A 447,210-nucleotide genomic window follows, 5' to 3' on the forward strand; every position below is an offset into this window, starting at 1 on the left:
GACAGAAATGAAACTTGACCCCTACCTTATACCATACACAAAAATTACTTCAAGATGGTCATAGATCTAAATAGAAAAAAAGAAAACTATACAGCTTTTAGAGGAAAATGAAGAATACCTTTATAACTTTAGGGGAGGCAAAGATTACTCATTGGAAGAAGTAGTCGTCAAAGATGAATGAATTGGACTTCATCAAAATTAAAAGCTTCTGCTCAAGACACCGTTGAGAAAACAAAAAGCTAAACCACAGACTAGTACCCAGAGTGTATAAAGTGCTTAAAATTTAATTAATTTAAACCAATTTTCAAAATGGACAAAATACTTGAACAGACCCTTCACCAAAGATGTAGAAAATGGCTCAGCCTGTGAAAAGGTGTTAATGTCACAGTTATCAGGGAAATGCAGAGTGAAGCCACAATCAGATACCACTTCACACCCATTAAAATGGCTAAAAGATTGATGTGGGTTCTGAGGAGATGGCAGAGAAGCTGTTGCAGCACAGCTTTCAGATCTTCCCCCAGTCGATACCCACGTAGAGTGAGAGCAGCTACACGGCCAAACCGAAGACCCGAGGATAACGTTTTCAAACTAATGAGGTGACAAGGTAGCCTCACAGTCTCTAAAATAAAGTGGGTAGGGAAACAAACTAACAGCTGTAAGCCCTGTGTGTTATTGCCACGCCCATGACAGAAAGCAAAAGGAAGCAGCAACAGAGCCCCTGGTGGGCCCGAGCATGAAAGAGCCCGAAATCGGGAACAGGTATCAGCTGGAGACACGGTGGTGAGTATGAGAGCAGCAGCTAAGCCGGGAGCAGTGCAGGGTGCCCACGCGCCCCAGTGCCTCTGAACTCTGGAAACTTCCCGCCAGGGCTTCTTTCCAGGTCAGGGCCCCAGACTGGGGAGAAACTGCTGGGAGCAGAATAAAAATTGTGCAGGAGAGGTCCAACGGAGAAAAAGGAAAGCTCTAGCTTGGCTGCGGAGGAGGGGGCCAGGCACTCCCGGCAGCCGCTGCCACGCTGTTCACGCACGCGACAAAAGACACCTGTGTCGTTCTCATCATCCATGTTAGTCCACGGGTTTTAGGAGATGTCTGCCGGAAATGGGGACAAAGACCAAAAACGCATCGATTATAAATCACAGTAGCGCAGTTTACCCCCCGGTCTTCGAACGTGGATCCCCAGTAGCAAAACAACCATAGAAGCCAAAAGGCACTGGCACGTTACCGGACCATTCAGTCCTTAGGAACCATCCAGTCTGTCATCGTATCGTATGAGAATCTCCCAGGGTGAGGCGACTTGGGTTTGCAGGCTTCTATTCGGTCCAGTCAGGTTCCAAAATCAGGAGTGGTCCCAGCCATATATGGCTTCCCCCTTTGCAGCATCTGGTACAATCTCTCCAGGTGCTAACGAAATATTAGGTTCCCATCACATAACCCTTTATTCATTCCTTTACCCTCGGCTACTTGTTTTCCTTGTTTTCATTTATACCCAAACTTTTCCCACCTTTAGAAGGGACGGACATTTGGTTCGGTCACTGTGCTGGTCTACACTGCAGGGAGCAGTACTAGTCTGGGAAGTCCTTGCCCCTCAGTCCACTCCCATTCAGAGAGGGTACGGTTACCCAGGTGCAGAACGAGTGGGCTGCCTTCAGCACCAGGCAAGGAAGCCGCATTCACTGGTAGCCCCAGTTTTGCCAGATGGGGTGAAGGCACAGCCTGTCCCTTCAGGCCCTTAGGAATTCTGACATAAAGGGTAAAACAAAAACAAAAACAAAAAACATAGTTAGAAAACATCCCTGTTGACAGTCTTTGTACTTGCAGCCCCGGTCCTATGACCACTGCATCAAGTAGGGGAAAAAGCTGAGGTGACGTGGGGAAGAAAGAATGAAAGCACACCAGGAAGACAGGCTCCCAGAACCAATCAAAACTGTAACACTTGTTCAAAACGAACTAGGAGACATAAGTCGTGTGAAATGACAACATAAAGCAGAATTTGAAAACTCACAAATGACAGAACTCAAGCAAAAATTTGAAATTAGAAGAAATAATTTCAGAAATGAAGAATAAAAGGAACACAGCAGGGGTGAAGAAATATGGTAAATAATGCCTTTAAAGAAAATAGAATTTGATGAGAAGGAAAAAATTTGATCAAAAAGAAATGAGAAAATTACTACATCTGTGGGGTCTGGGCTCGTCCTCCTGGGGTAAACAACTAGAAAAGTAGGAAAAAATACAGAATACAACTCTTTTCAAACATGGGATCACAGGACTGCAGGACAGTATCCAGAGAACAAGGGGAGCCTCGCCTCACCCCAGCTTTCCGCCCAGAGACAATTTCCAGCCTGCTGTGCAGAGAGGGGAGCCCCAGAGAGGCTGCTGGTCTTGCTGAACTGAGACGGAGAACAGCTCAGGGAGGCCAACGCGGCCAGAATTTGCAGCACAGAATGTAGGGCCGGAGGGAGCACGCGAAGAAAGGGTCTCTGTTTTGAGTCTGGCCACGTTACTGTCCACAGGTCATCGTGACCCCAGGAGACTGAGCCGAGAACACATTCCGAGGAGAGAACGAGTCCTGGGAAGCTATGAACCGAACCACTTCCAGAGATCACAGCAGCCAAGACACGGCGCTGAGTAACCAGGGCACCGTATGTTCCCCCGAAGGACCAGACCTCAGCAGTGAGGCCTAGTTAGACTCATCCTGAGAATGCTTGCAGAGCAGCTTCAAAAGGGGGACCCAACGCTCAAGCAGCTCAGCTGCCGCCAGAATGAGAACACACCACCATCCAGCCTTCACCGTGAAAGCGCAGACTCTGGAATCCAGTAAAACTTACTAGATGTGGAAAAGGCAAGAAAATGCGACCTGTATCAGCAGGAGAAAAAAGAACAATCAGTTAACTAAAGAGACCCAGAAATGAAAGAATTAGCAGACAATGGTTATTAAAAATAGCTCTTATAAAAATGTGCTAAAAGTTTTAAAGGAAAGCTTGAACATAATGAGGAATGAAACAGTCAAATCAGAACTGTCAAGGTCATGAAAAGCAAGGCCACCCTGAGACACTGTCACCAGAGGGGACCAAAGAGACATGGTGACCGAATGCAGTGTGGTGGCCTGGATGGGGTCCTGGAACAGAAAAAGGATGTGACTGAAAACACTGGTGAAATCTGAACAATGTATGTAGTTTACTTAATAGGAATGCACCAAGGTTAATCTCTTCGTTTCGACAAGAAGAATGTTCTATAAAATATTAACATTAGGGGAGACGGGACAAGGGGTATTTGGGAACTCTCCGTATTATCTTTGCAACTTTTCTGTAAATCTAAAATTATCCCCAAACAAAACATTTATTTAAAAGTCCAGTAAATTGCTATAATGCAGTTTACTTGAGGTACATACCTGTAGACGTCCATCACAGCATTATTCATGAGGAAAAATCGTAAACTACCTAAACATCTTCTAGTTTTGTTTTTTTGGTGGTTGTTTCCCCTCCCTCCTTTTGTTTTTAAGGATAAACACGGACATTTTATACGTGTGTGTGTGTCTGTGGGTGAATGTGCTTGAATACGCATGAAATATTTCTGGATGGATCTGCAGGAAAACAATAGCAGTGGTTTCCAGTGGGTGGGGAAATTGGCTGAGAGACACGGCATAGAGGAGACCTAGCTTTTACTGTGTGCTTTCTGGTACATTTTGAATTTTCACCACGTGCAAATACTTAAAGGTCTAAATAATTTTGTAAACCTTCTGTTGCTTAAAAATATTGAAAACCACTGAGCTACACGATCTCTAGGTCTGACATTTAGTGATTCCGTTATTCCAATACATTTTTTATTAAATAAAAATAAGGGTATTTTAATTACAAAACGTCAAATATTTTTACACAGGTATTAATCTACACCGTCAAGAGTAATGTATCCCTTTGTTTCAGAAATCGACCGTCTCTGTTCCTCTGTCAGCTGGGCTCCAGGAGCTGGAAGCCCCTCTCTGGGATGGAGGGGCTGCTGGGGGCTGGGGGGGCAGGGAGCATGCTGCGCCTGTGCGGGGGGGTCAGCTGAGCCCCAGTGGAAGCCGGGAGCCAGGGGTGGGGGTGGGGTGGGGAGGGAGAGGTGAGGAACCCACACGCCTGCTCCTCTTTCTTCTCCTTTGGGCTGAAAGTGCCAGTCCCTGCCCTCAAAGACTGATATCAGCTGTTGAGACTGTCAAGTAAAACTAAAGCTCTACGTGTACGCAGTGCTCACGGGGTGGGGCACGAGGGCGGGGAGGGCCTCCTGGGGGAGCAGTCTAGGCGGACGCACAGAGGCCTGAACACCTGTGTCTGGGGCAGGGGATGGCAGGTCGCTTTGTCCTGAAGGTGAAGGGGCCTCGGGCCAGGCTGCGGGGTGAGGCCCCAGAGGACAGCTAGATGGTGCCTGTTGGCGCCCCCGGGGGCGGGGAGAACTGCCACCTCCAGGGTTAAGACATCTTGGCGGAGCAGCTCTGGGGAAGAAGCTAAGCACCGAGTCTCGGAAGTGTAGCTTTTCTGGTCACAGCAGAAGCTGCTGTAATAGCGACAGGGCTGCCGACCGTCCCCAGGTTTGGAGCGAAGGAGGCAGATGCTTGGGAAGTCGTCACCGCGTGGAGGAGGGGGAGGTTTGGATGGGGCTGCAGAGGGCAAGCCAGCTGAGGACAGAGGCCTGGGAGCGCCGCGCGGCCAGCGGCGGTGGGATGGGGTTGGGGGAGCAGAGGGCCAGCAGGTGCCGCGCCTGCTGGGACTTTCATGGAGCAAAGCAGGTGACGGTCGTAGCCAAAGAAACACAAGGGAGACACTCTTCCCACCTCAGTGGCTGGGATAAGAACCGGGTTAAAAGACCTTCTGGGGCCAGAAGGAAATCTTCAAACATGCAAACCCTGACCTGCAGGGAGAGAACGTCAGAAGCCCAATCGGGAGCCTGCCCCGGGGGGCGGGGGGGGGGCGGTCTGGGCCGCAGCGAAGAGCCATGAACCTGACCCCGGAGGCCTCAGCAGCTTTGGCGCGGAAAACGCCACACCCTCCTGGGAGACAGAGACGCGGCCCAGCGAGACTCCCGCCGCCTCCGGCAGCTCAGGCGGACACGCCGGGGGGACAGGGATCCCAGAGAGCCGGGAGTGGGGGACACGACGACAGCGAGAAGGGGCTCCTCCCCCTTCCTACCAAGGAGACCGTGGGCTCATTGCAGAAGGTCACGCAAGTTTCGAGAACCCTGAGGAACCACAGGTGAGGCGTGTGCCGGTCCAGACGTCGTGGCAGGAACAGGACGGGTCCCATCAGCCCTGTGTCCTCACTGCTCAGGGCGGCCTCCCCTGAACCCCACCCACCTCCCGCCTCCATCATCTCCAGCTCAAAAACCACCTGTCTTTGTCTGTGTCCACATCAGGTTACAAGCTCAGTAACGCAGGGACCGGTGTCACGTTCTGGTCCTTCCAGGCGCTGAGTAGATGAGTTGAGTGTGTGGTCAAAGAACAAGGGAACGGCGGCAGCTGACAGCTGGGGCCACTGGGCCGGGGCTGCTCCTGCCTCCACTGTCACCCCAGGGCCCACTGCAAGGGGCGCCTGGGGTCTGAGGCACCGGCTGGCCCTGCAGAGACAGGCTTTGGTGCGATAGACGCTTCGCGTGATGCCACTTCCTCCTGCAGACTCACGAGCTCCGCTTCTCCTCGGCCCCCGGCCCGCGCCCCTCTCCCTGGGAGGCCGGACCCATCCAGGTCAGCAGAGCTGACAGCCAGAAGCACCCTGCTCGCCCATCTGAGCCTTGGCGCAGTGACGCCTTGAAGCTTCCTTCCTCGTGTGTCTGACGGTGAGAAATCGAGCGTGAGGTCCAAGGAAAGGCCGCCCCGAGCACGGGCTTTACAGCCCGGCACAGACGTGACCGTGTCCAGCCCCGTCCAGATGGACAGCTTCACAGACGGGAGGCGTTTCAGACGGGCATTTAAAAGAATTGGTCAGATGATGGGGGCTTGGAGACCTTCTGTAAAATCACGCAGTGCACAAGCTGTTGTAGGAAGTTGAATGGGATTCTGAGCAGTTTCAATTCTTAGCAGCCCCCTTAGAACTTACATCTAAACTTCTCATCTGAAGAGGGAGAGAACCAAGTTGATCACGTCCACACGCCAGTCACTCTGAAAGGCTGGGCCAGGCTGTCGGTGAAGTTCAAGCGCTCGTCAGCTTCCAAGCTGTGATCAGAACACCAAACAGAGACTCAGGCAGCATTTTATAGATGTAAAATATTTTATTTGTAAATGGTGATCTTCTAAATCTGTGTCCACAAATTCCAAAACCCATAACACTCTGTATACTTCAAAAAATTCAATTTTTGCCAACATTAGATACTATTATACAGAACAGAAAACAAAACAAAAACCCGGTAGGACAAATACTGGTAGGATGTCAGAATATTGTACAAGAGAAGAAAAATATTCAAGAAACAAATTTCATACAGCTATTTATCAAGAGAAAAATATATACAATTGATTTATTCTGTAAGATAAAAATACACCATGCCATATACATGACAAGTTGAGAACTGCGTCACTGAATATACCAACAGCTTTACAGTCCACTTGAATTGTGCACACAGAAACTTCATTTTATACTTAGCCTGTGAAGTGTCAGTACCAGAATCTTAAGTACAAAATAAAAAGCTAACCTGGTTCAAAATGCTGATTAAGTTTCTACAAGCAAACACAAAACAGTGTGTTTTTTTTATTAAAGAAATGTAAACAAACAGTTCATACAAACACAGTTGAAAATTACATCTTCCAAAACCCTACTGCCGGGGTCCTGCAGCTGCAAGCATGGTCACATCTCTCCTTTTTTTTTTTCCTTTTTCAAATTTTTGTGTTAAATAGAAGACTAGAGAGTTAGATTAGAGTTCCTGCTACATGATCCTAGTATGTTTACATGATTCTTTGTGGCTTGAAACAAAGTTCTAATCAAAACTACTTCTGCTGAAGAAAAATTCAGCCTCCATTTGGGGGTATTTTTAAGCAGTTATTCACAGTTATCACAAATTGTAAGCACAAAAAAACCTGACTGAAGAAGTAGGGATGCAACAATATAATATGAAAAAATCAGTTTAAATTACCAAAACGGCTATAAAAGTTGTAGTCATAGCATACACTCTGTTCTATGAGAAGTAAGGTGTATAAAACAATTAAGTACTAACAGACCGTAGTTTCCAAAAAACCCCAAACACTCTAGGTTGAAATTTTGGTTATTACATAATTATAATGGCATATTTAATAACAAAATTATATTGTAACATCCCTATGAACATTTTATAAGCACCCGAGCTGCTGCAGAGCCTGGTAGCATTTGGTCAATAACTATTTTTATACTGTATTTTTTCTCAAAATATTTACATATTTGTACAAAGTAACAGGGTTTGTTAGTTTTGCAGGTAACAGCAGCAGCTTGGCTTTCTTCTAACTTTTATTTAAAAATAGCTTCATTCACTTAATAATAAATACAAAAAGTTTCTCTTATTTTACAGAAATCAAAAACTACAATAAACTGACTCATGGAATCAAGTATTTAAATGTATTTTAGTGCAAGTTATTATCCCTTAGCTCTATCCCTAAGGAAGTCATTCAGTACATTCCTTGTTCAGTGGTGTCTACTTTATTTAAAAACTTTTAAATTAGAGGGCCTGCCCCTTTTTCAGATAAGGCGGTGGCCAGCACTTTGGACGTCTCCCTTTCGCTGGTGATTTCAGTCTTACATTCACAGGAAGGCCTCTGCCCTGGGGTGGGGCAGGGCGGCCATCGGCTCTTGCCCCAGTAAAAGTTTCTCCTTAGTGAGACTAAAGAAGCATAACGAAACAAAACCCACCCTCAAAAAGAAAAAAGAAAGAAAAGAAAAAGAAAAAAAAAGTGCTGGACCATTCTGTAATTCTTTAACCTCAGCAACTTCAGGAAAGTTGCCTCGGTCGGCTTTCTCCTGGTGCTCCTCTAACCTAAAGCACGGAGGAAATCAGGACTCCCAGAAGCTAGTTTCCAAAAAGTCACAAAACAGAAAACAAAAACATCTTTCCGTCTGCGAAATTCAAATGCTGTGTTGAATCGCTCCTTCCTAGGGACGAGCCGCCCTCTGAGACAGCGGGGAATGCATCAGTTCATCCACTTCCGGCAGTTCACGGCGCCACAGTGACAGGGGATCTTGTGCTGGTCGTCCTCAAAGTCAAACTTATAGTCATAGCAAAGCTGCCCACAGCAAAGACACAGTGTGAGAAAGGCCTCCCTCTGCCTGCTGCGCACAGCCAGCCCACAGACGGACGGAATTAAAGGAAGCCCTGATGCGTCGAGGGGCCGTGGGACTTGGGTGGGGAGGTGGGGGAACCTCAAAAGGAAGCCGCGGAGCTGCCGGCCGTGCTCTTCCGGGGGATCCCGCGGGGCCCGAGGCAAGCGGGAGGCACTATTCTGGGGCCAAGCCGGAGGCGGCGAGGGCAGCCGGTGCGTTTCCACACCGCACACCGCGGTGCCGGGCCCGCCGCTCTGGGTGGGACAAGCCCCCCATCCCCGGGCCCAGGGGGCGTACCCCGCCCCTTTCTTGCCAGACGGGGCAACGAGATGGGCAGAGGTGAGTCGCTCTTGCCTGCGAACATCCTTCTCCATCTTTCCTCACGTACAAGAATATTTAAAAGACGTTGCTCTATTTAGGCGCAACCGCATTATCAGTAACATCTCAGATCAACCCCGCTGTCAAGGTGGACGGGAGTCTGCGTGATTCCCACGGTGGAAGCCTCACCCCGGGGCCCCGACCCCTGAGAAACCTGACACGGCCAAGGTCCCTGTGATTCGAATACCCCGGGACACTATTTGCAAAGACTTCCCTTCTGCACCGGAAGGGAACACACCGGTATTTACTGAGTTCTTACAGGAACTCCACGAGGAACTGTTTCTCCTTGTGTGTAAGGTGAGGTACAGGCTGGAGGGCTTAGCGCGGCCCACTCGGAGCGGCGTGAGCAGGGCCTGGGGCTGCCGAGCCTCCATCCGTCCCCACGCCGTGACACCACCCTGGGGTCCTCACAGACTTTCTCTAATTTACTCAAGTTGGTGAGATGTGCAAAATAGGCCCCGGGTCAATTCTTGATTTAAAAAAAGCACATTCCAAAAAGATGACCAAAAAATACAAGTATAATCTCACAGCTCTGTTCACGTAGGGCTGGGGGCTCAAACCCAGTAAAGAGCCTCAGGCGCCTCCCCCCCTGCACAGGGGAGGCTCCCCACGGAACCCGCACCGCGTGGCAGCCGCTTCCCAGGACACCCCGATCCCAGGCACGGCGCGCACCTCGAAACGCGTGCTTGCCACGACTGTGACAAAGTCAGGAAACGTAAACAAGGCAATCAAGACTAATAACAATCCTAACAGGCGACGTGCTGGGCCAAAGTAATCCGTGGGGCAAGGGAAAGAACACCTAACGAGACAGCAAGAATCTGTTGGTAGAAAAGCCTGTAAGCCTGTACTGGCCCTGAGTGTGAGGAGGAGCCACGGGGACCCCCGGGGCACCCCCAGATTTGCCGCCTACAGCCTCAGGGTGACCTCACGTGAGCCACGATGACCCCGGGGACCATGAGGCACCAATCCCGTGACATTCTCGGCCATGAGCTCGACGACGGGCGTCATTTTAAAGAGAGGGTCACCAAGCCAAACAGACAGCGTGGGGGTCGAGGGGAGCCCGTCCACACGAGCGGCGCGGGGCGTGGGACCTGCAGGACAAAGACTGTCGGACTGAGACCTGCAGGGTGGCAGAGGCCGACTTTCCGGGAGGAGGGCTTTGCTGGCAGCGCAGGACTGGGCACCGCCGAGCCGATCACGTGTACAGGGGAGTCGGGCGCTGCCCACAGGGAGAGGCGCGCACAGATGTGAGCCCTGCGCTTACCTCTTCTCCCTTCTGGATCCGCCGACTGGAGCTGATGATGATTTTGTGTCCTCGCTCGAAAGTCACCACCTCAGCCACGCAGTTAGGTGCGCACGAATGGTTGATATACCTGCAAGCCACCGTTTCAGAAACTACTTACTATAAGACTTCGGAAGAAGCTTTAAAAAAAAAAACCTTTCAGCTCACAGGGAAAACTTTTTCGAATTACATTTCTATCTGTCCGTTAATAGAATATACACATTTTTTTTTTTTGGCTGCGCGGCTTGTGGGATCTCAGTTCCCCGACCAGGGTCTGAACCTGGGGCCCTGGCAGTGAAAGCGGAGAGTCTTAACCACGGGACCGCCAGGGAAGTCCCAAACATACAATTTTAAACAGAAATCCTCTCTGTGACTGCGAGGCCACCGTGAGCCCGCGGACCCACCGCGCCTCCCGCTCACCTGGCAGGCCCTCCCGTGAGCGTGGCGTCGATCACGTGGTCGCTATCCATGCGGAACATGTACACGCCTCGGTTCTGAAAGAGAAGGAGGTCAGGAGCCCCTCTGCGTGCCCGTCCCCGTGAGCGGGCGAGGCCAGACGTGCGGGGACAACACGCCAGCCCGTCAGGCGGCGTCTACAAGCTGTGAACGGAACCAACACGTCGGCAGGTGGCCTGTGAAGCCAGGCGCGTCAATCCAGCCACATCCTCGCAGACAGTAAGACCGACGGAAAAGACAGGAGGAAAATACAAACATATCCAGACGTGGCGCTGTTCGACACTGCACTTCCACCAGCATGACGGTCAGATCCGGCCCTGTGCCAACGGCTGTCAGACGGCACAGGAGGGGTGCTGCGCTCACCTGGGACTCGTAAAGCTTCTCCTTTCTGTTGGCGACTTCGTTCCGGATGATGGTCCCGATGTACTCGATGACCATGGTGTGCTTCTCGATGTCGCGAGCAGCGTACAGGCCCAGCCCCTGAGGAAACGCACGTGTACACACCTCAGAACCACTTGGCTTCCATGGGCAACTGGCCTGCAGCCTCTTTCACACGAAGGTACCACCCCTGGGTCACGGCAGAAGCCACACTGAAGACCCCACCTGAACTCTCGTGACCTTTTCACTGACCACACTCTCACCTGAACCCTGAATGCTGGACAATCTTTTCACCTAAAGCGATGATATCACTACCTTGTTTTTGTATCTTTTTGACACTAAACTCTCAGGGCTGACTGGCTGAGCGCTTCTTCTATCTGGCTGTCTTGTCTTGTACGTAATGTCACTCCCAGATCCCACCAACTCAACAGGCTAATGGCTTCTGCTATTTATTTTATCCCACCATTTCTAAAAGGACTTGACATAACAATAAGCTTACAGAACAGAAAGAGGGCTAACTATAAAGGATTATTATAATCTGAGTTTCCGCATTCTCAGCTAAAACTGACCAGATCCCCACCAGACGCGGTCCTCACCAAGCACCACCTGGGAGCACAGAGTACGGGGTGTGCTGTTGTTGGAAATTTTGGTATGTGAATTGAATTAACTTCTGAAAAAAACCACGTATGCAATTTATCTGTTCAATTCCAGATGAGACTCAGAGCTGAACAAACTAGAACACACAGAAAGAATCTGTATGGAGATGAATACAGTTTGGTATAAGAGACAAGAAGATCAGTGGAAATGAACAGAGAATCCAAATAGACCCAGGCACACGTGAAAACTTAATGTACAGTAGTTTGGTAGTACTAAAATTCTGTTTAATATGGATGGGTCATATACATTATTAGGTTGGCCAAAAAGTTCGTTTGGGTTTTTCCACAAATCTTACAGAAAAACCCCAACGTACTTTTTGGCCAACCCAATACTAAATGGTGCTTCCACAACTGGTTGTTCAGTGGAAAAAAAAATTTGTCTTAAACATAAAGAATAAAATTCCTGAAAGAAAAAACATCTAAGAAAGTACATACGCAACCCACAGTCTTAACCAGGAATAGAAGCTACAGAAAATTATACGTTTGACTATATAAAAATTAAAACTCTTAAAGGAAAAAACATACCACACTTTCTGGTAGGTATTTTCCCCTACAAAACATCCTTTGCCTAATAGTACAAGTTCTTATAAACTGCAAAACGGACAAATGCAGCTCACAGAAGAGCAGACCCAAATGGCAAACACGAAAAGTTGCAACTGAGGTGACATTGTCGGTCTATGCTTAATAGGCTGGCAAAAATACAAAAGGGTGGTAACGTTACCAAAGGGAAAACAAGAAAAATAGTCTCATACACTGCAGGAAGAAGTGGGCAATTACAGCCCTTCTGCTAAAATGAAAAGTACATGTACTTCTAACACAGAAATCTCACTTTGGGGCCTACACACCACTGACGTGAAGTTACCAATACATGGGGATATTTGTACAAGGTACTGATGGGAACACTGTTTGTTGTGGGAAAAACTCTAAGCAAAATACAGGCTCGTCAGCAGTGGAATGGCTTCCTTACTTACAGTTCATCAACATCATGGAGCATCACAGAGCCGTTTATTAAAGAGAATGAATCAGAGCTACCTCAGCTGTTCTAGAGGGGTGTAGATATCAGCGAGAAAAGGAAGATGCAGAAGAGTGTAGATAAGACAACCCCCCTTTTCCATATGCACACAGGTGTGCACCAGTGTTCAGATAGCAGCAGGGAAAAGACACAGGACACTTACTGGGTCGTGAACATGATTACCTGGGAGGTGGATGGAATGGAGGAAGAAAAAAGGGCCCCAAACATCAGAAACTCTCAAAAACGCTTAGGGTTAAAGATGACAGACCGAACGCAGGTAGTTAAGAAACCCTTAACATGACGTAAGGGAGCAAAACTAAGACAGAAGACCAGGAATGGTCAGAGTGAACGAGCTGTTTGGGAACATTTTAAACGGGGAAGTAACTGAGCGGAGGAGGAAGACACCACCGCCACGAGTGGAATCTTTTGAGGCTCCGTTTCTGAGGCAACAGCGAAAAGACCAGAAAGACCCTGCACTCGTGATATGAAAACAAGGTACCGGATCAACAGATCAAGGGCAGAAAGCGCAGCCAGCAGACAAAGTAGAAGCAGCTCAGAATGAGGACAAGGAACCCAGAAACAAGGCCACAGCAGCAGGGTAGACCTGAGACGGAAGTCTTCTCTGGCGGCACCAGAACCATTGCGGGTCCTGCCTCAGGGGCCAGATTCAGTAAGGCTGGGGACCCCAAACCCGCACATCCCCAGGTGATGCCCGTGCTGATGGTCTGGGGTCCACACTGTGAGATCCCGGGTCTCAGGGATCTAATATTTGTGTACAGAGAGAAACAGAGGTAGGAACCTGCAAAAGAATTAATACAAAAACATTTCTCAGACTGATGGCCACACTACTTCAGGCTGAAAGGGCTCATCAGTGGGGAAAGCAATAAATAAAAATGACCCTAACTCAGGCCCATTTTGGTAAAAATTCGAAATATCAAGAATCAAGAGAAGATCCTAAAAGTTTCTATAGAAAGAAGAATGTCAGTGAATACAGACAATGTGTCAATCAGCTTTATATCTGAAGGGACCACCCTGGCTTCTGAGGGGACAGGGCGGGAGGGGAGGGGCCAGACAGGCCTACACCGGCGCCTGCAGGTGAGACGGGTGGTTGGAACAGGGAGTGGATCTGAGGGAGCTCTTCAGGGAGGGAAAAAGGCAGCAGAAACTGATGCTGCTTTGGGTCTGGTGTAATGAGGCCAACGCACTCAAGTAGTAGATGGTGACACACTGCTCAGCGATTTGCAGAGCCTGGAGGGTGGTCAGCCTTCGAGACGGAGGACGCTGGCAGTGTGAGAGCTCGTAACTCCATCCTGGGCCTCCAAGGGGAGATGCCGCACAGACATTTGTTTCTTCCGGAAGTGTGACCACAGGTGAAAATTTACATGCTTAGCCTAGAGATGGCTTTACCTGTAAGGTGTCCCACCATCTATCCATCAGAAACTACATGATGATTTCACGAAGAGAAGGCTTCTGAAACTGGGCACCTTTTGAAACTATTTTCGTTTGTACTTTTCACAAGTGCCTTGAAAGAGCCCTAGTGAGCGCGCCGCGGATCCCGCGTGTGGAAGATACAGCGCTCCCCGCATCCCGTGAGCTCTCATCAAGACGCACAGAGAGGGCGTCCAGAAGCCGTCCTTCCACGCGGGGGAGTAAAGCATCCGCCCTCCAAGACCGCGGACGGAGCGGCCGGCGCCCCGGGCTGACGGGGTTTCTCTCCCTGCGGCCCGCGGTCTCCTGTCCCCTGTGCCGGACGCCAGCGCCCTCCCAGCCCACCTCTCCTCCTCCCAGAAGCCAAGCCCCACTCACCTGAATCCGAGACCGGGCCAGGTACACATTGGACTTCCACTCGGTTTTCATCTTGCGGTACTGGGACGACTTGGAGTGGACGAACTGCTTGCTGTAAGGTGCGCTCAGCTCCCCGGTGACGGTGCTCTGAAACGACTTGGAGGCACTGGTGCTGTTCAGGGTGTGAGGCCTGCAGGCGACGGCGCGCCGACGGGGACACAAAGGGAGACCGGAGACACCTCTGAGGGGCCCGGGTGGTTCCAGTTCTCACCAACGGCGCACGCGGGGAAAGCCGCCTAGCTGGCGCGGCCGCACACACACAGCCAGAGGCAGCAGGGTTTGTAAGCAGCAGACAGATCAAGCACAGAAAACCCCTAAGAGGCCTGGAAACCCTGGGCTGTACTATGTGAAGTTAAAACAAAATACCTTAACACAAACCTCTTGACATGGGCACTCATTTTAGGTTCAGAACGGGCACAACCTGTGGGGTTGACGGCCAGGGGCAGCTCCATGAGAGGGTTCCGGCCGTACCGGAAGGTGTAGTTTTCACACGCCTCAACCCCAGGGAGCTGGAAAGAAGCAAGATAAACGAAACATTAACTCACCTGATCAAGACTACAGGCAATCTTGAGCCGGCCAAAGGATGGCCCGACTTGAATTCCATGAAAATAACTTGTCAACATTTTCAAAATGTTGTGGACAAGAGGCTCTTTCAAGCCATGTTAACAGAAGCAGCTGCACTCAGGCACCTGACTATGTATGATGTGCTTACCTCCCTCGGGGGCCTGGGAGTACAGCTGGTAACTTAGGTTAACTCCTAAAACCATTCGTGTTAAAGGTCTTTTCTAGAATATGTTTCTTGTGGACACTGTCCTCTGGAGACACGACAGATGCACATCATTTAGGCAGGGCTCCACCAAAGGAAGCAACTGGGTACAGTGCTCAGTGGCTTTCGGGGTGTCCCGCTGCTTCTCTGAAGAAAACCCGTCAGTGACTTGTTTCTTGAAAACAATACCTTACAATCAGGCAGTTTTCCAAAAGCGCTGTGTGTAGACTCATTGGCACACGTGCGTGTAACAAGCAGGCATCAGACAGTAAGGGCTCCTGAAATCCAACTGCGCTCTGGTGACCAACCCTGGGCCCCGGGCAGGAAAGTGGCCATTAACGCTGGGCGCTGAGCCTGGTGAGCTGCCCGACCGAGTGAGCACGGACACACCTACGACTACCGATGCCTCGTTTTCTTTCAGAGCGGCAGGAGTTCACCCCCGACAAAACCACTACCTTGAAGTGTTGTGAGAGTGACAGCCCCGTGTTAAGTAAGGTGCGTCGTGCGACAGGGGGTGGCTCTCCGGCCTCGGCCCCGGCACTCACTGATTCTGCGATCCTCGCCACCGCAGAGACGGTCAAGCCGAAGAGATCCTCCCCTTTTAAGTAGGCTGGGAAGAGCTGCAGCATTTCCGACTCTTTTCTCACACATGCCACAGGCTCCAAAATCTTATCCCAAACACCTACGTATGGACAAAAAGACATTTTTTTAATGACAAACTTCCTCTTAGCGAAACAGAGAGGAAAACAGGATACAGTATAAAAACAAGAACGAAATGAAGACCAACCACTCACGAAGACTTACCAGATCCAAGTAAAGCCCGTGGGCAGTGATCTAACAAGCCTGGTGTATTACCTGCTTATCGGATGGCAGTAGTTTTAAAGACTTTATGAAGTTTGGGGGAAAAGAATATGTTACATTAAGGAAATTAAACAGTAGAATTGGAAAAGAAAGTTAAATATAACTGAAATTCGTACAAGTAGTTAACTCACTTTCATGCTGGCCAAGCAGCATATTAGATTTTCAAATGATTAATCCAATTAAGTAGTATCTGTAGATATACCCTTTCCTCTCAGAGTTAAATTAAAATATCAAATTGATATTTTCATTGGAATTATCTTTAGAGCATTTTCATACTTTTTTAAAAGAAACTGCTAAACTTAAAAAAGAAAAAAAAGCAGTTCTGCAGCACTTTCTACATCAATAAAAATGACAATCTAGGCTTAACCCTAGAGGCCGAAATTAAGTGTCTCATTTCTGGCTCTAAATCTGTTTAATATCTGATGCTCCTGAGATAAGACAATATGGCTTTAAATACGGTTCCCACCTTCTAGGTGACATTAACAAAGAGGGTCCCCAATGTAAGTGACAGGCAACCTTTATCTGCAAATCATTCTCCTATTTATTTTATAAACTCTGTTGGAATATATATTCTGATTTAGAGTAATTCTAGCAAGTGTTTAGAAAAAGACAGCAAGGTATGACAATACAAAGAAGTTAAGACTTGCATTTGCAAATGAAGAATCCACACCTGTTGTGATAAAATATGAAACAGACGTGAGAAAAACCACAGAAATACTGACATAAAACATTCATGTAGCCGAACGCTGGAGCGACTGGCTCGGCGGAGCCTGCAGGCGGGGCCTCACCTTTGGGGGAGGTGTCACTTAAGACGAGATCTTCGTGGCCCTGCTCCACGACTCTGATGACGAACATGGGGCGCCCGTCCTTCTCCTCGATGGAGCACAGGTAGCGACAGCGGCGGTTGGCGTGGCGTGTGCTCCAGTACAGCCGGCTGGCCTCGTAGCCCACGGGGAAGAGCGCTTTGGGAGAGTGGAATGCTTGCATCTGCTGGGGAAGCAGCTGGCCGATCGTGTGGAAGATGAGGCTTCCCACACGGAAGGTGTGGTCGCGCTCGCCCCGCTGCACGATGCTGGCGATCTGTCGTACCTCGTCACGCTGCACGTAGACCCTCCTGAAGACGGCAAAGTAACTTAATTCCTGCTCGTGGATTCCCTTTGGTTTGTGCATGGGACAAAGCATAGTTTTATCTTTAAAAAACATGCATTGTGCTTTAATGGCGCAAGTAAAGTGATAAATGTTGGTGCATCGAAATCTGTGACACCCGCTGGTGGCCCCCATCTTATGGCAGAAGACACATTTCATCTGCAGGCCTCTCCTCAGGGCCAGCTCCACGTTTATTAAGGCACCAGCCTGAGTCTCGTACACCTCCGTGGACCACAGGGCACAGTTCAAGTGGACCCACAGGTCCAAGTCGAGGTTGAGCAGCCTCGCTGGTCCATCTGTCAACCCATCGCCTTCTTCGTGACAGAAGCAACACTTGCGATAGTCTTTGGGCACAGGATCAGGTTTCAGGGAAGTGCCCAGTTTCTTCAGAAAGTCATCGATTTCCTCTTCGCAGGGGGGCGTGACGGTCCCCTTGGGGACCACAATGTGGACGCTCCACTTCTTCCACTTCATCCCTCTCCACTTTTTAGTGATCGGCCGACAGTCTTCAAACCCACCGTGGACAGTTCTTAGCCGAGGCTTTAACTTGACTGTTACCTTAAGCTCATCTGGCTTTGCCTCCACTTTGGCTGCTTCAAAAGCAGGAGGGAAAGTGATGGGCGGTGAGGTTGGGGGCGAAGCTTGTTCCTGGAGCTGCGGCAGACAGCGCACGTCGAGAGTGGAGATGTTGTTACTGTACTGATGAAACGCTCTGGAAGGCGTCTCTTTTATGGGAGAGTGTGGCAATGAAGGAACGGATTCCTGCACACAAAAAAAGAAACACAAGAAAGAGTAATTCCAAAGCCCCCAGGGCAATTCTTGCTACAACAAGAAGCCAAGCAGCAGGGTTCCAACAGCAGGGTGTCTGGCTCTGGGTCTGTAAGTGAGAGGTGAGGACAGGCGCACAGCGGAGGTCGATGGTGCTTGCGTCTGGACAGAGAGAGAGCGTGTTCTCTGCAAAGCCTGAACTCTGGAGACTATTCTGCTCTTAAGACTTTTCGTGGCACAGGAGCTAATTTAAATCTACAAGACGGAACAGCTTTTTGTTAAACCAAATAAGAACTCTGGACCATAATTTTCTACGAGCTCGTCCCACCCTCTGAAATTCCTGTTTGTTAACCTTAGGCTTAATTAATTGGCATAAGTGTGAAAGATGGGGAAGAAGTCCCCTGTCAACAAAACAAATCATATTTAACTTTTCTCAGAGGCTGCCCGGTTCCCATCCAACTGCTGAAAGGGCTGAGATGAGACAGAAGTTCCATTAGTTTCTTTTTAGATACAAAGTGTTGTCATAACCAAATCAACAGCAAACCCACAGGCTTCCCTCTTCTCATGCACCCCACCCTACACAGCTCTGAAAAAAGACGCGCCTCACAGAAAATCCAGAAGCAGGCAGACACTGCACACGGACTCAAGAAATTATGTGGTGGAAAAAAAATTCCTTCTCTCATCTAGGCTGATATATTTTAAAGTATAAATTTATTTGGCAAGTAGCTTGAATTTTATTACACTGGACGCTACTGCCTTTTTAAAAAAATAAGAGTCTCCAGAACATTCTTCTGAGAAAGACACAAGAGCAATGATGTGGAGGGAGGAGAGACTGACTATCACAGCACGGGAAAAACTTCCTTCAGCGCAAACAGTTAAAAACGTATCGTCCACATCGGCTACACACTCAAAGATACACTTAAACCACACAAAAAACAAATAGACCTTTTCCAACCTGGTACAAGACAGATACTTTTCCCCCAAAATACATGAATAGACCTGAACTGTCGTTGTGAACAGGTTTTCCCATTGGGACAAGATCACTGAAGCAATACTTTATAGTTGTGATTAAATTATTTGTAATTAAATAAGTAAAATTACAGATTTTAATAGTAGTGTTTTATTCAATTCTGAACTTTTAAGACGCAGTTCAAATCTGCCCACTCTTGTTGAATAAGCTGACGTTACTTAGTTTGCAGTGACAGCTGGACCGACCGCTCCTCCCCAAGCCGGGGAGCCTCCGCTCAGACTCCCCGGGGGGAGCTCTGGGTGGAGGAAGCGGACACACCCCCGAAACACAGGTGTCACTCAACGCAGACTGCTGACCGAAACTGTCCCCATCTTACCTTGCTTTCTGAGGTTTTTGCTTGTGCAGCTGATGAATAGAGAATAAAGCAGTTATTACTACAGAAGACAATGTCCTTCTCCGCTCTGCTCGAGCTGTCTCGGGAACCCTGAAAAGCAAAGAGAAAGGTGTGGGGAGCTCGACAAGTCGGGATCTAATGAGAACAAGATCTGCACGGGGCTGGGTCTGTTCTGTTCAAAGTGAAAGCAGCAATCCTAAAAGTAGTAAAAAGGTAACTACGAGCCAGTATTTAGTATATTATAATTTAGCCACAGAGAAACTACATTTGCAGAAATAAACTTTACTTTCCATATTTCACCGTTTAAAAATACGCGGCTCTCATCGGACCCCCTGAACAGGCTGCTGTAGCTACTTGGTTTTAAGCTCAAGCACATGAAACATGCTGATGGCGACCTCTGGGGGAGGCGTCTGTGGAGCCCCAGAAACGACTCCTCCTGACGCAGGAGCGGGCGCTGCCCAGGCACGGCGGGGGCGGGCGGGGAGCCGGGGGCCAGGGAAGGGACGTGCGAGTACCTTGCTCACAAAGGCCGGGTCTCTGGCCGGCTTCCTCACGCCGTGGCCCAGAACGACGACATGACAGTGGCAGCACCACTGTGGCCTGAGAGCCGCACTTTCTGTGACACCGTGACTAGTGCCCGTGCACCCAGAAAGGCCTAAAGACAAAAGACGTTCATTAGCGACTAAAGCTGACCACTACAAAGGCGGTCCAGGGTGTAAAGCTGTACTGCATCGATTGACTGCAATATGGTTCATTTAATTTACCACACGCTAGTCTTTAGTAATTAATAAACATCTTATTTTCTAAGCAATGGTTACGGGGCATCTATTACGTGCATGACACTGGGGTACAAAGAAAGGAAGCTATTCTCACACGGCTGGGACAACACGCTGGGCTGTGAGAAGTGTGGAGGGAAACCGGGACGCGCGGAGGGTCGTCTCCAGTCTCAGTGCAAAGTGAGTCGGGGGAAAGAGAATACTTTTGCTCCAGGGTGAAGAGGGTACGAAATCTCTTATGAAAGATGAAGAGGTATGTGAACGAGAGTCTTCAATGAGCGTGATGTGGAAAGGCGAAGAGGGATGAAGAAGTTCCAGGGCCAAGATAAAAATGCGAGCAAGGACGCAGACTGGTAAGCGTGTGACGATCTCAGAGCGCATCGCTCGCGTGGCCATGAAGGCAGAAGGGAGAAGCAGGGAGAAAGCAAGGGTGACAGAGCAGCCAGAGGCTGAGAGTTCAAACCCAACATGAGCAACTGTCAGCATGGCTCAAGGGCGAGACGTGGGGAGAGGCTGGGCTCTAAGAGCAGGTGAGGACGGAGACAAGACAGCCAAGAAACTGGTGAGCGAAGAGGCGGGGAGGGTGGGGTGAGGGTGAGGCCAGACCAGGAAGACGGGGAGGGAAGGGACGCCACACAGGTGCGAGGAACGGGCCCACCTTTCAGTGATGGGGAAGGTGTGAGCGCACCTACAGAAGAGAGGGGCCCCGGAGATGCCGCAGAAGGAAAGGGAACAGGAACACAGGCAGAGGTGGCGGCCTCATCTGCACAGTGTGACACAGCGCTAAGTAGGAGGGGAGGCTCGGGGCGCTGGAGAACAAACGCGGCTCAAGGGTAAGCAGGTCTCAAGGGTAAGCAGGTCGGAGAGCGCCTGCTTCAAACGCCTCGTGGCTGACAAGAGGGTGTGACGTAGGCCCCAGGCACTAAAGGTCCAGTCACGCCTCAGAAGACAGAACCCGGGGGGGTTAAGTCACCAAGGACTGAGTGCCAACACGTGACCTCTTATTCCCTTAAAATCAAAGCGAGATCTTAAAGAGAAGCAGCGTAACTTTTGAATCAAGAATGAATCTGGGGTTAACAAAATGTAAACCAGCTCACCATTGCTTGCTGGAGGGAAGGGCACAGTAGGCTGCTTCAGGTGGTAAGAGCTGGCTAGTCTGGGAGGGTTTGCAGATCCTGGTGGAGGCCCACGAAGAAATAAACGCTGTCGATACTCCAAACCTGGGTTTACTCTGTGGCTACTGACCAAACCCATGGATGGAACATCTGGAGCATTACTAACCTCGTAGCTGTTAGGAATCCGAACGTGGAGGAGGTCGGAAAATGCAGCCACAACACTGCTAATGTTCTAAAACAAAATTGCAAATGCTGCATTACCCACCCAGAAGGCAACAGAGAACCACTGAAGAAAAAGTCACATTAGGATAAATGCTATCTGCATGGTGCATACACCCCAAGCAAATCCAACCATTTTTATTTAGACTTAAGAGTCTCGGCGGGGAAAAAGGGTTTTAATGGGCCAATACCCAAACAAAGCTTCCATATACAGAAATCCTCATACAGGGATTCCAATTAATGTTAAATATCTGAGAGAACATTAAACTATTTTAGACATTTTAATTCAAGGAATGAGTTATAAACCTTGTCCTGGTTTTTACAGCTGGTCAGAAGCTTCCTTCAGGCGGACTCTCCACAGTCCACGAGAACTTGCCACTGTTACGTTCTGCGGGCGACCAAGACGCCCCGTCAATGGCCTACGAGTCTGGTGGCCAGCGAAATGTCATCAAGAAGTAAGAGTTTACAAAAATCCTCAGCCATGTACTAGTGTTTGATATGAGCAGCTGCCACCTGAACATAGTGCTTCTGGAAAACTTTCACCGTTGACAGAGTTCTTCACTGCTTCATTTTCTACGTGTAAACAGTTGTCAACTCTCTGAAGAGTTCTCTACCATATACATTCTTTAGTAAAAAAATGAGATCTCTGACTTCGATTTGCCCTTTTTGTCTTGACTGAGGCTGAGATCAATTTCTAGTACTCACGGCAGCGCAGATGTCTGAAGGGACTGCTGAGCCAAGCCCTAACTTTAATCTCTATCCGCGGTGACCCAGCTGTACGTGTCACTGGGAGCCACCTGACACTCCTTCAGAAATGGGTAATATTCTACAACGTCCAACAGCCAGTCCATCTTTACCTCAGCAGCTGTAGGATGCAGAGTGATTGCCACAGATATGAGACCCGATCGGGGACCATTTGGTGATGAACCAAAAGGTGACGTGAAAAATAAAGTGCCCGGCTCAGTTTTGATGTCATTCCTTCTAGATTCCAACCCTTAAAAAAGGAAGGATGAGTTGAGTGTTAACAGCTTTTCTAAGCGTTCACGTTAGCCAACCCTCCCACCGCACGGCGCCCCCTACCTTTCCCGGTGCTGCTCGGGAGGATTGGGATGATGGGCGACGGCACGGGCTCTGGAGGCTCCTCTTTGACCAGGGACAGGTCTGGGTATCTGCTCACTTCCATCCCGACCACACTCTCAGGAGAGGATGAGGGCACAACACTGTCAGGGGTGTCCCGGTCACCCCCGTGGTCCTGTATCCTGGGAGCAGAATAAACACACATCAGCGGGTGCAAGGCCGCCGCTGGGGGCTCCCCACACCAGCCCAGCCCTGTCTATGTGTGTGACCTTTGGACAGTGGCAACAAGCTGAGAAGCCAAAGATTCAGCTCAGGGCCAGACAGGACATCTCTTGGGAAAAAAATAAGAAGTATGTTTCACTATCAAGTAATTTACATGGTATGTTTCCTTCTGACTAAAGCTTTAGCATCCAAGTTTAAAGACCTGCCAAAGGAGGAAGACGTTGAGATTATAACACAGCATAGAAAGAATGGATACTCACACCTTTGCAAAGCTCCAGATCACTGAGACTAGGGAACACTCCTGTGGCTGAAAAAGGAAAGAGCAGTCCACCACACACCCAGGCACGCGTGCACAGAACTCTCCTGTGGCTGCTGTTTACTTACAGTGGCAAGACGGAAAAAACCTGGCCATTATGGCTTCACAGGCCTTCATTTTTCTTAACTGATAAAGCGAAGTGAAAAAAGGAAGAGACTGGTCTAGTCCAAGAAGCTAAAGGTTACCAAGGCAAATGGGGCTGTAGGGTGAGTGTGGTCTTGGGCTAAACGTTGTACGGCAGCTCGAGAACCTGGGGTCTCACACCGCCCACCCCACCCCACAGGAGACGCTGCCAGGCTGAAGGAACACTGTGAGAAGCAGCATTAACAGGAGACCCAAGAGAGGCTTCCAAGGAGCCCCTGTGGAACCCAGGAGTGGGCCCCAGACACGCGCACCCAGGAGGCCACCTCCCACAGCTGCTCCTGAGTGACAACTCCGGCATACATCTAGCGGTAAGGTCCAGGAGAGACAAAGAGCTGGGTTCTAACTCTGGACAAGTTACTTCCCCTTGGTCCGCAGTCTTCTCATTTGTACAGTAAAGGGTCTTAGTCAAATGACGTCTTATCAAAGAGAGGGTGGTTAGCAGATTTTCCAAGAAGAGAGAATAATTTGATGAGCTATATAAGAACCTCCCCTGGATCTAACTGGCTGGGTTGTGACTATCTACTAGGAGAAGCTGATTTTCCCTAATCAGAATCCTGGGGCTAAAGAACTGACACAAAGGAGTTACAAACTGTGGACAGGACAGCCCTTAAATTCTCTTCCACAAAAGCATGCTCTGCTCTGTGACTGCCGCTCTTTTATTTTGACATCTGCAAACATCAATAAACCCAGCAAATCACATTAACAGCTTATAAAGGACAATGATCTTTGAAATATTTTGCATGGAGAGTCCCAGTGCCTTAATGTCTATTCTATCATTATTACTTGTTGAACCTCCTATATCATGAGATTTCTAAAGTGCACAAATGAATTCTTTTTAATAGTAAGAATGTTTTATAAACTTTCAATTCTGAAGAAAATTATTCACCAAATTTCACCTTTTAAGTGTTTTTACATGCTTTTCCTACAGACATTATGCTATATACAAACACATATACATTTTTTAATAAATGAAATAACTAAAAAATACTTGAGAAAAAGGAACTTCTACCTTAATTCCTCCTGATTATTATGAGGCGGTGTTGGGAGTGAAGCAGGAACGTCCACTGTCTTTGGGCCTTGAGCAGTCGCTCTGGCCAACAAGTCATCGTGCGGTCTGAACGGCAGGTGAAATGGTTTAGGTCCTAGGCTTTTGGTAACTGGAAGAGCAAAAACACAAAATCATAAGTCAGTCAAAACTGGTAATGGGTAAACTTTACAATCCGACTGCCATTTCACCACACACAGCCGGCAAACTCCTCAAAGGTACAAGACTTGGAGGCTTGGCATCCTACCTTCATGACTCACTAATACTCCAGCTTTTCCAGCAAGTTCTTCAGTTGTTGCAAAACCATTTGCCATCTTCGGACAAGCCATAGGAGGTGGTGTAGGAGGAAGAGAGGCAGGGGGTGTTGGAGGATTACTTAAATTATTCTGCTGCAGGAGACCAAAAAATTTTAAATTATATGCTACTGAGCAAATATGCCACGACCTTGCTAAAACTTAGTTCTGTGAATTTTCAGCACAGGGAGGCAAGGTACAGAAATGTAATCAGAGGCACCTTCATTCCTAAAATGCACACCAAGAAGAAAAAGAAACGTACAGGCCAGGAGGCATGTCAGTGGAACAAACACCCATCATCCTCTGGACATACCACCCACTGGCTCACTTGCCCCAGCTTGAGTACTTAGCTTTGAAATTAAGAAGCAAATTTACACTGTGCCTGATTTGATTCTATACAACTCTTCTCAAGTTTCACTGTTAAAGCCAGTGAAGGATAGCTTTAAAATTCGACCAATAAATTGTAGAGAGTTCTCAAAAAATTCCTTTATTAAATTAAGATATGCCCCAGTTCTATCAAAAACGTGAGAATTTAAGATCCTAATCCATAACTGCAACTTGTATCTTAGATATTAGAATCTGGATTGTCTAAAATCTCAGAAAGAAGCAAAAGGAGTAGCAATAATAACTAAATGGACTGAACCTTAACAAATGTAGTTTCCCCCCAAACATTTCTCCCTGCTTAACGTCTGTCACCAATTTGTCATTGATTCATTGACTAGTCTCTCAGGGACTGCTGGAATCTACCAATAATACCGTGCAAATCAAGTGCAAGGTAAAATTACAAATCTTGCAAAGATCTAGGATTTCTGAAGATGATGAAGTTGCGTGGAGAACAGCTTGCATCAGAAGAGAAGGCATTTACAAGAGTTAGGAGAGGTTCTAACTGAAGAGAAAAGCCAACAACGATAATAAATGGAATATCACAAGAGAATGATTTTAATACTAAAGAAGAGAAGCCCTCAGAAAAACTGATGATACTCTCAAATATTTTTGCAAAAAAGATCACTTTACACAAGTCAGATGTGAAGTAAAGAGTATCTAATGAGCCTATCATACAACTTTGTTAAAAAAATATTACCAAAAGATAAACTTGGTTCAGTTTGATATTATTTTTGCAGCCTAAGAATTAATGCACAGGTGCAATTAGTACCTAAATTATTAGACAAAATACATTTCTAGGTTTTTTTCACTGTATTTTTCAGGGTAAATCCCTAACTGCATTTTTTACTCTATTTACTATGAATTTGGAGTCATCTTAAGAGTTAATAAAGATTATAGGAAAATAAATATTTTCCCACCATAGAAATATACAATGGATGTTTTTCACAATTTGTATTCTGACCTATACAAAAATTTCAAATGTTCATATTGGAAACACTTTACCTGGTAAAATTTTAACCTTTTAGTTGAACTAGAGTTTAAATGGAACTTGGAAGATTAGATAGATGTAAACTAGATGGAAAAACAAGACAAGCTCTACCAATTCTGATATGGCATCCAAAGAGGAAGCAAGGTAACACCTTGGCAAAGAAACATACCTTGTAGATCAACTGAGAATAGTAATCCGAAACCCCTTCAAGGGTAGCACTGCCAAAAGTTCCTAGAAGTCGATTCCCACTATTAAACTGGCCACTGCCGTAAGGAAGAAAGTGGGCAAAGTTCACTCCAATGACTGGTTCCATTAGAGGGAGCAGAGAGAGCTGCTATTGAAAAACACATTTAAGAGTAATGTACACGATAAACAAAACAAGTGTTTCTCAATTTTTCTAAGACCCAAGGCAACTTAGTCAAATAAGGCTTGAGAAAAATAAGACTTAAAAATTTCAAGTATCAAAATGCTGGAATAAGTGAGAGAGACTATAGAATCTTTGAGATATACTTAAAAATGAGCCTTTTTCTCATCTGTCTTAAAGGGATGCTGCCAGGCTTCTAACAAGAAAAACACCTTCCTTATCTTCGCTCAGCAAGAATCAGGGCTGAACTGAGGCTAGGTGCCCCCAGTGGCACTCTTCAGCAGCTGTCTCCCACCTTCTGTAACAGCCACAAAGGTGTAAGAATGCACTCTACTAGGGGGAGAGACCAATGCCTGTGTTTCTTTGCATCCGGAGTCACAAGTAACGTGGACAGAATTTTTCTTGGTGCTGAGGCTGCTCCCTTTGAACATAAGTAAATCTTGACCAGCGCCAACCAATCCATCTATTTTACTAAAATTTTGGGGTGCCAATAGGATAAGGTGCAAGTTTGCTTGCAAATAGGAAATCTATTAGGTTGCTTGTTGAGATGTCTTTTACCCCTTAACTCTCTACTTTTGGGAAAGTTTCAGTTTAACAGGGTTGAAAAAGCATCTGATGTCTCACTTCCTTGAATTTTTAAAGGGGCTGCTCCAAAAAACTCACCTGCTTCAGGTGGGTAAAGGTGTCGGTGGTAGAGAACATCGCTTGTTTCTCCTCTTCTTCCTTTTTCCTTTTCTTCGACCGAGGTGCTGCCTTCTCTCCGGTCCTCTGAGTCCTTTTGCTTCGCTGTTTCTTGGTTTCACTTCCTCCATCTGTTTTTGGCAACTGGCTGTTGCCACATCCAAAACCACCTTGCACTTGAGCCCCCAAAGTTTGCTAATGTAATTGGAAAGGTTAAGAAATAAGTGAACTGTCCACACGCTTGAATTCCAGTTCCTGCTAATCCAGTTCCATCCTAAGACACAACATTCCTAACGTGGGTACCCAAAGTTAAGGAGGGAAAATGGTGGCATCAAATGGCCTGTTTTCTGAAAACAGCATCCCTTTTTTGAAACATGATTCTCAAGTATGGAAATCAGTAAGCTGCAAAGCTTGAGGAGAGAGCAGAACTCTTAAGTGTGGCTATTCTCCCTTTCAGAGGAAGCATTACTCCTCAGGCCTGCCCATACTTGTGCCAGTGACAGCCCGGAGCTCCTTATTCCTGCCCACTGGCGGCTGTGGAGGAAGGGGTGCTCTAAGCTAGATGGCTGTGGTGGTCTCTGCATGGTGGTCTTGGGGCCTTATTTGGGCTCCCCTTAGGAATGGGTGAAATACAAGGTATGCGGGCACCATTGCTAAGCTCCAGAAAAGCTTCACAGCCTATGCATCTCAGTTGAGAGGAACAGCTAGCCTCAGAGATCACTAAAAACAAACAACATTGTTCATTCAAATTAGTTCATGGTCATACATTTGACTGAATAACAACTGCTACATACTTAAAAATAAAAGAGGACCTATATGATAGCAAGTAAGCCTTTTCTTTAACTTTTGTCTCTATGGCTAAGAACAAACCAGTCCTTAAAGAGGTTTTTAAGGGTAGTACTATCAATACTTAAAAATATGGGACTATTTTTAGGGGCCATTATTTCTAAACTTGACAGCTATACTTTGCTATAGGCAACTATAGTTGCTAAACTTATTTTAACGTGCTCTGCATTGACTCTTTGAGGGTTTGCAGATTATAGTTTCCATTTATATATATCTAAATGACTTACAGCACGGATGGCAAAGTTGTTCTGTAAAAGGCCAAAGAGTAAATATAGCTACTCAACTCTCTGCCCTGGTACTGCAAAATCAACCACAGACAATTCATAAACTAATGAGCTAGGCTATGGTCTAATAAGATGTTTTAAATTCATGGACACTGAACCTTGAATTTCATATAATTTTCACATGTTGTGAAATACTACTCTGTTTCGGATTTTCTTCAACCATGAAAAAGTGTAAAAACCATTGCTGGCTCGTACAAAAAGGAGGGGATATGGAAGCAGGAACACAGCGCCCATCCCAGGGCTAGATCGGTGCTTCTCAAACGGTGGTCCCCAGAGCGGCAGAATGAGCGCCACCTAGGATGGTTAGAAACGCACGTTCTCTGGTCCCACCCCGGACCTACTGAACCCAAACCTTTAACAAGCCCTCCAGGTGATTCTGACACATTAAAGTTCAGAGAACCCTGGCCTAGAGCTATGCCTCTCATGTCCATATGAATGCGAATCACCTGGGACCTTGTTGAAAAGCATATTCTGACTGGTCCACCTGAGCTGGGAGCCCAACATCCCAGTTTCCTAAAAAGCTCCCGGGTAAGGTTGAGGCTGCCAACCCCCCAGGACTGCACTGTGAGAAGCACAGAGCAGGGCCCGAGCACTTCTGACAGGCTTATGAGAGAAGAACAACGCAGCCGCTTAGTAGGTGTGCAGCAGGGTCAGGCACTCTAAGTGCCTAACAGACTTCGCCAATCCCCACAACCACCCTGAAGAGCAGCTGGTACTACAGTTCAAAGAATACTTTTAATTACAGAAGAACACAAAAGATTAAAAACCATCCAAAAGTTTGCCTGAGATAGGAACAGTTCACATTTTAATGTACTTGTTTTCGATCTTTTATCTATGCCTACATATATTTTGTTAAAAACACAATGAATCACACTCAATATTCTTTTATTCTGGTGGTTGCCTTTTAAACTTGACGTGTGGTTTGTTCCCCGTGACCTTAAACATTCATGCATAACAAATGTTAATGGCTGCAAAAAATCTGTATATTCAGATATAGATATACAGAAACAATAATCCAATCAACAACTACAGTAGTGGATTTAGGTTGTTTTCTCTCATTTTTATCTATTAGTAAAGATAAAGTCATTCATTAGCTATTCATGTGGTCACACCTTTGCACATATTAGAATTTTACATTCCTCTTGTAAAATTCCTAGATATGTCATTGGTAGTCATGGGTATGCACCACCTTTTATTCATATCACAAGCACAAGGTGTACTCTAATTCCTTTAATCCCTGTGGCAACCCAGTAACAGGGAGCATTATTAATCCTGTTTTACAGATGAGGAAACTGAGGCACAGAAAGCTTGACCTGCCCAGGCTGCACGCTGGAAAGAGGTGAAACATGGATTTGACAGAAGCTGAGTGATGTGAGCTCTCAAAGCCCCCCAAGGCTTTACCCCTACACTACAACTAATGCCAATTTATGTGTGAGAAAACACATGTCCTCAGCACGGAGGAAAAACTGGGCCTGTCCAGCTACTGCCACAACAATTCTGCCTTAAGTGTGACTAGAAAGTAGGTGAATTTCATCATTTGTCAAATGGGAATAATAATTGTGCCTGCCGTACCTCAGGGCAAGCGCTGAGCACAGTGTAACCCCTAGAATGTAACCACATTACCCCTAGTAATCCAGGGCCCCCGCCCCTTGCTGCCCTCCCAGATGGATATGAGAACATGTGACAGTCCAAACATTTATACATATACTAATTGACCTCATCCCTTTTTCTATCATAACACCCAATATAAATATTTTTTTACATATAATCACCAGTATTAGGACCTAACTCCACCGAGTACCAACTATGTGGTATTGAGATAGAAAGGCATAGAGACAGAAAGGTGCTCAGGACGCCGTCTACACCCTTCAAGGAGCCGTCTATGCTCAGTGGTACTAGAGAAACTGCTATGCAAGCACACGGGCATTCACTTATGTGAGACTGGCTGAGCTGAGTAAGGTATCTGGGGAAGGCGATTCCAGAACTGAGTCTTAAAAGATACAGATATTGGCCAGATGTTAAAAAAAAAAAAAAAAAAAAAAAAAAAAAGAAGGGAGAGCAGAGCAGGCAGAAACAGCAGCGTATGGCCATATATGGAAGGGTAAAATCAGAAAGACACTCAGGGCCTGCAAGTAGCCCGGTATTCCTAGGGGCAGAGGATGCAATGGACCAAGAAGCTAGAGATCAGGCCTATTTGCTGATGACAAATATGACTGAAAACGTTATCACCACCAAAATTTACAAAAATTACATGACTCTGTGGGGTTACCACTCAACCTCTACTGAATCGGACAAATAAAACAAAGAGTAAGCCAAGACTTGCAAAACAAATGGCTTCACTAACAATCTTAAAACTGCAAATTTGGACAACTAAATATAGCGCTCCACCTCATTCAATTAAAAAAATGAAAAATTTAAAATCTAATTTGAGAAGCACTACAGGGAAAGCTTTATGAACACAATAGCCATATGGTAGTGTAGCATGTGAAAGATAAGACAAGTTAGCCGATTCCTACAAACTAGAAAACCCGGGTTTGGGAAGTATGTCAAGGAAGTTCACTGAAATGCAGGAGATCGAATCTTGTAAAGGTATATTTACAACAAAGTTCTTCATACAAATGAAAAAACAAAAGCAAATCCAATGTTTTATAACTTAAAAAGGGGACTTCCCTGGTGGCACAGTGGTTGAGAATCCGCCTGCCAATGCGGGGACACGGGTTCAATCCCTGGTCCTGGAAGATCCCACATGCTGCAGAGCAACTAAGCCCGTGCGCCACAACTACTGAAGCCCTTGAGCCTAGAGCCCGTGCTCCGCAACAGGAGAGGCCCGCATACTGCAACGAAGAGTGGCCCCCGCTCGCTGCAACTAGAGAAAGCCCACACGCAGCAGCAAAGACCCAACGCAGCCAAAAAAAAAAAAAAAAAAAAAAAGTCTAGCACTTAAAAAAAAAACTTAAAAAAAAAAAACTTGAAAAGGGCAAAATATCGACACATGGAAAACCACAAAGATAAAACAGCATCTACCTGTAAAACTGTGTTTGTATAACATTAAGTATTAATACTTTGCAACAGAATGGATTCCCAATATGGGTTATTCCTGAGAGTCCCCAGGGGTATTAACAGGGTGCGTGAGCTTTTTTCTGTATTTCAAAGAGGTTAATGGAAACTGCACTCTATTTGCAATTAGGACATGTACATGTTTACTTCTTTGCTTTAGTTAGATCAACTCGATGTGGTGATAATCAGCTGACAGGAATATGTTACATATGAAACGCATGACCCTACAGCTCTCTGTATTTTTGAAAAATACAGTAAACAAATTATTACTTGATACAGTTTATGGGTATAAACCAAAACATGAGGTCCGCGTTTTTTTACTCCAGAGTAAAAAGGTTATAAAATGGCGTTGAAATCAATACAGCAGTTGGCACTAATCTGTTGTAACCATAATTTAAAATAAAAGGGGAAAAAAGTAAGCTGTTTTCCTGAGCCACACTTACCACGTCGGCTGGGTTCTGCCTCTCAACCAGTTTGCTATCCTTCGTACCGTCGTCTTCTGAACAAAAACTCCCTTCCGGTTTTTGATTTAAAAGGGAAGATGCCTTTTTATTTTTCAGCAGGTGCTTCAGAAGCTCATTGCCTGAATCTCCTTTGGCAGCAGGAGCGCCGGCAGGTCGGGGGGGACTCTGCCCCGGGCAGGCAGCGCCGGCCACAGCCCTTTCTTTGGCTCGATCCCCAGGGCGCTCCTCCAGTTCAGGCCCATCTGGGCCCGGGCGCTGCTCGGGCTCAGCTGACTCCGGTTTCATCTCCCCAGTGGGGGCAGGGGCGTCGATGGGGCGCTTGCCCACCTCCGAACTCGCACAGGTCTGCTGACCTAGGGCTCCTCGTGCGAAGTCACCGCTGGGCAGTTTGCTCTCCGGCTCTGGGCACAGCGGGCCCGCTGCCGGGTCAGGAGGCGACAGGCCGCCTGGTTCCGCTGACTCGGGCTCTCCCTGCGGAGGGGGCTCGCCGGGGGCGCTCACGGCGGGAGCAGAGGCAGCTTCCGAGACACCCGGGGTTGGTGGAGCGGTTACGTCCGAATGCGGAGTAGAAGGTGCCTTGGTAGACTCCGCTTCGTCGTCTTTCTTCTTCTTCCTTGTTCTCTTCTTTTTCCCTTTCTCTTCTGGGATTATATCAGAATACAGCTGAATGAGAGACGGGGCTGATCCTGGGTAACTCTGTCCACGGCTTACAGCCGGGTCTTGGCCACAGGGGAGACTGCTCTTAGCCACTGGAGGTGCCGCGGGTAAAGCGGGTGTGAAAGGAGGCCTCACCGGGGACTGCTGGAAGCTGGCCCCAGGAACACCTCCATGTACCGGCTTCACAGAATGGAAATTTGGGCTTCCACCAGGAATTGATGGTGAGTCAGGAACAAACGAGGGAGGTCCCATCTGCCTTCGCTCATTGGTTTGCATGAAGTTTGGGGTGGGGGGTGAATTAATAGACCCTTGCTGTATGTTCTGCTGCTGTAAAACCGGCCCCGCTTGCTGTTGCTGCTGCGGAGGCTGCTGAAGGGGTCTTGGAGGTTGCGTAAAATCACAAGGCAGGTCAGAAGTGTAGAATGGAACCTGGGACACAGGCGTCCTGCTGCTCAGTTCCGAGCCCATCATGCCGTGCTGCCCCATTTCCATCCTCTGCTGCAAAGCTCTCTGTCTATCTACTTCTTGCATGAGCTGGATCCGCTGTCTTTCCTGCTGCTCTCGTAAACGTTCCTTACGTTCCCGTTCTTGAAAACTTTCACTGAACGGGTTATTGTCATCGAATTCCACCCGTGGTGGTGGTCCACTCTGTGGATTTGCATTTGACACTGCCCCTGGGGCTGGCGGACAAGTTTTTATTGGTAACTGGGCAACTGGAGGCTGGATCCTGGGAGGATTGAGGGGGAGGTGAGAAGGGGCACCGGGAGGCTGCCATCCAGGTAAACTGGGCATCCTAGCAGGGCTCGTGTGGCCGGACAGGACCGCTGCGTGCTGTTGGTGCTGGAGCTGCGGCGGCGCCATGGGGAAGCTGGGCTGGCTCATGGTGGGCGGGGGGCCGCCTGGAACCAGGGGCAGCTGGGGCTGGACACCTGGCATCACGGTGGGCGGGGCCATGGCACACTGCTGCTGCTGCTGCTTGATCCGATAATCTTCAATCAACTCGGCATGCTCTTTCTGTTGTTTACGAATCTGGAAGAGCAAAATTAAATCTTACTCACTTATATGTGCTATGGGTATCAAATAAAAACACTGGCTGACGATTATGGTGGAGGTTATACAGAAGGCAGTTAGATCAGGCAGAGGTAAAAATATCTTGCTTAGGCAATGGCAAAAATCACCAAGGGAAAAAAAAAAAAGGAAGGAAGGACTGATCAACTAAAACTGCCAAGCTTTTCAATAATAGGATGTTTCTAAATATGAAATACCAAAAACAAATTTGAAACACATTTTTCTGAAATAAATATTTAAGAAAATCTTTCTCTGAGTCATAAACTATTTAAACTACATATAAAAAATAAAACAATAAACAAAGGCTACACAGGAATCAGCTAATTGTGATGTCTTAGAAGTTACATTAATATATAAGGTTAGACTAACTGTGAGATTTAACTCAAACTTTAACCATTTAAATGTGTTAAGATTTCATTTCTTAAGTATACAAAAGTGTACAACATGTTAAGACAAGATGAATTACCAGTACATATACCACACCCTCCCCCTCCAGGTTAAAAAGACTAGATTGGTAATAAAACTCCTTGAATTTAATGGGTAACATATTCAAATTATAATTTCTGAAATATGTAAAAGCTCTGAGGTAATGTTTTGAACAGTTCCTAAGAGGCTCCTAATATAATGACTGACTTGTGTCAGTTAATTAATCCCCAAAAGCCTTTGTACCCTCATGGGCAGACGCCACGGACCAATCTCAATGCAGACACAACCCGTGTCCTGAGGACACACCACCTCACTTAGGGAGCTGGGAGAAAGGGGTGCAAGATGATGTACATACCCTCCAAAATCACTCAATTTTTGTGTACTGTACTAGTACACTGAGCCAGTTCTGATAGGTTTTCAACTTATTTTCAACAGTTTCCCAGGCAGACTAGCATATTCTCTGCACATAATGGTTTTGGTCTGTTTTCCTGTAGCTGGCAACTGCTACTTATTTTCTTCTCTTTCCTGACTGGCTTACTAGCCAGAACTGAGGAATTACCGTTGGACTGGCGAATGAGTATGAACATATATGCACCGGGACACTAAGTGGAATACGGAAGGTGGTGATCCATGCCTTTGCCACATTTCGAAATTCTCTTAAAAACATTGTCATGAATTGCTTATCTTAATAAGATTACACTGGACTGCTGGCAACTATGTTGTAGCAGATGATGTGTCCTATTTTCCAAGTACAGTATTAGCTTCTCAATAGGATTTGATCCATGGATATGCAAAAACTAGGCCCTTGTCATAAAAAATTTATATAAAAATACCAGAAGGCAATAAAAAGGCTAAAAATAAGTTATAAAGAAATCCCTAAAAGCATTTTTACTTGAAATAAACATGGCCCCAGAAAGTAAATTTAAAGAGAAAGGAAACCTCTCATTCCAGAATAGTCCTGGTTTTAAACAATGGAAATCATATTGTAATCAGCTTATTGTTGGGACATTATTGTGGGAGCTATAGCTTGGAGATAAAACGCCACAGTCGAAATCCCTACTCCAATGATCAGCTACGTCACCTACCTCCACAACGACTCAGCAGATTCCTCACGTGTAAAATGGTGATAATACTACCTTGTTCATAAGGTTATAGAGAACGTTAGGTAAGACAGGGCATGTAACTGTGTTCACTACACAGAAAGCACTGCTGTGATTTTTACTGATTCAATCTGCTCTGAATTCCTCCCTTTCCACTATTAACATTGGGAGTAAGATTTAAATTGACAATCAAAAGCAAGATTGACCTTTTTTGGTGTACAATTCTAGGAACTTTAACATGGGTGGAGATTAGTGTGGCCATCACCACAGTCAAGATACTGAAGGACAGTCCAGGGGTTCCCAGTTTTTGGTGAGTGTGTTAGAGATGCAGTCAATATTTGTGTAGAGGTTTGTGTGTGAACCTAAGTTTTTAATTCATCTGAGTAAATACCTAGGAGTGGCCACTTAACACATTCTAAACACTAAACAAAAATTTAAAATTTTACTTCTTCTTGAGTATAACTGATATTTCAGTATGAGCATTTTCAGAAACATCAGGTTCATAATGGAAGATAACAGCAAAATGATCTCATTTTTCAGGAATGAGTCCTTTACGTAAGATACACCAATGTACTTTAAGACCAAAATGATATTGAGAAGGAATACTAATAAAAACATACTATGGGGGGAAAAAAACAAAAAAAAACCCACCAGAATGATTCAAATGCTCTATCTGAAATTCCATGAGAAACTAGGGAACCGAAGGACATGGCAAAGCAAAGGTCAACTCCAAGTAGAAAAGCCTATGATCTCCCCATGAGCTGTCCTCAGGAAAGCTAAGACTCTGCACAGTGATTTCTCAGAACAGGGAAAGTAACTGAATTTCCCCAGCTATATTAGCTAAACCAGTATGAAAACAGTTCTTCTAGGTCAGGATTATGAGAACTTATCTCGTCAGTGGCGCTTACTGAAAGTATGTGCTGTGTGACCACGACTCTGGGGCAAGGACAGGGGTTATTTCTTCAGTTAGTAAGAGGTCTCAGAGCTGTCACTTTTGACAGTGCACTTCTGTGCGCCATTTAACACCAATTGAAATCCTTTATAATTAATCAATGACAGACCCAAACATTCTATGCGTTAACAACTGTTTCTATTTCGCAAACCCATTTATTACCTGTTCTAGCTGCTTCTGAACCATGCTTTGCTGCTCAGTGACGTGCTTGAGCTGCTCTGCATCCTCTTCTGGAAACTCACGCCCAGCTTTCTTGGCGGTACGTTGTTTAGCTGAAAGGGCCTTCTTGGATTTCCTGTGTGCACCGATTTGTTCTTCAAGATATTTCTGCTGCATCTGAAGAAGCTGCTGGGTCTCCTGAAGCCATTCTTCATACTGTTTACGTTGTGAATCATCTGAGGAAAAAAATTAAAATTCACCTGTGTTAATTTTCTAAAGAGTCCAATATAAGTTACACAAATCCATTTTGTAAGGAAACATTTTCATCATGACCTTGTAATAGATATTTTGAAAACACAGTAGTAAATAACTATATAAAGTAGAAGATTTTAGAAAAATATTCAAGAAAACCAAAGAATGCATGTTCTTAGGACACAGGCTAACTTCACACTTATAAATATTATAAACCCAATCTTTGAAAAGCAAAAGACTTATCTAATGGAACACTTTTTATCTACTAAACTATCAAATTCTCTAACCCATAAGCCAAACTATATATTGAACTATATTTGTATTTGATTAATTCAACTTTACAGATTTTGAAGAGACAAAGTAAGACATATCCTATTAAGGTCCAGAGCATGGATTAGGTATCATTTCCCATGCTAATTTTCCTAAGTTTATGGGTTTCCCCTATTTCTAAATGGTGAAAATATGTCCTAAACTATGAGGGAGGGAACCTAGAAAGTTTTAGAAAGGACCAAAATGAAGTCTGTTTTATAGAGGAAATCCGTAAGTTAAAAACATTGGTAATTTTTATGAATTTTGTCACTTAATATGTCTATAAATAAGCCATTAATCAAGTAAAATCTTCTCTACTTGTATGACTGTCATTAATATCTCCCCAAATAGTTGTATCTCTTCATCTTGTAGCAATATTCCTTCTTAATTCTTTAAGGGCACTTTACTTCACTGATTCCAAGTTCAAAAAAAAAAAAAAAGTCACCTTATGGTTGTGAAATTCAGAACATACCTTTTTGACTCACTTTAAGACAAAGAAATAAATAAATACAATTCCAAGAAGGACATTAGCTGAAAAATTACATCAATGATAACAGAATATCATCATACAGTAAGAATCCAACCAAAGCCAATGGGCGCAATAAAGCCAGAAAAAGCCAGTTGGTTACAGCTGTTTACTTGTTTTTAATGCGAATATGTATGCAAATTATAATAATTAGTGCAGGGGTAATTTCAAAAGGTCAGACTTTGGGTTTGTTCTTAAACCCAGAAGTTCCAGTACACGTATGAACTTGAAATCTAGTCTACTAAATTTGAAGGGCATTTTTCAGAACAGGCTTTTTCACAAGATTTCAGAAGTTCTGCTTCTGGTAGAATGAGACCTACCGCAAGGAAAGCCTTTCTGGTTTCTGGAACCAGGAGAGCAGAGGTGAGCAAAATGAAAAATAATGGTGAAAAAAAAGTTAGCTAAACAGTCTGAAGATTTCAGAAAGGTTCAGTTTGGGGAGAACTTTCAACGCTATCCTGAACCACCTTGGGACCCCTGAAAGTAACTAGAAAGGATCAATGGAATCCTGCCTGCATCCTTGACTTCACACCATGCTGCTAAGCCAGCTTCTCTTTCCCTTTGTTGTTCCCATTTAGCGTCCTGGTCACTTAGGCAGACAGTCATTAGAAAAGAAGTGGTTTAATTCTACAGATTGTAAAGTGCCCAATCTATATACAAAAACAGCAGCAACACTGAAGAGAATGGGGAAGATGATCTTTCTGTATTAAAATATTTACCTCTAACCATAATTATTCATGCACAGAAAAAAAAGCAATGAAATACATGCCTTGAGGAAAAGATGCCTAATAGGGCAGTGATGTTTAATAAAAGATGAGGGCACTTCGACTTAAAATAACACACCTAAACTAACTCCAAGATTTTAAAAGAACACAAATATAGTGCAAACAAGCAATCCCCAGAGAACAGGTAACTAATTAGATTTATACTTACTGACAAAGCCTGGACCAAAATTTGGAGGATTAGGCCTAGAAATCTGATGTGTTATACTGCCATCCTAAAATAAGTAAAATTTACAAATAGGTTTATTCCACATTTCAGTTCAAGGGGAAAAAAAACTTTAAAAAAATGAAAAAGAAAAAAAGAAATGGAAAGAGAGAAGAACTTTAATTTCTTATGACATCTTTAAAACTTTCATTTTTATAAATAGTAGAATGAATTTTGTGGTGACAACCTAATTTCTGAACATTGTAAACTATCTCTGAACTGTTATATTTGCTAGATTTCAGTTGAAAAACAATTATGTTTGAAGTAAGGGGTTATTCATCAGAAATATAATGTAGGGCAAATCAAATAGTGTTCGTATTATACTTAGTTAAAGATCCACGTAAAACCCCACTTTTTGATGAAATCTACCTGGTTTCTTCTGCAACTAAGACTGAAACATGGGTTCCAGATTTACTAAATTCCACTCCACAACACAAAGTTATTTATGAACAAAAACCAATATCTCTAACAGACACAAATAATAAAACAAATATATACTAATTTAAAAAGTTACTCTTATTTTCTCATTAAATCTGTCTTATATCTTCCAGGGAGACCAAACAGTCATCATCTCACAATTCCCTGGCAACAGTCTGATAAATAGAATTAACTTTGAAAAAGCATTTACCGAGTTGTCACAAATTCTGTTAGATATGAGCTGTATACAAGGTAATGACTAAAAATGATACCAGCACCCAGAATGTACTACATGTAAACCATATGATACTGCAAAGCAGGTGGTGTAACATTTAACAGATCAGGAAACAGAAGTTAAAAAATTTGCACAATAAACTCATAGTGGAACTCAGATTATTTTAAAACTCAGCTATGAAGCCTATGCTTTTTCCACTGTGTCAGATGGTCTCTCTTTTTTAATCAAAAGAATATAATTATCAGCATAATAAATCTGAAGTGTTAACTGGCAGGGCGAAAAAGAAAGTGCCAAAAAGACATAAAGAAAACAGGTAGCTTTCTCTCTTTCTTCCCCCCACCCAGGCAGATATTTGAAAAAAAAAAAAAAAAAGAAGAAGAAGAAGAAAACACAGTATGAAATGAGCAGTTCTACTTTCCTGGATATTGCTTGACACTAAATATTTAAATATTTACACTTTTTAAAGCCGATTATTGTGAACAGTAAATATTTCAAAAACTAAATTATTCCGAGGAATAAACTGTAGAACATGACTATCTGTATCTAAATAAAATGATTATAATCATTACTTTCTACATTTTATAGCAGTTTTACATTTAAATGTAATGAATGAATTCTAAAATGCAGGACATGAAAATATCTCTGTGGAGTTGAAAGTAAATAAAAGCACACCCCCAAACCCTAAGCATTTGGCTTCCCTCCAAGTGACCTTCTACCCTTAAATATATGGATCCTTTTCAGAAACTGTCAATTTTTAAACTTTGTCTTTCCCTTAAAAAATAATAAAATGTCTTTATTTCTGCTGAGCCGATAATATTGGTACATCCCTGGCAGTGTTCTAGGACTTCTACTATTTTTTGGAAGAGGCCTCACCATAAAGAAGAGCGAGAGACACAGGAAAACGTGCATTCTTAAGCGACTAGTTACAAGCAGCAGTACCTGAGTAACTGCCTGTGGAAGGAGAGTCTGGCCATCACCAGTCTGTGTTCCAGTCACCGACTGGCCCATAAAGGGGAACCTGTGAAAAGGAAGTACTAAGCATCAAATGATAAGCATTTGGAACTAACATTATTTTTAAGTGCTTAACAATTTTATCTTCCCGGGAAGAAAGAGTAATGGCAGTGTCTTCCTCATCAAAAACATTTACTAAAGCCCTGTTTTTTGTATCCCAACCTCACTACACAATTCTGTGAAGTGTGGATTCTTACTACCCTCATTTTACTTTTGATGAAGAGGAAGAGTCAGAGAGATTAAATGACTTTCCCCACAGTGACGAGTGGGGCAGCGATGCGATGCCGATGAGGCTGTCCCAGGGGCTCCACGTGGTTTTACGTCTCATTATACCTCAAAGTTAATTCAAGCCTTTTAGATGAAAAATACAAGGAAGACAATTTTCTTAGAATTTATGTACTAAAACTATTTGTTCCAATCTTTATTTAAAAATAGTTGGTAGCTTACAAAAAATTCTTGCATCCTAAAACGAAAGATGTATCTCAATTGAGAAGTTTCATACATTTTTTTAAAACATCTTTTTGGAGTATAATTGCTTTACAATGGTGTGTTAGTTTCTGCTTTATAACAAAGTGAATCAGTTACACATATACATATGTTCCCATATCTCTTCCCTCTTGCGTCTCCCTCCCTCCCTATCCCACCCCTCTAGGTGGTCACAAACCACCAAGCTGATCTCCCTGTGCTATGCAGCTGCTTCCCACTAGCTATCTATTTTACATTTGGTAGTGTATATATGTCCATGCCACTCTCTCACTTTCTCCCAGCTTACCCTTCCCCCTCCCCGTGTCCTCAAGTCCATTCTCTAGTAGGTCTGTGTCTTTATTCCCATCTTACCCCTAGGTTCTTCATGACCTTTTTTTTTTTCCCCTTAGATTCCATATATATGTGTTAGCATACGGTATTTGTTTTTCTCTTTCTGACTTATTTCACTCTGTATGACAGACTCTAGGTCCATCCACCTCACTACAAATAACTCAATTTCGTTTCTTTTTATGGCTGAGTAATATTCCATTGTATATATGTGCCACATCTTCTTTATCCATTCATCTGTTGATGGACACTTAGGTTGCTTCCATGTCCTGGCTACTGTAAATAGAGCTGCAATGAACATTTTGGTACATGACTCCTTTTGAATTATGGTTTTCTCAGGGTATATGCCCAGTAGTGGGATTGCTGGGTCATATGGTAGTTCTATTTTTAGTTTTTTAAGGAACCTCCATACTGTTCTCCATAGTGGCTGTATCAATTTACACTCCCACCAACAGTGTAAGAGTGTTCCCTTTTCTCCACACCCTCTCCAGCATTTATTGTTTCTAGATTTTTTGATGATGGCGATTCTGACTTCATACATTTTTTAAAATGGATGGCTAGTGGGAAGCAGCTGCATAGCACAGGGAGATCAGCTCGGTGATTTGTGACCACCTAGAGGGGTGGGATAGGGAGGGTGGGAGGGAGGCTCAAGAGGAGGGGATATGGGGATATACGTACACATATAGCTGATTCACTTTGTTGTACAGCAGAAACTAATACAACACTGTAAAGCATTTATACTCCAATAAAGATGTGAAAAAAATAAATCAATAAAAAAGAAAAAAGTTTCATACATTTTTATATCTAAATGTTAAAGCAAACCAAAAGCTGGTCACTGACCAAGAAAAAGTCTATATGGTTCAAAATATCTGGCAAAACGTTACTTACTCTAATTAAAAACTTCACAGAAACATTACTGCTTTGATGAAAACACTGCCCCTAGAATTACCAAATGCGTCAACATAACAAGATTATATTTTGCCAATTATTTATCAAACACTGTACCTTAATATCTGAGTACTATCAGAATTTGGAACATATGCTTTTTAATATTTTTACTCAGCTTTTTGATTCATCTGTTACCCCCTGGCTCCACTACAGCCCTGGTGTGGAATAATCTCATAATCACAAAAGCACTCACTGTCTATCACCCTCAGTCAACTTATGACACCACCTGAAGGAAGGACCATCACCTCTACTTCTTCAAAGTGCTCAGCAGAAGGGCTAACAACACACCTGATGACTAACAGATCAGTGTACCTGAGTGATATAGACATGATGCTGAAGGAGCAGGGGTTCTGATTATCAGGTCCATATTTTAAAGTACGTACAGAATTAAATTTAGCATTTCCTTCTGTTTTGACTATGCGCAGCAAACTACAATATTATCAACAGTACTGTGACTTTGCACCAAGAGAACTCACATCATTTTCATAGCAAAAGTTGTTGCACATACCTAATAGGTCATTTAAGTTCATCACTATTTTGAAATTATGGTAGTTATTAGACCTACTGCCAAATTTATTAATGCATTAGAGAAGCACCATATGCTGTAACTTTTATATTTAACTATATTTCAAATATAATTGATTTCCTCTGTAAAACCAATGTTTCTGGTTTTGCATTAAAATATTCTGAGGAGTTCAGGCTTCACTGGGATGTCAAAAAAGTTCATGACATAAAAAAGTTAAGAAGCCCTGTGACACAGAAATAGTGTTAACAGACGTTGTGCAATAATGAAAATCGGGACTTCCCTGGTGGTGCAGTGGTAGAGAATCCACCTGCCAGTGCAGGCGACACAGGTTCAAACCCTGGTCCAGGAAGGTCTCACACGCCGTGGAGCAACTAAGCCTGTGTGCCACAACTACTGAGTCTGCGCTCTAGAGCCCACAAGCCACAACTACTGAAGCCCACGTGCCACAACTACTGAAGCCCGCGCACCTAGAGCCTGTGCTCTGCAACAAGAGAAGCCACCGCAATGAGAAGCCTGTGCACCACAACCAAGAGCAGCCCCCGCTCGCCGCAACTAGAGAAAGCCTGTGCGCAGCAACGAAGACCCAGTGCAGCCAAAAATAAATAATAAATAAATAATTAATTTAAAAAAAAACTGAGGAGCCTTCCAGAATAAGCTCTCACTGGCCAAGAATGGTCAATTTGAACATCGCTAAGGTTAATAGCTGCAACAGATTAAGAAACATATCAAATGTATTTTAAAAAAATAAAATAAAATAATGAAAATCATTAGAAACTACAATCTCTTCTTTGATCTCAACAATGCTTCTTGGAATTCCCTGGTGGTGCAGTGGTTGAGAATCTGCCTGCCAATGCAGGGGACACGGGTTTGAGCCCTGGTCTGGGAAGATCCCACATGCCGCGGAGAAACTAGGCCCGTGAGCCACAACTACTGAGCCTGCGCTTCTGGAGCCTGTGCTCCGCAACAAGAGAGGCCGCGATAGTGAGAGGCCCGCGCACTGCGATGAAGAGTGGCCCCCACTTGCCACAACTAGAGAAAGCCCTTGCACAGAAACGAAGACCCAACACAGCCATAAATAAATAAATAAATAAAATAAATAAACCCAAAGTTTAAAAAAAATAAATAAATAACTTAAGAAAAGACAATATAGTTTAAAAAAAAGAATCCGCCTGCCAGTGCAGGGGACATGGGTTCCATTCCTGGTCCAGGAAGATCCCAATGCCGCAGAGCAACTAAGCCTGTGCGCCACAACTACTGAGCCTGTGCTCTAGAGCCCACAAGCCACAACTACTGAGCCTGCGCTCTATAGCCGGCGAGCCACAACTACTGAGCCCGCGTGCCTAGAGCCCGTGCTCTGCAACAAGAGAAGCCACCACAATGAGAAGCCTGCGCACCGCAACGAAGAGTAGCCCTCGCTCGCCGCAACTAGAGAAAGCCCACGCGCAGCAACAAAGACCTGACGCAGACATAAATAAATTAATTTAAAAAACAAAAACAAACCAAAAAAATGCTTCTTAACCATTTCCAAAGTATCTCAACAAAGCACCTTTAAGGTTCCCAATTTATCTGAAAGATCATGTTTATCATAAATTCATGTAGATTTCATATTCAATTCCATAATCATCCACATTCAACAAGATAATTAAGCTAAACTGCGGCTCTATGCCTACTCTATTGAAAGAGGTTCTCAAACAGCAATATGCATAAGAATTGCCCACGGCGCTCACTAAAACTACAGACATACAAGCACCATCTCCAGATATTCTGATTCAGTAGGTTTGCGGTTGAGTAAATGAACCTGCATTTTTTAAAAAAACTACCACATAATTCTGATGATGGTCCATGAGCAAAACTTCAGAAACACTACCTGTGGTTATTTAATACCCCTTAGGGGGTGTAAATACCTAATTTCAGAAATTCAGATACTCAGATAACTCATAATCTTCTCTAATGTATAATTTTCCATTTTTTCTGCTAATAGTGAAAAGGCTTATAAAAGTTTCCAAATGCTAACTTTCAAATATCCTCTGATGGAATAAAAAATAGTCACAGGCTGAAATAAACTATCTTTTGTTCTCAGCACAGAACAGTTTAACTTCTATTTTCCTGCTTATCCTCTCACCCTCGCCTATTCAGGACGAAGGAACTCTGTCCCATGCAGCTTTTGGTTAGCATTAACTAGTCTAAAGGTATTTAAACAGGCATACACTTAAATACTTTGGATTTCCTGCTTAATCAAGTCAATTTTTCAAACCATTCTATGATGTTTTATTATGTTTACCCTGAAACGAATGGAAATGTAATCTTTACATTTGTACAGCATTTTGCATTTGATCATATTCAGCTGACATCACAACCAATTGAAATATTTATTGTTCATTCCTAGAATACAAGTTTTGAGTTACTATATGCTCCTTCTAGTAACCAGTAATAATTTCATGCACTTCTTTTTTTTTTTTTCATGCACTTCTTGATGCACAGTAAGAATGAGAAATATCTTCACCTACCTGTTCATAACCATTGGTGGCATGCCCATATTGTTTTGTGCCATTACTTTATTTATGCCTTTAAGGGCCACCATTTTGGCTTTCATTATAGGATCTGTAATTGCATCAAAATCTAAAGAAGAAATATATTTTAAAGTTATTATTTCATAGTATTTGGTTCAAGTGACACTAAAAGGTAACACAACTATCACAAACATGATGTAACTTACAGACTCTTAGTCCTCACTATTTAATCATCACTATTGTAGGTCTCTATACCAGGTAAGGAAGGAATTATGAGATGGCAAGAACCTCATCCTGAATTTAATCCCATCTAAGTGACCCACACTTTTAATACGTTAGTACTGCAAGAATCAAAACAAGGTGCTTGTCAAATATGAGAGCGATTGTACCAGTAATCTAAAGCAATGCAATTCCTTTCATCCAAACTTTCACAATTCTAAGCAGAATTGCTTCTTCAGTAATGTTCCACCATGAATGAGAATTTGCAGTTATTACCAATACTAAGGAATTCCACTAAATTGGTTATTACTCTTTACGAGAAAAATGTATCAATTTCTTACAAGAAACATAGGCTACTGACAAAAGACCTCTTTGCATATAAATAAAAATGAAATGGACCAATATGATGGAACTGGTAATGTACGAAGGACAGAAGGTCAGTTTTACTGTTTAGAAGAAAGCATTCCTTGGACATGTGTCCTTTGATCGCTAATTCTTTCTCTTAGAGGCACTCAGGTATTTTTACTGCATTGCTGTTCTACTGGGGGGGGGGCCTTCCCCAAATTAGTAAGCTATTGCAAGTAAGTTAAAGAGCTTCATATAACCAAAAAAAAATGCCAAGCATTCATTGTGCATAATAGGACAGTAAGAAGTTTACTCCTCGCACAGTTCCTTTAAATTCACCTTTCAGTGACTCTGAAAATACATGGTAATAATGGTTAGAAGGCAGGAACTAAAAAAGATTTATTTCTATTAAACAATCCCATAAAAGACAGACTTGAGAAAGTCTGAAACTCAGAGTTTTGAATCTCCTGATGAACCTGGGAGGAATCTAAAACTCCTAATCACGTTCATTTCAAAGCTGAAGGAGGAACAGAAAGACGGCCCTCAGTGCTCTAGTCCACATGTAATCTAATACACAAATCTTGTAAGCACACCGCATCCCACCCCATGCCCACAGTAATTATTTCTGAAACTCTGAGGAATTCCTACCGATATTCGGGAAGAACGGTTCAGACCGCTGACGGATCATGGCTTGCATCTGTCTTTGCTGTTGCTGTTCTTGTCTCTCTTGATCCAAAAGGTCCTGCAGAAGTAGAGGCTGCTCCTCCAGAAGGAGGGGCCTCTCTCTATTCTGCTGGGCGGCCGTCTGAGGGACCATCAGCTGCTGGGGCCCAGACATGCCACTGGCCGCAGACGGGCTTGTCAGAGGTACAGTCTGATTCACGGGCTTTCCTGTTCCAAAACTGCGATGCACTGCTGGCTGACCCTGAATGAATCCTGGACTCACCTGCACACCCTGAGGGAAAGTATGGTTTAATCTAGGGACTACTGTCACATTAGAACTCAAGGTATTATCCAAAGCATGACCAGGCGGAGTCATTAGAGGGGGAGGCAAACTTGACACGTGACTGGACGGTGAGGCCGGCAAAGTCGGTGGTGGAGACCCCAATGGCCTAACGTCTGAATTATCAGATTTTTCATTAGCAAGTAAACTTGAGAGAACTGGAGTTGATCCAGGTATGCTGCAAGAGTTTATCACATCTTCAGCAGGCAGCTGAGTGGACCCACGAACACTAGTGTTGGAGCCAGCCGTTTCTCGATTAGTTCTTTTCTCAAGTAGATCTGCATCACAGGACTGCAGAGAAGCCTGTTCCCCATCATTCGCGTCTGCATGAGCAGGGGCCTGTGGGCAGGGGGCGTCAACAGCATCTTTACCCTCATCACTTTTCTCACTTTCACATTTGGTTTCCCCTTTAGAATCTGGAGACAGTACTTCTGTTTTAATCTCACTGCTGACAGCGGCTTTTTTCCAAGGAGAATGTTTATCAGAAGGAACCATACTTTTGTCATCTTGCTCCTTTTTTGGGGGTTCAACAGATACACACTGATTATCTAACTTATCGTCAATTGGAACATTAAGGTCTAGTTCCTCGTTAAACATGCTTTTCTTATCTCCCAGGTCAAGTTCTGGATCTGTATAGGCGATGATATCAAATTCTCCTGACCGTAAGAGGTCATCCAGGTTGGGATCATTAGTTTCCAAATTACCTAAAGTATCCAATTCATCTCCCTTGCCATCCTCTGTGTCTAGATTTAAATTTTCCAGATCTTCATCATCTAAGTCTCTGACTTCAACCCCCTCGAGGTCTTTGACATCTAGTTCTTTGGCAGACGGGTCATTAGAATCAAGCTTCTCTTCGAGACCGCCAGAAGACGGGGTGCTTATCTGTACATTATCAGATGTTGCTTCAGCTGGTGTAGATGTCGACAAAGGGGCCTCTGCAAACTCACCCCCTAAGGGGTGGCTCAGAGACCTCATGACCACAGAAGATGAATGCACAGGGTGTCTTTGCTCTTGCTGAGATGGTGGCACTTGTTCCAAGTTTGGATGCACAGGCAGCTGATGAGGGAGACCTTGGGAAGGCCGTCTCATGGGGTCTGTGTGCCTAGGGCCTGGAAAGTCTGGCCGGGGAATGAAGTTTCCATGTCTTGGATGAGAAGGTGCCTCTATAACGTTGCCAGGAGAAGTGGGGAAGGGCATCCGAGGCCTTCCATCAGGGGTCCTGTGCCTCAATTCAATAAATGCTTGGCCTAGTATGTTATGCTGTTGAACTGACAGGCTCTGTGGTGGAAAATGTGGAGGAAGTCCACCTGGATTATTCGCTTGTGAGTTATTTAAAGGCCTGGGCATATCTACAGACATAGATCTTCTCAGCTGTGGAGGAACTCCAGATCCTTGTATTTGTTGAGGAGGTACAAGGAAGCGTTCCTGACTTGACAAGGTACCGTGACTACCTCCTGGAAATCCAAATCTAAAAGAAGACATTAAAAGAGCATAGGGTCAATATAAAGTATTATGCTGAATTTAGAGTTAGGTTGATAAAAAGGAAAAGTTTTAGATTAAACGCAGATACAAAATTAATGTTGCCAAATACAATGACTTAGCAAAAATAAAATTATCACCATTAGCAACTACTTATAAAGTATCTACATGCAAGTAAATTTTTGCCAAGTACCCTATAATAAATACCATATCTGAGCTCTAAAGGCATATGATCTAACAGATAACAAAGACAAAGCAAAGCCACCAGGCAGGTGGAATCAGTTGCTTAGAAATCAGCATATACTATTGGAGTTGCAAAAGAGTCCATTTCTTTTTTCTATATTTAGGGAGGCTATGATACGGAGGAAGCTGATTTGGGGGGAATGCTTGAATGAAGGTAGGAGGTCTAATGAATCGTACTAGAGAGACTTTATAGGCCTCTGCACATGAGAAAACAAAGGCATGATGACTGGACAGGTTAACCTATTATTTGCTTGAAAGGAATGAGGACTGGGGGTAGTAAGACAAAGAATGATAGGCATTATCTGCAAAGATTTAGTAAATGAATAAATTATAGAAATACTTTTATTTATATTGTACCTCATTCTAGAAAAAACTAAAGGCAATTTACAAATAAATATAAAACAGAGCAACAGGCAAAAGTGAGGAGAAAGAAAAAAGGAAAACAAGGGTAAGACTCTAACATGGAGGTAGGTATTAGACTAAAAACTATATCTGATAAAATGAAAAGCATATGTTAAAGAAATATTATTATATTATAATAATATAATACCTTATTATAACTCAGGCCTACATTTGGCTTTGATTGTTCTACTAGCCACTTCAAAGATGGAAACCACTCATCACAAAAAATTCCTACAGGAAAACATCCTTTCAATTTGGAAATTTCCACAAATATTTACCATGTAAATTAAAATGAAAAATCTGAGGAGAGAATAATTCTCACTCATCACATCACAGGAGGCTTTGAAGGAATATGGCAGTTACATTTTAAAGGTTTGACTGGTAGGATAAACTACATCGCTGTGGCTGTGACGTAAGGCTAGTACAGTCAACATTTGATGACAAAGGGAGTGCTTTTACACTCTTTGAGTACTGAGGGGTTTAAAGAAAAACCCACAACCTCTCATTAGTGAAAAATAATGTTGATCATATCTCAAAGGGATCAAAAAGTAAAAAACAGCATAAACTTCTTGATTATGAGTAATTTCAAAGAATATATATACATATGTGTGTGTATATATATATACACACACATATATATTAAAAAGACACTGAATCCCTTTGCTGTACACCTGAAACTAACACAACATTGTAAATTAACTATACTACAATTAAAAAATGGTCCAAAACGAAATAATTTCAGTTGTGCATTCCCTTCTATTAGCAATTTAAATCTGGCATGAAACTAACAGCATTACCTGAATCCATGAGGTCTCATCCCCATACCAGTAACATCAGGAGTATAGGGTCCACGCGGATCCTTTGGGAAAACAGCGTATCTAGGCCCTAGAGGAGGGCCAACGGGAGAGCTGATGCTCCCAGGATAGGGGGGTGGAGGCCTAGTAAAAGCCCGGCTGACGCTCTCCGGCTGCCAGTGCTGCAGGGGCCCCGGATGCAGCACTGCTCCTGGGTCCTGTGACCCTTTCTCCTGTCGACCTGCCAGTTTCTTCTGCTGTTGCTGCTGGAGGATGATTTCACGTAACTTCTGTCGCTGAATGAAAAGAAACAAAAGATGACCGGGACTTTTTAAAAAGTAATGGCTTTTTAAGTCTCAATGCTTCGGATGCTTGACTTTGGTAATGTTTAAAATATCGTAATATTTCAAAGTATGATAAAACACTAGTTAACACTTGAATATTCAATCGGTTATAAAAAATAAAGTGATGATTTGGGTCCTTTTCCTTGCCATACAACTATCACAAAACTGAACCTTTCATATTTAAGAATTTCCCTACCAACTCATGAAAATTGAAATTAGATAAAAGAATTAAGTCCAATTCATCAGTGTTGATTTTACTGATTTCATTTTTCTTCTTTGCAGTATGACAAATTCTACAGAAAAGATCGACTTTAACAGCTGTATATAAATTACTCAATTCGATAAAATGAATAGCTTTCTCAAATAATACATTTAAAACATCTGAGAACATCCAACCTGTTTACCTGTCTCAATTTCTCTGTATCTGCTTGAGACATGTTTACAGTGCTCTGTGTATCGGTGACTCCTGAGGTCGGTACAGGTCCAGGAAGCTGGGACACACCAGAGAACTGCTGGCCTTGAGAATTCATGGGTGAGTTGGAAGGTGCGCTGAAGCTCCCCTCTGATCTAGGCCGTGGCTGATCAGCGACATCATGGGCAACCTGACTTGTTCCGAAAGAGTCAGACTGAGATCTCGGAGTCGTGGGAGGCTGATCATAGGGCTCACGAGGGGCAGATGGGGAGACACGGCTAAAAGTGTCTGGAAGACCAGGTCCAGGTGGCCTGGGTGTCTGGGAACGCGCATCAGGTGGCCTTACCAAAGGGCCAGGGAAGGGTGCCCCTCGATTTTGTGCTGCCTGCAGGAAAGGGTCCTGATTTGGCATGAGGACTGGTCTTGTCATTGAGGACCTAGTAAAACCCTCTGAAATCCTTGGCCTTGGTATTGCTGGTGGTTGGGGGTACGGAACAGAAATTCCAGGTCTCGGCGTTCCAGGAGGGTGAGCCCGTGGATCAGAGCGTCTCTGATTAGCTGCAGACGTAACAAACAAGTCTGTTTGCGCAGACGGCCTTGGGGTCGGTGCCTGCTGACTATACGGATCAATGGTGGTGGGCCGGGGAGTTCCAGGAGGTTGAGAATAGGGGTCTGGATTGGAGCGAGATGTTCCTGGGGGTTGGGAATAGGAATCTACAACAGGTCGTGGAGTTCCTGGAGGTTGGGAATATGGGTCCTGAGATGTTGGCCTTGATATGGCTCCAGGCTGGGAAAAAGCCCTTGAAGGATGAGTAAAAGATTCATTCACTGCCGGATGTGGGGTGAGGGGAGGCTGGCTATATGGATCACTTGACTGGTTATGAGAAAAGTTATCTATAGGTCGTGGTGTCAAAGCAGGCCTTTCATAAGGGTCGACAGACAATCGCCTTGGTGCCTGTGACACTGACCCATAAGGGTCCTGGGAGGATGGAGGCGGCTGCATTGGAGCTTTAAAAGGTCCGGGGCCACTATCAAGAGGTGCAGGTGTCAACAAGGGTCGAGCATATGGATCAGGTATCCGTTGTCTCTGAAACGCGTCTGCCCTAGGAGATGGTTTAGTAAAGTGGTCACTGGTTCCAGACGCTAGAGGACCTTTTGCAGTTTGTTCAGAAACTACAGGTGACCGGGGCAGGCCTAAGGGTTTGGGAAACGGATCTGTCATCACAGGCCTAGGTGTGTCTGGAGGCTTTGCATAGGGGTCACTACTTGCTGCGGAGGAAGAACATAAATCTCTGACTGGGGACGGCCTGTTTGCTGTTGTCTCGCTCATTTGAGTGGGCCTCGATACGGATGATAAAGGTGCACAGTTTTCCACCAGTGCAGAATTTCTTCTGGAAAAACCATGGCCCCCAGGAGGTGGTCTTGGGGTACCAACCATTTTCGCATAAGGATCCACTGGAGATGGCGGCCGGGAGTTAGAAGGTCCGGGGGAAAACATCTGTGGGGAAGGCGGCTGAGAAGCCTGCGCCTGCGACAGACTCTCCGGGACGGAGACCCGGGACGGCGCCGGAGGAGGAGGTGGCACCTGTGGTTTCACAAACACGTCATCTGGTGGCGCGGCAGCGGGGGTGCCGGGCAGCGGCTTTGCAAACAGGTCCTTAGGGAAGGGCTGCGCAGGAGACACGCTTGCAGGGCCAGGCTGCGGGGTCCCGGGGCTGTGGACCCCCGCGCTGGGCGCGTCTGGGCCGGGCTGGCCCGGAGGAGGCTGAGCGCCGAGCTGCTGCTGCTGCTGCTGCTGTTCGCTCTTCACCTGCTCCAGCTTCTGGGTGGCTTCCATTTTCGCCTGCTGCTTGCTTTTCTGGCGCATTTGCTGTTGAAACAGGAAAGAAAACACAGTCATGTGGCTAAGGAAGAACACAGCTGTCACGGGGCAGGGGGGGACAGCAACAGAAAATTTATTTGTTTGACATCATCAGTTTCCAGATGGCTCCCCTATTATAAATTCCTCAAGAGGAGAGACTATCATTCATCAGAGTGTACCGAATGTCTACGGCAATATTGTTTATAATATTTACTAAAACTTCCCCAAATCAACTTAAATATATTTTATTGAGAAAGGAAAGTCTATTTTAAATCAAATTTTTATATTCTAGTCAGAACTACAGCTGAAACTATATCATAAATAGCTCTTTTCTCAAAAAGCAAAAATTCAATTTTAAAAAGCAAATTCTTTTTTTTTTAATTAATTAATTAATTAATTTATCTTTTTATTTTTGGCCGCGTTGGGTCTTCGTTGCTGGGCGGGCTTTCTCTAGTTGCGGCGAGGGGGGGCTACTCTTCATTGCGGTGCGCGGGCTTCTCACTGCGGTGGCTCCTCTTGTTGCGGAGCACGGGCTCTAGGCACGTGGGCTTCAGTAGTTGCGGCACGCGGGCTCAGTAGTTGTGGCTCGCGGGCTCTAGAGTGCAGTCTCAGTAGTTGTGGTGCATGGGCTTAGTTGCTCCATGGCATGTGGGATCTTCCCGGACCAGGGCTCGAACCCATGTCCCCTGCACTGGCAGGCAGATTCTTAACCACTGCACCACTAGGGAAGTCCTAAAAAGCCAATTCTTAAAGAAACAGAAACACACACCTGTCTGAATTTCCATTCCTGTTCATGTTCCGATTCTCTCTGCTTTAGTGGATCTTTAAAAAGATCTGAATCAATACGAGAGCTGGGATCGATGCTGTCTTGCTGTTGCTGCCTTTTCATGGAATCATTTGACATCTGTACTTTATTAATGCGTAAAGCAGCTCTGTTATCTCTGGCTTTTTGCTTTGAGAAAAGGAGAAGAAAATTATCTCCCAGTATATGTTAAAATTAAATAAAACTATGACAAACTTTATCATACAAAAGCAAGAAAAAGTTGGGTTAAATAGTTGAAAACAGTTGAAATATGAATCTTGAGAACTTACAGCCTCTTGTGTGAAAAGATCTGGACACTACCCCACTTTTCCCTTTTATAAGGCAAGTTTCAACTGAAGACCTATTTCCATCTCTCTATCTGAACCAGGCTAGAGAACCCAGGTGTTATCTAATATTTTCAATCCTAATTTTCGTTAACAGACTCTTCAAAAATGGAACGATTAATATCTCTCTCAATTTAGAGAAAAGGAAAATGCCAAATCAATCCTCCAAATCTAAAATCTGGAATCTGAAGCTTAACGTTAAAAAAAGAAAAATCATTTAGCAATATTAAAAATATCCTGCCATTACCTCTGCCAGTCAAGGTAATAAAACAAAACAAAGCATCATCAGCACGTTCCCCCACCCAAATTTTTTGCTTTATCCAAGCAGTCATTATCACTGACAGTATGCCTGCTGAAGATTAAAGTAGAAAATAAGTGCATGTATTTTTCAAAACGATAATGCAGATATAATATGCTTTCAAATGAAACCAAGGCTTTGGATCCAGTTGACAATCTTAATTTGGCTCTTTGGGAGAAAATAAATCACCATCTGAACTGTGAATCTTATAAAATACCCTAATAATTCCTGGCCAAGTCCATGTTTCAAAAGGTCCTTAAAGGTGTCCAGGTATACCCCTTTCAAGATTCTCTACTAAACCTAATACAAAAAGAGCTTATTGTGGAAGAAACTGAGGCACATTAATGTGGCTGCAAAATGTAGTACTCTTTCGAACAGATAAAACAATTTAAAAGTGAAATGAATTAAACATGCTCCTAGGATAAGTGATTTCAATCTTCAACATACTGGTTCTATTAACCAGCTTATGAAAATGTCACCCTCTATATTAAGACATCATGAGTTAGGAAAACACTATAAAACAGAGCTGTTTATTAGTTGTACAAGTATTTTACGTATGTTTTTTGGAATGGGAAATCTTTTTATTAACCTAAGACAACAATAATAAGATTCACATATTGTGTCTGAAGGCATGATACATAGGCGTTTTTTTAAATACCACGTATGGTGCTCTTTCCTGCGAGCTTGCTTTTCTCCACAGCTTGGCAATCTGCTTCACTCTAGTAGTCCAGTCTGCAACAAAAGAACACAGTAGACACATTCACAGAGCCACGGTAATGGTGCGTCTTAATCAAAAGGTTGATAAACTGCTAACAGTTAAACTTATTCTGCCCATATTTTCATAAATGAATAGTCCTGTATTTAGTTCTTTGTACAGTATAAAGTACAGTATATGTTTGGTCTGTACAGCAGACCAAACATATTTCTGAATGGAGTGCTGCCTCATTAACAATCTCACCTGTGGAGTTGGGAAGTTTCTAAATCAAAGTTCTAAGCAGCCAAGATAAAGTTAAGCCAAACATAATAAATTCCCTCAACCATGTAAGATGCTACCAGGACCAAAGCTAAAAGTTTTGGAAAACATCTGTACTCAAGAGAAGCCTATCAAGTTGACCAAAAGGAAGTAATCATTATTAAAAATAAGCATCTCATCAGCACTTGTGCACAACGAAGACAGGGAAAAGCAATGATTTCAAGCCACTTCTATGAAACTCAGCATGAGGACAGTACACAAAATGAAATCTGGGTGAGATCAACAGTTAGCAATAAATGTAGAAATGCTTTTGTCCATATTTATAAAAAGAAAGCTTCGAAACAGCCAGTGAAAATGGAAATCAGCTGCAGACCAACAGCCTTAACATGGTATTTCATGAGGTTCTAGAATCACACAGTACATCTATTAAAGAAAATTACTTTAAAAAAAGGAAACCTACAGCTTCAATCTAAGGACAATTTTTACACTGACACTAAGTGACTTAATAGAACCAGATATACTCATCTCTAAGCAGCAAATAAAAATGTGGTTTAAAAAAAAAAAAACAAAAAAACCCTTAAGGAATGTGTATACTGCTTTAACAGACAGCCCTGCATTAAACCACTGATTTCTCTTGTTAGATAAGGTAGCATTTATTTCTATGCATAATAAATAAAGCACTACAAGGCGGCCAAACCAAAAAGGCCAAACCTAAAAAGACAGGGTCATCCATAAGAAACCCACTTTTAAGTACTCCCCTAGTAATTTACAAGAGCCATATGACAGCTGGGAGACTATTGCAAGACAAAGCTGAAGGGGCCTTTTCAAATCCTAGTTTGTCTTGCAACATGAACTCAAGATCCTAAATGAGCATTTGCTTACAAATACTCTGTAAGTGACATTAATCCAAATGTTTCATCCTCTTGCTAATGAGAATTTTCAAAAATGGTACCACTGTACCATCTGCTTTTTTCAAATGGGCTGGGAAGTTGGGAAGAAGGGGAAATAATTCTGAGTTAGTTTCAATGTGAACAATACTTAGAGTGGAGTGGAGTCTGATTTAGCCTAACATAATACTTCTGATTAAATGACAAGCTTTTTATTCTAGGAATTTTCTCGTACAATTACACGTATAACACAACACTGACTTCCATGTATTTGAAAAGACTGCTAGGAGCTGGAATCACTTCATTAATTGAAATTAACTTCTGGGAAATATGCAAATCGGTACAGGGCTTAGGATGAAGAAAAGGCAAGATGTTTCTGGATATCTAGGGAATCTTCACATTGTGCAGAGTCACACTAGATACAAATTAATGGTGATACACGGGCTCTCTATTATAGTTAAGACAAGAACAAAAAAAGCCTGTCATGTGTGGGAAAGCTGGTCATATGTAAAGCAGTGATATATCTGTGACTTACCCGGGAATTCTTCCTTTAGGTTGGGGAAATTAATATTTGTGTAGAGAACTGGTGCTACTGTTGCCATTTCACCCAGGGCCTCCTCTTTCTCCCACTTGAGTGTACTTCTCTGGGCATTTGACATTGTATCATTTTCTCCTTCCATAGTGGGCGCTGATGATGTCCAAGAGCCGTTAGGGTCACTTGCCATTGGATTAAATGCTGGATTTTTATCCCTGGCAAGAAATAAACAACTTTACTTCATAAACATAACTTTCTAAGTACTATGGTCAAGTACAATTTCATTAAACCTATTATTATTACAAAATAGTTAAAATGTTTGATGATTTTTAGCAAAGATCACAATGAGTGCAACACACTAACACTGTGCACAATCACTCAGACTAATAACCATTCATATAACAAAAATGATTTACGTTTCCGTAGAAAGGGGAGGCTTTTAAATACCTGGCATCAGTGTAGGGGGCCTGCGCTACAGCAGAGAAAGTTCCCAGTCCACTTCCAGGAGGCAAAGAATTATGTGCGAGATGAGGACTGGGTCCAATAAGGCCATTCATGAGTGGCATCCGTGAAAAAACATCTTAAAAGAAGAAAGCAGTAATTTTTGCATATTATGAAAAAATAATTAAAAAGCAGTGGAAATATTTCTAAATAAAAATGCATACTACTACTTAAAAGTAGGATTTTCCCCCAATATTATACTGTAAAATATCGCTTAAAGAGTGACTTGGTTATGAAATTTTGAAATATGGACTCTATAATTCTGTTTACTTCATTATGGTGTAATGGAAGTAGCATGTGTTTTGGAGTCTGACAGCCCTGAGCTTGAATCTCAATTCTGCTACTTGTGACAAGCAGAATCAAGCACTGCTTCTATAAAACGAAGGTGTTCTACAATGTAACTGGCGTACCGCACATGCAGTTTTCAGCACAGTGCCTGCTGTGCAGTAAGGATGCAGTACATGCGAGCTCTAAAAAAGGAATCAATCTCAACAAATGCTAGTGAGTTGTATCAAATACTCTTCTTCACGCAAAATTTACAAACAGATGTCCCTTATATGAAAAAAACACCTATTATTCTTAAATTGGCACTTTCTCTAAAGCAGTTTGGAACAACAAGCAATATTTCATCTACCATTATAAACTGGACGACTACTGTTAAAAATAAATAATTTCTGTTTTTGACCTAATTTTCATTACTTGCAGTTTCAGCCCCCAAATGTATTTTAATTCTCATTCCAGTACCTTCACGTCTTCTTTCTAAATAGACATTAGGCAAACCATAATAAGACCACCTTGTGTTTCTCTGAACTCTCCACAAGCATATAACTCCAACCCTTATTGTGACCATCTGTTTTCCTAAACTATTTGGAAATAAGCCAACTGTCCTTAACCAAGCAGGTTTCCAGCAAAAAACAAAACAAAAAAAACACCTTTTTTTGGTGTACCTTCAAAAAACCCTTCCATAAACTTACAGTGGTAATCATTTCACGATGTATGTCAAATCACTATGCTGTACACCCTAAACTATGCAGTGCTGTATGTCAACTATATCTCAATAAAACTGGAAGGTGGGGAGAAAACCCTTCCAATTTAAAGACATAATAAATACATGGCCTCTACTTACGTTATAACACTCAGAACAACCCTAGGAGATCCACAACCGCATCGCCAGTTAATTATACAAATGAAAATCAGTTACAAAGTTGGTTAATACTTGGCACACCTGGTATAGTGACAGAGAACTCCTAACCCGATCACTTGCCAAGCTATTAGAAAAAATAATGAAGATAAGTGTCTTGCCCACATAACGTTCTACACTACATAATGTCCTTTCAGCCAAACCAGACCCTCAGTTACAACTCTCAAGTTTGTCTGAGGACACTGGGGCTGACTGCCCGCAGCTTTTCAGGCTTTGTCTCAAGGACAGTGGTCCTGGAACCATCTGACTTCCAGGTTAGGGCTTCTCCTGCAGAACGGCAGAGCTGGGCCCACTGGATCTGGACTCCACAACAAGTGTCTCAGGACACTTAAGTTCACTCCAAGGATCGGATTAAGAAGCAAGATTTCTGCATTTATTCCAAGTAGAATGCTACTTCTATTTTTAACTTTAGAGAAAAGTAGGTTCCACTAAGGAATATATTTTATTGAAAAATATCAAATGCTTTTCATGTAGATAGGATAAAGAAAAGCTCCCTTCCTGGTAGTGAGAATGTGATCTATCCTGGAGCTATCAGCACTGACTACTGTAACTGCAATACGACTATACTGAAACCTTACATAATAACAATAGCTATTACTCATTAGTAATTTAGTATATGCCTGGCACTGTTCTAAAACCTTTACGTGTGTTAATTAACTCTTTGGTCCTCACAACCATGCCATGAAATGGGTTATTACGCGTAGTTCCATTTACGCAAAAAGACCCAGAGAAATTAAATAACTTAAGTACACGTAAATAAATGCAAAGCATTTTCCCTTTGTTATTATTTTAATTAGGAAGTGGTCTTTTTCCCATTCTCTCAAGTCTACCATACCTGGTCATACTAGTATCTTTTTCAAGGCATGAACCATGGTAAGAATTGCAAAGTCACTTCATGTAACTTTCACCTAAAGTGATTTCAAGTTACTGTCTCAATCTTCTTGAAATTTCCCTTCTCCGCTTTCCTTCCTGACCTTCTGTAAAACTGTCAACACATCACACTCTGCCCTTCTCCTCATCGCTCCTACTAAGTTGTTCCACTGAAGATCACAACAATCTTATCATCCAGTGAAACAACACCTTTCATCCTACTTGACCCTACAACCTGTCTGATGATCGTCACTGCTAAGATCCTATACCTCTCACTCAGTGTCTCCATCTCTCAGTTTTTTTCACTTCCACCTAATGCTTAAAAAGGGGAAAGGAGTGTATAATTGCATACCTAATATAAATCAGTTGACTTAAGCATATAACTCATTATTTAATTAAAAAGAGTTCTTCAAGATTCTGTACTCTACTGGCAGTATATTCTCTTAAGAAACCTCACCCTTCCAACCACTACACAGACAATTCCTAAATTTTCATCTATAGCCTTGAACAATTGCAACTGCCTGTAAGTCAGAACAATATGTCCCATTTCTAACTAAAAATGGCCTAAAACTAAATTCATTACATCTCCACTACCCTCCCCCTACAACACACACACACACGCACACATGCACACACGTGCGCGTTTCTTTGTTCCATGTTTCTAGTTTACAGCATGACCGGTTATCCTCTAGGCAAGCCTGGCTTATATATAGTATAGTTCAATTTATTTCCTTTTTCCTCACATCTTACATCCATTTGGTAGCACTATCCTACTTATTCTAACATCACTGTCTCTCAAATCCATTTCCTCCTTTCAATTAGCACTGCAGACATATTTAAATGGAGCCCAAATTCTAACTCAGTCCCAACTGCAATAAACTCATTAGTACAACTCTTCCTTTCTCAAATCCATTTCCAATATTGACATCAGAGCTACTCTGCCAAAACATGTAACTCATCAGGTCATTTCACTGGTGTGAGGTCTCCAGTGCCTCTCAGAAACCTGGAGAAAAAACGGCCAACTGCCAATGCCTAGCTGTCTAGACACAATTCAGTCCCATGTGTACTTTTTGTTCTGCCTTCTTAAACACTGCCCACTTACCTCTCTTTCTTTGCTCTGGAAAATGTTAGAGTTGCCATTCTTGAATATCTGTGTGGTCTCCCTGCATGTGACCTGATCATGCTTTATCCTTAAATTATTATTCTTTCAAACATGAATGCTGAAATCTCAGCGACTCCTACACACACAAAAAAATCAACCCCACCTTTCCGACGGTGATGACCTCCCCACGAGAACATGCCTCTCGCAAAGGATCTCCTTCATCCCTCTCCAGAAGAGAAGAGGAAACACAAGAAGCGCCTGGTGCAGAGCCCCAATTCCTATTTCATGGATGTGAAATGCCCAGGATGCTATAAAATCACCACCGTCTTTAGCCATGCACAAACAGTAGTTTTGTGTGTTGGCTGCTCTACTGTCCTCTGCCAGCCTACAGGAGGAAAAGCAAGGCTTACAGAAGGCTGCTCCTCCAGACGGAAGCAGCACTAAAAGCTGCTGGAATCAAGATGAATGGGAAGCCATCCCAATAAACATATTTCGGGTAAAAAAAAAAAAAAAAAAAAAATCAGCTGCCCCCAACCTGCAAAACCTTATTAAAAATGAGACTGCACAGTGAAATGATTTAAACAATGATCATAAAACCTTTTATAAAGGAATACATCTTTAAATGCCTTGATTTCTGAAATACATACTTTTAGTTTCAGAAAACATGGAGATAGTTTTTTGTATATGTTGAGAAGAGAAATATTGAAGAGTTCTTAATCATGAAGACAGCATACGGGGACAATTAAGGCAAGAAGCACTTACGATGGGCCTGCTTTACCCAAATGTAAATCACATGTTTAGTCTATAGCAAAACTCGAGGTAAATTTACGTTTAGAGGCTAAACTGGTAGAAACTAAAATTTTTCAATTACGTGCATTATAGAATTTTTCATGTATACACAAAGTTGGTAGTAAAGATAACATTAAATTATTTGCACATTTCAGCACTTACACACAAACGGTGTATGAGCTTATAAAAGTATCATTATAAATTATTCAATTCAGTATATAATCATGAAGCAGTGACAACAGGATATAGAGAAATGACCCAATATTCAAATCATCAAGAATACACACCACCGGGGCTTCCCTGGTGGCGCAGTGGTTGGGAGTCTGCCTGCCAGTACAGGGGACACGGGTTCGAGCCCTGGTCTGGGAGGATCCCACGTGCCACGGAGCAGCTAGGCCCGTGAGCCACAATTACTGAGCCTGCGCGTCTGGAGCCTGTGCTCCGCAACAAGAGAGGCCGCAATAATGAGAGGCCCACGCACCGCGATGAAGAGTGGCCCCCGCTTGCCACAACTAGAGAAAGCCCTCACACAGAAACGAAGACCCAACACAGCCATAAATAATAAATAAATAAATAAATAAAATTAAAAAAAAAAAGAATACACACCACCATCTCCCTTCTATAGGAGATTCCCAGACCTGCAGCACTACCACCTTACCTACCTACTCCCACAAATTTTAATTCTAGCCTATCAGATTTTAGCTCTCCAGGCAGAGGGAGAAAGGAAAGCCTTAAACTTGTTTTGCAAGTAGTTACAAATAGGCAGAAGAAAGTGGATTAAACAAAATAGGCAAATTTCCACAGAATTAGGAATTTCATAGTCGACAGTGGTAGAAAGGCCACTGATTTACTCTGAAAGTATGTACTAAGGACATATTCTGTGGTAAGGGATACAGTGGTGAAGACAGATGTGACCCAAGCCTTCAGGGAGCTCACCATCTAAAGGGAAAACCAGAATCACCCAAACAGTCATTTATATCTGCACCACATGCTACCAATGAAAAGCATGGGGCAGGTGTGGAGGTGGTGATTTGCTAACCACTGAGGAAATGACAGTGAAACTGAGACCAGATGGATGAGTCTAAGGCAGCCAGGTGAGGGGGGAGCAGTTCTCCAAACATCTCTGCAGGAAGGACTGAGTATAAGTGAGCTGCGACTAGGACTGGGGGACGGGAAGAAGGCAGGCAGGCACTGTTAATAGTGGCGCTGCAGATCAAGTGAGCAGAAGAGTTCTGGCCATAAACAGAATCGCCGATTTCCAGGGGATGTCAGGGAGGTAGGTGTGTAACTGAGGGAAATTCAGAGATCAGTACTCTTCCATCGGCACGAAAGAGGGCTTTCTGCCGGGAGTGTGTGTGCGTGGTGACTGAGGGGCCACACTTACGACGCTTTTCGAGAGGCGACGTACCCTGAGCGTGCACAGGCAGCAGCTGAGGCGCAGGGGGGTGTGGTACGGGCGCTGCCTGCGTGGCTGCAGGACTAAGCACAGCGGTAAACAAGTCCTCCACATCCTTTCCTCCAAGCTCTAGGAGATAGTTCCAATGACAGTACGATTAAAGGGCTACAGAGCCAAAGCACAGGGAATTCCATTCTTATAAACTAAAAAATCAAAACACAAATACCTGGAATTTTATACAACTTTCCAAGAATTGCTCCTAGGATAAAATAAAGAGGTGGAAATATTAACAACTATCATTTCAATATACGGATACAAAACAGCATTTGACATAAAATTATCAGAAGAGAAGTTAAATTGTAAATAAGCATGCAGAAATCTTTGAAAATCATATTTACTCATGTCTTTTAGAAAGCCTAGATGTAGGGCAAATATTTTACCATCTGTGACCATTTTGTCTAGTTCAGGGCTGAGGATGCCATCGAGCTGCTCTTCACTTAATGGTCGTGAACTCTGACTGACACTTGGCTGAGGCAAAGAGGAAGGATCATCAGCGCCGGCACCAATGTCTATTCCAGCTAGAGGAGCAATGCATGCATATTAGAAAGTGAATTCTGAATACTCACGCAAAATGCACTACACTCTTTACCTGCATTAAGACACAACAATATGATTAAAACAGAGCAATGAAAAGCCTGTAATTCTGAATTAATCTGGATTCCTACATCAATCTGGAGAGTCAATCGGTAAAAATTAGGCACAATGTATCTATAAACTTGGGTGCCGCTTAAAGTTATAGTTTAATCAGTGCAAACACATTCCCTGAGAAACAAAAGAACACATCTGGTTCTAAAGTGCTAATTTCCACCAAAAAAATAAGCAGCAGATTATTAAGACAGGACCCTCTAAGAAGAATCAATATACAATTAACTGCTTAAACTTAGAAGATAGTGTTTCAAATGTATGGTTCAACTTATCATATGCAGTTTGTGAAACAAGTTTCACACAAATTAATGAAAAGCTCTAAAATTCTTAATGCCTTGTAAAAATTATCCTTTTGTGAATAATTTCAACTACAGATCATATTTTTGAAATATTCTGTAGTCAAAAACAATATACAGATTATGTTTATTACATGCTTTATCTCATATAAATTGGTTTTTAAGCAAAAGTCACATTTAAAACTGGTTTATCTACTTTACCATGCTTCCTCAATATTACTGCTATCAAAAAGTAAAATTTCATCTGCTCTTATCTGGAACTTATCTGCTCTTATAGGAACTAACTCTATAATATTTGGGTAATCTTATAAATTACATATTAACATGAATAAAACCATTCATTAAAAAAAAAAAACGAACACTACAGAGAAAGTCATCCAAAGCACAGTACAGTTGTACCATGCTTTAGCTGCACGCACAAAGGGAAAAGCAAAGTTGGATTAGTGACAAATTAGCACTATAACAAATACACATGCACCTACAGGTTGTTTCAGCTGAAATCACTATTTAAAAAAAAAAAAGACTACTTCTAGTCAGCCGTCATCCACTGCTCAGGTTCTTACCAAATGGACAAGATGAGCTCTCAACCTGGAAAGTGCATAAATCAAGACCTACAAGACCCAAACCAAATAAAATGGATGATTACCACGGGAGCAGGGGACGGTGCAAACAAGAGAAGAAACAGGCACAGCAGGACTCTAAGGCAACAGGCCTTAAATCTGATGCAATTAGACAGACAGCAGAAATTAACTAACTTGCTATTTCCCCTCTTAAAGCTGGAAAGCCAAGGCAGATCAAATAAAATGATGAGTTCTTTGACAAAGGAAGGGGAGGGGAGGGGAGGGGAGGGAAGGGGAGGGGGGAGGGAAGGAGGGAAGGAGGGAAGGAAGGAAGGAAGGAAGGAAGGAAGGAAGGAAGGATGGAAGGGAGGGAGGGAGGGAGGGAGGCAGGGAGGGAGAAAGAAAAAGAAAGAAAGAAAAATTTTTTTTTCAGTTTCAGAGAAAAGACTAAGCTTGTTTCACACACATACCTCTCACTCACATCATAAAATAGACACTGGGCAAACAGTATTCATATATACCTGAATGATCAACTGATTTTGCAAGGTCGTCTGAAATTATTCCAAGAATGTCATCATCTGTGTTTAAGACTTCGGAAATGTCGGCTAAGGGATCATCAGCAGTACCTAAGTATAGTAAGTATGTTTTTAAAGTGTCAGTATTTTCCTAGACATTAAATTCTAAAACTCACTCATCCAACCATTTACTAAATATCTAGAATACAGCAGATACTGAGGCAAGTGCTAGAATCATAAAAAGATTATTACTTCTAAAGTAAGGAATTTTTCATAGAAAAGGCACTCCAACATTTTCAATAACAAAACATTAAAAATTAAGACTTTTGTTTTTGTGACCACTGTATATTAATAAAATAAAATTTAAAATAAAACCCATAGGCAATAAAAGTGAAATAGAATGTTATAAGAAACAAAGCAAAAAATTAAGAAAGTGGCATCGCTAAAAATGACATCTGGAAAACACTCTAGAAGATAAATAAAATATTAAACGCAAACCTACTGCTTAGAAGTTCCCTGTAAAGTATAAACCAGATACCATCTAGTTAAATGCCTACTTCCAGCTTTACCCTTAACACTGATTAATTCACTTATTTATTCAAGAAAATGTTTGAGTACCCACAGAATTATGTCTATGGGTTATGTTAACAGGCACTGGTCCAGCCACTGGGAATACAGAAGTGACTAAAGCAAAGTGCATGCCCTCCAGGGCTTACTTTCTCAGAGGAGTTTGACAGTAAATAAATGACACCAGTGTAAGTGCTATAATGATAAGCAATAAAGAAAAAAGGATTCAGAATAAGATGTGGAAATACTGTTAGATATTAGATAAAGTGGTCAGGGAAGGCCTTTTAAAGGTGGTTACCAAGCACAAATCTAAACAAGCTACGGGAGCATATGCCCTAAGATGGAAAGAGTACCTCAGGCAAAGGGAAAAGCAGATGCAAAGACCAGAGCAGGAAGAGTTTTGTCAAGACAAGGGGTCAGTGCTTGCAATGATAAAGGGAAAGAGTGGTAAGAAATTGAAAAGGCAGTTAAGCAAGATTATGGATGGTTTTACAAAAGTCAAGGCGAAGACTGAGCTTTATTCTGAAGTATAAAGTACAGTTGACCCTTGAACAACATGGGGGTGAGGGGCACCAACCCTCCACACAGTCAAAAATCCGAATATGACTTCTGGTCGGCCCTCCCTATCCTCATTTCCACCTCTGCAGATTCAGCCAACCAGAGACTGTAGGACTCCTGTACGTATCAGTGAAAAAAATCCTCATATAAGTGGACCCTCGCAGTTCAAACCCCTGTTGTTCAGGGGTCAACTGTATAATGGGAAGTTGTTGGAAGGTTGCTAGAAGAGGGTGTGACTGATATCTTACAGGGAAACGCTGGTTGCCAGGCGCAGAACCAACGGGGGTGGACGAGGGGCTACGGCATGTTGGCAAGAGGAGAGATGGATCAGTCAGCAGGCCTCGGCCTAAGTGAGAGGCGGTACCAGCCTGCACAACTGTGGTGGGAGGGTGAGGTTAGGAGTGGTTGGCTTTGGGATATCACTTGAAGGCAGAGGCAAACTTGTGGATGTATTAGATGTGGAATGTGAGATAATGAAGAGTCAAGGAGAACTACAAGGGTTTCTGGCCTCATCAAGCAGGAAAATATTTAGGCTGCCTTCAGTAACTTTATTAGTCATTTAAGTTAAGGGATATCTGAATTTTTAAATCCATTTTGACTATATTTTTACTTAAGAAAAAAAAAGGATTTATATTTAGAATGGATAAACAACAAGGTCCTACTGTATAGCACAGAGAACTATATTCAAAATCCTATGATAAACCATAATGGAAAAGAATATTTTAAAAAGAATACATATGTGTATAGCTGAGTCACTCTGCTGTAAGGCAGACATTGGCACAGCATTGTAAATCAACTATACTTCAATTAAAAATTTAAAAAAAAAAAGAGAGGAGGGGAGTACATAAAATACTCCAGATTCTAGATCAAATACTTCTATGAAAATAGTCTTGTCCCATTAAACATATACTTCTCAAATAGAATTCATACATACATAAAAATATAATTTTTCAAATTGAGCTAAAGTAAATTCTGTATGCCCAAATATTTGTAAAGTTTTTAAGAAATAAAATTATTTCAATAATGTATTCTCTAGACAACAGTACACTTGAAAGAAAAAAATTTTTGGATAATTGTTTCAGGGTTAAGGTTTGCGGGCTTGTTTGTTTTAAATCAAAGGAATTCTACTAAACAAATTACAACCATCGTTTTTTAAAAGACCATGTTTTAAAAGTTCTCCTCTACCTGAAGAGATTTTGTATCTTATCAACAAATTATTAAAACTGATGTAATGGACTACATTGAATAAAGTATTTTAAAAAAGGAAGCTATTACTTTTGAATTCCCATTATAGAGGCAAGAGAGTGGTTCGACTGCAAAGAACATTATATTTAACCTAGGTTTTGAAATGTTTATTATTCTAGTCCTCTACATTTTGGCTTTATCATTAAACTATTCTCTCTTCAGGAGTTTTGTGGAAAAAACAACTTCAAATAAAGGAAACAGGAATAAAAATAGTGTACAGGGCTTCCCTGGTGGTGCAGTGGTTGAGAATCTACCTGCCAATGCAAGGGACACGGGTTCGTGCCCTGGTCTGGGAAGATCCCACATGCCGCGGAGCAACTAGGCCCGTAAGCCACAACTACTGAGCCTGTGCGTCTGGAGCCTGTGCTCCTCAACAAGAGAGGCCGCGACAGTGAGAGGCCCACGCACCGTGATGAAGAGTGGCCCCCGCTTGCCACAACTAGAGAAAGCCCTCGCACAGAAACGAAGACCCAACACAGCAAAAATAAATAAATAAATAAATAAAATATATTAAAAAAAAAAAAAAATAGTGTACAGCAATGTCTTTCCAGTCACAATATGTCTCCTTCCAACCTCAGTTCTCTTCCTTATAAAAACTCAAGGGCAATTTCCTTCTATGTAAGTCTTTAAATGGCTAGTCAAGACTTTTATAAGATACCCTTCAGAGTAAGACATCCTTTGAAGGGCCGACAAGTCTTCCACTATGCATTATTTTAACAACATGTTAACATGGATCAGAGCAGGTAAGTACTCAAAACAACAGAACTGAAGTAAAATGATCTGCTAACATTAAACAAAGAGCATGGCCTTTACTCCCGTGCTGGACAGTGCATTCGAATAAACAGGGGGATAAGATTGCTTCTAATTATTTCAAGAAGTTAAAATAAAAAATGAAAGCCTGTATTTCAATCCAGGATAGTGGTAAGTTAATGAAGGTGTAACTACTTAATATATCAAAAGTCATCTTTCAGTGGAAGGCTACTGCCCTAAGATTGTTTTCCAAATTGAGTTTATAAAATTAAATGAGTAACAAATGTAATTCAATGGCAGAAGGAAGCCTGTCAGAAGAACATCAAATTTCTAATTGAAAGTAAGATAAAAATACAGAAGTGGAGGAAAAACTTTGTGATACCAAACTAGTTAAACTCTGAGAGCCTTGCTGACGTTAATATTACTTAATAAACATTAAGCTCTCATACCTTTCTCTGATTCTAAGTAGTCCCCATATTCACTATAGCTAGGGCAGTGGGTCTCAATAGGGGACAGTTTTGCAGGGACATTTGGCGATATCTGGAGACATTTTGGTCATTATGACATCATGAGGACAGAGATGCTGCTAATATCAGGACAGCCTCCCTCCTCCAACAAAGGTTCATCTGGCCCAAACTGTCAGTAGTGAGAAGCTGATCTGAAATATATTTCACTTTATTATCACAGTGGAACAGCCCGTTCTCAGCTACAGCACTCTTTTCCTCTTTTGAATTTCCTGGGGCTATGTAATTAACAAAAATCTACCTTGAGTTGAAGATTATTATATTTATAACTCAGCAACTATGGCCTAATTATCCTCCCTGACATTTACCCTCAGCAAACTGTAAACCGAACATTTTCCTTCGCCACTCACAAGAGTTGATTTAGTGGTTGTTACACAGATAAACTTATTTGATAAATCTTATACACCTGGTACTTCAATAAAGTTAATTTTTAAAATGCATATGAGGCCAAACTAAAGCATTTCAAAGGTTTGATTAAAAGGAAGATGAATGGAATTCGATAAAGAAAAGTTTGTCACTGATTTCACATACCGTGAGTTCCAGGTTTTGCCGGCGTTGAGGATGAACTAAGTAGTGGATCTAAGGAAGGATCCAAGAAATTTGTGTTCATGTTTGTTTTGTAAGAAAGCTGAGCTGTATCTTCTGATAGATTATCTAAACTTAGTTTGTTTTGTCTAGTTGTATCTAGAAGATCTTTTCCAAAGAAAGCTTCCTAGATAAAGATAAGCACATATGAGAACAATTGACTTATAAAATTCTAAAATGAGAACAGATCATTCTGTCATCATTTTGATAAGAAGACAGAAATAACAGAAAAGCTTAGTATTTAACAATATAAAAATTGAATATAGAAATATATAAATAATTATAGAGACAGCCTGTCAATTCTTTTATATAAAGAATTGATCGGAATTTTAAAAATAAGGTTTTTCGGTTTTTTTTTACAAGAATCAAATAAAATTATGCAAATAAAACCACACAATTCTGTCAAATATGTTTCTACCAACTGCAGTGTAATAATTCGATACTCCCAGATTAGATTACAATTAAATTTAAAAATGGATAAATTTATAATACTATGGCACCTTAATTCATATTATAAGAAAAACTAAAACTTCATGAATATTATTAATATTTATAGATTATCTACAGAGGATAGCACAAGGGTTTGATCTACAGCTTTAATATTTATATACTTCAGATAGATTTAGTCTTCTCATACTGATGCATACAACCACATGAAAGACATCACATGCTATAAATCTGAAAGCGTTTTTATAGTCATTTTAAACAAACTACGTGTACAAAATGTACGGCTATTAAAGGCTTTGGCTTTTTATCCATTTACTCATATTAACTTTTCTCCATTTCCATATACTTGCTCTACTGTAGAGACCACTCTTTCAAGCTAGGCTCCTTACAGCTCTAGATCTCCCCCTAACTTCTCAAGTGTCAATAAAGAGAACAAAAGGAAGCACTAGGGACCCCCTTCACTTACTTCAACCCCAGAACTCTATTTTCTATAATGTGGTCTGTCTGGAAAGGGGATTCTTGGTGGAGGGCAATTTTGCAGTAACTACCAACATTGAATACCCTTTTGCCAAAGACACATACACAAAAAAGGTTCACTGCAGCATTTTTTAGTAATACCAAAAAGAGAAAACAGACTCAATGTCTGTCAAAAAGCATATGACTAAATAAATTATAGATATCCATACTATAAAATACATCAGTTTTTAAAAAGGATGTAGAACTATGCTGTCAAAAAAAAGAAGCTCTAAAATATTAAAAGAAAGTTGAGTGATATGTCCAGCAAAACATAAAATACAAACCAAGACTATGCAAAAATAAACTATTTTAAAAGTTCTGAAAGGATAAACACCAAGCTGTTAACTTTTGAAAAGGGATAGGGGAGGAGGTATGTGAAGTCTGGTAGAAGTGATGAGTATTTGATTTGAAATTTTCACTTTTTTAAAATGAAGTTGTTTCACTATGAAAAAGAAATTTGAAAACCCACAAAGACAGAGCACTGGGCAGGAGATGATTTGTTTCTTATACTAGCAATGCTTTTCTCATTAGGAAAGCATCTTAGAACTTTATAGATCATTTATTTAATGCCTTCAGTATAAATTTGAGAAATCTGAGACCACCATTAGCAAGAATTTTTCCTTAATATGACCCATGATGAATTTAGTGGTATTTATCAAAAACTGTTACATTCTTACTACTTCGGTGGCTTTTTGTTTCCCGCAGTTAACATAAGGGAGTGGCTCCACCTGGTTTGTGACTTAATGTTCAGTGATGACCAGAACCTGGAGACTTCAGATCTGCTACAGGGGTTCCTATGGCCATGTGGTACCACCAGCTCTTAATAGGCCAGGTAACCATTTCTACTGGGTGGATTATACAATTATTTATAGTTTATCTTGACACTGTTGTGATTAATAAAGAAAAGCTAGAAAAACACTGTTACTGAATTCCTGGCGGGTTTTCATCACTATGTATTCTGTATGCCCCACCCCACCCCTGAACAATGGCGAAAAAAAATACAATTGCTATCACAAGATGTCCAAGAAATAGTACTATCACAAAAGGTTCCTGCACATCAAAAAAAGCTATATATATATATATATATATTACTGATGTACAACAGGGGAATTACACCTGTACACCAAAATAAACAATCCAGATCAACAGATTTAGATTACAGCAGTAATCAGATCCACTATTTTTAAAGGCTCTTTTGCAAAAGTATGAAATGGTCAGTTTTCATATCAATACTTTCATTAAAAAGCTAAAGAGGGGTTTCCCTGGTGGTGCAGTGGTTGAGAATCTGCCTGCCAATGCAGGGGACACGGGTTCGAGCCCTGGTCTGGGAAGATCCCACATGCCGCGGAGCAGCTGGGCCCGTGAGCCACAATTACTGAGCCTGCACTCCGCAACAAGAGAGGCCGCGATAGTGAGAGGCCCGCGCACTGGAACGAAGAGTGGCCCCCACTTGCCATAACTAGAGAAAGCCCTCGCACAGAAACGAAGACCCAACACAGCCATAAAAATTAAAAAAATAAATAAAAAAAAATAAAAAAAAAAAAAGCTAAAGAAAGCTTCCTAAATGTACATTACACTTTACAGAACGATCAACAGGAGGAGGAGGAGGGCATGACATCTACTTAATACTCCCAGGAAGGACTATTAAGATGGGAGGTAAAGGGCATAGGAGACAACACAAAGGATGCAATTAAATATAATCTAAACAATAAATGGTTCTATTTCCTGAACAATAAAATTACTGTTATATATTTTTAAAAGGTACAAAGCTAGAATGAATGGGTATGTGAAGGGAATAAAGGGAAAATAAAACATTTATTAAAGATACATAAAATGTAAGGTGCAGAGTTAAGCACTTTACATCCACAATTCTTATTTCATCTCTCAACATTTCTGTACAGTAGGTATTACCACAGTTTTATAGATGAGAAAACTGGGGCACAGAGATGTTAAATAAAACAAAATCACATAGCTAACTGGTAGCAGAGTGGCATTCAAACCCAGGACTCTGACTTTAAAGACTGAACTCTTTAAAATGGACACTGCCTTTATGATGTTAGTTGTCTAACAAAAATTCACACTCATAAATATTATTATATACTTAAGGTACTTATGCTTTAAAGTCTTATTTAATAAATAAGAAGACATTTTACTCAAATGAGTATTTGAATTTTATACTTCTAATTACTAAAAAAAAAATTGAGGAAGCTGTATGTTAGTTGAAAGGAAATGCATTTTAAAACCAATTAAATTAGTAATAGCTAATTGGAAAATTAAGGTTAAAAAAAAACATTACAACTCAAGCAATGAAGAGCTATCTATGCTGGCCACAGCTGTGTGGGAGGGACAGATCAGATGGACACTCAATGACAGTCTGATCCAATTCAATTTCTACACATGAAGGAAGAGAGGCCAAGGAAGGATGAATAACATGCTCAAGGACCTAGAATGAGCTACGGCTGAGCCAGCCATTACAGCTCAGTCCTATTTCTGATGTGAGGCTCTTTCCAATGGGCCACATGGCCTTGAACTCTTCCGTGACTTAATGTTTACAAGATGAACTAGAAGGACTTCTATTTACATCTATCAAACAACTTCTTCACATCGAGGGATATTTTCCTGATGTATATTTTAGAAAACAAAAACAATTTAGCCTAAACCTTTGGTTCACTAGGCCTCTAAAAGTGGTAAATATTATTAAAGCTATAATTCTGGGGCTTCCCTGGTGGCGCAGTGGTTGAGAATCTGCCTGCCAAGGCAGGGGACACGGGTTCGAGCCCTGGTCTGGGAAGATCCCACATGCCGCGGAGCAACTGGGCCCGTGAGCCACAACTACTGAGCCTGCGCGTCTGGAGCCTGTGCTCCGCAACAAGAGAGGCCGCGATGGTGAGAGGCCCGCGCACCGCGATGAGGAGTGGCCCCCACTTGCCGCAACTGGGGAAAGCCCTCGCACAGAAACGAAGACCCAACACAGCCATAAATAAATAAATAAAATTAAAAAAAAAAAAGCTATAATTCTGGCGGCTAAAAACCCATCATCATTCAGTGAACATAATTACTGTAACCTGTACTAGCAAAGGAAGCTGTCCACCAGACTTGCGTTTGCAGAGCACACAGGCATGACCGGTTTGGAAGAATGAGCTTTTCCCAGCCAAAGAGTTCTTGTGTGTCTTATGAAATTTATAAATGAAAAACTGGGATTAAAAAAAGAACTTTGTAAAAAGTATCAAAGCACAAAGAAGATAAATGTAATTTTTAAGGGCTTCTGGAAGGCACAAAATGGCATTTATGATGACTGATTAAAACATGTACAAAAACAACAAAACTATTTTTCAAAACTCGATACATCACTTTACGTTTCTTTCATTAACAAATATATAATATAAAGCAAAATATTACTTGTAAATAGGCAGGGAAAATTTCTTCAAGCTTATTTTTCCTTTTTCGGTATCTCTTCTTTATTTTTTCAGTGTTTTCAGTGACAGAAACAGATTCATCAACTAGAGTATCTGGTAACTGCTCACTCCAGCCTGAAACAATAGTCACATTTATAAATATGTGGTATTTAAGATTTTCAGATAAGCCCACCAGAAGTAATTTTATAACTTACCAACATACACACAGTTCCACATAAACAAGCTTTTTCCTTTTTCTTTCAGTTTTATTGAGATATAACTGACATACAACTAAGTTTAAGGTACACAGCATAATGACTTGACAAATGAGCTTTTTCATGAAAAGACCTCAAAGTAAGTTTATTAATTTTTAAGTATCATAAAAAATTCATTTCATGTCTACTTATTATCAGCATGCTTCCCATTGTTTCTTAATGAGTATATTCTTATTCACAAAGCAGACACTTGATTTTTTTAATGTTGACATTTTGTTAAAGATTAAAAAAAGGAAAATACATACTCAATGCTAATGAGTATGGATAAATGGCTACTCGAACACTACTAAAGGGAATTTAGCAGGTACAACCTTTTGCTAAAGTTTATTGGGACTATCTAACAAAAGTCTTTTAAAAAATGTGTGTCCTTCAATCCAGCAATTCCAAGCTCAGGGATTTACTGCAAATTAGGTATCTGCAGTACATACATATTGTGATAATATATGACTGTCTATGAATATGATCATAAATATGCTATGAATGCTCAAATTTAAAATCAAAAATCCAAAATGTTGGACTATGAAATTAGCAAAGAAACAAGTACACCACTTAAAGCAGGTAAGCAAGCAATCAAATGATACTCTCACATACTTCAGGCAAAAGGCACACGCCTTCTGAAAATCAATGTGGGCACTTTTGGTGCCAGACTACATAGGTGGACTGAAAACCACTAAACATAGTAGATAAACATTTTTTTAAAAATACAGCAGTAATCGAAACAGAAAATAAAGAATTCTCCAAGACCAAAAATTAAGGTAAAATAGGAACCACAGAAATAAGCAAAGGACTAAATAAACCTCTCTGAAATTCTGCTAAAATCTAGTGACCTTGAACTCCAGTTTTCAGAGCCTTATGAGGAATGGGGAATAGAAGACAAAGCCTACAGCCTCTTCCCAAGGTGCAGAGATTAACCAGAAGCTGCCTGGTATAAAGGTGGGACCCTGAAGGACTCCACACCAGGGCTGGTTTAACAAGAAACACACCCTCCCCGTTCCCCTGGTCCTCCACACATCACTCACCACCACCTCCCTAACTTGACAGCAAAGAAAACTGCTTGTCATCTTGTCACTGAATAAGGTGCTGGGTAGAAAGGCCAAAAAATGAAAATCTTCCCTGAGAGTTCATAAACTCATTACAGCCCTGATATGTAAGAAATCTGAATTTATTTAACATAGGTGGACCAAAAAACTTCAAGCTAAGAATTTAGCTTAAAGGAGTCCTAGGGGAGTAGCACCTCATGTTCCTGGCAACAAATATTCTCTGAAGTAGCCAACCTTCACTTCAGTCCTCAAAAAGTTCAGAGAATGTTCTAAAGAATATGAGCTCACAGTTTAAAAGAAGTTTTGTTGCTGTTTAATGTATATGTATCTATCTCACACCATAAACACAACGAAATGAGGCACTAGGAGACAGGGCCAGGAGATACAGAGTAGAATCAGATATGCAAAGGTTTTAGAAATATTATATTCTAAATCAACTGAAACTGAGAGGAATAAGCTGTAAAAAGAAGCTACAAAGTGTTAAAATATCAAAAAAGTAGTTTAGAAAAGGATAAATGCATAATAAATTAAAAACTCAGTGGATGACACTGGATGACACAAATGAAAAATACTGAACTAAATGATAAAACTAAAATTATATAGAAGACAAAATAGAGACAAAGATGGAAAACAAAAAAATAGTTTCATTGAACATATCACATTTCTTAACTGGGGCTTATTACAGCCATGTTAAGTCATATTAGAAACTTCTTTAAAACCATTATGGTGCTTCCTTTTAAAAATGTGCAGCAATTTTTCTGAAATTCATTCACAGGCCAAAACCCTATCACATAGTAATAAAAGAACTCTATTCAAAGAATATGATAAAAACATCTTTTTTCTTCAGAGTCTATATAAAATATTTAAAATACAGGAGGTGTACAGATCATGACCATACTGATTGCAAAGTCTTCATTAGGACCAATTCTTAAGCTATGACTTAAGCAATGATTTAGCTTTCTTTGAAACTCTAAGTAACAATGACAGACTAATAATTGGAAGATATATTTCTAAAACACTATACAAGTTATAAATTATTGGGGTACGCTGTCACTTTCAACTACATAGTCTAAAAAGTTTCCAATTTTATGCCAAGCAGCTAATGCAGGCAAAGAAAGGCCTTTTGTGAGATGGCCAGAAGGTACCAGACATAACTATGTGATTCAGTCCCTAAACTGTTTATGTTTAACATAAGAGAGGGTAAGGGGGGGTGGGGGAAACCTTGTTAAAGTCATCTCAAAGCAATATAATTGATTGGATTTAAATAATTTTCTTATCAAACCTAATTTCTATATTGCAGATATGAACTTTACAGGCACTCAAATCCTTTCATCACTAAGAAGCAATAAGGTTGTCATTGTAACATTATTTAGGGTAGTTCTTTTCGATGGGGATATCAAGATAAGAGGGTTAAATCAAACAAAATCAGTACCATACCATCATCTCTGCTAGGTAACTGCTCAGAAATGGAGCCTGAGGAATCTTTTCTGATCACAGATCTTTTGGTTTTTCCTTGCCCAGTTCGACTTCTTTGTCGTACCATAAATCCACCAATACCTATCCAAAACAGAAATTAGGTAATCTTGTAAATAACTACTAATTTCTCCCTGTAATTCCACAGTAAGTAGGGTGCAACTGCTTAAACAGTGAGGCATTTCCCAAATTCAATATGGGTTAACTTAAATCAATAATCTCATTTTAATGCAAAATACAAGAGTTTGGAAATAAGCAAATAAAAGAGATCAAAGTTATTGTTAACCTCATTACTAACCAAATAGGAATACAAATTCATTAAAGTACAGAAGACTGCATGTATTTCTTCTCCTAAATGATGTCAGGGTAAACATTATAGTAAATTATGCTTGTTCCCTTAATGTTAGTAACTCATAGATCATCATTCAAATTATTTGTATGTAAGCTGAGGGAGAACAGATACAAGATACAAACTAAACTAGATGATCCAAACAAAAATCAACATGACTTCTGGGCTAATGTGTCTAGTTATTCCTAAAGTTCTTAGACATGAGCTCTGTAGTAAGAGCACGGAATCTAGAGTCAAACTGTGTAATTCTGGTTACTACTAGACTTTGGGCAGGTTATTTAACTTTTCATTGGTTCAGTTACCTCACTGGTGAAAAAGGGATAATGTATATTATCTCCTATACACATGTGATAAGCACTAAATAAACAGATGTAAGTGCTGAGAATAGTGCCTGACACATTGTAACACTAACAGCTTCTGTCATATGATAGTTGTCTAACAATATACTTTGTGACCTAATGGGCCCCTCAAATGGGTCCCTTACATGGATGACTTCCATGTAAGGCAGAAAAAGAAAAAACAAAAAAACCCCAACATTTAACTATAAGTTCCTGGAAGGAATTTGGCAGTGTCTAAAAAAGTAAGCGCACTTATAAGCCTCATAATCACGAAGAAATGAAATCATTTTCATACAGTGATTTGGACGAAGCTAAACTAGGCCCCTGTTATAAATGTGGCTCATCTGTAAGGAAGGTTACCTTTTAAGGTCTAGCAGAAAACAAACACAAAGTTCTTCCTTACGCATCAAAAGGTATTTAGATCACTCTTATCAATAAAATATAAACAATCAGAAGAATAAAGATTGAACTGATTCAATATACTACCTCATTCACTGGTAAACAGACATTAATAACTGCCTAAAAAAGCCTACAAGTTCTGGGGACTTCCCGAGCAGTCCAGTGGTTAAGACCCTGCGCTCCCAATGCAGCAGGGCCCAGGTTCGATCCCTGGTCGGAGAACTGAGATCCGCAGGCCGCACAGCGCAGCCTAAAAAACTCTCTAAGTTTCAGCTTAGAGAGTTCTTAAGAAGTTATATTTCATCCTGATTATTTCATTATATTGGAAGCCCTCAATATTATATTTTTCTTAAAATATAAATAAGTTTTGATTATACTAAGATGTCTAGCTCAGGCACTATACCTGGTCTGTATGGTTTCCTTTTTCTCTTTTTGACACCCTCTGTTCCTTCTACTCCCTTAGTTTCATCATCCACAGCTTCCCGTTCAGGACTAGATTCTGATTTTGCATCACAATCCATAAGTTCTCCTTCTGGAAAAAAGTAAATGTACAGATAAAATTGAAAAAGCTATCAAATACACAATTCCTATGTAACAGGAAATACAAAGCAAAGTGGCTGCCGAGCCATTCTAATCATGCATCCCGGTTGACAGGGAAAGTATAGAGACAGAAAAGGCCCCCTAAGGGCTGCAGAACTCATGCTAATCAGTGCAATGTTCTCAGGAAATGAAACATAAGAATCAGGGAAGGGGAAACACACAGAGAATGCTCCCAAAGACAATTACAAATCAATCTGCATTTAACCTATCATTCCCTTGCTTTTAATTATGTCTTCAGGTCCAGGACCCCAAGGCTGTCTCTCTAGCCTAGAACTCTCCTGAGCTCCAACTCATCTGTAATTAGATATTACCTAGTTACTGAAAACTTTATATACAAAATTGAACTACTAATTTAAGATGAACCTTCTCCCTTTCCCAGGATTTACCTATCATCATGAAGACATGGAAACGTACCATGCAGGAGCCAGGTTCCTAGGAGACAGCCTTGACAATTCCTAATTTCTTTTCTCCTTCAATCAGGACTCCTCAATATCTCCCAAGGGCATTTTATTTCTCTCAACTACCACCTCAGTCCAATCGTGACTTACTGCATTCCCCCCCTCCTGTTCTTCCTTGCCTCCATGCTTAACTTCCTCTCCAATCAGTTCTTTAAATTGCAGCCTAAATGATGTTTCTATAAATATCAATTTATCAATTGAAAAGTATCAATTTTCTGCTCAAAAATCCTTTAATGCCTTCCTAGTGGCCTCAAAATGAAATTCAAATCGTAAGGCCCATTGTAACAGTGTCCTGTGAACTCCCCAGCTTTATCTCACTGCCACCATGCAAGCTACGTTCAGCTCCCTGAGCACATCAAGCTCCCTCTCCACTGCCTCCCCACCTCTGCCACCTTCCACCTACCCATCTTTCAGGATTTTTTTTTTTTTTTTTTTGGCTGCGTTGGGTCTTTGTTGCTGCGCGCAGGCTTTCTCTAGCTGCGGCGAGTAGGGGCTACTCTTCATTGCGGTGCGCGGGCTTCTCATTGTGGTGGCTTCTCTTGTTGTGGAGCACGGGCTCTAGGCACGTGGGCTTCAGTAGTTGTGGTGCAAGGGCTCAGTAGTTGTGGCTCGTGGGCTCTAGAGCGCAGGCTCAGTAGTTGTGGCTCACGGGCTTAGTTGCTCGGTGGCATGTGGGATCTTCCCGGACCAGGGCTCGAACCCGTGTCCCCTGCATTGGCAGGTGGATTCTTAACCACTGCGCCACCAGGGAAGCCCTCAGGATTTATTATAACCATCACTTTCTTAGGGAATTCCCACAGTTATACATGCTCCTGTACGTTAACATTATGCTTCATTTTAATTGGTTCTTTTAATGTCTGTTTCCTTGCTAGACTATATTCTCCTTATCTAAGACTCTTATTAACAGCTGCATCCTTAGCATGGTACGTAATAGGTGTTCAACAAATTTTTCACCAAATGAAGTAAACAATGAAACTAAGTAATGCATACAAAAGCTCAGTTCTTAGAGAAGAATGCTGTTTTAAAACCATGGTAATCAAAACTTTTCAAGCTGTATATGCTTTACGCTGTGCTTTAGGGGAAAAAAAGTTATCAAATACATTTAACAATAAATTGTTAACACTTTTCTTCAATCTTTTAAGTATTATGCATATTTCTATAATACCACGAGCAGTGTATTTGTTTTCAATAATATTAGGTCAATGTTTAAGGTCAATTCTATAACAATCTGATAACTGCTTTCTACAGCTAAGATTAAATCATGAAAATTTTATCTATTTATTTATTTACTGAAACTTAGCAAACACCAAAGGTAACAAACTAGCAATTATTTACCTTAAAATAAACCCACTGAAATATATGAAAGGGAATTTACGTTTAAGATGGTAGACTAAATTCATGTATCTAATTTCACTCTCCCAAAACCCTATATACAGTAAAGCAATCTATTTTTAAAAGATAAATCCACAAAGACGGAAAAAACAGGAAAAAAGAAAAGCCAGAATTTTGGAAGGAGAAAGCAGAGAGATGAATAATAACTGACTCAGGAAATGCAAATTCTCAGTTGAAAGTGGAAGGAACCAAGAAAAAAATCCAATTTTATCACAAACCTCAAAAGGTTGAAGAACTGGCAGAGCCAGGTACCTTTGGAAATGGGTGGGAGGCAGCTAAAGCAAACAGAGTTTTATATTCATATTAACTACAGAAGCCATAATCCCTATGACCTTCCCAACTTCACACACTGGGAGGCTGCCATTCACACTCACAGGATTTGGGACTCAAGACACTCAAACTCAACACTGGGGTCATGGACTGAAAACAGGATTAAGTGACTACAGGCATGTTAAATGCTGGCGCTCTCTCCCCTGGGGCCTTTCCCCACTAAACTCCCAGAAAGCCAGCAGCTAAACCTCTACTGTCCAAGCAGGAGACAGGAAGATTCTTCTGGGAAACCTGACCAGTCCAAGAAAATTGTCTAAAGGTACTGACACTAGGGGATTTTCCAAATAGTGAGCACAGATCACAAAAGCTTAGTCAACAAATACCACCCACAAACCCGAAGATTTTCATTTTTAATCACTCATTCCTTATTTTTTAAAAAAATTATTAATTTATTTTTCCAGTCACCACTTTTAGTCCTCACTTTTAATCACACACGGACAACCAAGGATTATCTATCACATGAAAGATAGAGACCTCAGACCACAAAATGCAACTGGGAATTGAAAGACTATGCAGGAAAAAGAAAACATTAGAAACAATTTTTTAATCCTCCAACAGGTAAGATAAAACATTCATGAGGCAAGAACAGGATGCTATGAAAAGGAACATGCAAAGGAAGGAAAGAAAGCTCTTGGAAATTAATCCATGATATTTGAAAACAAAACAAAAATGAAAATCAGTAGAGGGATAGAAAAATAAAATAAAAAATTTACTTTAGAGTAAAATGCAAAGACCTGAGCTGGAAAGGAGGAGAGAAAAGACAGGGAGAATGGGCTGAGTGGGTTTCACATCTGAATAGCAGGGTCAAGAAAAAGAAGAGGGGGCACCGAGGGGAAGAACCAACGGTTTCAAGAACATTTCCTAACACTGAGGGGTATGAGATGGCAGACGAAAGGGACCACTCAGTGCCCAACAAAAGAAAGGAGAAACATCCATAACAGACATGTCTTCATCAAATTTCAGAACACTGCAGACAAAGCACTTCCTAAAATCCCAAGAGCTTCCAGAGAGAATGGCATCATATAGAAGGTATCAAGTTCCCTATATACCAGGAACTAAAAGACACTGGATCAATGACTTCAAAATGCTGAAGGAAAATTGAATTCCAACCTGGAAAAGATCAGTCAGGTGGGAGGGTACATTTTCAGAAGTACATAACCTCTCAAATTTACCTTCCATGCATTCTCTCTCAAGACACAACAGAAGGTATGTCCACCAAAAATGAGGGAGAGAAACAAGGAGGAATACATGAAATCTCAGGAAACACACAATAAAAGACTGAAAACACAAACAAAACCCCTAAAGGTCTTATCAGTTTGGGGAACTGAGTTACTTACATCCATACAAAGGAATATGAAAAATGAGGCCATGAAAAATGAAGAATAACATAAAAGCAAGAACAGTAAGACAAAAGGAACACAAAATATATATCCATGTGCATGTACATGAACCAAACACCTCTGGAAGGACACAAAGAACGGCTGCCTCTGGAGGAGTGAGCTGGCAGGACAGGGAAAAGAGAAACACCCTTATTCTTGTGCAGTTTTAAAACATGTGAATATATTACTTGCCCAAAAACAAAATTTAAAGCGTTGAGGAAATGACCGTTAACAAATCACAGGAGGTGATAACTGACCCACCCGGCTGCTTCCTCTCAATCTGCCCCACACCCTGCCTGCCACAGCCTGGGCGCGGTCCCACTCCCCACCTCCCGATGTCCCCACTGTGCTGTGAGGGTCCACGGGGGGCGGGGGGGGGGGCAGCAACTGAGAGGGAAGCACTGTGCTCCCACTCGTTTTCGTTTTTTTTTTTTAATAAATCTATTTATTTATTTTTGTGGGCGTTGGGTCTTCGCTGCTGCACACGGGCTTTCTCTAGTTGCAGCGAGTGGGGGCTACTCTTCGTTGCAGTGCGCGGGGTTCTCATTGTGGTGGCTTCTCTTGTTGCGGAGCATGGGCTCTAGGTGCACGGGCTTCAGTAGTTGTGACACGCAGGCTCAGCAGTTGTGGCTCATGGGCTCTAGAGCGCAGGCTCAGTAGTTGTGTTGCACACGGGCCTAGTTGCTCCACGGCATGTGCGATCTTCCCGGAGCAGGGATAGAACCCGTGTCCCCTGAACTGGCAGGTGGATTCTGAACCACTGTGCCACCAGGGAAGTCCCTGTGTTCCCCCCTTTTTTTTTTTCCCCCCTGCGCTCCCACTCTTGAGACACAGAGAGCAGTTTTATTTTCTTTACATTTGGGTTTTTTTGCACTAACAGGCTATCCAGACCCCATGAGCCTGCTTTTATTGCACAAGTTTGTTTCTGATACGCTAAGGTGATTGTTTATGACTTATTTTCCTTAAGAAACGTTTATCAGAAGAGTTTAAAAATGAACAAAAACAACCCCCAAAAAGGTGAGTATTGCTGCAATATTTCAGGAGCACCACAAGTTCATTTGGACTTTGTCGAGTCCTGTGGAATCTAAAATTACGTACGTATTATGTGTATAATATGATGGACAGTATTACTTCTATGGGGATATCCCTGCTGGCAGCCTCAATTTGGAAACTGTACAGCTGTAGAAATATCCACCATTTCTCACACTGTTGTTTTACAGAACGGTAGTCATAGGGAAAACCTTCTCAGGTCTTCCTATTGATGTTTTGTTTTTAAACAAACATCAACAAACATTTATTCCCTCTATAATTTCATACTTTGGGAATTAGTGTGTACTACCAAGAAACCTTTCAAATTTTGTGAAATGCAGCATTTCTCAGATTTAAGGGACTATGGAACCATTTTTCAGGCATTTTCTGATATCCTCAGAAACTGCAGTTCTTCACTGTACTTTGGCTGATGGTAATCAGGTCAATTCCTCCCAGATACACAGACTACTTCTTCACAAGCCTCAAATCACTTAAAACTTCAAAATGAACTTCTGTTCAATGGTACTTGAAAACAAGTTATACATAAGCATCAGAAAGCTTTTCTCCAACCACATAGACCCAAAAACACACTACTGCGAGAGAAACGTGAGGATTAGTTGATAAAAAATAACAGGAGCACACACAGACCCATTCTAAGCCACCATCATCTCTCACCTGGACCACTGCAAGAGCCTCCTGCCTGAGCTACCTGCTACAACTCTTGGGCTTAAAAGTCTGTTTACATCACAGCAGAGTGTACCTTTTAAAATATAAGTTAGATTTTGCCACTGTTCTCATCAGATACCTCCAACAACCTCCCATTCCATTTACAGTAAATGCCTTAAGCATCACCTTTATGGTCCTACAGGACCTACTGAGTCACCCCACCTCTCCTCACATCTCTGATCTCATCACAGGCCTTTATCCCTTTGCTCACTGTGCTGGACACACTGTTCTCCACGATGTTCAGCAAACGTATAGGCACATCCCACCCAGGGTCTTTCCCGTTGTCTCTTCCCTCAGATAATCAAGTGGCTCACTCAACTCTTTAAAGTCGGTGCTTACATATGGCTTCCAGTTCATCTGGGCCCTCAGCCACTGTCTGTGCTCCCAAGTCCTCTCAACAGCACTTGCCAAACACATCTTTATTAACTTATTATGTTACGTATTTTTAATGATCTTTTCTGCTAACATTAAAATGTAAGTTCCATGAGCAGAGAATTTTATCTGCTTTGCTCACTGACATGACTTCCAACATCTGGCACACAGCAGGCATTCAATAAATACTGGTGAATGATAAGATGTGATGGAACAAAAGCAATTATTACTTTATTTTTGAATCAACTGAAAAGAAATAACCATCCTAAAAACAAACAAGCCTATGGTGATCTTCTTCAGAGATAAGCAAAAATAAAACTCATGTTGAATTTAATGCCACTAAAATTATTTTTTCATCTCAAGAAAATTCAGCTAGAAAAACCTGATCAAGAAAATGTTTATAAACAGATGGTTTATGATGAGCAACTGTGAATATAAGCTTATATTTGAGCATTAATGATGGTTTTTCATTTCTAGATTGCACGGAGTTCTACTTTAACTTAACCATGGAATCCAAGTTCACAGCATCTGAAGAGGTTTATGCAGCTATCTGGCAAACCCTGAAAAGATCTGAAAAGATCTTTGACCTTCAAAAATATGGTGCTCCTGGAAATTTCTGTAACATAGGTCTGTTCTAAAAGGATACATGAAACGAAGAGAACCTGAAAAGGCAAGGTCTAAGAAGACCACTCATGTAGGACAGTGTCACACCAAGGGTTACCTTCTAAGTCAGCAGGATCTACCCTTAGATAAATCAAATAATTTTAAAAGCTCTTTTATATTCTTTATTTTTGCAAACATATTCCATGGAAAATATGTAAGTATTACCTCGACTATCATCCATTTCACCATCCCTTGAATGCTCTGATTGGATGTCTGGAGGGGTCTGAAGGACGGCCACGCTATTCTGATTTATGATCTTCAACTTCAACTTTGGTTTTGACCGTTTTCTTCTTGGAACAGTAACTGTGAGGCTCTGTAACTGAGTCATCCCTGATTCAGTCAAACATACACCATCCTGGGTGTAGGTCTTGGGTGGATCTAAAATTACAATATCCCAAGGATACAAATTAAAACTCTCATTTTAATTTTGATTGATAAGTTGATTATTGTTCCACAAGGACCATGTCAAGGGAATGTGACTTCTATAAACCATTTACCTATGAAATGCACAAATAACGAACAGTACTCAGTTAAAAGTAAGCATAGCTGGTCAAACCTCCTTGAATTATAGAGAGAAAGGTTGTAAGTTTTTTTTTTAAATGGTCTTCCTGGCATTTCTATTTTCATGTATCAATACAGGGATTTAAAAAGAAAGCACGGAAGCTAAAAGCAATGCTTCAGTCACTCGACTATGAGCCTTATTCTAGAGTATCCTTTCAGACTAAAAGGTGAGGATCAATTTACAAAGGAGAAACAAAAATACTCCATAAGCCCATTTGGAAATCAAAGGATCGGTATAATCACTTACAAGGAGAGGTAAGTAAATAAGCAGAAATTCTGCAAAAATTTAAGTGTACAAAATTGCTGTTCATTAGAACAATTTCTGTATGATCCAAATGTTTTTGTATCAGATGATATCAAATAGAAGTAGGCAAAAGAATGAGAGTTTAATAAGAATATCATGTTAGTCACTATTCTAGGCTGATCTATTACAGAAAAAAATAGTAAGAGAATGAATTCTGAAGGATTCTCTGTTTGCTAACTAGGCCTTATTGTCTAGTCTAACTGATAACTGAACACAGTAACGTATCAATGAAACCAAAGCAAGTATGTAGTTAACGGTTATTTCAAAAGTGGTTATTTTCACTGCCAATTTGGTGAGATCTGTAGGAATACTGTCCCACTAAAGCTGGGAAAGACAGACATTTTGTATGTAATTACAGAAATGATTACCAACATTAGGGAATTTACACTGAACACCCCACATGAGTAAGGCAGGATTCATGTCATGTGTCACAATTCAGTTATATAAAAGCATTTCTGTGCTTTTTGTAAAGAACAGTCAAGGAAAGCATTTCAGATTTTACCTAGCTCTTTCACTTTTGTGACAATTTGTGCTACAAGTGAAGATTCACAGCAGTCTGAGGAAGGCACTGAAATGGAAAAAAAACAAAAACAAAAACAAAAACTTGTGATTTTTTCACAAAAGGTAAGGTGTATTTAAAGATTTACATATGATTCAAGTTTCTACTACTGTACCCATTTTACTAAAACGCTTGAAAACTAAATAGAATTAAATTAAATAGAATTAAAAGCTGTCTTTAAAACAACAAAACAACAAAGAGAAATGGAGGAAATACACAACATCATGGAAGAAAAACTGGTAAAGATAAAGAACCAATGTACTGGATTCCTATGTATTGCTAATAACTACAAGATTATGAGTCTTTTTTAAAATAATTTTATTTATTTTTCAGTAAGTGGTGCTAGGAAAACTGGACAGCTACATGTAAAAGAATGAAATTAGAACACTCCCTAACACCATACACAAACATAAACTGAAAATGGATTAAAGACCTAAATGTAAGGCCAGACACTATAAAACTCTTAGAGGAAAACACAGGCAGAACACTCTATGACATAAATCGCAGCAAGATCCTTTTTGACCCACCTCCTAGAGAAATGGAAATAAAAACAAACAAATGGGACCTAATGAAACTTAAAAGCTTTTGCACAGCAAAGGAAACCATAACCCTCAGAATGGGAGAAAATATCTGCAAACGAAGCAACTGACAAAGGATTCATCTCCAAAATTTACAAGCAGCTCGTGCAGCTCAATATCAAAAAAACAAACAACCCAATCAAAAATGAGCAGAAGAACTAAACAGACATTTCTCCAAAGAAGACATACAGATTGCCAGCAAACACATGAAAAGATGTTCAACATCACTAATCATTAGAGAAATGCAAATCAAAACTACAATGAGGTATCACCTCACACCAGTCAGAATGGCCACCATCAAAAAATCTACAAACAATAAATGCTGGAGAGGGTGTGGAGAAAAGGGAACCCTCTTGCACTGTTGGTAGGAATGAAAATTGATACAGCCACTCTGGAGAACAGTATGGAGGTTCCTTAAAAAACTAAAAATAGAACTACCATATGATCCAGCAATCCCACTACTGGGCATATACCCTGAGAAAACCATAAATCAAAAAGAGTCATGTACCATAATGTCATTGCAACACTATTTACAATAGCCAGGACATGGAAGCAACCTAAGTGTCCATCAACAGATGAATGGATAAAGAAGATGTGGCACATATATACAATGGAATATTACTCAGCCAAAAAAGAAACGAAATTGAGTAATTTGTAGTGAGGTGGATGGACCTAGAGTCTGTCATACAGAGTGAAGTCAGTCAGAAAGAGAAAAACAAATATCGTATGCTAACACATATATATGGAATCTAAAAAAAAAAAAAGGTTCTCAAGAACCTAGGGGCAGGATGGAATAAAGATGCAGACGTAGAGAATGGACTTGAGGACATGGGGAGGGGGAAGGGTAAGCTGGGACGAAGTGAGAGAGTAGCAGTGACATATATACACTACCAAATGTAAAATAGATAGCTGCATAGCACAGGGAGATCAGCTCGGTGCTTTGTGACCACCTAGAGGGGTGGGATAGGGAGGGTGGGAGGGAGACGCAAGAGGGAGAGGATATATGTATACGTATACCTAATTCACTTTGTTACAGCAGAAACTAACACAACATTGTAAAGCAATTATACTGCAATAAAGATGTTAAAAAAATTTTTTAAAAAGGGACACCTAAAAAAAATAAAAATAAATTTATTTATTTATATATTTATTTATTTTTGGCTGCGTTGGGTCTTCGTTGCTGTGCACAGGCTTTCTCTAGTTACGGCGAGCGGGGGCTACTCCTCGTTGCGGTGCGTGGGCTTCTCATTGTGGTGGCTTCTCTTGTTGCGGAACACAGGCTCTAGGCTTGCGGGCTTCAGTAGTTGTGGCACGCAGGCTCAGTAGTTGTGGCTCACGGGCTCTACAGCGCAGGCTCAATAGTTGTGGCGCTCAGGCTTAGTTGCTCCGAGGCATGTGGGATCTTCCTAGGCCAGGGATCGAACCCATGTCCCCTGCACTGGCAGGCAGATTCTTAACCACTGCACCACCACTGAAGTCCCCAAGATTATGAGTCTTGAAAGCAAAAATTATATCTTATAGCTAAAATATATTCTTAATTTACTTCCTTTATGTAAGTAGATTGTTTTAACATATTATTGGGATAATAAGAGTTAATTTAAAACAAAAAGTAACTTATTTTTCATAAAATACTTGTCCAAATAATAGTTTCACAAAAAGAGAAAAAGAAGTAGAGCTAAGCCCACTCACTGGTTAAGGACAGCAGGCACAAGTGAGTTGTATCAATCCAAGAGCACAGACTCACCATTTAAATCATTTGCTTACCATTTGATGTAGGCATATAGGGTCTGCACATGCTACAATCAAAACCAATGTCTGCTACATTTTCCACTTCCTCTTCAGTATTTAAGTTCTGACAAACTGCATGCATCCATCTAAAAAGATCATATTCATACATTAAAAAAAGAAGAAGAAGAAATATACTGAGGATGGTTTCCTTTTAAAAGCTGCAACAGGAGCTGACAGCCTCCAACCTTAAAGCCCCCAAGTCGCATGTGCTCCTCCCACCTAGCCCATGTCACCCCTCTCTAACCATTCCTATCGACCCAGAAAAATTGTCAGAGCTGAGAAGAAGAAAAAGCAATGAGAACAGGTACTATGAACAAAGCAAACGTACATTATATGAGGATGGGATAATTGCTTTATGACAAAATACTGAGTATTTCAGAGACAGCAAGGAAGCTAGTTAGGGCAAGTAGAGAGGAATTCATGTAACTGAGTGGTGAGGCATGTATGAGCTCCAGGTGATGCACCTACTGTGGAACAGACAGAGCTTGTGTAAATGACACTGAACGGTCACTGGGAAATAAAAGTCACCCTGCCTTACAACAAAGAACTGGTAGGCAGAATCCTGAGAATCCCGTACTTCTGATGAAATAATACGATTACTAATATTACATGTACGGTGCTAACAGAGCACAATAATATACCACCGAAATCAAAGACCTCAACCCTCAGAAAGCCCCAACTGAAAAATGTTTAGCCTAGAATTGAGACTATGAAACAAAACTTCTGTTAAGCTTCTAGCTGACTAAAAATCTGGAAAGGAAAACTCTTACTTCTTAAATTTAAGAGAGAAGAAAGTTATTTTTCAATTTCCTTTTGCTCTATTTAAGAGAGAAAAGCTTACAAAAGATGAAAAAAAACCCCAGCACAATACCTATCACATTGTCTACACTGCAGAATGAGGTCTTCTTCTCTATAGTTTCGGTAGCAGACGGGGCAGGAGGACAAGCTTGCACAGGGAGCGCACTGTGTGTAGTTGTTCTGCCATTCACACCTCAGACCTGCAGACGCTGCTCCACACTGTCTGCACCACACACACCTGAAACCCAACACCCCGCAAGTCTCAGTTTTATTTACTCAGTTATTTAGTTACTGAAATTCAAGAAGCTACACAAGAACAGAATAGGGGGAAAGCATTTAACGCACATTTGAAAAATTTTCTGATTAGTGGTATCTATCATTGTAAACACATATCACGCAATTAAGCAGTTGTTGCTAATTTGTGAAAACTAAAGTCATGTGGGAAAGTTCTGAACTTAAAAAGTCTAACAAGGGAAACATAAGTCCTGGAGTACCATTTGCACTTCCAGCCTCCTTTGGGAACTGTCTGCAGTGGCGGGTCCAAGCAGTAGGTGTGATAACTTATGTCACAATCGTCACACAGCAGGAGTCTTCCTGGGTCTGTCGCCTTCCCACAGGCCTCACACACAGTGCACTCCAGACACCTCCAACCCTTGCTCAGAACCACTTTAGTGATCTGCAAAAGAAACAACCAAGCCATGTGATTCATACGTTAACCTACGCCTCATGCGAACATGATCAAATACGCCATATTTGATCAAGTGCCAAATGAACATGGTGCTTACATACCTAGGAGCAGAAAAGAGGCAAGCAACTAACATTTACTGAGCACCAACAGTGGCCCAATTCCGGGGTGACCACGTTCATGTACTTTTAGGAGTCTGCCTATTGGACAGAATAATATAAAGGGGTCCATACTTTAATGCCTTTTTTAGTTTATATAACTACCTTGTGCTCTGGATTTTATGTCCACTTGATAGATGTGGTAACTGGTTTTTAAAGAAAACAAGTAAATGACCCCATTATTGTTAACACAGGACTTGAAAATGTATTGATAAAGTTTCAACCTATGACATTTCATGAAATCATGATCCTGAAAGTTGTGTACCTCGCATAAGGACTTGTATATTAAAAACAATATTAAAAATGCAAAGAAAATTAAGGTGCAACATGAGTTCCCAAGGCCATTTTATGGTCTTGGAGGATTTTAGGCTAAGAAGCCAGGACTTCTTAAGTTCGTATTCAGTCCTCTGCTTATTCTCCTTTGCCTCAAGGGTCTAACTCAAGTGGAAAAATCTGAGAATCTCTATGCCTCTAATAAATTCCAGAAAGCAGCCACATCATGTAGTATTACAAATTTGGAACAAACTAAAAGATCTCAAAAGACTAGAGTCTACAGGTAAAAAGGACCGCAAAGAACCTGTGTTATAACAAAATAGCAAACAATCAAGATACAGAACAAAAATTAAGATCATGAAGAATAAGGTCTTAAAGCTACCTGAGAGGAAAAGAAGAGTTAAATAAATGAACAACTATCAAAGTAGCATCAAACTTTCCAACTTTGGATGCTAATATAGTGTAATAGTTTCCAATTCTACAGGAAAATACTTCTCAAGGTACAATCCTTAATCTAACTAAAGAAGCAATTAAGTGTTAAAGTGGAATGCCTTTCAGACAACGACTCAAAATTCAGCTTCCAAGTACCCTTTCTAATGACGTTACTTAAGAGATATGAGGAACAAAGTGAGGGTGTATATCAAGAAAAGGGAAGACGTGGGATCTAGAAAGCAACGAACCCAAAAGAGGATGTCAGCCCAGAGATGTTTAAGGATGAGAACTGAGCAACAGACCTAGAAGCTACCAGCCCAGCTCAGAACAGGGAAAAGCAGAGTGTGGAAGGGGGTAAGCCTTTCCCAGAAAAATAGGTACTTGCTGAAATAATCAGGTATGATCATGCTTCTACAGTAGGTAAAAACAAATAAAAACTAATGGAGAATCATGAATCATTATTTTCTTCTTGCTATTAAAAACTCCATGAAAAACAAAATAAAGTCATAGTACACTATTTAGATCTCCAGTGAACATTTATGGAGTCATAACCAACATTGTTTATTAACTAAATATAGTGAAACAACTATACTGGGAGGATGCTGGGAGAAGGCAGGAGGTGTATTTTAAGAGCTAAATCAGCATTTATTTATTTATAGAGGCAAGTCAACAAAATCTAACACACATAAAGGAGTAACACGAGTATATTATTTAGCGCTGTACAGTTAACTACAAAAAGAAGGACCCGAAAGAACCCAAAGGGGTTGCGTTGTGGGGAACAGGACTCAGATGTGGAGGCAGAGGAAGACGGGTCAGTCGGTTACCATAAGGCTCTTAAAGACATCTGCTTCTTAAGCGTGTATATTTATTACTTTGATTAGCTTACTGATACGTTTAAATTAGTCTTAGATTATCAGGTTATATTATTTACCCAAATGGAAGAAAGAGCCTAGGGTAGGAAGAGCAGGGTAGCATAGAGCAGTAGCCAGCAAACTTTTTCTGTAAAAGGATAGGATGATAAATATTCTAGACTTCGCTGGCCAGGTAGTATGTTAAACTACATAATTGTGCCACTTAGTGTGAAGCTCACTACAGACATATGTAAACAAAAGAGCATGGCTGTGTTCCAATTAAACTTCACTTAGAAAAATAGGCAGTGGGCAAGATTTGGCCTGTGTGGCAGTTTACCAATCCCTGGCTTAGAAGAAAGGTAAGATGAAGATAAAGTAGTAGAATTTTTTTTAATGATATATCTTCATTCCTACTAAATTTTCCTGTTTCACAGTCTGTGGTCCTTTACAGTCGAATTCTCAAGTCCCTCAGTTTAAAGTGACTCTTCAACACACTACAGTCTGGTCACTCTGCCCACCACCAGTGAAACTGCTCAGGTCAGTCAGTCAAGACCTTACTCCCAAATCTAGACAATGTACTAGTGTTTATCATTTGACCTCTCTGCGGTATTTCAACATTTGAACAATACCCACCCCCTCCTTGAAATTCCCTCTTAGATTTCAGGGCTCTACTATGCACTCTTTTTTGCCCCATATTGAACTGGTTTTATCTTCATTTTTAAGAGCTCTTTGAACCAAGATATTATCCAGGGTCCCATCCATGTATCATGTCTAAGGCATGAGAGAAGTGTTTTATAGTCTAACGGATATTTGCTTCAACTACGATGGAATAACTGAAACGAGACCTGTCTCCCATTGTAAAACACGAGAAAACTGGGCAAAATTTATGAAACACTTGTTCTCAGATACTGGACAAAAGGCAGTGTAAGACTTTTTCTGAGAGGAGGGAAACAAGCAAGGAGAGTCCTATGATATTCTGCCTATAGCCATTTTATTTTCCAGAATGATCCCCAGGGAAGGACGAGCCCAGGCAAGTACAACGGGCTCACTGAGTTTAGGACACACTGATGGAGTCCAGGGGGCTGAGGCAGTTGGAATGTGCAGGACAGGGCACTGGAAAGAAGGGAGCAGTAAGAAAGAACTCCAGGAATCTACACAATATTTCCCTTTAGTCTTCGACTGAACACCAAGCTGCACATTCAGGAGGTCACACAAGAACCCAAAACCAGGGCAAAGCAGAGCTCCTGGGAATCTGTAATAAATATCAGAGTGCAACCAGTGCTGGAAGACATCTGAATCTCAACCAGTCAGACTGAAAACACACTGGTGAATGGGGGCCTGTAGGGAGCAGAAAGGGGAAGGTTTAGGGAGAATTCCGCAGAGGCCTCATAAAGGCCATGCCTCAAGTATTAAACTGGTGCTAGAACAGCAGTTAGGAAAGTGTGATCTAAACTATTCACTTTAATTCACTCTGTGATGTTTTGTAGACGCTACATGATGTATAAAACATCATTACATTGGCATTATACAAGGTGTGTCTGCATATTTTTGTGTTTTAAAATATTCTCAGTTGTAATTTCTAAAACAGTAAATATTCAATCATTATTATCTTCATAGACAAAATCTCCTTGGGGTCCTCAATACTTTTTAAGAGTGTTAAGGGTTCTAAGACCAAAAAGTTTAAGAATAGCCACCTCAGAGTGAAGGCTCTGTGGACTCACCTCAAAGCTTAAAAAGAAGTGTCAAAAGGTTCAAACTTATCCACAAATAACTGCCTGCCACAACAAAATCTCACTGCATTTTAAAGGAACAAAATCTAGACTCTCAACAATATACTATCACAATGCACAATGTCCACATTCAATCAAAAATTACTAGATGTTAAAAAAAAAAGCTGTAAAACATTTACAAAATGAAAAATTAGTGAATACAATGAGAAATGTCAGAGATGATAGAAGTAGCAGACAATTATAAACTTTTCAAGGACTTGAAAGAAAAAACATAATGAAGAAAAAATTTTAAACCACAAGATAAGTATAAGCTATAGAATGGAACTGAGAATAAAAAACAGAATTATCTGGGTAAAAAATCCACTGGATGGCCTTAAAAATAGACTGGCTACTGCATAATAACAGTGCATTCTGGGAACGTAACAGAAACTATACAAACTAAAGCACAGAAAGAAAAACAATTGGGGAAAAAAAACCCAACAAGGTGTTAGTGATCTGAGGACAGTATCACACAATTTCGCACACAACTGAGATTCCAAAAAGGTAGTGAAGGAGCAGGGGGGTGGGGGGGGGTGGAGTGGAGGGTGTACTTTAATATTTAAAGTACTTAAATATTGTCACATATGTATAATAATCCTAACAAACAATAATTGATTAATTATAAGAACTGGAAGCAGCATGGTACTAATCAAATCAAATCTCAATACATTTTTGTTAACGTGAAGCATATTTACATTAATATTTAAATCTAAGGGTACTTACCTTAATACTGACGCAGTATGGATGGTAACACTGACCACACTGAGAACAGGCAAGTAATCTTCCCTCTGCTCCTTGGCCAAAACTGCCACAAACTACACACATATCCTGAAATTAAGAACACATTAACGTATTTTAAATTCGAGACCAAACTAAGACTATACCGATATACTAATTTTATAATTTTTATAAAGCACCTTCTTAGTTGGTATAGCTCTAGAGCTAAATATTAAATGACTGCAGTACATATGGGATAAAGCAGAAATGGGCAAGGAGGAGTTCAAAAGTGGAAGACAGGGCTTCCCTGGTGGCGCAGTGGTTGAGAATCCTCCTGCCAATGCAGGGAACACGGGTTCGAGCCCTGGTCTGGGATGATCCCACATGCCGTGGAGCAACTAAGCCTGTGCGCCACAACTACTGAGCCTGCGCTCTAGAGCCCACGAGCCACAACTACTGAAGCCTGCACGCCGAGAGCCCGTGCTCCACAAGAGAAGCCACCGCAATGAGAAGCCCGCGTACCACAAGGAAGAGTAGCCCCCGCTCGCCGCAACTAGAGAAAGCCCACACCCAGCAACAAAGACCCAACTCAGCCATTAATTAATTAACTAATTAATTTTTTTAAAAAAGTGGAAGACAAATAATTTAGTTCAAACCTGATGCAAAGTGAACTTGTCACTGCTAGAAAACAACACAACTGTATTGTGCATAGAGTTTTCTTCTTCATCCTTATTTGATGAAATATCTGCAGCAGACACCTATGAAAAGCAAAATACACAAAATGTGAAGTTATATTTTTCACCTGTATTATACCTGACTGAAAAGCTTAAGAAGATTCATGTTTAAAATACAACTTTTTTGCCAGAGACTATACTAACAATTCCAAATTAGATTATTATTACCAAGATACTACTATAAAAGTATAAATTATGGCATTTTTTAAATTCACTTGTCTCTTCAGAGTTACAAGCCCCATAGATCAGGAAGTGAGAAAACATAAACATGTCTTTAGTAAGACTGATTAACCAGAAATTCTAATCAAGAAACAAAAAGATTGTATGTGTGTATACTTATGTATGGGTGTACACACACACACACACACACACATCATTCCATTTTAGTGACCCTTAAAACCTGCAATGGGGGTAGAGCAAATTGAGATGTATAAAGCTATAAGTATAAAATACACACCAGATTTTAAAGACCTAGTATCAAACAAAAAAGAATGTAAATATAGGTCAAATAATTCTGTGTATTTTATAAATTACATGTTGAAATGATACTATTTTGGATATACTGGGTCAAAAGGTATATACTAAAATTAAATTTCACCTATTCCTCTCTCTTTTTTTAATGTACCTACTAGGAAGTTTTTTTGTTTGTTTGTTTTAATTTGTTTATTTTTTGGCTGTGCCACATGGCCTGCAGGCTGTTAGTTCCCCAACCAGGAATCAAACCCTGGCCCTTGGTAGCGAGAGCACGGAGTCCTAACCACTGGACCATCAGGGAATTCCCTAGGAAGTTTTAAATTGCATATATGGTTCACATATTTCTTTGGGGGCAGCAGTGTTTTAGAATATAATTATTTTGAATAACTTATCATAATTTCGGTCTTAGCCAAAGGATTATCAACCATAGCCGTTCAATTGTGGACTTGGTTAAATTTGACGAAATCAACTAAGTACACACTGGCTTATTAATAATTATTTCCAGAGTGCTTATCATGAAAAAAGCTCTGAATTAGATGCTAAAAAAGAGAATGGGGAAGCCAATGCCAGAACTATAAACTCTCTTTGCTTTAAAAGCTTACAACATAGCTTGGAAGAACTGAGCTGAAACACAATAGGTTAGGGTCAAAATTAAAAGTAACAGAATTACTGTTCTTGAGGAATAACTGAAAGAAGACTAACTATCAATAAATAGAAGGAGTATATTACAGTAATAAAATTTTTCAATGCAAAAGAGTTTAAATGCAGTTTTAATGGACAGTTCTATGGTTTTACGATAGTAAACAATAAAAACAATTTATAGTCACAAATGCCTAAAGACAACACGGGAAAAGTGTAAGCAACCTAACTGGTCAGCACTAGGGAATGACTAAAACTAGGAAAAATCCAAACTATGAAAAATTATGCAACATTTAAAAAACAGCAAGGCAGAAATCTGTATGGATTTCCATGAAGAAAATCATCATGCTACACTGCTGAGGTGAAAAATAAGCTGCAGAGTAATACATGAGCTAGGGCACTATGGTATAAAAACACACAAAACAACTACGTGTCTGCCTTATGGCCACGTATCATAGGCTGAAGCATAAGAAATTGCTGTTCAAAGGTCAAAGGGGGTTGAATGTTGGCAATTTCATATGGATCAACCTAAAATTTAAATGCCCAAAACTGGTGGAAGGGAGAAAATCAGGACTCAACTAGTAGACAAAACTTCCATCTATCTAAAAAATATTAATTTTTTAAACTGAGGAAATGTATCCATATGTTATATGTATATCCCAAAATTAGCTTTTAGTCAAACAAGATGATTCATAAAAGTAGAATAACCATTCCATCAGTAATAAATTAAGTGCCCACCAAGAGTGGATGGAGTAATCAGTAATTCAAACACAGGACTAATGATACATTGAGAACATCATTAAAATACATAACTGAAACATCTAGAATACAGGTAACAAAAGTATTCAATATATTGAAATAAGTTTCCATTTCTACCTCCCCATCTCCAACACGGGAACACAAAACAGGTCTTACAACTGGGTAACACGTAGTAAGTAGCTCATAAATTGTAGAAGTGTTATTCTTATTTTCAAAGGAAAATTTACCCAGAGAATGCTTTTGTTAAAACTGAAAAACAAGGCTGGAACACAGTATTCCCCGTATCAACCAGAAACAAAGTCTGTAGTAGAAAGCTGCAGTATCCCCTAAATCAAGCAGGGGGACAGGAAAGTGCTGAAAAATCAAGATTTTTTTTAAAAAATAGCAATTCGTACATGTAAGAAAGAAAACTCTATCATCTAGCTTAGTGACACATTGTTTTCATTTCATACTTTATTTCATGATCTTGAAACTGTTAGAAAAATAAAATCTACCTCAAAGGCAATCTTTGACAAAGTATGTGCTATTGTTGCCTGCACAGATATCAGTCTGATCTGTTCTGAAGGTTACAAACGTTTTATTTTCCTGAACCACAGATATAAGCCGAAGAAAAGAGAAAGCTCTAACCTAAACCTCATAAGTTGGGCATTTCCAAGCAGGGACACAAAAAAGAAAACAAAAAAAAAAAAAGAAGAGCAAATTAAACTCAAAGTGAGAGAAAAGGAAATGATAAAGATCAGAGTGGAAATCAATGGAATAGAAAGTAGGAAAAAAATACAGAAAAATGAATGAAAGCAAAGGCTGGCTCAAAAAAGGTCAATAAAATTGATAAACCTCAAGCAAGACTGATGAGGAAAATGGAGAAAAGACACAAATTACCAACAACAGGAATGAGGAACATCACTACCAACTCAAAAGGACAGTAAAGGAACACCATTATCCATTCTAGAAGAACAGATCTGTCAACCCACATGAAACAGACAAATTCCTTAAAAGACAAATTCATGCAAGAAAAAACAGATAACCTAAATAGTCCTATACCTATGAAAGACATTGAATTTGTAGTTGAAAATCTTTCAATAAAGAAAACTCCTGGCCAAAATGGCTCCACTAATGATTCTATCTATAAATAATATAAGAAAGAAATTCCCAACACTACACAACTTTTCTAGAAAATTGAAGAGCAAACTGTATTTCCCACTCATTCTATGAAGCCAGAATTATGCTGATATGAAAACCAAAGACATGGTAAGAAAATAAGACTATAGACCAATATCCCTCATGAACACAGATATAAAAAGTCTAAAGTTTTTAGCAAACTGAATCCAACATCACAACCAAGTAGAGTATAACCCAGGAATGCAAGATTGCTTTAGCAAACACACATAAAGATGTAACTCACATATCAACAAACAAGCTACATGATCATCTCTACAAATGCAAAAAAAAGCACATTTGACAGAATCTACTTTTGACATCTACTCCCAATTAAAAAAAAAAAAAAATCTCAGCAGACTATTAATAGAAAGGAAATTCCTCACACTGATTTAGGATGTCTATTAAAACAAAACTAAGGCTAACACCATATTTAATTATGAAAAACTATACGCTTTCTCCTCAAGTTCAAAAACAAGGTTATCTGAGCTCTTCACTTCTGTTCGACACTATATTGAAGGTTATAGCAAATGCAATAAGGAACAGACACAAAAGGACTCCAGATTAAAAAGAAAGACATAAAACTTTATCTGCAGACAACATGATCGTTTATGTAGAAAACCCAATGGATTCTACAAATAAGCAATTAGCATAAGGGAGTTTAATACGGTTGTAGGATACACAACCTTGTGTACAACGTGTGTACGCAACAGATACACAAAAATGAGTAGTATTTCTAGATACTAGCAATTGACAAACACAATTTGAAATTAAGACAACACTACCATTAACAATAGCATAAGAAATATGGAAGATGGAGATAAATCTGATTAACAGTATCTGTTCAACCTGTCTGTTGAAAACTAAAGAACATCACTGAAAGAAATTAAAGAAGACCTAAAGAAATGGAGAGATACAGGTGTTGATGGGTTCAAAAACTCAATATGGTTAAAATGTCAATTTTCCCCAAATTAATCTATAGTTTGAATGCAAACGCAATCAAGATCCTAGCAGGCTTAGCTGTAGATATTGACAAGCTAATACTAAAACTCATATAGAAGTACAAAGGATTTAGAATAGACAAAACAACTTTGAAAAGTAGAAAATCAGGACACTAACAGTGTTTGATTTCAAGAGTAGTTGTAAAGTAGAAGTAATCAAAATAGCGCAGTATTGGCCTAAAGAAATGGAGCAATCGTATAGCATGAGATTCCAAAAATAGATCCACAAATATGATAATTTTCAAGAATGATGAAAGGCAATTCAGAGAAACAGTGCTAAAACAACCGGCTACTCAGTATGTAAAAAAATGAAATTCCATCCTTATTCATACCATACATTAAAAAACTCAAATTGGATTATAGATCTAAATGCAATACCTTTCTAGAAGAAAACATAGAATATCTTTGTGACCTTGGGTGACACAAATATTTCTCAGCACCAAAAAGCACAATCCACAGAAGAAAAAAATTAATAAACTGGACTCCATCAAAATTAAATCAACTGCTCTGTGAAAGACACAGTTAACAAAATGCAAAGACAAACCCCAAAATGCAGGAAAATATTTGCAAATCATATATATGACGAAGAGCTTGTGTCCAGAATACATAAAGAATTCTCAAAACTCAGTTTAATTAAAAAACTACTCAATTTTGGGCTTCCCTGGTGGTGCAGTGGTTAAGAATCCACCTGCCAATGCAGGGGACATGGGTTCGAGCCCTGGTCCGGGAGGATCCCACATGCCGCGGAGCAACTAAGCCTGTGTGCCACAACTACTGAGCCTGCGCTCTAGAGCCTGTGAGCCACAACTACTGAAGCCTGCGTGCCTGGAGCCCGTGCTCCGCAACAAGAGAAGCCACCGCAATGAGAAGCCTGTGTACCGCAACGAAGAGTAGCCCCCACTCGCCGCAACTAGAGAAAGCCCATGCGCAGCAACAAAGACCCAACACAGCCAAAAATAAAAAATAAATTTTTAAAAAAATACTCGATTTTGGAAAATGTATTAAAGATCTGAAGAGTGACTTTATCAAAGAAGATATACAGATAGCAAATAAGCACCTAAAAAAGCTGATTAATATCACAAGTTATTAGAGAACTGCAAGTCAGATACTCTTAACATACCTGTTACAATGGCTAAAATTAAGAAGACTGGCCATACCAAATGTGGGTGAGTATGTGGAGGAAATGGAACCTTATACATTCTTGCAAATATAAAATGTCACACCCAACTTGAAAACCAGCCTTTTCTTAAAGAGCTAATAAGCATATACCTACCATACATCCAGCCATTCCATTTCTAGATGTTTACCCATGAGAAAAGAAAACATATCCACAGGTGAACTTATATATAAAAGTTTGGAGCAGCTTTATTTCTAATAGCCAAAAAACGGAAGGAAACATAATGTCCCTCAATAGGTGAACAGATATACAAACTGTGGCACATCCATGCTATGGAATGCTCTTCAACAACAAAAATGAACTGTTAACACATACAAGAGCATGAATTAATATCAAAATAATTATGCTGAGTGAAATAAATCATATCAAAAAGAGTATATTCACCATGATTCCACTTACATAGACTCCAGAAAATGCAAACTAATCGACAGTAATGGAAATCAGATCAGTCATTGCCTGGGGGTAAAGCAGGAAGGAAGGCAAAGGGATTTCAGAGGGGCACAAAGAAACTTTGAGGGCTGAATATGTTCTTAACTATAGTGCGGTTTTCAAGGGTGTACACATGTGTCAAAACCTACGAGACTGTACACTTCAAATATTTGTACCTTATATCAATTTTACCTCAATAAGCCTATTAATTCGGGGAGTGGGGAGGGAGGGAGGGAGGGACATGCTTTTAAAAAAAACACCAGAATCCAAGTTTCCTTACTCCTTTAGCAGCAAACTGAACAATCCCACCTGTATCCTGGACTTAATATGACAATTAGAATCTGAAAAACAGTAGCAAGTTGAACAATCCCACCTGTATCCTGAACTTAACATGACAATTAGAATCTGAAAAACAGGGTATCGGTAAAATAGTAAAGTTACTGCAGGAAATATTTGCTATTATTTGCCAAATGCAGTTTTTTCAATACACATTTAAATAAAGCCTCATAATGTGCCAATGACCATACAGTTATCAATCTTAAATTCAAATATGTCAAAGACAGTCATAAAATCTTCAACATTTTTAGAGTCCATACTAATCTACAACATTTCTAATTTTTTCTGTAAACCATATTACAACACTGAGAGCAACTACAATCAAAAATTTAAAACACCAACATAATTAAATTCTTCAAATAAACTCAAGAATATTATAACAGGAGTTTTGTTTTAATAGAAGAGCAAATATATTGCATATTGGATTTTGGAGAAGAAAGATCAGAGTCAAAGAGGAAGGTAAGAAAAAAGGGATGAGAAAGTAGAAAATATAAAAGAAAACCTCACCAGAGGTTTAAAAAGAAATGCAAATGGAGATAAAAATTTTAGCCTGTTTATGTGACTCTTAGAATCTAAGTAATTTGGTACAAATGAGCTGATCATCGTCAGCTGACACATTAAGGACTGTAGCAAATGTAAAGGGAGCGGGCCTTACCCCGGGTAACACAACTGCCCCGATGCCACTTTTCAACTTTGATCTGCCTCTGCCGCCTCGTCCTGACAGTCCCGCACCACGAGGTCTCCGCTTTCCTGGAAATCCTGACCCCCGGCCCTACACAACAGATACGGAAAAGTCAGCATTCTGTAAAAGCCCAAAAGAATTTTAAATCCAAGATGTGAGATAAACCGTCTTATTAAATGTTACACAAATACTTGCTTCTCCTTTTTATTCTAATCAGATGATAAATATTAAGAGACCAGGCTTATTATTTGCATCTTTCAATATGTATTCTACGACTTAAACATCTACAACCTTAGAATCAAACTTGGGTCTGTCACTGTGAATGCCCTGCAACAGCAAACCTTGGCACTGTATTTCCGTTTCCTAATCCTACATCCTAGGTGGCGGGAAAAGCCACAACTCTATCCAGGTATTTTCAGGCACAACAAACTGTATTGTATTATAGAGCAAGTATGAGGAAGGACTCTCTCGCCAACTGGTTTCTTGCAATTGTATTGATATTAATAGTTATCATATGCTGAGTACTTATTATGTAATGCTCGAAGCACTTGTTACTCTCAACAATCTCATAAGGTCAATACTATTTCATCATCCCCACTTCAGAGCTAAGTACACTGGGGAATAAAAAGGTTAAGTAACTTGCGCCAAGTCAGACACCTGGCAAGCCTGGCCCCAGTGACCTCACTCTTAACCACTATTCTGCACCGCTGCATTGCACGAAAGCTCATTTTTACTATGTGCAACAGTATTTTTTCTGTCGTGAAAACTGTCAATTTCCTCTAACCGTTCAATACGTGACCATACAGGAAAGCTGATGAAAAATTAAAAGGCTTGCTTTAAATCACCTAGATAATAATTATTTCAAGTGGAAATAATTTATCTGAATTTTTACACAAGAAAAAACTCCATGGGAAAATATGTTGAATTCCCTGATATTTTAACAAATAAGCACTAAGGTTTTGCGTTGCTGTTTTCTTATTTAGTCTCAGACTTATGTATTACTACCTGAAGAAACCTGGCATCTACACCTACTTGTGTTATGTATATTTAAGATTACTAAAACACTCAGGAAAATCCTGATTTTGTCTTCCCTAACAAGGTAAATAATGTGTGACATCTTCAGCTGAGGTCACCTGCAGCAGCTTGAAACACTGAGCTTATTACCTATTTGGCAGAATGCTCTCCGAGTCGGCAATTTATGGTTATACTGTGAGCACCAGAAAGACACACGTGAACAAAAGGGAAGGGGGGCTTTTGTTCCTTCAGGGTTAGTCAGCCAACTTCCAGTTCTCCAGCTGCCTCTCCTTATCCTCTTAAGCTGCTTTCCTTTAGATCCTGAGCTTCTCGGAACAAGGGACAGGGTAGTGTTGAATTGGACAGTTTTTCTTGTTGTTTTTCAATAGGTATAAAAGATTTTTTAAAAGTCAGTGACTGAATCAAGACTACAGTAATCCCTCAATTTATTTTTCCTCAATATCCAATGACACAAGTAAGAATAAGTGAAAACCGGTGGTATATGCTTCATAATGGTCAAACAAGACCTCTTTAACTCTTCAAATTAATATTTACATTTTCAACACCTTGCATGCTATCAGAGTGAGTTGAAAAATAGTTCTTCCAACGGTGATAGAAAATAGGAAAGCAGAATCTAGAACTCCTTTGAAATCCTTAATTAGTCTAAATTAAAAACCCTTATTCCAGAATTATATTAAATATAGAAGATGAAGAATACTGTCTTCTCTAGTCAGGAAAATTTTTTAACTTTTCAGATGATTAACACTTCTGCAACAGACTACTTAACTTGCTTCAAGGACTAACAGAGTCATCCACCAATGACATGAAAAAGAGATCCTATAATTTTCAGATTATTAACACAGACAATGAAATCTGCTGCAATTCCGCTATTTCTTCTCCATTAGTACATAATAAATTAATATAGCTTGTCTTTTGTTCTTTTCTAAGCAACAAAATTTTATGATATGATGAACAAGTCTTTAATTACTTTATAGCCTATGTGACAAGGATTTCCCCCGCAGAAATACTGGTAATTACAACATAAAAGGAAGCAACCAGAAAAAAGGGTATTAAAAATTTACACTTAAGATCAGTCAAGTAAAATGGCAATTTAATTTCCTCCTAGTCCAGGTTTTTAAAGGCAAGCACGTTGCTTCTTCATATTAAAAATTTTAGATTTAAAAAGTGGCTCTGGAAACTAAACTATTTATCTAGAAAAGAAAGGTTTAATTCTTAACTTCTACTCGGACAAACCAACCAGAAAGAAATGATATACGAATGTAAATGCAATTTTATTTACCACTTTGATGCTCCAAATGGCACTGCCAGGAAGCTGCCTGGGTTTAAAAATTTCCCGGCCTTCTGAAATGTCTGGGGACCAGGAAGGTGGGCTCACTGTATTATGGGTACTCCAAGCCCCCTAGGATATGGCAGGTGAGAAAATAGATGTATAAAACTCCGCAACGTAAAAGGTCAAAGCCAGCAACTAAGGAATTTTAGAACAGCAAAAACAAATGCAGACGTATGGAAATTTAGGACAAATTGCTTCAAGGTAGTAAGGAAAATAATCTTATCACTTACAGTGACTTTATACTTAAATGTTTGTAGCTACAATTTACATTAAATGTTTTATTCTGGTTGAAACATCAGTACAATGAAATGTATTAAAAATTAAGGTTTATAGGACATCAACATTGACTCATGAACTGCAATTACGGCACCAAGATATAAATAAATGTCAATCAAACTTTAAGAATTAAAACTATAAGAAACTATTTGGGGATTATTTTCTTCTAACAACTATCACTCTACCGGAAAGGAGAAAAGAATAAACTTAAAGAATGTTGTGTATACTTCTTGCTATAAACCACCAAAACAGTAGGCCAAAAAATGCAGTCAGGAACATGAGCAATCAACAGACACATTCACTTTAAAATTTGGAAAGGCAGTTTGTAACCATAAGATGCAAATACCATTATAATCTTAACATTTAATTACTCTTCCTTCAGTGCCCATTAGTTGTGGGTTTTGATTTTGATTTTTATTTAGGGGACTACTACACTTGGATTACATCCAAGGAACTAATTTGAAAAGTAGGAAAATGTTAAAGCAAATTGTCCTAAATTTGCAAATTAAAATGCCTGATGTATCTGATTATTTATAGGAGAAATAGTACTTACTAAAATAGTTAAGATAAAACTAAAACATTTTGCTCCCCGATAACCACATTCAGCAATAACCTGAGCTAACCTGATGAAGATGCTAAAGCAGCATAAAGAAAAACGTTTACTCCACAAAGATAACATTTTAAACACAAATGTCAAACAATACAGAAACTATTTGGAATTAGATAATTCAACAAAGCATGCTCTAATTTTACCAATTAAATGATCAAAACTAAAGACAAGAAACACAGTACTTACCAGGTTTCTAGAACACTAACAAAATAACAAGTAGTAGCCTATTAATCACATTAAAATACCACCAGGGAATTTAAATAACTACAAATAAGAACTTGACTATCCTTTGGGGAGGAGATAGTTCATGAACTAATGGTATTTTGAGAAAGACCACACAGGGAGAGGCTGGTTTCACTTTAATTAACCTACCCTCCTGCTCAGCTAATAGCTATGCTGATTTCACCTGACAAATCGCTTTCCCACTAACAGATCACCCTGCGTCTATGTCCACACCTGTCTTCTTTCCTACTGTGTCCGGGGCCTTCTGTAACCTCTGTGCTGACAAAAGCAATTTCTCTACTGTCATTTCACTGTCAACATCTACTTACAGTTCTGCTGGGCTCTGTGCAGCACATCAGCGAATGTTTCTCTGCCCTCCTTCACTGACCCTTCTCAGCCTCCCCTGTGAGTTCCTCCTCCACTTGACCTCTAAAGCCCCAGTGTTTCCCAGGGCGGAAGGCTGGACCACTCTCCTCTGTGTAGTCTTGTCCTAAATGATCTTACCTACAATGAGGGCTGTGAACACCATCTTGGATGTTGTTGTTCCTCAAATTCACATTTCTAGTCCTAACATGTTCTGAGAGCTCCAAGTTATTATGATGTTCAACTTCCTTCTTAGCACTTCCATTTTGTTGCACAAAACCTCTCCAGTTTACTACGTCTAAAATCTCTCCCTTAATGAGTTCCAACTCATAATTTTCCCCATCTTTAGAAATGGATTCCAGTCCAAGTCAGAAAACTGGGAGTCAGGAGACCTGTTCTTTTCTCTTATCACTCTCCTCTGCCCCTTCAGTCCTCTCCCTCCCCACTCCTTTGATCCAAACCATACGTAAATTCAGCACATTCTCTCTTCAAGCTCTGTCTCTGGTCATTCTGTTTCTCTGCACTCCCCGGCCAGCACCACCTCTCAGCTAGCCTGATGCAAAGGTCTACTTCTCTTTATGCTTCTTCCCCACCTGCACCTCCTCAAGCCTTTCCCCACACAGCAGCCAGAGGGACTCCTAAAAAACGTAAATGTGACCAAGCAAGACTCTACTGCCCTGTTCCAAACCCTCTGATAGCTCCACAGTAAACTTAAAACTCAAACCTTTCCTCCTGGCTCTCTTCAGTTTCATCTTGTGGCACCTCCCACTGTCGATAGGCCCGAGCTACCTTGGCTTCCTTGCCATCCTTCACACACGCCGAGCTCTTCAACAATGGGGACCTACTGACTCAGAACTACACCACCTGTCCACTGGTTGGTGTCTCCAGAATCTTCAGGTATGGTCTTAAATACTTCCTCATCGAAGAGGCCTTCCCTGGCACTCCAAGTGAATCATGTCCCCTTTATAACACCTTTAGCATCTGCATACTGAACACAATATGGGGTCATCTGTTCTATTGTTTATCAGTATTTAGTGGTAGAGAGTGAGAGCAAGAGATATCTAAACCTCGTTCCCTCAACATTTCCATGCAGTATTTTTCTCTGAGGATATCTGGCTAGTGTACATATTAAATTCCTTTTGGTAAATCGTTTAATGGTATATCAGTAGATAGTTCTTAAAGTATACCGTAAAAAGTCATATTCTAAAATAATATTTATTCATAATTTATAAGTTAGCTTTGATATCAAAATTATATCTCATTTCAAAAAGCATTCACACTTCATATAACACGGATGAACAAAATGAAGGGCTCTATAGATTAAGAATGTTTAGATGCTATTTCAGGGATAATTAGACAACCGTTCAACTGCTATGAAAAACTTATACAATAAAAAGCTTGGGTAATTACATTACAAATTTTAATAAGTATGTTATCATAAGGCATTGGAAGGCAGAGCACGTGCAATTTTATAGGAAATGAAGAAAATTATGATTACACTTAGATATTTTCACAAAGAAGAAATTACCTAATATATTCTTTAGACCTTAAAACTAAAATACTGATGTAATTATCAACTGTAGTTATAAATTACCCTTCAGATCTCAGCTTTGATCAAAAAGAATTTACACAGACCATTCAGAAGAGGTTAGCTTCCCCATCTACTGTAACATGGTTTACACCGTTGGTACACTTGGTTTTACTTTACCGCACTTGTATTTATCTATTGCCACTGGAGTATAAGCTTGATGGCAGACACTCTGCTCTTTTCATTCACTGCTATGTTAAGTAAGCCTTCTGTTCAGCACTTATTGAACGTCTACTTTTTCTACTGAGCATTTTTGCATGCATGTATTCATAAATGCATCAATAAACACTGTACTGTGATATGAAACACACTAATTCCATCAGTTGTAGCCTAGAATCTCGGATTTCTTCACCTATTAAAAAATTACCAACCTATTCCATGCACTGTTACTCTTAAACTATCTACAAACGTAAAGAAAAAACAAACAAAAGGGTTAAAAAATGTAATCATCAGGAGAATTTAAGTTACAAAGAGTGCCAAACAGAACCAACTTGCTCTCAAATGCCACAGAAACTTTAAAAATACTATTTGGCAGAGACTGAATTCGATTTCAACAATAATTATTACTGTTTAAAGTTGGTATTCAGTTTTCTGCTTTGAGGCCAATTTCTCAGGTGAATGTATCAAGCTAGTAAAATTACAAAGCTGTGACAAGGACTGTGGGAATAGGGAAATGGGACAATAATGGCAGGTGGAGGGAAGGCTATTATGGGCAACTTTCTATTAGAAGTCAAATCCTGTTGCTGGCTGTTAAATATGATCGATGTCCTGATTAGAGCCCACGAGTATCCAATTATACTAAATCAGTTTAAAGCGTGGCCAGAGAAGGTAAGGTATGTCTCCCGGGCAGATTCACACCGCCAAGTCCTAAGTCCACCCTCTCCCTACATACTATGCAAAACCAAGATTGCTATTAATGGGTGAGTTTGATTTAGAGAAAGTGAAAACAGTGAAAAGAGAGTAGAAAGGAGGACAATTAGTAAGAGAAACTGAAAACACAAGCATTTATAGTTTGTCTTTTTGGTACATACATTCACTCATGTACATTACAGCTATTGTAGCAAACAATTCATTCTTTTATGACTTACAGAATTCTTTTAACATAAATAAGTCATATACAAAACTGAGTTCAACATCAAACAGAACAAGAAATTTAGTCCTGAGAGTGATTTGATAAGAGATAAACTATATACGTACAGAAACAGCTGTTGCCAGCTTTAGCCCTCAGTAATTTAAGAAAGTGAATTTGGCTGGTGCTAGCAATCGTTTTAGTAATGGCTTAAAAAATGTAACAGGCACAAGAAAACTAAGAGGGATGTATGATAGTTCTGATCTGTATGTGTTGTAGGTTGACACCCCAAAGGCTAGACACTTTTTTAGGATGAAAACTACAGTTTCTCAATGGTTTAGAGCAGTGCTTCTTGGACTTCAGGCTGCATGGGGATCTTCTTAAAATAGACATGTTCACTCAAGTTAAGGTGGGGCCTGAGATTCAGTGTAACAAACTTCCAGGTGATATTGATATTCCTGGTCTGCAGGTCACATTTTGAGTAGCAATGGTTTAGTCATTTCTCCCGGAAAACATGCCTAAGCCTGTAAGCCTGAGTAGAGTTTTTCCTCTTGCCCTTTCTGCTTTCCCACAGTGCCCTGTGGTTTCCTCTACTGCAGCAGCCTGTATCACACACAGAATACTTAAATAGGCAGTTTAGTTCTAACATCTGTGCAACCACTATGTGGCACTGAACTTGAAAACGTACTACATCTTGTATTTACTGTGGCCAGTTTGACTTGGTCGGGCCTGCAGTTATTTTCACTGCCACATTTCTTTAGAAATAGTTATGAGTCAACGTGATGGGTTTCAGGACCACCACTTCACAGCCAAATTTAACACATGAACATTACATCCTTCTCCAGTCTCCATTTTCACATAATATCTGCATTATCCTGCAAATCAAGAAAGAAAGCAGGGCAGCACTACCGTTTGCTATGTGTCAGGGGGTGTATAGGTGTTATCGTTAAATTCTAACAACCATCTGATGTAGTTTTATGGATGAAGAAACCAAGAGAGTTCACAAGGTAACTTGCTTGGTGTCCCAGAGACAGTAATGCAAGAATAAGGCTTTGAAGCCAAACAACTGCACTATGGAAATATTCATGCTGAATTTATATTAATCAGTCTTTCCCAGGATCAATTAATTACAGTACAAATATATATAAATAATACAAAATAGGCTTCTTAAAAGTCACTTTTATAAAATGCCACATAGTATTTAGACTAGAAGGTATGTGGGAAAATCACTGTTGGCATCTACTCTACAACTTTTATTCCTCATAAAGAACAGAGAATATTTACCTATTTACTAATGAAACCTTTTTTGATAGGTTCTAAGACAAAGTATCAGTATATAGGTTTACCTCATAGGTATCCAGGAATAGACAATTACAACTACTAGGGTAATTTCCTTCAATGAATATCATTGTGTATACATTATATAAAGCAGTACTTCAAAATTCAAATTTATTTTAGTTAAAAGCTGGATATGAAATAATTTATCAAGAACAGAATCTCTCTTTATTTGGATGATATGATTCACCGATCTGCCTTTTTTAATTTTAAAAGCAAAAACAAACCAACCCCAAAAAATGCCAACAGTGCTTCTTACTAAAAGGTTTACGTTTAGAAACCAGAAATGGAAGAAAGAGAAGGGAGGGAGGCAGGGAGGGAGGAATTGCTTACTTGTAATTAATTGTTAACAAAACTATAATCCTCTACAGCTCACCACTGGAGGCCTGTTTTGCTCTCACAGGAACAGATGATGAAACTGATATGTTAATTCGAAACACTTCATTTAAAATGCTATTGCAATACACAAGTATGTTATAAAATTCTAGGGTTCTTAATAAACTACTTAAATTGATGAAAAATAAGAAATTCAGTTCACAACGTAATGGCAAAGTGGTTATAATCTAATGAAGTACTATTTTTGGAAACCTACTCTATTGAAGAAATTTCACCTTCTCTATGAGAACCTCTCAACAGATGTCAGTCTTAGAACTTATGTAAATTCCTAAGCTCTCCACATATATGATGTTAGCAACAACAACAACAAAAAAGGTGGAAAGGTAAAATGAAGAAAAAAATTCTTAGCATTTGAAAGTTATCAAAATATATTTAAGAGTACTTATGTTTTCTCTATGAAATTTTCTTTAAATATTTAAGAATACTTCAAGAAAATGTTTCTAAGAAAACATATTTCATAGAAGATTGAACAAAAACTTTCAATATTATCATGAGAGCAATTAGTACATGAGTGTCTGAAGTAGATCACAGTCATGTGATTTCATTAAATATTTTCCCATAAAATAAGATGATACAAATAAGGTATCTTGTTCTATCCAATGCATACTCTCCACAAAAGCAAAGCAGTGTATCAACAAGCTTTGAATCACCAAGTGAAGGTTGTTTCCTATACAACTAAAACAAAACTGGGAGGTAAAACATGGCCTACCAGCTGCTTGTGAGATTAGCAGCAAATTGTGAGGTAGTAATCAGGCAGTAGCAGCTAAATAGAAAGGAGAACACTACCACAATTGAAAGAGAACATAGCAGAAGTAGTAACAGTAACAAATATTAAGACACGGCTCATGTAAAATGGGATGAACCTGGAAGAAAAAAAAAATATGTACATACACACTCTCACACACATACAAAAATACCCACACTCTTTTGGACCATAGGTCAACAGAAAAATAATCGTAATGGCTTCTCAGTTGGAGCAGAAGTCTCTAAATAAGGAGAGATACCAGTAAAATTTAACAGGAATATTTATGATGCAATATCCTTAAAGAATGTAAATGTCTGAACCAAAATTAAATTTGAGATTCAAATTTCCATTGCTAAAGTCTTTTCAGAGCCAAAACTACACAATTAGTATATGCTATTCAAAAAAAGAAAAGGAAAATAAAAGAAAAAACTAAGGATGAAGAGAACTAGTTTGAGAAGAAAAATCTCTCTTGGTAGAATAGAAAATAAGTATCAAGTAGGAGACTAATTTTCACATTAAAATAAAGTTTGATTTAACTTTTTTACTTGTCTCACAATTCCAAAATTAGACGATCAAGATCAAGATATTATTATTCCTATAAAAAGTTAAACTTTAATCACTGAAAGCAATTTAAATCATGAGACTTAAAACTCCAAATTATTATTGTGACTAAACACTTTTGCACTGTTTGACATCCTGCTATTTTATGAAAAACTTCAGAAAGTAGAAATTTTGTAGAATACATAATTCTTAGCTATAGTATCTTCACTTTGCTTTGTAGTTTCACTCAAATCCCACTGGAAAAGATCTGGAACTTACCCTTAAAGGGTAGAGTTCACATTCACACAACTTAGAACAATCATGGGAAGAACTCCCTTCAATTCCTTAAGATCAACAATATAATCCTAAAATTTTGTTCACAAAACCACTGAAATAACTCCTAACTTTAAAAAAATTCCCACAAAAAGTTAGCAATCAATAGAAAAACCAAAATGAGAAATTCCCCTGCATGAAAAATACTCCAGGTAAGTTCTGATGCTTAAGCAGTTAAAAAATATGTACAACGAATAATATCAATAAACAAATATATTTAAGGGGAAAAATGACTGTTAATTACACTATACCCAAAACCTTACTTTTTTTTTTAAGTCTCTGCTGTTACTATGGCATAGAACTAAAAACTTCTTTAAAGTGTTTTCTATTAGAAACTATAATCAAATAGGTTGCACTTAAATTCCAGTAAGATCACTTCAAGTTTAATAAACTAGTCTTCATTAACAGTATGTTTTTTTAAGTGGCCAAAACATGTAAGTCAACATTACATCTACATTCCACCTAAACAGAAAAACCTGCCCTCCAAACCAAAGCTACACATACACTTTTTTTACTTTATAGAATCACTCCAACATCTTTTCTATCAACATCATTAAAATCACCATACCTGTCTGGACCGAGGTCTACCAGGAGAAAATTTCCTTTTGGTAATAGCTGGTTTACCCATGCCAATTTTGGGGGTGACTGAGACGTAAGTTGTTGGCATGATGTTTCCAGCAGAAGCACTGGGAGCCGACGGGTAACTGTGCAGCATGTCGTGGGAAGGCAAGTCGGAAGAAAGTGCTGGAGAGGAAGACGCATTTGCCTTGCTTATGCCCGCTGCTGATGAAAATGATGACTCTGTCTCAGATGGTAACTTTACAGATTTGCTTTCTTGGCATACACCATCTTTCACACAACTCTCAATTGCAGGAGCCACTTCGAAGTCCATAAATGCAGTAGAGGGTTCAGGATTTTCTTTCTGTTCCATTTCTTCTGGTACCCTTTCTATGGCCAACTGTTCCTTAGAACATAAAGCCGTACCTTCCCCACCCGGGGACGGGACAGTGACAGATTCAATGTTGACTCCTGGAGGCCGGGATTCTTCTGGGGGCGCCACCATGTTAGGTCCCTCCAACAAGTGCACTTCCCCCTGCTGCACAGCGACCTGGGGAGCAAGGGCTTCAGCGCTGTCTGTCACTTCCATTTTGTTCTCATTTTGATCTGCACCGCAAGCATGCATCGCTTTAGGAGGCATTTCCATTTCTTCACTGTCAACTTCATGAGAAATCTGATTTTCCAATTCAGGATTCATTTTATCTTGCGATGATTCTATAAAATTTCAAATATCTACTATGTTAATGTACCTACGAATTTTAAAATTTCTAACTATGATTAGGTATAAAACATTAATGTCTTACATGTCTGTAGCTCTATGGTTTAAAAATAATAGGCTTGGGTAGAAAAAAAAAGTTGGCGGGGGAGTGGGGGGGCTGGGGTCCAAAACATACTTTTGCTTAAAACCATGCCTTAAGTCAGAAGGTATTCATCAAGAAAGGCAATAAGGCAATTATTAAGTTTAGTAAAGGCCAAAAGAGAGCAGGGTTTATGGATTAGAATCAGTCACCGATCAGACCAGAAAACCTACAAGAACACTACCTTAATGGGATCCCCAGAGTTTAAGGTAATTTCTGGTAAGAATATTAAAATAGAATTAATTTCTAATATAACTATTATATATGACATTTTACAGTTTGGTCACTTACAAGAGGATTTAAAATTTTGTAGATGAAGTTATACTCATTTTACAACTAGGAAAATGAGGCTCAGTGATATTACATGATGTGTCCAAATTTAAAAAGTAAAGATTAGTCTAGAATAAAAAGAATTTTGCAATAAGCCGACACAAGATGTAACAAAACTTCTGTATACTCAAATATGTAATGACCATAGACAGAAAAGACTTATTTCGCTTAGCCATACATGCTAACACAATCAATACAGTTTTTGGGATATAATTCTTGTTCTTCCTCATCATCTATAACCAAAGAGACTTATCTTAGCAAATCAATAAAAATAATTAGATATCAGAAGTATCTATAGTCACTGACTACTAAATTTTAAATCAGGGTACTAGTAAGTTAAACCTTTAACCCAACACTACTTAAGAGTAAGGTTAGACGTCCAATTGACATGGGCCCTAAGTGGCTCTTTTAAGTAAGACCACTGATGATAAAAAGCACTTATTTCAAATGCCATCAAGGTAATTTCTTAGGTACATTAATAAAGACACTAATTTCCTTATTTACTATTTACCATGGTGACTGAAATTTATATATGTTCTTATATCAAAATGAAATCTCACTTCTCACTCCTGCTTTATTGAAAGACTATAGTTGAAAAGGAAAAAAACATCAAATAACAGATCTGATCATACTAAATATTTTTAAACACAAAAGTGCTTCAAAAATACTTTAATATTTTAAAAGTAATAAAAAATGGACCTTTAAAACAGAAAATACATATAAATGAAGTGAACATTTATGGTTTAAAACCAAAAGTATCACCATTTGAGTGACTCAAGTAAAACAATCTTAATGCTATATAATGCCTAAATTATGTGCTCATAATAGGAGACCGACTACCGCAAGTCTCACTGGCAAAGAGGAACATTTGCAATACACACTCAGAACACGAGTATGTTCTTTCTCCTCTGTGCTAGGCAGGAAGGATTAAGATAAAAGCGCAAACATGCTCTATTTCTGCCTTAGAAATCCACTGCCAATGGTTTTCCAGAAGAGGATCACCTAACCACAGACTGCACTACCGTCATGTGAGTCTAGCAATAGTAAACAATTCATCTCTAATTTGAAAAGTCACCTTAGCAGACAATGACTCGAATTGCAGAGCAACCATAAAGGCGTTATGCTGTAAATCAATCAGATTAGACAATATGAACATGTGGCCTACCAGCAGTGAGAAGTCCACGCGCGCCGTGACTTCCTGGTGGATCACTCCTCCGCTGCTCTCCAGTGTGGATGTGAGCTGCTGTGAATAACACACTTATGGAATCTCCAGCAAGGAGTCCAAATCCCTCTAACACTGCTTTCTCAACAGTAATTTGAGTAAGATATTTATCCTTCTGCCAAATTCCAATTTCAAATATAAGCATAAAACATCCTGTTACTATTCGTTTGTTAAGTAGGATATGGAAATGAAACTGGATATGGAAGGAATCTGATTATGTACTGTAAGATTATTATATAGTTTTGTCTTATTTTTCTTCACTTTATTTCTTTATGAAGTATAATTTTTAATGAGAGTTGTTAAATATAAACTTAACCTCAAAATATCTCAAGGGCTTTTTATGTATACATTCAACCTATATAACACAGTATCACATACAATCCCACAGACTTTGAGGTGAGACCAAGATTAAATTTAATAAGTAGTTTTCCCCAAACCTGGTCTCTCATTAATTCCAGATCCTCAAGTACAATAATAGCTATTACCAATAATGCAAAAAGCTTAATTGAAATATCACTGAAATAACCCTCAACAGGACTGCTTACATGATCTAAAACAATGAATTTTTCATTATCTCAGCATGAAACATCTCACAATCAGCAACAGCTCTAGTTAGTAATTACAAAGATAACTAAAGAAAGAAATTGCTTTTTAATGAAAATCACTTGATCCCTAAACAAAGTATATATTTATGAGTAAGTCTAGATTACAGCTGAACTATCAATACAATATATACATGCCCTTTCCCCAATTAATTTCGGTCTAAGTTTATTTTATTTAAAAAGGCTCCTCTCTAAATAATTTCCTACATGACTATGTCTCAGCTTACTTTTATCTAGGGTACTAAAGTTGCAGATGTTCACATATTCACTCTACACACACATTTTCTTCAGAGAACAGACTATCCATCACCAAAAACATCCTTACCATCTGGAACAATTCCAGGTGTGGGCTGCTGATCATCGACATCTTTATTAACTGCTTGCTCCAGAAATACCATGCGGTCCTCAGGGCCTTCAACTTCCATTTCATTGTTACAATCTTAACAGAAAATTATTTATTCTTTAGCTCACAATGAGTTTTTCTGTTTTTGTTAACTAAGTCAACAATTATCACCTTGTTCTAATGGTGGTAAATTATCCCTAAAAATGCCATAAATTCTTCTTCAGATTTTTCTATGTTGAACCAAATATATATTTACATTTTTCAAATATGGAAAATATAATGAATTAAAAAGTAACTGGAATTTTATTATTTTGAAAGGATACTGCACAACTGTATACTGATGGCATACTAGAAACAAAATGTTAGTAACCAAGATGTGTCTACTTAAACCCCTTGCAGTTGATAAAATAGAACTTTTATAGACTTTGCCATTCATACTGATGAAAATGAAAAACGATCTGATTAGCAGGTCTGTTCCCTTTATGATCTAAGAATCTTGTTATTACGTTTATAACCCAATGGTGTACTAATAAAACTACATGAACAAAATTTAATAAAACTAAAATTTGTTTGTAGTAAAATAACCCAGAGTATGAAGTGCAAACTAGGTCATACAGCCAAACAGTAAGGAACTTCCACTGTTGGCCCAAAAAACACAATTGTAGGAGCGTACACTAGTCCTGGAATTCAAATATTGGGCGAACAGTTGTAAAGAAGCTAGATTAGATGTTAACCATCAGATTCAGAGATGACCAAGATCACAGGTACAGAAGCTAAAAATAAGATGGGATCCGATACACAGGATTCCCTCATTGTTACTAAAGTAATATACTGCTGACTGGTTGGCACAGCATCCTAAAAAACAAAAACTCTCAAATTTACCTGTAGTGAGTTCAGCCATCTCCACTTCATCACCTGGCTGTAATGGATCCATCTCGGCTAAGTGTTTGCAATACATACAGATGTACTCTTCTTTGAGCTGAGAATCCAGGTCATGATCTGTCGGTTTGTCACATTCTAAGTGAACCCATCTGTGACGATAAATATATTTAAATAAAATTTTCTAATTTAAAGTCAAATGAATATTTAGGGAAAAGAGAGATAACTGCTGGAAAAACTGGATATAGGAAGGGGTAAGGATGGAAGAAGAGAGGTTATAGGGGTTAGCAACTGAAGATTCTAGAAAAGGAGCTGTCATTTTTGGATGTCATCACAGGTGTTGACCTTTTTTTTTTTTTTTTTTAAAACACATTTTAAACTATTTACTCTTTACTTTTCCCTCTTAATGCTTGTTTCTGGTCTTGTCTTATTTTTTGCCCACTTACATCGTTATGCCTTTCAGACTCATAAAAACACACTTTAATTCCATCTATAACGGCACTCAGTACTGAAAGGATTACTGGAATGGCAAAAGCTTGGATCTCAAAATACATGGCAGAGCAGATGATCACATGGACAGAAGAACTGACAAACAAATGGAATAACTATATCTTCTTACCTTTTGCACATATTACAATGAAGCATGTCTTTCTGCAATTCTGGATGGTAGCACTTCCCACAGAAAGGACATAAGTTATCCTGCTGTTGGTAACAACTGTCACATACCAGGCAATTGTGGTGCCACTGAGAACTAGATCGTGTGCCACACTCTACACATATTCTGCAATTCTAAACACCAGGAAAAATGAAAACAGAAACAGTTTGTTATGCATTTGTACTGCAGTTCTGGTGTAACCCTTTTTTAAAAATCAGTGAAACATTTGTAGATTATATATTAAGCTTTAATTTTTATGACACTAATTTAGGGTGTATGTTTTTGAAAAAGAAGTTTGTTTTGAACATCTGATGAGATATCACTCAATTTACACTGAAACCTCCTGGAAAGTGTAAACAGTGGATAGAGACATCCAAGAAAACATAAATAGGGAAGGAATAAAACCAAGAACGTAGCAATCCAAACTTCAAAAAAGAAACACATTCCAGAATCAGGAAGTAGCTAATGCTGAATAAGTCTACTCAACTCACTACTCTGAAAGCAAAATGGTCCTGCTAGGGAATTCTGTTTGTTTATGGGTAGCTTAGAAACTAAAAACAAGAATTCACACTAAGGAAATATAACCCACTCCAAATGATTAGGTGTCTGAAATTGTGAAAATAACCACTCAACATCAAAATCCAATTATGGCTTCTCATATTTTCAGAAGAGAGAGGCACTACCCTTAGCAAAGCAGAACTGCTGATGTGCAAGGCCTGGCAGAGGCCAGCCAAACCTCCTTCTGCGCCTGTGAGCTAGGCTGCCTTAAAATCCTGGGCACAAGGCTGACAAATTGTGGGACTCTCATTACCCACCCACCCCCAACTTTGCAATCTAAAGCACCAATAAAAAAGGAACTTTATCTTTTTGAGCTGCTGGTATCTTTTGATACAAAAGAGATGCTCACTGAAAAAGAGAAACTAACATGAACCACAGATCTGCTAAAGTCTTACAGATTTAAAATGGAGGTACTCATAAATACTGATGACAAAATCCTAAGTAAAATGTTAGCAAACAGACTCCAATAGCAAATCAAGGAAATCATAAACCATATCCAAGAGGAGTTTGTTTATACAAAAATGCAAGTATGGTTAAATATCAGAAAACCTACTAATAAAATCTAACATATTATTAGGTCTGAGGAGAGAAGATAAATTATTTCACTAGATGCTGAAAAGACCTTTGGAAAAAAATTAAAATCCATTCCTAATAAAAAAAAAACTTCCGAGAAAATTAAAATGGGTAGGTATTTCCTTAATGTGATATACACATATACCTCAATTCTAAAGCCAGCATTTTGTTTAATTGGGGAACCCTAGAGGCATTCCCACTAAGGTCAGAAATAAAGCAAGGATGCCTACTATCTCCACTACTATTTAACATGGTTCTGAACCAATGTAAACAGTAAAACAAATGAAAACAGAGGCAAAATAGGAAAAGAAGAAATAAAACTATTTGTAGATGACACGATAGCATACTTGGAAAATCCTAGAGAATGTATCACAAATTTAATAAAAGAATTTAACGAAGTAGCAGGATATAAAATTAGCAATGAAAATTCAATAGAATTCACATACACAAATAATAACCAGTTAAAAGATATAATGAATGGGAAAATCCCATTTATAACATCAACAAAATAGAGACAACTTTTAAGAATAAACTTAAGAAATGTCCAAAACCTACACAAAGAAAGTTAGAAAACATTCCTAGAAGACACTAAATTAGACTTGAACAAATGCAAAGACATACCTTGTTCTTCGTTAGGATGTCCTAACATCAAGATTTCACTATCAATGAATAAATTTAAAGTGACCTGATAAAAATTCCAGTGAGGTTTTTCACAGAGCCTAAGGTTCATGTGGAAAAATAAACGACAAAAACAGCTAGGAAAAATGTGAAATAGAAAAGATCTGATGGAGGACCATGACTACCAGATACTGCAAAGCCTCTATAGTTAAAACGGTATGGTATTGGCTCATGAAGATAGAAAGACAGAGCAATGGAACAGACAAGAAATTCCAGAAATAAACCCAACTAAATCTAAAACTCTAGTCTGGAATCTCAAGTCACTGAGTCAAAGACTGTCTTTTTAGTGAATGGATTTTGGACAACTGGATAGCCAACTGGGAAAAGATAATTCATACCATATAGAAGCATCAACTAAAAATGGATTAGAGAGCTAAATGTAAAAAATAACATAAAAACTAGAAGAAAATATGAACTCTCCTATAGCCTCAGTATAGGAAAAGGCTTTCTAATTTTAACTCAAAAGTCCAAAAGCAATAGAAGACTGATAAATCTGACTATATAAAAATAAACTTTTGCATGGCAATAAATAACACAGGCAAAGCTAAAAGGCAAACAACAAACTGGAAGAAAAGATGTGCACCGTATAACACAGCTGAAGGCCTTATATCCCAACTATACAAGGAGCTCTTAGACTGTGGGGTCATCAAAATCTTCAAGAGTAACAGGCAACACACAAGAACAGACAACTCACAAAAAGGGGTAAAAAACGACCCCTAAACACAGGAAAAAATGACCAGCTTCACTCAAAAGAGAGAAGAAAATTAGACTACACTGAGATAACATTTTTCACGCATAAGACAGGCAAAAATCAAAAGCTGAACATGACAGCCTGTTGGCAAGGATGTAGAAAAGAAGTTCTCTCATGCATGAGTGGTGGCAAAAGGAACAGCTGCAAGTCCCATGAAAGGGAATGTGACGATACCTAACAAAATTACATACGCACTCACCCCCGAGCCAGTAATCCTACTACTAGAAATTTATTCTAGAGATTCGCTCCCAGCACTTCAAAAACCCATATGCACAAAGTTACTGACTACAGAATCACTTCTAATGTAAAATATTGGAAACTACCTAAATATTCAAGCATAGGACATTGGTTGAAAAACTATGGTTCAAATAAACAGAAGAAAAAAAGAAAGAGAGAGAGAGGGAGGGAGGGAGGGAGGAAGGAAGAAAGAAAGGGAGAAAGAGAAAGAATGAAAGAGAGAGAGAGAGGAAGGAATGGAGGAAGGGAGGAAGGAAGGGAGGAAGGGAGGGAGAGGAATGAGGAAGATCTCTATGAACTGATATGAAGTGACTTCCAGATTTTAAGTTAAAAAAAAGCAACATGCAAAAGAGCACATATGCTACCTTCAGTGTAGAAAAGGGAAACAAAAATATATTTGTTTATCATTACAAAAAAATACAGGAAGCATGAATCAGAAATTTTTGGAAGCGTGTTAATATCCTATGTATTTTTAAAAATTAAATCAATAAGAAAAGAATGGGGAATTTTAAAAAAAACCAAAATCTTCAAGAATAACAGGCAAAACACAAGGATTCTTACTATACGAGAATGGATATTTAAGAATGTGAGAAGGCAAAGAACTCAGCAGGAGGGATCAGAATTGGAGGTATTGGTATAAATTCATTATTTATAAATGATGTACATGTGTGAGTATACGCATACTTATGTGTGTATTCGTAGATATGCATATGTGTAAATGTATACACATGCATGTATTTCCTGCCTCATCTGCTGAAAGTACAAAGAAGCAAACACCCCCAGAGCAATGGGCACACCTAGCACCCAATCTTCACTAAAGAAACTTGGCCTATTTATACAAAAGAGGACAGATTCCAGGGCTAGGGCAGGGAGGTGTAAGATGATTTTGGAGTATCTTGTTATGCCCAAATGTAATGAAGTGCTTAATGGTGAGGGCGTGCCACAAAGACATAGGAGCCAGCTTGAAAAGGATATCAAAGGCAAAACTGGACAATTTGAGCACAAAACAAATTAGGTACAGTAATAAATTACAAATTATTGATAATAACAAGAATTCATGAGTCAATACTGACAATATATACATAATTTTAACATGTGAAAGAAGGGAGGGTTCTTGCTTACAACAGAATGCAGGGGGCTGACTGGTAAATGTGAAGTTAGAAAAGCATCATTTTACAAACAACAGGTAAAAACTATATCAGGCATTGGTTCCTATAATCTTGGAGAAAATTCTGAGGAGCAACAAGATATTTGCACGGTATTAAAGTGTCTCCTCACGTACTGTTTTATTAGATAGAAGAGAGAGAAAGAAAACAGTGGAGAAACTTTACAGCAGCTTGACCAGATTACCAGAATTCACATCACCTATGAGGGAGAGATAAACATCAGGTGCATCCAGCTGAAAGCCTGAGAAGGGCACATCATCACTTATGCAATATTCTGCCCAAGAATGAATAACTCTCTATATAATCATGAGGAAATATCAGACAAAGACAAAATAAGGAAAGTTCTATTTGTGATTTAAAGAAAACAAAACAAAACAAACAAACAAAAACCAGGTATGTGAGGAAAAACTCTATTATTCAAAACTGTCAATATCAAAAAAGACAAAGAAGGGCTAAAGAAATTTTCCAGATTAAAGGACTCAAAAGAAACATGACAACTAAATGGAATACCTGAGCCTAGACTATCCTGGAACCTACATAGGAGGAGGGAAATGCTATATGGGACATTAGATCAAGTGACAAATTGAAACATGGATGGTAGATTAGATATATTGATGTAAATGTATGGGGTGATAATAGTGCCGTGATTATGTAAGAATATTCCTATTATTAGGAAATACACATTTCAGTATTTAGGGGTAAAGGGAACACTGTGTATAACTCACCCTCAAAATGGTTCAGGGCAAAAAAACATACACGGGGCGGGGAGGAGGGGGAAAGGGCATGGATGACAAAACTGAAACCCTAACAACAGGTGAATCTAGGTAAATGGCATATGGGTATTATTTTTATTTTTCCAACTTTTAAAGTTTGAAATTATTTCCAAATAAAGCCTTTTAAAACGCATCATATACCAACACATCAGCATTCTTGAAAGAGAAACAGAGAAAAGAAACCTATGGGACAATGACCGGTATATAACGAAGTTCCTAAAAAGATCACCCTTACTTCAGTGCAAGCAGCACTAGACACCATTCTAGTGGTATAGGTGTCTATACCACTAGACACCTAGTGGTATAGCACTAGGCACTATACCACTCGCTAGACTGACACCATTCCTGGGAAGGCACACCTATCTGCCTCTGCACCTCCAGCCTGCACCACAGTGTTTGCATTTGACTAAAGACTATAAAGAACTATGAAAGAATTTAACAGTAGAGAAAGAGTATCATTCTTCAAACTGAAAAGAAGATAAGCATTCCTATGAGAAACTCCATGAGAATCGAGCACTTACTTTAGGCATTATGCTGAGCACTTTACAGGCATCATCTCGCTAAATCCAACACTCCCGTGAGGTTAAGTACTATTAACTACATGATGAAACACAGCTTACAGAAGTCAAATAATTTGCCAAAGATCCTGTATTTAGTAACTGGAAGACCTGAGATTTGACTCCACAGCCTAATCTTTTTAATCACTTTATAATACCTCCACAGAACAAAATAAAACACACACACTATCCACTCGTATTCTCAGCTCTATAATAAATAATTCTGTCACGTGAAAGAGAATAGCAGACTAATACGGAAAGCAAATTAGTAAGGGCAGGACAAAAAGAAGCCAGAGAACAACCTTGAGAAATAAACTCGGAATTCTGAACACATTTTCCAAAATAATGAAAACCACAACAAAGAAAATAATGAATTAAAGCAGGAAACAAAATCACCTAGATGTTAGTAAAGATTATTAAAGAGAATGTAAAGAAAGTAAATATTTTTTAAAAAGGTGAATTTAACCAACACTTCCCTAGACCTTTCCACGGGCCTAAAGGGAGAATGACAATGGTCAATATGTTCCAGACAACACTAATTAGTGTAGAACCATGACAGATACATCCTGGAAGCAAATCCAAATAACTGAACAAAAATAAAGATCTCATGGCCTTCAAGCAGAAAAACAATTAACTAATTAAACTAAAAACAAAACAAACTTCTTCTGTAATTCCATAAACTGGGAAAAAACAGGAAAAAAAAAAGTATCCAGAGTAAAAAAAAAAAAAAAAGTTGTAATGCAAAACTATACCAAACCAAGTTCTTCTGGTAGTTTGAAGGCAACAATCTCTTTCAGGTTTGCAAGACTCCAGAATATTTACAATTCTTTTATAGAAGTGCATAACCAAGTCTCCAAAAGATTGGGGGTGAGATGAGGTTGGAATTCACAGAGAAGATCCCTCCCTCCCCAAAGAAAAAGTCTATAGTCTGGGTCAACTTAGAGAGGAGGGAGAAAACTTCTGATTTCTTCATTTTCAATGGCAAGTGGGGGGGGGGGGTGATTTTTAATATTTTCAACATTTATAACTTAATATGCATAAGATATAAGATTTGAATTACAAATCACTGCAGGGAATAAAAGGAACTGAAAAACAGAAAGGAAATTGAAAGAACAGGTTTGTCTTAAAATAGCCAAGCATTTCAATTACATCCATTAGTCTAAATACTTGACTATTAAACCTTTCAAAAGGTACAGTTAAAATGACACAGAAGGATCCAAAATGAAAAGAAGATCACATTCAACTGGTAAACTAAAACCCCACTCAGCCATATTTGTCAGGCAAAGCAAAATATCTGGTCTCCCCCTCCCTCCCCCAAAAAAGGCATTACACAATATAAAGAGAATAGTTTTACACTGATAAAAAGCACAATATATCAATATTAGCCTGATCTACTTGCTAAATAACCAGCACAAGTTTAAATGCAAGGAGAAATTGGTATGAGAAATTACAAGAGTCGATTTTATCTACGCTATAATACACTGTTGAATCAGTCAAAAAATATGGGAAAAGAACTTCATCTAATTAAATGAAATTAATAAACACAAATACTACAGCTTTAAAGTCACTATGTCAAGCATCCAAATATATGTCAAAAAGAAAACTACACTAGTTAAATTATCTGATTCAATACGATTAAAGCAGAAACTAATGTGTTTAAGCACAACCTAAAATAAGAAAGATAAAATTAAGTCAAATGTGAATAGATATAAAGTTACCAATACAACAAATATGAGTGCAGCCAAAGCTATAATCAAAGGTAAATTTATAGTCTTAAAATATCCTTTTTTCCTTAGGAAAGTGAAGAAAACGAATTACGAATTCAACTTCCTATTTCAAAAAAGTAAAAGAGGCGCGGTAGCGGAGATAAAAGTAATAAACATACAAATCCGTCCGACGGCAGGTTTTTTCCTTAGACCAAGCACCACGCCAAGAGGGAACGCGCGGAAGCAGCCCGTCCGGCCGCCAGGCAGAAACTGCTCACGGGGCCCTCCTCAGCCCCCAGGCTCCTCCCTCCCGGGCGACCTCACCTGAGAACAGTTGCCCCGAGGCGCTGGGTTCCCGGGGAGAAGGCCCCGCCCCTCCAGGCCCCACCCTCGGGCCGAGGCGGGACAGAACTCGCCGCCCTCTGCCCCCCGCCCTAGAACCAGGTGCCGCGCCGCCAGTTCCAGGTGCCGAGGCTCGCCGGGGCCGGGGGTGGGGCGCGGGGGTAAGGCTCCCGCAGCGCCTCCTCCTACGCCCTCACCAACACCCCATCCCTGGGGACCTGCCAGCGAGACCGCCCCCCTTTCCAGGACCCTCCGAGGAGGGCAAGCACCACCACCGCCCACCCCTCCACCGGCCGGCGCCTCCCTGCCGCAGGCTGCTCCCGGAAGCAGCCTCGGGCTGGCGCCTCCTGGAAGCCTGCGAGCCCAGCTGCGCCGGGGAGCCTCGGCCTCCACCGCCCACCTCCGCCACCCGACCCCTCCTGAAGGCCGCCCCACCAGCAGGGGAAGATGCCGAGACCACGACAAACCCGAGCGCAGAGAGAAGGGCAGGGGTAACAGGATCGCGTTTCTGTGACAAAGGGACTAGAATGTGAGGATGCAGGGAGACCACGAGTGTATTCTTGGCCTGTATGTTTTCTGAGAACTTGAAATATTTCGTAGAAATGCTAACTTTAAAAAATATAGGGAATTCCCTGGCACTCCGGTGGTTAGGGTTCAATGCCTCGTGGGGGAACTAAGATCCCGCAAGCCAAAAAATAATAATAATAATAAATAAAAATTGTTTTAATTAATATAAAATGTAACTGCATTTAGCATTTGTATTTATTATCATGTTAGTCCCAAGTGCTGTCAAAGACGTGTGAAAGGTACGAGGTTTTCCACAGTGGAACCGCGGTGAAAAGAATGAGACGTGCGGACCGCACAGGGATTCGCTCCGCAGCAGTGAGAAGCACCCACGGAGCGAGGAGCTTCTTCATACACATCACCTGACAACAGAAACTGCAAACAGCACACCGGTAACTCATAAACTTCCGTACTTTGGAAATAATTGGATTGATACCCCATTTACTACAGAGTTCAACTGCGCCATTCCTGTGCACCTGTGAGCCAAAAGGTTTCTGGAGTTTTTGAGTGGTACTTCATTACATCTGATGTTCAAAGAATTGCTGGTTGGCACTTTGAGGTCTGATTACTCTGAACCAGTAAACACAGTCCTGGGTTTATCAAACTATAGCTATACAAATACGTATACAAAAGGCATTCTTTGTATGAACATTAGTAAAGACAAAGAATACCTTTCTATTAAACCAGGTCTCGGCAATTTACTTTAAAAGCAAAATTATTTGTTAGATTGGGGAGGGGTGAAGAATTGGGAGATTGGGATCGACATATATACACTAATATGTATAAAATGGATAACTAATAAGAACCTGCTGTATAAAAAAATAAATAAAATAAAATTCAAAAAAAATTATTTGTTAGATTAAGTTAATATTTATTTTCTAAGTTAAGCCAGTGTAATTACCGTAGATCAAAGAAGTTTATGCCTAGCTTCATGTCTATTCTGTGAAATTAAGATTATAATAATAATTAAAAAAAAAATAAAACTCAGCCTGGGGGGTATGTAGAGATGGCCCATGGATCTAGAGTCTTTAGTTTCCTAGGATCTAAATCCTAATACAGATGAAAATTAGATTAAGAAATATTCCTTAATTAGTCTAGGGAGAAAAGCACTGTTACTCAAGTTAGTATGATAGCACAGGGAGCATAATATATTGGATAAAACATTACAATGTAAGACAGGAAACCTGAGTTTTAGTCTCTGTTCTGCCTCTGCAAATTAGTAAACCTCCGCAATTCACTTAATCACTAGTCCCTCACCAGTTCTTAATCTAGAATTTATTAGTTTACCTGTAGAGATTTCAAAGGAAGCAAATTAACTACTTTTATGATTGACTCATCCTAGAGAACATTCAAAGAAAAGTCATAGTAAATATTGTTTCTAAACATCTTCCTAACAGGAAAAAAAAACTAGTTTTATTCAGTCAGTTGGGAATTGAAGGTAAACTTGAGTTATTCTTACCTTCTACTTTCACTTTAAGAATTTAAATATTTTGTGCTTCCAAGGACAGACAATTCTAAAATTTGCTGTTGTTTACCTGGTACTATACTAGCTCTGCCCAGTAGGTTGAGTTGTCAGCCAACCCACAGGGTTTAGAGATGCAGGTGACAGAGCCTCAATAAATTCCTCAGGAAGTTTAGAGAGGCCAGAATGGAATAACTCAAGGTCACAAAGATGCAAATACCAAAATAGACGGAAAAGGGGAGAAACACTGACTAAAAGAATATCCAGAAAAAATTTAAAATAGCTGAAAATACATCTTAAAAGCATTCCACCAAGCAGAAAGACTGATATCTTAAGTAATAAAAAAGAAGTGGAAAAATGTCTATAGATCCTAACTTTCAAAACCCCAAAGACACTTTACACAGCATCTAAAAAACCAGGTATCTAAGTCAGTAAGCACTTACTAAAGCTACCATGGGGGAGGAATAATATACATATGCATACATGATACGATTCCGAATATTTAATACAAGTTTATACATAAATGCATACACACATAAATATATATACACATACAAAATCACAGTAAAATCATCTAAAAGCCAATCTGATCAAAATGTAATCTGCTTTATTTCTGGATTTTAAATAATAGATTTTAAAAATACACGTTTCAGTATCCACATAAAAGGATACTACCTATTTCAAAGAGTTTCAAAGATTAAAGATGAATCACTAAAACACAATTTCTAAGCCATGAAGCACCATACATTTGTTAGTTAACAGGTTCATAGCAGCATTTTTTATAACAGCCTAAAATTGTCAGCAAACCAAATGTTCACCAACAGGTGATTCAATAAACAAATCGTGGTACTTCCACTATGCAGCAATAAAAAGGAATCACTACTGGTATGTGCAACAATATGGGTGACTCTCCAAATAGTTATGTTGAGTTTAAACCACCACCCCCCCGCAAAAAAGAAAAGGGTATATACTATCCGACATCACTTATATAAAGTTCTAGAAAATGCAAACTAATCTATGGTGAGAGAAAGCAGACTGCCTGGAAGACAGAAGGGAGTAGGGCAGTGAACAGTCAGAACGGAGGAAATCTCAAGGGGCACCAGGAAACCTCTAGGGGTGATGAATATGTTCATTATCTTGAAGGTGATGATGGTTTCATGAGTGAAAACGTGTCAAATTAAATTATAGACTTTAAATGTGTGCAGTTTACTGTATATCAATTATACATCAATAAAGTTTTCTTTTTAAGTTGAAGATTTGAATAGGTATCCGACTTGTCTGCTCTATATAAAAAACATACATATCTTTTTTTTCTTAAAAAAATAAACAACTTACTTTGCATTTCCAGCCATTGGTTGGTACTGATTTCATAACTGGTTGAAGACAAAAAGTATGATACCCTTTGTCACACGTATCACACACTAGCATCTTGCTATCTTCTCCCGATTGTCTAAAAAATAAGATAGCATTAATGATGCCTTATCTTTAAACTTATGTTTGTAACATAAGTAATCATGAAAAGAATCTGTCCTGGGAACTGCCCAGTTCATAAATACCCTCCGTCTCTGTTTTCTCTATGTACAGATAATGACAGAGTTAACCCTCTAGAGGATGAGACAGAAATCTTCCAAAGGTCCCTAAAGGATTATCCTTACTGAAGGCCCACCTATGGTGAACCCGCATTAGTCATTTTAGGGTCCTGCAAAGAAGGAGGGGTTAAGGCAAGATGAATGACACTGATCTTTACTTCTTAAACATCCCATGCCCACCCTTTTTTGGGGAAGGAGCTGTAACTGATAGGTGATGCTGCATGGAAAGGAACAAATCTTGGCACGGTGAGTTGGAAGACACTGTCATATAATAAAAAGAGGATCAAATTTGGATCAGACCTACAATTGTGTTCAGACTTCTGTTTTTCTAACTGTGTGACTCCTGAATAACTTAGACTTAGTCCGCTTAGTTTCAGGTACAAAATGTGAATGATAATCAAAGATTACTGTGAGAATTAAATATAATTCTGGCTGAAGAGCTAAGAATATCCATTAAGCAATAAGTGCTAAATAAATAGATATAAGAATAATAATCTTGTTATAATTATTAAGAATTGTAATTGAAAACCTAAAATCTTCCCCTAAACACTCTTCTGCCCCAAAGATTGGGCCCCTGTCCTGTCCATGATCTCAGCCTTGATTCTTGGCTGTTAATCACTCTCAGATACTAAGAATTTAATTCAAGAGGAGGGGTTAAAGAAAAACTAGGGAATGCAAGAAGAAGAGCTGAGAGAGGAACCGCTGAATAAAACCTGGGGATAAACAGAAGTAAAAAGGAAGATGGGTTAGTTGGCCTCCAGTAATTTCTTATTTAACTTAATAAATTCTACATATAAAATTGCACACTTTGTCTCTTTAGCTACATGGAAAGATCTTGGAGGAAAAGCACTCTTTCTTCAAGCTCTCTTACTCCTTCTCAAGAAGAAGCCAGGCACAGATACAAGGTATCAAATAAATGTTTACAGATATTTTCTTTAATTTTTACCAAAATATAAAAGCACGTGGTCCTATTTATTCCACATAATTCTAAGATATTGATGCTTATTGTTATCAAATTCAATTACAAATAAAACAGACCGAACATGGCAGTGATGGGCATCATTTCTCCTGATTACAAAAGTCCTCAGCCTGTAAACAATTTGAAGACTGCTGTAGATGCAGGTAACATCCCCAGATTATCATGCTAATTAATTAGTAGCATGAGAAAAAAATAATCACAGAAAAGACTGGAGAAATGACCAAAGGATGGAATAAAACAAATAGGAAAAGATAACCCCATTACAAACATTTAAATGCCATACGATACTTTGTTTCAGAATTATGGTGAAAGTAACTGCCTTTCCCATAGATACAGATTTCTTTTTAAACAGTAGACTAGGTATAAATTGTTCTTCCTGGAATAGAAATTGAAACTTATCACTGATTCTTTGGTTCACTCTAATAACTACTTTCCATAGTTAGAGGTTTATTTTCCTATTAAATCTCCTCCCCAGTCTCCCTCAGAAAAAAAGCTGCTTTTTTTTTTCTAATGCTTATTTATTTTTAATTGTTAATATCATTCATTTAAAATTGTTGGCAAATTTAAGCTGGCTTTTTAGGCAACCAGAGGAATTTAAATTATTAAAATTAGTTTTTGTTTAGACTTATTTCAAAGTAATATGTTAATAAATATCTAGCAATTTCTAAAGACATGATGAAGTCAGTGTGAATGAATATAGCTGCAGTATGAACAACCTTTATCATATTACACAAACCTTTAGTACCTAATAATAGGGTCTCTCTTAAACTCAATACACACCTTTGAGTTGAAATTAAAACTTACTTGCAGTTCTGGCACACTTTGCACTCAGGACATTGCCAACCTGCACGTTTTAATGGAGTAACCGCTATATCCAGGCACATTCCATGATAGTGCTGACCACAAGTAGTACAAAAGAACTGATCTAAGAGGTCTCCCGGGCTGTCGCACACTGCACAGTTTGCATCTTCCTTTGCTATAATTAACAGTAAAACAACGAAATTGTTGTATAAGAATTTAATATTTTTCTGGCTTTACAGTTTAAAAATCACTTGAAGGGAATTTTCATGGTAAATCTTTCAGACACTTGAAATTATCCACATTGAACTGATATCCAATCAGAATAAGGTCTCAATTAAAACATTATAATATCTTTAATCTAAATTTAATCACATTAAATTTAATCATATAGTTTTGCAATGATCTGTACCTACATCTACTTGAGACCATAAGCAGTTCTTATTTAATTTTATATCCCTAATACCAATGATATGCTGGGCACCTAGTTAATGTTCAATATATGCTTGCTGAAAAGAACCAAAAAGGAAAATATCAACTGAGAGACGCTTTGCAGTGCAAAAATAAACATTTTTATTTGAGTGTTAAATAGGTTTTGAAATTAACAAAATCAGAGACAAAATTAAGAAATGTTAATATCAAGTAGATTAAGATGCTTCTTAAGCATAAACACTAATTTTTATTCAAGTCAAATAAGGGTTTTTTAATACTGGAAAATATATGAGGGAGAACATTAAAGATGGAAGCTACATATTCATACACAAATACAATACTTCATATACTAATTCTATATTCATCTATATTAATTGCCAGTTGTAAAAAAATTATGGACATCGTCTATCGCTAAATGTGGATTAAAAGGAATGGCACTTTTTAACAGTTCTTGTACCATCTAAAATAAAAAAGAAATGTAAGAATAAACTGGCTTGCCAAGTACACAAACTCATGCATATTACAATATAATAAGGAAAAGAATGTATTCTAAAATCATACCAATTTGATGATATATACAAATATGTCTGTAACTGACACTTAATGTTCTCAACTAAATGGTCTGATTAGCTGATTGTCCTAGGGCTGTTTTAAATTGTACATATGATTTTTTTTTTTCCTCTTTCGCTTTTTGAAGATTTGGTCAGTCCTCTCTGGCTATAAGCCCTTTCTACCTGCTTTCTTTCCCCAGTCAAGTATCTTGAAACAGAGTAATAATCTATTCCTTTTCCTTACACCAAGAGTTGGCAAACTGGTTTTGTGGGCCATAGAAGTCTTTGGCATACAGAGTTTTTGTTTTTATTTGAGAGTCCTTTTAAAGTGGTAAAAAAACATTTGCAGTTTGAGGGCAGAACACAAACAGGCCCTAGGACGCATCCAGACTGTAAGCCGGGCCCCTGGTGGCTCCTCAGCCACCGCTCATCTGAAGCTACTTTGATGAGGCCACCAGTGGCCTATGAAATCCCGTGGTTACTTTTGAGGTCTTACCTTATTTGCCATCTGCAGCATTTACATCCACGCCCACACTGAAATTTCCCACCTTGACTGACTTCTATGATGGCAGCTTTCTCCAGATTTCTCCTTAGGCTCCCCATGCCTCCGATCTCCTCCTGCTGTGCTGGCTTTTGTACCTCCACAAGCCCTCTAAATGCTGGCGTCTCTTAGGATTCCATCCTCTTCCATCTTTTCTAATTCCCCATGGTTTTTCTTTGTAATCACATCAATTCCTACATCATAAACCACCACCACAATTCCCAGATCTCTATCACCAGCCCCAAACTTCTTTCTGAACCTCAAAATGTTATTTTCAAGTCTTACTGGACCTCAATAGCCAGGTGTTCTAAAAATACTCAAACTCAACACCTCTAAAACTTTTTTAAACCTAAACCTCTCCCTTCTTTCTCGACCTGCTGAGTAAAGAAACTTTAGTGTCACTATTGACCCTTAACTCCTCCCTGACCCAACACATCCAATTGGATACCAGTTCTTACTGTGTAAACTTTTTATATATCCTCTTCCATCTGTTTGTACAGTTCAGTCCATCACACTTTGTCTTGGTAACTGCACTTATCTTCTGAATGGAATGCTCGCTTAGGGCTCTGAGCTCCTCCCTAAATCAGCTAAACATCCAGAGCAATTTTCTAAAAGTGTTATGCCCTGCGTAAATTAAAACTTTATCAATACCTCCTTTCTTGCCTTAAAATAAAAAAATAGAAAATTTCTAGTTTGAGGCAAAAGAAGGAGTGGGGGGGCTTATCTCCTTTTCCAACTGAATCTCAGAACATTCACTATTTCCTGGTCAGATCAAGCAGTCTGCTGTGCATGTAACACAACAGACTGTTCAACCTTTGTGTACTTGTACACATTCTGTTCTTTCTGCCTGTAATTTTATTCCTTTGTTGTGCCACTAGCCCATTCCAAAGAGACCTTTAAAACTCTTGCTCAGACATAAACCCTGACTATCTAATGTTACGACACCTAAATGCCCATTTAGTTGTTGATTATTCCTTTCCCCATATGCTTAGAAGAAACTGTTATATAATCAATTAATTATAACACAATACCGTGAACCCTTGAAGAGTAGCAACCTTGTCTTTTTCAACTTCATATCCTCAGTTGCCTAGCACAAATCAATTCTTATATTTTAAGCAAAGGAGTTGCTTCTAAAATCATTTTTAAGTGGCCCTTTAAATGATAGGCGTTTAAAAGAAAGCATTAATTTTAAAAATGAAATTACATGTATTAGTTCATTTTTTTAAAATAAAAATGGAAAAACAGAGCAAAGTAGTTTTCTTAATACTAAAAGAGAGTTCCATATTTACTCATTCAAGCTAAGTACACTTAAAAACTAATCTTTGATTTTTGCCTACCCTCAAAACTTACAGAAATTGGGGCAAGTACTGGACTCTATCAGATACTCAGTTCATCTTTCTATTGTAATTTGCCAGGAACACTATCTAAATACTTCTGTGAAACTTTCTAGAGTCTGCTACCCTGCCACTTCAACTTGCCATGGTAGCTACTAGTCACATGTAGCTATTGCGCAATGGAAATGTGACTAGTCCAAATTGAGATGTGCTATACATATAAAATGCACTCCGAATTACAAACACTTAATAGGAAAAAAATATTAATGTCACTATCTCAAAAATTTTATTAATTACAAGTTGAAATATTAACATTTTGGATATATTGGGTTAAATATGTATTTTTAAAATTAATTTCAAATAAAAAATTTTAACACGACCACTAGAAAAATTAAAATTACATATATTGCTCACATCATATTTCTATTGCACAGCACTGTTTTATACAGCAAAGCTCATTCTGCAACAAGGTAACTCTGTGTATCACTATAGCAGAGATTACTTTTTATTCTATGACAGTTTCCACCAATTCCTTGATGACAATACTGTCATGTTGTATGATTAGTATGCATCATTTAATAAATTGGGCAAAAAAAAATCCATGTGATATATTCAGTCCAAAAACATTTACTATGCATTATATAAAAATAATAATAGAAAAAAGTTGGTTCCAACCATTTTTCCAATCTGGGCGAACATACAGAAATATGTAGAAATACTAAAACAGCCTTTTGGAGGGCATGCATTAAGAAGATGACATTACTGGATGGCTTAAGTGTCATGTCAGACATAAGTATATGTACATATACATACATATATGTCTGAAAGCCAAAGAGGCGTTAAGCTTGAAGCAATAATCAAACGACTAAGTGAAAATTTTCTTTAAGCAGTTGGGAAAGCAAAATAGATTGAGTGAAAGACTAAAGCTAAAGACAATTTAAGAGAGGACAGGAGTAAAATCCAGGTTAATTTGGCTCCAAAGATCATGTTCTTTAGTACTAATCAATATTGATGCCCACTGGAAGGGCAAAGAAGGTGAAGAATAAAAGTACAAAGGAAAAGCGCCAGCACAGGCATAGCATGAAGCAGCTAAATGATGTAGGGAAAGCAAGAAAAGAGCAGGAGAAACAGAGAATAAGCTTTGGACAGGCCACTTCTTCCTAAGTGACAGTTGTGACAAGAGAAGAAATGGAGGAAAAGACAAAAACATGGAGCTTAAATTAGATGGGAGCTTATCATATATCCGTAAACATGGTCAAGTTGGCAGGTGAGACTACTGCTTAAGAAAGTCTAGACAGCACATAAGAAGAGAAGCACTGGTGAAGAGCAACAGTCTCAAGTCAAATTATTATCAGTGAATTTAAAAAGGACTAAATCAGCATAGCTTTGTAACTTCCATCGACATTATAACTTCCATGGTCTATGTTTCCATCGCTGGCAGGACACTATGCAAGGTGATTTGCCTATCAAAATGGAATCTCTAGAAAGAAAAAGTAAATCATGGATGTTGTCCAGAGAGGCTGGCCCACAGAGTAGGCAGGTAGGTTAAGAAAGAAAGGTCAGGGGGCTGACAGAATTTAAGGTAACAGAAAAGTAGCAGGACTTGGTGTCAAGAGAGACCAGACAACTAAGAAAATGAGGTAGGAGTTAAAAGTTTAAATGAAGTAAAAGAAGAAAAAGCTGAGTGATGAAAGTAAATACGCTGGGGGAGAGGGAGTGGATTAAGAGATGTAGCATTCCCAGGTTTAAACCTTGCAAAGACTTCTCACTGAAGACAGAATAAAATCCAAACCCCTTCCCTTGTTTACAAGGCCTACAGGATCTAGTCTTTGTTCACCTTCATGTGGTCTCTACTACCCACCTGGGAGACACTAAGTTCCAGACACAGTGACTAGCTGTCTATTCCACAATCACGCCACGCTCCTGCCTCAAGGCCTGCGCAGTAGTTGTTCGCTCAGCCTGGAATGTTGTTTCCTCTGATCTTGCATGGCTGGCTCTCTGCCATTCAGCCTTCCATGAGAGGCAAAATACTACTCAGGAAGTATATGTGGCTATGTCCCTTAGATGGATACTTAGCGTAAAATTTCCAGGCAAGGTTAGTGTATACTTGCATCATCGTGAAAGTAAGGTTAGAGCCATGACCGGCATTTTTCTAAGACAGAGCACCCCAGAATTATTTTCTGATGAAAATGCTGGTCTTGCCCACAGATGCGCTCTTTTTGCTGGGATGTTTTTTTCTAATGAGGTCCATGTTTTTGTTAGATTTCTCAACTTTCATAAAAAGATGTCAGTCTTACTCCTAACTCAGTTAACTACCACAGCATACTGCTCTGTTCTTAGCCAGCAGCATCAAGTATTATACTCAATGCATACACATAACTTAGATAAGAGCTAAAATAACTACCTTTCAGTACAGCAATTCATAATATATGGTACAATGCTACATGATTTTCATTGTCATTTAACCTTCATAATAACACTGTCATTTAAGATATCCCCATTTTTCAAACATAAAAAGTTAAGTGCTTTGTGCTATGACGTACAATTAGAACAGCTAAAAATACAAATGGAAGATTTTATAAGACTATTACGCAGTCTTGTATATTACTGCAATATAGTCTATCTGCAATACTCTCTACATCCTTGCATTAAAACAGATGCTCAGAAAGCTGGGTACGTAGACTGCGTTGTTTAAGATCCCCAAGGAGCAGAATTTACTCAGCTGGGCTTTGGTTTTATACCACTGACTTATTTTGAGGGCTGTTATAAGAAATTGCCCTGTGGGGTTTGTTGTTTATACTGCAAGACAGCTGCTTGAAGACAGTTTCTCACTGCCATATATAGTGTACATACAGCATCAGTATCAAATGAATTCTTATTCCTACAAATCAGGCAACTGTTCATATGCCCTTCTTCATGCTGACTGCTGGAAAGCTCTGGAGCCAGATTTGTGGCGTAGGCCTGGGAAATACACATTTATTTTGGGTATCAGCCTCACCATATTACCCTCCCATTTATCCTATCCTTATTTTCCCTTCCCACTGGCCAAATTTTCTTGCTTATTTTTAGTCTTACTTTATCCTACTGTTCATGTATTTGTATAAGTCTCCATAAGCCTACTTTGGAACGGGGCAAGGTACCAGTAATTTCAGTATATCTTTTAGCTTTACGTTGCCAGCATGAACCTTTCACTATATGCATGATAAATGATAACAAATCATCTCACCTCAGTTCTTACACTTCATTATTTTATAAAACAATTTATGATCCCTAACATATAAATGTATATAAATCATATATATTATGTGAACAGAGTCTGCAAAAGAAAGTAGTACTGCCAATAAGTAATAGAATTTCTCACATTAGAAACAGTCATAGAAAAGTTTGCATGTTTGCATGTTGTTTACTGAAGTCTAAATCACAACCACCTACAAAAGGCTGAATAAAATTTAAATTGTTAAACACACCCACAGTTGTTTTATGCAATTGGAAAAGTGTGTTATACCACCCAGAATACAATCAGCTCTGATGATTCACATCATAGTCTGTGTACTTAGTGAAGTAATTCACTATATGAGGTCTTAAAATAAATAACACCTATTACAGCAGCTGTGCATGAATGTCGTCTTTTTCTCCCAGATTTAACAGTGTGTAATCCAAAACATTTTTAAAACTTTAAATCCCTTATTAGCCTAAATACAATGTGACATTTCAGTTTGCCTTACCTATAATTTACATCTGTATAGTGATTAAGTGCAACATGATTATACATGTAGACATAAAATAACTTTAACTGAAGATAAAATCATGGTACTGAACAAAGAAAAAATGATAATTATGAAATCTGTTTTTGAGATTACTTTAGTTTAAGCCTGAAGTAGCTATATTTATGTTTCACAAAGCTGGAAAAGATAGGAAAAAAGCCTTTACTGACATTGCTAAGAATACAGGTAAAAGCTAACAATTAGGTAACTAAGAGATGACATAAAAAAAAGACTGAATACAGCATCAAAGAGATTTCACAAGCAGACTGGAAATTCAATTTACTAGGGGAAAAAGATCCCAAATCATGCATGCTCATTGGAAATCCACATACTAGGGAAAAAGTAAGATCTCTATTTAATAAGGATAGGAAAGAGTTATAATTTTCTGTATAACATAAATTTCAAACATTTAAACTTTTTCACCTAATTATAAAATACTGTTTGGAAAAGAAAGAAAAAAAAAGACAACTGAGGATTATAGATAACAATAACCAAGACAGATGAATCAAGAAGAAGCATTAATGAGATTTCTATTATGACTATCAGGACTATACATTTTCCAAGATTTTCAAAAGCGTTTGGTGATCCTATCAACATACATCCTGAAACAACACCTGAGTGAACCATCTTCTGAATCTCCAACTGGGTAGTCTTTTTAGTGTAAAAGACACTGAATTAAAGACACTGTTTAATTTTTTAAATGACCTACTTTCATAGTACATATTAAAATACCATATACTCAGCAAGTTTAACTTTCTACAGTAGTTATATTTTTTAAATAAGAATAAAAAACATGCAAACTATCTTTGAATTTCTGAGGAAATAACTCTCTGGATGTCACTTCAATGATACTGTTGGAACAGATTCCCCACCCCGCCCCGCCCCTCACCCCACCCAAGGGTCTCTTGTGAAGACCTCTCAGATTATCAAGATTATGTAATGCTACCTTTTACCACAAGTAGAGTAACACTTAGGGAACTTAAACATTTGTTATTTTAAGTAAATACACTGATAAATGTTTTTAAATGTACCTGTAGTAAACTTACATCTTTCAGGAGCTTGGTCAATGTGCTCTGGACAAAGAAGGAAGAAGTGACTGAAATCCTGAAAGGTGCCGGCTCCAGCAGCACAAGGATAATGGTACATCTGGGTACATTTCTCTTCACAGCATTTGATAGTGGCTCCAAGGTGCTTACAAAATGCACATCGCTGGAAGGGAGGAAAGGATAAAGAAATCTCCTTATAAAACCTGGAAAAGCAACACTCAAATGTGGGGCTAGGAAGATATTCAAAAGTCTTTGTACATTACTAGTAAAACAATTTGAAGCCTGCAGAGCACTAAATAAAGGATCAGTTAAAAGGATACAATCGAAGTTCTCTGTTCAGTGCTTGGTACATATTCATCCTTCCATTCAAGTTTAGAAAGTTAGCATTTCACATTGTTTTTTCTATTGACTTTGTCAATACAACTACCATTTTTAAAAAACTAATAATATGATTAAAAGGGCAGGTTACTAGTTGGGGATTATTTTTAACAGGTGATTAGATCCCATTAATAAACAGATAAAACAAATATATACTATTTCCAAAATCTCTTACTATTTTCACCCTGACTAAAAATCAATATGAAGTAAACTAGTCAATCACAGAATAAGTTAATGAGTGGCAACTACATGGTTAAAGGCACACATACAAATCTACACACTTCACTGTAGCAGTTAGTTTCAAGTTTCTTTAAAATGCTGGGCATGTGAAGAAAAATTAAGTCATCTGACTTTCTCCTTCCCCCATTCCAATCTGCCTCTATCTCTTGCAAGTGGTAAAATCAAAGAAATAAATCTCAAACGAACAACAGGGGAAGTTTAGCGCACCTGAAATGTGTAAGAAGTCAGTATGAATTATCTAAGAGTAATTCTTTCCCTAAGAATGATTAATAAACTTCCTCATCCGCCCAAGCCCACTTGGGGCATCATCACGTATAAAATCTCTCTCTGTGTGTAGGAGATGCCTAGCTGCCCTTCTTGCATATACTTCTGTTTTAGCATTTATGCTATTGCATGGTAATTACGTATCGGCCCTTTTTTCATCCAAGATCTTTGAGTAGAGGAACGAAGTTGTACTAACTTTGTATTCTTGGTACCATGAATGCTGTTTGACACAGAAAGGCCCTAATAAACTGGTGTTCATATTTATATATATTAAATGGACTTCACTTTTGGTAATCTTACTGTAGGTGTGGCTCATGACTAGCAGAGCTGAACTAACTTAAGCCAAATGGGATGGTACGTGGTAAAACTCAGGCTCAGGTAATAGAGTTGCTAACATTACTATGAATATCTTCACAGGCTAATATACTGATTCCATATTCTGCTAGTCAATTAGAGAATACAGTAGTTTTTAAATTATAAATAATTTCAATGTCTTGCATGTAAATCTACATAAGATATCACATGCCATCAAACTCTTCCTCATAACCATCAGTCCACTGCACTAAACCAATGTAAGAAAGTTAAGTGTCTCTTGGTTTGTCTTCTACACATTTTGGCTGCAGGCAACAAGACCACTGTAGCTTCTAAGTAACTCATAAACACTAGTTATATCTGTGACATTTTAACTTTATATAATGTCCACAAGTTTACACACTAACACACATTTCAGTTGTCTTTTTGTACTCAAAGGTATTACTGCATTAACAAAAACTGAAGAAAAGAAAGCCTTCTTTATCTTCACTGATAAAGTATAATAATCAGCTTTTTCCAAACATTTATGTCACAACCTCCCATGGTATCTAAATATGTTTACTATATTAACAGAACCCAGAATTAAAGACATGTATAGTATCTAGGTAGTCTGAGTATCCTTGAGTCAATACTGGAAAGGTCAAGGTAATGTTGAGGGAAGAAAGTACATTTGTATGTCCAATCAACCACTGAAAAGTTTTTATTATTAACTCATTAACATCACAAAATAATTTCTGCTAAACTGTTAAAATCTAGAATCTCCATTATTTTTATAGCATATGGCAAGTTGTACAGAAGCCTTTTGCTCTAAAAGTAATTTTGACAAATAAAATATAATGACTTTTATTTAAGTGTATAATAAGGAAATAAAATAATTTAACTTGATCCTTTTCTCACTGTCTATATCATTTTAGAAACATCAACATGTTCTCTTAATCATATTTGCAATGGAAAATATTACATGACATTAGCTAAACTACTACGAGAAGTCCTGGAATGTATCCAACATACTAATTTACAATAACATGTAAAGAGATTAGGGAATAAAGGGAAATAAAATACTAACTGCATTTAAGTGAATGCTTCAAACCCATCTATTATAACTACATAGCTAATGAAAGACATTTGGCATTGAAAGAAAACATATACTATCTATATAGGCTGGAATATATCTTTTTGAACCAATAAAAAGCATTTATAAAATTGTAGAAAATGTCAAAGAATAAACTTCTACAGGAAAGTTGTCTAACATCAGCACCCTCATACACTGCATGTCAGAAATCAAAACAAATTATAAGCTAAGTAACAATTACAAAGCTAATTAACATTTCGTGAGAGGAAGGTAAGATAAATAGCTCTTATCAACTAAACAATTTGACTCGACATTAAAAACTCCTAAACAATTTTTTGTACTTTTTTAATCATTAAAAAAAAGAGAAGGAGAGGGAAAGATAAAAAGTGTTAAATATCTTTTGACATTAGTCCAAGAACACATCCAAGAAAAAACTCTCAATGAGAGTTCACATTGCCACCTGTAAGAAAGAGTCTGAGGAACTTCCAAAACTTGGAAGGCTCTCCCAAAATAAATCTATAATACAAAACAGAATCAACAAAATTTCAGAGATTAAGGTTAAAGATGAGTTATGAAACAGTAACAATAAGTTTCAGGATATTCCAAAGCTTGTTCAATTAATTATCAAGTATTTATTCTATATCAACTACTGCAATTGGCTAAGTGCTCTAAGAAATATCAAATATTAGTTTTCTACACACCAAACTGTTTTCAACCTTTACCAGACTTTTCTTCTTATTAGTCTGTTAGGATTCTCCCATAATGCAGTAATAAAGAATGAAGATAGAAAGTAAGAGAAAAAATAAAATGGCATGGGAAACTATCAGGAAGGTCCAATGTCTGTTTATAAAGAGTACCAGAAGGAGAGAAAACAGAAGGATTATAAGCAGAGAAATTAGAAGAAAATTTATGAAAATATCTAATAATAAGAGGTAACATTTATTAAGCATAATTTCCATTTAATAGATGAGGAAGCTGAAAGACAAGAGTCTTTTTTTTTCTGTTCCATTGATATCCGTATCACTACAAAAACACCCACCCAAACAGAAAACACCAGCTTCAGATTAAAATGTCTTACACCTAGAAACATGAGCAAAATTTTAAGATAACAAGGATAAAGGAAAAATTCTAGTAGCCCCACCAAAAAGAAAAGAGGTCATTTACAAAGAAAGGAGAACCGGGAATTGCTTTTCATTGGCAATATTAAATGTAAAAACAAAAAAGAGCAATATCTTCCAAGGTCTACAAAAAAATTCTTTGAAACTAAAATTTTAATACCTGATACATTAACATTCAAGTCCATGGATAATAAATGTAAATAGGATAAATTCCCTATTAAAAAACAACTTTCAAAATGTGCAAAATATATTTTATACATACACATGCACACACACACTTTAGATGTAAAAACACATAAACCTTTTATTTATGTATATGAATACATATACACATGTGTATGTGTATATATATATATGCATATGTGTATGTGTATATATATACGCGTATGTGTATGTTTATATATATATATGCATATGTGTATGAGTATATATATAGATAACACATATGTGTATGTGTATCTATATATATATATACACATATGTACACGAGGCACAGTAGCACAGGATATTCACAAATAATGATCTGGGGGGAAAGAACAGACAAATGCTATCAAAAAGAAAGCAGGTAGGACTTCCCTAGTTGTCCAGTGGTTAAGACTCCACGCTCCCAATGCAGGGGGTCTGGGTTCAATCCCTGGTCAGGGAACTACATCCTACATGCTGCAACTAAGAGCCCACATGCCGCAATGAAGATCCTGTGTGCTGTAACTAAGAGCCGGCGCAGCCAAATAAATAAATATTAAAAAAAAAAGAGAGACAGAGAGACAGAAAGAGAGAGGAAGGAAGGAAGGAAGGGAGGGAGGGAGGGAGGGAGGGAGAGAAAGAAAGAAAGGAAGAAAGAGAGAGAGGAAGAAAGAGAGAGAGGAGGAAAGCAGGTATAGCAATATTGATCATAAAAATAGGGTCCAAACCAAGATGCAGTGAACAGGGCAAAGATAAGTTCACATTAAAATGAGTCTAACATTACAGTGAAAATTCCAAAAGAAGAAGAAACAGTCATTAATGTTCACATGCCTAATTAATTTCCTTGACATATAAAAGTAAAGCTGACTTCAAGTTAAAAAAACAAACTTTTTAATGCTACAGTAAAAACTTACATATGCTTAAAAAGAAAAACAAGAAAAAAAAAAAAAAGTAAAGCCAAATAGAAATACATAGACTGGACTTAACACAGCTCTCAGAAATCAAGATATTTATTAATGCTGGTCAAGTTTGATTCAAACTTACACATAAACAGAGAGATCTCCAAATTCCCAGAATAGAAAATATACATTCTATTCAAATGTACATAAAATTCTTTTTAACTCACAATATCTATGGCCATAAGAAAGTCTTACAAATTCAAAAACTCAGATATTTCCTAGGCCATATTTAAAAAAGCAGATATTTCCTAAACTTAACACATTAATAATTATAAATTCACAATATAAGGATAAACTCCCTTCAATCTACCCACTAGAAAAATTGAAAACTCCCTTCAATCTAGCAGCAGATTTCTTTAAATCAAATGAAAAAAATATATATTATTTTTGAAGTGATTAAATAAGAAACATGCCAAAATCTCTGAGATATGGCAAAATTAGTTCAGAAGAAAAAAAATACAGCTTGAAAAATGCAAGACTCAGGGGACTTCCCTGGCGGTCCAGTGGTTAGGACTCCGCGCTTCCCCTGCAGTGGGCATGGGTTTGATCCCTGGTCGGGGAACTAAGACCCCACACGCTGCGTGCAGCGGCCAAAAAAGGCAAAACTCAAGACCAAAGAATAAAAGTAAGTAAAACTAGATATAAAAACTAAGCCAGTAAGAATCAACATATAATGCATGAGATCAGCCATCTAAGGAAGTAAACACACCTTAATATCGTGTGTAGGAAGATATTATTAATGACATTCGGGTGTTTAAGTCTCTATCAAAGCAATCAGTGTTTGCTTTAGAAAGATATGCTAAAACAGAACTGAGTGAAATGAAAAGCGCTCTATCAAGCCACTCTGTACAGTGAATTGGCCTGAAGTGATGACTGTCATGATGAGGGATTTGTTGTTGTTGGGTCCAGTTAACTATTTCTACTTTGTACACTAAGAAACATACATTTCTGATCAAAACCTCTACTTAAAAAAAAAAAATACAAACACCCATTAAATAACATTACAAAATCAAAATGGACTTCACTATGAATGAAATTTTTCCGTTCTGACCCACCCTCCTCACTGCTGCCACAGTAAGCTTTCTAAGGGACTCCCTGATACCTCTGGATCAGGTCCAAACTCCTCAACATGGCATTTGTGGTAGGCAGACTCCTAAAACGCCTGACCCTACCCCCAAGATGCCCCACCCTAATCAAGACACTGTGAATATGATGAAATACCATGCCAGAGATTATGCCATAAGACGTGGCAAAGAGATTTTGCAGATGGGATTAAGGCTACTAATCAACTGACTGAATTAATCAAGGAGGACGGGGCTTATTCTAATCTAATCATACAATTCCTTGAAAGCAAAGATTTTTCTCCAACTGGTAGCAGAAAGGGAAGTCAGGGAAATTCAAAGCAAGTGAAGGATTCAGGACCACACTGCTGTCTCTAAAGATAAAAGAAGCCACATACAAAGACCAGGGAGTGGTCCCTAGGAGCTGACAGCAACCCCAGGCCAAATGGCCAATAGAGACATGGGGACCTTGGTCCTACAACTGCACGGAACTGAATTCTACCCGCCCTCTGGAGCCAAGTGAGCTTAGAAGAAGATTCTTCACCAGAGCCTCTGGATAAACACCCAGCCTGGTAGATATCTTAATTTGAACCCTGTGAGACCCTAAACAAAAAGCACAGTTGAGCCTGGCCAAACTTTTCATCTACAAATGGGTGCTACTTTAAGCCATTAAATTTATGGTAATTTTTTATACAGCAACAGCTAACGGAGCATTTCAAGGCCCTCCATGATTTGATCTCTGCCAAATCACTGTTATTTTTAAGAAAATTTTTTTACATTATACAATGTCTTCCTTACTCATCACTATGAAGTAAATAGGGTAAATGTCTTAAACTCCATCTTGGACATGAAGAAGAGAAACCTCAGAGACTATCCTACAGCAAGCATTCCTGAGCCAACAGATGTGCCCTCTACTTACTGGGTCAAGGCAACAGTAAACTCTCTAGTTGATAGCAACATACACAAATCAGAAGCCCTAAACTAATAGCCCCCTAACAGCTATAATCTTTAATCTACAGCCCCCTAACAGCTTTAACCATAAATAAAAACATGAATAAATCTGACTACATAAAACCCCTAAACTTTTATATGGTAAACACACAAACACATCTTAGAGAAAATCAAATGACAAAAAAAATTTTTTTAATAACCTGTAATTTGAATTACAAATTTCTAGTACCCTGGATATATAAAAATAGTTTTCATAAAAATGAAAACAACTTAAAAAGAGACAATGACACTTTATCGACACCAATAATTTAGGGAAGTCAGAAAGTTGGCCAATAAAATACACTTAACATGCAGGATGCAGTGAGCAACTAGGCCAAGTAGTTAACAAAAATTACCTTATTTAAGTCTAACAACCACCATTTTAGGTAGGTACCATAACTTCTGATTTTTATAAATGAAGCTCAGAGTTTAAACTCCTTGCCCACACTCACAATGCCACAAAGAGGAACTGAATTTGAGTGGTTCATTATCAGTTAGAAATGGGTAATTAATGCAAATTCCACTAACTGAACACAAGAACATAATGAATACTTTGTCTCATTTACATAATCACTCTCACTTAGGTTATAAGAAAAGAAGGTAGCCATTTTTGAATTAGAATTCCATAAAATGTTAGTCCTCAGTGCCTACCAAAAGAAATATACTGGAATGTTCACAAAATACAAGTCATAACAGTCCCAGACTGAAAAACCCCCAAATGCCCAATAAAAGTGGATAAATTATGGTACTTTCACAACAGAATACTACACAGCAATGAGAATAAATGAACAATTACAAGCAATAATTTGAATGAATCTGACAAGTATGATGGTGTGTGAAAAAAGATAGAAAACAGTATTTATTGTATGAGTCATATAAAGAACAAAACTAGGCAAGACTCATCTATGGTGTTAGTAGTGATAACAGTGCTTGCCTTGGGGAGTTGCAAGCAGTAACGCAATGGAGGCATGAAAGGAATTTCTGTGTTTTCCACCTGTCTCACAAAGAGAAGCAACAGAGCAGACTTCCATTACTCTCCACTGACAAGTAAGAGCTATGGGAAAAAATTATTTTCACAGAAGTACGATCAGTAAAAATATTAATACCATCAACTAAAATGCTTGTAGCAGCTGAATATGTTATCAAAATAGTATTTACCTAATCATAGCAAATTACTCAAAGTATCTTCAATACTACTAGAAGGCTCAAAAGATGATGGCAGAAAGCAATGAAAATATTAAATCTCATTACTGATCTACTAGCTTTGAATGTTTAATACTAGTATAGTTATTCTGGAGTACTTTTAAATTGATGCACAAAATAAACAACTTCTCTTTTTCTTTTAATAACTTTTTTAGTTAGAGGAAATATTAATTAAAATTAAAAGGTACAATTATAGATTGAATGGGGGAATAAAAAATTTTTTAAATATGTTACAAACAGCTACTGGATTAAATTTTAAAATATCAATATGAATTCATGTTTTTGAAAAAATATATCTTTGTGTGTATGTGTGTGTGTGGTTTATTTTTGACCAAGAGTCAAGATAATTCAAGGGAATAACAGTCTTTTAGAATGATGCTGGAACAAATGAATATCCACACTGAAAACGAAGAACCTTGAACCTTACCTCATCTTCTCATTTTCATACATGCAATTTAACTATAAAAAGAATAAATAATCTAAAGGTAACCTTGGAATATGCAGGAAAACTTGAATATTTTTTATATAAGGCATAATGAACAAAATCTATAAAAGAAAAAAATTACAAAGTGATAAACGACAAACTTCATCAAAATTAAACCCCCTACTCTTTCAAACAACATTAAAAAAGGAAAACAAGTCATAGACTAGACAAAAATATTTGCAAAATACACCTCTAATAAATGACTTCTATGGCGAGTATATAAAGAACTCTTATAACTCGAAAGTAAGGAGAAGACAAATCAATAGGAAAAAAGGGGACTTTGGGGCAAAAGCTTTGAACAGACACTTCACTAAAGATGTGTTCAATTTCATTACTCATCCAGAAATGCAAAATCAAGCCCACAACGAAATATCACTAAACACCAACCAGAATGGCTGAAATATAGAAACACTGACAATATTCAGTGCTGGCAGCAATGTCGAACATCGTGTTGCGCAAAGGTTCAAGCAGCTTTATAAATACTGGCCCCAAAATGGGAAGAAATCTCAAAACCATTATGCTAAGTACAAAAGCCAGACAGAAAAGATTGCTGTATGATTCCATTTACATATCAGTCTAGAGAAGCCAAAAAAAGGCAAAAAACCACCAACGCAGGGAGAGGAACAGATCTAGTGGTGATTGCCGGGAGCCAGAGTGGTGGGAGGGGACAACGTGAAACGGCCGTGAGGGAGCTTGCGGTGAAGGAAAGGGTCTGCGTCTCGACTACAATGATAGTTACACACAGGACTGTACACATCTCTCAAAATATGTTCAACTGTACCCTTGGAAGGGGTGAATTATATTGTGTACAAGATATACCTTAATAAAAGAATGACTCTCACACAGGGGAAATAATAATTTTTTTAAATTTATTTATTGGGTAATGGCAGGCCAGTATCAGAATAGCTCTCTTGGAAATAAAGTTTGTAAAATCTCAATAAAATATAAAACCTACCTAATTTAAGTCACTTGTGTACAACCAAGCCTGGAATGGCAGGACATTTGACTCTTGACAGAAAAGAACATCACTGGCTAAGGTCTGTGTGTTTCTGCTAAGGCCTCCTAGTGTGCACAGAAGGGGAAGGGTGGTACTAGGCCTCACACAGAGAGCATCAGTCTTACTGGTGTGAGAAGACAGGTAAAGTTCAACAATGATAGAAAGGATGGAACCAGAGGGGAAACCTTGAAGGGCAGAAGCCACAGAAAAGAGAGCCCCCCACACACTGAATAAACTCTCAAATCGTTGTTACACCCCTGAAATGTACATTCACAGAGGGACTCTTAAGCAGCTCAGGGAAAACAACAGCTGACCTGTTTGCTGAAGGAACTGAGTAGAGATTTCTGATGTCACTGACTGCTGGGATGATGTAGTTTGGAATGTTAAGGCCAGCAATAATAAAAGTCTCCCAGAAAAAAAAACCCGATACTGACAAAATAACATAACAGAATCCGGTATTAACCTATCATCTAAAATGTTCAGTATACAATAAAAATTCCTAGACATATGGGGAAAGAAAAAAAAAAAAGACAACAACAGGAAAATGGGGCCCACAATGAAGAAAAAAAAATATTCAATAGAAAATGACAAGATAAACAAAGACTTTAGAGCAGCTATCGGAAATATGTTCCATAACATACAGGAAAAGCTGGTCATGAGCAGGAGTAGAGTAACAGAAGAGACGTGAAAATTACAACGTGAAACCCAATGGAAATTCTATACCTAGGAGTTACAGCAATTTAAATAAAAATTTCAGTGGATGTGCTTAATAAGAGATTGGAAACAACAGAAGAAATGGCCAGTGACCTTGAAAATAAATTGTTCATCCATTCTGAGGAACAAAAAGTAAAACTATTGAAAAATTAACAAAGCATCAGTAACCTATGACAATATTTGAGAATATCAAATGCACGAACATGCATGTAATTGGAGTTGCAGAGGAAGAGGAGAGAGAAAATGGGACAAAAAAAGAATACAAAACAAAGGTCAAACTATGTTCACAAATTTGGTGAAAAAAATCAACTTACAATTCTAAGAAGCTCAGCAAACCCCAAACAAGAAGAATACAAAGAAAATCACACCTAGGCACATCATAGTCAGACTGCTGAAAACCAGAGTCCTGAGAGTGCCCAGAGAATATCAAAACATTATATACACAGGAATAACGATACTATTAACACCTGACTTCTCATCAGAAACAATGGAAGAGGGCTTCCCTGGTGGCACAGTGGTTGAGAATCTGCCTGCCAATGCGGGGGACATGGGTTCGAGCCCTGGTCTGGGAAGATCCCACATGCTGCGGAGCAACTAGGCCCGTGAGCCACAACTACTGAGCCTGCGCGTCTGGAGCCTGTGCTCCGCAACAAGAGAGGCCGCGATAGTGAGAGGCTCGCGCGCCGCAATGAAGAGTGGCCCCCGCTCGCCACAACTAGAGAAAGCCCTCGCACAGAAACGAAGACCCAACACAGCCAAAAATAAATAAATAAATAAATAAATAATAAAAATAAAGGAATTCCTTTAAAAAAAAAAAGTAAAATAAATATCCTTCTTTAAAAAAAAGAAACAATGGAAGACAGGACACAATGCAAGAACATCTTTTCAATGCTGAAAAGAAGAAAAGCACATAAACCCAGAACTATATATTCAGAAACAAAACAAAAAAACAAAACCTTCAGGGCTTCCCTGGTGGCGTAGTGGTTAAGAATCTGTCTGCCAATGCAAGGGACATGGGTTCGAGCCCTGGCCCAGGAGGATCCCACATGCCGCCGAGCAACTAAGACCATGCGCCACAACTACTGAGCCTGCGCTCAAGAGCCTGCAAGCCACAACTACTGAGCCCACGTGCTACAACTACTGAAGCCTGCGCACCTAGAGCCCGTGTGCTCCACAACAAGAGACGCCACCACAATGAGAAGCCCGCGCACCACAACGAAGAGTAGCCCCCGTGCAGCAACGAAGACTCAACACAGCCAAAAATAAAAACAAATAAATAAATTTATAAAAAACAAAAACAAAACACCACAAAACCTTTAAAAATGAATGCAGACTTCTTCCACTTCCAGACAAAATGGAGGAGATTCACTTTTCCCTATATTTTACGCTAAGTACAGCTAAAAACCTTGGACGTGACACATAAGACAAACACCAGAAGAAGACACTAAAAGGTAAAGAGAAGGTGCCAGACAAACTAGAGCCCAGGTGCTGAAGAATGAAACAGCATAAATTCCCTAGGTTTGATTCATTCATAAGAACAGGTGGTAAAGGAACCAGAAACACAAAACAAGCCCAAGAAATACCCACTGTCTCTAACCAGAAGAACGGAAAAGTAGCAGGCTGGCAAGACAGAAAACTATTAGGTGATGATCAACCTCTGTGAGCCAAACACCAGAGAAGAAGCCCAAGTCCTACGCCCGTCAGCAAAGGCCAAAGGGAAAACCCAGACATCCCCTCCCCTCCGCTCCCCTCCCAGACAGCGAGGTATCACAGAGGGTGTGCAGACCCACTCAACAGGAACAAGACCTCCTTCCTCCATAGTACCAGTGGAGAAAATGCGGAGGGCCCGGAATTCAACATCCACGCAATGACGACAAGGTGTCCCCACCCCTAACCCTCCCCACTGGGGTGGTGGCAGGGAATGCCCACTGGAGAATCAGAACTTAACCACCGTCCAGAGGTAGCATGCCCACCCACACACCTCAGTGACACTGGGACCACGTGAAGAGCAGGAACCTTCTGAGCCAGGGTGACGTCAGCAAAGCATAAAGCAGGGTCTGCGTTTCACTCCTGCCCGGCGTTCACTAGAGGATCCTCCCTAGCAATGTGTCAGTGGGGGCTAATTACAGGACTGGCGCTTCCGCACACACCGGGGAGTAACGAAGGGGTGCCACCCTTTTTTACCCCAAAACGCAGTTTCAGGTGAGATCTGCTAAAAGAGAAGGAGGTGGGATGGGGGTTTAAATAAAATGCAGGGTTTTGTAACATAATACTCAAAATATAAAGGATTCAATAGAAAAATAACTTGTCATACCATAACAAGAACCAGGAAAACCTCTAAAGGAATGAGAAAAGACAATAAAAAGACATGAACACTGAGAAGAGATATATGTTAGAATTATATCTGCCAAATATTTTAAGGTAGACATTATAAAACTGCTTCCACAAAAAAATGAGTAAGACATTTGAAGAAAATGAAAAAAATCACAAAGTTTCAGCAAAGAAACAAAGTCTCGGCAAAGAAATATGATATCATGAAGAAACAAATGGTAAGTTTAGAAGTGAAAAATATACTAACAAAAATAAAGCATTAAAAAAAAAAAAAAAAAAAAAAAAAGCATTCACTGAAAGGGCTAAACAATGGAATGGAGAAATTACCCAACCTGAACAAGTAAGAAAATGGACCGATGATTTGAGATGACATTCTTACCTTCGAGTAACTTTTTGTTATGTATTTGGTCTGTACCTGGACTTTCTATTCTATACCAGCAATCTAATTATTCATGACCCTAATACAATTTTAACTGTAGCTTTCCAGTAAGTTTTAACATCTATAAGGGCTACTCCTCCTTGATTATCCTTTAAAGATGTGACCAACTGTTTTTATTCTTTTTTTTTCTATTGAAATTTAAATTTCACCAAAATTGCATTAAGTTTATAGATTAAGTTACAGACATCAGCATAATCCCATTCAAGGACATATGTTTTTATCCTATTTGCTTCCTTCTTTTATTGTGAAACATCACACACATAGGAGAGTGTATTTTTACAATTTAAAGACTTATCAAGAGAACATCTGTGTACCAACACAAAGGATAAGAGAAGAAATCTTGCCATTGAAATCATTCAAATGATTATTCTTGTACCCTCTCCATAGGTAGCCACTACACAGGTTTGTAGTAATTAATCTTCTGCTTTTCTTTAGATTTCCTACTCACTATAGCTCCATCTATTTCTCTGAACAATGTAATTTAGTTCTGTTTAGAACTGAATTTAAATAGAAATATACTGTAGAAATTCTTTTGTTACTTAGCTTCAAGTCAACATACATTTGAGGGAATCAACTATTTGATTTCTGCTGCTGTAGTTCACACATTTTCACTGCTATATAGTATGCCTTTGGATGAATATACCATAATCTAATTATCTAGAAATCTTCATTGCTTCTAGTTCACAGCTATAATATTAAAAAAAAAAAAAAATGCTGCTACCCCATACATTCTCGTACACGTATCCTGACACATACGTATGTGCAAACATTTTTCGGAGGAGTTCCCAAAGAGTAGTCCACAGGCCTCTGGTTGAATAGGTCCCTAAGATCTTGTAAAGGAAACTGTGAGGTAAAAGCTATGTTCATAATAAGACATTATTTACCATTTTCACTGTGTTGATATTTGCACAGGGTGCAAAAACAATGGTGGGTAAAATTGCTAATGCCTTTGCAATAATCAAAACAGTGGCACCAATTTGTACTAGCAGCTACTATAGCCATTCTCAACTAGCTCTACAACTGTACTAAAAATAATGCTAGTTTTACCACAATGTTCACTGCAGCTCTATTTACAATAGCCAGGACATGGAAGCAACCTAAGTGTCCATCGACAGTTAAATGGATAAAGGAGATGTGGCACATATATACAACGGAATATTACTCAGCCATAAAAAGAAACGAAATTGAGTTATTTGTAGTGAGGTGGATGGACCTAGAGTCAGTCATACAGAGTGAAGCAAGTCAGAAAGAGAAAAACAAATACCGTATGCTAACCCATATATACGGAATCTAAAAAAAATAATGGTTCTGAAGAACCTAGGGGCAGGACAGGAATAAAGATGCAGACGTAGAGAATGGACTTGAGGACACGGGGAGGGGGAAGGGTTAGCTGGGATGAAGTGAGAGAGTGGCATGGACATGTATACACTACCAAATGTAAAACAGAAAGCTAGTGGGAAGCAGCCGCATAGCACAGGGAGATCAGCTCAGTGCTTTGTGACCACCTAGAGGGGTGGGATAGAGAGGTTGGGAGGGAGACGCAAGAGGGAGGAGATATGGGGATATATGTATATGTACAGCTGATTCACTTTGTTATAAAGCAGAAACTAACAGACCGTTGTAAAGCAATTATACTCCAATAAAGATATTTTAAAAAATAATAATGCTAGTGTCATTTAAGAACATCAATAATGAAGTAGTAAAATTATTAATTTTTAAAATCTCAATCCATGAATATATATCTTTTAAATATCTGTGTGACAAGATGGGATATAAAGCATCAAGTAATTCTGCTACACCAAAATATGAAGGTTTTCTTCAGGCAAGGCACTTCTGTAATCATTTGATTATAAACAGAAATAGATGCTTTTTTCATGGAATATTATTTTTACATAGAAGAAAAACTGACAAACAATGATTATCCAGTTTTGATTATCTGACACATATTTCTTTAAAAATGAAAAAAGTGAGTGAGCCTGTCACTTCAAGGAAAACAACTGAGAACATTTGTGACCAATGACAAAATTTAGAAAACATATATCTACCACAGTGAGCTTAACTGTTTCCCCATACTTAAACTCTTCTGATATCAGGGTTATATCAACAAATGTGAATTTTGTTATTTATTAAAATGTGTCAATATTTAAAATATCTGGATTACTCAATGAACCAATATTTTCCAGAAGACCAATTAATAATACTATAAAATCAAAGGTGGGTAAAAGATCCACTGAAATTGCAAGATAATAGATTGCAATTTTAAAGAGTAAGGCAACATTCACTGATAAGCTTTCAGATTCCACTTTGGACCAAACCTTTAAGAAACTATTGCTTGTCAACTTTTGGTGTAGTGTCAAACAGGAATATTCATAATTACCTGAAATGACTATTAAAATAAATCTGCGTTTTCCCAGTATGTATCTTTTCGAGGCTGGATTTTTCTCGTATACTTCAACCAAACCAGCATATTTTAACACACTGAATGCAGAAGCATATATGAGAATTCAGCTGGCCTCTACTAAGCTAGACGTTAATGTTTCAAAATGAGTATAAAAGTGTCCTGAGACCAAAAAGTCTGAGAACATTATGTCATAACGGTATATAAAAAAGAATAAAACTGTTGGGTCCTAATAAGAACCTGCTGTATAAAAAAATAAAATAAAATTCAAAAACAAACAAACAAACAAAAAAAACCTGTTGGGTCATATAGGTGTTTCTTCAATTTCACCAGGTAATTACAATCTGTTTTCCCAAATGACTGTTACAATTTTCACACTCTCTCACTGGTCAACTTTAAGAGTATGACCCAAACAAGACTAACACTTAACTACATTCAGACAATTTTTGCTGATCTAATAGGTATGGAATGCTATCTCAGTGCAGTTTCAATTTGCATTTCATGATTACTACTGGGATTGTGTACCTTTACAAAAACTTATTTGTCATTTGGATTACCTGTAATTTTTTTTGTTTTCGGCTGCACAACATGCAGGGTTTTGGTTCCCCGACCAGGGGGTCGAACCCATGCCCACTGCAGTGGAAGCGGGGAGTCTTAACCACTGGACCGCCAGGGAAGTCCCATGTAAATAATTTTTTTGTAAATTGCCTGATTAAGTCCTCTGACCATTTCTCTATTGGGTTGTCTTTGTTTTTCTTATTGATTTGTAGTTTTTTTATACATTCTAGAGATGATACCTTTTGTTGGCCATATTTGTTGCTATTATCTTCTTCCTCTCTAGGGCTTGTGTTTTCACTTTTACAGTATCCTGTTCACAGAAGCTACTCTCCTCATGTAGTTGAATTCTGCAATATTTTCCTTACAGTAAGTGCTTTCTGTGTCTTAAGAATTCATTTGCAAACATATTCTATATTTTCTTTTCAAAATTTTATCATTTTATGTGGCAATGCAAAAAGCCAAAAATAACTCAAAGACATTTTCCTATTATTTGTTCTTTCTCTTGATTTTCAGTGATTTGGTCTTATCTTCTGGAATACCTGATAATTTCAGATTTATTGCTGAAACTTTTTTTAAACTATAGAGATAATTTTAGGCACTAGATGAACTTATTTTCTACCAGAGAGGATTTAATTTTTTCTCAGACAGGCACATAGGCTAGAGAAGATCACTTTAATTCAATCTGCATATGAGCTGCTTTGAAGCTGGGTTTCAAGTCTTTGCAGATACTATCCCCCGCCCCAGTTTTCCCTTAGTCTGAGGGTGTAGCCCAGGGATTAGCAAATCTTTCTGAAAAGGGCTAGACAGTAAATATTTTAGGCTTTGTGGGACAAGAGGCAAAATTAAGAAGATTATGTAAGTATTTACCTACTGAGAGACAAAACAAATTTCCACAAATTTTAAAAAACTGTTGTTATTATTCAAAATATGATAATAATTGAATATAATTTGGGGGGTAACACAAGACTACTAATAAGAAGAATGGATGTGAAGGGAGGATAACACTTCACTTAACTGGAGTTCAAAGCTGTACTTCTCTGTCATAAAAACGGACTGTGAGTGTTCATCCGTTCATTCTGATACACAATGAAATTGTACATATCCACGCTTTTTAAAAATATTTATTTATTTATTTATTTATTGCTGCACCAGGTCTTAGTTGCAGCACACGCGCTCTTCATTGCAGCGTGCAGACTTCTTAGTTGCAGCATGCATGCAGGGTCTAGTTCCCCGACCAGGGATCCAAACCTGGGAGCCCTGCATTGGGAGCGCAGAGTCTTACCCACTGGACCACCAGGAAGTCCCTTCATGTCCATCTTTGAAAAAATCTTTTCACACACAGGTTCTGCCACATACTGATATCAATCCACAAACATTATTTCATTTTAGCACATTCATCTTTGAAAGGCACTTACAAAATTTTATTAGAGCCTTGATCTTTGCTTTTAGCATGTAATTATATTTCAATTAAAGCACAGGTTGAAGCCTCTCAATTACACAGTTAAATGTATTTTGAAATAAGGAAATTTCCTTTGTACTTGCCTCAAGGACCAAAAACTGCTATTGGAACCGTAGTTTGAGCTTGGAAAATATTTCTGTACCAAATCTATGTGTGCGAATGGAGGTCTTGCTTTTTATTTTAAATTCTGATGGCATGAAAAGTGTATAAAGCAGCTTGACATTACCTGTGATTCGAACACTGGCTGTTGTACAAATGAATTTACCATGGTGTAAGTTTCACGTAAAAGCAGTGCTCTGCCTTTTAATTTTAGGTTGAGTTCATTAGGAAATATTATCAAGTCTGTAACGAAAGTTAACTTCCAAATCCATTAAGTATTTGGTTTACAGTTTAAGGGCAACCTTCTTATTCAGGAACTATTTAATCTCAACCCCAAGTTTTAAAAATTGTAATAAAATATTACCACTGCTCAGTCATCAAACTGCTGCATACATAGTAGGGCTATCAGTACGCTCAGCTTTTATTTCTAACAAAAATTCCTAGAATTGAGATAGTGACATCCACAAAAGCAAATGAAACTCACCCCTGACACTGTTAGTTTAATAACCCATGACAGATTTTAAAATTTTCTGCAAAATGCCTCCTGATGAATGAATACAATGAATAAACACAGGTTTTTAAACACCGTTATGTTTTAACAAGTTTTGTAAATGTGTCAACCTCAGGCCTTTTTCTGCTCCATGCTTATTTTTACCACTATTTATTGTACACATCTTCGCAGATTTCACTTCGGTTTATACTGAAACAGTGGTTTCTCAACTTCTTTGAAAATATTTTCTCTGTAGTTGTTTCATGCAGGCTATTCATAAAGACTAATTCTTCAGTCACTTCAAATGAGCCCTGGCTGCTAGAATAAACAACTGAGCAGTACTGTAACATCTACTGACTCATCAAGAACCTACAAAAACCACTAGAGATCATCTGCCTTGTTTTTTAAATGATTATTGATATTACTCAGAGTGTCCTCAACTTTTAAAACAACTATTCTTACTGAAAGGCTAATAGTCATAAGTTTATTTGCTGTGCACACATTTCTTCGACTGCTGTAGTCAAACACGATTTAATTAACCTCCACTGATAAATGGCTTTCCTTACTTGGCTAACAAATGGGCCACTCAGAAACTTATTTTAGTTACAACTCATTTGCATTCTTCACTTTTGTAAAGGATTTGTGCCATGATTAGATAGTCCATTTTAACTTACTCTTTTTTCTGATCATTACTTTCCTGTGAGTTGGGATTAGTGTGATGTGTGCTCAATCGGGTAATACTGACATACACTGTATTATTTTAGCACAACTGCAGTGTCTCAGCTTAACAAATATAATGCATTGCCATCTAATTTGATAACCACAGACTCCACTCCACTATGCCTCAAAAGCACTATATATGAAGTCCACTCTTCTTTTTTTCTCTTCTTCAACATGAAAGGTATGGACCAGTAATAAAAAAAAGATGCCAAGGGAACATATATGGCAATCAAACACTGATGAATTTTAACTGTGCCACTGTGGTTTGCAGCATGCCTACAGCAATGCAGGGCACATGTGGTCTCTGCAGCAACAACTCAGCTGTCACTGCAGAGCAACAGGAACCACAGATAATACGCAACTGTTCCAATAAAACTTATCTATGGACACTAAAATTTGATTTTCATGTGTTATGAAATACACTTTTAACTTTTTTAACACTTTAAAATGTAAAAATTATCTTGGCTTCTGGACCACATAAACACAGGTGCTGGACTGGATCTGACGATCAGGGCTTACATAAACTGACTTCTGATGTAGCCTTTAGGGGTCCCAAATTAAAGTCTGTTATATTAATGGCCCCTAAACCCTAATTTTGTCTTCCCAGCTCTATAGATTGCCAGAAACTCTTCCCAGCTTTCCAGACCTATAGCTGGTCTTTTATGAACTAAATAAATGCCTCACAGGAAAAGAGAAAGTTTACATCAGGCTGACCTCTTGACATAATCTTTCCCTCTGGGTTCTCACTCCCTCGGACAGTTCTCTAATGTCTTTAAATATTTCTTTGAAAAGAGATTTTATCCAGCTTTTCTAGTTATTCACAGTGGTAGAGGTGACCTACTACAAGTTTCTCTGCAACAGGTAGAGATGAAAGTAATACATGCCTGACCAGATATCAAGACTTACTATAAAGCTATAGTAACCATGACAGTGTGACATTGTCACTGGGATACATAAATATAAAAACAAACCAAAATAGAGAGCTTAGAAACAATCCATACATTTACTGAACATTTGCTAAATGACAGGTTATCTTTCAAATGAGGGGGGGGAAGGAATGAGGTTTCGATAAATGATGTAGTAACAACTGGCTCTCCATATGTGAGAAAATGAAGTTGAACTCCTGTATCACACAGTACATTAAAAAACCACGTAAATGTTAGGGCAAAACTATAGAAACTATAGAAATGAACTTCTGAAATACATTTTCAGGGACACATTAGAAATTACTAAGAGTGTTTTAGTTAAAAAAAAAAAATCATCATTCAAAATTCAAAACATTCTAAAGGGTATACAACCAAAAGTCACTTTGTGTAGAGCTACACAAGATAAATTCCCTAGAGGCAAAGAATTTTACCAGTTTCCTGTGTAGCCTTCAAATAATATTTTATGCACATGTAAGTTCATGACATTCTCTGCCCCCACCCCACGTTTTACATCAAAGGGATTCTTTATAACATCAAAGGGTACCACCACTTACTTCATCACAAAGGTAAGTTCATTTCTTTATATCAAACTTAATTAAAACTAAAGAGGGCTTCCCTGGTGGCACAGTGGTTGAGAATCTGCCTGCCAATGCAGGGGACACGGGTTCGAGCCCTGGTCTGGGACGATCTCACATGCCGCGGAGCAACTAAGCCCGTGAGCCACAACTACTGAGCCTGCGCGTCTGGAGCCTGTGCTCCGCAACAAGAGAGGCCGCGGGGCTTCTCTGGTGGCGCAGTGGTTGAGAATCTGCCTGCCAGTGCAGGGGACACGGGTTCGAGCCCTGGTCTGGGAAGATCCCACATGCCGCGGAGCAACCGGGCCCATGAGCCACAATTACTGAGCCTGCGCGTCTGGAGCCTGTGCTCCACAACAAGAGAGGCCGCGATAGTGAGAGGCCCGCGCACCACGATGAAGAGTGGCCCCCGCTTGCCGCAACTAGAGAAAGCCCTTGCACAGAAACGAAGACCCAACACAGCCAAAAATAAATTAATAAAAATAAATAAATAAATGAATAAAAATAAAGGAATTCCTTTAAAAAAAAAAAACTAAAAAGAATGATTAAAAAGAATATACAGCTTTTACTAAGGGAAACACTAAGGCCAAGGACATTTTCACTAAATGGGCCTTCCAAATTTAACTATGTTACCAAATAGGCATATCAAACTCTTAATTTTTCTGTAACAGAAATTTCCAGTTTCCTCTTAGCTTCCACCCAACTTAAATCCTAAATAAATTTTCAGAATCAAGTTGGCAGGGTGAAAGAAAACAAAACAACAGTTTTTATACTTAGGTATACCTAAAGCATTCTGTGGTCAAATCTTGGATTATCCTGCCGTAACCAGATTTTGCACTTAGTATTCTGAGGAAGTAATCCATACCTGATCCTGACGTCCTCCTCATACCTTGCATTTTAGAGTGAAGAGAGCATACAATTTCTTACTGTGCAAAATGAAAAAACTGGGTGTAGACAGGTAGTACTGCTTGGTGAGGCTGTACCTTGACATTAGCTAACGATGTCTGACAGAAAAAGAAGTCAAGATTCCTGCTTCTCCCCCATTCAATAATTATATTTTATTTAGAAAATATTTTTAGGAAATCTTATAATACAAAAACACCTGTGAAATCAGTGGCCATACCTCCTTAAACTTACTAATCCAGACTCAGTAATTCCTAGTACACTTCCTACAACTTTTACTCTATGTCACATCCATGTCTTCACTGGAATTCTTCCTCTGAACATTGCCAAAAGGGTCAATCGTCCATCTTCTTTCCTCTTGCTTAATGTTCTCCATTGGCAGCTTGATTTGCTGTCATTGCTAGTTAGGAACATTGTCTAAGATTCCAACCCTGACATTTAGTCCCAAAGACATTTCATGGTATGTAAGGCTCATTACAGTCCAAACAAACTCCTAATTTTCTCATATACTCAGGCTTGAAACTATGGAGACATTTGCAACTCTGCCATCTAATCCATAAAGAATAAAACACAATTCATTCCATCCCTAAAACATTCTATCTTCATATTTCACACATAATACCTAAATTCAGAAACTTACATGTATTGCCCTTTAATTACAGGAGTAATCCTAAATATTTCTGTCTTCAAGTAAACGTCTTTCAATTTAACTACAAAAGGTGGGAAGGGTTCAGACCTGTTAATGCTGCTCTTATGAAGAAACTTCATTGGGCTTCCCTAGTGGTGCAGTGCTTAAGAATCCGCCTGCCAATGCAGGGGACACGGGTCCAAGCCCTGGTCCGGGAAGATCCCACACACTGCAGAGCAACTAAGCCCGTGCGCCACAACTACTGAGCTTGCGCTCTAGAGCCCGCGTGCCACAACTGCTGAGCCCGCAAGCCACAACTACTGAAGCCCGTGCGCCTAGAGCCTGTGCTCTGCAACAAGAGAAGCCACGGCAATGAGAAGCCCGCGCACCGCAAGGAAGAGTAGCCCCACTCACCACAACTAGAGAAAGCCCGCGTGCAGCAACAAAGACCCAATGCAGACATAAATAAAATAAATAAATAAATTAAAATGCTTTATTGCTAAAAACTGCTAACCACCACCTGTGCCTAAAGCAAGTCACAATCTTTTTGCTGGTGGCTGCTGTGTGATGGGGTGGCGGTTGCCAAAGGCGGGGTGGTGTGGCAAGCTTTTAACGTAGGACGGCAGTGAAGTCTGGAAAGTCAACTGACTCTTCCTCCCACAAACAATTTCTCAAGCACGCAACGCTGTTTGATAGCATTTTACCCACAGTAGAACTTCTTTCCCAATTGGAGTCAATCCTCTCAAATCCTGCTGCTGCTTTATCAACGAAAGTAATACTCATGTAATATTCTAAATCCTTTGTTGTCATTTCAATAATCTTCACAGCATCTTCACCAGGAATAGATTCACTCTCAAGAAGCCACTTTCTTCGCCCATCAATAAGAAGCAACTCCTTATCTGCTCAAGTTTTATCATGAGATTGCAGCATTTTAGTCAACACCTTCAGGCTCTACTTCTGATTCTAGTTCTCTTGCTGTTTCCACCACATCTGCAGTTACTTCCCCCACTGAAGTCCTAAACCCCTCAAAGTCACCCATGAGGGCTGGAATCAACTTCTTCCAAACTCCTGTTAATGCTGAGATGTTGACCTCTTCCCATGAACCATGAATAGTCTTAATGGCATCTAGAATGGTGAGTTCTTTCCAGAAGGTCTTCAAGTGACTTTGCCCAGATCCATCAGAGGAATCACTATCTCTGGCAGCTACAGCCTTATGAAATGTATTTTCTTAAATAATAAGACTTGAAAGTCAGAATTACTCTTTGATCCATGAGCTGCAGAATGGATGTGTTCACAGGCATGAAAACAACATTAATCTCATTGTACGTCTCCATCAGAGCTCTTGGGTGACCAGGTGCACTGCCAATGAGCAGCAGTATTTTGAAGGGAATCTTCTTTTCTGAGCAGTAGGTGTCAACAGTGGGCTTAAAATATTCAGTAAACCATGTTGCAAACAGGTGTGCTGTCATCCAGGCTTTGTTGTTCCACTTACAGAGCACACGCAGAGTAGATTTGGCATAATTCTTAAGGGCCCTAGGATTTTTTGGAATGGTATATGAGCATTGGCTTCAGCTTAAAGTCACCAGTTGCATTAGCCCCTAACAACAGAGTCAGCCTGTCCTTTGAAGGTTTGAAGTCAGATACTGACTTCTCCTCTCTAGCTATGAAAGTCCTTGATGGTATCTTCTTCCAATAGAAGGCTGTTTTGTCTACATTGAAAATCTGCTGTTTGCTGTAGCCACCTTCATTATAATTATCTTACCTAGATCTTCTGGATGACCTACAGCTTCTACATCAGCACTTGTACTTTTATGTTACGGAGATGGCTTCTTTCCTCAAACCTCATGAACCAACCTCTGCTAGCTCCAAGGTGTTTTTCTGCAGCTTTACCATCTCTCTTAGCCTTTATAGATTTCAAGAGAATTAGGGCCTTGCTCTGGATTAGGCTTTGGCTTCAGGGAATGTTGTGGCTGGTCTGACCTTCTATACAGAACACTAAAACTTTCTCCATAACTGCAAAAAGGCTGTGTTGCTTTCTTGTCATTTGTGTCTTCACTGGAGGAGCACTTTTAATTTCTTTTAAGAACTTTCCTTTGCATTCACAGCTTGGCTAACTGTTTGACACAAGAGGCCTAGTTTTCAGCCTATCTCAGCCTTCCACACGCCTTCCTCACTCAGCTTCATCATTTCTAGCTCTTGATTTAAAGTAAGAGACATTGAGAGTCTTCCTTTCACTTGAACACTTAAAGACCACTGTAGGGTTATTAATTGGCCTAATTTCAATACTGTTGTGTCTCAGGGAATAGGGAGGCCTGAGGAGAGGAAGAAAGACAGGGGAACAGCCAGTGGATGGGGCAGTCAGAACACACAGAACATTTATGCATTCAGCTCACTGTCTTACGTGGGCACAGTCTGTAGCACCCCAAAACAATTACAATAGCATCATCAAAGGTTACCAATCACAGATCACCATAACAGATATAATACTGAAAAACTTTGAAATACTGTGAGAATTACCAAAATGTGACACAGGGTCACGAAGTGGGAAAAAATGGCAGTGATAGACTTACTTGATGCAGAGTTGCCACAAACCTTCAATTTGTAAAAAACCAGAATATCTGCAAAGTGCAATAAAGCAAGGCGCAATAAAGTAAGGTATGCCTGTATTGGTAATAATCCAGCAAAGGAGATAAAATGGAATCATAAAAAACTTCAAAAGAATGCAGGAAAAAGGAAACAAAGAACAGATAGACACAAATGGGGGCAGAGGGGCTTAATCACATTAAGTGTATGTAGCCTAAGTACTACAAATAAAAAAGCAGAGACTGCCAGGTTAGATTTTTTAAAAACCTGCTGCCTGTAAGAAACACACATTAAGTATAAAAATATAATAGGGTAAAATAAAAGGATGGAATGATATACCATATTTACACTAGTCAAAAGAAAGTTAGAATGGATATATTAATATCAGACAAAGTAGATTTCAGAGTCAAATACAGGATTTTTCTGTTACAGTCAGAAGTGTCCTTATCAGAAGGGTAAGCTGGGACAAAGTGAGAGAGTGGCATGGACATATATACACTACCAAACGTAAAATAGATAGCTAGTGGGAAGCAGCCGCACAGCACAGGGAGATCAGCTCGGTGCCTTGTGACCACCGAGAGGGGTGGGATAGGGAGGGTGGGAGGGAGACACAAGAGGGAGGAGATATGGGGACATATGTATATGTATAGCTGATTCACTTTGTTAAAAAGCAGAAACTAACACACCATTGTAAAGCAATTATACTCCAATAAAGATGTTAAAAAAAAAAAAAAGTGGGGCTTCCCTGGTGGTGTAGTGGTTGAGAATCTGCCTGCCAATGCAGGGGACACGGGTTCGAGCCCTGGTCTGGGAGGATCCCACGTGCCGCGGAGCAACCAGGCCTGTGAGCCACAATTACTGAGCCTGCGCGTCTGGAGCCTGTGCTCCGCAACAAGAGAGGCCGCGATAGTGAGAGGCCCGCGCACCGCGATGAAGAGTGGCCCCCGCTTGCGGCAACTGGAGAAAGCCCTCTCACAGAAACGGAGACCCAACACAGCCATAAGTAAGTAAATAAATAAATAAATAAATAAATAATTTTTTAAAAAAGTGTCCTTATCAATATCTCCTCTGATCAAAGTTAAAAGTTATTTTATATAACCACTAGAGCACCTATCACAGTCTCCCTATGATGTGAAATAACTCATTGTTGTAAACTAACAAGCAAATACTATACTTATACAGACAGAAATATGTTGGAATTGAGACACAATCCAATCTTATTTCTGTGCAAAAGAAGGGTTAAAACAGCATTCCTGATACTACTGTCCTTAGAAAGGCCTGCTTACGTAGGTGGCATCTAGGAAGTTGGCTTTTGGAGGGCTCCCATGGTTGCCTACGTGGTAAGGGCAGTTTACTGTGCCTAGATTATCTGTGCAAACAATACGGCTTTCCTTGTGGTATGTGCTGGGCAGAGAGTGCCTACATGACTAGCCCCAGTAAAGACCTTGAGCTTCTCCGGGCAGAAGCGCCATGCACATGCTGCCCTAGCTGTACTGCTGGAGGAAGAGGGAGCTCTGCATGCCCCTCACGGGGGGAAGCGCCCAAGGAAGCCTGCACGCGGGGTCTTCCAGACCTTATCAAGGTCCTTCTCCACTAAGATCTTTTCACTATGCATCCTTAGCACATACAGGCAATAAGTCTTTGCCATAATTACAACTCTGTGCTGAGCCCCATGAGTCCTCGTCAGTCTCCAAGGTGGAGGTATCTTGTGGACCCCTGAGCGCACACAGAGAATGCAGATACGTGAACGTTTCCTTCCTCTTAAAAAACTACAGGGCGGAATGAAGAACACATAACTTTGATAATTTTTTAGTTTACATTGCAAAGCACTAGGATTATATAAAAAATAACAGTATTAGACAACATTATTCATAAAGTAGGTACCTGGAGATCATCTTACATAAAGATACAGACCATGTTTAAAATGATCTTATATAAACCTACTTTCAGTTTATAGGGGAGGGGTGTGGACAGAGACTTTTACTGTACATTGTTATTTTTTAAACAAAAATTACATTTACATTACACTGCTTGTCTACATTCTTAATGTGTACTTCCACTTTATACAGGAAAGCTATTTTTGTCCTCTTTTTCAGTCTACAACAAGAACCCAAAATATTAGAAACTTACAACTCTTCTTGCAGAACTTAGTTGGTTTTTACACAAAGACAACTGGCACAAAATCAGTAGAATACAATGGAATTGCAATATGGGATTGTGAGGGCTTCCCTGGTGGCGCAGTGGTTAAGAATCCGCCTGCCAATGCAGGGGATACGGGTTCGAGCCCTGGTCCGGGAAGATCCCACATGCCGCGGAGCAACTAAGCCCGTGCGTCACAGCTACTGAGCCTGCACTCTAGAGCCCGCGAGCCACAACTACTGAGCCCACGTGCGTAGAGCCTGTGCTCCACAACAAGAGAAGCCACCGCAATGAAGAGTAGCCCCCCCTCGCCACAACTAGAGAAAAACCCGCGCGCAGCACAGAGACCCAACGCAGCCAAAAAATTAAAAAAAAAAAAGAAAGAAAAGAAAAAATATGGGGTTGTGGCAGATGATGAGTGTGAAGAAAGCATGAGAAATTATCTAAGTGGAGAGATGTTATAAGTAATGTTTTACTTATAGAGTAAGGCTGAGCATTTGATTCAGAACTAGTTAAATAACGGAAATATGTGTTGGAGGTTTATGGGATATTTCTTTGGGGGGCAATGAGCAAAGTGCCGGAAAGAGGGGCGTTAGGTAAATAAATGATGAAACATCTGTAGAACTCAAGATTAAAGTATTCCCTTGGTAATATTCAAATTATCCAGATTTCCAAGATGTTGGTAGCACCCCCAGGGCTCCAAAGAGGAGATTAAAAGAGAAACACCATTACCTCTCCTGAAATACAGGTCGTAGTTTAGCATATTCTTCCATCTAGCAAAAGATAAATAAAGTTCCCTGTGGAAAAACTGAAAAACAATCTGTGGGAAATTCCAGAAAAACTGAACTGCTTGATAATGCATGCCATTTAACAATGGAGGAGATATATTAAATGTATTAGTTTTAAAATAGAAATAATATTTCCTGATTACAGGGGGATTTGTCAACCTCGGCACCCCTGGAGCTGGATCCTGCTCTGTGCGGTGCAGGCGGCTCACAGCACCACTAGGTGCCAGTAGCACACTCCCCTCCCTTGGACCATCGCACTCAGCATTGCCCTTCACTGGCAAACTCCACTCATGCATACATTTATCCCATAAATGACTCCCTTGTGTTCCAGGTACTTTGTCAGGCACTAGAGATAAAGTGACAAACCAACACATACAGTATTCATGCCCTCGTGATGCCTACAGCCCTAGTGGGGGGACCAAGGGTAATGAAATACTCACAGAAACAACATAAATTTACAAATGTTGCTAAGTGGCATAAAGAAGAGATACACATTCCAATGACGATGTATATTAAGGACACGTGCTCAAATATTTCTTATTTAAAGATGTAGACAATCCAAAAGTTTAGAGTACTGCAACCCCCCATCTGAGCTTTGTGTCTTGTTCTTTTCCATCACTGAAAGACTGAAAGGTCCAATGCTAACTTCAGTTTATTTCAGTATCTGTCAAAGGCTTTTAAAAAAATGATTCTCACAAAAACAGGGAGATCTAAACAAAAGTACATATTTCTACAACCATTTTTCAATCCCAACCAAAATTATCAAAAATTAACCAGTAGATTTTCACCTTCCAAAGTAAAAAAATATTAATTTTTAACAAAGGGGTTTAAAACATCCATGAACTCTTTAGAATATTTTAATCAGGAAATTCTCTGTCCAGGATTTTTTGGCAACCAATGTGAGAATATTTTTGTTGTTTGTTTGATTACAAAGTTTCACTGTTTCTGGCAATAAACTACCAATAGAAATAGTTCCAAGCATCTGTTTTCAAAATGCTCAACCCTCAGCACGTTTCTGTGAAAAGTTATTACATTCTTCTTGTTGAAACACCACCTTTATCTTGAAGAGGCAGATGAAATGTTTATTTTCTTTGAAAACAGAGGTAGATATAATACATTCAGCCACATGTCATCCTAATAACGGTCGACAAATTTTTAACATCTGTTTTTTGGTAAAATAAAAGCCTGTTCTAAGTTCAACAGCACTTTTACACACTTTGCCCCTAGGGAACCTTTTAAGATATCAAAGATTTTTCATTTTCACACCACCCCACCCCCACCTCTTATGTAGGACTGTAAAGATTTACTCTATTTTAGAGGGGTTCTTTTGACAATTATGAATTTATAAACTTATATAAAATTAACCACACTGGTGACCTCCTTTAACACTTTGGCACTTACTTGTGACTTCTTTCTTGTAACTATGAATGATTCCATGAATGATCTTTAGAGCTATTCATTTAGGCTACAAGTATTTATTGAGGAATGACCAAAACAGAAAAAGATCCTTTTCAGAAGGGCACTATTATCTAGTGAGGAGAGACAGACAAGATTATTAAGTAAATATACACTGTGTTAGATGCTGGTAAGTATGAAGGAGAGAACAATCCAGCGGGGGGTATGATGGGAGGAGGAGACTCCTGAAATTTTCAACAGGGAGCCCAGCAAAGCCCTCACAGATTAGGTAACTTCAATAAATACCTAAAGGAAATGAGGGAGGAAGCCATGCATGTAGGGAACAGGGACTGCAAAGGCCTAGAGGTGGACGGTTCTGAGGAAGACCAAGGAGATCATTGAGGCTGAAGGAAGCGAGGGAGGGGAAGGGTTACAGGGAGCGACGTCTTAGAGCACTCGTGGGAGTGGTGAAGATCGTGGAGGCCTTGCCAGGCAGGAAGGACTGGCTTTTTTCCTCTTAGTGAAACGGGAAGTCACTGAAGAGTGTCAGGCAGAGAAGTGATGTGACTTGACCTACGCTACTTATCTATTTTATCAACTTATTTATCAGTGTGGCTCATTCTATGGATGAAAACCCAAGACTATCATTATTTTCTGTTACTGCTCAAACTGGTCCAGCTCTTAGGAGCTCCTTCAGGTCGGCTCCTGTGCTTTCAACAAGTCCCCATCTCTGAGCACTTCCTTGCTTTCTGGCACCTCATCTTGTATCTTCCCTGCACCATGAGCCACTTTTCAAGGAGCTCTGGTCCTTTTTATTGGAGAACACTGGTTAGAAACCAAGATCTGGGCACTAGATGTGCTCACTGCTACTAGAAGTCACTACTTCTAGGCCTTCACAGGGGACAGAGCTAGGAGATAAATGCAGCATACTAACACATGCATACACACATACCTATATTTCTGTATCTGTCTATATAAATATTAAAAACCTTAAGTTTATATTGATACCTCCATTCTAACACCACAAAAATCATTTTAGAATTTTACTCACTCGATTACAGCAGGTATGTGCATGTATATGCAGGGGGTTTTTTTGTCTTTAGCTTTACAGGTATCCAGTCAAGACACTATTTTTCAGTTGCTTAGTTTCTCCCCTACCCCTGTTATTGTGAATTTTGCTATCCCGTTTTAGGTTCCCCCATAGCCCAGATGGCTGTAGTTGCTTATTCAGGGATAGGTGAAACATTCTTATGGTTCTAAGAGTCAGAGCTATACAAAAAGATATATCTGAGAAGTGTTGCATCACATCCCTGCTACACGGATCCCACTCCTGTCTTCATTCCACCTGTTTCCCACCCACCTTTCAGAGACAGGTAACCAATCCCTCTACTTTCTGGTTTATTCTTCCTGTGTTTATTTTCCATAAATGTGCATATGCATGTATACTTTCTTACATCTCATTCCTTCCTACATAAAGTGTTGCACACCATAAGTGGTCTTTTGCACTTTTTTATTCCACTTAAAAGTATATATTGGAAGCTATTTTGTATTAGTTCATAAAAATATTCCTCATAGTATTTTTACAGTTGCACAGTATTCCACTGTATGAACCATACCATGGTCTAGTCAACCATTCTATTATGTGTGGTCAGAGGTTGTTTCCAATATTTTGCAAATTGAACAATGCTGTTAATGTTTTTGTATTATTGGAGGCATATTTTCAGGATAGAATCTCAGAAAGGTCAAAAGATAAGTGCATGTATAGTCTGTTAGGCATTTTGCCAAATTTCTCTCCAGAAGACATGTACCAATTTGCATTCCCACCAATGAGGCATAAGAGTGCCTATTTCCCCACAGCCTTATCAAAAATGGGTTGTTACAGTTCATTTTAGCCTTTGTTCATTGCCTTTCCTATAATGCTTTTCACTGTCACAAAATATTCCAAAACTACTTCTGAAGTACTTCATGGAAGAAACAGTTCTCACTGATCTATCACAGTCACGATCTGGCCATCTAAGTATGTTCAGACTGGAAATTATTTATCGTGCATTATACTGTTCAAAATTTGGTAATGTAAGCCTTTAAATGTAATGTCACATTTCCAAAACAAACACTCTTAACTTGACTAATCCTGAGGTGAGGGTTACTCATCCATATAAAGTAGGTAATTTTGATCATGTGAGTAAAGCAAATGTTATAATAATTGAATAATTAAATCTAAGTCCTTGTCTCAACAATACTTTTGAAATGTTTACCTATATGATATCTATTAAAGCCCGTATAATTTCTACGGTAAAAAATTCCACTTCTAATATTCCTTTGGAAGGCCTGTTTCACTTCTCCCAAATATACCTGTCAAAAACCAAAGGGAATTTGTAGGCAGCAAAGCAATTTCACTTCACAGGGTTTGTTGCCTTTATAGATGGAAGGTAAACGTTGCATTTATTTCTCGATTCAAAATCACACGAAAATCGCAGTGAAAGCTTTGAAAGATGGCAGTCTGTGTATATGATATTACTTTGGGATAGTGCCAAAAAGACAAACCGAACTGCCAACTTTACTGAAAAGAAATATTTTAATCAATTTTTAAAATAGCAAACAGAGCTAGCTCACACGGTGGACTAAAGATGTCAAATCGTGTCTCTCTTATTTTAAATCTTCATCAAAGAGTTTTGTCTTAAAGAGTAAGATGCGTAATTATAGTCAGTAATACCCATTTCTAAGAATTTTAATTTCTGATTTAAATGTAAAATATTTATTTTAAAGATCTGCATTTATTGCACAACTTAACATACTATATTCTAGTGGTCTGCACAAACTACTCTTGGATATAAATTAATAGTTTCCTATTTTAAGGGTTTTTACATTATAGTAATCATTTAATAAATCTTGGAAGTGAATCTTTATGTTGACACAGTAAATGTTATAAAGCTGTTGTTTAAATATGTGTTTCTTCTACTTACTTCTGTGCTCCCTGAGACAACAGCTCTGTCCACGTTCACTAACAACGGTTCTTCCATCTGGCACACCCTCAGTGACCATTCCACACAACGGTGATGAGCCCAACAAGTGCCTAAAATGGTTAAAATGAAAAGAAGCAACTGAATAAACATTAAACGTATTAACGCTAATAAGTAAAGATGAAAATCCCCCACATCAATTCAAATGTGTGAATACACAATGGCATGCGATATTTGTGATACCACTAAAGCAGCCCTCCTCGAAATGTATCATCTAGGAACTTGTTATAAATGCAAATATCAGACCACAACCAAGACCTACTGAATCAAAACCTCTTGCCATGGTGCCCAGAAATCAATGTGTCAACAAGCCCTCCAAGTGATTCTGATGCACACTGAATTAGTGATTATTTCTTCAACAGAGAAATTAGTTTCTAGTCATTTTATTTAACCGTTACTATATTTTATTTGGTGTATTGACATAAAACATAAAGGAAAACTACTTAATACTTTGTTTCTGACAAATAAGCTACATATACACCTCTATTCCACTGCACCCCATGCCAAGAGCCCACGTCAATCATCTGTAACAGCTCAGTCTTTAAACTCTCTCTCACAGAGCACTTGAACAATTACACGCAGTTCTTCACTCAAAGCCCCAGGAGCACCAAATCGTGAGTATGGATTACTAACTATACTGCGTTACAGGACATTCACAGGGCTTAGATCTATTACCCTTCACCCCTACTTCAAGTAGACCCAGACTGCCACGTTCCCCAGGTTTTCACAGATCCCTTTAAAATTTCTCTCTCCGCAACTGTCAGATCTCCATGGCACTGCTGCCTACACAAGTGTAAATGCAAATATTTATAAAAGCATCCAGCCCAGTGATGGCCCTGTGCAGATGCTAAATAAGTTAGGTAAACATAATTAGACAATTTATTTTACCTAAGCAGGTATACTTAACAATGACGTTTTTTACAATGTGATAATTATTTCTAGATGAACGGTATTTACTATTAAGTTGATAATTTGCTAAAGTGAAAATGCTTACAGAATCAAAAGGTAGTTATTATTGAAGACTGGCTCATACCTGTAGGGTCAAATAAGGCTTGGACATCAATGGCATCTGGAAGGCCAACCAGACTGAGTTCATCCCATAATTTACCAGCCTGATCATCGGAAGCAGTCTGCGTGCTCACACTGACACAAGGTACTATATTCTGCTGAGGAGACCGTTCCCTGGAAAATAAAATAGAACAAAACAGATGTGAAAGTGATAACAAGTAGAAAATTGTTTCCTTTTATAACGACTTAAATAAAATGCATTGCCAAATCAATTTTACTTAGGCATAAACTATCATAAAACAACTTTTAGAATATGTTATTATTCATAGTATAGATATAAAACTGGATAGCTATATCATGTAAGCAACTAAAAAAAAAAAGTCTCCAAATCCATAAGGAAGTGTTACAAATTACAGTTGCAGACTTATTTTGCCATTTTATATATATATTTTTTAACTGACACTCTAATAGTCTATTCAGGAACCATATTTTATCACATAAAATGAATATTCCCTTTGGCCTTACTTAAATGCTTAAAAAACAACTTGATCAAATCAGGTATTTCTGATTTGCTATATGATCAGTGAGGACTACCACAACGGAGCTGGCAGTTAATTTTACGGACAGCAAGGTTACTTCCCAGGGGAAATGAAAACCCCCTAGAAGTGTGAAGAGGGAGGCAGTGGGAGTGAAATGTGAGCACTGGCGCTTTCTTACGGTCCCCTCGGCAATCTCGACAGCTGGCCTGTGGCATGATGCTGCAAGTATCCTCTGCTAAGACTTTACCTCACAAACCAGAAGTAAAAAGCAAAAACAAAATAGCTACTAGTGACCTGGGAATAAGGGAAAAAGTGTAACAGCAAAAAGTACAGTATAAACATGAACACTGAATAAGTGTTCACTGAATAACATATGGGAGATTTCAAACTTTGAAAGTCCTAAAACTTCATATATGAATTGAGATCAAGAAGTAAACAATGACTACTATTGTGACTAATATTAAACGTGGGAAATCAGATGGCTGGCACTAAGACTTTAATCTTCTCCTGATATCATAGTATTTAACCTGATCATAATTCTGGATTAAATCACTATTGAATATAGATCATAACTCACTGCACTGCTGTATGCTGGATATATATCATGATTCCTATTAAGAGAAAATCAGCACAATGACCAGGGTACTAAACTTTTTTATACCTGGAATCATTGAAAGAAAAAAAGTATTAACATATTTCAATAAGTACATTTAAATATCAAACCATATAAAAAATAACCAGTATTTTTTATGTTCAGCAGTAGAAATGCACAGGCTCACTTTTTTTTTTTAAAGTTTACCATGCTATGCTAACTTCAAATTCTTGTTTTTATAAAATTTGCCCACAGTGAAATGAGAACAAACCTTCCTGTAAATATAATCTCCATTCCTACAAATACATCTTCATTACTAACTTGCTAATTTATTAGGAGGAAAAAAAGACTAACAGTTCATCTATGAAGACGAATGCATTGTTTTAACATATTTTCTTTACACCAGTAATTTGATGGGGGGACAGGTATAAAAACCAATGGAATGACTAACCAGTCTATTACTAACCAGTTCCCAAGCAGCAGGTTAGTCAAATTTCACCTTAAGGTTTTACAACCAGTTTGTACGTACACAACATATCAGTAAGATGCTGACGTCAACCCTAAGGACGAGAGGAGCCCAGCTTCGGAAAGAACATCGAGAGAAGTTAGCTGAAATATTTACATACCCCCCAAATTTTAAGTCTAAAAAAAGAGACTATTTTAAAATCCTCCTTTTCAAATTAAAAAATTAACTAGCTGTTTATCTGGTTTATAACTCATTAGCAACATATTTTGCAAATGTTTAAAATCATTACCAAGCTAAAGTAACTGTTTATCCCTAAATGATTTCCAAATTTCAAAAACATGCTTTATTCCTAAGGTCCATTAACTGGCTTGTTATCATCACTTAATAACTTGTTAAACACTTAAGTGCATATAAAGACTTTCATTAAACCAAGGCTATTTTTACATAATTATTTTAGCTCATAAAGTTTTCACTAAAAATTAACTTAGCTTATAAATAAATAAATGAAGCCTAACTGTATTTCCCAGAACAGTTGTTTATTAATTGCCATTATTCAAGGCAGAACATGAGGATATAAGATATAACCTGGTCCAGTCCAGTAAATTTACTAATGACTGATGGACAAAAGTTTTCTGGACTTTTGATATATCTTATTAGAAAGTGAGCTCCCAATTGATCAAGGTAAAGCTAGCTATGGCCTTTAAAACACCAAAACTCTAAATACAATACTTTTAAATTTCCTTAAGCTGTTCCACTTTAAATTCTTTTAAAAGGGTTTTTCTTGTTATTGTTTCATTTCCTACTTCAGGTCTTCAAGGCATTGGCAGCAGTCCAAAAGAAGAAGCCAATCAAATAAGTACAACACAATGCCTTAGTACTTAACTTTGGATAAAAGCCAGATAAGCACTTGGATGATTACATCATCACCCTCAAGGGGCAGAGCTGGTTAGCCTTCCAAGCTAAATTAATTTTTACACTTTCTCATCAACCACAGAAACTTCTACTCCCTCAACTACCAGAGCCAAGTCCACATATTAAGATGGCCTTCAAACGAACCTACAACATATAAAAAAAATATTAACTCCAAAAGCAAACATATTAGACAAGAGTTTGGGGGAACTATAAGGTCCATGAATATAGACACACATATATAGTTATACAAATAGTAAATTCTTTTTTTAAAATTATAGTTGATTTACAATATTATATTAGTTTCAGGTGTACAACATTTGTAAATTCTTTCATTTAAAAAAAAGAGCATCTTCTTTGACTTTAGAAAGGGAACTCTCAGCACATGATTATTTAGAAGGAAAGAAAGTTAACACTGTATTGTAAGAGTTTACAGGACAGTTCAACATTCTCTGAACCATAAAAACAAATAAATAAATGACACATATAGGTAAAACCACTTTGGTTTTGCTATTCTTTTATGTTATACTCTTACAAACTATTTAAAACTTATCTTGGAAAAGGAAAGAAAGATCTCATTGATTTTCTAAAATTTTCATTCCATATATAGATAAATTCCATGAATCCCCTCTAGCCTTCCTTATATTATGTTCTTTACAGTTTTCTTCTTTTTTGTTAATACACAACTAGCGCAAACTTTTTTTTAAATAAGAAATTAATTTTGAGAAAATGAGCATCTGCTGGGTTAATGGTGAGTCATAAGGCATCGTATGAATGTTGGAAACATAAAAAATTGTTCAGTAACAATCCTATTTGTATATTCATAAACATCGCAATGAAAATAAACTATATATAGTCTTACTGCGTTAGAACCACTTAAATTCAAAACTGCTTACTTTCTCTGTCCTCTTTGTTTTCGTGGTGTTGAGTTTTGTATTTTCTCACAAGTTCCACTGCTGTTGTCATCAACGTCCTTCTTGTTAGAAGGCTGGTTTTTCCATGGCAAAATAAATCCAGGCGTTACTCTGAATTGTTTTAAGTCTCCTTGTCCTAAGGAGCTTTTTTCACCACAGTAACAAAAAGCGCAGAGCTGTTCACTGGTAGAAATGAAAAGTACGGAAGACAGAGAGGAGAAGCAGTTTTATTTAACTATTTCAAGTTCCAGACAACTGCAGATACTTGTGCTTTAAAATTAAATATTATGTCTTTAGTGCAAGCTAAGCATTTAAATATATCTATACCGTAAGAACAATTAAGTTCAATAATAATTATACATTTGCAATTCTACTTTTCTACAGCACGATTTTTTTAAAGTAGTAAATATACCAAATCAAAAAATTATAGTTTGTGCTTAGAAAAACAATTTTCTTTTAAACCTGATTTAAAAATCTCGAAGTATTAAAAAGGAATAAAGAAAGTAAAAAATTAAGGTTGGGGAAGAAGGTACAGTTTAATGGCCACTCAATTATATCCCAGCTATGTAAAACAAGTGGTGACCAAGTTTTACCTAACTACTTGATGGAACATTCTTTATGCATAATATATATACCATACACACAGAGAGATATAAAAAAATAAATTTAAGTGGGTTAAGCAGTTAGTGATGAGGGACGGGGGAACGGACAGAAAGGGTTTAAGAGGAGTGGGAAAGGGATGAATAGCAAAACGGGATTTTTAGAGCAGTGAAACTACTTCATATGCTATACTGCAGTTAATGGCAGATACATGACATTACACATTTATCAAAACTCACAGAACTATATGTAACACAAAGAATGAATGTAAACTATGAACTTTAATTAATAATAATGTATCAATACTGGTTTATCAGTTGTAACAAATGTATCACACTAATGAAAGATGCTAACCTTAGGGGAAACTGAGGCAGGGAAAGGTTGGGGAGGGGGAACTCTGTGTACCATCTGCTTAATTTTTCTGTAAACCTGAAGTTGTTCTAAACAATAAAATCTACAATTTTTTTTAAAAAAGAAACCATTTAAAATGTTAAAGGACAAAAACCAATATATACTTATGGAACATATGCTTAATAAGGGATCTTAGAAAAAAACAGAATTAAAAGAACTGCTCCTCTTGGATATATCTTCTCTTCACAACACATTTATGGCTGCTGTACTCAAATCTTTCTTCTCAAGCATTAAAGTTCCCACCATCACCTCTGTAGTATCTACCTCAGGAACTTTCATAATGTCTTACATTAACAGGTGATGGAAATAATCTTTTCAGGTAATGTTTAACTCAAGTTAAATTCATATTGGACCGCTCTCAACTAATTACCTTTTGTTTATAAAAGTCACCTATTTAAGTTTTTCCAATATTATGTATTTCAATTTCATGATAAACTGTGTTGTCCATTGATACTGACACATACACACACACACACGCACGCACGCGCACACGATTAAATGTGGTCTACTTTCAGAAAAATAAAGTCAAATAGGGGAAAAAATGTTTTTCTTCTTGCCTAAAGGATACTATCCACCAATATCCTTTGCCAGTATCTTATTAATTTTTTAAATTTTCTTATTTATAATTTTCTCTAAGCTATTAAACTTACATTTCTTTCAGCATACCCTGTTTCTAGTTTGTTTCTTCCCCTAGAAACATTACTATGAGGAGCAACAATCAGATGGACAGCAACTTTATGAACAACACTGATTAGGAAATGGAGAAATACTTTTAAAGTACTGACAAAAAATATCTTAACCTTCAATTTCATATCCAAAACCATAACTCAAATGTGAAGGTATAATAAAATTATTCCCAGGTTTCTATAAGACCTGAGAAATTTCACCACACAACAGACCCACAATGTAAATATTTTTAGAGAAATATTCAAATTATTAAAGAATTAGGAAATGTTACAAGGGATGTAGGAAATAAAGACTGTCAAATATCTCAGAGTAATTTATTGTTAACTTTAAAGGGTGGCACAAAGGAAATCCCTGGCTTCTGCTGTGGATGTAGTAGAAAGTTGCAAAGAACTCTGCTCCCACTGTCACAGCAAAAACTCGCCAGACAATCCACAAATTCACTTTTCTTGAACACATCAGATTGCAAAAGTTGGAGAGCAAACAATTCACCTGCAGTTGAATGAAAGGCACTTCCAAGAAGAGAGGAGACACAAGCACTTGCTTAATCTGAGGAAGAGGCCACTCACTGGATGTCATCCAAGCAGGCTAAAGAATTCAGTGAAAATTTTATAAATTGCTAAAAGCCAAGTGTGTGGCGGTAGGAGAGTAAAGAACATCCAGGACCCGCAAACACAGGGGAATTCTAACCCATTCACGAGCTTGTCTCCATGCACCTCCCCCGGTGCTCGTGCCCACCACTCAGGCATGGAGAAGAGTCCTGAGAATGCACCAGTCATGGTAAAAGCCTGGGCAGGAGAACAGCAGAGACATGGGAAAGACACAAAGATCTTTCTCCTTCATCTTGCCTGCGAAAGAAAAGCCTCAGACTGGTAAAAGGAGAGCACAAGTCTCTGCCCTGCAATGGTCAAGACCAGCTGCAGATGGAGGAATGAATGGGGGAGGGGATGCACCTCCACCCTGGAGGAGGAGCAAGACGACCTCCTAGACCCAGACCATGACGGGACCTCCGAGACCTAGGCACACAGGGCGCACCTAAGAGTAAAGTTGAATCAGAACGATAAGAAACATCCTGCCAATCCACTCTACATCATTAGTGGTAATGCAAAATAGTACAGTCACACTGGAAAATACTTTGGCATTTTCCTTGAAAAATTACCTCTCTCTTAGGTATTTTTACCTAAGTGAAATAAAAACCCTATGTTCACACCAAAATCTGCAAGTGAATATTTATACCAATTTTATTCATAACTGCCCCAAACTGGAAACTACCCAAATACCCCTTAACTGGAAAATGATAAATTAAAAATGGGGTAGGGGGCTTCTCTGGTGGCGCAGTGGTTAAGAGTCCGCCTGCCAATGTAGGGGACATGGGTTCGAGCCCTGGTCCAGGAAGATTCACATGTTGTGGAGCAACTAAGCCCATGCGCCACAACTACTGAGCCTGTGCTCTAGAGCTCACGAGCCACAACTACTGAGCCCGCATGACACAACTACTGAAGCCTGCGTGCCTAGAGCCCGTGCCCCACAACAAGAGAAGCCACCGCAATGAGAAGCCCACACACCGCAACGAAGAGTAGCCCCCACTCTCCACAACCAGAGAAAGCCCGCAACGCAGCAACAAAGACCCAATGCAGCCATAAATAAATAAATAAAATTTATTAAAAAAAAAAAATGCGGTAGGCACCTCCATAAAAGAGAATCCTACTCAGCAATAAAAAGGAAACAGCTACTGATATATGCGATGACATAAACAAATGTCAAATGCATTAAATATGCTAAGTTAAAAAGGCCAGAATCAAAAGGACACATACTTTACAATCCCACTCATACGATGTTACTGCAAAGGCAAAACCACAGGGTCAGAAAACAGGTAAGTGACTGCCTAGGGCAGAAGATGGGATCAGGAATGACAACAAAAAGGCATCAGGGAATTGTTTTAGTATGATGGAACTGTTCTTTATCTTGTTGTGGTACTGGTTATATGACAGTACACAATTGTCAAAACTCACTACATGGGTGAATTTTACAGTAATTTTACTGTATATACATATAAACCTGAATTTTTCAAAATATGAAAACTGTTAGGGGGCCAAGACAAAATAGGAAGTATATATTTAAATAACTAGAAAATGAAATGCTAGATGACAGATACAAAGAGATATGAAAATATGATAAATCATTATTCATATTGCTAAGACTAAGAAATCAATTAGAACTCTTAAGTTTGAAATTCTTTCAAAATTAAATTCAACAGGGTAAAGAAACATGAGTCTTAAGGAAAACCATCTCAAAAACAAAATATAATGTATAATCAATAGGAAAAAATTATCAATGCAATAAAAAGCAGGAAAAAAGGGAAAAAGTATTGCCTTCACAGGGCTCACATGACAGTAAGGGAGACAAACGAACTGTCGAGAAATAAAAAGTTCAACAAAGGAAAATAAAGCAGAAATAGAGGGTAAATGTGGTGGGGACTATGTTTTATTTATTTTTCATCCTACTCTTTTATTTTGAAAATTTTCAAACCTTCCCAAAGATGTAGAACATAGTAGGGATTTGAATGTTTTTGTTGTTTTTTTCTTGGTTGCATCCGGTCTTAGTTGCAGCAGGCGGGCTCCGTAATTGAAGAATGTGTGCTTCTTAGCTGTGGCAGGCAGGCTCCTTAGTTGTAGCTCGCCAGCTCCTCAGTTGTGGCATGTGAACTCTTAGTTGCAGCATGCATGTGGGATCTAGTTCCCTGACCAGGGATCAAACCCGGGCCCCCTGCACTGAGAGCACAGAGTCTTAACCACTGTACCACCAGGGAAGTCCCTGAAATTTTTAATATAATTTATATATTTAATTTAAATGTAAGAGACAGCCAAAAGAGAGTTTGGGAGAAACTTGATTTACATTTTAGAATGATCATTTTTGCAACTGTCCTAAGAACAACCTGGACTGGGGAAAGCAAAGAGAAGAAGTGGAGAGACCACTTAAAAGGCAACTACAGCCTCCTAAGGATAAGAGGACTTGGACTAAGATGGTAGGCAAGTTAAGAGAGTAAGGGCTTCCCTGGTGGTGCAGTGGTTGAGAATCTGCCTGCCAATGCAGGGGACACGGGTTCGAGCTCTGGTCTGGGAAGATCCCACATGCCGGGGAGCAACTGGGCCCGTGGGCCACAACTACTGAGCCTGCGCGTCTGGAGCCTGTGTTCCACAACAAGAGAGGCCGCAATAGTGAGAGGCCCGCGCACCGCGATGAAGAGTGGCCCCCGCTTGCCGCAACTAGAGAGAGCCCTCGCACAGAAACGAAGACGCAACACAGCCAAAAAATAAATAAATAATTAAAAGCTTAAAAATAAAAAAAAGAGAGAGAGTAATAAGTACTTGTTTGGGATATCTTCTAAAGGTGGGCTACAAAATTTAGAATGTGAGGTATGAGAAAAGAAAGAAATCATGGATTAACTCAAAAGGTTTTGGCCTAAGCAACTGGGTGAATATTGGTATTATTTATTGAAATGAAGAAATCCTGGGGAGAAAATTTGGGACAGGCCTGGGGTCAGAATCAACAGTGGTTTTGGACATGTTATGGGTGCAGTGTCTAGTATACTTCCAAATGGAGATATCAAGCAGACAGATGGAGAGGAAAGTCTAGAGTTCAGAGGAAGGTCAGCCCTCAAAATATAAATGTGCGGTTTCATTAGCACACAGATAGGACCTAGCTATCGGACTATAAAAATAAAAGTAAACAGGCCGAGGACTTCGACCTGAGGACTCCAACGTGATAAAGGTGGGGAGTCCCCACAGAATCGAGCAAGAGACGAAATGAGGAGGCAGATGTGACAAAAGCAAAAGAAAGGAAACATTTCAAGAAGATGGGGATATTCAACTGATGGATGGTTTCAGTTTTATTCATGTCTTCCAAGTTAAGATCTAAAAAATTACAAGACTTAAGCTGAATGATACACAGAGAAGTTATAACATCCTGTATTTCTCTTTTTAAAGAATGAAGAGAGGGTAAAGAACAAGAGTATAAACTTAAGCTTACAAGTAAATCAAAAATCCGTTCTTATGCTAAAAGTTTAGACTTTTTTCTTCTTCTAGGAATCGCATACTGGAAATATTCTGTCCTGGTCTGAGGAGAGCAGAGTGACACAGTAGACCACTGCTCTGTTCTACAGCCACCTAAGCCCACGGACGTGCTTCACTCCAGCTACGCGCAGAGCTATCAGCTCTAAAAGTCCACCCAGCTTTCTGTCCTAAGCCTGCGCTCTGTGAATTCCCTCTACAGTCAACTCGCTGCTCTTTTTCCTGTCACTAATCTCCAATCCAGCGGCATTCATTCTCTAACCTGATTTTGGCTTCTATACCAACAGAGACCAGGGAGGCTGCAGATTCCTCAGACACAGAACGCTGGAAGGCTGGGACTGGCCGCTTGCTGCGGTCCACTTCTGCTTCAGCATCCTCTTCTGCTGATTGCTCTTTGATTTCTGCTTAATAGTAAACAAGAGAATATAAAAAGTCATTCTGCATTATACCAATCTTTAGTGACTTTATCTACAAAGCACACATCGTAAAGGAAAAATAATGAAGCAACAAATGACAATACTTAACACAGGAAAAGCTTATATATATATAATTAATGGTACTTTTATATTTATTCTCTGTTATAAAATGATAATCATCAAAATAATGTAAAACAGGGCATACTTTTCCAAATTACAACTGACTCAAATCTTAATAATAACTGTTAAGAACCTTATTTTCAGGATTATAGCAGTTCCTCTACAGAACAAATGTGACTCATGAAAAAGTTTCTTGGTAATTTATAAATTGAAATTATCATTAATTTAAAACAAGCATTACGGCCTCTATCAGCCATTCTAAAAGCTAAATGACTGAAAAGAACACACCTTGACTCCAGTGCCTTTTTCAATTATCCTCAAGACTCCAACCCCGAACACCTCACACATACTTTCTTAGGAGGCAACCTAACTGTTGAGAGGGTTTCCAAACACCATTACCCCTAATATCATTCCTCTCTTTAAATGAAACGACATACCCACCACCCTGTCTCTCACACTGTATTGTTAGACGTTAACAGGCACGATCACTGCACTAGCGCTCCCAATGCAACCCCACGCTCCTGGCTCCACCTTTCTTTTCTAACTGCAAACTTACACATACTTTTCTGCACCACTACCCCCAAACCAACCAACCAACGAACCAACCAGAAAAGCTTATAGTCGTTTACGCTCCTCCTGTCTTTTCTTCCTTTCACCACCACCAAACTTCATGCAATGGGACTCTGGAGTGGCTGCCCTCCACCTCAGACCCTTCCTACAAGGCATCCATCCTCCAACCACGGCACTGTTCTCTCCACCTCCACTGGTGGCAAAAGAACTAATAAATAATCCCGGGCTACGCACAAGCCTTCAAACACTCCAGAAATTCATCTGGCACCAAGGAGTACTCACTCCCTCCTTAGTGAAATGCTTTTCACCTCTTAAACACAGGGAGATATCATGGATTACTATGGGCTTTGGAGTCATGAGGACCAGTTCCACCAACTACAAACTAGGCAACTTTATGTAGAAGTCATCTCTCTCAGCTTCAATTTACTCCCCGTAAAATTAGAAAACTACCTATACTTCATGAGGCTGTTAACAAAGATTAAACGGTCTAATATCTGTCTCTTCAGCTGATTTAAGACCTCTAAATGTGAGTACAGCTCTCTACATGTCCTTTACGTGCTCATCTTTTGTGTGTGTGTGTGTTTTTTTAAATAAATTTATTTATTTATTTATTTTTGGCTGTGTTGGGTCTTCATTGCTGAGCGCAGGCTTTCTCTAGTTGTGGTAAGCGGGGGCTACTCTTCGTTGTGGTGCAGGGGCTTCTCACCACGGTGGCTTCTCTTGTTGCAGAGCACGGGCTCTAGGCACACGGGCTTCAGTAGTTGTGGCACACGAGCTCAGTAGCTGTGGCTCGCGGGCTTAGCTGCTCTGTGACACGTGGGATCTTCCTGGACCAGGGCTCGAGACAGGGTCCCCTGCATTGGCAGGCAGATTCTTAACCACTGTGCCACCAGGGAAGCTCAACTTACTGATTTTTTTTTTTAATTTATTTATTTTTGGTTGTGCCGGGTTTTAGTTGCCGCAGGCTAGTTCCTTAGGTGCAGCATGTGAACTCTTAGTTGCAGCACGCGTGTGGGATCTAGTTCCCTGACCAGGGATCAAACCCGCGTCCCCTGTATTGGGAGGCGGACTCTTAACCACAGCACCACCAGGGAAGTCCCTGACTTACTGATTTTTAAGTCAACATCCCTAACCCTACCTCCTGTCCTGAGCTCCAGACCATACTTCAACTGCATACGAGGCACATCTAGCAGCTTGAACACTCACTTTCACATCAAATCTGATTTCTTACCTCTCAGATCAGCATGACTTCCCTACCAAAGTCTTCTAGATTCAAAATGAATTTTAGGGAACTATTCTGACGAATAATTTTGAGAACTATTAAATTTTTTAGTTAGAAATAATTATTACCAATTGTAAATCCTGTCAAATCATAAAATTAATGATGCAATGAGGCATCAAACATATGGTTTTGGTTTTCCTATTTAAAATGTTTCTTTTGTGCTCGCTTCGGCAGCATATATACTAAAATTGGAACGATACAGAGAAGATTAGCATGGCCCCTGAGCAAGGATGACACGCAAATTCGTGAAGCGTTCCATATTTTTGATGCAAGAGGGAAGAGTATGGGGATATATGTATATGTATAACTGATTCACTTTGTTATAAAGCAGAAACTAACACACCATTGTAAAGCAATTATACTCCAATAAAGATGTTAAAAAAAATAAAATGTTTCTTTTTAAAACTGAAGTAGAAAAGTTGACCATAAATTAAGGGCTTGTGGGGCCTATTAATCATTGTGTCTGTCCTGCCTACCCCTAGCCACAAAACTGGTATAGAATCAAATCTACAAATACAAAATACATTTGTATCAAACAAGGATTATAAAAAGATCTGCAAACTTTACTATATAAAAATATTAAATTTCTATATGACAAAGGACCCCATGAACAAAATTTAAAAGTACATCACAGACTGAAAGAAAATACATGTGATTTGTATCCCCCAAAAGGTATTCAAATCCAGAATGTGTAAAGAACTCCAAAGATGAATAAGGCACATAACCCTGTAGAAAAATGGACAATGGACAAAAATCCACCTTCTCTTATTTTTTTTTAAGATTTTTTTTTTGACGTGGACCATTTTTTAGTCTTTATTGAATTTGTTATGATACTACTTCTGTTTTATGTTTTGGTCTTTTGGCCATGAGGCATGTGGGCAGGTGGCTAGCTCCCCAACCAGGGATCAAGCCCACACCCCCTGCACTGGAAGGTGAAGTCTTAACCCCTGGACCGCCAGGGAAGTCCCTCTCTTTCTTTTATGTTGTTCAAGTCTTAGTAGGGCACATAACTACTCAGCAACAGACTTTATTTCCCATTTTTGCAGCTAAGCATGGCAAGTTCTCACCAACAGAATACGACCAGAAGTAACCATGCAATTTCTACATCACCTTAAAGGAAGGGGTTTGTTCTAGACTAAATTATGTTCCCTCTTTCCTATGGACTGGACCATGGGTATGTCAGCAACCCAGCTGCAATGCTGCAGATGAGAACAAGACTCTGAGGAGGGCACAGAAACAAGATGGAAGGAACCTGGGTCCATAAATAACCACAGGGAGCAAAGACACCCCATCAGCCTGGACCTCTCACTCTCAGAAATATTACATGAAAGAAAAATGAACATTTTATTTAAACCACTGCTGTATCTGGACATCTCTGTTACAGCAGTTTAACCCATGCTCTAACACACACAGAAACTGGCATCAGGTGTGGAGAACTGCCATCACAAAAACTTAAAATAGGTGGGCTGGTGAGCAGGCGAGAGAACAGTGATAGTAGTGTTTGGAAATCAACTGACACCGTTTATGCTGTATCAAAATATATGGTAGTGCTGTGACCTGAAATAACCTGAAAAGCAGACCAGCTGCCTCCAGAGCTCTAGGGAAAGCATCTGGAGAGACCCAGAAATTATTCTCTGTTGCCTGCCCTCTAGCACTTTTACAACCAAAGACAGAAAGGAATACGGTACTGCTTGGGAGATTCTCTCTGTCTATAATATTCAAAGTACTATAAAGTGACCATATATAAAAATACCTTTAAAGAAGCATTTCATTTCTACCCAGAGATGTGCAGAGCACATGTGGGGTATGCCCTTTTTGTACCATTTCTACTACTAGGTAACAAAAAAGGGTAAGAGTCAAGAGAAGAAATGAGAACTGTAAAAGAGGAATAAGAAGAGGGACTCAGAAGCTTACAGACAATGAGCCAGGTGGACGAGGGTCATGTCACTACATCCCTGGGAACACGTATCTCCTAAGAACCAGCGCCATTTAGCCTGCATCCCCCCCCCTCCCCCAAAATCAGGGTCCCTCCAATAGGTATGGCCTATCCGTTCTCTCTTAATGTTTTGCAAACCACCACTATGGCCTCTAGTCAGTATTTTTTTTCTAGCAAACTGAGGCACAATCTCAGGTATTCTGTTGTTTTTCTCCCCCTGAAAAATAAAATACATAACACTTCAAACTTTTTTGGGGTTTTCTTTATTGTTTATAACTAAGGGGAAGTAAGTAAGAGGACAATCTGTCTGCCTGTCTCTCTCTCTCTCAAATTAGACCTAGAAAGAAATGGTAAGGTTACATATGAATGTTATTGGTAGGTTGGTAGGTCTTCAGGTACACAACTTTTGAAATTTCAGAGGGGAAAAAGATTCAGACAAAGGGATTTTTTTTTCTTTTTTAAGAAATGGGACCAGGAACAGGCCTGATCCACAAGAAGGACAGTAGTAAAGCAGGCTTTAAAAGAGTTCTCTTTTCTTTAAAAAAAAAAAAAGGAATATTCTCCTCTCAGCTATTTTTCCTACTGGCTCTGCCCATGATTCTAACCTGGATCTGCCAAAGACCCAGTAAGGATTGTTGGGTTTTGGTCTTATTTTTGGTTTGGATTTTGTTGTTTTAATCATTTGTTTTTTAAGGAATAAGGAAAAGTCCTATAACTGCTTCCTAGGGAACAGTTCCAGCCACAAAATAGAAATAGAAAAAGGTATCCCTAAATATGTGAAACTACACGTAATAATACAACCTATTTCTTTTGGCTGTCACTCTTCATTTAGTAGAAAAGTTAAGTCTCACTATCTGTCAAAGTCAAGGCAAGACAATTAAACTAGTGTTTACGTCCCTCTCTTCTCTTAGCCCAAGCCTTCAAAAGACTGTCAGGGTTTGGCAGCAGAATGTGAAACAGACTACTCTGGCTGAAATGAAACCCAAATATCCAACAAGAGATGTCATCCAGAGATGCTCTGGATGAAATGACTGTGAACCCAGAGACAACTGAGAGAATCGTTCTGATGCGAGTACTAGGCTATCTGCAGTTTACTAATAAAAATGCCTCAAACACCATCCTGTACTTGTGCCTAATGCAACAAAGCCGGACTTTCAACCTGTGCCACTGTGCAGTTTTTGCCTTTCATGGGATTCTATTTGTTCAAATGCCTACAGTCCAGAAACATGCAAATAAGAACACATACTTTTTTTTTTTTTTAAATCATTTTAAAAATTTAAGTGTTGGGAATTCCCTGGAGGTCCAGTGGTTAGGACTCCGAGCTTTCACTGCTGAGGACCCAGGTTCAATCTCTGGTCAGGGAACTAAGATCCCACAAGACGTGAAGCACAGCCAAAAATAAATAAATTTTAAAAAATTAAAAATTTAAGGGTTATATTTTTCTTTGAAACAAAATCTCCAGTGTATCTTTCTCCTTACTTTGAACCTGACCTAAAATACTGACAAAGCCAGTTGGTCACAAAATGCTCTAAAACCAGAAAGATGGAGTCCTCTTCAACCCTGGGGATGATCAGAGTGGGGTGGTTTTAGTCGAAGCACCTACTTGCATTTAAACTCAAACCACCAGGTGTCACATGTGGGTGGTAACTACACTAAAGAACCTAAGAGAACTTGGATAGAGTGTGCACTCTAGGCAAACCTTTGTAGATACATAGGTAAATGGGACACAACTGTAAATTAGCTCTAACTGTGCCCTTACACAATGCCATTCCACCTCCCATGACTCTTACTCTTACTTAGGATTAATCCTAAATAGTTGGTTCTATGACACAAAAAATGTTTAAAATTAATAGCAAAGGCTGTTTTGCTGCTTTAGTTAAAATCAAAGGCTTGGAGTCAAATGGTCCAGAATCTGCATCATATCTCAGTCATTTGCTAGCAATGTGACCTTCACAACTTGCTTAATTAACCTCACCTCAATTTCAGTTTGCTAATCATTTAAAAGATAGCTAATGCCAGCTACTATAAAACTGCCTCTAAGGATCAAAAAAGATAATACATTGGGCACTTAGCCTAATGCCCTAAGTATACAGTAAGTGTAGGTATGTAGGTGCTACTCTGATTACCTACATTCACATACTATAACTATGTATTTACTTTCCACCTAGTTGGATATCACCCACCAGATCACACATTATTAAACTGTATTGTGGGAAGTAACAGGAATAAAGAGAACATTTATTTAGCACCTCCTGTCTCTTTGTTAGGGATTCAATAAATCATTGCTTTAGAATGATTTTTTTACCAAACAAAATTTTGGGTAACTACTATGTACCATACATTCTAGTCCAATGGTAGTATAAAAATAGAGTCTATTTTATTGTGTTTATCAGGGTACATATGATAAAGCATCTCTTTAATGGGGGGAAAAAAAAAAGAGTCAGGATCCCTATGCTTAATGGATCTATTCATGAAATAGCAAACGATGGCAACAGGACACAATCACTGTCATGATGGAGGTACAAGGTATCATGGGAGTTAAGGGAAGAGGTGGAAAATATAACTTAGAAAGGCTTCAGAAAAGTATCAGAAGCCCAGCTGAAACTAAAAGGACAAGTGTAAGTGTGCCTAATAGTTCTCTCACTTAATTCTTCTCTTTTAAAAAAGAGTAATATCTGAAACTAACATTGTAAAGCAATTATACTCCAAATGAATAAAGAATATGTGGCACATATATACAATGGAATATTACTCAGCCATAAAAAGAAACGAAATTGAGTTATTCGTAGTGAGGTGGATGGACCTAGAGTCTGTCATACAGAGTGAAGTAAGTCAGAAAGAGAAAAACAAATACCATATGCTAACACATATATATGGAATTAAAAACAAATTGGTTCTGAAGAACCTAGGGGCAGAACAGGAATAAAGATGCAGACGTAGAGAATGGACTTGAGGACACGGGGAGGGGGAAGGGTAAGCTGGGATGAAGTGAGAGAGTGACATTGACATATCTACACTACTAAATGTAAAACAGATAGCTAGTGGGAAGCAGCCGCATAGCACAGGGAGATCAACTTGGTGCTTTGTGAACACCTAGAGGGGTGGGATAGGGAGGGTGGGAGGGAGATGCAAGAGGGAGGGGATATGGGGATATATCTATATGTATAGCTGATTCACTTTGTTATACAGCAGAAACTAACACAACATTGCAAAGCAATTATACTCCAATAAAGATATTTTTTAAAAAAGTTTAAAAAACCAGTAAGTTGTAAAGATCAACAAAGGAAAAAAAAAAACAAAAACAGAGGAATATCTGGACTTCCCTGGTGGCGCAGTGGTTGAGAATCTGCCTGCCAATGCAGGGGGACATGGGTTCGATCCCTGGTCCGGGAAGATCCCACATGCCACGGAGCAACTAAGCCCGTGCGCCACAACTACTGAGCCTGCGCTCTACAGCCCGTGGGCCACAACTACTGAGCCCGCGTGCCACAACTATGGAAGCCTGCGCGCCTAGAGCCCGTGCTCCGCAACAAGAGAAGCCACGGCAATGAGAAGCCCGCGCACCACGACGAAGAGTAGCCCCGCTCACTGCAACTAGAGAAAGCCTGCGTGCAGCAACAAAGACCCAACACAGCCATAGATACACAGACAGATAAACAGGTAAATTTATTTTTAAAAAAAGATAAGGAAACTAAGTCTGAAAGTTGGTCACACAGCTAACAGGAAGCAAAGCTGGGAAACACAATCAGATGTGTGTAACCCCGAAGCCCACGGGTGCTCTTCCCACTACTGCACGCTGCCTGGCACGGTATCCGATCTGATCGTAGCTCAGGAGTTTTATGAATAAACTCATGCTAAACAGACATGTTAGTATTTTACTAGGACCATGTTACTGAGGAATCATTTGTTGAATATGAAGAATGAGATGAAAGTTGAAAATACAGAGTTTTTCTCTTTACTTCTTAAGAACTACTGAATAAAATTATGAAGTAGTAAGAACATTTACCTCACAGCACAGTTCATGGAAATAAAATATTTTGATCTTGGTCAATATGAAATTTTCCCCCCAAAGGTTAAATAATTCTCTGAAAGAGCTGTTATGTATCCTACAAATATATTCAGCAAGCTCACCAACATGACAGAGTAATAGATTATAAGATGTCAAAAATATTCTAGAGTCCAATTATGGCCTCCTTACGAATACACAGTGCATTCTTTCAATGCACCCTATCTTTTTACTCAACATCGCTAGTTATTAGAGAAATGCAAATCAAAACTACAATAAGGTACTACCTCACGGCAGTCAGAATGGCCATCATCAAAAAGTCTACAAATAACAAATGCTGAAGAGGGTGTGGAGAAAAGGGAACCCTCCTACATTGTTGGTAGGAATGTAAATTGGTGCAGTCACTATGGAAAATAGTACGGAGGTTCCTCAAAAAACTTGAGTTACCATATGATCTAGCAATCCCACTCCTGGGCATATATCCGGACAAAACTATAATTTGAAAAGACATGCACCCCTATGTTCACAGCAGCACTATTTACAACAGCCAAGACAGGGAAACAAACTAAATAATGAATGGATAAAGAAGATGTGGTATATACATACAATGGAGTATTACTCGGCCATAAAAAAGAATGAAATAATGTCATTTACAGCTACATAGATATACCCAGAGATTATCATATTAAGCGAAGTAAGTCAGAAAGAGAAAGACAAATAACATATGATATCACTTATATGTGGAATCTAAAATATGACACAAATGAACTTATCTATGAAATAGAAACAGACTCACAGACATAGAGAACAGACTTATAGTTCAGCAGGGGGGATAGATTGGGAGTTTGGGATTCGCAGATGCAAACTATTATACATAGAATGGATAAACAACAAGGTTCTATTGTATAGCACAGGGAACTATATTCAATATCCTGTAATAAACCATAAAGGAAAAGAATATGAAATATATATATATATATATATATATCTGAATCACTTTGCTGTACACCAGAAACTAACACAACACTGTAAATCAACTATACTTCAATTAAAAAAAAAAAAAAAACTAAAAGCAAAGCATCCTATCTTTTTAGTTTTTAGACTGTATTTAATAAGGGGTTCTAGCATGCTGGAGGGAGAAATTACATCTTTATTTTTACTGACCTCTGAGATTTAGAATTCTAAAAATACCCCATTTCATCATAAATATACACACAAGCAGAGTTGTATAGCCATACTCATGTCTCTGTCACCAATAGAAAGCAGATATTTTATCACATCCAATGCTTGCAGATATCCCCAAAATATCACTTACCCTCATCACTACTTCAAAATTACCGTAATTATAAATTAGATTTTATGATTTAAGAGTAAATAAAGAACACAATATGAAATTACAAATTTGGCTTTTTTCTATTTTGGTAATATTTCAATATAACTATTTATCTTTGCAATTTTATTTTATTAGTTTTAAAACATTATTTGGAAAAGAGTCTGCCATAGGGGTCAGTGACACAAAAAAGTGTACCACTAGACAGCACCCCACTAGACTATATACTCTATGAAAGCAGCTACTTTATCTGTTTTACAAACCAGAGCCTATCACAAAACCTGATGTTCAGTAATTGTTTAATTGATTAATTAAACACTGTGTAATACAAAGCAAGCAGATAAATCTTATTATATACAAACACATAAGTTAGAAAAATCACAGAAAAATATAAATTTTTAAATGTGCTAATATTTGGTAATTACATTACTCAACACGAACATCCATTTTTCTACTAGTTATCCAAACCGCATGCTTCTATGATTTAGTCAACTACTAAGTAGAATAAAAATTATTTTTCTCTCTCCTAACTTCCTTTACCTCCCCAGAATTGGCAATACTTTCCTTGCTTCCTTTATAGTACTAAGACTACAAAAGAAAGCATATCTAAGAAACTGTGTAATCATGTCCTTTCCTTCTTTAGAACAGTGGTGCTCAAAACAAAGTCTGCATCCCGACAGTTACGTTTTCCAGTGGTGTGTGGCTCACTGAACCTAATGTATCCACTACATCCAAAATGTGCTGTAAACCTAAAGAATAAGCACATGATAAATAGCAAATATTTTACTTATTCTATCTTTATTCATTAAACTACTTGACACTCATTAATATCAAGATAGTCACCACTTTCAGAGGGCATGTAAAGACTTTAAAATGTAAGCAACTATAAATAAATACACAAAAATGTCAAACAGTGGTTCCCTAGAAGCTAATACTTTTACAGCTAACTTATTCTCTTTATACTTACCTATAGTTTCATAAATTTTCACAATGTACGTTACTATTATACTTTTAATATGATTTTTTAATGTAAGCACAAAAGAATTAAGAAAAAGACTCCGATACTTATCAAGACCTCAAAACCACAGTGACGTTAATTAGGACAGTAATTATTAAAATTCAACTGCTCTCTGGATATTTTATTTAGTTAAAAATATTTCCTTTAGTTTTTCTATATGACTTTTTAAAAATGTGTTTTTAATGGATACTCATTTTTCACAACTAATAAAAGAAACTAAATAAACCCAACAAATTACAATATACATCTTCACCATATAATAATGGATATTTATAGCAATCTTAATCTTCTTCTGAGCCTTATCTTTATTTAGGCCTAAAAATCCAGTGCAAATAATATGAGGATATTTAAAGAAACATCTTCATGGCTAAAATTTAGTAAGTGCTTACTATGTCCTAGGCAGTGTTGTAGGTGGTTAAACGCATTAACTCATTTAAACTTCACAACAACCTTATGAAGACGGCTGCCGGGCCTAGGACTTTACACAAGCTAGTAAGTTAGTCTGTTACTGTTTCATGGATGCTGGCGGAAGACACAAGACTCCTGGATCGAAGACAAAAGGACTGTGTCACTCACTGCACAGCAAGCAGCAGAAGCATGAGGATACTGCTGTCAGTTCCCTTCTGGGCCCCAAGTGTCACCGGGGCAAAACCACGGGCCCCAATGGACTCCTGCACTCGCACTGAACTGTATTACAAGGAACGAAGAGTGTGGGAAACCACTGCTTTTACAGTAAGCATTAAACAACCCTGCTCTTTGTCCCAGAGGGAGACACACCCTCATTCTACAAGGCTGCTCACTGCAAACACAACCCTGAGAAAAGGCCCAGATAAGGAGTGGTCAAGGCCTTCCGTTCTTGGCATACACAACAAGATGTGTCAGGTGCAAGGGACCCAAGGAGGGGTAACCCCAAAACACAGCTACTCTCATCATCTCCATTTTACAGATGAGGAGGCAAGGTAAGAGGTCAAGGAACTTTGCTCAAAAACACAATTAAGCAGAGGAGTTTGGATTCAAACACAGGCAGTGTGGCTCCAGAACCTGAACGACCACTAACCACTACTACGCTGAGTGTGACTGGGAGCAAAGAAACCGAAGAAATCGAAGTAACTGCAGAACTGAAAACAGGAGGACCCCACGAAGCAACAATAACCCTGAAGACACTGCTGGTATGCGGCGGGCGGGCTGGAGAAAACAGAGGAGCCTGAAGCAGTGGCAGTGATGAAGGGAGATGAGTCAAGGAAAGAGAGTAACGCGTACAACAAACATGCATAATCACTACTGCTTAACAAACAAAGTAGGCTGAATGGAGAAAAATCTTCGAAGAGTCTATGGAAAAAAGCATTCTTGAAACGAAGGATGGATTCTACAGATCAAAGCAGCTCAGTCACAGCAGAAGAAAAAATAAGCAGCCCCAGCCCTTAACAAAGGAAGCAGATAAAACGTGAAGAAGCAAGTGGAGGACCTCCAAACAATCTATAACCATGACCTACACGGTACCCCCTTGGCACCCATTTCATGCCTCTCTGCCACTGAAGCCATCATGCTGCTCCCACTGCTAACTCTAGGTGTGAACTCTGACTATTGTACTTGGATACCAGAGACTGGTTTACTTTTGAAACAGACTGGGTCAGCAACAGATGTATGATAAAAACTGGTCCTAGAATTCTGTTTAGCTGACACAGACTCATGCTCCCTCTCCAGGGATGTGGACAAGAAATCACGTGGTACCCAAGTTTGCAGGCAACCATCTTCCATCAAGGGGAGCCAGCCACAGGATGAAGCTGACTAAAAAAGAGGCAGAGAGATGCAATGAACCAGGAATTTCGTGACAATAGTGAGCCTGACTTAAGCCAACTCAAACACATGACAGTACATGACCCATAGATTTCATTCTTTCTTGGAATTCGAGTTATTTTACTTTTTTTAAATTTTATTTATTTATTTTTGGCTGTGTTGGGTCTTTGTTGCTGTGCGCGGGCTTTCTCTAGTTGCAGCGAGTGGGGGTTACACTTTGTTCTGGTGTGTGGGCTTCTCACTGTAGTGGCTTCCTTTGTTGCAAAGCAGGGGCTCTAGGCGCGCGGGCTTCAGTAGTTGTGGCTTGCAGGCTCAGTAGTTGTGGCTTGCGGGCTCTAGAGCGCAAGTTCAGTAGTTGCGGCGCATGGGTTTAGTTGCTCCACAGCATGTGGGATCTTCCCAGACCAGGGCTTGGACCCATGTCCCCCGCACTGGCAGGCGGATTCTTAACCACTGCGCCACCAGGGAAGCCCCGAGTTATTTTACTTTTAATAACAATATCCTGGCTGGTAGACTCTAATAAATGGATATCAAGTTTCATACACTACCCAAGGAAACAAAACAGACTATACATTCTATTCAAGTGCCCCCCAAAATTTACATAAACTAGCACATATTAGAATGCAGAGAAAAGAATCCTGCAGCCTGTGGAACAAAAACCACATTCACAGAAAGATAGACAAGATGAAAAGGCAGAGGGCTATGTACCAGATGAAGGAACAAGATAAAACCCCAGAAAAACAACTAAATGAAGTGGAGATAGGCAACCTTCCAGAAAAAGAATTCAGAATAATGATAGTGAAGATGATCCAGGACCTCGGAATAAGAATGGAGGCAAAGATCGAGAAGATGCAAGAAATGATTAACAAAGACCTAGAAGAATTAAAGAACAAACAAACAGAGATGAACAATACAATAACTGAAATGAAAACGACACTAGAAGGCATCAATAGCAGAATAACTGAGGCAGAAGAACGGATAAGTGACCTGGAAGACAGAATGGTGGAATTCACTGCCACAGAACAGAATAAAGAAAAAAGAATGAAAAGAAATGAAGACAGCCTAAGAGACTTCCGGGACAACATTAAATGTAGCAACATTCGCATTATAGAGGTCCCAGAAGGAGAAGAGAGAAAGGACCTGAGAAAATATTTGAAGAGATTACAGTTGAAAACTTCCCTAACATGGGAAAGTAAATAGCCACCCGAGTCCAGGAAGCGCAGAGCGTCCCATACAGGATAAACCCAAGGAGAAACATGCCGAGACACATAGTAATCAAATTGGCAAAAATTAAAGACAAAGAAAAATTACTGAAAGCAGCAAGGGAAAAACAACAAATAATATACAAGGGAACTCCCATAAGGTTAACAGCTGAGTTCTCAGCAGAAATTCTACAAGCCAGAAGGGAGTGGCATGACATATTTAAAATGATGAAAGGGAGGAACCTAAAACCAAGATTACCTGGCAAGGATCTCATTCAGATTCGATGGAGAAATCAAAAGCTTTACAGACAAGCAAAAGCTAAGAGAATTCAGCAACACCAAACCAGCTCTACAACAAATGCTAAAGGAACTTTTCTAAGTGGGAAACACAAGAGAAGAAAAGGACCTACAAAAACAAACCCAAAACAATTAAGAAAACGGTAATAGAAACATACATATCAATAATTACCTTAAACGTGAATGGATTAAACGTTCCAACCAAAAGACACAGGCTCGCTGAACGGATACAAGAACAAGACCCATATATATGCTGTCTACAAGAGACCCACTTCAGACCTAGGGACACATACAGACTGAAAGTGAGGGGATGCAGAAAGATACTCCATGCAAATGGAAATCAAAAGAAAGCTGGAGTAGCAATACTCATATCAGATAAAATAGACTTTAAAATACAGAAGGTTACAAGAGACAAGAAAGGATACTACATAATGATCAAGGGATCAATCCAAAAAGATATAACAATTATAAATATATATGCTCCCAACATAGGAGCACCTCAATACATAAGGCAACTGCTAACAGCTATAAAAAAGGCAATCAACAGTAACACAATAATAGTGGGGGACTTTAACACCCCACTTACACCAATGGACAGATCATCCAAACAGGAAATTACTAAGGAAACAGAAGCTTTAAATGACACAATAGACCAGATAGATTTAATTGATATTTATAGGATATTCCATCCAAAAACAGCAGATTACACTTTCTTCTCAAGTGCACACAGAACATTCTCCAGGAGAGACCACATCTTGGGTCACAAATCAAGCCTCGGTAAATTTAAGAAAATTGAAATCATATTAAGCATCTTTTCTGACCACAACGCTATGAGATTAGAAATCAATTACAGGGGAAAAAACGTAAAAAACACAAACACATGGAGGCTAAACAATACATTACTAAATAACCAAGATATCATTGAAGAAATCAAAGAGGAAATTGAAAAATACCTAGAGACAAATGACAATGAAAACACGACAATCCAAAACCTATGGGATGCAGCAAAAAGCAATTCTAAGAGGGAAGTTTACAGCAGTACAAGCCTACCTCAAGAAACAAGAAAAATCTCAAATAAACAATCTAACCTTACACCTCAAGGAACTAGAGAAAGAAGAACAAAACCCAAAGTTAGTAGAAGGAAAGAAATCATAAAGATCAGATCAGAAATAAATGAAATAGAAACAAAGAAAACAATAGCAAAGATCAATAAAACTAAAAGCTGTTTCTTTGAGAAGATAAAATTGATAAACCATTAGCCAGACTCATCAAGAAAAAGAGGGAGAGGGCTCAAGTCAATAAAATTAGAAATGAAAAAGGAGAAGTTACAACAGAAACCACAGAAATACAAAACATCTTAAGAGACTACTACAAGCAACTCTATGCCAATAAAATGGACAACCTGGAAGAAATGGACAAATTCTTAGAAAGGTACAACCTTCCAAGACTGAACCAGGAAGAAAGAGAAAATATGAACAGACCTATCACAAGTAATGTAATTGAAACTGTGATTAAAAATCTTCCAACAAACAAAAGTCCAGGACCAGACAGCTTCACAGGTGAATTCTATCAAACATTTAGAGAAGTGCTAACACCCATCCTTCTCAAACTCTTCCAAAAAATTGCAGAGAAAGGAACACTCCCAAACTCATTCTATGAGGCCACCATTACCCTGATACCAAAACCAAAAAAAGATACTACAAAAAAAGAAAATTACACACCAATATCACTGATGAATATAGATGCAAAAATCCTCAACAAAATACTAGCAAATAGAATCCAACAGCACATTAAAAGGATCATACACCACGATCAAGTGGGATTTATCCCAGGGATGCAAGGATTCTTCAATATACGCAAATCAATCAATGTGATACACCATATTAACAAATTGAAGAATAAAAACCATATGATCATCTCAATAGATGCAGAAAAAGCTTTTGACAAAATTCAACACCCATTTATGAAAAAAACTCTCCAGAAAGTGGGCATAGAGGGAACCTACCTCAACATAATCAAGGCCATATAAGACAAACCCACAGCAAACATCATTCTTAATGGTGAAAAACTGAAAGCATTTCCTCTAAGATCAGGAACAAGACAAGGATGTCCACTCTCACCACTATTATTCAACATAGTTCTGGAAGTCCTAGCCACGGCAATCAGAGAAGAAAAAGAAATAAAAGGAATCCAAATCAGAAAAGAAGAAGTAGAACTGTCACTGTTTGCAGATGACATGATACTATACATAGAGAATCCTAAAAATGCCACCAGAAAACTACTAGAGCTAATCAATGAATTTGGTAAAGTTGGAGGATACAAAATTAATGCACAGAAATCTCTTGCATTCCTATACACTAATGATGAAAAGTCTGAAAGAGAAATTAAGGAAACACTCCCATTTACCAGTGCAATAAAAAGAATAAAACACCTAGGAATAAACCTACTGAGGGAGACAAAAGACCTATATGCAGAAAACTATAAGACACTGATGAAAGAAATTAAAGATGACACCAACAGACGGAGAGATATACCGTGTTCTTGGATTGGAAGAATCAATATTGTGAAAATGACTATACTACCCAAAGCAATCTACAGATTCAGTGCAATCCCTATCAAATTACCAATGGCATTTTTTACAGAACTAGAACAAAAAAATCTTAAAATCTGTGTGGAGACACAAAAGACCCCAAATAGCCAAAGCAGTCTTGAGGGGAAAAAACGGAGCTGGAGGACTCAGACTCCCTGACTTCAGACTATACTACAAAGCTACAGTAATCAAGACAATATGGTACTGGCACAAAAACAGTGATATAGATCAATGGAACAGGATAGAAAGTCCAGAAATAAACCCACGCACCTATGGTCAACTAATCTATGACAAAGGAGGCAAGGATATACAATGAAAAAAAGACAGTCTCTTCAATAAGTGGTGCTGGGAAAACTGGACAGCTGCATGTAAAGGAATGAAATTAGAACACTCCCTAACACCACACACAAAAATAAACTCAAAATGGATTAAAGACCTAAATGTAAGACCGGACACTATAAAACTCTTAGAGGAAAACATAGGAAGAACACTCTTTGACATAAATCACAGCAAGATCTTTTTTGATCCACCTCCTAGAGTAATGGAAATAAAAACAAAAATAAACCAATGGGACCTACTGAAACTTAAAAGCTTTTACAAAGCAAAGGAAACTACAAACAAGACTAAAAGACAACCCTCAGAATGGGAGAAAATATTTGCAAACGAATCAACGGACAAAGGATTAATCTCCAAAATATATAAACAGCTCATGCAGCTCAATATTAAAAAAACAAACAACCCAATCCAAAAATGGGCAGAAGACCTAAATAGACATTTCTCCAAAGAAGACATACAGATGGCCAAGAAGCACATGAAAAGTTGCTCAGCATCACTAATTATTAGAGAAATGCAAATCAAAACTACAATGAGGTATCACCTCATACCAGTTAGAATGGCCATCATCAGAAAATCTACAAACTACAAATGCTGGAGAGGGTTTGGAGAAAAGGGAACCCTCTTGCACTGTTGGTGGGAATGTAAACTGATACAGCCACTATGGAGAACAGTATGGAGTTTCCTTAAAACACTAAAAATAGAACTACCATATGACCCAGCAATCCCACTACTGGGCATATACCCAGAGAAAACCATAATTCAAAAAGACACATGCACCCCAATGTTCATTGCAGCACTATTTACAATAGCCAGGTCATGGAAGCAACCTAAATGCCCATCAACAGACAAATGGATAAAGAAGATGTGGTACATATATACAATGGAATATTACTCAGCCATAAAAAGGAACGAAATTGGGTCATTTGTAGAGACATGGATGGACCTAGAGACTGTCATACAGAGTGAAGTGAGTCAGAAAGAGAAAAGCAAATATCGTATGTTAACGCATATATGTCGAACCTAGAAAAATGGTAAAGATGAACCCGTTCGAAGGGAGGAAACTGAGACACAGATGTAGAGAACAAACCTATGGACACAAGGGGGGAAAGTGGGGGGCGGCGCCAGCGGGATGAATTGGAGATTGGGATTGACATGTATACACTAACATGTATAAAATGGATAACTAATAAGAATCTGCTGTATAAAAAAATAAAATAAAATTCAAAAAAAAAAAAGAATGCAGAGAAAACTCCAGAGAACATCTACTTCACTAACAGCAGACTAGGTAATTTGAAACAACCCTCCCACTGAAGACAAGAAAACTGAGTAAAATATTTTTGAAAGTAAAAATGTCTTAAAAGCATCAAAAAACTAACAAGGTAGTAAAGAATTACTAGAGGAAGGTGAGCCTGGTATTCAGGGCTGCACTTCCCATGGGGGTGTCGGCTGCTCAGGAAAAGGCAACCAAGAGCACGCACTGTTAGTTTCAACAGACTCATCGATAGTCCTAGAAGTCTACAACCATCCAGGGAAAGGGAACTCACGATGGCAGGAACCCCAAAGTTGGGGACATCAACAGGAAAAGTGAACCAGAAATCAATCTCTGCAAGGACTGCTGCACAGCTTTGAGTTACATGCTTGGAACAGAAAAGAGAGACATGAAACTGAACTGAGGTGTTCCTAAAATACTAGTGCCCCTAGGTACCAGGAAAAAAAAAAAAATCAAAGAAAAACCATCTTTGAGGGGAAAAAAATCATCAATCTATTTCTACAAATAAACTGTCAACTATATTGTCCAGCACACAAGCATAGATAATCAGTTACATGAGGAGACAAGATGACATGAGCAAGAATGAGCAGAAACAACTGAAACAAAACGACTCCAGATATTGCAATAATCAAACAAAAATTTTAAACCAACTGTATTTACCATGTTAAAGGTAATAAAATCCGAGCATTAAAATTTTCAGGAGGGAACTAAAAACTACAAAAAGTTGCAAACTTGAAAAAGAATAATAAAGAACTTTTAAAGCATAATAAATGGACTCAATTGTTATGTTTAACAAGAGATTAGACGGTTAGAAGGGGATAAGAAAACTGTAAGATCTATCTAGAATGATCTATTTAGAACAAAGGACAGAGGGACAAAAGTATTAAAAAAATTTAAAAGAGAGGGTAAATGATAACAAACACAGTGAAACAGTCTAATGAACACTTAATTAGAAGAAACAAAGAATGGTACAAAAGCAATAGCTGAATATATAATAGCTGAGAATTTTCCAAAGCCAATGAATATGTCAAAAAACCTCAAATTCCAAAATGTAGAAAGTATACAAAACCAACAAAATATAACAGAATTAGAAATGAATAACAAAATTCAAGGAAAAAATCCACACAAACAATTGGAAACTTTTAAAACTCTCTTAAACAGCTCAGAAGTCAAAAAGGAGACCAAAACTACAATTAAAAACCATGTAGAAAATACGAATAATAAAAATAATATCGAAACCTAGGGAAAACACTAGAAATCATGTTAAAACAAAATCCAGCCTTAAACACCTTTTTTTTGGTTTAAGTAATTAATAAAAACTAATTAAACATTTACTCCATAAGTTGGAAATGACATACACAAAAGTTTCTACAACTGATATGATACAAATAAGTTTAAGCAAACATACAAATATTGATATAGATCATATTTTTATATATTAGTTATGTACAATTGGAAGCCAGTTTTTTCTTGTTTTTTTTTTCTTAATGTATCATTTATAATAGCTCCCCTTCTTAGGGCTTTTAGTGAGAAGTTTTGCCTCCAGATCTGCTAAACTCATTCAGAAATAAAGAATGATTAAATATCATCATGTCTATACTTTCAGGTAAAACACAGTATCAATTAAAAATGTCTCCACATAGAATTAAGGTACAGACACTTCGGGCTATGCAAAAACTCTAGAGAAATAGGCTTAGTGAAGTCTAATGATCAAGGCAGAACTTCTGAAAAGGGAGTTGGGGTGGGTATTCACAAAGCGAAGAGTTGAGGTAATTCTTTAAAGAAGACCTGGATAATTGAGAGACCGGTCTATACAGAGTGAAAGCCAAGACACAAGCATGCACCCAGTTTGATTATGTTCTTCCTTTGTGAGAAATGAGGTACCCTGGGCAAGACTGAAGTCTAGTATGAACTAAGAGTGCTCGATAAAACTGTTAACGATACAGTCTGAAGGTGTCATTTAACCTTGTATTAATTAAAATATGGAAGGAAGGATTCAAGCAAATGCTCACCGACTCTCGACTCTTAAGAATGGATCTGATGTGCCAGGGACAATCTGGGGAAAGTTCCCTCCGGTGGGACTTTGAAAAGTCTATAGCCTAGAAAAACTTACAAACTAAGTAAAAATTCTAATAAAAAATGTAAAGTTGGCCAGAGAGAAGAACAGTAGTTACCAGGGGGTGGGGAAAATGAGCTGTTGGTCAAAGGGTACAAAGTTGCAGTTTTACAGAATGAATATGTCTGGAGATCTAATGTACCAGCATGATAACTATAGTTAATAATACTGTAATACTTGAATACTGAAAATTTGTTCAGATAAAAAAAAAAAGCAGGAGAAGCTTTCAGACATAGCAGACTTCATAACAAGTAAAGTTATCAGGGATAAAGAGGAACACTACATAATAATAAAAGGGTCAATTCTCCAACAACACATAAAAATCCTTAACACAGGCCTTCCCTGGTTGCGCAGTGGTTGAGAATCTGCCTGCCAATGCAGGGCACACGGGTTCGAGCCCTGGTCTGGGAAGATCCCACATGCCACGGAGCAACTGGGCCCGTGAGCCACAATTACTGAGCCTGCGCGTCTGGAGCGTGTGCTCCACAGCAAGAGAGGCCGCGATAGTGAGAGGCCCGCGCACCGCGATGAAGAGAGGCCCCCGCTTGCCACAACTAGAGAAAGCCCTCGCACAGAAACGAAGACCCAACACAGCAAAAATAAATAAATAAATAAATAAAATTAAGAAGTGTTGTAAGAAAGGTTTAATTAAAAAAAAAAAAAAAATCCTTAACACATACATATGCACCTAACAACAGAGTGTCAAAATACATGAGGCAAAAACTGATAGAACTACAAGGACGAATATATGAATCCACTATTATATATGGGGACGTTAATAGCCACCTATCAAAAATAGATCCAGCAGACAGAAAATCTGTAACGACATAGTTGAACTCAACACCACCATCAATCAACTGGATATAATGGACATCTTTAGACTACTTCATCCAACAATAGCAGAATACACATTCTTCTCCAGATCAGATGGAACATTTACCAACAGACCAAGTACATTTGTTTCTGTGCCTTGAAACAAATTTAAAATAATAAAAATCATACAATGTCTGCTCTCAGACCACAATGGGAATAAGGGAAATTCACAGCATTGAATGCATATATAAGAAACAAAGGGGGCTTCCCTGGTGGCCCAGTGGTTAAGAATCCGCCTGCCAATGCAGGGGACACGGGTTCGAGCCCTGGTCCTGGAAGATCCCACATGCCGTGGAGCAACTAAGCCTGTGTGCCACAACTACTGAGCCTGTGCTCTAGAGCCTGTGAGCCACAACTACTGAGCCTGTGTGCCACAACTACAGAAGCCCACGTGCCTAGAGCCCATGCTCCACAACAAGAGAAGCCACTGCAATGAGAAGCCCACGCACTGCAACGAAGAGTAACCCCCGCTTGCCACAAATAGAGAAAGCCCGTGCACAGCAACGAAGACCCAACGCAGCCAAAAATAAATAAATAAAAAATAAATAAATAATTGTTTTTAAAAAAAGAAAAGAAGAATCTAAACTCTATAAACTAAGCTTCCACTTTAAGAAACTAGAAAAAGAACAGCAAATTAAATCCATAGTAAGCAGAAAGTGATTTTTAAAAAGCTAAAAATTAGAGCAGAAATTAATGAAACTGAAAACAGGAAATCAATAGAGAAGAATCAATGAAACCAAAAGCTGCTTCTTTAAAAAGATCAGTAAAATTGATAAGCCTCTAGCCAGGTTAACTAAGAAAAAGAGAGAGAGGACACACACAAATTACTAACATCAGAAATTAAAGAGGGGCCATCACTATAGGTCCCACTGACATTAAAAGGATAATAAAGGAATACTACAAACAACTCTATGCCCACAAATCTGAAAACCTAGATGAAATGGGCCAACTCCTTGAAAGACATAATTTGCCAACACTCACCACTAGAAGAAACAATCTGAACAGGGCTGTATCTATTAAAGAAACTTAATTAATAACTAATAAGCTTCCAAAACAGAAAGCACCAGGCCCAAATGGGTTCACTGGTAAATTACACCAAACAGTTAAGGAGGATATTATACCAATTCTCTACAATCTCTTCTGAAAGACAGCAGCAGACAGAATACTTCCCAACTCATTCTATGAGGCCAGTACTACTGTAATACCAAAAATAGACAAGGACATTGCAACGAAAAAAAACCCCAAAAACCTACAGATCAGTATCTCTCGTGAACATAGCAAAAAATTCTCAACAAAATATTAGTAAATTGAATCTGAAAATGTATATAAAGAATTACACAACACAACCAAGTGGGATTTAACCCAGGTATGCAAGGCTGGTTCAACATTAGAGAATCAATTAATGTAATTCATCATATCAATAGGCTAAAAAAGAAAAATCACATGATCATATTAATAGATGCAGAAAAATCATCTGACAAAAATCAAACACCCATTTATGATTTTAAACAACATCAACAGCAACAACTTTCAGTAAACTAAGTATAGAGGGGAACTTGCTCGACTTAATAAAGAATTGCTAACAAAAAACCTACAGCCAGGGGCTTTCCTGGTGGCGCAGTGGTTAAGAATCTGCCTGCCAATGCAGGGGACACGGGTTCGAGCCCCGGTCCGGAAGTTCCCACATGCCGCGGAGCAACTAAGCCCGTGCGCCACAACTACCGAGCCTGCGCTCTAGAGCTCACATGCCACAACTACTGAAGCCCGTGTGCCTAGAGCCCATGCTCCACAACAAGAGAAGCCACTGCAATGAGAAGCCCGCACACCGCAACGAAGAGTAGCCCCCACTGGCCGCAACCAGAGAAAGCCCACGCACAGCAACAAAGACCCAATGCAGCCAAAAATAAAAATTAAAAAAAAAAACAAAAAAAATCCTACAGCCAACATCATATTTAATGTTGAGAAACTAAAAGCTTTCCCACTAAGATCAGGAACAAGGTAAGGATATCCCCCTCTCACAACTCCTTTTGAACATCATCTGGAAGTTCCAGCTACTGCTGATTTAAAAGGAAGAAACAAAAAACTTCAAAGTCAAAGACATCATGACTGTCTACGTAGAAAATCTGAAAGAATCAACAAAAAAACTCCTTGTCTATATAGCAAGGTCTCAGGATGTAAGGTTAATATACAAAAGTAAATCACTTTCCTATACACCAGCGATGAACAAGTGAAATTTAAATTTTTTTTAAAAAATTTCATATTAGCACTTCCTCCCAAAAATACTTAGGTATAAATCTAACAAAATATGTACAAGATCTACATGACAAAAACTACAAAACTGATGAAAAGAATCAAAGAAGAACTAAACAGAGTTATTCTGCATTCATGAACTGGAAGAGTCAATATTACCAAGATGTCAGTTCTTCCCAATTTGATCTATAGTCAATGCAATCCTAATCAAAATCTATCAAGTTATTTCGTGGATATCAACAAACTGATTCTAAAACGTATATGGGGACTTCCCTGGTGGCACAGTGGTTAGGAATCTGCCTGACAATGCAGGGGACACGGGTTCGAGTCCTGGTCCGGGAAGATCCCACATGCCGCGGAGCAACTAAGCCCGTGAGCCACAACTACTGAGCCTGCACTCTAGAGCCCGTGCGTCACAACTACTGAAGCCAGTGTGCCTAGAGCCCATGCTCCACAACAAGCGAAGCCACCACAATGAGAAGCTCTCACACTGCAACAGAGTAGCCCCCGCTTGCCACAACTAGAGAAAGCCCGCACACAGCAACGAAGACCCAACACAGCCAAAAATAAATAAGTTACTTAACTGATTAAAAAATAATAATAAAAATGTATATATTTAAAATGTATATGGAGAAGCAAAAGACCCAGAAGAGACAACATGATATTGAAGAAGAAGAGCAAATTTGGAGAACTGATACTATCTGATCTCAAGATTACTTCTACAGTAATCAAAAATAAGAAAAGAATAGAGAGCCCAGAAATAGACCCACATAAATACAGTTAACTGATCTTTGAGAGAGGAGCAAAGACAATACAATGGAGAAAAGGCAGCCTTGTCAACAGATGGTGCTGGAACAAATGGACATCCAAGCACACACAAAAAAAGAATCTAGACACAAACCTTACACCCTTCACAAAAATTAACTCAAAATGGATCACAGAATGTGAAATGTAAAACTATAAAACTCCTAGAAGATAAAATAGGAGAAAATCTAGATGACCTTCGGTTTGGCAATGACTTTTTAGATACAACACCAAAAGCATGATACATGAGAGAAATAATTGATACACTAGATAGACTTCATTAAAATTTAAAATTTCAGCTCTGCAGAAAACATTGCTAAGAGATACATAAAGACAAGCCACAGACTAGGAGAAAATATTTGCAAAAGACGTATCTGATAAAGGACTCTTATCCAGATTATATGAAGAACTCTTAAAACTCAAAAATAAGAAAATGAACAACCTGATTAAAAAATGAGTCAAAGAATTTAACAGACAGAGTAGTGGAAGAAGATATACAGATGGAAAATAAGCATATTAAAAGATACCCCTCATCATATGTTATCAGGGAAGTGTAAATTAAAACAATGAGATACGATTAAACACCTATTAGAATGGCCAAAATCCAGAACACTGACAACTCCAAATGCTGGTGAGGCTGTGAAGCAACGGGAACTCTCATTCATTGCTGGTGGGAACGCAAAATGGTGCATCTACTTTGGAAAATGGTTTGGCAGTTTCTCACAAAACTAAACATACTCTCACCATATGACCCAGCAATCATGCTCCTTGGTATTTACCCAAAGGAGCTGAAAACTTATGTCCACACAAAACTCTGCACACAAATGTTTACAGCAGCTTTATTCATAATTGCGAAAACCTAGAAGCAACCAAGGTGTCCTTTAGTAGGTGAACAGATAAACTGCTGTACATACACACAACAGAATATTTTTCAGCAATAAAAAGAAATGAGTTTTCAAGCCATGAAAAGAACCTTAAATGTACATTACTAAGTGAAAGGAGCCAATCTGAAAAGGCTACATATGGTATGATTCCAATTATATTACATTTTGGAAAAGACAAAACTATGGAGACAGAAAAAAGAACAATGGTTGCCAGGGCTTAGAGAGGAGGAAAGGATGAAGAGGCAGAGCACAGAGGATTTTCAGGGCAGTGAAATTATCTGTATGATACTATATTGATCGATACATGTCATTATACATTCTTCCCAAACCTACAGAATGCACACCACCAAGACTGAATCCTAATGTAAACTATGGACTTAAGGTGAAAATACTGTGTCACTGTAGTTTCATCAATCATAACAGATGCACCAATGCTGGTGGGAGTGCTGATAAACGGGAGGCTATGCGTGTGTAGGGGCAGGAGGTAAATGGGGAATATCTGTGCCTTCCACTCAATTTTGCTGTGAACCTGTAACTGTTCTAAAAACTAAAGTCTATTTAAAAAATTATGCTAGTGGTAAACTGAAAGTATGAATGTGAACTGATATTTATGAGCATGTATACAGCCTCACATCTATGTAATTACTAGTATATCACTAGAATGGACTAACATAACTAATTCTCAACAGAAAAAATATGATATGCATCCCTAACAGCCTAGACTTTTATCTCTCATACTATTCTCCACTAAAAAGAACTACTAGTCTTACAGAGTAGGCGATTTCATATCCTGAGGCAGAGAGTATTAAAGATGGGCCTGAAAAACATTCTTGCCAACGAGCAATAGCTTTGAAACATTTTGAGATATTAAAAAGGATTAAGAAGCCAGCCAAAAAGGGGCCCCAACTAGCCACACAATGACAACTTCAGCAGTTTAAAAAAAAAAAAGGTTTAATTATAATTAGCTAAATCATAATTAACTAATTATAATTAACTAAAACAAGTTTGCAAAGCCCTGATTATATAATGACTCTCAAAGAAAAGTGGAATTTCTCTCCTCAAGTAACTAGCACTTCATTCAAGTTGATTTTATCCATAAAGAAAAATGGACACAGAACTGGCAACAGTCGCACCACCTCCAAAAGGGAGGATTTTTCTTGCCATAAAAACTTGTGAGAATCCTTGCTACTTTCCCAATGACCACTTGCAGGATACTCATTCCCATCACTTACCCTCACCCCCCACACACACCTTAAAAGAGTACTCATTTTAATAAATACTCTTAAATTACTACAGATCATTAAAGAAATGTGTCAAGGCACACAATTCACAGAGTAAGAGACCTTCCAATAAATCCTGGGCCTGGAGACGTGCAGAGATGTCAAAGTCTTGCAGTCAACTGGAATGTGCTTTTAAACTGATTAGAAATTTACGAAACTCTTTCTTCTCTTTGCTTGCAGGTTGGTAATTTCAACAATTGTTCTTTATCCTTTTCTTTACTATTCTCCTTGCCCTATGTGTTCACTAAAGGAACTGGACAAAGGTCTTTCCAAGCACAAAGACAGAGCAAAGACTAACACAATTGGTTTTATTTAACTTTCATACGGAAGGACAAGATAAATATATATATATATATATATATATATGGCATCAATGCCTATCATATGCCTGGAAGTATTCTGGGCACTGGGAATAAATCAATGAACAAGACAAATCCCTGACCTCATGAAGTTTATGTTTTAGTGTGAAAGGCACACAAACAAATATGTAATATAATGTCATATCTGTTAAATACTAGGAGGAAAAGTAAAGCAGGAGAAGAGGATACAGCACGACAAGTGCTGCTTTTCAACAGGTTGGTCAGGAAAGGCCTCTCCGACAAGACAGCACTGGGTAGAAATTTGACTGACGTACGGCAAAAAGTTCCATGAGTATCTGGGAGAAAGGTGTTCCAAGCAAAGAAGACAAAAAGTTCAAGTGCCTGAAAAAGGAATATGGCTGGAGCCCAGAGAGCAAGGGGAAGACAGGAGATGTGGCTGGACAGGTAGCCAAGGTCAGTAGAGCTTGAAGATCATACATGGACTTTAGGTTTTATTTTAAGTATCCCTGGAGGCCTTGAATAGTTTACAGAAGGGAAATAAAAGACTCTTACTTTGGGTTTTAGTTAAAAGCTCACTCCACTACTACATGAAGAACAAAACTAGAATGGAGTGAGAGTAAAAGCAGCAAGACCAGCTGGGAAGCTCCTGCAGCAGTCCACACGAGCAGTGGTGGTGACTAGTTCTGTAGTGACAGCAGAGGAGGAGATGAGAGGTGACTGAAATCAGGCAGGATTATCAAGGTAAAGCCCAAAGCATTTTCCAACAGGCTCTGTATTTCAAGCCTGAACAATACACGATGTCATTTACTGAGGTGGGAACACTGGACGAATAGAAGGTTTCGGGACAACAGTAAACAGTTCCACAGAAAACACATTAAGTTTGAGACCCTCTTAAGAATCTAAGAGGAGATGTTAAGAAGTAAGCTGAAGATACTGGTTGTGTTCAAAGCAAGAAAAGAGCTGGTAATATAATTTTTAGAGTTACCAGCACATAGATAATATTTAAAGCAACTGAACTAAATGAGACCACCTAATCTGTGAGATGAGCAAAAGAGATCAGTGAGATAAGAAAAAGCAAGAGAATGTGGTGTCCTGAAAGCCAAATTAAAAAAAAAAGTTTTCCTCCTGAAAGTGGTTAGCTGTGTGAAAATGACACTGAATACCTAAGGAGGACAAAGATTCAACAGTGGTTTTGGCAATACGAAATCAAAACCAGTTCCGGGAGAGCGGGAGGAAGAAAGCCTGACTGGAGTAGGTTCATGAAAAAATGGTCAAAAATAAGTAACAACCATAAGTATAGACAATACTTTCAAGCGCTTTTGCTATAAAGATGAGCAAAGATGCAATATAGTAGCTAAAAGGGGTAGCTGACCACAAGAAGTTACTTACGTTTAAGAAGGGTGATACTGCAACAAATGCTAATACTAATGGAAATGATTCACTGAGAGAGGAAATTCTTGATTACCAGAAACCAAGGAAAACTGAAGGCGCAAATGGGACAGTATCCGGGACACAGGTAGAAGAGTTGGCTGTAGATGACCCCAGAGACTTTTCATCCCACTTTAAGTTAGGAAGGTATAATAAAATAGATGGACAGACATGCAAGCAGGAAAGAAGATTTGATTGCGGATGAATGTGGAATTTCTTTCCTGCTTGCTTCTATTGATTTTTTCATTGAAATAATCAAGATCATCAACTGAAAAATGAAAAATGAGTTGTTAGAAGTTTGAAGGGAGAAGAAAAGGTGGTGAAAGAATTGTCCCTGATAACGGGAGAGGGAATTCTAAGTAGACTAGAATGAGTGGAGGATAGCAATCACGACCCACTTGAGATGTGAGGTCATACGTTTAAAATGCCACCAGTCAGCAAGTTTATGGTTTTCTCCAGCCATTCTCGCTGCCAAAATGCAGAGTCTGAGTTTTGTTATGAAAGCAAAATAGCGGGAGGTTGGCAAAAGAGTTTAGGGTGCATAACAGAACGACTACAATAATGGATCACAGAATCTGAACTAGAAAAGGAGGCTGACAAACCCCATCAGTAAGATCACTGAGTTGGAGAATTCAGTGTGTCTGAAGAATTACTGTGGTGTGGATATTAGGAAAAAGTGAGCTAGTAAAAGAAGAGGTATAGTAAGGACAGTTGAAACAGATTTTGGAAGTGAAACAGCAAGTGTCCTAGTAAGTGATACAGTGATAAAGGCTAAAGTTTGGCCATAAGAATGAGTGACTGAGGTGGGCTGGAGAAGAGGATTCTGAGGAAGTCAAGGAGCTACGAGGTCTGGGTGTTGAATAGATTATTAAAATTGACAATGGGAGAAGGAGAGGAAAATGGAAAGGGACGTGCTAAATCTTCAGAGAATAAGACAGAGTACTCAGGGAGACTTCTGGTAAGTGCAACAAAACAGAACCTGTGGACAGTCTTAGAGCACTGGCTTAAAGGGACTTGAAAGTAATCGTTACACCGCAAATGTCACTTAAAATTACAAAAAACTTTTCACAAGAAACTAACGGTACAAAGTACAGAAAAAATTTAAATTAAGGGGAAAATCTATGAAAAATAACTAGTGGATAACTTATATTAAATCCGAGTTTAAAGTAATGTGGTAATGAGGGGCTTCCCTGGTGGCACAGTGGTTAAGAATCTGCCTGCCAGTGCAGGGGACCCAGGTTCGAGCCCTGGTCCGGGAAGATCCCACATGCGGCGGAGCAACTAAGCCCGTGAGCCACAAGGACTGAGCCTGTGCTCTAGAGTCCACGAGCCACAACTACTGAAGCCTGCACGCCACAACTACTGAAGCCCGCACACCTAGAGCCCAGGCTCGGCAACAAGAGAAGCCACCGCGATGAGAAGCCCACGCACCGCAATGAACAGTAGCCCCTGCTCGCCGAAACTAGAGAAAGCCTGCACGCAGCAACAAAGACCCAACGCAGCCAAAAAAAACATAAATAAAATAAATAAATTTATAAAAATAAATAAATAATGTGGTAATGAATGTACACCAAAGGGTAAAATGTACAATTCTGAACTTCCAAGCTTCTCTCCTGTCACTCTACTTAACTAGACTCTATGGGAAAAAGGAATGAGAACTGCAGAACTTCTGAAGGCTTTTCCAAGAATTACAGGCATATAATAGCAACACATTTGACAACCAAAAGTATTCCATGGAAAATTATATTATAAAAGATACAGCAATTTCTAATTTTCTCTAAAAACTGTATGACATTCTGTAAGCATCAAGGTGGTGACATTCAACATCAGAGAAAAAGCCTATCAACTATGTCTAAACAACAACTGTAAAAATACTGACAATGACAGACCATCTCGCATAGATATCCTGTGAATACAATATGAAACCTAGTCCCGTTGACAGCTCATTAAATCACTAACTTGGTATAAATTTTGGAAACTACTTTGGGCAACCTATTCTATTTTCCTTTTGCAGATGCAAAACACACATTAGCTTATTTAAGGCACCTAAAAGTCCAGTAGACTAGGAAGTATTTGCTCTGGTCTCACCCAGCATTTCACAGTATTATTTGCTAATGGAACATATTTTTTCCTCCCATATATGCTAACACAATAAACAAACACCAGATGGTTCATAAGCCAGAAATCTCCCGTGAGATATCATACGAATGGCCCGGAATTACTGTTTATTCCAGTTTTAATTCTGCTTTAATAAAATATTTCTCTACAGAGATTAAACGATTTCTACTAAATCAGAGCTTTAGGGGAAAAAAAGGGAGAAAACTCAGTTTTTTCACTTTGTCATTACTTATTAAACTACTCTAGCACATGGACGTTTTAGAACTCGCTGTATAGACGACTGCTAACTGTACAAATTATTCTGTAAATTCTTAAATTTTTTAATTAAGTTTTGAAACCTGTTTCCACAGTATTTTCTGTTTCTGTTGTCTCCAGCCCATCCATGCTGTCCTCATCTTCCACTGTACTTTTTCCTCTACTTCGAGGCCTATGGACAAAGAAATAAACATATAATTAAATGTTACACATTAAAGCTTAGAATTATACTCAAAATAAAGCACAAGTTGAAGGTACACAAAATAATTTAGGCAATTTTTCCTTCACTTTACCATATCAAATAGTAAATATCACACTTTACGTCATTTTTCCCACATATTCAGCCCTTCCTTATACCTAAACGTGGGGACAGAGGCCCATATTAATATGTTTGTGTCATCATAACTCTGTAACTCTGTAACATCATAACTTCTGTAAGTATTTTCCAGGCTAGGTTTTCCCCTCTTTTACCAGAACTTGAGATCACTCCTTCCGTCTACAGTAGTGGTTTTTAACTACCTAGTGGGTTCAAAGTTCACACACCAGGTTACACCTCTATATCTAATGAAATTGAGGAGTGATGTCCAGATGTCTGCATTTTTAAGACACCTACCCCTTAAGGAGAAAGTGAGGCACACTCCTGCAAACCACCCCCCAAAAAACAAAAAATCTAACTATTAAGCATGATCTAATCACACTTGCCTTACAAGTGTGATGAATTTTAATTTATAAACATTTCAGTAAAGTAAAATAAACATAAGAATCATGGTAAGATCAGCTCGGTGCTTTGTGACCACCTATAGGGGTGGGATAGGGAGGGAGGGGATATGGGAAGATATGTATACATATAGCTGATTCACTTTGTTATACAGCAGGAACTAACACAACATTGTAAAGCAATGTTCAACATTGCAATGTTCAACACTGTAAAGCAATACTTCAATAAAGATGTTTAAAAAAAAAAAGAATCATGGTAAAGTACAATTCTCTTACCCAATGCAATTAAAAAAACAAAAGACCTTTAAGGTTTTTGAGGTCTCATAAAGGATATAAATGAGTCAAAAAAAGTTTTTAAACACATTAAAAAAAAAAAAGACATTACATATAAAAAAAAAACCTTAGAAATTGACAAAGCAGTATTCAGATAATTTCAGAGCTTTAAATTATTTCACTACTTAAAAAGAAAAAGTACAAACAAACACAGTATTTATTTGAAAAATACTTAGACTTGAAAACAATAAGGAATAGAGAAAAATAATATGAAAAGGTAAAGCAAAAAAGGCTGTTTTAAACAACAGGAAACCTATTTAAATCTTTTTTTTTTTAATTTTATGTATGTATTTATTTTTGGCTGCGTTGGGTCTTCGTTGCTGCACGCAGGCTTTCTCTAGTTGTGGTGAGCAGAGGCTACTCTTCATTGTGATGCACGGGCTTCTCACTGCGGTGGTTTCTCTTGTTGTGGAACACGGGCTCTAGTCGTGCGGGCTTCAGTAGTTGTGGCTCGCGGGCCTCAGTAGTTGTGGCTCGCGGGCTCTAGAGCACAGGCTCAGTAGTTGTGGCGCACGGGCTTAGTTGCTCCGCGGCATGTGGGATCTTCCCGGACCAGGGCTCGAACCCGTGTCCCCTGCATTGGCAGGTGGATTCTTAATCACTACGCCACCAGGGAAGCCCTAAATCTTATTTTTAAAAGGATATTAATTCATCAAAACCAGTAAAGGAGATATAAAAAATTTTTTAAGTTAAAGCGATCAAAGTCCAAATAGTTTTATAAATGCAATACTACACACTCTCAAAAAGTCATCCTCATCCCACAAAAAAAATTAAAAGGAAATAACCAAACCAAAATTCTAGCATATCCAAAAAACTATGGATGAAAAAAAATACCAATAAATATAATCAGAATGCAAATATAATATTAGAAATTTGCCAATATAACACACCAAGTCAAGCAGACAAAACAGCATCATTCATGAGGGGAAGGGGGAAAGTAGGCAGAAAAAAATAAGAGATGACAAAAACTTGATGGGAAAGGGTGATCAGGGCTAAGGTTGATTTTATTGTTCATAGAAAAAGGGAGAGAATAATTATTTTCAGAATTTATTAAGGCAAGTAGTGTAAGTAGTAGTAGTTATGTTTAACTTAAAAAAAAACTTTAGAGGGACTTCCCTGGTGGTTCAATGGTCGAGAATCTGCCTCCCAATGCAGGGGACACGGGTTCGAGCCCTGGTCCGGGAAGATTCCACGTGCCGCGGAGCAACTAAGCCCATGCGCCACAACTACTGAGCCTGCGCTCTAGAGCCCACAAGCCACAACTACTGAAGCCCGTGCGTCCTAGAGCCCGTGCTCCGCAACAAAGAGAAGCCACCGCAATGAGAGACCTGTGCACCACAACAAAGAGTAGCCCCAGCTCACCGCAACTAAAGAAAGCCCGCGTGCAGCAACAAAGACCCAACGCAGCTATAGATAGATAGATAGATAAATAATAGTAATCTAAAATTTTTTTCAAACAAACGCTAAACAAATTCTTCACCAAAAAACCTTCATTAGAAGATACATTAAGGAAATTCTTCAGAAAAAAGGAAAATAATACTCAATAAAAATATGGATCAAAATTCCTCTATGGAAAGGAATAAAGAGTGATGGAAATGGTACCTATGTGAATAAATATAAAAGACTTTTATTTTTAAATCTCTTTAAAAGTTAACTCACTGTTCAAAGCAAAAATAATTTATTGTGGATTTCATAATATAAATGTATGGCAACAATAGTTCAAAACATTGGAGGGTAAAAGTATACTGATGTACAGGCCTTTTATTACATCTGAAGTGATATTAATTGAAGGTAGGCTCTGATGAGTTAAAAATGTGTAACGTAAATCCTAAAGCTACTCTTTTGTAAACACACACACACACAGCTTATTAGTCAAATGGAGATAAAATAGAGTCCTAAAAAAATATTCAATTAACCCAAAAAAGACAGGAAATGAATAAAAGGAAACAAAGGAAAAAATGGGAGAGAATGAACAAATACAAAACAAAGTGCAAGTAGATTTAAACCCATCCACATAAATAATTATGTTAAGCATAAATGGTCTTAATACAACAATTCAAAGGCAAATTTTATCAGATTAAATTAAGAAAACAAGAACCTTCATCAAGGAGATAACAGTCCTAAATATGTATGCATTCAATAGCAAAGTTTCAAAATACATAATTGCAAGGAGAAATGTTTAAACCCACAATTATATCTGGATATTGCAACACTCTGCTCAATAACTGATACAGGTAGACACAAAACTCCATAAAGAGACAGAAGACTTAAGACTACTACCAACCACATGGACCTAATTGACAGTTATAGAACACCCTACCTAATGACAACAGAATACCTACTCTTTCCAAGCACACAATCCAGAGAATAAGCCATATTGTAGGCCATAAAACAAAGTTCAACAAATTTTAAAAGAATGAAATCATATAGAACATGTTCTCTGGTCATAATAGAATTAAACTGTAAACAAACAAAAAAGATGTATGCAATATCCTCAAATATTCAGTAAACAACACAATTCTAAATAAGGCACTAGTCAAGAAAGAAATGACAAGGAAATTAAAAAATAGCTTGAGCTAAATGAAAATGAAAACACAGAATTTCATTAAGATTCAGGAAAGTAGTGAAAGAGGGAAACTTACTTAAATAATTATATCAAGGGCAAGATAGTTATATCAGAGTCAAGATGTAAGATTCCTATATCAAGGAATTAAGAGGTACCAAACATGTATAAAATAAATAAGCTATAAGGATATACAGTACAATGCAGGGAATATAGTCAATATTTTATAATAACTATAAACTGAAAAACATAACCTTTAAAAATTGTAAAACAATTGTTAATCACTATTTTCTACACCTGAAACTTCTGTAATATAGTACATCAACTACACCTCAATAAAAATAAACAGTAAAAAAAAAAAATAGTTAAATCAGAAAATAACAGCTCAACTCTAATAGTAATATAGGTCTCTACTTTAAGAAATTAAAAAATGAAAATCAAATCAAGCCTGTAATAAATAGAAGGGAAGAAATAATAAAGAGCAGAAATCGATGATATAAAAGCACAACAATTTTTTTTAAAATCAGTGAAACCAAAAGATACTTCTTTGAAAGAATAAAATAGATGACTCTCGAGCAAAAATGATCAAGAAAAGAAAAACAAACAAAAAAACCCTCACAAACTACCAATAGAAAATATGAAACAGGGGTCATCACTAGAGAGACTACACACATTAAAAGGACAATGACATTATATTATAAATAATTTTATGTCAATGAATCAGCAACATAGATGAAATGGACCAAAATCCTTGTAAGGCACAAATTACCAAAAATGACTTAAGAATAGAAATAGAAAATTTGAATAACCCAGTTATCTATTTTAAAAATTGAATTTGTAAGTATAAACCTTCACACAAAGAAAATCCAATCCCAAATGGCTTTACTGATGAATTCTATCAAACTTTTAAGAAATACTAATCCTGCACTATCTTCTGTAAATAATGGAGAAGGAAACACTTTCCAACTGATTCTATGAGGCTGGCATTCCACCGACAGCAAAATCAAAGACACTATATAAAACCAATATCCATCATAAACAGACACCTGTTCCATAGAATAAAAAAGGAACACTCTACTACCTATTTTTTGCAGATATTATAATTGTCATACATACCAAGTCAAAACAAGGGTATTGAAAGAAAATAAAATTACAACCTATTTTTCGATTTAAAAACACACATAAAAATCTCAAACAAAAGATTATCAAGGGGCTCCAGCTCTAAATAAGATGAAGGAATATATGCCAAACTTTTTCTCTCACTGACTGTAACTATAAAACATGTAAATAATTCATGAAACAGCTATTTGAGTTTCCTTAAAGACATGCAACAGCAGGCTGTTCAAGAACAGACACCAAAATTCAAAGTACTACCAAAGTATCACTAAGTTTACTTCTATTTTACCTCTCCAGTATCTCCTGGCCTGAACTCAAAGAAGTCTGAAACCCAGGAGTGACTGCTGAGGTGCAGAAAATGAGAGAGCTCGCCTGATCTGACCAACAACCTGCCCATGGGTGGACCTGATCCTAATTAGTATAAGAAAGCCTTTTAGAACTGAGCTAACAGACCTCTAGCCAGGTCCCAGACTGATTACTTGGTACTGCACATACAGTACAAATAGAAACAGTCTTGCAAAAGGCTTTGAAAACTAAACTGACCTTACTACAAGCCCACAAAGGGCTGGTTGAAACCTGTAGCTTGGACCTACCCAGGCCAAGTGCCTGCTAAATCAAAATTACCACCATTCTCCATGTTTTTAAAACACACAGTCTTATAATATCTAAAATGTTCAAGAAACAATCCAAATTACTTGATACATAGAGAACTACAAAAATATCAAATCACACGAAAAAGTACAATGAACAAAAAAGGCTAATGATAAAATGACAGAGGTTGGAATTATCTGATGAGCACTTTGAGGCAGCTATTATAAAATGTTCAAATGAGCGATACTGAACACTCTTAAAACTTAAAATAGAAAGTATGAGCAAATAAAGAAAAGACATAAAGAAGAAATTTTAGAAATAAAAAATTACAAAACCAAAATTAAAGGCTCACTAGAAATAAATAACAAATGATGGGCCTAAATCAAAACAAATGAATAATTACATTAAACGTAAGTGGCCTAAAACACTCCAATCAAAATACAGAGATTTTAAAAAATACAGAGATTGTGTCAGAATCAATTAAAAAAGAAAATGCCCCAACTATATGCTGCCTACTTGAAACTGAAATCAAATATAATGACATATTTAAGGAAACATATACCATGCAACACTAATCAAAATTAAGCTGGAGTGGATATGCTAATGTCATACAAAGCAAACTTTGAAGGAAAAAAAAATGACCAGGGATAAAGAAGGGTATTACATATTGATAATACTGATTCCCAACAACACATAATTCTCATTCTAAATGTGTATGTATACCTAACAACAGAACTTCAAAATACATGAAGCAAAAACAAACGACCAAACAAAACAAAACAAAAAAACCCAAAAAACCTTAAAGTACATTATTCTCACTGAATCCTCTTAACTATCCTGTTGAAGTAGACATTACTGTTCCCATTTTACAGATAACCAAACTGAAATTAAGAAAGGTTAAATAAGTTACCCAAAGTCACTGAGTTGGTAAGAGCTAAACTGTAGTGAGGGCAACAGATCCATGGGGAGAAGACCCATGAACTGAGGTCCGTAAAACTACTGGTTCCTCCTAAACTTCAACTTTAAAAAAAAATTTGTTGGGGGTAGGGGAGCTAGCTATCTTGGGCCAGTGCCTGTATTCGCTACCAAACATAACTTTAGTCAGAAGTCCATTACTCAGCCTCTCACACATCAAAATTGGCAAAGGAAAAATTCTTACAAGCTCAAGACCATCTCTCCTCTAAGTGTCTCAGGATTTCACTCCACTGGACCAAGACATGCTGACCCACACACTCTCAAAAAAACAAGAGGTTGAAAGCAGGGACTTGAACAGGTATTTGTATACCCGTGTCCATAGGAGCTTTACACCCTGTAGGACCTCACTCCAATAATCTTCAACCTTACAGGATCTGCCAATTCATCTCCCCTACCAGCTTCTCACGGTTCAGCTAAGAGGCAGCTGTAATATACAGTGATTACAAGCATGGACTGCAGAGCTATACTGCCTGTATTAAAAGGCTAATTACCAGCTGCACAACCATATATGAGCTGCTTAAACTCAGTGCCTCAATTTCCTCATCTGTGAAGTGGTACAAAAGCACTACCTCACAGGATTACTTTGAGGACTGAATGTAAAGCACCTACAATGCCAGTTCCCTGGTAGGCACTCACTGTTAGCTATTGTCACTGGGACGCTCTCCTCATTCCCATATCTTTATTACCTCTTTTCCCAGCTTGGATCCCATGGTCAGCAGTTATAATCACTCTGTTACATAGACCCTCAATACTTTCTCTTATTTCATTCCATTATATTTGTCTGGGGAAAACCTCAATCCGTATTAAATCTAACTCTCCACCTACTCTGGTCTGTGAATTCAAGCTGAGGGAAAAAGACAGAGCCAGGCTACTGACTTCACTTTGTATTTCTAACCTCACACCTCAAGCAGCCCCTCACTGCTGCCCAGCAATCTCCAATTGGGTCAGTTTACTCTCCCATTACCTTAGATATTTATTTCATACTCTTTCTGTCTTCGAACATTTAAGGGACTTCCCTGGTGGCGCAGTGGTTAGGAATCCACCTGCCAATGCAGGGGACACGGTTTTGATCCCTGGTCCAGGAAGATCCCACATGCCACGGAGCAACTAAGCCTGTGCGCCACAACTACTGAGCCTGCACTCTAGAGCCCGCGAGCCACAACTACTGAGCCCACGTGCTGCAACTACTGGAGCCCCACCTAGAGCCCATGCTCTGCAACCAGAGAAGCCACCACAATGAGAAGCCCGTGCACCCCAAAGAGGAGTAGCCCCTGCTCACCGCAACTAGAGAAAGCCCACACGCAGCAACAAAGACCCAACGCAGCCAAAAATTAAAAAACAAAAAAAAATTTAAGACTCTCCATTTTACACCCTTCAGTTGATAGAACTTGCTTGTTACTTCAATGGCAAAATAGAGGTAGTCAGAAGAGTTTTCATATCCTCCTACCAAACCCTCCGATCTTCCCGAATGTTTTTCCATATACTCTACCTTCCCTCCTATTAAACATACTATGTATGCTCCTAGCTGACATCAATCCCTCTACCTGTGTTCCGGATCACATTTTCTTTCCTGTTCATGAACTTTGCATTATTCCCTTCTTCTCCTGAATTATCAACCTTTTCTACTCTGAAAATCAGTCCCATCAGCATACAATTTACTGCAATAACAACAATCTTCTTTAAAAAAAAAAAGAAAACCCTCTCTGGACTCCACATCCTCTCCCAGCTACTGCTCTGCTTCTCCGCACCAACCTTCGAACAATACTCCTTGAAAGAGTTCCGTATCCCATTCTCCACTTCAGCTCCATGCCTCTCCATCTGAATGTCCTCCCCCACATCCCACTGAAGGGGCTGGGATCAGGGTCACTAAAGAACAGGGTGACATACAACTGGGTTTGCCTGGACTGTGCCAGTTTAGGCCTGTCATTCTCACATAATGATTGTGCTCCTGTCACATTCAAAATGTCTTGGTTTGGACTTCCCTGGTGGTCCAGTGGCTACTAAGACTCTGCACTTCCACTACAGGAGGCACGAGTTCGATCCTGGTCAGGGAAGTTCCACGTGTTGCGCGGTGCAGCCAGAAAAGGGGGGCGGGGGGGGGGGGGAGGTCTTGGTTTGATCAATAAATTATCTAGTTACTCTACCAAGCACCTACAACTCGCCAATTCTCAATCTGTCACATGCCCATGAGACAAGTGATCGTTTTCTCCTTAGCTGCTTGGACATAACGTTCTCCTGATTCTTCTACCACACTGGCTGCTGCTTCTCACTTCCTCTGCTGGTCCTCTTCCTCTTTACTGACCCCTAAATGGTACAGTGTTCAGGGCTCTGTCATTAAATCTCTTCTCTTCATACAAAGGCTCATTCCCTGGGTAATCTCACCCAGTCTCTTTATGTACATGCTGTTAACTCCCAAATTCCTCTATTTCCTACCTCTCTACTGAATTACAACTCATATTTAGCTGTCTACTCAACAGCATCTTTAAAGTTAACACATCAAAAACCAAATGTGACTCCACACCCTACCCTCTGAAACTTGCTTTTTCCGATGTTTCCCACCTCAGTCGATAGTGGCATCAACCACCTGAGTAACCCAGCTCCATAACTTTAGATCCCTTTCTCTCATTCCCCATACACCATGTCAGCAAATCTCATCAGCTCTACCTTCAAGATATATAGGTATCCCCCACTTTTCAAAAGCTCGCTTTATGCCACTTCACTTTCACAAGAGACCTACATTAGTACCTGTTTTCACCAACCAAAAGAAACCCAAAGAGAATTTTCACTTTTCCAAAAAAAAGGGGTAACTGCTTCTTCGCTTTATGCCATCTCGGCTTCTGAAAGTTTTCATAAGAACACTGCTTTCGGATAGCAGGAGAGACCTGTATTCCAAACATGCAAACTTCTCACCATTTACAATTGCTAAGAGCCTCAAGTCACCATCATCTTTTTGTTACTGTTACAATCGGGAATCATACAACTAGCCTTTACTGAGCATTTAGTATGTAAGAGCCACTGTTTTATCACCATCTCTATTTTACAGATGAATAAAATGAAGCTCAGGGCTTCCCTGGTGGCACAGTGGTTGAGAATCTGCCTGCCAATGCAGGGGACACAGGTTCAAGCCCTGGTTTGGGAAGATCCCACATGCCGCAGAGCAACTAGGTCCGTGAGCCACAACTACTGAGCCTGCGCGTCTGGAGCCTGTGCTCCGCAACAAGAGAGGCCGCGATAGCGAGAGGTCCGCGCACCGCGATGAAGAGTGGCCCCCACTTGCCGCAACTAGAGCAAGCCCTCGCACAGAAACGAAGACAGAAACGAAGACTCAACGCAACCAAAAACTTAAAAAAAATAAATAGAACTATTAAAAAAAAAAAGTTCTTTCTAAAAAAAAAAAAAAAAAAAATGAAGCTCAGGGAAGATAACGGATCTTCAAGTTTACTCAAATTTAATAGGTCTAGAGTGCTATCTTCTGAGAAACCTCTGCACCATGAGAGCGAAGTGGAGGAAGAAGCAAACGCGCAGGCTGAAGCGCAAAAGAAGAAAGATGAGGCAGAGGTCCAAGTAAACTTGTACACCCATGGAAGCCACAGGAGCAGAAACAACGGAAGCCAGAAGCCAGGGACGCTGGTACAAATTGTTGGACTGCTTGCCTACTGTCTAGAACTTGTCTCAGGGGATCTGGAACATCGATGGCCATTCTGATCGCCTCGACCGCCTCTGAGAGACCCACCTTGCTCGTATCAAAACGGTCCCTTTTGGTCCTCTGCCCTGGACCTTTGACGTACTGGACTAGTTCTATTCTCAGTTGCGGCTGAATGTTAACGTTTAACAGTAAATCATCTCTTTCGCTGTCTTAGCTGAAGAAAAAAAAAAAATTTAATAGGTCTAGCTCCATAGCCAACATTCTTAACCACTGGCTATATCGCAATTAGCGGCCTCCCTGTTTCCACTCTCACTGGCCTACAGGCTCCCCAAACAATTCTGGACGATCTTTCTGAACATTAAATTAAAACAGGTCACTCTCTTCCTCTCAATCCTCCAATGGTTTCTCATCACACCTAGGATGAAGTCCGAAGTCCTCATGTCCTACTAGGCCCTACACCATGTGCCTGTCCTGGTTCCCTCTGATCCTCACATGGGGACATTCTCCTCCTTACACTCTGCCATCCTGCTGTACTGGCCACCTAGCGCTTCATAAACACACCTAAGATGTTCCACTTCAGGGCCTTGGCATTTATGGATTCCTCTGCCTAGAACACTTCTCCCAGATAGTCACAGGCCTCTCTTCATTGAGGTTTTTGCTGAAATGTCACATCCTCAGAGAGGACTTTTCTTATCAGCAAATGCACAAAATAGGGCCTGTCACTTGCTATCCATTTCCCCGCTTCATTCTTGTTTGTGCCTCACATTACATTTATTGTTATTTTATTAATCTGTCTCTTAAGATAGAATGTAATCTCCACAAGGGCTGGAATTTTGTTTTAGTAACTACTGCACTCCCCACACCTAACAGCACCAGGCATTACACAGGCACTCAATATGTGCTTTGTTGAATGAATACAATGGTTCTACAACTCAAGAGGAAAAATAGGAATTTAGTAACTAGAATTCAGATAACCACCTAACCATTCTAAAGATAAGCAAACTATAGTCCTGCTTCCCACTGAACAGAAAAATTTTATATGGAGTCAAACTTTAAAAGAAAGCCATGTAACCTAAGGCTGAATGTTATGTAATTAAGGTAAACAAAGGGAAGTAAGAAGTTTTAACACCACAAGGGACTAGACAAAACTGTCATCACTGACAGATAACATCACCAACATCTACTTAGAAGACACAAGTTAATCAACTGAAAAGCTCTAACAGAGTTTTCTGTAAGACTGATCACCATAGTAACATATAAACATCAACGACTTTCCTATACCTCCTATTGAACAAACAGCAGTGATAATCAATTCAAATGTAATGAAAAGAGATGCAATAACAATCAAGTTACTAGGAACAACTTTGATGAGAGATATAGTAAAACTTTACTTACGGACATAAAGGAAGAACCAAGTAAATTGAGAGATAAACCTAACAGGAGAAGGGACAATGAATACACACAAGCAATGGATAGATAAAATGAACTGACCTGTAAAACACGACGAAGCGTTCAACCTCACAACGTCATCAGGGGAGTCAAGCAATTAAATGGAAAACGAAGAATACTGATAATATTCAGTGATTGTGGGAGTACACAAGAGACAAATGCTCACTCATAACAGCTGGCAAGGATGTAAATGGTACAGCATATACTAAAAGGCAATGCAGCAATATCTATCAAAATATAAAATATGCACACCACTTGATCACTTTCACATCTAGAAATCTATCCTATCTCATGCTCATAAATATATAGAGAATAGATACAGATGTGGAAATATATGAGGATGTTCACTATAGCACAAACAACTTAAAAGCTGATCAAAGGAATATTTAAATAAAGTATGCTCTACCCACTCAATCATTTGCAGTTTCTGATCACTACAATGTATTTGTACTTTCTATTTGCACTAAAATAGAAAGCTCTCTAAGACAGTTTCAAGAGGAAAAGGGACATTACAGAATATATGAGTCCATGAATTTTTTTAAGTGTATACAAATGTACAAATATGCATATAAGCATGTACATTTGCATATATGTAAACACTTACAAATAGAGCAAGATACCTAGAATGCTACACACCGAACTGGTAACAGTGGTTTCTTCTGTAGATATGAAGGAAAATGAGGGCCAAGGAACGGCCTTTAATTTCTCACTCCCCATGAGTTTCATAAAGAGCACATATTCATCTATACTTTAATAACCTGATTTATATCTATGTATATGATTATATCCATATACATGCACAATAAAATATCAAGTCACAGCATTACTGTTCTATGGTTAGAGTATCATTTGACCCTTAAGCCACCTAAAATATGTCACTTACTAGGTAACATTAAATAATTTTCCTAAAAATATTACTAATACAGCAACAGAGTAGTATTTTTGTAAGAGAAAAAAACATAATGGTTGTACCAATTTACATTCCCAGCAACAGTGTAGGAGGGTTCCCTTTCCTCCAAACCCTCTCCAGCATTTATCATATGTAGATTTTTTGGTGATGGCCATTCTGGCCACTTGGCAGATGGACCTAGAGATGATCATACTAAGTGAAGTAAGTCGACAGAGAAAGACAAATATCATATGATATCACTTATATGTGGACTCTAATAAAATATGATACAAATAAACTTATTTACAAAACAGAAACAGACTCACAGGTCTCAAAATCAAACTTATGGTTACCAAAGGGGAAACGTGCGGGGAAGTGATACATTAGGAGATTGGGAGTAACATATACACACGACTGTATCTAAAATAGATAACTAATAAGGACCTGCTGTAGAGCACAGGGAACTCTACTCAGTACTCTGTAATAACCTATATGGGAAAAGAATCTGAAAAAGAATGGAGAGATATATGTATGTATGTATAACTGATTCACTTTGCTGTACACGTGAAACTAACATAACACTGTAAGTCAACTATACTCCAACAAAAATTTTAAAAAGAGAGAAAGAGAGAAAGAACAAATTCTCAATAGAAAAATCAAAGAATATGGCCAGCAATTGAAAAAGACAATGAAATGGTCTTTAAACACATGAGACATTCAACCTAACAATTTTAGAAAGGGAAATTAAAGGAGATATCATTTTACTAACAAATTAATAAAGAGTGATAACTCCTTCAGCTGGGCCAGTTAAAGGAAAACAAAACACTAGTAGGAGTGTAATTTGTACAAATATACCAAAGATATTCTAAATACAGAGCCTAGAATAAAGCTCTTATTTAGTCTCACATGTCAAAAAAGTTTTGGAGGAAAATTATGAAGACTAAAACACTATGCTAGTAATTGTCAAGGCAAATTTATGTAGCAATAAGGACATTAAGCCAATGCAAAGAAAAATCAAGAGTAACCATATTCCCATTAAATAGCCAATAATCATCACAGCAGCTCAAAATGGGCATAATCAATTAAACTGGCATCATCCTTCCTACATAGTAAGTGTGAACTCTTTATAGTCAGGGGTACTTACAGCTGATAATTGCATACAGTTAGTAGTGTCTACAGGTATGACTGTTTAGCTAAAGTTTAAGTTTCACAAAGTCTAGAACATCTGGAGTAAGGGGGAAGTATATAATTACCATAAATAAAAATAAAACTTTCTAAGAAATACCTAAACGTTATCATTTTTATTGTTGTTGTTTTACGACTTTGCAATCAAAGAATTTATAGTAGTATGGAATTTTGCAATGATGGATAGTTGTGAAGTTTAAGCATTTGTTAAGAATGACAGGTCAAAAAATAGGGAAAAGAAAAAAACACAAGGAAGAGGCCCACACAAAGATCTATTTTTCTGAAGGTCTTTGAATTAAAATAATTACAAACTTTAACATCCATTTTATTTGCCTGAAATTTCCTTTTAAATAAGTTTTCTTAGGGAGCGGGGCGGGGGGGGGGGGGGGGGGAACCGTACTTTCTGTGCAATTCCATAAAGCTAAAACTGCCCAAAAAATTAAGTTGTTTTTTAAGAAAATGTATTGACTCTTTGTTTTTTAAAATCTTGTGTTCCAGTAAACTATTTTCAAAACAGTGTTTTGTGGTGAACTATAGATAGAAGGACAGGATAAAGGAAAATACTAAAATTATTACGGGGAAGGGAAATTTATTTACAAAGGATCAAGAATGAAGGGAATTCCCTGCTGGTCCAGTGGTTAAGACTCAGCACTTTCACCGTCTCGTGGACCCAGGTTCAATCCCTGGTCGGGGAACTAAGATCCCACAAGCCGTGCAGTGCGGCCAAAAAAAAAATCAAAACAATACCAAATTTCTCAACAGAAATATTTTAAGTACAAAACAATCAAAATAAAAACAAACATGGAAGGGGTGGAAAGGATCTGACAAATAATAAGCATTAGATAAGATGGCAGAATTAAATCCAAACATATGCAGTTCCCTGGCGGCACAGTGGTTAAGAATCCCCCTGCCAATGCAGGGGACACAGGTTTGAGCCCTGGTCCGGGAAGATCCCACATGCCGTGGAGCAACTAAGCCCGTGCGCCACAACTACTGAGCCTGCGCTCTGGAGCCCGCGAGTCACAACTACTGAGCCCACATGCCAAAACTACTGAAGCCTGCGCGCCTAGAGCCCGTGCTCCGCAACAAGAGAAGCCACCGCAACGAGAAGCCCGTGCACCGCAACGAAGAGTAGCCCCCGCTCGCCGCAACTAGAGAAAGCCCGTGTGCACAGCAACAAAGACCCAGTGCAGCCAAAAAAAAATAAATTACACAAAAAAAATCCAAATATATATCAATAATTATAAAACATGTAAATGAAATAAAATCTCCAAAAGAAAGAAAAAAATTGTCAGACTAGATTTATAAACAAAACACAGTTTTAAGCTATGAAGAGACAGCTAAATATAAAGGCAAAGAAGAGATGAAAATAAACAGGGAATAAGATTGAAAAGGTGTTCAATTTTATAGATAATCAGAAAAATGAAATCTAAAACAATATTAAAAGATATTTCTCAGCTACTGTATTGGAAATATTTTAAATCTGATAATACCAAGAAGTGGAAAGAAACTAAAGCAACAGAAACTTTTAGACTCTAACTGATGGGAGTGTGAATTGATAAAATCATTTTGAAAAACACTCAGTATTACCCAGTAAAGTTGACCTGTGTATGTACCTTCGATGTACTGGCATGTTTTTTTGTGGTGGTTGTTGTTGTTTTGTTTTTAATATTTATTTATTTGGTTGCACCAGCTCTTAGTTTTGGCAGGCAGGCTCCTTCGTTGTGGCTCCAAGGCTCCTTAGTTGCAGCTCGCCAGCTCCTTAGTTGCGGCACACGGGCTCCTTAGTTGTGGCATGCGAACTCTTAGTTGTGGCATGCATGTGGGAGATCTAGTTCCCTGACCAGGGATCAAACCCAGGCCCCCTGCATTGGGGATGCAGAGTCTTATCCACTGTACCACCAGGGAAGTCCCACTGGCATGGTTTTTAATCATGATTGAGAGTAAGAAATGTATTTTAAATTGTGACCAAGCACATGCACAAAATACCAATACTACACAGAAGTAAAACTATCTTTCAAAGAACAGGACAGGGCTTCCCTGGTGGCGCAGTGGTTAAGAATCCGCCTGCCAGTGCAGGGGACACGGGTTCGAGCCCTGGTCCAGGAAGATCCCACATGCTGCGGAGCAACTAAGCCCGTGCGCCACAACTACTGAGCCTGTGCTCTAGGGCCCTTGTGCCACACTACTGAGTCTGCACTCTAGAGCCCGTGCTCTGCAACAAGAGAAGCCACCACAATGAGAAGCCCACGCACCGCAACGAAGAGTAGCCTCCACTCGCCGCAGCTAGAGAAAGCTCGCGCACAGCAAAGAAGACCCAATGCAGCCAAAAATAAATAAATAAAATTTTTTTAAAAAATGTATATTAAAAAAAAAAAACAAAGAAGAGGACAATTTTTTAGAAAAACAAAACAGATTTTTATACCACGCAAAGTCACCAACCAACTAACTTCTAAAGTTTCAGGAAGAAGGAAAATTGTCCCAGAAGGAAAATCTGAGATGTAAAAGGGAATGGTAAGGGAAAAAAAGAGTGAATTTGTCACTATTTCTAAACAAACACTGTTTGAAAGAAGGCTAATATTACTGTCTGATTTATGGGATTACAAAAAGGACTAAAGATGATGGACCACAAGAACATGTAAGTCAGCAGGCAGGGTGACCAGAGGCAGAGCGTATTAAAGTTGTTACTGTTCAGGAGTTAGGTAAATTACTGAATCTGTTACATCTCAAATATTCATGTTAATATTTCTAGGTAGACAGAAAAACAATACACATAGAATGTATAACTACCAAAGGGGAAGAGTGAAAACAAGATGGAACATGGAAAAACATCTCAATCCCGAAGTGAAAATGAATAAAGTGTATTTCGTATATGAACACAGATGAATCACACAAAAGGATAAAAGCAATTTGCAGAGACTGTATACAGTATACACAATATATGATTCCATTGAGATAAAGTTTTAAAGCAGGCAAATCTAAACATATATAGGGATACATACAAATGTGGTTTTTAAAAACTATAAAGAAAATACTAAAAACAAACTTCAGAATGATTACTCTGGAGGGGAAGAAGGGGTATGATCAGGGAGAGGCATTTAGGGGACTTCAAAGAATATTGGGTAGTATTCTTTTTCTATAAAGTAGGTACAGAAATACTTGTTATTCTTTAAACTAAACTATATATAGCTACAAAAAAATTACATGTAGAAGAATGTGAAATTTCACAATTTAAAAAGCTAATTTAGAAAGGAATCTCCCTCCACTCCAAATATCCCAGATTCCTCCAATCTTTAATTATAGACTTCTAAAATATACTTGACTACACATCTCTTCTTCCCCCAAGGCCTATTCAACTTAGTACCATTAATTATGTCCTACCTTGACATCTCTTTTACACATGCTTTTCATCATTACTTAAACTGTGATTTGTTAATTAACTATTCAAGTTGGGGTTTTTTTTTTTTCTTTTTACTTTTTGTTTCCTATCTAGACTGTACACTCTCTAAGGCAGACATACTTCTTTTGGGCTTCCTGCCCTGCCCAGAACCTGCCAGAACCTTTCTTTGTACAAAGTAGATGTTCGGATGTTTATTCATTTTTGTACCCAATTCTAGATTTACACCTGCATATACCTGGGTATTTACTTCCCAGTCTCATGTTTCTTAGCCAGTTAGTATGAAACAATAATTATGAACGATACAACCCAATTAAGAAACTCAAACTTCTAATATTTTCTTCACTCTGAAATATTTTCTTTAGTATACTAAGTCACAAGTCCTGAGTTTGTTTTTTTTAGGGACTGCATCTTAATTTTCTGTGCTCTTTTTTCAACTTCAATGAAATAAGAACACAAACTCTCTTATCTCCTTTAAAAACTTACAAGGAATCAAATGAAATGTATAAAAGTTGTTCAGTTTTCTCCCTCTTCAAAGAAACCTCTGCTGGGATTTCCCTGGCGGTCCTATGGTTAAGACTCAGGGGAAACGGGCTGGATCCCTGGTTGGGGAACTAAGATCCCGTGTGCCGTGTGGCGTGGCCAGAAAATAAAAGAAAAAGAAACCTCCTGAACTCTTCTGGAAAGAACCCACACGCTGCCTTCCTCCACTCCCTCATCTCCCACTCACCCCTTAATAAGGCCCTCACAACACCAATGAAACTTCCTTCAGGGCCACTTTTTGAGCAGTTTCTAAACTCCATCTTCACATTATTTCAGTTGAACCAGTTTACAGAAGTCAGGTTAAACATTTTACAGAAGTCATATACCAAAATATGTATTGATAATTTGAAATTTAGAACTTGTTTCAAAATGGGGGTGGAGGAAGAGAGGGGAGAAGAGTGACAGCATAGACGAAACATGACTGACTGACCACTAGGCGACGGGAACACAGGTTCAGTATAAAATACCTCTACTTTTATATATACTTAAAATCCCATTATAAAATGTTTTTAGGAACACTTATTTACTACTTGTCATAACCTTGACTAAAAGCGTACCTAAAGTAGTACCATAAAATCTCAATATTAGCAGGACTTTTCTCCTTGTTCCCCAATTAACGAATTCATCCTACAACATCCCAGACAAGACATCTAGTCTCTACTTCAATCAACACGCAGCACATAACAGTAACACCCGGACAGAGATACAAGTACGAATACGAGACATTCATCAAACCTAAGGAGTGTGTACATGGGAAACAAATTATAAACAGGATGGCTCAAGTGCTGTGAAAGCAACTAATCTATCTGAGAGAAGAGAGACCACTTTACGGTTAGTAAAGACTTCACAAAGAAGGATGGGTAAGATTTCAGACCAGAGAGAAAGGAACGAAAGTGGAGAAAGGGAGGAGAGGAAAGTAATTCAGGTAGCAGGAATGGCTACAGTAGGCAGAAGTGGGGATGAAATTTAGCCATATTCAGAAGAGAACAAATAAGTGCTGACAGATAGGATGGATCCAGGATACAGAAAGGACTTGAATGTCAAGCTGAGAAGTCTGAATAAATGTCAGCAGAGAGGCTCTGAAAGTTTTACAGCAAAAAGCATCAGAACCAACTAAACATCAGAGGAAAAAAACCTCATCAGTTTAATAACCCAGGTTAGAAAATGAGACCTGAAAGAACTGCTCAATGGACATCCCATTCCGTGGTAAAGCAGCTTGAGTAGTCACTCACCAAGTTCTGGGGTTTTTTAATTCAAAGCCAAAATGTGATTACTCATTTATTCAACAAATACTTGAGTGCTGGCTCTGTGTCGGACACTGCTCTACGCATGCCAGTCATCTCTGTTTAGCAGTCCTGGTTCTGTACTCTAGAGCAGTGGTTCTCAACATGGCGGGGCGGCGGGGTGCAGAGAGTTTTTGCCCCTCCACCCCCAGGCCTACTGGCCGTATCTGAAGACATCTAGGGGATGCCGCTAAACACCCCTCAGTGCACAGCACGGCCCCCACAAGGTTCAGCCAAGGACGAGAAGCCCTGCCCTAGGCGTCTGACCAGCACAGCCTGCTCACCCTTCCTGACTGCCTAACGCACGTTCCTCCCATTTTCTCCTGTTTCTACTACAATAGGGGCCTTAAAATATCTTAAATTCACAACATAATTTTAATAATTTGGCAAGTGTAACTAGACACACCATGAATCTCAAAATTTGGTTTTTAAAATTTTTATAAGCTCCATTTATTTTAGAATAGCTTTTAGAAATAAAATTGTCTTCCTCTCCTGACATCTATTCTCAAAAGCTCAGGCTAAAAGCTTTGAGTAATGTTTGTTTATGCCTTTCCTTTTGTGTGTTCCTACTGCAGTTAATCACCACATTCTGCCACCTCTTTCCATGTAATGCTTCACCTTCCGATGTATCCCCTTCTAGGCTCGGTGCCACCATCTGAACTATTTCACTCGATGTTTTCTCTGGAGCTCTTGGCGTTGTCTATGCCTCCCACCCTCCCCTCCCTAGCTATCTGACTTGCTAACACTGCATTTTTCACCTGCTCAAAATTCCATAAGGTTGCCTACAACATACCAAATAAAAACCCAGTTCCTGAAGCTGGGCATTTAAGGCCGTTTTTCAACTGGCCACAATCTGCCTTTCCAATTCTTTTTCCCACTGCTCCCCCCAAGAATATCCTTTTTCAGCAAAATGAGTTACTGGGGTACACAATCTTTCCAGATCAGAGAAACCAAAAGCCACTTGGGCTCCATTCAGATAAAAGATAAGCTTTCAACTCAGAATAGCTCTAAGGGATCAATTTATTGGGAATCTTATCTATCCAGAGCTCTTTCTTATGAGAGATAACCCCCTTGGCTCACTGTCCTTATTCAAAACATCCCCTGTACACCTCTCCCCCTCTCTGAACTCATCTTACTCTTCAAATTTACCATCCTTTTAAACAATTCTCACAATACCCGAAAGCAGAGTCATCTCTACCACCACAACCTGCCCCACCCCATCCCATACCTCTGGTCCTCAGGCCATTCACTAGTTCTCTTTTACATTCAGACAGATAAAATTGTGATTGATTCATCTGTAAGCTGAATGGGGGGCAGGAGGGGTATTTACATTCCCAAACCAATCTTCAATGCTCTTTTTTTTCCTTCCAGTTTTATCAAGATATCATTGACATATAGCACTGTGTAAGTTTAAAGTGTACAGCATAATGATTTGACTTAACGTACATCATGAAATGATTGCTACAATAAGCTTAGTGAACGTTCATCATTTTGTACAGATAAAAAAGAAAAAATGTTTTCCTTGTGATGACAACTCTTAGGATTTTCTCTCTTAACAACTTTCATATATAACCTACAGTGTTAATTACCTTTATCATGTTGTACATTACATTTCTAGTACGTTATTTATCTTATAAACTAGAAATTTGTACCTTTTGACTGCCTTCATCCAATTCCCCCCTCCCCCTATTCCCCACCTCTGATAACAAATGATATCTTTTTCTACGAATTCGTTTGTTTGATTTTGCAGTATAATTGACCTACAACACTATGATACTTCCCGTTACACAACATAATGATTCAATATTTCTATACATTTCAAAATGATTACCACGATAAGTCTAGTTAAGATCTGTCATCATACAAAGATAATAATTATTGACTGTATTCCCCACACTATATATTTCATACCCGTGACTCATTTAGTTTACAACTGGGAGTTTGTACCTCTTAATCTCCCTCACCTATTTCTCTCATCCCCTCACCCCTCTCCCCTCTGGCAACCACCTGCTTGTTCTCTAGATCTATGACTCTGTCTTGTTATGTTTGTTCATTTCTTTTGTTTTTTAGATTCCACATATAAGTGAAATCATGTGGCATTTGTCTTTCTCTGTCTGACTTATTTCACTTAGTATAATACCCTCTAGGCCCACACCCATGTTGCTGCAAATGGCAAGATTTCATTCTTTTTCATAGCTGAGTAATATTCTACTGTGTATATATACCACATCTTCTTTATCCATTCATCTACTGACGGGCATTTAGGTTGCTTCCATATCTTTGACTATTGTAAACAGTGCTGTTATGAACACAGGGGTACATGTATCTCTTAAAGTAGGTGTTTTCATTTTCTTTGGATAAATACCCACGAGTGGAATTGCTGGATTGTATGATAGTTCTATTTTTAATTTTTTGAGGAAAATCCACACTGTCTTCCATAGTGGCTGCACCAACTTACATTCCCTCCAACAGGGTATGGGGGTTCCCATTTCTCCACATCCGCACCAACACTTGTTCTTTGTTGTCTGTTTGCTAAGAGCCATTCTGACAGGTGTGAGTTGATACCTCATTGTGGTTTTGATTTGCACTTCCATGATGATTAGTGATGCTGAGCATCTTTTCATGTGACTGTTGGCCATCTGTATGTCTTCTTTGGGAAAATGCCTATTCAGTTCCTCTGCCCGTTTTTAATTTGAGTTGTTTGGTTTTCTGATGTTGAGTTGAATGCGTTCTTTGTATATTGATATTTTGGATATTAACTGCTTATCAGATATAGCTTTTGCAAATATCTTCTCCCACTCAGTAGGTGGCCTTTTTGTTTTCTGGATGGTTTCCTCCACTGTGCAGAAGCTTTTTAGTTTGAATTGTCTTTTTTTTTTTTTTGCATTTGTTTCCCTTGCCTGAGGAGACATATCCAAAAAAATACTGCTAATACCGATGTCAAACAACATACCTGCCTATGTTTTCTTCTAGAAGTTTTATGGTTTCAGGTCTTACATTTAAGTCTTCAATCCATTTTAAGTTTATATATTTATTGTGTGTGTTTGTATATGTTCTGAGAAAGTAGTCCAGTTTGATTCTTTTGCGTGTAGCTGTCCAGTTTTCCGAAAACCATTTATTGAAGAGGCTGTCTTTTCCCCATGGTATATCCTTGCCTTGGTATATCCTCTGTTGTAGAATAATTGACCACATTAAGTGTGGTTTGTTTCTGGGCTCTCTATTCTGTTTCATTGATCTATTTGTCTGTTTTTGTGCCAGTACCATACTGCTTCTGATTACTGTAGCTTTGTAATATAGTTTGAAATCAGGGAGCATGATCCCTCCAGGTCTGTTCTTCTTTCTCAAGATTGTTCTGGTTATTTGGGGTCTTTTCTGTTTCCATAAAAATTTTAGAATTATTTGCTCTAGTTCTTTGGAAAATGCCATTGGTATTTTCATAGGGATTGCATGGAATCCATAGATTCCCTTGGGTAGTGTGGTCATTTTAATAATATTAATTCTTTCAATCCATGAACACAACTGTACATCTTGCCATTTGTTACTGTTGTCTTCAGTTTCTTTCAACAGTGTCTTACTGTTTTCTGAGTACAGGTCTTTTACCTTCTCTTTGATTCAATTATAAATGGAATTGTTTTCTTAATTTCTCTTTCTGATAGTTTGCTATCAGTGTATAGAAAAACAGCAGATTTCTGCATATTAATCTTGTATCCTGCAACTTTACTGACTGCATGGACGACTTAGTTTTTGGTGGTTTATTTTCTATTTTTTCTACATGTTTTCCATACATGTATGTATACATACATAATTTGTATGTGTATGTAAAAAATATATACCACTAAGTGTTTGTAAACCTTAATTTAAGGTGTATGTAAAAAATATATACCACTAAGTGTTTGTAAACCTTAATTTAAGATGGTGGGGCATTTTTATGTTCTTTTGTAGATGAACATTTATAATTTAGATGTATTAATTTTTTTCTGATACAATAAACATTTTTAACTCAACTACTTATAGTTGAATGGCAGTCTTACAAAACCTAAGAAACCTGGGTTTAACGTATGTGTGAGAAAAAATTTTTTCAGTAGGAATGCTAAAACATCTCCCCCCACAGTTCAGGGATCAAACTGCATCACCAGCCACACTGGGGGTTCTCACTTTGCCATGGGATAGGCGGCTACTAGACCAGAAACCCTGGGAAAGACTCTGTTGACATAAGACTAAGGGGAAGGGTCAGAGGCCTGGAAACCCTGGGAGGGGTGGGATTATATGACACACGTTATGGGGACTGCTTGGTGTGCATTAGGCACAAAGCACGAACTCGAATGAGGCCGAATGCTCAGGCTCCATCTCACCTCTGCCTCTTACTAGAGTATAACCTTGAGCAAGTCCCTTAACTTCCCCTGCACGTCTGCTCGTCTGTACAACGGGGATAGCAGCATGCTGGGAACAGTGCCTGGCACCACAGCTACGTGCTCGTTAGTCACCTACAGTTCCTGTCATCATTCCTCCTATGACGCCTAGCACTGTACTGCTCGGACAGCAGCAGTGACTTCTCAACCACTGCAACCAACCACTTTTTTTTTCGAGACAGCCTCCTTTCTAGCCTTGACAGTTACCCAAGCTCTGCAAAGAACAAGAGCCAGGACTCTAGAAGGAGGCCTGAGACAGAGTGCGTGTGCGCGCGCGCACACGTGTGTGCGTGTGTGTTGGCGGCAATGGGGGAAGAAGAAGGGAGCAATACCAAGAAAGAAACCAAATCTGTATAAGCAGTTCAGAAAAGGGCACCGTGAGTCACTCTCCACAGTGCTGCCAAAGTGATCCTCATAAGATGGGTTTCTTATGTCATTCACCTGGATAAAAACCTTTCAGTGTCTCTCCATGGCCTTCAGAGTTAAGTCAAAACTCTTCCTTAATTGAGTTAAAATCCCCACTATCTCTGCAGCCTCCTGCACCGGGCACACTCGGCTCAGCCATAAGACATCCCCACAGTTACAAACTCACTCCCTCCCCAGAGCCTCTGCACATGCTGCTCCCTCTGCCTGGAAAGGAATCACCTCCTCCAGAGCAAACTGCTATTCAACCTTCAAAACGCAGCTCAAGATCAACTACAGAGCTCTTTCCCAACCTTCAAGCTAAGCACCTCTGTTACGTGCTCCCCAGTATGTGTACAACACTATTTCTGCCACACTGTACTGGTCCCCCACCAGCCAGTGACTGTGGTGGAATCTTGCCTTTATCTGTTAATTTTCAGATATTTTCCTGCGCAGTGACTTATACATAAGAAAATAAGAATAAGAAAAACGTATCAAGCACAGTTGGGAAATGCTCATGAACCAACTCATTACACCACAAACTGATAAAGAAAGAGAAAGAATCAAACATTTATCCTGCCTTTCCTATGTAAACTGTTACACTAGGCAACCAAACAACAGGTGAGGGGGATTTTTCTCTATAAAAAGCATTCCAGCTAATAAAATGAAGGCATAACAGAACATCACCACTTTACAACCTAGTAAATGAATCAGACCCAGACACTGGTCATCAATAGCTGCCAGTATCACAAAAAGAGACAACCAGACATTATGTGCCTCCAGATGAAAGAAAGCACTGCAACATGAACAGCAGTCATGGAAAATAAAATGGAACTCGAATCTGATCAAGCCTCTAGCTCCAACTACGTACAGTTGACCCCTGAATCACTCAGGTTTGAACTAGGCAGGTGCACTTACATAGGGATTTTTTCCAGTGAATAGGTACTGCAGTACTCTACAATCTGTAACTGGGTGAATCTGTGGATGCAGAACCACAGATACGGAGGGCTGGCTTTAAAGTTACACACACACACACACACACACACACACAAAGAAGTTATACACAGAATTTCAACTGTGCAGAGGATTGGCATCCCTAACCCCCAGGTTGTTCAAGGGTGAACTTGAACTTGGAAATACAGAGACTAGAAAGACATGTTAAACCTCAGGGATACAATCAGCAAAATCCAAACAGCAGGAAACTCTACAGGGCAAATAACTTGTTTCTTCAACAAATAAATGGCAAGGAAAAAAGGAGGTAGCGACCTATAGAGTAAAAAAGACTTAATCACAATGTGTGGGCCTCATTCAGCTCCTGATTCAAACAAACTGGTTTTGTTTTGTTTTGTTTTAAATTGAGACACCTGCTTAAACTGAACACTCAATATCTGATGGTATTCTGGACTTAACTGTTAACTATTTTTAGGTATGAGGGTGGTATTTGGGTTTTCTTAAGTCTTTACTTTTTAGAGACACATTCTCAAATATTTATAAATGAAATTATGCCTGTAGTTTGTTTCAAAATAACAGAAAAGGAGAAGTGGGTAACAGTATAAATGAAACAACACTGGCCATGTATTGATGACTGTTTAAGCTAGAAGATGGGTACTTTGGGGTTCATTATACTATTCTCTACACACTTGGATATGGGCAAATTTTCTCTAATAGAAAGTTAAAAAAAAAAAAACCAGGTAGAGAGGGAAAAGGAGTGACTATAAGTCTACTGAATATCAGGGCAAGTGGAGGGAAGGAAAAAAAGATCACAGATGGAGGTGGCAGCAACTTGAAAGAAATTATTTTGGCACAAAGAAGACCTCCGCTGAAGAAAAGACACCAAGAGAAGAAAGATTCAGGACACAGCAGGGTCCAGGGGGTTAAATGAAGCTGTGTTTACACAGGACTTTCAGTAGGGCGTGTTAAAAGCACAGACCCTGCAGTGAACACTGCCTGGGTTCAAATCCTAACTCCATGTATGACTCCGTCTGGGCCTTAGTTTCCTTGGATGTTAAAAAGAAAAAAAAGGATGATAATTGTCTTTACCTTAGAGGACTTCTTAAAGAATTAAATGAATGAACACAGTTATAATATACAGTTCTCCTAAAACAGAGCTTCACAGCAGTTCTCAACAAATGTTAACCATTCCCCTCATCATGACCACCCTCCTCCTCCCTTCACAGACGGAAACACAGACACCCCCCCCCCACCACCACCAAGAGGTAAAGTGACTTGCTTAACAACAACTTTAGAACCATCTGCTGGGCTGAGTACTTACTGCAAAGACTGGCTGGTTATTCACCAAACGCATTTTCCCTGTCCTCCTGGGCAAGCAGCTAGGCTACATTTCCCAACCTCCCTGCCATGTGTCTGAGTTCCTGACAGTGAAATGTGGGCGAAAGTGCTGGATACCTCTTCACTACTCCCAGGCCCTACCTCCAAAGCTCCCACACGATCCTGCACCCCTCCCTCCCCCATCTGCCAGGTGGATATCAATGCCCAGGGCAATCTTGGAAGTCATGTGTAGAAGACATCAGAGAACAGATTAACTCAAGTCCCGGTAGAATAAACTATTATTTCCTTAAGCCCCTGAGATTTCAGGGTTTATCTGTTACAGCAGGTGTCATAATTTCAACTAACACAGTACTTTTTATGGACCCATCACATCAATCATCACTCCTCATTTTACAGACAAGAAAACTGAAGCAGGGAGAGGATGATGGTCACACAATTAATTATTAAGTGGTGCATCCAGGATTTGAACCAGCCCTGGATTAACACAGAGCTCAGGCTCTTAAGCATCTTCTAAGGTCATAAGACCCGTAAGTGGAACCAGAGTGAACACATTTAATACAGAATTTTGCTAATTTTGCTATGCATTCCTTGAAAAAAAAAATCACTTCCATCTCTCAGAAGAATAACTGCAGAACAGTGTTATCTTAAAGCAAAAAGACAGAAATCAGCTCCCAAAAGTTTAAGTGGGGTTTTACAATAGACAAGAGACATCAGAATAAGACATTTTTAAAAGACCAAGTACATTAAAAAGACCAAACTCTGTTACACTTGCAAATAGGCATATGTAGTATAAGTTTTTGTTTTTTTGTTTTTTTGGCCACGCCATGCGGCATGTGGGATCTTAGTTCCCTGACCAGGGATCAAACCTGTGCCCCTTACATTGGGAGCACAGAGTCTTAACCAATGGACCACCAGGAAAGTCCCACAAGTTTAAAATTTTAATCCAGCCTTTCCTATTAGATTTTACCTGAGCCATCCCTACTGACAATTATATAACATGATTTAATAATATTAGTAATTTTTAAAAATAGGATTCAAGGGGACTTCCCTGGGGGCACAGTGGGTAAGACTCCATGCTCCCAATGCAGGGGGCCCAGGTTCATCCCTGGTCAGGGAACTAGATCCCACATGCATGCCGCAACTAAGACCCGGTACAACGGAAAAAAAAAAACCTAATTAAAAAAAATAGGATTCAGTAAATGGAAAAACACTTTATTTCAATTATCACTGAATTGTACCTACATTATTAATCAACAGGTATCTATGAAAAGATGTACAAAATACACTGTTAAGCAAAAGAAGCAAGTTACAGAACAGTGTTTACAGCATAATTCCATTTGTTTTCAAAAAATACATACCTATATCTTTTTTTTTTTTTTTTCCCTACATACATACATCTCTTACCTACAAATGAAGAACATCTGGAAAGAAATACAAGAAAGTTTCCAGTGATTACCTCTGGGGAGTAGACCTGCACTTGTGATTTATACCTTTTGTTAGAGTTCGAATTTATGATGAGCACGTGTACTGTTACAATTAGAAATACTTTAAAGACATATCTATGATTTACAGTAATGTAAACTGATCAAACTCCCCAAATCCCACATTAGCATAATATGTAGAGTGAAGCGTCCAGGTTGGGAGGAAAAAAAAATGTAGCCCTTTAAAATGAATATATCATTTGATCAATTTCACTCATATACATGGATATACATGTGTTTACACATCTGTAAGTAAATCTCTTTTAATACATTTAAAAACACACACACAGGACTCCCCTGGTGGTACAGTGATTAAGAATCCGCCTGCCAATGCAGGGGACACGGGTTCAAGCCCTGGTCCGGGAAGATCCCACACGCCACAGAGCAACTAAGCCCGTGCACCACAACTACTGAGCCTGTGCGCCACAACTACTGAAGCTCGCGCACCTAGAGCCTGTGCTCCACAAGAGAAGCCACTGCAATGAGAAGCCTGCAGGCCACAACCAGAGAAAGCCAGCACACAACAACGAAGACACAATGCAGCCAAAAATAAATAAATAAATGTTTTTTTTTTAAAACCAGTATATATTCAAACATGTGCATGTATTTCTTACATATACACCAAAAAATTTTGGTAGGACAGACCCCAAACTAATAACAATGACCACCTGAGAGAAAAGGAAGGCAGGGCTGGAGAGAGAAATCGGAGAGAAGTCTAGAATTGGGCTGAGCAACACAGTAGCTACTAGCTACATGTGACTATTTAAATTTAAATGAATTAAAATTAAAATTAAATACTGTTAAAATTCAGCTCCTCAGTCCCACCAGCTCCATTTCCAGCGGCTACCCCAGTGAAAAGCATAGATATAGAGCATGTCCATCGCTACAGAAAGCACTACTGGACAGCACTGGTCTAAAATACAGCAGAAAGACCTAGATGAAGCCTGACATAAATTTTAAAAGAAGGCAAGACAATGAAGAAAATGTACCTTACTACCATCCCTGAAAACTGAAAACACAAGAAAAAAGCAGAAATTATGTACAAAGAAACTCAAAAAAAAAAAAAGAGTTATATCTTCAGGTGATATCTACCCAGACTAGTTTAAATTTCTTTTTTTACTACTAGATTTAGAATAAAAAGGTTTATTTTTTTCACAAACCAGTCTGGTATTTGGGGGGCAGAGGGGAATCCAACAGTAAGCATTTTACAACCATCTACTTTAAAATATACAATGGCATTTCTCATCATTTTCTCATCAGAAAAGATTATCCTCAATGATCTCTCCTTGGTAATAATGGTATTCTTACACTTAAAAATAATAAAAGTGGGGAAGTTTTAATTTATAATTCGGATTTAGATTTACAGGATTTCATCTGAATTGGTTTACAATACTAAAAATGTATAATCACAGAGACTTAAGCCCTAAATAGGTTAAAACAATTCTAATGGGACTGCTTTGACAATTCCCTTAGTATTATAAAACCCGCTCTACAACTTTAATTGATGCATGAAATTTCACTTTAGAAATGCATTTCTAAAACTACCATATTTGGTTGAATACCGTCCCCAGAATTCATGTCCACCTGGAACCTGAGAAATGTGACCTGATTTGGAAATAGGGTCTTTGCAGATGTAATCAAGTTAAGATAAGGTCATACTGGAGTAAGATGAGCTCTAAATCTAGTATGGCCAGTGTCCTTATAAGAGGGTAATTTGGACAAAGAGACACAGACATACAGGCGGAAGGTCTTGTGACAATGGAGACAGACTGGAGTGAGGCAGCTGCAAGTCAAGGAACACCAAGGACTGCCCAGCAACCACCAGAAACTAGGAGAGAGGCCTGTAGCAGATGTGAGACAGTAAACGTCTGTTTCTGGTACTCTGTTACAATAGCCCCAGGAAGCTTATACAACTACCTTCTTCCCCAGCGTAACAGGCTAACTCAGAGCGCTAGCTAGATTCCTCTCCCCATCACCAGAAAACTATCTCAACGCTATGTAACAGATTCACTAATTCAGCTTTTCCTACTTAAGTGTAATTGAAAATGGAAAAAAAACCTAGTTCCTGATACCAGAATATATCTTTGGTCCTGAGACAAACTGAGGATATTCCAATTCACACTCAAGAGATTATCCAAGATAGCCATTTAGTAGGGGAGGAAAAAATAAAGAATAAATGAATCCCAATCCCAATCCCAATCCAATCCTGTGGATCCCAAGTCAACCCCTTACTCCAAAATGCCCTCCCTTTTTTGTTTCTCTTTAACCTCTCCCCGCTACCACCATTCCTGCCACTGTCTCCCTCCCATAAATCTAGCCTTACCTACCTCTAAATGTCCATCATCCCTGAGCCCCGCTTCCTTCCTCTCTGATACCATATACGTTACCTTCTATAGAAAGTCTCGTCAGTTATTCGTGCCTGTTCTTTCTCTTGTCTCTAATTCACCACAGAACCTTCTGTAATCTGGTTAACAAACCCACTATTCCAGACAGCAGATAGTCAAATCTATCAGACACTCTCTAAGTCATCTTTATCTCACCCCACAGTTATCCCTAGAACAACCGACACTGTACATCATACACAGACCTGCTAGAAATCTATCTCCTGGCTCCTCTGGCCACCTTTACAGTGTTTCCTTCTGACCACCAGTGAAAATACTAACGCTCCCTGGAATACAGTTCCCAATTGCTTCTTTTCACTAGACAGGTTCTTATGCCCTCAACTCCCACCTTCACACTGAGTCTCGGCTCCAGTCCACACCCACTCTCCACACATCCAAGTTCCCAGTGAGCATCTTCGCTTGAATGGAACACAGGCACTTTTAGTTCAACAGATCCAAAACTCAATCTGTCATCATCTGGCTTCTACCCAAATCTGTTCCATCCGCCTAGAAACTTCAATCATTTCAGTTTTCTCCCCTTCCTAAATAAGTCCTATTAATCCTACCTCTGAGACCTCTTTGCAGTCTGTTGCCTCTCTGTCATCCCCCAAACTGCCTTCTTTCAGGCAGTCATTCCTCTCTCACCTGCCAGCACCCAACCACGTCCCATCTCCCTCCGTTCATCCTCCACACCAACGCAGACAGATGCTTTGAAAATGCAAATACGATGCTGCTCCCCTTCTTTCATCCCCAGTGGTGGCACACTGCACGCCTTAGAGACAGATATACAAACTTCTTTAAAAAAAAAAAAAAAAAGAACGAAATACAAACATTTTTTTTTTTAATAATTTATTTATTTTTGGCTGTGTTGGGTCTTCATTGGTGCGCGCGGGGCCTTCTCTAGTTGTGGAGAGTGTGGGCTACTCTTCGTTGCGGTGCACATGCTTATTGTGGTGGCCTCTCTTGTTGCAGAGCACGGGCTCTAGGCTCACGAGCTCAGTACTCGTGGCACACGGGCTTAGTTGCTCCGCAGCATGTGGGATATTCCCGGACCAGGGCTCGAATCCGTGTCTCCTGCACTGGCAGGCAGATTTTTAACCACTGTGCCACCAGTGAAGCCCCACAAACTTCTTAATATAGCATATAAGACCCTTCATGATGCAACTTATGCAACCAGCTCAGCCTCATCTACTGTCGCTCCTCTCCATGTTATACTTTCACCATATTTAACCTTTTATCATCCCCTTCAAAACTCTCTGCCTTTACAAGTTCTATTCCTTCTGCCTGAAATACTCTTTAGACGGTCCTTACAAGCTTCAGTTTAGTGTTACCTTCTCTAGAAAAGCGTTGTGTAAGCCTCAGGGTACGAAGAGCTCCTCCTCTTTTCAGGACTCAGAAGCCTGTCCATATCTCCACTTGTCTCACCACCCTTGCCGGTTCACCCAACTTTAGGGCTGGTGGGCAGGGATCTCATCTTATGATCCTGTATACTTCCAATGCCTAACAGAGTACCTGACACAGCAGTATGTATGCAGTAAGAACTGAATGAATAAATCAAACTCATAGGTTGACACACACACAAAAAGTTTTAGCACATCAAGGACTTAAGACAAATATGAAACTAGTCAACTTTACATTGAAGAGGCTTTCATATATTGGTATTTACATAAACAAACTCATATATACTACACACACACACACACCCCCCATAAATATACCATCATGTCTGGTTCCATATAACAAGTTCATTTCCCCAACCTAGCACAAACCTACAGTAATTCTTTGCTGCTACTGTTCACATTAAGTTCAAAGAAACTAATTTAATTACCCCTAGTTATATAACTTCATATGCCCACAGATATACGAACAGGAACTTCTTCTGGAACTATATAAATATAACAGTCACTAGCAGTTTCAAGGGTAGGGCAGTTACGGGCTGACCTGTGTGCGCCCCAAATTCACATGCCGATGCCCACACACGCAGCATCTCAGAGTGCGACTGTATCTGGAAATACGGCCTATAAAGAGGTAAAGAAGTTAAAACCAGTGTGTTAAGAGTGAGCCCGAATCCAGTATGACAAATGTCTTTTTAAGAAGAGGAGATGAGGACTTCCCTGGTGGCACAGTGGTTAAGAATCCGCCTGCTAATGCAGGGGACACGGGTTCGATCCCTGGTCCGGGAAGATCCCACATGCCGTGGAGCAACTAAGCCCGTGCGCCACAACTACTGAGCCTGTGCTCTAGAGCCCGTGAGCCACAACTACTGAGCCCATGTGCCGCAACTACTGAACCCCGCATGCCTAGAGCCCGTGCTCCACAACGAGAGAAGCCACCGCAATGAGAAGCCCGCGCACCACAACGAAGAGTAGCTCCCGCTCACCGCAACTAGAAAAAGCCCCGCACGCAGCAACAAAGACCCAACACAGCCAAAAATAAATAAAATAAATTTATTTTTAAAAAAAATGTTTTTAAAATAAAAATTAAATTAAAAAATAAATTAAAAAAAAAAAAGAGGAGATGAGAACACGGACAACACAGAGGGAGGAGCTGGTGAGGACACAGTGAGAAGGCGGCCGCCTGCAAGCCAAGGAAGGAGAGAGACCTCAGAAGAAACTCACTCTGCTGACACCTTGATCTGGGACTTCCAGCCTCCAAAATTGTGAGAAAATAAGTTTCTGTTGTTTAAGCCACCAGTCTCTGGTATATTTTTTTTTATGACACCCAAGCTAATAGAGGGGGCTTCTGGTTTATAGAATTTAAATTTCTTAATCACGTACATGGAATTTTTTTAAGCCAGCAAGGTGAAGTTGTGGATGTTTTCATTTTCTTCTTCACGCTGGCCTGTATTTACCACCCCCCCCCAAAAAAAAAACCCATTAAATTAAATGATATAAGAGAATATCCTAGACATCAGAGTTTACCATACACTGGCCACTAAAACTACATTTTATCTTACTATTTATCATTTGAAACAAAATAATGTACTATGTTAAAATAAGATATTTTTAATTTTTACCAGCTCCAAAAGGAACTGGTGGAGATAGAAACTAGAGGAGAGCACTGTTGTTACACACCTCCCTGGAGATTAGAGAACCAACAGCTATAACAAGTACAGAACCTGCCTGTGTTTGTGTTCAAAGTCATTATAGAAGCTAGGTAACACATAATAGACCCTGTGAGTTAGGCATCTTATACATTATCATTTAATTCTCATAACAACCCAGTGCAACTGAGATTGAGTCCCCCATTTTTCAGATAAGGAAACTCAGGCTCAGAGAGGGTAAGTAACTGGCCAAGGTCATACAGTTAGGAAATGGAAGTGCTGAGACTCAAGTCCACGTGTCTTAAAATCCCACGCTGCTTGATACTAAGAGTCCTTGAATGCTTAACAGGTATTTATTAAACATCTTCTGTATGCACTTGGCTAGACAGAGCTCTGACCCAAGAAACACAGTCACTATTCCAAGGACTTAGAATTTCCTCTTTAACACTTTGTTGAATGTCTATTTCTCCTAACTCCTCAACTAGATTTTAGAGCTCCTCAAAAGAGCTGTAGTAAAAAGAGAAAAACAAAGAGCTTTGAGTCAAAGTCCTGGAAAAATTCTGGCTTTTTCCCACTTACATAAATTAACAAGCTGGATTCTTCATCAGTAAAAGGGTTGTGGATTAAGTAACATATATGAAATTGCTGGGAAGAGTGCCTGGGGCACAGTGGATACTAAATAAATGTTAAGGAGACATGAATATTCATTTACAGCCTTCACAGAATGCAGACCCAGAACTCAAACTTTTTATTTCACCAATACTCTGATACCTCCAATGGCCTCTTCGGGATTCAAAGATTCCACTCATCACTCTCTCTATCCCATCCATCTACACTACATACCACTTAACATTCAAAGCAGAAAAACAAACATTCTGAATCCTCTTTATACCATGGTCTTTTAGAGTAGTGGTCTCCAAAGCAGAATGCACACAACACACTTAAATGTCCTAATCACAAGCCTGCAAATCCTAGAACTTGAGATGAATAAGGAATGTGAAATTTAGCTCTCCTAAAATTTAGCAACCCGTATTAATATAAGGATTGTGATAGATGTATACTATTTCAAAAAGAAAAATAAAAAGGATACAGATGCTTGAGACCAAGGATTCTAATTCTTACTAATGGAGGCATGATTCAAATATGTTTGGGACTTCCCTGGTGGCGCAGTGATTAAGAATCCTCTGCCAATGCAGGGGACATGGGTTCGAGCCCTGGTCCGGGAAGATCCCACATGCCATGGAGCAACAAAGCCTGTGCGCCACAACTACTAAGCCTGCGCTCTAGAGCCCACAAGCCACAACTACTGAACCCTCACGCCACAACTACTGAAGCCCGCATACCTAGAGCCCATGCTCCGCAACAAGAGAAGCCACCGCAATGAGAAGCCCGCGCACCGCAACGAAGAGTAGCCCCCCCTCGCCGCAACTAGAGAAGGCCCGCGTGCAGCAACAAAGACCCAATGCAGCCAAAACCAAATAAATAAAATAAATAAATTTTTTAAAATAAATAAATAATAAATTTTTAAAAAAGAAAAAGAAAACAAATATAAGTTTGGAGACAACTGCTTTAGAGCCACAATTGTATCCTTAGTTATGGTTAAATTCAATGTGGGAACTATGATATACAGTATATTGTATTTTTATTAACACTGAACACTTTACAAATGGGCCGAGCAATTTCGCAGGTCTGTGCCACCAATCCTTAAGTTGCTCCTTCTGCCTGGATATGCACTAGCACATAACTCCTACCCTTCTCCCATACATTCATCTCACCATGGAGTCTTTACAGATCCGCACAGTGACAGGTGGTTAGTAATCACTCTACAAATCTAAAGCTACAAGGTTGTAAGTCAAATTATAATACAGGGCTAATATAAAGAAAAATTTATGTACCTTTCTCTTGCTCTAAGACATAACTTCATTAAGAATAAAACAATCTTGAGACTTCCCTGGTGGTCCAGTGGTTAAGACTCCGCACTCCCAATGCAGGGGGCCTGGGTTCAACCCCTGGTCAGGAAACTAGATCCCACATGCTGCAGCTAAGATCCCACATGCCGCAACTAAAAAGGTCCCGCACGCAGCCAAATTTTAAAAAAGGAATAAAACAATCTTATTTACGATTACACTCCCCTCTGCACCTACTGGAAAAACATTCCTCTAGGCAAGTTTTGATCAAAAGGAATACACTGTATTTAATATGCACTAGGTTGATTTTCCTTGTAAATCTACGCTTAAAACCATTCCCCCAAAAAAGTACCCCGCACAAAAAAGGACATAAGTGAATGTGCATTTATTTTGAGCCCTAAACCCCTAAATTCCCAACAACTGCTGTAACAGTGTTGTAACTCTACTTGAATTATGGCACAGAAACTAAACCAGTGACTCCTAGAGAATCTCCTGATTTTAAGCACAGAACTTGGAACTTAGAAATTGTTCTAATATCCTACCAGAAGTATATTAAAGTGAACACTTTGGAAAAAGAAAACTAAATATATTTTCACCTGCCTGCACTGAATTCCCTCTCTTGGCTATGCCTTGATAAGCTATCAAGCAACAACTGTAAATGTATCTCACCTATCTGTACCCCCCCCAACCCTGTGCATCAACACAACGGAGTCTTGGAAAGGCCTCAGAGCTCCAGGTGAACTGTGGAAATGATCCAAACTCATATACTCACAATTGCTTTTTTAACAACGACGTGTGCAGAGGGGGAAAAAATAGAGGTTTTTATAATATACCTTCCATAATACCTCACAGCTACTTCACAATGACCCTACTTCCCCACTTGATTAGTTATTAGTCATCACCCTTATTCAAAGGTAAAAACGAAGGGCTATGGAATTGTTCATCATTTCCTCTTAAGTCCCTTAAAGGCAGTGTTCTTAGAATTCCACATTCATGATCTCATTGAAAACTCAGGGCTGAATTAACCTGCCTAAAGTCACATCAGAACCACCACATTGTACAACTCCAGGAAGCAGCATTTGCATCGTGTTTGATGGGAATGCCATCCCTAGCACAACAGAAACGGAGCTGTGCAATGAAGCGGTCTGGGTCACACCGCTAGTAAGTAGTGGAGGCGAAGCTCAAAACTCTGCTGTGACTGGGGAGGAAGAGCACACTCAAAATCTTAGAGCTACACTGCCTCCCGTGTTGAAGGATGAACAATTAATCATATAATAAGACAAAATTCTCTTGTTATAATAAGCCAGTTATCAGCTTTGTTGGTGAAGGAAGAGAGGGAGCGAGGGAGGGAGGGAAGGAAAAGTCAGCAGACAATGACCACTGAAGAGAGAAGCAAGAAAAAACTGTAAGAAGAAAACCTTACTGAAGACTGCCTCTGATGAAGCTGCACATCTTCAGTGGTAGGAGGCAGTAACGAGAGAGAGATCTACAGGGCACAGAGGTATCAGGGTGGTTCTGTTTTTCCCATCCACCTCACTGCCGCCCTTACAAGACCCCAAATGAGAGTTTTATAAAGAATGACTAGCCAGCATTCAGGTTAAAATGACACTTGCACCTAGAGTAGGAAAAACTATAAATTATGCATCAGTCTCCGCATTCACCTGCCCCCACTTGTAACTTTGAAAGGATTCATTTATTTCAAAATTAGAAAACTGACCTCTGAGTAAAAAACCTCATTAAAATATATGGCTTGGAAATATTTAGAATCTATTATTACAAGAGCTTATTTTCTTAACATGCAAAGAGTATTTACAAGTCACTTTAAAAAAAATTTTTTTTTAAAGGATGACCAACCCAACAGAAAAGTGGGCAGTGATATACGGAAGCCACTACTGTTACCCAACCAGCAGCCACTCCACCCCCCGCCATCAACTTGTTCTCGCTGTCAGAGGCCACCTCCCATTATAAGGCCTCAGAGGAACAGATGTTGGCTTTCCTGGCCTCACTTGTACCTACAACAGGAATACATGACCAATCACAGCCAACAGGATCCAAGGGGAAATCTGAGAGCATCCAGGAAAGGTTTTTGTTCCAAATAAAATAGACGTACACGAAGAGATAGACCACATCTTCAGGGCGCTGGTCACGTGGACTACCAGAAGTGTGAACACCACTCCTCTCTTCTTCTCACATCTCACACCCAACTCCTCCACAGATCCTTTCAGTCTACCTTCAAAATATATACAGAACCACTTCTCTGACGTCTATCTTTTTCCAAAATACCTCTCACCTGGCTGCTTGCAATACTTTCGTAACTACCACGCCTGCTTCAGCCTCTGTCCCCTTCATCCTAGTCTCAACACAGCAGCCAGCATGAACCTTGCAAAGTGTTCATCAGATAAGGCCAGCCCCCTGCTCGAAAGCCCCCAAAGGTATCTCATCTCACCGGGAAGAAAGGCCAAAACATCTCACAACGGTCTACAAGGCCCTGCACGCTCTGACTTCCTGCTCCCCCTCTCTGCCAGCCATCACTCAGCTCTGCCACCCGCCCCAGCTCTCCTTCCAGGTCTTTGAAGGCGCCAGCTCACTCCTGCCCCGGGCCTGTGTGCTCCGGGAGAGGCCCTCTGTCTGAAATGCTCTTCCACCGCACCTCTTGCCCTTGCACTCTTACTACCATTGAGACTCCACTCAAAGGTCACTGCATTGAAGCCTTCCCTGATCACGTCATTAAAATAACCCGACTCAACCTCGCCCGTCCCCCTGCATTGCTTTATTTTTCTCCATAACACTTAACATCGGGCCACGGCCTCGCCGTGCCCGCCGCCTCCGGACCATGGACCCCCCAAAGTGAGAGAGCTTCGAGCCTTCATGAAAATGTGCAAGCAGGACCCGAGCGTTCTGCACACCGAGGAAATGCGCTTCCTGAGGGAGTGGGTGGAGAGCATGGGGGGTAAAATACCACCTGCTACTCATAAAACTAAATTGGAAGAAAATACCAAGGAAGAAAAAACAGTAAGAAGGCGGAGGAAAACATAAAGACAGATGAACCATCAAGTGAGGAAAGTGATCTAGAAATTGACAATGAAGGTGTGACTGACCCAGACATTGATGCCCCTCAAGAAATGGGAGATGAAAGTGCAGAGATAACTGAGGAGATGATGGATCAGGCAAATGATAAAAAAGTAGCTGCCACTGATGCCCTAAATGAGGGTGAACTACAGAAAGCCACTGACTTGTTCCCAGATGCCATCAAGCTGAATCCTCGTTTGGCCGTTCTGCATGGCAAAAGAGCAAGTGTCCTCATCAAATTACAGAAGCCAAATGCTGCCATCCGAGACTGTGACAGAGCTATTGAAATAAATCCTGATTCTGCTCAGCCAGACAAGTGGCGAGGGAAAGCACACAGACTTCCGGGCCATTGGGAAGAAGCTGCCCATGATCTAGCCCTTGCCTGTAAGCTGGATTATGATGAAGATGCTAGTGCAATGCTGAAAGAAGTTCAACCAAGGGCCCAGGAAATTGCTGAACATCAGAGAAAGTATGAGCAAAAACGTGAAGCGCGAGAGATCAAAGGGAGAACAGAAAGGGTCAAGATGGCTCGGGAAGAACATGAGAGCGCCCAGAGGGAGGAAGAAGCCAGATGACAATCAGGGGCTCAGTACGGCTCTTTTCCAGGTGTCTTTCCTGGCGGAATGCCTGGAATGGGAGGGGGCATGCCTGGAATGGCAGGAATGCCTGGGCTCAATTAAATTATTAGTGATCCAGAGGTTCTTGCAGCCATACAGGATCCAGAAGTTATGGTGGGCCTTCCAGGATGTGGCTCAGAACCCGGGAAATATGTCAAAATATCAGAGCAACTCAAAGGTTATGAATCTCATCAGTAAATTGTCGGCCAAATTTGGAGGTCAAGCATGATGCCCTTCTGACAAATAAAGCCCCTGATGAAGGAAAAGCAACTTAGTTCACCTAATGGATGTCGCAATAATACAAACCAGTGTACCTCTGACCTTCTCATGAAGAAAGCTAGGGTGCTTTGAAGATAATCCCTACCCCTCTACCCCAAATGCAGCTGAAACATTTTTACAGTGGTTTGCCATTAGGGTATTCATTCAGATAATGTTTTCTTACTAGAAATTAAAAACTTTAAACAATTTTTAAACCTTAAAAATATTTAAAACAAATTAAAAGGGTGTGTTAATCCCTACATTTTCCTTTACTAATCATTTTGGTTTTTTCCTTTGAATTAATTAAGCAAGGAAGATACTTCAGTATGGAAGATTTATTGTTCAAGTTTGAGTGACATAAAGATTTATTAGTGGGAAGATCATTTAAACAGATAAAGTTTGAGTTGGATATATGGTCACTGAAGCATTTTGATTTGTCTTTTTAATTGCTTTATTATTATTATTTTTAATGATTTGCTTCCACGACATCTTACTTACTGCACATTCTACCTTCTTGTTCGCCTCGTCCCCTACCCCCACCAAACTGTAAGCTTTCGCAGGGCAGTAAACATGGCCTGTTTTCCTCACTGCTGTTATTTCCCATAGCTACAGACTACTGCCTGCTAAATTATAGGTGCCCAATAATTATTTAAGTGAATTATTGAAGTGAATTCAACAACAAGCTGAAGATTTTTTTTTAACTTTATTGAGGTATAATTGCTTTACAATGTGTGTTAGTTTCTGCTTTATAACAACGTGAATCAGCTATACATACACATATATCTCCATATCTCCTCCCTCTTGCATCTCCCTCCCACCCTCCCTATCCCACCCCTCTAGGTGGTCACAAAGCACTGAGCTGATCTCCCTGTGCTATGCAGCTGCTTCCCACTAGCTATCTATTTTACATTTGGTAGTATATATATGTCCATGCCACTCTCTCACTTTGTCCCAGCTTACCCTTCCCCCTCCCCGTGTCCTCAAGTCCATTCTCTACGTCTGTGTCTTTATTCCTGTCCTGCCCCTAGGTTCTTCAGAACCTTTTTTTTTTTTAAGATTCCATATAGATGTGTTAGCATATGGTATTTTTCTCTTTCTGACTTACTTCACTCTGTATGACAGACTCTAGGTCCATCCACCTCACTACAAATAACTCAATTTTGTTTCTTTGTACGGCTGAGTAATATTCCATTCTATATATGTGCCACATCTTCTTTATCCATTCATCTGTCGATGGACACTTAGGTTGCTTCCATGTCTTGGCTATTGTAAATAGTGCTGCAATGAACACTGTGGTACATGACTCTTTTTGAACTATGGTTTTCTCAGGATATATGCCCAGTAGTGGGATTGCTGGGTCATATGGTAGTTCTATTTTTAGTTTTTTAAGGAACCTCCATACTGTGCTCCAGAGTGGCTGTATCAATTTACATTCCCACCAACAGTGCAAGAGGGTTCCCTCTTCTCCACACCCTCTCCAGCATTTATTGTTTGTAGATTTTTTGATGATGGCCATTCTGACCGGTATGAGGTGATACCTCATTGTAGTTGTGATTTGCATTTCTCTAATGATTAGTGATGTTGAGCATCCTTTCATGTGTTTGTTGGCAATCTGTATGTCTTCTTGGTATGAAATGTCTACTTAGATCTTCTGCCCATTTTTGGATTGGGTTGTTTGTTTAATATTGAGCTGCTTGTGTATTTTGGAGATTAATCCTTTGTCAGTTGCTTCATTTGCAAATATTTTCTCCCACTCTGAGGATTATCTTTTCATCTTGTTTATGGTTTCCTTTGCTGTGCAAAAGCTTTTAAGTTTCATTAGGGCCCATTTGTTTATTTTTGTTTTTATTTCCATTTCTCTAGGAGATGGGTCAAAAAGGATCTTGCTGTGATTTATGTCATAGAGTGTTCTGCCTATGTTTTCCTCTAAGAGTTGTACAGTGTCTGGCCTTATATTTAGGTCTTTAATACATTTTGAGTTTATTTTTGTGTATGGTGTTAGGGAGTGTTCTAATTTCATTCTTTCACATGTAGCTGTCCAGTTTTCCCAGCACCACTTATTGAAGAGGCTGTCTTTTCTCCATTGTATGTCCTTGCCTCCTTTGTCAAAGATAAGGTGACCATGTGTGCGTGGGTTTATCTCTGGGCTTTCTGTCCTGTAACACTGATCTATATTTCTGTTTTTGTGCCAGTACCATACTGTCTTGATTACTGTAGCTTTGTAGTATAGTCTGAAGTCAGGGAGCCTGATTCCTCCCAAGCTGAAGATTTTAAAAAGCAGGAAAGGGGACAGCATCTGGGTCCTTGATAATTTCATCAGGCTACTGAAATACACCTGGACTCTGGTCATATGAAGTGAAATCTGACTCATTTCAGCCATTTTAAATTAAGCTTTTTGTTATTTGAAGTCAAAAGGTACCTGGTACAGGGCACAGGTAGGCAATTTGCAAAAAAAAGAAATGCTAGTGGCAAATACACTCAATTTAACTCAATCATAAGACATGCAAATTAAAATAACCATGGACTATGTCACCCCAGCAGAAACATAAAAGCTTAATACACGTATATCCCAATTCACTCACTAAAAACACTAGTGGTATTTACTATTTCTTTAACTTTATACATGAACATACAACTCATAAGAGTGTGATATTCCATTGCCTGTATTTTTTCCCCATGCTCTGAATGTTAGACAGACTGTTCACTCCTGACCAATAATGTAAATATAAGAGTTAACTCTGATGAAGTACTTACTCTGCCCTAGCCATGTACTATCCACTTTAACATGCGTTATTTATTGCCCACTACAACCCGACAAAACATGTACTATTGTTATTCCAGGTTTTTATAAATTTATTTATTTACTTATTTATTTGTTGCATTGGGTCCTCATTGCTGCGCACAGGCTTTCTCTAGTTGCGGCGAGCGGGGGCTACTCTCCGTTGCAGTGCGCGGGCTTCTCATTGCAGTGGCTTCTCTTGTTGCAGAGCACGGGCTCTAGGCACATGGGCTTCAGTGGCTGTGGCACGCAGGCTTCAGTAGTTGCGGTTCTCGGGCTCTAGGGCACAGGCTCAGTAGCTGTGGCACACGGGCTTAGGTGCTCCGTGGCATGTGGGATCTTCCCAGACCAGGGCTTGAACCCGTGTCCCCTGCACTGTTAGGCGGATTCTTAACCACTGCACCACCAGGGAATTCCTGTTATTCCATTTTAAAGTTGATAAAACTGAGCTACGAGAAAGACCAATGATCAGCCCCAAATCAAGCAGCTACTTAATTATAAGGCTAGAATTTGAACCTAGGCAGTTTGACCACCAGAACCCAACAAGCAGAGCTTTCTCCCAAACTGAATGTGTTCTGCAACACATTGACTCCATCTGTGCCTCTCTTTCTGCCACTTATTTTGTGTTTGTGTTTTGACCCATAATGACTGAAAAAAGGTATTCAAGTGACAGTGCCAAACTTATCAGAAAGAAACACTCTGACAGAAAAAGAAGATAAAAATGAAAAGATAGGGCTTCCCTGGTGGCGCAGTGGTTGAGAATCTGCCTGCCAATGCAGGGGACACGGGTTCGAGCCCTGGTCTGGGAGGATCCCACATGCCACGGAGCGGCTGGGCCTGTAAGCCACAATTACTGAGCCTGCGCGTCTGGAGCCTGTGCTCCCCAACGAGAGAGGCCGCGATAGTGAGAGGCACGCGCACCGCGATGAAGAGTGACCCCCCCCACTTGCCGCAACTAGAGAAAGCCCTCGCACAGAAACGAAGACCCAACACAGCCAAAAATAAATAAATTAATAAATAAAAATTAAAAAAAAAAAAATGAAAAGATAGTCAAAGATTGGTAGAAGTCCTTTGTCAGTTTTCTCCACTGGCAACACTGGAGATATAACAGTATTTACTTTTAGATTGTTGGCAATGACTAAACAGATTAATACAGCACACGTGACACATTTAGGATAGGATACATTAAACAATGAACAGTCTTTATGCTCATCATTATTATCATAATTATGATGAAAGGCTTCATAAATGTCACCGAAGTTAGAAGGACTGACCAACAACTATAGGACTGGTAGCTGTAAGAAACTATGGCCAGAGACATGTTATGACTTTGGGGAGACAAAAAGGAAAAGGATGAGGGCTGATTTTCATTCTGGGAACAGAGTACTTAGGTGACTTAGTAAAGAAAAATTCTATTAGAACTACAATTCCCATTTTCAGAACTGTATGCCCTGTCCCCCACACCCCAGCCCCACCCAGCATATGTTGCTGGCAAGGATGCGGGGCGGGGGATGACGGACACATACTCTGTGTGGGAGTCTAAGTCAATACTCCATTTGTGGAGGGCAATCGGCCAGTAGCTATCAAAACCTGAAGCACGAGTACTCTTTAATAAGACAACTCTGTATCTAGGAATTTACCTTCTAAAATATGCCAACAAGTAAATCTATACAAGCACAAGGATGTTCACTACAAAGATAACAATAAAATTGGAAATCAACTAAATGACCATCAATAAGGGAATGGCTAAATAAATTAGGGTACTCCAATCTAGTTTACAAACCCATTTTTCCACTAGGCTCTCTAATAATCTTAAGTGACACTACTATCCACCCAAGCTGCCGAAGCCAAAAATCTAGACAACAGCTTTACTTCTTTTTCTCATACTCCCCTCATCAAATCCTTTAGCAGACCTTATCATAGGAGCTTTCAAAACACATATAAAACCTAATCACCTTTCTCCTCTGTCACAAGCTTACTCTAAGCCATACCTGCCAAGATTACTTCAATAGCTTTGTTGGTTTAAAACCCTCCAATGGGGGGCCTTCCCTGGTGGTGCAGTGGCTGAAAATCTGCCTCCCAATGCAGGGGACACGGGTTCGAGCCCTGGTCTGGGAAGATCCCACATGCCACGGAGCGACTAGGCCCGTGAGCCACAATTGCTGAGCCTGTGCGTCTGGAGCCTGTGCTCCCAACAAGAGAGGCCGCGATAGTGAGAGGCCCGCGCACCGCGATGAAGAGTGGCCCCCACTTGCTGCAACTAGAGAAAGCCCTCGCACAGAAACGGAGACCCAACACAGCCATAACTAACTAACTAACTAACTAACTAACTAAATAAATAAATAAATTTTTTTTAAAAAAGCCTCCAATGGCTTCCACTGCGCTGAGAATAAAATTCCTGCTCCTTACCATGATCCTGCCCTTAGCATGCAGGGTACCACGTGATCAGGCTCCTGCCTGCCTCTCAGACGCGATCTCGTAAGCTCTCCTGAATGTCCGGTAACACCACCCTTTTATTTTGAGAGGTAGGAGGGTCCCTTGAGCATCACACACTCATTCTTCTTTTGGGGGCTTCACAATGAACCGTGTTCTTCTGAACTTTCTCATAACTGCCTCCATTTCACCCAGGTCTATTTCAATATCATCACTTCAACGAGACCTTCCTGACAACCTCACTACATGCATTACTGTCTCTCAGAACCATTAACGGACACTCTCAATACCATTACCACAGTTTTATTTTCTTTATGGTACCTCTCACTGTCTGAAATTAATGATAAGGAATACATTTATTTTGTTCCTCTCACTACTGAAGTATTTGTCCAGTGTAAGAAAGGGCTTGATCTCCGTTGTGCACCACTGAATCCCCAGAATCTAGAACACTCCTGAATACTCCTTGGCATAAGCAAAGCCCTCAATTTGCATCAGCTGGATGAAGATTAGGCAGTTTTTGAAATGAATGATATTGATGTATATATGCTGAAACAGGAAAACGTTCAAGATAAACTAAGTGACAAAAGAAAATCACAAAGCAACACATATAAAACGAGGGGACTTCCCTGGTGCTGCAGAGGCTAAGACTCTGTGCTCCCAATGCAAGGGGCCCGGGTTCAATCCAGGGAACTAGATCCCACAGCCCGCAATTAAAGATCCCACATGCCGCAACGAAGATCCCACAGGCGGCAACGAAGATCCCACAGGCGGCAACTAAGACCTGGCACAGCCAAATAAATAAAATTTTTTAAAATACATATAAAATGATCCCATCTGTGTGAAAATGAATGTAAGCACATTATGTAAAAATAGAAAACATATATGCATAGCAAGAGTCAAGAAGGATACAAAATAGAGTTCACAGTAATTCTCTCTGAAATACAGGGCAGAAGAGAGTGGCAAAAGGCCTTACACTTTTTAATTAATTACACTCTCCTGAGCTATCTGAATATTTTCACCAGCAGGTATCATATTCATAACTTTTTTGTGAGTTTTCCTATTCCTCCACCTGCTGTAAAAGGCCCAACACACAAAGTGAGTATTCTCTTTTCTAAACACCCAGAACACATATACAACCTAAAGCTCCCATTATATTTCTATAACCTAACACATTCTGAAACACTGGATAAAATACACATGTGAATATTAGCTTTGGTCTAGTCCAGCTTAAAAGCTGAAGGAGAATCTCTTGGTTCAAATAGCAGATCAAACATACACACATTAGCTCCTTTCAATAAAAGATCATTGAAATAGTATTAAAAATTTTTTTAAGGAAAAGAATTATCATTTAAAAAATAAAATAAAATGCAGAGATCTTTTCTTAAAAAAAAAAAATCATTGTCTGGGGAAGGGAACTGGTGAAAAGAGTGTGGGGGGGGGGGTGGTGTTGGCACTCTGGGGTAAAACAATGGACTCCTAAATGTCAGAATACAAAGGGTTATCAACTTCAAGCTAATCATTAATTCCCACCAAGAACTCACCATGAGCCCTTCTACTAGGTCTTAAATATGAGTGACAAGGATCAGCAGATGTCTGATTAAAAACCCTACAACATAAATGAGACCAAGATAAACAACAATTACCCTAGAGCAAACAGATAAGAGGAAGGGTGATGACTTTAAAAAAAACTCTATTAACATTTTCAAAGAGATTCAAGATTATGAATCCATAAAATGGAAAAAGGATGCTGGGGGGGGGGGGGGGGGCCGGGTGGAATTCTTGAAAATTTAAAATATGACTGCTAAAGTAAAATTACAGAGTCTTAGAATAAAATAGAGGAAATGCCCAGAAGAACAAAAGGACAAAAAAATGGGGGTGGGGGAGTGGGCATGAATACATAAAGCCCAATAACCAACTAAAAGGAGTTATAAAGAGAATTAAAGCAATAATAGGAGAATTTCCCAAGAATTAAAAAACATGAGTCCTTAGTTTAATAATAATGGAAAAGAACCACCTCTAAACATCTTTGAGAAATTTCTATTTAAAAAGGACAGAAAGAAAGCTCTAAGGAGCTTCCACAGAGGAAGATAAAACACATCACCCACAACGGAACAAGAAACACACTGTATCAGACTTCTCCTCAACAACAACAATGGATACTAAAAGACACTGGAGCAATGCATTCAAAGCTTTGATGGAAAATAATTTTCAACTTAGTTTGGCTTGAATAAAAATAACACCAGTCAACTACAAGGGTTAATGAAGACTTTTTCAGATATGCCAGGATTCAAAACTGTATCTTCCACATATTCTTTCTAGAAGTTTCTGTGAGGGATGTACTGCATTAAAACAAGGAAGTAACTCAAAGAATAAAGATCCAATAAGAGCAGAGCTAAAGTGCAAATGCAGTGATGCAGAGTCCAGCACTAAGAACAACATGTAACAGGTCTAGATAACACCTAGTCCAGAATAAGGAAAAAGACTAGGAGAAGCCTTTCCTTATCATACTTTTCCTAGGGGAAAAGTACTCACATACATAAAATAACAGCAATAAAAACAAATAGCATGGAAAGCTGATAACATGGAAGAAAGAACAATGACAAATAAGACAAGACAAAAGGCAATTACAGACTCAAAAACCAAGAACCAATACAGGAAATGTAATTGTACTCTCCTTTCCTCTGCTGTGAACAATATTTATACCACCACAATAATGTAGCAACTATTCATCAATTTCCAACTATTAAAACCAAGTCACAGGCAAACAGAATATAAACGTTCTCAACCTTGACAATGCCAAAGTAGACATGACAGACATAGGGGCATAAAGGGGAAAGGAAAGGGGGAAAGGAAAGGTGAAAAGAAAAGTAGAAGCAGTAATAGCTTCAATTTTACTCCTGGGAAATCAAGACAGACAATCTATATCAACATGAAGAAAAAGTCTATTATATTACATAAATTGCAAAGAGAACAGGGAAATTAAAAGTGATACATCTATTGGGTAAGTAGAAAAAATGAACCAAATCCTCATTTATCAGAGCAGGAATCAATGTAAAATTGATAAATCATAAAATAAGCTTATTTAGTCACAAAAACCACACAAATAATTTAGAGTTTCCTTTGGAGAGTGGCACTAAGGAGTGAGGAGGGGTTGGTGACCTTTATTATAAGCAACTAGTTATCTGACTTCTAAATTTTTCAATGGACTTAAGAAAAAAACACCAAAGAATACTGATCTCTTCATGAAAACACAATTCATAACACATCCTGCTTACATTTTTCCCTATAATGTAATAGATAAAACTTCTTTTTCCTAATATTCCTGAGTGCCAGGTTAAATAATTTTTGAAACTTTACCACCATCTTTAGAGGTATTTACAGACAATCTAATAATTCAAGTTACAGGATGTATATATTACTATCATCAAAATTACTGGACCATCACTCCGTATCAAAGTAAAATGTAACTACAGATTTAATTTACATTACTTCAACCAAGCCAAAACATCCGCATTTATCCATGGTTTCTCAATTTTAATAATTATTTTACCACAAATATGGAAATGTATCTTTTAACACCTTTTTTTCTAGATTGCTTTAGGTTTTATTGGTGTTAGTAGTATACACAACAGCATTTCAAATTCAACAGACCTAAATTTACTTCAGCTTTCATTCCATCTTTTCCTTTGTCCTTTTTACTTTTAGATAATATAAAGTTTATTTCATTATTTATCTTTAATCTGCCAGACCTGAAAAGGGAAAAGTATTTCTTGAAGTCTATACATAACACAAGATGAAAAAAGAACCAAGTTATTATTTATTACTATTCAAAACATTATGCAAAACCATAGAGCCAAATATAGAGATAAGACCAAATTCTAAGAGAAACACAGCCAATTCTAACCCATGATGGAAGATTTAAGTGAGATTTCAAAAATGGCTATAGGAAAGTGTTAAATAAGCCATTAGTTTTCCCACATTAAAAAAGGCTTTTGTTTTCTGGGGTCTTTTGTTTTGTTCTGTTTTTCTCTTTTTACTGTTCTTAGAGGTGGTGGCTTCTTTTTTGTAAGGAGAAGGCAGCTGAAGGGGAATGCTACAGCATTACACTTTATGGTGTTTACCATTTGTTTAACAATATTCTACTCAAGGAACAGCTTTTTAAAAATAAAACATCTAAAAACAAACTGGGATTAACTTCCTCAAAATACAAGTTACACTGTGGGGAAGCTTCCACATGATGACCACATTTTTCTTTAACATCACAGTGTCATCAGTCCCAGTTAAACAGCATAAATGAATGCACTTGTTTGTAGGAAGAACAGTTCACGTTCCACTTCACCACTAAGAGCCAAATGGCTGTGATGGGACAAGGTGAGTGCATCACACATCATATTTCAGCTAAGTCACAGACACTTTTCCGTTATCCATGAAATATAAAAGCTAAGAAACATTTAAAAATAATTTACTAAACTCCTCTCAAATCAAAATATAGGAAGCTATTGCATAATTTGACACTTCAGAGAAATTACATTTTTGTTATCATTAAAATGAAGCAAAGAAAAAATGGTTCAGTGTTCTTTAATAAGGCATTAGGTAATTTACAAAGGACTTGGCTATATCACATTAGTCTTGTATTTATTTTACATTTTGCATATATAAGTCTAGATGTTAAAAACATATGTGCAGTGGACATATATACACTACCAAACGTAAAATAGATAGCTAGTGGGAAGCAGCCGCATATCACAGGGAGATCAGCTCGGTGCTTTGTGACCACCTAGAGGGGTGGGATAGGGAGGGTGGGAGGGATGGAGATGCAAGAGGGAAGAGATATGGGAACATATGTATATGTATAACTGACTCACTCTGTTATAGAGTAGAAACTAACACACCATTGTAAAGCAATTATACTCTAATAAAAATGTTAAAAAAAAAAATATATATATATATATATATGTGCAGGACTTCCCTGGTGGTGCAGTGGTTAAAAATCCACCTGCCAATGCAGAGGACACGGGTTTGAGCCCTGGTCTGGGAAGATCCGACATGCCACGGAGCACTAAGCCCATGCGCCACAACTACTGAGCCTGCACTCTGGAGCCTGAGAGCCACAACTACTGAGCCCACGTGCTGCAACTACTGAAGCTCGTGCTGCCTAGAGCCCGTGCTCCACAACAAGAGAAGCCACCGCACTGCAACAAAGAGTAGCCCCCGCTCACAGCAACTAGAGAAAGCCCGCGTGCAGCAACGAAGACCCAACGCAGCCAAAAATTTTAAAATATATATATATATAAATAAATATTTCTAAAAACATATGTGCATAAACTATACAACTAGAACAATCATAAGTTTATAATAAATATAACATTTTACATTGGAAACAGCAACTGTTTATTCTGAAATATACACTATGAAATAGTTAAAATTCAAATTTAAACACTTGTTAAAATACATTGTTTCCAATTCAATGCGCCTTACAGAAAATAAAACATATATTTCACTATCATTTAACTTTACTTTTAGAAAAGTAGCCAGGCAGGATTTTATGCCCTAGGTTTAAAAAAAGAAAAAGAAAATTCTACTTAGAAATCAGGCACTGCTGCAGCTTCAATATATAATAAAAGTTATTCCAGAAGAGACAGTTTATCATACTTAACATATACTACAAGATTTTACAAGAAAAAAAGATATATAACTAATGCCAGCTGAGGTTAAATACATTAAATATTACACATAAGTATTTTAAGTATTAAATATCTCAGAATAAGTAGAAGTCTAAATATGAGTTCAACTGCAACATAATGAAATTAAACCTATACTATCATATTTTTACTTAACAAAAAGGGAACATGTATTTAAATTCATCAAACTGTTTTTCTCTCAGCTTGAAACAAGTTCTCTAAAACACATTAGCTACAAAATAGTTGGGTTTTTTTCTCTTCTTCTGATCTAATTAAATTCTAGCAGATTACCAGAAGAAATATGTTAAAATCCTGGTGAAGGGACCAAAGATTTTACTTTTTTTTTTTCTTTTCTAATTATAACTGGGGGTTAAACACACATGAAGAAATATGTTGAAAATCCTCAAACCCGCCACGGAATACTTGAGTCCAAGTGTTTATTCAGAGCTTTAAAATTATATAAATATTTCAAAATGTATCAAATTCTTACTACGATTTAAATATTTTACTTTCAGCTTCACCATCCATCCTCCGGCAGCGCGATTCAATAGGGCAGACTCCCTGGCTCCCAACCGAGACCTGCCACCCCGATCCCACTGCAGCACCCATCCACACACAACAAAACAAATGAGCATTAAGGTTCTTTCTTGCAACTTCTCCTACAGCTCTGAGACTCTCCCGCCACACACACCCACCACCAAACACACACCCAAGACACACACTCGGGGAGCCTACAAGAAAGAGGAGGGGGAAGGTAGGTGGAGGAAAAAGCACGACTAGAGAAAGTAGATCCGTACGTAGCAGGCGCCTCAAAAAGGTGGGATGGATTTCTCCAAAGCTCAGATCGGGAACCTTGCTGGAAACAGCCAACAGAGGAAGCCCCTAAGGTTAACCCTTTGCTAACCTTTTACAGGAACTTCGCCCCTACCATTTAATTTCAAATAAACCAACAAGTCCATTTTATTATTTTATATTACTTAATGAAATTTTGTTGGGAGCTGAGAATATGAAACAAAGGCAAACAAACACATTTTGCGTCACAACGTTAAAACCTTAGGTTAACCCTATGGGTAAATCTCCAAATTCTTTCTATTCTATCTGGAGTGAGGAGGTCAAAACTGAAATATTAACCCCCTAAAATGGTCTTCGATGTCTACCAAAAATGTCCTACTCGGGTCTCACTCTCCCAAACCAGAGCCACTTTCTGCCCCCATTTAACAAAGGAATTTTCATGCAATAAGTCTACTTAAGATACTGCAACCATATTTTGACAAATTTTTCTTACTCCTTTTATTTATAGGTGTTTATCATGTTTTTTTTAAATATAAGTTTTTTTTTTAAACCACCTTTTCCAAGCCTCAAAACAAGCATCTGTAATTATGGACAATTACCCTCCTGCTCAATAAACAAACAAGTCTACTTTTCCTCCTCAAACTTTCTAATCTTCTATGAAGCTGGCCAAGTGTTTTCTACTCCTGGCACTGAAAAAATAAAAAGAAACATTATGTAACTTCAGTCTACTTCTGTTGTTTTAATAAACTAGCTTAAATTATGATTTAACTGTGGCCTTGGTTACTAAAGAATCCATATTTTTAAATAAACAAGTGTTTTAAAGACTGTCAATATGGGGGAGAAGAGCAGGAAATGGGAATCAAATTCTTTGTTTCGATAAAGGCCAAGTCAAGAAATTTTTTTTTTTTTTCCAGATCTGGTACCCTGTAAAATCTTACCAACTCAGAACATTGATTATAAATCATCTTCCATGAAATATTCTCCAAACCTACAATGTTATAGTAATCCCACTAAAATTCAGAATAACAAAATTAAAGGAGTTAAGATTTAAGATACAACCAAGAAACCAACCCTTCTACAAAAATGCTGATTGCATGATTGACACTTGTACACAGACAGACAAGCCACGCTGTCTGTGGCCAGAAGAAAACAACTAAAAAATAGAAGTCTACTCTTTCATTATCACAAAGTTAAATAATATCATTCCAAGAATTATCTATAATGAACTTTGGAATTATTTTAAATGGTTTTAGAAAACACATGCAAAAGTTTCCATTTTTATTTCCACTGTAATGTAGTTTCAAATATGAATAAAATTCTACACAAGTTTCAATCTCAAGATTTTTATCCTAATTAAATTTACAAAAGTCTTTTAGAAAATGTATATGAAGCACAAAGATTGGTCAATGGTGAAAACTACTCAATAAGATTTAATAAAAATACTGTATTTGGAGAAATCACTCCTATGATCAATTAACAGAATTCCTTCACTTCCTTTTGTGCCCTTCCATCAAAGCACAAACTCTAAGATGTTGCACAGCATCCTGGGGGCAGCAGTAGATTAATTAACTACTTTAATTAACTTATCAATTCCCCTTATCCACTTTATGGCTCCCCTCACTTCCCCCACTACTTCCCCTAAAATTCTAAATATCACCTACAAAAGAAGCTATAGGCACAGTGCAGTCAAGTACCTTGAGGAAGCATGTGGCTGTTCTTTAGCAGCCTGCCAGTACAAATATTGAGAGGAAAACTAATAAGACTTACAGAAAAATAGGATATGTGTGGCAGTAAATAAAGAAATAGAACCACCTCTGCATTCATGTAATATGTTTAACCATTTTTCATTAAGACTGTGAAGTAAGGTAACTTCTCGATATTTTCATTTATAAAAGAGAAATTCACCACTAATCCTAGGTTATTAAAAAAATATATAGGAACAATTCCATGATTAAAACTTGAAAAAGGACTTCCCTGGTGGCACAGTGGTTAAGAATCTGCCTGCCAATGCAGGGGACACGCGTTCGACCCGTGGTCCAGAAAGATCCCACGTGTCGCAGAGCAACTAAGCCCCAGAGCCACAACTACTGAGCCCACGTGCCACAACTACTGCAGCCCGCATGCCTAGAGCCCGTGCTCTGCAACAGAGAAACCACCGCAATGAGAAGCCCGTGCACCGCAAGTAGAGAAAGCCTGCACACAGCTACGAAGACCTAACACAGCCAAAAATAAATAAATTCACACACACAAAAAAAAAACTTGAAGAAGTTTCTCCTCCCAGTACTGTGCCCTACTAATGAGACAGAGAATAAGACTGAACAAAAAAGGACAATAAATCAAATGTTTTGACTTTCCAAAAAGTCAAAAATCCTAAGGTGTTGTTATCCTAATCAACAAAATTTTTTCTTAATTCTCTCCTTCTACAAAGACTTGAATAAAACCACAATGCATTAAAAGAAATAAGGAACCTAACTACACAAAAGATAATTTTCTATACAGCCAAAGGAAGCAAAATACTTAGAGTAAATGTCTTAAAATGTGTTATATAAAGAATTAATAATAGGAAAAACATTAAGAAAACCCCCCCTCCAATAAACTATGGACAAAACATGATTGAGCATATACAAGAAATACAAGTAATAAAATTCAGGAATGTTCAATAGTCCTACTAATCAAGTAAGCAAAAATTTAAAACTTAAGTACTATTTCTCAATTATTAAGCTAAGAAGTAAAAAGGTTTGTTTGTATAAAGGCTTTTTTTTGTTTTGTTTTGTTTTTTTATTTATTTTCGGCTGTGTTGGGTCTGCGTTGCTGTGCACAGGCTTTCTCTAGCTGCAGTGAGCAGGGGCTACTCTTCATTGCGGTGCGCGGGCTTCTCATTGCAGTGGCTTCACTTGTTGCGGAGCACGAGCTCTAGGCACGCGGGCTCAGCAGCTGTGGCACGTAGGCTTAGTTGCTCCGTGGCACGTGGGATCTTCCCGGACCAGGGCTCAAACCTGTGTCCCCCGCATTGGCAGGTGGATTCTTAACCACTGCGCCACCAGGGAAGTCCTTTTATAAAGGTTTTAATACACCATGCATGACAAAGTTGGGTGAAACTGGTCCTAACACACGTTGCTGTTGGCATTATAATTCGATACATCCCTTTTGGGGAGCATTTTAAAGTTATAAAAAAAATAAGAGTTCACATTTAAGTAAGAACTTACTAAGTTAACAGGCATTGTTCTAAAGGTTTTCTGAACATGAACCCTCTTTAACTCTCTCAAAAATCCTATCACAGGGTTTTTATCATCATCCCCATTTTATAGATGAGTAAACAAACACAGAGAGATTCAATAGCTTATACAAAGTCCAACAACTAGTAAGTGACAGAGCCAGAACCTGAGACCCAGCAATTGGACATTAGAGCCCACTCACCTCTAAATACGTATTAAGAATCAAAATATTTCTTTCTTCTAAATTAGCAATCCTGCTTATAGAAATCTGTCCTATAAAAATAATCCAAGGGCTTCCCTGGTGGCGCAGTGGCTGAGAATCCACCTGCCAATGCAGGGGACAAGGGTTCGATCCCTAGTCAGGGAAGATCCCACATGCCGCAGAGCAACTAAGCTCATGTGCCACAACTACTGAGCCTGTGCTCTAGAGCCCGTGAGCCACAACTACTGAGCCTGCGTGCCGCAACTACTGAAGCCCGCGCGCCTAGAGCCCGTGCTCCACAATGAGAAGCCACTGCAATGAGAAGCCCGCACACCGCAATGAAGAGTAGCCCCTGCTCGCCACAACTAGAGAAAGCCCTAGCGCTGCAACGAAGACCCAACACAGCCAAAAATAAGTAAATAAATAAAATAAATTTTAAAAATAATAATAATAATCCAAAATATGAAAAGGACTTTATCTACAAAAATGCTACCAGATCATTTTATATGGCATAATAAGCAACAGTAATAATAACATTAAGAGAAGTGGAGGAATAGGGGTGATTACGGGACATTTATGTCAGTCTACTCAGTGGAAAATAAAGCACCTTTCAAAAAAGTTATGAAGATTAACAACATGGAAATTTTCTTTTACATGTTAAGGAGGAGAGTAGGCTATAAAATTCTATATATATATAATCATTAATAAAATGGAAACAGGGCTTCCCTGGTGGCGCAGTGGTTAGGAATCTGCCTGCCAATGCAGGGGACACGGGTTCGTGCCCTGGTCCGGGAAGATCCCACATGCCGCGGAGCGGCTAGGCCCGTGAGCCACAACTACTGAGCCTGCGCGTCTGGAGCCTGTGCTCCGCAACAAGAGAGGCCGCGACAGTGAGAGGCCCGCGCACCGCGATGAAGAGTGGCCCCCGCTCGCCGCAACTGGAGAAAGCCCTTGCACAGAAACGAAGACCCAACACAGCCAAAAATAAATTAATTAATTAATTAATTTTAAAAAATTACGTATAGATTTAAAAAAAAAGGAAACAAAATATGCATATGAAAAAACTTGGAAAGAAAATAGATCAAAATTACAGTGTCTATGCTAGAGTGATATGAAAAGAGGTGAACTTTTATTTCTTTTTCTCCATATTCCATATTTAATGTAATAACAATTATAAATAAAATTTAAGTGACTGAAATAACAGATTTCTACAATTAGAAATCCACAGGTTACATGGTGACATGAGAAGAAATTCAGACTCAAACTAAAAAAGACAACATTTTGACATTTTAGTAAGTAAAAAGATAATCTAGTTATGTTTCAAAAATTTTAGAAAAGAATTATGTATATCATAATATAATCCCACTCATGCTAATTTTAAACTAAACAAATTCTATTTTAACCAAAGCTCAAATTAACTCCGACCTATCACTATTATCCCAATGACCTTTACTCCAAAGAAATACCTACATTTGACAGTAGCTTCTTAATAACACAGGTAGGTAAAAGTTACCATGAACTATATTAAGACTCAAAAATACTAGTATTGAGAAGTATAATGAGATCTCATCAATATACATCCGATGTGAAATTTTGGCAATAAAGACGACCTAAAAACAATTTTTTAAAACTTGAAATGATCATTAAGTTCTTTATCCAGTATCATTTTCCAATGGCAGCACTGTACCTAGCACAGTGTCAAGAATCTCAGGACACTTGTCACCAACACTATACCACAGCCCAGCTACTTCTAGTGGGACAGTTTCTCCCTGACCCAGAAGAACGGACCAAAAGATAAAGGGTTCAAAAAGGAGAGTTAATTGGAGGAGTAAAGAGCCACTAAAGAGGCTAATAAGTGGGTTGTGTGGTAAAGATAAAGGAAAAATAAAAGAGAAATGAAGCCAGAGAGAATAATTCCTTATATAAGTTAGTTACTGAGGGAAAAGAGATCTACACCTTGGTGTACTGCCAGCCTTCATCACTTTTTAAAAAACAACAGGGCTTCCCTGGTGGCACAGTGGATAAGAACCCGTCTGCCAATGCAGGGGATATGGGTTCGAGCCCTGGTCCGGGAAGATCCCACATGCCACGGAGCAACTAAGCCCGTGCGCCACACTACTGAGCCTGCGCTCTAGAGCCCGCGAGCCACAACTACTGAGCCCGCATGCCGCAACTACTGAAGCCCACGCGCCTAGAGCCTGTGCTCCACAACGAGAGAGGCCACCGCAATGAGAAGCCCGTGCACCTCAAGGAAGAGTAGCCCCCGCTCGCCGCAACTAGAGAAAGCCTGCGTGCAGCAACGAAGACCCAACACAGCCAAAAATAAATAAATTAAACAAATAAATTTATTTAAAAACAACAACAACAAAAAACACAAACATAAGACTATGCAAAACTTTGCACTCTCTGTTTACTGAGGACACAACATTGAAAAATCACAGGCACCATGTTCAAGAAGCTCGCGGTCTGATCTATCACCTCCCTCAGCTGTGTCCTGGCTAACCTGTAAAAATCCGAAACCTGACAGCAATTCTCCGTCTCACTATTGCAACATAAGGTCTGTCACAAATACTTTCTTATTAATTAATTATATATGAAGTACTGAAATTTGTGAAAATTTACTTAAAAATAAGTTAGGGCAGTTTAAAGTTATCTCTGTAACAACCCCACTCCCACTCACATGCATTTCAACATGCTTTCTTGGGTACAGTCATGATATACACTCTGAAGTGCACATCACCCACAGTACACTGAAATCTGATAATACTCATAAGAGAACCTTCCCTTGAATGTCACTGTCAAGTGACTTCCTACAAGAAAAAAGCACTAATGCTGTGTTTACTTCCTAAACTATTCCCTTCGAGAACTCAGTTTTGAGGAAAAAACCTCCATCCCCTTCTGCATCCAAGACAGGATCCTTCAGAGCACTTTATTTTCTGAGGAAAGGTTCTTATTCCGGGGGTGATGAACCCCTACAAAGGTTTTATATAAGCTTCAGGGGATCACTGAACTCTCCCCCTTAAATTATACAAAATGTGTATACCTATATTCATTATGCATTCTTCTGTGGAAAGTGAGGATATATCCAAAGGGATCTGTAACCCAAAAAAAAGATTAAGAGGCACCCAAGATTTAACTGCACCCACACTAGGATGAACTCAGATCAGTTCGGCAGTTTTCCTTTCTTAATCCTCCTGCTTAATTCTTGCCTATTTAATACTAATAAAATTGACAAACATATAAAGTGATTATTACGTCAGATACCATGCTAAGTGCTTTACACACATTAATTTAATTCTTACAACTCAGTGAAGTAGGTATTATTATTATCCCACTTAGCAGATGAAGTAACTAAAGCACCAAGAAGTCATTTGCCAAAAGTCACGTTGCTGTTCTGTTCAAAAATTGTAAAACTTCTCAAAATGAAATATACCTATTTACTTGTGTACACATTTCTCTTAACTAGTGGGTCTTTCTGTTTAACCCTCACCTGAGTCAGACAGAAAATTGATTTTGTTGTCAAAAGACACATCTCTGCTAGGCTGCCAGTTACACAGACAGATCACTCCCATCAAGAAAGATTTGAAAGAGGAACCTGAAAGACATTTTGTCCCAGGATAAAACTTGGTTTGGGATCTTTAAGGTAGGCATCTGATCAGTTAAAAGATTTCTGTTAGGATGTAGAAAATCCTGAAGAACCTACCAAAATATACTAAAACTAATAAGTGAGTTTAGCAAGATAACAGAATATGACATATATATAACTTATACTTCAGGAATTGAGCCCAATCTCTCTCCCCGACTGCAAAACCCCACTGTAGAGTCCCCCCTAAATAAAATCAGCCTTACTGTCTTTTAAAAAATGTATTTCTATATATAGTAGCAATCATTTATTTAAAAAATTCAAAAAATTCCATTTATAACAGCATCAAAAAGAATTACTTAGGAATAAATTTAACCAGAAAAACGTACAAGATCTGTACACTGAAAGTTATAAAATATTGCTGAAATTAAAGAAGACCAAAATGAAGAGATTCATGCTACAGGTTCATCATAATCCTTATCAAAATCCCAACAGACTTTTTTGTCGAAAATGGCAAGCTGATGCTAATATTTATATGGAAATGTGTAGGGCCTATAATGGGCAAAATAATTTTGGAAAAGAAGAAGAAAATTGGGGGGAATTATACTACCTGATTTTAAAACTTACAATAAATCTACAGTAACGAAGATAGCATACTACTGGCATAACAAATGGAATACAGACTAGTGGAAAATTAGAGAATCCAGAAATAAACCCACACATTTATGATCAAGTGATTTTCAGCAAAGGTGCCAAGACAACTCAGTAAGGGAAGGACAGTCTTTTCAACAAACTGCCTTGGAACAACTGTACATGCATAAGCAAAATAATTAACTTGGACCATACCTCGCACCATACACAAAAATTAACTCAACATGTATCACGGACCTTAATGTAAAAACCAAACAGCAGGGGCTTCCCTGGTGGCGCAGTGGCTAAGAATCCACCTGCCAGTGCAGGGGACACTTTGAGCCCTGGTCTGCGAAGATCCCACATGCCACAGAGCAACTAAGCCCATGCGCCACAGCTACTGAGCCTGCGCTCTAGAGCCCACGAGCCACAACTACTGAGCCTGCGTGCCACAACTACTGCAGCCCACGTGCCTAGAGCCTGTGCTCCGCAACAAAGAGAAGCCACCGCAATAAGAAGCCCACACACCACAACAAAGAGTAGCCCCCGCTCGCCGCAACTAGAGAAAGCCCACGCACAGCAACGAAGATCCAATGCAGCCAACAAATAAATAAATAAATTTATTTTTTAAAAACCAAGTTATATATGAGAAAAATCCTAAGTGTTCTTATCACAAGGAAAAAATATTTTTTCTTTTTTTTTTTATCTATACGATATGATGAATGTTCACTAAACTTATTGTAGCAATCATTTCATGATGTACATAAGTCAAATCACTATGCTGTACAGCTTAAAATTATACAGTGCTGTATGTCAATGATATCTCAGTAAAACTGGAAGAGAAAAAAAAACAGTATGGTAAATCACTTTGGGTTCTCATTCTGGTCCCTGTAACACCACAAATGGGGTATCTATACTCCCTCCATACCATCTTCCCAATTGTTATTGACAAGGTTATTTTTCTAACAAAGATACAATGCTGGGACTTTCCTGGCTGTCCAGTGGTTAAGACTTTGCCTTCCAATGCAGGGGGTGCAGGTTCCATCCCTGGTGGTGGAGTTAAGATCCCACCTGTCTCACAGCCACAAAAGCAAAACATAAAAACAGAAGCAATATTGTAACAAAGTCAATAAAGACTTTAAAAAAAGATACAATGCTATTCTTCTGTAGCCACCTTCAATGGCTCCCTGTTGCCTACAGTAAAACTTCAAACTTCCCAATTTACTTTCCCTTATTTACTCACAAAATGGGCTGGAGTTTCTTTCTTTCTTTCGTGAGCATTTTTTCCCCACCTTTACTGAGGTATAATTGACAAATACAATTGTAAGATATAATGACGATTTGATATACATATCCATTGCGAAAGGATTCCTCCCATTTAATTAATACATCCATCACCTCACACATATGTAGTGTGAGAGAGAGAATATTTCCTTTCTACTCTCTTAGCAAATTTTAATTATATAATACAGGGTTATCAACTATAGAAATCATATTGTACATTGGAACCTCAGACCTTATTCATCTTATAGCTGAAAGTTGGACTGGAGTTTCTGAAACAGCACAAACCAGAGTCAGACACACCTGGACTTAAATACTGACTCAATCACTTACCAACTATGTGATCTTCCTGAAATTTAGCTCCTTCATGTGTAAAACTGGAACTAATGATTCTACTGATGTTACTGTTAAGTATCAAAGGAGATAACTTCTGGTGAGCACGACAAGTGCCAACCCACAACGGCCATGTGCTAATTGTTCCTCACCTTCCCATTCTCTTCAATCAAGTTTGTTTTCATTCTTCAACACTCAACTCAGATGCAGTCTTTTATCAGTTCCCCAGCCTTAAAGTTCTTCCTTCTCTAAGCTTCCCCAGTACTTTGTGCAATCTTCCATTGTAGCATTTGTCGTTTTGCATTATAGTTTGCTCCAAATTGGTAGAAACCGAGGGTAGGGATGTGTCTTATTTTGGTCTCTCCAGTGTACAGTGCACAGTAGATGCTGAGTAACATCTTCTTGGGTGATTAACAGAAAACATATAGACAACGAAACCCTGACTGAAAATAAAACATATGCTTTAAGAACTTACTTTGTCGGGGTTGGGGGCGGGGGGGAAGGATAGATTTTAAGTCACCTATAACTTCAGTAACATTACATAGCAATTTTATCATTTGATTCCTTCCCTCCTTTCATGTGGGTGGGAGAAAGGAAGAAAGCATGAAGTACAGTAGAGAAAGAAAGAATCAAGGGCCCAAGCCTTCCTATGTTATTTCTACCTCTGGAAAACATTTTTTGTTGTTGTTGTTGTTGTTTTATTTTTGGCTACATTGGGTCTTCGTTGCTGCGTGCGGGCTTCTCATTGTGGTGGCTTCTCTTTGTTGCAGAACACAGGCTCTAGGCACACGGGCTTCAGCAGCTGTGGCACGCAGGCTCAGTAGTTGTGGTGCACGGGCTTCGCTGCTCTGCGGCATGTGGGATCTTCCCGGACCATGGCTTGAACCCATGTCCCCTGCATTGGCAGGAGGATTCTTAACCACTGCGTCACCAGGGAAGTCCTGGAAAATGTTTTTTATATTTAACAGTATTATTAAACACATCCCTTAATTAATACATTGTAATACAACAGTCCACCAGATGGTCATATTCAATCATAGGTAACATAACATACTCCAAAGTCAAATATGAATTTTGGGGGAATTCCCTGGCGGTCCAGTGGTTAGGAGGGGGCATGGGTTCCACCCCTGGTTGCAGAATTAAGATCCTGCATGCCCCACGGCACAGCCAAAAAAACAAAAAGTGAATTTTTGTACTAAGCTAAATGTTACTCTGTGGTATTTATCACTGCTCTTCACCAACTATTTCCAGTTCTCCCTCCAGAAGTATGGTAAGATTTCACTTCCCTGCCCCCTTGAAGTTAGATTCTACCACGTGACTTTCTCGGGCCAACAAAATGTAAACGGAACCAACGTGTGTCCCTTCTGTAGTCTCTGAGAGCCAAAGCACAACCTCCCATGTCCTCCTTCTCCGGCCTGGGCAACTGTGGAGAAGAGAGATGGTGTCTCCCTCCACCTGGATGTAGGTGTTGCAGAGGAAAGCTCCCAAGCCAGCCCACGATGAACACGCAGCATGAACAAGGAATAAACCTTGCTCTCTGAAGCCACTAAGAACTGCGGTTGCTTGTTGCCCCACCATACTCTAGGTGTTCTGACACACACATAAAAAAGAGTTTAGGGGCTTCCCTGGTGGCGCAGTGGTTGAGAATCTGCCTGCTAATGCAGCAGACACGGGTTCGAGCCCTGGTCTGGGAAGATCCCACATGCCGCGGAGCAACTGGGCCCGTGAGCCACAACTACTGAGCCTGCGCATCTGGAGCCTGTGCTCCGCAATAAGAGAGGCCACGACAGTGAAAGGCCTGCGCACCGCGATGAAGAGTGGCCCCCACTTGCCACAACTAGAGAAAGCCCTCGCACAGAAATGAAGACCCAGCACAGCCATAAATAAATAAATTAAAAAAAAAATTAAAAAAAAAAAAAAAAAAAAAGAGTTTAGTATTTCTCTACATCATCCCCAGCTCCAGCTTTAAGAATGTTCTGCACAAAGTTGGGACTCATGTCTATTAGCACCCTTTTTTAAGTATTAGGATATTTTTTTAAAGGACTAGAAAATGGTCTAAAGGTTAGCAGAAGAGTCAGATATTTTCTATCTATTGATTTATTTATTTTTATTTTTGGCTGTGTCGGGTCTTCATTACTGTGTGCGGGCTTTCTCTAGTTGCGGTGCGCGGGGGGCTACTCTTTGTTGCGGTGCGCGGGCTTTTCATCGTGGTGCCTTCTCTTGTTGTGGAGCACAGGCTTCAGTAGTTGTGGCTCACAGGCTCTAGAGCGCAGGCTCAGTAGTTGTAGCGCACGGGCTTAGTTGCTCCATGGCATGTGGGATCTTCCCAGACCAGGGATCGAACCCGTGTCCCCTGCACTGGCAGGTGGATTCTTAACCACAAGCCACCAGGGAAGTCCCAGAGTCAGATATTTTCAATGAAAAGATTTTAAAAACTGAAGTAACTGCACATTAAAAAAGCCAAGGTGTACAGGGGTGGTATATAAATGGCAGCATGCTAATACTCCCTTATTTACCCAAAATAATTACTTCTACTACTTCCTCTCCCTGCAGAGGCTGAAAACCAGGGACTCGGGGTTCGACAAAGCACTACAAGCAGTCACTACCAATCAATTATGAAATCTATCCGCCAACCCAAGTGGTTCAATGTCATTGTTCTCATACACCAGAAAGCCTAGGCCTATGGAGACAGGTTGCTCAACCTGGTGGAGACTGTTGCCCGCTTCTGCAATGTCCATCCCCACCCTTGGTAACAAGGCTCTAAATCTATTCTAGTGGTGGTCACTTTGCAATGTACAGAAATACTGAATCACTATGTTGTAAACCAGGAACATAGTGTTGTAATTCAATTATATTTCAAAAACAAACTCATAGAAAAAGAGATCAGATTTGTGGTTATCAGAGGAAGGGGTGGGGGAGGGGAACTGGACAAAGGTGGTCAGAAGGTACAAACTTCCAGTTATAAATAAGTGGGACTTCCCTGGTGGTCCAGTGGTTAAGAATCCACCTTCCAACGCAGGGGACGCGGGTTCGATCCCTGGTCGGGGAACTAAGATCCCACATGCCACGGGGCAACTAAGCCCACGCGCACGCCGCAACTACTGAATCCACATGCTCTGGAGTCTGCGCACCACAACTAGAGAAGCCCACACGCCGCAGTGAAGACCCAGCGCAGCCAAAAAAAAAAAAAAAAAGATAAATAAGTGCTAGGGATGTAATGTACAACATGATTAATATAATTAACACTGCTACATGTTATATATGAAAATTACTAAGAGAGTAAATCCTAAGGGTTCCTATCACAAAAAAAAAAAATTTTTTTCTTTTTCTTTTCCTTTGTATCTGTATGAGATGATGGATCTCACTAAACTTATTATCGTGGTAATTATTTCACAATTTATATAAGTCAAATTGTTATGCTGCACATCTTAAAACTATACAGTGCTGTATGTCAATTAAATCGCAATACAACTGGAAGAGAAATAAACAGATCTATCCTAGGCAGGAACGTACTCAGCTAAAGGACTACATTCCCAGCCTCCTCTTCAGTTACATGTAGCCATATGACACAAGCTGAAGCATATGGTACATCTTAGAAGGATGTTTTAAACAGAAGAATTGTGCCCTTGGTCTACTCTTCCTCCACCCTACTTCATGGAACGTGGATGGAATGACTAGTGCTCTAGTAACTACTGTGGAATCTGAGGGCAAAACCCGCATCCCAGAAATGTCTGAGCTGTGAGATAAAAGGAGCTAAGTCCCTGATGATTTTGCAGTGCAGAGGCACAATACCAGCCCTAGCGCCTCCCTTCAGACTTTGACGTGAGAGAAATAAACACTCCCATTCAAGTCACTATTATTTAGGGGTTTTCTATCACAAAAAGACAAACCTAATCCAGGCTTAGGAATAGAACCCAAGTATTCTGACAGAGTTCATGACACTTCAAATATATATATACACACATATATATGAAATCTCTGTGTAAGTCAAAAAAGTAAAATCATACTTTTGAAGGCTGATGTTCTTAATTATTTTATCTTTCCATTATACATTATCTAATTACAGTCCAGGGAGTTCCCTGGTGGCCTAGTGGTTAGGATTCCAGGCTTTCACTGCCGCCGCTCAGGTTTGATCCCTGGTCTGCGAACTGAGATCCCACAAGCCACGTGGTGTGGCCAAAAAAAAAAAAAATTAGTCGAATCTACACTGTGGCAACTATATTTTTAAATACCATTTAAATACCCCAATAATAAAAATCCATCTCTACTTCAAAATACCCTAGAGAAATGAGGGCCAGAGGGTAGGGGACAACCTCACCTAACCTATCTCAGTAAAAGAAGTTGGAAAACAATAATGATTTTTATCATTTGCATCTCAAATATTTTTTATTCTTAGAGTGTCTTAATTCACAAAATCATCTGCTTCCATCCTATATTGCTATATAACAAATCACCACCAAATCTAACAGATTAAAACCACCACCGTTTTATTTACTCATAATTTTGCAGCCTGGGCTGGGCTCAGCTGCCTGGTTCCTCTGCTCGTCTCAGTGGTGGTCAGTCTGTGGCCGTAATTCCATGAGCAAGTTGATTAGGGGCCAGACTCAGCTGGGATACTAGGATTGTTGGGCATTTCTCTTCCCACGTAGTCTCAGAATCCCCCCCTCTCTGCATGGTCTCTCCACCAAGGTACAACCTAGCTTCTTGCATGGTAACAGTGCTCCAAGAAGGCAAAAGTGGAAGTTCCAGGCCTTCTTAAAACTTAAGCCACAAACTAGCATAATGTCATTTTTGCTGCATTCCAATGAATCACAGGGCTCACCAAGATACATGGGGAGCTGACTATACAACAGCATGAATGCCAGTAGGCTTCACTGGGGGTCACCAATATTACAGACTACCTTCTCCCCACTTACTTACTGAACAGGTTAACACCCTAACGTATGACCTCTAGCATGCTATAATCTCTCTGGGGCTCAACTGTCTGTAAAATAAGGAGTTAGACTAAATGTTCTTGGAATTCTCATCTAGTTTTAATATTCTATAACTCTCTTAAATACATAAGTCTAACATTAGAAAACCTTGGCCGGGATTTCCATGGTGGCCCAGTGGTTAAGAGCCTGCCTTCCAACGCAGGGGATGCGGGCTTAATCCCTGGTCAGGGAACTGAGATCCCACATGCCATAGGGCAACTAAGCCCGTGCGCTCTAGAGCCCGCGCGCCACAACTACTAAGCCCGCATGCCACAACTACTGAGTCTGTGTGCTGTAACTACTAAACCCGCATGCTACAACTAAAGAGAAGCCTGCATGCCGCAACAAAAGATTACGCATGCCGCAACGAAGATCCCGCATGCCACAACTAAGACCCGATGCAGCCAAATAAATATTTTTAAAAATTAAAAAAAAAAAAATTTGGCCATGCTAATAACCAAATGCTTCAACCCTAGTAGAACAATTCATTGATGAGAGGTTTAAGATAAAGAATATGGTTATTCTTTAATATGTTTCATATTGTTATTTCATATGCAACTGGGTGCTTACCCCAACACATGTGCATGTCATTAGGATCCCCAAAATCAGGAAATCAAGAAAGTTTTTTTTGCTAGGCTCCACTAGAGGATGACATTAAGAACAAAACCACACAAACTTCACTATGACCATCAACTATGTTGCTTCTAATGTAAATGGGAAACACTGAGATATAAAGATTAAAAGTGATCCAGTATAGGGCTTCCCTGGTAGTGCAGTGGTTAAGAGCCCACCTGCCAATGCAGGGGACATGGGTTCGAGCCCTGGTCCGGGAGGATCCCACACGCTGCGGAGCAACTAAGCCCGTATGCCACGACTACTAAGCCTGCGCTCTAGAGCCCGTGAGCCACAACCACTGAAGCCCACACGCCTAGAGCCCGTGTGCTCCGCAACAAGAGAAGCCACCGCAATGAGAAGCCTGCGCACCACAACGAAGAGTAGCCCCCCACTCGCCACAAGTAGAGAAAGCCTGCACGCAGCAACGAAGACCCAATGCAGCCAAAAGTAAATAAATAAAATAAATAAATTTATTTTTTTAAAAAGTGACCCAGTATAAAAAAACATAAAAAATCATTTTAAAACCACCTAATAATACATCTCATTTAGGGAGACCTACTAAGAAAGCCATGGTCAGCAGAGGTGTAATATAAAAAGACCACTATGACAACATACACAAGTTTGGGTAATAAAAAAAAACTTTAATGATTTTGTAATAACATTACTACACATACAGCTTCTAGGGAACTCTCTTGGTTGTTTTTCATGTGTTATTCATAAGAAGAAACATTCTATAGAGACTTCTGCTGACTTAGCTTTTTTATCTTTCTCTCTGTATTAGGGACAGCTGTGCAGAAAGGAGATCTTTATGCCCTCACCCCCCACCGTAAGTACTACATTATTCTATACCGTGGTGTTTCTGGAGTGAGTTGGGCACCTCATCACATGTCAGCCAATAACATTCTATAATGTCAGAATAAGACGTGAAGATAACTGACAATAGCAGCAGTAATAGTAATAGCAAATTCTCATCATACCGCCTCGTAATAGCATTTAGTTTGTGCCAGACATGGTCTAAATTCTACACATATATAAATTCACAACAACCTCAACTAGATGTGCTAGTGTGACCACTCTGCAGATGAGGCAACCAAGGCACAAAAAGTTAAGTCACCTCCCAAGGTCAAATGTAGTTAGTAAGTAGTAGAACCCAGATTTGAATTCAGGTAATCGTGGCTCCGGAATCAGTGATGTCCCTAGAACTTAAGTTTTCTCATTTGTAAAACAAGATTATGGCTTTAAATTTATTGGCTTTTTAAAAGTTGCATAGATCTACATATGAAAGTACACGTACATTTATTAGGTATCCTTCCAAATCATTTTCTATGACAAAATATATACATAGTTTGGATCTGTATGTTTTTTACAAAACAGAGTTAGTACTAAACTCACTGCTTTGTAACTCTCAGAAATTTTTTCCTCAAGTCAACAAATGTATCACAGATATTCTCCCACTTCGGTACCCACAGGTCTACCTCTCTGTCCTGATAAGAACTACATGGTATATGAGCCTGCAATCCCACTCCTAGGCATATATCCGGAGAAAACTCTGATTTGAAAAGATACATGCACCCCAATGCTCACAGCAGCACTATTTACAATAGCCAAAACACTGAAGTAACCGAAATGTCTATCAACAAATGAGTGGATAAAGAAGATGTGGTATATATACACAATGACTACTACTCAGCCATAAAAAAAGAACGAAATAATGCCATTTGCAGCAACATGGATGGACCCAGAGATGATCATACTGAGTGAAGTAAGACAGACAGAGAAAGACAAATATATCACTTACATATAGAATCTAAAAAAATAATACAAATGAATTTATTTACAAAACAAGTTAACACAACATTGTAAATTAACTATACTTCAATTTAAAATAGACTCACAGACAAAGAAAACAAATTTATGGTTAGGATAGCAGGGGTGTGGGGGAGTGGATGATAAATTAGGGGTTTGGGATTAACATGTACACACTACCATGTATAAAACAGATAAACAACAAGGACCTACTGTATAGCACAGGGAACTCTACTCAATATCTTATAATAACCTATAATGAAAAAGAATCTGAAAAAGAATACATACACACACACACATAACTGAATCACTTTGCTGTAGACCTGAAAGTATTTGTAAATTAACTATACCTCAATTTAGGACTTCCCTGGTGGCACAGTGGTTAAGAATCCACCTGCCAATGCAGGGGACACGGGTTCGAGCCCTGGTCCGGGAAGATCCCACATGCCACGGAGCAACTAAGCCTGTGCACCGCAACTACTGAGCCTGTGCTCTCAAGCCAGCAAGCCACAACTACTGAGCCCGCGTGCCACAACTACTGCAGCCCTCGCGCCTAGAGCCCGCTCACCGCAACAAGAGAAGTCACCGCAATGAGAAGCCCGGGCACCGCAACCAAGAGTGGCCCCCGCTCGCCACAACTAGAGAAAGCCTGTGCACAGCAACAAAGACCCAACACAACTAAAAATAAATTAATTAATTAATTATTTAAAAAAATAAAGCTATAAAAGACAGGCTGAAAAAAAAAAACTATACCTCAACTTAAAAGAAAAACTGGGGCTTCCCTGGTGGTGCAGTGGTTGAGAATCCGCCTGCCAATGCAGGGGACACGGGTTCGAGCCCTGGTCTGGGGAAGATCCCACATGCCGCGGAGCAACTGGGCCCATGAGCCACAACTACTGAGCCTGCACGTCTGGAGCCTGTGCTCCGCAACAAGAGAGGCCGCGATAGTGAGAGGCCCGCGCACCGCGATGAAGAGTGGCCCCCACTTGCCGCAACTAGAAAAAGCCTTCACACAGAAACGAAGACCCAACACAGCCATAAATAAATAAATAAATAAAAATTAAAAAAAAAAAAGTGCATTTAAAAAAAAAAGAAAAACTGTTAAAAAAAAAACAACAAAACTACATGGTAGTCCACTGATGGGTATTTTGTTCTTGCCAGTTTTTCTCTACTAGTTTTCTACCTTTCTCTGTTGCCATGAGCATGTTTCTCATCTTTACGGGCTTTCTTGACCCTTTTTCGCCCATCTCCTAAGGGTAAGTAAGCATCCTAATCCTTTTACTACTTTCCACACATTCTCCATATTGTCAGTGATTTCAAGTAAATCACATTTATCCTAATCTAGCTCCTAAACTCTTCTCCCAAACCCCCAAATACTCCCAGACATTTCTATCTTGTAGACAGCTATGCCAGAAACTCAAAATTTTTCCTCTGCATTGACTGAAATCTCTCTTCCCTTCCATTCACACTACCAACAATCTACCCTCTGCCGTGATCACCTCACACCAGGACTATGCAACATCCTGTATCTCTGCCTCCATGTAACTCCTCTCTTCATATCATGACCAGGATGTTTTTCCTAAAACAGTCATCATCAAATCATCCAGTATCAGAGTACCTACATTCAACTGTATAAGATGGACACAGAACACAAAATAATATAACAGCATTCTTGTCCTCAGGAAGACTGCAAGTATCTTCTTATAAAACTTTAATTTAAAAAATAAAGTAACCTAGGCATAAAGCAGAGGCTGAAGACGTGTAGTCCACTCGTGGTCCACAGATTAAACCTAGCCCACAAGGTGTAGTTCCAAATTGTGTTTTAGTTATTAATTAATAGAAAATACTTAAAAATCACGAGCTTTCACATTCAAATCCAAGTTTTGAGCCTTTGTTGAAAAACCAGAGTATCTGGAAACGTCTCACTGTCTCATTTGGCAGCCATCAGCCAGAATTATCTATCAGTTTCTCCTAAGCAAGGTATAAAGACTCCTGGGACTCTTCAGGCTGTTTTGACTCACCATTTTCTCCCCAACCCAAGGCCTTAAAAATGTCAGCTGTCATTCAGGAGCTTACAAGCTGCATGCAACTCATTTACATTACCTACTTGGTCACTGGGAACAGTTTATAACCCGTGGACTCTCGTCAGCCTGGTGTTCAATGGCCATCACAGGGCGGCCCCAACCCCTGCCTTAAACCTCTGTGCTGGTCACCCCACCCCCCCACCAAGAAAACATCTTTTCCACTTCCCTCAATAACTGTATTCACTCTGCTACCCCAAACACCTTCTCACTTTCTTCTCACTCGATCTGGCTAAATCCTGTCAACCCTTCAAGGTATAATTGATGTACTGCTTCCTCCAAATCTCTGGGGACCCTTCTTGGCCACAGTGAACCTTCTTCCAGAGCGGAGTGTCCATCCCAGCATATATTTAACACTTTTATGCTCTCTGAATAACAGTGCCAAATGAAAGATCTAAAAAGTTACAGGAAAGTATTTCTCAGACTTAAACAGTTGCAGCGTTTGTGCATCATACATACTTACTGTCATCACAACATTAATAGCAGGAGCAAAGTCAAACAATCTTCCTGTCTTTTACAGGAGGCTTTTTCTAGAGAAAGTGCAAAAAGAGCTGTGTCATTCCTGCTTCTCTTGTGTTAAGTCCTTGAATTCTGCAAACAGACTGACACTTCCAACTACAAATTCAAGATTCATCTTTGTACTAGATTTTCACACTAACCACAGGCATACATTTATGGGGAGGGGAGGGGAGGGCAGGGGATTTTCCCTATTTCACTCCATAACCTTTGAACTTATACCGCCAAGCAGTTCTGAAAATAGCCACTGTAGCACAAACATGATAAAGTGTTAAAGGAGGAAGGGATTAATCATCTTGTTGAAATTAAAAGATGCGCCAAAACAATTAAAAAAAAAAAAAAAGGACACGATCGAACCTGTGTCCCCTGCATTGGCAGGTGTATTCTTAACCACTGTGCCACCAGGGAAGTCCCTTATCAGTTAATTCTACCATGACAGATTTGTAGTCACTGCGGGGTGACAAGACACACTGCTCTAACTCTCCCCTTCTCCCCCACCTTTCTGCAAAACTGCATGTTATTCCCCAGGCCACAGTCATATTTCCTCTGGGCAGGTAGTGATTGTATTGTAACCTTGTATTCTAGGGCACTTATGGTTATGACGGAGGGGCTTCCATGAAACTTCACTGATCTTCCAAAGTGTAAATAGTCAGTTTTTAGTTATGGAGAGCTTTAAATACTCTCTCTCTGCTCTCACCTGGTGGGGAGGTGTGTGAAACCCTTGATAGGATTTGATACAGTTTTTAATCTATGAGACATCTGGACTGAACATACTTTTTATTTTATTCTTTGTTTTTGTTTTTTTATGGCCGTGCCCCACAGCATATGAGATCTAAGTTCTCTGACCAGGGATCGAGCCCACGCCCCCTGAATTGGAAGCATGGAGTCTTAACCACTGGACCGCTAGGGAAGTCCCTGAACATAATTTTTAGCTGATACTGAATAAACTTTCCAATAAGTGTGTGTGTGTGTGTGTTAATTAATTTATTAAAAAAAGAATTAACTGGTAATAGGAAAATGTACTAAACCCCTATTTTCAAAATGAGAAAATAAACTGTTGTGATACAGTTAAATTTACATGGAGGGCTTCCCTGGTGGTGCAGTGGTTGAGAGTCTGCCTGCCAATGCGGGGGACACGGGTTCGAGCCCTGGTCTGGGAGGATCCCACATCCCACGGAGCAACTAGGCCCGTGAGCCGCAATTACTGAGCCTGCGCGTCTGGAGCCTATGCTCCGCAACGAGAGAGGCCACGACGGTGAGAGGCCCGCGCACCGCGATGAAGAGTGGCCCCTGCTCGCCGCGGCTGGGGAAAGCCTTCGCACAGAAACGAGGACCCAACACAGCCAAAAATAAATAAATAAATCAAATTAAAAAAAAAAAAGAATAAAGATGTTAATCTGAGATCACAAAACGATCTTTAAAAAAAAAAAAAATTTACATGGAAATCCATGTTTATCAGATAGCTTACATATTAATAACCATATTATACCAAATATAATTTGTATTTTACACTAAAAATATCATATTCTCAAAGACTAGAGAGTCCATGGAAAAGACCAACAACAGGACAAAAGCAAACTACAATGAGGCCACCTGACAGATAAGAGAGGCTGCCATTCCAGGACCAGCTTTTCAGGTAAATTAAAACATTTCAGTGCCCATTAAATGCTAGAGACCAGTAACTACTGAAAATTTCCCTGTATCTAATTTCTTGAAAAATAAGAAGAATATAATAAAAATTACAAATTTGCATCATCTCAAAAAGCACAAATAATAGTGATGTCTCAACTATAAACTTGTTTTATGAAACTGCGTGTATTATACTGCAATACAGTTTTTTTGTTTGTTTCACTGATTTCAAGTTGACAGCTATGGAAATGAGAGGTTTGGGGGGTGGGGGAGGGGAATGCTTACAAATATAGAACAGCAATAGTCCCCTGCAGCAGAGCCATTTTTTGCTGGTCCCTTGTATGACATCACTGGTTGTACCTAATTTTTTCTACAGTAATGCTCAAGGTGACTTTTTTTTTTTTAATAAGCTTATTTATTTATTTAGGCTGCACTGAATCTTCGTTGCTGCGCGCGGGCTTTCTCTAGTTGCGGCGAGCTGGCTTCTCATTGCGGTGGCTTCTCTTGTTGCGGAGCACGGGCTCTAGGCGTGCAGGCTCAGTAGTTGTGGCACGCAGGCTCAGTAGTTGTGGCGCACGGGCTTAGCTGCTCTGCGGCATGTGGGATCTTCCCGGACCAGGGCTCGAACCCGTGTCCCTTGCATTGGCAGGCAGATTCTTAACCACTGCGCCAACTCAGAAAAATCCCTCGACTTTCTAATAACAGTAATTGACCTCTGAAAAGAAAGTGGTTCAGGGTATCAAGAGTTGATTCAGAGAGATTCAAGGGTAGCGCCCCAGAGACCCTATCCCCACCACCTGCCGCTTCTTAGCCATCCCCACACCACCCAGCCTGGACATAAACTTTGTTCACGTGGTAAGAAATATGGCAGAATCTCCGCTTGGCTTCCCAACTTAGTAATGTGGGTGTATATTCTAAGGAGGAAAAGATAAAAACAAAGTTTCAGGAAGGGTTTCCTTCACCTGAATAGAAAAATAACTCCAGCCTCTGGTACGTGCGTGCCTGCCCTGCAGCGGGAGCTTCTGCACCAACGGGAAGACTTGCACCTCTGATAAAGACTAAGTAATAGGCAGTCCTTACCGTGCAAGAGAACTTTTAGACATGTGCCAATTTCACTGTTCCACTTGATATTTCCCTATTTACTTACCTATGCTTCAAACTCTGCCTCTAAGATTAAGACCTTCAGTGCAAAATTCTTGATTTTAGGTTGTAAATATAATTTTAAAGTAATAATAGTTAATGTAAAACCAATAACCACATATGCTTTTCACATGTGATAATACACAAAAATTATCTAACACTATAAAACAAGAAAATGCTTAATTTTTACCTAATTACTAAAAACTCAAACATTTAAACTCAAAGAATGTGTAGTTACTAGTCCATAGTTATCTTTTTTTTTTTAATCCGAAAACAAATACACCACCTACTTTAAAAAAATAGTGTCATAAGGCATCTGCTCTAGGGTAAAGCAACCCACTTACCGACCATCTAAATAAGACAATTTAAACACCTTTATCTCCACTGCATTCCACAAAGATATTAATTTTCATTTCTGACGTATCTGCAATTCCACATAATTTTAACACTTACAAACCTAATTTACATTTATTACACATCAGTTTCACTTTCAGGGTCTGCACTACCCAGCTAACTATAGGGTCTTTTCTGCATGTATCTTAATACAGTGCAGAGATACACAATTGAAAACCCCTCTCTTTGCTTTCCATTTCAGATATTAGTTTCCATTTACATGTTTCTAAAACGACTGGAGATTCCATTTCCTTCAAAAGACACACCTAGTTTTAAAGAATTCACTAACAAGTTTGGAACGATCAAAGTTACCACTAGACTTAATTACCTATAAGGAATGCTGTACCAGTTTTCAAATCTAAAAAACTCTTATGACTTAGAACTGTTCCAAACATTTTCCAAAGTGTTGAGGGTTTTTTTACTGTTATATTAGTGTCATTCTATAGAAAGGTTTTAACTTCTCAAAGGGCTACCTTTTTCCCACTCATAAGAAGTAAAAATTAAAATAATAAAGTGACAATACCCTAAACCAACCTTTCTTCTGGTGCACCCAGGAGTTGCACTAATACAAATGAGCTCACTGCAATCTCAGGGGAAGTGTGCACACTCACACAAACACACACTTGGATGTGTAGGGGTGAGGAGCACAACATAGATAGGTCTACTCTTTCTAAAGTAAGAATTTAAAAGCAAATCTAACACGTTATAATCCCAAATTAATGTTCAGAAAGAAACCAAGAAATAGTGAAAATGGGAAGCAATCAAGTTAAAACCCTACTATGGCTTCGTATGCGTTCCTTTAAAAGATACCAAAAAAGTGGCAAAGAAGTTTAAAATTACTTAAAACTGCACCTTCCTTCTCGAAATTTCAGTTAATACAGGAGTAACAATGGCATTTTATACCAGACATTACAACGCAAGTGGTATAATAAACCCCAACTTTGTATCACAAAGAAACTAATGTAATAATGTATACATCCTGTACTTGTTTCCCTCACGATTTGTCATAGCTAGGTAAGAGCTGGCAATAAAATATGGAGGGCAAGTCGAAGGCCCTGAATCATGTTCATAGTAAAAGAATAGCAAAGCGAAAAAGAGCACGTCCAGTGCAGAGCTTCACGGGTTTCCCACAACCCTGTTCTCTGCCTTGCGTTAACGCTATTTTTACTATGTATCACCAAACGTAACAATGCTATTACTAAACGAATGCACCCCATCAAAAGAAGAAAAAACAACAACAAGAAAAAACCAGACTATCCGTAAGTATGCTGCTTTCCTCGGCGTCCCGGTGCACCCTTCCACTACCCCCAGTTCCCTTAGACGACCATATAATGAAATGAGTAAGCAATACACGCCTTCCTACAACTCCGAAAGACGGCCACAGACCTTCCACAGCAGCAGCCTCAAGAGCCACGAGCGCTCAGCGACTCACCGGCACTGAAGCGGGCTTCTGGATCCACAGGCAAAGTTGTCCTATAACCATTTTGTAGAAAGACATTTCTAACCAGCGAATGGCCGGAGGCGCACAGCCCTAGTGCCTGCTCAAAAGCACACGAGAGCGACTCCTGCCCCAGTAACAGCCGCGAGTGGCTACTCCGATAGAAGTTCGGCCACATTTACATCCGTCTGGACCCGAACGAACGTGCTCCTCGCGATCGGCCTGCGGTGGCAGCGACGTTTCCAAAACTTGCTGCACGCCGTCCCCTACGCGGAGCGACCGCACAGACTAGTGCTCTCGGCGCTGGGCAGTGCGGGGCCCGGCTGGGGGAGGGGAGGGGAAGCGGTCGGAGCACTTCCTAATATATCATTAAAGCACGAAAGCAGAGGTTTGGGAGCGAGAAAAGTTAAAGGAGCGACCGGCTGACAAAGAAAAGCAGCTCCGGCTGCGTCCGTTTCCTGCTCCCCCGCCCAACCGGGCCGGGGGACCACCTGGCCGCGGCGTTTTGACAGCTCGGCGAGCGTCCCGGAGCCGAGCGCCTGGGAGCCGAGCGGGAGCCCGTCCGGCGACTACCCAGCTGTGCTCCGGGCTCGTTTGCTAAACGACCCAGCGAGGCCCAGGGGCATCGACGAGAAATTTCTCAAGAGAAGCCCCGGAACACACGGCGCCGGGGCCAAACTAAAAAGTAAAGTGTGGTGGCGGCGCGAGCCGTCGGACCCGGGCCGGCGGAGGGAAGTGCGGGCGGCCGCGGGAGGCCGGGCGCCGGCGCGGGGCGCGGGGCGGGCGCCCCGGGCCGGAGCCGCGCGGCCCGCGCGGGCCCCACCCCCACCCCGCGGGGGCGGCCGGGGGCGCGCGGGGGCGGCGGGGCCGGGCGCGCCGGTGACAGCTCCGGGCCGGCGCCGCGGCTGGCTCCCGGCCTGGCTCCCTCACACTCAACTTACTTCTTTCTGGCTCTCTGGAAAGGGGAAGCGCCATCTTTGCGAGGCCGGCCCCGAGGTCTTTTGTCTGCGGCTGCGGGGCTCGGGGCCGGGGCTCCGGGCTCCTCGGGGGGGGGTGGCGGCGGCTGCGGCTGCTCCGCGCTCTTGTCCTCCTCCGACGACATCCTAGTCACCAGGAAAGACACATGGATCCCGGTCCTCCTCCTGGGGGGCTCCTCCCGCCGCCGCCGCCGCCGCCACCGCGGCCGCCGCCGCCGCTGCTGCTCGGGTTCCTCCTCCCCGGCTCAGCCTCTCGCATTTCCCGCAGCCCCGGGAGCAGCAGCAGGTACCGGGAGAGGCGGCAACATGGAGCGAGCAGGACACGCACTCACACACATACGCGCGAGCGCGCGCACCTCGGCGCGCAGGGGCCGGGCGGGGGGCGGCGGGCGGGGCGGGCGGCCGGGAGGGAGGGGCCGGACCGGGGCGGGGAGGTGCGGGCGGGGCGGGCTTCGGGCGGTGCGGGTGTGGGTGCGGGCGTGGGTGCGGGGCGGGGGCGGGGGCGGGGGCGGGGGCGGGGCGGGCGGCGCCGGGCGGGGCGGGGCGGGGCGGGGCGGGGCTACTGAGGGGGCACGAAGGGCGCCGGCCCCGGGGGTCTACGCCCGCGCCCCTCCCCCAGGCCGCCCGCGGCGAGGAGGAGAAAGGGGCCGCGGCGCGGGGAGCGGCGGGACGGCGGCGGGCGGGCGGGCGGGCGGGCGGGCGGGCGGGGGTCGCGCCCCCCGCCGGTTGCCCCTCCCCCGCGCGGGCCGCGTCAGGCCGGGCGGCGGCGGCGGCGAAGTTTTGACAGCTGCTCCAGTTGTTGTGGTGGGTTCCGGGCTGTGCGAGCGCCGGCCCCTCAGCGCCCGCGCCAGCCCTCCGGGCAGGGGAGGAGGAAGTTTTGCGGGTGTGCGTGTACCACACACAGACACACACACTCGACCGTGGCCGTCGCGCCAGGGCCGCGCCGGGTCTCCCAGAGCGCCCCCACACCACAGACCTCTCAAACTCGCCGCCGTCTCGCCCACACACGGCCGCCGCGACGCCCCCGCCCCCTCCCCCACTCCGCCGGCCCCGCCGCCCCCCGCTCGCCGCCGCTGCCACTCACGGGGCTCGCTCCGCGCATGCGCCGCCCGCGGACGCGCCGCCGCCGCTGACCTCACCGCCCCTCCCCCGCCCCCGCTCCCTCCTTTTCTGACGCGGCGGCCGGGCCGCGCCGCGACTCCAACTCCGGCTCCGGCTCGGGCTCCGGCTCCGGCTCGGGAGAGCGCCAAGCTGCGGATGAGCGAGTCCGGGATCAGGGTCCAGGGAGTGCGCGGAGGGAGAGCGAGGACGAGGCGGGCCGCTTCCGCGCTCCGCAGGCGCTCGGCCTCGGCGGACTGGCGGGCGGGTGCAGAGCTCGTCCCGCCCCGGCGCGCGGCGGGCCCGGGTCCCCCCCGCGCCCCGCGCCACCACTCCCACCCCCACCCCCGGCGGGGCGCGGGGACCGGCCGGAGGGGCTTCGCCGGGCGCACGTTCAGCGTTCGTTCGTTGTAATGCGCGTCGGTGGAGGAAAAGAAATGGAGTGCAACTTCGTTCTACTCCAATTCCAGGGATACTTTCGTTATTACAGCGTCGTTTTAAAAATGATCCGGAAAGGGTTTATAAAGCTGTCAGACAAAAAGAACGATGGCATTTTGAGGGATAAAGTGCTGAGAGACATAATGAACCAGTAAAACCCCGACAACTTGGTTTTAACGTTGGGTGTGTTGTGACGAAGAGACAAAAATGGAAAGACTTGTAAGCCACCTCTTACACTGCCTAAAAACGGTGAAGGAAATCTGGGGCTGCTAGGGTCCGAAATCTGACATGTGCGCTTAGGAAGGAAGGAAGGAGAGTTACAGGTGGGGAGTTCTGGGTTTCGTATTCTAACACGGACCAACACTTGGACAATGTACTCTTCTCTGATTTCCTTCCCATTCACTAGGGGAGTGAAAAACATAGATTTAAATTGGGAAAAACTATTACGACGCATCAACCATTTGTAAAAGGATTGGGGTAAACTATCATCTTACAGGCTTAGACTCTAGGCCGGACACCCCGGGCACTTTCTGATTATGATTTCTTTCCATCTTCACAACAGTTCTAGTGTAAGGTAAGAATAAAACGCGGTTTTTCCTGCTGTGTTGTTTGCCTTCCCTTCCCAATAGCCAGAATATAAACTCTGAATCGTGTATTTGTGTGTATTTGGGCAAACATGCACAGTTTCCAGAGCCTCTTCTGACTAAAGCATAGTTTCTTGAAAGGGCTGAAGTGAGGACCACAATAAGACAGTCGTTTGAATCCCTTCAAGGTTTAGTTCCTGCTGGCTTTTTCAAGCTTACTAAATTTAAAATTTGAGATTGGGGAGAACCTAGCTTGGTAAATGAAAACTATAAATTAAAAGTGTCTGACTATTATTATACATAGAAATACAACATATGCATGACTAATTTATGAAGTGATACATTTATGAAGATACATGTATGAAGTGATATATTTAAAGTTTATTACTCACCCTTTCTTTTTCATTTTCTGTACATTACACTAAATAAAGTATACTTTCAAAAATTGGATTATCGATCCAAATGTTTATCTGTGTTCAGTACTGAAATTAGAAGAGTCATTTCCAACTGTGTGTTTCATATGCACAAAATTCCACATCAGGACAGTTCACTTCAGTATACTTGTCAGCACTTGGGAGAATTTAAGGACCAGAATGTGCAAATTGCAAGTCACTCCTGCTGGAGACAAGTTCTTAAAGGAAACAGCTAGGGACTGGGAACAGAAAAGTGGGTAGAGTAAACGGAAGGGTAGAAATAGAAGTCTGTGCAGTGTTACTTCTGGAAAGATAAAAGATGATGAAGGTAAACCCAGCCTTAAACCTCCATTCCTTTGGCTACTGTGAGCAGACAAGTCGTCGGGAGCTGTTTTAAAGGATGGCTAGGAGGCTCACCAGCATGAAGTTATTGTGGGCAGAGCAAACAAAATATAACCCAGGATGCAGAGGAAGTATTCAAGGAATACTTATTCGACTTAAATAAAGGTCTTTCAAAGGTTTTTCCATCTCTGTCATTCAAATTACACAGCTCTGAGACCACAATGGCAAAAATCCAGGAGGCAGATAGCTGAGGTAGGTTCCTCAAAATTATAAAACCAGAAGTCAACGAGCATCTGGAAGGACCAAGTGCAAAAAAAAAAAAAAAAAGAATGCCTACTTTCTAATAAGTACACGTTAAACAGGCACTTTAAAAATATGGTAGACATGCACCAAAGTGTTAGCAGCAATCATCTCTAAAGGGTTGGATTACAAGGGACTTTCACTTTCTATAATGCATTTTTCTATAATACATCAATCTTTCAGAGCACATGTAGTATAAACATAAACATATATTAAATGTTTAAAATGTGAGTGGGAGTAAGGGTTATCCGCAAAAAAGAAAAAGCAACATCTCATGAAACTGAGCAAAGGAGATTCTCAAAGTGTCTAGCATACAAATGACAGTGAATAAAAATTCATGGTACAGTAGACATTCTTACTAATTGAAGGCCTATAAAATGTCATTGATGTCTTTCTTGAGAGAGCAGTCTTTATCACTTTGTTTTAGTGAACGTGAAAGTATTTATAAGGCTTTTCCATAGATTCACTACTAAATGGTATCCCTCTCTTTGTTTTCCCATAAAGTCTTAAATTCCTCAGGGTTTTTTAGGAACCAAATTTTTACAGTTGTGTAAAAAGACCGCTCAGAACGTAAATGCTAGATCTTATAAGATTTGTGTTCATATTTTTACTGTTAAAGTTGCACTTTAACAAGTTGCAGTCATAGGCTATCATTTTTTGTCCTTTATTTTTCAGTCAAAATATTGTTTGTTTTTTTTAAAAATATATATATATTTTTTAAACTTTGGGTTTATTTATTTATTTATTTAGTTTTGGCTGTGTTGGGTCTTCGTTTCTGTGCGAGGGCTTTCTCCAGTTGCGGCAAGTGGGGGCCACTCTTCATCGCGGTGCGCGGGCCTCTCACCGTCGAGGCCTCTCCCGTTGCGGAGCACAGGCTTCAGACGCGCAGGCTCAGCAACTGTGGCTCACGGGCCCAGTTGCTCCGCGGCATGTGGGATCTTCCCAGACCAGGGCCCGAACCCATGTCCCCTGCATTGGCAGGCAGACTCTCAACCACTGCGCCACCAGGGAAGCCCCCAAGATATTGTTTTTAAAAGAATTTCAACCACTTAAAATTAGTTCATATTTAGTCCATAGTGCATTTTTAGTTTTATAAATTCATATTGCTTTACGTAAGTTATTTCAGTAATGCATACCATGTACCTGTGTGATAGAAAAATTAAAGGAAGAATCTGAGAAGGAAATAAGACAGTCATCTTCAAAAATAATTTGTGTACAAGAGTATGAGGCAGGCTTCCCCTGTGGCACAGTGGTTGAGAATCCGCCTGCCAATGCAGGGGACACGGGTTTGATCCCTGGTCCGGGAAGATCCCACATGCCGCGGAGCAACTAAGCTCGTGTGCCACAACTACTGAGCCTGTGCTCTAGAACCCGTGAGCCACAACTACTGAGCCTGCGTGCCGCAACTACTGAAGCCCACGCGCCTAGAGCCCGTGCTCCGCAACAAGAGAAGCCACTGCAATGAGAAGCCCGCGCACTGCAACGAAGAGTAGCCCCCGCTCGCCGCAACTAGAGAAAGCTCGCGTGCAGCAACAAGACCCAACGCAGCCAAAAATAAATAAATAAATAAAATAAGTTGAAAAAAAAAAAGAGTATGAGGCATATGTAAATGTTCCACAGCATGTTTTATAGAGACGTGAATCTTGCCCTCCAGGGTTCTGTACTTTAAACCTGGCACTACTGAACAAGATAAACACAAAAAAAGGCAATCAAGCAACTGAAAAATAAACATGGAAGAACATACAGGGACTTCCCTGGTGGCGTAGTGGTTGGGAGTCCACCTGCCAATGCAGGGGACACGGGTTCAATCCCTGGTCCGGGAGGATCCCACATGCCACGGAGCAACTGGGCCTGTGAGCTACAACTACTGAGCCTGCGCTCTAGAGCCCGTGAGCCACAACTCCTGAGCCCACACGCCTAGAGCCCGTGCTCTGCAACAAGAGAAGCCACCGCAATGAGAAGCCTGCGCACTGCAACGAAGAGTAGCCCCCGCTCGCTACAACTCGAGAAAGCCCGCGCGAAGCAACAAAGACCCAAGGCAGCCAAAAAAAAAAATTAAGAAAAACATACAAATAGAAAGATTAAATATTTACATCTACTGTGTAGAAGACCACAGTTTTCTAAAAAATGCCTCTGGGAGTTTGGGGGGAAGGGCAGGGGCGGGAGAAGGCAGCAGACACCCTAGAAAAATGGTACAGATGAACCTGTTTGCAGGGCAGAAATAGAGACACAGATGTAGAGAACAAACGTATGGACACCAAGGGGGGAAAGTGGCGTGGGGGTGGTGTGGGATGAATTGAGCAATTGGGATTGACATGTATACACTAATATGTATAAAATGGATAACTAATAAGAACCTGCTGTATAAAAAAAAATAAAATTCAAATGATAAAAAAATTTTTTAAATGCATCTGGGAGTTTGGGGGGAAGGGCAAGGGTGGGAGAAGGCAGCAGACAGCCCCCCTCTTCAGACACACACACACACACACACACACACACACACACACTCACTTCATTAGGTTCCTTCCTTCATTAATATACAAAGACTGCTGTATTGGGTTCCTATAGCTGCTGCAAAAAGCTACCCCCAACAGGCAGCTTAAAACAATAGAAATGTATTCCCTCACAGTCCTGGTGGCTAACAGTCCAAAATCAAGGTGTTGGCAGGGCTGGCCCCTCGTGGTGGGCTCTGGGGGAGAACCTGTCCCAGGCCTTGCTCAGCTTCAGATGGTCGCCCGCGTTCCCGGGCATTCCTGTGCTTGCAGGTGCATCCCCCCAGCCCGCCCCCACCATTACATGGCCACCTTCCCTGTGTGTCTATTCCTCACACACGATGTTCTCCCAGGATATGTGTGTGTGTGTGCGTGTGTGTGTGTGTGTGTGTGTGTGTCTTCTCTTCTTGTAAGGACACCAGCCATATTGGATTAATGGTCCACCCTACTCCAGTATGACCTCATCTTAATTAATTACATCCACAACAATCCTATTTCCAAATAAGGTCACACTCTGAGGTTCCAGGAAGGGTGTGAATATTGGGGGGCACTATTCAACCCAGTACAACCACCAAACCGTCTATATTGATGCCTACCCACCTTAGCAGATCAAAATTATGTCGTTAGAAATTTTTATATGCATTAACTGCATGCAAACTCTTCCTGGCACACACACACACACACACACACAAATTATTTACATTTATTTTACATCTAATCAATTTATCCAAAGAATAAATAAAATCAATGTGAATTTAACAACGACAGTGTCCACACAGTAAAAAAGTAAATTGAGATTCAGTAGCTCCTTGGTTAGTTTGATCTTTGTAGAGGTACCTCTACAAAATTTCAGTCCAAACTTTACCGTTTGCGGACTTCCCCAGCAGTCCAGTGGTTAAGACTCCACACTTCCACTGCAGGGGGCACGGGTTTGATCCCTGGTTGGGGAACTAAGATACTGCATGCCTTGCACAGCACGACCAAAACAAAAACAAAAACAAAATTTACTGTTTGGGGTGTTACGAACTGACTGCCTTTAAGGGTGCAAGGCAATGATTGGACCCTCACCTTCCCCTGTGCTGTGTAGTCAGTTAAGGGTTTCACGACAGAAAATTATCTACTTTTACAATGGAAATGGAACTTACAGTCCCATGAATCACCCTTCAGGTTGAATTCTAAATTGGCATGGCTCACTAGGTCCTGGAGAGTCCCTGCTACCCTCCAGCCAAAGTGCTCCTCTCCTTCCCACCACACCATGAGCTCCAGCCTTCGGGACTATTTCTGGTGTGCTACAAACCTCACCAGGCTGTCCCAACCCCTCCCACCCCGCCAGCCCTTTTCACCTGGCCAATTCTCACTTCTTGTTTTTTTTTCCCCTTCAGCTCTCTTTAGACTTCACCTCACCCTGACCACCGTTCTTCCCATGATGAAGGTTGTGTGTCCCCCTGGATGCTTCTACAACACCTGTGCTTTCCCCATCGCAGCTCTCATGCCCTGTGATGGACTGCCCACTTAACTGCATGTATCCCAGCCTAAGCCCACTGGAGACGACACCAGCTGTCTGCCTTATTCACCTTCTATCCCTATTACTCAGCAGTGGCTCAACAGAGTTGTTGAATAAGTGAAATAAATGGGAAAATATATGTTACTTTCAAGAAAAAGAGCTAAGATGATCCCTTACGGGAGGCTACTTGAAAAAAGTAACTAACTTTATAGACAAGGTATACATGAATACTTTGCTACATTTTGTGTTGATTGTTATATTTTACTTTTCTATAAGGGAACAGGCAAGTCCTCTTTGCCGCCTACAACCCACGTTTGTTATGTGACACTCCCCTCAGTGTTACTGGCTTTCAGAAGCCTGGACGTGGAGGATCACGCCTTTTCTAATGGAGTCTCTACAATCAAAAGAGGTCAAAATAGTTGTCCACAGGGAATTCCCTGGCGGTCCAGTGGTTAGGACTCTGCACTTCCACTGCAGGGGGCACAAGTTCGATCCCTGGTCGGGGAACTAAGATCCTGCATGCCGCAGGGCTCAGTCAAAAAAAAAAGTTGTCCACGGTCTTCAGACAACATAACATCTCCTTAGAAACATTTGTCAGCCAAGATAACATTATGGGGAAAATTATTACAGACAAGCATATACAATATGTATCATATAACTCACGTATGTAAAACTGTGTAAATCCACAACAAGCTATATAAGCATATGTGTGTAAAGTAATAATATTCATCAAAATATAAACAATGACTGTCTCTGGGCTGGGATTCCAAATGACATTTACTTTCTTTGTATTTTTTCCTTTTAAGTTGTATAATGAATGACTATCATTTTTACCAAAGCAATCAAGCTGTTTTGCAAAGAAAGAGTTTTTTCTCCAAATTTATCTTTTTTTTAAAAATAAGTTTATTTATTTTATTTATTTATTTTTGGCTGTGTTGGGTGTTCGTTGCTGTGCACGGCCTTTCTCTAGTTGTGGCAAGTGGGAGCTACTCTTCGTTGCGGTGTACGGGCTTCTCATTGCAGTGGCTTCTCTTGTTGCGGAGCACGGGCTCTAGGTGCACAGGCTTCAGTAGTTGTGGCTTGTGGGCTCTAGAGCACAGGCTCAGTAGTTGTGGCGCACGGGCTTGGTTGCTCCGCGGCATGTGGGATCTTCCCAGACCAGGGCTCGAACCCGTGTCCCCTGCATTGGCAGGTGGATTCTTAACCACTGCACCACCAGGGAAGCCCAAATTTAACTCCTTTTTAGCCTTAATTGTATTTAACTTTCACTGTGACGTTCTTTTCCTTTTCTTTCTTCTTGTCTGTGGAAATTTTAAAAATTTGATGGAACTCATGCCCCCTGCAGTGGGAGTGTGGAGTCTTAACCACTGGACCACCAGGGAAGTCCCTCCCCTAATCATAATAGGTATTTTCATCACTTCCTGCTGGTGCTCTGCTCAACACCTAAGGAAGTTGTACTTACTTGGTACCAATCTCTTTCCCTCACTGGTCTCACGTTCCTGCCATCTTTGTGACCCCAGTACATCGAACAGAGTAGATGCTCATAAATATTTGTTAAACTAAAAAAGCAGCAATCATTACTCCAGTAGGTACCATATGAGGATGGGAGGGAGCAAGAGAAGGAAGGAAGGAGGGAGGATGGAAGGCGGGAGCTCAAATTCTAAGGGCTGAGGGTAAGGGTGGGAGGGCCCCAGCCCCAGCCCCACTCACTCGTTTGCTGCCTTCCTGGTCACTTTCACTCCTCTGCGTCCATGTCTATTACTCTGTCTGCAGGCTGTCAGCCTCTTTCCCTCCCTTGTCTTGACCTGCCTTTGCCAGCTCAGTGACATCACCGTCATTGGGAAGAGTTGTCCCACACTGTGCAGCCTCACACAGCTGCAACCGGAAAGACAAACAGACCAGCAGACACCTTAAGGAAGCTGATGAGCAGCACAAACGGGTAAGGTGGCCAAAGAGGCCGAGGCACACAGGTAACCAAACGTGGCTAGCGTTACAGAGCACGGCATGAGACAGTGAACAAAACAATTTCCCTCTCAAAAAACAAAAACAAACAAAAGAAACCCAGACCAACCAACCAAACAACGGGAGCCACAGCTTCACCAGGAATTTGAAGTGGGTGGGTTTTCACCTGGTTTCCTCTTCCCTGTCTCTGAAGTTTAAATGAAACTCTGGGGCCCCGGGTACGCGTGTCCCCCCTCTGGGGGACAACCGGGCCTGACTTCCGCCTGCCCCAGGGCCTCCCAACTCATGGTCCATCCTTCTGTGACCTCATTCCCTGCCCTGGTTCCATGTGCCACTTGTGACTTAATCAAGATCAGATCTGTTTCAGCTACCAAGCCCCAGAGGCCCCAAGGGCCCCGTTCCTTTTCAGATCAATCTGGGGGTGGTTTTAGGGCTGAGCTCTCAGCAGACCATCCTTGCGCCCGGGCCCAGAGCGCCGGCTTCTCCAGACACCAGTTGATGGGTATTTGGCTGCTTTTCCCACTGACCCCTCGAGGGGCTTCAGAGATCTCCTCCCGGGGCGCCTCGCTGCTGTACTAGCGCCTGTCTGAGGCCGGGTGGCCCCCGCGGGCGATGGACGGCAGAGCCCCTTCGGCGCCTGAGCTGCCCGAACGGCTGGCGATGCCGGCGGCCGAGGAGAAGCACCTGCTGAGCAGCTTGGCCACGGCACACACCTTGGCCAGAGTCCTGCGGCCCTGCTACGGCCCCCAGGGGCGGCAGAGCTCCTGGTCACCGCCAAAGGAGAAACCGTGGTCACGGGGTACGCCACGGACATCCTCCGGGCGCTGGAGCTGGAGCACCCCGCCGCCCGGCTGCTGCGGTTGGCGGCGCAGAGCCAGGCGGAGCAGAGCGGCGACGGCGCGGCCTTCGTGGCGCTCCTGGCCCAGGCCCTGCTGGCGCAGGCCGAGCGCCCGCTGCGGGCCGGCCTGCCGCGCGCCCAGCTCCGGGAGGCCTACGCTGCAGCGGCCGCTGAGACACTGGCCCTGCTGCCGTCCCTGGCCATCCGGGCGCTGGGGCCTCTGGAGGACCCGTTCGGGGCCCTGCACTCGGTGACCAACACGCACAGGCTGTGGCAGACGGACTGCTTGACCAAGATAGTGGCGCATGCGTGCTGGGTCCCCCGGGAGCCGGACGGCGGCTTCCGGCCGGAGCGCGTGCGCGTGTGCGCGCTGCCCGGGGCGCGGCTGGAGGACTCGTGCCTGCTCCCCGGCCTGGCCCTGCCCGGCAAGCCCTGCGGCCAGGTGGCCATGGTGCTGAGCGGCGCCAGCGTGGCTCTGATGGCCTGCGCCTTCGGGCCCGCCGGCCCCAGTGCCCCGGCCACGGCTCGTCTCTCTAGTCCTGATGACCTGACCGAGTTCAGGAAGGGCAGCGAGAGGCTAATAGAAAAGCAGATGGCCCAGCTGGCAGCCGCGGCTATTAACGTGGTGGTGGTTTGGGGGCAAATTGACGAGGAGACCCTAACGCATGCTGACAGGTGCGGCCTCATGGTGATTCAGGTGAAGTCCCGGCGGGAGATGGTGTACCTGAGCGAGGTGTCTGGCGCACCTCTGATGCCTTATCTGCTTCCTCCGCTGGAGCCAGGGAAGTGTCAGAGGGTGTACGGGCAGGAGCTGGGAGAAGGTTTGGCTGTGGTAGTTGAGTGAGAAACTCCAGGCACCCCTGCCCTCACCTTGGTGCTCAGGGAGGCCACCGCTGAGGGGCTACGGGGTGCAGAGTAGGCTGCCTACCATGGCATTGATGCCTATTTCCAGTTATGCCAGGATCCCAGACTGCTTCCAGGAGCTGGGGCCACGGAGATGGCTCTGGCGAAAATGCTCTCAGAGAAAGGAACCAAACTGGAAGGGCCCAGTGGTCCCACCTTCCTGGCATTTGCCCAGACCCTGCAGTCTCTTCCTGAAACCCTGGCAGAGAAGGCAGGCTTAGCCGTCTCAGACGTGATGGCAGAAATGAACGGAGCTCACCAAGCTGGGAATTTCCTGATAGCATTGGAGGTTGAAGGGATAATAAATGCGGCCCAGGAAGAGGTGTGGGACACGCTAATAGCCAAAGCCCAAGGACTTCGAGCCGTGGCTGACGTGGTACTACAGCTCCTGACTGTCGATGACATTGTAGTAGCCAAGAAAAGTCCCACACCTCACCAGGACCTGAAACCTGAACCTAAGAAGGCAAAGGATCGACCATCCCCCGTGAAAAAAAGGAGTCCTTGGAACAAATAAGTGGCAACATCCTCAATAAAATGGGATTGCCAAGGAGGGCATTACCACCCCAAAAATGAATGTTGCCTTGTATTGCCTCCACGTTTGCTGCTATTTGAGTCCATTTCTGTAGATAAAAACAACATAACCGTTAAAGTCCTTTCCATTGATTTACTTCCTTTCAGATTCTCGGCTTTTTTCATTTCCTGTTTCTCTCCATCAGATTCTGTTCTTTCCTCCAGGATTCAATTCTATTAAAGATGTTTAAATTGAGTACCTGAATTTTGGGGATGCAAGAAAGGGCAGGTATCTCTTCCCAACTGTTTGAGTATTCCTGCATGAATTCTAAATTTCTAGAATTTCTGTCTAAATGTCACTTTAGCAATCTGAGAACCTCAGTTTCAGCTTAAAGGAGTGGCCGCTCATTCCTGTTGTGATTATCTGGAAAGAGAAGGGAATGTTATTTTAAGGCAAAAAATCAATATAAAGGAGGAAAATGAGCTGGCAGGCAGAAATATATTTTTTAAAAAGCATCCTTGGCATATATAACAAAAGGTAAGAACACACACCTTAGAGCCGCACTACAGTTCCAGCGGAGGTGAGGGGCGCTGGGGAGCACCTGGCGCCAGGTTACCCTGGCCAGGCTGTGATTATGCCCAGATACTGCTGGGCAGTAAAGAGAGTCGAGCAGAGCTGGGGACATGTTACCCAAAACCTCTCCCACTTAACCATCCAAGTTACTCTGCCTCTGGGAAAAGAGCTGCATGTAGGGACAGAACTGAGGTGATGGGAAGCTGCAGTCTCTTGAGAATCAAAACAAAGACGCTTAAGCGTTTGGAGAGAGAACCAGACTCAAGAAACAACTGTCTTATAGCAGGCATATTAGCTGCAACAACGCAAAACAAATTTGCAAAGCTTCTTTGAAACCCAGAAGTGAAATCCTGAGAAGTTGTTAGTGAACAAAGGATGGCACATGAAAATGTATAGAACTATACTCGTTATCACTAACTTATAGTAATAAGTTATATCTATACAACATCCTTGACGTGTCTTTCCTTGCTGCGTCTTCATCGTTATATTTTAGCAAATATAACTAAGTGCTGTCATATTTCTCCCCTGCCCTTAGGTTCCGTATTGTTCTCATAGAGTCTCAAATTCCATAGTGATGATGACAGAGATAGGTAACTTTTTAAAGCAGTTCAAAAGCACTTTGTCTTCATTTTATTTAGTCATCAAAACAAACTTATGAGAAAGAAGCTTGTTATCTCTCAGTTGCAGGAGACACAATTGAGCTTCAGAGAAATTAAGTAATTGGCCAAATTTATACAGTAAATAGAAGAGGAAAACCCATTCTCCTATTCATTACTTTATTGCCCCAAATTCCTCTGTTGTGATGTTTTCAGAGATATAACCCCTATGATTATGAAGAAAGTATGTCTCAAAATGCAAATTGAAAATTTACAATTAGGGTTTTGTTTTGTTTTTTTTTTTTGGCCACACCGAGCAGCATGCAGGATCTTAGTTCCCTGACCAGGGATCGAACCCGTGCCCCCTGAATTGGGAGCATGGAATCTTAACCACTGGACTGCCAGGGAAGTCCCTACAATTAGTGTTTTTTAAATTAGACAAAAAGGCATGTTTACTTTGCAAGATAAAATAAGTAAATAAAGACAGCTCTTGCTCACAGAGAACATTTTAGTTATAGATCCAAGACATACGAAGGCCAAACATGTAACTTAGTATCTTTTAAGTGCCCTAAATTTGATATACGAGTGATTTTTTTGATAAGTGGGGAGAAATCATACTGTAACATTACCATCTCCTTTTCCCCTAGACAGACAGATACACACACAATTATATATATATATATATATATATATATATATATATATATATATATATATATATATATATGTATATATACACACAAGTTAAAATTAGCAAGGACAGCCTTACAAGTGATGAAGAAATATATGGCAGATACAAATTTAACTGGCTTATACTGAGGGCTTTAAAGGTAAAAACATCTAACCCCAATTTGAAACCTAAAGACCCAGAGAATTCAGGCATCTCATGGGAAAGCTGGCAAGGTCCTAGAGCTTGTGCTAAGGAGGCCCCTGAATCACCCTGGTTCCCATCTGTCCCGTGACTAGTTGGCCAGCTCTTCAATTCTGTAAACTGCGAAGTATCCTTCAGATAAATCTGCTTGATCAAGCCAGAGCTGGCTTCCCCTTCTTGTTATCTAAAGAGCTTTAGGACTTCCCCGGTGGCACACTGGTTAAGACCCCGTGCCTCCAGTGCAGTGTCGGGGAAGTTCCGCCATGCCATGCAGTGTGGCCAAAAAATAGAAAATAAAGAGCATTAGCTGCTCCAGAAGAGAAGGAAACGTCGTACAATGGTTAAGTTGACTACCGTGGGCAGCTAGCAGACACGGCTTGGGGAAGAGGACCAGAAGGGAGAGCTCAGTACGAACTGAAAGTGTTTGGGTGTTGAGGTTTTTTTTAGCATCAGTTGAGGCTCATCTCCAACCCTACAGCCTGCCTTCTAAACTCTTGCTACTTAGCAGTGATCCCTGAACCAGTGGCACTGGCATCATTCGGGAGCATGTTAGACATGCAGAATCTCAGCCGCCCCCAGCCCCTCAACAACCTACTTTGTCAGAATTTGCACTTTGACAAGATGCCCAGGTGACTGGGGTGCATATTAAAGTCTGAGAAGCACTGATCTAAGCTACACTCCCAGTTAGCTCTATCTTGATTATGCCTAGAAATCAAGTATCCTCTTAACATCATCTTTAAGCATTCTAAGTGTCAAAATGTCTGAATCAGACATAAAGTTGTGTCTTTTCTCCTACTGACTATGGAGAAACTGACCAGAATTTGACCTCAATTTTACCAGGTCTCTCTGGATCCTGCTTCCAAGGTTCTAGGATCAAGCTCTCCTAGGATGCAGGGTCTCGAGTTCTCCAAGGGCCCAAGGACTTGGCTACATCTTTCTCTTCCAAGATGTGCTGTCTTCAGCTCCAGAAGCAGCTGAATTTCAAAAACAATTTTGAGAGCACATTCTCCATGAAACTTGCAGCCGGTGGACTTGTCTGTTCTTCTATCCCCGACACCTTCCAATTTAGTGACATTGTGTTGTGGGGTTCTGAGTTGACCCAGCAAGCAGAGAGCAAAGAGATAAGATCAGGAGAAAACAGGGACTGAAAACAAGAACTTCTGAGTCCTGGGGGATGAAGAAGATGGTGGCTGGCCTGGGTGGGGAAGACTGGGGCTGAGTTGGGAGAACTACCCCATACTTCTGGGCACCTGTGAGCACAGACCCAAGACTGGGGCCTACACAAATCCTGGAGTCCTGAAGGGACGAAAGTCATTGCTTCCAAACTGTGAAAAGAAGATTGAAACAAGAAAGAGCTGTCAGTAGTCTGTTCCAATCCTTTGTCTATTTCTGGACCTCTTCCCAAGAGGCCTTTCTCAAGAGATCCCCTTACAGCAGGAGCTCTGCTTTCTAGGCCTACAAGTCTGAAATCCCTTTAGTGCAGAGGCCAAAGGACAGAGAAAGCTAAGACTCAAGAGAGAAAACAGAAGACTTCCAAACTGGGACATCTGAATGGGAGGAAAAGGGAAGACTGGGGCTCAGGGACTCAACCATTTCTTTTGCGAATGAATGAAACTAGTTTAAGAAGACTTGCTTGTACCCTGTCAGCTGGACTGACATAAATACACGTGTTTGTAGCCCCAGGCCCCTCCCATTTCTGCCTGAACCTTTCTGGAATAGAGACCAACTCTGGATGATGCTTCACCATGATGTGAGGGGCGTGGCATTGTTAAGTATTTACTGATGGGCTACTTCCCACTGATTTATTGAAAATTTCCCCTTGTACTCAGTTTCCTTGTTAAGGTAACTACCCCAGGGAAAGTTGTCCCCAAAGTGCTAAAATGCTAAAACCTGCAGTAGACACAGAAACCCCAGAATCTCTGTGCTTCCTAAAGTAGCTGAGTCAACTTTTTTCCCAAAATATCAACCTCCCCTCCCACCAAGCTAAAGATCCCCTTCCTAACTGGGGAAGGGGGGAGAGGAAGATGGTTGGGGGAGAATGAGAGAGATGCCGGCAGGATCTGAGAGGGGCTCTGCTCACCTCCTCATGGGCTCTAAGGAGTGAGATGAGGAAAAAGGCAGTAGAATCTCCAGGAAAGTTTGAGGGTCTGAAAACAGAGGAGAGTCTCTGTTTCTGGTCTGCAACCTGGAGCCCCCAAAGAGTGCCAACAGGATGGAGCAGAAATGACAGTGTGGGAGGGGCAGGGAAGAAAGGGCTCTCCCGGGAGAGCAGGCAGGTCTCCCTGTGCCTCAGGAGGAGATCAAGAATTGACTTGGCTGGGGGACTTCCCTGGTGGTCCAATGGTTAAGAATCCGTCTTCCAATGCAGGAGACGCGGGTTCGATCCCTGGTCTGAGATCTAAGCCTGCGCGCCGCAACTACTGAGCCTGTGCGCCACAACTAGTGAGAAAGCCCGCGTGCCACAATGAAGAGCCCATGCACCACAACAGAAGGTCCCACGTGCTGCAACTAAGAATAATGCAGCCAAAACTAAAATAAATTAAAAAAAAAAAAAGAACTGACTTGGCTGATCGACAGAGGAGTGGATAAGAAAGATGTGGTATGGGGGCTTCCCTGGTGGCGCAGTGGTTGAGAATCTGCCTGCCAATGCAGGGCACACGGGTTCGAGCCCTGGTCTGGGAAGATCCCACATGCTGCGGGCAACTAGGCCCGTGAGCCACAACTACTGAGCCTGCGCGTCTGGAGCCTGTGCTCCGCAACAAGAGAGGCCGCAATAGTGAGAGGCCCGTGCACCGCGATGAAGAGTGGCGCCCGCTTGCCACAACTAGAGAAAGCCCTCGCACAGAAACGAAGACCCAACACAGCCAAAAATAAATAAATAAATAAAGTTTAAAAGGCTTTATGGTGGGAAAAAAAAAAGAAAAAAGAAAGATGTGGTATATATATATAATGGACTATTACTCAGCCATAAAAAAGAATAAAATAATGCCATTCATGGCCACATGGATGGACCTAGAGATTATCATACTAAGTGAAGTAAGCCAGAAAAAGAAAGACAAATACCACATGGTATTACTTATATGTGGAAACTAAAATACGATGCAAATGAACTTATCTATGAAACAGAAACAAACCCACAGACATACAGAACAGACTTGTGGTTGCTAAGGGGGAGGGGAGGTGGAGGAGGGAGGGACTGGGAGTTTGGGATTAGCAGATGCAAACTATTACATACAGAATGGATAGACAACAAGGTCCTACTGTAGAGCACAGGGAACTATATTCAAGATCCTGTGGTAACCATAATGGAAAAGAATATGAAAAAGAATGTACATATATGTATAACTGAATCATTTTGCTGTACAGCAGAAATTAACACAACGTTGTAAATCAACCATACTTCAATAAAATAAATTTAAAAAAAATTGACTTGACTTTAGTCTGGACTGATCAAGAAAAACCATGAAGGGACTAAATTTACCTGGAATTAACTAAATTAAATATTCTACCATCAGGCAGAAAGGGAGCTGGAAAAAGAAATTTTAAGATCATTTAATTATAGAAACACATACTTCGAACACCTTGAGTTTGGGACTTGAGAATTCAAACCTTCTACAAATGTAAAGACTGAATGAGGAATTTGGACACTCCAGCACATGTCATTAACAGAGCTTGCCATTGGTTACTGCAGAGCTAAGTAAGAGAGAATAGAGGCTGGTTAGCAAAACAACGGCAATCTTTCTGTACTGCAGCACAGATTTGAGATGCAGTTTTATTCATTCTATAGGTTAAAAACAAAATCATGGCTCTCTATAAGTTTTCTTCTAATTCACTGAATGCAATCAGAAAGGAGAGGTGGATCCTGGTGAGTTTAGGCCAGATATGCCTCTCTAAACGTCACTGAATGCACAACGGAAAACATTTTCACATCCGGATCATTATAAATTTTTAAAAACAACTTAACCCCTGTGTACTCTGCCTCCTGTGCCCACCGACTCCAGAACCTAGCATTGCAGAGGGCCCCAGTGCGGCTGCTTACCTGAGCTCACCCTCCCGGGAAGCACCCAAGCTCTGGACGAGCACCTCTGCTCCACCCCTACCCCCAGAGGCGATGAGATCGATCAGTCAGCCTCAGTCTTCCTTGCGTAGATGCCAGATACTCCGTGCTTCACATTGCATTCCTACATTCATTTTGATCTAAAACCTCCTTCTATTTCAATTTTATTAATGTAATTTGTTGACAAAAGGGGTAATAATCCATTGCAATATTGTTTCACGTGAAAAATAGTTTCCAAAATGACTTGCAATGTTTTTTTACACTAGATTTTTTTTTTTTTTTTTAATATTTACGTATTTGGTTGCACGGGGTCTCAGTTGCGGCAGGAGGGCTCCTTAGTTGCAGCTCCAGGGCTCCTTAGTTGCGGCATGCGGGCTCCCTAGTTGCGGCACATGGGCTCCTTAGTTGTGGCATGTGAACTCTTAGTTGCGGCATGAATGTGGGATCTAGTTCCCTGACCGGGGATCGAACCTGGGCCCCCTGCACTGGGAGCACAGAGTCTTATCCACTGTGCCACCAGGGAAGTCCCTAGATTTTAACTTGAGAAAAATCTACACATGCCTTAATTCCTGAAACTAAATAGAAAACATTTCAAAATACACCCAGATGTTACTGAAATTTAGTCTTTTTTTAATTGAGATATAACTGACATATAATATTGTATTAGTTTTAGGTATACAACATAATGATTTGACATATGTATATATTGTGAAATGATCACAATTAGTTAACATGTATCTCCACACATAGTTACAAATTTTTTTTTCTTGTGATGAGAACTTTTAAGATCTACTCCCTTGGTAAACTTCAAATACACAATATTGTCAACTAGAGTCACCACGCTATACGTTACATCCCAGGACTTATGTATCTGGTAACTGGAAGTTTGTACCTTTTGACCCCCTTCACCCATTTTGCCCACTCTCCACATGTACCCCCAATGTCTCCACCTCTGGCAACTGATAATCTGTTCTCTGTATATTTGAGTTCGTTTTTGTTTGTCTTTTCTTGTTGTTCCACATATAAGTGGATCATATACTATTTGTCTTTCTCTGTCTGACTTATTCCACTTAGCGTAATGCTCTCAAAGTCCATCCACGTTGTTGCAAATGGCAGGATTTCCTTCTATTTCATGGCTGAGTAATATTCCACTGTGTATATATATCACCTTTTCTTTATCCATTCATCCATTGATGGACTCTTAGGTTGTTTCCATGTCTTGGCTATTGTGAATAATGCTGCAATGAACATGGGATTGTAGACATGTTTTTGAGATAGTGATTAAGCTTTCTTCTGATAAATACCCACAAGTTGAATTGCTGGATCATAAGGTAGTTCTATTTTTAATTTTTTGAGGAGCCTCCATACTGTTCTCCATAGTGGCTGCACCAGTTTACATTCCCACCAACAGTGCAGAAGTGTTCCCTTTTCCCCACACCCTCAGAAACACTTACTGCTGTCTTTGTGATAATAGCCAGGTAACAGACAGGTGTGAGGTGATAGCCCATTAGGGTTTTGATTTACATTTCTCTGATGATTAGTGATGTTGAGCACCTTTTCATGTACCTGTTGGCGTTTGTACGTCTTTGAAAAAATGTCTCTTCCTCTCCTCCATTTTAAATTGGACTGTTTGTTTGTTTTTGCTATTGAGTTGTATGAGCACGTCACTGAAATTTAAAGTCTTTACTCAGATGTTCAGCATCACACCACACAGGTACATCCGTAGAGATTGATATGCTAATGCCACAGTCGGAAATTCAGTTTTCCTATTTCTGTGTAAATTTTTATTTTGCCTTATGCTACAATAGGCACTAAGTAGTAGAGAATGAGAATATCATCAATGATTTGAAATATAGAAATAGTAATGCAATAAATTTTCTAGTTGTTGTTTTTGGCCGTGCTGCGTGGCTTGCAGGATCTCAAGTTCCCTGAGCAGGGATTGAAGCCCGGCCACAGCAGTGAAAGCCCAGAATCCTAACCACTAGGCCACCAGGGAACTCTCAGTAATGCAATATTTATTCAGAGAAAATATTCCTATGTGCCTTCTTGTTACATTTTACTCCATTTTCTATTATATTACAAATTCATTAGGTATAATTGCTTTTCTCCTCCCTCCCACATTTTATTTTCTGTGTTGTTTTGTATATTTCTCATCCATTTCTTTATTTCTTTGCCCATGGGTTCTACTTTTCCATCAATTCCTATGGGCTCTCATTACAACAAGTAATTAATCATCTTTGCCTTTTATTTAGTCTCTGGCTTCTTGAAATGCCTGCTCAACCTTAGTCTTTTCCATCTTTTCCATCTTGGGTAAGTTTTCTTTTGTTTGTCTGTTTGTCTGTTTGTTTGTTTGTTTCCTGGGAGTTTCAGGAACATAATTCCCTATTTTCTCCCCAAGATCTGGGTTTCCTTTTCATAAATTAAACTTCTCTTCTTTCATTTTTCTCCACTCTCTACTGATCTCTTCAGCTTTTTTTTTTTTAAGATTTTTTAAAAATTAATTAATTAATTAATTTATGGCTGTGTTGGGTCTTCGTTTCTGTGCGAGGGCTTTCCCTAGTTGTGGCAAGCGGGGGCACTCTTCATTGCGGTGCGCAGGCCTCTCACTATCGTGGCCTCTCTTGTTGCGGAGCACAGGCTCCAGACGCGCAGGCTCAGTAATTGTGGCTCACGGGCCCAGTTGCTCCGCGGCATGTGGGATCTTCCCAGACCAGGGCTCGAACCCTTGTCCCCTGCATTGGCAGGCAGATTCTCAACCACTGCGCCACCAGGGAAGCCCTCTTCAGCTTTTTACTTTCATAGTTTTTCCTCTACTGAACTCTCCTAAACTCTTATGTTGCACTTATCCAAATAATCCAAATAACAGGTTTCTAGAAGTGCTGAGAGTTTAAAATTTCCTCTCATTCTGCATAGTAAACAGTGGAGAGTTCTAGAAGTAAATGTAGCTGTTTATATTTCAAGTAATAGTGGGGGTACAGTTGGATTTATTATGGCAATTTGAACATTTATTAAGTGCTAACTCAGTGTTAAGAACTACCCTGATACCAGGATTTAACTCGGCCAACAGGCAAGGAATCTCGATCAGGCAAACTCACCATTTAGAAGTATTAGAAAGTGGATGGAAGATAGCTAGGAAAGACAAGGGTCACATGCTTCCATTGCTGCAGGCACCTACACGTGACACTTGGTAGCTGATCAACGTACTGAGTGAAGGAATGAAAGAAGCTGTTTTGAAGCTTCACGGGATGGTGTGGGACCCCAATCTCATCTCCTGTTGCAGGGAGAGTGACTGACTGAGTGCCTCGGCGACCTTGGAATCCACCACCAGGATCCTCAGAAGGGATCCTGTGCTCCAGCACTCTGGCGTGTCTGGCCAAAGCCGACCCACTCTGCCTGCTCCGCCTCCCCTTCCCAGGGGTCAGATCTCCTGCCTCTTCCAACTCTCTCCCCTTTCTTCCCTCATAGATATTTCCTCCTGTCAGTCTCCTGCATGACAATCCTGTCTTGGCATCAATTTTGCAGAGGAGCTGAACTACAGAAATATAAGATTACCCTGAAATCTAGATTTGTCCTCCTAAGTGAGTGACCCTCCTCTTCTGAAAAGTCATTCAAGGAGAGATAACTTCGATTTATAACCAACTACCTCACCCAACCTCCTACCCTTAGAGCCACTCCCTACACCACTCCCTAAGGGTATAGCAGGGCCTCGCCTTACACCTTCCCCACCTCACCTAACAACACACACACACACACCTTCCTCTTTTGCAAGTGTTATTATTTATTTCTTTGAGCCAAGTAAGCCTATCCTTTGAATGTACTCTCCCTTTCTCCTCTTATTAAGGCATTGTTACTACATTAATGATGAAAATAAAATGCTTTGCATAAGAACAGCATTTTTGTTACCTTCCTGAGCCCTTTGTAGAAACATTACTTCATTTGATCCACATAATAACTGTGAGACGAGCCAGGACCAGTATTACCAGCCCTACTTCACAGATGAAGAAACCGAGACCCAGACTAATCTCTGGGGGCATCAGTTTCCAAGTCTGCCCAATGAAGGCTTGAACCCTATGGCCTCTAAGTCCTCCTCCACTTCTAAAATGGTACCACTTCCATAATTTGTCTGAAGTTACAAAGCTAGTGGTTAGCGGTGGATTAGGGGTCTGAGATGAATGCCTTTGCTTGCCAGGCGAACTCCCCCACACCATCTTGTCTTTGCTGACCACAGCGATGGCTAACACTTATTAGCTGGCCCTGTGCTAATTCCTCTCAGGGGCACTGCTGAATACCTACTCGGCACCCCGCCCCCTCAGTACCCCCTATCTAAAAGGATGTAGATTTCAGTTCCACACACACTTATCAGGAGCCGACCCCACCCTTATTCTAAGGATATGCTCTGGTTGGCTGGTAGGTTTAACCTGATCAAGGCTTTCCATTCTCCTGGCCAGAGTTACTGGTCTAGGGCTGGGCCCGGGCCCAGGCAGTCCAAGCAGGGTGAACTGGAGGATTCTGGCCTGGAACACATGACGGGAAGTGCACTCTCTCCTACTGAACGTAAATTAGGAAGCACTGGCTTTATTGCACCAGCAGCCTCTTTGTGCCCCAGGGGGAAGCCGCAGGATTCTTCTTTGGGCTGATAGTTTGGAGCAGCTGAAATCTATGAGATGTCTACATCTCTAAAACTATAAGCAAACAACAGAGGCAAAGACCGATGAAGTCACTGAGAACCAGGGAGTTACTAGATTAGGCCAGACTCATACCACCTGTTTGGGGCGGTTAGGACTAGATTTCACCTTTCCAATGACTGACGCGGGGTTCTCTGTGCCTCAGAAAGCAGAGGATGCGCCCCTGTGCAGGGGTCCAGACAGAGGGCCCCCTGCTGAATGGAACCCCAGCAGTATGTCTGAGGGGGGAAGGGGAAACTGGAAGGGGCTTCCTCCTATTCTGCTTTCCCGCCTAAGGTAGAACCCATGACAGGGCCCCAGCTGAGTGTGACGGCAACATGGAACAGAGACTCCCCAGGGAGAAGGCGCTGCCAGCCAAGTATGTGCCCACCTGGGGTCAGGGAGAGGGCAAGGCAGTGTCAACATGCTGTGACAGCTGGAGAAGAGGTGGGCAAATGGGTGGCCTTGGGGCAACAGGCCTTGTTTCTCACTCTCCTTCTCAAAGAACAGCCAGATATAAAGTCCACAAAGAAACAAAGGATAGTTACCAAGAGAATAGCTATTTTTCCAACTCGCTTACCTGTAGGTGAGTCTATACAATTCTGGCGGAACCAGACGTGAAGGACAGTTTGGTGAGTTCACTTGATCACAGCTAATGTACCATTCATATATTCATCAAGGATGTACTGAGTGCCTACTTTGTGCCCTGGAGATACAGCTCTGAAAAAACACAGAAAAGGCACCTGTGTCCAGGAGCTCACTCTTAATGGTGGAGGGGAGGTGAAGGGGAACAGAACAGAACAAGTAAATAAACAAGATGATTTCAGACTGCGCTCATGCTCTGAAGGAAATAACAGGGTGAAATGACAGAGAGTAATTGCTTAGGCTGGAGGGGTCCTACTTTAGATTCAGGGTCAGAAATGACTCCTGGGGGGACATGGGCTAAGCCACGTGAAAAGTCTTAAGAACAGCTGATCCAGACAGGTCAGGAAACAGTAGCAAGTGCAAAGGCCCTGTGGCAAAAAGCACTTGGTGGTCCTTGTGCAGTGACCAGAGGCTGGAGAGACAGCCAGGATCCTCTAAGGCAGAACCTTGGAGGTCACTCAGGAGCTTTGTAAAGACCCCCTGTGACAGGTGGGAATGCGGCTGGAAGCACCAGTCTGCCATTCTTCCGCGGGTATTAATGAGGCGTGATGGAGTCTCCTGATGGACCTCTGGAGTCTGACCTGGGTCTAAGTTTGAGATCACCCTCTTTAATAACCTTGGGAAAGCTACTGGAGTTTCCCATTTGAATAATCAAGGATTTCTCCTGTTTGTAGCCACAAGACTTTATCAGACAGTTCATCCTTACGGTCAAAAGCAGTCATTTACAAAACTGGCACAAAGTAAACACACACACACACACACACACACACCCCCCAAACGGTTATAATAACAATACTGTATAAACAACCGATATAAGAGTAGCTTCCCCAGGAAAAAACTGATTATGTTGCTGCGCTAGTCAAGTTTGTCATTCCAGTCTCATACGGTCCTTTAAGAACTCAATCTTGATCCCAGGGCTGGGTTTATCTGGGCGTTCCAGTTCATTTTCCGTTTCAAAAACGCAAAGCAATAACCATATTAACGTTGATATTTATCTTGTTTATCCCTGACTCTCCCTGTTACGCTGAGTTCAGGGGGACGGCGTGGGGGGGAAAGAGGGGATGCAGAAGCGGGGCGGAGAAAAGGGGCGCGATGAAGACCTTACGGATTGGGCACCGGGAGGAAACCTGCAGAAGGCAGCGATTTCAGGGAAGAAAGGAAAATGCGAAGTGACGCAAGGAGAGGAAAGGGGCGGAGGAAAGGAGCAGGAGGGAGAGTGCGGGCAGCGCTGGACGCGGAGCCCCAGGGTAGGCGGGGCAGGGGGCGCGGGGTGCCGCCAGGCTCGGGGCTCAGGCTCCCTGAGCGACGGAAGCAGGGCGGGGAGAGAGACGTAAATACTGGGAGAGGAGAAGAGGCGAGGGGTAGGAGCAGGACTCGTGAAGGCGGACGGAGGCCGCCGACTGAGGACGCCCGCATTCTCCGCGAAGCAAGAGGCCTGGCAGGGCTCGGCTGCCCGAGAGGGGCCGCGGAGGGGCGGGTCGGCGGGCGTGAGGCCAATGGGAGAACGAACCGGGGAGGACCGGGGCGGGGCGGCGGGCGTGAGGCCAATGGGAGGATAAGTCGGTGCGGGGGTGGGCTGCCAGGCAGCTCGAGGGCCAATGGGAGGGGAGCAGGGGCGGGGCTCTGGGCGACTCGAGGCCAATGGGAACCCGAGCCGGGGCGAAGGCGGGGCGCCAGGCGGCGTAAGGGCCAATGGGAGGCTGAGCCGGGGAGCTCGGGCGCCCGTCCGGCCCAGCGCCGGGGGAGAGGGACCCGGGAGGCGGTGGGGGCGGGGTGCGGGGCTGACAACCTGTCAAATCCACTTTGGGACGAACTAGGTCACGCGCCTCCCTGAGCCAGGGCACCCCCGCCCCGCGAGGCCCGGCTGCTTCCTCTTCCTGCCGGCGATGGGGGCGGGGTGGGCGCCTGGGACACCTGCCTCCCAGGCCCCACGGCTGCTCGCTCGTCCGCTCGCCGCTCCCTGACGGCCGGACCCACCGCGGCTGCGCAGTTGAAAATGTGTCTCCCGAGCGGCCCTTCAAAGTTGAGAACTACCCACACCCCCGGCCTTCCTCATGCCGCTGGATCGAGGGGCAGTGGGCGCGTCCCCGCAGGCCCGCGTTTGCGGAAGCGGGACGGCCGCGCACTACTTGGCGCGGAAGGACCCGCGGGCGGCGGAGGGATCCCGCGCTCGCCGACCCAGGGCAGTCCGGCCCCCACGGCGGACGGCTGGCAGCGGAGGCGAAAGCGTGGGCGGTGACCCGCCCGGCCCCGACGGGGCCCGCGGAGTAGAGCCGGGGCGGCAGCCCTGTCGCGCCGCGGCCCTTCGTCCCCGTCACCTGTTTCCACCGGGACGGGACCCGGCCTCCCTCGCCGGGAGGCGGGCGGGCCGAGGAGGGCGCTTTGTGTCCCGGCGGCGGGACGGGTGGCGGGGGACGCGCTGTTCCCCCGTCCCTGCTCTGTTCGTCGTTAAGACGCTGTTCCGGGCTTAAGCTGAGCACGTAGTTCTCGGATTGTTTCCAGGCGAATGAAATGAAATAAAAGCCTCAATTAGAAGTCAGCATTCATCCAGGTCCGGGGGTTATAAATTTGCTCCAACATCATCATGTAGGATTTATGCCCGTGTATTTCTTCTGCTTAGACCATAAGTCCACTTCTCTTCAATATGGATCCACAGTAGAGCCATATCCGTCTTTTTTACGTCTTCAAAATGGATCTTGATGCACAATCTATTTAAGCAATACTTATGTTAATGTATTGATTCCCTTCATCATATTCCTCGATGCAAGTTTGTTTAGGATTTTTGCATTGAATGGACAGTAAATGCAATGCTTTGTTTAATTTTTACTACATGGCCATTCAAATTATGTTAATTTCCCCCCAGAACAAGGTGATGCATTGTTTTAAGTAACAATGACCAACTCCTCTACTCTTTTCCCAAATTGTATATAAGCTAAGGGTAAAATGTAGATTAAAAACGTTAAAATTTGAACAATAAATTTAAATTTTTGACATAGCAACTATTTGAAGTGTTACTTTGCAATACTACTGTGAAATGGAACAAAGAAAAAACAATTCCTTTTCATTCACATAACATTTCTTTAAGCAAATATTTCTTGAATATATTCAAGCACTGTGCTTGAACATTTGCATGTTTTTATACGCAAAGCATTGTGCTCAAACATTTTTATGACTTTACCAAATGCATATTTCATCAGTAAAAGAATTTTTTTTCCTTTTAAAGTTCAGCCTTTAATTAAATACATATTAGCTACCACACTGGGAAGAAAACAATATACTATGTCATCTATGTACAGAATTACAGATGTACATTTTTTACATTTACCAGAAACATGGTCATCAAGAAAGAAAACTATGGAGAAAGTAAAAAAAAAAAAGTAAAATGTCCTTTAAGTTCAACATGGGAGCTTAATCATTAATTAGCTTGAAGAACGACAGTATTTATTATTCTATAATATAGGATTATCAATAAAAGGTTGGGAAAGAGACTTCCAACCTTTTTTTTCCCCAACCTTTTTTATAAAAATTAAAATCTGGGAATTCCCTGGCAGTCCAGTGATTAGGACTCAGCGCTTTCGCTGTAGGGTCCCGGGTTCCATCCCTTGTGCCGGAAACAAAGATCCTGCAAGATGCGCAGTGAGGCAAAAAAAAAAAAAAAAAAAAAAAAAAATTAAAATCTAAGAAAACAATAAAAGGATCTTTTAGGCTTCATTACAGCTCCTACCTGATTGCCAGTTAATTTCCCAAAAGGAATAGTTTTTCTCTGTTTTGACCAATTGGCAACCCAACAGAGTTAGAAGCTCTTAGCCCACATTGGGGATACTTTTTAAAAAGTAGTATCTTTTCTTACTTCGAAAGTTTTTTTAATTAATTGCGACTGAAAAGTGGGGTTTTTTGGGGGGCGGTCATATTTTTTAATGTTAATACTCTCTAATAAGACAATAAAAGCATGTGTTTTTCTTCAACAAATGAACAACAAGATTGTCTACTGAAAACGTGAGAATGAATTGTATACCATTATACAAAACTTGCATGCTGGAATTTAGCCACTAGAACTAGATATATCACATTAAGGAGTAAAACTAGAGATTTTTAAGTTTAAAGAAGTGCAATACTAAAACAATCATCTTGCTGCTTTGGGGGTGTATTTTCAGTCCTTTAACAAAGGGTTAAAAACAGCATTTTTTTTTTTTTTAAAACAGCATTTCTTAAAATGAGTGTTTTGATATGATGTGTCACATCTTTTTTTTTTAACTTCTAATTTCATAAGAAAGCTAATTCCTTCCATTTCTCTCCTCAGTATGAAAATTAGAAACATGCTCCCTTAATTATTTCTTCTGTTATATCCCTTGCTAGCAAATTCTTTTGGAATAGAGTGGGGAAATGAATTACCTTTATAAATGGAGTTACTGTTTTGCCTAAACACTACATGCATAATTCCCTCCTGTAAGGAGGATTTTATAATTCCCTACCCAAATGTCTGGGCAGTTTTATTTCTCAGTTGGTAGTACATTTCTTAGACTAGAAGGAAAGAGTAGGCAACTCTTTACTTCTTTTGGGGTGGAGGGTGGGGGGCTTTACCACAGGGTAAAGACATCCTCAGGGTAGCTCAGCCTAGGCTGTGTGGTTGGAAATTCAGCTTGGACCAAAAGAGGTGACATTCTGTGAGTGGGAAGCAAACGCCTTGAGATTAAGGTTGCAAACCAGTGGTCTGCAGAGGTGTTTTGTTTGCCTCTCACAATGTTTAGAAATTTTAAAATTAGTTTCCAAGATTTAAAAAATGGGAGACTTCAGATAAACATACAGAATTGTAGCTTCTCTTGAAAATTAGACAAATATGGCTCATTTCTTGCCTGGTTACATGCTGCTCTAGCTGACTAGCTGCTGCCCCCTTTAGACGGGGTGTACACGCTATACGTTGGGCTCAGTGCAATCATTCATTTTAGCCACCTGGCCACTGGAGGAATGAGTATTTGGAATACCTGCTCTGGGTTATATAAAATTGTGAAAGTCTTCACCACAGAGAGAAGTTAGACTTAGGAAGAAGAGATGATCTTAGATTTTTGTTCTAAGTAAATATAATGAGCTCAGAAATGAAAAGCTAGTGGAATTATACGTGGCAACTGGCTGCATCCCATTATTCCACTTATTGGTCCCCTGGCACAGGGAAAGCTCAGGTTGTATCAAGTTAAATTTTTAATTAAAAATGGAAATAATGTTTTTTGTGCTGTACTTCCCACTTACAAAGTCACTGCCTTGGTTCAAATGAATTTCACTGAAAGTCTTGGCTAGTAGAACCTAGGAATAGTAGTCAATTGTGAAAGATTGTGCAAGAAGGGATTCCCCCAAAGGCTACAGAATAACAAGAATGATAAAGACAACAATGTCTTGACATTACTGAGCAATGACCATGTGCTGGACATTGTTCTAAGTGCTTTACCTAAATTATGTCTTGTTATTTTATTTTATTTTTGGCCATGCCATGCAGCTTGCGGGATCTTAGTCCCCCAGCCAGGGATTGAACCACACCCTTGGCAGTGAAAACGCGGAGCCCTAGCCACTGGACCACCAGGGAATCCCTCGTTATTATACTTTAGTTTCCTATTTGCTACCTCATCTTTCTTTTCTTGAAGCTGCCTTGAACCCTCTAAGACTCAGGCACGAGGTGACTGCTCTCATTTACTATAGCATAGGATGGCACTAACCTTTGCCTATTACTGGTCCTAAAAGTACCCAGATGTCCTTTCTTTTCTGCCTTTCCCTGACTGTACCCCAACCTTGTCCTCTCTTGGGCCTTTTCCTGCCATGGTCTTTGTGTCTCCCTATTGGAATCAGACTTCTCACCTCAGCAAGAAATATTCCCTTTCTAGGGCAGAGAAGAGGGAGAATCAGCCCAGACTGGGGCAACAAATGTGATAGGAAGAGAGAGAGAAATAAGATGGAGAGCACGAAGGACAGATAAAGGGAGACAGACACACAACAGCCACCGCCCACACTCTCCAACCAGGACAACACCATCATCAAAGTCAACAACAAACCCAGTAAGAACAGCAGCACGCTAGAAAAGGCGCCAGGTTTGTGTGCAGACGGATTATGTGTTTGATGATTGTTGGGAGTGTGAAGTAGACCAACTTAGCGGAGTTACATTTAGGTAGAGTCCAGATACAACAATGGGGAAAAGTTTAAATAAAATTGTACTTTCATATAATAGAATGTTTATGAAAGTTTTAATAAGATGGCTCAATACCATATCAGATGGAGAAAAAGCCAAAAAAAATTATATACAAAAACATATTTAGGGGAATTCCCTGGCGGTCCAGTGGTTAGGACTTGGTGCTTTCACTGCCATAGGCCTGGGTTCAATCCCTGGTTGGGGAACTAAGATCCTGCAAGCTGTGAGGCGCTGCAAAAAAACAAAACAAACAAACAAAAAACCCCCCAGAATCATACATACACACCCACACACACACAACAACATATTTAGGAGTTAAAATACTGTTTCAGATTTTTAATCGATTAAAGTATTCTATAAGTATATTTAAAAGGCTAGAAGAAAATATGGCAAAATAGTAGTGGTTCTGGATTTCCAAAAATTTTCTAGTGATCATAAAGTACTTATATAAACAAAAGAAGATAAAATAATTAAGAACCAGGGGGAAAAATTAAAAATCAAGCTGAGGGACTTCCCTGGTGGTCCAGTAGGTTAGACTCTGAGCTCCCAATGCAGGCGGCCCGGGTTTGATCCCTGGTCAGGGAACTAGATCTTGCATGCATAACACAACTAAGAAGCCTGCATGCCTCAACTAAAGATCCCACGTGCCACAACAAAGACCCGGTGCAGCCAAAATAAATATATAAAATAATAAATAAATAAATATTAAAAAAAAATCAAGCTGAGAATGTACCTACTAAGTTTTAGTTCCATGAGAGAGACTAAAAACTTATACTACCTTTATAGATGTTACCATCTCCAGATTTCAAAAATGTTTTCCAATGGTCTCAAGGGGACTGGGCGAGAGAGGACAGATGGCTGAGCAGAGCCTACTCCCAGGGCTGGAAAAGAAACTTGAAGTACATGTCCTACTGATGCCACATCTGTGATACCAGCTTTGAGCAGAGAAGGATGGCATATAATATTTTCCCCTGCTGTAGGTCTTAAAGCCTGTCGGCCCCCACTTCCTTTAAAGAAGGATGAGTATATGATCCAGAACATCTGAGAAGTTATATCAGCTTGCTAGGGCTGCTATAACGAAGCACTGACCACAGGCTGAGGGGCTTAAACAGCAGACATTTATTTTCTCACAATTCTGGAGGCTGGAAGTCTGATCAAGGCATCCGCAGGGTTTGTTTCGTCGATGGTCTCTCTCATTGGCTTGTGGGGGACCGCTTTCTTGATGTGTCCTCTCGTTCCTCCGTGTCTCTGTCTGAATCTCTTCTTATAAGGACACCACTCAGATTGGATTAGGACCCACCTTAATGACCTCATTCTAACTTCATTACCTCCTTAAAGGCCTGTCTCCAAAACCAGTCACATTCTGAGGCCCTGGAGGTTAGACTTGACCATGAGTGTTGGGGTGACCCAACGCAGCCCGTAGCAGAAGGTGTGGGGTAGTTTGGAGGAGGTGGCAGTACTTACTGAGACCCTTGGGTGATTACCCTTGAATCAGAAGGATGGATAGGAGGTTGCTTGGGTACTAGTAAGACAAGTGGTGGGACCAGAAAGGGGGACAGCCTTCAAGAGGAAAGAAGGAAGGGTCTGGTTAGGGTAGATAGCTGTGTTTTCAGAAACTCTTGGCCAGCTGGCTCTATTTAAATTTTGTAAGATGGAAGAAAACCATGTTAAGGCCTACCTCTAGACAGGACTTTCCAACAGTGTCATGGAAACTGACTTAGAAGATTATTAGAACTGAGGAAGGTAAGACAATAGCAGATCTGCTGCATACCCTAAATGATCTTCTTCATACTTCCTTTTATTTAATGTACAGGAATTGCGTCACGCCTACCTGGGGGATCTACTAGAAAGTAAACGTACACCACCGGCCAACACTGCACTTGAAGAACTCACATCTATGTGAGTGAACGCAGAGCAGAGCCATGTGTCCTGGCACGTTTCTCGCATTGCCTATAGTGAAAGATGAAGCTGAGTCTCAAGAAGGTAAAATAAAAAATGAGGACAAGTATAGCAATGACAAACAACAACAACAAGACAGATTCCAACCTGACTTGGCCTTTTTTGCAGTCAAAGAATTTTGAATTTGAACCAAAGAATTCTCCATTTCATTTTGTAGCAGCCTGCAGTCCCTTTTGGAAAAGGTAAGGGTACATATAATGAATAAATAATATCACCATTTTTTGCCTCAGTAGAAAAAACCTGCATGTGCAAGCAACAATCTCTTCCTTATTTTAATATTAAATTGCTTAGTCGGACTAAAGCAAACCTTTCAAAAAAACAAACAAAAAAAACTGCTTGGCATCCATATCAGTTCGTATAAACTCAGAGGAAATCAATCAGCATAAGCAAATGACATTGGGTCAACTTTGACCTTCTCTTCTACTGTACTTCTTTTGATTTAGGCCTCATAGGAATTATATTTTGCGGAAGCCCTGAAGCACAGAAAGCTTAAATGGTGCTATGGACTGAATTACTTCTATCCAGATTCATATGCTGAAGCCCTAGCCTCCAGTGTAACTGCATCTGGAAATAGGGCCTTTGGGAAGTAACTAAGGTGAAATGAGGTCATAGGGTAGAGCCCTGATCCGATAGGATTAGTGTCCTTCTAAGAAGAGACACCTGAGAGCTTGCTCTCTTCCTGCCATCTGAGGACACAGCAAGGAGGCAGCCTTCTGAAAGCCAGGACCCAGAAAACCAGAAACTGGATCGGCTGGCACCTTGATCTTGGACTTCCCAGACTCCACAGCCCTGAGAAAATAAATGTCGTTTAGGCGAGCCAGTCTACTGTAAGGCAGCCCATGCCGACTGATACAAATGACCTGTCTAAACGCTTGGCTGTCTCCTTTCCAGCCTCCAAATCTGCACCTTAATTACCTCTTCATTACCTTCTTTTCTGAAGAAATTACACCCAATCCACCCTGGGGATAATAAGTCCCCTCTTTTTCATCACGGCACTTTTTAAAAAGCATTTATCCCAATCTGTATTTACTGTGTTTATTCATTGACTTGATTTTCACTGGCACTAGCACGGAGGATTCACGACACAGGGACCAACACCCCCTGCCGCCCCGCCCTTGCCCTTGCCCTTTCCCTCTGTCCTGCCCCCACTGCAAAGCAGAAGGCTGGCATGCAGCGGGCAGTAAGGTAAAGGCTCTGTTTTACTACCACTGTGACCATTTCAGTGAAAAAAAGGGCCTGAGGACTTCTTCAGTTTTCCAGTCACAATGAAGGACATTTACCAAGTGACGACAGTAGCAAATTTTTTTTTCTTTTTGGCCGAGCCATGCCATGTGGGATCGCTGTTCCTCGACCAGGGATCCGAACGTGCCCCCCCTGCAAATGGAAGCCCAGAGTCCTAACCACTGGACCGCCAGGGAAGTCCCAGTAGCAAATTTTTTTTTTTTTTTTTTGCTATTTGTGCTTATTTTTAATAAATTTATTTATTTATTTATTTTTGGCTGTGTTGGGTCTTCGTTTCTGTGCGAGGGCTTTCTCTAGTTGGGGCAAGCGGGGGCCCCTCTGCATCGCGGTGCGCGGGCCTCTCACTATCGCGGCCTCTCACTATCGCGGCCTCTCTTGTTGCCGAGCACAGGCTCCAGACGCGCAGGCTCAGTAGTTGTGGCGCACAGGCCTAGCCGCTCTGCGGCATGTGGGATCTTCCCAGACCAGGGCTCGAACCCACATCCTCTGCATTGGCAGGCGGATTCTCAACCACTGCGCCACCAGGGAAGTCCCAGCGACTATTTTAAAACGTAGGTTAGACAATTAACTTACGAATTCAGTAAGCCAGGGCTCTATTGAATTGGTTCTCTATTTCATTCAAAATAAGCTCGGGACTTCCCTGGTGGTCCAGTGGTTAAGACTCCGCATTTCCACTGCAGGGGGCACCAGGTTTGATCCCTGGTCGGGGAACTAAGATCCCACATGCCACGGCTCAGCCAAAATTAAAATTAAATTTAAAGAAAGTAGAAGCCTTTAAAAAAAGAATAGGCTCAGGCTGGGTAGGAAAGAGAATCTGCTCAAAGTGTGCTTACAGGTTAATGAATAGATGATGATGGTGAACAAGCGCGTATATGACGACTCACACTGTTCATTGTGAAAAGGGTTCAGAGCTTAGATCCCGGAAATCTGTTCTCCAATTTCGATTAGGCTGTAACTAGTTGTGTGACCTTGGGCTAATCACTCACCACTTTCCACATTTGGGTTTCCTCTTTAGTGAGGTGAGGTTCCACCAGGCCCTGCCCTGCAGACTTCTCAGGGCTGAGGTGAGCGTGGGCACGCTAAAACAAGATCATAGGGGTTTTTTGGCTGTGTTGGGTCATCGTTGCTGAGCGCGGGCTTTCTCTAGTTGCGGCGAGCGGGGGCTTCTCTTCGTTGCGGGGTGCGGGCTTCTCACTGCGGTGGCTTCTCTTGTTGCGGAGCACGGGCTCTAGGCGTGCGGGCTTCAGTAGTTGTGGCACGTGGGTTTCAGTAGTTGTGGCTCACAGGCTCTAGAGTACAGGCTCGGTAGTTGTGGCTTACGGGATTAGTTGCTCCGTGGCATGTGGGATCTTCCCGGACCAGGACTCAAACCCGTGTCCCCTGCATTAGTAGGCGGATTCTTAACCACTGCGCCACCAGGGAAGTCCCGATCATAGGGTTTTAGAATCTTATAACAATTAAATCCAGATGAATTAAAAGTCTATGTCAATGTGAGCCACCACGGAAATCTCAACCTTGTTATCTGGGTCCCAGAGAACTGGGCACAAATGTGCCTTTGGTTGACAAATGGATGAGATCCTGTCATCCTTCGTGGTGCTTTTTGTGGCTGCACCCAGGTCACCCCTTGGCAAAACTGACTTATCTCTGTGTGTGTGTGTGTGTGTGTGTGTGTGTTTTGTTTTTTTAGCCATGACTGGCTTCACTCACAATTACTATGTAGGCAGAGGTGGCTCTTACGACCCCAAGGTGCCAAAAGGTGCTCCTTTGCCTCCTTGGAGAGTGAAGAGGTGGCCAGTAGACACCTCCTTCTCCATGGCTGATGACCCCACACTCACTTCAGAATCTGCTCCCCTCAGGAACTCCCCCAACAGAAAACTAATAAAGGTGTTTGCCCATGAAGAAGTCACTGTGCAAAAGTAACGACAGCCTGGTTCTGAGGCCAAGTCTGGCCACACCTTCAACACAACCACAGGAGAGGCAGCGGAAGGGGAGGGAGAGGCTCCTTCCAACCCGATCAGTGACCTGACTGTACAGCTAACACATGGTGGACAGGCCAGCGTTTTCCCAAATAGAAGTGAATTCTGCTCTCCATGACCAAGCCCCGGAACTTGCTGGATTTCTTCTTGCTGTCTGTCTGAGAGGTTAATTAGTTTCAGCTGAGTCCCAGCATTCCCTGGCCAATGTACCTGGCAATCTCCACAGTCAATTCCACACCTATTGCAAAGAGTATTTTTTTTTTTCAAGGGATGGTGTAATGTTTTGGGAAAGCCAACCCAGGATAGAGGCCAAAGTGGTCCAAGTTGGGAATTTAATTATATAAGTGTGTAACTCAGCACTTTCTACTTTTCCTAACATGAAAATCCTCAAAATGAGGGAGAAGAAAAAAAAAAGGGAGAAGGCAGGGAGGGAGAGAGGGAGGGAGGGAAGGAGGGAAGGAGGGAGTTCAAGTGCTAAACATTAGAACGGTCTGCTTTCTTGAGTCCCTACGTACCGATACCCCTCCGGTTCTAGCAAGGGCCCATCTTTGTCTCTCTCTGTCTCCCATGACAATTTTGTAACTTACTGTTTGCCAAATGCCCGACCTACTTTCAAACACTATTCCGAACAGCCGTTTTCACTTAGCACCTCTAAGCACTGAATTCTTAGGTCTACATTTCTTTTCTTTTTTTTTTTTTTTAATTTATTTATTTTTGGCTGCGTTTTGTCTTCGTTGTTACTCACGGGCTTTCTTTATTTGTGGCGAGTGGCAGGCACTCTTCATTGCGGGGCATGGGCTTCTCATTGCAGTGGCTTCTCTTGTTGCAGAGCAAGGGCTCTAGGTGTGCAGGCTTCAGTAGTTGCGGCTCGCAGGCTCAGTAGCTGTGGCACACGGGCTTAGTTGCTTGGCGGCACGTGGGATCTTCCCGGACCAGGGCTTGAACCCGTGTCCCCTGCATTGGCAGATGGATTCTTAACCACTGCGCCACCTGGGAAATCCCAGGTCTACCTTTCTGATTTAACCTTCTCGGCACCTCCCGGTCTGCAATTCCAACATTTACTGGGCTCTTCTACCTGGAAATGCCACCAACTCCTTGGACTCACTGAGCCCAGAAGGACTGTCTGTTTCCTCCCGAACCAACATGTCCTGTGTTCCCAATTTCTGTCTGTGACTGGACTTCTGACACTTCCATTTCAGCTAGGCTCTCGCTAGGGGCGTCTCAACTCAGCGGCATATTGGATGGCATGGGGGGAAACCTTATTTTAAAAATGCATGTGTAGGGCTTCCCTGGTGGCGCAGTGATTAAGAATCCTCCTACCAGTGCAGGGGACACGGGTTCTAGCCCTGGTCAGGGAAGATCCCACATGCCGCGGAGCAAGTAAGCCCATGAGCCACAACTACTGAGCCCATGTGCCACAACCACTGAAGCCTGCACGCCTAGAGCCTGTGCTCCACAACAAGAGAAGCCACCGCAGTGAGAAGCCCACGCACCGCAACGAAGAGCAGCCCCGCTCGCTGCAACTAGAGAAAGCCCGTGTGCAGCAACGAAGACCCAACACAGCCAAAATAAATAAAATAAAATAAATAAATTTATTTAAAAAAATGTATGTGTAAAATAGATAGCTAGTGGGAAGCTGCTGTATAGCACAGGGAGCTCAGCTCGGTGCTCTGTGATGGCCTAGAGGGGCAGGATGGGTTGGGGGGAGGTCCAAGAGGGAGGGGATATAGGTATACGTGTAGCTGATTCACTTCGTTGTAGAGCAGAAACTAACACAACATTGTAAAGCAACTATACCCCAATTTAAAAAAAAAAAACACGTTACTTCAAAAAACATGCATGAGCCTCATCCAAGATCAGTTATATCGGAATCTCTAGCACTGAGATCCAGGCATCAGCATTTTTTAAAGTTCCCCAGGTGATTCAAACATGCAGCCAAGGTTGAGAACTGCCTGTCCGGGCCTTGGGGCCATGTCTGAATCACTCTGCCCTTTGCAACCAAAGTGCTGCAAGTCCAGTCTATGACTTACCCCCAGAGTGTCTCCAGATCTTTCTCTTACTTTCTTGTCCCAGTAGTGTCCCTTTAGCTTAAGCATCATTAAAGCACCTCTTGTTTTCTCCACTCGACTCATGCTAGACAAATTCTCCCAAATACGGTTCTGATCATATCAGCTCTCATTTCAGAAACCTTCCAGCTGCTGTGTGCCTTGGTCAAGCTTATACCCACGACTCCCTTTAAGGAATGCTTTACGGTGACCAAAACAAACTGCTTGCCCTTCCCTGGACGTGCTGCCAAGTTTCCTGCCTCTGAACCTCTGCTCACGCAGTTTCTGTTCCCTGAAACACCCTTCCTTCCACTCTGCACGTCTGCATCCTATGTATTCATCAAGAGCCTTCCCTGATCTTTCCAGCTAGAAGTGATCTTTTTTCTCCTCTGAATTTTCTTCCAATTTAACATGTCCTGCCAGAGGACCACTGCAAGGAAAACAGTTTGCCAATTAATGAATTACCTTTCTGCTTTTAATTTAATAGTCAAAGCTAATTACTTGCTTTCCCAGGACAATGTTACTAAAAATTGAGTATACATAAGTGTCACCTAGGGAATTTGTTAAAATGCATATTCCTAGGCCAATATCCAGAGATTCTCAAAGGTTGAGAACTGACGCTCTAGCAGAAACATACACAGACCTGCACGTTTTTCACGTGGTGTTCCTGACAACCCTATGTGGGCATTACTGAGGTAGGAGGTCTTTCTAATTTCATGTCAGTCGGATCCATGAAAACACTGACCTTGCAATTTCATACATAAATCCAAGCGCAGCCTACAGTAGCATATTGTTACCATTCCTAAAAACTGTATATTTTCTTACACCAGGGATTGAAAACTCACATGACTATAATAAGGACAGGCAGTTTGAGTTAATGAGTGAAGTAGGCCAAATTCGGCCTCTGTGTTGGGGGTATCGCAGGGAGGGGTAGGAGCTACAATGGACTCATGAGGGTCTCTGCTGCTCACCTCTGGGTGGTTATTTCCATTTTAGAATGTGGAACAAGCGGTGCCTGGTCTTTCAATTTTCCCATCAAGCTGGAAATCCAGACTTTTATGTGATATTTCCAGGTTTTGTGTTTAAAACCCTGTGAGGTTTGATATAGCCTTTGCAATTCTGACTTAAAGCAACAATAATTGAAGTATAAACAGACGTTAAGTCTTTATTTTGTTTTGCTGCGGAAATGGCATGCAACATTATCTTATCTATAAATTGACAGATGCAATCTACAAAAATGAAGTGACAAACTTATTTGAGAATTTCATAAATCATTACTTTTTTTAGAGATGGGTCCACCTTCTCACTTTACAGAAGCAAAAACTGAGATCCAGGTAAGTTAAGTGAGTTAAGTGATCTTTAAAATAGGAAATTAAACAAACACTTTGTTGACAGGCAGTGTTGTCCACAGTATGGATTCGGAAATCAGAGTGACACGCCTTCCTCTCTTTCACACAGTGTGACTGTGGGGAAGTTGCTTAAACTTATTTACTTCTCTGATCTGTAAAATGAGGTAAATATATCTATATTCTTATGGACTGAATGTTTGTGTCCCCCCCAAATTCACATGTTGAAATCCTTACCCCCCTGTGATGGTGTTAGGAGGTGGGGCCTTGGGAAGTAATTAGGACGTGAGGGTGGAGCCCTCATGAACAGGATTCATGCCCTTAGAAATGGGACCCCCAGAGAGCTCTTTCACTCCTTCTGCCCTGTGAGGGTACAACTACCACTCACAACCTGGGAGAGGCCCTTGTAAGGACTCGACCATGTTGGCACCCTGATCTCGGACTTCCAGCTTCCAGAACCTGCTAAGCTAACTAGTCTATGGTACTTTGTTAGAGCAGCCTGAACTGACCAAGACATATATTAGTAGGGTTCTTGTGAAAATGGAATAATATGCTGTACGTAAGATTCCTGGCACCACTAAATATCAGCTATTATTGTTACTGAGTTCAAAATTAACCTCATAAAACTCTCTCACTTAAGATTTTCTCCATTGGTGCTATCTACTTCAGGATTTAGGCAATGAAATAATTTTTATTAAGCAAATTGTTTTTAAATAAGCTGTTTCTGGTTCTTTGAGAAGAAAAACAAAATTGATAAACCATTAGCCAGACTCATCAAGAAAAAAAGGGAGAAGACTCAAATCAATAGAATTAGAAATGAAAAAGGAGAAGTAACAACTGACACTGCAGAAATACAAAGGATCATGAGAGGTTACTACAAGCAACCCTATGCCAATAAAATGGACAACCTGGAAGAAACGGACAAATTCTTAGAAATGCACAACCTTCTGAGGCGGAACCAGGAAGAAATAGAAAATATGAACAGACCAATCACAAGTAATGAAATTGAAACTGTGATTAATAATCTTCCAACAAACAAAAGCCCAGGACCAGATGGCTTCACAGGCGAATTCTATCAAACATTTAGAGAAGAGCTAACACCCATCCTTCTCAAACTCTTCCAAAATATAGCAGAGGGAGGAACACTCCCAAACTCATTCTACGAGGCCACCATCACCCTGATACCAAAACCAGACAAAGATGTCACAAAGAAAGAAAACTACAGGCCAATATCACTGATGAACATAGATGCAAAAATCCTCAACAAAATACTAGCAAATAGAATCCAACAGCACATTAAAAGGATCATACACCATGATCAAGTGGGGTTTATTCCAGGAATGCAAGGAGTCTTCAATATATGCAAATCAATCAACGTGATACACCATACTAACAAATTGAAGGAGAAAAACCATATGATCATCTCAATAGATGCAGAGAAAGCTTTTGACAAAATTCAACACCCATTTATGATAAAAAACCCTCCAGAAAGTAGGCATAGAGGGAACTTTCCTCAACATAATAAAGGCCATATATGACAAACCCACAGCCAACATCATCCTCAATGGTGAAAAACTGAAACCATTTGCACTAAGATCAGGAACAAGACAAGGTTGCCCACTCTCACCACTATTATTCAACATAGTTTTGGAAGTTTTAGCCACAGCAAACAGAGAAGAAAAAGAAATAAAAGGAATCCAAATCAGAAAAGAAGAAGTAAAGCTGTCACTGTTTGCAGATGACATGATACTATACATAGAGAATCCTAAAGATGCTACCAGAAAACTACTAGAGCTAATCAATGAATTTGGTAAAGTAGTAGGATACAAAATTAATGCACAGAAATCTCTAGCATTCCTATACACTAATGATGAAAAATCTGAAAGTGAAATTAAGAAAACACTCCCATTTACCACTGCAACAAAAAGAATAAAATACCTAGGAATAAACCTACCTAAGGAGACAAAAGAACTGTATGCAGAAAATTGTAAGACACTGATGAAAGAAATTAAAGATGATACAAATAGATGGAGAGATATACCATGTTCTTGTATTGGAAGAATCAACATTGTGAAAATGACTATACTACCCAAAGCAATCTACAGATTCAATGCAATCCCTATCAAACTACCACTGGCATTTTTCACAGAACTAGAACAAAACATTTCACAATTTGTATGGAAACACAAAAGACCCCGAATAGCCAAAGCAATCTTGAGAATGAAAAATGGAGCTGGAGGAATCAGGCTCCCTGACTTCAGACTATACTACAAAGCTACAGTAATCAAGACAGTATGGTACTGGCACAAAAACAGAAATATAGATCAATAGAACAGGATAGAAAGCCCAGAGATAAACCCACGCACATATGGTCACCTTATCTTTGATAAAGGAGGCAGGAATATACAGTGGAGAAAAGATAGCCTCTTCAATAAGTGGTGCTGGGAAAACTGGACAGGTACATGTAAAAGTATGAAATTAGAACACTCCCTAACACCATACACAAAAATAAACTCAAAATGGATTAAAGACCTAAATGTAAGGCCAGACACCATCAGACTCTTAGAGAAAATATAGGAAGAACACTCTATGACATAAATCACAGCAAGATCGTTTTTGACCCACCTCCTAGAGAAATGGAAATAAAAACAAAAATAAACAAATGGGACCTAATGAAACTTAAAAGCTTTTGCACAGCAAAGGAAACCATAAACAAGACAAAAAGACAACCCTCAGAATGGGAGAAAATATTTGCAAATGAAGCAACTGACAAAGGATTAATCTCCAAAATTTACAAGCAGCTTATGCAGCTCAATATCAAAAAAACAAACAACCCAATCCAAAAATGGGCAGAAGACCTAAATAGACATTTCTCCAAAGAAGATATACAGATTGCCAACAAACACATGAAAGAATGCTCAACATCATTAGAGAAATGCAAATCAAAACCACAATGAGATACCATCTAACACCGGTCAGAATGGCCATCATCAAAAAATCTACAAACAATAAATGCTGGAGAGGGTGTGGAGAAAAGGGAATCCTCTTGCACTGTTGGTGGGAATGTAAACTGATACAGCCACTATGGAGAACAGTATGGAGGTTGCTGAAAAAACTAAAAATAGAACTACCATATGACCCAGCAATCCCACTACTGGGCATATACCCTGAGAAAACCGTAATTCAAAAAGAGACATGTACCAAAATGTTCATTGCAGCTCTATTTACAATAGCCAGGACATGGAAGCAACATAAGTGTCCATCAACAGATGAATGGATAAAGAAGATGTTGCACATATATACAATGGAATATTACTCAGCCATAAAAAGAAACGAAATTGAGTTATTTGTAGTGAGGTGGATGGACCTAGAGTCTGTCATACAGAGTGAAGTAAGTCAGAAAGAGAAAAACAAATACCATATGCTAACACATATATATGGAATCTAAAAAAAAAAAATGGTCATGAAGAACCTAGGGGCAAGATGGGAATAAAGACGCAGACCTACTAGAGAATGGACTTGAGGATATGGGGAGGGGGAAGGGTAAGCTGCGACAAAGTGAGAGAGTGGCACCGACATATATACACTACCAAATGTAAAATAGACAGCTAGTGGGAAGCAGCCGCATAGCACAGGGAGATCAGCTCAGTGCTTTGTGACCACCTAGAGGGGTGGGATAGGGAGGGTGGGAGGGAGGGAGACGCAAGAGGGAAGAGATATGGGAACATATGTATATGTATAACTGATTCACTTTGTTATAAAGCAGAAACTAACACACCATTGTAAAGCAATTATACTCCAATAAAGATGTTAAAAAAATAAAAATAAAAATTAATAAAAATAAATAAGCTGAGTTTCAACTAATTTGTAAATTAAATTGGTCAAGTATTTGAACCTTGCTGAGGTAGTTTCCGTAGCTGCTAAAGAAGTTGCCTTTTTTATCTTTATCCTGTTTAGGTCTACAATTTTATTTTTTATTATTCAATTCATATATTTTATTTTTTTAAAATAAATTTATTTATTTTTGGCTGCGTTGGGTCTTAGTTGCTGTGCACAGGCTTTCTCTAGTTGCAGTGGCTTCTCTTGTTGCGGAGCACGGGCTCTACACACATGGGCTCAGTAGTTGTGGCTCGCGGGTTCTAGGGTGCAGGCTCAGTAGTTGTGATGCACGGGCTTAGTTGCTCCGCGGCATGTGGGATCTTCCCGGACCAGGGCTCGAACCCGTGTCGCCTGCATTGGCAGGCGGATTCTCAACCACTGTGCCACCAGGGAAGTCCCTCCATTCATATATTTTAAAAATAAATGTTTAAACTGTGAATCACAGTTTATGTCTGAATGTGTCTTACTTAACTTACAGATTGAAAAATATATATACATTTATTCATACTTTTAATTCTCAGAGAAATGATTAGACACAGTTTCTCCATTAAATACCAATGACTGTATTTTATTTTTATTTTATTTTTTTGGCCGTGCCACAAGGTTTGCAAGATCTTAGTTCCCCGATCAGGGATTGAACCCGTGCTCCCTGCAATGGCTGTGGAAGAGCAGGGTCCTAATCACTGGACCACCAGGGAATTCCCAAACAACTGTACTTTAAATGATAAATTTAGCCCTTTATTTCATTTTACTATTTAAGGTATTTAAGTATATTTTTATGCTTTGCTGGAAATGGGGAAGAATTGACAAGTAGAGAATTTTCCAACCTCCAATTGTAGTGTCATGAAAATGACTGAATTGTGAACAGTTACTAACACAAAGCTCTCAGGGTAAATCTTCCCATTCCCCACCACTGTCCCATTTTTATTAAGAGGTACCCTCTTCTATAGCACAGCAGTTCTCAGTGTGTGGTCAGAGGGCCCCTGGGATCCCAGAGACCCTTTTAGGGGGTCTGTGAGGTCCTCTCTTTGCAACTATGTATCTGAGGCCAGATTTTCTTATAATTCAGCCCGAAACATCATACTGCAGTAGATTGAATGCAGATATGAGAATCCAGCTGCCTTCTATTAAACCAGATAGCAAAAAGATTTACAAAACTCTAAAACAATGCCACTCTTCTCAATGTTTTCTTGTTTTGGAAAATATTATTTTTCATAAAATGTGTTATTTAAATTAACATGCCAGGGGTTTATTATTGTTCCTTTAAAATGAGTTAATAGGGGCTTCCCTGGTGGCGCAGTGGTTAGGAATCCGCCTGCCAATGCAGGGGACACGGGTTCGAGCTCTGGTCCGGGAAGATCCCACATGCCGCGGAGCAACTAAGCCCATGCACCACAACTACTGAGCCTGCGCTCTAGAGCCTGCGAGCCACAACTACTGAGCCCGCATGCCACAACTACTGAAGCCCACACGCCTAGGGCCCATGCTCCACAACAAGAGAAGCCACCTCAATGAGATGCCCACGCACGGCAACAAAGAGTAGCCCCCGCTCGCCGCAACTAGAGAAAGCCCGCACGCAGCAACGAAGACCCAACGCAGCCAAAAACAAATAAATAAATAAATATTTAATAAATAAATAAATAAAATGAGTTAATAAACAAAGGTATTAAATTTTTCTCAATTTTAATTTCTAATATTGATAAATATAACCTACATAAACAAATCTCCTTGGGGACTCAGGAATTTTTAACAGTATAAAGTGTCCTGAAACCAAAAACTTGAAACCTTTTTTTTTTTTTTTTTTAAACGTCTCTTTTTAAATTTATTTATTTATTTATTTTTGGCTGTGTTGGGTCTTCGTTTCTGTGCGAGGGCTTTCTCCAGTTGCGGCGAGCGGGGGCCACTCTTCATCGCAGTGCGTGGACCTCTCACTGTCGCGGCCTCTCTTGTTGCGGAGCACAGGCTCCAGACGCGCAGGCTCAGTAGTTGTGGCTCACGGGCCTAGTTGCTCCGCAGCACGTGGGATCTTCCCAGACCAGGGCTCGAACCCGCGTCCCCTGCATTGGCAGGCAGACTCTCAACCACTGCGCCACCAGGGAAGCCCCTTGAAACCTTTTTATTGAGAACTTTCTGCTTCAGCAGTAACATATATTACATCACAAATGGTTTTCATATTGGATGGAAAGAAGTCAAAATTGTAACATGAAGAGCTCTCCTCCAGCTTTAAGCGGGATCCTACCGCCATGTACGTAGCTGATCTAGGCCAGCGGTTCTCAACCCTGCACGTGCATCCCAGCCACCTGGAGGGCTTGCGCTACCAGATTTTCCAGTTCAGTGCTTCTGAATCTGCATTTCTCACAAGTTCCCAGGTGGTGCTGCTACTGCTGGTCTAGAGCCCCCACTTTGAGAACCACTGGTCTAGGTTACTGCTTCTAGGATTTTTTTCCAAACTATTTTGCCAACTCCATTAAGTAAACTAATTTTTGTCTGAAACATTAGTCAGAAACAAAAACCTGGCAGATATTAGTAGGAGACTAAGCCATTCATAGATCCTTGACAATGGGGCTTATACTAGGAACGATAAGAGAAAGGAGAGTTTGTGTCCATTCGGATGGATGAAACCTGTGCAGGCAAGCAGTGGGGTGACAGGCGAAGCAACCGTATCACCCTCACATCCAACATGACTTTCCTTTTGGGAGGTTTGTGTTTTGGTAACATTTTTAAAATTTCAATTTCTAAATAACACTGTTTAGCTTAAAAAATACATAAACATATTGTACTGTGTTGAATAGTGTCTCCCCACCCCCTAAATTCATGTCCTTCTCATAACCTCAGAATGTGACCTTATTTGCAAACAGGGTCATTGCAGATGTAATTAGTCAAATGAAGATCAGGTCATTCTGGAATAGGGTGAGCCCTTAATCCAATATGACTGGCAACCTTACAAGAAGAGAAGAGATGCAGAGACAGACGCACACAAAGAGGAAAATGCCATGTGAAGACAGAACAGAGGCTGGAATTCTGCAGCTGCAGGCCAAGGAACAGCAAGGGTTGCTGGCGACCACCAGGAGATAGGAGAAGGATGCGGAACAGACAGACTCTCCTTCTCAGCCCCTGAGAAGGAACCAACCCTGCTGGCTTCCTATTGAGTGTAAGTCACCCAGTTTGTGATAATTTGTTAAGACAGCCTTCAGAAAGTAATACAGATTTCAAGAAGGCAATGAGGGAATTCCCTGGCGGTCCAGTGGTTAGGACTCGGCGTTTTCATTGCCGAGGGCCCAGGTTTGATCCCAGCTAAGCTCTCCCATGCTCCCATGCCGCGATGACGATGAAAGAAGACTCGTGCATCAGACACGTGTGTGCTGCCTCCCATCCTCCTGACCCATCTGCTTCTTGCTCCTGTTCCTACAGTCAGACCTGCAAGGGCCCTGATCACCTTCGTGCCCTCACAGCACCTCCCAGCTTCTGTCCCTAGGGGCTCCTTGTCGATGCTGCCAGCTGGCCCTGCTCAGCACCAAATGCACATACGGCCCCGAAGGTGGGACTCTGGACTCAGTGAATAAATTCTTCCCTCTTTCTGCCATGGAAAGATTATCCTGAAATGTAGATTATGTAGCTTTTCAGAGAACGTCCTGTGAGACTGAACAATCCATCAATCTTAGTGGTCAGTGTGATAACACACATGGACCTTGGCCCCCTCCTTCCCCGCCTCCTTCCTCTGTCCCTCCCTCTCCCTTTCTTTGGATTACATTACCTATTAAAGCAGGAACAACAGGGACTTCCCTGGAGGCCCAGTGGTTAAGACCGCAGGGGACCGGGTTCCATCCCTGGTCAGGGAGCTAAGATCCCGCAAGACTTGCAGTGCGGCCAAAAAACAAAAAAAAGAAAGAAAGAAAAGAAAAAGATCATTCTGACTATACTGCAGAGAAGATTGGGAGAATAAATGGGGGAGCCTCAAATGGTCAAAGAAAGGGGCTGCGGCTGGGACTTGAGCAGGTGGCAGAGGATATTTTCTGAAGATGAGCTCAGCAGTACCCCCCATTCTTCGTGCTCTTCTGCACTGGTCACGTCTCTCTTTCTTTCTCCACCCCCTCGAGCCTGGGTGGGCGTAGCGGGATTGCTTTGACTGATGCAATATGGCGGAAGGGACACTGCGCCAGTTACGTGCAAACACCTTAACTTGCACTGCCTGCCTTTTGTAGTCGTGCTCTTGGCACTCGGCTGCCGTAGTGGAAGCAGCCCACGTCCTGTGGAGAGGCACAAGGGGGCCTCCACCTGACGGCCCCAGCTGAGCTCCCCTCCCACAGCTGCACACGGGCCCCGTCTTGGACCAATCTAGTCAACCTGCAGTTCTTCAGTTCTCAGCAAGAGCCGCCCTGCCGAGCCCAGAGCACCTACCGGCCACAAGAGATGCTGGCTGTCCTAGTTTACGAGGGCTGCTGTTACTAACAAACTGGGCACGTAAACAGCAGAAATGTAGGGCTTCCCTGGTGGCGCAGTGGTTGAGAATCTGCCTGCCAATGCAGGGGACACGGGTTCGAGCCCTGGTCTGGGAAGATCCCACGTGTCGCGGAGCAGCTGGGCCCGTGAGCCACAATTGCTGAGCCTGCGCGTCTGGAGCCTGTGCTCTGCAACAAGAGAGGCCGCGATGGTGAGAGGCCCGCGCACCGCGATGAAGAGTGGCCCCCGCTCGCCTCAACAAGAGAAAGCCCTAGCACAGAAACTAAGACCCAACATAGCAATCAATATTAAAAAAAAAAAAAAAAAAAAGAATCTGGGGAAATCCGAGAGCTTTTCCCAGGTTGCTCCCCTGCCCCCTGCCCCCAACACTCACGTTGATGCTCATTTAAAAAACAACAACAACAACAACAGAAATGTATTGCCTTGTGGTTCTGGGGGCTAGGAGTCTTAACCAAGGTGCCAGCAGGGTTAGCTCCTACGGTGGCTGTGAGAGAGGCTCTGCTCCCGGCATCTCTCCTGGCCTGTAGATGGCCGTCTTCTCACTGTTCATACCATCCTCCCTCTGTGCGTGGCTCTGTGTCCAAATGTCCCCTTTTTAACAGGACACTGGTCACACTGGATTAGGGCCCACTCTGATGAGCTCGGTTTAACTTGATTACCTCTATTAAGACCTTATTTCCAGGGGCTTTCCTGGTGGTCCAGTGGTTAAGAATCCACCTTCCAATGCAGGGGACGTGGGTTCGATCCCTGGTCAGGGAACTAAGATCCCACATGCCGTGGGGCACCTAAGCCCGTGTGCTGCAACTACAGGGCCCACACGCCACAACTAGAGAGCCCACGTGCCAAAACTACTGAGCCTGCGTGCTCTGGAGCCCACACGCCACAACTAGAGAGAAGCCCGTGGGCTGCAACGAAAGATCCCACGTGCTGCAACTGAGACCCAACGCAGCTAAAAATAAATAAATTTTAAAAAATAAAAATAAAGTGTTATGTAAAGACCTTATTTCCAGATCATGTCACATTCTGAGATACTGGGGGTGAAGACTTCAGCATATGAATTTGAGGGATACACAGTTGACACATAACAATAATAAGTTGCTCTTTTAAGCTATCCAGTACTGAGGTGGTTTGCTATGCTCAAAAGATAACCAGAACAGGTAGCTGTGGAGGTGAAAGGAAGCACACTTTTCAGGAGATGTTAAAAATCCCTAAAACATGGTAATTGGGTTGGATGTGAAGAAGACTGCAGAAGACACTACAGGTTTCCTACCCAGCCCCCATCCTTCTTTTTCTTTACTATAAGTCACCATTCTTTCCTTCTGGTTATGTCTTCACTAAATTCTGGCCCTATTTACCTCCTGAAAGAGAAATCTTAAATAACCTAAGCAAATCACAATAATTACATTTCTAGTCTCAGTGATTGGATTAAGGCATGTGGCTCAATGCCAGGAGAGAGAAATCTGCTGAAGGTGCTTCTGGGGAAAGTTTCTTATCTCTTAAAAGAGACACAAGGAAACAATGATCCTTCCTCTCCCTCTGGATCTTCCTGCGTGAGGATGTGATGCCTGGAGAGAGCCAGGCAGTACACTGAGGACGGCAGAAAGAATGATGGCAGTTCCCAGGTTCCTGGGGATATCGTAGAGTCACTGCATTGACCACCCTGGAGTCACCCCAGCTCACGACTTCTCATTATGAGACTCTAAATCCCATTATTATTTAAGCTTTTTTGAGTTGAGTCATCTGTCATTTACAGTGTACACTTGTCTGTCAAATAGATAATTAACTATTCAGGAGCTCAGAAGAAGTTTGAGATGGAAATCGAAAATTTCTGGTCATTTAAATATGAATGGATTTGGGTGCTGGTAGGTAGATCAACAGGAGGAAGGGCAAACTTCAATAGAAAATACACAAAGGATATGTATGGAAAGTTTCCATTCATTTACCTAATAAAGTTGACTGAGTGCCTAGTATGTGCCAAGCACTCTTCTAGGCTCTGGGAATAAAGCAATGAACAAAAGAATGCAAAAATCCCCACTGTCATGGAGCTTCATTCTAACATTGGTATCTAGTGGGGGAAATGCAAAAGCACAATAGCTAGCGTAGACTGAAAAAAAAGGCACAACCTAAAAGTTGAGAATTATGTTTTATTTGGTGGACAAACCTGAAGACTTAAGCCTGGGACGCACGCTCTCAATAGCTCTGAGGGACTGCTTTGAAGAGATGGGGGAACCAGGATATAGAGGAGTTTTTGCAAAAAAAGACCAGGTAGTTGGAACTTCAAAAGATTACTGTTAATTAAAGAAAACCAGACATCTCAAGTTAAGGAACTTAGCGCTTTTCTATGTATGGGAGGATGCAAAAGTCTGGGCTCATTGAAATCATTCCTTTGCTATGCACCCAGCTCTCTGGGGCCAGTATCCTGTGCTTTCTCATCCTGAATCTCCTCAGGGTGCATCCTTGGGGCTGGCTGCAGTGGCTGATGGCTAGATGTCGGGCATCCTGTTTCCATCCTTAGTTCCCTCAGGGCTCACTGTCTCGGCAGCTATAATGAGATGGCTCGATGGCTGCAACATCCTTTGTTTACTGATATGGCCGGCAACATTTTTTTCACTCACACTAGAAAATGCTTAACCTCAACCATCATTGAGGAGTCACAAATAACTTACATATTTACACTCACTTACCAACTTGGAAAAAATATAAGCCCTCGATAATATCCAGCAGTGGCAGTGGTGTGGTGAAACAAGCACTCTCATCCACAGTTGGTGGGACTGCAGCCTAGCCTTGTGCAACCTTACAGAAGATCAACTGGGCAACAGTTATCAAAATTGCACCAGGATGTTCATTTTAACAGTAAAACCCTGGACACCAGCAAAGTATCCAGCAACAAGGCACTGGTTAGATAACTTATGCATGGCCCATCTATACAGTAAAGTAGATCTGTATATGCAAATTTAGAAGTGCTTAAGGATATATTATTAAATGAATAACACAAAGTGCAAAACAGCATGATCCGTTTGTATAACAATTTTTAAAACGTCATACAAATTCGTGTATAATAATATATGCCTTAAAGTTTTGTGTTTTTGGTTTTTTTCCCCAGATGGAAGAGCAAGAAGATGTTATTAGCGTTTTTCCTTTACGGACAGGAAATCACGTCTATTTACTTTGCTTTTTAATTGTAGCAGGCTCTGTGGATTGGTTCCCTGTGTCATTCATAACCCCCACCGCCTTGCCTTCCCCTCCAGTAGAGGTAGGGAAAATGCTCCTGTCCTTAGATTCCCGTGCAGCTACGTTGGCCTTGTCACTCTGCAGATGCTCTACCCAGGACAGGAAGGAAAAGCCTCTGGGAAAGCCGTTCAGAAGGGACTCACTTGAACACGATGCAGGCACCTCCCTGCTTTCTCCATGAGCCGGACGTGGAAGGAGGCCTTCGCTCCCATGGTGACTTCCCGCGCTAATCAGGATGACAGCCATATTGGAGCCACTGCGGAAGAACGCAAAGGCAACTGGATCCTCCCCTGCCGCCGAGCCCACTGCCCCCGCCTGGGATGAGTCGACCATCGAATTCGACGCCATTTGCACAGAGAATATTGGAGTGCAGACTGTGCAGTTGCAGTTACTGTGGTTTATTTGAAAGAACCAATGACCAGAGCACCCAGAGGAAATTCAGCATCTCCAGGGAAGCAACAACATCACTGTCAGTCATCCTTGAAATGGAGCAAGCGCTCCATTAGCTGGAGCCAACAGCCTGCTACCCACTACTTTCCAAGAAGATTCTGAGCTTCGGAACCCTACATCTACCAAATACAGTTGATTGGTTTTTAGTGTTAGTAAAATATTACAGAATGGGATTCCCAGCTGAGGACACACATTTTTCAACGAGGTATCTATCCAGGAGAGGATGTAGCATTATGGATCTTTCCAAATTCCTGGTGGAGATGGACGTTTCTGGACTATGTTGCACAAAGATGGACTCGACAAATGTCTATTTTTGTTGTTGTTGTTGGTTTTTGTTTTTGTTTTTTGGCCACGTTACGTGGCATGTGGGATCTTAGTTCCCCGGCCAGGGATCGAACCCACACCCCTTGCAATGGAAGCATCGAGTCCTAACCACTGGATCTCTAGGGAAGTACCAGAATGATCTTTTCTAAATGCAAATGTGATAATTTCCCCTCTACTTTAAACGGTTCAATGGCTCCTCATTGTGTTAGGATAAAAATAAAATTTTTAACACAGACTGTGTCAGTCAGGTTCCTGGTGGGAAAAACATGGCGTACTCAAAGTGAGCAGTTTGAGGCAAGTTTAAGAAATGTACTACGTAGAAGGGCGTCAGTAGGATTTAGTAGTGTTACCCTTTGATCGTGTGGCATTTCAAATATTACAAACATTTCCATATTCAAACATTATCTCCTTTGAGTTTGACACCAACTCAGTGATCTAGTCAGGAATTCTTACCCCAATTTTTTTTTTTTAATAAATTTATTTATTTGATATTTTTATTTTTGGCTGCGTTGGGTCTCCGTTGCTGCGCACGGGCTTTCTCTATTTGCGGCGAGCGGGGGCTACTCTTCATTGCAGTGTGCGTGCTTCTCATTGCGGTGGCTCCTCTTGTGCAGCACAGGCTCTAGGCGTGCGGGCTTCAGTAGTTGTGGCACGCGGGCTCAGTAGTTGTGGCTCGCGGGCTCTAGAGTGCAGGCTCAGTAGTTGTGGCGCACGGGCTTAGTTGCTCCGCGGCATGTGGGATCTTCCCCGACCAGGGCTCGAACCTGTGTCCCCTGTGTTGGCAGGCGGATTCTTAACCACTGCGCCACCAGGGGAGTCCCTTACCCCAATTTTAAAGTTGAAGAAACTGAGGCTGAGAGTCATTATGTCAGACTTGTCTAAGATCACCTGGTTAGTAAATAAATAAGTTGGGAATAAAAACTGATCTTGGGGGACTGGGGGAGGGATGGATTGGCAGTTTGGGATTAGCAGATGCAAACTATTATATAGAGAATGGATAAACAACAAGGTCCTACTGGGAACTATATTCAATATCCTGTGATAAAACATAATGGAAAAGAATATGAAAAAGAATGCATATATATATGTACAACTGACAATCACTCTGCTATTCAGAAGAAATCAACACAACATTGTAAATCAACTATCCTTCAATAAAATATATATATATATATATTTTTGGCCACGCCACACGGCTTGCGGGATCTTAGTTCCCCGACCAAGGATCAAACCCAAGCCCTCGGCAGTGAAAGCATGGAGTCCTAAGCACTAGACCACCAGGGAAGTTCCAAAAGTTTATAAAAAAAATCACAACTGATCTTGTGGATCCTCCACCATAATCTGGGAGTCTTTCAAACACACTCCTATCTTTTTGCTTTCCTTCCAAGTATTGTCCTATCCTTTTTGAACATGACAAGAAGGGAGCTGGGTAATGGAGACTAACGGCAAACTCTAGCATGTTTCCCGAAACTTTTGCCTCGAGCCCGGGCTCAAAGTTCCTATTGTCTCATCACTAATTAAGGGCTATGGAGCAAGGGTTCATCGGCTGTCGGTTTTGCTGCTGCTCTGGTTTAACATTTATTTCAGTGTTTATAATGGGGTTGACACTATTCAGAACATTCACTGACAAATCTTGGCTTCTATCTTACTGCAGTGTTTACAGCAGCATGGGTAAACCCAAAGTGTCAGCTAATCCTAAATTATTTACCGTTGGCTTGTATTCTTCATAACTGCATAAGAGTTTGAGCCTGTCTGAAGTTTGGGGACATCATAATACTCCAAAGAAAATAATGAACTCATACTGTGAGGGGCTTGTACAGAAGGACTCCGAGTACTGTTGAATTTCCCCCTCTGCTATATTTACCCCTCTGCTTCCCCTCTAGGGAACGCTATCACTTCTCATACCAGTGCAAGCAAGGTACCACGCTATTTCTCTCACACAAAAATTACTTTCAGGCTTCCTTGGGTAATTGAAAAGGTAATTAAGCATTTTTTCAAGAGGAGGAAATCTCAAACTTTTCTGCTCTTTACCTACCTCTGGGCTACACTATCATATAGAAATAAGGGTTCAGGGGCAGGACAGGAATAAAGACACAGACGTAGAGAATGGACTTGAGGACACGGGGAGGGGTAAGGGTAAACTGGGACGAAGAGAGAGAGTAGCATGGACATATATATACTGCCAAATGTAAAATAGATAGCTAGTGGGAAGCAGCCGCATAGAACAGGGAGATCAGCTTGGTGGTTTGTGACCACCTAGAGGGGTGGGATAGGGAGGGTGGGAGGGAGAAGCAAGAGGGAGGGGATATGGGGATATATGTATATATATATAGTTGATTCACTTTGTTATAGAGCAGAAACTAACACAACATTGTAAAGCAATTATACTCCAATAAAAATGTTTAAAAAAAAAGAAAGAAGAGTTCAAGAGAGATGATAATACCTTAAAATTTTAAAAAGGATTACTATGTAGAGCTTTTTTTACTTTTTTAACATACATATTCTTTGCTATAATATCTATTCAATTTTCAGAAAATTGATGTGTAATATTGTAAAACTGGCATAGTAAAAAAGGTTTTCCAAAATTCTAGGTTATAAACCACCCTTCAGGGCTTCCCTGGTGGCGCAGTGTTTGAGAATCCGCCTGCCAATGCAGGGGAAACGGGTTTGAGCCCTGGTCTGGAAAGATCCCACATGCCGTGGAGCAACTAAGCCCGTGCACCACAACTACTGAGCCTGCGCTCTAGAGCCCGTGAGCCACAACTACTGAGCCCGCATGCCTAGAGCCCGTGCTCTGCAACAAGAGAAGCCACCCACCACAATGAGAAGCCCACGCACTGCAACGAAGAGTAGCCCCTGCTCACTACAACTAGAGAAAAGCCTGCATGCAGCAACAAAGACCCAATGCAGCCAAAAATAAATAAATAAATTTATTTTAAGTAAATAAATAAATAAACCACCCTTCGTAATAGGAATAGGGGAAGAAAGAGGAGGTTCGAGACTTTCCATTTTTACTTTGGACCTTGACAATTGCCTCGATTTTTATGCAATAAGCATGCCTTGCTTTTGTAATCAAGACTTTTTTGATTAAAAAAGTAAAATTTCCCTGTTGTTGAGTATTATTCTGGAAAAAAATAATCTGAACTTCCAAGTGTTAGCTATTATACTGTACTGTTATAGCAGAGACTTTTTTGAAATAAAAGCTATTCCCAGCTGATATATTACAATCAAGAATCAGATCTTAAAGCATGTGTAGATCCTAAATAAAGCAGAACCTCTTTCTTCTTGAATAGGTTATAACTTCCTAGATTCTTCAGCTATGGATTACAAGACAAGGCAATTTTTAAAAATATTAACTGTAATCTCCTCCACAGTTTATTGAAGTCTTTGTTCTTCTCCCAAATAGGGGAATATCTATCAATCAGTTTGCTGTAGTCTAAAGGAGAAAATCCTCAGGGTTATCTCAAAAGCTTCAGAAAAAGCATGTGAAAAATTTAATACCCATTTGTGATAAAAAATTATTATAAAATTAGGAATAGAAAGAAACTTCCTTAACCTGCTACCAAAAATCTGTAGCAGGGACTTCCTGGTGGTGCAGTGGTTAAGAATCCGCCTGCCAATGCAGGGGACACGGGTTCGAGCCCTGGTCCGGGAAGATCCCACATGCTGCGGAGCAACTAAGCCCATGCGCCACAACTACTGAGCCCATGTGCCACAACTACTGAAGCCCACATGCCTAGAGCCAATACTCTGCAACAAGAGAAGCCACCACATAGAGGTTTGGAGACCTTCCATGTATGGATGAGCTATACTACATCCTTCAGTGGCACCTGAGGTCATCATTGCTTTATCACATTATACAGTGTGTGTCCATCATGGACTCCTAAGACAAGGTTAAGAAATATATTTGGCAAATATATTTTAGAAAGTAACAAAAAAAAAAAAAAAAAGAGAAGCCACCACAACGAAAAGCCCGCGTGTCACAACGAAGACCCAACGCAGCCAAAAATAAATAAATAAAATAAATAAATTTATTTTAAAAAATCTGTAGCAGATATTCTAGGTGATAGATAAATTTTATTTATTTATTTATTTAATATTTATTTATTTATTTGGCTGCAATGGGTCTTCATTGCTGCATGCGGGCTTTCTCTAGTTGCGGTGAGTAGGGACTACTCTTCATTGTGGTGCCGGGACTTCTCACTGTGGTGGCTTCTCATGTTGAGGAGCACAGGCTCTAGGTGAGTGGGCTTCAGTAGTTGTGGCATGCGGGCTCAGTAGTTGTGGCACACGGGCTTAGTTGCTCCGTGGCATGTGGGATCTTCCCGGACCAGGGCTCGAACCCGTGTCCCCTGCATTGGCAGGCAGATTCTTAACCACTGCGCCACCAGGGAAGTCCTGATAGATAAATTTTAGATGCATTCTTTTAAGAAGGGGAACATGACGAGTATCCAAGCTGGCCAACACCACAGGAGCGGAGCTGGATGGAAAAGGTACAAGAGGAAGAGGAGCATCAAAACGGTCACTATTTGAAATGATATAATCATCTCTATTAAAAAGCCAACAAAATCAACAAGATATTGGAACTAATGATAGATTCAGCAATGATGCCAGGTTCAAGATCGACTTATGAAAAGAATTAGTGTCTCTATTAATCTAGGGACAACCAGGAGACAGAAAGCACACAATAACTTCAGCGGGGAAAGTTTAATGTAAAGGCTTATTAGGCCATGATAGGAGAGTAAACTGTTAAGATGGGAAGAAAGCTCTAAAAGATGCCCTAAAAGACCTACTGGGAAGGGGGCTTCAGACCTCGTTGAAGAAGATATGGTTGTAGCCCACTGGATGGCTGAGAAGTTCCGGGATTGCTTGGGTCAGGTCTGGTCACAGTCTCCAGACAAGAAGAAGAAACCCTGCAGGACACGGTAAGCCACTGCTGGTGGGTGAATGACAGATGGGCACAGAGGGGGTGCACGCACGGGGAACCAGGGGGCTGCTGCAAGCTGGAAGCCCAGAGTGCCTGCTGTCATGTCAGGAGGGCTCTGGGAAGCAGTCTCCAGGATGCAGGCAAGCTGAGGCTGGTGTGCAGGTGTCCAGAGGGCGTCGGATATGCGGACAGCCTGCTGTGAGTACTGCTGTAACTGGGAGCTGGAGAATTCAGAAGTCTCTCTAAATTGAGGATGTAGAGTTGAAAGTCCAGAGAAGCCAAAACAGAGTTTCGACACAGAGCGCTGGGGAGGAGATTGCTGCTCAGAGCCAGACCTGCAGGGATCTGCAGAGTCCCCTTGCTGACCTCACTGACCAGCAGGTGCAGGTGAGACAACTGCCTGACGCCAGGGAAAGAACTACCTTAAAGGAGCAGACAGAAGAATCCAAGACCACACAGGCCCAGGAATAGGTGGTGTTCCCACCAGCCAGCGAGAAAAACATCGTAACATGAGGGGCATCAGGTGGAGAACCCAGAGATTACCTCAGAAGTGGAGAAAAATCAGCCTGAGGCTAACAGCTGCTCTGGTCCTATCTGATAAAGCCTCAGGAGGATCAAACTGTTCCCAAGCAACTTACCTGTGTCTCAGAACAAAGATAAAGAATATTAAAAAAAAAAAAAAAAAGACCATCCAGCACCAACAAGGTAAAATCCACTATGTTTAGCATGTAATAAAGAATTACCAGGCACATGAAGAACAGGATAAAATGGCCAGTAGTGAGGGAAAATCACCAGCCATGACAACATGGATGTAGAAGACAAGCACGTTAAGACGGTCACTACAGGGCTTCCCTGGTGGCGCAGTGGTTGAGAGTCTGCCTGCCAATGCAGGGGACACGGGTTCGAGCCCTGGTCTGGGAAGATCCCACATGCCACGGAGCAGCTGGGCCCGTGAGCCGCAATTGCTGAGTCTGCGCGTCTGGAGCCTGTGCCCCGCAACAGGAGAGGCCGCGATGGTGAGAGGCCCGCGCACCGCGATGAAGAGTGGCCTCCGCTTGCCACAACTAGAGAAAGCCCTCCCACAGAAATGAAGACCTAACATCAGCCATAAATAAAAAACAAGCAAACAAACAAAAAAAAACGGTTACTACAACAGAATTCTATATGTTCAAGAAGGTTGAGGAAAACAAAAGCATGTTAGGGAGAGACATAAGAGAAATAAAGACTGAAATCAAATGTGGAGAGATGAAAACTACAACATCTGAGATGAAAAACATGCTGGGAGATCAGATACTACAGGAGAAAAGATTAGTGAACTTGAAGACATCAATAGAAACAATCCAAAATAAAACACAAAGAGTAAAAAGTCTTTAAAAAATGAACAGAACATCAGTAAGTGGGAAAGCTTCAAATGATCTAATATACATGGAAGTGGAGTCCTCAAGCAGAGAGAAGAGAAGAAGGGACAAAGAAATAATGGCCAAAAATTTTCTGAATTTGATGAAAACTAATCCCAGAGACCCAAGAAGCACAACGAACCCCAAACAAAAGAATCTAAAAATCTCACATACGGGGGAATCAGGGTGCTGCTGAAGCACGGAGGCCCATCATAATAAAGACACATAAAACTAGTGTAAAAGAGAAAATCTAAAAGCTGTGAGAGGGTTTCCCTGGTGGTGCAGTGGTTGAGAATCCATCTGCCAATGCAGGGGACACGGGTTCGAGCCCTGGTCTGGGAAGATCCCACATGCCGCGGAGCAACTAGGCCCATGAGCCACAACTACTGAGCCCGCGCGTCTGGAGCCTGTGCTCCGCAACAAGAGAGGCCGCGATAGTGAGAGGCCCACACACCGCGATGAAGAGTGGCCCCCACTCGCCGCAACTAGAGAAAGCCCTCGCACAGAAACGAAGACCCAACACAGCCAAAAATAAATAAATAAATTAAAAAAAAAAAAAAGCTGTGAGAGACAATGACATGGTATGTCCAAAGGAACAGAAGTAAGAATGACAGCTGACTTCTTGTCAGAATTTCATTATATGTTTAAGGGCAGCAGAAATACATATAGTGATAATAATAAAGATTACTGTTCTGCATGTGACTATCTTTGTATAGCTCCATAGCGGTATTTTACAGATATAATCTAAATGAGTTCTTCCCAATATATGTGTTCCTTTTCTTTTTCTTTTTTCAAAACAAACAACATCTTATTGGAGTATAGTTGACTTAGTGTTGTGTTAGTTTCAGTTGTACAGCAAAGTGTTCAGTTATACATATTTATATATATATATATCCTTTTTCAGATTCTTTTCCATTATAGGTTATTACAAGATGTTGAATATAGTTCCCCATGCTATACTGTAGGTCCTGTTGTTTATCTATTTTATATATAGTAGTGTGTATCTGTTAATCCCAAACTCCTAATTTATCCCTCCCCACCCTACCCCACCCCTTTTCTTTTCTAGCAACAGAATCCCTGATTTTTTGCAGGACACAAGGCTGTGAAACTACATTGCTCAGCTCCTCTTTTTTTTTTTTTTTTTGCCACACCACATAGCATGTGGGATCTTAGTTCGCCGACCAGGGACTGAACGCACACCCTTGGCAGTGAAAGTGCGGAGTCCTAACCACTGGACCACCAGGGAAGTCCCAGCTCAGCTCCTCTTACATCTAGAGGAGCTTCTAGAAACTGGCCTTTTTACTTTTTGCTTCTAACCAACTTGCAGAGGAGAACACAGGAGCTGAAGCAGCCAGCTTGGACCCATGAGGCCAACTTGGTGATGCTCGGCAGAGAAGCTGGTAGAAGGAGTCTGTGTCCCAAACACCATGGAGTGCCACACCTGCCTTAGCCACCTACCTGGCATTTTACCTGAGAGAGAAAAGGGTCTCTCTCTACTTAAGCCACTGTTGGGGGCGCTTGCTCCCTTGCAGCTGACCCTCACCCTCCCTGCTACAAGCAGGTGTCATTATCTCTACTTTCCTGACACATTAATCAAGTTCCTAATCCGTGGAAAAGCTTGGATTTCAATCAGCTCTGCCTGTCTCTAAAACCCTTGATATTTTCAGCAAATTACTCTTCTTACCATGAATGTTTAGAAAAAGTGGCAGCTGTACTATTACAGGATTTGCAAAGGAGACTAAATCGAAATAAAATAGCCACTAAGAAATTTAACTGAAACTCTCATATAAATAAATATTGAAGAACATCTAAAGACTTATAGCTTTTAAAGGGAATGTTTACATTGGAAGAGTGCCATAAACCGAATTTTTAAAAAAGCAGAAGACAGGGACTTCCCTGGTGGTCCAGTGGGTAAGCCTCCGCGCTCCCAATGCAGGGGGGCGGGTTTGATCCCTGGTCAGGGACCTAGATCCTGCATGCATGCCGCAACTAAGAAGTCCAAATGCCACAACTAAGACCCGGTGCAGCCAGAATAAATAAATAAATATTAAAAAAAAAAATCAGAAGACATAGAAGAACACACCCTAAGGGACCAACATTTTAATTTCAGAAATATTTTGTCATTTGTGACCTGGTATTTTACATACACACACAGTTCGTGACAGGGGTTAGGGAGAAAACAACACCTCTAGGGATTACAACTCTGGTTTTCCAATGAAGTCAGAAATCCTGCTCTAATAGCACATTTGCTGTCACCGTTTCTAATAAGGAACTGAGGCTGAATGATGGTCAGGGCCAAGGAGCAGAGTGCAGCTGAACTTCATCCTGTGCACCAGCTCTGACACCACTTAGCGTCCACAGGGCCTCACCTGGAGCCCAGTTTCCTTTTAAAGGACTCCTGGGCGGTGGATCTCTCTAGATCCAGGTAGACAGACTGCCCCCCCCCCTCCATTTCCCCTGTAGAGATTCAAGAAAGCTTTAGTGCTTGGCTATTTGACAGAAAGTGGTGGTTTAACCTGTCAGAATGAGAAAAGTCATCTCCGTGATGGATGTTGTCTTCTGTAACTGCGGGCATCCGTATTAGTGGGAGGGGGCTGTGTGAGGCCCCGAGGGACCCTGAACAGACATGGCCCTTAACCTTTACATGTGAGGATGGGAAAAGGCCTGTCAGACACATGACTCCACGTGGAACCTAGGTATTGTAATAACTATTATAACAGCTAACTTTCATTGTGCTGTGATGTGTTAGGTACTGTGCTCAGCAGAACTGGCAACATAATTTGCAGGGCCCAGCACAGAATGAAAATATGGAGCTCCTTGTTCAGAAAGAAGGGGAAATGTGCTGTTAAAAGTACTGAGACATTAAGCATGTTCCTTTCTTCTGTGGTCAGTCTCCAGGCCTGTCCTGATGATTTTCATTTTTTATTTAAGGCCACTCTCCTGAGGCAGTGTAGACCCTCCCAAGTGCCCGGGGGCCCTGTCCTGACAGTCAGTGGCCACACCCACTTCCAGCAGCTGCTGAATCCCCCTCCCACCAGCGGCCAAACCAAAGCACTGCCCTGGCTGGGGGCAGGGCAGCCTACACCCAATACACCCAATCCCTGGCAGACAGGTGACCCCCCGGGGCTTTGCAGCTTCTGTCCCTGCATACTTTGGGCTCCTGGATCAGGAGTGGGCACTGCCAACCCCGGGCAGGACGGACGCTGCCAGGCCCTGGTCCCAGACACGGTGGGGCACATGCCCTCGCTGCTGGGTGGGCACTGGGGCAGGGGCGCCGGGAACTTACTCCAGGGGGCAGGAGGGGCGGACCACGTGGGAGGGCAGCCCCACCCTGGCGCTTGCTCCTGTCCCATGGGACTTCACTTACAAAACAGACATTCCAAAGGTGAAATAATATAAGAATTGCAAGAAGATGACCCAGAGCATTCATCCCCAGTGCGGGGGCCTTTTGAGCAGGGGGCCCTGTGTCACTGCCTTCGCTGCGTGCCCCTGCAGCTAGCCTTTTGTGGGATTCCTTCTTTAATCTTCACAACGAGCCTGGAAGGCCAGGTGTTATTATTGTCCCCATTTTACAGATAAGGAAATTGAAGCAGAGAGGGAGTGAGAAGCCTGCCCCAGTGGGTGGAGTGGGGTTCTGACCAGCCTGACTCTGAGCCCACATCCCTACCATTCTTTGTGCAACTGCTCTTGCAAGAATATGTGCACAAGAGAGAGAAATTCAGAACAGACAGCCAAACATTTATGTCTCGTTCTAGTCTAGCTGGCATTGAAGCCCTGTTCCCACTGCAGTTTTCTTTCTTTTTTTTCCTACCTAAAACTGTTTTTTTGTTAATTTTCTCCCAAAGCAGAAATAGGAACATTGAAACCACGTGAGGTATCAGTTTAGGAGACCGAGGGCCTGTGTCCCACCTGCGGAGTTAACTGAAACCGGACGGGGCTGGTTTGGAGCTGGTCCCTCCGCCGCTGCCTTCCATAATTAGCTCAGAAGCACACCAGGTTCCTTCTGCTGGTTTTATAGCCTCGCATGAAGTGAAGATCCTGGTCAACTGTGCTAAAGGATGACTTCATGAGCAGGTGCCAGAGCCAGCCAGCAACCTTCTAGAGGAACCTTCTAGAGCTTTACAGCAGTTCCCTTCAGGGCCCACACTTCCTTGTTTGCTTCTAGTTTATTTCACCAGAAGAGGGTAGGCTCTTTGAAAATATAGTCTCAAAAGGACTGCCGGCTCCCCTGGCCCATCCGTGTTTCCATGGTCACTATAGTTATCACTGAGAAGCAAGTTTAGAAAGTTGTCTCAATGATGTAGACATAACCAGTGATGTGCTGATAATTTTAAATAAATAGCTCTCTGGAATGCTTTTTTTTTTTTTTTTTTGGCCACCCTGCATGCAAAGCTTGCGGGATCTTTGTTCCCCCACCAGGGACTGAACCTGGGGCCTCGGCAGTGAAAATGCGGAGGCCTGACCACTGGACGGCCAGGGAGCTCCCTGGAATGCATCTTTTTTTTTTTTTAAGGCCCTGAGTTGCCGTGTTTGATGCTTTCTGTGGTGTAAACCACGGCTGATTTCCGGCTACCAGGGTGATATCCCCTGCTTGCAGAATACCTGACATCGGACTGGTCTGCTCTTGCAGGCTGCGGGGGGGGGGGGGGGGGGGCAGTACACCCCCAGCGCCGGCGCGCCCGCGGACACAGCCTCTCTTTCAAGTATCCCGAAGTGCTTTAGGTGAGTGTTGTCATTACCATAATGACTGGGGAACAAGGAAAAGGAGCTACAGTTTAGTAATACGGATTTTACAATTGAACTAGGATTCCAGCACAGAGGGGTTTGCTGCCGGTGCCCAGCAAAGACCCAGACTTCAGACAGGAGTGCTGCTGAGAGCGTCCAGCTGCGATGGCGCAGACGAGTTTGGCCTGAAGATGACTGAGGGTGGCCACCCCAGGGCCACAGTCTTTAGGAAGGGAAGACCTTGAGAACGAGAGGCAGTAGTGACTGGATGCCTAATGGTGTGATTTGAAAGGGGCGGAGCAGGGCCCAGAGCAGGGATAGCGCCTGGGGACCTCCGGTCATGCGCAGAGGGAGTGACTGCGGGGAGGAGGGTAAGGAGAATCAAGTGACAAATGATTCAACTTCATTGTAGAAAAAGTCCAATAATGAAAGAAGGTATTTGTCCCTCCTTTGTATTAAAATCCCGTTTGTACTGTATAGCTGTATACCACAGAGAATTATACTCAATATTTTGTAATATTTTGTAATAATCTACAAGGGAAAAGAATCCGAAAAAGAACATATATATATATATATATATATATATATATATATATATATATATATATATCTGAATGCTGTACACTTGGAAGTAACATGACATTGTAAGTCAACTATACTTCAATTAAAAAGAAATCCAGTTTGACTGTTAACTGATTTCTCTCGAATTTCCTTTCCCATCGCCCTTTCCCCAACATCATCACCACTGGCGTCATCCTTACAGGAATTTATTGTGTATCCTCAGAGTATGGTGTTTAGTTCATACTCTGGCCTTACTGACTCTTGGAAGGAATTCCCATTAGGGCGACGTCTCTACCAAACATCTCTTTATAGAGTTTGGGAGTGGGTGGAAGGCACGCATTTGACTGAGTCTGTTCTATATGCCTTTGGATAGATTTTTCACGGGCGAATATCTCCCTGTGGGGAGTAATATCATGTGACAGACTTCATTCCTTTTTCTAAATTGGCTAGTGTGGAGGACAGGGCAAAGTTCTCATCCAACTTCTAAGACTGAGGAGAGTATTAACATTAGAAATGAAGAGATAGAAAAAGTATGAAAATATTTATAAAAAAGGAAAATGTGCATAAATAAAAACTTCATTAAATAACATTCATTTATTTTAAATGTGTACAACATTCTTGTTGCTACTTAAAAATAGAATGATGAAAGGTGATTTGGTGGGAGTAATTGTTTGGGAAGAAAAATCAATTTAACATCACTTTGCTTTCAATTTCTGCTGCCAAGAAAGCTCATGCTGTATCTTCTAATTCAAACATGTGTCTCCAGAAACCTTTGGATCCCGTATTACAAAGCCCCATCTGTTTTACCCTCTCCAAATTAGCATTTTCGCTCAATTCACTTATGAATTTCCTGACATTCACTTGATTTCCCCCACTCTTGTTATCTAAAATCACAACTGGCATCTTTTCGATTTGGATTCAACTTAGAAAGTAATTTTTAGCTTTTAAAAATCCTTTTTAGTAGTAAGTAGCGTATAAATAAATAAAATGTAAAACATGATGCAAATCTATATGTACAAGGATGTTCATTGCAGCATTTGCTTACAATAGCAACAACTGGAAACAAATATCTATGACTCTAAGGGTAGTTAAAGCAGTAATATCTATCTATCAATCCATCAATCAGTCGATCCTGATATGGAAGGCTATATATGCTATACTAAGTGGGAAAAGCAAGTTGAAAGATCAGTATACAGATAATGTTATGTATAGGAAAAAAGCTAAGCTCTATCCATGTAGGACACAAAAAGTGGACGGCAAGTCACCCCAGGTGAGTATGCCACTAACCCTGGGGTGGGGACAGGGGCACAGAGGGACACTCACATTTTTTTCCCTTAGGCTTGTGTTATGTTTGAATCATCTACAATAAAAATGTGTGGACTTATGTTATCTTGAATTTAAAAATTCAAACCAAAGCAAAAATTCTTGAGTTACAAGTGTATACAATTAAAAAATAAATAAATAAGGGTCATCAGGAATTTTAAAGATTTTCTTCCTATCCCTACTTTGAATAATTTCTTATCTATACTCAAGGCAAAATAAAAAGGAAAGAAATTTAAAACATATATGAGAGGGGACTTCCCTGCGATCCGGTGGTTAAGACTCTGCGCTTCCAATGCAGGGGGCATGGGTTCAATCCCTGGATGGGGAACTAAGATCCCACATGCCATGCAGCACGGCCAAAAAATTAAACAAAACAGAACAAAACATATACGAGAGGAAGTTATTAGAATTGAAGATAACCAGTGTATAACGGTGTGTCTAGTAAGCATAGAGATTACAATTTTAGGTGGAATACAGGACAGAGGCAAATATATATATGTGTGTGTAAAATTTTGTTTTAATTCTGGGGAGGATATCATTCCATTTCCATGATGATGATGATGATAAATTGCCATTACTGAACGGCAAGTAATGTCTTAAATAATTTTTCTTTTATTAACTCATGTAATCTTAACAACAACCCAGTCAGGAAGATTCTGCAGTTATCCCCATTTTACAGATGAAGAAAGGAAGCAGACAGAGTGAAGGAACTTGGTCAAGGTCACACAGTTTGTAAGGGATGAAGTTGAGATTCAAACCCAGGCAGGAGGGATCCAGAGTCTATACAGCCTAATCAGTCCCTTAAAATTGCAAAGTCAAATAAATACCTGCTGGAAGCAACCTAAATGTCCATCGACAGATGAATGGATGAAGAAGATTGGTACATATATACAATGGACTATTGTTGCTCAGCAATAAAAAAGAATGAAATAATGTGATTTGCAGCAATATGGATGGACTAGAGATTATCATACTAAGTGAAATAAGCCAGACAGAGAAAGACAAATATATGGTATCGCTTATGTGTGGAATCTAAAATAAAAAAAACACACACAAATGAACTCTTATACAAAACAGAAATAGACCCACAGACGTAAACATAGAAAACAAACTTATGGTTACCAAAGAGGAAGGGGAGGAGGGATAAATTAGGAGTTTGGGATTAACAGATACAAACTACTTTACATAAAATAGATAAGCAACAAGTAACTACACTCAAATTTTGTAATAACCTATAACGGCAAAGAATCTGAAAAAATATATATATATGTATGTGTAACTGAATCACTTTGCTGTTCACCTGAAACTAACACAACATTGTAAATCAACTATAGTTCAATAAAAAAAAAAAAACAACAACAACCCTGCGTCCGGTAGGCAAGACCATCTAGAGGGTGGAGAGCGAGCACTGCTCTAGGGGAGCTGGTCCGGCACCACCTTTGCCGACGAGCTCCCCGTACACCCCCAGGCTGCCCTCTGCAATGTCTCCCCACATCTGCGGCAAAGTTTTCCTTTGGATGCTTATGTTCTGGTATTTTTGTGCTACCGCACTTGGGCGAGGAGGTCAGCGGGCCTTGGGAAGCAATGACGGAAGGGGCGGGGACACCAGAGAGAGCGAGGTGCTCCGGGCGTGGTCGCTGAGGACAAGGAATAGGAGCTGGGAGGCCGCGGCAGGGGCAGAGCTGGCAGAGGGGGGACGCCACACGGGAAAAGTACGACTTATTCATTATCGGCAGCCAGGAAGGCGTACCCTCAGGCTTTCTCCTGAACTGCCTTGTTGAACTAGCTGTATGGTGGAGACTGTATGAACCACTTCTGTAGTTAAAAAGGAAGTAGAAGTCAGAGCCCAAACTCAAGGAATTTATAAACTATGGTGATATGACCTATATAGAAAATCAGTAAACAACAAGGTCCTACTGTATATAGCACAGGGAACTACATTCAGTATATTGTAATAAACTGTAATGGAAAAGAATCTGAAAAAAGAATATATATGTATATTTGAATCACTTTGCTGTACAACAGAAGCACTGTAAATCAATTATACTTCAATTTTTAAAAATTAATTAATCAATTTATTTTTGGCCGCGTTGGGTCTTCGTTGCTTCATGCAGGCTTTCTCTGGCTGCGGCGAGTGGGGCAACTCTTTGTTGCGGCTTCTCACTGCAGTGGCTTCTCTTGTTGCGGAGCACGGGCTCTAGGCGCCCGGGCTTCAATAGCTGCAGCACACAGGCTCAGTAGTTGCGGCACGTGGGCTCTAGAGGGCATGGGCTTCAGTAGTTGTGGCTCATGGGCTTTAGAGCGCAGCCTCAGTAGTTGTGGCACACGGGCTTATTTGTTCCATGGCATGTGGGATCTTCCCGGACCAGGGCTCGTACCCGTGTCCCCTGCATTGGCAGACGGATTCTTAACCACTGCACCACCAGGGAAGCCCTTCAATTTTAAAAATATATATAAACTATGGTAATATGAGAAGGACATCCACAGGTGAATCACAACAACAAAAAGACAGAAACAAATATTTAGCCACGGATTTGGGCTTTGGGTCACAGGCCAGCCCCAGCTGAGCTGTATGATGGTGGGGAGATGACTTAACCTCTGAGAGCCTGCTTCCTCAGCTTTATGGTGGAGGAGCCGCTCCTTCGTCCTGAGCTGTAGTAGGAACTGGAGGAAGTAATGCAGGCAGGAGAGTTCGGCTCTGGGCCTCCATCAGCTTGGTGGAGATTCTCAGGATCACTTCCTACCTGACCTCTCCCACCCACCCTCCGTCCACAGGTGTCAGACCTGCAAGGTGGTCTGAAGACTTTCCCTGCCCACCTCTGCTCCCTCTCCCTTCATCTTGGCATTTGCTCTGAGAATTCTGGAGCTGCCACAGGGCTAGAGAAGTAGCATCGTGCCTACCATAACCAGAAACAGGCCGTGGAGAAGGAGGTCCGGCGGGGGGAGATGCAGACCCACCTCAGGGGAGGGCTGCCTGTGCGAGATGGTGGGTGGGGTGGGGGGCGGCTATGTCAGGCACTCAGCCTCTGTCTCCCAGAGACAAGGTTCCTGCGTGCGAAATAAAGTCGGGTTTCAGCTCTGAGATGGAAGGCGCTGGTAGGGAAAGTGAAAGCTGGGGGTGGCTAGTAGCTGGGATGGTTACCCTCAGAGGGACGCAGAATCTGCATCGCCCTCAGGACTGAGGGAGGCGTTTAGCTCCCCTCGGATGTACACGGCCACCTCCTTTGTTTGCATCTTTTAGTCTCACTCTCTCCTCAGGATTTTCCACGAGGAGTTTGTTCTCTCAGTCAGTGAGCCAGAAGCTGTGATGTCCACCTGGATCCCCCTTCCTGGGCTGGTGCACCCACCCTGGCCACTGGGACAGAGGTGGTTGCTGAGGTCTCACAACTGCCTCTTTCTCTGAGGGGAGCCCTGGTCTGAGGTGTTTGCTGTCCCCACCCCCAAATCAAGGGTCACCCACAGGCAGGGGCTGCTGACTGACCCGGGGCACAGAGGCTGCCTCTGTCTCAAGACTAGGCTCCAAAGCTCACATCTCTGCCCACTGGTCTCCTCCAGCCCTGCTTCCCTCTCCCTCACAGGGTCTCCCTGAAGCCCATCCCTCCACAAATCCCGGCACTGAATCCTTGCCTCAGGCTCTGCCCCCAGGATGGGATTCACTCACCCAGCCACCAGGACCCGACCTAAATCTGTCAGTGTTTCCCAAAGTGTGGCCCATGGAACACCTGCTTCGGAAGCACCCGGAATGCTTGTTTAAATGCAGAGTCTGGACCCAACCCTGCTTCCACACAACCAGAATCAGCAGGTGGGTGGTGAGAATTTGCGTTTTCAACAGGCTCCCAGCTGTGCTCAAGAACGCTCAAGTCTGTGCACCCTTGTGCTGACCGGCCCCTTCATTCCTGGCATCCCTCCCTGCATCTTCACTCAGCACATCCTCTTCCTTCTATGAATAGCGCCCTAAAGTCAGTGCCGGATGCTCCGCATCCTTCCCCTGCACCCCTCGCTTTGCACAGCCCCTGCGGCCGCTTGCCTAGTGCTGACCGCCAGGTGGGAAGCTCTCCCGCCACGGAACCGCCTCAATGCCTCTTGTTCACCTCCCGAAGGACTAAAACCACCTACACTGTGAACGTCACACTTTATCATGTTCTTCCTTACGTTGCAGAAACCTTTTTTTCCATGACCTGTCTCCCTGATCTGTACTGTAACCTGCCTGAGGACTGAGAATGTGGCTTCAACTTCTTTGTTTCTATCCCCCATTCAACATTCCACAAGCTAAACGACAAGGTCCTACTGCATAGCACAGGGAACTATATTCAATATCCTGGGATAAACCATAATGGAAAAGAATATAAAAAAAAGAATGTAATGCCATTTGCAGCAACGTGGATGGACCTAGAGGTTGTCATACTAAGCGAAGTAAGTCAGACAGAGAAAGACAAATATCATATGATGTCGTTTACATGCGGAATCTTAAAAAAATGGTACAAATGAACTTATTTACAAAACAGAAATAGAGTCACAGATGTAGAAAACAAACTTATGGTTACTGAGGGGACAGGGAAAGGGGCGGGATAAATTGGGAGATTGGGATTGACATATACACACTACTATATATAAAATAGATAACTAATAAGGATCTACTGTATAGCACAGGGAACTCTACTCAACACTCTATAATGACCTATATGGGAAAAGAATCTAAAAAAAAAAAAAAAAGTGGATATACGTATATGTATAACTGATTCACTTTGCTGTACACCTGAAACTAACACAACATTGTAAATCAACTATACTTCAATTAAAAAAAAGAATGTATATATGTGTATAGCTGAATCACTTTGCTGTACAGCAGAAATGAACACAACATTGTAAATCAACTATACTTCAAAAAAAAATCCACAAGCATTTGCTAATGTTTCCTTCATTTGTTCACTCATTCATTCATTCACTCAGTATTTACTGAATATTACATACAAGCACAGTATTAGACTCTGGTGATACAAAAATGGATAGACTGTAATTGTCTCGGTGGGACACAGAATCCAATTAGTTAAATGCTTTCAGGAGTGAATTTATTGTAAAAGGATCTCTAAGGACAGCATAAAATGACATTCGTTCGGGCTTCCCTGGTGGCGCAGTGGTTGAGAATCTGCCTGCCAGTGCAGGGGACACGGGTTCGAGCCCTGGTCTGGGAAGATCCCATATGCCGCGGAGCAACTAGGCCCGTGAGCCACAACTACTGAGCCTGCGCGTCTGGAGCCTGTGCTCCACAGCAAGAGAGGCCGCGACAGTGAAAGGCCCGCGTACCGCGATGAAGAGTGGCCCCCACTTGCCACAACTGGAGAAAGCCCTCACACAGAAATGAAGACCCAACACAGCCATAAATAATAAAATAAATAAAAAATAAAGTACAGAATGTTCAAAGTGCTCACAAAGCATAATGAACTCTGGACATAATCATGCTCTGAGAAAAAAAAAAAAAAAAAAAAAAGAAAACTCTCATTAAAAAAAAAAAAAAAAAAAAAATGACATTCGTTCATTTATACATTCCATAATTATGTATTAAGCAATGTGCACCAGGCCCTGTACTAGGTACCAGGAATATGATGGTAAGCAAAGTAGACCTGTTCTCCAGATGTTTCTGGTTTAGTAGAGGAGACATACGAATTATGTAACTATACAAATCTATAATTACAAAATATGTTAAGCACTGTTAAGGAAAAGTGCAGGATGTTAAATATTGCACTTGGCCTTATCGGAAGGTAAAGATTTAATTAGGCAACTTGGAGGGAAGAGATGAGAAAACTTTCAAGGCACAGAGAATAGCACGTGCAAAGGCCCTGTGGTGAGGGGAGCTTGTCTTCTGGGACCTGAAAGAAGGCATCAGGACAAGCACCCCTGAGTGATGGGGAGTGTGAAGAGCGACGAGGCGTGGGGTGGGCAGGGGTCAGATTTAAGAGTCCTGAAGGCCACAGTGAGTGTTTTGCTCTTACATCTATCAGTCCAATCACAGTCAGATCTCAAAAGTAATGGAAGGTTATAGAGGGTGCTTTTCTCTTTGAACAATAGGAAGCCAGTGAAAGGAGCCAGGGTGATGGAGCAGGTGGAAGGGCCCTCTGGCCAGGACGTGGGAGAGACTGGAGGAGGTAGCCTGGGGTGCTGCGTCGTGGGGCAGCTGCTCAGCTCCGCCTCCCCCTCAAGCCTTTTCCCCCCGCAGGGGCCTTTGCCGGGCCGGTCCCTCTGTTCGGGCTCTTCCCGCTGCTCCAGGTCGCAGGTTGCCCAGGTCTGAATCAAAAAGCCTCCCATGCTCTCTTTGTTCTTTCCTTTAGCCCTTTGAGTCTTTCCTTCCTCATGCTTATCACACTTTGCGATACTTTTATTTACATATCTGACTTGTTTTTATTTGTTTCTAATCTTCCTCACGTAAGATCCACGAGGGAAAGACCATGGCTGTTTGCATCTCCTTTGCCTGATACCGTGTCTGGTACAAAGTGGCTAGTTAGATATGTCCGGAGGGAGGAGGGGTGATGGGGTCAGAGTGGACCTTGGGTGGGGTCCCGCTAGCTAGGCAGTGATGGCAGAGGCAGGTGATTGGCACAGATGGAGGGGGTAGGTGGGGCTAAAGGACAGGGCCCAGGCCCCCTTTACCTCGTCACGGTTACTGAGACCCTTAATGACTTTTCTTTATGTGGGTTAGAGCGGTCACGATTTATCAAATTAGAAATTAAAACCGAGAAAAAATTTAAATCTTTATAAATTGCTTTCAAATGAACAACAATAAACCCATTATATAGTAAGTTAATTTTTATGAAAAATAATAACCGTGTTTTCCCAAACAAAACAAAATTTAATGACAGGTGACCTTATTTTATATTTTTATAAATCTCTTCAATGTCTGGTTATTAGCAGACAGTAGAATCCCTATATCTGTTTCTGCATTTAATCTGTTGCAATATCTCGTGCCACGTAGTCTCTGGAAGGCTCTGCTGTACACCTCGGAGAGAATGAGAATGAAAAAGGCAAATAATGTCTTAGTACGAGTGTGAAAACAGTTTTGGCCTGTTTTGGCTCTGCAAGGATCTCTGGAACACTGCTCCCCACAGGGACCCAGGCCACACACACTGGATTCAGGGGATGCTTTGGAGGCAAGATTGACAAGCCTTAGTTATATTATTATTATTGCTCACAGTTACTGCGTGCTGTTAATCTTCACAGCAGCTCTGTGGAGTGGGCACCGTTAGTATCCCCGGCTCACACAGGAGAAGCCAGGATAACTTGGTGATGGTAACCAGTACCAATTTTATATTTACATATACATGTCTGTATATCCTTTTTTCACAATGAAATTGGACACTTTTATTTTTAGGAAAGTGACCAAAACAGCTAATAATGAATTTTATAATTTTTGGCTGGCGAGGCTAAGCCCGGCTCCAATGAGCCTCAAACAGAAAAGCACCCTCTATAACCTTCCGTTACTTTTGAGATCTGACTGTGATTTAAATGTACTTTTGAGCCATTTCATTTTTAACAGCCCATTTGGGAAGCTTAAAAATTAATTAAATCTTTCGTCTTCAAAGTTTAATTCTTCCACTTCTGGCATATTATCTACGGCTCTGAGAAAAATTGCCAATCACTTGGGTAATTTGCACCTAAAATAAAGGTGCAGGGAAGTTGAAATTAGAAGCAGCTAGAATAGTAGTTCCTTGGTTTCTCCTGTTAGGGTTTTGGACCAAAATGCACAGAACCTTCCTCTGTTTTCCTGGCTTCCTTTTTCAGGCGATGGGCTCGCGGCTTGCTTATTTTCACCATGTAAAGTTCCAGGTTCTTCTATTTCCGAGTCTCCTTTGCGGTCTGCTGCCTGACCGCTCTGCCTGTGCTCCTTTCTTCTCATGACATTGATCACACTTGTCACCAACCGGTCTCCACCTGCCCTGATTCCTACCCAGAGGGGCAGCCCTTTCCCCAGAGGACGTCCATGTGCCACTCCCCCCCTGAAACTGTGTCAGGAGCTGCAGTCAGCATTTACGTGCATCAGCTCGGCTCGTGCGCTCAAAGCCCCCTGAGGTTGGCGCCACCCACTTTACAGATGGGAAAATGAATTTGGGAGAGCTAAGAGACTTGCCCAAAGACCCACAGCCAGCGCAGCTGGAGAGTGCAGAGGCATTACCGGAACCCACGCCTGTCTGACCCCTAAGCTTTGCTCTAAATCGTTAAACTCTCTTATCTCTCTGCCTTTTAAAAGGCCATTTCCGGGGCTTCTGGTGGCGCAGTGGTTACGAATCCGCCTGCCAATGCAGGGGACACGGGTTCGAGCCCTGGCCAGGGAGGATCCCACATGCCGCGGAGCAACAAAGCCCGTGCGCCACAACTACTGAGGCTGCCATTCTAGAGCCCACGTGCCACAACTACTGAAGCCCGCGTGCCTAGAGCCTGTGCTCCGCAACAAGAGAAGCCACTGCAATGAGAAGCCCGCGCACTGCAATGAAGAGTAGCCCCCGCTCGCCGCAACTAGAGAAAGCTGGCGCGCAGCAACGAAGACCTGATGCAGCAAAAAAATAAATAAATAAAATTTTAAAATATATTTTTTTAATGCCATTTCCTCTGCCTGCTTTTCTCAAGTGTCTTCTCCAAGAAAACTTCCCTGACTCTCAGCCTCAGGTGCCTCTCTGCTCGAGGCACCTCGTGCTCACCTGCGTGCTACATGTGACACCTGTGTTCTCCGCAGTGGACGGTGGGCTCCCTGGGGGTAAAGCTCTGCTTTTCCTCTCTCGGTTGCCACCATCAAGTACTAGTCCCTGGCAAACGGTAGGCGTTTCCTATGAATAATCGATACTCCTTTTTTTTTTACAAAATTAATTAATAAATGAATGAAGTTCATTTGTAAGTCTGTTGTCTGGAACCTGGACTAAAAGTAGTGTTTATGTGCTGTGGAAACAGTGCACTTTCGAGGTACGTAATGGGTTAACAGAATTAGTGGGTTGACTGTTGTGTTTCCCACAGTTTTACTACATTTTTCTTTTGGGAAAATGCAATCCAAATTTAAGGAATGGCCTTAAACCTAAGCTTTAGACCATCACTCTGCTCATTTGTGGACTGCCCTTGAAGCTGCCTACTTTTTATTGTCTATTCAGAATTTACTTCAAGGATCACTGGCTGTCAACCTGTGCATGTTTTGTTATTCATTCTTTCACTCAATTCTGTTCATTCATCCTATACTCATTGTTAAGGGCTTACTACCTGCCAGCCGCTATTCTAGGCACCGGCGTGGACAACAGCGTGCTTGAAACCAGAGGGTCCGTCTAATGGAGACGAGGAGTTACAGCCGCATGGTAAGAGGAGTTATGACAAGGACCTGAAGCTCGGAGGGGCAGACACTTAACTCTGCTCCAAGAGGCTGGAGGAGGCTCCCGAGAAGGAATGGTACTTGCACTGTCTTGTTGAGGACCTGCTTTCTCAAGCTGCCTGGTAACCACCGCTGTCCCTCCACCTTGAATGGGGATGCTTAAGGATGGATGTCCAGCTGGTCCCAAGGGCAGGCACGTACCTGTCTGCAACATCTTAAATTAAGAAAGAAGATAAAGACCGTTTGGTGTCCGTGTTGCGAGCACCTCGTGGCTCAGCTGTGTAGGATTATGACGGCGCTGGCCTCTGCTCTGCCCCACAGCTAAGACATGAAGGAAGGAAGGAAGGGTTTCCGGCTGTCAGTGTTCTCCTGGGGGCCCCTCAGCTCAGCTGGGACAAAATAGCTTAAAAACTAGGTAAGGGAATTCATGTTGCATTTGACAGACCCTGATCCTACTCTGAAACCTAATCTAAATGGAAGTTTTCACTGGGTTCCAGCACTCTGCTCCCTGCGGGCAGGGACAGGCATGCTTATTTCTGTATTATCAGTGTCTGCCCGACACACGGAAGTGCTCAGCAGGCTGGTTATGTGATGGCTTTGATGACATTTGCATGCCACTGCTTTCATTCACAGGAATATGCACCGACTTGGAGGGACTTCATCTGGGCAGGTATTCACCGTGAGGGAGCGCCCTGCTGTGCCTGTCAGGTCTAGAAACATATTGGATTATCTACTGGGCCCTGAGTGATCTTGAGAATGAGTATGTGCGAAGGTGATGATCTCCAACTGTCTTGCATGTTTGGGCTGAAGCTCTGTAATTACTGTAACATAGGAAATGTCTGCTATCAAGACCACAGCAGCCCATTCTTGGCTTGTCTTCTGAAGGAGGGTTAAGTAGTGTGGGAGAAAAAGCACAAGGCACGGACTCTGGAAATCGAAATCGGGGTTTACATCTGGATATAGTTATCTATTGCTACAAACCAAACTCTCCCAGAGCCCACAGTGGCTGAGAGCTAATGACAAAGACTCTTTCCCTGACCAACTTTGGTCCATGTCTCTGAGGTTGCTTGGCCAGATCTCAGTCGTGACCAATGAGAACTGTGAAACCTTGGCACGATCTGTCAACTCCTGACACTGAGACTGGAACAAACACGAGCCTGGTTTCTAACAGCTCAAGGCCGTGCCCCTGGCCTGACCCAGCCCTCCCAAGTTCCCGCCTGGGAAAGCTCAGGTTGCCAAAAGAACTTTCTGTGTGAGGTTTACCCTCACTCAACACCTAGCTTGCCTAACATTTCTCAGAAAACAGTCCCCTACCAGCTTTTTGTAATTTTCCACTTCTCTGACTCTGCCCAGGCTCTCCACAGTTCCTCCTCCCCGCTCCCTCCTTCTTCCCTTAAAACCCCCATTCCTTCTGCACAGGTTGGAGCCGAGCTGTTTATCTCTCTCCCCTACTGCAGCAGTCTGCATGAAATCTGTCTTGCCACCTTTAATGAATGCCCAGCTCTATTCCTCTTTGACACTACAATAAACGCTTCAGGAATTCAGGAGAGCCTCAGCTGGGTAGTTCTGGATCAAGGCTTCTCAGGATATATGGACTGGGGCTGGAGGGTCTTCCCACGTGGCTCCCTCACCTGCTAAGTTGGTGCTGGCTGTTGGCGGGAGGTCTCAGTTCTTACCACGTGGACCTCGCCCCAGGGCTGCTTGAGTATCCTCGTGACACAGTGCAGAGGGAGGGGGTGGGAGCTGCATGTCTTGTATGACCTGGCCCTGGAAGTCACACATGGTCACTTCTGCATTGTTTCATTGATTTCACAGGCCAGCCCTATTCACTGTGAGAGGGGACTCCGGGACTTTGGGCCCTGGGAGTTAGGAATGGCCGGGGACCACCTTGGAGGCTGGCTGCCGTGACTCTGCACTAATCCAGGTCGTGACCTTGGGTGGGTCACTGGAACTCTGGCGGGAACAAAAAGGAAAGGGCTAGGTTTGTTCTATGAGGTCCCTCCCAGCCCTGACTTTGTCTTCTATTAAACAAGAGAGTTACTCAGTGAAGGAAAGAGTTAATGTGCTTACAGAAGCATTTTTCACAGAGAGTAACTCATCTGCCAGGGTCTGGCCCAATTCCTAGAATCGGGTGGCTCGTTTTATGGGGGAGGGGGGTCATAGCAGCTGTCTGGGTTTCCCATCATTTCTCCTCTCACTTCCGAGGTCAGGGAGGTGGGAGGGGACATGAACAGGTGGCTCCGGACTGGGCTGGCTTGGACCAGCCCTGATACAAAGACACCAAGGATTTGGAAATGAAAATGCAAGCGGGGGAAATTGGCAGGCTGCCCTTGGAAGGCGCTGGTCCTAATTTTGCTCCTTTTAGGAGTTTTGCACCTGATTAATGATTCTGTTCAAGATGGATTAAGCTGCTGGGACCTTTCTCCATTTAGCAGTGCCAGCTCTTTCCTTCTCTTAACACTTTTTTTGGCTCGTCCCAGTCTCTCCCACCCCCAACTTGGGGCAAATCATGGGTCCAGGACGTGTTGGGTTTTTCCCTGGAAGGGCAGGAGAGGCTGAATGTCACCCCACGCACCGCTCCTGAGGTGAGGGGCTGAGGAGCCATTACAAGCGAGGGAAGCTCAAGTGCAAAGCCTACCTGGACACTTGACTCTTGAGATTCTCTTGATTCCTCAGTAAATTCTGTTCTGAACAGCTATGGTCACTTTCAGAGGGCAGTTCCTGGCTCTATTTTATCTTCCCCAGAAATGAGCAGGAGGCAGACAGGAGCAGGTACCCAAACCAGGAAGTTGAGAAGGAGCTGCTGTTATTCACGATGTAAAAAACAATCCTGCATCTGACAACCCCCCACCCCACGCGCTTTCTTCTGACGGCTTCCTCCTTTCCTTATACATTCATTCAAAGAATGTTAAAGCCTCGAGGTCATGGCCTCACAATGGACCATGGCAGCAATGGAGGCCAAGTTTCTTTCCTTTTCTCCCCCTTCCTGCAAGAACATGCTTTTAACACTTGTTGACTAGTCATTTGGAAAATTGCTCTTCCTGTAGACAGCTGTCAAGGTGACAGGACCCTGGCTAACCCAGGGTGGCGAGGGAGCAATAAAAAGACAGGGGCTCTGTCCTGCTTCAGGCCTCTCTTTGCTCTGTCTGTCCCCTGACTCTCTCCAACCCCCTCCCACGCTGTCCTTTATTCAGCCGGGATCCAAGGATCTCCCTCCAGCGAAAGCGCATCATCGCAGGCTCGGCCGATCAGGGTGCCAAGTCCCCCCCTCCGCCCACCGAGCCTAGCACAATGGTCCTTTATGCTGTGCTGCGTGCTCTCCTTCCTGGCCCCGGCTGCCCCCGTGCGCTGTTTTCCTTTAGTCTTTCTTCAGTATTTCTTTTCCAGTTGACTTAGTTATTACAGTGCCCGGACGGGGGCAGGAAAGACTCTGGAGGCTGGGCCTGGCACCGGAGTCTGACGGGACTGCCCTGACATCACCGGGAGGTCTTTGGTCGCACTCCCGCTGACCGGACCCTGGGCCCACCTTCCTGGGCTCCCTTCCATCCATCGAGGAGGGTAGAGACAGGCCTGTCCCCTGGTAGCCGGCTTCTTTGTCAGGGCTCTGGACCCCACCAGCCTAGGACGTTTCTAAAAAGAGTACTGAGTATGGAGTGGTTGTGAGTGAGGCAGACCTCTCAGCCTCAGCCTAGGCACAAATTCAATGAATAAAACTGACACATTTAAAAAAGAAAACTGCTCCAGTGAAAGGCAAAGGATTGCTGTTGGAGCAGATGAAAGCAGAGCTGCCAGTCAGGAACTGGGGGCTTTCTCTCTGTGGATGGAATCAGTGCAGTGAGGGGCTCCTCTCTGCCCAAACAAGCCCCACCAGCCTCGCCTGGAGCTCAAGGCAGGGACGGCCCCCTTCCTACCCAGAGACTTCACTTCCTCCTTCAGTCACATTTTCAAGGGCTTCCTGGAACCTCCAAGAGCTATATCACGTGGCATCGACATCAAACATCTGCTCTGCATTAAAAAAATTTCTTTTTAATTAGACCTTTTAAATTTGTAATCAGACAGTTGGAGTTTCATTTTTGAGGACCTAGATTTCATGGGGAACATACGAAAGTTAATATGGAGAACAAAGTTCAGCCTGAGCAAGGAAGATGAAATTCCCTGGCCACTTCGGTTTTCCCCCTCATTTACATAAACCTCAGACAAGCGGATATTTGCCGAATATACTGCGTGAGGACTAGGAGTGGGTGACCAGCTCACATGGCAGCTGACGCAATGTAAGTGGGTGGAGGGTAGCTGGGGGCAACTTCCAGGAGTGACACGTAATGAAGGCCCATCCAGAGCGCTGGACGGAGCTAAACATGATTGGAAAGGGGACCCTGATCCAGGTTTCGGAGATGCCACGGCTAAGACGCCTGCACTGCCGTGGGCAGGGTTGATACTGGTAAATGCCTGTACCACACCGCATATTAAAATCTTCAAAAACACCTCTAGCCGTCATTAAAATAGCTGCTGCTGCAACTTCCCCAAAACCGCCTCAAAATCTGTCTGCTCCGGCCCCCTCTAGGTACCTTCAGGAGCTCCTTAAAGTCCAGCTGCTAAAGGGTTAAATCCGGCATAGCTGGTGCCCAGCACCCTGTTTCAGTCTTACAGCTAGTATCCGCTTTCAAGCACTGCGAGTATTACCCTTGGCTATACCCATGACTATAATATGTGTTGGCAGAGATATTTGGAAGGAACTTTGCTGTGGCAATGCTTGAAGGTCTGATTCATTGAATCTGAGAGTGAGTTCTGGTATATGGTGGGGGGGGTGGGGCTGGGGGGAGGCGACATCGACATCGAAATTTGATTTATTAACACTGGCAACAGTTACAGGCCATCTTGCCAACAAAGTTTCTGAAATTGAAATCGCATGAAACTTTCCTAGTTCCTGCTCCTGCCACATGCGCCCCTTCCTTTCTAAAGCAGCAAATTCACTTAAAAATAATTAAGAAAAGATTGATGGGATTTTGGAATTGTAATGAAAAATATGATCTCATTAGTAAGTCATGAGTCAGGGCCAGGCACTCTGTCAGATGTATGCACTTCTGCATAATTAGAAGAAGCTGATGCAAGGGGAGCTAATAATGGCCTGAATTAAAAAATTAAAATGGTTTCCCTTTATACTTTTTGACTGTGCTGAAATTCTTCCTTTTGCAAAGATTCAGAAAGAGATCTCTCTCCAAAGAACCCTATCAAATGTAACTGAGGTGCTGAAAGAGAAAATGGTGGTAAAATAATTGAAAAGACTGAATACAAGGGACCTTTCCATTGAATCTATTATTAAGGCTCATTCAGGTTACCAGTCCAACATGAGAAATTTTTTTGAATTTCAAAAGCACATTTTGAAAAGAGCCACTAGATTAATAATGTAAATTCCATATAATCTCTGATTTGAACCATAGAATAAACAAAAAGATTGCCCTTCAGAAGAGACGCACAAGTTCTGGAAAGGTGACAATGGGCTTAGAGACAAACAGGATGGCGATCTCCTCTCTGCCACTTCCAGCTGGGTGGTCCTGGACCAAATGACTAAGTCTAAGCCTTGATGTACTCATTTGTAAAATGGGAATAAGAAAACCAGCCTCTTGGATTTATTGCCAGAATGAAATGAAATAACATGTACAGAGCAGGCATTCATTAAAAATTATTTATCATTTCCTTTTTCCTTAGGAACCCTACTCTGCTGACATTTGAAAGTTAACAATTTCCCCTTGTTGGTTTCAAAGGGGCAAACATTTGTTGAGGGTCTGAGTGCCAGATGTAGTGAAGGGCCACAGCGATGAGTGGGGTAGTCTTGAAGGGATTTATCCTGCAGGTGGGGTGAAGGGGGTGGACAGTTGGACACTGTTTATATGCAAAGCAGAATGGGTTAGATGCTGCAGAAGTCCAACTTGCCCAAAGAGGAGGATTGCATGAGGGCGTCTGAGGAGTTGCTGCCCATGGTATGAGCTGCTGTGCCCACAGTCAGAACGTGGAAAATCTGCTCCTCTGAGCCCTCACTATCCTTTCCTCCCCACCCATCTAGCCTCCCTCCCTGGGTACCCACAGACCCCCCAACCCAGCCCAGCAGCAAAGGGTGAACACACGTCATGGCAGGGACCCAGAGGCCCTCCTCTATCCAGGGCCAGAGTCTGTCCTGACTGGATGGTGCCTACGCGTGGCAGTGGTTAAATATTTTCAGCTTCACTCCTGCGTGTGTATGACAGATAAGGGGCTTCGTAAGCTTGCTGGTGTACAAAGTGAACCCGACAAGAAGAGTGCGATTTTGACAAATAGAACTCAGAGAGAGGGCATTTCAGAGAGGAGGAACAGTATGAATGAAAGCAGGGAAGTGACAAAGTAAGACAATGATTTGCGGAACAGTGAGTGGGAACTGGTGATATGGTAGGAAACAGGGATAAAAACATTATTGGCGCCTTGTAGAAGGTCTTGAACTTTAAATTTATTTATTTATTTGTTTATTTTTGGCTGCGTTGGGTCTTCGTTGCAGTGCACGGTCTTCTCATTGTGGCCACTTCTCTTTTTGCAGAGCACGAGCTCTAGGCATGTGGGCTTCAGTAGTTGTGGCACATGGGCTCAGTAGTTGTGGCTTGGGGGCTCTAGAGCACAGGCTCAGTAGCTGTGGCACACAGGCTTAGTTGCTCCGTGGCATGTGGGATCTTCCTGGACCAGGGATCGAACCCGTGTCCCCGGTATTGGCAGGCAGATTCTTAAGCACTGTGCCACCAGGGAAGCTTGGTCTTGAACTTTAAAGTGAGGAGATTTAACTTTAGTTGGGAGGCACTGAAGAGTTTTGAGAAGGGAAATGACAGAAGATTAACTTTGAAGTAGTAAATAAGAAATGACATGGAAGCAGAAAACCAGCTGGGAGACTCTGTAGCCCAGGATGGAAATCATGGGGGCCTGAATCAGGATGTTGTTAATGGAAATGCACATGAAAGAGAAATGTAAGAGATATACTGGAACTAGACCCTATAGAACCCAGTAACTACTAAACACAGAGGCCCTCACAAGCTCCTCGGAGAGAACCTGACCTCAATGTCACTTTTCCAGACACTATCCCAAAAGAGTCTGAACCTGCAAGAACCGGGTATTAGGCCAGATAATTCCATGGTACTTCACATCCCTGTCACGCTCATAAGCATCCAACTGTATTCTCATTCTCCTACTGGTGACAGCCTCCTCCCCCTTGACACACTGTCATGACCGCTCCTCCCTTTCCATAGAGCCCTTTAGCTAACACTGACTGAACATCTCCTATGAGCCAGACATTGCAGAATGCACTTTGTACACATCATCTGATGCAAAACCCTTTACCTCCTTGTTTAATGAAAGGCTCCCTCTAGAACTGTGGTGGGTGGAGGTGGTTTGTTTATGCAAACCCCATGTAACAAGGGCTTGATAGCAGTGTCCTGTTGGTTCTTGTTACCCACCAGCTTTTCCAAATCATTATACGTTCACCCTGGTATAAAACTCCTCATGCTGGACTTCCCTGTGGTGCAGTGGTTAAGAATCCACCTGCCAATGCAGGGGACATGGGTTCGAACCCTGGTCCGGGAAGATCCTACATGCCGCGGAGCAGCTAAGCCCGTGCGCCACAACTACTGAGCCTGCATGTTGCAACTACTGAGCCCGAGTGCTGCAACTACTGAAGCCCATGTGCCTAAAGCCCATGCTCCACAACACGAGAAGCCACCGCAATGAGAAGCCCATGCACCGCAACGGAGAGTAGTCCCTGCTCGTGGCAACCAGAGAAAGCCCGTGCGCAGCAACGAAGACCCAAAGCAGCCAATAAATAAATAAATAAATAAATAAATAAATAAATAAATAAATAAATTACACTGTAGTTTAGTAAACCAATTTTACATTCATGGTATACACTCAAGTTGGTGATAATGCATTAACTTTTTATACATTTTCAGAATCACTTTGGCAATAGTTTATTTGGCATTTTGCATCTATGTTTATGAATTATATTGGCCTGCAATTTAAAAAAAATTTCTGTTGGAGTATAGTTGATTTACAATGTTGTGTTAGTTTCAGCTGTTGGCCTGCAATTTTTTAATTATATTTTTTCATGTAATATCCTTGACAGGTTTTGGTACAAAGTTATGATAGCCTCATATGATGAGTTGAGGTATGTCCTCTCTTTTTCAGTTATCTGGGAGAATTTGTGGAGACTGATTTTATTTCTTTCTTACATATTGATAGAGTTCACAGGGAAAGCCAGTTCGGCTTGGAGTTTTCTTTGGGGGAAGGCTTTAAATTACACATTCAACTTCATTTATAGTTATAGGACTATTCAGGTTTTCTATTTCTTTTTGTGTCAGTTTTTTCATCAAAATTTTCAAATCTTTTACATGAAGTTATAGTATACTCTTATTATCTTTCTGATGTCTGCAAGATCTGTAGTGATGTCTCATTTTCATTCCAAATATACCTTTTGGTTCCTCCTCCCTTTTTTTCCTTGGGCAGCCTCATCAGAGATTTATCAATTTAACAAATCTTTTTAAAGAATCGATTTTTGGCTTTACTGATTTTTTTTTCTATTTTCTATTTGTTTTCTATTTCATTAAATGTATATTCTTAGTTATGTTATTTCCTTCCTTCTACTTTCACTTGGTGTTTTCTGCTATTCCTCTTTTAACTATTGAAATATTGATAGATGCTTAACTCATTAACTTTCAGCCTTTCTTCTTTGTTAATATAGTATTTAAGGCTATAGTTTTCCCCAAGTATTGCTTTGGCTGTATCCAACTAGAATTATATGTAATATTTTCATTATCATTCAGTTTGAAATATCTTGTAATTTCCACTGTTTTCTTTTTGTTAAGCCATGAATTATTTAGAATTGTTATTATTTATTTACTTTCCACACAATATAGAGATTTAAAACTTTTATTAATGATTTCTAGCGTAATTGCATTGTGGCCAGGGAAAGGATTCTGTTTATTTCAATCATTTGACAATTGTTGAGACTTCCTTCATGAGGCAGGATGTGACCAATTGTTGTAAATGTTCTCTGTGTGCTTGAAACTAGTATATATTCTTCAATTTTTAAAAAATTATTTATTGACTGATTTAATTAATTAATTAATTAAAAAATTTTTTTTGGCTGCATTGTGTCTTTGTTGCTGCGCACAGGCTTTCTCTAGTTGCGGTGAGCGGGGCTACTCTTCGTTGCGGTGCATGGGCTTCTCATTGCAGTGGCTTCTCTTGTTGTGGAGCACGGGCTCTAGGCACGCGGGCTTCCATAGTTGAGGCACGCGGGCTCAGTAGTTGTGGCGCACGGGCTCTAGAGCGCAGGCTCAGTAGTTGTAGCACATGGGCTTAGTTGCTCCGTGGCATGTGGGATCTTCCCAGACCAGGGATCAAACCCATGACCCCTGCATTGGCAGGCGGATTCTTAACCAGCGCACCACTAGGGAAGTCCCTAAATTCTTCAATTAAAAAAAATAATAAATTTATGTATTTTATTTATTTATTTTTGGCTGTGTTGGGTCTTTGTTGGTGCATGCAGGCTTTCTCTAGTTTTGTTGAGTGGGGGCTGCTCTTTGTTGTGGTGTGCAGTCTTCTCATTGCGGTGGCTTTTCTTGTTGCAGAGCACGGGCTCTAGGTGAGCAGGCATCAGTAGTTGTGGCATGTGGGCTCAGTAGTTGTGGCTCTTGGGCTCTAGAGCTCAGGCTCGGTAGCTGTGGCGCACGGGCTCAGTTGTTCCACAGCTTGTGGGATCTTCCTGGACCAGGGATCGAACCCATGTTCCCTGCATTGGCAGGTGGATTCTTAACCACTGCACCACCAGGGAAGCCCTATTCTTCAGTTTTTGAGTAGGGTGTTCTATCTATGTCCTTTAGGTCAGTTTCTTAATCTTGTTGTTCAAATCATATATGTTCTTACTAATTTTTAAAATTCTGTTAATTACTGAAGAGAGGTGTGTTAGATTCTCCCAGGATAATAGTAGATTTGACTATTTCTCCTTATATTTCTGTTGAGTTATTTCTTTAATTATAGAATAGTCTATTTTATTAGTTTTCTATTTATGATTCTTAGAATGTGTGCCTCTCCCCTTTGAAATTTGCAGCCATCTGCAACATTAGAATACTTTTCTCCCAATCCTCTCTCCATCCTCTCCAATTCCTCCCACAAGGCTTCTTGTTTGACCAACTCCTGTTCATAATTTAGAACTCAGCTTAGTGTTGCTTCTTCCCTAATTCCCCAGGTTTGGGTTAGGTGATCCTTCTCTGTACTACCATGGCCCTGTTTGTGAACTTGAATTAAGACACTTACCACATTGGGAGATTGGGATTGACATATATGCACTAATATGTATAAAATAGATAACTAATAAGAACCTGCTGTATAAAAAATAAAGAAATAAAATTAAATTTAAAAAAAAAGAAAAAAAAAAGACACTTACCACACTGCATTATAATTCTCTATTTTTTTTGGTCTGAATCCTCCAATGTTAAAAGGAATCCTCCAACCCTCAGTGTCTTGCGATGACATGAACAATATACGTCTGGTTTGCCGTTGGATTAATTGTCTTGTACAAAGAAGGCGGATTCTTAACCACTGCACCACCAGGGAAGTCCCGGCAATGCAACCTCGTTCCTATAACTTCGTGGATTTTGAGCCATCACTGCGTCAACCCAAACTGCAGCCCAGGCTCTCCTTTCGCTACAGCCTCCTGGGTGTTACCTGGGTTTGACCGACTCCCATAATCTTCCTAGAGGCACGCCTAGCCTTCCTGCTGCTCACCTTGGTCTCTTGCCCAAGTTTGTGATCCAAAACAGTGCTTGCTGCCTGAGGACTCCAATCAATCCATTCAACAGCACCATTGCCAACTTGTTAAAAGTCAATGCAATGAATACCATATTTAATTTCTGAACAGTTAGTTACAGAGTAATTTGTGTAAAACCCTAGAAATCAAAAGGTAATCTACCATTCTAGATTTGTTTTCCTTTCCTTTTTTTTTTTTCTGTCTTTTCTCTTGGAATTTATATTTAATTTCTCTACTCCATAAATTTGGGGTTTGCCTTATCTCTACAGTCATGAATATAGCCAGTATTAAGAGAAGAATAGAAAGTTAGAGTTGAAAAAGCATTCAAGATAAAACAGTACAACTTTCTCATTTTATAGATGAAGAACAGACCTAGTGCTCGAATACACTTTTTTTTTTTTTTAAGGTAAGAAATGGATTTATTTCTGTGGAGTGAAACACACTCCATAGACAGAGTGTGGGCCATCTCAGAAGGCGAGAAAGGCCTCAAATAGACTTTTTATGACCATTTACATCACTCCTTCTAGAAGAATGATTGAGTTTATGGGCAACAGGACAACACAAGATACCAAAATTTTTTTTAAATATAAATACATAGAATTTAAATGTTATTGAGTGCTGGCCAGTTAGGCAAGACATACAAACTACTTAGATAAGTAAATGAGACTTTTAAAAAACTTACTTGGGCTTCCCTGGTGGTGCAGTGGTTGAGAATCTGCCTGCCAATGCAGGGGACACGGGTTTGAGCCCTGGTCTGGGAAGATACCACATGCCGCGGAGCAACTGGGCCCGTGAGCCACAATTACTGAGCCTGCACATCTGGAGCCTGTGCTCCGCAACAAGAGAGGCCGCGATAGTGAGAGGCCTGCGCACCGCGATGAAGAGTGGCCCCCACTTGCCGCAACTAGAGAGAGCCCTCGCACAGAAATGAAGACCCAACACAGCCATAAATAAAATAAATAAATAAAAAATAAAAAAACTTACTTAACTTGTTACTTTTACTTATTTGCTCAAACTAAACTGCACTGGATTTAGACTATATTGCACACTTATTTGCTAATAGTAAGGGTTTACGTCTGTAAGTGTTCTCCTTGGCCAGGCACTGCTCTGAGCACTTTCTATCTCACAATAACTCTATGAAGTAGATACTTTATTGTTCCCATTTGGCAGATAAAGAAACTGAGGCATGGTGGTGTTAAGTGATTTGCCTCAGGTCAGACAGCTAGTTAGTGTCACACGGATGCAATCTCGCACCAGAGCCTGGGTCTTCACCGTGCCTGCACAGCCTGTTCTGAGAGCTTTTCTCCTCTCTCTTCCAATAGTGACTTTCCTCCTTCTTCATTGGGAAGAGCGTCTCACTCACCTAGACACACTCCAGAGTCACTGCTCTCCTGGAGGAGCTCAGGAAATGAGAGCATTTCTCTTTTTCTTTCTCACAGCACTTCCTTTGTTCTCCCCCCCACCCCGCCCCCGCCCGCCTTGCAGTGCTCACCCTGCTACACTGCAGTGATTTATTTACAGGTCTGTCTCATCACTTGCTGTGACCTCTGGGAGGGCAGGATTCAGGTCACGTTCACCTTGGTATTCCCAGAAGGCAGCACAGTGCCTGGCACGCAGTGGACTTAATATCTGTGCTCTAGTGCTGCTTAATCAGTAGTAATTGAAAGAATCTGAAAGATGAGTAGTCTCTCTTGGCATAAACTCAGTGCCACATATCTACTGATTTTTTGCTTTAATAATGGGTAATGGATTGGTTTCACCGATCCTTGATTGGCTTGAACAATTAGAAAATAGTCATAGATAGCCTGAGCAGACCCTCAGCAAAACTGCAAGGTTGGTGACATCTATTTTTGTCTTTGAAGTGTGTCTTGACAGCTTCCCCCCACTGCACCCCCCGGCTTCCTGTGGCCTTCTCACTAATCCAGGCACCGTGCATACCCTTTTACATTTTAGCTGCTTCTCCAAAGGTCTTGTTCTCAGCTTGTCCTCAAGGTTGGGGAAACATAGGACAAATGGGTTCAACTTTAAGGCTGAAAGGGCATTGAAGCCTCTGGTCTATAATGTATCCTAGATGGAACTGGGTGTTTTGAATGCTTCTTTTCTCAATTTGGCAAAAAAAGGGGACAGAGGGAGATAATGAACAGGATTACAATAGCCACTATTTATTAAGCCAGAAACTGTGTTAATCATTTTACATGCATTGTTGTATTTGTAGTTGTCGCAACGTTTCTATGACATAGATATCATAGCGTTCCCATTTCTCACAGGTTAGGAAATAGAGGCTGACATGATATGCCCATAGTTCCACATCTAATAAATGGCAAAGCTAGAATACAAACTCTTAACTGTCTGGCTTAAAGCTGTTCTCTTACCCACTACTCTAAACTTCCAACTGTCTTTCACACACCATGATATTTTGTGGACCGGAAGGCATGGCCAAAACTTGAATCCAAATTATGAAAATCTTATTGTGGAACTTAGTTACTGAGGAAAATAAGTGAGGAAATCTTTTTGGACATAAGGGCCAATTTGTTGCGCCTAATCACGTGATCTCTTAGTTATTTGGATTTGGCAATTGTGAAAGTAAGAAAATTGGAATGGGTAGGTTAGAGAGCATCCCTCAGGCCTTCTGTAGACCAGTTCAATACTTCAGTGACCAAGCCAGTTATCCCTCTTCAGTTTTTACCAGGAAAAGGCCAGAAGTCTGTCAAGGATCATTCATCTTTCTTCTAGCAAAACAAACCTCCCACTATTCCCTGGAGAATAAGTCAGTTTCAGAAGGGAATAGGTGTGAGTTCTTCTGAGCTTTCAAAGAACTTAATGGGGAGCCAAAAAAAAGGGGGGGGGGGTGGAGGGGGCTTTCACAAAATGTAAGGAATACTGAAGGGAAAACCCCCTGCATGATCTGACTGTTAAAGCAATTCTACCAAAATTAAAATCCTTCAGACATTTGAACACTTCTGTGCTTGGAGCTAATAATATTATACATGTATGCATAATATGGTTGTTGGTATTTTAATTATGGGTTAACAATGGTGCCTGCATACAGTGTTTGCTTAATTGAAGAAGCTGCTTTACGATAGGTAGTATATGATCAGTATATAGTTGAAAACAACCCAGGCTGGCTGGATAAGTGCTCCAGCATTAGGTACTGTTTTGGGAAGAGTAGTGATAAAGCACCTTCGTGACTAATTCTGTGCAAGACCTTGGGCAAACCACTCAATTCTCTAGGGGTCTCAGTTCCTTCAGCTATAGAATAAAGGCTGGAATAGATGACTTCTAAGGATTTCTTAGAAGATATTTGCTCTTAGCTGGGAGAGTCTCTGATACTAAGGGTGATATTTATTTGTTAATTTATTTATCCCCTAAGCATCAATGAATTGAATTATTAATTAATTAATTGCTTAAGAGCACCTACTGGCCACCAGGCCCTCTGCTCCAGGCTACAAACAGATGAATAAGGATGAAAAGACACAGTCTCTTCCCTCAAGCAGTTTACATACCAGTGGAAGGGAGCTCGTACCAAAGCAGGGCTGACTTTGGGGCACATCCACCTTCGAGTGTGATTTGAAGGGATAGTAACAGGCCACCTATTGTTGCAACATTATCCAAAAAAATATCTCCTGCCTTTTTAAAGAAATATTCTCATACTACTTAGTGCTTCGGTTTAAAGCAGCATCTCCCAGTGTGTATTACTTTGGAAGGTTCATTTATTCCTTTGACAGATGTTTATTGAGTGCTTGGAAGCTGGCTGGGTATTGCCTTCACAAAAGGATCCACCATCAAGTAAGTCTGAGAAACACTGGATTAAACAAAGCGGAGGCTTCTGACGCTTACTGAAATGGCATGTACCTCATGCCCTGCAGTGGGGGAAGAGCTCACAGGACCAGAGTCAGGCAGCTCAGACTTTGGGTTGGAGTACTGAAGGCCCCTCTTAAAATGTAAGCAGGGGGTGGAGGGGGCGTGGGGAAATGAAAAGCTGTTCCTGCATGTGTTGTTCAACATCTTAACTAGAACTAGAATGTTACAGTTGCATATAAATATTCTTCACAGAAACCTGATTTAAGGTAATCTCTTTCTTGAGATGGCATCCATTTCAGAACAGAATTAGAATATTAGATTAACTAAAGTTAATTTTAAGGCCTTGGAAAAACGGCACTGGAGCTCACCCCAAACAACAGTGTCATTTGATTTGTTAGAAATAAGGCTGAGGGCTTCCCTGGTGGCGCAGTGGTTAAGAATCCGCCTGCCGATGCAGGAGACACGGGTTCGAGCCCTGGTCTGGGAAGATCCCACATGCCGCGGAGCAACTAAGCTCCTGAGCCACAATTACTGAAGCCCGTACAAGAGAAGCCACCACAATGAGAAGCCTGCGCACCACAACGAAGAGTAGCCCCCGCTCGCCGCAACTAGAGAAAGCCCACACGCAGCAACGAAGACCCAACGCAGCCAAAAATAAACAAAATAAAATTAATTAATTAATTAATTAAAAAAAAAAAAAAACGAAATAAGGCTGTTGGGCTTCCCTGGTGGTGCAGTGGATGGGAGTCTGCCTGCCAATGAGGGGGACACGGGTTCGATCCCTGGTCCAGGAGGATTCCACATGCCGCGGAGCGGCTGGGCCCGTGCGCCACAACTGCTGAGCCTGTGCCCTGGAGCCCAAGTGCCACAGCTACTGAAGCCTGCGTGCTTGGAGCCTGTGCTCCGCGACGAGAAGCCCCTGCTCGCTGCAACTAGAGAAGGCCCTAGTGCAGTAACGAAGACCCAACACAGCCAAAAACAGAGAAATAAACAAAAAAAAAAAGAAAGAAGGCTGTCATTTCTATGTGGGTGATGTCTCTGTTCCCAGGCTGCTGGAAGAGAACGGGCCAAAAGATACTAATCGGATGAAATGGAAATTACAGAAATTTGGGAATGGAGCTGATGAAAGTGCAACCATTGCTAATCAACGGTTAATTATTCTCAACTGGCAAGATGGCCACCTGGGGGTGTGAGTGACAGAAAGGCCTGCGGAGGAGGAGCTGGAGGACCGAGGCCAGGCCTGGATGCTTCGGCTGCGGGTGGACTTTTCCAAGAGATTGTTTTCTGGGAGTGTTTCTGATTAGTCGAGAAGTGTTTGGGGGTTTGTATCCTCTTGTTTACCAGATGAAGGGCTGCCCTGGGGGGCCTCAGGGCTCCGGGCCACAGTGATGATTTCCGTTAAGCGGAGGACAATTTACATTTGTCTGAAATTCCCCCAGGCCTCAGAGCTCTGGAGGAGTGTTGTTTGCTTCCTTCTTTCCTAACTAGATTTTAGCGTTCCACGACCAGATTAAAATGAAGGAAAAAGAGCTGAGAGAGGGCCTCGATAATGGAAAGGGGGAGGACCTCTTGGCGCGGTGGTGGGTGGGAAAGTGTTTTTCACCATTTCCCCCCCTTCAGGCTCCTCTCCCGGGCTGGACCCAGCTGCCTCATTTGTGGGCTCCGATCCAATCACCCCATGTCTTTCTTTTCTTTTTTTTTAAATATTTAATTTATTTATTTTCTTTATTTTTTTGGCTGCGTCGTGTCAGTTGCGGTGCGTGGGATCTTTCATTGCGGCGCGCGCTCTTCCTTGTGGCCCGCGGGCTTCTCTCTAGTTGTGGCATGGGGGCTCCAGGGCGCGTCGGCCCTGTAGTTGCGGCAGGCAGGCTCTCTCGTTGAGGCGCGCAGGCTCAGTAGTTGCGGCACACCGGCTTAGTTGTCCCGCGGTATGTGCGATCTTATTTACCCGACCAGGGATCGAACCCGCGTCCCCTGCATTGGAAGGTGGATTCTTTACCACTGGACCACCGGGGAAGTCCCAGCCCATAAGTCCTGAGTTCACTTTCCTGACCAAATCCTTTAGGAGACACAAATATTAAACTAATAGTGATAACATTTGGAGAAAATAGTGTCATTTAAAAAACCTTCTGAGGTTGGGACACACAGTCTTGAGGGCGTTAGCCCGCTGTGGCCTCCTTTGCTTGGGAAAGCAATAAAGCTGTTCTTTTTTACTTCACCCCCCAAAAATAAAAAAAATTTAAAAATAATAAAATAAATAAAAACCTTCTTCCTGGGACTTCCCTGGTGGTGCAGAGATTAAGACTCTGCACTCTCAATGCAGGGGTTGGCCCAAGTTTGATCCCTGGTCAGGGAACTAGATCCCGCACGAGGCAATGAAGATCCTGGGGGCCGCAACTAAGACCCCGTGCAGCCAAATAAATAAATAAATATTTAAAAATACAAAATTAAAAAACCTTCTTCCCTATTCTTGTTAAACCTCTCAAGTAAAGATTTTATTATGAAAAATTCTAAAAGAAGGAAGACAGGGCAAAAATAATTGCAGAGTATATGTTAAAGGTATATTATTCTCAATAATGTGCTCTTATACATCTGTTTTTTTAATAAGAAGAGAATAGCTAACACTTACGAAGTGCTCGCCATGAACTGAGGTGTTCTGCATGTATGAACTCACGGAATTCTTACAATGGCTCTGTGAGTTACATGTGACATGTGACATGTGAGTTACATGTCATCCCCATTTGCAGAAATGGAAACTGAGGTGCAGTTACCTGTTTGAGATTGAACACCTGACGAGTGAGACAGACTTGGAACCCAGGAAAAGTGAGAAAAAAATACAAATGTTCAACACTGAGAGACTGATTAAATGGAGCAGGACATATTCATGCAGTGGGATACCGGGCAATCAATAGAAAAATGTGCAAAAGAAATTTTAAACATGGAAATATATATGATGTAAGTGAAAAAAACCCCAGGTTTCACTATAAGAATAAACCACTGTCGGGACTTCCCTGGCGGCCCAGTGGTTAGGACTTCACCTTCCAATGCAGACGGTTCGGGTTCCATCCCTGGTCAGAGAGCTAAGATCCCACATGCCTTTTGGCCAAAAAACCAAAACATAAAAGAGAAGCAATATTGTAACAAATTCAATAAAGACTTAAAAAAAAAAAAGGGTCCACATTGGAAAAACTAAAAAGAATAAACCACTATTTTCTGCTTTTGGGTAAATAAAACAATTGTTTATATATGCAGTGAGAAATGAGCATAAAGGGAAATGCCAAGTTGTGAATAACGATGATCTCTTACGTAATGGAGTAACAGCGATTTTAATGCCCTTCTTTGAGTCTATTGTATTTATATTTTTTTCTAAATTCAGCACATAAATATGTAGTGATAGTATTGACACCAAGGGGGGAAAGCAGGGGTGGGGGGATGGGGAGATGAATTGGGCGATTGGGATTGACATATATACACTAATATGTAGCAAATGGGGCTTCCCTGGTGGCGCAGTGGTTGAGAGTCTGCCTGCCAATGCAGGGGACAAGGGTTCGAGCCCTGGTGCGGGAGGATCCCACATGCCGCGGAGCAACTAGGCCCGTGAGCCACAACTACTGAGCCTGCGTGTCTGGAGCCTGTGCTCCGCAACAAGAGAGGCCGCGACAGTGAGAGGCCCGCGCACCGCGATGAAGAGTGGCCCCCACTTGCCGCAACTAGAGAAAGCCCTCGCACAGAAATGAAGACCCAACACAGCCATAAATAAAATAAATAAATAAAAATAAAAAAATAAAAACAGGACCTGTTGTTTAAATATATATATATATATCAAGTGGGTAACTAATAAGAACCTGCTGTATAAAAATAAATAAATAAATAAAATTTAGATAGGGAGGGTGGGAGGGAGACGCAAGAGGGAGGAGATATGGGGATATAGGTATATGTATAGCTGATTCACTTTGTTACAAAGCAGAAACTAACACACCATTATAAAGCAATTATACTCTAACAAAGAGTATAATAATTAAATACTTAATATTTAATTAAATAATTAAATTTAACACTAATAATTAATGTTAAAATAAATAAATAAAATTTAGATAGGGAGGGTGGGAGGGAGATGCAAGAGGGAGGAGATATGGGAACATATGTATATGTATAGCTGATTCACTTTGCTATAGAGCAGAAACTAACACACCATTGTAAAGCAATTATACTCCAATAAAGATGTTAAGATAAATAAATAAATAAATAAAATTTAAAAAACTGTAGTGATAGGAGAAATAAAAGTTATTTTTAATGAAAAATAGGAAGGCAAAGATACGCAGAAAATTCCAAAATGAAGACTCTCCTGGGACTCTACTGTCCCCCATGGTGCCTTGCTGTCACCGCCCATGGTGGGGCTGTCTCTGAGAAATGAGGATTATAGTATTGTCTCACCATTAAAGCAAAAATCCCATCAGAACACAGTAGTTTTCTTGTAAAGGAGACAGTTGCTGCTGAGGGAATCGCAGGTAGAAAACATTTCTCATTTTCCTGAAATGCGTCCATAAGAGTTTCACACCTGAGTGTGGGACCCCTCGAGGAACAAGGATGTGTTCCGTTTCTGTCTCAACCAACATTTCCAAAGAGGTGAAGACACTGACGATGATGTTTACATCTCAGCCGCTTCTAGGACGATTCCCTTCATGGGACGGAGGGTCTCCGGACAAATTCCGCTCTGTAACGAGACATTTTCCTCCCCTAAACTGCCAAGTCTTTCAGTTAATAAAGTCGGCTAAGGTGACTCTCACTCCAGGATTCCGTTTGAACCGTAAGGATGTCAGTGGCTCCTAGTGACACATAAGGGTCAGCGTGTGTTTTGTGAGTTGCCAGTGCCTGGAAACACGGGGGCCTGAGGGCCGTTTTCTGGACAGCTTGAGGCGACAGGACGCACCTGGGTCTGCGCTGAGACCGCGGGGAGAAGCGTGCTTTCCCCGTGGCCCTCTGGAAGGGAAGGAAGACCAGGTTCCGGGAGGGCCTACGGGGTATCCACACGACTCCCGTGCTCCACCCCAGGGCTCTACACCCTGGAGCGTGAGAAACTAACGCAGAACTCCTCTCTTTGCCTGGGCATTCTCCCCTTTCCTCTCCGGGTCTTTGGAGGACGGGATAGGTATTAAAGTGTGTGTGTGTGTGGCCCAAAAATGGGAATTTAATGGCATCCTTCAAATGGATATGATATTTTTAGAAGCCTCCGATGACTATCAATACCATTTGATTATCTTTGCGTAGAAGAGTCAAATCTATAGATGACATAGTCTTCTTGCCAGATGATCTGGATGGTTCTTTTTCTGGGACTTGCCATTAGCATGAGCAGAAAGAGACTGGGGTTTGGATTTTTCCACCAGGTTATAAACCTTCACTGATCCACCATCTTCCTCCCACTCTCCCCACCCATGTGGTCCTGTCCTGTTTCCCTTACTTATTCCCCACCTCCACTGTGGGTCTCATCATCCGCACTGTTCCCTGCACTACAAACCTGACCCAACCTCAACCTGCACCCCCTGTGACCAATCCCGTAACCCTACCTCAAAATGTCATTGACACATCACCTTCTCTGTATTCACACTGACATTGCCCTGGGTCAGGCTTGCTTTTTGTGTTTTATCCACCTAGAAGATATACATTTAAAGACCAACTTAGTAAACAAAGAAGCTGCTCTAGTTCCCCTTTGGAATAAGAGTAACCCAGCCTGCGGCAGGAACTCTCCAGCTTACAAAGCAGGAGATGGGGAGAGCAGTCTTTCAAACATCTGAGTAACTGGGGAAGATAGAGTAGTAACTGGTGAACAGCAGTAAGAGAGAAATCTAAGCCTGACAGTATCATTTAAAATGGACCGAATCAATGTTTTATAATGTACACGTACCCACCACGGTAAGGCAGGACCTGGTGCTAGGTTACAAGTTTAGCAAACAGAGCCCAAGACAAGAACAAGGCTGGCTGGTGGGGAGGCAGGTGGGGAAGGAGGTGAGATGCCTGACAGAGTTCAAGGTAGCAGAAGAACAGAAGTGCCAAGGGTGGTGGAAAAAAACCAACAAAATCAGTCTGGAACTACAAGGCCAGATTTAACTGAAGAAGTTAAGGTGCAGAGATGGAAGAAAGCACGTGGGGGACAGTGGAAAGAAGAAGGGCATTGAGATAGACCACAGGTGGCAGCGATAAAAGGCAGCCTTGCCCTGGCTATTCCCTCCTTTTGAAAGGCTCCTCCCCCTGAATTAGGCATGGCTGCCACCTCCTCCATGAAGTCCTCCGTGACTGCTTGGTCTGAAACAGCCCAGTCACTCCATCCATCACCCTGCTTGATTTCTCTCCCAAGCACTTATCACTCTTGTTGTTTTCTTGCTTCTTTCTTATTTTTTTCTCTTTCTCCCCCAACAAGGATGTAAGCTCATCTTGGGCAGCAGAGTCTGGAACTGCCTGGCACACAGGAGGTGCTCAACAAATACTGCTGAATGACTACATGAAGCCCTGCCTGTGCCCACCCCTTCCACTCATCCTTGATTACCAAGCGGCGTGGCTGGTTTGGAAGGAGGAAACTTTTGAATGACTGACACCTGATTCGTCTCATGTACATTTCGATATTAAATATATTGACGCTGACATAAACGTCTCACGTCCTTCCACCATTGACGTGTCACACAATATATATATCTCTCTGTTCCTCAACACACTCTCCTAGTCACGCAGCCCCACCATCCTGTCATTTCAGCACCGCCACGCTCAGCCTAACCTGTACGTTACTCAGTGTGAAAAACACGGACCTAGTCCAACATTTCATCCGCTGCAGAAATTCTTCTGGTACACAAGGAGCTCAATATCCATTTGCCAGAAATATTTGACATTAAACTGAAATTTAAAAATTTTAGTCATTGGTCCTAGTTTTACCCTCTACAATGACACTCATGAAAAGTCTAAGCTCTCTTCTGTGCAATAGTTTTCCATTCCCTGATATCGCATAATATCTTTCCCGCCTCTCCATCCCTGCCTTTTAAAAAGCTTATCTCTTGGGCGTCCCTGGTGGCGCAGTGGTTAAGAATCCGCCTGCCAATGCAGGGGACACAGGTTTGAGCCCTGGTCCGGGAAGATCCCACATGTCGTGGAGCAACGAAGCCCGTGCACCACAACTACTGAGCCTGTGCTCTAGAGCCCGCGAGCCACAACTACTGAGCCCGCGTGCCTAGAGCCCATGCTCTGCAGCAAGAATAAGCCACCGCAATGAGAAGCCCGCACACAGCAACCAAGAGTAGCCCTGCTCGCCACAACTAGAGAAAGCCCACACACAGCAACGAAGACCCAATGCAGCCAAAAATAAATAAAAAAAAAAAAAAAAAAAAAAAAGCTTCTCTCTCCTTCAAGGCCCAACACGAACAACCCTCCTCCATGAAGTAGTTCTTGCTGTCCTTTCCTAAGCAAAGGCGAATCCTCCCTCATTTGAACTTCCAAAGCATATCACATCCTGCTGTGTATTCTGGTCACTGGTGTACATCTTTCTTCCTCCTATTCGTTTTTGCTTTTTAAAACACGGATGTGTATTTAATTCATTTGTATTCTCCTTAGCCCTTCCCACAGTGTCTTACATATTATACATGTTTAATAGATATTTGGTGAATGAATCAGTGAAAGACATGAGAATGAATTATGTACATTTTGTGTTACGCATATATATACATGCACACACACCTATATATACAATAACACTGAGAAATAGAAAAGTTCTGCATAATTGTATAATACATATTTGCCTGTTGTTTTGAGTAGCTATTCCCACTAAATCAGAAGCCTAGTTAAGGCTGCTCTCAGCAGCCCCATTAAATATCACCTCTTCACCTGCAAGCTTAAGCTTCTCCTGTGCCCAGGCTTCTGGCTTGAGAATACTTTCAGCACAGCATTCCCTTGGGCCCTGCCCCTTGGACCCCGCCCCTTGGACCACTTCTACCAATGGAGTCTGACATAGGAACCTCTTTTTACTGAGTACCACTTGTCAGGGTGGCACTGTTCTTGTGATCATGGGGGAAGTTGGATGAAAACTTGAAGTTGGATGAGTATGCCCTTCAGGAATTTACACCATATAGGGAGAAGTAAAGTGTATCCATGCCAAATCAAAATGAAAATATGTTGCTATAAGAAAGCTCACCTACTCTTAGAATGCATGTGAAAACATTTAAAAAGTATACTCATGTACAAGCATGTGACTATAGTTCGCAATATTGTATTACGTTATTCGAAATTTGCTAAGAGTGTAGATCTGAAGCATATTTACCACAAAAAGAAAGAAAGAAAAGAAAGAAAGAAAGAAGGAAGGAAAGAAAGAAAGAAAGAAAGAAAGAAAGAGAAAGAAAGAAAGAGAAAGAAAGAAAGAAAGAAAGAAAGAAAGAAAGAAAGAAAGAAAGAAAGAAAGAAAAAGAAAGAAAGAAAGAAAGAAAAGAAAAGAAAAGAAAAGAAAAGAAAGAAAGAAAGGAAGAAAGGGAGAAAATGGTAACTGTGAGGTGATAGACATGTTAATTAGCTTGATTGTGGTGAATATTTCACAATGTATATATCAAATCATCACAACGTACATCTTAAATTTATACAATTGAAAATTGTCAATTATACCTCAATAAAGCTGGGGGAAAATATACCCACAAGTATAAAGGGATAGTCTATTAAGGAAACTGAATGTGTAAAACTCAGAACTTCAGGAGAATAGATAGGGAATCAATGATTGTTCATTTAACCAAAAAGTTTTTTAATACCTAGCTTCCTGAGTATATTTGAATTATCACAGATTTTTAAAGCTGGAGGGACCTTAAAGGTTACCTACTTTAACACTTGCATTTTACAAATGAAAAAATAGAGGCCATCTGTTTTTTCACTCTTATTCCAGGACTCTTGAGCCCTGTGGGAGAAAAAGAATCACAGAGCAAAGCAGATGGACGTCATTGCCAAACTGAGGATCAACTCCATTTGGGCCCTCAGCACTACTGGGTGTTTTAGGCACCTTTTCATTCTCCTTTGCCCGCTGCCCTCCTTGCTCCCCTTCAAATGCTACCCAAAGATTTGGATAGTGGGGTAGTGACAAACCTTGATTTATACTTTGGAAGGTAACTTGCTGCTGTGTGGCCAGTGGGTTGTAGAAGGAAAGAGCGGACGCAGGGAGGGCGGTCGGATGCTGCTGCCATCGTCGGCGGGAGGTGGGGGCTTGGACCAGGGAGATGCTAGAGGAGCAGCGGAGTAGAACGCTGTAGCATCCGTCTTCAAAGCTGCAGAGACGGCTTGGAGAGGAACTGAATATGGGGAACCGAGAAAGTGAGGAGTCACGGACAACTAAGGGAAGAAGAGGCCTGGCCTATGCTCTGTGTGAACTGTTTATTAGACGTTCCCATGGCGACACTGAGGAGCACTTAGGGGTGTGAGTCTGGAGCAGTGGGGAGGGATCCGGGCTGGAGGTGGGTGTGGCGGTCGTCAGCATGTGGGCGTCTGGAGTGCCATGGCAGTGGGTGGCAATCCCACAGGAAATGACTGCATGGCAAGGCAGAAGAGAAGTGGGGGAGTTGACCTTTTGTGGGAGCAGGGAGGAAAGAATGAATTTCTAAAGAGCGGGGGTTTTTGAAGAAGGAGGAAGGAGAGGTGGTTGGAAGAGACAGCGGGATGTAAGGAGGGGACCCATCCCTCCTCACAGAGGAGAGAGAGACACCTGGGGGTGATTCCTCATTTCTCATTCCACTGTTGGCTCATCTGCATTACTCTTCTTCACTGCATCTCAGAAGTTCTCCTCCCTCTACCCAAGGCTAATTCCCAGACCTCAGCCTTTTTCCATACTGCTTCCTCAGCGACCTCGGTCCATCAGCATTCCTCTAGTGTCTTAGGTCTTCAAAATCTGCCTTCCCATAAGCCTCTAAATATGTTCCAATCTCTCCTTACTTAACAAGCCCTCTTTTGACTCTGCCTTCTCCCTCTAGCATTCTAACCCTGGCTCTTTTTCTCTTCATTGACAAGATTCTGGAAAGAGCGTCCCTTCCTTGTTTTCTCCATTTTCACCCTGCATTTCCTAATTAATCCACTGAAATTTGGTTTTACACCCTCCTACCCCCAACAAATGCACTACAATTGCAAATGTCATGCATATTTTCAGTCCTTATCTGCCTAGTTTTCTCTGTATCCCTGACACTGTTGGTCACTCCCTCCTTGAAATCCCTTCTTCCTTGAATTCTTCAGTTTCACTTTCCCAGTCCTCAAGCCATGCCTTTCTGCCTTCTCTTCCTTGACTCATGCACTGAATGTTGGTGTGACCCAAGGCTCTCTTCTGTGTCCTCTTCTCTTATCAGTCTACACATTCTCCCTGCTTGATTGACTCCATATTGAGGACTTCGATTATTATCTGTGTACTGATGATCCCCAAATTCCAATCTCTGGCTCAGACCCTTACTTCCAACTGCCAATAAGACATTTACAGATGGATATGCTATAGGTACCTCAAACTCAAACTTAATATGCAAACACTGAACTCATGTCTCATCCTCGCTTTTTCTTCTGTATAATCTTTCTCACAGGGTGGCATCACTATATACCTTTTGGGCCAATCCGAAACCTGACGGTTATCATACAATCCCCCTCACCCTTGCCCTCCCAACCAGCCTCCTGGTTCTGTCATGTCTATGGATTTTGAGTCTGTTCCCTCCTCTCCAGACCCACCGGCATGACCCTCATTCAGACCTCATTCATTTTTTAATCCAGGCTATTGCCACAACTTCCTATTTTAGGACTTTATGCCTATGAGTCCATCATCAACACCAACTGAATAATTTTCTAAAACACATATCTGATCATTTCCTCTTCAAGCTGAAAATTCTATGATGAAAAAAACCCAAACTCTATGACAGACTTTCTGTTTCAAGAAGGTGGAGTGTTACACACTGAAATCTCTTTCTGCTTCACATACATAGAAATGATGGGAGGGGGCTTCCCTGGTGGCGCAGTGGTTAAGAATCCGCCTGCCAATGCAAGGGACATGGGTTCGAGCCCTGGCCCGGGAAGATCCCACATGCCGTGGAGCAACTAAGCTCGTGCGCCACAACTACTGAGCCCATGTGCCACAACTACGGAAGCCCACGTGCCTAGAGCCCATGCTCCGCAACAAGAGAAGCCACGACAATGAGAAGCCCGTGCACCGCAACGAAGAGTAGCCCCTGCTCGCCACAACTAGAGGAAGCCCGCGCACAGCAACGAAGACCCAACGCAGCCAAAAATAAATAAATTAATTAAAAAAAGAAGAAATGATGGGAGGGAATTCCCTGGTGGTCCAATGGTTAGGACTCGGCGCTTTCACTGCTGAGGGCCCAGGTTTCATCCCTGGTCAGGGAACTAAGATCCCACAAGTCACGCAGCACGGCCAAAAAAAAAAAAAAGATGGGAAGACGTAAAAATCAGTAAGTATATGGTCACTGTTGAAGAGAAAGTAAGTAAATATTTTGTGACAAAAAACTATGATGATCCCTAATAGAAGAAAAGGAGATAGGAGGCCATAGTACTCAGATGAGGTGATGGCAGGAAACCCCTAAGACTATAGAGGGAAGCTGCTGAGGTTACAGCAAGCAGTGCCTGCCCGTCCAGGACAAGCTGGGGGTGTGGGGAGCTTAGGCTGCTCGAGATAAGACCTCCCCCACCCCAGTCTCTACCGCCAATCACTCAACTTTTGAGGAACATCAACACCATTAAAGAGAAAAAATGACCTCAGGAAACAGAGTTAACACAAAAGGAAGAGGACTTTAGTACATTTAATATCATCAGTATGTGAAAAGTTGGAATCACATCCCATAAACAAAAACAATTAAGTTATAAAAAAAAAAAATTATTAAAAAGAGGACTGGACTTCCGTGGTGGTCCAGTGGTTAAGACTCTGCACTTCCACTGCAGGGCACACAGGGAGATCGATCCCTGTTCGGGGAACTGAGATCCCCGTATGCCATATGGCGCGGCCAAAAAAAAAGAACGAGCAATTAAAAGTCTTTGAAATAAAAAAATACAAATTTAAAATTTAAAAGTCAGTAGATAGGATAAATACAAGTTTGGACAAGGGCTGAAGAGTAAACCTGGAAGATTTTACCCAAGTATTGTCTCAGACCACAGCAAAAATAAGAACAGACACGACTACATGGAAGGTAAGAATCACGGAGGAAAGATACACAAGGTCCAACTTTCCTTAAACAGGAGTTCCAGAAGGAGAGAATGGAAAGGTGGGAGTTAAAGAAAAAAAGACCACAGAATGTCCCAGAACACAAGTTTTCATTTTAAAGAGCCTGCTGAGTCTTGAGAAGGATGAAAACAAAAAACAAACAAAACTCTCCACACCTAGACACTGGTAGTTAGGAACAAAGAGAAAACCCTTAGGCTATCAGGGGAAAACAGGCAGATTACTTACAAAGGAATGAGAATTAGACACCTTATCAACCACCTGGCCCCTAAGGAAATAATGGAGAGAGAGCGTCAAAGTACTGAGGAAGTCATCTTTGATTTTAGGCTCTTATTCTCAATCTCCTGTTCAGTATTAGAAGTAAAATAAAGACATCTTTGGACCTCCAGAGGCTAAGACGCTGTATGACCTACAAACCCTCCCTGAGAGAATGAATTGGAGAACATTCTCCAAGAAGAAGAAAAAGGAATCTTGGAAGAGAATGGGTTGCAAGAAACCAACGTGTGCCAAGAAATTAGCAAAAGGGATTTTGTGCAATAAGTATCGATCGTGAATTGTTGTGAGGTTTCAGAATTACAGTCTGTAACTAGAAGGAAATAGGTTTAGAGAGGAAGAATTGCTTAGTCAAAGCTTCTAACCACTTTGTTCCCCAGTGTCTAGCACTTGGCTGGACACAAAACGGGTGCTTAATAATTGCTGGCTGCAAGAGCGAATTCATGGGTTGATGAATGGTTCCAGTATGTGGCCTTTCCAGAATACTGGCTTTTCGTAGAGTGAGATCTACCACCTCCATGAAGCCACTGAGGTCACGACAGCTGTGGGCTGGGACCCACGCAGCCAGGGAGGGTCTCGCTGCCTGACTTCTAGAGACAAGTCTGGATGTGCTCCTTCCAAGGCCCTGGGGAAAATGCCTCTGTCTGGCAGCTCTGACCTTAGGCCTGAGGGCAAGAACCTCTGAGCAAACCCTCTGCTGCTGAGTGAGAGCAGGAGAGGACAGTCACGTGACTGGAGAGCACATGCTTCCTGTTCGCTGCATGCCACTCGGGGCATTCTTTCTCCATGTTCCACATCAGGTCTCGACTCTACAAAACAAGTGGGCCTCTCCCTGTGCAAGCCTCACTTCTTGCTTCATGAAAAAGCGATGTAATGAATCAAAAGTCTGCTGCAGTATCTACTCACCTCATCTGGTTCTGACACTCGAACTTGAGCCTTAACAAGAAATAATCACCTGGAGCCTAGACAGGCTGCACCTCAACACCATGGGTTTCAGGTAGAGAGAAGCTTCTCGATGCAAGGTCCAAACTAAGCAGCCATTCACTCACATCCTCCTAACTTGAGGTGGAAGAAGGCCAAGGGGAGGGAAAACTCCACCCATTATTTCCCGGGAAGAGATCATCGTAATCTTTTAGAAAGAGTGGGTAGAAATCCTGAATATCCCAACTAATTTCTAACACAATTATTGGGTTTCCAAAAAAGTTCAAAATCAAGGCAAGACAAACAGGAGATATGACCTGGCTTGGACCCTAACTGCCAGTGTGAAGAGGCCGTGTCACTTACCTTTCCAGAAGAGTCCGTTTGCTAATCTATCTGTTGAGAACACTGTGACTCCATCTTTAAGGTTCTTTCCAATTTTAAAATTGTATGATTCACCATATTTTGTCTGCAATATTTCCCTAGTTTCTCACTGCTGCACCTGTTCGTTTACTCATTTTTAAATACAAGTGACACCTGAATATACTCTGGCAAGAATTGCACACAGCTCCACGGCTCCTTTCAAACCAGACTCCTGCTTCAGCAGGACCACCTGCCCGCCCCCTTCCTCACAGCCACCAGTCAGCAAATATTCAGCCTGTCCCGTGCCAGTGTTAGCGCACGAACAAAGCAACAGAGTCCCTGCCTGCCAGGAACTTACATTCTCTGGGGGGGAAGACAGACAGTAAGTGTGTAAACAAACAAATACAGACATAGACTAACTTTAGGTATTAATTACTACTAGGGGGGAGATGTGACTGGTGAGAAGGAAGGAGAATATTCCAAGCAGGAGGAACAGCAATCACCCGAGTCCTGAGACGAGAAGAGCTTGGTGTGTCTGAGGGATGGGAAGGCCACTGTGGCTGGAGCTTAAGGAGGGGACACACGGAGAGGGGCCTGGAGAGGCGGGAAGGCACCCAGGTCACACAGGCCTTGGAACTTTATACTAAGTAAGGGCTCCGAGTTCTATTCCAGGTACAGTGGAAGCCACTGGATAGTTTTAAGGAGGGAAGTGATGTGACTGTACAGTTTGGAAAACTCATTGCCTGGTGTGCAGGGGTGCACTGCAGAGGGGAGACTGCGGCAGGAGCCTACAGGTCACGGCTGCTTGGGCTCAGGTGAGTCTGGAGAAGGTAAGGAGCACCTGAAGGGGCGCACCATACTAAAAGGCTGATGGGTGCTTCTAAAGAAGATCGCAGGAGCATTTTCTGTCTCTACCGAATTCTCAGTTGATACCAGCACCTTTTCTCTTGTCCCTGCTCAGCTTAGACACTCTCAGCACATCTCTCCTCGAAGCCTCCCGTCCTGCTTCGTCCCCCTTCCCTGCAGGGGACCTTGCAGCTCCTACAGAGAAAACGGGTGGATCCACCCCATGTGATCTCTCTCCACTTCTCGCCCCACAAGTTGTCCACGTTCGACTCTAGACTTTCAGGCGTGGGAGAAGCGGTCTGGGCGGCTCACCTCCTTGCCCTCAGTACGATTTCAGAGGCTCCATACACCCTCTGAGGTCTATAACCTGAACTCCATAGAGGCCCATGAACCCGAGATTAAAGTCTTATTTGAGAGTTATTTCAAGTGCTACCTTCTCTACTGAGCCTTTCTGGCCCTGGGAGCCCTCCTCCCTCGATAAGGCCTCATCCATCCCTCTGTTGTTAAAATAGTCATCGGAAATGACAGATGGTCACTACCCACCATATCTTAGACATGTTTCAGGACTTACTGTAACTCAGCCAATTAGGTATTTCATTACCATTTCACAGATGAGGAAACTGAGGCTCAAAACGTTTACTGGGGCTTAAAAAAAAAGGGAGTGGGAGGACAGTGGCTTCTGGTCTGTATCCAGAGCAATGGGCCCTGGTGCCCTGCGCTGTAGTTATTTATCTTTGTCTAAGATAAATAACTTGGGAAGGAGCAAACATTGTGTCCTGCATTCCTGCATTCTCTGGGACTTCCCAGCAGACAGTTTCTACTAAATAAATGATTGCTGACTGAATGAATGCTGATTCCATCCCACAGATTCTTTTTGTAGTCACAGCCCAGATAATGCCTGGCATCCACCAGCCATTATTTGAGAAAGCCGGCACATTACCCCACAAAAGAGGCCCCATCCCCATGCGGGGGTTCTCGGAGGTGAGCCAGCGTGGGGTGACTACCCAGAGTTTGCTTTAGGTCAAACTGTGTTAACCAAGCTCTGAGGTTATCAGGCCCAAGTATTCCGCTTGCTTAAAGAGAGAATCTTCTATGCGTCGGGGCCTGACAGCTCCTCAAGTTGCTCTGCAGGCATTTCTGTTGTTACTGATTTTCTAACAAGTTTAAAAAAACAAAACTAAACTAGTAAATGCAAACTTTAATCACTTTGAGTGAATATTTACCCAATAAACATTACTGTACTGTTCAGGTTGCTAAAGGTCTGGATTTTTAGGTTTCAACGAGTTAATAATATTTGGATCCTTAGTTGATTTTCCCCATCTGCATCTGAATGCCTGGTGTTAGGTAAACCAGCCTGTGGAAATAGAAATGGTTATCTTTTTCAGCTTTGGGAACAGTCACTGCTGATTGGATATCTGACATGTAATTGATGTAGCTGACTCTGATACATCTGTCCATTGCTCTGAGATTCAGGAAGAGAATGGAGGTGCGACCCCCAAACGTTTCACCCTTCTCACCCAGACTTGAAAACCTGAACCCCTGTTTGAGTTTTCCTAGCCAGCACCACTGCACAAGGCTTCTGCCGGGAGCTCCTGGGGGACTGGTGTCCCAGGCCTGAGCCCTGCTCCAGGGACCACTGGTCTTTAGCCAGCACAGGGCCGCTCTGCCTGTTTCAGTCTTTCCAGGACAAACTTACAGAGTTGCGGAGGACTGAGCTGTTGATAGTAGAAGGGTCCATGTTTAATTTGAGGAAGATGTGGTTAGCAAACCAGGCAGATCAATACAAATATGTGCTGCCTTCTGATAGGGAACTGATATGAAAAAATAGATTGCAGGTGGGTGCATTTGGGGAACATTTTCGTTATTATTGTTGGTAATATTAAGAGAATTTTCTAAGGTTTTACATAATATCATACATGACACAATAGCTATAATAAAAAAGTTCCAGTTTAATTTAAGGGTATACCGTGTTCCAAGTACTACGCTCAGATTTTTAGAATGTATTCTCTTCTTCTCATAATACGCCTGTGAGAGAGGTTTTAGGTTTTATTATCCATTTTTATAAATGGAAACCTAAGCACTAGGTTAAGTAATTTATTCAGGGTCACATGATTAGCAAGGGGAACAGCTTGGATTTGAAGGAGGCTGTATTTCGTTTCAAAGCCTGTTCTCATCATCGTTATGATATGCTGTCTCTTTTTCTTGTTGTTGTCGTTCTGGCCACAGCACACGGCATGTGGGATCTTAGGTCCCCTACTTGGGATTGAACCCATGCCCTCAGCGAAAGTGCCAAGTCCTAAACACTGGACCACCAGGGAATTCCCCCATGTTGTCTCTCTCTTTCTTTTTTTTTTGGCTGCATTGGGTCTTCCTTGCTGCTCGCAAGGCTTTCTTTAGTTGCAGTGAGCAGGGGCTACTCTTCGTTGCAGTGCGCGGGCTTCTCATTGCGGTGGCTTCTCTTGTTTCGGGGCAGGGGCTCTAGGCGTACGGGCTTCAGTAGCTGCAGCACGCAGGCTTAGTAATTGCGGCACACGGGCTTAAATGCTCCGCGGCATGTGGGATCTTCCCTGACCAGGGATCGAACCCATGTCCCCTGCATTGGCAGGTGGAATCTTAACCACTGCACCACCAGGGAAGACCCCCCCCATGTTGTCTCTTAATAGTAGAAAAATACCCCTTACTTGTAGCTGTGCCTCCAGAAACCCCCTCTTGCTTCCAGCTTCTCCTCCTCCCCACTTAATCCACTCTACAGATTGAGGCAGATTAAATTTTCCTAAAATATTGCTTTAATCCCTTCACTGCCTACTCAAAACACTGGCAGTTGCCTCCGGGAGCCGGGTAATTTTCAAACTCCCTCTGATACTTGAGAATTTCTGTCAACTGTCCTTATTTTAGACAGAATATCTCTCTATAGCTTCTACAACCTGCACTTGAGGACATGAGACCTCTGGAGTGAAAATGAGGAGAAGAGGGATGTAAACTTTGAATGAACCTATATAAAACCTTGTAAATATTTCCTACCTTCAATAAAATGAAGCATTAAAGGAAGCATTTTCAAACAAGAGACTATCAATGACATTTTCTACATCTTAAATTACTAATGGTGGTTAATGTACAATTAGGGAGTCAAAAAAAAAAATGTACAATTAAATTCTCTTTACCATCTGTTGCTTGCTAAAAACTTTAGTATCTCCTTCCAAGGAAATTTTAATGAAGGGCTTGTAAAAAAAAATGAAAACTTTGTTTTTCTAAATATGTATACTCAACTTTTTCCTGTCTGATTCTGTTCAGTGTTGCTTTGAATGTAAGATGTATCAGGAAAGTCTCACAATGTGAGCACGTTTGCTTTGAGTCTCGTTCCTGTGGAAGAAAAGGTCTGAGAAAGCACGAGGATGCCCCGGTATTTGCCGTGCTATGGCTCAACCATTTTCTCTGTTACGAACTCTCTCCCCAATAATCTATTGATTAGCCTCTGTGTTTACTAAAAATAATTTTCACAAAGCTACAGAAAAATTATGTTGAAATTATAATTTTCATATATGAAATATGCTGGGGCATATCTCAGGGTTTTTTCTTGGGAAGGGGAGTTACCTTTTACACTTTTAAGTTTTGCCTGAGTGTAAAGTGTGGGAAAGAGAACATGACGTGTTTTCCCCGACAGGGGACAGAACCCAGACCACGACTCTCTCATCCCCACCAGGCAGCCCGGCTGAGAGGGGCGCCCACCTGGCCAGCACTAACAAGGAAAGTAGCCAGAGAGGGACATTTCCGCATCAGGGGGAGGCCAAGTTGTAGGTTTCCTTCTCACCCCAAAGTTCTGAAAGCAGGTAGGTTAAGGGGTCCCAGGAGAAAGAGAACCAGGAATGGCTTTCTTGACATAAGGGAACCCATTTTGGCCTAACCCATTTTGGCATCTAAGCCTGGCCGCAATGCTTGTCCTTGAACAGGTCTCAGTAATTAATGATCTTAAGGGAGGGGATGCAGAAACTAGGTAGGAGAAGTCAAGAAACAATAGTGCAGCCTTGGAGCAGGGTCCTGGTTCCTCCTCGAGGAATATACATAACAATATCTTTGAGTTCCTCTGCAGGAGCTAAGGCCCCCACGCAGGTGGAGGATGGAATGATATGTTGACTCTCCAGACTTCAATCACCTAAAGCCTGGACAGGACTTCCCTGGTGGCGCAGTGGTTAAGAATGAGCCTGCCAATGCAGGGGACACGGGTTCGAGCCCTGGCCTGGGAAGATCCCACATGCCGCAGAGCAACTAAGCCTGTGTGCCACAGCTACTGAGCCTGCGCTCTAAAGCCCGTGAGCCACAACTGCTGAAGCCCGTGAACCTAGAGCCCGTGCTCCTCAACAAGAGAAGCCACCACAATGAGAAGCCTGCGCACCAGAACAAAGAGTAGCCCCTGCTCACCGCAACTGGAGAAAGCCCGCACACAGCAACAAAGACCCAATGCAGCCAAAAATAAAAAATATAAATAAATAAATTTATTTTTAAAAAAACAAAAAAACCAAAACTAAAGCCTGGACTCTGTGGACCTTTTCCCCAATTCTATGCTGAATTATCCTCTGCTCAAGCCTGCTCATAAATATGCATGTACCCTAAGCTTAAAATTCCCCAATTTTGCTGTTGGGGGGACACTGCTTTGAGAAAGATCCCCAGTGTTCTTCTTACTTGCTGCAAGTAATAAATCCTGCCTTCTCCCGTGCTTTGGCTTGGTTGTGTCTGTTGGCTGACACCCACCAAGAAGGGAACCCAGTTTTCGAGTGACAGGTCTGTGATGCTGGTCCTTGCCAGCCACTACACTCAAAAGGGATCACAGCCATGTCACTTACTTAAGCCTTGGTTTTTGCATCCATAATGTGAGAGTTAGGCCAGGTTATCTCAGAGGTCTTTTACAGATCTAAAAGCATATGGCCCTAGGAAATCACTGCATAGGAGTACACCGAAATGCTGACAACAGTTGCCTCTAGATGTGGGTAATTTTACTTTTTCCATGAGGCACCCTTCCTTTAGATTTCTTCCAGATTGCCTATGATTTATACAGTGAAAACACAGAAGGACAGTAATTTCTGTTCAAATAGGAATGTTATGGACAATTGAGGCCCTCTACCCCAGACACAGCTGTGCTCAGAGCTGCTCAGTCTTGGCTTGGTCTCCTCCCTGCAAATGGGAAGTGTTGAAGGATTTGCATAGTTCACAGAATAACTGCACTGGGGGTCCTTTTTTTTTTTTTTTTTTTTTCTTATGACTCAGAGCAGCTGTCAGGATACTAGAAAGCTTGTCCTTGGCCTATGAAGTCTTTGCTGATCCTGGAGTTGAGGCTTCCTTCCCTCACTAACTAGTTTTGTGACCTGGGGCTAATCAACCCCTGGGCCTCATCTCACAACTGTAAACAAACAAACTCCAAAACAAAGGGTCAGCCTATCGGAGGATCTAAAATTCAATGGTTCCATGATCCACCTGAGGCCAAATAGAAAAACATTGGAGACACCTAAGCACCACCTTTACCCCAAAGACATCCTTGGACCCTCCCTGGACCTTCCCACCCATGTCTGCCCTGTAGGGTTCAAACCCAGGCTGCCCCGGGCAAGCTTATCTCATTCTAAACAATAGGAAGGGTAAATCCCTGCCCCGCCTACTTACCCGCCCAGGAGAAACCTCTTTCTGCAACCACAGAGAACCCCATAAATGTTTAATTTCAGTCAGAATAATGTGAAACACACTCTCAGCTTCTGCCTGCACCACGCCCACTATAGCAAAAAGGAAAAAAAAAAAGTACTTGTGTTCAGCTGCAATTTACTCAGCAGAGTGATCAATCAATTAATTATTCCATCACTGAGCTATTCCAAAGCATTTCTGAGTGTTTACCTCGTATTGTTGGAGGAGCCGGAAGGCCTGCAATGACCCCGGCGGGGAGGGAGGACAGAGACGCAGTGACCGCGGCCCGGGGCCCGCCTTGGCCTGGGGAGTTGGGGGCGTGGGGGACGGCTGCCTCTCACCTTCTGTCCCCACTCCTTGGCAACAAGCCCCACCTTCAGACCCCTCTGCTTTCCCACCATCATCAATCCCACAGCAGCCAGTCTCTCTCCCGTGAGTGAGCTCTCTACACAGTCAACAGAGGGATCATTTTAAAGCAAAAATCATCTGCCTAAAGCTCTGCCTTGCCTAAAATTCTTAAGGTTTCCCCTGCCCTGAAGAAAAAGGGCTTCTTCAACCTAAATGTCTGTTGACAGATGAATGGACAAAGAAGATGGGGTATACAAATACAGTGGAATTTTACTCAGCCATAAGAGTGAAATACTGCCATTTGCAGCAACATGGATGGACCTAGAGATGATCATACCAAGTGAAGTGAGCCAGACAGAGAAAGACAAATATCATATGAGGTCACTTATATGTGCAATCTAAAAAAATGATACAAAACAGAAATAGACTCACTGACAAAGAAAACAAACTTATGGTTACCAAGGGGGAAAGGCGGGGAGGGATAAATTAGGAGTTTGGGATTAACAGATACACTCCTGTATATAAAATAGATAACCAACAAGGACCTACTGTAGAGCACAGGGAACTCTACTCAATTTCTTGTAATAACCTATAAGGGAAGATAATCTGAAAAAGAATAGATATGTATAATAACTGAATTATAATTATATATAATATTATATATATGTATAACTGAATCACTTTGCTGTACACCTGAAACTGCACATTGTAACTCAACTATACTTCAATTAAAACACACACACACATACAAGTATAATTTTAAAAAAAGAAAAAAGGAAAAGAGCTTCTTCACAGAGTACGGAAGGTCTTAAGCAGCCTCGTGCCTGCGGCTCCCCGCCTCGAGCTTCCCCTGGCAACAAGCTGCCGCCGCCGTTCTCTAGTGCCTGAGTACTGACCCTGCTCTTCAGCACTGGCTCAGTCCCTTCCTCCAGCCACCCCTCCTGAGCACAGGCTGAGCGAACCACCACCGCCCCAAACGGCAAGGAGGCCCGCCTAAGGCATCCTCCCCTCTAAGGCACCTGGACCTCCAGAAAGCGTCCCTGACGTCAAGCCAAGCTCTGCCCACTTACTCATCCCACTGTATCACGATTTTTTGCTTATTTTTGTGTCTTATCCAGTCATGGCAAGCCTGGAGAGCTGTCCCTATGTATATTTGTAACTCTGTGCCTGGCTTAGGGCTGGAATTAAAGTGAGCCCTCCATACACGTTGGTGGACTGACTTAACTCGGGATGTGTAATTACATGTCTGTGGTTATCATGGCTTTTGGTTTGGAGAGGAGAAGACAGAGCCTACACCTCTGTAGCAAGAAGATAAGCAGAGAAACGGAGACTTTAGAGCAGTTTGGCTTGGGTCCAAAAGCCAAACCAGCCCAGCACCTTCCTTGCATTGCACCAGCCTTTATTATGACGCCTGTGACATAAGTGCTTGCGACTCTCTAAAAATCCGTACTGTCATATTATTGTATGCCCACGCCAGGTCGCTCTCCATAACTCCTCTGGAATCAGAGTTAGAACAACCATCCCAATCCTTCTTGTTTCTTGTTCTTCATTTGGAAATAGAGCTGGAGGTGTCCTTTCCATCAATGCCCACTCCGTAATGTCCTTTCCATCAATGCCCACTCTGTAGATTGCTAAGCTTCGATAAAAGAATGTGTTTGGAGCAGTTAGCATGGTGTTGGGCTGCCGTAAGTGATCAGTAAGTAGCTCTTATTGCTGCTGCTGTGGTTGTGGTTTATCCGCTATGCTGGCAGTTCTGCTGTGACTGTCCTGTAGAGCAGTGCTCTTCTGGACGAGGGGATGTGCAGTTGTACAGGGAGGGACCCTGCTCATCTCTGGGACATGAAGCCTGTTTGTCTGATTTCCAAAGTTCTCTGTTCCTGGGTGGAGATACTAGTGGAATCACGGTCTGCATGACCTCATGATACTGGGAAGAAGCGTCCTGAGTTTAAGGGACTAGGCTGGCTGCCAATTAAGAGGGAAGTGTTCCTCTGGCAGTCTAAACCTGCTCTTTTCAGTGATCTCATTTTCACTCTCTTAAGTAACAATACCTTTTCTCTTCATTTTCACTCCTTTTGGATATTGAAAGATACCCTTGCTGACTTTTTAAAACCTCAGACTTCGCCACTTGGATATATGTTTTGCATGTTTTTTCTATTCATGAATGTTGCAGACAAAAGATCCAGCCTCAAAGATAAGGAAAAGGACGTGGCATTGGGATTTGGGGATAGGGCTGTCATCTTACAACATCTTAAAATCATGGGGGCTAGATTGTGTGGCTATCACGTTTCCCAACCTTTTCATCAGGAGAAAACATGGTTAAAATGTACATGGAAGGGAACAAAATTTAAACAGAGCAATTCAGTCTGACAGGTATATGTGGAAAGGAAGTAGGGTTAGTCCGAACTTTTTATCTTGGTGACAGATATTCTGGGCTGATTTTATATCAAAGAGACTCAAGTAAAAAAAAAAAAAAATCCAGTTGAGCTCATTCTTTTGCTTTTCCAACTGGTACCCTAGGCCACTTCCCACCTTCCAAAGGCACGGGAAGTACAGAAAGTCTCCCAACCTTGGGACCTGGGCCTCATCCTGATTCCCCACCCAGGCCCGTCTCTTCAACAATCTCCATTTGGACGATGGTGGTGGTTGCCTGGAGACTTCCCTAAAATTGAGCTGAGTTGTATTCTTGGCTGAAAAACAGTCTTCCTCTATCAGGGAAGATTGTTCTCTTCAGATGAGAGTTTATGAGAGTAACTGCCCCAGCAGCTAGAGCAGCTCAATACATCCAGGAAACCAAGGTGGAAGGTGAGTTTGTGCCGGGCCACCCCTGCCTAGAGGCTGAAGTAGGCACCGTGCCAGGTGATGACTCCAAGAATACTCCGTGCTTTGCCGGGCCGGGGGTACTGGGGGACGGCAGCATGGATTCAGTCTCAAAGGTAAGGAAGTGGGCATGGCATTGCGATTTGGGGATGGGGCTATCATCTTACATCATCTTAAATCATCTTAAAATTCCAAAGCAAGCTTCCCAAACTGGACGGTGGGTTGGAATGGCAACCTAAATTGCACGAGAAAGCAACAGAGCCTTCCAATGGTAGGTTTTATTTGAAAATAGCTTTATCGAGGTATAATTGACATACAATAAACTACGCATACTTAAAGGTACAATCTGATAAGTTTTCACATATACTGTGAACTGCCAACACGAGATAATGAGCATAGGCACCCCCCAAAGTTTCCGCATGCCCTCTTATAATCCATCCCTCCTGCCTCGCCCCACTCATCACTGAATACCAGTTGTGTCCCACCAAGGCAATCGCTGATCTGTTCCTGTAGGTTAGCTTGTATTCTCTAGAAATCTATATAAATGTAATCAGGCCACATGGATTCTCTTATATCTGGCTTCTTTCTTTCTTTTTTAATTAATTAATTAATTCATTTATTTTTGGCTGTGTTGGGTCTTCGTTGCTGTGCGCGGGCCTTCTCTAGTTGCGGCGAGCGGGGGCTACTCTTTGTTGCCGTGCGTGGGCTTCTCATTGTGGTGGCCTCTCTTGTTGCGGAGCATGGGTTCTAGGCACGTGGGCTTCCGTAGTCGTGGCACATGGGCTCAGTAGTTGTGGCTCACGGGCTCTAGAGTGCAGGCTCAGTAGTTGTGGCGCACCGGCTTAGTCACTCCATGGCATGTGGGATCTTCCCGGACCAGGGCTCGAACCCGTGTCCCCTGCATAGGCAGGCGGATTCTTAACCACTGCGCCACCAGGGAAGTCCTCTTTCTTTTTTTTTGGCCACACTGGGCAGCTTGTGGAATCTGAGTTCCCTGACAAGGGATCGAACCCGTGGAAGTGCGGAGTCCTAACCACTGGACAGCCAGGGAATTCCCAGTTTACTTTTTTATTGTTGGAGTTCTGAGAATCATAAAAAAAAGAAAAAAAATGTATTTCTGGATATAAGTTCTTTTTCAGATATATATATATATTCTCATTTGTGGATTATATTTTTGGTTTTCTATCTAAGAAATCTTCTTTTTCTTTTTTTTTGCTGTGTTGGGTCCTCATTGCTGCTCTCGGGCTTTCTCTAGTTGTGGCGAGCGGGGGCTACTCTTCATCGTGGTGTGCGGGCTTCTCATTGCGGTGGCTTCTCTTGTTGTGGAGCACAGGCTCTAGGCACGGGGGCTTCAGTAGTTGCAGCACGTGGGCTTAGTAGTTGTAGCATGTGGGCTCAGTAGTTGTGGCATGCAGGCCCTAGAGTACTCAGGCTTCAGTAGTTGCAGTGCGTCGGCTCAGTAGTTGTGGCTTGTGGGCTTAGTTGCTCCATGGTGTGTGGGATCTTCCCGGACCAGGGCTCAAAACTGTGTCCCCTGCATTGGCAGGTGGATTCTTAACCACTGCGCCACAAGGGAAGTCCCTATCTAAGAAATCTTTGATAAATCAAGGTCAATAGATTTTCTCCTGTGTTTTCTTTTTCTTTTCTTTTTTTTATGTTTTGGCCGCACTGCACGGCATGTGGGATCTTAGTTCTTAACCACTGGACCGCTGGGGAAGTCCCTCTTGTGTTTTCTTCTAGAAGTTTTAGGTTTTACATTCAGAGTTAATTTTTGTGTATGGTATAAGGTCTAAGTTATTGTTTTTGTATACAGATATCAAATTGTTCCAGCACCACTTGTTGAAAAGACTATCCTTTCTCTAAATTGCCTTTGTATGTTTGTTGAAAATCAACTGATGTCTGTATAAATGTATGGGTTTATTTCCAGACTCCTGTTCTATTGATCTGTTTGTCTACTTTTACACCAATATCACATTGTCTTCATTACTGTAGCTTTATAATAAGTCTTAAAGTCAGGTAATGCAATTCCTCAAACTTCCTCTTTGAAGTTGTTTCAGCTGTTGTAGGTCCTTTGCATTTCCATATGGATTTTAAAATCAGCTTGTCAATACCTACAAAAAAGCCTGCTGGGATTCTGATTGGGATTGTGTTGACTCTAACAATATTGAATCTTCCAAATAAATATATTTGTCCATTTATTTAGGTCTTCCTTAATTTCTTTCAGCAATGTTTTATTAGTTTTCAGTATACAGATATTACACATCTTTTGTCATGTTTTGATGCTATCATATATGTTATTATTATTCAAATTCCAATTGTTCATTGTTTGCATATAGAAATACAACTGATTTTTGTAAATGATATTGTATCCTAAAATATTGCTAAATTCTTACTAGTTCTATTAGCTTTTTTATAGATTCCATCAAATTTTCTACATAGATGATCATGTCATCTATGAATAGAGAGAGCTTTATTTTTCCTTTCCTTTACTGCTTCCTTTCTTTTATTTATTTACTTTTTGGGCCTTACTGCCCTGGCTGCAACGTCCGGTACACTGTTAAAAAGAAGTGATAAGAGTAGACATCCTGGGGACTTCCCTGGTGGCACAGTGGTTAAGAATCCGCCTGCCAATGCAGGGGATGAGGGTTCGAGCCCTGGTCTAGGAAGATCCCACATGCCGCGGAGCAACTAAGCCCGTGCGCCACAACTACTGAGCCTGCACTCTAGAGCCTGAGAGCCACAACTACTGAGCCCACGTGGCACAACTACTGAAACCTGTGCGCCTAGAGCCCGTGCTCTGCAACAAGAGAAGCCACCGCAATGAGAAGCCCGCGCACCGCAGCAAAGAGTAGCCCCCACTCGCTGCAACCAGAGGAACGCCCGCGTGCAGCAATGAAGACTCAACGCAGCCAAAAAAAGAGTAGACATCGTTGGGGAATTCCCTGGCGGTCTGGTGGTTAAGACTTTGCCTTCCAATGCAGGGGGTGTGAGCTCGATCCCGGGACTAGGAGCTAAGATCCCACGTGTCTTGGGGCCAAAAACTCAAAAAACAAACAAACAAACAAACAAAAAACCCCCCATAAAAACAGAAGCAATATTGTAACAAATTCAATAAAGACTTTAAAAATGGTCCACAACCAAAAACATTTTTTTAAAAATAAATCTCACAACATCTTAAAAAAATAAAACAAGGATGGACATCCTTGCTTTTTTCCTAATCTTGGGGGAAAGCATTCAGTCTCTCACCATTAAGTATGATGTTAATTGTATGTTTTTCATAGATGCCCTTTTTCAGGTTGAAGAAGTATCCTTCTTAGGAATGGATGATAAATTCCATCAAATGCTTTTTCTGCACCTCAATATATATATATATATATATATATATTTTTTTTTTTAATACAAGAGCTTAATCTTTTTTTTTTTAAAGATTTATTTTTTATTGATTGATTGATTAATTGACTGATTGATTGCTATGTTGGGTCTTCGTTTCTGTGCTAGGGCTTTCTCTAGTTGCGGCAAGTGGGGGCCACTCTTCATCGCGATGCGCGGGCCTCTCACCATCGTGGCCTCTCTTGTTGCGGAGCACAGGCTCCAGACGCGCAGGCTCAGTAGCTGTGGCTCACGGGCCTAGCTGCTCCGCGGCATGTGGGATCCTCCCAGACCAGGGCTCGAACCCGCGTCCCCTGCACTAGCAGGCAGACTCTCAACCACTGCGCCACCAGGGAAGCCCAATATATATATATTTTTAATAAATTTATTTATTTTATCTTTGGCTGCAGTGGGTCTTCGTTGCTGTGCATGGGCTTTCTCTAGTTGCGGCGAGCAGGGGCTATTCTTCGTTGTGGTGCGCGGGCTTCTCATTGCAGTGGTTTCTCTTGTTGTGGATCACAGGCTCTAGGCGCGCGGGCTTCAGTAGCTGTGGCACTCGGGCTCAGGAGTTGTGGCTTGCAGGCTCTAGAGCGCAGGCTCAGTAGTTATGGCACACAGGCTTAGTTGCTCCGTGGGATGTGGGATCTTCCTGGCCCAGGGCCCGAACCCATGTCCCCTGCATTGGCAGGTGGATTCTTAACCACTGTGCCACCAGAGAAGTCCCTGCACCTCAATACTGAGATGATATTTCTTTTCTTGAATTTGTTAATTTGGTGAATAACACTAATCAATTCTTGAATGTTAAACCAACCTTGCATTTATGGGAGAAAGCCCACCTAGTCATGATGCATTATCCTTGTTATATATTGGTATATTTAATTAGTTAAGAATATTTGCATCTATGTTTGTGAGGAATGTTGGTTAATAGTTTTTCTTCCATAATATCTTTGTCTGGTTTTGGTAACAGAGTGATGCTGGCCTCATAGAATGAGTTGGGAAGTGTTCTTTCCTTTTTGATTCTCTGGAAAAGTTTGTATAGAATTACTAATATTTATTCTTTCAATATTTGGTAGCATTCAAGTTGAATTCTTACAAGTATAGGCAAAATTTTTGAAAGACTGAAATGGACCCCAAAGATTCCTGGGTGTATCCTGTGTAGCTTGTGCTTCTAGGCTATCTTAGCCTTTCTTTGTCATTGAGCTGTTTTACAGCTCTGTAAGTTGCAGAGAACTGATGATAATGCAAATGATTCTTTTCCACAGAAATGCAAGTTAACTGAACTGTTCTGGCGGAACGTAATTTATTATTCCCCTGCAGACAGACCTATTTTGCTGATTCTATAAAATCATTTTTATATCATTTCCTGTTCTTTGAATTGTCCTTTGAATCAGTTGTAACATCTTACCAGTTCCCTGTTAGTTAAGTAAAAACTTTGACATGTACTCATTTTAGACTTGCCCAAGAATAATAATTTATACCTTTAAAATAATAATACCTTTCAAATTATCTTTTAACACAGAAGTGATGAGAATTCATGTTATAGGCTTTGTTTAATCAAAGTGTTATATGAGGTTGGTTATTTGTTAATGATATACAAGTAACTGTATACATACTGTATACGGTAAATGGCAAAGATGATGTTCCAGAGAAAAGTTGTTTTAAGATGAAAAAGATGATGGGAATCTGTTTCCTCATCTCTGAAAAGAGGTGTTGGGAAAGATAATTTCTAAGGTCCTTTCCCATTTTAACAATACAACTCCAACTTGGTGATTTCATGACGAACTTACTTCAATTTCCAGAGTTCAGTTTCATTATCTGTTAAAATGGGATAGTGACATTTTCTGTACCCATCTCAGATAATCAGATAAGATAACAGACTTGAAATATTGAAAGTGCAATATAAATCTAGGGGGTTATTATCTGTGCCTCATGGAAAGCGAAGATAAATGTTCCCAGGCCTCATTCCCTCATTTTGGTCAACAGTTTAAAATTTTAAATCTTTGTAATCTTCCAGGAAACCTGAATCAGCTAATTTGATTTTTTTTTTTTTTTTTAAACTTATTTATTTTATTTATTTATGGCTGTGTTGGGTCTTCATTTCTGTGCGAGGGCTTTCTTTAGTTGCGGCAAGCGGGGTCCACTCTTCATCGCGGTGCGCGGGCCTCTCACTATCGCGGCCTCTCTTTTTGCGGAGCACAGGCTCCAGACGCGCAGGCTCAGTAGTTGTGGCTCACGGGCTCAGTTGCTCCGTGGCATGTGGGAATCTTCCCAGACCAGGGCTCGAACCCGTGTCCCCTGCATTGGCAGGCAGATTCTCAACCACTGCGCCACCAGGGAAGCCCAGCTAATTTGATTTTAACTTTTTTTTTTTTCGTTGAAGAAGAGTCATCATCTTAAAATTAATTCCATCATAGGTTTTAAATAATCTGCGATGGGGGCTTCCCTGGTGGCGCAGTGGTTGAGAATCCGCCTGCCAATGCAGGGGACACGGGTTCGAGCCCTGGTCTGGGAGGATCCCACATGCCGCGGAGCAACTAGGCCTGTGAGCCACAACTACTGAGCCTGCACGTCTGGAGCCTGTGCTCCGCAACAAGAGAGGCCGCGATAGTGAGAGGCTCGCGCACCGCGATGAAGAGTGGCCCCCGCTTGCCACAACTAGAGAAAGCCCTCGCACAGTAAACGAAGACCCTACACAGCCATAAATAAATAAATAAAAACAAATACTTTAAATAACCTGCAATGATACTGAATTCTAAAACTAGACTCTGAAACGGTCTGAAAATAGTCTGAAATAGCTCTCAAGGGCAGGGGCAGTTGCATGGAAAGTCTTGTGATGGGGCCATCCTCATTTCTACATGGCAGTTACATAGAAAGTTTATAGAATTCTTCAAAACGTTGCAAGTCTGCCATTGCTTCATGGTCAGCGCTGCCCACGAGCCAGGGGACTCCTCTGTGAATGATCTTCCCACACCCCCAGCCACTCCCTTATTCTGGTTCATTTTCCAATCACCTCCTGTAGGAGTGTCAGTATATCCAGCTTGCGTGAGGCAAAGGGTCTACACAGCATTGTGCACGGGCTCAAGGTAGGCAGACCATACACCTTTCTCTAGTGGAAAAAGACTGAATTTATGGTCTAGACTGTGTTCTTTTTTTTTTTTAATTTTTAATTTATATTGGAGTATAGTTAATGTACAATGTTGTATTAATTTCAGGTGTACAGCAAAGTGATTGTTATACATATACATGTATCTATTCTTTTTCAGATTCTTTTCCCATATAGGTTAGTCTATGTTCTTAATAGCTGAGGTCACGTATATATTCTCTTGTTTCCTTAGTCTTAAAATGAAATCAGGTTCGTTGATATTAAGTTCTCTTTCAAGCTAAAGTTTAAAAATAAGTTTATGACATGGGAGAAAACTAGGAAGTATATATTTTCATGTATCTGTCTACCTATTCATCCACATAGCCATCCATTTACCCTACAGGTGTTTTCTGTGTGCAGAGCACTATGCAAGCCACACACACACACACACACACACACACACACACACACATGTCTAAGATGTAGCCTGGCTTTCAAGGAGGTTATGGAAATTCTCCTCCCAGGGTGTGTGCAGGGGCAGCGGGAGAGCGCCTTGACAATCTTTACTAGCCAGTGCTAGCAGAATTGCTAATCAATTAATTAATTAATTAACAATCAGCAAATGGCATCCAATGGGGAAGTGTGACTTAGCTTCCAAATGCTAATTATTAGCCCCTCTATGGAGCTGAGACAGTGAGGGCAAATCACTGCAGGATCCCAGATGAGCTGGCACACAGCCATTGCACGGAGGCTGTGATTCTCATTTGTTCCAGAGTGCTTGCCAGTTTTTCTCTAGTGAGATTAATTAGAACTTTTAGAAGTGCAAGTTGGAGCCATCAAGTATTAACATTCATGTCACTGATGATCTGTAAGTGTACTGAAGTAGCCCGGGTCAATTTTAGGGTCCATGGCTTTGACTGGTATCTGGAGGTGGAATTCCCCAATGCCTTTCAGGTAAAGGCTCAGTGGCTCCGGTTATTCCCCAAACTGGCCTTTGCCCTTTAACTCCCCTTGCCTCTGTGCGTTCTTGCATTCATCTCCCTCACCCCTTTTATGCTTCCCAGAAGTAACGTTATCTTGGTGCATTTGTCACATGCCTACAGCTGGAATCCTAAACGTGACATCTCCAGGAAAGCGGCTGCCTCAGTGCTCCAGGTTGTTCCTCCATCATGCATAAGACCTGTGACGCCCCATTAACTGGGGGAAAAACAGTATTTCCTCTCAACATGCAAGTCCCATCACTAAATTCTCTGTTAAGGTGATGTTCACGATGAACTGGTTCATCTCCTTACATCTTTGTACAATGCATTTCCTGCGTGTTCTTACCTAGTAATTATTGTTGATCCTTGAGCAAACTTCTAGAGGGAAAGATCCATGCCTGCTTTGGACAAATCGCACAGTTCCAGGGACAGTGGCAGGTGCTAATATAGTGGCTTGCTGTCCCTTCCATTCACAATGACAGTACAGTATCATGGATTTACATTAAGAGAAGTATCCGATAGTAGAACTCCGGCCCTGTGGAGATGATCTAATTCAGATTTCTCACGTACAGGTGAACTCTCTCAGACAGGGCGGTCAAGCACCTGCCTCGCAGAGCACTGCTGGGGAGAAGCAGGACCCCCGAGGGACTCCCCCCCACGTACCGTCGTCCAAAGGACAATACAACCTGGGTGTAGCTGGAGCCCAGCAGCGCTGACGTGAGCTACTCCAGGTCTGCCCTGGTAGTGGGTATTTGCGGGCCTGCCCATCACTCGTCGAATGTCTTCCTACGGTTGGATAAATTTCCACCCTATGAAACGTGCCTCTCCTCCCCAGAGTCAGCACTCAAGTTCCTATTCTCCGTGTTGGGGATAGGGACAGAGTTCCCAGGCTGTACCCTCCAGGGGCACCTGTGCTAGGCTTTGACTTAACTGCGACCAGTAGATAAAACGGGCTCTGTGTGGGGATTCGCTTCGCTGACGCTGGTGGCGGTACAGTCGCAGCGCTGACGGTGAGTCCCGCATGCGGACGTGGCATCTGTGCTGGCAGTGGTCCCGCCTGCCTGTTAGGAGGGGAGTCGAGTTTCCCGCGTTTGACTCTCAGTAGAGGCCTCGGCTGGCGGGTGGGTGTGGCCTTGAGAGCTGCTGCGGAAGCTCAGCCTCAGAAGCTCAGCCTCAGATCTGTTCCTCCGGCCTCACAATGAGTCTGTGAGTCTGTGAGTCTCCTGATGCTTCTAGTAAATCCTTTTCTGCTTCTGGCTTTTTCTGCTTGAATTAGCCGTGGCGGATTCCGTTTTGCGTTTGGTTTTGGTCATTGAAACCCTGACCCTTACAGTACCGGTACCAGGAGTGGTGGGAGGCGCCAGGCTCTTGGGAAAACGGGGCCCAAGGCTTGTCGTCTGATCTGAGTGGGTCTGAGGACAGGGAGAAGGCATTTAGTGTTCAGGGTGGAGCTCCAGCACTCACCGCGTCAGTGGCAAAACTGTTACTTCCCTGAGCACTTCGTGGTTGACTGCAAGGACACGTCCATTGAAGGCAAGGCTTTGGGGGAGTGAATGGCCACAGCCATGGAACCATCTACGGTAACAAGAAAGTCAAACCCTGCAGCGTTGTACGGGTGCTTTTAAATACACTGGGGACAAGAAAGAAACAGACTATAAACTCAAAGTCTTAAATTTTGGCTTAAGGCATTTTCAAAGAACCAGGGAATTTCTCACAGTTCTGAGTGTGAGCTCCAATAACTGCAACTGGAGGTGCCAGGTCTCTGCAGCCTCTGCTCCTGTCCTATCATTAACGACCTACAACGGGCCAAGTACTGTTACCACGTGAGCGTCAGGACTCCAATCGGGAGAGACTAGCATCCTGCACTTGGACAGGGCCACGTGGGGACTCTGGGTGACTCAGAGTCTGCTGAAGCCCTAGCTCACTGAGCACCCTGTCCCAGAGGAGGCTGCCCTCGCCTCTGCCTGGGAGAGCCTGTCACGGACTCCAAAGAGATGCAAAAGGAAGCTAGTTCGCTTCAGGCTAACCCTTCACTCCCCTCATTGCCTCTAAACTGGTCAGTACACTCAGACCCCAGCCTGTCCCTAGTTGAGTTGGTTTTTCTAACTTGCAACCCGAGTCCTAAACCAAGGAGTTGCCACTTTAGGCTCCTGCGGTATCGTTGGTTCTTCTGTCAAATCAAAGCACAACAAAACAAAACCCGCATGGCTTTAAGCTACTCCTCTCCCTGGCCCTCCTAGTTCAGATTAGCATCGCTGGTAGAGGGTGGGGCAGAACAGTTGGCTAGCAGAAGAAACAAACCAACCGAAAAGCACAGAAACGGGTACAGGGGTATTAATATGGTGTCTTGCCCAGGGACCCCCTCAGGTAACCTCATTGGCCTGTCTATTTCCCTTTGCATCTTCAACTACGCTCGGGAATCCTTCAATTCCTTCCTAGACAAAAACTCAGTGTTTGCTCCTTGTCTCTTGTGGCACAGTCTCCCGCAAACACCTCAGAGGGATTTAGTTCTCTTCCCAGGAGCAAGTACACTTGTCCCTGAGCAGTTTCCAGATTTGCTTGTGGAGACTTTAGGTAAGATAAACATGACGTTTTGATACAAACGTGACGTCCTGGGAGTTGTGATCGTAAGAGTGACTGTGAACATTTCTTCTGGGTCTGGAAGGAGTGATGGAGGCTGGGGCTCTCGCCAAGCTTGTGGGACTGGCTCAGAGACCCAGCAGCTCTGCATGGGATCCCAAGAGTAAATCTGCCTTTGAAGACATCTTTAAAGATGTTTCTTGGTCCGTGGTGTGCATCTGAACGTTCACATAAATTCTTGCTTGAGTGCTGTCTAAAATAGAAAAAAGGGACTTCCCTGGTGGTCCAGTGGTTAAGACTTTGCCTTCCAATGCAGGGGGTGTGGGTTTGATCCCTGGTTGGGGAGCTAAGATCCCACATGCTTCCTGGCAAAAAAAAAGAAACAAAAAACCGAAGCAATATTTTAACAAATTCAATAAGACTTAAAAACAAATGGTCCACATCAAAAAAAAAAAAATTTGAAAAAAACTTGGAAATAACCTAAATGTCTCCAATAGGAAATAGGCGAAATTCATTATGGTACATTTAGAGAAGACGACCCTAGGTGTTAGGCAGATGGCAGAAACTTGGAGAACCATCAAAAGCAAAATAGCTAAAAAACATCACTTTAAATGGTGGCATAATATCTGATTATATGAATATATTTTAACTTATTTATCCAATTTTTATTTTTAAATAATAAGATTTTTTTCAATTATATTTGCTATTATAAATAATAATTTGATCATTTTTATATATGATTTTCTATAATTAAAGAAATTTTTTGGAGACAGTCTGAGAAGGGGAATTTCCAGATCAAAGGATATGGATTTTAAGGATCTAAAAATGGATTTCCAAACTGCTGTTCACATTTGTACTGACTTTCCCTTCTACTATAGTGCTTGAAAATTTAATTTCACTCTCCCCAATATTGATTATTATCTTCAATTGACTAAAAATGATGTTCCATATTATTTTAACTTGCATTTCTGGATAACCAGTTAGGCTGATCATTTTTAATGATTTTTTAAGTGATTTGTGTACTTTCTGAGAATTGTCTGTTTACACACTAGGCTCATTTTTCTATTGAGTTTTAGTGTTTTTCCTATTAATTTATAAAGACTCTTAATCAAGGTAATTTGTGCTACTGCACACGGCCTAACCTGCCCACTGGCCTTTAGAAACCATCTGGTTCAGTCACAGCAAGAGACTACAGCCTTATCCCCTGAAGCATTATGGTAATCCCAAAGCAAAGACCTGATAGTGTGTGCATGCACAGAGACCTCAAGCAAAGACTATGTGTAGCAAGAATGTGTTTTTCAAACAGTGGGAATAATAAATTACAATTCATTTAAAATGTGCTCTGCTTGCATGGCTTGATATGTTAAACCTAAAGGAATAAATATCATAAATTTATTTTTTATGCAGTGATGTAACAAATCCATTTTATTTAGACCCTGGAATTGTAAGTAATTTATAGTCTCTGAAAAACTAATACAGCCCCAAAGCCACTATATCTATAATTTTTTCAGATTTGACATCAGCAGGATATTTGGGGGATGTTTATTTGTGATAAACTACCAAAAAGTAAGGCAAGTAAGAGCCTGGCCTGCCTATCATGAGTGATCACTTTCTCCATAAAGAGTAGGACATCTGAGTCTCAGGAGCCTCTCCAAGGCCTGGGACAGCACATGTGAATTACAGATGAAGGTGCTGGCCTCCGTGGAAGATCTTGATTTCTAAGAGGTTGCTTTTAGAACCAAAAAAAAAAAAAAAAAAAAAAAGTGGCCTTGTTTAGGCAATGATTTGAAGGATCTGAAGCTGATCTTTAAAAGAGGCCCGAGGATAAACCACCAAGTCAGACTGGAGTAATGGCACCTCCTCTTTCTGCTCAGCTCTCGGGAAGTTCTAAGCATTGCTTGGGGCAGTTCTCCAGTCTTTTCCACGTTTACCTGAGTCAGCTTGCTTTTTTTTCCTTTTTTTAAAAAATATTTATTTATTTAGGCTGCGCTGGGTCTTACTTGTGGCACGTAGGATCTTCATTGCGGCATGCGGACTTCTTAGTTGTGGCATGCATGTGGGATCTAGTTCCCTGACCAGGGATTAAACCCGGGCACCCTGCACTGGGAATGTGGAGTCTTACCCACTGGACCACCAGGGAAGTCCTTGAGTGAGCTTGCTTTTGCTGGTTGTGAACCTAACAGAAGATGCATAGTATTTCCTGCTTCCTTTTCTTTTTTCTATTTTTGCTATAATTGATGAGCCAATATTTATAATTATTAATATATAACCGATGTCTATAGTTTAAACTAAAGTCCGTAGTTTACATTAGGTTCAGTCCGTAGTTTACATTAGGTTCACTCTTTGTGATGTGCATTCTATGAGTTTGGACAAATGTATAATGACACGTATCCACCATTGTTGCAGTATCATACAGAATAGTTTCACTGCCCTAAAAATCCCCTTTGTTCTGTGTATTCATCCTTCCCTCTCTCTTCCCAAATTCCTGGCAACTACTGATCTTTTTATGGTCACCAGAGTTTTGCCTTTTCCAGAATGTCTGTTCTGCTGAAATGTCATCTCCTCAGAGATGCCTTCCCTAACCACCTTACCTAAAACAGCAATTTCATCATCACCTATCATCTCTCTCTTCTTTACTGTTCCTCATAGCACTTGTTACCATCTGACCTTGTATTATATACCTATTTGTTTATGTATTTGCTATTATTCTCTGTTTACTGCCCACCCCACCTTCATCTGTTCACTGTTGTACCTAAATTCAGTATTAGTTGAATGAATGAATTTTATTTTTGGCTGCGTTGGATCTTCGTTGCTGCGCGCAGGCTTTCTCTAGTTGCAGCGAGCAGGGGCTACTCTTCGTTGAGGTGTGTGGGCTTCTCATTGCGGTGGCTTCCCTTGTTGCGGCATGCAGGCCCTAGAGTGCGCGGGCTTCAGTAGTTGCAGCACATAGGCTCAGTAGTTGTGGCTTGTGGGCTCTAGAGCGCGGGCTCAGTACTTGTGGAGCACAAGCTTAGTTGCTCCATGGCATGTGGGATCTTCCCGGACTAGAAATTGAACCTGTGTCCCCTGCATTGGCAGGCGGATCCTTAACCACTGTGCCACCGAGGAAGTCCAAATTTTTTTTTTAAATTTCTATTTACTTTATTTTTTTTTGGCTGTGTTGGGTCTCGTTGCTGCGGGCTGGCTTTCTCTAGTTGTGGCGAGCAGGAGTTACTCTTCACTGAGGTGCGCAGGCTTCTCATTGCGGTGGCTTCTCTTGTTGTGGAGCACGGGCTCTAGGCATGCGGGCTTCAGTAGCTGCAGCACGCGGGCTCAGCAGTTGTGGTGCATGGGCTCAGTAGTTGCGGCACGTGGGCTCAGCAGTTGCGGCTTGAGGGCTCTAGGGCGCAGGATCAGTAGTTGTGGCACACAGGCTTAGTTGCTCCACAGCATGTGGGATCTTCCCAGACTAGGGGTCGAACCTGTGTCCCCTGCATTGGCAGGCGGATTCTTAACCACTGCACCACCAGGGAAGTCCCAGATGAATGAATTTTTGAAACTACTTATGCTTTCCACTTTTAAGTTTGAGTGAATAGAGACTGTGTCAGCAATGGAGGGAGCTAAGTGATAAGATAGATGACAAGAGAATTCCATTTCTAAGAACAGCAGCCAAATACAGAATGTCATGGGCAATGTGTGGGAAGAGGCATTAAGAAAGGCAGCAGAGTTCAAATAAGTGGGCAGCAAGAGAATCAAAAGGAGAAAGTCAATTTGGAGAACCTTAAAATTAGGAACTTTGTTTTAGATGATGTCAGACAAGTGACGTGGATTTAGAAGATTTAGATAGTTTTGTTAATGCTGCTGCCACTGTAGTCATCATTTTGCTTAAGAGAATTTGTTAAGTACTTATTGGTATACAGTGTTTTTCTCTTTCACTACAAACACAAGCTAAACCAATATAGCCAGTAGAATAACAAAATGAAGTAGAATTACTAAACTGAGGGGGCAAGAGAATAAAGAAAATTAGATCAATGCAGCAAAAGGTGGGGGGTGGGGGGGAAAGCAAAACTATAAAAAGCAAGATAACTAGAAAACATGAAGATATTAAAAATTAGGTCAGCCACGTCAAGGGTCATTAAAATTTTTTAAATTTTACAAGACATATACTGAAATAGAAAACATGAAGATATTAAAAATCAGACCAGTCATATCAAGGATCATTAAAAATTTAAATAGGCTAAGTAAAAAATTAAATAGACTAAATTCTATTGAGATATAAAAAATCCTAGATTGCATTTTTAAAAGTTACATGCTTTTTATAAGAAACACATCCAAAATAAAATTCCACAAGAGGGCTGAAAATACAGAGATGGATAGACAAGGAAAAACAAAGAAAGCAGGACTTGCAAAAGCATTAATGGGACTAAAAATATATATTTATATTAATAGAAGATATAACTATAATGATTCTTTATGAACTGAGCAACATAGCTTTAAAATCATAAAGCAAAAACCGCTAGAAATATTAAAATTTGACAAGGCAATGACAAGTAGAGACATTAAATCTTTAAAAATAATTAAAAGATCAAGTAAATAAGGAAAAGAAATCTATTGTAACTTTGTATCAATAAATTTGAATATATAGATATGCTTGTTTCAAAATTTTTAGGAAAACATGAATAAACTAATAAGTATAAAAAAAAATGGAAAATGTAGTCACAGATTTATCTCCCCAAAATACTCCAAGTCAGTTTCATGTTATAATGGGTAAACTGTATCAAATCTTCCAAAGAGTTATAGATAGTATAATTTTTTTTGTTATTCAACTGTTCCAGATAGTAGCAAAAAAAACAAAAAACAAACAGAAAGAATTTCAATTCATTCTATAAGGCTAGCATAACCTTGATCAAAAATTTGGCCATGGACTTCCCTGGTGGCGCAGTGGTTAAGAATCTGCCTGCCAATGCAGGGGACATGGGTTCGAGTCCTGGTCCGGGAAGATTCCACATGCCGCGGAGCAACTAAGCCCATGCGCCACAGCTACTGAGCCTGCGCTCTAGAGCCTGTGAGCAACATCTACTGAAGTCCGCATGCCTAGAGCCCATGCTCTGCAACAAGAGAAGCCACCGCAACGAGAAGCCCACGCACCACAACGAAGAGTAGCCCCCACTCGCCGCAACTGGAGAAAGCCCGCACACAGCAACAGAGACCCAATAAAGTCAAAAATAAATTAATTAATTAATTTAAAAAATTTGGCCAAAAATACAAAAAGGAAAACTATAAACATAGATGCAAAAGTGCCAAATAAAATATTAGGAAATCAAATCCAGCAATCAATTAAAAGATTAGTAAGTATCATATGATTTCACTTACATGTGGAATCTAAAAAAATAAAATAAAACAAATGAACAAAACAGAACAGAAACAGAATCACAGATACAGAGAACAAACTAGTGGATGCCAGAGAGGAGTGGAGCGGAGGGATGGACAAAATAGGGGCTGCAACATACAGAATAGGAAAGGACATTGTCAGTAATACCGTAGTAACTTTAAATGGTGACAGATGGTAACTAGCTGATCGTGGTGATCACTTTGTAATGTATATAAATGTTGAATCACTATGTTGTACACCTGAAATTAATATAACATTGTATGTCAATTATACTTCAATGAAAAATAAAAATAAAAAAGATTAGCATGCAGGGAGACATAAAATTGTGAAATCTACTACCAACGTAATTCACTGTATTATTAAAGAAAAGCAGAAAAACAGAAGTATTTCAATAGCCGCAACAACCAGTCCTGAAAAACACTTAGTAACCTAGAAATAGACAAAGTGTCTTCACTTTGATAAAGAAGTCAACACAAATGCCGTACTTAAAGGTGAAAAGATGGGGCCAGGAACAAGACAGGAACGCTATATCATAACTACTGCCACTGTTTCACTGCAGGACACAACCAGCCAATGTGGTAAAACAAGGAGAGGGGAGGAAATTTACAGAAGGGAGTGGCCTCCTTATCATTATTGACAGATGACATGATTGGCCACTTACAAAACCTATGAAAATCCACTGAAAAACTAAGACTTTCAGATAAAAAGAGCACAGTAGGATAACCAATTATAAGTAAAACACAAACATTAATAGCCATGACAATAATAACATAAATTAGAAAATTTAATGGAAAAGAATTCTATTCAGTAGCAAAAACAAAACAAAAACAAAACCCACAAAAAACACAAAACACAAAGTATTTAGGAAAAAGCATAACAGTAAATAGGTTACTTATGTTCCTGTAAAGGAACGCTCTTAAACTTACTCAAGAACATGAAGAATACCCGAAAAAATGGAGATTTATTCTGGTGTCTAGACAGGAAGACTCGTTATTATGAAGATACTAATTCTTTCCAAATAGTTCCATAAATTCAATGCAATTTAAAATAAAATCCTAATGAATTTTAAATTGCATCTTTATAAGTTGATTCTAAAGTTTATTTGGAACAGCAGAGAGTGGGAGAACAGCCAAATACATTTTCAAAAAGAAGAATGATGGCAGGGGAGACTTGCCCTCCTAAATATAATAATTTACCATAAAACTATGACAATTAAAACTGGCATAGAAAGAAATAAAGAATAAAACAGAATAAATTAGAAGCAAGTCAGTTCATAGTAGTAACTTAGCACCAGATAAAGATTAAATTTCAAATTAGTGGGGAAAAGAAGAATTTTTTTCCCTCGTCTTTTTATTTTTATTTTTTAAAATTTGTATTTATTTACTTATTTGGCTGCGCTGGGTCTTAGTTGTGGCACACGGGATCTTTAGTTGCGGCAAGCAGAATCTTTTTAGTAGCAGCATGCAAACTCTTAGTTGTGGCATGGGGCATCTAGTTCCCTGACTAGGGATTGAACCCGGACCCCCTGCATTGGGAGCTCAGAGCCTTAGCCACTGGACCACTAGGGAAGTCCCTCCCTCCTCTTTTTAAAAAATTGAGGTATAAGTGACATATAACATTATATTAGGTTCGTGAAGTAAAGATTTAAACATTAAAAAGAAAATTACAAAAATACCAGAAGAAAGTTCAGGGGGATATTTTTGTAATTTGGGGGTACAGGGAAGGCTCCGCTCCTGCATGACACCACCCAGAAACCATAAAGAAAAGGTTTTTAGGTTTGGACAGCAAAGAATTTAAGCTTCTGTTCAGTGGGAGATACCGTAAATAACATTAAAAGATGACCATCTAGGGGCTTACCCGGTGGTCCAGCGGTTAAGAATCTGCCTTCCAATGCAGGGCACGCGGGTTCGATCCTTGGTCGGGGAACTAAGATCCCACATGCCGTGGGGCAACTAAGCCTGCGTGCTCTAGAGCCCGCGCGCCACAGCTGCTGAGCCCGCGCGCTCTGGAGTCTGTGCATCACAACTAGAGAGACGCCCGTGCGCCGCAATGAAGACCCAATGCAGCCACATAAATGAATAAATATTTTTTAAAAAATAAATAAATAAAAGATGGCCATCTAGGAAAAGCATATAATGATTAAAAAATTAATAAGAGCCAACATTAATACAGGGGTTGTTATATGCCAGGAAGTATGGTAAGCATTTTACATGAATTATCTAATTACAATCGATGGGTATGATTATGATTATGATTATTCCATTTTGCAGGTGGGAAAACTGAGGCTTAGAAAGGTCACATATATACTGAAAGGGTTGATACATGTAATAGGTTGAGTTGTTCAGGACCCCCATTCTTTCGTCCCATCATTCCTGAGACATTTGAATCAAGTCGGCTAATTAGAGTCTTTTAAGCTTTGGAGCTACAGAAAAACATACCTCAGCTGTGGGTTTTGAAGTTTCCTGTTGCCATCAACGTTTCTGGCTACATAAGGAAAACCTAACTCCAGAAGGATCAAACCAAGACAAACAGAAATAAGCAGAAGTGAAAGGTAAAGGCAGACAAGTTTCGACGTAATTGCTTGGGTCCCTGGATGCACTTGTGCCAGAGTTTAGAGCTACTCCTGGACTCCCAATTGTGAGAGCCCATGAATTCCCTCTTTTCTTAAGCTAATTGGGTTGTCTGTCCTTAGCATACAATATTCACATTACATAAAGACTCCACCTACTAATTAAGCTGGAAAAAAAATCCATAGTACAATGGATGAAGCATGTGATTAGAAACTCAGCGAAGAAATAGCAGTGGGGGTTAATTCTGGAGCTCCTATCTGGGGGGTCCAAGCCTCTCTGGGGTGGGGGACTGGGTACTATTTTTACCTGCTCCCCCTGAGGTCACCCCACTGCCAAGACCCACACAGGACATCCATAGTTAGTGTCCAGTGGCTATCTGGGTATACAGATAGTTTATCTTGGGGTCATCTTATTTGGCTCTATGAAATAATCTTCCTTAAATATGGAGTTAGAAAACATGAGAAATCGTTAATGGTAGGTTGTTTCTGAAATATCAAGGAACTGAGCAAAGATTTCCCCCAGTGGCTTTTGTCAGCACCGTGGAGGTGTGGGGCTGGAGTGTGCTTCAGGGCGGGTGGAGGTCATTAACTGGCACCTTCCCGCAAAGTCTGACTGCCCTCCCAAGTGGCTTGCTGCAGAGCAGGTAATGAAGCCGACAGCTCCTCAAGGCACGGTTTTTCTTCCTTAATGCATGGCTTCTTTGGAACAGAATCAATTACAGAGTTTTATTTTATTCCATCTTTATAAAATGGTTGTGGAATGATGCTTCTTTCGTGTTGGAGGAAAGAAAAAAAAAAAGGTCCCTGGATGAGAGATTGATGTAGAGCAGAGAAAGGAATGTTACCACGGAATTAGCGGCACAGATTGGGACCTGTGACAATTCACAGTTCAGTGCAAAAGTTGACTGAAAACCTACTCTGTGCTCAGCGTTATGGAGGATTCCAAAATGAGTAGAAGACATTATTGCTTTCAGAAAGCTTTCAGTCTAGTTTGGGAGAGAAGATAGGGGACAGGGAAGCAATGGTGGCCATCCCTGATTCACTGATGTGGGGGAGGGGGGGTGAGGATGAAGAGGGAGCCGAGTGAGGAGGGGATTGACAGTTTGTCCTGGAACTAGAGATACCAAAAGCTTATTTTAGACACTTGTTCCTTGGGGACAGGAAGGAGGACGTTTAAGATGAGTACAGATGTATAAACATCTGGAGGAGACTAACATAAACGTGAATTTAACACAGGTTCATTCTGTTGCTTTAAACATAGTGCGTTGGGCTAGAAGCAACGACAAGTCATTAGCAAGGAACACCCATCATGCCCAGTTTACTAAGAGGAACCAGGGCTCCTTGGAAAACTGTTACTCCAGGCACAGGGCAGAACAATTTCAAAGACTAATAAAGACAAGTCAAAAGGGTACAGAATAAATTTGAAAAGCACCACTGATTAAATCTGGGATAATTTTAGCATTAAAAAAGCTAGGACCACATTGGATTGAAACACATCATACATATAAAAATCCATGAGTTCATAATAATACTCAAAAATTTTTTTTCATAGTTACATTATGAGGTGGCTTAGGGAATCAATGGGATATAAAGGAAAGGAGTCAGGGACTTCCCTGGTGGTCCAGCATTTAAGACTCTGCGCTCCCAATGCAGGGGGCCTCGGTTCGATTCCTGATCAGGGAACTAGATCCCAAGTGCCGCAACTAAGAGCCCGCATGCCACAACTAAAGATCCCACTCACGATAATGGAGATCCCGCATTCTGCGACTAAGACCCGGCACAGCCAAATAAATAAATATTTAAAAAAAAAAAAAAAAGGAAGGGAATCAAGTATTTATCTTGCCTTTACAAACAGGAGGGGGAAATTCTTTTCTACAAGGATCATGGCTAATACATGCCAAAGGAATGAAAACATTAGAATACTACCACTTAGTAACCCCTTACGAAACAATCATTCTAGGCAATGATTATAAATGTCTGCTAAAACTATCAGGTAAAGTTAATGGGGGAACTTTGTAACGGATGCATCAGACTGACAACATTTGAACTCACTGATCAATTTTAACATCACTGAAATTGGACAGTTCGACATTTGTGACTCCTGACTAAAAAGCAAAAGAAAGTTCATAGCACCACTTATAAAGTATTCTTGGAAAAAACCCAAACCTAATTCTCATGAAGCTTCTAGATTTTCCTGTGGATTTACAGAAAATATGGGCAACACAAAAAAGAACACCTTGAGGGTACAATCTGCCAAATGTAGAGTATGAAACTCTCTCCAGCAAATGGTCACCTCAGTCACAACTACCTTGACTAGGTCCTTGATTCACACAAACCCAAACGCATTTTTGAGGCGCTGTGGAAGTAGGAGCCTGCCTAGATATTGGGTGATATTAAGGAATTATTAGCTATTTTGTTGAGAGTAGTGATAGTTTTGTGGTTACACTTTAAAATATATATTTATATTAGAATCATACACTAAAGCACTTACAAGTGAAATGAAGTCTGAGAGTTGCTTTAAAATACTCCAGTAAAGAAAAAAAAATACAAAAACAAAAACAGAGGTGGGCAATAGATGAAAAATAATGGCAGAATGTAGAGAATTATTTGGTGGATGTATGGGTTTATTATACTATTCCACTTCTGTGAATTTTTGAGAATTTCCATGATAGAGCTTTTTTTAAAATTAATCCTGTTTCAGTTCCTCTATGAATTTCTGCTATAGAGCAGGGTTATATAGTTCACTCCTTATCCTAAAGTATCTTTGGAGATAAAGTAATCCAAGCTTCTCAGCACAGTTTTCCAAAATAAAGATAAGCCATTGATCCCAACACATGCCACACACAGCAGGAATTTTGCTAGGTCAAGCATCTTTGTGGAGCCCGGGACACTGGGGGTTAACAGCCCGTGCCCGCAGCTGCGCGCTGAGTAGCCCCACAGCTGCCAGCAATTAGGCTAGCTGGCAGTCCCCTTAGGAAACTCCTGCTGCCTGATTAGGACTAATTGCTAGCCGGCATCTAAGTCCCCGATCGATAGAAATGGAAATCCATTAGGGAAAGGCCAGGCAGGGAGAGACTGCCTTCTGGTGAGTACGCATGTACAAGGAGATGCAGGCGTATTCACTGGGATTTACTGAGCGCTCCAAATGCACCCCACCCTGCCAGCGCTACTGGGAAACTACACTGTGAAACACTCTCATGGTTTCCTTTTGACCCCAAAAGAGAGTCTTCTTTTCATAGGGAAGTCCCACTATGTGCTCTTAACTTATTTTTTACCTCAAATATAATCTAGAACAACTTTTTAAAGCACTTCAGAGTATTCATCTGCTTTAAAATCAGATTCATTACAAATGATCCATTTATTAAAGAAAGTCAGACATCAACAACTCGTTGAAGTCGCTGTGCATATATGAAAGTAATAATTAACTGCATTTCTGTTAAAATAGTCTAAGATTCAGATTTTCCCAAAGTAGTACTGCATTGCTGTTCAATTTACATTTGAGATGATTTCAAATGCCATAACCACATTATAAAGAAATCTTTAAAGTTCCTAGAGGGCGGGCTTCCCTGGTGGCGCAGTCGTTAAGAATCCACCTGCCAATGCAGGGGACACAGGTTCGAGCCCTGGTCCGGGAAGATTCCACATGTCGTGGAGCAACTAAGCCCATGCGCCACAGCTACTGAGCCTGCGTTCTAGAGCCCGTGAGCCACAACTACTGAGCCCGAGTGCCACAACTACTGAAGCCCGTGCGCCTAGAGCCTGTGCTCTGCAACAAGAGAAGCCACCCAATGAGAAGCCCGCGCACCGCAAGGAAGAGTAGCCCCTGCTTGCCACAACTAGAGAAAAGCCCGCGCACAGCAACAAACACCCAATGCAGCCAAGAATAAAAATAAATAAATATATTAAAAACAAAAGTTCCGGGCTTCCCTGGTGGCGCAGTGGTTGAGAGTCTGCCTGCAAATGCAGGGGACACGGGTTCGAGCCCTGGTCTGGGAAGATCCCACATGCCGCGGAGCAACTGGGCCCGTGAGCCACAATTACTGAGCCTGCGCGTCTGGAGCCTGTGCCCCGCAACAAGAGAGGCCGCGATAGTGAGAGGCCCGTGCACCGCGATGAAGAGTGGAACCCGCTTGCCACAACTAGAGAAAGCCCTTGCGCAGAAACGAAGACCCAACACAGCCATAAAATAAATAAACAAACAAAAAAAAAACCCAAAAGTTCCTAAAGGGCCTTTTTTTTTTTTAAGAAGAAGTGCTGCAGAAGGGCACAGAAAGATCCCAGAGGAAATGACCTGGATTATACAGTACAGTTATGTCTCTAAGCTTACTGGTTATCAAAACTCTTCTCGTTTAGAAGACTGGTAGGAGGGAATTCTTACCATTACTATGTGTTGCTGAATCGGCATGAGGTCATGCAGGAACCTGAAAGTGACAGATAAATTTCAGTGACTGGGCTCAGGAAGCCATCAAGAGAATAGAACTTGTCAGTGACTGGCAAATTTACTTTTTTTTAACTATTATTTTTTTTTCAGAGTGTTTTCATAAAATAGCCTGATTATAGAGTAAGGAGACTGTTTTTATAAACTGCAAAGGAAAACAAATCTCATTGTTTTATGCTTAGAACTCATACTTAGTCATTTGACCCAAAGGAAGACAAGTATCTAATTATATGGGCCAGTAAAGCTGGAAGAAGGGAAGGAAAGTGATTTGTCCAAGACAACACAATTTACTAATAGCAGAGCTGGTCCTAGAATCTGATTCTCTCAGTTTCTACTCCACTGCTTATCCTTTGCTATTCTTTTGCTATTTTTTCCCTAAACTTGTCTCTTTATTCTTTATTTCCTTTGTTTTCCATTCCCTATTTATCCTTTATCTCAGCTGGATGCTTTTGATTTCTCCCCTCTACTTTTTCTTTTCTTTTCAATTATGTAAATTTCTGTAATCCAGAAATTGCTGAGCTACCTGGAAATCTGGGTATGAGAAGGTGTTGACAAAGACATCAACAGATGTATCAGGTGTTACAGACTTTGCTACCTCAAAACTGCAGGACAGTTTTACTCTTTAGTAACTAAAATCCCATTTTAGTAACTAGAATATCATTCAATCTCGATATATTTGATTATGTGTAAGTTTTGTGCAATTAACAAGGAAGAACTCTGAAATAAAAATCTAGATCCTAGAAGGTCTTGATCTTAAACTTTCACATTCTATTTCTACCTAACTTTAAGGGAAGTCCTCGTGCTTCAGGAGCTCCGGCAATCTCAGTTTGAAGTGGACAACGCTGAAATCCAGCTGGTATTTAAATTGCCCCCTTCTTAGGAGTACTTCACCTAGTAAAGCAGGACTTGCTGGCTACTTGTTATTCTGCTTTGATTCCATTGTCCTTATTTGAACTCTTGTCATTCTAAGAATCCCAAAATCTTCCTTAAAGCCCTGGTTTCGTTTCACAGTGAATAGGACTCTAGACTTAAAAACATCCAACCCAGTGTATGAGGTTAAGTCATAGCAGTAGACTCAGAAATTAATGGGAAGCAAAGGAGTAGAAGAATCACACTAAAGTAACAAAGTAGAGAACTTGGGACCAAGCCCTGAGTGCTCTCAGATGAACACAAAGAGGATCTGACTCCATCCTAGTAAAGGCAACTTCAACATCAAAAAACTGAAATCCTGGCAAAACACTCATCTTTCACATTTGAGTAAAGCGGAATACTGTTTAAAAATTAAGTAATATCTTTCCACTGTTTAAACATTCTCACGTGGTATACTTTTATTTTCTTTTTTAACAGCTTTATAGAAATATCATTCACTCATCTAAAGTATACAATTCAATGGGCTTCAGTGTATTCACAGGGTTGTGCAACCATCATCACAATCAATTTTTCATTTTCATCAACCCAGAAAGGAAATTTCACACCCACTACTAGTCACTTCCCATTTTCCCCCCACCTCCCACCCCTAGTCAATCACTAATCTTTTTTTTTTTTTGGCCACGCCGCATGGTTTGCCGGATCTTAGCTCCCCAACCAGGGATCAAACCCAGGCCCTGGCAGTGAAAGCGCAGAGTCCTAACCACTGGACCGCCAGGGAATTCCCCGGTCAATCACTAATCTATTTCCTATCTTTATAGATTTGCCCATTCTGGATATTTCATGTAAACGAAATTGTATAATATGTGGCCTTTTGTGACTGGCTCTTTTCACTTAACATAATGTTTTCAAGGTTCCTCCAGTTTATAATATGTATCAGTGCTATATAGGAAAAGTTCATTCCTTTTCATTGTCAAATAATATTACATTACATGGATATACCACATTTTATTTATCCATTCATCAGCTGATGGACATTTGGGTTGTTTCCATTTTTTGGCTATTATGAATAATGCTGCCATAAACATCTGTGTACACGTTTTTGTGTGAACATATGTTTTTATTTCTCTCAGGTATATTCTTAGGATTAGAATTGCTGCATCCTATGGTAACTCTACATTTAACCTTTTGAAGGACTGCCAGAGTGTTTCCCACAGCAGACGCAACATTTTACATTGCCACCTGCAAGGTATGTGGGTTCCATTTTCTCCACTACACTTATGATTATCTACTTTTTGATGGGATGTGAAGTGCCACCTCACTGCGGTTTTGACTGGCGTTTCCCTGATGGATAATGTCACTGGGCACTTTTTCATGAGATTATTAGCCATTTTTTGGAGAAAGGTCTATTCAGATCCTTTGCCCATTTTAATTTATTTTTATTTTTGTTCCAATTTGAAAGCAGTCACTGTTTATTAACTGACCAGATTACAAAAAGAATCATGGCAGATACCTTAGTTCATCCTTCTAATAAGCCTGTTGATCTGGTCTTCCCTGTTGCCAGCATCTCCAGCTTCTACCAAATGGGCGGTCTTTTTCTTCATTCTGCTTTGTGGAGAAGACAATTTAAAGGGCCACAGCAAGTTGTCTGCTTCTTTGAAATGTTTTCCAATGGTATAGATCTCATGAATCAGATCCTTCCTGCAGATGGTGCCATATTTGCCAAGAGATGGAGCAACCAAGGCGTCATCTGTCAGGGCACTTCGCTTCCTGTTGATTTTGCCATAACCACGCTTGTAGATCAGTTCATTTACTGACTTCAGGTTTGGGTGCCCCCCCGCAATGTACGGTTCCACAATTCTCAGCACGTTCATTAACATGCTGAGAATTCACAAAGGTGCCATTGAGCTTCACAAAGGTGCCACTGAAGATCTGATGGAGGCGAAGAAGCTGCAACACTTTTCGAACATTTGGGCTCACACCATTGACACCTCTGATCCTGATGACGAATGCCAATTTGGGTTCTGCGGGTACATAGAAGTTGCCGGCTTTTCTTGCCATCCTAGCCATTCGAATGTCGGTTCTGTACATCTGCCTGTATTCCTTGTGATGGTGCTTAGCTTCTTCATAGATAAGCTTCCGCCTTGCCTTTCGAAGCATCTTTTGCTTTTTCTTAAGGGTTTCTGGCACAGCAGGAACCTTCTTTTTCTTCTCTTCTGCACCTTCCATGGTTCCAGCTGGGAAAGAGCTGCCCATTTTTAAATTGGGTTATTCATTTTTTAAAAATTATTTAGTCATAAGAATTCTTTATACAGTCTAGATACAAGTCTTTTAGATATATGATTTGCAAATATTTCTCCCATTTGGTGGGTTGCCCTTACGTTTTCTTGATGGTGTCTGTTAAAGCATAAAAAGTCTTAATTTTGATGAAGTCCAATTTATTTTTTTCTTTTGTTACTTGTGCTTTTGGTGTCATACCTAAGAAATTATTGCCTAATCCAAGGTCATGAAGGTATTTGCAGGCTTGTTTTCTTTTTAGAGTCTTATGGTTTTAACTCTTACAATTAGGTTTATGATCCTTAAAGTTAATTTTTGTGTATGGTGTGAGGAAGGAGTCCACTTTCATTCTCTTGCTGGTGGCAGTCCAGTTGTCCTAGCACCATATGTTGAAAGACTGTTCTTTCTCCATTGAATTATCTTGGCACCCTGTCAGAATTCATTTGACCAAAAAGGTGAAGTACCGGCTTCTCAATTATATCTCATTGTTCTATACGTCTAATTCTAAAAATTCGTTTGTTGATTTGCAGCATTAATTCCAAAGGTTTGACATGGTGGGAAAGTAAGAAATTTCTCAGGATGGTGGAGTTGGAAGGTAATATTGCTTGGTGGCCAAGCTAAGATTTGTGAAGAATCAAACCAGTGTCCCGTTCTTTGCTCTGCATCAAAGTAAACTGTTGACAGGCAATGTTTTTACACAGGGTACTGGTTTCTTGGGCGGAGACTGAATAAGCTATTATGTTGTATTTTTGTAGATATTTGGGTAGGCCTCATGTGGTTAGGAAGATTTTTTGGGTAAGGTTATGTGTGCCTCAGAACCTAGGAAACATGGAACAGCTGGGCCTCAGGAAGTCAAGGAGCCGAGACAGGGCTGGTCGTTGTAGAAACTGCAGTTGGAAGGCCTTTTCTTTTTTTTTTTTTTTGGCCGCACCACGCAGCTTGTGGGATCTTAGTTCCCCAACCAGGGATCGAACCCAGGCCCTTGGCAGTGGAAGCACAGAGTCCTAACCATTGGACCGCCGGGGAAGTCCCTCTGGTCTCCCTTTTGATTTGTTTATTTTTCAGTACCTCGAAGCTTCTCAGTTTTTCTTCTTTTTCCTTTAAAAACCCCAATTTTGGACTTAAATGAATGATAAGTAAATTTCTATCATGTTTGGATAGTTATACGTTGTTTTTAATTGAGGTGTAAGTGACATATGACATTAGTTTCAGGTATACAACATAACGGTTTGATATTTGTATATACTGTGAGATGATCACCACAGTAAGTCTAGTTAATATCTGTCAACATAAACAGTTAAAAATTTTTTTTTCTGTGATGAGAATTTGAGCTTTACTCTCTTAGCAATTTTCCAATCTCTAATGCAGTATTATCAACTACAGTCCCCACGCAGCACATTGTCTCCCGTGACTTATTTATTTGGTAGCTGGGTCTGTGCCTTTCAACCCCCTTTACCTATTCTGTCCGGCCCCCATTGCCATTTCTGGCAACCACCCATCTGTTCTCTGTTTCTTTGAGCTTGTTTGTGTGTGTGTTTGTTTTGTTTAGATTCCACATATAAGTGAGATCATAAAACATTTGTCTTTCTCTGTTTGACTTACTTCATTTAGCTTAATGCCCTCAGACTCCATCCGTGTTGTCACAAATAGCAAGATTTCATTCTTTTTTTATGCCTGAATAATATTTACATCACATGTTCTTTATCCATTCATCCATCAGTGGGCACTTAGATGTTTCCATATCTTGGTTATTATAAATAATGCTGCAATGAACATGAGGGTGCATGTATCTTTTCGAGTTAGTGTTTTCAGTTTCTTTCGATAAATATTAAAAGTGGAATTGCTGGGTCATATGGTAGTTCTATTTTCAGTTTTTTGAGGAACTTCCATACTGTTTTCCATAGTGGCTGCACCAATTTACACTCCCACCAACAGTGTATAAGGATTCCCCCAGTACCTGTTATTTCTTGTCTTCTTGATGATAGCCATTCTAACAGGTGTGAGGTGATACCTTATTTTAGTTTTGATTTGCATTTCCCTGATGATTAGTGATGTTGAGCACATTTTCATGTACCTGTTGGCCATCTGTATGGCCATCTTTGGAAAAATGTCTACTTAGATCTTCTGTCCATTTTTTAATCAGATTGTTTGGAGTTTTTTTTTTTTTTTTTAATGTATTTATTTATTTATGGCTGCGGTGGGTTGCACGTGGGCTTTCTCTAGTTGCGTTGAGCGGGGGCTACTCTCCGTTGCGGTGCACAGGCTTCTCATTGCGGTGGCTTCTCTTGGTGTGGAGCGCGGGCTTCAGTAGTTGTGGCTCGAAGGCTCTAGAGCGCAGGCTCAGTAGTTGTGGCGCACAGGCTTAGTTGCTCTGCGGCATGTGGGATCTTCCCGGACCAGGGATCGAACCCATGTCCCCTGCATTGGCAGGCGGATTCTTATCCACTGCGCCACCAGGGAATTCCCTGTTTGGAGTTTTTGTTTGTTTTTTGCTATTGAGTTGTATGAATTCTTTATACATTTTTGATATTAACACCTTATCAGATATATAACTTGCAAATATTTTCTCCCATTCAGCAGGCTGCCTTTTCATTTTGTTGAAGGTTTCCTTTCCTGTGCAGAAGCTTTTTAGTTTGATGTAGTCCCACTTGTTTATTTTTGCTTTTGTTGCCTTTGCTTTTGGTGTCAGATTAAAAAAATCACCACCAAGCCTGATGTCAAGGAGCCGACTGCTTATGTTTTCTTCTAGGAATTCTGTGGTCTCAGGTCTTACATTCAGATCCTTAATCTATTTTGAGTTAATTTTTGTGTATGGTAATTTTTGTATATGGTGTAAGATACTGGTCCAGTTTCATTCTTTTGCATGTAGCTGGTCAGTTTTCCCAACACCATTTATTGAAGAGACTGTCCTTTACCCATTGTACATTCTTGACTTCTTTGTTGTAAGTTGACTGACCATATATGTGTGGGCTTATTTCTGGGCTCTCTATTCTATTCCCTTGTTCTATGTGTCTGTTTTTATGCTAACCATACTGTTTTGATTACTATAGATTTGTAATATAGTTTCAAATCAGAGAGCGTGATGCCTCCAGTGCTGTTCTTCTTTCTCATGATTGCTTTGGCTATTTGGGGTCTTTTGTGGCTCCATACAACTTTAAGGATTGCTCTATTTCTGTGAAAAATGCCATTGGAATTTTAATTGGGATTGTATTGAATCTGTAGATTGCTTTGTGTAGTATGTTTTTGGTGTACAGGTCTTTCACCTCCTTGGTTAAATTTATGCCTAGATATTTTATTCTTTTTGATGCAATTTTAAATGGGATTGTTTTCTTACTTTCTCTTTCTGATAGTTTGTTGTCAGTGTATAGAAAATTTTTGTACCTTGATTTTGTATCCTGCAACTTTACTGAATTTATTAGTTCTAACAGGTTTTCTTTGGTGGAATCTTTAGGGTTTTCTATATATAATATCATGTCATTTGCAAATAGTGACAGTTTTACTTCTTCCTTTCTGATACGGATTGCTTTTTATTTCCTTTTCTTGACCAGTTGCTCTGGCTAGGACTTCTAGTACTATGTCAAATAAAAGTGCCAAGAGTGGGTATCCTTTCTTGTTCCTGATCTTAAAGGAAAAGCTGAAAGCTTTTCACCATTGAATTTGATGTTAGCTGTGGGCTTGTCACATATGGTCTTTATTACACTGAGTAATGGTCCCTCTATGCCCACTTTGTTGAGAGGTTTTTTTTTAAATTAATTAATTAATTAATTAATTTTTGGCTGCATTGGGTCTTCGTTGCTGCGCGTGAGCTTTCTCTAGTTGCGGCGAGCAGGGGCTACTCTTCGTTGCGGTGTGCAGGCTTCTCATTGCAGCGGCTTCTCTTGTTGTGGAGCACGGGCTCTAGGCACGTGGGCTTCAGTAGTTGTGGTGTGCGGGCTCTAGAGCGCAGGCTCAGTAGTTGTGGTGCGTGGGCTCAGTAGTTGTGGCTCGCGGGCTCTAGAGCGCAGGCTCAGTAGTTGTGGCACACAGGCTTAGTTGCTCTGCAGCATGTGGAATCTTCCCAGACCAGGGCTCGAACCCGTGTCCCCTGCATTGGCAGGAGGATTCTTAACCACTGTGCCACCACGGAAATCCCTGTTGAGAGTTTTTATCATGAATAGGATATTGAATTTTGCCAAATGCTTTTTCTGCATCTGTTGAGATGATCATACGATTATCCTTCATTTTATTTATTTATTTATTTTTAAAGATTTGTTTTGATGTGGACCATTTTTAAACTCTTTATTCAATTTGTTACAATATTGTTTTTGTTTTATGTTTCGGTTTTTGGCCACGAGACATGTGGGATCTTAGCTCCTTGACCAGGGATCAAACCCACACTCCCTGCATTGGAAGGCGAAGTCTCAACCGCTGGACTGCCAGGGAAGTCCCTATCCTCCATTTTATTAATGTGGTGTATCACACTGATTGACTTGAGGATGTTGAACCATCCTTGCACCCCTGGAATAAATCCCACTGGATCATGGTGTATGATCCTTTGAATGCTTTGTTGAATTCAGTTTTCTAATTTTTGTTGAGGATTTTTCATCTATGTTCATCACGAATATTTGCCTGTAATTTTCTTTTCCTGCAGTGTCCTTGCCTAGTTTTTGTATATGAGGGTAAAGCTGGCCTCATAAAATGAGTATGGAAGTGTTCCCCTCTCTTCTATTTTTTGGAAGAGTGTGAGGAATGGTATTAATTATTTAAATGTTTGGTAGCACTGTTTGGGTTTTTTTTCTTATGATTTCTATTTCCTTATTGATATTCTCCATTTGATTAGACAGTGTGATCATACTTTTCTTCAAATAGTTGATTTGATTTTTGCCTGCTAAATCCAATATTTGGCCCCATCATAGGCAATTTCTGTTGCCTGATTTTTTTTTTTTTTCCATGTGTATGGTCACACTTTCCTGTTTCTTTGCATAACTGGTAATTTTTTTTAAATTTGACATTTTAGATAATATACTGTAGTAACTCCAGTGTTAATCCCCCCTCCCTCACCCCAAAAGGACTGTTGTGTTTTGCTTATTTTTCTCAATAACTTGGCAGGGCTATTTTACTAAAATCTATTTTCCTTGGCTATGTGCACCCTCTGAAGTTGCTCATCAGGGGGTACAGCCTTAGGCATACATAGTCACTTCTCTTTTTCTGATCTTTTTAAAGTTGTCTGTCACTTTTGGTATCACACCCAGCTGTTAGTCTTCAATCATTGCAGGCAAATTGCTCTACTGTCTTTAGCAATGCCCTGGAGCATACATCTTGCCACATTCCGATTCAACTAAATTCAGGCCACTCTGCAGGAGTAGTCTTTAAGGCCAGTCTTTGGGTTTTGCTCTTATCCCAGTAGGCTCTTCTTAGCAGTCTCATTCTTTGGTTCTTTTTGGTAAACTTGCAGCTGGTTTATAATTTAACTTTTTGCTTTACTGAATCTGCCAGCCTCCTCTTCAGTGCTTACCACCAAATTTTCCTTTATTTTGGGGAGCACTCTTAGGCTTGAACTTCCTCACATTCTATTCTAAATAAGGTCAGATCCCTTTGGAGCTCTCCATTCTTTTTTTTTTTTTTTTTCTTTAACTTTTGGCCACGCCACGTGGCTTGTAGGAACCAGCTCCCTGACCAGGGATTGACCCACACCCTTGGCAGTGAAAGCATGGAGTCCTAAGCACTGGACCACCAGGGAACCCCCTGGAGCTCTCTATTCTTAGAGCTTGCCTCTGTACCATTACTCTGGAGCTTTTCTCAGAGTGACAGTGCCAGCTTCTCTTGGAGTGACAGGCCTGATTTATAAGCAGGGTACTGGGTGGGGCAGTAGTCTCTGGTCTTCTTGGCTTTTCTCTCCTGGCATAAATCATCTGCACTTTAATTGAGCTGGGGTGAAGACTGTTGGAGCCCCAGTGTTCTTGGTCTATTGTGCCTGGGGGTAGAGTTTTCACCCTATGAGTGGGTACTAGGTAGAGAAGAAAGACCCAGATCTCTCAGCCACTTTTGCCAAGAATTAAGCTTCTTCAACATGTATTTGGGAGAAAATCAGAAATGCTGGTGCCTTGTCCTTCACAGAAAGATACCGTAGCTGATAGCTGGGAGGTGGGAGAGAAAGCCTTATGTTCTTGTCTGGATCTGCCCAGGGTAGAGCTTCATCACACTGAACTGGGCCAGGGAGGAGGGAGAAGGAAGTAGGTGGTACCTCAAGTGCTAAAGACTCTCCCTGCTCTCTTAGAAAGATTTAGATTTTCTTGGATCAATGTTTCTTCATTTGTTGTATGCCCTTAACACATTTCCGGAGACTTTAAAATAGTTGGTTTCTTAAAAGTAATTTTTACCTGTTAGAGTGGTTTCACTAGGAAAGGCTCCTCATATCATTATTCCAGAAATCATCTCCATGGATTAGATTTATTTTTATTTTTTAAAATCTTTTATTTATTTATTTTTGGCTATGCTGTGAGGCTTGTGGGGATCTTAGTTCCCTGACCAGGGGTTGAACCTGGGCCCTGGCAGTGAAAGCACTGAGTTCTAACCACTGGACCACCAGGGAACTCCCCTAGATTTATTTTTTAGATTTATTTTTAAATCTCATGTTCTATTTGGGATAAAATTGTATCTTTTATTATTATTATTTTTTACAACACAATGGTGTATGTTTTATGTGTTTTACTTGGTATTTAAATTTTTTGACTTTTTCATCTCTCTATATATAGCTGAATATTTTTCATATAAAGAGGTATTTTAATGTAATGACATAATTTTTATTCTTTTAAACTAATTGCTCACCAAGTGTTTGGCAATTAAATCACTTATTTTCTCCCCTCCTCCTTCCCTCCTTTATTCCTCTTTTTTTAAAAATTCTTATTTTATATTGGAGTATAGTTGATTTACAATGTTGTGTTAGTTTCAGGTGTGCAGCAAAGTGATTCAGTTATATATATATACATATATTTATTCTTTTTCAGGTTCTTTACTCATTTAGGTTATTACACTATATTGAATATAGTTCCCTGTGCTATACAGTAAGTAAGTCCTTGTTGATTATCTATTTTATATATAGTAGTGTGTATATGTTAATCCCAAACTCCCAATTTATCCCTCTTCCCCACCTTTCTCCTTTGGTAATCATAAGTTTGTTTTCTAAGTCTGTGAGTCTGTTTCTGTTTTGTAAATAAGTTCATTTGTATCATTTTTTTTTAAGATTCCACATATAAGTGATATCATATGATATCTGTCTTTCTCTGTCTGGCTTACTTCACTTAGTATGATAATCTCTAGGTCCATCCATGTTGCTGCATATGGCATTATTCCTTCTTTTTTATGGCTGAGTAATATTCCATTGTATTTATGTACCACATCTTCTTTATCCATTCATCTGTCTATGGACATTTAGGTTGTTTCCATATCTTTGACTATTGTAAATAGTGCTGTTATGAACATAGGGGTGCATATATCTTTTAAAGTTAGTGTTTTCATTTTCTTAAATTGTATCTTAAGATTTAGAAGGGACCTCTAATGTCAGTAAGGTCAACCTTTCAATCAATGAAGACATACCTAAATATCCTTGATTCATCGTTCTTTAATCTCTCCTTGGTGACAATTTATGACTTCCTACACAGGCAAATGGTTTGACGCTGGACAGCTTATGTTAAAAGGTCATTTTGACCTGAAATATGTCAGCAATTGATAACAGTTTTGAAAGCAAATAAACTGTCTAATCCTTCTTGTGTTAAACAGTTCTTCAAACATTTGAGACCAGGCATCAAATCTCCCTTTACTCTTTTCTTTTTAAAATTAATTTTTTTTAATTAAAAAAATTTATATATTTATTTGGCTGCATCAGGTCTTAGTTGCGGCAGGCAGGATCTTCGCTGTGGCGAGCGGGCTTCTCTCTAGTTACAGTGCATGGGCTTAGTTGTGGACTCGGTAGTTGCACCATGCGGGCTTAGTTGCCCCGCAGCCTGTGGGATCTTAGTTCCCCGACCAGGGATCGAACCTGCGTCCCCTGCATTGGAAGTCAAGATTCGTAACCACTGGACCATGAGGGAAGTCCCTAAAATTAATTAACCAATGTTTCTTTTTTTAAAAAAAAATTTATTTATTTATTTATTTATTTGGTTGCACCAGGTCTTAGTTGTGGCTCCAGGGCTCCTTAGTTGCGGCTCCAGGGCTCCTTAGTTGTGGCACGTGGGCTCCTTAGTTGTGGCATGCAAACTCTTAGTGGCAGCATGCAGGTGGGATCTAGTTCCCTGACCAGGGATCGAACCCAGGCACCCTGCATTGGGAGCACAGAGTCTTTTTTTTTTATTTTAATAAATTTATTTATTTTATTTATTTATTTTTGGCTGCGTTGGGTCTTTGTTGCTGTGCACAGTCTTTCTCTAGTTGTGGCACATGGGCTCAGTTGTTGTGGCTCGCGGGCTCTAGAGTGCAGGCTCAGTAGTTGTGGTGCACAGGCTTAGTGGCTCCACGGCATGTGGGATCTTCCTGGACCAGGGATCGAACCCGTGTCCCCTGCACTGGCAGGCGGATTCTTAACCACTGCGCCACCAGGGAAGTCCCACCAATGTTTCTTTAAATGAGGAAATTTCTGAAACTCTAAACATCATAGCCGCTTTTTAAAAATGTCTCTCTTAAAATTGGTCTAAGTTAAGTGCAAAAACCTAAATGTGACCCCAATAATTCTGTGTATGAGACTATTATTTTCAGTACAGGGGTATAGGAAGTAAACAGATGGATAAATAGATCAATATACATGGACAGATAATTAGATTAATACCTTTCAAAAATACATTTGTTCAAACTGCAGAGGCCAAAATAGGAGAGACAGTGAACATAATATTCAAAGTTGGAACTTGGGAAACTTGGCTCTCCAACAAACTCACTTTATCAATTGCTTCAAAAACCTCTGGGGAAATGAAATGTGCCTCTCCCTTACTTGAGAAACAGGTGTGAGGTGAGTGTGAGAGATGCCACGAGAGCAGTGTCCACCTTGCACTGACACTAGCAGAAATGTGAATGTAACCTCTTTGGGTGTGTGCTCCTGACAACTGCCTCAGTAACAGAATTCAGACCAGCATCTTGGGGAGAGCTAACACAGGCATCATGTTGGGGAAAAGTGCTGATGTGTAGCCCTGGGGTTTGTATCCCATCAGAAGTGGACTGCCACGTTCTTCTGGTAGGGCTTAGATTTAAATGAGTTTATATTTGATTTTAACTCAATTTATTAGTTGCTCTTCTTGGATAAATTACTTAATTTCTGAACCTAAGACTGCCAACTATTAAAAGAGGGTATTGTTGGGACTTCCCAGGTGGTGCAGTGGTTAAGAATCCGCCTGCCAATGCAGGGGACACGGGTTCGAGCCCTGGTCCGGGAAGATCCCACATGCCGCGGAGCAACTAAGCCCGTGAGCCACAACTATTGAGCCTGCGCTCTAGAGCCCGTGAGCCACAACTACTGAGCCCACATGCCACAACTACTGAACCCTGCACGCCTAGAGCCCGTGCTCCACAACAAGAGAAGCCACCGCAATGAGAAGCCCGCGTGCCGCAACAAAGAGCAGCCCCCGCTCGCCGCAACTAGGTTAGCTTTAGCTTCGACAGTGACTATCTGAAGGGGGGAAAAGGATGTGAGCGGCTGCAATGAGCAGGAGGAGGTGAGATGAAGAGATCAGAGCAGGAGGTGCAGCATGTGCCAGTGCCACAGGCACAGTCACACTCAATCCCAGCCTCGTACAGGCCTACAAGTAGAAAGAGCTTGAACTTGTATGATGTGTCTCCACCTGTGGCAAATGCATTATCAAGCCTATTTTGTTCCAGATCCGAGTTCTGTGTTTGGAAATGGCAAAGTAGAAAGACTTCATTTTACTAACTAATATCTTCTGGGTACTCTGCTCAGTATGGCAATATTCCCCCAAGTAGTTCTAGAGTACCAGTGGAAACCAAAGAAGTACGAGGCCAGGTGAGGGGAGTTTTCTAGAGGAGATTCCCAATTCTTATCCAGGTGTTCCCTTATGGCAGTGCAAGAGCGCTCTTAGCTTCCCATTTTTCTCCTTAGTAAAAACAAAAGAAGGATCACTCTGGAAACGACTCACAAAGTCTTCTAGGTCTCAGGTAACCGGGGTAGCTCATAAGGAGGCTTAAGTTAAACCTGTATCCATGCAAGAGAGTGTTTACTTAGCTGAAGACTATTTAGTGCTGTTCTTTCACTCTTTTGGTTTTTCCTCACTATCTCACATTAAAACATATTTGAGATCTACATCTGGAGCCAGGATTTTAAAGGGCATCAAGGAGGCTTTCCATTTGCATGTTACTGTAGTGTGGTCGGAGTTATTTTCCAAATGAAAACCAGCAGATAAATAGTCCTCTGGTTACTATCCTCCAAGGATTCCAATTTTCCACGTGAAAAAAGCCATATTGTTGGACAGAATTTCAGCTTGATGTTTCATCCCAGTAACTGCAATTAAATTCTACTATGGGTTATAGGTAAATCCTTGTCTATGATGTAAAAAATCCAAATTTTTTTTTTGAATAATCTCAAATGCAGGGAATTCATGTCTGGGGAGCATCTGATACTTCACTTCCTAATCTTGCTCCATTTTTTCCATCACAAATAGCTCATTATTGAAAAGGAAGGGGGCTGGGCTTCCCTGGTGGCGCAGTGGTTAAGAATCCGCCTGCCAATGCAGGGGACATGGATTCGAGCCCTGGTCTGGGAAGATCCCACATGACGCGGAGCAACTAAGCCCATGCGCCACAACTACTGAAGCCCACGCACCTAGAGTCCATGCTCTGCAACAAGAGAAGCCACCGCAACGAGAAGCCCGTGCACCGCAATAAAGACCCAACGCAGCCAAAACTAAATAAATTAATTAATTAAACAAAAAAAAAAAAAGAAAAGGAAGGGGGCTGAGTCCTATTTCGCGTTGGTGAAATAACAGGGATCACTGGTGGGGGGAAGTTATAATGGCCCTATGGGCTAGAACATGAAGAAGAGAAAATGATAAAAGAGTTTCAGGAAGAGGGTAGATTCTAGGGCAGCAGCACTGAGGGGTCTGAAAGTCCCAGATTCTCTCAGGCCATGATTATCACAGTGCAATCCCAGACCAACACCAGTAGCACCACCTGGGAACTTATTAGAAATAAAGAATCTCAGGCCTCACCCCAGACACACAGAATCAAAATCTGCATTTTAACAAAATCCTCTGGTAATTTGTATATACAGTAAAGTTTGAGAATCACTGGTTGAAAAACACCAAGAGTTTTATCCTTTTGTGCCATAATATTCTTGCCTTATTTAGGACTTTTATAATAGAGTCACCCTAAAATGTACTTGGACTTGGAAGAGGGTTCACGATCACACAGGATAAAGTGGTCCCTTATGCTGTCCATGTGTTAGCTCACAGCTTACCCTAATGACTCAGTCAAGGAATTTTTAATAAACTCCTATGAGCAAAGGACTAAGATATGTGTTATGGAGGATATATACTCTTTACAAAACCTTAATTTTCGTGACTGGGAGACAGGCTATCTTTAAAATAGGAAATAATCCACATATCCTGTTAGAGTCTACTCTAATTCTCTAATGTATTAGACTTTGTAAGATTCTAACTAGCTGCCATGAGAAACCGGGCACGTGGCTTTAGTAAATGTTCCATTCAACCGAATGTAAAGTGCATGTTATTCTACGGAGTTAGATTTGTTCTCCCTGTGCACGTCCTGCTCTTCATTAGATGGGTCACGTTTAATACTACATTGAAAATTCAAGAGTAGTTTCATAAGCTCTCTGCTAAATACATACAACTCCAATTTTAAGCATAGTGCAGTATAAAGAAAACAGCAGTAATGGCTGTGGATAGTTAAAAAATGCTGTACAGGAGACTGCATGCATTACCTCAAGATCATTCAGAGAAATAAATGTATCACTTGCCAATGAACTTGGTTATCTTAAAAAAAAAAAGGTCAGGCTATAGCACTTTTTCTACCAACATTGGCCAAGAGTGATCTGCTCTCCTATGAACCAACCAACAGCTACTGATTATTGAGTGGCTCTATATAACCAACACTGTGAAAGACATAAAAGTATAGGAAACAAAACTTGTTCCCCAGGAATTTATAGTCTAGACTGAGAGAAAAACTAGATGCACATAAAAATAATGGTCAAGGGGCTTCCCTGGTGGCGCAGTGGTTGAGAATCTGCCTGCCAATGCAGGGGACACGGGTTCGAGCCCTGGTCTGGGAGGATCCCACGTGCCGCGGAGCAACTGGGCCTGTGTGCCACAACTACTGAGCCTGCGCTCTAGAGCCCGTGAGCCACAACTACTGAGCCTGCGCGTCTGGAGCCTGTGCTCCGCAACAAGAGAGGCCGCGATAGTGAAGAGGCCCGCGCACTGCGATGGGGAGTGGCCCCCGCTCGCCGCAACTAGAGAAAGCCCTCGCACAGAAACGAAGACCCAACACAGCCAAAAATAAATATAAAATAAATAAATAAATAAATAAAGTTTTTTTTTTAAAAAAAATAATGGTCAAGACAATATATAAGTCTCAAATGAGGGATACAAACAAGTGTGCAGAAGTTAACTCTGTCTTGGTTGATCACTGAATCTTCACAGAGCACACAGGATTTGAGCTGGGCATTGAAGCTCAATCTAAATTGAATAAAATGATAGAATTGATATTTGTCTGGAGTAAAACATTCTCCGTCAGCCATAGTTCTCACGGTGCTTTTCCTAAAAGAAACATTTTCTTGCGACTCTCTCATATCAGAGGTCTGAGTCTAAGGTCCAAATGTGTTAGTCCTACTATGTTATTATCCATTCAGTTAAAAAAAACCCAACAACAAAATGATCATTTTTGAATGATAACTTAGCTAATGCTACATGGAACTTTGTTTATCTGGCAAAATGTTAATGTATTAGCTTCATTTCACCATCCTCGTGGATTTTTTCCCCTCATGCTTTGGCCGAGCAGGATTCTAGTTGAAAACAGTACCATGAAACTATGCAGCCACATCCCCCCTTTGACTGCACGTTCACTGTGTCCTCCAGGGCCATGCTCTTCACACACGGGGCTTCATGAATGTTGTTGGCAGATGGATTAACACAAAGAATGATACTGGTGCAGCTCTCTAGTCCATCTTGCCTAGGTTACAGCAGAAAAAGTACTCAACAGTGAAAGAAGAAGGAAAAAAAAAGGCTGGCTGGGATTGGATACCAGCTGACTGGTTTTTGTTAGTAATAGTATATTTTTTTGTTTACCAAACAACCTAAACTACTTGGAGGCTAAAGTAAAAGTGAGGGGTCCTAACATTATGCCAAAGAATAATTTTCAAAAGGCTGAAAACACAATCTCTCACATATAAAATAAACGCGTGGTGAATGATTCTATTCAACTCAATAGTTAATGAGGGAAACGGTAAAAGACTGGGTTCAAATGAGAATTGGAGCAGCTAAGTATTAATAAATTTAAAAAGGAATGTTAGGATAAGATTACTAGGTTAGATACAAAACTAGTTAATGTCCCACAGGGCCACAACCCACAACCTCTAGGATTACCTTTCCCACTGGACAGAAATTATTTGTATCTCTAACCAGACAAAAATCTACAAGTTAACCTCTGCTCCTACAGAGATGTCAAATAACCTAGTCAACGAAGGGGGCTTCCCTGGTGGCACAGTGGTTAAGAATCCGCCTGCCAATGCAGGGAACACGGGTTCGAGCCCTGGTCTGGGAAGATTCCACATGCTGCGGAGCAACTAAGCCCATGCGCCACAGCTACTGAGCCTGCGCTCTAGAGCCCGCGAGCCACAACTACTGAAGCCTGCACGCCTAGAGCCCATGCTCTGCAACAAAGAGAAGCCACCGCAATGAGAAGCCTGCACACCACAACGGAGAGCAGGCCCCACTCGCCGCAACTAGAAGAAAACCCACGTGCAGCAACGAAGACCCAACGCAGCCAAAAATAAATAAAATATATAAATGAAACAGTCAAAGGTGCAAGCCCGGCAGGGCATTGGAAGAACACCCAGTAATCTCATCTCTTGTGTCTATTTCGAGTTTTGAAGAATTGTTCTGACACTCAGAAGAGGCTCTCAAAAGGCAATGGCAAAGGTCCAACATCATGCTAGAATAGTATGCAGATCTTTATAATGCATATGACATTGTACCAATTATAAAAGAACATTGTTAGGGCAGGTATCCATTCTGTACAGTTTGAGGTAACATGATTTGATTTACGTAATGACAAGACTCAGAGAAGTAGGGCACAAAAAAAGTGTTCCGGTGAATATTAATGAGCACAGAGTTCATATACATGGCAACCTCAGTGATCTGGAACCTAGTTGGGAACCAACCTAGATATAAATTTAAAGGGTATTTAAGTCCAATTTTAGATTTAATTCTAACAGTCTTGCTTGTCTGGAGAATACTGGACACAGTCATAATTCAGCAGAGAGGTGTCTTTAGAGAGGAATACATAATCCAAAAGCACCTAGGGCCACTTAGTTATATAGGCTGTAGCACTATAAACCTCTGAAGGCATCAGTGTCTTATATAGTAAATTCCTATAAATCATCTTCATATAAGGGTCAGTTATCAAAAACCCTAAATTGTCTTTTAATAAGCTCTGCTGAAGAAAATGTGCAAATATAGAATTCAAAACTACTTCTATAAAAAATGTTTTAAAATGTAAAAGGCTTGGTATTCATAGAGCTAACAAATCAATTCAACCCCCAGTATTGAATATATATCATGTGCAGGATACCTTACTGGGCCCTCAGTTGTACTAAAAGGAATAAGATATCGTTCCTGCTTTCTAAAAGCTTACGACAGCGAGATATCTTTGCAAACATATTTAATACAAGAAAGTCTGAATGAAGTGTTACTGCACATGTCAAAACACACAGGAAAGAAAGAGTGACTCAGACCTAAATTAGAGGAAGTCATGGAAGACTTTGTGGAGAAAGGGACATTTAGGTTGGGACTCGAAAGATTTAATATTCATTTGACTGGAAAATTCTCTAAAAGGAATGACTGTGAATAAATGAAGTGTTGCTATGTTTTTTCTCAAAATGACTCCAATTATGCAGAAAAATACATGTGATACTATAAACAAAGACAAGTGACAAATTGAGATGAAAACATTACAAAAGACAGACCCGTATTGTGGACAATTCACAAAAGAAACAGTAATGGCCATGAACATCCAAAATTGTATTTGATCTTGCTAATAACCAGAGAAATGCAAAGTAAAATCAGATACACTTTTGCAGAGAGCAGCATGAGAAAGATTAAAGCGAGAGATAGTACTTGTGGTTGGTAAGTGTGTAAAGAATCTAGTGTCCTCGTGTACAGTTGTTAAGAATTTAAACTGGTATAACCTTTCCTTTAGATAAAGGATTTATCCTATGAAAATAATTACACAGTAGTACAAAGATTATATCCATAGGAATGTCACCAAAACACAGAACAATTTTTAAAAGGAAAAAGCAAAGAAAGAAATATCCAACAGTTGAGAATTGGTTAATAAATTATGGATCCATGATATATCATGTGGCATTAAAAACTGTAATCACATAAAATTTAATGATGTGAAAAAAATTACAAAATATTAAGTGAGAAAAAAAAGCATGTTATAAAAGTCTGTCAGTCAATATGGTCCCAGTTTTGATTTTTAAAACAAAGGAAAAAAAGGATCTTTGTTTTCCTGTTTGTTTCCAGATTATGCCTTTAGGTCTCATCTCCCACATTTAACAATGATCTAATTCTAAGCTGATACATTTTTTTTCCTTATAAGAAACTCTGGAATCAACTAGTGAAATAATGTTTTTTAACTATTATAATGCTTAAGAAAATCTGAGAGAGTATATACACCAATAAAGTTAATATAACTTTTAATTTTCTTATTCTGTAAAATGTCTGTGATAACATATATTACTTTAAAATCAGAATAGCAAACATACAATTATTTACAAGTTGACAAAAATGGTCTTATTTTATTTTTGGCATGGGATCTCAGTTCCCCGACCAGGGATCGAACCCGCGCCCTCAGCAGTGAAAGCACTGAGTCCTAACCACTGGACCTCCAGGGAATTCCCATGGCCTTATTTTAAATAGAGTTAACACTTCCAGGGATTTAGTGTAAAGAATTAATCATAGATATACAGAAAAATGTTTGTACAGCACTGTCTTAGCCCGTGCTCCCCAGGAAAAGAACATGAGGCAAAGCAAACATACTAATAATTTATTAGTGAGGGGAAAGGGGAGTCAGAAGAGCATATACAGGGGCACACGGCAGGCTTGCCACGGCCTCCTAACAGAGTCAGCTTGGTCTCACAGGGTGTCTTCAGTGCGCTGATATAAAGTACTGTGTCTAGGAGCAGTCCATTCAGGGGGAGGAAGGGAAAATAACTTATATAACAGTTCCCTTCCTTTCCTGAACTCTCATTTGTCAGTCAGCCTCAGAGGACATTAAGGCCCCTAAATTTCCAGGTTGTGCTACCTGGCCTCTCCAGGCAGTTACTGGGGAGGCCAGTGGGCAGGCACAGCAGATGGTCTTCATTGTCAAGTTGGTGGATGGGGCTCCTTGATTTGCAGGGCTATGGTGGCAGCAGCTGTTACCGGGTCCACAACCTCGGAGAACTACGAGCCACTGCTAGTGTTGCTGTGTGTGTGTGTGTGTGTGTGTGTGTGTGTGTGTGTAAGGGGGTAGGGGGCAGTGGGGTGAAATAGGCATGGCTGTGCAGATTTTGGTTGGCACACCACAGAGCAAGATATAGTCAACCCCTTGCACCACTTGGATCTACTCATATCCTCTTACGATATCCAGATCTCATAAGAGAGCACAATGCCCTCACTTCCTCTCCAGAAGAAAGGAAAGAGTCATCTTAATGGTAACAGCCACTCATCTCCTTGAAGCACACCAAGACCCACTCTCTGCCGCTGTAGCTGGCCCCAAATTTGTAACTAGTATTGGTGTCATTTCCTGCCACCTATTCCAGCTTGCCCTCCCTTTCAGCCAAGCATTTTGGCTGTTCTGAGTTGCCTGCTGGACATAGTTTGAGCCCTTCATTGTCTTGTCCTTGTTGGGTCATGGATGCTTCAATTGCTCTTTTACAGTTATCAGTGGCATGGAAACATCACAAGATACTCTCATTTTATAGAATAAAGTGTACCTACTCATTTTACACAAGAAAGGCATACCTATCACCCATACCAAATCTTACTACGGTCCACTGCTGTCGAGGCACCTGCCCCCCAAAAAGAAGGCAAGTCAGCGGGTGGTGGTGGGCGATCAGTCTGAAATACTGGTGTCTGTGAGGATTCCTTTAATCAAAGAAGCATAAACCCACAGCAGGTTTTCATGCTTTCCCCTCTCTTATTCATTAATGGTGGGATAGCTTATACAGTGCATCAGTGGAGAAAACACAATTCTTTTAATGACCTAACTAACATCTCTGATTATTTAGAAGAAGGCATCACTTCTGAAGGAGAATACCATGTGAGCAAAGAGGCATCTACACAAAATATTGAAGGCAGAGGATGCTCACTTCATCCAGGCAATAAAATGGCAAGGATTTATGTCCTCTACCTACTACCTACCTACCTGCCTACCTACCTACCTACCTACCTATCTATCCATCCAATAATTCAAATAGTCAAGATTTATAAACATCATCTTGAGAAATCCCAATTTGTTACAAAATGCACTTTCTCTGCATTTTCTGAGTTCTTGACAAGGGGAAGGAACTTTGGCCATGTGCTTGTCTCAGTTGTCTATTTCAAAGAAGAGGGATGAATATTTCCATGTTTACTTCTGACAGATGAACTTCCAATGAAAGAAACATATATTCAAGCTAAGTTAGACTTTCATATTAATGTTCTAATTTCACTAACTTTTAGATTACTGGATTTTAAAATCCATACTTATTTTTTAAATTAGGGCAAGTCTCCTTCCTGATGCTACCCATCAACTAATTCTGTTCATTTATTCAGAACTACTATGTACTTATAATATGCAGCTTCAACTTATACAGCTTATGAAGAAATACATTTCCAGCACATTTACTTTGTGTTACCCATTATTTATCAATATTTGAAATACATAGATTGTTTCAACCAACTGTGTTCTACTAAGAGCTGTAGTAATTATTCAGTTATTTAATACTTTGAACCTTAAGATCACAGGAGAAAATTGCTTCTAATTTAAATTTATATACATATTTTTGTTGCAGACACATGTGATCAGGTCAACAGTCAGTAATGGACTTTTAAATATAAAAAATATGTTAGATCAAACTTCTGTAGGGGTAAGGAATTCAGGAAACTAGTAATGATGTAAAAATTTTGACTATTAAATACAAGCTTTCCTTTTAAATCTATTTTTAATTTAAAAACCGGTGGTAGGGCTTCCCTGGTGGAGCAGTGGTTGAGAATCTGCCTGCCAATACAGGGGACACAGGTTTGAGCCCTGGTCCGGGAAGATCCCACATGCCGCGGAGCAACTAAGCCCGCGCGACACAACTACTGAGCCTGCGCTCTACAGCCTGCGAGCCACAACTACTGAGCCCACGTGCTGCAACTACTGAAGCCTGCGCGCCTAGAGCCCATGCTCCGTGACAAGAGAAGCCACCGCAATGAGAAGCCCGCTCACCGCAACTAGAGAAAGCCTGTGTGCAGCAACAAAGACCCTATGCAGCCAAAAATAAGATAAATAAATAAATTTATTTTAAAAAAAGGTGTTAAAATACACATAACATAAATTTACCATCTTAACTATCGTTAAGTGTATAGTGCAGTAGTGTTAAGCACATTCGCACAATCTCCAGAACTCTTTATCTTGCAAAACTGAAACTCTATAACCATTAAACAATTCCCCATCTCCCCCTCCCCCCAGCCCCTGACAACCACCCTTCTACTTTCTATGTATTTGATCACTCTACAAAACCCACATAAGTGGAATCACACAGTATTAATACAAGCTGTACTTTTGTATTTAAAAAAAGGGTGGTAGGTATAAAATTGCTATGATATGTAGATTTCATTGGATATATTTAATAAATATTTTATTTTAAAGTGTTAATGTGTCAGAAATCAAACTTTTTGCCACTATCTAAACTTATGAATTAAAGTTCTGAAGGTCAATTCAAAAGGTATAAGGCAATACTTAATTTTCCAAATTTCACTTAGGGAGTATGTGAGTAGAAAAGAAGCCCAGTGATCCCAATTTACTCTGTTTGTTTGTTTGTTTGTTTGGCCGCGGCCAGTGGCTTGCGGGATCTTAGTTCCCCCATCAGGGATTGAATCCGGGCCACTGCAGTGAAAGCACCAAGTCCTAACCACTAGACCACCAGGGAATTCCCTACTCTTTTTGTTTTATACACAAGAGATTAAATGATTTGCATATAGTCAAGACCTAGTTGACTGTAGTGCATGAGAGAGAACCTAAGTAAGACTCCTGATACCTAAGAACCCCTTCGCACCACAGATTCTGTTGTCCATACATTTTATATATTTATTTCAATTTTAACCACACTATTCACATATAATCTGTGTGAATACTTAGTATAGTCAAGAATCCTTGGTAATAAAAAAATACCTTATATCTCTAGCATAAGTTAGATTTTTATATAATAAACTTAAATAGACAAATCTGTATTTGGTAATATGGTATTCTGTTTTAAGGAAGATTAAGTGTATCAACCTATAAATGACCAGTACACTAATACGGACTTACAGAGGTAGGATAGGCCTCAGAGGTCATCTAATCTGAAAAATACAGAATAAATCAAGGCAAAGTGAAGTAAATTGCCCACAAATAACCTTCAGGAAATTCTGAAACCTATTTGAAATGTTAAAGACATGAGTTATGTGACTATCCATAAATATTTCTTAATCTTTTAAAAGGGATCCTTTAAGAAATTTCAAAATAAATGAATGAAATCCAATAATTTAAAACTCAAGTGCTGTTATTTCTATGAGATCTCGGATTATATGTTCATTTGTTCATTGGAAGAAAAATCACATTTTCATTTCTTATATTTTATTTATATTAGAGAGAGCACTTCAATATTAATTCAAATATCTATCCATTAAATGCAAAAATGTTAATGCAATATTAAAAATGAAATTTAAATGAAAGCAAGGGGATATCACATTAAGGTTTCCATGGCAACTCTCACTATACTTTTCAGCTTCTGAATTGTAATATGGTCATTTATTACAGGCTCATATAAAATATAATTTTGCAAATATTTAAAGATGTATAGGTTAATTCATGTCAATTTAAGGCTTCATATTCAATGTAATATAATACATCAGACTAAGAATACTCTAAACATTAACCCATATTCTTAATTTAGACATACTATATAAAACAGATGCAAACTTCCTAAATTTTGAATAATCTGTTATTAAATAATTTGTGTTTTGAATAGCACTCACATGAATTATAGCATTATTGCAGCTCCCATGATGGTTGAAATCTGAACTTTATGTTACGTAAATACGAATATAGGCAGGGTCAAGTGCCTCTCTCTTTAGCTTAGCAAGAGTTTGAAATTACAGATTACACATTTTGCCAGAGTAGGCAAAATGTAAATTCATTAGTTCACACCAGTTAAAAGTCCAGGAACTGAATTATGTAGAAGATCAAACGATACTGTCAGAGCCCTCCTGGCTCTGCTTTTTCTACAGCCTTCAGCAGTGCACAGTAACGTACTGAGAACTCAAAAAAGTAACCATCTGTTAACCAAGCGATATCTCTTTATTTATCTAAAGGAAAAAATTGGACTACTACAAAGCTATATGTATAAGGATTTAGAAAAAAATGTACACAATCTAAATATCCATCAATAGGGTGGGTTAAGCAAACTACGGTATACAGAGCTTTGACAATGATTAGATCCGTATTGATGTGGAAAGGTGTCCATAGCACACTGTCAAGTAAACAAAGTATAAAACAGCATGTACAGTAAGGAAAAAACCAGAACAAATCGAAACAAAAAGCCAAACACTATCTCACAAACAATGTGTATACACATATAGAGAAAAGTCTAGAATGATATACTCCAAATATTAATAGTAGAGATCTCTGGGTGGTGGGATTATGACTACTCTATTTCTTGATATTATTTTTCTGAGGTTTTTCAAACGAATATAATTAGAAAATAAATATAAGGTGTAAATAAAGTAAATACTCTCTGTTATTGGTGTGAAGATACTGATATTCTTCTCCACTGAGAGCAGGAGTATCGATTGGAAAAAACCTCCTTGAGACATTTGATATCGTGAAAACGTTGCAGCAAATCTATTTCTATATTCTACTTTTTAAAATATTCAGGAAATTGGAAACCACTCACATATTCAAGAATGATTAAATAATTATATATCTGTAAGAGGGAATACTAAATATCATGTTATAGAATATTTCTATGTGAAAATACTACTGATAACATGTCAGATCAGGATGCCCTTAGGGGCAAGTAATAGAAAAAACCCTGACAACGTACATTATAAAATCTCTGGGTAACCACAGCAGTCGAACATACCCGTTTGCTTCTAATTCCTCCTGAAACCAAACTGCAATGACAGAAAAGGGGAAAAAGTAAAAACTCATAAAGACAAAGAGGGGGGAAGAGACAATAGCAACACAATTTCTGAAGCTAGAAAGCTGGTGAATGGGGATGGGTCTGTGGACCCAGTAAAACAGATGACGTGGGGGGCTCAGCAGAGCCCAGAAGCAGGCTGATTTACCCAGCGGAACTCAAAAAATACTCAAGAAAGGAACACATTTGGAAAGTGGGAGCGCCATGGAGGAATTTACATGAGAAATCAGAAGAACCCAGGTCTCCCCCAGAAACCAAGACCTACTGGGGGTTTTAGAGGCTAGTGCCTCCCCCACACCCAACCATTAAACTTTTACAAAATGTTGAGGCCGGACTGCCCTATTCCTATGCGTTCGCGTGTATATGTTATAATTACGGTAACCTATGATGTTATGAGACGCATTAAAAATGAACCTTAGTGAACTGATTAGAACTTCCCCAAATCTGCTGATACCTTCTTTTTCTAACTTTAGCATACAATGTTTAGTTTCGCTTGTCTTTGAACCCTATATTTTTAAAAATACTTGGTTATTTTTTATTTTTTGGCTGTGCCCACTCAGCATGTGGGATCTTAGTTCCCCAACCAGGGATGGAACCTGCGTCCCCCACCCCCCCAGTGGAAGCGCTGGCATCCCATTCACTGGACCGCCAGGAAATTCCCTCTTTGAACCTTATTTTTTAAAGAATCTCCACATAAAAAATATATGAGTGTTCATGGCAGCATTATTCATAATAGCCCCAAATTGGAAGCAACCTAAATGTCTTTCAACGGATGGAATTTTTAAAAAGTGGTATACATTTCCATAATAGAATATTACATGGCAATAAAAAGGAATGAAGTACCCACACTTGCTGCAACAGGGAAGAATCTTGAAAACATTATCCTAAGTGACAGAAGCCTCACAAAAGGCCACCTATTGTGTGATTTCATTTATAGGAAATGTTCAGAATAGGCAAATCTATAGAGTCAGAAAGTAGATTAGTGGTTGCCAGGGGCTGGGGAGAATGACTGATAGTGGATATGGAGTTTCTTTTGGGGACGATGAAAATTTTCTAAAATTAAAATAGTTGTACAACTCTAAATAAACTAAAACCCACAAGGGTATACTTTAAATGGGTGAAGTTTATGGTATGTGATTTATAGCTTAATAAAGCTATCAAAAAGGTATTATGCTGAAAGTATTCTTCTGCAATTTTTTGTTTTTAATTGTCCGTGCCATGTGTGGCATGTGGGATCTTAGTTCCCCAACCAGGGATGGAACCTGTGCCCCCTGCATTGGGAGCGCGGAGTCTTAACCACCGGACTGCTAGGGAAGTCCTTCTTCTGCAATCTTTTAAGAAAATTCAACATTATGTTTCTAAGATTTATCTAATGTTTATGCATCTTGCAGTAGTGCATTCATTTTTAATGCTGTTGAGGGCTTAGTAGTATGGATAAACTACCATTTGTTTATCCATTCTATGGTGAGTGGATGTTTGTTGATTCTGGCTTTTGCAGGTACAATGCTAATATATTTATACATCTCTCCTGCTGCATAGGAGCAAGAACTTCTCAAGGGTATATGCCAGACGAAAGGGATACGTGTGTTACGTGCTGTTCCACACACAGCTGGTTTGCATTCCCACCAGCACTGAACTGGGCTTCCCTTTGTTGCCTACCTTCTTCAGCACTTAGTACTGCCAGCCTTCAAGTTTCTGTCAACCAGGTGTGTATGAAATGACATCTTAAGATCTTAACCTGTATTTCCAATTACCAATGAGATTGAACCTCATTTCATGTTTCTTGACTATTCCTGTTTCTCCTTCTGTGAAATGCCTCTAAATGTTTTGCCCATTTTCCTATGCATTAATTCTTCCTTATTGATTTGTGTGTACACCACATGTATACACAATTATAATGAATTAGAAAAGCTAATGAACAGAAAAAAATTACAATGTGTATATGCATCTGTGTATATATTTAATTCGGCTTGGATATTAAACATGTTCACATGGGTTGCAAATGTACTTCCAGTTTGTAGCTTTTCACTATCTTCTGATGAATAAAAGTTCAAAGTTTTAATGTTGTCAAAATTTTTCTTTTCTATGACGGCTATTGATTGCTTTTTGTGTCTGTTTGAAGAAGTGCTTCCCTACTCCAAGATCACAAATATATTCTCATATACAGTCTTCTGTAGTTTTTAATGTTTTGCTTTTACATTTATGTCTTTAACCATTGAAATGGATTTTTCAAATATATATATAAAGGTCCAGTTTCATTTTTTCCCACGTGTCATCCATCCTTGCTACAATGTGAACAGTCCATCCTTCCCACAGTGATTTGCTACTTCTGACATGTATTAAGCCCCATCCTTGGGTGGGTTTGTTCTGCTGCTCTATGCTGTTCTATTTGCTTATCCTTGTACCAATAAGACACAATCTTAATTACTTTAGCTACATAATATCTTTCCATATAAGAGGGTAAGGCTCCCTACCTCAGTCTTCTTTCAGAACACAGAGCAGCATTAGAAGTGCACCACTCAGGGCTTCCCTGGTGGCGCAGTGGTTAAGAATCTGCCTGCCAATGCAGGGGAACACGGGTTCGAGCCCTGGTCCAGGAAGATCCCACATGCCGCAGAGTAACTAAGCCCACAAGCCACAACTACTGAGCCCGCGCACCACAACTACTGAAGCCTGCACACCTAGAGCCCATGCTCCGCAAAAAGAGAAGCCACCGCAATGAGAAGCCCACGCACCCCAACAAAGAGTAGCCCCCACTCGCCACAACTAGAGAAAGCCCATGCGCAGCAACGAAGACCTAAGGCAGCCAAAAATAAATAATAAATAAAATAGATATTTAAAAAAAAAAAAAGTGCACCACTCAGATTTCCTTTGAGAGTGAATCTGCCGCAATGGGTGGGGTTAGTTAACAGCCTCCCCCTAAAGCATCTTCTGGATCTGCTGCAGCAATCGAGCCGAGGTCACGTCCTTCCCAGGCAGCTAACCAATGCCCGAGCAAGGCAGGAGTACTGAGGACTGGCCCAATGTAGGACCCTCTACAGTCTTTGCACCGGTGTTCCCTGTGGTCAGGCCAAGATTTTCTCCGAGTTGTCGTGCAGCCAGTCTGAAGCTCTTCCTGCCAGCCCTTCTCCTTCCCTCCTCCGCCCACAGGTGTCAGACCTGCAGCACCCTCTGAAGGCCTTCCCTGCCTATTCCTGCTCCTTCTCTTTATCCTTTACATCTTCTACTTCTAGCCACATTTTTGCATCTGTCTCCTAGAAGACCTGAACTGATACAAGGGTCCTGGCTGTCCTTGGTTCCTTGCTCTGCTAAATTTAAGAATCATTTAAGTTCCAAAATGAAAGAAAACAAAAATACTTTGTTAGGATTTTGACAGGAATTGCACTGGATCAATTAATCAGTTGCAGAATTGATGTCTTTATAATACTGAGTCTCTCAGTCTATGAACATGCTACCTCTCTCCATTTTTTTAGGTTTTCTTTAGTTTCCTTCAATATAGCCTTGTGATTTGCTCCAAAAGGGCCTTGCATATTTTTGTGAGATTTCTAGGTATCTTATATTTTTAGTTACGATTGAAATTGTGTACTTTTTAAATTCTATTTTTCTAATCCTGTTGCTGGTATTTAGAAATATTTAAATGTTGATCTTTTAACTAACACATTTGCTAAACTCTTAATTCTAATATCTATTTACAGATGGCTTTTGGGTTTCCATGTACACAACCGCACAATCTTACAACAATGACGACTTTGTTTCTTCCTCACGCCTTTTATTCATTTTCCTTGCTTTACTGTGCTGACCCTTTTAGTACAATGTTGAAAGTGACGGCAGACGTTTTTGTCTTGTTCTTGATTTTAAAGGTAATGCTTCTACTGTTTCACTATTTAGTAATGTTTACTGTGGGGTTTTTGTAGATACCTTTTATCAGTTCAAGGAAATTCTCTTCTATTCTACAGGAAGACTTAATATTGTGAAAAGATGTTGAATTTTATTAAAGGCTTCTCTGTATCTACTGATGTACTCACATTATTTTTTACTTTAATCTCTTCGTGAGAAACGTACAGTGACTTATCATGAAATAACTGAATTTTATCAAACACTTTTTCTGCATTGCTTGGTATCTTAACTTTTCCCCCTTTAATCTAGTTTATGTGGCAAACTTTACCGATTTTCAAATGCTAGGCCCACCTTATGTTCCTGGGATAAACCCAACGTGGTCATGATGCTATTTACATTTCATTGAATTGTTTGTTGATTGTCTTTAGTGTTCTTTATATATATATATATATATGTCTTTTTTCTTCCAGTTTTATTGAGATATATTTGACATTCAGCACCGTGTAAGTTTAAGGTGTACAACATAATGATGTGACTTACATACACCATGAAATGATTCCCTCAGTAAGTGTAGTGAACATCCATCCTCTCATATAGATACAAAATTAAAGACACAGAAAAAATATTTTATCCTTGTGATGAGAACTCTTACCATTCACTCTCTTGACAACTTTCCTACACAACATCCAGCAGTGTTAGTTAGTCATGTTGTACATTACACCCCTGGTACTTATACCTGGAAGTTTGTACCTTTGACGGCCTTCATCCAGTTCCCCCCATGCCCACCCCCGGCCTCTAGTAACCACAAGTATGACCTCTTTTTCTATGAGTTTGTTTTTGAAGTATAATTGACCTACCACACTATGCTAGTTCCTGTTACACAACATAGTGATTTGATACTTCTATACATTTCAAAATGATCACCATGATAGGTTTAGTTACCACCCGTCACCAAAGATATTACATAATTATTGACTATATTCCCCACACTGCACATTTCATACCTGTGACTCATTTATTTTGCAACTGGAAGTTTGTACCTCTTAATCTCCCTCACCTATCTCTCATCCCCCTAACCCTCTCCCCTCTGGTGACCACCTGTTTGTTCCCTGTTATCTATGACTGTTTCTGTTCTATGTTTGTTCATTTGTTTTTTTACATTCCAGATATGAGTGAAATGATACAGTATTTGTCTTTGTCCCACTTATTTTACTTAGCATAATAACCTCTAGGTCCATTCATGTTGTTGCAAATGGCAAGATTTCAGTTTTGTTTTTTTTTTAAATAAAGTTATTTATTTTTGGCTGCATTGGGTCTTTGTTGCCGCACGCGGGCTTTTCTCTAGTTGCAGTGAGCGGGGGCTACTCTTCGTTGCGGTGCGCAGGCTTCTCACTGCGGTGGCTTCTCTTATTGCAGAGCATGGGCTCTAGTTGCGTGGGCTTCAGTAGTTGTGGCACACGGGCTCAGTAGTTGTGGCTCGCGGGCTCTAGAGCACAGGCTCAGTAGTTGTGGCGCATGGGCTTAGTTGCTCCGCAGCATGTGGGATCTTCCCGGACCAGGGCTCGAAACTGTGTCCCGTGCATTGGCAGGCAGATTCTTACCCACTGTGCCGCCAGAGAAGTCCAAGATTTCATTTTTTTTATGAGTAATATTCCATTTTGTGTGTGTGTGTGTGTGTGTGTGTGTGTGTATACATTCCACATCTTCTTTATCCATTCATCTACTGATGGGCACTTAAGGTTGCTTCCATATCTTGGCTATTGTAAATAATGCAGCAATGAACATGGGGTGCATCTATCTTTTCTAATTAGTGTTTTCATTTTCTTCAGATAAATACTCAGGAGTGGAAATGCTGGATCATATGGTAGCTCTATTTTTAATTTTTTGAGGAATCTCCATACTGTTCTCCATAGTGGCTGCACCAATTTACATTCCCACCAGCAGTGCACTAGGGTTCCCTTTTCTCCACACCCTCACCAACATTTGTTATTTGATGTCTTTTTATAACAGCCATTTTGACAGGTGTGAGGTGGCATCTCATTGTGGTTTTGATTTGGATTCCCCTGATAATTAGTGATGTTGAGCATCTTTTCCTGTTGGCCATCTGTATGTCTTCTTTGGATGAATGTCTATTTAGATCCTCTGTCCATTTTTTAATTGGGTTGGTTTTTTGATGTTGTATGAGATCTTTGTATATTTTGGATATTAACCCCTCATCAGATATATCATTTGCAAATATCTTCTTCCATTCAGTAGGTGGCCTTTCTGTTTTGTTGATAGTTTCCTTCACTGTGCAAAAGCTTTTTAATTTGATGTAATACCATATGTTTATTCTTGCTTTTGCTTCCCTTGCCTGAGATGATATATCCAAAAAAAATATTACTAAGACCACTGTCAAAGAGCATCCTGCCTGTTTTCTTCTAGAAGTTTTAGGAGTCTTACATTTGTCTTTAATCCATTTTGAATTTACCTTTGTGCATGGTGAGAGAAAGTAGTCCAGTTTGAATTCTTTTGCATATAGCTATCCAGTTTTCCCAATACCATTTACTGAAGAGGCTGTCTCTTCCCCATTGTATATTCTTGCCTTCTCTGTATTGGCTTTATTGATCCCTTATTACATTTTTCCCATTTTATTTATCTCTGCTTTTGTTATTACATTTCTTTTATTTGGGGAAGGGGATTTAATTTACTATTCATTTTCTTCTTTAAGGAAATGCTTATTTAGCTCCTTTTTTAGCCTTTCATCTGATCTAACAAAAGGGTTTAAGGCTATAAGTTTCCCCCTAAGTATTGTTTTAACAATACTCCTCATATTTGATATAAATTTCATTAGTGAATTAAATATTTTATATTTTCTATTGTGATATCTCCAATCTATTTTATTTTGAAGTTTATTCCTTACTTTTGAAATATATGCAGATTTTCTATTATCTTTTCATTACTGATTTCTGGTGTAATGGTATCAGCACTGGAGAACTTACTCTGTGATTTCAGTCCTTTGAATTTTGTTGACACAGCTTTATGGCCCAGTATATGGTCCCTAAAAACTGTTATAAGCATGCTGGAAAATAATGTATTCTGCACTTGATGAGTGGTGTGGTGTTTGTGAATCATCCTGTTCTATTTTTAGTATCCTTACTGACTTTGTTTTGTTTACTGTTTACCAATTACTTGGGTGTTAGAATCTGCAAACATAATTCTCAATGTCTCTATTCCCCTTGTATGTCTGTAAACTTCATATTATCCCGGTGAACTGAAAGTTTTATCAACTTCACTTTTTCTTTACCTCTAGTACAGATGCCTTCTACCCTTCTTACCTTCGTGTCTCTTGTCTGATGTTACTGTACATACACCAGCCCCTTCTTACCTTCGTGTCTCTTGTCTGATGTTACTGTACATACACCAGCCCCTTCTTACCTTCGTGTCTCTTGTCTGATGTTACTGTACATACACCAGCCTTCTCTTAGTTCACATTTAATGGAGGATCCTTGTCCATTCCTTTCATGTGAAAAATTATAACCTTTTTTTTCTATTCTTGAGTGGTTATTCTAGAAATCATAAGATGCAATCTCTTTATCAGTGTCTAACGTGACACCTTTCCTTCTCCCAGACGATGTAAGGACCTTAGAACACCCACTCCATTTACCCGACTCCTGATTCATGGTGTTCCTCCCATGTATTCTTAGTCTGCATGA

At 41.0% G+C, this 447,210-nt stretch overlaps 2 protein-coding genes, 3 long non-coding RNA genes and 3 pseudogenes across 37 annotated transcripts; 5 read left to right on the forward strand and 3 right to left on the reverse strand.

The window, feature by feature from the left end:
* Positions 1 to 7,939: 7,939 nt before the first annotated feature.
* On the reverse strand, positions 7,940 to 283,474 carry KMT2C (lysine methyltransferase 2C). 29 transcript variants are annotated; one of them, XM_082473736.1, is made up of 62 exons: positions 283,405 to 283,474; positions 282,285 to 282,446; positions 207,364 to 207,452; positions 177,045 to 177,183; positions 171,000 to 171,200; positions 167,623 to 167,771; positions 166,533 to 166,642; positions 135,164 to 135,326; positions 127,502 to 127,673; positions 125,465 to 125,579; positions 114,727 to 114,896; positions 114,111 to 114,259; positions 113,211 to 113,324; positions 112,227 to 112,304; positions 109,885 to 110,588; positions 101,789 to 101,908; positions 99,448 to 99,564; positions 92,745 to 92,846; positions 92,095 to 92,199; positions 87,698 to 87,879; positions 87,277 to 87,441; positions 86,382 to 86,491; positions 83,983 to 84,048; positions 82,781 to 82,993; positions 76,070 to 76,198; positions 74,545 to 74,664; positions 71,797 to 71,927; positions 67,381 to 67,561; positions 63,212 to 63,316; positions 62,694 to 62,741; positions 61,570 to 61,707; positions 61,356 to 61,388; positions 61,142 to 61,258; positions 55,718 to 55,850; positions 55,271 to 55,485; positions 53,534 to 53,607; positions 52,201 to 52,383; positions 49,563 to 51,440; positions 48,818 to 49,110; positions 45,542 to 47,364; positions 44,327 to 44,438; positions 39,461 to 39,539; positions 37,816 to 37,879; positions 35,799 to 36,031; positions 31,413 to 33,119; positions 26,765 to 26,977; positions 25,907 to 26,071; positions 24,320 to 24,461; positions 24,037 to 24,184; positions 22,349 to 22,527; positions 22,126 to 22,262; positions 21,032 to 21,281; positions 19,674 to 19,813; positions 19,141 to 19,248; positions 16,669 to 17,788; positions 15,565 to 15,701; positions 14,620 to 14,762; positions 14,215 to 14,383; positions 10,726 to 10,842; positions 10,327 to 10,400; positions 9,889 to 9,997; positions 7,940 to 8,209 (listed from the first exon to the last, which is right to left on the reverse strand). In XM_082473736.1, exons 2-62 carry the CDS (start codon positions 282,443 to 282,445, stop codon positions 8,117 to 8,119), a joined length of 14,934 nt encoding a protein of 4,977 aa, XP_082329862.1. In that variant the 5' UTR covers position 282,446; positions 283,405 to 283,474; the 3' UTR covers positions 7,940 to 8,116. The 29 variants fall into 29 exon arrangements, 28 of the variants coding, with proteins under 28 accessions (XP_082329862.1, XP_082329860.1, XP_082329854.1 ...); XM_082473734.1 differs by having other exon boundaries at positions 177,045 to 177,186; XM_082473728.1 differs by having other exon boundaries at positions 14,215 to 14,434; positions 135,149 to 135,326; positions 177,045 to 177,186.
* Positions 59,125 to 59,435, forward strand: LOC309666395 (small ribosomal subunit protein eS27 pseudogene; annotated as a pseudogene). The gene has a single exon. The product of its transcript is annotated as a small ribosomal subunit protein eS27 pseudogene (transcript).
* Positions 237,827 to 250,950, forward strand: LOC309666384 (hsc70-interacting protein pseudogene; annotated as a pseudogene). The gene has a single exon. The product of its transcript is annotated as a hsc70-interacting protein pseudogene (transcript).
* Positions 283,475 to 284,321: 847 nt separating the features above from the next.
* On the forward strand, positions 284,322 to 289,731 carry LOC309666406. The gene is made up of 2 exons (XR_014267083.1): positions 284,322 to 284,430; positions 289,370 to 289,731. It is a non-coding gene; the product is annotated as an uncharacterized lncRNA (long non-coding RNA).
* A 2,334-nt stretch (positions 289,732 to 292,065) lies between these two features.
* Positions 292,066 to 295,562, forward strand: CCT8L2 (chaperonin containing TCP1 subunit 8 like 2; the record flags this gene model as incomplete). The annotated part of the gene is given in 4 exon segments (XM_082472838.1): positions 292,066 to 292,210; positions 292,213 to 293,132; positions 293,136 to 293,207; positions 293,211 to 295,562. Coding segments are annotated over 4 exon segments (1,635 nt in total). The 3' UTR covers positions 293,709 to 295,562.
* Positions 295,563 to 306,305: 10,743 nt separating this feature from the next.
* On the forward strand, positions 306,306 to 317,077 carry LOC309666400. 2 transcript variants are annotated; one of them, XR_014267076.1, is made up of 2 exons: positions 306,306 to 306,358; positions 313,097 to 317,077. It is a non-coding gene; the product is annotated as an uncharacterized lncRNA (long non-coding RNA). The 2 variants fall into 2 exon arrangements; XR_014267077.1 differs by having other exon boundaries at positions 306,316 to 306,358; positions 306,929 to 317,077.
* Positions 317,005 to 321,783, reverse strand: LOC309666403. Its single transcript, XR_014267080.1, has 2 exons — positions 318,491 to 321,783; positions 317,005 to 317,414 (listed from the first exon to the last, which is right to left on the reverse strand). It is a non-coding gene; the product is annotated as an uncharacterized lncRNA (long non-coding RNA).
* A 94,675-nt stretch (positions 321,784 to 416,458) lies between these two features.
* On the reverse strand, positions 416,459 to 426,234 carry LOC309666390 (large ribosomal subunit protein uL30 pseudogene; annotated as a pseudogene). Its single transcript has one exon. The product of its transcript is annotated as a large ribosomal subunit protein uL30 pseudogene (transcript).
* Positions 426,235 to 447,210: the final 20,976 nt, after the last annotated feature.

This window comes from Balaenoptera physalus (assembly GCF_965194825.1).
Source record: "Balaenoptera physalus genome assembly, chromosome: 8".
Taxonomy (NCBI): domain Eukaryota; kingdom Metazoa; phylum Chordata; class Mammalia; order Artiodactyla; family Balaenopteridae; genus Balaenoptera; species Balaenoptera physalus.

Coding starts and splice junctions, on each gene's coding strand:
- KMT2C (XM_082473728.1), bottom strand. CDS start 282,445: ATGTCGTCGGAGGAGGACAAGAGCGCGGAGCAGCCGCAGCCGCCGCCA. Junction 113,325..114,110: donor GATGGCTGAACTCACTACAG/GTAAATTTGAGA, acceptor TTTTCTGTTAAG/ATTGTAACAATGAAATGGAA. Junction 74,665..76,069: donor AAGGAAACCATACAGACCAG/GTATAGTGCCTG, acceptor TGTTTTGGATAG/GTATTGGTGGATTTATGGTA.